Source organism: Homo sapiens, chromosome 5, assembly GCF_000001405.40.
Source record: "Homo sapiens chromosome 5, GRCh38.p14 Primary Assembly".
Lineage (NCBI taxonomy): Eukaryota > Metazoa > Chordata > Mammalia > Primates > Hominidae > Homo > Homo sapiens.
In genome coordinates this window covers 112,141,539-112,589,547 of record NC_000005.10, presented here as the reverse complement: position 1 = coordinate 112,589,547, position 448,009 = coordinate 112,141,539, and the positions used below count along the sequence as shown (strand labels likewise).

General features: G+C 40.1%; 1 protein-coding gene, 5 long non-coding RNA genes, 1 other non-coding gene and 2 pseudogenes across 23 annotated transcripts, besides 20 other annotated features; 2 read left to right on the top strand and 7 right to left on the bottom strand.

The window, feature by feature from the left end:
- Window positions 25,851–26,030: a silencer, noted in NCBI's record as "fragment chr5:111899215-111899394 (GRCh37/hg19 assembly coordinates)". NCBI's record gives its function as "represses an EF-1alpha promoter that drives an FKBP-Casp9 reporter gene in an ReSE screen in HepG2 liver carcinoma cells {active_cell/tissue: HepG2}" and the evidence as "EXISTENCE:reporter gene assay evidence [ECO:0000049][PMID:32094911]".
- TMEM183AP6 (TMEM183A pseudogene 6) lies at window positions 42,043–42,575 on the bottom strand (annotated as a pseudogene).
- LOC124901043 (uncharacterized) lies at window positions 59,136–68,037 on the bottom strand. The gene is made up of 2 exons (XR_007058901.1): window positions 68,000–68,037; window positions 59,136–62,182 (listed from the first exon to the last, which is right to left on the bottom strand). It is a non-coding gene; the product is annotated as an uncharacterized LOC124901043 (long non-coding RNA).
- Window positions 66,049–66,550: an enhancer, noted in NCBI's record as "H3K4me1 hESC enhancer chr5:111858695-111859196 (GRCh37/hg19 assembly coordinates)". NCBI's record gives its function as "activates a minimal SCP1, AML or CMV promoter by ChIP-STARR-seq in naive H9 embryonic stem cells {active_cell/tissue: H9 hESC(naive)}" and the evidence as "EXISTENCE:reporter gene assay evidence [ECO:0000049][PMID:30033119]".
- Window positions 66,364–66,483: an enhancer, noted in NCBI's record as "active region_22909". NCBI's record gives its function as "activates an Ori minimal core promoter by ATAC-STARR-seq in GM12878 lymphoblastoid cells {active_cell/tissue: GM12878}" and the evidence as "EXISTENCE:reporter gene assay evidence [ECO:0000049][PMID:35858748]".
- Window positions 85,429–85,928: an enhancer, noted in NCBI's record as "H3K4me1 hESC enhancer chr5:111839317-111839816 (GRCh37/hg19 assembly coordinates)". NCBI's record gives its function as "activates a minimal SCP1, AML or CMV promoter by ChIP-STARR-seq in naive H9 embryonic stem cells {active_cell/tissue: H9 hESC(naive)}" and the evidence as "EXISTENCE:reporter gene assay evidence [ECO:0000049][PMID:30033119]".
- HMGB3P16 (high mobility group box 3 pseudogene 16) lies at window positions 136,559–136,845 on the top strand (annotated as a pseudogene).
- Window positions 168,570–169,965, bottom strand: EPB41L4A-DT (EPB41L4A divergent transcript). Its single transcript, NR_027706.1, has one exon. It is a non-coding gene; the product is annotated as an EPB41L4A divergent transcript (long non-coding RNA).
- Window positions 169,517–169,606: a silencer, noted in NCBI's record as "silent region_16236". NCBI's record gives its function as "represses an Ori minimal core promoter by ATAC-STARR-seq in GM12878 lymphoblastoid cells {active_cell/tissue: GM12878}" and the evidence as "EXISTENCE:reporter gene assay evidence [ECO:0000049][PMID:35858748]".
- On the top strand, window positions 169,613–447,719 carry EPB41L4A (erythrocyte membrane protein band 4.1 like 4A). Of its 16 annotated transcripts, XM_011543531.4 has the most exons (26): window positions 169,613–169,789; window positions 170,186–170,607; window positions 282,058–282,162; window positions 309,225–309,276; window positions 314,144–314,222; window positions 323,218–323,315; window positions 324,532–324,652; window positions 326,967–327,054; window positions 329,569–329,657; window positions 330,256–330,319; window positions 348,738–348,829; window positions 349,811–349,888; window positions 354,793–354,914; window positions 379,566–379,656; window positions 384,044–384,127; window positions 385,060–385,173; window positions 393,840–393,887; window positions 394,903–394,980; window positions 405,413–405,532; window positions 418,556–418,603; window positions 419,179–419,247; window positions 420,443–420,553; window positions 420,728–420,809; window positions 443,550–443,667; window positions 445,699–445,761; window positions 447,207–447,719. In XM_011543531.4, the coding sequence occupies exons 2-26, from the start codon at window positions 170,509–170,511 to the stop codon at window positions 447,212–447,214; spliced, it is 2,121 nt and encodes a 706-aa protein (XP_011541833.1). In that variant the 5' UTR covers window positions 169,613–169,789; window positions 170,186–170,508; the 3' UTR covers window positions 447,215–447,719. The 16 variants fall into 16 exon arrangements, 14 of the variants coding, with proteins under 14 accessions (XP_011541833.1, XP_047273427.1, XP_011541834.1 ...); XM_047417471.1 differs by lacking the exon at window positions 447,207–447,719 and having other exon boundaries at window positions 445,699–447,108; XM_011543532.3 differs by lacking the exon at window positions 447,207–447,719 and having other exon boundaries at window positions 445,668–447,108.
- Window positions 201,725–202,224: an enhancer, noted in NCBI's record as "H3K4me1 hESC enhancer chr5:111723021-111723520 (GRCh37/hg19 assembly coordinates)". NCBI's record gives its function as "activates a minimal SCP1, AML or CMV promoter by ChIP-STARR-seq in naive H9 embryonic stem cells {active_cell/tissue: H9 hESC(naive)}" and the evidence as "EXISTENCE:reporter gene assay evidence [ECO:0000049][PMID:30033119]".
- Window positions 202,225–202,726: an enhancer, noted in NCBI's record as "H3K4me1 hESC enhancer chr5:111722519-111723020 (GRCh37/hg19 assembly coordinates)". NCBI's record gives its function as "activates a minimal SCP1, AML or CMV promoter by ChIP-STARR-seq in naive H9 embryonic stem cells {active_cell/tissue: H9 hESC(naive)}" and the evidence as "EXISTENCE:reporter gene assay evidence [ECO:0000049][PMID:30033119]".
- Window positions 250,290–250,490: a silencer, noted in NCBI's record as "peak5419 fragment used in MPRA reporter construct". NCBI's record gives its function as "represses an SCP1 promoter by STARR-seq MPRAs in K562 erythroleukemia cells {active_cell/tissue: K562}" and the evidence as "EXISTENCE:reporter gene assay evidence [ECO:0000049][PMID:32103011]".
- Window positions 257,282–257,576: a silencer, noted in NCBI's record as "tiled region #6283; HepG2 Repressive non-DNase unmatched - State 24:Quies". NCBI's record gives its function as "represses a minimal TATA promoter and a strong SV40 promoter by Sharpr-MPRA in HepG2 cells {active_cell/tissue: HepG2}" and the evidence as "EXISTENCE:reporter gene assay evidence [ECO:0000049][PMID:27701403]".
- Window positions 259,420–259,950: an enhancer, noted in NCBI's record as "NANOG hESC enhancer chr5:111665295-111665825 (GRCh37/hg19 assembly coordinates)". NCBI's record gives its function as "activates a minimal SCP1, AML or CMV promoter by ChIP-STARR-seq in primed H9 embryonic stem cells {active_cell/tissue: H9 hESC(primed)}" and the evidence as "EXISTENCE:reporter gene assay evidence [ECO:0000049][PMID:30033119]".
- LOC101927023 (uncharacterized) lies at window positions 332,239–361,265 on the bottom strand. The gene is made up of 4 exons (NR_110559.1): window positions 361,196–361,265; window positions 339,916–339,950; window positions 338,775–338,933; window positions 332,239–332,685 (listed from the first exon to the last, which is right to left on the bottom strand). It is a non-coding gene; the product is annotated as an uncharacterized LOC101927023 (long non-coding RNA).
- Window positions 351,625–352,136: an enhancer, noted in NCBI's record as "NANOG hESC enhancer chr5:111573109-111573620 (GRCh37/hg19 assembly coordinates)". NCBI's record gives its function as "activates a minimal SCP1, AML or CMV promoter by ChIP-STARR-seq in naive H9 embryonic stem cells {active_cell/tissue: H9 hESC(naive)}" and the evidence as "EXISTENCE:reporter gene assay evidence [ECO:0000049][PMID:30033119]".
- Window positions 371,451–371,952: an enhancer, noted in NCBI's record as "H3K4me1 hESC enhancer chr5:111553293-111553794 (GRCh37/hg19 assembly coordinates)". NCBI's record gives its function as "activates a minimal SCP1, AML or CMV promoter by ChIP-STARR-seq in naive H9 embryonic stem cells {active_cell/tissue: H9 hESC(naive)}" and the evidence as "EXISTENCE:reporter gene assay evidence [ECO:0000049][PMID:30033119]".
- On the bottom strand, window positions 388,005–394,951 carry LOC124901044 (uncharacterized). Of its 2 annotated transcripts, XR_007058902.1 has the most exons (3): window positions 394,889–394,951; window positions 390,424–390,535; window positions 388,005–388,176 (listed from the first exon to the last, which is right to left on the bottom strand). It is a non-coding gene; the product is annotated as an uncharacterized LOC124901044 (long non-coding RNA). The 2 variants fall into 2 exon arrangements; XR_007058903.1 differs by lacking the exon at window positions 390,424–390,535 and having other exon boundaries at window positions 394,889–394,943.
- Window positions 422,729–423,406: an enhancer, noted in NCBI's record as "OCT4-NANOG-H3K27ac hESC enhancer chr5:111501839-111502516 (GRCh37/hg19 assembly coordinates)". NCBI's record gives its function as "activates a minimal SCP1, AML or CMV promoter by ChIP-STARR-seq in naive and primed H9 embryonic stem cells {active_cell/tissue: H9 hESC(naive and primed)}" and the evidence as "EXISTENCE:reporter gene assay evidence [ECO:0000049][PMID:30033119]".
- Window positions 423,407–424,084: an enhancer, noted in NCBI's record as "H3K27ac hESC enhancer chr5:111501161-111501838 (GRCh37/hg19 assembly coordinates)". NCBI's record gives its function as "activates a minimal SCP1, AML or CMV promoter by ChIP-STARR-seq in naive H9 embryonic stem cells {active_cell/tissue: H9 hESC(naive)}" and the evidence as "EXISTENCE:reporter gene assay evidence [ECO:0000049][PMID:30033119]".
- On the bottom strand, window positions 427,047–429,022 carry EPB41L4A-AS1 (EPB41L4A antisense RNA 1). Its single transcript, NR_015370.2, has 3 exons — window positions 428,253–429,022; window positions 427,773–427,845; window positions 427,047–427,397 (listed from the first exon to the last, which is right to left on the bottom strand). It is a non-coding gene; the product is annotated as an EPB41L4A antisense RNA 1 (long non-coding RNA).
- Window positions 427,931–428,063, bottom strand: SNORA13 (small nucleolar RNA, H/ACA box 13). The gene has a single exon (NR_002922.1). It is a non-coding gene; the product is annotated as a small nucleolar RNA, H/ACA box 13 (small nucleolar RNA).
- Window positions 427,956–429,155: an enhancer, noted in NCBI's record as "BRD4-independent group 4 enhancer chr5:111496090-111497289 (GRCh37/hg19 assembly coordinates)". NCBI's record gives its function as "activates an origin of replication core promoter dependent on BRD2, P300/CBP, MED14 and CDK7 cofactors, and independent of BRD4, by STARR-seq in HCT116 cells {active_cell/tissue: HCT116}" and the evidence as "EXISTENCE:reporter gene assay evidence [ECO:0000049][PMID:35650434]".
- Window positions 428,218–428,267: an enhancer, noted in NCBI's record as "active region_22908". NCBI's record gives its function as "activates an Ori minimal core promoter by ATAC-STARR-seq in GM12878 lymphoblastoid cells {active_cell/tissue: GM12878}" and the evidence as "EXISTENCE:reporter gene assay evidence [ECO:0000049][PMID:35858748]".
- Window positions 428,323–429,055: an enhancer, noted in NCBI's record as "NANOG-H3K27ac-H3K4me1 hESC enhancer chr5:111496190-111496922 (GRCh37/hg19 assembly coordinates)". NCBI's record gives its function as "activates a minimal SCP1, AML or CMV promoter by ChIP-STARR-seq in naive and primed H9 embryonic stem cells {active_cell/tissue: H9 hESC(naive and primed)}" and the evidence as "EXISTENCE:reporter gene assay evidence [ECO:0000049][PMID:30033119]".
- Window positions 428,378–428,427: an enhancer, noted in NCBI's record as "active region_22907". NCBI's record gives its function as "activates an Ori minimal core promoter by ATAC-STARR-seq in GM12878 lymphoblastoid cells {active_cell/tissue: GM12878}" and the evidence as "EXISTENCE:reporter gene assay evidence [ECO:0000049][PMID:35858748]".
- Window positions 428,448–428,547: an enhancer, noted in NCBI's record as "active region_22906". NCBI's record gives its function as "activates an Ori minimal core promoter by ATAC-STARR-seq in GM12878 lymphoblastoid cells {active_cell/tissue: GM12878}" and the evidence as "EXISTENCE:reporter gene assay evidence [ECO:0000049][PMID:35858748]".
- Window positions 428,928–429,137: an enhancer, noted in NCBI's record as "active region_22905". NCBI's record gives its function as "activates an Ori minimal core promoter by ATAC-STARR-seq in GM12878 lymphoblastoid cells {active_cell/tissue: GM12878}" and the evidence as "EXISTENCE:reporter gene assay evidence [ECO:0000049][PMID:35858748]".

Sequence of the window (448,009 nt, the reverse complement as noted above, 5' to 3'; positions counted from 1 at the left end):
TGTTGATCTTTTCAAAAAAACAGGTCCTGGATTCATTGATTTTTTGAAGGATTTTTTGTGTCTCGTCCTCCTTCAGTTCTGCTCTGATCTTAGTTATTTCTTGACTTCTGCTAGCTTTTGAATGTGTTTGCTCTTGCTTCTCTAGTTCTTTTAATTGTGGTATTAGGGTGTCAACTTTAGATCTTTCCTGTTTTCTCTTGTGGGCATTTAGTGCTATAAATTTCCCCATACACACTGCTTTAAATGTGTCCCAGAGATTCTGGTACATTCTGTCTTTGTTCTCATTGGTTTCAAAGAATTTAATTATTTCTGCCTTCATTTCGTTATGTACCCAGTAGTCATTCAGGAGCAGGTTGTTCAGTTTCCATGTAGTTGTGTGGTTTTGAGTGAGTTTCTCAATCCTGGGTTCTAATTTGATTGCACTGTGGTCTGAGAGATTGTTATGATTTCCGTTCTTTTGCATTTGGTGAGGAGTGTTTTACTTTCAATTATGTGGTCCATTTCAGAATAAGCACAATGTAGTGCTGAGAAGAATGTATATTCTGTTGATTCGGGGTGGAGAGTTCTGTAGATGTCTATTAGGTCCACTTGGTCCAGAGCTGAGTTCAATTCCTGGATATCCTTGTTAATTTTCTGTCTCGTTGATCTAATATTGACAGTGGGGTGTTAACTCCCCACTACTAACACTATTATTGTGTTGGAATCTAAGTCTCTTTGTAGGTCTCTAAGAACTTGCTTTATGAATCAGGGTGCTCCTGCTTTGGGTGCATATATATTTAGGATAGTTAGCTCTTCTTGTTGCGTTGATCCCTTTACCATTATGTGATGGCCTTCTTTGTTTCTTTTGATCTTTGTTGGTTTAAAGTCTTTTTTGTCAGAGACTAGGATTGAAACCCTTGCTTTTTTTTTGCTGTCCATTTTCTTGGTAAATATTTTTTCATCCCTTTATTTTGAGCCTATGTGTGTCTTTGCACATGAGATGGGTCTCCTGAATACAGCACACCAATGGGTCTTGACTCTTTATCTAATTTGCCAGTCTGTGTCTTTTAATTGGGACATTTAGCCCGTTTACATTTAAGATTAATATTATTATGTGTGAATTTGATCTTGCCATTATGATGCTAGCTGGTTATGTTGCCCATTAGTTGATGCAGTTTCTTCATAGTGTCGATGGTCTTTACAATTTGGTATGTTTTTGCAGTAGCTGGTACCAGTTGTTCCTTTCCGTGTTTAGTGCTTCTTTCAGGAGGTCTTGTAAGGCAGGCCTGGTGGTGACAAAATCTATCAGCATTTGCTTGTCTGTAAAGGATTTTATTTCTCTTTCACTTATGAAGCTTAGTTTGGCTGGATATTAAATTCTGGGTTGAAAATTCTTTTCTTTAAGAATGTTGAATATTGGCCCCCACTCTCTTCTGTCTTGTAGGGTTTCTGCAGAGAGATCTGCTGTTAGTTTGATGGGCTTCTCTTTGTGGGTAACCTGACCTTTCTCTCTGGCTGCCCTTAATATTTTTTCCTTCATTTCAACCTTGGGGGATCTGATGATTATGTGTTTTGGGGTTCTCTTCTTAAGGAGTGTCTTTGTGGTGGTCTCTGTATTTCCTGAATTTGCATGTTGGACTGCCTCGCTAGGTTGGGGAAGTTCTCCTGGATAATATCCTGAAGAGTGTTTTCCAACTTGGTTCCATTCTCCCCGTCACTTTCAGGTACACCAATCATACGTAGATTTGGTCTTTTCACATAGTCCCATATTTCTTGGTGGCTTAGTTCATTTCTTTTCACTCTTTTTTCTCTAATCTTGTCTTCTCACTTTATTTCATTGAGTTGATCCTCAGTCTCTGATATCCTTTCTTCTGCTTAATCAATTTGGCTATTGATACTTGTGTGTGCTTCATGAAGTTCTTGTGCTGTGTTTTTCAGCTCCATCAGGTCATTTATGTTCTTCTTTAAACTGATTATTCTAGTTTGCAATTTTTCTAAATTTTTTCATGGTTCTTAGCTCCTTGCATTGGGTTAGAACATGCTCCTTTAGTTTGGAGGAGTTTGTTATTACCCACCTTCTGAAGCCTACTTCTGTCAATTTGTTGAACTCATGCTCCATCTAGTTTTGTTTCCCTGCTGGCTAGGAGTTGTGATCCTTTGGAGGAGAAGAGGTGTTCCGTTTTTTGGAATTTTCAGCCTTTTTGTGCTGGTTTCTTCCCATCTTCATGGATTTATCTACCTTTGGTCTTTGAAGTTGGAGACCTTCAGCTGGGTTCTTGGAGAGGACATTCTTTCTGCTGATGTTGATGGTATTCCTTTCTGTTTCCTAGTTTTCCTTCCACAAGTCAGGTCCCTCAGCTGCAGGTCTGCTGGAGTTTGCTGGAGGTCCACTCCAGATTCTGTTTGCTTGGGGATCACCTGTGGAGGCTACAGAACAGCAAAGGTTGCTGCCTGTTCCTTCCTCAAGAAGCTTCGTCTCAGAGGGGCAGCCACCTGATGCCAGCCAGAGCTCTCCTGTATGAGGTGTCTGTCGGCCCCTACTGAGAGGTGTCTCCCAGTGGTGATATATGCGGGTCAGGGACTCACTTGAGGAGGCAGTCTGTCCCTTATCAGAGCTCAAACACTGTGCTGGGAGGCCCGCTGTTCTCTTCAGAGCTGCCAGGCAGGGAAGTGTAAGTGTGCTGAAGCTGCGCCCACAACCTCCATTTCCCCAGGGTGCTCTGTCCCAGGGGATTGGGGGTTTTATCTATAAGTCCCTGACTGAGGCTGCTGTGTTTGAAAAAAAAAGAGGCAGTCTGGCCGCAGTGGTCTTGCTGAGCAGCAGTAGGCCCCGCCCAGTTCAAACTTCCCATAGGCTTTGTTTACACTGTGAGGGTAAAACCACCTACCCAAGCCTCAGCTATGGCGGACTCCCCTCCCCCCACCCTGCTCCAGTGTCCCAGGTCGAGCTCAGACTGCTGTGCTAGCAGGGAGAATTTCAAGCCAGTGGATCTGAGCTTGCTGGGCTCTGTGGGGGTGGGACCCGCCAAGCCAGACCACTTGGCTCCCTGGCTTCAGTCCCCTTTCCAGGGGGGTTAACCTTTCTGTGTTCCAGGTTCTCACTGGTGTTGCAGGCACCACTGGGGTATGAGAAAACAACTCCTGTGGCTATCTCTGTGTCTGCCCAAACGGCCGCCCAGTTTTGTGCTGGAAACCCAGGGCCCAGGTGGCATGGGCACCGGAGGGAATCTCCTGGTCTGTGGGTTGCAAAGACCGTGGGAAAAGCACAGTATTTCGGCTGGAGTGCACGGTACAGTCCCTAATGTGTTCTCTTGGCTAGGAGAGGGAGTTACCTGACCCCTTGCACTTCCCAGGTGAGGCATTGCTCTTCCCTGCTTCAACTTACCCTCCTTGGGCTGTAGCCACTGTCCAACCAGTCCCAGTGAGATGACCCAGGTACCTCATTTGGAAATGCAGAAATCACCCGCCTTCTGTGTCGATCTCACTGGGAGCTGCGACCAGAGCTGTTGCTATTCGACCATCTCGCCAGCAATCCCTCACTGTCTCTGTGGAATACCAATCCCCACTCACCTCCACTTTGACAAAGGGGGACTTGGGCGCTGTCTTTCCAGAACACTCCCTGTTAATTCTATCTTGGAAATTATTGTTAGGGTCCCTAAGTAGGGAAGATTTCTGCCTGACCAGTTCCCCAGTGGGTGGAAAATTATTGCACTATGTCACCAAGGGAGACCTGGCCCCAGTCTCCACCTGCGTTTTATAATCTTGCAGTAATCCTACCTTTCCTCCGTTAAATAAGGACTACTACACCTTTGGGGGCTTTTGCTATTCATGCCTATTCTGTCAGTATTCAATCTCTAATTGTAGTTCACACACTCACAGTTTATAGACCCATACTTGGGTGGCAGAGTTTCTTCTTTCTTAGCATTTGTTCTAAGCCCTTCATAACCCTACCTATTCTACCTTCAAAACTCCACTTCTAGCTGTCTTCTCTTGCACAGAATCCTCTCTTCAAGCTTGTTTATTCAACAATTTTTACTACAACTATCCTCCAAATTCATCAGCACCATCTATTCATTAAAGAAAACTGTTCAGATAATTTAGTTATGAGCTTGTGTTGTGCTGGACTCCTATTGACTTCAGTACAAATGGCACCATGTTTGAGAAGCTGAAAAAGAGACCCAGAGCCAGCTACCAAGACATGGGGTTTATGGAGGGGACTTACATACAGGGCAGTCCAGAGGCAGAGGGCTGGATGGAAGAACCACAACTGCTTATAAAAAGCATACAGTTTACATAGTGTTTTCACTTAGCACCCTCCCCCAGCAACCTCAACCTGGTAACCTTCATATAACCCAAAATAAAGGGTCTTGATCCCCTATAGGGCCTGCATTCTACAAGTTGGGTCAAGAGTTCAGATGTTCCTCATAGATAAGGAAAGAATCTCCTGGTTGGGTACTCCTAGATTCCTTAGCTTGGAACTCCAAACACACATTCTCCTTAGACCATAGGATCATTCTCAGGTTATTCTTAAGTTACTGTTGTCAGGTGCATCAGTTATACACTCCTCACCAGCACACCCTTGAGTGGCCCTCACATTCTTATCATGCCATTCTCCTGCATTTCCCTGGGGCCAGGCATGCGGAGGAGCACTGTGGCCAGACATCCACAGCAGCAATACAAACTACCACAACTCAAAAGAATAATTAATATAACAATCATACTGTATAGAAAGTTTTTCCAAGCACTTGGGAGTTGATTGAAGCACGCAATTATTGGATTGTAAGACAGAGATTCTAGAGTGGACATGCGAGTGTCTAGGAGCTGTGTGGCCTGGCTTACGTTGTGAGAGTAATCAAGGATGTATCCACAACATTCAGTTTTAATTAATGCATAGGTTCTGCCCTGGGCAGCAATTAAGGTGTCCATAGCCATGCGATTTTGCAAGGAAGGGTGCATACCCCACCACCTGTTTCTGCACTCCTGTCATCCACCCTAGACCATTGTGTACAATGTACTCCACAGTGAGGGTAACATTAACTTCCTTTCATAGTAAGTAGAAAATACGTCATCTCATCTTGTTGATGGTGGGAAACCTGCTGCAAGAGGTGCTGTTGTCACTAAAGGGAAATGGGTGAAGGTCATTATACCAAGTACAGAAGTGGCTCCAGGTATACTCAGATTAGCTGCTTGGATGCACCATGGCAGTTCCATTGTGGTGGAGAGTGGCAGCTCTCCACAGACCCAATGGTTTATTTTATTCTGGAGGGAGACTACTGTCTATGCCCAGTCAGTGAAGAGGTTTGCTGCAGACTATCTATAGGTGGAAGGTGAGATGTTTGGTGCGTATAAGAAAGGGCAAGCTGGCTGAGCGTGGTGGTGCATGCCTGTAATCTTTTTGGGAGGCTGCGGTGGGTGGGTTGCTAGAGGTCAGGAGTTTGAAACCAGCCTGGCCAACAAGTGAAATCCCATCTCTACTAAAAATACAAGAATTAGCCAGGCGTGGTGGTGGGTGCCTATAATCCCAGCTACTCCTCAGGAGGCTGGGGCAAGAGAATCACTTGAACCACAGAGCAAGAGGTTGCAGTAAGCCAAGGATGATGGTGCCGCTGCACTCCAGCCTGGACAATAGAGCAAGACTCTGTTAAAAAAAAAAAAAAAGGGCAAGTCATGGCCATTTAACAAGACACAAATGGACTGGCCCCGTGTGTAACTCATTGCAGGAGGCCAGAGTAAGACAATGGAGTATCATAATGTTCTGTAATGAGAGGATTATTGTCCCCTTGAACAAGGGAGCACTAGGATTCATTATTTTAGAAGTATGAAGAGTAGGGTGTAAAATAGGTGTTACCTGTTATATTCTGTTCTAGACCCTTACTCCATGGAGCAGAAAAACTGAACCAACCAAGGGCTGGTTTGACATTCCCAGGGCCATGTGTTTTCCGGTGCATAGGTCCTGTGGCCAGGGCAATATCAGGTTACTTTGAGTCCCAGGTTGGGGCAAAAGTGTGCCATCCTTTACATTGTCCACCTGGATCCTGATGGTGATATCAGTTCCTTGCATCAGAAGAGTGTATGTGCTGGGGCGATGGGAATGGGCATGTTTGTTCAGTGTGTGGACAGCTGCTGGTAAGCTGTGTGTCCACAGAGCCAGATAGCACCTGCCAGAGTTGTGGCTTCAACAGTCTATTCATCTGTTCAATCAGCCCTGCTGCTGTAGGGTTGTATGGCAGGTGAAAATGCCTGTGGATATACAGGGCCTCCACCCATTCCTGCACTTAACGTCTGGTAAAATGCAAGCCCTGGTCACCACCAATATCAGCGGGGATGCTGTAGGCTGCAAACAGCTGCTCTAGTGCTATTTTGGTGGTTTTCTTGGTGGCACGATTGCTAGGATTTACCTGCAGTAGCCCTGAGCAGGTGTTTGTACAAGTCAAGGCACAGTGGCAGCCATCAGATAGAGGCAAAGGTTTTATGTGGTCTACCTGCCACTATTGTGCTGGGCTCTGGCTTATAGAGAAGGACCATCCAGGCGGTTTGTGGCTCAGCCCCTTGACTACTGTGTCCTTTGCCTGTATCAAGCCAGGTACTATCAGTGGACAGCTTGGTGGCGACGGTTATCCCAGTGCAAGGACTGCCTCATGATGAGCTGTCTACATACCAGGCTTGGTCAGGAATTGTGCTCTGTTCCTCCTGTGGGAAGGAGAGACTATGGAGGTTTAGTGGCCTCTGTCAAAGACTGACTTTCAGTTGTCACACAGGGGACAGGGCCAAGCATCGAATGGAGCTCTGCTCAAGGGGCTATTAGTTAATGTGCTCGTCTGTTGCAGGTATGCAGGGCAATTGGCGATAGTCTGTATCTGAGCATTCTCAGACTTTGGTTTCTGGAAGATATCCTTTAGTCAGCCTGCTGTGGAGTACTGGGTGCATACTAGCACTGGGACCCCCTGTGTAATGTCCTCCATTTGTAAGGCCTAATGTGTGGTGCAGAATCGTTTCTCCATGACAGTAAACCTAACTTCAGCCCTTTCTGTAGCTGGGACCAGAATCCTAAAGGCACATGTTTACATCTTTGCCTTTGCCACAGGCTACACCCAAACCCCTCGGGGACCAGACCACATTCAATTCACAAGGCTGTCCCAGCACTAGAACTCTCAAGGCTTTTATTCGTCTCACTAGGACTTCAGCTTGTTCAAAGGCCTCATCCTCCTTTGTGGACCAGTCCCAGTGGGCCCCCTTCCTTCTTATGGGGGGCCTAAGGAGTTGGGTCTAATGGGGAGTCAAAGGACGCCAATACCCTAAGAGAATTAAGAATGTTTGCAGCTGCTTTGATGTGGTAGGACGTGGGTAGGCCTGCACCTTATCCATGACAGCAGACGGAAGCACTTTAGTCTCACCCAACCAGATGACATCCAAGAATGTGACTGGTAAGCCCGGACCTTGGAGTTTGTCTGCATTGACTGCCCGTCCTCTGTTCACCAAGTGAGACAACAAGCTGGAGGCTGCAGTTGGTGAGCTGGAAAAAGACTCAGAAGTTGGCATTTATGATCAATGTAATGGAAAACATGCACCCACTCCCGGGTGGTCCATCCGAGGTTTGCAGCCACCAGCACATGACAGACAGCGGAGCTATGTAAATATCCCTGGGGCAAGATGGTAAAGGTCCATTCTTCTCTTTCCCAGGTGAATGCAAATTATTCTTGACTCTGGGGCAGTGAAGATGCTGAAAAAGGCACTGGCTAAATCTACGACAAAGTGGTATGAGCCAAGCATGGATCCTATCCTCATCAGAAGGGAGGCAATATTGGGAACAGCTGCATATATTGGGGAGACCACCTTATTTAATTCCTGGTAATCTATGGTCATTCTCCATATCCCATCAGGCTTCCTCATGGACCATACAGTGCCATTGTATGGGCTGCACAATGGCCTTATAATGCCTACCTGGGCTAACTCCTTAGCAGTCCCATGATCTCATCATGCACCCCCAGCAGGCCATATTGCTTCAGTGCTACTGCCTGCTGCAGGGCTGGCAGCTGTATTGGGGTCCATTTTGCGATCCTGCTGATCATGTGCTTCACCACCCTCTCAGCTGGAATTCCCTGCCAGTTGTTTAGAGGGTAAAGCCTGATAAGATATCCATTCACAAGAGGTATTCTGAGATGAGAGCTGTGTTTACTGAGTAGGGTTTTGGTGGCAGGGCTTTGGCTGCTTGACTTTCACGGCCCCCTCTTCATAACCATCTATTGCTGTATAAGGCCTTGGAACCTACGAATGTTACCATGTAAGTGCATTTCGCTCCAGTATCCGCCAGGGCAGAAACAGTCTGTTTATTTTTAGGTGATGAATATATAGTTAGTTCTACATGTGGCCTCTGGTCCCCAGACACCCTGGCCACCATTGCTCTCATTGGGATTCTGGGACCTTGGCTTTTATTCTAGACTAAAGGGGTTGGTGCCTGCCAGCCCTCTGCAGGAGCGGTGGTGGGCTGAGTCAGAGGCTCCTTAGTGACACGCTGTTCTTGCTTGAACAGCACAGCAGTGCAGTCCTACATTGTGCTGTGCTGCCATCTTTCAAGTGAGGGCAGGTTTTGTGGGTCAACTCCCTGTGGGTGCAGCTGGTCTGTCTTTATCTTAGTAGTGGCTATGGGATGGGCAGAGAGGATGGGAACCTCTGTGAGCTTGTCCCAGTCCTCGTTCTCCTCCTCACTAGAGTTCTCCATTAGGTCCTAGGACTTAGGGTTCCAGGACAATTTAGTCCATGATAGCCCTACCATGGCAGCCAATAACCCTTCAAATGGGCTACGTGATACGCCAGGGTCTCCATTTTGTCATCCTGTGCCTGAAAGTGGGACAGTAAGGACTCCAGCATTTCAGTTTGAGCTAACCTTGCATTGGTTTCTAGTTGTAACTCATCCTGTACCTGAGGAACTCCTACTTGTGCTGTGAGCTCAGCCTCAGCGGCTGCTCAAAGTAGTGGGGAGCAGCCAGCCAATTGTGGCTGCCACAGGCAACTGATTTTTGCTTAGTTAGATCCAACCCCTGCAACAGCTCTTCCAGACCCTTCAGCATTCTCAGGGTGTCCCTGTACTCACGTGGTGGGCCCCATGCATCAATGATAGTGGCTATCAGGCTCTATATAGGCATGGATGGCCAGATTGGGATTTCCCCCATGGATTTCCCCTTTCCCAGTCCCATCCTCTTGGTGCTCATGGGGTTTTCTCTGACCTCCTGGCTGGATTGCTGATGGTCATGCTGGACCTCCATTGATTTCAGTAGGGATGGCACCGTGTTTGAGAGGCCAAAAAAGAGACGTGGAGTGTGCAAACGAGACACGGGGTTTATTGAGGGGACTTATGTACAGGGCAGTTCAGTGGCAGTAAGCTGGATGGGAGAACCACAACCACTTGTAGAAAGCATGCAGCTTACATAGCTTCTTCACTTAGTACCCTTCCCCTAGCAACCTCTACCTGGCAATCTTCATTTAACCCAAAACAAAGGGCCTCAATCCCCTGTATGGCCTGTGTTCCATAGGATGGACCAGGAATTCAGATGTTCCTTATACATAAGGAATATATCTCTGGATTGGCCACTCCCAGATTCCTTAGCTTGGAACTCTAAACATGCATTCTTCTTAGACCACAGGGTAATTCTCAGGGTACTTATTCTATTTTGTGATCTGCTTACTCTCCTACTCTCTGTAATGGTGATTTTGACCATCTCCATTCTTCCCCCAAACTCTTCCGCTCCTGTATGCAACTATGTTCCCTCATACTCTTCCTTTACAGAACAATTAGAAGCCATCAATCTTGTCTTCCTATATACCAGCCCCTGAACATTTTCTCAGCTTTTAAGGCTATATTTAGTAGCATGTTTAACAAAGTTCTATAAACTCTCTAGGGATTTGGATCTCTCCTAGGGATGAAAGGGAGCAGTCCTAAACCTTTCAATCCCTGCTAATAATAATAATAATAAACCTTTCAATCCCTGCTAAAAGAGTGACCAACTCTAGTAGACAATGTGCTAATGTGCCTTAATTGTCTTTTGCTGATCCCAGAGGTTTTTCAAATTATCCACTGATTTCAGTTGGAGGGCTTGAGGGTGGTGGTATATCCAGGGAACTCCAGAGAGAAGATTACTTTTATATTTGATAGTCAGTCAAAGGCTATTTGACAAAGAGCACCAATCCACTTTTTTTTTTTTTTTTTTTTTTTCTGAGATGGAGTCTCACTCTGTCACTCAGGCTGGAGTGCAGTGGCATGATCTTGGCTCATTGCAACCTCCACCTTTCAGGTTCAAGTGATTTGCCTGCCTCAGCCTCCTGAGTAGCTGGGATTACATGTGAGTGCCACCACGCCCAGCTAATTTTTATATTTTTAGTAGAGATGGGATTTTATCATGTTGCCCAGGCTGGTCTCGAACTCCTGACCTCAAGTGATCCCCCTGCCTCGGCCTCCCAAAGTGCTGGGATTACAGGTGTGAGCCACCATGCCCGGCCTCCAATCCACTTTTATAAATTAGAATTTCTAGCAGCAACTAACATATCACAGATACAGATAAGGAATATGTGTATGCAATACCATTTTAAGTGTGGGCTTTTAACAGATCCTTAATCTTTGTACTTGTCAGAGCTAAGTTGGATAGTTGTCAACTCTGGATGATTATAATTTCAGCATTCATGATTAGTCCAGCCCTAGCAAAAAGAATGCTTAGTTCATTCAGTCTGCTACAACAAAATACCATGAACTAGATAGCTTATGAATCAGAAATTTATTTTTCACAGTTCTGGAGGCTGGGAAGTCCAAGATCAAGGCACTGGAAGATTCATTGTCTGGTAAGACCTTTTCCTCATGGATGATGCCTTCTAGCTGTGTCCTCACAAGGTGGAAGAGGCAAATAAGCTCCCCTGGGCATCTTTTATAAGGGACTAATCCCCTTCATGAGAGTTCTGCCCTCACTACCTAAACACCTCCTAAAGGCCTCTTAATACTATTGCATTAGAGATTAGGTTCCAACATATTAATTTTGGGGGGACACAAACATTCAGACCATAGCATGCTGAACTGACGCCCTGCCACTGTGGTCCTGTGCCTAGACAACACCATTCCTTGAAGAGAATGTCTGGCTCTAACCTTAATCTAAATCATTTCCCTAGTCCATCCCGGCATTCCAGCTTGTTTTGGGTGCTAAGGGATGATTTGCTAGGAAGGTGCCACTCATCTTCAGATGTATTTTCTCTTCATATTGGTATCAAAGAGGCCATGTCCTCACCAAAGAGAACCGTTAGCTCCCTGGGATCTCTTGGTGGGGTTTAGGGATCCTCCAACCATGCTGTTCTCAGGGGGTGCTCATTCTTAAACCTATTTTTATTGGAGCCATCACACATCCTCAACTCTGTCATTTCTTTCTCTTGGAGACATTCTCTTCCATGTTCAATCTACATTGCAAACTCCCTCTAGCATCTGCTCTGTTGTTCCCACCCCAGCCCATGGCATCTGCAGGTAATTGGAGCTTTTGGTACTGGTAACATGCAAAGTGCATCACATCCCTCTCTATTTCCACCCCAGACCATCCACTTGAGGTGCCCAATAACCACTTCCTAAACTGGCTTATAATTGTGTCCTCTGAGCTGTGAAATATTTCCTATGGATCATTTTCCCCTCTGGTAGTCTGAAGTGTGAAAATCATTATGAGTAGGGGTCTGTGGATCTACCTAATCCCACTACTAGCAGAGTTGTCTTCTCCTGGCATCCCCCCAAGGAGGGCTCAGGGTACAACTAGAGAAACACATCATACCTAGCTTGGTGTTACTAGAGCAAGAAAGGCCGCATGAAATAGACTCTATTCAACAGAGAAAAATATCCACTCACCTTTATTCCTTAATTAATTTTGGCACCAATTTCTAACCTTCTCCAGGGAAAAGCTCTCTTCAGTAACGGAGCCTGTTTGAATGCTAGCAGGCAATTTGCCATCACTCCATACTCATGTAACTCCATTTTGTATCTAAAGCTTGCATAAGCTTTCAAATGAAGTACCTTTTTCTTAGAAGAGAAAACTGCCTTTGTTCTGTGAGCTGTTTTGTTTTATTGTTTTTATTACACATGTATTTGGGCCTGGGGGTTATAACTAATATTCTGGTCTAGATGAAAGGGGCAGAAAATAAAATAATCTTTATTAGTAAAGCCTCATGATGCCAGGAGCAAAATTGTTGTAGCTGTAAGTAGACTGAACAGTAATTAATTAGTGAAATGATTTTCTTCCCAAGGAGAGGGACAGAACACAATATTGAGTTGTAGGAGGGCAGAGAAGAAATTGTTTGCAGACCAAAAATATAAGGCCTGATTCCTGACTCAGGAATTCCTGGCAATTTTGAAGCATAGGTGGGCAAGAAAACTAGTTTGTAGAACAACAACAACATCAGCAACCACCACCACCACCATCAGCAATTTAGTGCTCCCCAAAGTGTGGGCCATGGCACACAAGCATTAGCATTACCTGAGGCCTTGTTGGAAATGCAAATTCTCAGGCTCCATCTTGGACCTGCTGAACCGAAACTGGGGGTGGAGTCCAGCCATCCGTAGTTTAGCAAACCCTACAGGTGATTCTGATGCGTACTAACATTTAAGAACCACTGGGTTAAAGCTGCCTCTTTTGTAGCAAGAATATCTGATTCAAGATACCTGGTGGAGGAGAATGCTGGGGTAAGGAAATCAAGGGTCAATTTGTATCTCATGTGGAGAAATGAGATGCAAATTCAACCCAGGTCTCCTGACCAAGGCTGAGAAGAAAGTTCTGGAACAGAGGGCCAGGTGCCCCTGCTGGTTCCTTTAGAATTCAAAGGAGGACTTCAGAGCTCAGCTGCCAAAGACTTTGCAGCCAGATTAATTAGTCTCTAGGAATTTCCTGTAAGAGTTGGAAGGGCTGCGTTGGAAACTAGCAACCAATTGCCCTGGTGAAGCAGGGGGAGAAGGACCAACAGGGCTGCTCAAGTCCCACAAAAGCCCTTCTTCTCCCAGAGGGACTGAAGGCTGGCTTGTCTCTGTGTATCAGGCTGTGAAAAGCTATTCCTTTACTGTGATGGGAACTAGGCTCAAGAGAGTTTCCCTTCCAGCAAGGAGCAGAGGAAAAAACAAAATGACTGCCAAATCTCTGTTAAAGTCCAGATGCATAGGCCAGCAGCCTCCTGGCTTGCCTTCCGGCTTGCCTGCTTTCCTTCCAAATAGGCCTGCCTTCTCGGTGGTCAGAGGCTTTGGCTGTGATGGGTCATTCAGCCATAACTGTGGGGTGACCACTGCTAGACACAAAATCTAGGGTCTTATGTAGACTTGAACCCTTCATTTTAATCTCTCAGGGCTGGGTTAGATGCCCTCTAATGTCCTTTCCAGATTCTGACGTTTTTCTGCTGAAAATTTTCTCATGGGTGAGAGCTTCATCCCAGTGAGAAATGCAATTGTAGTTCTAAGACTTATCATCTGCCTTTCCCAGTAGTCCAGCAACGGCCCTCTGTCAGATGTCATGCTTTTAGCTAGATCAGCTTCTCAGGATAGGCCCAATTTTGAGATCAGTGTTTTCCTGCCTGGACCCCTTCATTCATACATGCATGTATGCATTCAGCAAGTGCTCACTGTGTGTTGACTTCATACTGTGCTGGAATCCTCGGGCTCCAGGGTAGTGGGTGAGGGACAGAGGGAGAAGGGCAGTGACCTGCATCTTCTTACTTCTCCACCTTTGCTCTTGCCGTTTTTCTATTCTCGGCTTACAACTACCTACTCCTTGTCCACCTGGTGACTGCTGACTTCACCTTCATAGTTAAGTGAACGGCTGTCTCCTTTCTCTAGCTTTCTCTGACCACTCCATGATCCCAAACATATGAATTTTCCCCCTTTGTGTCTCCATATAGTATGTATATATCATAATACGTAATATAAAATACTGTGCACATCTCTTTCTTAAACAGTTTTATGCTTTATGCTGCACATAATTTTTTCCTTACCCAGACAGGCTGTGAAATCTTTCAAGGCGGGAGTCCCATTTTATTCACCATGGTATCTTTATGCCTAGCACATGTTTAGTGTGTAGCAGAACCTCACAGATGCTGAATTGAAGTGCACTGATTTAAATATTTGTTTTTAATGCAGTTTTTCAGCATAAAGCCAATTTGAAAGTCTATTTCTTCTAACTTGTCCACAGCATTCATATTTAATTAGAGCAATTTTCCTAGACGTGGACAGTAAGTGTTAGTGTACTTGTTCAACCCAGAGAAAGACCACAATAAATCATGAAAAATAATCCAAGAGAGTTGGAGCATCATCTTCAAAAGAAATATGTGCCTTGAGCCAATGAAAATGTACCATAAATCATTTATGGGATAGATTGCTTCCACATATTTGGATAGTAGTTTAGACTGCAAAGTCTGTGAGAAGAGGGCATAGCCGGAAGTGGTTTTTTGGCCCATGAAGTTTTTGTTAATATTGACAAACTTGGTCCATGTCCATTTACAAAATCTGATTAAAGACCCTGAGGCTTCATAAATGGAGTATGTTGAAAAGAAACACACACACATAGAAAAGTGAAAACCAGAAAGAGAATTTAATATTATTTATTCTCCATGACTGGAGGTTAGTGTCTCAAGCTAAAGACTGCTAACCTCTAGTTCCCTAATCAGTCCATAATTTGACTTCCTACATGGTCACAGCACCTTTAAAAACTGTCAGTTGAGGATAAAGAACAGTCTTGTGACTGCATTACGGTATACGTGTTGAAAAGAGTTATTTACAGTACATGCCTCTGAAGCACTGTTAGACCAAGAAAGCATGTGGAAAGCCTCACAATGAATTGCTGCGTGTCACAGCCTTTGAAAATGTGAAGTGCCATACAAGTGCCCAGCAGGGCTCCACTAACATTGTTTTATTGTTCTACTAAATAATGATGGCAATATCATGCCATTCTCCCACTGAGTTTAACACACCAATTGCATTTGCAGTGTAAAGTTGTTATTAAAGGCAGGATATTTTTGCAAGTGCAAATGTCTTCTGTCTTCCCTTCCCTGTAGCGGCACAGTATTTAAGAACCTGCTGCTCAACCACCTGTTCATATTTATTAGCATGAGAACCATTTTCCTGCCACCAGCAGATTTCTTTCTTCCATTGTAATCTTGCCCAAACCTCATTTAAGATAACTGGCTTCAGAAAGAGCATAGTGTTGGGCACCAAGACCTCAGGACATAAGCGTAGCACAGCTTTTCCTGACCTGGAAAGGATCAGCCCCCACGAGCCTGTATACTTTCTTCCTCTTGACAATAAGATCTCTAGGTAAAGCAACTATTGGTTCTCATCTTTGGGACATGGGATATTCAATTTGGTCACTGTAACATGCATGTGGACAACCCCTGGAACTTTCCTTCTCTGGACCATATCAACACAAGTGTCCATGGAGTGAACAAAATTCTCGGGCTTGCGAGTTTGTTTAAGAGCACTCTCATGAGGAAACTGGGTATTTGGAACAGAAGATCTCCTGTATCCAGCTTTAATAAATTCCAGTAGAGGTTTCATCTATGTGAAGGATGGTAAAAAAGGAAATTTTTTAGGTTTCATTGACAATATGATTTATTTGGGGCGACTAGGGGACACTGTGGAATGGTTTTGGTTGTATTATAATGAAAATAGTATAAAGCTAGAATCCAGGATATGAGCTAAACAAAGATAGACCAGCATGTCTCCTGCTATTGCAATCTAATTCATGCATTCCTCTGCGATTGTGTTTAGCAGGAGGAAGGGAATAGAAAAGAGATTGAACAAAGTAAAAGAGAAAAAAGAGACACTTGCAGGCTAGACTGGTAGAGCCACACTTAGGGCCACACAGAGGGCTCTAAATAATGTTGAAGAGGCTGGGTGTGGTGGCTCATGCCTGTAATTCCAACATTTTGTGAAGCTGAGGCAGGAGGATTGCTTGAGCCCAGGAATTTCAGACAGGCGTAGGCAACATAGCAAGACTCCATCTCGACAAAAAATTAAAAAATTGACAGGCATGGTGGTGTAGGCCTGTAGTCCTAGCTACTGGGAGGCTGAGGCAGGAGCATTGTTTGAGCCCAGGAGACTGAGGCTGCAGTGAGCCATGATCATGCCACTGCACTGTAGCCTGGGTAACAGAGCGAGACCCTGTCTAAAAAAAAAATGAAATGCTGAAGAACAGTGAGATTAAATGCAACAAGAACCTTGGATCTGGCACTTTTTCTAAGCAGAAAGAAAGAGGTAGGCTAAATGAATCTGATCTACATTTATAGGTCAGCCACCTTGAGCTTTTGCAGAAAGGTCCTAGTTTCTTCGAAGACTACTAGGCCACTTGGGAGACACCCTGAAGGGAACATGAGGTTTTTAGCAATCAGGATTAAGAAACTGGATTAAAGGAGGGAAGGTAAAAGCTGTTCCTGGAAAAGGAAGCAGGGAACATACTCTGGGGTAGAGGACATAAAAGACAGGGGCCCTTTTTCAGGAGAGAGAATTTGTCATTGGAGAAGAGTTGGGGCTGGACTTGTTCAGGGACATGGAGACTTAGCATAGCTTCTTTATAAGCAAACTTTAAATCTGAAAGCAACTGTTGAAAGTCCATTCTTGATCAGAGGGAAACATAGGTTCTATAGAAGGAAGGAAAATCACAAACCTAGTTAGTAGAAATAAAATGAGTTGAAAAAAATAAAGTTAGTAAATTAAGAGACAAAAATAAATAGATCACAAAGAAAAAGATTCTGGGTTAGAAACTTGTTTTTCCAATGGATTTTGTTCAATTTAGTAAGAAACAAATTGTAGAGTTGCATACTTACTTTGTCACTCCTTCTCTATCATCAGCATTGCCTGGAAGAAAGAAATAGAAGATGCTCCCTCTCCTGACATCCTGTGTAAGTTAACCTATAATTGGAGCAATCCAGGCTGCCTGCTGTTTAGACTGTACTCTCTCTGCTTGTAGTCAGCCAAAAGTTGGGTTTGTCCAAAGGCTGGTGCAGGAATAATATAGGAAATCCAGAGCAAGGCATTTTGTGGACCAAACAATATGTGTCACAAAGGCCAATGGCTAAGAGTTAGCCCTCCAGTGTGGAAGCCTAGGCCCTGCCCAACCGGGCTGCTGCTGAGACAAGATCGGAAAAATGGACTGAAATTCCTAGGCCAAGTGGAGGAGATTGGTTAGGAATTTAGCTAGAACTGAACACTGTTTGGGAGGAGGGGGCAGTGTGAAAAGTGGAAAAGGAATTGGAAATGTCATGTGATGAGTAGATATTATAAGCTGGAGAAACAGCAACTGTGAGGGTGGATGAGACTGAATCAAGCCACAAGAGACAGAATGAGGTGTTGGTAAGTCAAGAGTTGGTTTAGAAGGAAGAACCTCAGGGACACTGAGCTCTAGATGCAATATTTCTCTTCATCTAGTAGGCCATCAGTTTTGTGTTGAAAAAGCAAAATGTTATTATAGTGAAGATCTGGTTTTTGTAATGCCTGCCAATCCCCTTCATTTGTTCGAGAGCCTTTGTTTTCCTTGGGGAACTGCTTCTGAACTCAATGCTGGATATACCTGTATGGACTGTATCAGTGAGCCTCCTTGCTCGTTGGTTTCCAGTTGGATATGACTAGTGAACTGTGCTCTGAAGAGCCTTGGAGAAAAGTGAGATCAGAGAATTTACCCCCCTACATCTCCATCCCATCTTGGCTTTTTTCCTTCCATGGCATTTGAGATTGGCTCTGTGCGCCTATGCAAGACCATCACTCCTGTCAGATGGCTCGCACTCTACACTTAGCCTCTCTGGCTTCTATGACCACACCCTTCCCTTGTTCTTTTAGGCTTTGGGATGGTAACAGCTCCTGCACTGTTGCTAACCCTAGCATACTGCACTATTGCCATTGTTTTCTCTAACTATACCATGCCATTAAAAATAGTTTCTTTATTAAATTCTCCTCAAATTAGCCAGTTTGAAACCACTATCTATGTTCTGCTAGAACCTGACTGATGCACACTTTCTTATAGTTCAGTTGGAGCTGACTCTACTCCCAGCCACAGGGGCAAATAGGCAAATGGCTGAAACTGGACAGAGCATTGCATCTCCTGGCTCCAGTAACATGATCAAGTGACCCAATCATAGTCAATAGGTCTGAATTTGGAACACTTGTGGAAATTGTTAAGATAAGAGAGTCTTTATAACTATGTTTCCCAAGAAAATAGAATGTGAGGAGAAAGTATGCCTGAGAGAAGAGTCAACAAAGAGAAAAGCAGTGGTGGAAAAGGGAGACTGAGTACTCATGATTATGTTTGAGCCCATAGATAAGCTGGGTGTGAATCTGCACAGTTGTGCTATGAGCTGATAACTCTACCCCCTTCCTTTTAAAAATGCTTTATTCATTTTGAATTGGATTTTCTGTCATTTGTATCTGCAAGGGTCCTGACTGATAGACATGTGGGGGAAACTCCCTGTCCACTGGGGCAGGAGGGCTATTGCTAGGTAGCTCTGTGGAGATGAGAGTCTACAGTGGTGCTATGGTCTCATCATGAGGCAGAGAAGCAAGAATAGGTGCAGAAGAGTCAGAGTGGGCAATAGTGGGGCCAGGGAGTGGAGCAGCTTCTGTGATAGCAGCAGCAGAAACAGCCTGTGGTGACCACAGAGGAGCCATGCTACTGGTCAGTGCTTTTGGCTGCAAATAAAATAGAAATTGTACTAAAAATATCTTAACCAATAAGTGGCTATTTATACAACAAAAAGCCAAGAGGCAGGCAGTTCTAAAGTTAGTTAATTCAGACCGGGCGCGGTGGCTCATGTCTGTAATCTCAACACTTTGGGAGGCTGAGATGGGCAGATCACCTGAGGTCAGGAGCTCGAGACTAGCCTGGCCAACATGGTGAAACCCCATCTCTACTAAAAATACAAAAATTAGCCAGGCATGGTGGTGTGTGCCTGTAGTCCCAGCTACTCAGGAGGCTGAGGCAGTAGAATCACTTGAACTCGGGAGGCAGATGTTGCAGTGAGTCGAGATCATACCACTGCACTCTAGTCCAGGTGACAGAGTGAGACTTCATCTCAAAATAATAATAATAATAATAATAAAAGTTAGTTAATTCAGTTGCACGATGACATCGCGAAGGAAGTATGTGGCTTTCTTATTCCATAGAATGGGAATCTGCCATGCATAGAATGGGTCTTCATTCTCAGGCTTGTCTCCCATGGCTGAAAACGGCTAGCCCACCTCCAGGTATCACATCCTTATACAAGCCCTTTCAAGTCAGGAAAGGCAGGCTCTTCTTTTTATCAGAGAGAAGACTCCCAGCAGACTGTCTCCTGTGTCTCATTGGCCCCTATTGCGTGGTATTGCCCATTGTCTATAACAATCACTGGTAGGGGAGAGGACAATTCCATGATTGGCTTAGACCATGAGTAAACTAATTACAGCATCTGGGTCAAATCTATCCTGCTGCCTGTTTTTGTTTTGTTTTTTAGACAGAGTCTCACTCTGTTGCTCAGGCTGAATGGAGTGCAGTAGTGTGAACATGGCTCACTGTAGCCTCAACTTCCCAGGCTCACGTGATGCTCCCACCTCAGCCTCCTGAGTAGCTGGGACTTCAGGTACATGTGACCACACCTGGCAATTTTTTTTTTTTCTTTTCAGTAGAGATGAGGTCTCACTATGTTGCCCAGGCTGGCTTTCACTTCTGGGCTCAAGTGATCCTCCCACCTCTGCCTCCCAAAGCATTGAGATTACAGGCATGAGCCACTGTGCCTGCCCAGCTGCCTATGTTTGTAAATAAAGTTTTATTGGGACACAACCACACTCAATTGTCTACATATTGTCTACAGCTAATTTTATACTACAACAGCATAGAGTTGAATAATTGTGACAAAGACTATCTGGACCACAAAACTGGAAATATTTCCAGAATATTTTAATATTATAATAAAATTTATTTTTAAAAAAGTTTGCCAAACTTTGGCTTAGACTAATTAACAGCCACCCCAGAGTCACCTTGAACACATGGTAGAGTGAACCCTATCCAATAAAAGTGGAGTCCTGATAGCAAGAACAAAGGGACAGGAGATAGCAATTATTAGGTAGACAAGCCCACCGTGAGTGGGACTGACAGTGGTGGGGTATTGATCAGCTGTGGATATAGCTGCTGCCACACTGGAGAAGCCCATGTATGTTCTTGTTGGAGGAGGGTTAGCTGCTGGTTCAAGGCAGTGGTCATTGTTAATACCATTCTCTGTCTGCTTAGAGGGCTGCTAGGAAGACATCAAAGACTTATTTGGGGCTCAGAAATGCCCCTGGAGTATCACAGAAAGGAGAGGAAACTGGGTTTTATCCTCTAGATTTTGCACTAAGGGGAGGGCCATTCACCAGGAGGTTGATGGGGTTGGAGTTCAGGGTAAGACAAACTGAGAGAACCCTGAGGCAAATATCTCTTTGATTGTCATTGGTTTCTTTTTTCCCATTGGCTGGTAAATTTATATTTAATTTATTTTATTTTGTCAATGTCAAAAAACTCTCAATATGTAAAATTTCCTCCCACAGCATCATGTCATCTACAAAGTACTTTAACTTTTTCTCACTTGTTTCTTTTTACTTATTTTAATTTTAGATTTGGGTTACATATGCAGGTTTTTTACAAGGGCATATTGTGTGATGCTGAGGTTTGGGTTTCCGTTGATCCCATCACCCAGATAGTGAACATAGTACCCAATAGGAAGTTTATCAGCCTTTGCCCCCTTCCCTCTCTCCTAGCAAAATAGTTTACCTATAAAAGGATTTATTCATAAAATTGTTCTTAATTAATTTAAATAGAAGGAAAGTTTATGCCCTTTAGACATACACACACACAAAAATGAAATCTATGCCCTGAGCAACATAACCACATGGTGTACTAATTATTTCATTTAATTAAGCAGTCATTCAATATCTATGCATTAGACATCCACCTACTATGCATTAGACACTGTGGTGTTCACTGGGGAATCAAAGAACACAGTCCCTGCCTTCTGGATATTCACTGGCCTAGTTTGGGAAATAGAAACACTGACTCCAATCACTTGAGTCCCTTCCCTCTTCCTCTCTTACCTTTATCTGGAGTGTTCTGCACTCCTGACCTGCCCAATGGGTTTAGCTGATTCCAAAGAAAGACTACGAATGGTCCAGGCCAGGAGCAATCCCTGGTCAGTTGGGAGGAGTCTTAGGGGACCCGTTCTTGTCCAGCCTAGGTCTGTCTTCCTTCAGCCAGGTGAGGATATTATTCTCAGAGCAGCAAATCCACTAGGAGAGAGGCAATAAAACCTGCCTTGACATTCATTTCACCCTTTGATTTGATAGGAAAAGGAAAAGAAAAGAGCTGGTGGTTAAAAACAGCCCCAAAGAGCTAAGAAACCAAAGAGCAAAAAAGCCCAGTGCACTTCACAGTGAGTGTGAATGTGCAGACGTTCTCATGGAATCTCACATTTCATTTTTTTCAATCTCTTTACACTAGAAAGTCTTTATTCAAAAATAGTAATTTTCATTCAGCATTTTTCAAGTATCATAAAGGGATTTTAATAAGTCATATTCAATGGATTTTTCCAGTTAACAAAATGTATTCATTTGATTACTGTTTTATGTTTATTTAACTGATTCTGATATTTATTTCATGTTAAAGACTAAATCTTCTCAGTCTTGAGACATAGGAGAGAAATATAAAAGACACCATGGCCTTTGTAAAATGATTATTTCTGTATTTCATACCATGAAAATTACCAGCAGAAAGTATAAATATCTTTACAGATAAAAATCTCTTCCTATGTTTCTGATATTAGTCTATAGATTAGCAATATTTAGACTTCGCAGTGAGCTGATCCATGGATTGGATCCTAAAGGTGATGCCAGGCCTAGATCATGATTTATCCTCTCTGCCCTAGCACCATGATCTAATCATAGTAGGTGTTAAAGAAACATCTGCTGTGACGTAAAATGGAGGCAGCTTCTGCATACTGCCCCTTGCTGTCACTGAGACAGCACAAAAAAGAAAAACAAAGGACATTTACCTAGAACCTGGATGGACAGACTGCAGAATACTAGCAGGGATATATAGTAGCCACACAGAATCAGAGGATTTCTCCTGCAGCACCTACCTATGTGTGAGTGAGCCTGAAACAGAGCAGGATGATGTAAACAGGGCAAGTGTCTGAAGGCAGAATATACCCTGGGTAAGTTGGTTTCTAAACATGGCATGTCCTTGTGTTATGTTGTATTTCCTTTCACCTACCTTAGTGATACTGTTTTATCTCTAAATCTCTTCTTAAATCAAATTTCGCTCTTGTGTCCTTTATCCAGCCATATGTGTAAATGGCTGATATCAACTCTCAAGGTTTAAACAAAAGTCACAGTTTAGGCAAAAAAAAAAAAAAAAAAAAAAAAAAAAGGGAAGCTAATAGGTGGAATTTTAAGATGCGGGCTCGAACATCCATGCCTAGAATGGGGTTTGTGACTTCACAGTCACAAATGATATGGTTTGGCTCTGTGTCCCTGCTTGAATCTCACATAGAATTGTATCCCCAGTGTTGGAAGAGGGGTCTGGTGGGAAGTGATTGGATCATAAGGTGGTTTCTAATGGTTTAGCCATCCCCGTAGTGCTGTCCCATGATAGAGTTCTCACAAGACCTGGTTGTTTAAGAGTGTAGCACCTCCTCCTTTACTTTCTTCCTCCTGCTCCAGCCATGTAGGATTTGCCAGGTTCCCCTTCCCCTTCTACCATAATTGTAAGGTTTTTTCAAAACTTGGAAATTGTAAATATCTTGGAAGTAACTAACTGGTTTTGATTTTACAGGCTCCTAGACAGAAGGGACTTGCTTTGTTTCAGATGAGACTTTGGACTGTAGACTTTTGAGTTAATGTTGGAATGAGTTAAGATTTTAGGAGACTATTGGGAAGGCATGATTGTCTTTTGAAATGTGAGAAACACATGAGATTTAGGAGGGGCCAGGGGCAGAATGATATGGTTTTTTTCTGTGTCCCCACTCATATTTCATGTTGAATTGTAATCCCCAGTATTAGGGAAAGGACCTGGTGGAGGGTGATTGGATCATGGGGGTGGTTCCTATTGGTTTAGCACCATCCCCCTAGTGCTTTCTTGTGATAAGAGTTCTCACAAGATCTGGTTGTTTAAAAGTATGTAGCACCTCCCCCTTTGCTCTCTTCCTCCTGCTCTAGCCATGTAGGATGTGCCAGCTTCTTCTTCACCTTCTGCCGTGACTATAAGTTTCCTGGGGGATCATTAGCCATGCTTCCTCTACAACCTGCAGAACCATGAGCCAATTAAATCTCTTTCCTATATATAAACTACCTTCTTTCAGGTAGTTGTTTATAGCAATTTGAGAACAGACCAATACAGCCTGTTTGTACAGATTCTTTTTGATCTCTGGGTATAGAGCAGTATACCTCTGGAGTGAGGGTCTAACAAACTACGTTCAGGTGACATTAGTGAGAAAATTCTTTTATGGCCTTCTTCAGGGAAGAAATGCAGAAGAAGGTCAAAGAGTAACCTTCCTGCTTCTGTTGTTTTCTCAGCTTCCTTCAGCTTACAATGCTCAGTAGACCAAGGTGCCATATTTTGAAGTATCATGTTCTGAGCCCTGACACTGCATTTGCTTTATATGAATTACCTTATCTAGCCCTCACTCTAACCCCAGAGAGTAGAATATGACTTTTCCCACTTTACAGACTAGAATATTGAGGCAGTCTATAAACAGAGAGACTAAGTAATTTGCTTAAAGTCACGAAGCTGATAGCAGGGAGCTGAAGGTAAGCAGAGCCCATACTCTTAACCATTATTCCATTCTTCCAGACATCCTTGAGGGAAATATCTATATCTATTTATTACCTATTAAATTAAAAATTAACTATTTTCAGGAGGCAGCATGTCTGGCACATAGTTAATGCTCAACAAATACCTACTTTTCTGAGTTCCCTTTGTCTATTTTTCCATCATTCCAAACTTCTTTATGATCAGCCTTTAGAACACCATGTTTCTCATAGAATATTTTGCTTTAGAGCTGGAAGAAGCCTCTGGAGAGTGCACATCCAGCCACTTTCTTCGGTAAATCCAGTGAAGAGATTAGAGCCAGGCATGGTTGTGCACACCTATAGTCCAAGCTCTTTGGGAAACCAAGGTGAGAGGATTGCTGGAGCCCAGGAGTTTCAGGCTGCAATGAGCTATGATCACACCACTGCACTCCAACCTAGGTAACAGAGCAAGACCCCATCTTTTAGAGAAAGAGAGTGAGAGGGAGAGAATGAGAGAAGAGAGAAAGATGAAAGAACTTGTGGATTTTTTTTTTTTGGAAGCAGCCTCATTTCTACTGAAGAGGCACTAATCCCTATGGCAGCTCTATGATGTATGTATGTATGTATGTGTGTTTACATTATACCCTATGCCCTATGATGTATGCATGTATATGTGTTTACATCACACTCTATGATGTATGTATGTTGACATCACACCCTGTGATGTATGTGTGTTTACATCACATCAAATTCTGTGATGTAAACATCAGTGTCCTCTCCCAGCATCTGAAAATCTCATTCTGGTCTTTTGTTTCCTCCAAGATGTAGTCTCCATCCCAGGATAAAAAACTGTTATACTTTGCTTGTTTCTATTTCCATGGTGTCCCCTGGGAAGAGAATGAATTCACAATGTGTATTAGTCAGCAAGGGAAATATCCATCCTCCTGATCCAATTACCTCCTACCAGGTCTTCCTCCAACATTGGGGATTACAATGTGACATAATATTTGGGCAGGGACACAAATCCAAACCATATTATTCTGCCCCTGCCTCTCCCAAATCTCATGTCCTTCTGACACTTCAAAACACAATCATGTCTTCCTAACACTCCCCTGTATTAGTCCATTCTCGCACTGCTATAAATAACCAATTAAGACTGGGTAGTTTATAAAGAAAAGAGGTTTAATTGGCTCACAGTTCCACAGGCTGTGCAGGAGGCATAACTGTGGAGGACTCAGGAAACTTATAGTCGTGGTGGAAGGCAAAGGGGAAGCAAGCATGTCTTCACATGGCTGGCGGGAGAGAGAGAGAGAGAGAGAAGGGTGAAGTGCTATACATTTTCAAACAACCAAATCTCGTGAGAACTCACTCACTCTCACAAGAACAGCAAGGGGGAAATCCACCCCTGTGATCCAATCACCTTCTACCAGGTCCTTTCCCCAACATTGGGGATTACCATTCAACATGAAATATGAGTGGGGACACAGAACAAAACCATATCATTCTGCCCCCAGCCCCTCGCAAATCTCATGGCTTTCTCACATTTCAAAAGACAATCATGCCTTCCCAACAGTCTTCCAAAATCTTAACTCATTCCAGCATTAACTCAAAAGTCCACAGTCCAAAGTCTCATCTGAGATAAAGCAAGTCCCTTCTGCCTATGAGCCTGTAAAATCAAAACCAGTTAGTTATTTCCAAGAGACAATGGGGTACAGGCATTGGCTAAATGTTCCCATTCCAAAAGGGAGAAATCATCCAAAACAAAAGGGCTACAGGCCCCATGCAAGTCTGAAACCCAGCAGGGTAGTAATTAAATCTTAAAGCTCTAAAATAATCTTCTTTGACTCCATATCTCACTTCCAAGCAACACTGATGCAAGGGCTGGGCTCCCAAGGCCTTGGGCATCTCTGCTCCTGTGGCTCTGCAGGATACAGAGTCATCGGCTGCTTTCACAGGCTGCCATTGAGGGCCTGTGGCTTCTCCAGGCACACAGTGCAAGCTGTTGGTGGATCTACCATTCTGGGGTCTGGAGGGCTGTGGCCCTCTTCTCATAGCTCCACGAGGCAGTGCCCCAGTGTGGACTCTGTGTGGGGGCTCCAACCCCACATTTCCTGTCTGTACTGCCCTTGCCGAGGTTCTTCATGAGGGCTGCGCCCCTGCAGCAGACTTCTGCCTGGACATACAGGCATTTCCATACATCCTCTGAAATCTAGGCAGAGGCTCCCTGCCTCAACTCTTGCCCTCTGTGCACCAGCAGGCTTAACATCATGTGAAAGCTGCCAAGACTTATGGGTCATGCCCTCTGGAGCAGCGGCCTGACACATGTGGGGCCCTTTTAGCTGCAACTGGAGCTTATGTGGCTGGGACATACGGAGCAGTGTCCTGAGGTTGGGCAGAGCAGCAGGGCCCTGGGCCAAGCCCATGAAACCATTCTTCCCTCCTAGGCCTCTGGGCCTGTGATGGGAGGGGCTGCCACAAAGGTCTCTGAAATGCCTTGGAGGCATTTGCTCCATTGTCTTGGCTGCTAACATTCAGCTCCTCTTTACTTGTGTGAATTTCTGCAGCCAACTTGAATTCCTCCTCAGAAAATGGATTTTTCCTTTCTACCACATGGCCTGGCTGCAAATTTTCCAAACTTTTATGCTCTGCTTCCTTTTTAAATACAAGTTTCAGTTTCAGAATACCTCTTTCCTCACAAATATAAGCATATGCTGTTAGAAGTAGACAGGCCACCTCTTGAATGCTTTGCTGCTTAGAAATTTTTTCTGCCAGATACCCTAAATCATCTCTCTTAAGTTCAAAGTTTCACATATCCCTAGAGCAGGATATGCTGCCTGTCTCTTTGCTAAAGTATAGCAAGAGTGACCTTTGCTCCTGTTCCTGATAAGTTCCTCATCTCAATCTGAGACCTCCTCAGCTTGAACTTCATTGTCCATATCACTACCAGCATTTGGGTCACAACAATTTAACAAGTCTCTAGGAAGTTCCAAACTTTTGTCTTCTTTTGAGGCCTCCAAACTGTTCCAACCTCTGTCCATTACCCAGTTCCAAAGTCGTTTCCAAATTTTCAGGTATCTGCCAATTTTCTGTATTGCTATAAAGAACTACCTGAGACTGGGTAATTTATAAAGAAAATAGTTTTAATTGGCTCAAAGTTCCTCAGGCTGTACAGGAAGCATGGCTGGAGAGGCCTCTGGAAACTTACAATTATGGTAGAAGGGGAAGGGGAATCTGGGAAGTCCTATATGGCTGGAGCAGGAGGAAGAGAGTGAAGCGGGAGGTGCTACACACTTTTAAACAATCAGATCTTGTGAGAAGTCTATCATGGGACAGCACTAGGAGGATGGTCCTAAACCATTAGAAACCACCGTCATGATCCAATCACCTCCCTCCCATAAGGCCCCACCTCCAACACTCGGGATTACAATTCAACATTAGCCAGGGACACATATCCCTGGCTACCATATCCCTGGCCAAACCATATCACAGGCCTAGAGTTCCTCTCAGTTTGTTACCATTAGATCATACCTTTTTGTACTCCAATCATACTTCTGCACAACTGTCCATAAGGATACACAGTTTTTCCTGAGTCTCTGGGTTTTTATTTCTGAAGGCTCCTGTGGTACATAAAGCTTATATAAAATAAATTTGTTATGCTTTTATCTTGCTAATTTGTATTTTTTCCTAAGGATATATAAACCAAAAAGTATCTGAGACAGGTCTCAATTTAGAAGTTTATTTTGCCAAGGTTATAGATGATGATCCATGACACAGTCTCAGGAGAGCCTGAGAACATGTGCCCAAGGTGGTTGGGTTACAGCTTGGTTTTATATATTTTAGGGAGAGATAAGACATCAATCAGTACAGGTGAAGCATACATTGGTGTTGTCTGGAAAGGCAGGACAATTGGAAGGTAGGTAGGGCCTTACCGGTAATGGGTGGTTTCAAAGATTTTCTGATTGGCAATTGGTTGAAACAGTTAAGTTATTATCTAAAGACCTGGGATCAATAGAAAGAAGTGTCTGGGTTAGGGTCAGGGGTGTGGAGACCAAAGTTCTTATTATGCAGATGACCATCTTACAGGTGGCTCCCCCGAGAGGCAATAGATGGCAAATGTTTCCTATTCATACCCTTAAAAGGTGCTAGACTCTCAGCTCTTGATTGGCTGAAAAAGGATCAGAAAAAGATATGCAAAGAAAAGGGAATTCTCTATAGAATGGAAATTTCCCCCACAAGAGATGGCATTGTACAGCCTTTTCAAATGATATCAGATAAATATATTTTGGGGTAAAATACTTTGGTTTCTTTTATGGCACTGCTATCTGTCATGTGATGGTACACTAGAGTCAGGTTGGAATTTAATATCTTACTGCCACAAACAGCATGTTCTATCAGTCTTAGGATGTCTATTTTAATGTTAATGCTGGTCAGTTGTGTGCCTGCACTCCAAAGGAAAGAGAGTATGAGGCATGTCTGTCTCTCACTTTTCCGGCGTGGTCTGAACTAGTTTTTCAGGTTTAGTTGGGTCCTCTGGGCTGAGAGGGGGTCCAGTCAGTAAGTTGAGGGACTTCAAATTTTATTTTTGGTTTACAGGGTCTCAGCCACGAACCTAGCAATGGGGAAGAAGAAGATACTACTTTTTCTCCCTTACAGTGGGTTGACTAGGTACTTGGTGCATAACAAGTCCTTTGTAACAATGGGCTACTGTGATTACTAAGAGTTAGATGTCAAAAACTTCAGTGGAGAAGTGTCCAATAAAGAGGGCTAAGACAGGAGGAGAAGGTAACCTAAAAGATAGTCTAGAGCTGTGTTTTCAAACTGTTGGTCACGACCAGTTAGTGGTCAAGGAACCTGTGTAGTGGCTTGTGTCCAGATTATTATTATTATCTTTATTGGAATGAAATAGAGTAGAATTAAAAAACACCAGAATGCTTTATACAAAGTAAGGTCGATTTTCTCTTTAACTTTTGTTCCAGTTATAAATATAAATTTATTTGCATTTGAATGTACTGGGTCACATAAAAATATTTTTACTTGGGTCTTTGACAAAAAATCTTGAGCTACATGGGTTGGGGTGGAGGTGGGGTGGAATGGGGTGCACAGCACAGCAGGTGTGAGTTGAAGAAGGCAGAGCCAGCTCAGGTGTACCTACCAATAATGAAGCAGACGAAAGTAATTATCCTCACTCTTGGCTGAACACTGTAATCACCTGGGGAGCTATAAAAATAGACTGGTGTCTGGGTCCCACCACTAGAGATTCTGATTAATTGGATTGTGGTATAGCCTCAGAATCAGGATTTTTCTAAACTCCCCAGGTGATTCTAATGTGTAGCCAAAGTTGTGAGCACTGGATTAAAGTAAGGGGGCCCTTATACTCTAAAATCCTCCCTATGTCAAGGCTCTAAAGTCTCGTGAACAACCTCCTGCCTGACTCAGCAGTAGTACGAACATCATCCTGAACTTCTAGGTCTTATAGACTTCTTATAGGCCAATATTATCATATCCATCACTTAGTCCATTTAATTCACCGGCTAGGTGGGTTGATCTTAACCCCCAAGTGTTTTCAGGAGGCATATTTTTGCTAAAATATTCTTTACTATCCTAAGGCAGAGTTTGCAGGCAGTGGCTAATTTGTACTGTTAAAGTTGGTAGCTAGTTAGACATGAGCAGGACAGGAGAGGGCTCCACCCCCACCCCACCAGGAATGCCATCAGTGATGGTCAGGCGGTTGTTACACTGCTTCTCTAAAATAATAATTGGTTGCAGCCAGCACCAGGGAAAGGCAATCTACCAATAGATAGAAAAAACCTGAAACTGGTGATCAGTGGCTTTCTGATAAAATCTCAGGAGTTGGGCAAGTGGGCTTGAGTATGCACACTAGAGGCAAAATGGCGGAGTTTAACAGGTATATGACCTTCTTCTAGAAACACTTGACTGGTAAGGGAAGAAGGCCTCAAGTGAGCATGCATACAACTCCACTAAACACACAGTGAATGTGGCCCCTCTCAAGTGCTAGCAGGCCACTGCACATGTGGACAGCCCACCCCAAGGACAGAATCAGGGGAGAAGTAATGCAAGACCCGGGAATCATGCCAACATGTAAAACCTCAAGTGAAATGTCAGACCGCACACTTGAATCTCAAGTCACCCCCTTGGTCCTCTTCCAAGTGTACTTTACTTCCTTTCATTCCTGCTCTAAAGCTTTTTAATAAACTTTCACTCCTGCTCTAAAACTTGCCTCAGTTTCTCACTCTGCCTTATGCCCTTTTGGTTGAATTTGTTCTTCTGAGGAGGCAAAAATTGTTGCTGCAGACCTGTATGGATTTGCCACTGCTAACAATACTAATGAAATAAGAATCTGGACTAGATTGGGCCATGGGGATAAAATAGAGAATAGTCACTGCAGAGAAAGAATTGGCAAATTTGGTGGAGGCCTGCTTCTGCCATACCTAATCCAGTATTAACAAGAAAAATTTACTTTAAAAATAAAGTGAAATGAATACTTTGGAAAATAGAAAAGTGGTTGAGAAGTAATAAATTTTTGAGCTCATTTTAATTTTTTTTAAAAAAGATGACCCTCTAGCTATTCAAATAACTATGAGAACAAAACACAAATACACAAAATCAGAGTGTTGAGGAAATAGACAAATACCCAGAGGAAATTTATTATTTCTCTCTTCTCTGTGAAAAATGAATTGAAACCCTGTATGAAAGGGACAATTTCTGGGCAAATATGAATGACCAATAATGACCCTAAAAGAGATAGCAAAATTTCAACAGATCAACTACAGATACAAATTGAAAAAAATTATTAAATAATTCATTCTAAAAAAACCACCAGACCAGAAATTTTCAGTTTAAGTCAACAAAGTTTTCAAAATCTTCATTCTGTTTAAAGCATCCAGAAGTGTAGAGGAAAGAAGCAAAACCTCCAAATTATTTTGCACATACGGAATAGCATTGATGACAAAACCTGTCAGAAATATCACAAAAGGGAACTACAAACCATGTATCAATACAAGCTTTGTGATAAAATGTTTTTTATCTTATTCACTACCATGAGAACAGTATATGGGAAACGCCCCCATGATTCAGTTGTTTCCCACTGGGTCCCTCCCACAACATGTGGGAAGTATGGGAGCTACAATTCAAGACAAGATTTGGGTGGGGACACAGCCAAACCATACCACTGTCTCTACAAATAAAAGTAATAAAAAAATTAGCTGGATGTGGTGGGACATTCCTGCGGACCCAGCTACTCTGAAGCCTGAGGTAGGAGAATTGCTTGAGTCCAGGAGGTCAAGGCTGTGTTGAGCCACGATGGCACCACCGCACTCCAGCCTGGGTGATAGAGCAAGACCCCACTCAAAAAAAAAAAAAAAAAAAAAAAAGAATAATTTCACATATGATGAAGGAAGTGGAGAAAGCACTGGGATAATTGGTAAGCCAACTAGAAGAAAGGCTTTTGGATTCCTGTATCTCTTACCTTACACCAGAGTAAATTCTACGTGGGCCAAAAATTTGGATATAATAAATAGAACTATAAATTTAATTGAAGAAAACATAAGAGAAATACCTTAATGATTTCATTACAGGGAAAATGACTCTAAGCTTGGCTGTGAAAGCAAAAACCTAACAAAGCCCCCAAACATTAACGTGTTGCATACAAAATTTTTTTTCTGTATAGCAAAGATGTCATATACAAAAGTACCAACAACAGCCTTCTCCAAAGCATTTGCTACTGTAATTGCCACCGTTGCTTGAGCTGGCCTAGTCTCTTAGTGCTTTGGAGCTCTATGACTGCCTATTCATTAGTGTGGCCCAGATCCTGAGGAATCAGTCACAAGGGTCTTCTAATTACCTTAATACCTTAATTACTTACTTCCTTCACATGTAAAGGTGTGAGTCTTAATAAGTAGCATCATAACCTTAAAGGTCTTCAATGCAGAAAGCTGCGTATAGACTTTGAGGTGCATTAAAATAATAATTTATTATGTCCTCTTCCTGTATCTGGGAACCCCCAAGTGGCTATCAAGAAGTTAATTTTCCATTGGCCCTCTCCTATCTTCTCACAGGAAACCAGCAGGAGCTCAAAGAGAGTTACACACAGTCCACTCTAAGCCTTTATTCTAATGGCTAGCCTGGCCCTCAGGTTTGTTCTTTCCAACCCAAGGAAATGAAATGTTAAAAAAACAAAAAGCAAACAAACAAAAAAAACACTTGACAAAGAATATGTACAGAATTTCCCACGGTGGGAGGATTGGTTGAGGCCAGGAGTTCGAGACTAGCCTGGGCAACAAAGCAAGACCCCATCTCCTACATTTTTTTCTTAATTAGCTGGATGTCATAGCACATGCCTGTAGTCCTAACTATTTGGAAGGCTGAGTTAGGAAGATCACTTGAGCCCAGGAGTTCAAGGCTGCAGTAAGAACTATGATTGTGTCACTGCACTCCAGCATGGGTAACAGAGCAAGACTGTCTCTAAAAAAAAATTTTAAAAAGGAATTTCTAGGCTCCATGCAGTGGCTTATGCCAGCAATCCCAGCACTTTGGAAGGCTGAGGTGAGCAAATTACTTGAGCCCAGGAGCTTGAGACCAGCCTGAGCAACATGGCAAAACTCTGTCTCTACAAAAAAACCCAAAAAACAAAACAAAAAACAAACAAACAAACAAGAAATTAGCTGGGTGTAGTGGTACCTGCTTGTAGTTCCAGCTACCTGGGAGGCTGAAGTGGGAGTATCACCTGAGCCTGCAAGGTTGAGGGTACAGTAAGCCGTGATTGTGCCACCACACTCCAGCCTCAGCGACAGTGTGAGACCCTGTCTCAAAAAAAAAAAAAAAAATTCCTACAAACCCTATTAGAAAAATTGACAACAAAAAATATAAGCAGACAATGCACATAAAAGGAAATATAGAATAAATGACTTTTAAACATATGAAACTCAATTTTGTCATTGTAAGTGAAATGTAAAGTAAGAATATAAGCATCAGTTTTCACCTATCAGATTATCAAAGATCAAAGATTTTGAAATTATTTGGTGTTGGCAAAGTTGGAGAGAAATGAGTATTCATGTAGAGTTGATGGGACTATGAATTGGTATAATCTCAGTGGAGAGCATTTTGAGATTATTTTTCAAAATTAAAAATGCCCAAATCCTTTGATCTAGTAATCCTACTTTTAGAAACTTATCAGTAGATATATTTTACCTGCACATAGAATTTATTTCATTATCAAAATTGCAAGAGATTAGAAACATATTTGTCTATCAATATGGGACTGTTCATATAAATTACTATTATCCATACAATGGAATAACAGCATGTTTTATGTTTAAAAAAAAAGACAGAGCTGCATGTAATAATATGGCACTATCTTCAAGGTGTAGTAAGTGAAAAAGTAAGGTTTGGAACAGCATATAGCATATTGCAATTTGTGGTGAAAACAACAAAAGCAATGATATGAAAATATGTGTTGAATATCTCTAGAAGGACATAACAAGAAACTGATTGCTATGTATGTCTGGGAGGAAGGAAACGGGAGTGTGGGAGGTCAGGAGTAGAAGAGTAGAAGGGGAGTTGGCTTTTTTTATCTACCACATGCCCTTTAAAATTGTGTGGATTTTTTTTTCTGTGTTTTTCCCTATTAAAAGTAAAACCATTTAAATTAATTTGGTGATTTAAAAAAGAAAAATAAATGTTGACAGCGAACAAGGTAGCGTACTGTGCTTCTTGTTACCTTGCTCTGGTTCCTGTGAACCTGGGAGAACGTTGCAGGACTGCAGGAAAGAAAGGCCATTTCAGCAGAGGAGCATGCTGGATCCAGATGTGGCTTCACAAAAAAAGAGCAAGAATGGAAATATAGACTCTTCCAACCATTTGGAAGAGGCACTGATGCATCCGTTTGCATGGTCTAGCCCTTGAGTCATCTAATATGTGAATGAGGCACACTCAGGTTCCAGAGCTTTTGTGGTCTTGGGGTCATGGTAGGGCAGGGGACTTCAGGAGAAAACACTGGCAGCTGTTCATAGCATTATGGCCCACACCAACCCTCCTGATGGCTACTTGACTTCTGTGAGTATTTAGTTCTTTTCCATCTACAATGTTTAGAACCCCTTTCTCTGGCCCACAGAGGGCTGATGCCAGCCCACCATCCTGTCTTGCAAAATCAATGCCACTGGGCATAAGGGACTGGCAGTGGAAACCAGGTGAAGCTCTGCCAGCAGCCTCCTGCCATGATGGCCAGGTGGCACAGAGTGCCTGTCCTCATGCAGGGCAGTTACTGTTGTCTACAGAAGACAGCACAATGTACTACTCAGGTCTGCACGGGTACCACCCTCCTTCCTTTGCAGATGAGGAGAATGTGAAGCTGAGATCTCACCGAGAGACCAGGCTGAGTCCAGCCACAGTGCTGGCTCTGGCACTATTGAGCTCTTGGTGCTGACCCCACACAGCTCACTTCTTTGTATGATCTCTAATGAAATAAACACATCTCTTTCCTCTTTATGGTTTCTAAATTTTTAGCCCATAGGAAAGCCTAATTATCTAATGGAGTTTAGGTCCCAATTAAAGTGGAAATGAGGCCCTTGGAGCTAAGGTGGAGTGTCACCATCACATTCTAGGAGGGAAGGAGCACAGCACTGGGAGTCCAGAACCCAGAGGCCTGACTTGCTCATGAATTGACTGTGTGACACGCATCACAACTTTTCTGGACCTCAGTATCAAAGTTTAAAAAAAAAAGAATGGGCATGTGTATTTAATCAAATGTTGTAAATTGGGAGTTCACAGATGTGTTTTAGTTAACATGCTTTAAATTAGCTTTAATTAGTAGTCAAAATTGAGATACTTCCTATAAAAAATCTGCATTCTCAGCTCTCTTTGAGAAGGCACACGATCTGACATCAGAGGGCCAGCCTCTCCTGTGGCTCCAATCAGCTGCAGCTGCAGATGCTGCTGCCCTGTCTTTCAGAGCCCGGCCCCACTTCCACACCCACCCCTGCACCCATTCCCTCCACCACCACAGTGGTGTCTCTGGCCTGAATATTTACCCGATCTGCTGACCTTGCAGGCATTTAATTGCGGCCCTTAGTCATTCTGTAAGATTCCTTTCACTTTTAGGACGTAATGATTCTAAAATTTCGTCCAGCTGCCAGTCTAGAAAATATATTTCTTTTCCATATTACTTTAAATCGGGAGCATTTTGAGCTTATGTGGTTGTAGCAAGCCCTGACCCAATGCTTTTCTTTCTTTTTCCATTTGCTCATAGCAGATTATCCTTGGTTACCATGGTGATTACTATCCCTTAATGATACGCTGCTACCGCACGGGGAATATAATTTTCTTTGGTGCAGTGGAGGCAGTGGGGGAACAGTAGTAGGTATAAAAGCTTTCTCTCCTGCTCTATGCCTCAGGTGCTTCTCAGTCGCCACAAAGGACAAGTCAGGCTGCCGATCAGTCTCTCTAGACAAGCCAACATGAGAGCTGCTGCCAGGATTTAAATATCTTCCCTGGGTCTTGGTGCACATGTGGGAACCCAGATACAGGCTATTTTCAACCTCTGCAAAGCATTCTGCATCAAGTCTCATGGGACTTAATTAAAATAATCAGTTTGCACAGTCAAAGCTTTCGTCTCTAACTTTTCACACAAAATGAGCATCCCTTGTGCAAAGAGGCCTGCTCACACATACTCAGAGTGAGTGACACCTCTAAATGCATGCTTTTCCTCCTGGTCGAGATCCCACGGTTTGCATCTGGCCCTTTCTGACTAAACTGTGGTCAGTGGAAGGCAATCCATAACCCATAGCACTGCCCAGATCTTGTAGGCCTCACTTCTCTCACTTCTCTCACTTCATCTCCATGTCCAGGGAGATGGGAGAAGATGTGTTCTCCCTAATTCACAAAACCCTCCAGCATCAAGGGGCTTAGCCCTGGAATCTCACTTTGTGAGGCAGATTGGATCTGCTCAAGGCACCCAGCTGAAAAGGGCTTTGAAGTCCCTCATTTTGGGGGTCCAGTTTTACATCAAGGCCAAATAGAAAACCAGGTGAATGGATGCAATTGAACTTTCAGAGATGAGTTGATACGAGAGTCACCTCTACAGGACTTTCCCCTCTCCTTCCTTCTTTCCTGCCCCTTCAAATTCCCATACAGTTAAAATAAATAAATGAAAAGATAGGTGAGAAAGCAAGTGGAATCTAGGTGATAGGCATCTAGAGCTGTGCACTGTAGTTATTTCACCTTCTCTATACACTTGAAATTTTCATAAATGTTAGAAAATTGACTAAAGCAGAGTTCATACATGAGAGACCCACAGACCATGTCAAGCCCACAGACACAATTTACTTGGCAGCTCAGCGATATTTTTTATTAAATCATTTGCAAACATTTAAAGAGGAGATCGCACAAAAAAATCTGGATTTCCAGTTTCTGTAGACAAATCAGGAGATCTTACAGCATTGGCCCCACATTCCTGCATGGAAACAGTTGACTGGAGCTGGGTGGCAGCTGTTCCCTTTCGATGGGGCACATCCTCTCCTCTTGGATGCAGACCCTGCAACATATACATTCTTCACTTATGTTACTTGTATGGGCCAGTTTCTCAGGTAATGACATTCATCCAGAACAACCTCAAAAAGGGGAAAAAGTCATAGAAAAGCAGCTTATCGGTCTGTGAGCACTTGCGTGCCCACATGCAGTTATGTGGGAAAATGCAGTCCTACACCTTTGTTTTGTGTAGTCAGGTGGCAAGGCCTCCTCTTCCCTTCTACTCCAGCCTGCTGAGATGCCAGTCAGTGCCCCACCACAAAGCTAAGTAAGCAGAGCGGCTCATAAACAACTCTGGGTATGACTGCGTGGACAGGAAAGTCTTGCTTCAGGCTAACTGAGCCAGCCTTCATTTACTACAGAATGTTTGCCCTCTGACTAAAATGCCTTAGTTAGTGCAAGAGATAGACCAAGTCTCCTGTCAAATTGTCACCATCATTGTTTATCATAAAGCTTCATTGTTTGGTGCCAGGCAAAAAAGAGAGCCACACAGAACTCAGGTGTCCTAGAGCCTAAATTTGATCTGTGCATATCACAGTGGGAAATTCTACCTCTTTTGTTTTTCCTTTCTGGCCTAAAGGAGGTTTGTGGATTGAAATATTTTCTCAGAGGAAAATGGGTACTGGCCACAGGGTTCAGTGTTTCCAAAATGTTGCCTCTGCCTCTGCCTCTGCCTTTTCCTTGCACGGATCCACACTCTAAAGGATGCCTTCGTTGGGGTGTGCTGGGCTTCTGAGCTCTGTTCTGGGCTGAGAGGTCCTAGGTTGGAGCAATGTGAGTGTTGTCAGGAGCAGAATACATCCTCGGCGATAACAGCGAAGGTGAACTCGAGTCCCTTCGCCCTTTGGACTCTTCCTCCACTGCTTTCTATCGAACTTAGAATACAATTCATCTCCTTCCTTGGCCAACCAGTCCTTATGTGGTCTGAACCCGGATGGTCTTCCAGCCTCATTTTATCCCACCTTTCCCTCCCCTCTCCATGCTCTGGCTACACTGGCTTCTTTCTATTCTGAAACACCCAAAGCTTGTCCTTACCCAGGGCTGCTGCACTTGCTCTTCGCTCTGCCTGGACCACTCTTCCCCCAGCCCTTGGTCTGGCTGGCTCCTTCTCATCTGGGCTTCAGGTCACATGCCAGCTTCTCTAAGGCCTTTCCTGGCACTGTTCTCTTCCCCTCATGCCCTATTTCTATTCCATTACGGTGTTATTTTTCATTGAAATTATTACCTAAAATTATTTTCGTTTACTTGGTTAGTATCTGTCTCCTCTACTTCAGTGCAAGCTCCACAAAAGCAAGGACCTTGTCTCTTGTTCACCAGAGAATCCCCGCTGCCTGAAATAAACGTTTAATCAATGAATGTCCACACCCAGAGCGGGAGGGAATTCTAACAGTTGTGAGGCTGCTGATGTTCCTTCCAGTGAATGCTATGAAAAACTCAAGTCTATATACATTTAATCCTCCCCTAATTTGGATCTGCTTTTAAGAATGGCCTTTGGCCGTTTGTAACATCTGGATGCCAATATTAAAATAAAACTGGTGAAGAAGAAGGCTGAGATTTGATGGTTCCATGTATTTCCTTAAATATTATGGTTCTGTAAAATGGCTTTGATTGGTGACACAAAAGGCAAGGTTGCCCCCTAGTGTTTAGATGTGTAGATCTGTGTCACCAGCAATACCTTTTAAAAAACTGTGTGTATAGAAAGCCACACTTCCACAGCCTGCTGTAATATAGACCAGAATTTACCAAGGAAGCACAATTTCCCACAAAGTATCTCCTAAGAGACTCCAAATGGATACTTTCCATTCTCATGGGCTTCTGCCAAAAGTTGAGCTACTGTCTTTGTTAGCTACTAAAGAAATCTGAAACAACCAAGAGAGCTGTCTAGCTGAGTTTCACCAGATAGCACATTCTCCAGACTGTTTTCTTAAATGTCACCTTCCTTTCCCAGGCAAAGTAGGCTGATTATAAAGTAAGTAAAATCAATGTTAAAGAAAATAGCAACCCACCATCTCAACTGTTTTCCCCTTGGCCACAGAGGAATTTATCCTTAAAGTTCAGGAAGACATAAACCATTCAGAATCTTAAGTGGATGCAACCAAGCACAAGATTTCCCTGCACTGAAAAATCTTGGTAGTTTTAGGTGAGTATTTTTCATTCCTGAGCCATGCTGAAGACTGGTGAGACAAAGGAAAGCTGTAAAAAGTGGCTGGATGAGGGTGGCACCAGGGGAAACCATTTAATAAAGAGCCTGGGTTATTGGCTCCTACAGTATCACTCTGGGAAACTAGGTTATTAGAAATGATGGAAAATGGGTGGTGAGGTGAGCTGGTGGCTGGGAATAACCATGGCAACCAAACTATCCATTTTCTTATTTCGCTTTCCTTGAGACTAGAAATAGATCAAGTGTAGGTCACTGCAAACAAGTCCAGTGATGGTTTACATCTCCTGCAACAGCTTTTGCTGGCCTTTTTTGTGAGCATGTGAAGAAATGCTACCCTACTTTTGAAAAAATGTCATATATCTCTTGTCCCGACCACCTAGTTTGTGTTCTGTATATTGTGTGAATATGGTGTTCTATTTTTACTTTAAAATATGTTTTTTAAGAGTAAATAAGAAATAGTTGTGGAATTACAAAGCCAGAAGTAGAATGCTTTTTGGAGACCACCTACTCAATGCAGGAATTTTTTTTTGTCATGCTGAGAGATGGGCTCTATTTTAATCTCTTCAGTGACAAGGAACTCACTACTTCATGATATAACAATTGCATTGTTAAATTGTTGGAAATTCTTTATTATTTTTATTTATTCACACAGCTGATATTTATTTAGCACCTACTCTATGCCAGGTACTGTGCTGGGCACTTTGGATCTAGTGGTTAACAATATGAACTCTGAACATGAAGTCCCTGAACATAAAGAAGTTATAGTCTTCTCCTTGTAACTTTCAGGTGAATATGTGCAATTGAAACTAATGAACAGTATTTTCATGGTACTGCTACTGTTTCAGCAACAATAGTTTTAGTCTTTTGTTTCTCTGATCAAGAATCACATTTTAAGGAGAGAGTATCCGATTGGCTTGAGTCCCATGCCCAGCCCTTGGCTGGAGGTGGCAGCAGCACTTCTTGATGTCCCTCCAGAATGTATCCCATGTGTCCAACCAGAGAACAGGCAGTTTTTGTTAAAAGTACACACAGGGTCATCCTAGGTTTTTCCTGGGGTTTAATGTCAAGACTAAATATCTCTATATCTATTTTCTAAAGGCAAAAATATTTAACTATCTCAGTGTTCCAGAAGCTCCTCATGTTTTCTTGGAGATTACTACAGTATCTCCAATCATGTCTGCAGGCTACTTGAGTGTTTTGGAAGATAATTCACTTGGACCCTGTGTCATATATTCTCTTAAAGCTGCAGGTGCACTCGCTCTTGCATTTACATGACCTACCTTGTTTCCACCCAGTCTAATTTGAATACCAGTATCATTGCTAGAAGAGGTCAGAGAACAATGTAAAAGATCTGCCTTCATCTTGCAGAACTGTGCAGTGTTTAAAAGAACAAGGGCTTTGGAATGAGAAATACCCGGGTTTAAGTCCTATTCCTGTGTTGTACTGGTTGTGTGGCCTTGGTCCAGTTACTCATCTGTTCTATGTGTCTGTTTTCTCATCTGAAAAATGGATATAATCTCATAGGGTTTATGGAAGATCAACTGTACAGTCAAGAGACAGAAATCACACTGATTATTTGAACAGGGAGATTTCATGTAAAGATTTTTTAATCAAGTACTCAAGAAATGAAAAGGCAGAAAGGAAACACTGAGAAGGCAGAAATCGTAGAAGCAGTTACTGCTCTAGAACTGGGTGAATACATGAAAGAGTTTGGAGTTGTTAAAGTTTAGAAGCTTGAAGGAGGTGGTGCCCCGCAGAGCTGAAACTGAAACCTCTGAGACCGGGTTGAGGGTCATTGCATTGTACTATTGCCTCAGGATTTTGAAGGTGGCCCCTGGTAGGGAATAGGTAGGACCGTGACCTTCAAGGAGAGGTGCTAACTGGTTGGTGCTGGGGTCTCTAGGGGGTATGATGATGCTGGTTCTAAGGGGAGTGATGATGCTAGTTTATCATGCCCCAGTATTTAGGGGTAATGCAAATATCAATTCCTGAATAAATGTTGGAATGAATTCCTAAGTGTCTGAGACCTCAGTGGTTGTCTCTTGTTTTAATTGCTGGAATTTTCCATTAACTTTATTACTCATGGAAGTACTAAGATACATCCCAGAAAATCCCCAGCATCTGAGACATGGTCCTCCCTACTTTCATTTTGCAGTAGCAACTGTTAACTTAAAAATCACAAGATGTATAAATTTAGAACGGGAGAAGAGACTATTTCATCTAAAGTGTTACAGCCTATAAGATGGCCATCCTTCAGACTGGGAAGTACAGCCTCTGGCTGGAGCCCAGAAACAGGCACTTGGAAGGAGGAGGGGTTGGGGTATAAGTTTTATACTGAACAGGTTGACTAAACATACATATTCAACAGGTTACAGGAGGAGCTGTGAATATTCATGAAGGTGGCCCTGATGCATACGTCTTGAACAAACATGCAAGTAATATAAAACCCATGTTCACTTTGGGGTGGAGATGCAACATTTAAGTGTATTATAATGAGGCCCTGTACTTCAAAAGATCTTTTCAAGACATGAAGGGATGCAAGTGCATAATCTTTGTAAACTGGCCAGAACCAGTCCAGGGTTGGTGGTTTTCTTATCTGGGGAAAGTTATTGAAGTCAGTCTCTTGTCCAGTGAAAACTGTAGTTATGGCTGGTGGAACAGTCCAGTGAGTCAGCGTCTGTGAGCTGGATGAGTTGTGACTGTTTTAATCGTGCTTATCTTGAGGCCAGTGCTTGTTTAGTTGCTGGAGAAAAAGAAAAATTTTGTGGCAGTTAGAACATAGATTATTCTTCAAGTGTAGGGATGCGTGACTTAACTCTTGCCTGACATGGCCTTAGGTCCTTTTTATATGTTGGTATCTTATTGTCACCAAGAGTCTGTTGTGTTAAACTTATGATCTTTATTTTAACATTTAGGCTGGTCACTTGTTCTGTCTAAGCCATAAAAGGAGGTCTAATGAGGTAGTCTGACCTGCTGTCCCATGATGGTCAGGAACTCAGTTTTAAGCTTTTTCTGGGGTCCCCTCAGCTACAAGAGAGTCTGTTCTCAGTAGAGAGGCCAGGGTTGGCGGGGGCAGGGTAGGATTTTATTTTTAGTTTACACAACACAATTTGTTCTTGGTATTCAGGATCAATCATCCCAGCCAGGAGAGTAATCCTCCTCTTTGCCTGTGGGTTCAGGAGCATGAGTACCCCCAAATGACCACTTGACAGCCTACTTTTCCAATTCAATGGAATCATTGCTGTGTTCCTGAAAGGAAGCATTCTTTCCTTTAGAATAAGTGCTTCAAACCAGTGCAGATTGCCATTGCAGGAATGGGGTGCATAAATTCTGTAAGAAGCTTATCAAGTGTATTAGTGGGAGGAACCACTCTGCCATCCATCCTTGATTCCTGGACCCATGTATTCTGGCTGTGGATGAGACAGCACCAAATACTGGTCATTAATTCTAACATATACTGTGTCCTATAAGACAGAACACGGTCCTTTGAGGATATTGTCTTTTAACCGGCACTGTAACCTACTTTTCAATGAATCAGTCCACCATTCTTTCAGGCCAGCTGCTTCTGGGTGACGGAAACATGGTCAGACAGACAGGCATCTGGCATATAGTGCCTTCCATACAACCTGGTCCAAAGTGTATCAGTGCCAGTGACAGACCAGGCATTCCTCCAAATCAGGGGCATGCACTATCTCCTCAGGCAACTGAAGGAGACCAGCTCAGCCAGACATCCAGCAGGTACTCTCAATCTCCAGCCCCATCTGGGTGTTCTTTGTGCTTCTTGCTTTTTTTTTTTTTTTTCTGGAAATGGTCCTCTCATGGATACTCTCCTCCTGGGCATGTCATTGCTGGTGTCAAAGGCTTTTCAGCCCAGAAAGCTCCTCTGCTGGAACCTGGGAGACTTCCAAGCCACAGAGAGACTTCTTCCTGCTAAACAGCATGGGCAATGGCTTTCTAGACCCATCCAGACTTCATGACAGCTGCATCATAATTGGCATAATTCTCCATGGTCACTCAGCCACAGCAGGAATTGTGGGCCTGGAAAACGAGTCACTTCTTTCTCTTGGGCACAGCGACTATATCAGGGCAAGGCTAGTCTAGTATGCCTGGACCCCAGGCCATGTTTCAGGTCAGCTATGCCCAGCTCTACCACCATTGCCTACACCCTTCTTTAACACTTAATGCAATATCGTTGACATGAATTAAATCAAACCTTATTTTGGTTATTTCCACTAAGGCCATACTTGGTGAAAGTAATTCCAGTATATGATTATTACTGGAACACCAGTAAAAATTATGAACCCTGTAACACTAAGGTTTCATTGTCCTTGAACTGTCATTAAATGGGTTCTTGGAAGAAAATAAACAAGCAAGTTTCTGGATAAGCTCAAATTCTAGGGATTATTGACTTGTAAGTCTGTATGTGTGCAAGTACACAAATATTTTTAAATTTAATAAGAACAATAATGTTTGTATGTTGCAAATTTTGAATAAGTTTTCCCGATGCGTTTTAGGTCTTTGAATTATTATATAAAGGAGTTTTGAATCTGAAGCTAATTTATTTGGCATTTAATCAGAAAAAAACTTCACAAATACTAAGATAACATTTCTTTTCTTTGATTCTTTGTGCTGTAAAATTGGGGCAGGGCTGACAGGGAGCCAGAAGCCAGTTCCATCTGTGCTCCTAACACTACCTAATATGTGGTGTGTGACCCTGAGCTTTGCTCCTCTGGGTCTCAGTTTCCTCATCTGTAAAATGAAGTGAGTAAACGAGATGATTTCCAGGTTGTTTTTACTTTAAGAGAATGATATGAAATGATACCTATCTTATGATTTTGTATAATGTGACCAATAAAAGGATGAGGTAGGGACTGAATTAGCTGAAGATGACCATAACTTTCACATGTAAATTCAAACTCTTCTCAGCCTAAATTCTCAAGGTAAAGCAATTATCAATTCCTACAAAATAAATATGGAATATCTGATCTTAGTATATCTTGTTTTTATTTCTCTAGAGAATTGGCAAAAGATTTCTCCCATATTTATTGGTAGCAGAGAAATTCAAGCTAGGTGCTCGCAGCCAGAAGCTTGTGGCTGGTCACTATGAAATCCGCACAGCTTACTCAGATTACTTTGAAGGGTTTTACAATGGGTTTTATTTTATTCTCTACCTTGTCATGGCCAGATCAGAACGCCTCTTTGAATACTAAATGGTGACTTCCTGCTCTCAACACTGTCTAACTTAAAACACAAATAAGAAGATGCAGCTAGAGACAGGTGAAGAAGGAAAAGAAAAAAAAAGCTGTTGGATGAAGGGTATCCTTTTAGTTTTATGCGTGTGTTGGGATCTGGCCCAACACTAGTCTTAGGAGTTCAGACACTTGGAAATGCTTCCACATCGGGAAGCGGAGATGAGAATGAGAAAAGTAAAGCTCATCCATTTCATGTCTTGAGCTACTTGCTCATGTACAGTGCATGGTTCCAGGGAAAGCAGACACACAGGCACAAGAAGTAACCTGACTAAATTGTGCTTATGAGTTTACATTGGTAGTGAGGACAGTGTCTGAGAGACTGCTCTCTGGAGGACCAGAGGCTGGCCAAGAGGCTTGAGAGGGGAATGGATTTTGAGCCCCTGCGCATGAATGAAGAATTCAAAGGTGGTTGTCAAGCCAGTGCAAGAGGATCGCTTGAGACCAGGAGTTCAAGACCAGCCTGGGCAACATAGCAAGACCTTGTCTTTCCAAATAAAAAATAATTAGCTGTACATGGCAGCATGCACCCGTAGTCCCAGCCACTTGGGAGGCTGAGGACAGAGGAATGCTTGAGCCCAAGATGTTAAGCCTGTAGTGAGCTGTGATTGCATCACTGCACCAAGGAAAATGGTGCTAAACCATTCACACAAAGTCTATCCATATGATCCAGTCATCTCCCACTAGGCTCTACCTCCAACACTGGAGATTATATTTCTTTCTTTTTTGTTTGTGAGTTTGATTTTTTTTTATTATACTTTAAGTTCTGGGATACATGTGCAGAATGTGCAGGTTTGTTACATAGGTATACATGTGCCATGGTGGTTTGCTGCACCCCTCAACCTGTCATCTACATTAGGTATTTCTCCTAATGCTACTCCTCCCCTTACCCCCTACCCCCCAGCAGGCCCCGTTTTGTGATGTTCCCCTCCCTGTGTCCATGTGTTCTCATTGTTCAACTCCCACTTATGAGTGAGAACATGCAGTGTTTAGTTTTCTGTTCCTGTGTTAGTTTGCTGGGAAGGATGGTTTCTAGCTTCATCCATGTCCCTGCAAAGGGTATGAACTCATTCTTTTTTATGGCTGCATAGTATTCCATGGCGTATATGTGCCACATTTTCTTTATCCAGTCTATCATTGGTGGGCATTTGGGTAGATTCCAACTCTTCGCTATTGTAAATAATGCTACAATAAATATATGTGTGCATGTGTCTTTAGGGTAGAATGACTTAGAATCCTTTGGGTATATAACCAATAATGGGATTGCTGGCTCAAATAGTATTTCTGGTTCTAGATCCTTGAGGAATCACCACACTGTCTTCCACAATGGTTGAATTAATTTACACTCCAACAGCAATGTAAAAGCTGTTTCTCCACATCTTCTCTAGCATCTATTGTTTCCTGACTTTTTAATGATCACCATTCTAACTGGTGTGAGATGGTATCTCATTGTGGTTTTGATTTTCCAGTGTCATCCACCAGTAATGATGAGCTTTTTTTCATATGTCTGTGGCCGCATAAATGCCTTATTTTGAGAAGTGTCTGTTCATATCCTTTGCCCACTTTTTGATGGGGTTGTTTTCTTCTCAAAAATTTGTTTAAGTTCCTTGTAGATTCTGGATATTAGCCCTTTGTGAGATGGATAGATTGCCAAGATTTTATCCCATTTTGTAGGTTGCCTGTCCACCCTGATGATACTTTCTTTTGCTGTGCAGAAGCTCTTTACTTTAATTAAATCCCATTTGTCAATTTTGGCTTTTGCTGCCATTGCTTTTGATGTTTTATTCATGAAGTCTTTGCCCATGCCTATGTCCTGAATGGTATTGCCTAGGTTTTCTTCTAGGATTTTTATGGTTTTAGGTCTTATGTTTAAGTCTTTAATCTATCTTGAGTTAATTTTTATATATGGTTTAAGGAAGGGGTCCACATTCAGTTTTCTGCATATGGCTAGCCAGTTTTCCCAATACCGTTTATTAAATAGGGAATCCTTTCCCCATTGCTTGTTTGTGTCAGGTTTGTCAAAGATCAGATGGTTGTAGAGGTGCAATGTTATTTCTGAGGCCTCTGATCTGTTCCATTGGTCTATATATCTGTTTTGGTACCAGTATCATGTTGTTTTGGTTACTGTAGCCTTGTAGTATAGTTTGAAGTCTGGTACTGCGATGCCTTTAGCTTTGGTCTTTTTGCTTAGGATTGTCATGCTATACTGGCTTTTTTTTGGTTCCACATGAAATTTAAAGCAGTTTTTTCTAATTCTGTGAAGAAAGTCAATGGTAGCTTGATGGAAATAGCACTGAATCTATAAATTACTTTGGGCAGTATGGCCATTTACACGATATTGATTCTTCCTATCCATGACCATGGAATGTTTTTCCATTTGTTTGTGTCCTCTCTTATTTCCTTGAACAGGGGTTTGTAGTTTAAGAAGTCCTTTACATCCCTTGTAAGTTGTATTCCTAGGTGTTTTATTCTCTTTGTAGCAATTGTGAATGGGAGTTCACTCATGATTTGGCTTTCTGTTTGTCTGTTATTGGTGTATAAGAATGCTTGTGATTTTTGCACATTGATTGTATATCCTGAGACTTTGCTGAAGTTGCTTATCAGCTTAAGGAGATTTTGGGCTGAGACGATGGGGTTTTCTAAATATACAATCATGCCATCTGCAAACAGAGACAATTTGACTTCCTCTCTTCCTATTGAATACGCTTTATTTCTTTCTCTTGCCTGATTGCCCTGGCCAGAACTTCCAATACTATGTTGAACAGGAGTGGTGAGAGAGGGCATCCTTTTCTTATTCCAGTTTTCAAATGGAATGTTTCCAGCTTTTTCCCATTCAGTATGATATTGGCTATGGGTTTCTCATAAATAGCTCTTATTATTTGAGATATGTTCCATCAATACCTAGTTAATTGAGTGTTTTTAGCACGAAGAGGTATTGAATTTTGTTGAAGGACTTTTCTGCATCTATTGAGATAATCATGTGGTTTTTGTCATTGATTCCGTTTATGTAATGGATTACATTTATTGATTTGCATATGTTGAACCAGCCTTGCATCCCAGGGATGAAGCCAACTTGGTCACGGTGGATAAGCTTTTTGATGTGCTGCTGGATTTGGTTTGCCAGTATTTTATTGAGTTTTTTCACATCAGTGTTCATCAGGGATATTGGCCTGAAATTTTCTTTTTGTGTTGTGTCTCTGCCAGGTTTTGTTATCAGGATGAAGTGGGCCTTATAAAACGAGTTAGGGAGGAGTCCCTGTTTTTCTATTGTTTGGAATAGTTTCAGAAGGAATGGTACCAGTTCCTCTTTGTACCTCTGGTAGAATTTGGCTGTGAATCCATCTGGTCCTGGTCTTTTTCTGGTTGGTAGGTTATTAATTACTGCCTCAATTTCGTAACTTGTTATTGGTCTATGCAGGGATTTGACTTCTTCCTGCTTTAGTGTCAGGAGGGTGTATTTGTCCAGGAATTTATTCATTTCTTCTAGATTTTCTAGTTTATTTGCATAGAAGTGTTTATAGAATTCTCTGATGGTAGTTTTTATTTCTGTGGGATCAGTGGTGATATACCCTTTATCATTTTTTTGTTGTATCTATTTGACTCTTCTCTCTTTTCTTCTTTATTAGTCTGGCCAGTGGTCTAGCTATTTTGTTAATCTTTTCAAAAAACCAGCTCCTGGATTCATTGATTTTTTTTGAAGGGGTTTTTGTGTCTCTATCTCCTTGAGTTCTGCTCTGATCTTAGTTATTTCTTGTCTTCTGTTACCTTTTGAATTTGTTTGCTCTGCTTTCTAGTTCCTTTAATTGTGATGTTAGGGTGTCAATTTTAGACCTTTCCTGCTTTCTCTTGTGGGCATTTAGTTCTATAAATTTCCCTCTAAACACTGCTTTAGCTGTGTCCCAGAGATTCTGGTATGATGTGTCTTTGTTCTCATTGGTTTCAAAGAACTTAATTATTTCTGCCTTAATTTCGTTATTTACCCAGTAGTCATTCAGGAGCACGTTGTTGTTCAGGTTCCATGAGGTTGTGCAGTTTTGAGTGAGTTTCTTAATCGTGAGTTTTAATTTGATTCCACTGTGGTCTGAGAGACTGTTTCTTATGATTTCTGTTGTTTTGCATTTGCTGAGGAGTGTTTTACTTCCAATTATGTGGTCCATTTTAGAATAAGTGCTATGTGGTGGTGAGAAGAATGTATATTCTGTTGATTTGTGATGGAGAGTTCTGTAGATGTCTATTAAGCCCACTTCGTCCAGAGCTGAGTTCAAGTCCTGAATATCCTTGTTAATTTTCTGTCTCATTGATCTGTCTAATATTGACAGTGGGGTATTAAAGTCTTCCACTATTATTGTGTGGGAGTCTCTAAGTCTCTTTGTAGGTCTCTAAGGACTTGCTTTATGAATCTGGGTTCTTCTATATTGGGTGCATATATATTTAGAATATTTAGCTCTTCTCGTTGAATTGATCCCTTTACCATTATGTAATGGCCTTCTTTGTCTCTTTTGATCATTGTTGCTTTAAAGTTTGTTTTATCAGAGACTAGGATTGAAACCCCTGCTTATTTTTGCTTTCCATTTGCTTTGTAAATATTCCTCCATCCCTTTATGTTGAACCTATGTGTGTTTTTGCACATGAGATGGGTCTCCTGAATACAGCGCACCAATGGGTCTTGACTCTTTATCCAATTTGCCAGTCTGTGTTTTTTAATTAGGGCATTTGGACATTTACATTTAAAATTAATATTGTTATGTGTGAATTTGATCCTGTCATTATGATGCTAGCTGGTTATTTTGTACATTAGTTGATGCAGTTTCCTCATAGTGTCGATGGTCTTTACATTTTGCTATGTTTTTGCAGTGACTGGTACTGGTTTTTCCTTTCCATATTTAGTGCTTCCTTCAGGAGCTCTTATAAGGCAGGCCTGGTGATGACAAAATCCCTCAGCATTTGTTTGTCCCTAAAGGATTTTATTTCTCCTTCACTTTTGAAGCTTAGTTTGGCTGTATATGAAATTCTGGGTTGAAAATTCTTTTCCTTAAGAATGTTGAATATTGGCCCTCACTCTCTTCTGGCTTACAGGGTTTCTGCAGAGAGATCTGCTGTTTGTCTGATACACTTCCCTTTGTAGGTAACCTGACTTTTCTCTCTGGCAGCCCTTAACATTTTTTCCTTTATTTCAACCTTGGTGAATCTGACAATTATGTGTCTTGGGCTTGCTCTTCTCGAGGAGTATCTTAGTGATATTCTCTGTATTTCCTGAATTTGAATGTTGGCCTGTCTTGATAGGTTGGGGAAGTTCTCCTGGATAATATCCTGAAGTGTGTTTTCCAACTTGATTCCATTCTCCCCATCACTTTCAGGTACACCAATCAAACATAGATTTGGTCTTTTCACATCATCCCATATTTCTTGGAGGCTTTGTTCATTCATTTTCATTCTTTTTCTCTAATCTTGTCTTCACACTTTATTTCATTAAGTTGATCTTCAATCTCTGATACCCTTTCTTCGCCTTGATCAATTCGGCTATTGATACTTATGTATGCTTCATGAAGTTCTTTTGCTGTGTTTCTCAGCTCCATCAGGTTATTTATGTTCTTCTCATACCGGGTTACTGTGGTTAGCAGTTCCTGTGACATTTTATGAATGTTCTTAGCTTCCTTGCACTGGGTTAGAACGTGCTTCTTTAGCTCAGAGGAATTTGTTATCACCTACTTTCTGAAGGCTCCTTCTGTCAGTTCGTCAAACTCATTCTCCATCCATTTTGTTCCCTTGCTGGTGAGGGGTTGTGATCCTTTGTAGGAGAAGAGGCATTCTGGTTTTTGGAATTTTCAGCATTTTTGCACTTGTTTTTCCCCATCTTCATGGATTTATCTACCTTTGATCTTTGATGATGATGACCTTTGCGTAGGGTATTTATGTGGATGTCCTTTCTGTTGATGTTGATGTTATTTTTTTCTGTTTGTTAGGTTTCCTTCTAACAGTCAGGCCCCCTCTTCTGCAGGTCTGCTGGAGTTTGCTGGAGGTCTACTTCAGATTCTATGTCCCTGGGTATCACCAGTGAAGGCTGCAGAACAGCAAAGATTGCTGCCTTCTCCTTCCTCTGGAAGCTTTGTCCCAGAAGGGCACCTGCCAGATGCCAGCCAGAGCTCTCCTGTATGAGGTGTCTGTCGACCCCTGTAGAGAAATGTCTCAGTCAGGCGGCACGGGGAGTCAGGGAACCCCTTGAGGAGGAAGGCTGTCCCTTAGCAGAGCTTGAGCACTGTGCTGGGAGATCTGCTGCTCTCTTCAGAGCCAGCAGGCAAGAACGTTTAAGTCTGCCGAAGCTGCGCCCACAGCCCCCTTTCCCCCAGGTGCTCTGTCCCAGGGAGATGAGAGTTTTATCTGTAATCCCCTGACTGGGGTTGCTGCCTTTGTTTCAGAGATGTGCTGCCCAGAGAGAAGGAATCTAGAGAGGCAGTCTGGCTACAGCAGCTTTGCTGTGCTTCAGTGGGCTCTGCCCAGTTTGAACTTCCCAGTGGCTTTGTTTACACTGTGAGGGGAAAACTGCTACTCAAGCCTCAGTAATGGTGGATGCCCCTCCCCCCACCAAGCTTGAGCATCCCAGGTCGACTTCAGACTGCTATGCTGGCAGCGAGAATTTCAAGCCAGTGATGGTAGCCTGCTGGGCTTCATGGGGGTGGGATCCACTGAGCTAGACCACTTGGCTCCCTGGCTTCAGCCCCCTTTCCAGAGGAGTGAACAGTTTTGCCTTGCTGGCATTCCAGGCACCACTGGGGTATGAAAAAGAAAAAACTCCTGCTGATAGCACAGTGTCTGCCCAAACGGCCACCCAGTTTTGTACTTGAAACCCAGTGTCCTGGTGGTGTAGGCACCCGAGGGAATCTCCTGGCCTGCAGGTTGTGAAAACCATGGGAAAAGCCTAGTGTCTGGGCCAGACAGCGCTGTCCCTCATGGCACAGTCCCTCAAAGCTTCCCTTGGCTAGGGGAGGCAGTTCCCCAACCCCTTGCACTTTCTGGGTGAGGCAATGCCCCACCCTGCTTCTGTTCACCCTCTGTGGGCTGCACCCACTGTCTAACCAGTCCCAGTGAGATGAGCTTGGTACCTCAGTTGGAATTGCAGAAATCACTCACCTTCTATGTTGGTCTCACTGGGAGCTGCAGACCGGAGCTGCTCCTATTCAGCCATCTTTGAGATTACATTTCAACATCAGATTTTGGGGAGACAATCAAACCATATCACCAGCCTAGATTATATTTGTCTTTACAGCAGTTCAGTCAGTGGTACAAACAACTTTTAATATTATTTTAGGGAGGAAGCAACTCATAAAGGCAAATGTACCCAGGGCCCATGGAAGTCATAATATAGTTCTGATAACAACTTTTCTATGATCTTAATTTTATGGATGAGAAAACTGAAGCATGCTTAAGTGTCTTGCCCAGTGCTACACAGCTGGCAACTGGCAGAGCTGAAACTCGTGTCTAGGCACTCTAATTCCAGTGTTTCACAGAACACTGTCCTCAGCTCTGCAGATTTGCTTTTCAATGGAGTATTTCACATGAATTTTCCAGATAATTAAAAACAGCTCTCTACAAAACCAAAACATTTTGTTTTAATAATTTTGGATGAAGATCTTCCATACCTTTGTTATTTACTTTCCTGCCTTATTAATTAGATCATCCTGAACATAAGGTCGTCTTTTTCATGATGATGGTATTTTTGTCCATAGCTAGTCTTTATTGAATGTTTTTTATGTACCTGCACTATTCTATGATTTTTGCATGTATTAACTAATTGAATTCTCACAACCCTATGAGGCAGAGTTTACAGATGAGGAAACCAATGTTAAGTGAGATTAAGGTACTTAACCAAGTTCACCCAGCTGTAAGGTAGCAATTGGATCCTGGCTACAAAGCTGAGCCTCTTAACCAGGGTGTAAGAGGAGCTTTGTGTTGTGCAGTGCAGAGTGCTGCTCTCAGGAGCTTTATTTGTACCCCTAATAGCTTCAGAATAATAGATTACTTTAGGCCTGTGTCCACTTTTCAGGACATGTCCTCTCTCCCTGTCAGGTAGTTGGCTGATAATTCTAGCTGTTTTGTTTCTAATTTGTTTCTCAATAAATTTGTGGAGTGCCTACTATGTGCCAGGTATTGTCCTTACTTGCCGCTTCCAAATTACTTTAATGGAAGAACCAGAGAGCCCATTATTTTAGCTTTGTGTGTTAAGTATTGTTAATATGTGCTGTATGAAAAGGTGCCCCATTCATCAGCCTTGTGATCCTTATTGCCTGGCCTTGTGAGATTGGTTTTAGATGCCTTGAGGGCTTTTGTGTGTTAATGTTTATTTCTTGGCTTTCAGCTAAATTTTCAGTAGTGAGCACTGGTAAGTGGCATGGTAGATATTATTATATGTAAGGAGAAAGTACTTGGCATGATACTGTAATTCAGCAAGTGGCTTGACAGAATTCATTCACCTGCTTCTGTGCAGTGTCTTCATGGTCTTTACTGAATAGTGTTACAGATGATTTAAATGGAACATAAGACTCCATTGGGCTGTTCTGGATTATTCTTTCCTTAAGGCTCAATGTTCATTATGAAGCCTGAATTTGGGATGGACTTTATCTCCTTACATATATATCTGCCATCTCAATGTTTTTAATGTGAGAAGAAATGCTTTTTATTTGTCTTGACATCTGTTTCTACTGAAATGTCACATTACTGACCTTGTGGCCTTCATGGCTCCTTTAGAGTTTCATACTCCAATTGGCCATAGCTCTAGGATTTGAAGGCCACTCCCTGCCATTATTGTGATTATTTTCTATAAACCTAATTTCAGTTATTGGCCCTCGAAGCCCTCAGGAAGCATGCTACTACTCCCTACACCTTATTCTTTATGACCACCCCAGAATGCTGTGCCAACTGGGAATCAGTTTATAAACCTACAGAGGATTGATGGTTTCTGGGCCCTGCTGCTCAGTCATCATGGAAATCCCTGCAGCCCTTTGTAGACTCTGGAATATTAACTGACAATCTGCATAAGAGAAAAATAGCCAAAGGATGAGAAAATTTCATGAAACCTCTACATCTGTTTAAAAACAAACAAACGAACAATCTACCCTAGGCTATTACCTAAGTCAGAGTGTGCAAACAGGTTGAATTTAGGCCACAGACATTTTGTTTTGCCTGCATCTTAAACCTCAAACCTTTTCAATCAATTGCTTTCATTTAAAAATCAGGAAACTTCTCTAAAAATATTCTAGATTTTGAACTTCTTTTGAAAACTGGGTGATCTGACAACATTGGTCCCATGTTTCTGTGTAACAGTAATTGGCTGGACTTGGCAGCACCTGGCCACTGTGCACAGGGCTTGCCTTGCCCCCACTTGCTGCAGTCCATATTGCAGTCCACTTTGCTTATGTATTTTACTTGCCTGTTCCCTGGAGGCATTTGCTACCCCATGGGCATTGTATCCCGTAATACGAACCCATGAAGCTAAAAGCTCAAAAGTTCAGGTCCGCAATATCTCTGCTTAGTTTTCTGCTTAGTTAATACAATTTTAAGAAATTAATATTGAAAATACGTGCTCACAAAAATTAAAACACTGTATAAATATAGAAGTGTATACAGTAAAAACTACAAGACCAGTGACCTTGTTGATCCAACAATTCCCTTTCCTCTTTTCCCAGAAATAATACTGTTAACAGTATCTTTTCCATTCTATTTCTGCAAATATAATTCTTTATCCAACAACTGTTACCTATTTTTTGTCAGGCCATACGTGTATACAAATATTGGGTCCCACACATGTATAAAGAGTGATGTGGTATATTAAAGTAATTATCTGTGTAGTTAACAAAAAATCCTCTTGTTGAAATGTCTGAATAGTAGAGGAAAAATACTTTTTAATTATCTGGCTAATTGCCTCCATTAATCATCCTTTCATGTTCTTTCTTCATGGAATGAATTCATCCATTCAGTAGATATTTACTGAGTTCTGATTATGTTCAAAGCACTGTGCTAGACAAAGTGGGAATTACAGAGATAAACTAAAAACAAGATCAACAACATTACCGTAGGAAAGAGGTGATCAATTTTTGCCTCCCTCAAAAGAGATGAAGGTGTTGGATTTGGAATTAAACTTACTCTATTTTCAGTGGACCACGTCTAAAATGTGAGAGATTACAAAAGTCCCAGGAATGATCCAAACCTAATAGCTCAAAAGAAGTTTCAGCAGAGTGGAGGACCTGGGTGGTGCATAGATGGCAGGAGATAGACCCACCCAGCAGTGAGGCTGAGGTGAGTACAAGGGAGAGCTCAGTGATAAAGGAAGACCTCTGAGGATACTGGCCCCAAGATGTTTGGCTTGTGTTCAGGCAGATAAAAACCACCATGGGCACGGACTGTGAGTCTTCTTCTCTCCCAAGAAGATTTTGATGACAATTTTACTAAGATGAAGTTAAGATGAGACAGCAACAAAGGCAGAAATAAAATTAGAGATGTGCTTGCGAGAGATTTAAAGAGAAAGCAGAATTTTGCCCTTGAGGTCTTCTTAGTTATACCTCAGTTACCTAGAAATAATATATTTTTGTTGTTGGAACACTCTCCCTAATTACAGAATGATAAACAAAACAAAACAAAACAAAAAACAAAACAAACAAAACCCTGTCAATCTTTAAAGAAATGAACAACCAAAAAAGGGTTACCATAAGGACTTTTGTTTCCTCTGTAGATTTTCAGACAGTTGGGGCCTCTTGGAAATTATAGAAAACCCCTGTTTGTTCTAGATTGGCAGCCACTGCAAATGTATGTAATGAAGGCACGGAGCAAGCAGGCCTCATGGAGCGGAATGATAAGGTGGTATAATTTGTCCCTCACTTTCCTTTTATATTTATTCAATGGGGAAAGTTTTCCCTTGGCTCTTGGATAAAAAACATCAGCAGTCCTATGGCTTTCCTTAACACACTTAACTAATAAAACGATTGCCACTCTTAGTCACCAAGCACAGTCTCAATTCGGAAGTCAAAATTTCTCATCCCATATAAGGCAAAACTCTGAACCTGATTCAAATATAAATCTTCCCTCCCCTACCAGGAAGCCTTCAACTGGAGGAGGGGTGTAGTTGGTTCCTTTTCCCTTCCTATGCCCTTCCTCCCCCAGCCTGATAATTGTGCTTTCTTAACCTTCCAGATCTGAAAGCAAAGAAAGAGAAGAATTAAAATAACCATGAGAGGTTTTACTTGACTGCTGCTACTACAAGGTGGCTTTGCAGCTCTTTTCCCAAGTTCTTGTCTTTTCCCATTCTGAACAATTCGGTCCTGAGCTGATTAGCTGATGCCCACCCAGATTGAGGGTGGGTCTGCCTCTCCCAGTCCACTGACTCAAATGTTAATCTCCTTTGGCAGCACCCTCACAGACACACCCAGAAACAACACTTTGCCTCCTTCAGTCCATTCAATATTAACTATTACAGTTGGCTATGGTGCCCAGAATGGGGTGTCAGAGCCCAAGTTGGGTGAGGAGGGCCTTGCCTCAGAGGGGTGCATTGGTGTGGCATGTCAGACCCCAAGCAGGCTGAGGAGGGCATCTGCACCAAGAAGGCTGTCCAGGGCCAGACACTGGAGTCAAATGAGTTGAGGTGGGTATTTGCATGGGAGTATGGGCTGCCTAAGGAAGCCAGAGCCTGTGCAAGGTGAAGAAAGTTCATGCCTTGTCACACATGGGGTGGCAGCCTGGTGCAGAGTTGGAACCCAAGGAGGAGGGTGGTCTTGTGGAGGGTATCAGAGCATGGACAGGGTGAGGAAGATGTCACTCCACACAGTGAGGCATGATATTGGCAACTTGCTTTCAAATAATTCTGGAAAAAGTTTTTAGTATTGTACATGCATGCTTCTGTAAGTTTGAGATTGTTTTTTTTTTTTTTTTTTAAAAAAAACCCACAACAATTTTCAAATATTCTCTGGCACTGGCGTGAGTTTAAAGGTAATGATTTCATAGATGCCATCATGTATTCTTTGGAGATTTCACTCCTTGTCCTCTCTCCACTTCCACACCATCTTCAAGGATCTCTCTGCAACTCTGTTCATGTGAATGGTGCCCTCTCATTCGGTGTGTTGCTTATTCCCTCTCCAATCCCTATGAGTCAGACTATGCCATCAGCTTCTCTCTACTGAGGACTTTGCCCTCCTAGGTAGCCCTATTGGACAGGATATAAGATGACCTCATGCCAGCTTTCTTGTGTGTGGTTCACATTTCTGTTATGTAAAATCCATGCATCTCTTGCTCTGACAAATTCTGTGTATGCAGGCCTATGTCAACCCAGCCATCTTTCCCTTGGCTTACCAGTCAGCTGCTGTCCAGCCTGTCTCTCACCCTTGAGTGCTCAGAGGGGAGTCACACTCAAGTGCAGTGTGTCCCCACCCCCAGACTTCAGGAAATACACATTAAGCTCTCTGAGAATTCCCTTTGATGCTTCTTCTTCTAAGTTGAGATGAAAAAACAAGCAATTCACATCCTATTCTTTTGCGAATGAGGTGGTAGAGGAACCCACAGCACATGCAGAGCTTTCAGAAGACATATCACTCTTCAAAAATCCCTTATTTTCATTTCCAGTAGCCAGATGCTTTTATATGCTCAACGTGGATGACGGATTTAAGAGCTGTGCAACTCTGGTTTTGACATGCATCATGGTTATGCAAGATATTAATGTTGGGTGAATGTGGGTGAAGGGTGTGTGAAAACCTCTGTACTATTTTTGTCACTTCTTCTGAATCTTAAGCTATTTCAATATGTAAAGTTATTTTAAAAATGGTCATGCAACTAATTTTCATTTTTGGATAACATCTTGTTTTAGAATGTTGGATTTGGATTTAGAATTAAACTTACCCTGTTTTCAGTGGATCAAGTTTGAAATGTTGTCTCTTTTGTGTTTTGATGTCAGAAGTTCTAATTTAAAATCTTAAGTAGTGTGAGATCATGGCCGACAGGATGGGGGCAGGACTAGATTGCAGCTCTGGACAAAGCAGTGGAGGGCAGCTCACATTGTGAATTTTAGCTCCAGATAGACTGCAAGAACAAACCAGCAATCCCAAGAAGACCCACAGACCCTCCGAAGGAAGTGGACTGCTCCTAGAGGATCCAGGAGACCCTCCCAAAACTGTGAGTGCCCCAACTGTGGAAGTGAGAAAGGGAGACCTTCCTCTCCCAAACACACACCCACACTGTAGCAGGACAAGCTGCAGTCAAAACCCCTCAGACACTGAGTTAAAGAAGGAAGGGCTTTATTTAGGCAAGAGCTTTAGCAAGACTCACGTCTCCAACAACCGAGCTCCCCAAGTGAGCAATTCCTGTCCCTTTTAAGGGCTCACAACTCTAAGGGTGTCCGCTTGAGAGGGTCGTGATCAATTGAGCAAGCAGGGGTACATGACTGGGGGCTGCATACATCGGTAATTAGAAAGAAACTGAACAGGACACGGATCTTCACAGTGCCTTTTTTATGCAAATAACTGATTAGGTCAGGGGTCGATCTTTAACTACCAGGCCCAGGGTGTGGCACCGGGTTGTCTGTTTGTAGATTTCATTTCTGCCTTTTAGTTTTTACTTCTTCTTTCTTTGGAGGCAGAAATTGGGCATAAGACAATATAAGGGGTGGTCTCCTCCCTTATTCCCCCCATTTGAGAATCTCACTCAATAGTGGGAGTTCTCACTTTCATCCTCACTACCCATGTCTTCTTGCAAGACAGATCGATGGTGATTCATATAGTACACTTGTGCTGGAGTATTTTGGAGAGCTAAGGTAGCGATGAAGCTTTTTTATCATTTGAAGAAGTACAGGTAGCAAACAAGGGAGCAGTAAGCAGGTTTTTATTACTATTATAACTCCTATTATAAGAGTTTTAAATCCTCCTAGCACTGGGAGCCATTTTCCAAACATGGCTTCAGGATCAAATCCATGCCACACTTGCATGGACACGTGTGCCAGTTTTGTCATATCTCTAACTATGTCTTCAACCACTCGCCCTTGATCATCTATGTGTAGACAGCAATTAGTAAGGTTAAATTTCCCACAGACCCCTCCTTCAACTGCTAGCAAGTAGTCGAGAGCCAATCTACTTTGATAGATAGCATTTCTCATCTGAGTTTCTTGCCAGGCCAGAATAGTCAAGGCTCTGCTGGTTGTATCAGTGGTTATTTCTAAGACAGCTTGTAACCGTATGATTTGGTTCATCATGTAAATGGGGGTCCGGCGTCCCCATGAGCTGTCTTGTGCCCAAGTAGCAGGCCCATAATATTGTATGATTCCCTCAGGGGACCATTCATCATCTTTCCAATTTCCTATAGCTTTGCTTCTCTTTTCACTGGAAGCATAGACAGGGAAGCCCAGGAGTTCACCTGTCTTTATGGGCAGTAGAAAGAAAGATGGTTTAATAGTGACAATAACACAACTACCCGCCCACTGTTCGGATAATTTGGCATAAGCTCTATGCCCACATATCCAGTATAATCCAGTGGGGGCTGTCCAGTCCCGGTGGGACTCCGGGTGGGTCCACACGGTTTGCAACTTTGGGAATTTACTAAGTGGATTCCTCTCTGTGTGATTTGAACTCCACCAAGTGACTGTCTTTGTGGTGCCATTATACAGTTTCTGTTCCAGACAACTAAGTCATTCTACGGGGTAAGTGAATTCTTTTCCTTCTCTAGCTATGCAATATTGTCCAATAATTGAGGCTTTTAGGACTCAGAAATTATTAGAGTGATTCTTTTGAGCCAGGAATTCATCAGGAGCTGGGTCTGTATGTACTAATTTTCAGGCTTCCCATGGCCATTGATCTCCCACTGCAGTTCCTCCACAGACATAACATGAAGTGACATTGAGAGACTGGGCTACATGCTTGGCTAATTGCAAAAACAAATTTCTTGTTTTTCCTGGAATTTCTGGTACTGGCACATTTAGTTCATCATAGAAAGTTTGAAACACTGGCTCAGGAGAGTGTTTGTAAACTTCTCCTCAAACTAAGAAATTTACTCGAGGATCCAGTCTGGCCCCATTGATTCCTAAGGTCACATGCTCCCCTTTTCTCCAGCGTGGATCAAGGGGATTGGTTATTACTAGCTCTAAGGTGTTACCTTGTCCCTTAGTACAGGAAGGGCCATTTTTTCCTTTCTGAAGGTGGACTGGATCCTTTTCATTTTTTATCCAAGTGGCCCAAATGACACAAGACCAGTATCCACATTCATTTCCACACAGTCCTAATTCATGACAAATGTACTTATTTTTGGTCACATAGCCTTTTTCCCAACTAAAAGAGCTATATCCCCTTCCTAACTTATTGCTATTAATGACACCACAGGTATCAAATTTCAAGATTGTGCATCTGGGCACCCCTTTTTCTTCTGTTCTGGCTAATACTTTACTTGTATCATTTATGAGTCCCCACCAGTCTTCAGTCCTTAATTTTATTTCAAAAACTGTGGACATGGGAGGCTCAAAGGGGTCATAACACACATCTGGCCAGTCATTTCCTGGGCTACATACCTTATACTGAGTGTCGTTATATAAACATATTCCTTTTAAATTTCCTGGGCATTCATAGTAACTATAGAACAGAAAGATTGTTGTAACTTGTTGTGCTACCTCGGTAACCTGATGTATACACTGAGAGCAGTCCTACATGTGAGGAAAATCAGTGGAAGTTTTTACTATACAAGTCCAAATTATAAGGAAAGTGAGTCCCACAATGATCCTCCTCATGTTTTGGCTGTGCGTAGACCAGTCAGCTTCCAGGTGTGACTGGAGCAGGGCTTGTCATCCTCCTCAGAGTCACTTTGCAGGGGTTGTCCAGGCTCTGTTTTGCCTCCCAGGTTTCAGCGGCTGCAGGATTCACATGGCTGTGGTGGACCCAGGATGGGATTCCTTCTACCTTTACAGCCTTGGGGGTGGTCAGGATGATGGTCTGAGGTCCTTTCCACCATGGCCACAAAGGGGCTATGTTCCAGTCCTTGATCCACATGCGATCACCTGGAGAGAACGGGTGAACTGGGGAGAGTAAGCTGATGGGATACCTCTCATTTACCCAAGTTGAGATTGTTTGTGTAATTTTTCCTAAAGCCTGTAGCTGTCGCTGTAATTCAATTTCACCTGACACTTGGGGAGTGCCTGAAAGCCCCAGTAGTATGGGAGGAGGCCTATGATACGGTATTTCCTAAGGGGAGTGTCCTGTTTTCTTAGAAGGAGTGCATCTAATTTTAAACAATATCATAGGAAGAGACTGTATCTGCTTTAATCCTATTTCCTGACATACTTTCCCTAAACTATTTTTGATAGTCCGATTCATTCACTCCATCTTTTCCAGAACTCTGAGGTCAGTAGGTGGCACATAGCTTCCAAGTGATTCCTAATGCCTTTGCTGTCTTCTGTACCAAGTCAGCCACAAATGCCCGCCCATTATCTGAGCCAATTCATAAAGGCAGTCCAAACCTAGGAATAAAATCTCAGAGAAACACATGGGTTACCTCATAGGCCTTTTCAGTTTGTGTTGGATACGCCTCCACCCACTCAGAGTAAGTACACACAAGAACCAGCAAATACTTGTTACCTCCACATTTCGGCATTTCTGTGAAATCCACCTCAAAATCCTCAAAAGGAGCCGCTCCATAAGCTTGTATGCCGGGTGGAACAGTGGGGCCTTACCTCGCATTGTGCTGTTGGCAAATAATGCACTGCTGTGCTACAGCTTTGGCAAGGGCTGGCAAGTATGAGATGTAGAAGTAGCAGCTTAACAATTTTTCATGTGACTCTTGACCTAGATGAGTGGTTTCATGCATGGCCAATATGATTGTGGCTCCCAGCAATTGTGCCATAGCTACTCTCCCATCTGGCAGTCTGATCCATCCTCCTTTTATTACTTGCCCCCCTTCTGCATGGAAGAAGTCTTTTTCTTCCTTAGAATAGGTAGGTACCAGGTCAGGTGTTTGAGGGAGTAAGGGGGCTGCTACTGATGCCCAGTAAGGGGTAGATGCTGCATTTTGAGCTTCTGAATCAGCTCAAGAGTTTCCTAAGGCCACTGAGGTGGAGGCTTGCTGGTGTCCCCTGCAGTGCATGACTGCTGCCTTCTGAGGTTTCCACACTGCCTCTAGTAATTGTAGAATTACTTGTTGATATTTTATGTCCTTTCCCCCAGAGTTTAACAGGACCTTTTCCTTATATAATGCTCCATGCACTTGGAGGGTTAGAAAAGCATATCGAGAGTCAGTGTAGATGTTTAGTCTTACCTTCACTGAGTTCTAGAGCCCGAGTTAAAGCAATGAGCTCAGGCTTCTGGGCTGAAGTGCCCTGTGGCAACAGTTTGGCTTCAATGGCAGCATCCAAAGTTACCACTGCATATCCTGCACATCTTTCTCCTTATGGGTTGATGAAGCTACTCCCATCCACGTATAACTCCCAGTCTACTGATGCCCATGGCTGGTCCCAAAAGTCAGGTCTGCTAGAATAAACTGAGTCCAACACCTCTACACAGTTACGCTTGACCAGGCTCTCTGATACTGGGAGCAGGTGGCGGGATTTAGGGTGTTACAGACTTCAGTGGTTATGCGGGGATTTTCACATAGCAAGCTTTGGTACTTGATTAAACTAGCATTTGGTAGCCAATGATGTCCTTTGGTATTCATCAAAGTTACCACAGCATGGGGGGCCTTTATATTCAGGTTTTGCACAAGGGTTAGTTTATCTGCTTCTTGTGCTAACAGGGCTGTTGCTGCCAGGGCCCTTAGACATGGTGGCCAGCCTTTGGAAACCCCATCTAGTTGTTTTGAGAGATAGGCCACTGGTGTAGGCCAGGGCCCCACAGTCTGGATTAAAACTCCAACTGCCGTTTTTTCTCTTTCTGACACATAGAGTGTAAAGGGCTTTGTCAAATCTGGTAGTCCTAGGGCTGGGGCCGACATAAATTTTTCCTTTAACTTACAAAAGGCTTGCTGTTGTAGAGGTTCCCATTCAAAGCGCTCCCAATCGCCCCACTTTGTAACCCTGTACAAAGGTTTTGCTAGCATTGCAAAGTTTGAAATCCCTAATCTGCAAAACCCTACAGCTCCTAGGAATTCCCTTACTTGCCTCCTGGTTTTAGGTTCTGGTAGGCTGCAGGTGACCTGCTTTCTTTATGACCCCAGGCTGCACTCCCCTTTCTGAATAGTGAATCCCAGGTAGCGTACCTGCTGTCTGCAGATCTGAGCTTTCTTCTTGGACACCTTATACCCACAGTCCTCCAGGTGCTGAAGCAGGGCATCCATCCCTTTTGCGCACCTGACTGCCGTGGAGTGTCCCAGCAGAAGGTCATCCATGTACAGGAGCAAGATGCAGCCTAGGTCTTTAGCAGGAAACTTTTGCAGGTCTCGAGCCAGGGCCTCCCCAAAGATAGTAGGGGAGTTCTCAAACCCTTGGGTAAGCTGGGTCCAAGTGTACTGAGTAGTGACACCTGACTCCGGATCTTCCCACTGAAAGGCAAACAGCTTCTGGCTCTCAGGAGATATTCTGATGCTAAAGATGGCATCTTTTAAGTCTAGACAGGTAAAGCAGCTATCCTCAGCCAGCAGCAGCCCTAACAATGTGTAAGGGTTAGGAACTGTTGGGTGCAGAGTCACTGTAGCTTGGTTGACCAAATGCAAGTCTTGTACTGGTCAGTAGTCCTTGGTCCCTGGCTTAGGGACAGGCAGGAGGGGAGTGTTCCATGGAGACTGGCAAGGAACTATAATTCCATAGGCTTTCAAGTGCCTGAGTTGAGCCTGGATTCCTTCAAGAGCTTCCCTGGGAACTGGATACTGCTTTTGTCTAATTGGTTGGGCCCCAGGCTTAACTTCTATGAGTACAGGGGCTTGGTTGACCACCAGTCCTGGAGGATTATCCTCTGCCCATATTCAAGGCCATTGCTTAGCTAGAGCTGGTTTTATCCCTTGGCCTGGCTCGGTTAAAAAAAAGTCTCCATTCTTCTTCCTGGGGGACTGTAAGGGCCATGATAACTCCTGTTCTGGGTAACTTTTGCTGTAAAGAGCTCTGTTTTGTAAAGGAGATGGTGGCTGTCAGCTTGCTAAGCAAGTCTCTTCCCAGCAAGGGCAAGGGACAGTCAGGCATGTACAAGAACTGGTGAACTATTTCTTGTCCACCCACCGAGCAGGTCCATGGTAGATAGAAAGCCTGCTTAGTGGAAACTCCTGTTGCTCTGGTTATATCAATGGTTTTCTTGGATAAGGGGGCAAATGGGGTGGTCACTACTGAATGTTCAGCACCAGTATCGACCAAAAACTTAATGTCCTTGCCCCCAATTGTAATCCTGACCATGGGATCCTCGGGGGCACTTAAGCCTGGTCCCCTTCAGTCCAATAGCCCTTCAGCCAGATTGAACAGAGTTCCCTCATCTTTATCTGAGGTCTTTTGTTCCAAATTACCTTGCTTTTCCTTCAGTTGGGTACACTTATCTTTCCAATATCCTGTTTCCTTACAATAGGTGCATTGGTTACATTGCAAGCATGGGTGATTAGACTGGATATTCTTCCCAGAACCCCCCTTTCCCACTCCTTTCGAGGGAATTCCCCTAATGGCCACAGCCAGTAAGTTGGCATTTCACCTGGCCTGGCATTCGCCTTCCTTACGGCTTTCTCTGTGGCTTATTGCATCTCTATTTACAAACACTTGATTGGCTATTTCCAGTAACTGTGAGGTATTCATACCTGCAAACCCAACCTGTTTCTGCAATTTTCTCCTGATATCTTCTGCACTTTGACTAACTAAGGCCATGTAAATCGTGCACTGATTTTCAGGGCTATCTGGATCAAAGGGAGTGTACATACGGTAAGCCTCACACAGTCTTTCATAGAATTGTGCTGGACTCTCCTCTTTTCCTTGGATGACCTTAGAAACCTTATTTACATTTGTAGCCTTTTGAGCCCCTTTCTTTAGACCTTCTATTAATCCCTCACAGTACCGTCTTAGCCTCTCCATGTCTGGTCCCTCGTTCGGGTCCCAGTGGGGGTCTGCTCCTGGCAGCTGAATTCTTATATATTCTTGGAGGTTTTGGTAATCAGCTGGGACGCGCCTCTCTAGCCACTTAGTTGCCACCCAGAGCACCCTTTGCCTTTCATCTGTATTAAAGAGGTACATGAGCAGCTGGTGGCAATCAGCCAAAGTAGTATTATGAGTCTGTATAATAGTTTGGAGCAAGTCAATTAAAGCTTAAGGGTTTTCGGTATAAGATGGTGTATTATTTTTCCAATTGATGAGGTCAGCAGAGAAGAAAGGTTGATACACAAAGGCACGCTTTTCCACCATGTGTCCATCCTCATCTACCCCAGTATATCACTGCTCTCTCAGGGGCATTTGGATTCCAGTCTTGGGCCATAATGGAGCTGCCAATGGAGGATTTTCTCCTGTGGCTTCACTTCCTCTTTTGTCTACTCTGGGTGGTCTAGGAGTGTGGTTATCTGGTGGAGGTGTACATGCTATGGGCTCAGGAGTGGGGAGCCCCTCTCAATAAGGGAGGGCGGGTACTGCTGTTACCAATTCCTGCCACGATTCTTCTGGTGTTGGGTTGGACAGGACTTCTGGTACCGACTTACCTCAGCGGGTGGAGCGAGAACCTTCCTTAACTAACTGTCCCTTTGCTACTAGTACTGTTGCTGCCTGTCCTCTTAACCACTGTGGGGGGTTCAAATCTAGCTGTAACCAAGAATCTATATATGGCAACTGATCTGGGTGCCCTGGCTTACAGGTTACCCTGTGCCATACCTTCGAGACAAGGGACCTGTGCAGGCTTCCTTCTGATGGCCAACCCACCTCTAATGCTGGCCAGTCTATCTCACACAAAGTCCTAAGTTTTCCTGGTGTCATAGTAATTCCATAGTATCCCTTAAATCCCTTTTTGAAAATTTTCAACATAGTTCCTAGTGGGTTGGACTTACTTTGTGCCTGACCCATGTTTCCTCGAGACAAAACACCACGCTCACACCACACGCACACCACAAAACAAAGAATGGGTAAAAAGGGCACACATAGACTTTTTCAGTTTACACCAAACCAGAATCAGAACCAAAATCAGAGTATTGAGAAATCCAAGCCAGGTCAAGACCAAAACCAAAGGATCAAGCAATCCAAGTCAAGTCAAAAACAAAAAAACAAAATGCCGGTATGGGCATGCCATGGGTGATCAGGCCATGCTTCCACTCAAATGGAGTAGGCAAGTTCCAAAGACTAGTCTTACCAAGTTTCAGATGTCCGGACTCCAAGTGCCAGTTTCTTACCATTGTTAGTCACTGTGTTGATCCTCCATGGGGGCCTGCCACACACTGCTCTGGTGAGGTGTTCCACTGGGGGAATTGCCTACCTGGAAGCGCTCTCAGGATCTGCATCACTCAAGCTGGCTGGAGTCCCCTGCAGGGATGCTCCACAGGGCAGGCCTAAGCCGCCTAAGGGGCTGCCTCAACCATCCATTAATCACATTGCTTCCTGGTCAGGGAACCAAGAAATGTAGCAGGACAAGCTGCAGACATAGCCCCTCAGACACCGAGTTAAAGAAGGAAGGGCTTTATTTGGCCAGGAGCTTTGGCAAGACTCACATCTCCAACAACAGAGCTCCCCAAGTGAGCAATTCCTGTCCCTTTTAAGGGCTCAGAACTCTAAGGGGGTCCACGTGAGAGGGTCGTGATCAATTGAGTAAGCAGGGGGTATGTGACTGGGGGCTGCATACACCGGTAATTAGAAAGGAACTGAACAGGACACACATCTTCACAGTGCCTTTTTATGCAAATAACTGATTAGGTCAGGGGTTGATCTTTAACTACCAGGCCCAGGGTGTTGCACCGGGCTGTCTGCTTGTGGATTTCACTTCTGCCTTTTAGTTTTTACTTCTTCTTTCTTTGGAGGCAGTAATTGGGCATAAGACAATATGAGGGGTGGTCTCCTCCCTTATCACTAGAGAAGCTGAAGGTCTGTTTGTGGGAGAAGTTTCTGACTTTACCTGGAGCTAAGTCAATTTGGAGAGTAGAGAGAAATACAGGGGTAGAGAAAGCAGCAGAAAGGCCCTGGGAGCTTGCTGGGTCCCCTAGCAGGCCATTCCTGCATGACACCACAGGGATCCATTGGAAGGGTGGCCAGAGGAGCAGGGGGTAAAACTCCACAGAGAGAATGAAATCTCTGGTTGAACTCTGTAACAATTTGAACGGGGTGAGAAGCCTCCTGGCCAGAACTCAGGGGCGGGCGCAAATCCAGTGTGCGGACTCCACTGGCAGGGGAAGAACCAAGCCCCTATTTTCACAGCTGGGAGGTGGATAGCCCGGGGCTGGTTTTCAAGCCCCTATCACTCTCTGCCTGGAAACGGTCTGGGGGCTGTTATGGGGGGAACGATGGGAGTGAGATTGACCCTTCAGTTTGTGTGGGAGCTGGGTGAGGCCTGTGACTGCTGGCTTTCCTGCACTTCCCTGACAACCTGCATGGCTCAGCAGAGGCAGCCATAATCCTCCTAGGCACACAACTCCAGTGACCTGAGAATCTCACCCCCATCCCCCACAGCAGCTGTAGCAAGACCCGCCTGAGGAGAGTCTGAGCTCAGACACACCTAGCCCCACCCCACCTGATGATCCTTCCCTACCCACCCTGGTAGTGGAAGACAAAGGGCATATAATCTTGGGAGTTCTAAGGCCCCACCCACCACCAGTTCCTCCCCATAATACCACAGCTGATGCTCTCTGGAAAGCACCACCTCCTGGCAGGAGGTCAACCAGCACAAAAATAGAACATTAAACCACCAAGGCTAAGAACCCTCACAGAGTCCATTGCACCCCCCACCCCCAGCCACCTCCACCTGAACAGCCACTAGCATCGACAGCTGAGAGACTCATAGACAGTTCACATCACAGGACTCTGTGCAGACAATCCCCAGTATGAGCCCAGAGCCAGGTAGACTCAATGGGTGGCTAGACCCAGAAGAGAGACAGCAATCATTGTGGTTTGGCTCACAGGAAGCCACACCCATAGGAAAAGATGAAGAGTACTACATCAAGGGAATATCCTATGGGATAAAAGAATCTGAACAACAGCCTATAGCTCTAGACCTTCCCTCTGACAGAGTCTACTCAAATGAGAAGGAAGCAGAAAACCAACCCTGGTAATATGACAAAACAAGGCTCTTCAACAGCCCCCCAAAATCACACTAGTCCACCAGCAATGGATCCAAGCCAAGAAGAAATCCCTGATTTACCTGAAAAAGAATTCAGGAGGTTAGTTATTAAGCTAATTAGGGAGGGACCAGAGAAATGCAAAGCCCAGTACAAGGAAATCCAAAATGTGATACAAGAAGTGAAGGGAGAAATATTCAAGGAAACAGATAGCTTAAAGAAAAAGCAATAAAAAATTCAGGAAACTGTGGACACACTTTTAGAGATGTGAAATGCTCTGGAAAGTCTCAGCAATAGAATTGAACAAGTAGAAGTAAGAAGTTCAGAGCACGAAGACAAGGTCTTCAAATTAACCCAATACAATAATGACAAAGAAAAAAGAATAAGAAAATATGAACAAAGCCTCCAAGAAGTCTGGGATTATGTTAAATGACCAAACCTAAGAATAATTGGTGTTCCTGAGGAAGAAGAGAATTCTAAAAGCTTGGAAAACATATTTGGGGGAATAATTGAGGAAGACTTCCCTGGCTTTGCTAGAGACCTAGATATCCAAACGTGAGAAGCACAAAGAACACCCAGGAAATTCATTGCAAAAAGATCTTTGCCTAGACACAGTGTCCTCAGGTTATCCAATGTTAAGACAAAGGAAAGAATCCTAACAGCTGTGAGATGGAAGCACCTATCAGATTAACAGCAGATTTCTCAGCATAAACCCTACAGGCTAGAAGGGATTGGGGCCCTATCTTCAGCCTTCTCGAACAAAACAATTATCAGCCAAGAACTTTGTATCCAGTGAAACTAAGCATCATATATGAAAGAAAGATACAGTCTTTTTCAGACAAACAAATGCTGAGAGAATTTGCCATTACCAAGCCACCACTACAAGAACTGCTAAAAGGAGCTCTAAATCTTGAAACAAATCCTGGAAACACATCCAAACAGAACATCTTTAAAGCATAAATCTCACAGGACCTATAAAACAAAAATATGTTAAGAAGCAAAAGTAAAGAAAAAAAACCCCAAAGTACACAGGCAACAGAGGCCACGATGAATGCAATGGTACCTCACATTTCGATACAAACATTGAATGTAAATGGCCTAAATGCTCCACTTAAAAGATACAGAACTACAGAATGGATAAGAACTTACCAACCATCTGCTGCCTTCAGGAGACCTCTCTAGCACATAAGGTCTCACATAAACTTAAAGTAGTGGAAAAAGGCATTTCATGCAAATGGACACCAACAGCAAGCAGGGGTAGCTATTCTTATATCAGGCAAAACAAACCTTAAAGCAACAGCAGTTAAAGACAAAGAAGGACATTATATAGTGATAAAAGGGCTTGTCCAACAGAAAAATATCACAATTCTAAACGTAAATGCACCTAACACTGGAGCTCCAAAATTTATAAAACAATTACTAATAGACCTAGGAAATGATATAGACAGCAACACAATAATAGTGGGGCACTTCAATACTCCACTGACAGCACTAGACAGGTCATCGAGACAGAAAGTCAACAAAGAAAAAATGGTTTTAAACTATACCTTGGAATAAATGGACTTAACAAATATATACAGAACATTTCATCTAACAACTGCAGAATATACATTCTATTCAACAGCACATGGAACTTTCTCCAAGATAGATGATATGATAGGACATAAAAGGAGCCTCAAAAATTTTAAGAAAATTGAAAGTATATCAGGCACTCTCTCAGACCACAGTGGAATAAAACTGGAAATCAACCTCAAAAGGGACCTTCAAAACTGTGCAAATACATGGAAATTAAATGACTTGCTTCTGAATGAGCACTGAGTGAAAAACGAAATCAAGATGGAAATTAAAAAATTCTTCTAACTGAATGACAATAATGACACAACCTATCAAAACATCTGAAATACAGCAAAGGTGATGCTAAGAGGGAATTTCATAGCCCTAAATGCTTACAACAAAAGACTGAAAGAGCATAAAACTGACACTCTAAGGTCACACCTCAAGGAAGTAGAGAAACAAGAACAAACCAAACCCAAACCCAGCAGAAAAAGGGAAATAACAAAGATGAGAGCAACACTAAATGAAACTGAAACAAACAAACAAAAAATACAAAAGATAAATGAAACAAAAAGCTGGTTCTTCAAAAAGATAAATCAGATTGATAGACCACTGGCAAGATTAACCAAGAAAAGAAGAGAGAAAATCCAAATAACCTCACTAAGAAATGAAACAGGAGATATTACAACTGACACCACTGAAATACAGAAGATCATTCAAGGCTACCATGAACAACTTTACACACATAAACTTGAAAACCTAGAAGAGATGTATAAATTCCTGGAAAAATACAACCCTCCCAGGTTAAATCAGGAAGAATTAGATACCCTAAACAGACCAATGACAAGCAGTGGGATAGAAATGGTAATTTAAAAATTACCAACAGAAAAAAGTCCAGGACCAGACAGATTCACAGCAGAATTCTACCAGACATTCAAAGAATTAGTACTAATCCTTTTGACCCTATCTTACAAGATAGAGAAGAAAGAACCCTCCCTAATTCATTCTATGAAGCTATCATCACCATAATACCAAAACCAGGAAAGGACATAACCAAAACAGAAAACTATAACCAAAAAAGAAAACTACAGACCGATATCCTTGATGAACAAAGATGCTAAAATCCTTAACAAAATACTTGCTAACTGAATACAACAGCGTACCAAAAAGATAATTCACCATGATCAACTGGATTTCATAACAGAGATGCAGGGATGGTTTGACATACACAAGTCAATAAATGTGATACACCACATAAGCAGAATTAAAAACAAAAATCACATCATTTCAATAGATGCAGGAAAAGCACTTGACAAAATCCAGCATCCCTTTATCATTAAAACCCTCAGCAAAATTGGCATATAAGGGACATACTTTAATGTAATAAAAGCCATCTATGGCAAACCCACAACCAACATAACACTGAATGGGGAAAAGTTGAAAGTATTCCCTCTGAGAGCAAGACAAGGATGCCCACTGTAGCCACTCCTCTTCAACATAGTACTGGAAGTTCTAGCCAGAGCAATCAGACAAGAGAAAGAAATAAAGGACATCCAAATTGGTAAAGAGGAAGTCAAACTGTCACTGTTTGCTGACGATATAATTGTTTACCTTGAAAACTCTAAGGACTCCTCCTAGAACTGACAAAAGAATTCAGCAAAGTTTCCAGATACAAGATTAATGTACACGAATCAGTAGCTCTTCTATACACCAACAGTGACAGAATTCAACGCCTTTTACAATAGCGGCAAAAACAAAAAACAAAAAAAAACAACTTAGGAATATACCCAACCAAGGAGTTGAAAGACCTCTACAAGGAAACTAAAAAACACTGCTGAAAGAAATCATAGATAACACGAACAAATGGAAACACATCCCATGCTCATGCATGGGTAGAATCAATATTGTGAAAATGGCCATACTGCCAAAAGTAATCTACACATTTAATGTAATCCCCATCAAAATACCACCATCATTCTTCACAGAATTAGAAAAAACAATTCTAAAATTAATATGGAACCAAAAAAAGAGCCTGCATAGCCAAAGCAAGACTAAGCAAAAAGAACAAATCTGGAGACATTACACTACCTGATTTCAAACTATGCTATAAGGCCATAGTCACCAGAACAGCATGGAACTTGTACAGAAATAGGCACATAGACCAATGGAACAGAATAGAGAATCCAGAAATAAACCTAAATACTTATAGCCAACTGATCTTCGACAAAGCAAACAAAAACATTAAGTGGGGAAAGGACACCCTTTTCAACAAATGGTGCTGGGATAATTGGGTAGTCACATGTAGGAGAATGAAACTGGATCCTCATCTCTCACCTTATACAAAAATCAATTCAAGATGGATTAAGGACTTAAACCTAAGACCTGAAGCTATAAAAATTCTAGATGATAACATTGAAAAAATCCTTCTCGACATTGGCTTAGGCAAGGATTTCATGACCAAGAACCCAAGAGCAAATGCAATAAATACAAAGATAAATAGCTGGGGCCTAATTAAACTAAAGAGCTTTTGCATGGCAAAAAGAACAGTCAGCAGAGTAAACAGACAACCCACAGAGTGGGAGAAAATCTTCACAATCTATACATCTGACAAAGGACAAATATCCAGAATCTACAACTAACTCAAACAAATCAGTAAGAAAAACTCAGGCAGGAGAAAGAAATAAAGGGTATTCAATTAGGAAAAGAGGAAGTCAAATTGTCCCTGTTTGCAGATGACATGATTGTATACCTAGGAAACCCCATCATCTCAGCCCAAAATCTCCTTAAGCTGATAAGCAACTTCAACAAAGTCTCAGGATACAAAATCAATGTGCAAAAATCGCAAGCATTCTTATACACCAATAACAGACAAACAGAGAGCCAAATCATGAGTGAACTCCCATTCACAATTGCTTCAAAGAGAATAGAATACATAGGAATCCAATTTACAAGGGATGGGAAGGACCTTTTCAAGGAGAACTACAAACCACGGCTTAATGAAATGAAACAGGACACAAATGGAAGAACATTCCATGCTCATGGATAGGAAGAATCAATATCATGAAAATGGCCATACTGCCCAAGGTAATTTACAGATTAAATGCCATCTCCATCAAGCTACCAATGACTTTCTTCACAGAATTGGAAAAAACTACTTTAAAGTTCATACGGAACCAAAAAAGAGCCCACATTGCCAAGACAATCCTAAGCCAAAAGAACAAAGCTGGAGGCATCATGCTACCTGACTTCAAACTATACTACAAGGCTACAGTAACCAAAACAGCATGGTACTGCTACCAAAACAGAGATATAGATCAATAGAACAGAACAGAGCCCTCAAAAATAATACCACACATCTACAACCATCTGATCTTTGACAAACCTGACAAAAACAAGAAATGGGGAAAGGATTCCCTATTTAATAAATGGTGCTGGGAAAACTGGCTAGCCATATGTACAAAGCTGAAACTGATCCCTTTCTTATACCTTATATAAAAATTAATTCGAGATGGATTAAAGACTTAAATGTTAGACCTAAAACCATAAAAACTCTAGAAGAAAACCTAGGCAATACTATTCAGGACATAGGCATGGGCAAGAACTTCATGTCTAAAACACCAAAAGCAGTGGCAACAAAAGCCAAAATAGACAAATGGGATCTAATTAAACTAAAGAGCTTCTGCACAGCAAAAGAAACTACCATCAGAGTGAACAGGCAACCCACAGAATGGGAGAACATTTTTGCAATCTACTCATCTGACAAAGGGCTAATATCCAGAATCTACAAAGAACACAAACAAATTTACAAGAAAAAAACAAAAAACCCCATCACAAAGTGGGTGAAGGATATGAATAGACACTTCTCAAAAGAAGACATTTATGCAGCCAACAGACACATGAAAAAATGCTAATCATCACTGGCCATCAGACAAATGCAAATCAAAACCACAATGAGATACCATGTCACACCAGTTAGAATGGTGATCATTAAAAAGTCAGGAAACTACAGGTGCTGGAGAGGATGTGGAGAAATAGGAACACTTTTACACTGTTGGTGGGACTGTAAACTAGTTCAACCATTGTGGAAGTCAGTGTGGTGATTCCTCAGGGATCTAGAACTAGAAATACCATTTGACCCAGCCATCCCATTACTGGGTATATACCCAAAGGATTATAAATCATGCTGCTATAAAGACACACGCACACATATGTTTATTGCGGCACTATTCACAATAGCAAAGACTTGAAACCAACCCCAATGATAGACTGGATTAAGAAAATGTGGCACATATACACCATGGAATACTATGCAGCCATAAAAAATGATGAGTTCATGTCCTTTGTAGGGACATGGATGAAGCTGGAAACCATCATTCTCAGCAAACTATCACAAGGACAAAAAACCAAACACTGCATGTTCTCACTCACAGGTGGGAATTGAACAATGAGAACACTTGGACATAGGAAGGGTAACGTCACACAATGGGGCCTCTTGTGGGGTGGGGGGATGGGGGAGGGATAGCATTAGGTGATATACCTAATGTAAAAGATGAGTTAGTGGGTGCAGCACACCAACATGGCACATGTATACACATGTACCAAACCTGCACATTGTGCACATGTACCCTTGAACTTATAGTATAATAAATATATATACATATAAAAGAAAAAACAAACAATCCCATTAAAAAGTGGGTTAAGGACATGAATAGATAATTCTCAAAAGAAGATGTAGAAATGGCCAACAAACATATGAAGAAATGCTCAACATCACTAATGATCAGGGAAATGCAAATCAAAACCACAGTGTGATACCACTTCACTCCTGCAAGAAAGGCCATGATAAAAAAATTAAAAAACTGTAGATGCTGGCATGGATGTGGTAAACAGGGAACACTTCTACACTGCTGGTGGGAATGTAAGCTAGTACAGCTGCTAGGGAAAACATTATGGAGATTCCTTAAAGAGCTAAAAGTAGAACTACCATTTCATCCGGCAATCCCACTACTGGGTATCTACCCAGAGGAAAAGAAGTCATTATTTGAAAAGGATACTTGCACACACATATTTACAACTGCACCATATTTGTAGTCTTCTATCCCTCACCCCCCTCCCACTCTTCCTCACAAGTCCCCAAAGTCTACTTCATCATTCTTTTTTTTTTTTTTTTTTTTGAGACAGAGTCTCGCTCTGTCACCCAGGCTGGAGTGCAGTGGCGCGATCTTTGCTCACTGCAAGCTCTGCTGTAAATTGTGAATTTACAATTCACAATTGCAAAATCGTGGAACCAACCCAAATGCCCATCAAAGAATGAGTGGATAAAGAAACTGTGATTGACATGTGTGTGTGTGTATATATATATGTAATAAAATACTACACAGCCACAGAAAGGAATGAGTTAACAGCATTTACAGTGACCTGGATGAGATTGCAGACTGTTATTCTAGGTGAAGTAACTCAGGAACGGAAAACCAATCATCATATATTCTCACTGACATGTGGGAGCTAAGCTATGAGGATGCAAAGGCATAAGAATGATGCAATAGGCCAGGCGCGGTGGCTCACGCCTGTAATCCCAACACTTTGGGAGGCTGAGACGGGTGGATCACGAAGTCAGGAGATCGAGACCATGCTGGCTAACATGGTGAAACCCCGTCTCTACTAAAAATACAAAAAATTAGCCAGGCGTGGTGGCGGGTGCCTGTAGTCCCAGCTACTCAGGAGGCTGAGGCAGGAGAGTGTCATGAACCCAGGAGGCAGAGCTTGCAGTAAGCAGAGATCGCGCCACTGCACTCCAGACTGGGCGACAGAGTGAGACTCTGTCTCAAAAAAAAAAAAAAAAAAAAAGAAGAATGATGAAGTAGACTTTGGGGACTTGTGAGGAAGAGTGGGAGGGGGGCGAGGGATAGAAGACTACAAATATGGTGCAGTGTATACTGCTCAGGTGATAGGTGCACCAAAATCTCACCAATCACCACTAAAGAATTTACTCATGCAGCCAAATGCCACCTGCACCCCAATAACTTATGGGAAAAAAACTGGACAAAGGACTTAGAATTTTCACAAAAGGTAAACATATAGCCAATAAATGGGTGAAATGGCACTCAGTATCATTAGCCGTCTTATAAATGCAAATTAAAACTGAGTTAGCACCATCCATTAATATGGCTGAAACTTAACACCAAATATTGGTGATGATATGGATAAAATTAAACTTTCAAAAATTTCTTTAGTAATGAAAAAAATAAATCAAGTGATTCTATGGATAATGCTGATTGAAATATTGATGCAGTTGTCTGAGTTATTCAGACAAAAATATCTACTATTAGGAAGAAAGGATTTAATTATTTCTTGAGTTACCTAGGGTAGATTTCTTCAGTGATAAACTTCACAGGATAATTGGTCAACCTCAATTTTGCTTTGCTTTGCTTTAGACTCTAGGCATAAATGAATATCTTTTATATTAATCCCATAAGTCTACATTTTTTGTTCCTTTGAGCAGTGTATGAAAAAAATTGTTTGAAATAGTGATATTACCATAATCAACAATTACTTATTGGTACTACTTTGCTGATGATTTTTTTCTCTCCACAACATGTTATGCTAGTCTATAAATGTTATGTTATATATAATGATACAGGAAATACAAAGAAATTATTTAGGCAGATAGTGAGGGCAAAAGAGTCCTTGGGAGAACTCCTTCTAACAAAAAGCAGTTCTAGAAATCATTTCTTTTTTAACAAAGAGCAGCCTGAAAGATCAAGCTGCAAACATAGATAAGGAAGCTGGAAGCTTGCACAGAGGAATACTGGCAGCTGCACCAACAGAAAAGGGCTACCTGGGGCTAGGCATATCCACCATGGAAGCTCCATCTTCCCTTTTTTGTTAGCACGTGCTCAGAAAGAAATGGGAAACATGGAGAAGCTCAGGCAGAAAACCCACCTGCATAATAAAAGATTGTGGTGGAGGCTGCCAGAGATTTGCGCCCTATGCAGATGGCACAGCTGGTCCTAACCAGTTCTTCACACCCTATGTAGATCAGACACCACCTCCCCACTAGCTCATCTATGAAATTCCCTGCATTTCACCACAGATTGGCAACCCATTTTTCTGGGACCCCTCTCTGTGGCAGAGAGCTATTCTCTTTCTTTTGCCTATTAAATTTCCACTCTTAACCTCACTCTTTGTGTGTCTGGTGCCCTTGATCTCTGTGGCCATGAAACAACAAACCTCAGGTGTCACCCCAGACAATGAGGCCACTTCAATAAGTTATATAAAATCAATTAATGCCCGACTTTCTTAATTCTGGACATTGAAAATGCTATACATTCACCTAGAGTTAACATTGCAGACTACTTCTTTTAAAACAAATTTAATGTTGTGGTCTCCAAAGTAGGGTTCATATATCCCAGGGGATGTTCAGCTTGATTCTTTCAAATTATTTAAATTTGAAAAACCAAGATGTGATCCAAAACAGTAGTAGTATCAACATACCTGTGCCAATGGTCTTCAAAATTCCTTCAGGCAGTATTTCTCCACAATAATCTTCACAATCGATTAAGAAAAGTTGCTTGTATTTATGTTTCTAATATGAAGTGGCTACTTTTGGGGACGGGGGCTGTATTAATAATGTACGTATGTTCTATAATTTTCTAAAAAGCATTATGGCTTTGCTGGTAAATCATCAGAGTAATTCTCCTCTCTAGTCAGGAAAAGATATAATTTCTGGTTAGAATGGTTAGAATAAATGCTATCCAGCCCAACTGACTGCCTATTGCTTGAATATATTGCTTTTTAAAATTCTCACCAAGCATTCTCCTAGCTCAGAGTTTCTTGCTATAATCTGCAGAGCCTCAGGCGCTCAGAGGCCCTGCTTCAAGGGCTACTGTTGGGAGGAGATGGGGAAGAGTGGGAAAGGTTCATAACAATCTGGCATGGATCAAGTTCTCCGTATTCACTCATTGAACAAAAACAGCTGGAATAGCATTTGATTCATTTAATGAGCTTCTGCACTGAATTTAATTTGCAGAAAGTGTTTTATTGCTCAAGGAAGTGACCTTTTGGTTGAGCCTTAAGGATCAGTAGAAGTTAACTGTGCAAAAATATGATAAAGACACAACCATTTGAGTGGCAAAATATGTGGCCTTAAATAAGCTACAGAGGAGAAATGTCAGAGAGAATGGCAGAGTAATGATCTCCAAAAATTCTTCATAAAAACAGGAAAAAATTTTCAGTCAACTTTTTCAGAACTCTAGAAATTAATCAAAGGCTTTCAGTAATCTGGAATGTGTTTATTCAAGAAAGATGGCTGAATCTCAGTAAAAACAGTGAAATTTGTAGCATTTTAACTTTGCCCTGTTTATATCCTTCCTCTCTAGCTGGGTGGTAGGCTTGAAAACCAACAGCCTCAACCATGGCTGAAAAGCAGCAGCCCCCGCCTACTCCCGGTAACCACCAGAAGAAACTAAATAGGCTCAGATCTCTTTCAGAGACTCATTACCATAGAAATGACATTATTTAACCTGCCTAATTGCTCCCTGGAGGACCCCACCTGCAAGTTTTTCTTTATTTGATGTGATTCAACATGGAGCTCATCTAGTGGAAAAAGCCATTTTTCCAGATTTGTCAGAACAATTAGAGGCAATCATTTAATTTTGTGGCTGCCAGAGGTGGTGGATAACTATTGGGATAAACAATAGAAAAACTAAAAGCTTACAATGAAAAGATATGGAATAAGATGTCCATGGGGATTTTGAAAAGTTCTGTTATATGCCTAGGAATCTGGAAGGTAATGCACATGCTTAGCACTAAGTATACACAGGACTCTGCATACTCAGAAAATACCTTAGAGAGCCCTAAGCTGTCACCTTTAGATGATCTTGAAAATCTGTGCAAACAAGAAATGAAGGCTAAGACAGAGTTTTAAACTACCTGGCTGAGTGTTGAAGGCATGTGCCAACACACATGGGGCCCTTGGCAAAGACTGGGAGGCCTATTAATCCCAGGCATTAGGGAAATCTCTGTTAATCATTATCTGACCACTAACCCAACAGAGCAGAGACTTCAGTGGCCACACATGCCAAAGAATACAGACTTAACCAAAGGATTTGAGAAAAGTCACTAAACAAACAAATAGCAATAGCAGCAAGCCCTGGGAAGAGAGGAGAATCCAACTTCCAGAATTGCCACAATATTTTATTTAAATGTCCAGTTTTCTATAAAAAATTACAAGACATGCAAAGAAACAAGAAAGTAGGTCCATGAATGGGAGTTGAGGGTGGAGGATGCATTCCATAGGATCTGTCCCTAACCCTAACCCTAATCTGAGGGTGCTGTCAACCTGAAATAATTGGAAGAATTGGAATCCAACTTAAAAAGCTTTGCTCAAGTGAAAAGTTGAGAATGCCATCCAGGAAACAGACTTCAGAGAAATGGGGTCAGCATTCCAAAGTTATAAGTTAAGGTCTTGCTTATATATTACACAGAAAACAAAGACATTCAGTAGGATTATAACATTATTTAATACAGGGCTGGTTTATGAGTTATAACAATTTAGTTACAATTTTTCTTTTCTTTTCAGTTTGTTTTCTTTATAAATTATTTTCATTTCCTGTCTATTTTAAGACTATATTTAAAATTTTATCCCAGACAAGGTAATAGCCATGAAGTCATGTGAAAGAGGAAAGGAGAAAGTTAATCTATAATGAACATCAATGGTTAAGAGGGAAGGGGTCTTTCTTGGTACCCTTTAGCCATTTATAATATTTTACAACACAAAGAAGGCAAGGAAAGAGACTAGTTTATAATCAGAGAGACAGGTTACAGCTTTCTAGGTTACAGCTGCCTGTTTATGTGACTGAGGTCTCAAATATTTTAAAGTTCCAACAACTTGGACTTTGAATTCCTTAGTTTCACAAAGTCTAGATGTTGGAATTACTAGACAAAGACTTTATATCAGCTATTGGCCAATAAACCCGTGAAAAGATGCTCAACATCATTAGTGATTAGGGAAATGCAGACCAAAACCAAAATGAGATACACTTCATGCCTACTTGAGTGGCCACAAGAAGAAAGACAAATAATAACAAATGTTGATGAGAATGTGGAGAAATTTGAACCCTCATACATTGTTGGTGGGAAATCAAAATGATGCAGCTGCTTTGGAAAACAGTTGAAAATTCCTAAAAGCGTTTAACATAGTTACCATATAACCCAACAATTCCACTACTTGGTATATGCCCAAGAGGACTGAAAACATACGTAAATGCAAAAACTTTTATGTAAATGTTAATGGCAGCATTATTCGTAGTACCCAAAAAGTGGAAACAACCCCAATGTTCATCAATTGATGAATACATAAACAAAATGTGGTAAAGCCATGCACCACATAATGACATTCAGTCAATTACTGATCATACATAGAAGAGTAGTTCCATAAGATTATTATGAACCTGGAAAATTCCTATCACCTAGTGAATCCCCCCAAAAATTAACAGTGAAGTGTTTAGCAGTAGCTTTTGCAGACTGTAAAATGTTTGAGGGGCCAGGGGTGGTGGCTTACGCATGTAATCCCAGCACTTTGGGAGGTCACGGTGGATGGATTGCTTGAGCTCAGGAGGTCAAGAACAGCCTGGGTGATATAGTGAGACCTCATCTCTACAAAAAAATTAAAAAAATAGCTGGGCCCAAGGGTGCATGCCATAGTCCTACCTACTCAGGAGGCTGAAGCAGGAGGATCACTTCAGCATGGATGGTGGAGGTTGTAGTGAGCTGAGATCATGCCACATGGACTCCCACACTGAAAGGTTTGCATTAATACAGAGGAATGTTCATGGTACACTATCTGCTTACAAGCATATCTGTGATTGGAAAAAAAAAATCCACCATAAATATATTTCTGAAAAGAATGACACTTCCTCGAGAAGAGCTTCAGGCAGGTCCTTCAGGAGATGTTTCAGAAGACATTGTTATCATAAGAGATGGCAGTTCCATGCATGTCATTGTCCCTGAAGATCTTCTAGTGTGACAAGATGTGGAGGTGGAAGATGTAATATTGATTATCCTGACCCTGTGTAGGCCTAGGCTAATGTGTGTATTCATGTCTTACTTTTTAACAAAAATGTGTAAAAGGAAAAAAATAGTTTTAGTAGAAAAATACATATATTTAGCATAAGGACATAAAGAAAGAAAATATTTTTGTGCAGCTGTGAAATGCGTTTGTGTTTTAAGCTAAGTGTTTTCACAAAAAAAGCCATAAAATAGAAAAAACAAAATGTTTATAAGGTAAAAAATTACATTAAGCCAAGGTTAATTTATTATCAAAGTAAGAAAATTTTTAAAAATAAATTTAGTATAGCCCAGGTGTACAGTATTTATACAGACTACAATAGTGTAATATCCTAGGTCTTCACGTTCACTGATCACTCACTCACTGACTTACCCAGAGCAATTTCCAATTGAGTAAGCTGTATTGTACTATACAGGTATACCATTTTTATTTATTTATTTATTATTATACTTTAAGTTCTGGGGTACATGTGCAGAACGTGCAGGTGTGTTACATAGGTATACACGTGCCATGGTAGTTTGCTGCACCCATCAACCTGTCATCTACATTAGGTATTTCTCCTAATGCTATCCCTCCCCTAGTCCCCCACCCCATGACAGGCCCTGGTGTCTGATGTTCCCCTCCCTGTGTCTATGTGTTCTCATTGTTCAACTCCCACTTATGAGTGAGAACATGTGGTGTTTGGTTTTCTGTTCTTGTGTTAGTTTGCTGAGAATGATGGTTTCCTGCTTCATCCATGTCCTTGCAAAGAACATGAACTCATCCTTTTTTATGGCTGCATAGTGTTCCATGGTGTATATGTGCCATATTTTCTTTATCCAGCCTATCATTGATGGGCATTTCTGTTGGTTCCAAGTCTTTGCTATTGTGAACAATGCCACAAAAACATATGCATGCATGTGTCTTTATAGTAGACTGATTTATAATTCTTTGGATATATACTTAGTAATGGGATTGCTGGATTGCCACACTGTCTTCCACAATGATTGAACTAATATACACTCCCACCAACAATGTAAAAGCACTCCTATTTCTCCACATCCTCTCCAGCATCTGTTGTTTCCTGACTTTTTAATGATCGCCATTCTAACTGGTGTGAGATGATATCTCATTGTGGTTTGATTTGCATTTCTCTAATGACCAGTGATGATGAGGTTTTTTTCATATGCTTGTTGGCTGCATAAATGTCTTCTTTTAAGAAGTGTCTGTTCATATCCTTTGCCCACTTTTTGATGGGGTTTTTTTTTTTTTGTAAATTTGTTTAAGTTCTTTGTAGATTCTGGATATTAGCCCTTTGTGAGATGGATAGATTGCCAAAATTTTCTCCCATTCTGTATGTTGCCTGTTCACTCTGATGATAGTTTCTTTTGCTGTGCAGAAACTGCTTAGTTTAATTAGATCCCATTTGTCAATTTTGGCTTTAGTTGTCATTGCTTTTGGTATTTTCGTCATGAAGTCTTTGCCCATGCCTATGTCTTGAATGGTATTGCCTAGCTTTTCTTCTAGGGTTTTTATGGTTTTAGGTCTTATGTTTAAGTCTTTAATCCATCTTGAGTTAATTTTTGTATAAGGTGTAAAGAAGGGGTCCAGTTTCAGTTTTCTGCATATGGCTTGCCAGTTTTCCCAACACCATTAAATAGGGAATCCTTTCCCCATTGTTTGGGTCTGTCAGATTTGTCAAAGATCACTTGGTTGTAGATGTGTGCTGTTATTTCTGAGGCCTCTGTTCTGTTCCATTGATCTATATATCTGTTTTGGTACCAGTACCATATTGCTTTGATTGCTGTAGCCTTGTAGTATAGTTTGAAGCCAGGTAGCGGGAGGACTCTAGCTTTGTTCTTTTTGCTTAGCATTATCTTGGCTATGCAGGCTCTTTTTTGGTTCCATAAGAAATTCAAAGTAGTTTTTTCCAATTCTGTGAAGAAAGTCAATGGTAGCTTGATGGGAATAGTATGGAATCTATAAATTACTTTGGGGATTACGGCCATTTTCACGTATTGATTCTTCCTATCCATGAGCATGGAATGTTTTTCCATTTATTTGTGTCCTCTGTTATTTCCTTGAACAGGGGTTTGTAGTTCTCCTTGAAGAAGTCCTTCACATCCCTTGTAAGTTGTATTCCTAGGTGTTTTATTCTCTTTGTTGCAATTGTGAATGGGAGTTCACTCATGATTTGGCTTTCTGTTTGTCTATTATTGGTGTATAAGAATGCTTGCGATTTTTGCACATTGATTTTGTATCCTGAGACTTTGCTGAAGTTGCTTATCAGCTTAAGGAGATTTTGGGCTGAGACGATGGGGTTTTCTAAATATACAATCATGTCATCTGCAAACAGAGACAATTTGACTTCCTCTCTTCCTATTTGAATACGCTTTATTTCTTTCTCTTGCCTGATTGCCTGGGGCAGAACTTCCAATACTGTGTTGAATAGGAGTGGTGAGAAAGGGCATCGTTGTCTTGTGCCAGTTTTCAAAGGGAAGGCTTCCAGTTTTTGCCCATTCAGTATGATATTGGCTGTGGGTTTCTCATAAATAGCTGTTATTATTTGACATATGTTCCATCAACACCTAGCTTATTGAGAGTTTTTAGCATTAAGGTGTGTTGAATTTTGTGGAAAGCCTTTTATGTTGATATAATCATGTGGTTTTTGTCTTTGGTTCTGTTTATGTGATGGATTATGTTTATTGATTTATATATGTTGAACCAGCCTTGCATCTCAGAAATGAAGCCAAATTGATTGTGGTGGATAAGCTTTTTGATGTGCTGCTGAATTCATTTTGCCAGTATTTTACTGAGGATTTTTGCATCGATGTTAATCAGGGATATTGGCCTGTAAATGTCTTTTTTTGTTGTGCCTCTGCCAGGTTTTGGTATCAGGATGATCCTGGCCTCATAAAATGAATTAGGGAGGAGTTCCTCTTTTTTTATTGTTTGGAATAGTTTCAGAAGAAATGGTACCAGCTCCTCTTTGTACCTCTGGTAGAATTCAGCTGTGAATCCATCTGGTCCTGGGCTTTTTTTGTTGGTAAGCTATTATTTACTGCCTCAATTTCAGAACTTGTTATTGGTCTATTCAGGGATTCAACCTCTTCCTGGTTTAGACTTGGGAGGGCGTATGGATCCAGGAATTTATCCATTTCTTCTAGGTTTTCCAGCTTATTTGTGTAGAGCTGTTTACAGTATTCTCTGATGGTAGTTTGTATTTCTGTGGGATCAGTGGTGATATCCCCTTCATCATTTTTTATTGCATCGATTTGACTCCTCTCTCTTTTCTTCTTTATTAATCTGTCTAGCTGTCTATCTATTTTGTTGATCTTTAAAAAAATAGCTCCTGGATTTGTTGATTTTTTGAAGGGTTTTTCATGTCTCTATCTCCTTCAGTTCTGCTCTGATCTTTGTTATTTCTTATCTTCTGCTAGCTTTTGAATTTGTTTCCTCTTGCTTCTCTAGTTCTTTTAATTGTGATGTTAGGGTGTAAATTTTAGATCTTTTTGCTTTCTCTTGTGGGCATTTAGTGCTATAAATTTTCCTCTAAACACTGCTTTAGCTGTGTCCCAGAGATTCTGGTGTGTTGTGTCTTTGTTCTCATTGGTTTCAAAAAACTTATTTCTTTCTGCCTTAATTTTGTTATTTAGCCAGTAATCCTTCATGAGCAGGTTGTTCAGATTCCATGTAGTTGTGCAGTTTTGAGTGAGTTTCATAATCCTGAATTCTCATTTGATTGCACTGCGGTCTGAGAAACTGTTATGATTTCCGTTGTTTTGCATTTCCTGAGGAGTGTTTTACTTCCAATTATGTGGTCCATTTTAGAAGTGCTATGTGGTGCTGAGAAGAAGGTATATTCTGTTGATTTGGGGTGGAGAGTTCTGTAGACGTCTATTAGGTCTGCTTGGTCCAGAGCTGAGTTTAAGTCCTGAATATCCTTGTTAATTTTCTGTCCCGTTGATGTTTCTGATATTGACAGTGGGGTGTTAAAATCTCCCACTATTATTGTGTTGGAATCTAAGTCTCTTTGTAGGTCTCTAAGAACTTGCTTTATGAATCTGGGTGCTCTTCTTGTTGCATTGATCCCTTTACCATTATATAATGCCCTTCTTTGTCTCTTTGATCTTTGTTGGTTTAAAGTCTGTTTTATCAGAGACTAGGATTGCAACCCCTGCTTTTTTTTGCTTTCCATTTTCTTGGTACATATTCCTCCATCCCTTTATTTTGAGCCTATTTGTGTCTTTGCACATGAGATGGGTCTACTGAACATAGCACACCAATGGGTCTTGACTCTATCAAATTTGCCAGTCTGTGTTTTTTAATTGGGGTATTTAGCTTGTTTATATTTAAGGTTAATATTGTTATGTGTGAATTTGATCCTGTCATTATGATGCTAGCTGGTTATTTTGCCTGTTAGTTGACTCAGTCTCTTCATAGTATCAATGGTCTTTACATTTTGGTATGTTTTTGCAGTGGCTGGTACTGGTTGTTCCTTTTCATATTTAGTGCTTCCTTCAGGAGCTCTTATAAGGCAGGTTTGGTTGTGACAAAAATTCCTCAGCGTTTGTTTGTCTCTAAAGGATGTTATTTCTCCTTCACTTATGAAACTTATTTTGGCTGGACATGAAATTCTGGGTTGAAAATTCTTTTCCTTAAGAATGTTGAATATTGGCCCACTGTCTTCTGGCTTGTAGGGTTTCTGCAGAGAGATCTGCTGTTAGTCTGATCGGCTTCCCTTTGTGGGTAACCCAACCTTTCTCTCTTGCTACCCTTAACATTTTTTCCTTCATTTCAACCTCGGTGAATCTGATAATTATGTGTCTTGGGCTTGCTCTTCTCAAGGAGTATCTTAATGGTGTTCTCAGTATTTCCTGAATTTGAATGTTGGCCTGTCTTGCTAGGTTGGAGAAGTTCTCCTGGATAATATTCTGAAGCGTGTTTTCCAACTTGTTTCCATTCTCCCCGTCACTTTCAGGTACACCAGTCATAGGTGGATTTGGTCTTTTCACATAGTCCCATATTTGTTAGAGGCTTTGTTCATTCATTTTTACTCTTTTTTCTCTATTCTTGTCTTCATGCTTTATTTCATTAAGTTGTTATTCAATTTCTGATATTGTTTCTTCAGCATGATCGATTTGGCTATTTATACTCGTGTATGCTTCATGAAGTTCTCGTGTTGTATTTTTCAGTTCCATCAGGTCATTTATGTTCTTCTCTAAATTGGCTTTTCTAGTTAGCAATTCCTCTAACCTTTTCTTAAGGTTCTTATCTTCCTTGCATTGGGTTAGAACATGCTCCTTTAGCTCAGAAGAGTTTGTTATTACCCACCTTCTGAAGCCTACTCCTGTCAATTTGTCAAACTCATTCCCCTTCCAGTTTTGTTCCCTTGCTGGTATGGAATTGTGATCCTTTGGAAGAGAAGAGGCATTCTGGTTTTTGGAATTTCTGCCTTTTTGTGCTGGTTTCTCCCTGTCTTTGTGGATTTATCTACCTTTGGTCTTTGATGTTAGTGATGTTTGGATGGGGTCTCTGAGTGGACGTCCTTTTTTGTTGTTGTTGATGTTACTCCTTTCTGTTTGTTAGTTTTCCTTCTACCAGTCAGGGCCATCTGCTGCAGGTTTGCTGGAGGTCTACTCCAGACCCTGTTTGCCTGGGTATCACCAGCAGAGGCTGCAGAACAGCAAAGATTGCTGCCTGTTCCTTCCTCTGGAAGCTTCATCTCAGAGGTGCACCCCCCAGATGTCAGCTGGAGCTCTTCTATATGAGGTGTCTGTTGCCCCCTGCTGGGATGTGTCTTTCCGTCAGGAGACACGGGGGTCAGGGACCCACTTGAAGAGGCAGTCTGACCATTAGCAGAGCTGGAACTTTATGCTGAGAGATCTACTGCTCTCTTCAGAGCCATCAGGAAGGGACGTTAAGTCTGCTGAAGCTGCGCCCACAGCCACCCCTTCCCCCAGGTGCTCTGTTCCAGGGAGATGGGGGTATAAGTCCCTGACTGGAGCTGCTGCTCCTTTTTTTTCAGAGATGCCCTGCCCGGAGAGGAGGAATCTAGAGAGGCAGTCTAGCTACATCAGCTTTACTGAGTTGCAGTGGGCTCCGCCCAGTTTGAACTTCCTGGTGGCTTTGTTTACACTGTGATGGGAAAACTGGCTACTCAAGTCTCAGTAATGGTGGACACCCCTCCCCCAACTAAGCTCAAGCATCTCAGGTCAACTTCAGACTGCTGTGCTGGCAGCAAGAATTTCAAGTCAACAGATCTTAGCTTGCTGGGCTCTGTCGGGGTGGGATCCGCTGAGCTAGACCACTTGGCTCAATGGCTTCAGCCCCTTTCAGGGGAGTGAACGGTTCTGTCTTGCTGGTGTTCCAGGCGCCACTGTGGTGTGAAAAAAAAAACTCTTGCAGCTAGCTTCGTGTCTGCCCAAATGACCACCGAGTTTTGTGCTTGAAATCCAGGGCCCTGGTGATGTAGGCATCCAAGGGAATCTCCTGGTCTGCAGTTGAGAAGACTGTGGGAAAAGCGTAGTATCTGGGCTGGAGTCCACTGTTCCTCATGGCACAGTCCCTCATGGCTTCCCTTGGCTAGGGGAGGGAGCTCCCCGACCCCTTGTGCTTCCCGCGTGAGGTGATGCCCCTCCCTCCTTTGGCTTGCCCTCTGTGGGCTGCACCCGCTGTCTAACCAGTTCCAGTGAGATGAACCAGGTACCTCTGTTGGAAATGCAGAAATTACCTGCCTTCTTTATTGATCTCACTGGGAGTTGTAGACTGGAGCTGCTCGTATTTGGCCATCTTGCCAGCAATCTCCCAGGTGTACCCTTTTTAAATCTTTTATTCCAAATTTTAACTGCACCTTTTCTATATTTGAACATGTTTAGATATACTGATTATCATGCATGTCCGTGTGAAGAGACCACCAAACAGGCTTTGTGTGAGCAACAAGGCTTTTTATTTCACTGGAGTGCAGGTGGGCTGAGTGTGAAAAGAGAGTCAGCAAAGGGAGATGGGGTGGGGCCGTTTTATAGAATTTGGGTAAGTAGTGGAAAATTATAGTCAAAGGGGGTTGTTCTCTTGTAGGCAGGGGTGGGGGTCACAAGGTGCTCAGTGGGGGAGCTTCTGAGCCAGGAGAAGGAATTTCACAAGGTTAATTGCTCAGTTAAGGTGGAGCAGAAACAAATCACAATGGTGGAATGTCATCAGTTAAGGCAGGAACTGGCCATTTTCACTTCTTTTGTGATTCTTCAGTTACTTTGGGCCATCTGGATGTATAAGTGCAGGTCACAGGCAATATGATGGCTTAGCTTAGGCTCAGAACCCTGACATGGATATTTACCATTTTGTTACAATTGCCTACAGTATTCAGTAATGTAACATGCTATACAGTTTGTAGCCTAGGAACAATAGGCTATACCATGTAGCTTAGGTGTGTAGTAGACTGTCCCATCTAGGTTAGTATAAGTACACTCTGATGTTCCTATGGTGGTGAAATTGCCTAGCGATGCATTTCTCAGAATGTGTCCCCACTGTTAAGTGATGCATGACTGTATAACTATATAATAGAATATTACTTAGCTATAAAAAGGAATGAAATACTAATACATGATACAACATGAATGAACTTTGAAAATATTATTCTAAAAGAATTAAACCAGACACAAAAATGCCATATATTGTATAATTACATTCATATGAAATGTCCAAAATAGGCAAATCCATAAGAGACAGAAAACAAATTGGTGGGAGAGATGGGGGAGAAAAGAATGGGGCATGAATTCTAGGTATGGCATTTTTTGGGGGGATGATGAAATGTTCTGATAGTGGTGATGGCGGCACAACTTTATAAACATAGGAACGACCTCTACATTTTATACTTTAAAAGGGTAAATTTTGTCATTTGCGAATCATATCTCCATAAATGTAAAATAAAATAAGCTGCAGACTAGAGCACACTGAAATATCTTACTATTAATATAAAAAAAATTTGGTTTTTAAATATGACCCTATGAAAGGGAAGAGCAGTAAAGTGAGAAGAAAAAAATAGCATTCAGTGAGTATCTCCTATGTGTCAGGTATTATGCTGGGTGCTGAAGGTGTAGAGGAAATAATTTGTAGCCCATGCCCTTAAGGGGCTCAATCTAGAAAGTGTGAAAAGGATGAATGATGATACAAATCAAGAAATGCTGTCAAAGAAGGCACTGTTAAGTGAATGAAAAGACAAGACACAATCTAGAAGAAATATTACAAATGATGTACCTGATAAAGAACTTAAATGCAGGATAGATAAAGAACTCTCAAAATTCAAAAATAAGAAAACAAACAACCCAATTTAAAAATGGGCAAAAGATTTGAACACATACTTCAACAAAGAAGATATACAGATGGTAAATAAGCCCATAAAAAGAGGTTAACTTTGTTAGCTCACTGAGGAAATGCAAATTAAAAGCAATGTGATACCACTACAAACCTGTTAGAGTGGCTAAAATTAAAAAGACTGGCTATGGTAGACTGAAGAATGGCTCCTGCCCAAAGATAGCCAAGTCCTAATTCATAGATTCTGACTATTATCTTATATGCCCCCCTCTCCCCAAAAAAATAGGAGGGGAAGGTCTTTGGAGATGTGATTAAGTGTGAGATTACCTGGATGGACCTGAAATGCTACCATAATGTTGTAAGAAAAACTGGGTTCTTGTCACACAACCAGGAAAGAATAGGGACACAGACACTTTGAGGGGTGAGGTGTTATGTAATTTATTGGGCAAAAAGGAAAAAGACTCTCAACAAAGCGATAGGAGTTCCTATTAATAGGGCCCCATCTCATAGACTAAATTCCAGGTTACCACACAGGAACAGCAGGGGCCAGAGTCCTCCCCATTGCAAATGGCAGGAACTTCCCAAAGCCCCACTCTGTCCTCCCAGTGCACAGGTCAGTGGGAGATTCTCCAGGGTTAGCAGTCTGGTTTTTCAGCCTTCAGGCTGTTTTAGACTTGAAGGCAGGGTTTTGCCAGGGAATCCTTGGCTGCCTCCTGTCTATATCAACAAGTGTTTTCAAGAGAGAGGAAGAGGCAGATTTCACCTGCAGAAGAGGCAACGTGACTACAGAAGCCGAGATTGGAGTGATGCAGCCACAAACCAAGGAATATGGCAACCACCAGAAGTCAGAAGAGCCAAGGAACAGATTCTCCCTTAGAACTGCCAGAGGGAGTGTGGCCCCACTCATGCTTTGATTTCAGATACTGATTTTGGACCTCAGGTCTCTAGAACTGTGAGAGAATATATTTCTATTCTTTTAAGCCACCAAATTGATGGTAGTTTGTTACACCATCCATAGGAGCTAACACATGGATCACCCCAAATGTTAGCAAGAAGGTGAAGGAATTGGTACTCTCATATCCTGCTGACAGAAATACAAAATAAAGTGGTATGACCACTTGGGAAAATAAGGGTAGTTTCTTAAAAAGTTAAACATAATATCTATCAGATGATTCAGCCATCTCAATCCTACACATTTACCCAAGGAAAATGAAAGAATATGTTCATAAAAAGACTTGTACATGAATATTCACAGCATATAGTTAAACTGGAAATATTTTTCAAGGGGTGAATGCAAAACCAAATAGTCATATATCCATAAAATGGATTACTGCTAAAAAATATGAAGAAATGAACTATCAATATATAGTACAATGTGGATGAGTCTCAAAATAATTATGCTTAGTGAAATAAGCCAGGAAAAAAGAGTACATTACTGTATAATTCCATTTATCTAAAATCCTAGAAAATGCAAACTAATCTATAGTGACATAAAGAAGATCACTGGTGGCCTGTGCAGGAATGTGGGGCTAAGGAGCAGGAGGTGATGATGAATATGTTTGTGATCATGATTACCGTGATGGTTTCACAGGTCTATACATATGTCACACAAATTGAATATGTATACATATTGAATCCTGTAGTTTAAATATGTGTAATTTATTGGACATTGATTATGTATCAATACAACTATTAAAAAATAAGTGCTGTCTAAAAGCCATGCCAGGAAGCTATGGCAACATGGTAGTGTCCTCAGGAAACCTGATGGGACAGAGGTCTGGGACTTGATTCTTTAGCCCAGTTGTCTTGCCACTCTCATTCTAGAAAGGGAGACTGGCTTAAACCAGAGTGTGAGGAAACAGGATCATGCTCATAGCACTGGTCTGATAGTTTTAGTCATCCTGGGGTACTTTTATTCCACTTACTTACTGGCCTTTTAAAGTAAGTTCCAGGCATCCACCAGTATTTGCAGAGAAGTGATCTAGAGAGAAAAACAGCACAGGTAATTTGATGCCCAAGCTGGAGTGATATAAGCACAAAACTATAAGGTAGGGGCAGGTAGTTTGGAGGCCACAGGGTACAGCAGTAGAGAAGGTAGAGGAAGGTCTAAATGGCCCAGAAGCCATCTCCCTCTCCATGGGAGTTGGTCTGTCCTCTCCTTGATAGGATGGGACAGGGAATCAAAGTCCCAGGTGCCTTCCAGCAGTATTCAAGGAGAGCTGGGACTGGGAGTCTGCTGGCCATATGGAAATAAAACCAGTGGAGAGCCATGGTCTCCAAAGGTTGTTTGGCATATGCCAGAAATACACACAATGATTTCTCTCTTCTTGTTATTGTTGCTGCTCTTCTTCTTCCTTCTTCCTTCTTCCTTCTTTCTTCTTCTTTTTTTTTTTTTCTTGAGACAAGATCTCCCTCTGTCACCCATGCTGGGATGCAGTGGCACCAACATAGCTCACTGCAGCCTCAAACTCTTAGGCTCAAGCAATCCTTATGTCTCAGTCTGTTGAGTAGCTAGGCCTACAGCCATACGCCACTATGCCCAGCTAATTTTAAAAACTTTTTGTAGAGATGGAGATCTCACGATGTGGCCCAGGCTGGTCTCAAACTCCTGGCCTCAAATGATTCTCCCACCTCATCCTCCCAAAGTGTTGGTATTACAGTTCTAAGCCACCAAGCCCAGCCTTTCTTTTTTTCTTTGAATAGCAAGAAATAAATGCCAGTAATCTTATTTATATTTATTTACTGACAAATAAATTTAAATTTCTTTATAAATAAATAATTTGTATATTTATATATACTTATTTTAAAATAATTTACATATATGGGGATTCATATACAATTTTAAAATTAATAGAGTGTGCAGTCAAAAACATTTGAAAAAAAGCATTTGGAGATCACTATTGTATAAACAGTGGTAACTGCATGGCAAACTTCTATCTCCCTTTTCCTCACAGCAAAACTTCTGTTTCTTGTGCAGAACCTTATCCCCTACCCTTAATAGGAGTTAGTTCATGATCTAAGTTCTTGCCAAACAGAATCCTTGAATTAAAGGGAAAGGGTCTTTCTTTTTTCCTTGTGAACATGAGCTTAAGGATTATGTGACTCTATAACTTTCTGGGAGTATTTTTACCAGCAGACAAGCAAGCACTTGTCCAAGAATGAATAGAAGAAAGAAAGTAAAGGTAACAAAAAGAGAAGGACAGATCCTTGAATCCAAATGTATATGAAGCCAGTTTTGCCTTGCTGAAGCTCCCATACTAGACCATGAAATAAGTCCCAACAAGTAGAAAAAGGATTGAAACTATACAGAGTATGTTCTCTGACTACAAGATAATTAAGTTAGAAATCAACAAGGAAAAGATATCTGAAAAATCCCAAAACACTAGGAAAGGACATAGCACTGATGTTGAGGCAGGAGGCAAAAGACTTTTCCTCCCATGTCTCTTTTCTTCTGTGAGGGAGATTACACCCAGAAGCACCTCACATCTTTACACTCTTTCTCATGGACAAGAATGAGTTCCCATCCCATTCCTAAGATTAGTTGGCAAAGGACAATGAGATTATGGTGACTGGCTTAGAGCAATCATTGCTCATGTCTTGGTTTAAAAATAGACCCATCTTCTCTGAGTATATTAATCTTTCTTGGCAAAATAAAAGTAAGTATTATTAGCAAGAACAGAAGAAAGGGGAGAAGGAAGGAAGCAAGGAAAAGAGAGAGACGGAGGTAGGAAGGAAGGGAGGAGAAACTATTGAGTCAACTAAAACAGTGTCCTCTATAATATTCTAGTTTCTTTGAATAAATTTGCTGTATTTCTGTTTTTTTTTTTTTTTTTTATGGTAAACCAATCCTCCAGAATGCTGTTTGGATGGATGAAAAACATGACAAATCATGAACAAACAAACAAATATAAATTCATGTTTTATTATATTTATCTATATATAAAAGAAATAGGTGTCAGTTAATTGTTTAACCATTATACATTGATGTTTTAATGTATGAATCCTGAACTTGAAAGACAAGTCTAATACTAGCAATTTGATCTAAAATAAAAAATTCCTACTGTTTTCATTGTAAAGACAAGTATAGGGTGATTTTAAAATAACTATTCCAATTTCAAAGTACCTTATTTGCAGAAATAACAAAGATTTTAAAATAATACATGAAACCATCGAGCAAAGTTGTAATGAAGTTCTTGAAGATGACAAACTTGCTTTTGCTCAGTGGCAACACATTCTGAGTTTCATAGAAGTGATTTGTTGGGCAGCCACTGGGTTGTAATTGAAATCTCCATGTAATCAGGATTATAGGACATAATTTTGTCTCTTACAAAGTAAGAAATAAAATAATTGGCCTAGTTCTGGTCATGAACATGGGGACTCTATTCTGCAGTTGGGTGGAGTGTCCTACAAATGTCAATTAGGTCATTGACATGCTAATAATATCATTGAGATCTTCTAAGTCCTTACTGATTTTTCTGTCTGCTTATTCCATCAGTTACTAAAAGAGGAATGCCAAAATACTCTTCCTCTTCTTTTTTTTTTTTTTTTGAGATGGAGTTTTGCTCTTGTCGCCCAGGCTAGAGGGCAGTGGTGCTATCTTGGCTCACTGCAACCTCCGCCTCCTGGGCTCAAGCGATTTTCTTGCCTCAGCCTCTGGAGTAGCTGGGATTTCAGGCGCCTGCCACCGCACCCGGCTAATTTTTGTATTTTTAGTAGAGATGGGGGTTTCACCATGTTGGCCAGGCTGGTCTCGAACTCCTGACATCAGGTGATCTGGCCGCCTTGGCCTCCCAAAGTGCTGGGATTACAGGCATGAGCCACCATACCCGGCCCAAAATCTTCAATTATAATTTTGTATTCACTTATTTTCCCTTTCAGTGATACTAGTTTTTGTCCTATATATTTTGGATCTCTATTATTAGAGGCATAAACATTTAGGATTATTATATCTTCTTGCTGAATTAGCCCTTTTATCATTATGAAATTTCTCTCTTTGTTGCTTGTCTTGATGTCTATTTTGTTTGATACTAACAGTTAAGCCTTATTAGGGCAAGTCAAGAGTAGCCATTATTTTACCATTAGTAAGTAAATTGGATTGTCTCTCAGTTCTGTGTGAGCTCTGGAAGTTGTTAAGTAGCCTAAGACTTGTTCTTTGCACAGTCTTATGAAATTTCACCCCATAGATGCACAGCTCAGCACTTAGCCAAAGTTTCAAAGGGACCCCATGCAGATTTTGAGATCTCTTTTTGTGTAGTTCCTTCCTCTCTGGTATTCTTTCTTGCAAGTTCCACCTACCTTAATTTCCCCAAACTCCAATCACTGTCCCATTAACTTAGTGAGGTTGTGGTGCTTTGCTTGGGTTCCCCATCCCAGCACTATAGTCCAGAAGGTGGCTCCAGGCAGAAAGCTGGGATTTTCACAGGGCTTACCTTGTTTGTTACCCTGCTCTCAGGGATCACAGTACTGAGCCATGTATTGTCCAGCGTTTCACCTATTTTGTCTAGTTTTCTAGTTGTTTATGGAAGGTGGACAATTCTAGTAGAAGTTACTTTTATTATCAGAAGCCTGTCTTGGCTGTTGTAATATGAGGAATTTATAGTTGATATTGCAGCAGCCATTTTGTGACAATGAGGAGAAAGCCAAGAGGAGCTAGGAGAAACCAGTCCGGGCTATCTCTGTTAAGCTGTTGTATTAATCAACAGTAAACCTGCCTACTTCTGGACCTCTTGGTGTGTGAAATAAAAACTCCTATTTGGGTATTCTGTTATTTGCAGGCATATTTCCCAGCTGATTCATAAATTAAAAGCCCTGTTACTAGAAGACAGAAATAAATATATCCCCAAACCTAGGCTAGTTACTGCAAATGGCATTAAATTGAAGTTCAAGGTGAAAAGTTTTATGTTAGGGGCTACATAATTCTTATTAGCCAGTAAAGTGTCAACTATCCTTAAGAGACTCTTCTTTCTTGGAATAAAATTATAAAAAGCAATATTATCGTGCAAGCCTTTATTCAAGAGTCATAAGAATCATGGATGCTTAGATGCTTAGATATTGGGGAGCAGTCCTAGTAGAGGGGCAGTTTCCTACCACTCTCAACACATAATAAGTGCCATGACGATCACCTGTTGAATAAGGTGCCCATTTACTTCCTCAGTGGTTATGGTCCTGCAGAAAAATTTTGATTGTAGTGTAGCTGATAGGACAGACACACAAGGACAAAATGGATTTACCTCCTGCTACATTTGCTGAGCTGAGCAAGCCAAAATGGAATAAAGTCATTGTATGTTTTCATCTACTCCCTCTGATAATACCCATTATATGATACTTTAAGACTTAGCTAAAGGTCATAGTTTTCCTTAGAATGAAAGGACCCATACATTTCTTTTACCAAACAGCAAGTAGATCATCTTTTGTGTACTACGTATTAACAGCCACCTGGAAGAGTCTTTCTTCTTTGCTGGCAGCATGCTGAATGGTCCTCAGGTAGCAGGACAGGAGAAAAAATTTATCGTCTCATTAGATTGTTACAACATAATTTTTCTTCTCTCACTCTTACTTTTTCTTAGCTGCAAATAGGGAAAATTTATTGTCTCATTAGATTGTTACAACATAATTTTTCTTCTCTCACTCTTACTTTTTCTTAGCTGCAAATAGGGATGATAGTGTTTCCCTAAGGTTGTGAGGGTCAGATGATACTTTTCAAAATGGCTTTGAAAAGCTACTTTGCTGAAAGATGCCAGCATGAGGTTAGTGAAGTGTCTGGGGTATTCACACAACTAGGCTTCTCCACGCAGAGAGAGCCAAGGTAACTCCAACAGGGTATTTTAAAAAAATATAGATTCCCCAATACTGGAAAAGTTCTTAAAAACAATTGGTGGCAGTATGAATGGAGATCCAGGACAGAAATGAAGGATATAGGCTAGGCGTGGTGGCTCACACCTGTAATCTCAGCACTTTCGGAGTCCAAGGTGAGCGGATCACTTGAGGTTAGGAGTTCAAGACCAGCGTGGTCGACATGGAGAAACCCCATCTCTACTAAAAGTACAAAAATTAGCTGGGTGTGGTGGCTCACGCCTATAGTCCCAGCTACTCGGGAGGCTGAGTCAGGAGAATTGCTTGAATACACGAGGCGGAGGTTGCAGCGAGCCGAGATTGCACCACTGTACTCCAGTCTGAGTAACAGAATGAGACCCTGTCTCTTCCCCCCAGAAAACAATAAAATGAAGACATAAAATAAACAGTTGACTATCTTTGGCTTTGAAAATCTCAGATGTCCAAGTAGTGGGAATATCAGAGCAGGAGAAAGGGAAGGATCCTTCTAGAAGCTGTTTAGACAGATGACTTGGGACAGGGAAGGTCATGAACCCAGTTCTCTCATTATTTATTTAAATTTATCTGACAAATCTTATTTTGATGAGTATAAGCTCTTTCACTTCAGAAGCAAGTAAATTATCTATAGGTAATCAGGGCACTTTTTGTCATTTCCTGAATTGCTCCAAGTACCCACAAATCATATTGATGCATCCTAGAAGCATCTACTTAAAAGAGCAAAGAAAAACTATGGGATAATTTAATGGATTAAAGGCCAGAGGCATGTTCTTGAGACATGCATTCCTCTTTGTCTCAGCTTGATTTCTCTTTCTTATGAAGAACCATAGTGGAAGTGATTTGCCTAAAGCTCAAATGAAGTACCCAAGTAGCCCAGTAACATTCTGTCTCTTGTGCTGTAGAATCTGATACAATTCAACTATGGATGTACATGCTATTTAGCTTTACAAGGTATTCTTTTGATCTGTAAAACTGATTAGCCTCTTCAGCTCTAGGCTGTTGTACATTTACATCTTTTCTCAACAACAACAAAAAATGAATTAATACTTTCTGTAAAATACATGACAAATGCTGTGATTGTATGGGTTAAGGTAAATCAAGCAAGGTACTGGAAAATATACCACATTAAATATAATTTAGTTTCCCATTTAAATGACAAACATTAGTGGTCTCCTTATATGTATATATTAAAAGTTAAGCCTGGTAGCTATTGTAAATCTATCGGTCAATTTTAATTTCCTCTGAATAGCCTTACTATTCCATTATTTCATGCAATATTTCTAACTGGTAACCATAAATCACCTTCTATTATATTAAAGAATCAGGCTGTGATGAATGTGGCAGCTGCCTCTGGGTCAGTAAAATGTATTCAGTTTCTGTCAGGGGTCCGACTAAGTTGAATGTGTCTCATTCTGCTTTTTACTTTAGGTAGGAGAGAGCAAATTTTGTTAAATCAGTCAGATTTCTTGTTTCCATCTTTTCCATTGAATCATTAAGATAGTTATTCGTAACTTTCAGTAAAAATAACCATAGTTTTAATTTTTCCTCTCTAACATATCTCAGTAAGAAGTTACTTTTCAGTACATGAATGTTATTTTTGAGCACAAGTAGTAAATGGGATTTAAGCTGGTTATAATCTTGAGGAATCCACAAAAGCATAAAGCAAGAGCAATGATGTATTGGCACAGGATTGGTATTGTATAAGTGATCTTGATAATTGCCTGCATTTTCTTCTAATTTGCATGCTTCACACATCAAAAACAAAAAATTAAAAATTGGATAGGATGTGACCTTTGTTTTTGCAATGTGTGTCTGATGGAAATTTTGGTGCTTCCTGAGGCAATTCTTCACCTTGGATTTAGAGAATTTTCTGCTTCATCAGGTTGTCATTTAATCAGTTGTCTTAGCAACTTCCCCGCCTTCTTTTCCTTCCCAAGGCCTCAAAGTCTCACCTTGTTTGAGCTACCAGATGCAGAAACCTGGCATGCCTTCCACTTCCACAAGCCTATTACTTTTTATTCTTGTTCTTTTTTTCAAAAATTCCAATCAAAGGAAATTAAATTCAAAGCAAATCAGGACACCTTGACTGAAGTGACGTTGGGATAATAGCCTTCAATCTAGAGCTACTTTCTAAGCAGAATCTCTGCCAGATGTCTGATGTGTCAGATCCCTCAGGTTTGTATTGGGGCAGAATATCTTATCCTCTTGGATGTTAAAAAAGCAAAAAACCATAGTAGAGAGATCAGTCAGAGTCTTAGGAGATTAAAAAACATACCTTGAGGGATGACCAACATTTCAAAGGATCGCTTTTATTCTTTCTTAGCTGTGTAATAAACAGGCTCTGGTATTGGGCTCTGGAAGCTCCACCATGTTGGCAGGGTTTCCTCAGCCCGGAGCTCTCTCCTCTGGTAGACTTGGGGGTTTGCGCCCTCTCACTGCTGCTACAGATGCTGCTCTTTCATCGTCCACTTGGGGGCTCTGCCACAGTCGTTTGCTGCCAAACTCTCAGCAAGGATGTCAGATATGAGTCATGAAAATATCTAATTTGGAGTAAATCTAATGGTTATTAAATTGACGTACCGTTACAGTGATCATTTTCTGATTGGAAACTCAAGAGCAGTACCAGACCTGCTGTCCTTGTCCTCAAACTCTAAGTGTTACATTAAATTCTCTCTATGCAAACCTATCCGTCCTTCAAAGGGAGTTTGGGTTATAGATGGTGACCCCAAATTATTATGAAATGTATTCTTTATCACTTTTCTTCCTTTTTCTAATCAGAGCTTTCCTATTTTACCACTGTAGTCCAACAATTATTAGTTTTATTTTTAACAACTAAGCTTGAATGATACTGACCTTTAAGGCTTGAAAACAATTAATTAGAAACCTGATAATTCAAGGGGGATTGTTGTCAGCTGTAACACACAAAGTCACCTGTCTTAGTAATGTAAGATACCTTCAGTTCAAACAGCCCAGGTCACAAAAGCAGTATCTCTAGATCCCAGTTTCCTCGTATATAAAGTGGAGGTATACTACATACTTTTTTAGGTTTCTCTCACTTCTAATATGCTCTGAGTTCAAGAATCAGTCCATTATAGGAGTTTATTATTAGAATTTCAGGATCTCCTATTTGCTTAAGTCAGAGACCCCCTTTTCTATCTTCATTCTCACCAGTATCTCTTGTATTAGAAAATGGCTCTTTATTAATTTGAAAAACATTTATTAAGTATTTATTGTGGACCAAGCACTCTCATGGGCACTGAAAATATAAAGACCTTAAACTCAGGATGCTGTGGTCTAGTTAAGGGGAGCCCTCATCCTTCTTTCCTGTTGGTAATTATTACTATACGATTTACCCATCTCTCTCACCATTCTTTCTCTGTCTCCTTTGATGACTCCTCTTCCTTTTTGCATTTTAAATCAGTCCTAAGAATTGTCATCTTTCTGTCCTTACTTACATTTTTCCCGATTGCTCCCCTAGTGGCCACAAAACATAGGTCTTCAAAAACGCTTATGCCCGTGATGACTCCAGCCCTGTGGCCTTAAACCATTCTGTCACGCCACATGCCAGGCCAATAATACAAGGCACAGACACTGTCATTTTATTTCTCCACCAAGAATATTCCTCAATTCTACCTTAACCTGCTCTGGGCATTTCCACCTCATTCCCACTTCTTAGTTTTGTCTCCATTTTTGATCTTCTCCCATCTTTACAATGCTCACTGACTTGGTTTCTGTGTTAGTTTCCTAGGGCTGCTGTAACAAATTACCACCAACTGGGTAGCTTAAAACAATAGAAATTTATTATCTCACAGTTCTGGAGGCCAGAAGTCCAAAACCCGGGTGTCAGTAGGGCCACACTCCCTTTAAAGGCTCTTGGGAAGAATTCTTCCTTGCTACTTCTATCCTCATGTGGTTTCCAGCAGTCTTTGGCATTCATTGGCTGTTAAACGCATCCTTGGAATATCTGCTGTCTTCACATGGCCTTCCTCCCTCTGTGTCTCTATGTATGTGCAAATTTCCCTCTTCTTATAAGGATACTAATCATTAGATTTAGGGCCCAGTCTAATCCAGTATGACATTATCTTTATTACATCTGCAAAGACCTTATTTCCAACTAAAGATCACAATTAGAGGTTCTTGGTGGACATGAAGTTACAGGAGACACTATTCAACACAGGGCAGTTTCCCTCATGTGGTCCTTGACAAGGACCTGACCACAGCTTTGTCTTAGACTCACACTCTGGCCTTCTACTCATGATCTTCTTGGGAAGGCAAACCCCATCAAGCTCAGATACCCAGGAACCAAGATTCAATATCAACATGGCCAGTGGGTTGTATGTATGTATGTATACATATATATCCGACTGGTTCTGTTTCTCTAGTAGAACCCTGACTAACATAGCATGCAATAAACATTGGTTGAATGAATGAACTGAACATAAAAATGAACAATCAGCCTGGTGCAGGGGCTCACGCCTGTAATCCCAGCACTTTGTGGGGGCCGAGGGGGGTGGATCATCTGAGGTCAGGAGTTTGAGACCAGCCTGGCCAATGTGGTGAAACCCCATCTCTACTAAAAATATAAAAAATCAGCTGGATGTGGTGGCGGGTGCCTGTAGTCCCAGCTACTTGGGAGACTGAGGCAGGAGAATCACTTGAACCCAGGAGGCAGAGGTTGCAGTGAGCTGAGATCGCACCACTGCACTCCAGCCTAAGCAACAAGAGCAAAACTCCATCTTAAAAAAAAAAAAAGAACAGAACAATCAAGCCTACTGTAGCCAGGCACTGATTTTATTTTCCCATATTTAGTATATTCTTCCTTCCACTAACAGGTCAATCTTCCTTTAACATAAATTTTATCATTTTATTCATCTTCCAAGGCATTGATTAGTTGCTTAGATTTTAGTAGGTCATAATCTGAGCTCTCTCTCTTATCACATAGTAAGGTCTAGTGATTAAAAAAATGGTCTATGGCATCACAGAGACCTGAGTTTATTCCAGAATTCACTATTTACTATATATGTGACATTGGATACATTACATTATACTCTCACTAGACCTCCACACTTGTGAGGCTGTAATGAGGCACCCAACAGTCCAACTGTGGTGATGTTAGAGATGGCCAAGTAGAAAGCCTGTTTTCCAGCCCACTTCCTTTTCCCAGAGTGGTCTCAGAGGAGGCTTAGGAGAGAGTCAGGCCTTGCACCATTGTGCAACAATAATGAGGCCACTCTCGCTGCAGTGAATACTCGGAAATCAAAATTAAAAATAAACCACCATTTACAGTTGTCACTCCAAATGATATACATACTTAGGTGTAACTCTAACAAAATATGTGCAGACATACCATGTTCATGAATTTGAAGACTCAATATAATAAAATTGTCAGTTCTCCCCTATTGATATAGAGGTGTAACAATTCCTGTCAAAATCCCAGCAAGACTTTCTGTAGATATACACAAAATTATTCCAAAATTATTTAGACAGAAAAGTAACTACAGTAGCTAGAAATTGTTTTTGAAAAAGAATACAGTAAGAATAATAAATCTACTCAATAAAAAAACTTCTTATATATAACTACAGTAACCAAGACTGTGTGACAATGGAGAAGGGATAAACACATAGATCAACGAGGCAGAATAGAGAACTTAGAAACAAACCCACAAAAATATGCCCAACATTTGCATCTTTTACAAAAAAAAATTAAGCAAATATTGCCAAGAAATGGTGCTGGAGCAAGTTGATATCCATTTGCCAAAAAAAAAGAACCTCAACATAAATCTTACACCCTATACAAAAAGTAACTTGAAATGGATCATGGACTTAAGTGTGAAACTATAAAACTTTTAGAAAAAATATATAAACTTTTAGTCTTTTTATATTTTGGCAAAGAGTTCTTAGACTTGACACCAAAAGTATGATTGATTAAAAGTTGATAAATAGACATCATCAAAATTAAAATTTTTTTCTGTGAAAGATCTGGTAAAAAAATAAAGGACAAGATAGACACAGAGAGGAAATATTAATATTTTCAAGCCACATATCCAAACAAAGCACTAGTATTGAGAACATGGAAAGAACTCTCAAAACTCAGAAGTAAAAAAGTGAACAGTCCATTTAGAACATTGGCAAATACATGAAGAGGATTTTCACCAAAGATGTACAGATGGTAAATAAACAAAACGAGTATCAACATCATTAGCCATTAGAGAATCACATATTAAAACCACATTGAATGGTTGCAAGGAACTAGAGGGAAGGGGTGAATAGTTGGGACCTGGATGCTTTTTATTTTAAAGACTTTATTTTATTTTTCAGACAGAGTTTTGCTCTGTCATCCAGGATAGAGTGCAGTGGCTTGATCTTGGCTCACTGCAAACTCCACCTCCCAGGTTCAAGCGATTCTCATGCCTTAGCCACCAGAGTAGCTGGGATTACAGACGTGCACCACCATGCCCAGCTAATTTTTTGTATTTTTAGTAGAGACAAGGTTTCATCATGTTGGCCAGGCTGGTCTCGAACTCCTGAGCTCAAGTGATCCACCCACCTCGGCCTCCCAAAGAGCTGGAATTACAGGCTTGAGCCACCATGCCCGGCCAAGACTTTATTTTAGAGCAGTATTAGGTTCACAGCAAAGTTGAGGAAAAGCTAGAGAGATATCCCATATACTTCCTGCCTCCACACATGCATAGCTTCCCCATTATCGACATCCCCTACACAGAGGATTTTTAGGGCAGTGAAACTCCTCTGTATGATACTATAATGGTGAATGCATATCATATGAATTTGTCCAAACCCACAGATTGTACCACACCAAGAGTGAATCCTAATGTAAACTGTGTAATTTAAGTGACAATGACGTGTCAATGTAGGTTCAACTGCATGGGCTCAATGTAGTTAAGAGCCCAGGCTTTGGAGCCAGAGGGATGTTGGTAATGGGGGAGGCTGTGCATGTGTGGGAGTAGAGGATGTACGGGAAATCTCTGCACCTTTCACTCAATTTTGCTGTGAACCTAAAACTTATCTTAAAAAAGTCTATTAAAATCATGAGATATTACTATACACATATTAGAACGGCCAATGTTAAAAACAGTGACAAGACCAAATGCCGGATCACTCATATGTTGTTGGTGGGAATGTAAAATGGTACAGCTTCTCTGGAAAACAGTTTGGGAGTTTCTTAAGAAACTAAACCTACAGCTACTATATCACCAAGTAATTGAACTCCTGGGTCTTTATCACAGAAAAATGAAAAGTAAGTTCACAAAATACACATGTTTATGAACATTTATAACAACTTCATTTGTAATGTCCCAAACTGGAAACAACACAGAGATCCTTCAATAGGTGAATGGTTAAACAAACTGTGGTATATCCATACTATAGAATACTACTCAACAATGAAAAGAATGAACTACTGATACCAATAGTAACCTGAAGGAATCCCCAGATAATTGTGATGAGTGAAAAAAGCCAATCCCAAGATGTTAAATACTTACGATTCAACTAGAATAATATATTTATAGAAATGGAGGATAGATTAGTGTTTGCCAGGAGTTAAGGAGGGGGTGGTATCAAGAGGAAAATGGGTGCGTCTATAAAAGCACAACTTGAGGCATCCTCATACTCACAGAAACAATGGAAATATTCTGTATTTTGACTGTATTAATGTCAATATCCTGGCTGCAATATTGTGCTATAGTTTGGTAAGATGTTACCCTTGGGATGAAACTGGTTAAAAGGTACTTCTTACAACTCCACATGAATCTACAGTTACAGTCTTGTACCACATAATGATATTTCAGTCAACAACAGATTGTGTATACAACAGTGGTCCCATAAGATTATAATACCATATTTTTACTCTACCTTTTGTATGTTTAGATACACAAATACTTACCATTGCCTACAGTATTCAGTACAGTAACATGGTTTGTAACCTAGCAGCAATAGCCAATACCATACAGTCTAGGTGTATAGAAGACTGTACCATCTGGGTTTGTGTAAGTACAGTCTACGATGCTCACGCAATAACAAAATCACATAACGATGCATTTCTTGGAATGTAACCCCATCATTAAGCAACACATAACTATTTCAAAATAAAAAGGTTAATTTTTAAAAAAATTATTTGGAAGGCTAAGTTAGAAGGATTGCTTCAGGCCAGGAGTTTGAGACCAGCCTGAGCAACATGGTGAGACCTTGTCGCTAAAAAAAAATTTTAAAAATTAGCCAGGCATTGTGATGTGTTTCTGTAGTCTGAGAGGATAAGGTGGGAGGATTGCTTGAGCCTAGGAGTTCAGGGATGCAGTGAGCTAGGATTGTACCACTGCACTCTAGCCTGGGCAACAGAGTGACACCCTGTCTCAAACCCCCCTGCCCAAAACTTATGATAAGTTAGATAACTTATTATACCATGGCTTGTATTATATATCATATCATATATCATAATTATCTTCTATATTTTTCACAGTTTATTCCATGTGAGATCATCTTATCTCCTTAATAGGTTTTAAACTACTCCAGACTAGAAACTGTCTCTCTAGTCTTGTCCTTAGAATGGTGTTTGGCACAAAGTAAACATTCAGAAAGCATTTGCTGAGTGAATATTGTTGAATGAATTCTCTGTTCCTAGGAGAGATAGATGTAAATAAGCACATGGCTTGAGCTTATTTGTCAAACCAGGTAGAATCTGCCCAAAGTCCATGCTGTTTTTCCCAAGGATAAGATTCAGCAACACAGAGCAGTCACAATAGTCATGCTCAGACAAACCGCCTTCCAACACTCTCCCCACCCCGCTGGAATGTTGAAGGAAGAGGAAATGAGATAGGGTAAATATCTCAATAATATTTTTCTTGCTTGGAGAAGCAGAGAAGGAACTTGACACATAAAATAAAGCAGTAAGAAAGTTTATGTAAACTCAACTTTCTAACTTGAAGCAGAGAGCAACAGAGTAGGAAGCATGGTGTTATCTCTTACTGTACTGTCTGTGCAGCTTCCAAAGAAGGTGATCATGGACTCTGTGTGCTTCCCTGGTCTGGGAGCAGATCCTTAAAGGGGCTAACTGAGCTGGATATAAACCAGAACATTTTTAGGATATAATTAATAAAATCCCTTTTTTTGATTCATGTTTTTTAAGCCTAATTTAGGGAAACCAGGTTTTTGTTTATTCTTGTCGTTGTTTTATTTTTAATCTCTTGTTGCCTAGCTATTAGTATTTAATATATGTCTATATTAAATCTTAATATTTGTCTCAATACTGATAAGAATAAAAATACTAATTGCCTCCTAAAATATGTAGTGGCCAATGACAATAAACCCATAGAAGTTCACCTACATTGTAACTAGCTTTATGGATGCTAAATTAAGATACGATTAGATGAATATTTATAGACCAGATATTAATTGGCCCTTCATTAAATGACACATAATATAGAACATTAGTGAAGATGGATAAGACATATTTTTTTTCCTTGAAGAGCTCACAAACCAGAAGACAACAGATATATAAAACCAATTACAACACTGTAATACAAGCTAAAATAGGGTGTGTTCACAAAGTCATGGAAACATAGAGAAAGGGGAAACTAACTCAACCTGAACATGGTGGTTAGTTTCTAAAAGTCATAGAATCCCATGGTTTTCAAAAGATCTCCGTTTCTCAGGTCCCAAACTGTCTCTTTATTTAACTGTAAGAAATTACATGGCACCATGTTGGTTTTAAAATTTCAGATCTGAGGTTTCCAATATTTGTGCCATACCTGACCAACCTGCCTGAAGTCCAGCTATTTCCAGGTACTGCCCAGAGAAACAGTGGGTGGAGTTAAGAGCCCAGGCTTTGGAGCCAAACTCCTTGGGGTCAAATCCCAGCTTGGCTATTTATCATATGACCATGGCCAAGTTACTTCTCTGACTTCACTTATCGTAAAATGGAAGAAATAATAATATACCTATCTGTCACTAATTTTTAAAACCATCCATGAATTTGAATGGCATATTCATCTTATTGCATCATTAGTCTATTACTTTCAAACACTTATATGACTTTTGGCTATATAGCAACAATAATATATATTTGGCTGTATTATAATGCATGATCGGTTTGATTCCCCATCTGTTGAATAAGAATAAATTTCAAGTCTCTGAAATAGCTCATGCAACTTTTCATGACATCATGTAATTTTCCAGAATACATATACCTACATAAACAAATAAACTGGATGTTGTAGCATTAGAATCCTGGCAGGAAATAGGTAGCGCACTGAATTTGGGTGGTTTGAGGAGAGTTTTGAAAAGGAACACTTGACAAAGATGTGAAGAGGATGTAGGGGAACCACAGTGAGTGCAGCAACCCGGGGTGAGTACTAGCAGGGAGTCATTTCCATTCTTGGACCTGAAGGGCATGGGAGGGAGCAGTTATCAGAATTCAGAGAAGGGTGCTTGATAGGAGCTGCTGTCTTTGGTAGGACCATGGCAACCCAGCAGAAAGAAATCTGGTGAAAAACACACCCTGATCTCCCGCTCCTCTCTCCCTGGGATGACCTTCAGGTTCCCTTTATTGGCCAAACCCAACAGAAAGTCAGAGAGCAGTGGAAACATTGAGGCCAGGCATCCAGGTCAGCTTCCCAGAACACAGCAGGGTTGAGATTGGTAGAGAGTAGTTCTGAAGGGGCAAATGAAAGAAAACCAATAGAGAAACCTAGTTATTTTATAGGGAGATTGTACTGCAAAACAACCACAAAGCAACAACAACAAAAAAACACGATGAAACAAAAACAAACTCAAGACTGTTTGACACCTTGTCACTAACTGACTTCTAAGACTGAAAAAATGTCTGCAAAAGCTGAGAAGCATGCTGGAAGAAAATCCTTCCAAATTTTAATTTCAGACGTAGTTATGGCAGTTCACAGGGAATGTCTCCTTCAAAATGGATAACCAGGAGGCAAAGGAAAATAAATGACGAAGATTTCTCTGGAGGGCAGAGCCAGGGTCTTAGGCAAGAGCCTCATTCTTCCTGTCCAGCAGGATGTAATAAGGGATGTTTGTTTCCTAACCACACCTTTCCAAATGGGAGTTTTGACTGTAGTTATCTTGTTTCTTCCCCAACCATTGTATACTGGGTGTGTTTAGACTGGATATCTTTAGTTTTAAGCCTAAGTTTATAAGGTCCCATGGAACCATAATCAGAACTGTTGGAAAGAACTGGATACCACAGAGAGATTCTGGACTTGGATCTGGATGTAGTAACTAAATGAGAGTTGAGGGTTGTGTTTCTTAGGGGAAGGGATAAACATATTCCATATGAAATGAATATATGGAAATAAGGAAAGGCATGAATGTTGTGGAGCAAAGGGGCAGACTGAGGTGGACACTGGAGACAGCCTATCCAAGAGCCTCTCACAAACCCTTTCCCTTGCCTTTCTCTACTAGAGAGACTGAAAAGCTAAAAGACACACCTCCCCAGACTCCCTTGCAGCTAAAGAGAACACAGTTGTGGATGCTGAAATGTTGAAAGAAGTCTTCAAGGATGGGTTACTTTCCTTCTTTCTCCTTAGACTGTAAATGCAGTGCCTACATTGGAGCAGTCATCTTCTGAGCAGTCATCATGGCGATGAATTCTGTATACTAAAGATAGTAGAGCAAAAATAGATGAAACCTGGTTTCCAGAATCTTACTTAGCATGTTTTTCAGCCATGTAATCATAATTAATACAGACTTACCTCATATAATGACCATTTGGTTGACAACTCTCTGCTGTAGCAAATCTTTAAAAGTTATACCATTTCTTCAGCAATGTCTCCTTTTGTTGTCCTTATGACTTTTTCACCTCAAAACATACTAAGCAGAAATACCGTAAGAAGTGACATTTTGATATTACAGTTTCAGGCAAAGGCACACTCAGATAAATCCTGACCACACCGCTGTTAGTCAGAGAACATTATATAGTCCAAATATGAATTGTTCGCCGTATTGAAAGGATTAAATTCATGAAAATATAAAGCATTTAGAATAGTGCCTACTGCATAATGACACAGGCAAGTCCAGCTTCATGGGTATGCAGCCCGTGGAGTCACAGAGGGCCCAGTGCTTAGGAGGGTTCCATGCTTGGTTTAATGCTCTGCTGTTGCCATCTGGATTTCTTAAAAATTTTATCTTTAAATGTGTGTATGTAAACTCTGATGGAAAAATAGAGCATGCACACGAGCAGAGGAGACACATGCAATATGTGTGCCCTCTATTTCTTGCCGCCTTTTTTGCATATACTGTGTTGTCTGAGATGCGCATGAGCACAGAATTCTGGTGGACTTAACTGTACATGGGATTTCAGAAAGACAAAGTAAGAACAAAGCAAATATTTTATGTCTACAACTACAAATATGTTATGTCTACACTGCAATATGACGGTATTGACCTCCCCTGGAGGCCATGCTTTCTATTTGAACCAAAACTTGCTTTGCAGAAGCAATGCAGAAAGAAGGCAATGACATTCTGAGAAAGAAACTTGCAATGCAGAAAGAAGGCAATGACATTCTGAGAAATATTAACAACCAAGGAATCCCATGACATCTTTTTTTTTTTTTTTTTCTGAGACAGAGTCTCACTCTGTTGCCCAGGCTGGAGTGCAATGGCGTGACCTCGGCTCACTGGAACCTCCACTTCCCGGGTTCAAGCAATTCTCCTGCCTCAGCCTCCTGAGTAGCTGGGACTACACACGTGTGCTGCCATGCCTGGCTAATTTGTATATTTTCAGTAGAGATGGGGTTTCACCATATTAGCCAGGCTGGTCTCGAACTCCTGACTTCATGATCCACCCGCCTCAGCCTCCCAAAGTGCTGGGATTACATGCGTGAGCCACTGCGCTTGACCCACATCTTTAAAAATTCATGTTATTTTCCTATATTAGCCAACCATTTATGTTGAAAATTATAACATAGAAGGAAAGGCAAAGATATGGCAACCTATAGTTCATTTTTCTTTCAGTCATTCTTCCCTCAGCCATAAAGCACAGGTAGAGAGTGTTGGTAGAATACCCATGTATCAAGAAGCAAGATAAAAACAGTTGAATTAATTTTGCACAAGATTTCCACTGTTTGGTAAGAGCAAAATACATATTAATGTATAAGCTACAAAAGGCAAATTGTGTAATTTCAGTGAGTCCACATAGAAGTTAAATGCTTATTTATTTACATTTAAAACTGGCATTGTACAATATAAAAGCAAATGCTAAAATTCATAGTATTAATTTAAAATTTTACTTCTTTTTACTTAGAATGACATTAATTAGAAAATTATAAACACAGGACAAGTTGAGAGAGAGACTGGGAAAGAAAGGAGTTTTATATTTTAGTAAATATAACTAACAGCATTTTTTTTCTGAACAAGGAATCTTGCATTATTATTTTGTACTAAACTCTGCAAATTATTTAGGGGCCCTGAACATAATGTGCATTTACACATAGCATATAAGCAGTAACTATCAAAGAGCTATAATAAGTACTAATTAGACATTCAATTAATAATAATATCCCAATAAATGGCTCTTTGATAGAGAGAGAAGAAAACACCACTTTGCTAAAAGAGCCTCTTCTAGCTATAGTGTAAACTTAGCTGAAGATCCACATTTTGTAATATCTGGAAAAAAGAAAACAAAACAAATTATCTCCCTAACCTAATGTTGATGCAAGCAAGAGCCATAGTTGGAGACACTATGGCATCCAGGAGACACATGACCCCTTGAGCCCTCCCCAAGTACCTCTCGTCCTGTGCAACAGGGACAATGAGTCTCATTGTGAATGCCAGTTTGGATGTGGCTGCAGGGAAGGAGCAGATTAATGGTTGCTGCCCTACCTCAGTCTATTTTATTTTATTTTTTCTGAGACAGAGAGTCTTGCACTGCCGCCCAGGCTGGAGTGCAGTGGCACAATCTCAGCTCACCTGCAACCTCAGCCACCAGGCTCAAGCGATTCTCATTCTTGTACCTCAGCCTCCCGAGTAGCTGCGATTACAGGTGTGTGCCACTACGCCCAGCTAATTTTTGTATTTTTTGTAGAGACAGGGTTTCACCATGTTGGCCAGGCTGGTCTTGAATTCCTGACTTCAAGCAATCCTCCCACCTCAGCCTCCCAAAGCACAGGTGTGAGCCATTGTGCCCAGCTAAGTCTATTGTTTCAAATTGTCCTGAGGCAGAGACCAAGGGAGTGTCCAAAAACCAGCACAGGCACCCAGGCCTGTTGAGAGAATAAAGAATTTTGAAGGCCAGATTCCATGCTCAAGGTTGATGACTCAAATGGTTCTAAAGCATGAGTTAATAGCCTATGGAATTGAAGCCTACCAAGTTTGTTAAGGAGTTATATGGTCACAGAGCTTTTAAGCATATGTCCCAACAGTTTCAATTGCTCAACCTCCTTTAGCCCCCAGAATTCATACCAATTGAAAATAGTCTCAAAAGAGATACAGCCACTGGAAGACCAGTCCCAATCTCCACTGTGATTCTGGGAGGTCTTGAGGGAGAGCTTCAGAAAGCAGAATCAGTGATGAAGGAAATCCATGAGCAAAGGAGATTTTTCCCCTAAGAGCAGAAGCTGGTGCAGCTGACAGGTAGACCAAGGACTGCCAAGGCATGGAGTCCCTGCTGTTCCTGTCCAGGAGGAAAAAACATATGTCACAGTCCAGGAACTATTGTGTTCTCTCTTTTCTCAAATGGGAGTTGATACTGAAGCTATCCTGTTCTCTTGCCAGTATTTTATATGAAGTTGTATGACTTGGTTAAATGGGAAGAGCAACATTTGGAGGGGGACTGAATATTACCCAGACAACCTACACTTGGAGCTGGTTGAATACATAGAAGATACTTAGATTAACTGTCTTTGAGGAGTTTTCTAGGATCTAGCTAATTAATATCCACTGCCACTGTCATGGGAGACCACTGAGATTCGACTGATGTTCTGGCCACAGATGCTGACTCTTGACACCACCCCAAAGCTGCACACACTAGCGTGCTGCCCTCTTCTGAGTTCTTAGTGTTCTGAAGCTATGCTGTGCCCTATGCCTAACTGGACAGAAGACCCCTCCTCCTCACCCTGCCTGCATCCTCATGTCTCACAGTGTCTCAGAATCCCTTATGAAAACAGTTCCTTTCATGTGTGCCAGTAGCCACTTTCTCCATAGGACTCAAACCCAAATTTATGGGGCTGGCCAAGGGGAACATCACTGAGACTCTGCCATGTTCCCTCACAGCTTCTCCTGGCCTCTGCATCTTGGGCACCCTGCCTCTCTTCTTTTTCAGTCAGCAAAACAAAGCAAACCCTCCTGGCAGGCCTGCCTTACCAGTTCAGCAGACAAGCCTGGTCCTGTCTGAAGCCCAGTTATGAGTCATTGCAGAAAATAAACTGATGTAAGCATTCCTATATTCTATTTAAGAAAGCCTCAAGGGTCTTGGAGTGATTGAGCAGAAAAGCCAAAGTACTTGAAACTGACTTACCATTTAATTTTTAGAATAATCCGTTGGCTTTGAGCAGAGGTGGTAGAGAAAATTTATTTATTAATGAGTAAGAGGTATCATCCATAAAAGGAAAACATGATTTTTCTTTATTTCAATTGAGGCTGCAAAGTTGAGAGCAGTAGATGGCATGTACCCCCATATTCTGAAAAGAGGTGATAGATCATCTCTATAGTACTTGCTAAGAGGTGACTCCACACTGCCTCTGTTACTTCTTCTATGCTTAGCGAAGAATTGAGAATGAGGATTTCTTAAAAGTCTGGTAGATGCTGAGCTCTGTGGTGTGGCCCCTATCCTTCCAGTGGGAGAGAGAAGAATGCTGCCCTCTCCCACCTCAACCTGAGTGAGGGGGGTCCATAAACCCTTAGGAGGCATTGGCACGGGAGTGGAGTCTCTTGAGAGAGTTCACAGAAGAGTTTGACACATGACTTCCAGAGTTTGGAGGATCTGGGGCCTGACTTCTGCCTAGAAACTTCTAAGGTGTGAGGTCCTCTGGACTTGCTCCTGAAGCAGAGCGAAGTGAGGGATTGCAGTGGAGGTGATGGTGGCTGTACCTCCCTCGAGGTGAGGCCAGCGTGGCCACCTTTGCTCAAAGAGCCTGTGGAATATCCCACCAGAAACATGACTGGGGCAGTGGGAGTAAGCAGCTACTGGGGGAGCATATCAAGCACATAGAGTGATGCACGTGTCTGAGGGCAGAGTCCTCAAAGAACCCCCAAAAGAGAAAGCCAGCTTTGGCACATCTGCCATGCAGGGGTCAGTAACACCAGGTTACAACAGCACCCATTGAGTCAAACCTATTTACCCCCTTACCTGTCCTCTCCCTGCCAACCTCCTCTAACCCTGGAGGAGCCAAAAGGGTGCACAGTGAGTGAGAGAAGAAAAGTGGAGGAGCCACATGGAGGCGTTGTGAAGATACGGAGGAGACCACCCCCTTCCCCACTCCTGGTCTGTGGAGGGCGGGGGAGAGACTCCAGAGAGATCAAAGTTTTCATTGTTATCACACTGGACTTCTTAATACTTTGCCTGAAAAGAAAACCTTTTAACATCTGAAAGGGACTGGAAATCTAGGAGAGATGCCTAAGCTGTCAGCCAGAGGCAGAGCAGTGAGATCTGACAGAAGATACCTAATGATCAAAGTGAAGAAAAATGAAGGTGCTTCTCGTCTGCATCCCACAGAGTCCAGCTCATTACCAAACCTGTCATATCTAGGATCCTGGGGACCCACTGGGAGGAGAAGTTGTTAACGTGCATGGATTTCAAGTAAATGCCACCCGAGAAAATTTCAATCGAGGTTTACATTGCTACATTTCACTATTAAAATTACAGCACGGGGCCACGGGCATCAAATGTGGGTGTTTCGCAGTTTCTATCGATGACAATCAAAATTATTTTCCCAGATCAGTGATTTATTCCTTTGAGGGAAAAACACCTGATTACTTATTTTTTATAGTTAGAATTCTATTGTAATAATTTTCCATGTTATTAATATTTCATATTCTTTTGAGTGCAGCATTTAATGACATTTTAAGCATACCATATAAAAAGATATTTAGGTTACTGACAGTTTTTCTCACTTATAAATAATGAAGCAAGTAGATAGAACTTTTTCAAATGTTTTCAAGCTTTTTTTGTTATATTCTAAGAACCAATTGAACTTCTTAAAGCCTCATAATTATTTCCTTTTGAATTCACGATAATTCATTGTATAATTGGTTTTTATTAATTACAACTTAAAGTCATTTTTTTGCCCTGTGAATTTCAAGGTCATACTGGTTAGAAAAGACAGTTTTAGTCCAACGCTGATCACTTTTTAAAAAAATCATGAGCTCATAAATTAACAATTCATGGTTTTAGCAATAAATTATTTCACCTTGAATGACTCGTGTTTATGTTCAAACAATGCTAGTTCATTTTGCTCCTTAAATTTGTACTATATATGCTACATTAGGAGTAAATTGAACCAGGTGCTGTGACTTGCACCTGTAATTTCAGCTACTTAGGGGGTTGAGGCACAATGATTTCTTGAGGCCAGAAGTTTGAGACCAGCCTGGGCAACATAGTGTGATCCCTATCTCTAAAAAAACTTAAAATAAATTTTGAAAAATTAGCTGGGTGTGGTGGCAAGCACCTGTAGTCCCAGCTAGTTGGGAGGTTGAGGCAGGAGGATCTCTTGAGTCCAGGAGTTCAAGACTGCACTGAGCTATGAGCTCTGATGGTACCACTGCACTGCACAGCAGCCTGGACAACAGAGCAAGACCTTGTCTCTTAACAAAAAGTGTTAAAGGCAATTGGAGATAGGGTCTCACTCTGTCACCCAGGCTGGAGTGCAGTGGCACAATCATGGCTCACTGCAGCCTCAACCTCCTGGGCTCAAGTGATGCTCCCATCTCAGCCTCCTAAGTAGCTGGGACTACAGGCACACACCACCATGCCTAGCTAATTAAAATTTTTTTTTGTACAAATGGAGTCTTGCTATGTTGCCCAGGCTGGTCTTGAACTTCTGGCCTCAAGCAATCCTCCCATTTGGGCCTCCCAAAGTGCTAAAACTCTTTGTCGATTCCAAATTCTTGCTTGGTAGAAGAGCTATTTTGTTATTGTTTTTAGCTTGTGAAATTTTCTTATAACATGCTTATATTACCAGAGTCAGAGGTGTTTTAAGAATTCACAGTAATTTTAATTCATTGGTAAGACATTTTGGTGGAAATAAAGTAGTTTATACTAAATATCAGAAAGTATGAGTGGTGAAGTTATCATTTATTAAAATTCTCTAATATTTAATAATAATGTTAAGTACATTATATGAGCAGAATGAAACATGTTCCAAAATATTTTGCTTGTAAGTGTAGTTTTATAAAATAAATAGGTTTCCATTTTCAGAGAAGAGAAAGAGAACAGCAGAAATAATAAACAATGACTGGTTTAACCCAATGGTACTAACCCAACGTTTAGTATTTAACCCAATGTAAATACTAAACAATGTCCACGCATAAGGCTAACGTTTAAGGACCTGTGCTTGGCTTTGTTATTTTTAATATATATGGGATAACATGGAGAAAGGTAGTATAATTTTAAAGTTTAATTTGAATTTTGGCAATATGTCTTTCAGCAAAGAAAACTGGACTCTTTTTCCCCCAGTTGCCTTTGGCAATAAACCTCACAGTGACTGATCTTCATGACCTCATCCTGGAATTTGGCTTGAGTGACCAGTTTTAATCAACCTGAAAATAATGCCTCTTTGTCTATTGGAAAACAAATGGCGACAGATTGCCTCTTTCTGCTATAACCATAGCTCATCTGACTAGCTTTGCCCATGAAAGTCTTAGAAAAGTATGAGATACAATTTGAGGAGTTAGTTGTGTGTGAAAATCTTAATGAACTCAGTCACCTTGTAATTTAATGGCTAAGAAGCAGCTGTCTGAACAGATTAGCCATTAAATCTCAGATGTAGGGTTGTTTGACCTTAATTTGCATATTTTGAAAACCAGATTTTGCAGACTGTAGTTGGCTTCTGAGTCGAGCAAGGAGTGTGAGCACTGCCTCTGCTCTGTTCAGTTACAAGGCTATGAAGCCAAATTTGAGCCAGCCACTAGCAGACAAACAAAAGGTGGCACTGCTTTCCTTTGTTTTTTTTTTATAGTTTTAGTACATTAAAACTGCTGTATATGATTAGCATTAGTTAACTAGCCACTTTTGTTCCCGAGAAACTAAATCAACATTCACCTGGGGATACCTGTACTGGGTAGGCCTGTGATGGGCAATAAGAAAAGTCACTTATGTTGTTCTCTCAGGAAACTCTGAGCAGGTAAAAGGTTGGCAGAGGCTACCGGTGCACTTCCAATATTAGTGATGGAGTCCTGCTCAGAATACACACCATGCTTCTCAGGCTTTCCTGCAACCGGGCGAAGCACAGTTCTGGCCCATGAGATATTTGCAGAAATGATGTGTGTAACTTCTGGAATGTACCATGATGAGGAATGGACATACCCCACCACCACCACCACCCCACCCCACTTCCCCTTCCCTATTACTTAGCAGCTGCAATCTATACCTGGTGGTAAGTGGTAATGAGTGACCCTCAACCACTCCAATGAGCACAATGCCTTAGAGATAGGTGAGTAACAATATAGAAGGGTCCTGAGTCCCTCACACCACAGACCCATTATTCCAGTTCTGTAATGCTTATGCTTGGGCAGTCACATAACAGAAAAACAAACTCTTGTTTTATTGAAGTCACAGGTACTTTGGGTCTTGGTCTTAATAGCAGAATCTACTTCTTAATTAATTAATTGTGTATAATGACAACTGAGATGAGTGGTTAAAGTCCTAAAGCATTCAGATTCAAACTTCAGAAAATGATGTGCAGAAAAAAACAAAATCAAACCAACAATATATCTTAGGGTGGATTGAACTAATTTGCCATTGTGCCCCCCAACCCCAGCCCCCATTTTCAGCTTCTTTTCTTTTCTTTTTTTTTTCTTTTTTTTTTTTTTTAAGACAGAGTCTCCCTCTGATGCCCAGGCTGGAGTGCAGTGGCACAACCTCAGCTGACTGCAACCTCCACCTCCTGGGTTCAAGCGATTCTTCTGCCTCAGCCTCCCAAGTAGCTGGCACTATACGCGTCCGTCCGCCACCATGCCCGGCTAATTTTTGTATTTTTAGTAGAGACAGAGTTTCACCATATTGGCTGGGCTGGTCTCAAACTTCTGACCTTGTGATCCGCCTGCCTTGGCCTCCCAAAGTGCTGGGATTACAGGCGTGAGCCACCACACCCAGCCTTTCAGCCTCTTTTCTAAAGCTTGCACTCAAGAGTCACTGGAAAGCTGCCACATACCACATACGCAGTCCTCTCTGTTTCAGTTTGTTCGAAGCATCTGTGTCACACAGCTCAGTAAAGGTGACCTTGCCGGTCAGTCTTTTACAAGATCTAGACCTGGGGTTGGGGATGGGAGCACATAGTTCAGGTTCTTCTTTATGACTAGTTAATTAATTGTGAAAACGGTGAGTTGGAAACTCAGGTCCAAGATTTATGAGGTGCCAAAAAAAAAAAAAAAAAGTGGGCGGCGGGGGGATTTGAGGATGAATTGGAGAGAAAGTGCCCCTGGAGGAGATGGGCACAGGACCCATTCTTGACGAAGTGGGAGATTTGTGTATTCTGACATCTTTCTGGCAAGTATTAGTAAAGCCTTAAGGGTCCCTTCCGAATTTGCACACAGTTGCAGTCTAGGCTAGTGGTAGGTGGATGCAACACTCTGGCTGGGGCTGAGGATCAAGAGTGACAAGCTTCCCGCGGGTAGAGAGAGAGAATGTGGCAATCTCCAGAAAAAGGAAAAGCTTACTGTCCCCTTGATAAAAATTACTGCGGATTTACAGTGCCAAGAGTGCCTGGATTTCAGAATAAGCAAAGGGTTAGCATCTAGATCTTGAGACAGTCTTGTAAAACACACACACACACACACACACACACACACACACACACCGCAAGAGAATCCATGACATGTAGGTAGTAAGACATTTGATTAGAAAGTTTCCTATTAATATGTTTTAGTCATTGCGTAGGAAATCCCAGACACTCAAAATGGAGAGTTTTCCAGGACCTTATCTCAACCGTTAAAAAAAGGTTTTTTTGTGTGGGTCAAACATATTTTATGAGTAGCTGTTCTATACTTCAAATATCTTCAAAACTTGACGGGAGGAGGGGGGAGAAATGGCACCACTTTGTGAAATTCACTGCCTATGTTTGTAAACACTATGTAATGTTCTGTGCTGGAAGTTGTAAACAGGCTGCTCCAGTCAAATTTGGCTTTGCAGTCATGTTTTGCTTTGCTGACCTAGTATTTTAAAAAAATCATAATTAGTTACTAATGTTTCAAAAGAAGAAATTTCATAATAAAATTTGGATTTGAGGCTTCGGTTTTGAAAATGAGGCGATACCGAACTTGCGTTCCCTTATGGAAATAATCAGTGGATCTGAATAAGAGCAACCTCTTGTAGATGGAGTCTCTAGTCTTCCATCTACCACATTCCCAATTTCCACCTTGCCTGCCCCGTTTATGTTACCTGCCTGTCTTCCTTAGACACTTGACTTAGCTGCCCCTGCTAGATTTGGAATAGAGACTTGTGCCCTGCACAAGGACATAGCATATTACTAGAAATGTATGCACTCTATAATATTCATTGACTAATGAACGAATGAATGAATGAATGAATTGATCCTGCCTAAGACTCACTAAAGTCTGATGTCAATGATTATCCTCAGGCTAGAATAAGTTATGGACCAGTGTTTTGATCATCTTTCCTGGACCTCTGCTTCCAGCCAGAGGACAGGCCAGTCGTCTAAGCCAGATGTCATGAATCCGTCTTCAGGGAAATGGCTTTGTAGTCATTCCTGATGAGTTTGCTGAACCTGGTCATGCTCTTCATTCTTATTAAAATCTTGATTTTCTCATTGCCTATAGCCTGGTATTTAGGGCGCAACTAAAGCCATCTCCGGGCCTAGGTCTTCTGCATGTGTTTCTTTGTAAAGCTGCTTTAGATGCTTTGTTCAAAAAAAGATGACTTTTTTTCTGGCGACTCGATTTTGCTTATCGGCTTTTTCAACAACTGCATGATTTCAGTTATTTCCTCAGGAAGCTGTATTTGATTCCAAAAGAAACACTTAAGTGTTTTATCTGCAAGTAACACACAAAGTATCCCAAATGCACTTACTTTATTTAAGAGTCATATAAGAGAAGGGACTATTAAAAGTAAACTAGGGGGAAAAAGCAAGTAAGAAAAGAGCAGTTGAGGTTGTTTTGTAGCCTCAGTAGAACGATGGGGTGGGAATACTGACAGATAACTTACCCTTAAATCACACAGTCATGTAGTAGTATAAATTCAAATGTAAGACTCTTCTAAAATTAAAAGAAAGTCATCCAATCCATGCTTTTGCAGAGAAGTCTCTCTGATTCTGGTTTAATATTTTTCTGCCATTCTGCTTTGTTCAATTGTATATTCCACTCCTTTTTTTGTGGGAGTTGGAACAGACAGCGAATCTCCCTAGATTTCTGCAGACTGGTTGGTGCTTCATAAATAAGCCTGAAAGAATTTTAAAGTACTCCCAGCAGGATACAGTACATTAAAGAAATAATACTAAAATTTTAGTTGCCTCATTGCCAAGATCCTTTATGACCCTAAGTGCTGTACATGCCATTTTAAGGTAACTAATAACTGCTCCCCCAATACAATTCATAAAACAAGAAGCATTTCCTGCTGTTACTACAGGTGTGTGTTTTCTAAGCCCCTTTCCAAAGCTCAACACTTACAGGAGAGACAGGCATTCTTCCCATTCTGTAATCATTTATTAAGTGTGTCTGGTGTACCTCCTCCTGGTCAAACAAGAGGCATAGAATGACAGTTGGAAGGATCAGGAAGAAGAGATGGAGAGCTACAAAAGAATACAGAAAAATCATGTAACGACGTAGCCCTTGATCAAAAAGTCAGTCTTTCAAAGGAGATAAAACTTACATACTTCATTCATTCAATTAACTCATTCACTTATCCATTATTCATAAAGCGTTTATTAATTTATATTTAGAGAAATGTAACATGAATGAAATCAAAAGACCCACAGTTGACTGGGGAAAGCAGTGCCTGGCACATAAAGCACTCAATATTTGTTAACCATTGTTTACTAGAAAATTTAAAAGTTAATATCACAAAGAGCATCTACAAATGAATAAAAAGGAGAAAACGCTCTGGTAGAAAATTAAGCAGGGATTATGAACAGGCAATTTATAAAGGAGAAATCCTAATTTTCAATCAACAGGTAAAAATATGCTCAGCTTCACTAGAAGTCGGTGGAAAATGATCTTATTTAAGCAATAAGATCACACATCAGGTTAGCATAATTAAAAGCGTCAGTGAGGAAGGGGAGAAATAGTTGCCACAGCTTTGGGAAAAGAAATCTGGTGGTAATTATCAAAAATAAAAGTACACATATCCTCTTTGGGCTTGTGGTTCATTTTGGCTGGAACTCAAAGGTGTGTGTGTGAGTTTATTGGGAAAGGTATACAGAGTGAGAACTCTGTATGTGCTGGGGAACTAGAATATGCAGGTGTGTGGCAGGGTTTTACTTGGGGAGTGAGGTGATCAGAATTAGAGAAGGTGAGAAAGATCAGATTTAGTGTTTCAGAAGGACACGCTGGCTGCAGTATAGGGTGAGTGGTGGGTAGCCATGAGGCTGGAGGCAGGGAAATGGGGGCCCAACATTGGAGTGGTAGGCCTGAGAGGAGTGGATGATGTTAAGATACTCAGGAGGCGAAGTCAACAGGACGTCTAAATGAACACTCCAGATTGGGATAGTATAATGCTGATGTTTTAGGAGAACAAGGTGAGACAGGCCTTGAGAAGTCTAGGAAACAAGGCTACTCCAGATCAGATTGTAAAATAGCTAAAATTCAATTAAGCATTTTCTTATGTTTTTGGTCACTAAGTGCTGGGGCCCTCATGCTACCTTGGATCACCCAGGGCCCTACCACAGGGCCTTAGCAAACCTGCCTCCCTCCAGCAGTGATGTGGGTTTCAACAGTTTCCTACTTTCAGGCATTAAGCTGGGAACCACTGTAGGGCAGAGATTGTCCTATTCATTGTTGTGCCCTAGCCATTAGCCTTGCTTCTGCATATAATAGGTGCTCATTAAGTAGTTGCTTTTTCTGTACTTTCTCTAATTATTATGATGATAATTAACTAGATCACAACAAAATTCACACATGACAGTCAGCTTAACATGTGAAGTTCCTGGAGCCAGTTGTTAACCCAAAGGAATATATTAGTGACAGTGACATTTCTGGGAGATGGAGAGCTTTTGGAAGGCTGTCTTCAAAGCCTGTCAAATCATACAATACAGGCCAACATTTAGCTAAACTGTATCAACTTGGCTTGGCAGGAAAAAATCCCAAGCACCATGTTTGGTTATGAAAATCCAATGAAATAATCTACATATAAATGTTTAGGACTGGGTAAAGTAGAGCAGAAATTCAAGTTCTGTAACAATCCCATTCCTGCCCTATATAGAAGTCATCGTATGGAGTGGCAGAATCTAGCTGTATTTGATGGCTTTGATTTAGTTACATCAATCTGTGCTACCCAAACATGCAAATTTTACACATTAAGGGCCCTCTAGCTTAGTCCATGGTCTTAGTATTTCATACCTTAGCTGCTCTGGGTTTTCTACTACCCAAACTTGACCTAGGAAGATGAACTACCCATCTAATTTCACTGATTTTCTCTCTTCCTCACCCCTTTGTGTGTTCCGAGGTCCACTGGGGCCAGTGATGGCCCTCATCCGTGTCTGCACTGTGTGTATGTTGGTTATGAGGGGCTCTTCTCCCTGCCAGAACTGCAGCCAAGCTTCTGGAGGGCAGAGGCCTGTCTTCCTCCTTACCATGTCCTCTACAAACCTCTGTATTTGGCGCATAGTGGGAGCTCAGTAAATGTCTGTTGATTTCATTTAGAATGAACCATGGAAAGGGGGAAAGACTTTCTGGGTGCTCTCATTGGGTTGATGGGAAGCTGTGTCTACAGGCAGGAGCAGATTCTGAGCTCACAAGTTGATGATAGGTCCCAGAGAGACTAGGCTCTGACCTGCAAGGCACTCTACTTCTCTGTACCTCGTTTACATCACATGAAGAAACAAATTCATTGGTAGTCAATAACTGTAAGAATATTATAATGGCAGCAATTATTTATTGTTTAGTGTCAAGTAATGTTCCCACTGCTCTGTATATTTTTATTGTAATTCTCACAACAACCTAGCAAGAGGAATTAGTATTCCTGTTTAAAGATTAGAGATGTTAACTGACCTGGGTCTCAGGGCTAGTGGTATGATTTGGATATGGTTTGTTTGGCCCCATCAAGTCTCAAGTTAAAATTTGATCCCCAGTGCTGGAGGTGGGGCTTAATGGGAGGTGTTTGGATCACACAGGCAGATCCCTCATGAATGGCTTGGTGCAATCCTCACTGTAATCAGTGAGTTCTAGCTCTGTTAGTTCCAGCTTTATTAGTTCCCAGAAGAACTGGTTGTTAACAAGTATGTCACTTCCCTTCTCTTTCTTTCTTTTTTTTTTTTTCTCAGCAAACTATCGCAAGGACAAAAAACCAAACACCACATGTTCTTTTTCTTTCTTGCCATGTGACCTCTACAAGCTGGCTCCCCTTTACCATCTGCCATGAGTGGAAGCAGCCCTCACCAGAAGTAGAAATTGGTGCCATGCTTCTTGTACAGCCTGCAGAACTGTCACCCAAACAAATTTCTTTTCTTTATGAATTACCCAGTCTCAGGTATTCCTTTATGGCAACACAAACAGATCAAGACAGCTAGAAAGTGATAGAAGAAAAATGTATAAATGTTGTTTAAAATGTTTAAAGGTATTTTTATTAATTAAGTTTTGTATATAATTTAATACATTAATCAAAACTTCCTTAAAGGTTATTGTTGCACCCATGAACTCGTCATTTACATGTATACATATGTACCAAACCTGCACATTGTGCACATGTGCCCTAGAACTTAAAGTATAATTTAAAAAAAGTTATTGTTAAAATGTGTCAGTTTTGAGAACAGAATAATAAGATTTATAAGAGAACTAAAAGCTCAAGAAAGACCTGGAGTTTTCATTTTTAACAAAGCTCCTGAATAACCTTTCCTACTTATAAAAAAGCCACCCCAAAGGCATAAACAAATCACATTGATATGATGTATGCCCAAATTAAAAAGAATGCTATATGATGTTTTCTAAATAATATGTGTGATATATATTAATAATGTATTCTCAAATATAGTTGTCTCTTTCTATCTGTGGGTTCCACATCCATGGATTCAACAAACCTTAGTTCAAAAATATTTTTACAAAAACTTGCAGGCGGAGCGTGGTAGCCCTCGCCTGTAATCCCAGCACTTTGGGAGGCCAAGACGGGTGGATCACCTGAAGTCAGGAGTTCAAAATCAGCCTGGCCAACTTGGTGAAACTCCGTCTCTATAAAAATACAAAAATTAGCTGGCCATGATGGTGGGTGCCTGTAATCCTGGCTACTTGGGAGGCTGAGGTGAGAGAATCCCTTGAACCCAGGAGGTGAAGGTTGCAGTGAGCCGAGATAGTGCCACTGCACTCCAGCCTGAGTGACAGAGCGAGACTCCATCTCAAAAAAAAAAAAAAAAAAAGAGAAAGAAAACAACAACAGAAAAAAACTTGCATCTGCACTGAATGTGAAAATCTTTTTTTCTTCTCATTTCACTGAAACAATATAGTATAAAACTATTTACATAGCATTTACATTGTATTAGGTATTATAGGGAATCTAGAGGTGATTTAAAATGTATAGGAGGGTGTGTGTAGCTTACATGCAGACACTAAGCCATTTTATGTAAGGGGACTTGAGCATTGGCAGATTTTGGTATCCATGGGAGTCTTGAAACCCCCACAAATACCAATTGACAACTGTATACATATCATATATTACATATTACATACGATTATAATGATATATTCTCAATATTTATATGTGTGTTTATATATGTGCACTTCTTTTTCTTCACATAGGAGAAGCAACTGTAGGCAAACACTGGGTGATGAAGGTAGGATAGTCTTGTCTGAAAGCTGTTTTCCACAGCTCTGATATTCAGTAACCCATGTGGAGAACAAAAGGATTTTGCTCCATGAAGTCTAATTGCCTGCTGAATAAATAAATAAATAGATGAAGCACTGCATGCATTAAATGAAAGTAAATATTGACCCTGCCACCATATGTTTGCTGGGGTGCTGGCTGAAGTGTGCTGGCAGGTCCAATCAGTCAGAGTCTGCCAGCCCAGCAAGCAGGAGAGACAGGAATATCAAAAAGGCGCTCCTGCTTGTGCCTTAATCTTTGTCCAACCCCCAATTCCTCCACCACAGGCAGCTCACAAAATAAAATCCCAAAAAGGAAAAATAAAATGGGTATTGATTGTCTAGGCTCAGATGATCCCATAGGAATCTTTGTTAAGTCAGAAGAGGATAAGCATATCTTTTTTATTTTTACCTTTAACTAAGAAAGGAGAAATTACTCTATTGGGTCAGATCTATGAGTGTGTGGGCAACTCCAGCATGCCCTAGTGGAGGAACAGACCTCCACCTCCTCATCCCCAACTTATTACTTGCTGGGGAAGTCCTACCACCCCTCTCACCTTGTTTACTCAGCCTCAGAAAGAGTATAATAATACTGGTCCTGCCTTTGTCACCGACTGTAGAAGCTCAGGTGAGGTTAATTATATAATAAGTCCTGGAGTAAAGGGCTGTGGATATTTAAAAAGTTAATTACAATGACTTCTGAGTAACAAGAACTCGCTCTCAAGTATCCCCTTGTCCCATCTTTGCTTTCTGTTTCTGCTCTTGTTTCTCAAGCCCAGAGTAGCTAAGAGAGGGGCAAGGACAGGATAGTCAGCAGCAATGGTGACATCTGCAAGGAGAAATTCCTTCTCTCCTCCTAGGCCAAGTACCCACTGCAGTATCCAAAACACTTTCTAAATATCTTACCCTGGTTTCCTCTACTTTAAAAAATTTCTGGGGGTGGTTCCAAGATGGCCGAATAGGAACAGCTCCAGTCTACAGCTCCCAGCATGAGTGATGCTGAAGATGGGTGATTTCTGCATTTCCAGCTGAGGTACTGGGTTCATCTCACTGGAGATTGTCGGACAGTGGGTGCAGGACAGTGGGTGCAGCGCACCAAGCATGAGCCAAAGCAGGGCGAGGCATTGCCTCACCCGGGAAGTGCAAGGGGTCAGGGAATTCCCTTTCCTAGCCAAGGGAAGGGGGGACAAATGGCACCTGGAAAATCGGGTTGCTCCCATCCTAATACTGCACTTTTCCGATGGTCTTAGCAAACGGCACACCAGGAGATTCTATCCCGCACATGGCTCAGAGGATCCTACGCCCACAGAGCCTTGCAGATTACTAGCACAGCAGTCTGAGGTCGAACCGCAACGTGGCAGTGAGGCTGGGGGAGGGGTGCCCGCCATTGCTGAGGCTTGAGTAGGCAAACAAAGTGGCCAGGAAGATCGAACTGGGTGGAGCCCACCACAGCTCAAGGAGGCCTGCCTGCCTCTGTAGACTCCACCTCTGGGGGCAGGGCATAGCCAAACAAAAGGCAGCAGAAACCTCTGCAGACTTAAATGTCCCTGTCTGACAGCTTGGAAGAGAGTAGTGGTTCTCCCAGCCCGGAGCTTGAGATCTGAGAACGGACAGACTGCCTCCTCAAGTGTGTCCCTGACCCCCAAGTAGCCTAACTGGGAGGCACCCCCCAGTAGGGGCAGACTGACATCTCACACTGCTGGGTACCCCTCTGAGATAAAACTTCCAGAGGAACAATCAGGCAGCAACATTTGCTGTTCACCAATATCCACTGTTCTGCAGCCTCCGCTGCTGATACCCAGGCAAACAGGGTCTGGAGAGGACCTCCAGCAAACTCCAACATACCTGCAGCTGAGGGTCTGGACTGTTAGAAGGAAAACTAACAAAGAGAAAGGACATCCACACCAAAACCCCATCTGTATGTCACCATCATCAAAGACCAAAGGTAGATAAAACCACAAAGATGGGGAAAAAACAGAGCAGAAAAACTGAAAATTCTAAAAATCAGAGCGCTTCTCCTCCTCCAAAGGAATGCAGCTCCTCACCAGCAACAGAACAAAGCTGGATGGAGAATGACTTTGACAAGTTGAGAGAAGAAGGCTACGGACAATCAAACTTCTCTGAGCTAAAGGAGGAAGTTCAAACCCAATGCAAAGAAGTTAAAAACCTTGAAAAAGGATTAGACGAATGGCTAACTAGAATAACCAATGCAGAGAAGTCCTTAAAAGAACTGATGGAGCTGAAAACCACGGCATAAGAACTACGTGATGAATGCACAAGCTTCAGTGGCCTATTTGATAAACTGGAAGAAAGGGTATCAGTGATGGAAGATCGAATGAATGAAATGAAGTGAGAAGAGAAGTTTAGAGAAAAAAGAATAAAAAGAAATGAACAAAGCCTCCAAAAAATATGGGACTATGTGAAAAGACCAAACCTGCATCTGAATGGTGTACCTGAAAGTGGTGGGGAGCATGGAACCAAGTTGGAAAACACTCTGCAGGATATTATCCAGGAGAACTTCCCCAATCTAGCAAGGCAGGCCAACATTCAAATTCAGGAAATACAGAGAACGCCACAAAGCTATTCCTCAAGAAGAGCAACTCCAAGACACATAATTGTCAGATTCACCAACGTTGAAATGAAGGAAAAAATGTTAAGGGCAGCCAGAGAGAAAGGTCGGGTTACCCACAAAGGGAAGCCCATCAGACTAACAGCTGATCTCTCGGCAGAACCTCTACAAGCCAGAAGAGAGTGGGGCCAATATTCAACATTCTTAAAGAAAAGAATTTTCAACCCAGAATTTCATATCCAGCCAAACTAAGCTTCAAAAGTGAAGGAGAAATAAAATACTTTACAGAGAAGTAAATACTGAGAGATTTTGTCACCACCAGGCCTGCCCTAAAAGAGCTCCTGAAGGAAGCACTAAACATGGAAAGGAACAACCGGTACCAGCCACTGCAAAAACATGCCATACTGTAAAGACCACTGATGCTAGGAAGAAACTGCATCAACTAATGAGCAAAATAACCAGCTAACATCATAATGACAGGATCAAATTCACACATACCAATATTAACCTTAAATGTAAATGGACTAAATGCTCCAATTAAAAGACACAGATTGGCAAATTGGATAAAGAGCCAAGACCCATCAGTGTGCTGTATTCAGGAAACCCATCTCATGTGCAGAGACATACATAGGCTCAAAATAAAAGGATGGAGGAAGATCTACCAAGCAAATGGAAAACAAAAAAAGGCAGGGGTTGCAATCCTAGTCTCTGATAAAACAGAGTTTAAACAACAAAGATCAAAAGAGACAAAGAAGGCCATTACATAATGGTAAAGGGATCAATTCAACAAGAGCTAACTATCTTAAATATATATGCACCCAATACAGGAGCACCCAGATTGATAAAGCAAGTCCTTATAGACCTAGAAAGAGACTTAGACTCCCACACAATAATAATGGGAGACTTTAACACTCCACTGTCAACATTAGACAGATCAACGCGACAGAAAGTTAACAAGGATATCCAGGAACTGAACTCACCTCTGCACCAAGCAGACCTAATAGACATCTACAGAACTCTCCACCCCAAATCAGCAGAATATACATTCTTCTCAGTACTGCACTGGACTTACTCCAAAATTGACCACATAGTTGGAAGTAAAGCACTCCTCAGCAAATGTAAAAGGACAGAAGTTATAACAAACTGTCTCTCAGACCACAGTGCCATCAAACTAGAACTCAGGATTAAGAAACTCACTCAAAACCGCTCAACTACATGGAAACTGAACAACCTGCTCTTGAAAGACTACTGGGTACATAATGAAATGTAGGCAGAAATAAAGATGTTCTTTGAAACCAATGAGAACAAAGACACAACATACCAGAATATCTGGGACACATTTAAAGCAGTGTGTAGAGGGAAATTTATAGCACTAAATGTCCATAAGAGAAAGCAGGAAAGATCTAAAATTGACACCCTAACATAACAATTAAAAGAATTAGAGAAGCAAGAGCAAACACATTCAAAAGCTAGCAGAAGGCAAGAAATAACTAAGATCAGAGCAGAAATGAAGGAGATAGAAACACAAAAAAACCCTTCAAAAAATCAACAAATCCGGGAGCTGGTTTTTTGAAAAGATCAACAAAATTGATAGACCTCTAGCAAGACTAATAAGAAAAGAGAGAAGAATCAAATAGATGCAATAAAAAATGATAAAGGGGATATCACCACCAATCCCACAGAAATACAAACTACCATCAGAGAATACTATAAACACCTCTATGCAAATAAACCAGAAAATCTAGAAGAAATGGATAAATTCCTCAACACATACACTCTCCCAAGACTAAACCAGGAAGAAGTTGAATCTCTGAATAGACCAATAACAGGCTCTGAAATTGAGGCAATAATTAATAGCTTACCAACCAAAAAAAGTACAGGACCAGACGGATTCACAGCCAAATTCTACCAGAGGTAAAAGGAGGAGCTGGTACCGTTCCTTCTGAAACTATTCCAATCAATAGAAAAAGAGGGAATCCTCCCTAACTCATTTTATGAGGCCAGCATCGTCCTGATACCAAAGCTTGGCAGAGACACAACAAAAACAGAGAATTTTAGACCAATATTCCTGATGAACATTGATGCAAAAATCCTCAATAAAATACTGGCAAACCAAATCCAGCAGCACATCAAAAAGCTTATCCACCATGATCAAGTGGGCTTCATCCCTGGGATGCAAGGCTGTTTCAACATATGCAAATCAATAAATGTAATCCATCACATAAACAAAACCAAAGACAAAAACCACATGCTTATCACAACAGATGCAGAAAAGGCCTTTGACAATATTCAACAACCATTCATGCTAAAAACTCTCAGTAAATTAGGTATTCATGGTATCTCAAAATAATAAGAGCTATTTGTGACAAACCCACAGCCAATATCATACTGAATGAGCAAAAACTGGAAGCATTCCCTTCAAAAACTGGCACAAGACAGGGATGTCCTCCCTCACCACTCATTCAACATAGTGTTGGAAGTTCTGGCCAGGGCAATCAGGCAGGAGAAGGAAATAAAGGGTATTCAGTTAGGAAAAGAGGCAGTCAAATTGTCCCTGTTTGCAGATGACATGATTGTATATCTAGAAAACCCCATCATCTCAGCCCAAAATCTCCTCAAGCTGATAAGCAACTTCAGCAAAGTCTCAGGATACAAAGTCAATGTACAAAAATCACAAGCATTCTTATACACCAATAACAGACAAACAGAGAGCCAAATCATGAGTGAACTCCCATTCACAATTGCTTCAAAGAGAATAAAATACCTAGGAATCCAACTTACAAGGGATGTGAAGGACCTCTTCAAGGAGAACTACAAACTACTGCTCAATGAAATAAAAGAGGAGACAAACAAATGGAAGAACATTCCACGCTCATGGGTAGAAAGAATCAATGTCGTGAAAATGGCCATACTGCCCAAGGTAATTTATAGATTCAATGCCATCCCCATCAAGCTTCCAACGACTTTCTTCACAGAATTGGAAAAAACGACTCTAAAGTTCACATGGAACCAAAAAAGAGCCCACATTGCCAAGACAATCCTAAGCCAAAAGAACAAAGCTGGAGGCATCATGCTACCTGACTTCAAACTATACTACAAGGCTACAGTAACCAAAACAGCATGGTACTGGTACCAAAACAGAGATATAGACCAATGGAACAGAACAGAGCCCTCAGAAATAATACCACACATCTACAACTATCTGATCTTTGACAAACCTGAGAAAAACAAGCAATGGGGAAAGGATTCCCTATTTAATAAATGGTGCTGGGAAAACTGGCTAGCCATATGTAGAAAGCTGAAACTGGATCCCTTCCTTAGACGTTATGCAAAAATTTATTGAAGATGGATTAAAGGCTTAAATGTTAGACCTAAAACCATGAGAACCCTAGAAGAAAACCTGGGCAATACCATTCAGGACATAGGCATGGGCAAGGACTTCATGTCTAAAACACCAAAAGCAACGGTAACAAAAGCCAAAATTGAAAAGTGGAATCTAATTAAACTAAAGAGCTTCTGCACAGCAAAAGAAACTACCATCAGAGTGAACAGGCAACCTACAGAATGGGAGAAAATTTTTGCAATCTACTCATCTGACAAAGGGCTAATATCCAGAATCTACAAAGAACTCAAACAAATTTACAAGGAAAAAAACAAACAACCCCATCAACAAGTGGGCGAAGGACATGAACAAACACTTCTCAAAAGAAGACATTTATGCAGCCAACAGACACATGAAAAAATGCTCATCATCACTGGCCATCAGAGAAATGCAAATCAAGACAACAATGAGATACCATCTCACACCAGTTAGAATGGCAATCATTAAAAAGTCAGGAAACTACAGGTGCTGGAGAGGATGTGGAGAAATAGGAACACTTTCACACTGTTGGTGGGACTGTAAAGTAGTTCAACCATTGTGGAAGATGGTGTGGAGATTCCTCAGGGATCTAGAACTAGAAATACCATTTGACCCAGCCATCCCATTACTGGGTATATACCCAAAGGATTATAAATCATGCTGCTATAAAGACACATGCATACATATGTTTATTGTGGCACTATTCACAATAGCAAAGACCTGGAACCAACCCAAATGTCCAACAATGATAGACTTGATTAAGAAAATGTGGCACATATACACCATGGAATACTATGCAGCCATAAAAATGATGAGTTCATGTCCTTTGTAGGGACATGGATGAAGCTGGAAAACATCATTCTCAGCAACTATCACAAGGACAAAAAAACCAAACACCACATGTTCTCACTTATAGGTGGGAATTGAACAATGAGAACACTTGGACACAGGAAGGGGGACATCACACTATGGGGACTGTTGTGGGGTGGGGGGAGGGGGGAGGGATAGCATTAGGAGATATACCTAATGCTAAATGATGAGTTAATGGGTGCAGCACACCAACATGGCACATGTATACATATGTAACAAACCTGCACATTGTGCACATGTACCCTAGAACTTAAAGCATAAGAATAAAAATAATAAATAAATAAATTACATGAAAAAAATTTCTTTAAAAGATTTATATAAGAAGGATTGAGGAAGACCTGTATAATCATTATAGCACTTTGCAATGCTGGAGTTTTCACTTAGGTATTATTATTATGTTGTTACTATTATTTTTACCTATTATGTGATATTTGAAGTAGTCTCAGCTTTCTTCAGTAATTGTTCATTTCTGCGTTTGTTTTGGATATACAGTTTTAAAATATATCTTTAAAAAGTAATTTTTAGTTACTAATATTTATGGATGTAAAAGTAATATAGATCCATAAAGACTTACATGGGAAGCAAAGAAAGGCAGACACAAGATTTCAAAGGGATCACCTATGATACTACCATATGCATTACATTAAAAGATAATTTATTGAGATGAAATTAACATAATGTAAAATTAACCATTTTAAACTCACCAACAATTCTGTGGTATTTTGTATATTCACAATGTCTTGCAACCACCATCTCTATTTTGTTATAAAATATTTCCATTACTCCAAGGTATCTGTACCCATTCAACATTTTCTCTCCATCTCCTCTCCCCACAAATTTTGGAAATTACCAATATGTATTCAGTCTCTGTGGATTTACCTATTCTGGATATTTCACATAAATGGAATAATACAGTGTTTGATCTTTTGTGTTTGGCTTCTTTCACGTAGCATAATCTTTTGGGGGTTCATTCATGCTGTAGCATGTATCAGTGCTTCATTCTTTTTTTCTTTTTTGAGATGGAGTCTCACCCTGTCACCCAGGCTGGAGTGCGGTGGCACGATCTTGGTTCACTCCAACCTCCGCCTCCCAGGTTCAAGCAATCCTCTGGCTCAGCCTCCTGAGTAGCTGGGATTACAGGCACCTGCCACCATGCCTGGCTAATTTTTGTATTTTTAGTAGAGACGGGGTTTCACTATCTTGGCCAGGCTGGTCCTGAACTCCTGACCTCCTGATCCACCCACCTCAGCCTCCCAAAGTGCTGGAATTATAGGCATGAGCCACTGCGCCTGGCCCAATGCTTCATTCATTTTTATGGCTGAATAATATTCCTTTGTATGTACATTTACAAATTAAGGAATATTAAAATAAAGGAATATTCTTCAGTCATAAAAAAGAGTTAGTTTTATCCATTAGTTTATGCAATTAGCTTATCCATCCATTCATTAGTAGGTATCAGGGTATTTCTATCTTTTGGCTATTGGTGGTAAGTGTTGCTGGAAATATGAGTGTACATGTATTTGTTTGAGTTCCTGCTTTCGATTTTGGGAGGTATATACCTAGGAGTGAAATTTCAGGGTCATATGACAATTTTATGTTTAACTTTTTGAGGAAGTATCAACTATTTTCTACAGTAGCCGAAAAATTTTACATTTCCATGAGCATTGTAGGTGAGTTCCAAGTTAATTGACTCTTTTAATCAATATACAATGTCCTTCTTTGTCTCTTAGGCAGCTTTTGACTTGTAGTCTATTTTGTCTGATATTAGTATAGTTATCTTTGTTCTCTTTTGGTTACTATTTGCATGAAAAAATTGTCCCCATATCTTTAACTTATTTGTGTTTTTGAATCGGAAGTGAGTCTCTTCTATGCTGCATATAATTGGATCATGTTTTTAATCTATCAATCTCTACCTTTTGAGGGGAGAGTTTAATTCATTTACATTTAATTACTATAGTGAAGAGCTTAACTTCTGCAGTGTTGCTCTTTGTTTTCTGTGTGCCTTATACCAATTTTGTCCCTTACATCCTCCCATTACTGCCTGATTTTGTGTTTAGTGGATTTTCTATGATGTTCTATTTTGATTGCCTTCTCATTTCTGTTTGTATATATATTTCAGACATTTCTCAGTGGTTATCATAGGGATTACAGTTAACATCCTAAATGTATAATAATCTAGCTTGAACTCATAAAAACTTAGTAGCATACAGAAGCTTTGCTCCTATACAGCTCCTTTCCTTCATTTATGTTGTTGTCACAAATTATATCTTTATACAATGCATACTCAATAAGAGATTTGTAATTATTTTAAATGAATTTGTCTTTTAAATGATGTAGGAAATAAAAAAGTGGAGTTACAAAGCAAAAATATAATACTGGCTTTTGTATTTAACCATGTAGTCATCTTTACTGGAGATCTTTTGTTCTCCATTCAGCTTCAAGTTACTGTCTAGTGTCCTTTCACTTCAAACTCATGGACTCCCTTTAGCATTTCTTGTAGGGCAGGTCTACTAATAATAAACTTCGTCAGCTTTGGTTTATCTGGTAATGTCTTAAATTTTCCTTCATTTTTGGAAGATAGTTTTGCCAAATATAGAATTCTTGGTTGACCGTTTTTTCTTTTGGTACCTTAAATATGTCATTTCCCTGCCTTTTGGCCTCCATGGCTTTTGATGAGAAATCAACTGTTAATCTTATTTTCATTTGCATGATCACTTGCATGTGATGAGTCACTTCTTTCTTAATGCTTTCAAGATTCTCGTTTGTCTAAATTTATATTTTTTATTAAATTTGGGAAGTTTTTGGCCATTATTTTTCAAATATACTTTCTGCCCTGTCTCTTTCTTCTCTTTCTGAAACTTCTATACTGGTCCACTTGATGTGGACCATCAAGTGTATATTGGTCCACTTCATCGTGTCTCATGGGTTCCTTTGCCTCTGTTCACTTTCTTTATTTCTTTATCTTTATGCTCCCCAGACTATACTGTTTCAATTATCCTGTCTTCAAGTTTGCTGATTCTTCCTTCTGCCTGCTTAGATATACTATTGAACTCCTATACTAAATTCATCATTGAATTATATTTTTCAGCTCTGGAATTTTTATGTGGTTCTCTTCTAAAAATTCTATCCCTTTATCAATATCCTTATTTTGTTCATACATCATTTCTCTGGTTTCCTTTAGTTCTTCGTCTATGGTTTCTGTTAGCATTTTGAACACATTTAAGAGACTTGATTTAAAATTTTTGTCTAGTAAGCCCAATGTCTGGGCTTCCTCAGGGACAGTTTCTCTCAATTATTATTATTTTTCCTTTGGGCTACACTTTCCTGTTTGTTTGTACACCTTGTGACTTTTTACTAAAAACTTGACATTTTAATATTATAATGTGGTAACCCTAGATATTAGATTCTCCCTCTTCCCTAGGGCTTGCTGTTCTTTATTATGCAAGGCTGCAATCATCTGTTTGTTTAATAACTTTCCCTAACTTTTTTTTCTGCAAAGACTGTACTACTTGTCATGTGTTTCACTGAAATATTTGATCCTTTGCTTGTATTCAGCTGGCAGTTTGACAAAGGTTTCCTTGAATGCCAGGAGCTAAGAACAAAACAAACACACACAAAAAATCTTTGGATTGGCTCTATGCACATTTGCTCCCTCAATACTTTGCCAAACTGTTTACAACTCCGCCTTAGCCTTCACTTCCTGCTTACCTTGAGCCTAGAGATTAGCCAAAGTTGAAAGCTTAAGGTCTTCTCAGGTCTTTTCTAAGCACTTACCCTGTTTTTGCACACATGTGGCTTTCTAAATTTCCAGGTACCCGTGAGTGCGGATGAATGCTCACATTTCCCAAGGAAACTTTCCTCAGCCTTTTTTCCCCAAATTTTAGGCTGTCTATTGTATATCTCAACCATAACCTTTTGCCTTAGGTGGCTGTAGGTTTTTAATTTGCCTTAAAATATTTTCAAGCAATGCCTAATACCTTTCTGCCCTTAGTATATTCTGAGGTTGGCAAAATAGAGATGAGTGACTCACATCAGTCCTTCAGGTAGCCCAGATAAGTTAGAGCAGACAAAAATAATAATTTGTGAATGAAATCTCCTCTGTTTTCTCTGGATCCAGGATTGCACACTGGGAACATGGGCCACCATCTTTAAGATCACTGCCCAGCTTCCCTCCCTGTTTCCCTTCCTCCCTCTCACCCTTCCTCCATTCCTTCCCTTCCTTTGTCAAATATTTTCTGAGTACCTAGTATGTGTTAGGTCCTGTGCTCAGAAACAGGATGCTAAGGATAATTAGTAATGGTCCTAGACTTACTTGCCTACAGATAAGTAGGAAAGATAGATAATTAAGGCAAAAGTTTCAGCTGAGTGTATCAAGTGATGTGACGGTGATGGCAGCAGGGCACTAGGCCTTTTAAGGATAAGAACTGGGCATTAAATGAATGAGACCATTAGACAAAACCAGAGTTTTCTCTTTTTTTGAGACAGAGTCTCACTTTGTTGTCCGGGTGAGAGCAGTGGCACAATCAAGCTCACTGCAACTTCTGCCTCCTGGGTTCAAGCAGTTCTTGTGCCTCAGCCTCCCAAGTAGCTGGGATTACAGGGGTAAGCCACTGTGCCTGGCCAGAACTAGAGTTTTCTATTGAAGCCAAGTCAAGTGGTGTTTCTTCAAAATGTTTGAGGTTTTCCTACATTTGTTTACCATGAGAAACATAGATTTTTATAAAGTGATCCCTGAGATCACCCATTGTATGCAGAGCTCTAAGGGCCAGCTGAAATAATGCTCATGGAATGCAAATATGTTATTGGTCATGAAAAACTTAATTAAATATATATATTTTTGAGACAGAGTATCACTCTTTTGCCCAGGCTGGAGTACAGTGGTGCAATCTCAGCTTACTGCAACCTCTGCCTCCTGAGTTCAAGCAATTCTTGTGCCTCAGCCCCCGGAGCAGCAGGGATTACAGGTGTGCACCACCACGCCTGGCTAATTTTTGTATTTTTAGTAGAGACGGGGTATCACCATGTTGGCCAGGCACGTCTCAAACTCCTGACTTCAAGTGATCCGCCTGACTTGGCCTCCCAAAGTGCTAGGATTACAGACACGAGCCACCGTGCCTGGTCCATGACTAAATATTAAATAATAAGTATTTAATACAAAAATCAGATAATGTATTTCAAACTCAAAAACAAATTAATTTTGTAATTTTTTGCTATGTTGAATTAGCCATTAATTGTTACTACATATAATGGAGAATTGACTCCTTTTATAAGCAGTAAAACAAGTATCTTGTCACGCCTAAGATGTGTGAAGCAGTGTTCTGATTTAACTTATAATTAAGTTTCTTCCACTGGTCTTTCTTGCATAAAAAAGATGAAAAATGACTCTTTGCTTTCAAAGAATTAAATAAAAATATAGCAACAAATAAAATAGAAGTAAGCCAATAACAAGAAAAGATTAGTTGAAATGTTAAGCTGATTTGGTAGAATCTGTCTATTGGCCCATTAGGTTTTGGTCAAAGTCCATAGATTTTAAAATCCTTTAGTTTGAAAACTAATATAATCATTTCATTTCATTTTCGTTAAATGCAACAATGTGTGGTTTAAGAGGATAAATTTAAATGATTAGTTACTTGGAATACTGGATGGGAAAAACTCATCTAGAATTTAAATTTCTGATGCCCATTGCAAATTATCTCTGTAACTCTTTTTCTCTTCTATAGAAATAGAGATTTATATTTAAAAACTAAGAGAATAACAATCTTAATGAATTATAAATATCCTGAGATTATAAAATTGTTTCATAACCATAGTTATAACCTATACAACCTAAGGTCCAATCAAGAATTGACTCTAAAATAGGAGGAAAAAAATAGTAAGATAAAGCCATAAAAGGTAAATCTAAGATTTTTTTGAAATTAAATTTTATTTCAATATTTTTCAACATCTTTTAGAATCCAACATATAATCAAATTAAGTGGATATGAGTAGATGAAAACATAATTTGTAAAATAAAATATACAACAAGTACACTCAGATAAGGAAATATTCAGTGCTGAAAAGAAGTGAACTATCAAGCCATGAGAAAACACAGAGGAAACTTAAACACATATTATGTACTAAGTGAAAGCAGACAGTCTGAAAAGGCTGTATACTATATGATTCCAACTATATGATATTTAGAAAAGCCAGAACTATGGAGACAGTAAAAACATCACTGGTTACCAGGGGTTAAGGGGAAGAGAGAAATGAATAGATGGATTACAGAGGATTTTTAAGGTGGTGAAACTACATTGTGTGTTGTTATAATGATGAATTCATGTTCATTATATATTTGTCCATATCCATGAAATGTACACCCAAGAGTGAACCTTAATGTAAACTATGGACTTTGGTTGATAATGATGTGTCCATGTGGGTTTATCAATTGTAACAAATGTACCACTCTGGTGGGGGATATTGATGGGGAGGCTGTGTGTATGTAGGGCAGGGGCAGCATGGGAAATATCTGTACCTTCTATCCAATTTTGCTGTGAACCTAAAACTGCTCTAAAAAGTAAAGTCTGTTAAACATAATATATCTATAATAATCATATTAAATGTAATAATGCATTTATATTTATAAGTTAAAATAATTTTAAATACGTAAAAATAAATTTTAAGTTGGTTAAAATAAGGCCATTAAATTTTCTTAGAATTTGAAAAGCATAAAATTTTAGCATATTATATATAACAGTAAGTATTATTATACAACATTACATGAAATAGGAGACATTTCTTTAACTTAGTGTTTTTTGTTTTTTTTTTTTTAATGGCACTACGGAAATTTTGGATCTGTCTCCTGCATTGTAGTATGGTAAGCAGCATCCGTGTCTCTAGTCATTTGATATAAGTAGCAAATTCCTAGCTGTGACAAACCAAAATTTCTCTAGATATTTCCAAATGTACTATGCGGTGGAGGGAGGGACAAGGAACTGCTGCTTTAATTAAAGTAGCAGAAATATCAGGAAATATCAAGTGATAACACTGACAAAACTATTTTAACAATTTACTTCATTATCTCTTACCTACCTGAAAGGCCCCATTCAAGATAAAATGTGCCATGGGTGATTTTCAATGGTGCCTTAGGCTATGTGATGGCTGGAAAAATAGCCTGATCAAAATATAAATACACAGAACTAAAATCTACTGCAGGTGTGAAGAACAGTGTGTACCCTTCTTCATTCTACCTGCTCTTCTCTCTGCCTTTTGTCAGGGAACAGACCATCTTTTTGAATGCACTTAGTTTTCTTTTATTTATTTCTTTATTTTTCTTTTTTAGAGTGGGGCCTTGCTGTGTTACTCAGGCTTGTCTCAAATTCCCGGGCACACTTAGTTTTCTTAACCATAATCACTCCACTCCAAGTACTGCATAGCCATGCCAATAATACACTAATGAAAAAATGTGTTGGCCGGGCGCGGTGGCTCACGCCTGTAATCCCAGCACTTTGGGAGGCTGAGGCAGGTGGATCACGAGGTCAAGAGATCAAGACCATCCTGGCCAACATGGTGAAACCCCGTCTCCACTAAAAATACAAAAAAATAGTCGGGCGTGGTGGCGGGCGCCTGTAGTCCCAGCTACTCCAGAGGTTGAGGCAGGAGAATGGCATGAACCCAGGAGGCTGAGCTTGCAGTGAGCCGAGATTGCCTCACTGCACTCCAGCCTGGGTGACAGAGCGAGACTCCGTCTCAAAAAAAGAGGCAGTGGAGTGGCTTGTGACTATGAACTATTTCCACGTTGTTGCATAAGAGCAGATTACCTAGGAAGAGTCGGTGCTAGGGCCATACCACTTTTTGCCCATAAGCCTTACTCATCCTTGAAGACAGTCTATCTGTGATTATTTTTTAGGAGAACACAAAACGTCTTGGAAGAATAGTGTTCGCTTAGAACACTGGTCCCGCTAAAATTCATCAAGGCATAAAACCAAAAGGTCTTATGGCATAGAAAACAGAGAAGGCAGCTCTCGTGGAGGCAGCTAGCATGAGGCTGTTCTGTTCTGTTCAGAATTCTGCCCCAAGATGAAATCCACAAACCCTGGCATCTCTATTGGAGACATGGCAAAAATGCTGGGTGAGATGTGGAATAACAAGTGACAGTGAAGACCAACCTTACATCTCTAAGGTGGAAAAGCTGAAGGAGAAGTGGGAGAACGATGTTTCTGACTGCAGGTCTAAAGGAAAGTTTGATGGTGCAGAGGGTCCTGCTAAAGTTGCCCAGAAAGAGGTGGAAGAGGAAGGCAAAGACAATGAGGAGGAAGAAGAGAAGGAAGCTGAATAAAAAAAACCTGTTTATCTGTCTCCCTGTGAATACCTTAGAGTAGGCGCGTGTCATAATTGACACATCTCTTATTTCAGAAGTGTCTACTGCCCTCATTAAGTTTCATTCCAAAATTTGATTGCAACCATATTGTAGTCTCTCAAAGTGATCTAGAAATTGTCAGTGATTTATGTGAAGTGGCCATGGGTGTCTGGAGCACCCTGAAGCTGTATTAAACTTGTACATATGTCCAAACATTTTTAAAATGAAAAGACATTCTGATGTTCTGTGTGCACTTTGCTGTTGATGTGACAAGGCATTTAAAGATGTTTCTGGCATTTAAAAAAATTCATAAGGTGGTATTAACTATATGGTTATTGGCTGGAAATCCTGAGTTATCAACTGTATATGTCTATAGTTTGTAAACAGAGAAAAACAACCAAGACAAAGTCTTGATGCCCCTTGCTTGGCATTGAAGCTGTAGGAGGAAGATGGCTTTTGGAGGGGTGGTAGCTCAGGGCATGCACTGTGAGGCTGGACCTGTTGACTTTGCAGTGGGCATCCATTTAGCTTCAAGTTGTCTTGTTTCTGCATATAGTGACATGTACAGAATTCTGCTGCCATTCATAGCTGTGGGTAAAGTGGAGTCAACTGGCATGAGAAATTTTTTTTGTTGTTGTGTTTTTTTTTTTAGTTAAGTGCAATAGTTTTTAAACTTTGTTTTAAAACAAACTGTAGAACTCTTCACCGTCAGCAAAGTGAAGAGCCGCTGCATCAATGAAGGCTCAATAACTTTCTGTACTTAAACATGATTTGCAACTATCTGTTTTTTTTTGTATGTTTAAAATGCTGAAATGTTTTGAAGTTAAACAGTATTACATTTAACAAAGAAAAAGAAGACTGAGAGCAATGACCAATTTCTTGCCAAAATCTAGAGTGAGTGTCCACTAAGAATCAGGACAGTGGAGGTGGTTTGAGAAGACAATGAGGCTTCTATATGATACAATGGAGGCTAAGAGGAAGGTGCGGAAGTTTCCTTCCACAACTGACGTTCTGATTGCTTGTCCTTGTTTGTATCAATTTGCTAAATGCCAAATGTAAGTATGCAGTGGCGGAAAAACATATTCCCAAACTTGTAAAACAGATTACAAGGGTTGCTTCATATAATGCGAGAGATGCCTCAAAACCAGTGGTCTGCCATCACTACATGTTTATATCTGAATTATTGTTACTGGGGGTCCTTGCTCACAGAGCTCCCAAGATGGTGGTGGGCCAATTCCAAGATGGTAGTGGGCCACTTCCAAGATGGTGGCAAGCCTCGTGTTCTCTGACCTGGGGTTCTTGGCCTCATGGATTCCAAGGAATGGAATCTTGGGCCATGCGGTCAGTGTTATAGCTCTATTAGAAGCTGTGAGTCACTGAAGAGAACCATGGAACCCAGTGACTAATGTTCAGCTGGATTAGGATGAACCCAGGAATTTAGCCATGCAGGAACAATGGCAAGCCTTTAGCCCGATCTGAAGTGGCAATGGGTGCCTGGCTGGATTGGGAGCATAGCAGACACCCTGCCAGATCTGGAGGGATGGAAGTCAGCGGTGGGTCTGCGACAGTGGCAAATAGCAGTGGTGGACAGCTCAAGTCGTAACAAACACAGACTAGAAGAGTGCAGTTGCAAGATTTAACAGTGAAATAGAGTGAAAATAGAGCTCCCATACAAAGGGAACGGACCCAAAGAGGGTTGCCATTGCTGGCTCGAATGCCTGGGTTTATATCCCAATCATTGTCCCTCCCACCGTGCTCTCAGGCAACAGATGATTGGCTATTTCTTTACCTCCTGTTTTTGCCTAATTAGCATTTTAGTGAGTTCTTCTTACTATCTGATTGGTTGGGTGTGAGCTAAGTTGCAAGCCCCATGTTTAAAGGTGGAAGTGGTCACCTTCCCAGCTAGGCTTAGGGATTCTTAGTCAGCCTAGGAAATCCAGCTAGTCCTGTCTCTCAGTACCCCCTCTCAACAGGAAAACCCAAGTGCTGTTGAGGAGGTTGGCCAACAACTGCTCTAACTGCTTCCTGCTGAATTGGGGCGCAGCAGGGGTCGTGCAGTTGAGATTTCCTAGGGAGGGGTGCCTTCGATGTCATTAACATTGGAGCATGGGCTAGCAGGCCAGTCCAGGGATCCGCAGTAGATCTTAGTCATGGACTGCATCTGGGGCTCCATTTGAAGAACAATTTGTAGTTTTACAGCTTCGATTCTGGAAGAGACAAACTTAACAAGGAGGTTAAAGATGCAGGGATTGAAATGTATGGCCTGCAGTGAAGGGAATTATTTCTTTGGCACACTTTACAGGCCCCGACTATCTGCTTGATAGTTTTGAAAAGGCCTGGTCCAGTAAATAATAATTTAGCCATCTGATGGGTGCTATCAATGCCTAAGTGAAAGGTTTGGTGAAGGGTTTTAAGTAATTTCCATTGGTTAGCTGCAGGCAAAAGTATTTTTCCTTCTTCGGTGGCTTGCCATCCTGAGGGGAGGAAACTATGTCCTCGTGAGGTTCCCTGTTCTATTTCTTCTTCTGGGTACTGGGGCTTGGTTTCCTGGAGGGGATTACCCCATACTAGGAGTCCCCTTCTATAAGCATTTCTAATGGAGGGTCCTGCCTTGTGGCTATTTTGGCTTCAATATCCGCTTGGCAGTTCCTTTCTATTTCCCTTTCCTTTCCTTTCTGATGACCCTGGCAGTGTAAGACTGCCACCTCTTTAGGTTTCTGTACAGCCAATAATAATTCCCTAATGGCTTCCTGATGTTTGATAGGTGTTCCCTCAGAAGTTAGGAATTCCCTTTCTCTCCATATTGCTGCATGGGCATGGAGGACTAGGTAAGCATACTTAGATTCTGTATATATATTTACCCTTTTTCCTTCTCCTAATTCTAGGGCCCGAGTGAGTTTTGCCAGCTGAGCAGTAGTTCCTGGAGTGAGAGGAATACTTTCAAGTGTTCCATTATCACTGACTACTGCATACCCCGCTTTTCAAAGTCCTTTTTCTACAAAGGAACTGCCATCAGTGTACAAGTTGAAGTCGGAATCAGTCAAGGGAACCTCTAAAAGCTCCCCTCAAGCGGAATAGGTTTGAGCAATTACTTGTTGACATTTATGTTCTATCTTTTCTTCATTGTCTGAAAGAAATGTGCCTGGGTTAAGAGTTGCACAAGTGCGCAGTTGCAGCACTGGCCCTTCAAGTAATAGAGCCTGATATTTAAGTAAACTTTTGTCTGACGGCCACAAGTCTCCTTTAGCAGTGAGTATGCCATTCACATCATGAGATGTCCACACAGTAAAATCTCTTCCCTGTATTATTTTAACTGCTTCAGATACTAAGACTGTTACTGCCGTCACTACCTGTAAACAATGAGGCCAACCCTTTGCCACTGCATCAGTTTCCTTACTCAGGTATGCCACGGGTTGCAAACTCATCTCTTGGACCTGTGTAAGGACTCTTAGAGCTATTCCTGTTTTTTTGTGTGTGACATATAAAGAAAAGTCTTGCCCCATTGGCAAGCTTAACACTGGGGCTTGGTTAGGGCCTTCTTTAGGGCCTGGAAAGCTGCTTCTGTTTCAGGTATCCATCTTACTAAATGGATATTGGCTTTCTGAGTTTCCTTAATTAGTGTATATAATGGTCTGGCTATTTCACTGTACCTGGAAATCCATATTCGGCAGAAACCTGTTATGCCAAGGAACCGTCTTAGTTGCTTTAGGGTTTTGGGGTGAGGATAAGCCAGTATAGGCTGGATACATCTCACTGAGGGCTGTGGTGCCTTTGGATAATTTTAGCCCTAAGTATTTAACCTGCTGTGAGCAGAGCCGAGCCTTTGGTTTGGAAACCTTGTAGCCACAGGTAGTGAGGAAATTTAAGAGCGCTTGGGTGGCTTGATGGCACAAGGTTTCTGAACGGGCAGCTAAAAGTAAATCATCCACATACCGAAGGACAAGGGTGTCCAGGTATGAGAATGGGCTCAAGTCTTGGGCTAATGCCTGGCCAAATAGATGGGGACTATCCCTGAACCCTTGGGGTAACAGTCCAGGTGATTTGAGACGTTGGGTTTGAAGGATCTTCAAAGGCAAACAAGAATTGAGAGTCAGGATGTACAGGGATGCAGAAGAAGGCATCCTTAAGGTACAGGACTGTAAATCACTCTGCTTCCTCTGGTATTTGGGAAAGCAGAGTATAAGGACTAGGTACAGCTGGGTATAGAGGAACAACAGCCTCATTGATAATCCTGAGATCTTGCACTAACCTCCACTGTCCGTTGGGTTTCTGTACTTTTAAAATTGGAGTATTGCAGAGGCTATTGTGTGGTTTTACTAGGCCTTGGGCTTTTAGGTCCTTAACAATCTTTTGGAGTCCTTGTTGGGCCTCAGGTCTAAGGAGGTACTGCCTTTGGTAGGGAAAGGAGGCGGAATCCTTTAGTTTAACTTCGACAGGATGGGCATTCTTTGCTCATCCATATTGTCCTTCTGTTGCCCAGAATTCAGGATTAATTCCTTCCTCAAGCAGGGGACAGCAAAGTGGTGTTCCTTCTCCTATGTTCAGGTGTATAATGGCCCCTGCTTTTGCTAGAATTTCTCTCCCTAACAAGGGAGTGGGGCTTTCAGGCATAATTAGAAAAGCATGTGAAAAGAGTAAAGCTCCCCCATCACAACTTAGTGACTGGGAGAAGTATCTAGTGACTGACTGTCCTAGGACCCCTCAGACAGTGACAGATCTGGAAGACAGTTGTCCGGGACAGGAGAGTAAGACTGAGAAGGCCGCACCAGTGTCCAGGAGACAGTTAACCTCCTGGCCCTCAATGGTCAAGCATACCTGGGGCTCTGTGAGGGTGACGGCATGGGCTGGTGCTTGCCCTGGGCACCCTCAGTCCTGCTGCTGGATCATCTGGTTAGTGGCTTCTGACTCAGAGGACCTTTGTCCCCTGGGGCAGTGGGCCTTTCAGTGATTCCCTTGACATAAGGGGTATGGACAAGGGGGTACCTTACTTCTACTTGGACAATCTTTTTTAAAGTGTCCTTGCAGACCGCACTGGAAGCAAGCCCTATTAGGCATTTGATTTGCCCAGCATTTCCCTTTTCCAGAGCCTCCAAAGTCCGCTTGCCTGAGGGCCATGACTAAAGCGGTGGCCTTTTTTTTAGTCCCGTTTGTCCCGTTCCGCCTGCTCCTCTTGACCTCTATTATAAAAAACCGAGTTTGCCAAGTTCAGTAGGGTTTCTAAGTTTTGCTCTGGGCCTAAGGCAGACTATTGAAGTTTTTTCCTAATGTCTGCAGCTGACTGATAAACTTATCCTTTAAGATTAGTTGGCCTTCAATAGAGTCATGTGACAGGGAGGTATGCTTCCTCAGTGCCTCCCTTAGTCTCTCCAGAAAGGCAGTAGGATTTTCTTCCTTTCCCTGTGCTATAGTGGACATCGTTGAATAATTCACAGGCTTCTTCCTAGTTTTCCTTAGTCCTTCTAGCACGCAAGTTAGCAAATGTCTGCGGCACCAATCTCCATGTTCTGATTCTGTGTCCCAGTGAGAGTCTACACTGGGAACTGCCTGCTGGCCTGTGGGGAATCATTCTCTTTCTTCTGTTGTCATCCTCTCATTGACCTGACTGAGCTACCAGAAATCACCAAACTCTCAGGCTGCAGTTGTGGCAGTACTTTTTTCATTTGGGGTTAGTGTCTGATTTAGCAGTAGCATTATGACTCTCCATGTCAGATCAAAGGATTGTCCTAACCCTTGTAAAACATTAATATAGCCATCAGGGTTATCTGAGAATTTATCTAGGTCTATTTTAATTTGCTTTAAGTCTGAGAGAGAAAAAGGTACATGCACTCTGGCTGGGCCGAATTCTCCTCCTCCCACTGCTTGGAGGGGGCATAATTGGGGAATATTGGCACTCTTTGGTTCATTGTTTACCCCTTTGTCTACCTCCTTTTGGGCTGTTTGGGTTGAAGGGGGGGTTCTTATTAGTTGGGGAAGGAATCAGGGGGATGCTGGGGTAGGGAGGTAGACTCTGGGGGCTTCCTGTAGGGCATAAATCACACTTTTTACATAATTGCAAGTTGTCTCTTAATGAAAAGAAAGTTTGTACATATGGCACTTCACTCCACTTGCCTTCTTTTCTACAAAAGGGGTCTAGCTGTAAGATGGTGTTATAATTTATACCTCCCTCAGGAGGCCAGCTTTCTCCTCCTTGAAGAGGATATCATGGCCAGGCGGTATTGCAGAAGAATGTAAGTCATTACTTTCTTAGCGTCTAAGGGTCAAATTGGTCCTAATTCTCCAGAATACATCTTAGGGGTGTTTTTGCCTTGGGGGGAATGTTTTCTGTCTGAAAAAAGAACATAGGGATGCCAGTACCCCTAGTCATTTTCCAGTGAGCATTTTCTAGAGCATCCTGTATGGTCGTAATGCTTATTCCTTTCCAGGGTGCGTAACCACCCATGGACCTCTGCTTATCGGATTAGTTACACTCACCAATGTAGCAATCCTGCATCTGTTTTCCTGCCTTTCTTAACCACAAAGAAAGGGGTTTGGGCTGCTGGATTCCAGTGGTCCTTTACCAGCATGCCCAACATTGCCTTTGTGCTCAGGGGTAAGTCCTAGAGCTGGGATGGGTTCCTGAGTATTTCATAACAAGCCAGCTGCCCCTTCAAGAGGCATTCCCATAAACAACAGTTCTTATGCAAATTCATTTCAGAGAAGGTGTAGCAAATCTTTTGAGTCAGGATTGAGATAGTCTTTTGATTTTGTAAGTACTTTAAGACTTGGCTGAGTGCAAACAGCTCACACGTTTGAGGAGACCAATTATTAGGCAATTTTTGTAACTCTGCTTCCACAAGTCTCCGCATGAATTACTGAATACCAATTGTGGTTTTTTTCCTCAATCACCATCTATCGTCCTGTCCTGAAGGCAGTTCCTCCTAGGTCTGGTTGGACCTTTGTATGGTAATTAAGATTTAAATCACCTGTTAGGAAATCTGCTGGGTTAAGGGAATTATCAGTGGTTGGAGTTACATTGCCTTTTTCTAACATAGTAGCCCCATACTTTAAGATTTTTGAGTTAGTAAGCTACCTTTTTGCTTTTTTGACTTAGAATAATTCTGAACTCGTGAGGTGTACTCACAATGAGGTTTCCTCTAAAAGTACTTTTCCACTTTTAGCAAAGCAGTTGCTGCTACCGACTGAATGCATTTGGCCCATCCGCGGGTAACTGGTTAAGGATTTTTGATAGGAAGGCTATGGGTTGTCAGTGGCCTCAGTGCTTTTGGGCTACGCCCTGATTTACACTGACAACAAAGTGGCATTGGAGTGTTATAGGGTCATGGAGAAGACCTTCAATTATCAATTATAGGTTTTAAATTTACCCTGGCTTTTAAAGGAATAGGGCACACTGTTTTTTTTACTATTTTTATCTTTTACTCTTTCACTCCCTCTTTACCTCTCTGTCTGTCTCTCTCTCTGTCTCTCTCTCTCTCCATCTCTCTCTCTCTCTCTCTCTCTCTCTCCCTCTCCCTCCGCGTCTCTCTCTTAGCCATTACAAGCTTGGGGCCCTGGCAAGGGTGGTGGGGAACGGGTCCCCCATAACTGCCCATGTTGAGAGCTGTATACCTAAATCGGGAGGGACTCCAGGGATAAAACTCCCTGGGTTATAGCCTGGGTGCCTAAGGACACAGCGTAGCTTCCTTAGATCCCTTTGGAGATACAACTTGCTAGAGGAAATGAAAGTCTGAACCATTAGTACCTAGGAGGCAGGGATCAGAGGAAGTAGATTCAGAGGTAAGGATAATTTTGGGGCTACACTTTCAAGAAAGTCATGGTTGGGACCCAGGAGGTATGGGTCAGAAGGAAAGGTAGGGGCGCATGCATGGGCGACTGTTGAGTAGAGACTTCTGGCTGTACCATGATCTCATCCGGCTACTGCCAGGAGTTTGGGATGACAGCTTTCTGCCTGTAGTCAGCCCTTGGCTTCCCCAAGAAAATTGAAAGTGGCAGCTGGCTCCAGGCAGACCAATGTCCCCAACCCAGAAGGGTTGGGGGTTGTTAGAAAGCCCTTCCCCAGATAGGCTCACACCTGAGTCTTAAGTCTGGTGGCCACACTAATCATTTTTAACTGGCTGACAGGTGCCTGGTATTTTCCTCCAATTCTAAGGAAGGATAGGACAGAATAGCAAGCAAAAGTGGTCTAATATTTCTCACCACATTGGATGTCCCTTTGTGGTCGCCAAAATGTTACCTGGGGGTCCTTGCTCCCAGAGCTCCCAAGATGGTGGTGAGCCACTTCCAAAATGGTGGCAAGCCTTGTGTTTTCTGACCTGGGGTTCTTGGCCTCATGGATTCCAAGGAATGGAATCTTGGGCCATGCGGTGAGTGTTATAGCTCTATTAGAAGCTGTGGGTCATGGAAGAGAACCGTGGAACCCAGTGACTAGTGTTCAGCTCGATTAGGATGAACCCAGGCACTTAGCCATGCAGGAACAATGGCAAGCCTTTAGCCCAATTGGAAGTGGCAATGGGCGCCTCGCTGGATCAGGAGCACAGCAGACACCCTGCTGGATCCTCTGGATGGATGGAAGTCAGCGGCGGGTCTGCGACGGTGGCAAACAGCAGTGGTGGACGGCAAGCAAAAGCTCAGCTCGAGACGTAACAAACATGGACTAGAAGAGTGCAGTTGCAAGATTTAATAGAGTGAAATAGAGTGAAAACAGAGCTCCCATACAAAGGGAGGGGACCCAAAGGGGGTTGCCATTGCTGGCTCGAATGCTTGGGTTTATATCCCGATCATTGTCCCTCCCACCATGCTCTCAGGCAACAGATGATTGGCTATTTCTTTACCTCCTGTTTTTGCCTAATTAGAATTTTAGTGAGTTCTCCTTACTATCTGGTTGGGTGTGAGCTAAGTTGCAAGCCCCGTGTTTAAAGGTGGAAGTGGTCACCTTCCCAGCTAGGCTTAGGGATTCTTAGTCAGCCTAGGAAATCCAGCTAGTCCTGTCTCTCATTATTGAACTTGGTATTTAAATCTCAACACAACTGAGTTTCAACTTAGGCTATATTGAGTTTCAACTTAGGCTCAATAGACATTCTGAGGCTATAGACATTCTGAGGCTCACTGCTTGAGACAGCAGATGTGTGAAGTTTGACTAGTGAAGTATGTTGCTTATGTAGATCTAGTGGTCCAGAAGTGAGACAGTGGCTCTGGGGAGATGGGTGTGTGTGTGTTTCAGGTGGCATTCCTATACAGGAACCAAGAAAATCACATTTTTCATAGCGGTGAATCTCCAGAGGGAGAAAATAATGAGATTATGAAAAGCCTTCCTCGACAATGTCTTTCTAGTGTCTTGCCTCCTCAAATTTTTTCAGAGTCTGCCAAAGAGAGTGTGATTTTGAAATGGGTTTCCCAAGGCTGAAATTGAAAGTGGGTTAAGGATGGGTAGTTTGTGGTGTCTTTGGAAGGATTTATTTAGCAAAACTCTGAGACCTTATTCTTAGTGAATTAATTTAACATGTTTGAAGCCCTGGTGTCCAGACAAGGGAGATGAAGTTAAGTATTTTTATTCAATGGAGAAAATGTATTTCTAAGGAACAGCATATAATTCCACAGAACCAAGCGGTCCTTTAAAAAAAAGATATGTAGGTTGTCAATTTGGTTCCTTTCTATTTTACACTATTAATTAAATAATGTGGGTTTCAATGAGGATTATTTTTAGCAGTTTTTAACAACAACAACGACACAACCCCAAAGCCCAAAAAACAAACAACAGAGATTTAAACAAGGTGAAAGTTTCTTTCTTTTTTCCTCATGAATAAGCCCTGAGATAGGCTGCCCAAGGCTGGTGTAGGGCTTCCATGCTTGGGTGCAGGCTTCTTTCTTGTTCTGCCTTGTCTTGAAGAGGTTCTTTGCACTCCAGCCATCACATTCAAATTGCAGGACCAGGAAGGAGCACAGAGATGCATTTCTCCTTTTCTCTTGTTAAAGATGTTTAGGAAGACTTTTAAAGACTCAGAAAGTGCCATTTAATACTTCACATTTACATTTCATTGGCCACACCTGAGTCATATAGCCATCCTTACTTGCAAGGGAATCTGAGAAATATGTCCAGCTAAAAATTGGGGTTTAGTTTCAAAGTCAGAATATAGGCCAAATTTTGCTTTGAAACATAGATAATGAGGAGGTAAACTTAACCTCAAGTTATCATAAATGGCAAAACCAGGAGAATATTTTAGATAAGCAATCAGATATTGTCCTTCCTCACCTTTACACACTCAAGCCATGAATACTACATAATTTTGGCATTTGGTCTAAACTGTTAGTTTAATTAATTAATTAAAATCTGTGAGTATCTACCATGAGCCAGGCAGTATGTTAGGTGTTACAGACAGATAGCTGAATAGGGAGTAGCCTGTGCCCTCAAGCAGCTCACAGTCCAATAGGGGAGACAGACACACAAAATACATTTAGAAATTACAATACCATATAGTCACAAAACAATTTACTCAACAAGGAAAAATTTACATATTGACTTTCTAGGGTCCTATTTGCACTTTTATTTTATTATTTTTTAAAATACTTTAAGTTCTGGGATACATGTGCAGAACTTGCAGGTTTGTTACATAGGTATATATGTGCCATGGTGGTTTGCTGTACTCATCAACCCTTCATCTAGGTTTTAAGCCCCACATGCATTATGTAGTTCTCCTAATGCTATCCCTCCCCTTGCCTCCCAACCCCCAGCAGGCTGCAGTGTGTGATGTTCCCCTCCTTGTGTCCATGTCTTCTCATTGTTCAACTCCCACTGAGTGAGAACATGTGGTGTTTGGTTTTCTGTTCCTGTGTTAGTTTGCTGATAATGATGGTTTCCAGCTTCATCCATGTCCCCAAAAAGGACCTGAACTCATTATTTTTTATGGCTGCATAGTATTCCATGGTGTATGTATGCCACAGTTTCTTTGGTCTATCATTTATGGGCACTTGGGTTGGTTCCAAGTCTTTGTTATTATAAATAGTGCTGCAATAAACATACCTGTGCATGTCTCTTTATAGCAGAATGATTTATAATCCATTGGGTATATACCCAGTTATGGGATTGCTGGGTCAAATGGTATTTCTGGTTCTAGATCCTTGAGGAATTGCCACACCGTCTTCCACAATGGTTGAAATAATTTACACTCCCACCAACAGTGTAAAAACTTTCCTATTTCTCCACATCCTCTCCAGCATCTGTTGTTTCCTGACTTTTTAATGATCGCCATTCTAATTGGCATGAGATGGTATCTCATTGTGGTTTTGATTTGCATTTCTCTAATGACCAGTGATGATGATATTTTTTTCCTATGTCTGTTGGCCGCATAAATTTCTTCTTTTGAGGAGTGTCTGTTCATATCCTTTGCCCACTTTTTGAAGGGTTTTTTTTTTTTTCATAAATTTGTTTAAGTTTCTTGTAGATTCTGGATATTGGACCTTTGTCAGGTGGATAGATTGCAAAAATTTTCTCCCATTCTGTAGGTTGCCTGTTCATTCTGATGATAGTTTCTTTTGCTGTGCAGAAGCTGTGTTAGTTTAGTTAGATCCCATTTGTCAATTTTGGCTTTTGTTGCCATTGCTTTTGGTGTTTCAGCTATGAAGTGTTTGCCCCTGCCTATGTCCTGAATGGTATTGCCTAGGTTTTCTTCTAAGGCTTTTATGGTTTTAGGTCTTATGTTGAAATATTTAATCCATCTTGAGTTAATTTTTGTATAAGGTGTAAGGAAAGGGTCTAGTTTCAGTTTTCTGCATATGGCTAGCCAGTTTTCCCAACACTACTTATTAAATAGGGAATCCTTTGCCCATTGCTTGTTTTTGTCAGGTTTGTCAAAGATCAGATGGTTGTAGATGTGAGGTGTTATTTCTGAGGCCTCTGTTCTGTTCCATTGGTCTATATATCTGTTTTGGTACCAGCACCATGCTGTTTTGTTTACTGTAGCCTTGTAGTATAGTTTGAAGTCAGGTAGCATGATGCCTCCAGCTTTGTTCTTTATGCTTAGAATTGTCTTGGCTATATGGGCTCTTTTTTGGTTCTATAGGAAATTTAAAGTAGCTTTTTCTAATTCTGTGAAGAAAGTCTATGGTAGCTTGATGGGAATAGCATTGAATTTATCAATTACTTTGGGCAGTATGGACATTTTCACAATATTGATTCTTCCTATCCAGGAACATGGATTTTTTTTTTTCATTTGTTTATGTCCTCTCTTATTTCCTTGAGCAGTGGTTTGTAGTTCTTCTTGAAGAGGTCCTTCATGTCCCTTCTAAGTTGTATTCCTAGGTGTTTTATTCTCTTTGTAGCAATAGTGAATGGGAGTTAACTCATTCTTGGCTTTCTGTTTGCCTATTATTGGTGTATAGGAATGCTTGTGATTTTTGCCCATTCATTTTGTATACTGAGACTTTGCTGATTATGCTTATCGGCTTAAGGAGTTTTTGGGGTGAGACGATGTGGTTTTCTAAATGTACAATCATGTCATCTGCAAACACAGACAATTTGACTTCCTCTCTGCCTATTTGAATACCCTTTATTTCTTTCTCTTTCTCTGCCTGATTGTCCTGGCCAGAACTTCCAATACTATGTTGAATAGCAGTGGAGAGAGAGGGAATCCTTGTCTTGTGCCAGTTTTCAAAGAGAATGCTTCCAGCTTTTGCTCATTCAGTATGATATTGGCTATGGGTTTGTCATAAATAGCTCTTATTATTTTGAGATATGTTCCATCAATACGTAGCTTATTGAGTGTTTTTAGCATGAAGGGGTGTTGAATTTTATTGAAGGCCTTTTATACATCTATTGGGATAATCATGTGGTTTTTGTCATTGGTTCTGTTTATGTGATAGATTACATTTATTGATTTGTGTGTGTTGAACCAGCCTTGCATCCCAGGGATGAAGCCGACTTGATCGTGGTGGATAAGCTTTTTGATGTGCTGCTGGATTTGGTTTGCCAGTATTTTATTGAGGATTTTTGCATCAATGTTCATCAGGGATATTGGCCTGAAATTTTCTTTTTTTGTTGTGTCTGTGCCAGGCTTTGGTATCAGGATGATGCTGGCCTCATAAAATGAGTTAGGGAGGAGTCCCTCTTTTTCTATTGATTGGAATAGTTTCAGAAGGAATGGTACCAGCTCCTCTTTGTATCTCTGGCAGAATTCAGCTGTGAATCCATCTTGTCCTGAGGCTTTTTTGTTTGGTAGGCTATTACTTACTGCCTCAATTTCAGAACTTGTTATTGGTCTATTCAGGGATTCAACCTCTTCCTGGTTTAGACTTGGGAGGGTGTATGTATCCAGGAATTTATGAATTTCTTCTGGATTTTCTAGTTTGTGTAGAGTTGTTTACAGTATTCTCTGATGGTAATTTGTATTTCTGTGGGATCAATGGAGATATCCCCTTTACAATTTTTTATTGTGTCTGTTTGATTCTTCTTTCTTTTATTCTTTATTAGTCTGGCTACTGGTCTACCTATTTCGTTAATCTTTAAAAAAACCAGTTCCTGGATTTATTGATTTTTTGAAGGGTTGTTTTTTTTTGTCTCTATCTCCTTCAGTTCTGCTCTGATCTTTGTTATTCCTTGTCTTCTGCTAGCTTTTGAATTTGTTTGCTCTTGCCTCTCTAGTTCTTTTAATTGTGAATTTAGGGTATCGATTTTAAATCTTTCCCACTTTCTGATGTGGGCATTTAGTGCTACAAATTTCCCTCTAAACACTGCTTTAGCTGTGTCCTGAGATTGTGGTACATTGTGTCTTTGTTGTCATTGGTTTAAAGAACTTATTTATTTCTGCCTTAATTTCATTATTTACCCAGTAGTCATTCAGGAGCAGGCTGTTCAGTTTCCATATAGTTTTGCAGTTTTGAGTGAGTTTCTTAATTCTGAGTTCTAATTTGATTGCACTGTGGACTGAGAGACTGTTTGTTATGACTTCTGTTCTTTTGCATTTGCTGAGGAGTGTTTTACTTCCAATTATGTGGTCCATTTTAGAATAAGTGCCATGTGGTGCTGAGAAGAATGTATATTCTGTTGATTTGGGGTGTAGAGTTCTGTAGATGTCTGTTAGGTCTGCTTGGTCCAGAGCTGAGTTCATATCCTGAATATCCATGTTAATTTTCTGTCTTGTTGATCTGTCTAATATTGACAGTGGGGTGTTAAAATCTCTCACTATTCTTATGTAGGAGTCTCAGTCTCTTCGTAGGTCTCTAAGAACTTGTATTATGAATCTGGGTGTTCCTGTATTGGGTGCGTATATATTTAGGATAGTTAGCTCTTCTTGTTGAATTGATCCCTTTACCATTATGTAATGCCCTTCTGTGTCTTTTTTGATCTTTGTTGGTTTAAAGTCTGTTTTATCAGAGACTACCATTGCAACCCCTGCTTTTTTTTTTTTTTTTTTTTTGCTTTCCATTTGCTTTGTAAACATTTCTCCATCCCTTTATTTTGAGCCTATGTGTATCTTTGCATGTGAGATGGGTCTCCTGAATATAGCACATCAGTGGGTCTTGACTCTTTATTGAATTTGCCAGTCCGTGTCTTTTAATTGTGGCTTTTAGCCCATTTACATTTAAGGTTAATATTGTTATTTGTGAATTTGATCCTGTCATCATGATGCTAGCAGGCTATTTTGCTCATTAGTTGATACAGTTTCTTCATGTGTTGTTGATCTTTATATTTTGGTATGTTTTTACACTGGCTGGTACTGGTTTTACCTTTCCATATTTAGTGCTTCCTTCAAGAGCTCTTGTAAGTCATTCATGGCGGTGACAAAATCCCTCAGCATTTGCTTGTTTGTAAAGGATTTTATTTCTCCTTTGCTTATGAATTTCTCCTTTGCTTATGAAGCTTAGTTTGGCTATATATGAAATTCTGGGTTGAAAATTCTTTTCCTTAACAAAGTTGAATATTGGCCCCCACTCTCTTCTGGCTTGTAGGTTTTCTGCAGAGAGATCTGCTGTTAGTTTGATGGGCTTCCCTTTGTAGGTAACCTGACCTTTCTCTCTGGCTGCCCTTAACATTTTTTCCTTCATTTCAACCTTGGTGAATCTGGCGATTATGTGTCTTGGGGTTGCTTTTCTTCAGGAGTAACTAGTGGTGTTCCCTGTATTTCCTGAATTTGAATGTTGGCCTATCTTGCTAGGTTGGGGAAGCTCTCCTGGGTAATATCCCGAAGTGCGATTTCCAACTTGGTTCCATTCTCCCCATCACTTTCAGGTACACCAATCAAACATAGATTTGTTCTTTTCACATAATCCCATATTTCTTAGAGGATTTGTTCATTCCTTTTCATTCTTTTTTTCTCTAATATTGTCTTCACACTTTATTTCATTAAGTTGATCTTCAATCTCTGATATCCTTTCTTTTGCTTGATTGATTCAGCTATTGATATTTGTGTATGCTTTATGAAGTTCTTGTGCTGTGTTTTCAACTCTATCAGGTCATTTATGTTCTTCTCTAAACTGCTTATTCTTGTTAGCAGTTCCTGTAACCTTTGATGAAGGTTCTTAGCTTCCTTGCATTGGGTTAGAACATACTCCTTTAGCTCAGAGGAGTTTGTTATTACCCACCTTCTGAAGCCTACTTCTGTCAACTTGTCAAACTCATTCTCTGTCCAGTTTTGTACCCTTGCTGGCAAAGAGTTGTGATCCTTTGGAGGAGAAAAGGCAGTCTGGTTTTTGGAATTTTCAGCATTTTTGTGCTGGTTTTTCCTCATCTTTGTGGATATATCTACCTTTTGTTTTTGTTGCTGATGACCTTTGGATGGGGTTTTTGTATGGGCACCCTTTTTGTTGATGTTGATGTTATTGCTTTCTGTTAGTTTTCCTTCTAACAGGGCCCTCTGCTGCAGGTCTGCTGGAGCTTGCTGGAGGTCCACTTCAGACCCTGTTTGCATGGTTATCACCAACAGAGGCTGCAGAACAGCAGCAGTTTCTGCCTGTTCCTTCCTTTGGAAGCTTCGTCCCAGAGGGGCACCTGCCAGATGCCAGCTGGAGTTCTTCTGTATGAGGTGTCTGTCTAACCGTGCTGGGAAGTGTCTCCCAGTCAGGAGGCAAGGGGGTCAGGGACCCACTTGAGCAGGCAGCCTGTCCCTTAGTGGAGCTCGAGCACTGTGCCTGGAGATCCACTGCTCTCTTCAGAGCCCACAGGCAGGAATGTTTAAGCGTGCTGAAGCTCTGCCCACATCCACCGCTTCCCCCAGGTACTTTGTCTCAGGGAGAAGGGAGTTTTATCTATAAGCCCCTGACTGGGGTTGCTGCCTTTCTTTCAGAGATACCCTGCCCAGTAAGGAGGAATCTAGAGAGGAAGTCTGGCCACAGCTGCTGAACTTCCTGGCAGCTTTGTTTACACTGTGAGGGGAAAACAGCCTACACAAGCCTCAGTAATGGCAGACACCCCTCACCCAACCAAGCTTCAGACTGCTGTGCTAGCAGTGAGAATTTCAAGCCAGTGGATCTTAGCTTGCTGGGTTCCATGGGGGTGGTACCCACTGAGCAAGATCACTTGACTCCCTGGCTTTAGCCCCCTTTCCAGGGGAGTGAACGGTTCTGTCTTCCTGAGGTTCCAGGTGCCACTGGGGTGTGAAAGAAAAAACCTGCAGCTGGCTCAGTGTCTGCCCAAACAGCTGCTCAGTTTTGTTCTTGAAACACTCCAGGGCCCTGGTGGTGTATGCACACGAGGGAATCTCCTGGTCTTCGGGTTGCAAAAACCATGGGAAAAGCGTAGTATCTGGGCTAGATAACATAGTCCCTTATGGCTTCCCTGGCTAGGGGAGGGAGGTCCCCAGCCCCTTGAAGTTCCCGAGTGAGGTGACGCCCCAGCCTGCTTCTGCTCACCCTCTGTGGGCTTCACCCACTGTCTAACCAGTCCCAATGAGATGACCCAGGTACCTCAGTTGGAAATGCAGAAATCACCTGCCTTCTGCATTGGTCTCGCTGGGAGCTGCTACCAGAACTCTTTCTATTTGACCATCTATACTTTTATTTTATATAATAGTGATCTAGCTAAAGCAAGATCAATACTTGCCAAGAACTATCATTCTATAAGACTGTAAGCTCCTTGAAGGTAGAGACCAGTTTGCTAACTGCTATGCCTGGCACACAGCAACAGTCAATGAATACTGACTGAGGTGTAAAATGAAAGAAAGTATGTGAGCAAAAGGGGGAGCCTGGGTAGCATTTGTGAAATGCGTAATTGATAGAACATGGAAACTTGATATTTGAAAATAGGTATTTGTAAAAGATATAAAGCATAGAATGATTATTTACCTTGAACACATGGTCTTCATTTTAGACTATGATTTGTCAAACAACCTTGCATACTTTAACTGTGATTTGTGTAGTGAACATTTGCTGGTTGCCCCTGCCTGCTTTCTATGCCTCAGTTGCCAAGTTATTCTCAGTGGCTCCTATTTGGGGACCCATGTTGTTCCAGAGAAGCCAATTTTGCCTACTGCATTCGAAGAGTGTTTTGATCTAGGCTAAGCCATTCAGCATAGTTGCCCTCTAGCCATGGTGATTACTTTAGGAATGGGCATCATTATCATCATCATCATGATCACTTTCATAGCACTTTCTAATTAGTAAGTGCTAGGTGCTATTCTAAGCACTACATTAGCCCATTTGGTCCTCACAACAACCCTTCAGGGTAGGTGCTATTATAATCCCCTTTTTGCTGCTCTAAGGCATAGAGCTGGTAAATAGTGAGCTGGGATGGATCCTAACTCAGGCAGTCTGGCTCTGGAATCTGTGCTCCTAATGACTTCACCAAACTGCTTGTGACTGAAGCTGGTCTATCAGCATGAACTCTGGGCTTCAGACTAAGAAAGTTAGGATGGGTGGCTCCCTTAGTTCTGTGTGGTGTGGAGAGCAGATGTGAGCCCTGGAACTGCTCCAGCATCTGATTGCTTCAGGGGAAGCTAGGCTGAGTTCAAGGAGTTCGTGGAGGTGGCAGAGGTGAAAGGACACAGAAAATAGGAATCAGTACAGGGATGATACTGTGAATTTTGTAGTCAGTGAGGCAATAAACTCTCTTTATTTTAAATGTTGGCTTGAGCCTGGTTTCCAAAAGCATCCTGACATAATTTGATTCCAAAAAACTATAACTTTTTCCTGTATATATGAACTACATGAAAATATTTGTGCTTGTATACTTCACTTGCCTTTACCCATGATGAATGTGGTGTAAGTATGGAGACATTAGTAATATTAAACAAGTTATTTTAGCAAAAATGAGTAGTATAAACATATTACTTTACACTATACTTTAGTTCTCAAGATGACATTATTTTACATTTTAAAATTTCTAAAATTGGGGCACATCCTATAATTGGTATCCTCATTTAATTGGCAGTTGTTTTTTCTTTCTTAGTGTGGTAAATAAAGTAACAGTTACTAATGTAATTGATAGCATCTTAGAGCCAATGAACTATAGCAATTTAGTTATGATTGGATATATTTCCCCTCTTAAGTATTGCTTTATCCTATCTACAGCGTGGACTAAGCATATTCACATACACACTTCTATATGTATGATATATATATATACAACAAAGCTTCAGTTAATATCATACTTTCCTAGAGTTTTGGTGGGCTTATGTTATGAGTAGTCATGATTTACAAATGAGAAAATTTAATAAAGAAAGACTTAAGGACAGAAGTCCCACGTTCAAACCCAAATCTGCCAAGAACTAGAGGCTTTATTTTTTTGTATCTCAATAATTTCATTTGTAATATAATTAAAGGGTGAGATTAGGTGATCATTAAAGTTAACTCCAGATTTTACATGCTATGGGTCCTACGGAATTGTATTACCATGGTTTTATAATATCACCACCAACAACTGCAGTCATGATATCAATAAAGTATGCTCTAAAGTTAGATTTAATGAATGATTAGGGATCACTCTTTATTTTGGGCAACTCAACCAAGCCTTCTAAAACAGAGGTCCCCAACCCCTGTTAGGAACCAGGCCACACAGTAGGAGGTGAGTGGCGGTTGAGCAAGCAAAGCTGCATCTGTATTTATAGCCACTCCTCATTGCTCACATTACTGCCTGAGCTCTACCTCCTGTAAGATCAGCAGTGGCATTAGATTCTAATCCGAGTGCGAATTCTTTTGTGAACTGCACATTCAAGGGGTCGAGCTTGTGTGCTCCTTATGAGAATCTAATGCCTGATGATCTGAGGTGGAGCTGAGGTGGTGATGCTAGCATGGGGGAGCAATTGCAAATACAGATTAACATTAGCAGAGAGGTTTCACTGTGCAGAGACCATAATAAATCAATTGCTTGCAGACTCATATCAAAACCCTATCAGTGAGTGGCAAGGGACAATTAAGCTGCATCTGGTGGCAGGCTTTAAATCAGAATCCAACACTTATTTCAGTCTTTGCATGGTCCACTCATTATTTTATTTACCACTTCCACCCATGCCTTTTTCCTGTACTGTGCACTTGTCTCAGTCACAGTTTTGCTAAACCCACAAGCTAACCCTAGCCAAAATGAGTGAAAAACAGATGTCACTGGAGAGCTTCTTTGAAAAGGGGGAAAGATCCAATGATAAGACAGCAGAAGACTCTAAGACTGCAAACAAAAAGAAAGCTGCATTTAAAAGAAAATACCAAAAGTCCTACTTTTTACAGGTTGATTGCAACAGGTGATTTACATTCTGTAAGCCCGCTTTGTATATGTGGTGACCAGCTATTCAATGGAGCCATGAAATCTTCAAAACTGCTTCACCATGTGGAGACCAAACACCCTGCACTAAAAGACAAGCCTTTGGAGTTTTTCAAATTAAAAAAACATGAACAGGAAGAACAAAAGCAATTATTGATGGCCACCACTTCATCAAATGTGTCTGCACCGAGAGCATCATTCTTAGTGGCTAACCACATCACTAACACTAAGAGGCCCTTTACTATTGGTGAAGAGTTGATCCTGCCCACCATTAAGGATGTTAGTCATGAACTTTTAGGAGATGCTGCAGTTCAAAAGGTGGCATATGTTCCTCTTTTGGCTAGCCCCATAACTAGATGAATGAAATAGTTGAGGATATTGAGGCACAATTGTTAGAGAAGATTAATGAGTCACTGTGGCATGCAATCCAGGTTGACGAGTCTACGAATGTTGACAACAAGGCAACAATGCTTGTTTTTGTGCGATATATTTCTCGGGAGGACGTGCATGAGAATATGTTATGTGCACTTTTGTTGCCAACCAGCACCACAGGTACAGAACTATTCAAGCCTTTGAATGATTACTGTGTTAGTTCGTTTTCATGCTGCTGATAAAGACACACCCAAGACTGGGCAATTTACAAAAGAAAAGATTTAATGGGCTTACAGTTCCACATGGCTGGGGAGGCCTCACAATCATGGTGGAACGTGAAAGTCATGTCTTACATGGTGGCAGACAAGAGAAGAGCTTGTGCAGAGAAACTCCTGTTTTTAAAACCATCAGATCTTGTGAGACCCACTCACTATCACGAGAACAGCATGGGAAAGACCTGCCCCCATGATTCAGTCATCTCCCACTGGGTGCCTCCCACAATATGCAGGAATTATGGGGGCTACAAGATGAAATTTAGGTGGGGACACAGAGCCAAACCATATGAATTACATATCAGGAAAACAGAATTGGTCATTTTGTATTGGTATGTGCATGGACAGAGAGGCTGCCATGACTGGATGCCTTTCTGGTTTCACTACTTGGGTCAAAGAGGTTGCTTCTGAATGTGAATCTACACACTGTGTCATCCACAGAGAAATGCTGGCTAGCCAAAAAAAAATGTCACCTGAACTTAAGGTTTTGCAGGATGTGGTTAAAATTATCAACAACATTAAATTACATGCCCTTAATTCATGTCTTTTTGCATAGCTCTATGAGGAAATGGATACAGACCACACATGTCTTCTCTCATACACAGAAGTGAGATGGCTTTCTCAAGGTAGATCACTGGCCAGAGATTTTTGAGTTACAAAAACCACTCCAAAGATTTCTTTTAGAAAAGCACTTACCACTCCAGCACATTTCAGCAACACAGAATGGGTCACAAAACTTGCTCACTTGTGTGACATATTCAACCTGCTCAATGAACTCAGTCTGTCACTTCAGGGGAGAATGACAACTGTGTTCAAGTCGGCAGATAAAGTGGCTGCATTCAAAGCCAAACTGGAATTATGGGGGTGATGAATGAACACTGGGATTTCTGACATGCTTCAAACATTAGCAGACATTTTGAAAGAGACCAAGCCAGGGCCTTCTTTCTCCCAGCTGGTGCATGGTCACCTACCTCAGCTTTCAAAAGAGTTTGTGCATTACTTCCCAACCACAAAAGACCCCCAAACTGGGAAGGAATGGATCCATCACCCATTTGTGAATAAGCCAAGGGAATTGACTTTGTCCCTGCTTGAAGAGGATCAGCTGCTTGAGATTGCAAATGACGGTTGCCTTAAAAGTATGTTTGAGGCAACTTCACATCTCCATACATTCTGGATTAAAGTCAAGGCGGAATATCCTGAGATTACCACAGAAGCACTGAAAAGCTTCCTTCCATTTCCAACATCCTATCTTTGTGAAGCAGGGTTTTCTGCAGTGACAGCAACCAAAACGAGATTATGGGGTAGAGTGGACATAAGCAACACACTTCAGGTGTCACTGTCTTCCATCACCCCAGATGGGACCATCCAGCTGCAGGAAAACAAGCTCAGGGCTTCCACTGATTCTACATTATGATGAGCTATAACAATGTCATAATAGAAACGCAGTGCACAATAAATATAATGCACTTCAATCATCCCCAAACCACCTCCCACCCCCAAGTCTGTGGAAAAATTTTCTTCCATGAAACCCATCCCTGGTGCCAAAAAGCTCAGGGATCACTGTTCTAAAGGAATGGATTAGTACAACTCTTTTTATCAGTATCATCTTGGACATCAGCTCAAGCGCTGTCATCACATTCAGCAATTATTCAATATAATTTGAATGTGAACTCTGTAAGCTTGCAGAAGGAGGGTCTGAATGACTTCTATTGCCCCAATTGCTCAGCTGAGTTAATTTTTACAGAAAATAAGAGAATATCTCCCAAAACTTCTGAGATCCAAGAGCCATTCACAGAACCCACTAATACATAGGGCCATGAGAAGCTTCATGGGTAAAGTGCATATTTCAACCAACAACAATGCGTTGTATCCTTACTCCAACTCTTTATTATTCCATCAACAAAAGTTATTTTTGATTAAGAAGATGAATAGCTGGCAAAGTAAGGGTTTGATGGAAGGGAATTAAGCTAAAGACCAGGTGAGGGTGCTCAAAAGGAATCTGCACGTAGCATGCCAGAGGTGAAGTTTGTACAGGTAATCTCACTCATTCATTTAACACATACTTATCAAGAATCTACTCTCTGACAAGGACCGTGCTAAGTATTTGGGATGCAACAGTGAACAAGTCAGATATGGCCCTAATTTCATGGACCTACAGTTTAGTAAGGAGGCAGCAATTATGCAGATGATTATACATGGGACCCAGCCTAGACCTGTGATTTGGGAGAGCTTCTTGGAGGAGGGAGAGCAAAGTGGATACCTGAGCATCAAGTAGGACCTACCAAGATGAAAATGAGGCAGGAGGTGGAAGTTTTCAGAAGAGGAGAGTTTTAGGAAGAGGAGGCTCTTATGTTAGGAAAACAGCTCTCAATGAGAAAGGACATGAGGATTCAGGAGGTAAAAGTCAGTGACTCGCAGACCATATATTGAGCACCAGCTGTGTGTGTAGTGACATGGCTGCTAGTAGAGATTTTCCTGGCAACACTTTCCCTTCTAGTTTTGGTGTATTTGGTGTCATTAGGATCTTTATTTTACATATTTATTTTACAAGATTAATGCTTAAAATGTAAAAGGTTTGTCTGACCACAGGAGGGAATGTTCAGGGAAAAAACATATAAAAATAAATAAAATCATAGAAAAGAAAACAAAATTACTTACAGTTCTGCCATAAAGAGATAACCACTGTTGGTATTTTAACATATATAATTCCAGTCCTCAGCTTATGCACGTCTGCTATACTTTGAGTGTTTGATCCCACCAAACCTCATGGTGAAATTTGATCCCCAATATTGGATGTGAGGCCTAATGGGAGGTGTTTGGGTTATGGAGGCAGATTCCTCATGAATAGATTAATGCCCTTGGCTGGAGGTGTGTGAGTGAGTTCTTATTCTATTATTTCCCTGGAGAACTGGCATTAAATAGAGCCTGGCACCTCCCCCTTCTCTGTCTTGCTTCCTTTCTCTTCCTGTGATCTCTACACGCTGGCTCCCCTCTGCCTTCCACCATGAGTAGAAGGAGCCTGAGGCCCTCACCAGAAGCTCAGCAGATGCTAGTGCCATGCTTCTTGTACCATCTACAGAAAATGGACCAAACAAATCTTTCTTTATAAATTACCTATAAATTACCCAGACTCAGATATTCCTTTATAACAACACCAAGGGACTAAGACAGTGCCCTTAAAAAGATGAGATTATGAACTATACGTTGTCTTTTCAAAAATGATTTCCAAATATGTATTTACCTAATGACTAGGTAACACATGTACGGAATAATAGGATGCAGAATTCTAAAGAGAAATACAGGGAAATGTTAAGTCTCAATTCTAGCTTGTCCACAAACCACCCATGCCCCTTTCCCAGAGGAAATGACCATTTTAGTTTTTCTTGGCAACTTCTTAATCAGAAGGCTAGACATGAGTTCAGAGATCATCTCCAGATGTTCTTTGCCAGATGTTGTGCTGGGATGCTCCTTCCCTAGGTACCACATTTAAGGAACAGCAATGTGTCATTACCAGAAGAAACAGGCGGAAAATCAGCCTGCTGGGCATGACAATGTAGAGGTGCCACAACTTACTCCAGGTTTTTTATTTTATAGAGGAGCATGCTGAGGTACAGAGAGATGATGTAGCTTCTTTAAGGTCACACAGCTAGTTTGACTTAAAATAAAAATGATTACAAGATAATAAAAGCTAATTTCCCCATTATTTTCCTCAAATTTCTATAGGTAGATTAATACCCCTATTACTAAGCTGGTGTTAACCAAATAAAGTTTCTATGAGGGATCAAACCAGAGCACATTAACCAGGTAAAATAGTCAATACATTGGAACTTAGGTTAGAACTTAGAAAAGGAGTCCAATTTTATGATAAAGGGGATATCACCACTGATCCCACAGAAACACACACTACCATCAGAGAATACTATAAACACCTCTACACAAATAAACTAGAAAATCTAGAAGAAATGGATAAATTCCTCAACACATACACCTTCCCAAGACTAAACCAGGAAGAAGTTGAATCTCTGAATAGACCAATAACAGGCTCTGAAATTGAGGCAATAATTAATAGGTTACCAACCAAAAAAAGGCCAGGACCAGATGGATTCACAGCCGAATTCTACCAGAGGTAGAAGGAGGAGCTGGTACCATTCCTTCTGAAACTATTCCAATCAATAGAAAAAGAGGGAATCCTCCCTAACTCATTTTATGAGGCCAGCATCGTCCTGATACCAAAGCCTGGCAGAAACACAACAAAAAAGGAGAATTTTAGACTAATATCCCTGATGAACATCGATGCCAAAATCCTCAATGAAATACTGGCAAACCAAATCCAGCAGCACATCAAAAAGCTTATCCACCATGATCAAGTGGGCTTCATCCCTGGGATGCAAGGCTGGTTCAACATACGCAAATCAATAAACATAATCCAGCATATAAACAGAACCAACGACAAAAACCATATGATTATCTCAATAGATGCAGAAAAGGCCTTTGACAAAATTCAACAACCTTCATGCTAAAACGTCTCAATAAATTAGGTATTGATTGGAAGTATCTCAAAATAATAACAGCTATCTATGACAAACCCACAGCCAATATCATACCGAATGGGCAAAAACTGGAAGCATTCCCTTTGAAAACTGCCACAAGACAGGGATGCCCTCTCTCACCACTCCTATTCAACATAGTGTTGGAAGTTCTGGCCAGGGCAATCACGCAGGAGAAAGAAATAAAGGGTATTCAATTAGTAAAAGAGGAAGTCAAATTGTCCCTGTTTGCAGATGACATGATTGTATATCTAGAAAACTCCATCTTCTCAGCCCAAAATCTCCTTAAGTGGATAGGCAACTTCAGCAAAGTCTCAGGATACAAAATCAATGTGCAAAAATTACAACCATCCTTATACACCAATAACAGACAAACAGAGAGCCAAATCATGAGTGAACTCCCATTCACAATTGCTTCAAAGAGAATAAAATACCTAGGAATCCAACTTACAAGGGATGTGAAGGACCTCTTCAAGGAGAACTACAAACCACTGCTCAATGAAATAAAAGAGGATACAAACAAATGGAAGAACATTCCATGCTCATGGGAAGGAAGAATCAATATCGTGAAAATGGCCATACTGCCCAAGGTAATTTATAGATTCAGTGCCATCCCCATCAAGCTACCAATGCTTTCTTCACAGAATTGGAAAAAACTACTTTAAAGTTCATATGGAACCAAAAAAGAGCCCTCATTGCCAAGTCAATTCTGAGCCAAAAGAACAAAGCTGGGGGCATCATGCTACCTGACTTCAAACTATACTACAAGGCTACAGTAACCAAAACAGCATGGTACTGGTACCAAAACAGAGATATAGACCAATGGAACAGAACAGAGCCCTCAGAAATAATGCCCCGTGTCTACAACTATCTGATTTTTGACAAACCTGACAAAAACAAGAAATGGGGAAAGGATTCCCTATTTAATAAATGGTGCTGGGAAAACTGGCTAGCCACATGTAGAAAGCTGAAACTGGATCCCTTCCTTATACCTTATACAAAAATTAATTCAAGATGGATTAAAGACTTAAATGTTAGACCTAAAACCATGAAAACCCTAGAAGAAAACCTAGGCAATACCATTCAGGACATAGGCATGGGCAAAGACTTCATGTCTAAAACACCAAAAACAATGGCAACAAAAGCCAAAACTAACAAAGGGGATCTAATTAAACTTAAGAGCTTCTGCACAGCAAAAGAAACTACCATCAGAGTGAACAGGCAACCTACAGAATGGGAGAAAATTTTTGCAATCTACTCATCTGACAAAGGGCTAACATCCAGAATCTACAATGAACTCAAACAAATTTACAAGGAAAAAACAAACAACCCCATCAACAAGTGGGCGAGGATATGAACAGACACTTCTCAGAAGAAGACATTTATGCAGACAAAAAACACATAAAAAAATGCCCATCATCACTGGCCATCAGAGAAATGCAAATCAAAACCACAATGAGATACCATCTCACACCAGTTAGAATGGCAATCATTAAAAAGTCAGGAAACAACAGGTGCTGCAGAGGATGTGGAGAAACAGGAACACGTTTACACTGTTGGTGAGACTGTAAACTAGTTCAACCATTGTGGAAGTCAGTGTGGCGATTCCTCAGGGATCTAGAACTAGAAATATCATTTGACCCAGCCATCCCATTACTGGGTATATACCCAAAGGATCATAAATCACGCTACTATAAAGACACATGCATGTGTATGTTTATTGCGGCACTATTCACAATAGGAAGGACTTGGAACCAACCCACATGTCCAACAATGATAGACTGGATTAAGAAAATGTGGCACATATACACCATGGAATACTATGCAGCCATAAAAAATGATGAGTTCATGTCATTTGTAGGGACATGGATGAAGCTGGAAACCATCATTCTCAGCAAACGATCGCAAGGACAAAAAACCAAACACCGCATGTTCTCACTCATAGTTGGGAATTGAACAATGAGAACACATGGACACAGGAAGGGGAACATCACACACTGGGGCCTGTTGTGGGGTGGGGGGAGGGGGGAGGGATAGCATTAGGAGAGATACCTAATGCTAAATGACGAGTTACTGGGTGCAGCACACCAACATGGCACATGTATACATATGTAACTAACCTGCACGTCGTGCACATGTACCCTAAAACTTAAAGTATAATTAAAAAAAAAAGAATAAAAAAAAAAAGAAAAGGAGTCCAATTTTAAATGAAGGCCAATTTCATTAACCGGTAATTTGACAGATTCTTTGGTTTAATATGAGAATTTATTTTCATTTTAAATTATTCCATACTCATTGTAAAAAATCAATTTTTTTTGAGATAGGGTGTCATTCTTTTGCACAGGCTGGAGTGCAGTGGCACGATCTTGGCTCACTGCAACCTCTGCCTCCAAGGCTCAAGCAATCCTCTTGCCTCGGCCTCCCAAAGTGCTGGGATTACAGGCATGAGTCACTCAGCTTTGCTCCAAACTTTCTTTTAAAAACAAACAAAAATGGACTTTCCTCTTTGCATTATTATATAAGCTGTTCTTTTAGGAGACTTTGTCTAGTTTTTAAAATAACAAAATGACTTTTGCCAATTTGATTGAAAGAGATTCCAAAGATTGGCATGAGTAGAGTGAAGTGGGTATTTTGATACGTTGTTGGTGGAACTGTAAATTGATTCAGGCTTTCTGGATTGCAGTCTGTCATAATGACAATAAATAAATTAAATATGCATATAGTTTGATTCACAAGTTCCATATCTAGGAATTTATCTTTATCAAATAATAGACAAATACATGTAAAAATGTTTACTACAGCATGTTTATATTTTTATAACAATCTAAGTGCCAAATTTGAGCTGTTTAATTAATTATAGTGTATGCATATAACAGAACACCTAGGAAAGATGAAATGGAGATATATTCACTGGCATGGAAAGTTATTAAAGGTAAGCAATGAGGTTAAAAAAAACAGCAGCTTATATAATAGTGCAAGAGGAAAGTTCGTTTGTGTTTTTAAAAGAAAGGGGAGCTAGGGTGTTTCAAATTTCCAGACTATTTTTGCTAAATACAAACCACATTAATGCATTCACTACCAAGGATTAATACCTGTGCAAAATAAGAATTCTCAGTAAACCCCAAAGAACATTTATTTGAAGATCACAAGGATGAAGAACCAGCTTAGATTGCAGGGAATTCTTGGGAGATGGTTTCCCTTGAAACATAGGTAACAGCCTTGAGGTATTCTAATAAATGGGATCTAAGGCCTCAGTACTTAGAAAAGAAGACAGCTGGTTAATGACATACCTATATGTGAAGTGAGTCAGGAGGCAGAATGGTCTTAAAAACTGGATGTGCCTGGGCACATACTATATTAGAAATAAAAATAAGTAAGGTGTCCAAAGAAACTAAGCAGTAGTATGATGAGACCAAATTAGGGATATTTCCCTTAACAACTACTCCTTCTGATGTTATCTACTTGGCAGGATCTTCAATACTTTCTCTTTGACAGGCATTAATTTGATGAATGAGGCAAAATAACAGGGAGGCTACTAGTGAAGAATGACTTTCTTCCCAAATTATTCACAGGTAATGAGGAACAACTATTTTTTTTGAAAGACAATCTCCAGAGCAGTGATTCTCAAAGTCCGCTTGCCAATCTGCAGCATTAGCATCACCTGGGAACTTGTCAGAAATGCAAATTCTTAGGTCCCATTCCATGACTACTAAATCAGAAACCCTGGGGTTAGGGCCAGAAATCAGTGTTTTAACAAGCCCTGGTGATTCTGCTGCGTTGCTCTCAGGTATGTTAGTAATTAAATTATTTATGTATCTATTGTCAAGAAATTCAGGCTTCTTTCTTTTACGTATTACAGTTAACTTTCTTAAGTTTGAAAAATGTAAGATTATAAAAAGATCACAGAAGATTGTTTAAATACATCTTACTAAAAAGAATATGGTGCTTTAAAAAGAATTCTGAGTTTGCATTTTGAAATACATGTTTCAGCAAGGGGTGGGGGCCTGTTTTACGTAAAATGAAATTTCTTCTTCCAGATTGAGGATTCCTGCAGTCTTTCACAGATGGAAGCCCTGCATATTTCTGTAGAATTATGTTTATTCTGAATTTATTTGCCATTTGACTCGTCTACCTAGGCTTATCATGACAAAATGTTAATGTTTAACATTTAACAAAATGTTAAAACAAAAATCACTGAAAAGAGATCAAAGCCTTTGATGCAAAGCTTTAAATAGAGCATATTATGTTATGCACATGTTGAAAACTATATGATTTTCCTGGGAAAAAGTGTTTGAATAGCATCTTGTTAATTTGTTTCTCTGGATAGGCAGAGAAAGTCTTCCTCCAAAATCTTAAGGAAGGTCTATGTTCAGCTTTTTAAGAAACTACAAAACTTATCCAAAGTGGTTATACCATCTTGCATGCACTCCAGGATTATGAGAATTTAAATTGCTCCACATCCGGCCGGGTGCAGTGGCTCTCGTCCATAATCCCAGCACTTTGGGAGGCCGAGGCTGGCGGATCATGAGGTCAGGAGTTCGAGACCAGCCTGGCCGATATGGTGAAACCCCGTCTCTACTAAAAGCACAAAAATTAGCTGGGCGTGGTGGCACGCGCCTGTAGTCCCAGCTGCTCAGGAGGCTGAGGCAGAAGAATCGCTTGAACCCGGGAGGCAGAGGTTGCAGTGAGCTGAAATTGTGCCACTGCACTGCAGCCTGGGTGACAGAGCGAGACTCCATCTCAAAAAAAGAAAAAAAAAATTGCACCACATCCTCACCCACACTTAGTGATATGGTAGCTTGGTAGCCATTCTATTAGGTGTCTAGTGGTATCTTATGGTGATTTTAATTTGCATTTTCCTAGTGACTAATGATGTTGATCATCTTTCCATGTGTTTATTTGCCAGTTGTATATCTTCTGATCCAGTCATTCTACTCTGTATTACAAAAGAAACAAAAGCACATGTACATATAAAGACATGGATCCTTTCTATGGGCTGAATTGTGTTCCCTCAAAATTCATATGTTGAAGCCCTAACCCAATGTGACTGTTTAGAGATAGGGTCTATAAGGTGGCAATTAAAGTTAAATGAGATCCTAAGAGTAGAGCCCTGATACCATAGGATTAATGTTCTTGTAATAATCGACCCGAGGGTGCTATCTTGGTGTCTTTCTCTCCCCAACCCTCCTTAATATTTCTGTCTCACCCTCCTTTTCTCCCTCTCTTCTCCTTCTATTCCTCTTCCCTTTCCCCTTCTCTCTGAAAGCACACAAAGATGTCATGTGAGCACACAGTAACCTGGAGCCTTCCTTCAAGTCAGGAAGGTGCCTCACCAGAAACTGACCATGATGGCACAGTAGTCTTGAACTTCCAGGCTCCAGAACTGTGAGAAAATAAATGTCTGTTGTTTAAGCCATCCAGTCTGCTGTATTTTGTTATAGCAGCCTGAGCTGACTAATACAATCCCCATAGCAGCTTTATTTGTAATAGTCAAAAACTGGAAACCACCTAAATGAATGGAAAAACAAATTGTGGTATATACATACAATGGAATATTATTGAACAATAAAAATAAATGAACTATTTATATTCACAACAGCATGGTTAAATCTCAGTTGTGTCCAGTGAAACAAACCAGACAAAAAGGAGAGTTCACACTGTATGATTCAATTGGTATTAAACTCTAGAAAATGTAGCTAAATGATGGTGACAGAAAGCAGATCTATGGTTGCCTGGGAGGTGAGTCGTACTGAGGAATGGGAGTGTAAGATGACAAAGTGGCCAGGCGCGGTGGCTCACACCTGTAATCCTAGCACTTTGGGAGGCTGAGGCGGGCGGATCATGAGGTCAGGAGTTTGAGACCAGCCTCGCCAGCATGGTGGAACCTTGTCTCTACTAAAAATACAGGGCATGGTGGCGCACTCCTGTAGTCCCAGCTACTTGGGAGGCTGAGGCAGGAGAATTGCTCCAACCCGGCAGGTGGAGGTTGTAGTGAGCCGAGATCGCGCCACTGCACTCTGATAGAGCGCGACTCTGTCTCAAAAAAAAAAAAAAAAAAAAGAAAGATGACAAAGTGCAGGAGGAAACCTTAGGGAGGGATGAATATGTGTACTAGCTTGATTATGGTGGTGGGTTCATGGGTGCACACTTATGTCAAAACTTATCAAATTGTACACTTAAAAATTATGCAGTGAACTGTATGTAAATTATATGCAATAAAGCTATCCTTAGAAACTCTGTGGAATCCTCTTGTCACTAGTAATCTCTAATTTTGTGTTAAATAGATTTTAAATGTTCTTTTCTCCAGTCTCCGATAAAGAAATGGAAAAGAAAATGCTTCACTCAGGAAAGAGTGTCATATGTATGGGACCTTATGGCTTTGTAACTTACCTTATGAGGAGCTGGGAACAGAATCCCTGCCCATCCAAAACCCTCAGCCTTCTCACTGCCACTGGAGGTAAAAAAACAAAAACAAACAACAGCAAAACCAAAAATCAGAAAGCAAAAAAACCAAATCAAAGGGCCAAAAAACAGGTGAGAGCAAAACTCAAAAAAACTGGGAACAGATGATTGCTTGAACCTTTTGTTTTTGCAGCCTCAAGTGTCTCGGTTGGATATGGAGGTAAAGAATGAAAATGTTAAGCCATCTTTCAATCACATTTGGTAACTCCTGTCAGGAATACTGTATTACAGAAAAGAAAAGCCTCTACAAGCAGAAATGCTAAAATCTAGCATAATAAGGTGTCACCTCATAAGGCAGGCAAGACTTTGACAATAAAACAAAGCTGGACACGAAATTTGATCAGAAATTCAAAACCTGAGTCAATTTCACAGAAAATTCAGAAGATAAAATAGTTTTATTCATAGCCTAGGTAAAGTTCAGAAATTTATATTGCACTTTGGCGGTTATGCTGATCCTGTGTTTGGATGGGGTCACAATAGCAGGGAAGGCCGAGGCTTCCTACAGAAGGTCCTTTGTGGCAAATCACTATGAGAGGAAACTCCATCAAAAGTCGCCAATTGTTCATTTCATTTCTACTGTGCTACGGAAGCCTGGTTTTGTTTTAAGGGCTAACGTCCTAGGTTTTAAGCAATTTTTTTTGAGCTTTGGCTACCCAGCTAACAAGCAGTAGAATAGTCAACTCAAAACTACGTCTGATGCCAAAGCTCTAACTCTAAAACTCAATATAGAGTTTTTTTTCTGTGACACCTCCCCTCGTGTCTCCCCTAACTGCGACTCGCATTAACTCGCTGCTGGTTCCCAGCTGGAGAGCACAGATTGCACCTGCTCCGAAGCCCAGCGGGGCTCAGTGTCGTCCGCAGCTCAACCTCGGCTGCCTGTGCACGGACATCGGGACCCACCAGGGGTCACTGCAGCTTCAGAGCTATTGTGCCCCTCAGTCCTGGACGCGGCCGACCGCGCGGAGGGCGTGGGATTGGGACCGCCGAACCGTGGGGTCCGAGCAGCACCGCGTCCTCTTCTCCCCACCCAGCCTCCAGGTCTCTCGGGGGAAGGACGCAGCGAGCGCTGGACTGCCCCGCGGCTTGGGCGCAGTGTGCGGCTTGGCAGCGTGGACTCGCCGGCACCTCGCCGCTGGGACCACGGTCTCTGCCCCGCCCTCCGCCCCCAGCTGATACCCCGCCCAGAAGGGGCTCCCCTGCCGCGGCCAGCGCTGGACTGGGGGGTCCGCTTCGTTCCAGGGCTTTTTGCAGACGCCTGGACCGGGCCCACATGCACCTGGGCTGCTCCCGCCCGGGGCGCCACCACTCGCGCGGCCAAGAGAACTTTCCCCGGAGCCTCTGCGGCCTGGCGCGCCCAGGGCGCACCCCCCGCTCGCCCGTCCGCCGCGTTCCCAGCTGGGGCGTCGCTCCTCCGCCCGCAGGTCCCCGCCTCCCCGCTTTGCTGAATGTCCTGAAGAAGCCGTATTCCGCCGCCGCGGCAGGCATTCCCGGAGGGAGAGCTTGAACTTGGCTACACACGGCCACCCGTAATGAGCTCGGGAGTCCCCGGACGGGAGCCACACCCCGCGACGAGCTGACCTCCCCTCGCTGGTCTGGGTAAGGAGCCTGCTGCCCTTTCCGCCTCTCTTCCGGCTCCTCGGCGCTTGCGGCTGGGGGACGGGGTAGCGGACGGAGCGACGACCTTCGCCTCTGCCCCTGCGCCCATGGTCGGGGCGTCGTGGGTGCTCCTCACACAAAAGAAAAGCCGAGCGCTTCATACTCGGCGGATCTGACCCGGGGCTGCGGGGCGGGGTCGCGGCTGGAAGTGCGCGCCCGCGGGGGACTCCGCAGGCCGATCGGACGCCAGGACGTCGGGGCCGCGCTCAAATCCGTGCGGCAGGAGGGAGGTGCAGCGCTTCCAGGGTTTTCCAAGGCCGGGGAGAGCCTCGAATTCCCATCACTCCTTTTTCTGGTCTCTTGCCCCCAGTGCCAGGAGACTTTTGTCGTCCCCAGGACTGCGGGAGGGGCCCCGCGCCCCCGCCTTCGGAGGAGCTCGAGCCGCAGGATGCGCGGGGACGCGCCACCGCCCTCCGCGCCCAGTTCCGCCGGCGCTTCCCCGGCGGCTCCCGGGCGCTGACTCTCCCGGGCTTTTCCGCCTTTCTCGCTCCCGCCCCGCCGGGCGGTTCGGCGGCCGGTCCCCGGACCCCGCCGGGAGCTGCTCGTCTCACCCTCGCCACGGCGCGGACAATAAATTAATGCATCGCGCTTGAGTGGAGGGGGCGGCTGGGCGCCTCGGTGGTAGCTTTCTCTCCTGGCTGGAGACGACCACAACCGACATGGGCTGTTTCTGCGCTGTTCCGGAAGAATTTTACTGCGAAGTTTTGCTCCTGGATGAATCCAAGTTAACCCTTACCACCCAGCAGCAGGGCATCAAGGTGGGTGCGGCCCGGAGCGCGTTCCGGGGGTTGGCGGCAGGGCGGGTGCGGGGGTCCATCGCTTTGAGGGCTGTCACCGGTGGGTCGAGGGCGGCGGCCGCGACTCTGCGCGGTGGGGAGGAGAGGCCGCTGTCCCCTGCGCGCAGGGAGAGGGTGGACGTACCAGGGTGAGTTAACTTTGAGTTCCTTCATAAAGCAAAGTTGAGTTTGACGTTTCTAAGTTTACTCAGCACACCGGCTCCCAGCAGCACCCCAAAACTCTTCCCCAAACCGGTTTTCTCCAAAAGCCTCTGGGTGCCCCGCAGCTCTCAAAGAGGGGCAGAATGGGTTATACCAGCTGCGTCCCACCAGTGTGGAAGGCATGGTTTCCCTCGACTTTGTTGAAGGCGTTTTCCTTGACAGTGTTATTAGGGAAGTGAACTAGTTCACTCGTTGAAACGCATTAATGGGTCATTGTGATTGTTTTGCGTGGGTTCGTAGTTGGGTAATGCTACGTTTGGACGGAAAATATTTTCCCTTTCTACAGCGACCTGGGTTTATCCTCACATTTAAGTAAACATCTCTCAAAGCGACCCAGTAATAACTTTGCTCCTGTTTGTGGGTCATTAAAATGCAATCACTACATTAACCTAGAGAGCCCAAACAAAAAGGCAGCAGAGCTCGCAGAGATCCTCTTCCTTACATTGGATGAGAAGGTACGTATGTTTGTAGTGACAACCTGACCGACGCGCCTGCGTGCTTGTTTTGCTTTTGCAACAGTGTTAACTACCTAAAGGAGATCTAAATCCGGAGCGTTTTGTTGTTTTGTTTATCTTTCTCTTTCAGTTTTAGATCGCTAAGGCATTTTAGATAAGGCAACAGCTGAGTCTGGTGAAGGGAAACCGCCCCCCCGCCCCCGCTCTGATAGAGCTGGCTTTCTGAGAAATCGAGTTCAGGCTGCCAAGTATCCTCTCTTAGTCGCTTCATCTCAGAAGTTAATCATAATGGGGTAGGCCCTGGGCATTTCCTTTTGTGAATCAGTTTTTACATAGTTTTATGCACACTAGGATAACTATTCCTGGCTAAAAGTTTCAGCGTTAATGTTGCCATTCTTAGTGTACAGAATTCCAGTTTCATAGGTGTAATTCTTTTGCGGGAGAAAGGAGCAAAAATAATCAGTTAAAGCTACAAGATTGTTAACCCTTTCCTTTAGGAGGTTGTTTTGAATATTGTTTCCCCAGTAATTATACTGAGCAAAATTCAGTTCGATTCTCATTCGGTATTTCCTTTCAAGACCAATAAAATAGACTCTTTTCGGGGAGGGTGTACATTTTGTATTTTTAACTTTTCTTTATGTTCCAAAATATTTCTCCTCTCACCCGCCCAATGAAATCAGGAAAATATTGTAACTTACAAGATGATGTAACATTCTTTGGTGTACTGTATGAATAAAATAGGCAAAAATCACAAAAACATCCTAAATTGTAGATAATATATAGATTCTTGTGTCGAGATAGAAACAATTAGAAAAAGGTAACTGATGATCAGATACTAAGACAGTAAAGAAATCTTTTTGAAGTGCAAAGTCTAAATTATCTGGAGTCTAAAGTCATCTGGAATGTGAGCTTCCTATTTAATCATCAAAGTCATGCCTATCAGCTGTAGAGCGTGTACATTATTCTGTCAAGAGAGCAGCCAGGACTTGGGATCAAATGGAATAATTTTGTCAAAGAAACATGAATCAAAAATCCTGATCCATAATTATTTTTTATAATCCAGTGGTGCTTATCTTGTTTTACAAATGGGCTGAAAATTGGTGAGTGATTCAAAGGCAACAGCAACTATGTAATACTGTTACTTTGGATATGGGCCATATAACTAAACAATAATTTAAGCAGGCTGTTGTTGGAAATAATCATTTAACAACAGGCTTGGCCTCTGTCCTTGTCACAAAAGCATGCCACAATTATTTTGATGGCCATGTGTGTAACACAGATGTTGTCTGCTAAAGCTAATCACATTATCTTCTATGCTACCTTAAAAGTGTATGTGTTAAACACCTACCCACCCTTGGCGTGTACTAAATTAAATATATTTGCATATTTATAAATGGTGTGTATAAAAAAACTTGCATGTAGAGGTATTCAAACATTGGATGAACATGTTTATGTTCTGTACATACTTGACATTTTAAAAAACTTTTTCCTAACCTTCCTGTATTATGGTGCATAGGTACAATTGATGTGTGTTGCATTAATTACTTAAAATTAACTCCTACTTTAGTTTGTAAATGAAAAAGTAAACAGTTACTTCAAAGTTAATAGCCAGTAGCTACCATTATGGTGTTTTTCCTTGAGATAGTATACTTAGTAATTTTGATTACCACTAATTAAAGTCAAAATTAAGCAGGCAACATCAATTAGCCTACTGTTCTCTGAAATTAACTAGAAAAATCTCTATTTTTCAAAAGCATTTCCTAACATTTATTTTGTGATTATCCTTTTTCCTATTCTATCTTAGATGAAGATGGCTAATTTTACATTAAAATTATGCACACATTTCATCTCTTAGTAGAAATAATTTTACTGATTCCTAAATGGTTACTTGAGAATTTGCTTGTATTATTGTTACAGTAATGCACTGTGAATTAGAAAAGATTAATTATAGCAAGTTAAGGTGGAAGAAATATGAGAGAATCTTGGTAAACATTTTTTCTGTGTATCATTTTGAAAAACATTCTTTGGATTTATTTAAGCACCAAATTACAAATAGAAAAGTTAGTTTTGAAGTGATTTTTCTTCAACTTAGATAAAGTTTTTCATCGATGTTAGAAAAAAAATTAATGTGTCATCATGAAAAGTGTTTCAGCCTGAAGACAACAGTTACTCATCTTATATGGTAAGATGAATATCAGTTAAATGGAAAATAATTTTATTTCCATTTAATTTCCATTTAAATGGAAAATAATTTTCTGTTAAAAAAAAAATACCAGAAAAATAAAACACAGTATCTTTGCATCCCTGTTAATGTTACGGAGGTATTTGCCTTTTTTACTTGCTTTAGGGGCAACCTCACCTTGATAGCAGAAAGTCTTATTCATGCAGTTCACAGTTTGAACCTTATCCGAGATTTAAAAACTCAAGTTTACATAAGCTGAGAGCTATTGGTTGTGTGTTGAGCCCTACAATAGCTTTTAGCTGTTTGTCTTTTGCTGCTATCTGTTGTTTATTCAAGTAAGGATATTTGGTATGGTTGGTCTCAGTTGTTTGAGTAATGTTCTGGGAAACTTTTGTTGTATCCTTTCTAGTTCTCTGTGCTGAGGGAGGTAGATAACTTTCTTTTTGTTCTCTTAGCAAAACTTGAATGTGGCTCAGACTGCTTTTCTAGTTTTTCATTTGGTTAGCAAAACATTTTCAGGAAAACAAAAGTCACAAGATTTGATTATAAATTTAATTCTCAAAATTGCTGCTACAAATATGAAATAGATTAGTATTTTCATTTTGGCAAGATTTTAATCCTCTGAGTAGCATGATGAATGTTTAGGTGCTCATTTTTCCCTATGAGTATTGACTAAACTAATGAAACCAATATGGCAGTAAGATGAAAATTCCATTACCTTCTTTTAAATGGCTTTGTTAAGGTATACCATACATTTCGCCCAGTTAAAGTGTATAGTTCATCCATTAACTACTAAATAATGTTACTTCCCAATCATCCTGAGATTCCTGAGGGAATACTGTGAGTCAGTTTTGATGCTTTTGGTTAGAAATTTCCTAATAAGCTAGGAAAACAAGCATAAGGCGAGGGCTTAAATTTTATGCATCTCACTTACCAAAAATTACAATTTTCATTCAATTTGGACTAATAAATAAAATATCCCAGAAGATTGGGAAAAAATGAAAAGCAATAGTTTCACAAATTATATTAAGTTTATATGTGAATACTCATATCTTTTGGTATCAGCTACTTAAGGTACAGAGTCAGGAACCATATAAACGTAGGTAGAAGCAAGTAATCACACACAAACGTAAGATTCACTGTGGTCTTGATTGGGTATTAAATTAGATGTGACTGGGCTAGAAAGTGTCTCTCCTGCATAACTACATCCAGTTTTCTAAAATTCAAAAGTGATATCCAGGTTGTGGCCGCATAAGATGAACTGTGTATAAATAGCCCCTCAATTTTACAAGAAGTCTTTTTCTTGAAAAAAATTATTAAAAATACCTTTTATCATCCATGACTTGAATGTGATTTAATAACTGTTTAAGGGGGAAAGCATTGTTGGTTACCTCCAACAGCTTTTGGCTGTCCCTCCCTAGGTGCTTCTGGTATTCTTGGTTGATAGTGAACTACACTTTTTGCAGTCCAGTTACTGTGTGTGTTCTTGAATTCTGTATTGGTAAGCTTGAACTATCTTGAACTCCCTGTGGGAGTTTATCCTGTCCCTTGTAGGATACTTAGCAGCATTCCCTGCCTCCTCTCACCAGATGTGTGGCACCTCTTTTCCAATAATGACAACCAAAAATCTCCCCAGATGTTGCCAGATCTTCCCTGATGGGCATAATCACCCTCCGTTGAGAACCACTCTCATAGAGGATAGCAGCTTCCTTTGTTCTTATGTCTTTGTTGCACAGTTTCAATATTGAATGCGGGGTAACTTTTAGATGCCTTCTATTTTTTCTTTTTTCCCCCTCTTTTGGAATGGTGAGTTGTTTACCCTCATATTCAGTGAAAACAATATGTTATCTTTATCTTGCTTCATATTCAAGTATCTTTACACGTGCTTCATATCTTTATACACAAAACAATACCTGCAGTGATTAAAAGCATAGGCTCTAAAGTCAGATTACCTGGGTTTAAATTTTGGCACCGCTAATTACTTACTAGCCGAGTCGTTTCTGAGTTTCAGTTTCCCCATCTGTAAAATGAAGAGAAATGATGTACAGTATTCACCTTCTACATTCATGCTGTCTTGCACATGATAAGCACCCAGCAAATTTTAACTTTATTCCACCTTTCCTCCTCTTCTCCTTGTTGTAGTGGCTCATTCCTTCCTAGAGATAAAGTCCAAGCTTCATTGTTTGACTTAGCACCCTACCTGATCTAGCCCTGCCAGTCCAAGTGACTTGCCCTCTAGGTATGCAGAAACTGCTCACGGTTTCCCAAATATTCCAGATTGTTTTGAGACTTTATGCATGAGATTCCTGCTGATTGGTGTACCATTTTGTTTCTCCATAAACACATACTTATCGGAAGCATCCTTGAATCAAGTGTCCCATCTGCTAGGCAGCCTTCACTTCTGCCTGACCAAGCGGAGGTAGGTGCCTATTTGTGCCTCACACATCCCTGTTACAGCATCTGTCACACTGCATGCATTATTTCTGGACACATCTGTCTCCTCCAGCAGCCTGTGAGCTGCTACCTGTGATCCCCAGGAGTCAGAGCTGTATACTTCATGTGGTAGATGCTTATTAACTATAATTTGATAGAAGAATGAGTGGAGTGTTACAGCTGGAATAGGCTGTATTGAAAATCTTCTAGATAATGGAGTTCCTTTGCTATTTTATTTTTACTAGAAAAGACCCTAGAATAAAGTGAATCCCACTGTGAAAAATCTGTTGTCAAGATACTCTAATTTTTGTATTGATAATGGGTAGAAAATGAGACGGTGCAGTGGACTGAATGCATGCAGTACATTGAAAAGCTGACTAGCAGCTATTTCAGAAAACATGAATCACACCGTTTTTGTATTTTGTAAGTACCAAATCTTTCTCTTCTAAATTTAATGCTCCCCTTCCAACCTGAGTCTTTCCGAAGAAGAGCATATTTCCCAAATGGAAAATAGATCCTCATACTTTAGTGACTTTTCTTCCTTGTCTCCCATTCTTGAAACTGAGAACCATGTTGGTTGGTTTCACAGTGGGGGTTTATGCTATTGTGAACCAGCACTGTAATTTTTAATCTTGCTGAATCACCTGTGTGTTACTCTTGAAGCTGTTTAAACCTAATCTGACACTGCTCTAAGGCTTACTGGAAAAGATGGTGTAAATACATTAAATATTGGGTTTTTATGAAAAAATTATATTTTTCATTCTGATGCAAAGTGTGTTTGTCTGCAGGCCTGTTGTAAACATGACAAGTCAGAGATCAAACTGGCTGCATCTACGGCTCCTGCCTCTCTGAGATTGACTGCTTTGGTTCAGCTTTATCTCTGACAATTTTAATCACATCTGAAGCTCCTGCATATTGCTCCTGGTCATCCTGCTTTGGGTTGTGATGACTAACCACCGTTTGTTTCTGCACCATAAGTTTTGTTTCCACGTTTCATATGTTAAGATTAAACAGGCACCTGTTATCACATGTCCTGGGCATAGACTCAGTGTGCTAAATTCAGGAACCAGTCAGTTTACTTTGTGACTCAAAAACCTTGTAAGTACAATTTAGAGTGTCTATACCATTGTAAAAAATGTGATTGCATTCCTGTGTCCTCTGAGCCATGCATGTATTTCCTGTGTTCTTTTTTAAGTGAAATAGTCATTATGTCTTAATGCTGCGTATTGTGAATCCCTTTCTCTATAACTACACACTCTTGCAAAGAGATTCATCAAGGTCTGGAATAGTTCCTTCGGAGGCTGTCTTAATGATCGCTGAAGACATAAAGGGCCTGCAGCCCTTCCAAAATGTGTGAGAAGTTTGTTTTCCAGCACAGGATATTGACATGCCAAGAGGAAGTTAGAACAAGAGAGATGGGGACAGGCAGGGAAAACAGAGAAGTGCTGAGCGATAGCTCACACAGACAATAACCAAAAGGTCAGATGGCAAAGGAGGAATTGGTGGACCGAGACTGCAGAGGGAACCATGTGCTGCAGTGTATTGTTTAGGAACGACACCTTCTGAGCCCTCGGGAAAGCGCATTTAGTAATGTGGAGTCCTCATCTTGAGGGGGACTATGTTTCAGCGGTTGGTTAGAAAGTGCTTTGTTTAGAGAACAGTGGGGGCCGTGAGTGAGGGTCAGGTTGCTGAGCTAGCCCAGAGAGACTATTTGAGTTGTTAAATCACTCAGGTTCCACCTTGACCTTCATCAGACCTGTGTTTGAGAAGCAGGCTTGGAACCTCTGCTGCCTTAATTGCGACTTGTCGAAATTGGTTTTTCTCTGCCATCCTCGCTGCTCCTGACTTAGTTTGGCCCTTTCACCTGGGCCAGCCTCCTAATGGGAGTGCTGTATGGTCACCATCAGTCTTTCCCCTCCCTGCTCCCTGTCCTGTGTTCAATCAAATCCTTGTCTGCCTTGTAATTACTGGCTTTGTGATTGGACAAGTGATTTTTTTTTTTTTTGCCAGCCCCAGTTTCCTTATCTGTAAGCTGAGGGGCATGATATCTGCCTCATAGGATGACTGTGAGAATTTGAGGAAAGAATTTTAGGTACATAGGATAAAAGGTGCTCAATAAATGATAGCTATTAGTATGTATGATATATTATTTGCAAATACATTTATTTCTGAATTTCAGTTTGGGATATCGAATCTCTGCCACCCCTGCCTAAGGTTGCACAGGTTCTCCGAGGGGTATGAGTGGTTGTTAGAAGTGGGAGAGCAGTGGTGATTTGATATTCATATATATTTGTCAGATCTGTCTGTAGGAGAAATAGTATCATGTTCCATTTGTGCATCTACTCACATTGCCTCAACCACCACTAGAATGCTGAAACTCCACATCTGTACCTGTAGTCCCAACTTCCTTATTTTCTGGATTCTGATCACTTACTAGATTCTGCACTAGATGCCTAAGCCAGCCATCACTACCCTCCTCCAGACCTGCTTATCTTCCTGTGCTTCCAAGTTTGATGAATGATCTCACACTCTATCAGTAAAGATGCTTTGGTCACCAGTTATGGAGATACCATTGCAAACTACTTGAACATGAGGAAGTTTATTAGCTCACCTATCAGGGAATCCAGGGGCAAGGAAAGGAGGTTCAGGGCGGGTCAGTGACATCAAGGTCCCAGCTTCTCTCATTTCATCCTTGCTCTGCTATCTTGGAGCCAGTGCCATCCTCAGGTGGTAGCAATGGCCAAATTCTAGAGATGAAGAGGTGATATTTGTATATGGCAATATGTAGGATAGTAATAGAGACAGTCTTTTCTAGGAGAAAGGCTTTCTCCTGAAGTCCTCCAGCAGACTTCCCTTGAGTCTTTTAGCTAGAATGAGTCTCATGGCCATTCTTGGGCGATAAGGGCAATGGGATCACCTGTAGAAGAATAAAGGGTCTTTCCTGAAGCTGGGTGGGAGTGGGGTCAGTTTCCCTGAGGCCAGTGGCTACATGGGGGAGGGGCTCAGGAAGGAAGGAGGAGAGTTGTGGGTACTGTTGTCACCATCAGTGTCCAGTCTACCTCTTGGGTCAGGATCCTTAAGTTTCCACATCCTTCCAGGTCTTGGAATTCCCACCTCCTAAACATCTTCCAAATTGTTTCTTTTCCCCTGTTTTCATTGCTGCTGCACTTCAGGCCCTTCTCAGTTCTCAGCTGGACAATTTGCAGGGCCTCCTAATCCCTGCAAGGCCCCTGCTTCCAGCATTAACCACCTGCATCTAGAGTGCTCTTTCTTGCCTCCTGCCTAGAATACTTTAATGTCTAGTCAGCCTCTGTGCTTGGGTTAAATTCCTAGCTGCGAGTGGCAGTCATTTTCAAGTCCCAACCTCCTTTCTATTCTTTCTCCCACCATCTCCTCATACTTGTCTGATACTCTAGCCAGATGGAGCTGCTTCCTAGTCTCTGAATTTTCCACATTCCCTCTCACCTTTTTCTGTGTGTAGAAAGCCCCACCCACCTCCTTTTGTTTGAGTGATGTATCAGCTCTCATGAAGGAGAGTTCTGCCTAGGTTTCACTTTTTTGTGAAGACTTCTCCTTGATGCGGAGCTGGAGAGGCCCTCTTCTGACCCTAATCCAGACTGCATTTCATTGCAGTAGTTTTTGTACTTTCCTGCTCACCTTGACCTGGGAGGAATACAGTGAGGTGAAGAGGGCATAGGCTTTTGTCATAGACAAATCTGGCTTCGAGTCTCCCTCCTGTTGGTTAGTGCTGTGAACATGGCCAAATCACTTACCCTCTTTGAGTTGGCTTTCTCATCAGTAATAAGGGTAAGGCTGTCCACCTCATCATGGGATGCTATACATGAAACCCTTAGCTCCTTTCCCGGTGAGTGGTAGCAGCTGTTAGTAGGGATGGAAAGCCTTGAGGGAGAGAACTAGGTCTTTTTTATGGGATTCCCAGTCAAGCCTAGTTCCTAAAGAGTAGTAGGCATCAATGAATAAATGTTGAATTAATCTGAATAAGAAAAAGTATCTTTACGTTGACATAATCTGAGAAAGAGAAGGCATCTCTCTCCTTTCCGTTTTCTAGGTGTTCTTGGTATAACTGCTTGACTCCTCAATTTCTTATTTAATTTTTGAAAACTGCTTTATTGAGATATAAATTGTATACTGTACAACTTACCCATTTAAATTGTCCAATTCAGTGGTTGTTCATATATTTACGGAATTGTGCAGCCATCACCACAATCAATTTTATAAGATTTTCGTCCCTGCAGAAAGAAACTGAAAACCACTCTTCACTTCCTTCCAGCCTTCCATCCCCTGCCCCCACCACTGTGTAACCACTAATCTTTCTGTCTCTATAGTTTTGTGTATTCGGGACATTTCATATAAAAGGATTCATATGATATGTAATCTTTTGTGACTGTTTTCCTTCACTTGGAATAGTGTTTTCAAGATTCATTCACAATGTAGCACATATCAGTACTTTGTCATTTTATTGCTGAATAATATTCCATTGTATGGATGTACTATATTTTATTTATTCTTTCATCAGTCGATGGTCTTTTGGGTTCTTTACACTGTTTGGCTATTACAAATAGTATTGATATGAACAATCATGTACAAGTTTTTGTATAGATGTATGTTCTCATTTAATTTAATAATGCTTTAATTACTCTTGTGTATATACCTAAGAGTGGAATTGCTGGGTCATAAAGTTTAACAGTTTGAGGAGCTTCCAAACTGTTTTCCACCATGACTTCATCATTATGTATAAGGGTTCTAATTTCTCCACATTCTCACCAGCGCTTGTTATAAATCTTTTTTTATTATCATCCTATTGGGTGTGAAGTAGCATCTTATTGTGTTCATTTGCATTTTTCTCTGGTGACTAATGATGTTGAGCATCTTTTCTTGTGCTTACTGGCCCTTTTTTTTTTTTTTTTTTTTTTTTTTTTTTTTTTTTTTTTTTTGAGATGGAGTCTCACCATGTTGCCCAGGCTCGTTTGAAGTCCTGGCCTCAACTGATTCTCCCAAAGTGGGATTATGGGCATGAGCCACTGCACCTGGCCGTATTGGTCATTTGTATATCTTTTTTGGAGAAGTGTCTGTTTACATTGTTTGCCAGTTTTTAAAACTGATTTGTCTTTTTGAGTATAAGAATTTAAAAATTCTGAATGCAAGTTCCTTATCAGATGTTTAATTTGCAAATATTTTCTCCCATTTGGGTCATCTTTATACTTTCTGAAGGGTTCCTTATATACCCACAAATTTTTGATTTTGACGAAGTCCAGTTTATCTATATTTTTTCCTATGTTGCTTGTGCTTTTGGTGTCATATCTGAGAAACCATTGCCTAACCTAAGGCCTGAAGATTTACTCTTATGTTTGCTTTTAAGATTTTTAATAGCCTTAGGTCTTACATTTAGGTCTATGACCCATTCTTCATTTGCACATGTCGCAACACCATTTGTTAAAAAGACTGTTTTTTTCCATTGAATTGTCTTGGCACCCTTATAAAAAAAATCAATTAAAAATAAATGTGAGGAGTTAACTCTGGGCTCTGAATTCTATCCCATTGATCTACATGACTATCTTTATGCATCTTGTTTATTTTTACTAGTTCCTTGGTAAGGTAGATGTGGGTAATTCAACAGAGAAAACATTCCTAGTTAAAAACATTTAATATTTTGAGAAAAATTTCCTGTAAACTTCCTGGAGCAGCGACACTGTATATTTTGCTCACTGTTAAATCTTCAAGAACCTAAAAGAATGCCAGGCACGTGGTGGTGCTCAGTAAATATTTGTCAAAAGACTGATTGAAGGATTGTTTTAGTCCTGCTGCTGCTAATGCTTTTGTAACTTAAAACTGTGCTTGAATATTTAGACTTCCAAAACTTTTCTCTATAAGCTCTGAGTGTTGTTATTTATGTTCTGTTAAGGATTTGGCTTTGGTTCTTGTAGGATTTTTCTGTAAATCACTTGGTGGAAGACTGGAAAAAAGGGTATTTGCATAGGTTTTATGAATAATTTTTTGGTAGGTTTGACAGGTGAAGATGTTAATGTCATTTAAATATACATGGATTTTCATCTATTATCTTGAAACATATTTAGCAGGTTTTAGAGTGCAATGTGTGCTGCTTTCCTCACAGGAAATAATGTAGACAGCTGGAAGACTGCTTCTAAACACACACACCCTTCCCACCTCCATGACTTCCTTTCAACCTTGAACTTTGGGGATTTCTAGCAGGATTGTAGGTTAAGGCATTTGGAGCAGCTGTGGCTTTGTGGAATTGAACTACAATCCTCTATGACTGAGGGAAATTGTAGGAAATCTTAGTGGTATCAAAACTGGCATAATATAAGCTTTACAGTCTTTTCTGGATGGCACATTTTAAAAGTCAATAGTATTCAAACGCTTGAAAAATCCCAATAAATGTGTGGGCTACTGCTCCCTTTGTCAAGAGAATCTCAAGCATTCAGAATCTAGATAATGTGGTAGCTTCACAAAATCTTTCACACGAACTCGTTTCTGCTTGTCATTGCTTTTTCCTGTCAGCCACTCATGCTTTTGCCCAGTAGTTCTACTGTCTGATCCTCTGCACCAAAGCTGCATGCAGTCCCATATCCTCAGTTAATTCAGCCCCACGATGCTACCCAAAGTGCAGCAGACAGCCAGGGCAAGAGTGTGGAAGAGCTGACATAATTACAACAGAGTGGGTTTCAGTTATGATGGAAAGTTAGGCCTGACATGGACATTTGGAGTCATCTAATCCAGCCCACACTTTCTACAGGGGAGGGAACAGAGACTTAGCACATGGGCCTAGACTCTTCTCTCTGGTTTTTCTCTTGGTTCTTTTTTTGGTGCTCACTCACTGTGTCTTTGCAGCATGGGAGGGAAGAACTGAGAACTGGTTGTAGAGGCAGAAGTCAGAATTTGCCGAACATCATGTAGATTTCACTGCCAATCCCATCACCTCCCATACTCCTAACTGCGCCCTTCCCTTCTCCCCACCCCCAGCCCTTAAATTAAGCCATCTCAGGCCTCTGGTCTGTTCCTATGACCTTAGCATTTGGATTTGTAGAACTCTTCCTGGTTAGGTTCTGTGAGAGAGAGTGTCTTCTGCTCGAGGGAAGCTTTAAAAAAATTACATAAGAGATGGCTTGCGTGGAATTTCTTTTCAGAATGATACTTATTGCACTGCATTTTAATTTTTAGTATTAGAGCTTATGTCACTGAGTGTTTCCTTGGTCTTTATTTTGTAAAGCCTTTTCCCTGAGTTTTTAAAGCTCCATGCTGCATATCTCTCCAGGAAATAAAATTAAAAACTGATCAGTGACTCTTCTTATTGCCTGAAGAAGGATGCAGAGAAGAAAGCAGAAAGGTAAAATTGCTCTTTCGTTGAAAGGTTTCAGATGGACCAATCATTAGGAGGCTAATAGATCTTTTCCCTTGATAATGATTATTTTGTGCTTCTGCTGCTGTTTACAAGGGCGCTTGGAGGATGTGCAAATTTTCCAGAATTCCTTAGGGAGCCTGCTTCTTTTTCTTTCAGACACTGTTTTTACATCATGTTCTCCAGCAGTTATTTGAAGATAAATATGTTTTGAGTGTGAGGGTATATTGGGGTCTGGACCAATGCTATGTGACCATAATTGTAGGTTTGGATTTGTGAACTCAATTCTACAAGAATATATTCAGAGCTTATTGTGTACCTAGTAGCATCCAGGATTTCTGGTGGGATAGTGAAATAAAGGGAGGACTCTTGCCTGTAGAAGTTTAACTGTTAGGTGGGGAGACATTTATTTATAAAACAACAGAGTATGATATGAGACAATTTATAATCAAGTATTGAATCATGTGGTGGAGATTCTTAAGAGGTACAGAAATTCTTGTAAGAAATTGTTTCTTATGTGCCAAGGTGAAGTTAATCAGGAAAGGTATTTTAGAAAAAGTGAATACAGGTTGAACTGTGCCTTATCTGAAACCCTCGTGGCTGGCTCTGTTTCAAGATCTAAAATATTTCAGATTCTAGGGTGGTAATGTAATGTATGTATTATATAGCATCCCCAATCACCTCTGGGGAGGCACCTCATAAAACAAGCACATAAATTGGATATTCACAAAAGTAGAGACTCTAAGTAGCCTTATACTAGTTTATAACAAATTTTGCTCCTGCATTATCTATTGCTATGTGGCAAATTATGGACAAAACTTAGCAGCTTTAAAAGAACCAGTATTTATCATCAACAATTTCTGTGGATCTGGCATCCAGGAGCCATTTGTTGGAGGATTCTGGTTCCAGGTCTCGCATGAGGTTGCACTCAAGTTGTGGCTGAGGCGTCAGTCATCTGGAGATGGTGGATATGGGCAGCCCTCAGTTCCTCACTGGCCTTCAACAGAAAACCATAGGCCCTCACCATGTGGGCTGCTCCATAGACTCCTGAGTACTTTGCAATATGGCAGCTGACCTCCCTCCATGGAAAGTGACCCGAGAGAATATGAGAGAATGCGAGCTCAAGATGGAAGCCACAGTCTTTTATAACATCCTGTCATTTCTGCTGTAGTTTTTTGGTCACACCACTCGTGTGAGAGAGGACTAAACAAGGGTATGAAAACAAGGGCTCCCTTGAAGCCATCTGGAAGACAGACTGCATAGTCCTCAGATGAGTTTTTGGATTTTAGATTTGGAGAAGAGATTTGGCCTCCTGAAAGTTGAAAGTGAGGCCTTGTGAGGATGGACTGTGTCTCTGAAGGCCATGCAGCATGGAGAGGTAGCATGAACATAGAGAAGGGAGTTTTGTGGAGGAAGACGGGGGATCTGGGGAATGCTTGAACTAGCAGTCCCTCCTGTGCACCAGGCCCTGCACTTGATGCAGGGCGTGAAGAGGTGAATTAGATTGCTTCTAACCATCCGGAACTTAAATCTAGAGTTATGCTTTGAGAAATAATCAGCTTGATGAAAATACTTTTCATTGAGTGTCTACAATAAGAAAGAAAAAGTCTATGTAGTGGAAGAAGGAGAGAATATAGACTCCGAATATCTGGATTCTGCTTCCAGCTCCTTCATTTCCTAGCTTGGAGAAGTCACTTAATGTTTTGCAGTCATAGTTTATCCATTTATAAAATTAAACTGATGCTAATATTATCCCATTAATATGACAAGTATTGGGAGGCTTAAGGGAGATAATGGTTGAAAAAACTTACAAAATGTTAAGGTGCCATAGATTTTTAAAAATCATTATCTTGTGGCTCCATCATTTACTCACTGTTGGCAAGTTAACTCTGTGCCTGAGTTTTGTCATCAGTGAAATGAGAATAACACTATCTGCATCACAGATTGTTGGGAGAGTTGAATTAAATAGTACATGTAAGGGCTTAGAATAGTGCCTAGCACATGATAACATGGTAAATGCCAAATGTGTGTTAGCTGCCATTATTATATAGTCATATAATGCCATGCCTCATGAGAGATGATATAGTTAGATAGTGCTGTGCCTTATGGGAGGTGAAATCATGACAGAATGTCCTTAGACATAGGTTCTAAGCAATGAAGCAAGGGGCAGTTTTTCTTAGAAGGCTTCTTAATGTTTACATTTGCATTTGCCGATTAGAAAACTGATTTATTGCATGGAACAGAGCTTACTTTGAAAACAACAACCAGCTTTCTCTCTTTTTTTCTTCTTCCTCCTTTTTTGATGTCAACCTTCATGTACAGCTTTTCAAATTTTTGGAGGTCGTAGCTGAAAATAACTCCTTTGTATTTCCAGTAGAATAGTCAAAAATGAACTGGTCAGTTTGCCTGCCCAAGCATAAAGAGGTACATTTAATTTACTTAGCCTTGTTCACTTGATGGAGATGTGTTTCAAAAATGAAGCTTAGGCCTCGCGCAGTACCTTACTCCTGTGATCCCAGCACTTTGGGAGGCCGAGGTGGGAGGATCATTTAAGCCCAGGAGTTTGAGACCAGGTTGGACAACACGGTGAGACCCCCGTCTCTACAAAATAAAAGTAATTAGCCAGCATGGTGGTGTGAGCCTGTAGTCCTAGCTACTCTGTAGGCTGAGGTGGGAGCATCACTTGAATCCAGGAGTTAGAGGTTGCAGTAAGCTCCACTGCACTCCAGGCTGGGTGACAGAGTGAGACCCTGTCTCTAAAGAAAGAAAGGCAAGCTTAGATTTGACATGTGATTAGTAAATTATATGTCAAAAAGGAGACTTACAGTTCTTCTGTTAATTTCAGTGATGAAGACATTAAGTTAATTATGATTTAGCCTTTGTAAGACTCTGACTTGCCTTTTTTTTTTTTTTTTGCTGAGGATTATGAGGACCTTGATAAATCATTATTTCCTAAAAATCTTTGTTCAACGAACCAAGAAGAGCTTGATCCTAGACTGCCTTTCATCCATTACATGCATTGGGAAAGCAGGTTTTGACAGTGTCATAGAAACAGACACAGATTCCCAGAGAACAGCTATAAAGGAAACCAGCCTCCAGGTTGACAGTGGATCAATCCCCTTATGGCACAGATTTTCTTTGTGAATGGGGGTGAAAAAACTAGAGGCTCCTCATATGTTTTTGGGTTAAAAATCTTTGTTTTTTTTTTCCAACTTAAAAATGCTGAGGGTTTTGTGTGTGTGTGTGTGAGCTAGAGGGAGAAAAATAAGTGACATGACATTTAAATACCATATTAATATTTGGGTCAGTTGTGTTTAAGAGTAAACATACGACTAACCGCTTTCTAGGAAGGCTTAATCTTCCTTTTAAATATTGTTCTCAAAAGATGAGCAATATTTATGTATTGAAACAACATTTTCTTGAAGTATGAAAATTGAGGTACTGAAAACAGGTATGTATTCAAGAAGATGTGCCTTGCTTTACCAAAAAAATGTGCTTTTGAAAAGTTTTGCTGTGAACTGATTCATGTTTTGAAATGCTTCCCATCTGGTGTCATAGAAAAGTTGAAAAGGAGGCAAGGATTTTTTTTCTCCCCAGGGGAGGGGTGGTGATTTTATGTGATAAATGTCTGTAGTGCCGAGTCTTCCACGTACTTTTCCCCACGCTTTTTCTTTTTTTTGTTTTAAGGTCCATGCTAATCTCTGTATATTCCAATTTTAGTATATGTGCCGCTGAAGCAAGCACTCCCGTGCTTTTTTACTTGCTGCAGTAACTGGTGAGTTGACCAAAGTCATGTTGTTAGCAAAGGCTGCTGTGGTTTTCAGCACAAAGTGAAAGACAGGCATTCCTCTGTTTTGGTTTTACCAGTTGTATTAGTCTGTTCTTGCATTGCTGACTGGATTAAAAAAAAAAAAAGGTTTAATTGGCTCATAGTTCTGCAGGCTGTACAGGAAGCATGGCTAGGGGGCCTCAGGAAACTTACAATCGTGGTGGAAGGTGAGGGGGAAGCAGACACATTCTACATGGCTAGACCAGGAGGAAAAGGAGGAGGTGCTACACACTTTTAAACAACCAGTGAGAACTCACTCACTATCATGAGAACAGCAAGGGAGAAATTTGCCGCCAAGATCCAATTACCTCCCACCAGGCCCCTCCTCCAACACTGGGGATTACAGTTCAAGGTGAGATTTGGGCGGGGACGCAAATCCAAACCACATCACTGGTGTATGTTTTTACCTTCATCTGCAAGTGGCTAATTTATTGCTTTCCACCTAACGTGTTGGGGTTACAGAGTGACAACAAAATGCACCATTTCCCCCTGTGTTTAATACATTTTGCTGCTCTAAGTGGAATTCATGGCTTATTAGACATGCCAAGTTGCTAGTTTTCTAATCATACGCAACCAAAAATGATCAGTAAAAATTGCTTAGGCTGACTAGTGTATCTTGAGGTTTTACTGCATGCACCTGTCATTGGCTCTCTTTTTGTCTAATCTCGTCTCCATGGAAGAGTCATTGACACTAGTTGGGTCAATTCAGCTGCATTTCTTGGGTTACATTGTGTTCGATTTCTGTTGTAGGAGGAAAAAGGGTGAGAGTCAATAAAGATACAATTACTTGGAAATAGCTATAATTTTTTATAATACTTACCAGTAGATTTTATACTTCTTCTTAAATTAAGACATTTGGGTGGAGAATAAAGCATATGCAATCCATATACATATTTACATATTTGCTGTCACATGATTCTGGTATTTTTGGTGTATCAGTTCACATGGGTAACATTTTTAAAAATTCTTTAAAATTAATGAGAGAACATTGAGAATTAGTTTCCTCTTATGTAGGAACTTTTAGTTCTTCACTGAGTGAAGGATGAAGAAAGAATTCCTCAGATCCTGGGTAGTGAATACGTTAAATGCATGTTTGATGCAAGTGTTTGATGATTAGGATAAATGGCCAAGCTTTTTTCTAGCTCTGAAGGTCTGCTGGATGTGGCTAGTTTTCAAGCCTGGAGGTAGTGTCTGTGGCTTACCTAGTCTGGAGTCACAATCAACTTTTTATTACTCAGGTTCTGCAGGTTACTGTGACTTTTTCATTTCCTCTCATAGATAGGGGACAGATAGGGGCCAGGAAAATCAGTGAAATTTCCTATTTTCAACAATGTGGATGCTTGTTTGGTAGGGAAAGAAGAGTGAAGCTGTTTGTTCTTTCTTGGACTCATGAGTATTTTGATTTTTTAATGACTCATTTTTTGGAACTTCTTATTTTCATCATTAGGGCTACTTCATAGAGTAAGACCATATATAGTTAAAAGTTATCCAGAAGGAATAGGGAGCCAGTCAGTTCCATGGAAGTTTTAACAGTACTTGCACTCAAGATATTTTGTGTCTCCATGTGATGTCTAACACCCAGTGGTGTTCAGTAAATGTTAATACCTTTGCCTTCTTGACACTAGTCAGGCTGTTGTGGGGGATACAAAATGAACATACATTAAATTAGAACAACAAAATTGATAGAGTTTGGATGTTTGTCCTTACACAAATCTCATGTTGAATTGTACTCCCCAACACTGGAGGTGGGGTCTGGTGGGAGGTGTTTGGGTCATGGGGTTGGATCCCTCATGGCTTGGTCCTGTCTTTGCATTAGTGAATGAGTTCTTGCAAGACCTGGTCATTTAAAAGTGTGTGGCACCTCCCTCTGACACTTTCTTTCTTGCTCCTGTTCCCACTGTGTGACCTGCCTGCTCCCCCTTTGCCTTCCACCATCAGTAAAAGCTCTCTGAGGCCTCCCCAGAAGCCAAGCAGATGCTGTGCCGTGCTTGTACTGCCTGTAGAACTGTAAGCTAATGCAACCTCTTTTCTTTATAAATGACCCAGTGATATGGTTTGGCTCTGTGTCCCTACGCAAATCTCACCTCGAATTGTAATCCCCACGTGTTTTGGGAGGGACCTGGTAGGAGGTGATTGAATCATGGGGGCGGTTTTCCGCATGCTGTTCTCGTGATAGTGAGTGAGTTCTCATGAGATCTGATTATTTAAAAGTGTTTGGTAGTTCTCTTCACCCCCCTCTCTCTTTCCTACCACCTTGTATAGAAGGTGCCTGCTTCTCCTTCACCTTCGGCCATGATCATAAGTTTCCTGAGGTCTCCCCAGCCATGTGCAACTGTGAGTTAATTAAACCTCTTTCTTTCATAAGTTACCCAGTCTCAAGTGCTTCTTTATAGCAGTGCGAAAATGGACTAATACACCCAGTCTCAGGTATTTCTTTATAGCAATGCAAGAACGGCCTAACACATAAATGTAATCTAGGGCTGGTAGTGTGATATTGAACCAGTGGGAGACATGATGGGCCCATGGAGAAGTGTCTTGAATTTGACTTTGAAGGATTAGTCAAAGGGGGTGAAGGGATGCCCACTGGAGCTCCTAGGTCAGTGGGCTGCTGGCTGAGCCCAGAGGCAAAGAGGAGTATCAGCTTGCATACAGTTGGTGTTACTAGGTAGGTGAAGGGCCTGAAGCCATTAAGGGGATTTAAGACGTGATGTGTGATAGGTCAAAGCAGAGAAGAACCCTGGTGGTATTTAAGGAAATTAAGCTGGCAGTTACCACCTGCAGGCTGGATTAGAGCTTTAGGGAGGGAATCTGGAGTCTGAGAAAGTGTTATGTGTGGTGATGAGAGCTAGAATTCAGCATGGAAGTGGAGTAGAGAAAAAAAGATAGTGAGGATGTTTTGGATAGTCATTCTTTAAACAGATATATTTCGAGAACCTTCCAGGTGCCAGGCAGTGGGCTGGGCCCTGGATGCAGCCATGAAGCCGGCTGACACACTGCCTCCCAGTATGGAGCTTACAACTTAGTGGGGAACCTGGATGGTGATTACACAGGTCTGGGAGGATATGGTTGTGGTGACATGAGAGTATACAACAGGGGAATCTGATTGAATGGGAGGGGAGCCTTCCTGAGAATGGGATGTTTGGGCTGAATGGGGGTGACAGGAGGCAGAAGTTCAAGGCAGAGGGAGCAACCTGAGCAAAGGTCCTGAGGCAGAAACAGAAAGAACCCAGTGTGGCTGGGGTATAAGGAGGAGAAAGGAAAGAGCTGGTGATATGTGATGATCATAGCAGGGGAGGGTGTATTGAGAGGAATATTGGTGGAAAGTGGGTGGTTTAGATGGTTTGATTTTGGCGAGGGTGATGGATTCACCGCTCCGCACGTTGGTCTCACAGTGTACATTTACTGGATGAATACCTCTTTTTAACATGGGGCTAACTTCTCATTTCTCTGGCTCTAATTAAGATGTTAATGTCATACTTTTTTTTTTTTTTTTCTAGGATAGACTCCCCTTAGCTTCTTCCAGAAAACATCCTGGCAGTGAAAGAAAGGTCTTTAAGGCCCTGGACGTGTCACCTTGAAGCCCATATACATTTCACTCAGAGCCTATGAACTCGAATAAGATTGGCAGTCTTATTTTGTTAATACTCACAGGGGCTAGCTGATCTGATACCTGAGTCTATAGCAAAGACAGGCTGGGAGGACCTCAGGTGAAAGAAAGAAAACCCACCTTCTAGGCTGGGCATGGTGGTTCAGAAGCCTGTAATCCCAGCACTTTGGGAGGCCGAGGCAGGAGGATCACTTGAGCTCAGGAGTTTGAGACCAGCCTGGGCAACAAGACAAAACACCGTCTCTACTAAAAATACAAAAAATTAGCGGGTGTGGTGGTGCATGCCTGTAGTCCCAGCTACTCGGAAGGCTGAGGCATGAGAATCACTTGAACCCGGGAGGCAGAGGTTGCAGTGAGATGAGATGGTGCCACTGCACTCCAGCCTGGACGACAGAGTGAGACTGTCTCAAAGACAAAGAAACAAACAAAAAAAACCCCACATTCTAAAGAAGCATTTATTATGGGGCTGTTTATTATGGAGGCTGATAGCGCTTCACTCTTACTAACTGCCAGGATAGAGATTTGGTAGGCCTAGAGAAAAGAAAGGAAAATCCTAAAAAAGAAAAAATTTCCCTTGTGTTTTCTGACATTGGAAAAAGATTTTTTTTTAATATATTGAATGATTATTGTTACACATTGAATGGGTTGGACTAAGTAATTTCTAAGACTACCTTCCATCTCGAAAGCTGTGTGATCCTCTTCCTGTCTACATGCTGTGCTTTCGCCAGCTTGTTTTATGCATCATTGTATGAACATGCTGTGTGCATTTCTTAGCTTAGTGGCTTAGCTTACAATTGTCTCCAGCCTGAGTACCATAGAAGGGAGATTTCTGGATCTAAATGCATGGAGATTTTTAAAGCTTTTGATATGTGGGGCCACATGTTTTCTAGGCAGGCTGCACTACAGAATAATGGTTAATGGTTAGCTTTTTGAGCTAGGAAAACTGCGGTCAAATCCTTGACCTGCCACTTACTAGCCGTGTGATTGAGGATTTACTTAGTCCCTGACTCTCTTCATTTCTTCATATAAAAAATGGGGAATAATAATCATATAGGGCTTTTATGAAGATTAACTGAGAATGTACTCTAATTGCTATTTTATTTTATAATCCTAGATTTCCATGAGTGTAGAATATTAGCATATAAAATATCCTGGTCAAATTGACAAAGAAAATGTAAAGTTTTATTTATATTTTTTGATTACTGTTGAGGTTGAGTATTTTTTCATGTGTATGGGTTATGTTCATTTTTTGTAAATTTTTTTTCAGAATTACTACTTTATTATAGTAGTGGTCTCTTCTCTAAATTCATATTCATATTGCATCTGCCACTCACTTTACATGCACTTGATATTCTGCACAGCATCAAACACAGCACTAAGAATGCACAGTTTGGTGCTTAGTAGATACTGTGTACATTTTTAAGACGTAATACATGTATAATATGAAGGCTATTTTGCTATGGTAAAAATCATTGTTTCTGTTCTTAGATCAAGTCTATGAATTCTTTATAAAATTAGTATTTTTACTTTTCAGAGAAACTCTCAAAGTTATTTCCTTGGGAATTCTTATGAAAAATCAGCTGGAGGTCATTATCTTAAGTGAACTAACTCAGAAACAGAAAACCAAATACTTCATTTTCTCACTTATAAGTGGGAGCTAAACAATGGGTACATATAGTCATAAAGATGGAAATAACAGACACTGGGGACTCCAAAAGAGGGAAGCGTAGAAAGGGGGTGAGGCCTGATAAATTACCTATTGGGTATAATGTTCAGTATTTGGATAATGGGCAGACTAGAAGCCCAGTTCCCATGGGTATGCAATATACCCATGAATCAAACATGCACATGTACCTACTGAATTTAAAATAAAATAATATTTTACAAAGAAAAGAAAAATCATATTACTTGCACCATGTTGGTCATTGCAGCTTAAAAGTATACCCATACATTTCTTGATACTTCTCCTTTCAGAAGGTAAAAGCTAATTCACCTGCCCTTGAGTATAGGCTGGACTCATTGCTTTGGAGACTAGATTATACAAGGCACGGTGGTGTCTCTGTCTGTCTCTGTCTGTCTGTTTCTCTCTCTCTCTCATCACCTTGCTAAGTGGAAAGCCAGCTGACCTGTGGTGAGGCCTGTGTGGTGAGGAACTGAGAGTTCTTGCCAATAGCCAGGTACCTGGACTACTTTGGAATTTGACCCTTCAATGGACTGCAGCCCTGGCTGATACTCTGACCATAACGTCGCAAGAGACCATGGGCCAGAACCACTCAGCTTGATGTAGATACTCCTGGAGTTCTGACTCTTGGATGCTGTGTGAGATAGATGTTTGTTGTTTTAAACCATTACGTTTTGGGGTAATTTGTTATACAGCAGTAGTGCCATGTAGTTGTCCTCCAGTGTCTGATAGATGTGTGAATTCATTTAAAACTGAAGTAAAAACTCAATATGACATAGTCTAAAACTGAGTATGTATCTGGAAGAAACTGCATATTGAAGCAATATGGATAAAGCCTTTGTATAAAAGTGAAATGGTTTTCTTTTTCTTTTTTTTAATTTTTTTTAATTATACTTTAAGTTCTTGGGTACATGTGCACAACGTGCAGGTTTGTTACATATGTATACATGTGCCATGTTGGTTTGCCGCACCCATTAACTCGTCATTTACATTAGGTATCTCTCCTAATGCTATCCCTCCCCCTTCCCCCAACCCCACGACAGGCCCCAGTGGGTGATGTTCCCTGCCCTGTGTCCAAGTGTTCTCATTGTTCAGTTCCCACCTATGAGTGAGAACATGTGGTGTTTGGTTTTCTGTCCTTGTGACATTTTGCTCAGAATGATGGTTTCCAGCTTCATTTATGTCCCTACAAAGGACATGAACTCATCATCCTTTTTTATGGCTGCATAGTATTGCATGGTGTATAATGTGCCACATTTTCTTAATCCAGTCTATCATTGATGGACATTTGGGTTGGTTCCAAGTCTTTGCTATTGTGAATAGTGCCACAATAAACATAAGTGTGCATAAGTCTTCATAGTAGCATGATTTATAATCTTTGGGTATATACCCAGTAATGGGATCACTGGGTCAAATGGTATTTCTAGTTCTAGATTCCTTGAGGAATTGCCACAGTCTTCCACAATGGTTGAACTAGTTTACATTCCCCACCAACAGTGTAAAAGTGTTCCTATTTCTCCACATCCTCTCCAGCACCTGTTGTTTCCTGACTTTTTAATGATCGCCATTCTAACTGGCATGAGATGGTATCTCATTGTGGTTTTGATTTGCATTTCTCCGATGACCAGTGATGATGAGCATTTTTTCATGTGTCTGTTGGCTGCATAAATGTCTTCTTTTGAGAAGCGTCTGTTCATATCCTTCGCCCACTTGTTGATGGGGTTGTTTGTTTTTTCTTCTAAATTTGTTTTAAGTTCTTTGTAGATTCTGGATATTAGTCCTTTGTCAGATGAGTAGATTGCAAAAATTTTCTCCCATTCTGTAGGTTGCCTGTTCACTCTGATGGTAGTTTCTTTTGCTGTGCAGAAGCTCTTTAGTTTCATTAGATCCCATTTGTCAATTTTGGCTTTTGTTGCCATTGCTTTTGGTGTTTTAGACATGAAATCCTTGCCCATGCCTATGTCCTGAATGGTATTGCCTAGGTTTTCTTCTAGGGTTCGTATGGTTTTAGGGCTAACATTTAAGTCTTTAACCCATCTTGAATTAATTTTTGTATAAGGTGTAAGGAAGGGATCCAGTTTCAACTTTCTACATATGGCTAGCCAGTTTTCCCAGCACCATTTATTAAATAGGGAATCCTTTCCCCATTTCTTGTTTTTGTCAGGTTTGTCAAAGATCAGATGGTTGTCGATGTGTGGTGTTATTTCTGAGGGCTCTGTTCTGTTCCATTGGTCTATATCTCTGTTTTGGTACCAGCACCATGCTGTTTTGGTTACTGTAGCCTTGTAGTATAGTTTGAAGTCAGGTAGCTAGCATGATGCCTCCAGCTTTGTTCTTTTGGCTTAGGATTGTCTTGGCAATGTGGGCTCTTTTTTGGTTCCATATGAACTTTAAAGTAGTTTTTTCCAATTCTGTGAAGAAAGTCATTGGTAGCTTGATGGGGATGGCATTGAATCTACAAATTACCTTGGACAGTATGGCCATTTTCACAATATTGATTCTTCCTATCCATGAGCATGGAATGTTCTTCCATTTGTTTGTGTCCTCTTTTATTTCATTGAGCAGTGGTTTGTAGTTCTCCTTGAAGAGGTCCTTCACATCCCTTGCAAGTTGGATTCCTAGGTATTTTATTCTCTTTGAAGCAATTGTGAATGGGAGTGCACTCATGATTTGGCTCTCTGTTTGTTTGTTATTGGTGTATAGGAATGGTTTTGATTTTTGCACATTGATTTTGTATCCTGAGACTTTGCTGAAGTTGCTTGTCAGCTTGAGGAGATTTTGGGCCGAGATTATGGTGTTTTCTAAATATACAATCATGTCATCTGCAAACTGGCACAATTTGACTTCCTCTTTTCCTGATTGAATACCTTTTATTTCTCTCTCCTGCCTGATTGCACTGGCCAGAACTTTCAACACTATGTTGAATAGGAGTGGTGAGAGAGGGCATCCCTGTCTTGTGGCAGTTTTCAAAGGGAATGCTTCCAGTTTTTGCCCATTCAGTATGATATTGGCTGTGGGTTTGTCATAAATAGCTCTTATTATTTTGAGTTACATCCTATCAATACCTAGTTTATTGAGAGTTTTTGGCATGAAGGGCTGTTGAATTTTGTCAAAGGCCTTTTCTGCATCTGTTGAGATAATCATGTGATTTTTGTCTTTGGTTTTGTTTATGTGATGGATTACATTTATTGATTTGCGTATGTTGAACCAGCCTTGCATCCAGGAATGAAGCCAACTTGATCTTGGTGGATAAGCCTTTTGATGTGCTGCTGGATTCAGTTTGCCAGTATTTCATTGAGGATTTTTGCATCGATGTTCATCAGGGATATTGGTCTAAAATTCTCTTTTTTTGTTGTGTCTCTGCCAGGCTTTGGTATCAGGATGATGCTGGCCTCATAAAATGAGTTAGGGAGGAATCCCTCTTTTTCTATTGATTGGAATAGTTTCAGAAGGAATGGTACCAGCTCCTCCTTGTACCTCTGGTAAAATTCACCTGTGAATCCGTTTGGTTCTGGACTCTTTTGGTTGATAGGTTATTAATTATTGCTTCAATTTCAGAGCCTGTTATTGGTCTATTCAGGGATTCAACTTCTTCCTGGTTTCATCTTGGGAAGGTGTATGTGTCCAGGGATTTATTCATTTCTTCTAGATTTTCTAGTTTATTTGCGTAGAGGTGTCTATAGTATTCTTTGATGGTAGTTTGTATTTCTATGGGATCGGTGGTGGTATCCCCTTTATCATTTTTTATCGCGTCTGTTTGATTCTTCTCTCTTTTCTTCTTTATTAGTCTTGCTAGCGGTCTATCAATTTTGTTGATCTTTTCAAAAAACCAGCTCCTGGATTCATTAATTTTTTGATGGTTTTTTTGTGTCTCTATCTCCTTCAGTTCTGCTCTGATCTTAGTTATTTCTTGCTTTCTGCTAGCTTTTGAATGTGTTTGCTCTTGCTTCTCTAGTTCTTTTAATTGTGATGTTAGGGTGTCGATTTTAGATCTTTCCTGCTTTCTCTTGTGGGCATTTAGTGCTATAACATTGCCTCTACACACTGCTTTAAATGTGTCCCAGAGATTGTGGTACGTTGTGTCTTTGTTCTCATTGGTTTCAAGGAACATCTTTATTTCTGCCTTCATTTTGTTATTTACCCAGTAGTGATTCAGGAGCAGGTTGTTCAGTTTCCATGTAGTTGAGCAGTTTTGAGTGAGTTTCTTAGTCCTGAATACTAATTTGATTGCACTGCTGTCTGAGAGACAGTTTGTTGTGATTTCTGTACTTTTACATTTGCTGAGGAGTGCTTTACTTCCAATTATGTCGTCAATTTTGGAATAAGTGTGATGTGGTGCTGAGAAGAAACTATATTCTGTTGATTTGGGGTGGAGAGTTCTGTAGATGTCTATTAGGTCCACTTGGTGCAGAGGTGAGTTCAATTCTTGGATATCCTTTTTAACCTTCTGTCTCATTGATCTGTCTAATATTGACAGTGGGGTGTTAAAGTCTCCCATTATTATTGTGTGAGAGTCTAAGTCTCTTTATAGGTCTCTAAGGACTTGCTTTATGAATCTGGGTGCTCCTGTATTGAGTGCATATATATTTAGGATAGTTAGCTCTTCTTGTTGAATTGATCCCTTTACCATTATGTAATGGCCTTCTGTGTTTCTTTTGATCTTTGTTGGTTTAAAGTCTGTTTTATTAGAGACTAGGATTGCAACCCCTGCTTTTTTTTTTTTTTTTTTTTTTTGCTTTCCATTTGCTTGGTAGATCTTCCTCCATCCCTTTATTTTGAGCCTATGTGTGTCTCTGCATGTGAGATGTGTCTCCTGAATACAGCACACTGATGGGTCTTGACTCTTTATCCAATTTGCCTGTCTGTGTCTTTTAATTGGGGCATTTTGCTCATTTACATTTAAGGTTAATATTGTTATGTGTGAATTTGATTCTGTCATTATGATGTTAGCTGGTTAGTTTTCCCATTAGTCGATGCAGTTTCTTCCTAGCATCAGTGGTCTTTACAGTTTGGCATGTTTTTGCAGTGGCTGGTACCAGTTGTTCCTTTCCATGTTTAGTGCTTCCTTCAGGAGCTCTTGTAAGCCAGGACTGGTGCTGACAAAATCTCTCAGCATTTGCTTGTCTGTAAACGATTTATTTCTCTATCACTTATGAAGTTTAGTTTGGCTGTATATGAAATTCTGGGTTGAAAATTCTTTTCTTTAAGAATGTTGAATACTGGCCCCCACTCTCTTCTCGCTTGTGGAGTTTCTGCCGAGAGATCTGCTGTTAGTCTGATGGGCCTTTGTGGGTAACCCGACCTTTCTCTCTGACTGCCCTTAACATTTTTTCCTTCATTTCAACCTTGGTGAATCTGACAATTATGTGTCTTGGGGTTGCTCTTCTTGAGGAGTATCTATGGTGTTCTCTGTATTTCCTGAATTTGAATGTTGACCTGCCTTGCTAGGTTGGGAAAGTTCTCCTGGATAATATCCTGAAGAGTGTTTTCCCCCTTGGTTCCATTCTCCCCATCGCTTTCAGGTATACCAATCAGACGTAGATTTGGTCTTTTCACATAGTCCCATATTTCTTGGAGGCTTTGTTCGTTTCTTTTTACTCTTTTTTCTCTACACTTCTGTTCTTGTTTCATTTCATTAATTTGATCTTCCATCATTGATACCCTTTCTTCCACTTGATCGAATTGGCTACTGAAGCTTGTACATGCGTCATGTAGTTCTTGTGCCATGGCCTTTTCAGCTCCATCAGGTCATTTAAGGTCTTCTCTGCACTATTTATTCTTGTTAGCCATTCATCTCATCTTTTTTCAAAGTTTTTAGCTTCCTTGCGATGGGTTTGCAAGGAACTTCTCCTTTAGCTTGGAGAAGTTTGTTATTACCAGCCTTCTGAAGCCTACTTCTGTCAACTCATCAAAGTCATTCTCTGTCCAGCTTAGTTCTGTTGCTGGCGAGGAGCTGCAGTCCTTTGGAGGAGAAGAGGCGCTCTAGTTTTTAGAATTTTCAGCTTTTTTACTCTGGTTTCTCCCCATCTTTGTGGTTTTATCTACCTTTGGTCTTTGATGATGGTGACCTACAGCTGGGGCTTTGGTGTGGATGTCCTTTTTGTTGATGTTGATGCTATTCCTTTCTGTTTGTTACTTTTCCTTCTAACAGTCAGGTCCCTCAGCTGCAGGTCTGTTGGAGTTTGCTGGAGGTCCACTACAGACCCTGTTTGCCTGGGTATCACCAGCAGAGGCTGCAGAACAGCAAATATTGCAGAACAGCAAATATTGCTGCTTGATCTTTCCTCTGGAAGCTTTGTCTCAGAGGGGCACCCAGCTGTATGAGGTGTCAGTTGGCCCCTACTGGGAGGTGTCTCCCAGTTAGGCTACATGGGGGTCAGGGATCCACTTGAGGAGGCAGTCTGTCCGTTCTCAGAGCTCAAACACTGTGCTGGGAGAACCACTGCTCTCTTCAGAGCTGTCAGACAGGTATGTTTAAATCTGCAGAAGTTACTGCTGCCTTTTGTTCAGCTATGCCGTGCCCCCAGAGGTGGAGTCTACAGAGTCACGCTGGCCTCGTTGAGCTGCAGTGAGCTCCACCCAGTTTGAGTTTCTGGGCCGCTTTATTTACCTACTCAAGCTTTAGCAGTGGCAGATGCCACTCCCCCACCCAGGCTGTCAGCTCACAGCTCGATCTCGGACTGCTGTGCTGGCAGTGAGCAAGGCTCCGTGGGTGTGAGACCCACTGAGCCAGGTGCGGGATGTAATCTCCTGGTGTTCTGTTTGCTAAGACTGTTGGAAAAGCACAGTATTTGGGTGGCAGTGTCCTCATTTTCCAGGTACAGTCTGTCACGGCTTCCCTTGGCTAGGAAAGGGAAATCCCCTGACCCCTTGTGCTTCCCAGGTGAGGCGATGCCCCGCCCTGCTTTGGCTCACCCTCTGTGGGCTGCACCCACTGTCCAACCAGTCCCAAATAGATGAACCAGGTACCTCAGTTGGAAATGCAGAAGTCACCCGTCTTCTGTGTCGATCACGCTGGGAGCTGCAGACCAGAGCTCTTCCTATTCAGCCATCTTACTTCTTTTTCCTAAAGTGTGAAATGGTTTTCTAACATTTTTCATATTGTGTAGGCATTGAGACATGCAGAATTTATTTACTAGAGCTTAGTTTTTGGAAGTTTGGCATTGGTAGAACCGCCTTTATACCTTCATGCCATCCCTCCTTATTGTGTGAAACTGCCCTGGTTGTGTAGCCTCCGAGTTTCCTTCAGGCTCCTCTTTTGTAAAGAGGTGGTGGTAACATCTCCTAATTCTAGCATTGTTGTGAGGATCAAGTGAGATAACGTATATTACATTGTCAAAAGATGAAATTATAACAAATTTAGTTTAAAGGTCTCAATTAGCTTTATTTGCAATTCTGGAATTGGGCAACCCTTCCATAAGTAGAGTAAGTGTTCCAATGAGTGGGGCAGAGGAAGTTGCCTTTATAGACGGGAAAAAAAGCTAAAGAAGGCAGAAACAACAAAAATGTTGATCATTTCAAAGTTACTTTCCTTGTAAAGTGGGACAGAGAGATAGTATAATAGAAAAAATAACTGGTTAACATCAGGTTACTTTGGGTTAAGGATTAAAACAGAGGAACTTCGTTATTATGCCAGTGTAAGATTGAAACTGGCCTATTTGAGAAATTGGCCGTTTTCTGTCTCTCCTGATTTCTGAAAAGGTCAGATAACAACTCTGTTTTGTTTGGTGACCTGGAACTTTAGCATGGATGAGTCTGTTTTGATTTTTCAGTCTGGTCTGTTGGGGCCTAGTGTAGGAGCTTAGTCCAAAACAGTGGCCTCCTATGATTTTTATTTAACAATATTAAATGCTTATTAGTACAGTGTCAGGATTATAAAATCCTTAATACATTAAAAAATATTTAAAATGCCAATACAGATCTAATACAGGGGAGTAAAAATTTTGAATGAAATAATTTTCTTGTGTTTGAAAATATTAGAGATTTGCTTTTTAAATGATCATGTGTTTGTTTTTTCTCCTGTTGTTGTTCTCCGAATCTTCTGCTAAGCCATAGAATTTTTTTTTTCCACGTCCAACAATTCCTCTCCTGGGATCAGAAATTACTTTAGCATAAGTTCACAGCTCATTAAATTAATTTAAGAACCAACTGCTTTAGAGGCCTGTAAACCAATAATTTACTCTTAAGTGTGTATTTACCTCTGGGAGCTCATAGCAGGGGGCTAAAGGGGAGAGTTAATGGGCTTGGAAACTCCCTTGTTAGTGTGGAGGCTGTCTCCTGCCTGGCTGGCTCAGAGACCAGTTATCCAACCAAGTTTCCATTTTGAAAAGGAAAGACAGTTTGTTCTGCAAACCAAATAATGATAGAGGTAGAGTGCGGGGAGAAAAAAGAGCCCCTGAGCTATCCCTGCATGTAATAGTTGAGCAGGTGGATGGGAAGCCTGGACCAGATCTTTGAGATAGCTGTCCACTGCAAAGTTGGGGCACAGAGCAGTGTCTTGTGTCAAGGCAGCCTTCGCATTTGAGGTTTTTCATACACAGGCTGTCTATCCATAATCCTGACTCTCCCATTCTCTCTCGGTCTCTTCAATTCAGTGGTTCTGACCCCTGAATGCACATTACAGTCACCTGTGGGAGCTATGAAAGTGACCAACTATAAATTCTAATTGAAGGTGATCTGGGTGGGGTCTGAGTTTGGATAAAGTTAAAAACCTCCATTAGCTGAGTCAGATACATAGAGGAGCCTGAGAGCCAAGTGACCTGGGCCAGGTGGGTAGGTCTGCCGATCTGTTTCCAGATTCCTTCTCTCTTGCCTCACCGCACTTCCTTTAAAGCTCTGTATATTTAAGGCTGACTCTGGCTGGCATCAGCTTTGCATTGCACTTTTAAACTGTGACCTTAACTGCTTGCCCTTTTAAATGATGGGAAGGGAGGAGATAAGCGTATTTTTGTGAAAAATTGCTGGCTGTAACCAGATACTGTAAGGGTAAATTGTTAGTTTGCCGCCTTGTTGGGTTTTGAATTAATTTAATGATCTGTGAATTTCTGCTGAAACAACTTGAATTTCTAAGTCTTCTCTGTGCCATGGCCCCTAGAGAGGAACTTTTGGGGTTTGGTGCCTTAAAATTTCTGTCAGTCCTCCTACAGTGATAGAAAATTGAGATACTTTACTTCCTTTTTCTTTTATTGTTATTAAAAACTTGGTGGGTAACTTTTACATTTCTTTTTAAGTGAGGAAGATAGAAAGTGTATGTTATGACTTCTGCATAAATGTAAGGCTTTTTTCTCTTTAATATGATTGTATACTAGTGCCTTAGCATTTTAATAAAATGGACAATTAACAAACCTGTTTTATATACAATCTCTTTTACAGATAATGTATATTTGAAAATGTAGAAACTTCCCAACTCTGCACTTTGGAGGTCTTGTGATAGCTGTAAATATTACTTTGCAGCTCAAAGGAAAATTTGGAAATTATTTAATACAGTTACTTTAAATTATTGCTGCCTGATATGAAAATCTTTCTGTCTCCCAGGCTGGAGTGCAGTGGCATGATTTCGGCTCACTGCAAGCTCCGCCTCCCAGGTTGACGCCATTCTCCTGCCTCAGCCTCCCAAGTAGCTGGGACTACAGGCCCCTGCCACCATGCCTGGCTAATTTTTTTTTGTATTTTTAGTAGAGACAGGGTTTTACTGTGTTAGCCGGGATGGTGTCGATCTCCTGACCCTGTGATCTGCCCGCCTCGGCCTCCCAAAGTGCTGGGATTTCAGGCGTGAGCCACCGTGCCCAACCCATTCCATGCAGTTCTTCAGTGGCAGTTCTTTACCTTATAGATACTTAAATTGATGGGAAGCTGGAATGGTGGTTTGCACAGGGTCCGGGAGGGCAGCTCTATTGGACGTGGTCTCTCAGACATGAGGAGTTCGTGCATCTGCCTTACATCCTGGCTGAAGCTGGATCTGGCCACGATGGAACTGGCGCTGTCACCAGTAGCCCTCTGGGAATTGTTTTGAGCAGAATTCTTAGGCTCCATCTGACTGGAGAGGCCGGGGAGTGTGCAGGCCCCCAGATTCAGAGAGCTTCACTTTGAAGCAATAGAGGCCTTAAATCAGTATCCAAAGGTGGCAGCACTTGCTGACAAAGCTGAAGGCAGCAACTCAGCTAAAGCAGGGACCCACAGATAGGAACACTGTCAGTGGTGAGGTCGGTGGGAGTGGGGATGGATAGCAGAAGGGAAAGGATCGACCATCACCATCTGGTCTGTTTTCCTCTTCACTGGATAGCTTTTGCCTTTATTGCTGGAGAATCACTTTCTATTCCCGTTGTGCCTTTCCATCTATTCAGTCTTCCAGTGTCATGTATATAGTATCTTTCTTTACTCTAATATCCAGTCAAAATGACTGAATCTGTAACCTAAATTTTGAGCTGTGTCCTGTATTTATTATCCTAAATATGGGATTAAAAAGAAAGTTGATACAATCGATTCATTTAAAACTTTCTTCTATAGTCTGTCCTGAAGTTAGTGCTCATTCCAATATCTTACATCTTTTGCAGATCAGAGCCTGACGGTTACATCCAATAATATTTTGAATTAAAACAAACTGAAATATTCTGTTACCCAGAAAACCTCATTCCCCGAGCATCCTTTTTAATAAGTATTGGGCCATGTAGAGGAAATTAGAATTATTTTTTTCTTTCTTAAAATAATTACTATAAATATGAAACCTTTTAAAATATATGGAAATCAACATTATTAATTTTTAAGCCAATGAAAATTTATTAATGAAGGTTTGATGTCCCATTGGAAATGATTTAGCATTAGACAGGAGTAATTTGCTGTAAGGGTATTTTATGTAAGGTTTGAGCCATTTTGTAGGCTGGGTTTACAAGGTTAGCACTTCAGAGGCTGATTATTTCTTCACTGTACATTTCCAGGATTCAGCATATGATGCCCCTCAGTGGGTGATAATGCCTTCGTTATGTCTCAGTACAAACAGCTGTGCTTATTAAAGATGTGACTAACAGGCTGAAAGGATGCAGTGCATCACTTCATTCCATTATGCCTTTAAAAAGATAGAATGCTAGGGCTTAATTTTTAAAGTAGTTAGAAATAAGAGTAGTTGAATGGACTAATTAAACCATATTAAAAATTTAATTATTTGGCTAACAATGAGCTCACAACTATTTCTGAAACAGTAAACCTTAGAGGAAGAAAGGAGTAATGTCCTAGTTTCAAGTAATTCAGTGCATGTTGCCCACATTATTTCCAGAAACATCCTACCGATTTGAACACCCACTAGGAGCTTGTGAGACTGAAACCTTATTATCTCTAGTGCTATGTATTTGAATATTTGAGAGGTACAAATACGCATGTAAAAAAATATATTGGGGAGGTTGGATATGACCAATTTTCGGTTTCCATTTGAGTTTTGTGTCCTTTGGTCTATTGGAGTCTCTCTTAACATGTTCCAGATTTGAGGCTATCTCTTCTGACTTGAACTACAATTCTTCTAATTTCAATAAGGAGATAATTTTAGTGGATTACAAGACAGACTGGTTAAAGGATTTTTTAATTGATTGTGCTTTTGGCTTTAGGTAATGGGATTTACTTTTTTTTTTTTTTTTTTTTGAAAATAACCAGTATGAAGGCTGGCAGTTCAGAGGCTTAACAACGTAGGACTCTGGATTGGCTTTTCTGTGATTTTCTTGGCCTTTTTAAAAATGGTTGCCTAGTGTTGATTAAAAACTTGTTACCAGCTCTGGGATTCTGCCCTCTCTGTAATGGTTTTCCATACTATGCCCATACTTTTTTATGCCTTTTATTGGACTTTTTCCAAACTTCCCAAGTTGAATCTATGTGTTTCTTTCCGGGTCCCCAATTGATACAGCTATGCATCTTTTTATCAGAGGGGAGCATTTTTCCTGGAAGCACCACTTCCCCGTTGGACTTGCTTTCCCTCTGGTCCTTTTGGTCAGGATCGGGGTCACATTGTCAGGCTGTAGGCTGAGGAGGGAGTACTTAGCAGGCTCTGGTGGCAGGAGGCTTCTGCTGGCAAGGGCTTCGCCTGCTCCTTAAAAAAGATAAAGCTGAAACCATATCCAAGGGTCACCCGGGCTACTTCCAGTGTCTTCCTGAAGTGGGGCCATGGGCCTCTGAGCCTGAATTGCTTGTGCAGTGATCAGGACTGGCAACCCTAGCAAATGGATGGGGCTGCTCAGCTCTCTTTGCATTATCTTTCCCAGCAGATATTGAGGCCTAGGAAAAAAATTATGTCTCTAAAACAGAGGCAAAATTCCATTGTGATTCCATTATTTCTTTTCTTTTCTTTTAACTTCCTTCCTTTTTTTCTTCTCCTTCCTTCCTTCCTTCCGTTTCTCTTTCCTTGTTTCTCTTTCTCTTTTTGTTTCTCTTTCCCTCCCTCCCTCTCCCTTCCTTCCTTCCTTCCTTTCTTCCTCAAAAGAAGCTTCAAGCATGATTTTGACAGGTACTCATCTTCTTTAGTTTGAATATGCCCATGTCTAAACTATCTTCCCGGGTAGTACATACCTTCTGCTCCCATCTGTTTCCATGAGAAGGAAAAATATGTGTTTGGCTGCGGCAGAAAGTTCTCAGGCTCTGAGTGGAGATTTTACTGATGATTGGTTGCAACAGAGTCATCTTTGCATTAAAAAAAAAATAGTGAAGTTAGCCTTTGGTCTGCCTTGTTAATTGCGAATGTTATATACTTTTTGCCTTTGGACTCAGGTTAAAGTAGTTCTAATTTTAATGTAGTTAAATCTATGATTTTTAATGGATTCTTAATGTTTTTAAGTTAAAATCCCTTCCTTTTCAGAATAGTCATCTATATTATCATCTTTTGTTGACAGTTTTATCGAGATGGAGTTCACATATCAGTCTACCCACTGAAGGTGTACAGTTTAGTGTTTTTTGGTATATTCATGGAGTTGAGCAGCCATCACCACAGTCAATTTATAACTTGTTTTATCACCTTGAAAAGAAACCTTGTATCCTTTAGCTATCACCCCCATCCTCCCCACCAGCGACTCCTAACCTACTTCCTGTCTCTCTAGATTTGCATTTTCTGGGCACTTCATATAAATGGAATCATATAATATGTTGTCTTTTGTGATTGAGCTCTTTTACTTAGCGTAATATTTTCAGAGTTTTTAATATAATAGGTATCAGTACTTCATTTTTATGGCTAACTTTATTTTTTTACACTTAACTTTTAACCTATCTAGAATTTATCTTGAGATATACAAATGGAAATTGTTTATTTATTGACAGATAACTTTTTGTCCCAATATAGTTTGTTGACTGTTTTTTCATTTACCATTTGTTTGTTTAAATTTTAAGGTCTTATATATTGGATTTATTTCAGCTTTTCCCCCACCCCCATTTTATTGATTTGTCTGTTAGTGTACCAAAAGTTGTCTGAATACAATTAATTTATAAAAGCTTTTATTCTTTGATTTGGCCAGCACCCATCCTGATCACTTGTTTGTATTGCTCTTTAATTTATTAGTAGTTCCCTTGTGTCCTTTTTCTTTAAATTAAGACTTAATTTTTGCCATTATAAAAATTGCCAATGGGATTTCAATCTGATTGTGTTAAACCTGTCATTTCATTTTGAAAGAACTCCAGATTTAGCTTTTGCATCCAACAACATGCTCTGCCTCTCCATTTGTTCAAATTTTTCTTTCAGTACAGTTTTACGGTCTTTTGTCATTGAAATCTTATATCTTTTTAAGGTTATCCTGCAATGTCACATTTTTTGGTTACGTTTTAAATGCTATTTTTATTTCATTCTTTTAAAACAGTTTATTGCTAGTTTATAAGAAAGCTAAAGAAAACAGTTTATCTTGTATTTCTCTATTTTGCTAAACTTCATTATTGGCTCCACTTAATCTTTAGTTGACTCCTTTGAGATTTCTTGACTATTCCAAGTTCCCCAGCCTTTGGGAGCCATTGTTTCTTTAAATGCCTAAGTTACATTAAATGGAATACACGTCCTGTATGACTGGAGAGTATTCATCTAACCCTTCACATGCACTTCTGAGGATCCTCTGGGGAGAGCCTTGACTTGTCTTGATTGGCATTTATTACCTCTTGCCTTGGTCTTTCCTTTCTAGCTTCTCAAAGGGTCATTGCTGGCTTCTTACAACTTGTTTGCTCCGAAGCATTTTTCCTTTTCCACACAGTTCCAATTCAAGTCTGGGCTACATGTAACCAGATTTATTTCTCAGGTTTGAGGAAAACATAACAAATAATAGATGCAGTGATTGCCCAGTAAGAGGTTGGAGAGTAACTAGGAATGTGGAAAGAGTTAGAAGCCAGGAAGGAAAATTCCACAACTGGGTATCAGACACACCTGCTACCTATATACTGTATCTTTTAGCTGCTCCCTAATTCCCCTTCTGCAGTCCTGTTACTGGGACTGTTCCCCCAACCCTCCCACATCAAGTGACAGTGCTCTCTTCTGTCTCCTTGCTGAATCCTCCAAAGACCAAAACAATCAGAAGGTGTCATAATTATCCTGGAAGAGATATTCCTGCTATATTTTTACTGATGAAACAGTTAACACCACAGTTTGAATAGCTACGTTTGAATTTTTCTACTGGGTCAGAATTTCCCCAAGAGTAGCCAGGTGCTTGACTCACACATGCAGGATTTACCATTGGCCATTCCCAAGGATGGATGTGAGCCTCCACTCTGGGCTGCAGTCTTTGTCGTCATTGCAGGTATAGTCATATCATCTGTCAAATAACAGCAGGTTTGCTCCTAGTTTCTGACACTTGCTTCCTTTCTTTTCTAACCATTATTGGTTAGAACTTTTTTTTTTCTTGAGCCTGAACTTAGGTTAGAACTTTCGAATGATGTGAAGAAATGGTGGTGACTAATTGAAATATTGCTCTTTAAAATATGTTTAGATTGTGGTTAAAAAATAGATTAAAGGAAAGAGCTTTCTCTTCCTAATTTATCAAGAATTTTAAAAGCCAGAATGGATGTTAAGTTATATCACGTACCTTTTAAAAGTGCTAATTGAGTTTTTAAATAAAAATTTGACTAACTGATGTGCACTGCCGTATTATAAATTTCTTAAAATGAAAAAATACTTCCATTCCTGGAAGAAATCCTACTTTATTACATGCCATTGACTGTGATTTGCAGACATTTTTAGAATTAGAGTGGCTGCAGTAGATATTTGTCACCTGAAAGGGGGAGGTTACCCAGTCTTCTGATCCTCCTTCACTTTGGGAGGAGCCCCCTCCTCAGTGTGGAATTGGTGGGACATACTGTCATTTTCACATTATGGAAGGCTGTGGGACTTTGATTCTTACGAAGACAGGGGAGAGTTCAGAAAGTTTTCTCAACTGTGTCTGGTTGTGGGAGCCCAGTGGCCATGATGACGTGTGTCCTGCTGTTGGCAGTGTCAAGGCAGCATCCCAGCTTCAGGACTTGACCTTTGTCGTTGCTTCTGCAACTCAGCCTTGTTTGGATTTGGCTCACTTTGTGAGCTTGGTTTTCTAGATTTCCCATCCATTCTGTGAGATATTAATATGCTTCCAGAAAATTGTTTATTTGCTTATGTTTGCTAGACATGCTTTCTGTAGCTTGCAATCAAGAACCTGTTAGAATTGCACACTGGATGGAATATAAACAGATCTTGGTTCAAATCCTGCTGCTTTCAGTAACTGGCCTTGGGTGAGTCACTTAACCTTTCTAAGCCTCATTTATAAAACCTTAGAGAGTGGTAGAAAGGGTTAAAGATAACGTATGCCAAACATATAATCTCTCATACTAGGCAGTCAATGAATTATAAGCAATTATCATTATTATTTACAGAGTGATCTATCACAGGTTAATAATTCCTTACAATTCTGCAATCCAAAAGTTCTGATTTGAATTTTTTAATATCTCATTTGATTTAAAAACCTGACCAGACTTGAGTATATCTGAGGAAACTACCTGGCTCTGTTGTGAAGCAGTATTATAGTCTTGATCACATTTAGTGTAACTGTTCATGCATTTTTACGGCAGAATATCATAGCCGCCTCACGCTCTCTGATGGTATGTGAAATATATTGGATATCCCCAGAAGGTGCCTTTCTGAAATTAAAAATTTTTGAATTGGAACACATCTGGCCCCATGAGTTTTGGGTAAGGGATTTGTGAGGGATTGTTGACATATACTGGCCTGCAACCAGAAGGAATGTAAGAATGGTCTGGTGGGGGATGGTTTCTAAATATCAGTGGCTTCTGGGTGACTGAGATATGTGCTGCTCTCCTTTCCCCTTGGCTGAATTGTGTGTGTGTGTGTGTGTGTGTGTGTGTGTGTGTGTATGTGTGTGATGTGCAGAGGATGGGTTTCTCTTTTTGGTACTGAAGTTATAACAGCATCATATAATTGGGGACATTTCATTTTTTTCCCCTGTGCTTTGTAATATATAATCAGAGACTTAACTGTTCTTGAAAGCTTGGAAGAGTATACATTAAAAACTTAGTTTTTCTGTTTTTGAAGTTATTCTCTAGGGACTTGAAGAACTAAATCTTCCCCTGTAACTGGTAAATTCAAGTATTTTCCCACAAATTTATCTCTTGGTTAAAGGATTTTTAAGCAGTAGCATTATGGATGAGAAAAAGTAGCATCTATGGTCAATTCCTATCTATCTTTAGAGTTATTTTATCATTTTGTAGAATATATAACATATATTCTGTAGAATGTTAATTCTGTAGAATATTTAACAGAATAAAGTTACAACTAAGTACTATTTTGTTTTAATGAAAAACATTTTAATAAAATAGTTTTATTGAACAAGCAGGGGGAGAGGAAACGTTATTTATAAATAGGTTGATACCTTTGTATGCTTTTCTCTCTGATCCTTGTTTTCAGTTCCTTCTAAATCTGACTAGTTTTTCTCAGGATTTGGTAGCACGAGTTTCTTCATTTGGTGTCAGACCTTCTGACCCTCTGACTGCTCCTGTGTGGTCCCTCACTCCTGCAGCTGTTCTCTGGGAGTAGGGCTAAGCTCTCCAAGAGCAGGGAGACATCTGATGACCTAGCACTTCTCCTTTGGGTAACAATGATTAATCTGCTCAGAAAATTAGATTCCATTTTGACTCTTAAGTTTTGAGTTCCTACCTCAGATAATAAAATAGAGAAATTGTATGGCTTTTAATTTCCTTAAAATAGTCGTCTTAAATTTGAGTAGGTCAGTGCTTTGAGCAAAAGGTGGCTCATAGTGTCTTTCTTATGTCTTATAGGATTACATATAACTAATCATATTTTGGCAAAAAGTGCTTGATTCTAGATTTGGACATGTTCCATTAAGCAGTTGTCTTGACAACTCTCTGTTACTGCTAGGGAATGTATTGTGCCTTCGGGTAAGCCTTAGATCAAAGTCTGAGTTTGGTAAATGCTGGCCAGGACTTCTCAGAATGGCTGAGGTTTTATGTTAAGTGTTGGTCGTCTTCTTATGCAGTTTGCTGTTGGTGAGATCTCATCTTCCTTTTGCAGATGAGAAAGCAGGAGGGATTAGGCATGTAAGCATTTTAGTGTTTTCTCCCTTATGGCCAAACTCCAGGATGATCAGAGTGCTGTCACAGACTTGGTCTCCTGCTAATAACCTTTCTCCTCTTCCCTGTCATTTCTTCAATGTTCAGGCTGGCCTTTGTGTTCCTTACCTCTTGTTTCATCAAAATCTGCCCTTAGGAAGGATGATTTTAGACCTCTACTCTTATTTTCAAAAGTATTTTGATGTTATACTCAGGCTTTGTTGTGGGATACAAGACTTTATTTTGTAATGAAGGGATTTTAGATGTTCAGCCTATGTGGGGAAAATTTTGGGGACTTCTAATTGTTTTATAGGTTTAGTACATAAAAGGAAGCGTTTAAAAAACTTGCAGTTATTAATTTTAAGCAAAAATTCTAAATGGGGGGACATGTATATGCTTTTCTGCCTTCATTGATGCCCACTGAAAGCCAGTGGGCTAGCTTGACCCCCCCAGGGTGCTCGCCTCTTGGAATGAGTATCCACTGAGAGAATGCACTGATTTGATATTAGCTCAGTGTGTTCCACCACCTTTGTAAAGGTGTTTGTGTATGTGCACATCTGTACACCCCTGCACGCTCATAGACACCTGCATATAACTAATTCACAGGAGAGTGGACATGGACTGCTGGAGAACACATCACAGTGGAATGGCTTCCAAATTCAGCCCTTGATACAAAAATAGTGTGGGTTAGAACTAGACTTAAGCCATTTAGAAAGGTTCCACTATGGAGGCCACCCTACCAGCCATTCAAACAGCCCATGTTTCCTCCTTCCTGGAATAACGACTGTATGTTCAGTTGAGCATCCAGTGAAGAAGTTTGTTTTAGAGGACATGCACAAAAAATGTACTTGAACTAGAAGAAGACTCAGTGTTTCTAAGTGCATTTCAGGAAAGCATCAGGGAAACTGAGGGAATAAGGATGACTTCTGGAGTTTCCCTGTCTTCTCCACAGCCCTCCACCCCAGTGGATCTACCTTAATTTGCATGAGTTAAATGATTGTGTGATGTCTTCTCTGTGTTACAAATTTTGTTGTTAATTTATCGAGGAAACAATGTCTGGGAAACTTTCTCTATATTTCTTATGGCTGTTAATCTGTATTGTTAAGATATAATTTATATCCTGATCATCCTGAATTTTTTGCTTTTTAAGATTATATCAACTATGGAACTCCTGAATTCTGACGGATAGAAAAGATTTATAAATTAAAGGGTAGATTACAGGGCTAGAGAAACTACTCTCTGCTCTAGGTAACTTGCATTCTTAGGAGTGACTAAAATTTTGCAAGCTATATAGACCAATTCCTACAATCATGAGAGGAACAGACATAATTTTTACCAAGATAGGATGCAGATGGTAGTGTGGCCTGACAGAGGCTGGGAAATACCAGGAGTATCAGGATAGATTGTGAATTTTCCATCTCTGGAGAGCTTTCAATTTAGGATAGATTTTCATCTTTTTATGTTGAAATAAATTTCTCCGTGCAGATGGAAACATGAATCCTTATATCTGTTTTAAGGACTGTACTTTGTAGGTAGAAAACCAAGGTTGCATCTTATTTTGTTTTTGGACCTGGTGTTTATGCATTCAGAGTTGTCCAAATATGAATTAAGTCACAGGTGGATTCTTCTTGTCCTAGATATGCTGTAGAGTAGTATCCTTTTTTGTTCCCCCTGAGAACTGGGTTTGTTGTAATGTAAAAGATGGGGGGTTAGCAGTGTGATTTTTTTTTTCTCTTCCCAATTTGTGTGAAGATTAAGTTAGTTTCTGGAAGGCAGCTCTGGAAAGGTAATGGTACTGGGAAGAGAGGGGTTTGAGTTATTTTAGCACCTTTCTCTGAAGAGGTGCAAGAGAACAAAGAGAGTAGCAGCAGAGAAAGTGGTCCACTCCAGGCTGTGGTGTTTTCTAGGTTTGATAGTTAATATTATGTTGAGGGTCGCCATGGGAATAATTGGTCTTGGCAAAACTACAGGATGCCCCCTTTTTATTGAATAAAATTGGTTGAGTTGCTGGGCCTCATGAATCATGGATGAAATGGTAGAGCTGAAAATGGCCAGTAAATGAAAATCTGGAGCACACTTAAAGGTCACTTCCAAGTACTTGCTGTTTGCTGCAGTCAGGGTTCAGTGGGCCAGTAACCTTTCATTTCTTTTAAATTAAACTTTCTATTTTGAGATAATTCACATGCCATTTTAAGAAACCATACAGAGAGATCCTGTGTCCCTTTGCCCAGTTTCCCTCAATGGTAACTTCTTACAAAACTGTATTTACTATCACAAGTAGGATATTGATAATCGATATATTCAAGGTACAGAGCATTTCCATTATCTCAAAGATTCCACATATTGTCTTTTTTTTTTTTTTTTCAAACAAACAGACAACAGTATCTTGCTCTGTCACCCAGGCTGAAGTACAGTGGCATGATCATGATTCATTGCAGCCTTGACCCCCACGGCTTGAGTGATCTTCTCATCTCAGCCTCCTGAGGAGCTGGGACCACAGGTGTGTGACACAGTGCCTGGCTAATTTTTTTTATGTTTTATAGAGACGGGGTCTCCCTGTGTTGCCTAGGTTGGTCTTCAACTCCTGGGTTCAAGTGATCCTCCTGCTTCAGCCTCCCAAAGTGCTGGGATTAGAGGAATGAGCCACCGCACCCAGCCACGTGTTGCACTTTTATAGACGTACTCTCTTCCTTGCCTCTTTCACCTCTTAAACTCTGGCAACCAAGAATCTATTCTCTGTTTCTATAATTTTATTTCAAGAATGTCATATCAATGGAATCATACCTTTTGGGTTGCTTTTTAACTTATCATAGTTCCACGGTTGGTTCCATGTGTCAGCAGTTCCAGGGTTTGTAGCACGTGTCAACAGTTTGTTCCTTTTTTATTGATGAGTAATGTTCCATGGTATGGATGTACTAACACTTAACCATGCACCTGCTGAAGGATGTGTGGGTTGTTTATCATTTTGACTTTATGAATAAAGCTGCTGTGATCACTCATGTACAGGTTTTATGTTTAAAAATAAAATTTCATTTCTCTGAGCTAAATACCAAAGAGAGCAAAAGCTGGGTTATATGGCAGTTGTGTGTTTAATTTCTTAAGAAACCGCCAAACTGTTTTCCAAAGTGGCGATACCATTTTACGGTCCCACCAGCAATGTATGAGTTACCCAATTTCTTTGTGTCCTTGGCAGAATTTGGTGGCGTCACTATTTAAAAAAATTTTTAGCCATCCTGTTAGATATATAGTGATATTTCATTGTGGTTTTAATTTCATTTCCCTAATGGCTAATTATGTGGAACATCTTTTTATGTGCTTAATTGCCATCTGTATCCTCTTTGGTGAAGTGTCATATATCCTCTTATGTGTTTTGCTGATGTTCTAAATGTATTATTTTTCTGCTGTTGAGTTTTGCGAGTTCTTTACATATTCTAGATGTTAGTCCTCTCTTTGGATATGTAGTTTGAAAACTTTCTCTGAGTAGCTTGTCTTTTTAATCCTCTTCCTAGGGTTTTTGCTTAGCAGCAGTTATTAAGTTTTATGAAATCCAGTGTATTGGTTTTTGTTTTTATTTATGCTTTCGGTATTATTAAAGCCAACCCCTGGGGACAGTTATCTTGCCTCTTTTTCATACCCTAACCCCTTGGAGGCACAGACATTGTCAGTCATTCACTCCCCAGGGATGTTGCTCCTCTCTAAGGATTCTTGTCTTTGGCTCATGACCACTCTAATTCGTGAAGTCAGTTTAGATCCATCAATCCAAAGGCAAATTACAGTGAACATCTACCAGCAGATCATCGTCATTGCAATGTACAGTGTAATTAGGGTCCATGAGCTCCCACCACCAAAACAAACTTCCCAACCTTCACCAGCCCAGACCTACACAGTCCTGGCTGGGCCAGCAGTGCAACTACCTCAAGGGCCTGAGGAGCATAATGGCATTTCTCTTAGTTCATTTAGCATGTTTATGACTGATCATTGAAGAATTTTTGTTTTATGAATTTTTTATCATGGCTGCATTAAAAGCTTTATCAGATAATTCTAACATCTCTGCCATCTTGGTGTTGGAATCTGTTGCCTTTTCTCATTCAGTATGGATTTTCCTGGTTCTTGGTGTGATTTTTTTCATTGAAACCAGAACATTTTTTGCATTGTGTTTGAGACTCTGGATCTCATGTAAACTTTCTGTTTTAGGTAGCTTTTTTTTTTAAATAGAGGAAGGGGTGTGTGTGTGTGTGTGTGTATGTGTGTGTGTGCGAGAGAGAGAGAGACTGACCTTGTTATGGTCTGTGGGTCAGTGTCTTCAAGATAGTTAGGTTTAGGAAGGGACAACGTGATCATCCCCAGGGGTTGACTCTGGTGTTCCTGCACCACTCTGGGCTCACTCTGGGACCGTAGTGTTTCTTTTGGATCCTCTGAGCAAGTAAGTCTCAACTCTGTCCTTTAAAGTCACCCAGTGGAGCTAAAAGTAGCAACGACAAAACAGAATGGTTTCTTCCTGCACTAGGAGATTCTGATCCTGCTGATCTGGGGTGGAGATTAGGCACTGGTATTCATAAAAAGCCTTCCAGGTGATTGTTACGTGTAGCTGGAGTTCAGAGCTGCTGCTCTGCAGACAAAGAGAACCTGAATGTTGAACATCACCTTGTGGTTTTTAAAAAACGTAGAAGTTTGCTGTCAAACTCAGAGTTTTCTACATCCATTCTAGGTGATGGTGGGGAAATGTGAAAGGCCACAGGATAGACTTGGCCCCTCTTTTAGTAGTGACAGTCTTGCCTGAGAAAAATAATGTTTTAAATTACCTTCTGACCCCTTCCCCAGGCAAAAATCAAAACCGATCTTTTATAGAATAGAATGTAAAATTTGCATGCACTTTTAAAGAAGGAAAATAAAACCCAAACCAGGTATGATTCTTGAGAAAGCACACGTTTGTGGTGAGCTCCAGCACTAGGAGTGTGCGTTCACAGAGTTCTTTTGCTGGGGTAACTTTGGAACTGTATTAAGATGCACCATGAAGACCTGGAAGGCAAAATATTGCTGAGTAATATTTATAACTCTTATTGTTATGTAACCTAGGTGATTGGGCCAGAGTGTTTTATAGTGCGAATCATTTTTATTTAGAAGACTTTAACTTCTTTTCATCATCTTTAACTGTCAACGTATTTATTCCCCTGACTATAGATATTTCTTATAATGCTGCTTTTTGCTCTTCTTTTTGATCTACAGCTTTGGGTGATCCCATGGCTCTGAATTCTAAACTTCTGTTCATTCTTAGAAGATTAATCCAGGAAACTGTTGGGTAATGAGAACATTCTCAGCCTTTTTGTTTCCACTCCCAATCACTGTCAGCATAGATGAACTCCTTTCTTCATGGCTACGGTTTGTAATATCAGCTTAATAGTCTTGTTGGGGACCTGAGTTATTCCATGGGGATGCCTCTGACATTTGAAGAATGCTATTTATTTCTAAACTGAGCACTCATTCCACACTAATAATTCTCTTTGTGGGAAGTTCTCACAGAAGATGGGTGCTTCCTACCCTGCAGGGTTACATTCTGACAGAACTGACAAGTGTATACATGAGTTGCTCTCTTTTACCACGTATTCATGAAAAATGAATGTTTTCTCTTCTTCATATATTAATCTGATTTTCTGGAAGTATTCCAAAACTTGGTGAAAACAAACTTGTGTAATTTCAGCACTGTGGAAACCATAAAAATATATACTTGAACATTTCTCCATTAAAATATGTGTTAGATACTATCTTTAAATTGAGTCTTGGACCTTTCTGATGTTGACTGCAGTTGTTTCACTGTCTCCCTGAAGCACCTGACTTTGAAGCTGGACTCTAGTGGCAGTGTAGCTCAAAAGTGGGGACTGCAGCCAGACTTCCTGGGTTCTAACCCTGGCTCTGCCACTTGCTGGCTGGGCAAGTTTAGTAACTTCTTTGTATCTCAGTTTCCTCTTCGTAAAATGGGGATAGGATTTTTATGAGCATGAAATGAGTTAATACATTGAAAGCTCTAAAATAACACATGACACATAACAAGTGTTTGATAAATTAGCTATTTTTGCTTTAATGGAAATAAGATATAGGTGGTTGCTGGTTTCTGTACCTTTGTCATTTATGTGAAAATGAGTTGAATTTCAGGTTGGGCTATAGGGAGAGAGGAAACCATACCAGAGGAGCTAGTGCTGGCAGTGGGAAGGGAAGCAGATAGATTGGTTCATGGAGTCTGAGGAGAAAAGAAGAACCATGTTGACAGGGGACTGGCCTGAAGGGAACATTGTAGCAACTTCCGGTTCTGTCAGCTCTTAACCCTTCTGGGGTCTTGTCCCATCCCTCACTGTTGGTGACCTTCATAAGGCTTGCCCCAGGCCAGCAGAGCCACAGCCAGGAGATTAGAAATGGGAGCATCCTCACTTGCCTTCCTTTATTGAGCAGGTGGATAGAGCAGGAGTTCCTGCTCAGTCTGCAGTGTGGGGATCTGTATTCCTGGGCCCTGAGTTTATATCTGAATACATTTTTAAGAATAGACAGAGTTATTCCTGGTTGCTAAATAGCGATTGCTCTTAAAAAGAATATATGGAACTATTAGTGTCATATGTCACGTATTTTAAGGGTTAAGTAATTGAGAGCTGCTGAACCCTGTCACTTTTACTTTCAAAATATCTGTCTACCCCTCTCTATCTCTGCTTCCACCCTTTAGTCAGGCACCATCATCTCTTGCCTGAATTGCTGTAACAATCTCCTATCTGTTTCCTCTATTTCCTTGACCATTACAGTTCATTTCTCTGTATAGTAACCATAGTGAGTCAGGTTCTTAAAATTCTTCAGTGGCTTCCATTACACTGTGAATAAAATCTGAACTCCTTACTGCCACCTATCAAGACAGACCTGTAAGGTATTATCTGGTTCTTTCTCCTCTTTCCACTGTTACTTTGGACCACTTTCCCCTCCACCCACCATCCTCAGTCACTTAGGTCTTTCATTTCTGAAATGTATCCTATACTTTCCTGCCTTCAGGTCTTTGTACCTGTGTCTGGAAGATTCTCCTTCTCTTATGATTAGTGCTCTCAGTTCAGCTATCTTCTCAGACAGAGCCTTCCGTAACAGTTTGCTTATTTCCTTCCTGATTTGTTTTGGCTCTCTGTCCCCACCCAAATCTCACCTTGAATTGTAATAATCCCCATGTCAAGGGTGGGACCAGGTGGAGGTGATTGGATCATGGGGGCGGTTTTCCCTATGCTGTTCTCATGATAATGAGTGAGTTTTCATGAAATCTGATGGTTTTATAAGCATCTGGCATTTCCCCTGCTGGCTCTCATTCTCTATCCTTTCACCGTGTGAAAAGATGCCTTCTGCCATGATTGTAAGTTTCCTGAGGGCTTCCTAGCCATGCAGAATTGTGAGCAAATTAAATCTCTTTTCTTTGTAAATTACCCAGTCATGGGTATTTCTTCATAGCAGCATGAGAACAGACTAATACACTTCCTAATACTTATCACTGTTGATATGTGTTTACTTCTTTATTGTCTTTTTTAAAAAAACATTCAGAAGTAGGGTCTTGCTTTGTTGCCTAGGCTGGTCTTAAACTCCTGGGCTCAAGCCATCCTACTATTTTAGCCTGCTGAGTAGCTGGGACTACAGATGCATGCCACCACACCCTGTATTGTCCATCTCCTCTACTAGAATATAATGTTCATGAGGGCAGTGTTGCAGACTGACTTAACCCAATCTGGCCTTGTAGCATTGTTGAGTTCTTTTGTTCAATTTTGGTAGCTTCCAGAATTTAGAAAGAGGTGAGTGTTCTTCATCCTTTCCTTTATAGTCTTTTGCTCCCAGCTGGTAAATAAACAATGAGAGCAATTTCTAGTCTGAATTCTGCCACGTTTATAGTCATCTTTTAGCAAGCAGGAGCAGTAAAGAGCCACAGACAGTCTTGCCACTTTGGACAAGTCAAACTGTTTGTCCTTGGACATTCTGACTGGGAGTTGCATGAATGGGTTCCTCCAATGCAGTTACAATAATGATGTCCTGACAGCAAGACCAGCCAGATGTGGCTCAAGGCAGGCAACTGAGTCCTCTGAGGAACGGAGGGAAGTGGGGCCAAGGGATTCCATATCTTAAGTACTGCACTGCAGCTTTAGATTTTTGGTGCTACCAGATGTTTTGGTCTTGTTTTTGCAGAGATGGTGGGGCCTGTCCAGTATTTTAACCAACCAGATGTCTTGGAGAACACTCATTTCACAAATGAAAATTATTTCTAATAGCTCCTTTGCTAACTAACACATCTTTTGTATTTGTAAATAATGATATTTAAAACGCTAAGCAGGAATGTGGGCTCCTGATAACAGTAGTAGAAATGCTAGCTAACAGCTGCTAGGGCGTTGATAAGTTCTGAAATGTAAATACACACACAAGGGTATACACACATAATATGTATTGTTTATACCACAGTTTTCCTAAATTAAATTACAGAAATTATATAATATGGGAAGCTTGTCTTTTATTTCTACAGTCTCTCCACCACCTAAAATAGTGCTTAGTGCATAGAAGGTATTGCACGAATGAGTGAGGTTATTTCCATGTTCTAAACAACAGCTTACAAACTTTGGTAGCATGATTTACTTACTTTTTTGAGACAGAGTCTCATTCTGTCACCCAGGCTGGAGTGCAGTGGTGCAGTCTCAGCTTACTGCAACCTCCACCTCCTGGGTTCAAGTGATTATTGTGCCTCAGCCTCCTGAGTAGCTGGGACTACAGGCTCCTGAGTAGCTGGGACTACAGGCATGTGCCACCATGCCTGGCTAATTTTTGTATTTTTAGTAGAGACAGGGTTTTGCCGTGTTGGCCAGGTTGGCCTCGAACTCCTGACCTCAGGTGATCTGCCCGCCTCAGCCTCCCAAAGTGCTGGGAATACAGGCATGAGCCACCGTGTCCGGCCTCGTTACTTACTTTTAAGTTGAGGGTTTGTAACTGGAAAATCGAACTTTTCTAAAAATCCATGTATATTTTTATTTAATATAGATGAAGTTGATGACTGGATTGGTTATCATCAATCAAAATGTCTAATTTGATTAGGAGGGTGTTTTGTAAATATTGTAAACTGGACACATTACCATCATATGCTTAAAATGCTATCAAAAATCAAAATGACAGGAAAAATATTTTTAAAGAAAAATTTCTTTAAAATTCAAGAAAGATATAGAATACCATCGAGAGATTAAAAGTGAGTAATTTGGTCATATGTGGTGGCTCACACCTGTAATCCCAACACTTCGGGAGGCTAAGGTAGGAGGATTACTGGAGTCCAGGAGTTTGAGACCAGCCTGGGCAACATGGCAAGACCCTGTCTTTACAAAATGTAAAAAAAAAAAAAAAAAAATTAGACAGGCTTGGTGGTGTGTACCTGTTATCCCAGTTACTCAGGAGGCTGAGACAAGAAGATTGCTTGTGCCCGGGAGGCTGAGGCTGCAGTGAGCTGTGTTTGTGCCACTGCAGTTTAGCCCGGGTGACAAAGTAAGACCCTGTCTCAAACCAAAAACCAACTGAGTACTTTTTGGAAGACAGAAAAGTTGCCAGTTGTGTATAGAAACAAGTGGATAAAATCGGGAGCAGAGGATTTCCATAAAGGTGGAAACAGTTCTTCAGACCTACACCTCAGAGGTGGGAAGCACCAGAAGCAGGTTGGTGCCTTGGAGTGCTCATCTGAGTGAATGCAGAGTGTGGAGGCCAGTGAGCCTTCTCCATATGTCAGTGGCTTTTGTTCCAGTCTGAAGTAGTGCCAAGGGGACTGTGTTCAGCTGTCATCTTGTATCACCCAGGAAGGTAGGGGCTCCCAGGTGGTAAGCTACACCACCTCCCTCACCAAGTTCCTCCTGCTTCCTAGTGGCAACCTGGTAAATTCTCACCATTTCTGCAGTTATACAATGGAGATAAAACAACTATCTTAAGAGTTTTATAAATATTCAATAAGTCAATTAAAAAAATAACCAGCATAGTGCATGGTTTCCATTATTGTAAATAAGTGGTAATTGAGAGAGTGAAGACCAAGAATAGAATACATAGCATATAAGATAGGATAAGTAGATGGGACCTGGAAGGGAAGAATTTTTACATGCTGTATGCACAATTAATGAAAGATCTTTTTAAGGGTTTAACTAGGCTAGTGATAAAGACATTTGTATTTTCAATAGATCTTGCTGGATTGCGTCAGGGAAGTGAAATGAGTGGGCTTAAACTAGAGGCAGGAAGCTGTGTTAGGAGACTGCTGTGGTCCACACAAGAGATAATAAGAAATTGAACTGGTACAGGGGAAGTTGGTGTGGAAAGGAAGGGAATGATGTCAAAAGCATTTAGGAGGTAAAACTTGTAAGGTTTGGTAATGACTGGATGTTGGAAATGAGAAAGGGGGATGAGTTAAGGATGACTTCAGGTTGCTGGCTCAAGAGACTTGTGGTGGCTAAGGGACCTTTGTGTTGAGCCGATAATACTATGGAAACCAAACAGCCATCTAAATATAATATCTATAGCTGGAGAGAAGACTTTGGATCCCTTAGTGAAAGGTAAGAGTTAGAACCGTGGAAGGAGATACAACTTTCTGCTCCAAGGAGAGCATGGAGAGTATGAGAACGGGGGCTGGAGGGTTGTGGGAGTGGACGAGAATTGGAGACAGAGGAGTGAGAAGGCAGAGTGAAAGACAAAGACTGTAACAAAAGATAGAACCATTAGGGACAGCAGCATTGAAGGAGTGGGCAGAAAAAAATGAAGAAAGGAGAGTGAGCAGGAAAGGTGAGAGAGCTCCAGAAGAACCAGAAAAGCAAATAGCATCTAATAGTTGTGGGGAGGACAGGTCAATGATGCCAGATGCAGCAGAGGCATCCACTAAGACACAGGCTGAAATGTATCTAGTGGATGTGGCAGCTCCAAGAAAGTGGTGGGCTTTGGGAGAGCAGGTGCAGTAGAACAGTGGTTTTGGGCCTGGGCTCAAGGAAAGGAGGCGTCTGGAATTAGAGATGCAGAGAGGCTGGAACACCAAGAGTCTCAAATGAGGAGGGAAGCAGTGGGTGGTAGCTGGAAAGACTTATATAGGGACCTGGAGGCTTTTATTTTTAAAAGGATTTGAGTGACTAAGGTATATATTGTCTAGTATGAAAGGGCAAGCTAATGGGACCAAGGTGGCAATAGGGGAGAGGGGACAACAGATGGGGTAGGTATCAGAAGAGGTGGGAGGGAGTGGCGTCACACATACGGTGGAAAGAATGGCCTCAGACAAGATAATTCGTGCTCTCAAGTGCAAGGGGATGAGGGAATATTTTACAAGTAAGGGGCAAAGAGATGAGGTAAATATGAAGACTTTGCATTAGAAGGCAATCTGTTTTCAAGTGTTACTTCCCATATCTTTAAAGATAATAAGTTGAGTAATAATATAATAAAAGACTTAAAAGCTACGAGAAAATGTGTTTCCTTTGCTGCATTTCGATTATTTTGTATTGTAAGCTTTATAAGTTATTTTTCCCTCAAGTAGTCTCTGTACAAACCCATTTTGATAAGGTCAGTACAATTGTTGATCACCTTCTTTTTATAAAAATATTAAATCATTTGCTTCATCTTCCTGGTAAGGTAAACATAGTAGCTCGTTGCCACAGCACTGCAAAGATTCAATTTTGGGTTATAGTATTTGGTGGTCTTTATTTCGTGGAGCAGGCAATTCAGTTTGTTCAGCCGGGTACTGAGTTCAGTTTGTTCAGCCAGGTACTGAGGACTTTATTGACAGCACAATCATAATGAAATGCAAATGTCATTCCTGTGATTCTTCAACCTTTCATATTTTCATTGTCTTTCTGAGAAGAGGAAGGAATGGATGTTTTTATTAAATGCAGAGGCGTTTGCGCACAGCATGTTGGATTTGTGAATTTGTGACGCACTTGCTGTGTTGCCCAGGATGGTGTTGGTTTGGGAGGAAATCAAGGAAGGCACCTCCCTGTCCTGGAAGGAGCTGGTCATGGAGCCCTGCCAGATGGGGGATGCGGAGTGGGAAATTCCATAAAGATGGCAAGAGCATCAAGACCTGGAAGGAGAGGAGATGAGGCCTCCACAGGGATGATTTGAACATTTCCCAGGGAGGTTTGTGTAAGCAGTGAGTGATAAGGGAAGATAGGGCATTTGTATAAACAGAAGCACTAGTGCTTCATTAAAGGTCTTGGAGACAAGAGGTTGCATCGGCTCTTAAGATAACTTATTTGAAGAAATGGAGTGAAATGTCAGGTTTTATTTTATTCTCCATCTGTCAAGAGCAGATATGAGGTGCAGTACTGGAGCTTACAAAGTATTGGGCAAGATGATCCAGGAGTTAGGTTCTTGCCTGTGACTACAGGTGCAAACTCTTTCCTCTAGGGGCAGAGCTGAGAGATTGGTCCGGCTGTTGAAAGAGGAGCCTCTCTCTAGTTCTGGAGCAAGTATTGATTGTCCCTGTCTTTAATGTGGAAAGGGCTAGCCTCATCTGCCTGTTTCTGGTGCTCTGCCAGAGTCAGGCTCAAAGGTGTGTCCTCTGTGTGTTGTCCCTGCAGCAGAGCCACATTGTGAAGGACCCAAGTTCTGTTCTGACCAGTGGCGGAGATGGCTCTGTTCCATGTCTTCTTTCAGATATACTTTGAGGGCTTACTAGGAGTATGTGACCTCAGACTCTGTAAAGCACTGTTGCTGCCTTTGAGGAGTTCATAGTACAGTAGGATAAGACACACAAATATAAAAATGCAAATAGCTGAAGGTACAGGTTTGGCTTGCCCTTCCTCCTGCAGTGCACCTTTCATTTGTCCCCCTGGTTGTATTGTCCATCCTAACCCATGCTGCTCTGTGCCTTGAGATATTGACCTCTGTGGACAACATTAAGTCCTCTGGTTGTAGCCAATGGAAGACACAAGCAGGGTTGGAAGGCAAGAGGAAAAGTGAGGTTAGGGTGCTTATTTCTCGGTGTCCTCCCTGCAGGTGGGCTGTGTCTCAGCAGAGGCCACGGCTCCTATCACATGGCCCTTTCACAATCACTGGTCTCCCTGGATTCTGATGATACCTCCCACCCCTTGCTCTTCCAAGTGTGGTGTTGGGAGCAGCTCCCTGTTGTTGCCAGCCTCGGGGTACTCCACCATCTCTTGTTGGGCTGTCTGCCTTTGCCTTTGTAGATAGTTAACCTCATAGATTAACTCTCCTCAGTTGCTTTGCTGGTAATGCTGTTTCCTCCTGGGACCTGACTATATACTTTTCTTTCTTTCTTTTTTTTTTTCTAAAAATGATTAGAGACAATTTACAAACATGGGCAAGTATACCACAACAAATAAAACTGGGAATAAAAAAGGAGAGGAGAGTGGAGCTGTGGTTGCAGGTGGCAGGGGCAGTAGTCACTACAGTTTCTGTGTTGAACTGACTGCTGAGTGATGCCTGGGACAAGAATGCCTTGCTCCTTAGCTCCTTAGTCTGTCTCTGGGTCACTTTACCTGGGGTCCTTTTGAATTGTCCTTCTGCTAAGTTTAGTTTTCTATTGCGTAGAGTCTCTGTAGTACTGATATTAAACTTGTAGTTTACTCTCTTCCCAGCATAGGGCTTTTTTCGTTGTTGAATAAATGGGGAGATAAAGGCTAACATTCTTACCTTGTACTTTGTCTTATCAGAGATCCTTGCGCTGATCATTTTGAAATCCGATGTTTTCTAAATCAAGTTTTAGGAGAAAATCTTAAGACAAACTCAAATTGAGGGGCATCTCTCAATCCAGTACTTCTCAAAACCATCAAGGTCATCAAACTCAAGGGAAGTGTAAGAAAATGTCACAGATCTGAGGAGGTTAAGGAAATGTGATGATGAAATGTAATATGATACCCTAGCTAGGGTCTTGGACGTTAGGAGAAAACTAGTGAAATCTGAATAAAATGTGGAGCTCACTTCATCGTAATGTGCCAGTGTTGGTTCCTTAGTTGTAACAAACGTACCATGGTAATGTGAGACATTAATAGAGGAGGCTGGGTGCCAGGTATATAGGAACTCTATATTATCTCTGCAACTTTTCTCGAAGTCTAAAACTATTCTAAAACAAAGTTGATTTAAAAAAAATCAGTCTTTAGTGTCTAGGGGAGTTGATATTAAATCAGAAATATTTTATTAAAACCTTTACATACTTTTTCCCTATGCCCAGTATTTGAGGAAGAGATACAAAATGAAGTATAATATTCATGAAAGCTAGGTGTGCCTGGAGACTCAGCTACTCAAGAGGCTGAGGTGGGAGGATTACAGTCTAGGAGTTTGAGGCTGTAGTATGCTATGATCATGCCTGTGAATAGCCACTGCACTCCAGCCTGGGCCATGTAGCGAGACCCTCTCTGTAAAATGAAACACTTAAAATAATAAAAATTGATGCTATAATCTTTATAATTCAGGCCTATTAAGATCCCCAGTTTTTGTCTGGAATATTCATAATTCAACAAGCATTGATTTAGTATCTGCTTTATGCCAGAAGCTGAACTAAGCTTTGGAAACACAGCGGTCAAACAAGACAGGCAAGGTTCTTGGCAACTGAGAAATAGGTATCTTTTATTAATTTTCCAGGATATTTATCTTAATCTTAGATTTATTTTACCCCATCAAATAATACTGTATACTCACATATGGTTCTATGAATATAAGGGTATATGTAATAAATTACATTTAGACCTAATATTTATGCTGCATATTTATTTTGCAGTATTTGTTCAATTTAAGAAATGAGGTTGGATTTAGAGATTCTTCTTAGAGATTCAAATTATGAACTGGGAAATATTTGTGCTGTAAACTTATTTGCAGTACTTAGTACACAAAAGCACTTAAAGGCTGAAAAGAGTTTTTAGATGTTTTGTTAGGATTTAGAGAAAGCCTTTTAAAGAAATCAGATAAACTTTTTAGACATTAATTTGATAGGAGGGAAAAAATGCTTAACTATAGCATGATTTTCTTTTGAGTGAAACACTCATGAAATAAGAAAGCCCCCTTGCCCCACTGAGTTTCTCCATTAGAATACAAGTATTTATCTTACTTCCAGTGAAAATGTGCTCATGTCATGGTGTCTATCATGTAGGAATTTGGCAGTAATACCAGTATTACTGGCGAGAAATTAATACTCACAGCAATTCCAGATCAAGGCAATAAAACTGAAATTTAAATATTGTAACTCTAATGTGAATATCAATAAATGTTTTACACATAACAAATATTTGCATGAAAATATTGGCAGCTGGGTGTGGTGGTTCACGTCTATAATCCCAGCACTTAGGGAGGCCAAGGCAGATGGATCACCTGAGGTCAGGAGTTCGAGACCAGCCTGGCCAACATGGTGAAATCCCATCTCTACCAAAATACAAAAAATTGCCTGGCATGATGGCGGGTGCCTGTAATCCCAGCTACTCGGGAGGCTGAGGCTGAAGAATTGCTTAACCCAGGAGGCAGAGTTTGCAGTGAGCTGAGGTTGCGCCACTGCACTCCAGCCTGGGCAACAGAGCGAGACTCCGTCTAAAAATAAATGAATGAATGAATGAATAAATGAATGAAAGCAAATATTGGCACAGGATCATTATTACCTTTTCTAGAGTTGATACTGAATTTACTGCTTTTTGGAAAGTAAACTTCATTATTGACTATTTTTTGAATGCTACACTCTATAAACTTACATGAAAATATGGCATGAATGGTTTCAGTGTTTAAGTGAGTATTTGAAGTAGGGAAAACACTAACCTACAGTTTTAATAGAAACCGCTGAATGTGCATGCAGCTGTGTTATGTAACTGGTTAATAATCTTAAACTGTAAACTTAATATTTAAAAATTTAAGCTATCAGAATCATCAAATGGTAAGTGATGGTTTGAGACATCACTATGAAGCTGGAACTGGTGAGGTGGCTGAGACTGACCCCAAGATTGTGCAGGATCTCACATTGATGGTGGAGATGTTCCTGCAACATGTGTGAAATAAGTTTCAGAACATGTCTGACCAGATCATTGGAAAAATTGATGATATGAATACTCTCATTGATCTTGAGAAAAACGTCAAAGATCTCCCTTATAACACAGACTGAGGTGGAAGAACTGGAAGGTGAAAACAAGATACCTATCCTGCCTGGCTGATTTTTTTTTTTTTTTTTTTGTAGAGTCAAGGGTCTCACTATTTGCCTCAGGCTGGTCTTAGTGATCCTTCTACCTCAGCCTCTCAAAGTGTTGGGCATGATTTTTTTGTTTCTTACATCACCAGTCAGGATTGTTTGAATTGAAAATATATAATATGAAATAACTTGTCTTTTATAAGTTATATGGGGAACATAAAGGAATAAAATTCTTCTATAATAAAGTTACCACTCTTATTACCCAGCTGCAGAACCTCCTTTGATTAGGCCAGGAGGTGCTGCAGGGTTTAGCCCCTGAATGTCCCACTCACACTGGGCTCTGACTAGACCAGCTGAAACTTGTGTACAGGACATTTTCAAGCCTTGAAAGTGGCTAATGGAAATGATATGGCCAATTGCATTGTAAGAAGTCAGGACTCAGGTAGGAATTGGCTTCCTGAAGTAATAGATTTCAAGGGCAGGGTTTCTTGACCAAAAATATTTTCCAAAATAAAGGTTTCTGAAATCTTGCCTTTAAAAAAAAATAATAATAATCAAATAAAAATACATATAAAGCTACCTGCTACTTTTAGGAAACATCATAAGCCATCAGATCAGGTTTGAGATGAATCGTCAGACTTGATATTATTTATATTGCATTTATTTAAAAAATGATTTGTCTTTAGGATGTCAGTGTATTTAAGAGAACAGTAAAGTATTGTTAATGATTACTTTAGAGAACTTCAGTTTGGCACAGAAGACTTTTATCTGTTGTTCCTCAAGGTTTAATTTTGTGTGCTGTTGACATTAACTTTTATGGAATTGCTATTAATGATAAAGTGAGGCTAATGTTTTGGTTGACTTTTAAAATTAATGTTCTAAGTCTGGGTGCGGTGGCTCGTGCCTGTAATCCCAGCACTTTGGGAGGCTGAGGTGGGCGGATCACCTAAGGTCAGGAGTTTGAGACCAGCCTGGGCAACATGGTGAAATCCCGTGTCTACTAAAAATACAAAAATTATCTTGGCGCAGCAGCGCATACCTGTAATCCCAGCTACTCGGGAGGCTGAGGCAGGAGAATCGCTCGAATGTGGGAGTTGGAGGTTGCAGTGAGCCGAGATGGTGCCACTGCACTGCAGCCTGGGTGACAGGGTGAGACTCCATCTCAAAAAAAAAAAAAAAACATTAATGCTCTAAGCTGGGCATGGTGGCATGAGCCTGTAGTCCCAACCAGTTGCCAGGCTTAAGGTGGAAGGATTGCTTGAGGCCAGGAATTCAAGGCTGCTGTGAGCTATGGTTGTACTTGTACCACTGCACTCCAGCCTGGGTGACAGAATGAGATCCTGTCTCTGAAAACTAAATAAAATTAATGCTATGATTGTGTTACATACTTAAAATGGGATCCTTTGTCTAATGGTAGACTAGCCCTTTGGTTGGTATTGCCAACAAGACCAAGAATTTAAAATAGCTTATATCAATGGCTTGGTTTATCAAGAAGGAAGGAAAAAGGCTAACATAAGACTTTTTAGAATTAGATTCTCTTATTTTCTCTGATAATTACTTTTAATTTTTATTTATTTGAGACAGGGTCTTGCTCTGTTGACCAGGCTGAAGGCAGTGGCATGATCATGGCTCACTGCAACTGCTGCCTCCCAGGCTCAGTTGATCCTCCTGCCTCAGCCTCCCGAGTAAATGTGACCACAGGTGCACACCACCACACCCAGTCAGTTTATTATTATTATTATTATTATTATTTTTTTTTAGCATTTTTGGTGTTCTTTTTATTTTACTTCTACTATTTTTCTTTGGACTCAATCACAATAACAGAATTAAAGATCAAAGTGTAAAAGTTAAAGACCAGTACAGATTCAATAATTATTCTTTTCTACATACTGTGTTTAAATGATATCCCTTTTTCTTTTTATTCTTTTTTTTTTTTTTTAAGTATTTATTGATCATTCTTGGGTGTTTCTCGGAGAGGGGGATTTGGCAGGGTCATAGGACAATAGTGGAGGGAAGGTCAGCAGATAAACATGTGAACAAAGGTCTCTGGTTTTCCTAGGCAGAGGGCCCTGCCGCCTTCTGCAGTGTTTGTGTCCCTGGGTACTTGAGATTAGGGAGTGGTGATGACTCTTAACGAGCATGCTGCCTTCAAGCATCTGTTTAACAAAGCACATCTTGCACCGCCCTTAATCCATTTAACCCTTAGTGGACACAGCACATGTTTCAGAGAGCACGGGGTTGGGGGAAAGGTCATAGATTAACAGCATCCCAAGGCAGAAGAATTTTTCTTAGTACAGAACAAAATGGAGTCTCCTATGTCTACTTCTTTCCACACAGACACAGTAACAATCCGATCTCTCTTTCTTTTCCCCACACTTCCCCCCTTTCTATTTGACAAAACCGCCATCGTCATCATGGCCCGTTCTCAATGAGCTGTTGGGTACACCTCTCAGACAGGGCGGCTGCCGGGCGGAGGGGCTCCTCACTTCTCAGACGGGGCGGCCGGTCAGAGACGCTCCTCACCTCCCAGACGGAGTGGCGGCGGGGCAGAGACACTCCTCATTTCCCAGACTGGGTCGAGGCAGGGCAGAGGCGCTCCTCACATCCCAGACGGAGTGGCGGGGCAGAGGCGCTCCCCACATCCCAGAAGATGGGCGGCCGGGCAGAGACGCTCTTCACTTCCTAGACGGGATGACGACCGGGAAGAGGCGCTCCTCACTTCCCAGACTGGGCAGCCGGGCAGAGATGCTCCTCACTTCTTAGACGGGGTGGCAGCCGGGCAGAGGCTGCATTCTCGGCACTTTGGGAGGCCAAGGCAGGCGGCTGGGAGGTGGAGGTTGTAGCGAGCCGAGATCACGCCACTGCACTCCAGCCTGGGCAACATTGAGCACTGAGTGAGCGAGACTCCGTCTGCAATCCCGGCACCTCGGGAGGCCGAGGCTGGCAGATCACTCGCGGTCAGGAGCTGGAGACCAGCCCGGCCAACATGGCGAAACCCCGTCTCCACCAAAAAATACAAAAACCAGTCAGGCGTGGCGGTGCGCGCCTGCAATCCCAGGCACTGGGCAGGCTGAGGCAGGAGAATCAGGCAGGGAGGTTGCGGTGAGCCGAGATGGCGGCAGTACAGTCCAGCCTGGGCTCAGCATCAGAGGGAGACCGTGCAAAGGGGAGAGGGGAGAGGGTCGAGGGTCAGTTTATTATTTGTAGAGACAGGGTCTTGCTGTGTTGCCCAGGCTGGTCTCAAACTCCTGGACTCAAGTGATCCTCCTGCCTCGGCCTCCCAAAGTGCTGGGACAGGCGTGAGCTATGGTGCCTGGCCTGATAATTACTTTTACAAATTGTTGGATTCCTATTGAATCTGTAGCTGGGGTTACAGGCATGAGCCACCATGCTTGGCCTGATAGTTACTTTTACAAATTATTGGATTTCCGTTGAATCTGTTAGCCTGGATAAAATATTTTTTAAAATGAAAAAAGCACATACACGTCAGTAATTATAGAGTTCTGATGAAAATTTTGTTTTGCAACATGTATGTTGAGATGGAAAGTGAAAATGCTGTATCATAATTATTCAGAATAAAGTAATAGATAACTTACCTTTAAAATAAACTCATCAAGACTTTTGGCTGGGCACAGTGGCTCACGCCTGTAATCCCAGCACTTTGGGAGGCCAAGGCGGGTGGATCACGAGGTCAGGAGATGGAGACCATCCTGGCTAACACGGTGAAACCCCGTCTCTACTAAAAATACAAAAAATTAGCTGGGCGTGGTGGCAGGCGCCTGTAGTCCCAGCTACTCGGGAGGCTGAGGCAGGAGAATGGTGTGAACCCGGGAGGCGGAGCTGGCAGTGAGCTGAGATCGCGCCACTGCACTCTAGCCTGGGCGACAGAGCAAGACTCCGTCTCAAAAAAAAAAAAAAGAAGACTTTCAAGGATATTTCTTCTATGTATCCTTGAATCTGAAGCAGGAAGTGAGTTTTTTCATATTCTAAACTCAATCAACAGTTGTTATTCCAACCATATTAACCTTAGGGGGAGCATTAGGAAGAAAAAGCTTTTGAAATCAGCTATATATTGGATAATTGGGTGCCTCTGGCTAGGCAGTTTCTCTCAGTTGGAAAGCAAGCACTCAACTGAAAATTTAGTGAATTTCTTATTTGTGTTCTTTACCTTTGTTGGATCACAGACCTATTAGAGAAATTGGGAAAGAAAACACACCCCTGGATTCTCTTCTAAGACATGTGTACATATACATAATATCTTTCAGGAACAGTTTTATTGAAGTAGAATATAAAGTATACAAATCTTAAATACATAGCTGAATGAGTTTTTACATATAGATATAGTTGTGTAAACACCATCCAGATCAAGAGGTAGGATATTTTCAGTACTCCAGGAAGTTCCCTTGGGTCCCTTTTCAAACAGTACCTACCCAGAGGTAAATTACTCTTCTGAATTTTAGCCCTTTAGGCTAATTTTGCCTATTTTGACATTGTATAAAAGGAATAATACAATATATATATTTTTGTGTCTGTTTTCTTTCACCTAGCATTGAAGTTTGTGATTCTTTTATGTTATTGTCTGTGGCAGAAGTTCTTTTTTTCTTTAACTTTTGTTTGGTAATTCATTTTGTGAATATACTATAATTTATCCATTCTACTGTCAGTGGACAGTATTTAGCTATCACAAATAAAGCTGCCCTGAACATTCTTGTATATATCTTTTGCTGGATATATGCACTCATTTCTTTTGTGTGTATACCTAGAAGTGGAATTGCTATATCATAGGGTAGGTGTATGTTTAGCTTTAGAAGGTACTGACAGCTATTTTTTAAAGTGGATATACCAGTTTCTACTCCAGCTAACAATCTGTGAGAATTCTAGTTGCTCTGCATCCTTGCCATTACTCAGTATCATCCAGCTGTTAAACTTTTGCTGTCCTGATGGGTGATCCTTTTTCTGTGATTGCAAGGGGATTCTAGATTTCCTAATAATCAACCATGGGTACGTATCAGGATCTTAGATTAAGAAATTCTTTTCTGGTTGACAGTTACAGTCTTTGTGAAATTATCTTTTCCAGTTTATCCAGAGTTCTATAGGACTAATCTGTAACATAGAAACTAAATTATAAAGTTAACCACCATAACCAATCCCTGAAAAACATGGAGTAAGAGAGTAAAAAATAAATTCATGTGTGTATGTGTAATATATGTGTGTAAGTTCACAGCTGGACATATACAGTAAGGACAAATCATTACCTCTCCCTTGATGGAAAGGATCCAATATAATCAATCTGCTGCCAAGTGGCTGTCTGATCTTCCAGGGGAATGTTGCCATCTTGGACTGAGGATTGGCTTCTGCTGTTGGGAGATCAGGCACTCATTGTTGGCAAAGGCCAGGTCAGCGTTCATGAGAAGAAGTCCTTTGCTGAGTCCGTATGTAGCCTCCACTCTTTCCACCATGGTCACTTGTTCTTGGACTATTGAGGAAGACCGGTGTGACTGATGAAAAAGGATAACTTCTCCACAGCCTTGTAATTTTGTTCACCTGGTTATTGACAAGCCCATCTGTAGTGGATGCCTTTGGTGTACATTTACAAGGGACAAAAATAATTTTTACATACTGCTCATTCTCAGTGGTCCATCCACATAGCTCTTCCCTAGATGTTCTTGTATGCTCTGTTCCTATACTATTTTCTTCCAAGTCCTTAACCATCCATCCACATTGAGTGTTAACCTTTACCCCATGATTCAGTGTAAAGCCATAATTCTGGCCATTTCTCAGTGTAGGTAAAGAGGACAAGCAAATGTACTAGTTACAGTTCTGTTGGGATGATTTCACATTTGAGGGATGCTCATTATTGGAGATGTCATGCTGTAGAAGTCCACTTTTGCTTGGTACCAGACATTATACAAACCTTCTCTAAACCGGGCCCAAGTTTCCTTTCCAGGCACCTGGTCTTAAGGAAATCTTTGTGAAGCCACAGGTGTGGTTGTATGCTAGGAGTAGGTGTTAGAGATACCTGAGACATCTGCTCTTGCAATTTCTTGTGCCTTGTATATTGGCTTGAGCCCAATCTCTTTATACCATTGCCTTTTGATAGAACATTTCTGTAAAGGCCCAACCTTATAGCTTGGTGGGTCAGGCAACATTCAGATTATTATGGGCAGCTCAGGTCGCATGTTCATTTGAAATCGTTTAATCAGGCTTTGCCAGAGCCTGGTTGCAAGCTAGGAGCCATTTCTCAAAATGACAATTATTATTTCCAGAAAAGGGGTATGGCTTTTATTTCAGAACCTCAGAGGTTTGTGCTGTGATTCTCTGGATCTTGTTGGATTCAACTGATTGGATCTGCTGCATCACAAGACCGAGTGGGGTAGTAGTTTGTGCTGCAGTCTATCTTTGTTGCAGAACCATCTCTCGCTCTGGGCCCTACTCAGCACCGGCCATCTTATAGGTTACCTAGTCAAGGAGTCAGAGCAGGATATCTTAGACTGGTATATATTGTCTTTAAAATGTAAAGCAGCCTGTGAAATATTGTGTCTATTTTATTTTAGTAGTAAGCAGTTCAAGATGCAGCAACTTGTATGTCACTTTGGAGGTGATATTTCAACATGTTCCAGACCACTGCATCCCCAGAAATGCTGAGGTTGCAGCCTTTGATTTTTCTTTTTCACCATCAAGCTTGCATGTGTGTTACTGAGATCGCTGTCAGATTTGTTACTTCCATTTCATCAGTTGCAGTCAGCACAGTGTACTCAATGCAATAGACCCACATGAGAGTCTGTAGGATGTTAAGGTGATTAAGGTCTCTGGAGACTAGATTATGGCAGAGGGGAGAGTTGTTACAGCTCTGGGCAATAATGCAGAAGTGTATTTTTGATCTTTTGAAATAAAAGCAGATGTTTTCTTATGTTTCTTGCATATTATTAAAGCACTTTCTAGCATAGTATCTTCATATCAGGTGCTAGAGGCTAGATTCGCTCTAGAAAAGGTACTTCATTTGGTAAATCAGCCACATCAGAGTCACTGTCTGAATGGGTTTGTGTTAATCCAGTCACTTTCCAATCTGTCTGCTTTCTGCATAGACCAAAGTGGTAAGTTAGACAGTGATGTAATAGGAGTTACCACCCTTAAGTATCAAGTTTTTGATGATAGTATTAACCTCTACAGTTCTCCCATGGATGCAGTATTTATTTTGGTTTTCTGTTGTGGTAGGGAGGGGAAGTTCAGTCTTCCAGTTGGTCATTCCTATCTGTTGTAATAGCCCATATTCCATCGTCAGGGAGCCATTGTGGGACTTCTACCCACAATGTGGAGTACGTTTACTGTCAAGTGGAGTATTAAGTTTTATACAATCCCCACCTTACCCCCCTTCCAAAATTTAACATAAGTTATCTCTCAAGTAATCAGTCAAGTAACATAATCCAGCTACCCAAGTGGAGTGTATTTACTGCAATAATACATTCAAAAACTGCAAAATAACCATAAGAGGGGTTCGTGGACTTACTGGATCCATGAGATGCGAGAGGCCAAAGCTTCATGAATCACTTGAACACAGTAAACTTTACTTTGACTGATAGAGGCATTTTAGATCCCTAGGATCTAGTGAAACTCAACCTTTTTAAAAGTAGAAAAGTAAGGATTCTCTGAGGCAGTAAAAGCAAATAGAATGTGTATTTGTTATGGCTTTGTTTCCAGTTCTAAGATCTCTCAGTATATCTCTAAGAAGAGCATCCCTGGGGGATCACTGAGGGAGAAGAGGTGAAGGAGTGGAATTCTCCATGGGTGGTGTTCTTCGGCAAAACATAGTTCCTGCAGAGTTTGTGGTTGTATCGGGAGAGGGTTCGGAAGAGTATTGTTTTCCACATTCTTAGTGGTCTCAAACCTCACTTCTAATGAGGAACCAGAAATGAACTCATCATATTGGAAATTGTGTTCCAACTGTGAAACTCAACTTGTGCTGATAGATAAACACATTTAGCGCTCCAGAAGCCTGTGAAACCTCATTTTGAAGTGTGAAACATGTTTGTGGAAAGGAGGTTATAGGTGTTTCTTTTTCTCATGAGAAGGATCTTTAGTCTGTGAAGAAATTTCATACTTAATTTAAAAAATTATTTTGGTAAAAATCTGAAGATAGTGGATTCATCTGAAACCCTTGATCTGCATGCACTGCATTGCTTAATTTCAACCATTTTAGTTGCATAGAAACTATCTTTGAAATAGCTTTCGGTTTCTAGTGGTTTACAAGTTCCAAGTAAGTGAGAATACTTTATCATGTATTTTATTTTGCAAGTTAATGAAATAGATTATATTTGGTAGTGACAAATGAAATTTGAGTATAAATCTGTGTTCATGTCTTTATGTGAAATTTTAGAGAAACAACAAAACTGCAACCTAAGGCATTTGTTGGTCAGATTTTCATTCCTCCTGCCTTTTTCTGGTCCTATTTCAATTTTTTTCCCCCTTCCTCCTTTTGTTTATTTTGGCAACTTTAAAAAAAATCAGATAAAATACTTCTTTCCAGAGTTACACATAAATGTAGCATACTGTCATTATTAATGCTATTAATGCTCTCTGAGACTAATAAAAGATGTAGTTAAAATGCAAATTAAATAGGTTTTCTAGTAGAGTCTTGGCATATGGTTTGCAAAGACTACAACATCAATTAAGCCAGGTTTGAACTAGATCAATTGTGAATCATAAAGTATATACTGTTAATCTGTGGAGAAATGACTATTACTGTGGAATCCAGATTCAAAAATGCTATTTTCATTCATGAAAAATCTTTTCTGGATGGTGTTTGTAAATGGGGAGCTAGATGGCATGGGGAAACACAGAAAAACATTACTCGACTGATAACTTATGTTAAATTTTGGAAGCGAGGTAAGGTGGGGGTTGTATAAAACTGAAGTAATGATTCCTCCACACCCTTCCTTATCTAACTAAATTTTGACTTTCTCCTTACCACAGAGCTTCCCTCATTTTTCTATGCCTATCTGCAGTGTTGCCGGAGAGCTGAGTCTATATTTTCTTGTCTTATCACTATCTGTTCCAGGTTGTTTATTTTCCCTTTATTACTTATTGCATTATTTTACTTTGTCCATACACTCAACTTTGTTAATTTTTGACTTCTAGCTCCCACCTCAACATAGATTTAGGCCTTTGGCGAGTCATACCCATTGTTTTCCCCTGTAGCTGTCATAAGCCTTAGCAACTCTCCAACATCCATTTGGAATAATGATGAGGAACGTATAATGAGTTCTTATGTGCCAGGCACTATTATAAAGCACCTTTGTATACACATCAATGCTCAGAATAGCCCCTGTGGGGTTAGTACTCTTACTATCTTTGTTTTGCAGATGAGGTTATTTGCTCAAAGTCAGACAACTCAAAATCAAGTCTAGGTTTTGAACTCATCTGGTTTCAGAGTCCATGCTCTTTACTACATATATGGTTTTCAAAGTTGCCTGTGTCTGGAAACTTTAAAAAATGCTGATGCCCACAGCCTGCTGCCGTGTACATCACTGGGGGCTCCTGAGAACAGGCCTGCATTACCTGGTGCCACCTCTCCGAGTGCCCAAACACAACTATGCAGGGGCCTCGGGATTGCCTTGTCCCATCTGTTGTCCTAGGCATGTGTGTGCACCATCAGGATGCCTCACAAAAGATCCAGCCTGTCTGCTGCTAGCACCCAAGTGTGCTGTTTGGGGACCCAAGGATTCCCCACTCCACCCACCACAGCCTATACCCATGCAAACTATCAGGGCCTGAAGACAGGCCTGCCCCACCTGAAACAGACCTCTCTGTTGCCTAATTATACCTCTTGGAAACCTGGGGATAACCCTGCCATGTGTACCACTGCTGGGATTTGTACACACCTCCCACAGGTCTGAAAATGGGCCCACCGAGCCTACCATCCCCACCCCCACCAACGCTACCCACCTACCTGTGCTGCCTGGGGACTGGCCTGCTCAGCTCATCACCACCACCACTAACCTCAGCACATGCTGTCTGGAAGCCAAGTGTTGTTCTACCACCACTGCTTCCATTGTCCATGTCATGCACGCTGCCCAGTGCCCTGAGGGCCTGCTCAGCCCGCCACTGCCGGCACCCAAGCAAGTTGCCTGGAGGCCCAAGAATCAGCTTGCTTGGACCCACTAACACTAGTGCCTGCATATGCCACCCAGGTGTCCAAAGACATGCTTGGTTCACTGCTTGGTTCAAGCATGCCAACAGGCATGCTTGGTTCACTGCTGCCACTGCTGAGGCCTGAGGACTGGTCTAGCTGGTGTCCTTGTCCCCAGCAAGGCCTTACCATAGTCTTCACTAATAACAGCCTAAGCCACTGAGGAATCAGACATTACTGCTGCTGATTACTGCTGAAGTAAACATATGGGCACTACACTGCTGTATGTATCCAGAATCAAAGCCAAAGTATAATACCTTACCTAACCAACACTATAGATACATCTGTAGGAAAAAAGCCTTCCCTATGAAAGCCAATCCAAAGAATTGGAAGAAGAAGCTGTTACTGTAGGTGTGCAGATGTCAACATAAGAATACAATTAACATGGAAAAGCAAGGAAACAGGACCCCTCCAAAGGAACAGAAGAATTCTCCACAACAGATTCCTATGAAAATCTATGAAATGCTTTAAAGAGTATTCAATGTAGTGATATTGAAGAAGGTTGGTGAGATATAACACACATCAACAATACAAAGGATTTAACAACTACAACTACAGCTGCTACCACTACAGAAAACCACCAAACTGTGATAATAATAAGAAAGGAAGAAAGGAATGAAAGATAAACAAAACGGAAAACAACAAAACAACAGGAATAAATTCTCACACATTAATAATAACCTTGAATATAAACAGATTGAATATTCCACTTAAGATATAGACTGATTCTTTTGTGGCTTCACATATAGTCTATCCTGAACAAAAGAAGTCCCAACAAATTTTTTAAAAAATGCAATTATATCATATATCTTCTTAGACCACAATGGAATAAAGCCAGAAATCAATAACATGAGGAGCTTTGGAAATGCTACAAATACATGGAAATTGAAGAACATGCTCCTGAGTGACCATTGGGTCAGTGGGGAAATTAAGAAGGAAATTTAAAAAGTTCTTCAAACTTGACATACCAAAACCTATGGGTACAGCAAAAGCAGTGCTAAGAGGGAAGCTTATAGCAATAAACACCCGCATCAAAAAAGTAGAAATATTTCATATAACCTAATGATGTATTTCAAGGAACTAGAAAAGCAAGAACAAACCGAACCCAAAATGAGTCGAAGGAAAGAAAGATCAGAGCAGAAGTAAATGAAATTGAGACTAGAAAATACAAGGACCAATGAAATGAGAAAGTGTTTTTTTTAAAAAGATAGCTTTCAGCTTTTCCCCATTCAGTATGATGTTAGCTGTGGGTCTGTCATACATGGCCGTTATTATGTTGAGGTGTCTTTCTTCTATGCCTAGTTTGTTGAGAGTTTTTATCATAAAAGAATGTTACATTTTATCAAATGCTTTCTCTGCATCTACCAAGATGATCTTATGGTTCTTTTCTTTCATTCTGTTGATGGAACGTATCACATTTATTGATTTGCGTTTATTGACTCATCCTTGCATGCCTAGGAGAAATCCCCCCAGTTGATCATGACATGTTATTTTTTTGATATGTTGCTGGATTTGGATTTTTAGTCTTTTGTTCGGGATTTTCACACCTATGTTCATCAGGGATATAGGCCTACAGTTTTTCTCTCTCTCTGTCTCTCTCTGTCTCTCTCTTTTTGTTGCTGGGTCCTTGTCTGGTTTTGGCATCAGCGTAATGCTGGCTTCATAGACTGAGTTAGGAAGAATTCCCTCCTCTTCAGGTTTTTGAAATAGTTTTAGAATTGGTGTTAGTTGTTCTTCATAAGCTTATTAGAATTTGGCAGTAAAACCATCCAGGCCTGGGCTTTTCTTTGTTGGAAGATTTTTTATTTCTGATCTAATCTCATTACTTGTTATTAGTCTGTTCAAGTTCTTATTTCTTCGTACGTCAGTCTTGGGGGGTTGTACGTGTCCAGGAATTTATCCAGTTCCTCTAGGTTTTCCAGTTTGTTAGCTTATTATTGTTCATAATAGTCTCTGATGATCTTTGTATTTCTGTGCTATCAGTTGTAATGTCTCCTTTTCTGTTTCTGATTTTATTTGCATATTATTTCTTGGTTGGCTTAGCTAGCAGTTTATTGATTTTGTTTACCTTTTTAAAAAACCAACTTCTCATTTTATTGCTCCTTGTATTTTCTAGTCTCAATTTCATTTATTTCTGCTCTGATCTTTATTATATCTTTCCTTTGACTCATTTTGGGTTTCGTTTGTTCTTGTTTTTCTAGTTCCTTGGAGATTTTTCTCTTCCTTGGAGATTTCTCAAGTGACTAAAAATAGAACTACCATATGATCTAGCAGTCCCACTACTGGATATTTATCCAAAAGAAAGGCGATCAGTATACCAGAAGGATATGTGTATCTCTCTGTTTATTGCAGCGCTGAATTAGTCACAATAGCAAAGATAGAGAATCATCCTAAGTGTCCACTAATGGATGAATGGATAGAGAAAATGTGGTATGTATAAACAATAGAATACTATTCAGCTATAAAAAAGAATGAAATCCTGTCAATTGCAGCATCATGGATGGAGCTGGAGGTCACTGAGTGAAGTAAGTCAGGCACAGAAAGATACCACATGTTCTGACTCATGTGGGAGCTAAAAAAGTTGGTCTCATGAAAGTAGAGAGTAGAATGTTAGATACTGGAGGCCCAGTATGGTGTATTTGGAGCTTGCAGGGAATGAAGAGAGATAGGTTAATGGGTACAAACATGCAGTTGGATGGAAGGAGTAACTTCTAATGTTCAATAGCATAGTAGGGTGACTTTAGTTAACAATTGTGCTGTATATTTCAAAATAGCTAGAAGAGATGAGTTGTAATATTCAGAACAGAAATGATAAATCCTCGAGGTGATGAATATCCTAAATACCTTGACTTGATCATTACACATTTTATGCATGTTGCAAAATAGCACATGTCCCCCATACATGTGTACAGCTATTATGTATCAAAAAAAGATGCTTGTGCCTAGGACATGCCCAACTAATTAAAGTCAGGATTTCTGGGGAGTGAGACCTTAGCTGTATTTTTTAAGCCTTCTGAGGTAATTCCATTGTGCAGTTAAAGTTGAGAACCATTGTTCTACATCTGTACTATTTAGCATGGTAGCTTCTAGCCACATATGCGTATTTAAACAAATGAATTAAAATTAAACAAAATATATAAAGATTGAGTCCCTCAGTCATACCTGACACTTTTCAAGTACTCTGTAGACATGTGTGGCTAGCGGCTGCTCTATTGGACTGCATATTACAGAATATTTCTGTCATGGCAACAGTTCGGTTGGGCAATGCTGTTCTACACCATGCTGTCTCCCATCCTTCACACTGTCGTCGTCTTCGCCCCTATGATCTTTGCCACTACTTTTTATAGCAGTTTGTTCACATGGCCTAACTTTGGGCCATGTCATCACCTGGAACTTGTTTTGCTTTGCAAGATTTTTTAACTCATCATTCCTCTTTGACCAGAACTTTCTGTCCTGTCCGTAAATGTCACCCTCTCTGCCTGTTTTCCCACTATCAGCTTCCTCTAGGTTTCATTTATCTTTTCCATGCCATTTTGGACCCCATGTTGTTCTGGACATCTCCTTCAGTGTCTTTCTTTTTCTCACCACACCCATGGTGGGCGTCTCTTGTGCTGAATGTGAATCCATTTACATTCTCTGCTTCTTTGATCTCATTACTGCTAAAGAAAATCATCTAACAGTGTCAGCATAATTTTTCAGTCTCATTCCGAAACTCAAATCTGCATGGCAGTACTCTCACTCATTCTTAGGCAGCTCTCTGTTTGTCCCTATAGCAGCTGTTATAGGCTTTTAAGCTCCCTGGTATCCTGGTCTTCCCACTCCTCCTCGGTCTCAGCAAATGATCTACAGGCAATGCTGCACAAACTCTTTGCACCTCCTTCCCTTCACCTCTATTCTTGCCCTTGTCTCAGTGCAGAGGCCCTGCCTCTTTCCAAGGTTCACTTCTCCAGTTGGTTATCTGAGCCCTGTCTTCCTGTACCAGGGGACTTTGCTCAAGTCTCCTATCCTAAAAAAAAAAGTATACTTTCTTGACCTCTGCATACCTGTAAAATGATGTCCTTATTCCCCCTTTTCCCATTTTGACAGACTTCAACATTTTTAAACTGTTTTCTGTCTGGCACTCACACCTGCCAGTCTACTGAAACTGTCCCCTCTGTGTCATCACCAACCTTCCGATGCCAGATTTGTCCTCTGCGGTGTCATTTGAAGTTGTGGCTACTCCTACTTTCCTGGGAGTTTCCTCTCTGTTGGGTCCATGACAGTCTGTGCTCTGCATTCTCCTTTTTACTTCCAGTTATTTCCCAGAATTCTCTGTACATTGTCTCCCCAGAGCCCTTGATGATTTGAACCCTGTCTTAGTCATGTCTTCTTCATTTGAAACTCCTCAGCATCAAGCCTAGTATTTGGTGTCAACATTGTGCGTAGTAACAGTATTGAATGGGATGGGCTCTAGTGAGATTTTGTACAAGGAATAAATAAATAGCTTGTTTGGGAATTCCTTGAAACACAGTTTTGATTTGCACATATGTGGTTCTGAGTGGACATATGGAATCCCTAACAGATATTTGGGAGTTTACTGTTGAGGTTCGTTTTCTCTCTCCATAAAACACCTGAATACTTCATTAGTGTCTGATCACATTCCTCACCCTGAAGTGCCTTACTTTGCAGATTTGCCGTGAGCTCACCCCTCCCCCACCTGCTTCCCTATGTGAGTTTCCCCTTCCCCTGCAGTGTGATTCAGGGGACTTCCCAGATGCTTTAGGTTTTGTCTGCAACTAGAAACATTCAGAATTACTGTGTTTTAAAATCGAACTTTCTAACAAAATGGCTTCCCATAAAGTAGGTTTTGGCTACGTTATTATTTATCATATCTGAAAATGATTATTTAGAAATTTGAGGACTGTGTTCTTGGAGATACAAAGAAATAAAAAGCCATGGCTTTTGAGAGGTTTATAGGCTACTAGGAAAAATCATATATACTGCATAACTTTAATACAGGCATGATGTGGTAAATGGACAAAGGTGGAGGTGTCGCAGATGGTTTCATGAAGGAGAAGACTTGAGGAGGACTTTGAAAGCTGGGTACGGACTTCAACTGGCAGAGACTATAGAGTGAGGATAGGCAATTCAGGTGGAGGGAGTGACATAGAGAAAAGTGTAATAGGTAGGGCACATGTTGGCTTATCTTGAGCATTTGAGTTTGACTGGAGTGGAGGCAGGTTGGAGATAAACATAGACTGAGGAATTGAGCCACATAGTAGAGAAGCTCAAATGCTAACCTAAACAGTGCAGATATGGTAAGCAGTAGGGAGCCTTTGAAGGTTTCCCGTAGAGGAAGGATGTGAGGATTGGGTCCTGGGAGGATGGATCTGGCAGTGAGCAATAGGTTGGGTGTATTGGAGGGGTCGAGACAGGGCCCCTGTGGCTGGGTAGCTGGACCGGAGAGTGGTAATGCTGAAGCTTTGTCTTTAGAGTGCTGGAAGACACAGGGGATGCCCCTTTACTGTGGCTGCTCAGGTGCTTGACTTAAACTTTTCTCTAATTTTCCACTAGTTCACATTCTTTCTCACTGCTGTATTCCACAAATATTCAATTATGTTCTAAAGGGAAGCCCAAAGCTCAGACAGTGAAAGGGAGGAAGAAGAGAATTCTGTTACCGGGTGAATAATTAAAAGCTGCATGAACATCTAAAAGCAAGTTTTCATACAAACTCAGCAACCGTGTGTTCTTAGGTGAGTCCATGTTGTGGCTCTGAGATGCTTGGAAAGTCATGCCCATAGTATATGGAATTGTGGGGGAGTGAAAAAACCTGTAATTAAAATGTGAGCACTAGCCTAAGTTCTGCATTTTAGTGAGCAGATATGAATGATCAACACTGGGGAATTGCCAGCATGTTCCTCAGTTATTTAAAATTCAACCTAATTCTACTGCATTTTCCTTATCTTTTTAACTACCATTGCTTTCCACCATCAGTGCAAATGTCAACACAGTGAAACAGGCACATAACTTCTTGGTATTATTACAAGCATAGTTTTGACCTCATGGATCCCCTAATGGATCACATTCTGAAAATGCATGTGTGTGCATGTGTGTGTGCGTGCATCCATCCATTGGTTATTGTAGCCCACTTTTGTGGTTAGCTGATACTGCTTATAGCTTTCAGATGCTTTGACATTTGCTGTTTCCTCACAGAATTTTGTGTAGATCTTAGCACACTGAGCACTGTTGTGGTTCAGGACACAGTTGGTTTATTGGCTTTTAGGGTCAGATATACAGCTGGCTGTTTGGACTCTAACTGTCAAAATGCTAAATATTGGGCGCCTACTCCCAGATCCTTCTCCTGGGTGTTCAGAAAGCTGTAATGAGCACTGGGGACTTAAGAAACCATGTAGACATGCAGCACCTCTTTCAAAGCCATTGCCCAAAAAGCTTGAGGGGATTTCTGTGGCTAAAACTTGTATTGACTGCTGAAATAAGGAAATAATGAAATGCAAATTCTGTTTTACTGAAGCCTAGTTTTAGTTATTTTAGGTTATGACTATAAAACAACATTACAAAGGGTTGATAGTCTTGTACATTTCTGCAGTGTGGTCTATGGTTGCCATGTTTCTGTTTATGAACTACTGGGGCTAACGTTTTTGGTGAGAACCAGAATGATCTATACTCAAAGTTTGACTTCTGTCAGTTTTTTGTAACCTCTAGGCATTTTATTAGTTCTTTCACTTTTGGTTTCTTTTGTTAGGTAAGAGCATACAGGCTGGGCGCAGTGGCTCATGCCTGTAATCCCAGCACTTTGGAAGGCTAAGGTGGGTGGATCACAAAGTCAGGAGTTTGAGACCATCCTGACCAACATGGTGAAACCCCATCTCTACTAAAAATACAAAAATTAGCCAGGTGTGGTGGTGCATGCCTGTAATCGCAGCTACAGGAGGCTGAGGCAGGAGAATCGCTTGAACCCGGGAGGCGGAGGTTGCAGTGAGCCGAGATCACACCACTGCACTCCAGCCTAGACGACAGAGCGAGACTCCTTCTCAAAAAAAAAAAAAAAAAAAAAAAAAAATGCAATGTACCTAACTTTAAAGAATTTTTTTCTACCAGGTGTGTTTCATGGAATTACAACATATGGTTATATCTTTGTGAATAAATGATGTGGCATCCCAAAACGATGGCAGTCTTGGAAACAGCAAAAATAATTGTGGAGTGTGTGGCTAACAGTCTTGTTCTTAGTCTTTCTAGTAATCTAAGACTATTACATTAATGCATTGATCTGCCTTGTCCTTGTCAGTGAAATCAATTAACTATATCCCATTTCAACTCACTATTTTAAAAATTAAAAAATATCAAAACTACCTAAATTATAAAATACATAGGTGTTTATATTGGAAAATTTGGAAAATGTAGTAGTATAACAAGAAAATAAAAATCATCCCAGGTTGCTGGGGCTTTATGTGTGCGTGTGTGTGTGTGTGTGTGTGTGTGTGTGTGTGTGTGTGTGTATATATATATATGTATATATATATATGCATCCTGTAGCATTGTGCACATCCTACAACACTGCATGCGTGTGCACACATAAACACACACACGTACACACACATGCCCTCCCTGTAAAAGGGCATTAGGTAACATTCTGTGGTGATGGTGAATTGAAACTCACCAAACTGTATTCTTAAGATTTGTACATTTCATTGTATAAATAATATATTGCAATCCAGTAATAAAAAATTATTCTACAATCTCAGTACCCAGGGACAACCATGGTTAACATTTTTGTATATTTCCTTCTAGTCTAATGTATCTTTTTTTTTAAAGAGATCTTACAGAATACTGCAGCCTACTTTAAAAAATTAACATATCTTCAGCATATCTAAGTGTCATTAAATATGTGTTCAAACATGGTATGTAACAGCCACTGTATATCTATTATCCATATTTACTACAATTTTATATAGTCAGTTCCCTATTATTTCATATTTAGGTTGAAGACTTACAAATGTAATTGCATAAAACTTTTTTCTCAGTTGTGGATTTTTTGTGTATGTGTCAATTTAATTTGATTCAACTCAGTTTTAATTCGAGAATCTATGCTTGGGGGCCAACTCTGGACATGCTGTGGGCCATTTCAGCCATGCCCCAAAGGGAGCCTGTGGTCAGGCTGTGCCAGATAGGCAAGATTGAAATGAAAAGAGTAATACCAAGTCATTATAATATGTGAGTGCCTTGTGTCTCAGGAATTGTAAATTTTGGCAAAATAAGATTATATTGGTATAAATGAGGAAATAATATAGTTACCATTTATTGAGACTTCTTATGTGGCAGGCACTATGTTAAGATATTTATAGTTGTTTGTCACAGTGGCTTTGTAAAATAGACATTCTTAAATAAAAGTCAAGCACTCCAGTCTCTTTCTGTACTGTACAGTCTACTTCTACCAGAGAAAGAGAACCAGTAGGTGCTATATATTCAGTTTCATTGTAAGTCCTTGGCTTCTGTGATTGTGTGGGCTTGCCAGTGAGTCTGACTTCCATAGGGCAGCACCTCGGGAGGGCAGCCTGGGACTCCTGGACAGGAGTTGAGCTGCGGACACAGGCAGAATTTCTTCTCCCAGAAGCCTCAATTCTGCCCTTCAGGCCTTGTAATGGATTGAATCTGACCCACCCAAATTGTCTAGGATAATCTCGTAAACAGCTTATAGACTTCAATCACACCTACATAGTATCTTCACAGAAACACTTAGTGTTTGATTGAATAACTGAGGAGCATAGCCTAACCAAGTTCACTTAAAACTGTTATCAGAGTTGGTCAGTGAACCCCCATGTACAACAAACACTATAAACCAGTCTTGCCTCATCCACATCTCCATCTGCTTCTCTCATTCCTATTTTATTTTGAAGCAAATCCTGGTCATTGTAAATTAATGTTCTAGTAAGTGTGTATTTCTAGCCCAGGGATGTCCTACAGAATTTTCTGTAAGGACAGGACTTGAGCCACATGTAGATGTTGAGTACTTGAAATATGACTAGTGAGACTGTGGACCTAAATTTTTACTCTTGTTTAATTAAAGTTTAGATAGCCTCATGTGGGTAGTGATTATGATATTGAACTTAGATTAGCCTTTTTTTTATTTTTTAAAAAACCATAATCCTATTATCTAGTGGAACGTTTAATAATTCCTATAATATTATCAAATATCAAATCAATTTTTTAAAGGAGATTGGTTCTCACTATGTTGCTCAGGCTAGAGTACAGTGACTATTCACAGGCACAATCGTAGCATACTACAGACTTGAAATCCTGGGCTCAAGCAATCTTCTTGTTTTGGCCTCCCAAGTATATGAGACTTCAGGTGCATTCCGCCATACCTGGCTTATCCAGTCAATTTTAACATTCCATGTTGTTTCATAAGTGTGATAAATGGTTATGTATTTTTAATAGTTTGAATCAGAATATAAAAGAGGGCTGTGCATTGTAATTGGTTGAGTCTGTTTTCAGAAACAGTGGTTTTCTCTCTCTCTTGCTATTTATTTGTTGAAAAAAATTGGATTTTTATTCTTGCTAGATACTCCTACTCATTTGATAGATTATTTTGTGAAGGTTTGGTTTTGTAAACTGAGTTAAAAGCCAAGTCTGGCTTCAGAACCTAAGCTCTGTTCTGAAATGATGGTGGTCTTGGTGGTGGTGGTAATGATGATGGTGAAGACAGTGGTGGTGAACGTGGTCGTGGTGATGGCAACACCAACAACAGCATAGCTAAACTTGAGTACTTGCTGTGTGCTGGGAACTCGCTAAGTACTTTACATACATTATGTCAGTTCTCACAGTGGCCCTGTGATGTACATGCTGTTAATATTCCCGTCTTACAGATGGGACAAATGACTTCCCCAATATAACACAGCTGGTAAGTACCAAAGTTGAAATTCAAACCCAGGCAGTCTGGATCCAGAATCTGAATTCTTAATCACTGTAGTACCTTGTCTCCATACTATATATTTCTTCTTAAGCAGAAGGACTGAGAAACTCATTTTTAGCTGCCTCTTAGGATGTGTTTGAAATTATGAACCTAAATTTGACCAAGTGTTTTTCGGGGGCTGTTGGGAGAATGGAATCAATTAATGCTTCAAAGCACTTGAGAACCCTTAATGTAAAAAACTGTTATGGAAAGTGTATACCTCTCTGTAAAGCCAACTGTCTGTTATTCCCAAATTCTTATTTGTGCTTTGTATGCTAGTTGCTTCCAAATGGGATCTATTTCTATCGGCCACATTCTGAATATGACACTTTTCATTTAAAGTCAGTTGTACATTATAGAAATCCTCTAAGAAACCTGTTTAGAAACCGTTCTATCCAAAGTACTTTGCATAGTTTCTAGGTTATAAGGGATTTGTTTATGGTGACAAGATTGACTGCTGAAATGTGTGCTTGGGAGTGAATGCCTCAGAAGTGTAGCAATTTACTACAAAACGTGTGTATCTGTGCACGATGGAATTTTCTTACTTTGTATGCCAGTCTGCCAACTGGCAGCATAAAAGTGACCTACGAGAGTCTCAGTGGTGCTCTCTTATGAAGTCCACCCCTTTGGGTCTGATCTGCTTACTTCTTCAACCCAGGTGGCCATGGAGGCAGTTGCTCCTGCTGCTGGCTGCTGACTGCTGACTGCTCTTGCTCGACTAGGAACAATAGACCCTCAGCTCTAATGCATTTCACATGTATTGGATTAAACTGGTAACTAATGCATCACGTGGGGAAATTGGCCTGGCTGATAAAAGGGCCTTGAAAATGTGCCTGGTGCTTTTGCAACTCTGTAAAATCTGCCACCAGCACACCTACTTGTCAGGACTGCCTGTTACCTCCAGCCCACCACACTGGATTGTGCTGAGCACAATTTCTATGAATAAAGCATTCTGTGAATGCTTTAGAAAAGTTATCAGGAAAGACCAGTGATAAGATAAATTTCATGTTTCTGTAATTCAGTGGGAAAAGGAGCAAAGACAGGACAGGAATGGAAATTGGTGAGCCACTTGGGATAGCATGTTATCACGTCCAGTCATCATGGTTGTCTGATCATACATGTTGTGTATAGTATTTCTCTTCATTACCCAGTATCTTGTCTTTTATAAAAATGGTTATTTGTTAACTTCTTTTTTATAAAAGGGAAGATTTTAATATGTTTTAGTTTGTGTCTCCCAAGAATATATTTCTGTGACAGAGTTTTACAGTTTCTAGTTGCATAATGTTTCGTGAATTCTCTTGATCCATTCTATAGGAGGAAATGGTTTTATTTGACTTTAAATATAGTTATTTGAAGAAATTTCCCCACATTTAATTTGTACCTTTAATACTGTTATACTGTCTTCTCATAAGCTAAGATTATATATAGGATTTGGGATTACTGTCCAAAAATATTTTTTCCATTTTTCTTTTTGATACAGGGCTCTATGTTTAGAGTGTTATTCAAGACGTAGTTATGGATGAACAATACAACTTTTGGGGTGTGTGTGTATGTGTGTGTGTGTGTGTGTGTGTTTTAAATAGTGACAGGGTTTTGCCATGTTGCACAGGCTGGTCTTGAACTTCTAGACTCAAGTGATCCACCTGCCTCAGCCTCCCAAAGTGCCAGAATTATGGGCGTGAGCAACTGCACCTGGCCAAGCTTTTAATTTTTAAAATTACTTTCTTTTGGGATTGTTGGATGTGAACCATCAACAAAGATGTTTTTAATGGTTCATCTGCCTTGCTGATTTGTGAGGTTATGAAATTGGTTTCAGAGGATCCTATTGCTGTGATATTTCAGTTGACAGTTAAAGCATCAGATACTTTAAAGCTACATTTGATGATCCCTGCTATTAAAATAATTTTTGGACCAACGGTACCGAATACAATACATACACACACAGTATGTTTTTGGAAAATTATTCATTGAAGAACTGGTTATGAGAGGAGTAAGAAACATTTGTATCAGTTTTAGGAAGGTTAAGGCATTATAATCAAACACAGTTATATGTGGGATTTTTGGAAGTTGATAAGCATTCATTCAACAATTTAATTAAAATTTGAGTGTCCTGCATACCAGGCTCAGGGGACAGAGCAATGAACTGAAAAGTCCCTGTTCCCATGAAGCTTTCATTCTCATGGGAAGGAGACCAATTAAACAGTGAAAACATTAATATACAATAAACGTAAAGAAAAACAAAGTAGGTGATGGGGATAGGAGAGATGGCGTGTGGGGAGGATTGCTATTATGGAGTGGTGCTTGCAGAGGACCTTCCAGAGAAGGTAACATTTGAGCAGAAATCTGAATGAAGTAAGGGACTAAGCCATGTGGCTGTTTGATAGAGGGAAAGAAAAATCCCTGCATTGTGAACAGTAGGTGGAAAGGTCGAAGGGTATATGTAAATGGATACTTATGTATGAAATATATTTATGTTTACAATAGGGCTGAGTGAATGTTTTGGGCTTGCTGTCGAAATTGAATCTCTATCCAGGGAGTAGACATAGGAGCAACAATATACGTCCTTTTTAAATGGATCATTTATAAACAAAATTCATATCACCGAAAGAAAATTGGCAGAAACGTACATGTAGTTACATCAGAACTAGCGAATATAAAAGGTAAAAATAATACCTTAATATGCTATTATACATCCATTTAAAAATTGATGTTCTACAGAGCAGGGATCTGTTTTTATTGCTATTTAGTCTTTATATGAGAACTAGAAAATATTTCCTTATTGAAGGAAGTAATCTAAGTAAGACTTCCCACCCTTCTCAAACTGTTGGCCAGAGAGGCAGATAAGAAGTGTGATAAAAGCCAAAGCAGGGGTCATGGTTAAATGCTACAGCAGTGGTTCCCAAAATGTGTTCTCTGGACCTGCAGCATCAGCATCCTCTGGGATCTTGTTAAACGTGCATTTTGGGGCCCCACTCCAGATCAGCTGAATTAGGAGCTCCGGGGGTGGAGCCTAGCAGTCTGTTTCAACAAGGCCATCGGTTGACTCTGATGCATCCTAAAGTTTTAAGAACCACTGTGCTACAGAGAGGTCAAGTTGGATAAGAGCCAGAAATCTTCACTGGGGTTCCTAATTGGGTAGATCTTCCTTTCCTTCCGTCACTCCCTCAATCTTTTGCAGACTTGACTCTGACCTTAACACTTTGTTGAAAGGGCGGGGTCGATGGGCTCTCCTCCGTGACTTTTCTCATGCTGCTGTGAGCATTGGATATGAGGGAACCACATGGGGCCCTAATCGGGAGTTCTGGTTCTCTGTTCCAACTTTCTCTTATTAACCAACTGGGTGACATGACGTGAGTGATTAACTAGTCTAGGCCCTGGTTTTCTCATCTGTGAGCCCAGAGAGTGATATTTATTAATAATTAAAAGGTCTCTTCCATGAGGTCTGAAGTTATTATTTGCTTAAATATTTATGCATTTGAAATTTATAAGCTTGGCCAAGCGTGGTGGCTCACGCCTATAATCCTAGTACTTTGGGAGGCGAAGGCAGGTGGATTACTTGAGGTCAGGAGTTGGAGACCAGCCTGGCCAACATGGTGAAACCGCCTCTCTACTAAAAATACAAAAACATTAACTGGGCATGGTGACGTGTGCCTGTAATCCCAGGTACTCAGGAGGCTGAGGCGGGGGAATCGCTTGAACCCAGGAGGTAGAGGTTGCAGTGAGCCGATATCAGGCCACTGTACTCCAGCCTGGGCAACAGAATGAGACTCTGTCTAAAAAAAAAATATATATATATATAGATATATATCTATATATCTATATATATATATAGATATATATATATATATATATAGATATATATATATCTATAGCTATATATCTCCTTGTTTAAATATATTTATTTGTTACTGTATTGTTAGCTACTTAGATTTATGTGTGTTATTTGTGGTTACCAAAACTTTGACTCTCCACTGTATACTTCAGTCCTATAATAATGGAGCCAGTTTATTTATGGGGGCAGTGCTGTCAGGCCTTGACTGACCTTGTCAAGGAGCCTGACACTGTTATTTTAAACCCATCAGTGGTGTGATAGCCAGCCCTGATTCACAGCTTGTGTTTATGGTTTGATGATTAGAATCTCATCCTTTGGCCAAGGAACACAGCCACATTTGAAAAGCTCCTATTGTGCAATTCCTGCTCTCTTCGCTGGCACCTAAACCCAGTCGCCAGGCCTGTTGATTTTTCCCTCCAGTATCTCTTGCATTCATATGCTCTTCTCCCTTCATTCTCCCCCACCCTGTCACTTTCTTTTATTTACAAATGTTCTCTGAGTGCCTACTGCATGCTAGGTAAGGCGCCAAAATGGTCTGGAGATAAAGTGTGAGCACAGCAGGAGACAGAGGGAGATAGCCATTCTTGAGCAGTAGTTGGCAAACCTTTGCTGTAAATGATTAGGCAATAAATATTTTGAGCTTTGTGGGCCATTAGGTCTCTGTTGCACCTCTTGGACTCTGCCACAGACAATGTGTAAAACAATAGTGGACGTGTGTTCTAATAAATGCTTAGGCAGTGACTCAGATTTGGCCCATGTGTTGTAGTTTTCCAACCCTGTTCTAGAGGGTGAGGGAGGCCGTTAACAAATACACAATGTGTGTATGTGTTTGTCAAGTTATAACTGCTACGAAGAGAATGGAAAGCTAGGTATCTTTTTGTGTGTGGTGGCGGGGGGTGTTCTTTTTTATATACGCTGGTAGAGGAAGCCTCCCCCATCTCCAGACAGTGGGGGAAACAAATCATAGGATACCTGATGGTTTGAAGGGCCTTCCTGGTGAGGGAGCACAGGTGCAGCGACCTGGTATGACCATGTATTGGGCTTGTTCAGGTTAACAGCAGGGAGCCAGCCATGCTGGAGAGAGCCGGAGCAGGTGGGCAGGCAGTCTGAGACAGTGCCGAGAGAAGAGTTGGTAGGGGGGTCACCAGCAGACAGGGAGAAAGGGCTCCCCACAAAGAAAGTAGCTTCTTTGAAGGTTTGAAGGGGTCTGAGAAGCTGATCTGCTATGGGAAGGTAGCAGTTTAGTTTGGCTAGAGAGCAGATGAGATGGGATACTCAGGGGTGTGAGAAGACTGAGATTAGTAAAGTCAGCTTCAAATGTCATGCCAGAGGAATTTCACTGTATTCATGGGCATATTTTTTAAGGCAAGGAACACTGCTTGTGTTTTAGAAAAGGTGACACATGGCATTTTGGAGGGTAAGAGGCAGGGATGTGGATGGGAAGAAGGTTGAAGGCCTGACCTGAACCTAAGGGGATGGAGGCAAGGCGAGCGATTTAGGAGATATCTCACCCTCAGACAAATGGGGTCCTCTTTTGTCTTTCCATGTGCCCAGTGCCTTCTTGCAGTCATTGGTACCTTTGTTTCTGCTGTTCTGTCCTCCAGGGATGCCCGCTCCTGACTTTCACTTCCAAGGAATGGCCCAAAGGCTTCCATCTGTGAGAAGCCTGCCCTGACCACTCATATTAGAAGAGTTCACTTTCTCCTCTCAATTTTCCTAGCACCTTTTCCCCAGTACTTTTTTTACAATATGGGTCAGATAGGGCTTTTGTTTAGATGCCCTTATCACTTCTTATGTATTGTAACACTCTTGAGGGCAGGAGATGCTTTATTGAAATTAGGATCCTTGTATATGGTGTAGCAGGGAATATGAACTCGGGGGTTATGCTGTCCTCCCACTTACTGTGTGACCTTAGGTCAATCACTTTGCTTCTCTGAGCCTCCGTCCTTTTGTCTATGAAAGGAGACAGGAGTTTCACCAGTCTGTGGGGATCTTGTGATGACTGAGATACTGCATGGAAACAGTTCAAACAGAGCCTGAACATCTTAAGTGTTCAATAAATGTTAGCAATTATTAGTAGCATTACTGATAAAACAGTGCTTAACACGGTGGTTGATATATGGTAGATACCCAGCAAACGTTTGACATAGGGGATGTGGTACCGGATTTTATAGTAGATTGTGTTAGACCAGACTGAATTGTGGCAAAGCTGACTATAACAGATGGGTTTGGGCTTTGTAATGATCAAATTATGGAATTTCAGAGAAACTTATATGTAGCTAGATATCTCATTAATTACAGAGGAAAAGCTGATAAAATTTCATTTATATATGGTTGAAGAGCCCCAGTACACATGCATTATCAGTATTAATGATGAAATATTGCATCTTACAAAACCTTCACGTGACAGGCTCAAAAGGTAAACACTGAGGGGTAATGATTAATGTCCACAATGCATATTGTTTCTATACAGACAGGTAGCTGTTGTTGTTTGGGTTCTCAATGGCACTGTGAAATAACTACAGACAGGTTGTATTTGTTGTCTTATGAGCAAGGTATATGAACAGACTGTAAAAGGGAAGTCTCTAATGAAAAGATGCTTTTGCTCTTGAGAGATCAGAAATTGTTTTTAGACATGGCCTTGAGAAAGTTGAAAGACATGTAATTGACCCCAAATACCTCTAGGACATTTGTCAATTCTGAAAGCTATCACCTACTCATTATTTCTGCAGCTAAAAATCTTCTCTTTCTAGCTTTCTGACCTTGTATCTCAGTGGCACAGCCACCAAGCCTTTGGATGTTGTCATCATCTCCTTTCTGTACTTTTGCCTCTCACACCCTGACTAACTTTTTGGTTTTGCATTTTGGATCCACTCAGTGGTAAGCCCTAATTACAGGGCCCCACCCAATCACAAGGGGACCAGGAAAGTGCTCTTGTACCACTGGAAGTATTTGGCGAACAGCTCTAATGACCACCACAGTATAATGTGTACAGGGTAAAGAATCACCCCACTTTGAAGCCTTTTAAAGGGGTTGGCGGGATGAGGAAATCTGCCTTCTGGAACACAGGAAAGAATAATGCCACAGGCCTCCTATTTCATACTCTGGAATTGAACTCCCGCCCCCAACCAGTGACATGCAGAGGAAAGCGCCTTACTCCACCTAACTCTGAACAGCCCACTTTGAAGCTTTTTGACCTGCACTTTCTCAAACAAGTCGATGCAGGTTCAATTTCCACTGCCCCCTCCCCATCCATCTTTGGTCTTAAAATTAACTTAAAATGTGTTTGTTTCTGGATTTGCCACTGCTCCTTGAACTAGTAATGTGTGACTGCTTTCTCATACTCCTTTGTGCCTTCACTTGTGTTTCCCTCTTTCTTGGAAGACCCTTCCCATCCCACTTATCCAAACCCTCCTCATTTGTTAGTTCTCATTTCCTCCAGGAGGCCTTTCCTTGCCTGGTGTAGGGAATCATGAAACACAACTTTGAGGGCGTGTGAGGGTGGTGCCTGATGGATTAAAAAAGACTGGGGGACGGTACTGTTTCTAGACGAAGGAGATAGCAGGTGTGAAGCATCAGTGGAAAGAAGTCCAGAGTGGCTGGACCCTCAGAGTGAGGGGAGAGAAACACCAGCTGTGATGGGTCATGACTAGATCATGGAGAGAGGGCTTGGAGATCAAGGTGTAGATAATTTGGTTTTTGTTTTTATTATATTGGAATGCCATTGAAGAATTTTAAACCAGAAGATGTTAAGTTTGCATCTTAAAATTCTCTCTCTCTGGCTGCTCTGTGGAGACAGGAGCAGAAGTAGATATGGGGACACCAGTTAGGAGGCACTTGCAGTAGTGGAGATGCCTCCTATCAGGCAATGACTGTGGAGGTGGAGAGCCATGGTCAGGTTCATGCCCAGAAATCCTGTTCTAGTCGTAAAAATGTCTGACTGGCGTAATTTGGTAAAATGGCCATCTGGAAAATGCCAGTTTGAGGGCCTGATTTAATAGACATGAATGTCTAGAAGCATTCAACCTACTGGACTGCTTTTTCTCATATTCTGTATCTCTTAAACTATATAGATCTGGTAAGATTTCAAAGAAAGTGGTAAACATTTTCTGCTTATACATCTACATTAGGTTCACTTTTTTTCTGTTAAATCGATTAATCTTCCTCTTATAAGGCTTAAAAGGTGTCTGACTGTTCAAGAAGGAGGGTCCTTAACACTGATCCCCTCTGTGAGTTGGTGCTTGGGTGTTAATAGATACAGACTCTAGCACAGTTGCTTTTGTTTTTGTGCCTCTTGGCAATGGAAATCTCTCCCCTGCCCTCCTGTACTCTGTGCCAAGCCCTGGCCAGGACCTGACGAGACATCCTGTGTCCAGGGCTCCTTTGTGCCCAATCAGTGCAAAGCCAGGAGGCTTTGTTCCTCTACTTGACAGAGTGGTTATTCCTGGGCCATATTGACTTCACGAAAATGAACATGACTTTCGGGGTGAGGCTGTACCCTAGTATAGGCCAGTGTTTTGTGAAACATTTCCTAAAGTTGTGTTCTCTCCTAAAGTTTGATCTTTGCTTGGTAGGACATCTGTGAAATACCCAGACCCCTTATATCAGTTTTTATTTTCTTATACTCACTGTTGTAATCCAAAACATGTCTCAGATAGGTCTCAATCAGTTTAGGGGTTTATTTTGCAAAAATTAAGGATCATGACTCATGACACAGCCTCAGGAGGTCCTGAGAACATGCGCCCAAGGTGGTTGGGTTACAGCTTGGTTTTATACATTTTAGGGAGACAGAAGTCAGGCAAAGACATAAATTAATACATGTAAGGTATACATTGGTTTGGCCCAGAAAGGTGGGACAGCACAAAGGGAATGATGGGGTTACATGTCATAGGGGAATTTAAAGATTTTTCTGACTGGCAGTTGGTAGACAGAGATAAATTATTATATAAAGACCTGGAATCAATAGAAAGGAGTGTCTGGGTTAAGATAAGGGGTTGTGGAGACTAAGGTTTGTATTATGTAGATGAAGTCTCATATGTGGCCATCTTTAGAGGCAATAGATGGCAAATATTTCCTATTGAGATATATAAAAGGTGCTAGACTCTCAGCTAATCTCTTCAGGATCAGAAAAGCACTTGGGAAAGAGATTCTACACAGAATGTAAATTTCCCCCACAAGAGACAGCTTTGCAGGGCCATTTCAAAATATGTCAAAGAAATATATTTTGGGGTAAAATACTTTGATTTCCTTTTAGGGTCTGCTATTTGTTATGTGATGTATGTGATGTTATATACCAAAGTCAGGTTGGAATTGGTATCTTGTTGCTACAAAAAGGGTTTGTTTTGTCAGTTTTAGGATCTTTATTTTAATATTAATAATGGTTGGCTGTGTGCCTGAACTCCAAAGGGAGGAGCGTATAATAAGGCACATCTGACTGTCTGACTGCCCTCACCCCGCAACCCGTTCCCATCATGGCCTGAACTAGTTTTTCAGGTTTCACTGGGTCCCCTTGGATGAGAGGAGGGTCCATTCCATCAGTTTGGGAAACTTAGAATTTTATTTTTGGTTTACGCTGTTGATAGTATACTGCAGTCCTTTAGATGATCTAAGGTTGGTGCTGAGCTAGCTGCTTCTTTACATTTATGGGGGAAACTGATGGTAACAGTATCAAGTGTGAACATAGAATAATTCAATGTGATATCCCTCCTGGCTAATCAGAGGCCCTGGCAGACAGCCGGGTTGCCAGAAAAGCATTTATGCAAAAAGAGAACTGGTGACATGTGTCTTGGAAAAGTGGCATTAGATCTGCTGTCAGTATGTAACAGAGAGAGAGAGACTGCAACTCATACGGTGTGTGAGTGGAGGGGAGAGAGTGGGGGAGAAAACAGGACCAGAGAGTCAGGCAATTGAGAAGACAGCATTCTCTCCTCATGACCAACCTATCCATTTCTGAGAATAGGGGCTGCAAACACAGCATCCTGGATTGTCTCTGCTTTGTCTGTCAATATGTGTGTTTACTTAATATTCACACACACTCCTTCTCCTGGGGCTTGGTGTCACAGTCATTATCCTTCCATCGGAGACTGGCTGCAGCTTCCTGCGGAGACCAGCCGAGCATTTCCTTAATTGGCTGGTAAGGTCAGCATGCAGTTGACATGCACATTCCTGCCGTTTTCCCTTCCCCCCTTTTTGACATCTCCCTCTCCCACCCCCCAATATATTTCCTAGAGGGGAGGGCCAGCAGAAAGGAATTAGGAGCTTGCCCCAAGAAATGAAACCTGCTCAGGGTGCAGCTTCTCAGCCAGAGACTCAACTGTGATCTGCTCTAAGCCCTTTGGGTGCCTCCATTTTAAACCGATAGAGAAAGATAATAGTCCTGCAGTAAGGGAGCTATTGAGCAGCAGAGTAGCTACTAATGATTGCAGTATCTTCACATTTTTTAGAGGCATTGGGAACTCTATAATATCTTAAATGCAATTTATGCTTATAAATCAATACCCACCATTTCTCTCTTCTTTCCATACCACATGCTGTGTGTGATCTGAGTGTCTGAGAACCTTTCTGCAAACCTTGGGCACTAATGTCTTGATGGTATGTTGTGTTGCTTTCAAAACAGTAACGGAAGAAAGCCTTTTACTATTTATAAATAGCCACAAAAAGTATAAGCAATTCTACAAAAAGAATAATGTGCTTTTTAGAAGATATGGCAGAGTTTTTAAAAAGCCAAACTTCCACCATATCTGTGCATATTTTCAGTTGCTAATTGTAACTGTATTGTTGGTAACTTCTGTTATTCCGAGAATTAGCAGGGGGGACTAAAATATAACCTGGTGTCAGTCAAATATAAGGCTTAGGAAAAAAAGAATGCACAAAGGAAGAGGGAAAAGAAAGAAAATCAGGGATGAAAAATCATTGTCCAGGTTGGGGAGTAGAAGACTGACTCCAGAGAGAGTCTGGGGTGTCATTCAGGAGCATTGGTGCCATGCATCTCTCTTCAGCCAGAGTTTTATTATGGTCTTTAAAAAATAAAAATCAATACGCATGTATTTCATGGCAGACCCTTTCACACTCTGAAATACCACTAATGGTGACATGGGCAGTGACAAAGACAAAAGAGGAGTCAAGGTCCTGGGTGGTCCCCAAGCCAAATAATTACTTCAAATAATGCAAATAGTACTACCCACCTAAGGGTGTATGTTTCATCAAGAATAATTTAAACAGGAGAAAAAGTGGACAAAAGAAAGATGGGATGATAGTTAGGAATAGAGAACTAAAAACAAAAAGACTGTGTTTTATTCTTCTCACTATCCTTAAGATTCTGGAATTGGAACAATAGAGGCAGGACTCTGCAGCAGTGTTGGAACTCCCTCCTTGAGGATAGAGGAGGAAGTCCAGATAACCTTTGCTTTCCTTCTTGGTTCACACACCAGATCCCTTAGATTCCTTCGGTTTCTGTTCCTGTTCCCAGTTCATTTGGTCTGAGAGGGAGCTTTTTGGAGTAGTCTTGTTTCTTAACAAGAAATGCTCCTATGATTCTAACCCCTGGCTGTTCTTGGGAGTCACTTGGACAGCGCAGGGTGAAAGGTCAGGGATTAGCATTGAAAAAACCCAGGTAGTTCTAATACGCCCTCAGAAGCAGGCACCTTGTGGGGGCCATGGACAGCATATCCCTTATGGAGTTGGTAGCCTCCAGCTGCTGTCACTCATGTTGGTTAAGGGACTGGTGGCCACTTGCTTCTGGGGGCCGAGGGCCCTTGCCTCCCAACTCCATCAGCTGGACTTGCGAAGATCCTGCATCCTGCTTATACAGTGTCAGGGTGGGGACTGAGAACTTTGCTGACATTCATTGGGGTGCAGCAATAGTACCCAGAAGGCCCCGCTTGGGCAGCCTTCACCAGGTACCCTCAGCTGCTCTGGCCCCAGGCACCAAGTATTTCTGTGGTTCAGATGGCAGACAATGCTATATACAAAGTATCAGTGAGGAGCAGGGCATGCCAGCCCTCTGATACCCCAGGGAACACTCAGTTGGGGGATCCCTGAGGCTGTGTGCCCACTGTGTGTTATAAACAAGGAAAGCAGGAAGTGAATTTTGACCTCCAGTTTGGGGCCTTTTGTCTGGTATAGCATGGTCAACACTTCTCCACTGGTTTGTTTATATGTAAAACCAGCAGAACTGGGTAGTTGTAGGAGAGGACGGGTTGGAAGGTAATGTGTTGGAATGATAGCAGGGCACCAGTTCTGGACCGGGTTTTTGGCACAAATTGACCTTCACAACAAACCTGTGAGGAAGATGGAGTTGTCCCTCCATGCCCTCCATTAGAAGAGGAAGCTGGGCACAGAGAGTTAAGAAACTTTTCCAAATTTGTGTGAGTATTAAGAAGTGGGAACTGAGATTGGAACTCAGGCTTGCTTGACACAGAATCTGTGGCTTCCTTACCATTTTGGGTAAGGATTTTTAAGAAGAGAAAGGTAGCTCCTTCACATATTTAAAGATGACTTCTGTTACGGAAGATGGCCTGTTGACCTCAACAAGATACGTAAGGTCAGGAAATGGAAACAGTACTGAAGTTTACACAATGAAGAGTGCAGGCCCCTCCTCACCCTGTCCACACTCCATCCTCCTAACTGCTGTCTCCGAAGGTAATCACTCTTGATGATTTTTTTCTAAATCTATATGAAAATATGCATATTAACATATATTGATACACAGACCCAGAAGTATAATCCTTTTTTTTTTTTAAACCTATACCAAAGATAGAATAGAATACTCTGCACACTAGAGGCAGGATAGCACAGTTGCAAACATGGGTTCCACAGCCAGCTGGCCTGGGTTCAAATTCTGCGTCTTCTGCTTACCATGTTTAAGGCATTGGGCTAGTTACCCCCCATTCCTCAGTTTTCTCATCTGCAGTATGGATTCTTCTGATTGAATCTGATAATGTTAATAACTTGGAACAATGGCTGCTACTTAATAAATACAGGATGCATGCAAGCCACTGATACCCTGCATCCTGCTTTTTTAAAACTTAAGACAATGCGAGAGGTACATCAACCCTTATTTTTTCCCTTAAAAAAGAAATGAATTTAGCAAATTACCAAAATGTATCCTATTGTCATCTTTCAGTTCTGCAGAACCTGGTTAGTGCAAAACCGAGACACTGATTGTGTACAGGTTAGGCTAGCATTTTATGGTAAGAATGAGACCTTAACTATCCATATGGTGCTTTATACACAATACAACTCTAATCCCAGGGACTGCCCTGCAAATGAAATCCATGTCACTCTCTACAGGAAAAAGGGAGTGTGAATGGACCTGAGTACACCTAAGCCATTGTGGGGGAAATACTTTCAGCACCCCACCCCCTCTTCAGCTGAAGGTAGCAAGCCGTTCTTGCTACCATATACTTTAAAAGTATAAAGTATACTTTATACTTTTAAAGCCTCCAGATTCATTTTATTTGATCTTTCAAGCCAGTCTGTGGTGCAGTTGGGCAGATATTATTAATTTGTTTTGCAAATAAGGACATCCGGTTTGAAAGTGATTCAGCAGACTTGCCGACAGTCACATAGCCTTGTGGAGACCTGTAAGGATGCTTGGTAGAGTACCATAAAGCCTCTCTTTTTGATGTGGCAGATAACCCTGCGGGCCACCCACTGTGGGAATGGCTTGCTACCTTCAACTGAAGAGGGGGTGGGGTGCTGAAAGTATTTCCCCCACAATGGCTTAGGTGTACTCAGATCCATTCACACCCCCTTTTTCCTGTAGAGAGTGACATGGATTTCATTTGCAGGGCAGTCCCTGGGATTAGAGTTGTATTGTGGAGCCACTGAACAGATAAAATCAGAAAGGGTGTATGGTGCAGTAGTGCAGTGAAACGAGCCATGAACCGGAAGGCAGGAAATGTGGAGTCTCAGCATCTTCATTGTTTAAAATGATGACTTGGTATTAGATGTTGTCTAGGATTATAGATGAGGATTTAGGGCCAGAGAGATTAAGTGGCAGTTCCAGGTCACCCAGCTAGTTAATAGCAGAGCCAGGACTAAATAGGGAGGGTTTGTATTAAGAGAATTAGTAATGAGAGCTAGTAGTGTCCTTTCTCCAACTCAGGCAGCCAGCTATCAGCAGTTGTGTTCCTTTGGTAAGAAAAACTTCACTATGGTGCTCTTCAGTAAAATATGATAAGAACCAAATCTGTAATTTTAAAATTTTCAGCTAGTTGCATTTAAAAAGTAAAAAGGATGATTTTAATAACGTTTTATTTAATTCAATATATCTAAAATATTATTTCAACATGTAATCAATAAAAAATTAGCAATTTTGTTTTTATATGGTCTTCAAAATCCAGTGTGTATTTTATATTTATAGTACATCTCAATTTGGACCAGCTGCATTTCAAGGACTTAGCAGCCACACATGGCTAGTGGCTACCGTATCGGACTGCACAGCTCTCAGGTTAAGGGCTGGTTAAACACACACTGTTCAAGTTGCTTTGAAACATTTCACTGTGCATTTGCCACTATTTCACTGTACATTTTGGTTAAACCTTCTTAGAATGGAAAAACTATGAACTTTGGTTTAAGAATGATGCAAGAAAACCTGTTTTCAAAACTTGTGATTTAGGAGTTAGTGATTCACATAAGGTAATTCATTATGTAGACTTTAAATAATTCTTTTAGCACATTTGTGTTTCATTCTAATGTATCAACTAACCAAAAAATGCAAGGAATTGAGAAGTTTTACTAGAAGCTTTGTTATTTGAGTATTAAGTCCAGCCATTTCAGGAATAAAAGTGTCAACGTTAAAATCTGATTTGATTAAAACTTCTAGGTGCGTATTGATTACTTACAGAGGGTTAACCTGAATGGTGTTTTAAATCAGTGAGCTTGATGAAGAGTGAGCTGTCAGGAGAAATGGGTTCTAGCCTCCACTCTGGTTATTAATCAACTCTGGGGCAAGTTTCTTATGTTAGATCTATTTTATTATTTATATAGCAATATCCCAAATCACTTCATTTGTTAAAAATGAGTTTAGATATAACCATGGAAAAGTGGTTATCAGATATACATCCCTTCCTGTTCAAAAATACAGATCTTTATTTGTAATAATCTTTCTTTGGGAAAGCCAAGTGCAACTAGAATTATTTTAACTTCTCACATCTTTCTCCCCCAAGATTTTTTATTTTTTTTGTGTCGGAGTCTCGCCGTGTCACCAAGGCTGGAGTACAGTGGCACAATCTTGGCCTACTGTAACCTCTGCCCCCTGGGTTCAAGTGATTCTCCTGCTTCAGGTTCCAAAGTAGCTGGGACTACAGGTGTGTGCCACCACACTCGGCTAATTTTTTATATTTTTAGTAGAGATGGGGTTTCACTGTGTTAGCCAGGATGGTCTCGATCTCCTGACTTTGTGATCTGCCTGCCTTGGCCTCGCAAAGTGCTGGGATTACGAGCGTGAGCCACCGTGTCCGGCCTTCTCCCCCAATATTTTATAGCATCTTTTTAAAGGACTGTAATGCCCAAATATTAGAACAAAATGAAAAGGGATGAACAGAAACAAAATGAATTCATAGTGGAGGCAGCATGTAGTGAAAATGTATGGTAGAACTGCAGTGAACATGAAGAATGGTTTGACTGGACAACCAAACCCCATTGCTAATCCAGTTCTGCTTGCCCACTTCCCTCCCTCTCTCCCTTTCTGTTACTTGCGAGATGTTTACTGTAGGTGCAGTGCTTCTATTTGTAGCTAAAGTTTGTAGTTTATAATTCTTTTCTTTTTTTTTTGAGACAGGATCTCACTCTGTCACCCAAGCTGGAGTGCAATGGTGTGATCATAGCTCACTGCAGCCTCAAACTCTTGGGCTTTCAAATTATCTTCCCAACCCAGCCTCCAGAGTAGTTAGGGCTACAGTTGTATGTCACCATACCTGGCTAATTTTTAAATTTTTTGTAGAGATGGGATCTTGCAGTGTTGCCTAGGCTGGTCTTGAACTCCTTGCCTCAAGTGATTCTCCCACCTTTGTGTCCCAAAGTGCTGGGATTACAGGTGTGAGCCACTGCACCCAGTCTAAGTTGCAATTCTTACCACAAGAGAAACAGGTATGTCTTACTGAGTAGGTACAGGTAGTTTTGACATTGCTACATCCTTAAAGGTAGTTTTAGAGGATATTTATTTCTTAGAATCATTTAATTTAAACACGAGGAGCTTCTTCTTTATAGAAGTCTTGTTTGAGTATATAATGTCTTGAATTTTTTTTAACAAAGCCTTTTCTAATCATCCTAGTGAGAAATGTTGTTCATTATTTTGAGTCTTAATGTCTTGTCCAGGAAAGACCATGCACTTAGAAGGCCAGGGCTTATATCTGGGTTTTAGCTCTTGGCTTTTGCAACTCGCTCAGCTGAGTTTTCTCAGCCTTGTTTTCCCTATTTGTGAAATTGAGATTACTCTTGCCTTGTGGGGACACAATTGTAAGGTTTGTAAGATTTAGTACCTCAGTATTAAAGGTCTCTAGTATAGTCGTGAGGGTTAATTGAAGTGTTAAGTCTCTAGCACAGTGTGATTGGTAGGTGATCAGTGAATATTTTTTTAATGAATCCTGAGTTCAATTTGTTAAATGATTAAAGGATTCTGTGATGACTGTTATTGCTCTGCTGCCTATGAAGATTTGATTGAATGTAGAAGTTACATGGTGTAGATGTGTAAATGGCTATTAGTCATTTGATTGATTCTTAAAAGTAGAGACAAGCAGGGAAAGGAATAAAGGAAGTAGTAATGAAAACAGAAGACAGTGGGCGAGTTCAGGAGAGTACTGGCATTTTGCAGTGTGAACTGCCACACATAACATCCTTTTTAGGAGTGCCGAAGTAAGCAATGGTAAATGAAATAGCAGCGCACTGGAACAAGACACAGCAGAGGCATGATGAGTTGAGAGAGCTTACAAAGACAAAAGCCCATTGGTAGAACTTTTGTTCTAATAGCAATCTTTCCTTTTTATATTTTATAGAAATTTCAGATGGAAAAAAGTGTTTTTTACTAAAATTATTTTGAATTACTGCTTAGCCCATAATTCCTTAAGGGGGTTTGTTGCCTCTGCCATGAAACTGGGAGGGCCCAGTTTGACAAAAAGGCTCTGGTGAACTATTTGTGTGTTGTGGTTGTGTGTAGGTCTGGCAGTTATAACCCTGTGATGGAATTTCCTTCTGGATGCGGGGTTTGGCATGCCTTTGAGGTGGATTGGGGGCACCGACCCTCCACCTGATCCTGGGGATGTTAATGTTAGGAAAGAGAGGCAGTCAGTGGAAGATTTCGAATGGTTTGGTGTATAGTTTAATTTAAAAAAAATTTTTTTTAAGAGATGGAGTCTCACTGTGTCTCCCAGGCTGGAGTACAGTGGTATGATCATAGCTTACTCTAGCCTTGAACTCCTGGATTCAAGCAATCTTCCTGCCTCAGCCTCCCAAGTAGCTGGAAATACAGGTGTGTGCCACCCACTTGGCTAATTTTAAAAATTTATTTAGAGATGGGTCTTACAATGTTGCCCTAGCTGGTCTCAAACTCCTGGCCTCAAGCAATCCTCTCACCTTAGCCTCCTGAGTTGCTGTAGTTGGGATTGCAGGCATGAGCCACTGTGCCCGTCCTGTAGTTTTCTTAACATATTCATAGAATACCAGAGCTGGGGATGACCTTTACTGAGTTCAGTTATCCCATCTCACAAATGAAGAAACTGAGAAACTGAGTGGTTAAGCAGCCTGCCGAGGTTGCAAGTAGGGCTGGATGAAACCTACGTCCCCAACTCACCCTTCAGCTACCTCTGAACATTGGTCTGTGCTGTTCTTTGGCTTTGAAATGACCTCCTCATTACCTTTTCTTAAGACATTTTTGAAATTACTAAAGCATGATGTTAACAAGTTAAAAATAATACAGAGATGCATAAAGAAAAATAATAGCTTCTTACCACCCATTTAAAACTCTACTCTGCTTTTATAGCTAAAGTACTTTATGGGCATCACTTGAGTTCAACACACATTTATCTGACTCTCCCTTTTTTTTTTTTTTTTTATGAGACGGAGTCTCGCAGTGTCACCCAGGCTGGAGTGTAGTGGCGCTATCTCCGCTCACTGCAAGCTCCACCTCTTGGGTTCATGCCATTTTCCTGCCTCAGCCTCCCAAGTAGCTGGGACTACAGGCGTGTGCCACTACGCCCGGCTAATTTTTTGTATTTTTAGTAGAGACAGGGTTTCACCATGTTAGCCAGGATGGTCCTGATCTCCTGACCTCGTGATCTGCCCGCCTCAGCTTCCCAAAGTACTGGGATTACAGGCGTGAGCCACCGCGCCCGGCCCTGACTCTCTTTTTAATTGTGCGTAATTTCTCGCAGTTTGGATGACTACAGTTTATTCAACAATTCTTCTATTGATGGTCATCCAAATTAGGGGATTTTATTTTTACTACTAACAGCCATCCTTGTATGTATACCTGGCACTTTTATTTCCATAGAATAGATTCTTCCTAAGTGAGATAGCTAGTTACAAGTATGATGATAGCTACTGTTTCATTACTTTTCAAAAAGATTGTTGTAGCTCATCTACCACACATTTAGTATCATAAATACTTATTTATTTTATTCTTTTCATTTGTTTTTAATTTACTGTTTATTATACTTTATTATTATTTACTCTTTTGCTGCATGGTCAAATTTCTCTTCAATTCTCTGTCCCCTCCCCTTATTTTTTGTGACATCTTTGAGTCATACTGCTTTAATTTTTTTTTTTTTTTTTTTTAGACAGACTCTCACTCTGTCACCCAGGATGGAGTGCAGTGGTGTGATCTCGGCTCACTGCAACTTCCGCCCCTGGGTTCAAGTGATTCTCCTGCCTCAGCCTCCCGAGTCACTGGGACTACAGACGCGTTCCACCACGCCTGGCTAATTTTTGTATTTTTAGTAGAGATGGGGTTTCACCATGTTGGCCAGGCTAGTCTTGAACTCCTTACCTCGTGATCTGCCCGCCTCGGCCTCCAAAGTGTTAGGATTACAGGCACCATTTGTATTTTTAGTAGAGACAGGGTTTTACCATGTTGACCAGGCTGATCTCAAACTCCTGACCTCTGCTTTAGTTTTGTATCACTTCATCATTAACACAGAATTTCCTACCTTTTAAAAAATCCTACTGTGGTTACTTTCTCACTAGAAACTTTCAGAACAGCTGTAATTTAAAATTCTATATTGATTACAAAAATTAAAAATAAATATCCCCCCTTAGTTTTACTGAGATAGTTTAGAATTTTTCGTTCTCATCTGTTAAGTTTTCTCTTCCTGTATGTCTCTTCTCCTTAAAACAATAGTTAAATTGTAAATTCCTGCTTATGTTGGCCTCATTTAGATACACTGTGCCACTTTTCTCTCTCTTGATCTTTCATATCTTTAGAACTCTGTCTATTAGAGCATATCCTCAAAGATTTCTTTAGATTGGGTTCATTGGTTAAGTAGCTTCTAAGTTCTTGCATGTTGAAAAAAGGCCTTTTGCTTGCCCTGACAGGTGAACAACATCTTGGCTGGGAGTTTTCTCTCAGGAGTCAATGTTTAATTGTGCTCTAGTTTCCAGTGTTGCATTTGAGAAATCTAATGCTAATCTGGTTCTTTTTCCTCTATAAATCCACTGTTCAGTTTGTTTGACTATATAGTTTCCTTTTTATCTTTAGTCTGTGACTACTGATTCCCCAAAAAGGTTGCAGAATAACCTCTAAATAAAGCAAAACCCAGTTTATTGCTTACTGTGGTAAGGGAGACTGTTACACTGACCATTTCAGAGGAAGGAGGGCAAAGATGGGGAATTTATGAGACTTTTTAGGGTCTGGTTTAAGGTACGTTGTTCAACGCAGGGACATATAATTAGACAACGTTTTTGATAAAATAAGATTTGTGGGACTGAGTAGAGGGTATTTACTTAATAAGGAGTAGTTGAGTTGCCTGTTCACATAAATAAGTTTTTGGAAAGTTCTGTAAGAAACAGTAAAGTTATTTGTAACTTCATCTTCTTGGGTCAGAGTTCCCTTAAATAGTGAAGTCATGTTAATGTAGACAGTTGAGTAGTAAAGTCATGCTAGTATAGATAGTAAGATGTGTGGTTACAGATAATTTGGGTTCTCAGTTTAAATATTTTACCAAGCCTAGGCATGTGTCTTTTCTTATTGCTGCCTAAGCTTGCTGGGAGCCCTTTCAGTCTAGAGAATTATCCCTTCTTTCATCTCAGGGAGGTTTTCTTTTATTTTGTCCCTCCTTCCCTCTTCCCTCCTTTCCAGTTATGTCTTATTTGTTGTTGTCTGTCCTCCAGGAAAGCCTGTTATCTGCATGTTTTGTCTTCTGGTTACATCTTCCACATCTCTGATATTTTTACCTACAATGTTTGTTTGATCTTTCAGAACTCTGAATGGATTCTTGGCAACGACTATACTTTTTTCATCTTGTCTATTGAAACTTTAATTTCAGAAATCAAATAGCTTTAGAAAGCCTTTCTTGTCTTCTAATTGTATCTTCTTGAAAGTCCCCATTACCTTTCCCCCTTTACCTTCTTCTGTCTTTTTCATAGGCCCTATTTGTTCTGGTTATTCATCTTGGTCTCTCTCATTCAAGTTGCGGAGACCCCTTACATGGGTTGTTATTTTTCTTTGTCTTTGATGGGTTCCTATTTATCAGGCAGGCTAAGAGCACTCTGGAGCAGTGGCAAAACATCAAGTAGTGGAAGACAGGTGTGTGTGTGTGGGGTGTGTGTGTGAGTGTGTGTGTGTGTGTGTGTGTGTGTGTCTCATAGTGGATGGCTATAAGCCGTCAAACTGGGACCCATCAGCTGAGGTATGGGGAGGAGGCTTGGTTCTCAAGAGCAGTTTGGCTCACCGGCACAGTGACCTTTGAGGTCTGCTGGGGTCGGTAGGATTAGACAGTTCTTCCAAGCATCAACCCCAGTGCCTTCCTAAGTAGAACCGACTTAGATTTCTGGCTAGGGCACTTTAGGGAACTTTAAAATCTGTGGTTTACCCAGGTGGGTCCTTTAGCTCTGACACAGAGAATTTGAGAGTGCTCTCCTTAGTAGCAGTTTTGATAGAGCTTTGGCCTCATACTCAAACTTTAGTTCTCCCAGTAAAATATGAGTGCATGTTAGAGCACAGGTTCTAGAGCTAGTCTGGATTTTAATCCTGGCTCTGTATGCGTATTCTTGGCTAAGTTAGCCTATGGTTTCCAATGATCTTGTCTCTAAAATGAGGAAAATAATACCTTCTTCCTTGAATTGCTATCATGGTTAAATAAGTTTCACATTTATGAGAAGATGCAGTGCTATTATAACAGTGCCTGCCACACACAAATAGTATTTAGCTGTTATTCTTATCTCTAACTCAGGGGGCTGCTCTGAGAATTAAATGAGTTAGTACACGTAAAGTATAATATGTGCTGATAGATGTTATTGTTACTGGTTTTATTATTTTATCTGATTATGACTTATGTAATGTTGAACTATGACATAAAAATGTTAATGAAGCCTCCCTTTATCTTTTAAACTTAGAATTTCCCCCAGGTTAAAGAAATTTTTTCAAAAATTACACAGGTTTAAAGGTGGGAGGCTGAGTTATAAACAGTGTTTCTGCCACAGCCACATCATGGGGCTGCTTTGCCTGGCAAAAAGTAGTATGCACCATCTTCAGTTAGTATAGGTTAAATACACCTATGCATTGGAACTTTTGCAGCAAATTTTGGCATCTACTATGCTATTATTTGAACATTTACTATTATATTTTAAAAAGCCCTTTTTATTTGGGAAAAAAGTATTCTCTCAGTATTCTTTTGGTTGTGGTACATTAAGACCAGGGCAGAAATGCTCCCCAAATGAGTAACTTGAAGCAGAAGTTAGATGTCATAAACATTATTAAAATAGCTCAGCAACTGCCATGGTAATAAGCTATGCTGTTATTAATTTAGGAGAGAGCATTTTGCCAAATAATGTACATAATAATGCAGTATGTTTTTCCATCAAATAAAGCAGTATTAAGGCAGTTGCAGATTTGTGTGCCCTAAAAGAGCATCCCTCTGCTTTCCTGTGATTCCTGTGGGGAAATAAGTACCGGATTATGAAATGTCTTAAGGAATGCATCCTTTGCACAGAATGCTCACCTTGGTCATTGTGTTACTGCAGGAAAGGTGAGAAGAAAAGCAGGTCAGGAATATATCTTGCGAATGTCATTTTCTTGTGGCCTTTTCACTTCTACCCCAACCCCAATGCCCATTGGTCTTCCAGTCCTGATCTGGCAACATCTCTCCTCTTGTAGCTTCTCTGACTCTTGTCGTGTTCTCTCCTCTGTGATCCCAAGCTTTTAGAATTGCCTCTCCATCTAGCATCCTGATGTAAACCGGCTCATAATTATGAATTTCCTACATACTGTCATCTGACCAGGCAAGATATGAACACCCTGAAGTCTCGATGGCCTGTAATCTCACGACCCTTTCTTTCAACCTTTCAGGAAACTTGAAGTCATTTACTTTTGGCCCCTCACAGTGGGGGCGCCAACTCAGACACATTCATGGGTTGGGGAGTTCCCTTAAATGAATGAAGTAGCAGAGTTTTAGACCACAGGGAGTGGAAGACACCTGTAAGCTGGAGAGCCCATTTCCCACTTAGCAGGGAAGCTGCAGGGATGTTCCTGCTGATTTTTGCCATGTGCTTTGGGTTGCTGGAAGAGGCAGAATATAACATTTCCTGATCTTCCCATCACTACGTAGGCCACTGAATAAAAAGTGGGCTTCTGTTTGTGACCTCTGTCTTAAATACGTCAGTGGAAATAAATAATGAGAAAGTAGCTTGTTTTGTCCATACTCCCCTTCAACCTCTCTATCTCCAGAGCTTTTATCTCTCATGTGGGATAACTTAAGTTCCCAGGCTATTCTTGTAGAATCGGAAACAGGCTGTTAACAGGAGGACATAAGCCAATCCCCTGCCCCACTGTTACTGCAATTTTAAAGAATTACCCTTTTGTAGAACACTTTAGTGATAACAAAAGTAAGAATGGTTATAAATGTTAAAATGACTTCAGTGAAATGTTTCTTGGGTCACTTTAGAGGGCTTTTGTGTTAAGGGGGAAAGTTATAATGTATCATAAAACCCATACTTGCAGCAGAATCCTGGATTATGTTGTATGATGGAATGCAGATGACTGCTATAGAGTGGGTCACAGCCTTCTCCTTCCTCTTTTCTCACACAGCTTTCTTCCTTCACTGGTCTCTGAAAAAGGGATGAAAGGACTGAGAGAGTTGGGCAGGATGGAAAGAAGAGAGCAAGATGCAGGGTGACCAAGAGAGTTCTATTGGGTGGAAGAATGAGCAAGGCCCGGAACTTCTCAAGTGCCTTGAATAGGAGAGGATAAGTGATTTCATTTAACTTTTGAAATAATTTCAAGCTTAACAGAAGAGCTGTAATCATAATACAAACAACTCTTTAGATCCTTCACTCACAGATGCAGTTGCTTACGTTTTACCACATAGGCTTTATGATGATTTTTTTCTCTTATTGAACTACTTGTGAGTAAATTGAAAACACGAGACTGGTTACCCCTAAATGCTTTAATACATAATACCCCAAAAGGATCCTCTAGTACATCATCATGGCAGAACTATTCAACATCAGGGAAGGAGGCAAAGCACACTCATCTAATCCACGGACCCCAGGCAAATGTTGGTTGTCCTTTGAGCAAAATAATCCAATCTAGAATTATTTATTGCATTTTCTTATGTTTTAAAAGTCTCCTTCATTGTAGAACAGTTACTTGATACTTTGATAACCATACTATTTTTGAAGAGAATAGGCCAGGTATTTTGCACAATGTCCCTCAATTTCGGCTTGTCTGATGCTTCTTCATTATTAATTTCATCTTATCTATTTTTTAGCAGGAAAAACTTAGAAGTGATTCTGTATTTTTTGCTGTTGTTGGTTCATCCTTTCATGTGTAAATTCTATTCTGCCTTTGACCCTAATGTACTCATTTTAGCATCCACTGATGATTCTTGACCAAATCAGTTGTACTTAATGATGGTAGTTTTCTTATTCTGTCATTCCTTCTACATTTATTAGTTGGCATTTTATTGTAAGGACACATTTCTCTTCTTTTTATTTATTCACACATGTATTTATATTCACTTGGACTCATAGATTTTTCTCATAGGGGTTGTAATCTGACACTATCATTTTTTTTGTTGTTGTTCAGATTGTCCCAAATTTGATTAGCGAGAGTCCTGTCAAGCTGGCTCCTAGCTTTTGAAATGTTCTTTTGAAATGCCTCCATCATTATTTGAACACTGTTTCCATTTTTGGTGCAGTAAGTTATTTCAGGCCTTGTACTTTCCTGTCTCAGCCTTGGAATCAGTCTGTTTTCCAAGGAGTGGAGAATGATATTTAGAAACCAAAGATGTGGGTACCAGATGTGGTCATTGCTATTGAGGTGTTGTTGCTCTGTTTCCTATAACAAGCTAATGTGACAATACCTGGGGACGTGCTTCATGGTAACCCATAAACAAGGGTTGAAGGAAGGGTTACAGTATAGGGAGATTGAAGGGGAGTATGAAATAGCATTTAACTGGAAATTCTTGAGGTTTTTCTGTGTAACATACGTATGTTACCTATCTTGAAACAGGTAGGAAGACAGGAATTACTAATGTTTGGTATCTGCTTTAACTCTTCTTTGTGAGAGTCCATATTTCTGGGCTGAGAACATTTGAGTCTTAGTCTGGTTATCTGTGGTTGTGTAGCTCTGTAACAAACTACCCAACATTTAGTGGCTTGAAACAGCAGCTATTATATCTTATGACTTGTTGGTCAGGACAGTGAGCAAGGCTTGGCTGGGCAACTTCTCTCCATGTGATGTTGACTGTGAACACTCGTTGGTATTGATTAGGCAGTTGGAGTGATCTGGAGGGCCAAAAATGTGTTCATTCACAGGCCTGATGCCTTAGAAGGGCGTCTGAAAGGTTGGGCTTGAGTCCAACTTCTTATGTATTCTCAAGGTCTCTCCACATGGTTTCTCCAGCAGAGTAGTTAGACTTCTTTCATGGTGGCTCAGGGATCCTAGACAGTGATGAAACCAAAGAATATCCTTTAAATTAGTCTTGAAAATAGCTCTCTACTCTGGGAATTCTGATTTCTGTTGCCAAAGAATGCCATTACACATTATTTAATCTCTGACCTTCCTTGTGGACTGCTTTGTTTTTTTCTTTTGGTTTTATTTTGTTGCTGACAGGATTTTTGTGAACTCCTATCAAAATTGGTAGGAAAAAAAGAGAAGGCAAGTGCTTGGTTAGTGGCAATGATGCTGCATTGATTCTATTTCTAGATTTTTAGTTAGCCAGCCCTGTGACCTGTGGGCAAGTCACTCATCTCTCGGCTCTGAGTTTCCTCATCTATAAAATGAGGAAAGACTGGCTTTCCAGGTATCTAAGAATCAGAATTGCCTATTTTGCAATCTATGTCATCAAGGACATTCCTTTGTTTTTTAGTATAGTAGAGTAATTCTCAAGCTTTTCAGTCTTAGGAGCCCCTTACACTCTAAAATTATTGAGGACCTGGAAGAACTTTTGTTCATATGGGTTATCTCTGTATCTGTTTACCATTAAGTGGAGAGATTTTTGAAATCATCCAAAAAACCTATTTAAAAAATTACTTGTCAACAAAAATAGTTTTATATTTTTACAAAAAAGATGTATTGTCCAAAACATAACAATTTTAGAAGAATGACCTTGTTTTTACATTTTTGCAACTATGATATCTAGCTTAACAGAAAGTAGCTGGATTGTCATAGCTACTTTATGCATCATCTGTTGTGATATGCCCTGTGACCGCTAGAAAACTCTATGATTGTGAGAGAAGGGCAAATGAAAAATAACAAACTAATAACATTAGGAATATAGATCTGACTTCATGCACCATTGAAAGGGTCTCTAGGCCCTCCAGCCTTCAAGAATCACTGCTGTATTAGAAGGAGCTCAGGATTTTAAGTTAGATATTTCTGGGTTGGAGTCTCTGCCTTTTCCCTTTCTTTCTGTGTTACTCTAGCCAAACTGCTATTCTTTCCCAACCTTTTTGAGCTTATTTATAAAGCAGGAATAAAAAATGACAAGTTTGCATAGCTCTTGTAGAGATTAAATGAAACAAAGTACAAGAAATCATCTAGCATAGTTCTTTTTATATAGATGATCAAGATGATTTACTGTCATTCTTTCTTTTGCTCTAATTTGAAATATTACAGAGATGAGTGAAGAAAAACATAAAGCATATAACAAGTTTAGAGAGAAAAAAAAGATGTGGTAGGTTGTCAACAAAGATGGCCACCTGTGATTCTTCCAGTCGCTCACTATATGTTCATGTCATTCCTCCTATCAAGAGATGGGATCTGTTTTTGCTCCCTTTCCATGTGCACTGACTCAGTGACTTGCTTTGATCAATAGAGTGTAGCAAGACTGATGCTGTGCCAGATCTGGGCCTTCAGAAACTTGGCAGCTTCCCCTGTTTGTCTCTTGGAGCCCTAAGTCACCATGTCACGAAGTCAGATTACCTTGCTTAGAGGGTGAGTGGCCCAGCCAGCTTCCAGCCATTCCAGCCATCTCAGGTGAGGTGTCAATATGTGAATGAAGCCATCCTGGGTTCTTCAGCCCAGGTAGACCTCTCCAGCCAACACCAGATGGAGCTGATACCAGCTGTCTCTTCTGAGCCCTGGCTAAATTTTAGAATTATAGGCAACTTGTTGCTTTAAGCCACTGAGTTTTGAAGTTACTTGTTACAAAGCAATAGATAGCTGAGAAAAGCTTATCAGTGTGAAGAAACTTTTATATATGAAAAATATAAATATTAATTGCACCTAGAAAAATACATTTTACTCATTTTTTAATGATTAAATGAGGATTTTCCTCATCTGGAGGGTGAGGGTAACTCTTAGACATAAACAATGGGGGCCAGACAATGGGGGTGAACAGTGCCTCCCCTGGGAAGGAGTTACCTTTGGTACCTGAAGAATGTCTCCTCCGTGCGCCCACTTTGCCTTATCGTAATGGCCTAAGCTAAAAAAATTAATGTAATTTTAAGTTTTCCCAGAGAACTAGGAATGTATTGTGGTCAAAATACTAAATAAAGATAGAGTGAATTTTTAAAGGCATAACGTTATAAGAATTTTTTGCAGAGTTCATTTCCCCTTTGTGAAGGAGTAAGCTGTTTGTCTCAGATGTAATAGTTATCATTCTGTGAAGCTGGCAGGAACCTGCCTTTCTGGTTTGTAATGTCATGTTAATCTGCAAAGGTGTTATTACTCATTTGAAATATTCTTTGTTCTGGTTGAAAGCTCCATTGATGGTATTTTCAAATAAACTTGTCCTACTAGTGAGTCTTTCTCTACGATTATAAGCCTTTTGTAGCTCTATTCTTTCTGGAATGTTGCTAGTATGTCAGTAATGAAAGTAATCTATCTCATTTGCTAAGAGTTAAGTGGAATACAATTCACAATCCAGAAATATGTAATAGGCATTTACTCTCATTTTAAAAGTAAATTAATATATTGTTACATTGAGATGAAGTTTTGCTGATTAGTTATAAAAAATCAGGTGCTCCCTTTATTTTTATTTTCTTAACTGTCTCATATCAAGTCTTCTTTATTTTTTTGATGATGGAAAATCAAATTTCTGTCAGATTTTTTTTGCATAATCTTTATTTTTATTGCATAAAAATTTCTATGCAAGTTTTAGGTATAAAAATGTAATATATGGCTTCCTCAGTTTTTGGTGTTTTAGCCATTTTAAATATAAGATATTTATTCCTTATGCTACCTTTAGAATATATTGAGTCTATTGGAATTATATGTCACTGAAACAAATGTGTATTTTAAAGTTAAAAGTAAACTGAATCTCTGTGTATCAGGTGATATAACAAAATACATGGATCTGGTCAGCTTTTTCTTTAATTTCATAAGTCTGATTGGTCAAGAAAAATGGAAATCTTCATAAGAAACAGGAAGAAAGGTTCAATTTATAGACACCATGTTATTGGCCCTTGGTATTAATTCAGTGAACTTTTAGGCAGCTCTTACTGAGAATAAGTTATTGGACTGCATAGAAAGTAAGTGGTGTGTGATACTCAGCACATGCTTTCCAAATGTCTAAACATAAGTAGGAAAGTTAACAGAAGGAATAAATGGCCATCTTAAGAGTGCAAGAGTGTAAGTATCAGAGACAGGCAAAAATAAGAAACTTGGTAGGTTCAATGGAGGGAGAGGTCATAATGAGATTGAGAGGATTTGGACAGGCTTTATGAAGAAGGTGGCATTTTAACTGGATCTTGAAGGATAAGTAGGATTTTGACCATGACATAGAGCAGGAAAGATATCCCAGGGAGACCTCCTGAAACCTGAAATGGGAAGCATTTCTTTCAGGTTTCCAAATATCCCTCCCTGATATTTGGGGTGTTACCCAGTTCATTCTCTCAAATGTCTCATTAGTGGAGGTCCATTATTATCGAAGACAAAATTTTAATTTATTTATTGATTTCAGAAAGTCCTTGGGCATGTTATCATTGTACCTTATTTTGTGGCATCTTGTGAATTCCCCATTTTGGCAGAGGTTTCTTCTGGAAATGGTCAGAAGAAAACTGGAATGGCATTAATATCATTTGCATGTCTTTTTCTTTTTTTTTTGAGATGGAGTCTTGCTCCGTCACCCAGGCTGGAGTGCAGTATCGCAGTCTCGGCTCACTGCAACCTCCGCCTCCTGGCTTCAGGCAATTTTCCTGTCTCAGCCTCCCCAGGCGCGTGCCACTATGCCCAGCTAAGTTTTTGTATTTTTAATAGAGACAGGGTTTCACCATGTTAGCCAGGATGGTCTTAATCTCCTGACCTTGTAGTAGCTGGGACCACAGGCGCCTGCCATCATGCTTGGCTAATTTCTTTTCTTTTTTTTTTTTTTTTTTTTTTTTTTTTTTTTTAGTAGCGATGGGGTTTCACATTGTTGGTGAGGCAGGTGTCGAACTCCTGACCTCAGGTGATCCACCCGCCTCGACGTCCCAAATTGCTGGGATTACAGGCATGAGCCACCATGCCCGGCTGACTTCCATATCTTTTCTTTTGCAAAGTATTGAAAGAAGTAAGGTTAAGAATCAAGATTTCATTAAATTTCAAATGAAACTAGCCATCTGACTTAGAAATGAAGCCCCTTTTCAGCATGTTAAGGAATGGGGGTGCATAGCTTCCACATTGGTATATAATGGCCCGTAATAGTTTGGTCTACCTGTTCAAAAGGCTCAGGAATAATTCAGATTAGAAAGTTACACGGTGGCCAGGTGCGGTGGCTCATGCCTATAATCCCAGCACTTTGGGAGGCTGAGACGGGCAGATCACAAGGTCAGGAGATTGAGACCATCCTGGCTAACACGGTGAAACCCCGTCTACTAAAAATACAAATTAGCCGGGCATGGTGGTGGGCACCTGTAGTCCCAGCTACTTCGGAGGCTGAGGCAGGAGAATGGCGTGAACCCGGGAGGCGGAGCTTGCAGTGAGCGGAGATTGCGCCACTGCACTCCAGCCTAGGGGACACAGTGAGACTCCATCTCAAAAAAAAAAAAAAAAAAAAAAAGAAAGTTACCTTTTTTTGGAGCGGTTGGGGAGTATGAATTGTTTATATGTAAATATAGTATACAAATTAACAGCTCATCACTATATTCCTCTATGCATTCCTTACCTAACACTTCTCGGTGCATAAACCAAATTGACAAACAAACTGCCTCCACAGCAAAAAAAGGTAATGACTAATTTCTGCCTGGTTGCCTTTTCTTTTCAAGAATTGCAAGTTATATGTGTGCCTGGTTGCTAGTCCAAGGCACAAAAGGATTTTTTTGTTTTTTGAGATGGAATCTCGCTCTGTCGCCCAGGCTGCAGTGCAATGGCATGATCTCGGCTTACTGCAGCCTCCACCTCCCGGGTTCAAGCGATTCTTCTGCCTCAGCCTCCTGAGAAGCTGGGATTACAGGCGCGCGCCACTACGCCCAGCTAAGTTTTTGTATTTTTAGTAGAGACGGGGTTTCACCGTGTTAGCCAGGATGGTCTCAATCTCCTGACCTCATGATCCACCCGCCTCGGCCTCCCAAAGTGCTGGGATTACAGGCGTGAGCCACCGCGCCCACCCTACAAAAGGACTTTTGATGATAACCAAATCTCTCCCTGTCTCACTTTCTCAATAAAGTTTTTAGTCACTTTTTAGAAGTTTCTTAGTCGCTTCATAGCCCTAGGGCTTCTCAGGGATTCTAATAGGCTGGTCAAAGACTTCCCGCATCACATCACTTTGCATTATATTCTGGAATTCTGAAAGATAATCATCCTCCTTTCTTCTGGCATTTATTAGTGTACTTTTCCCATTTTCTAGAGAGTAAGCATTTGCTGGTATTAGGCAATAAATAAATAAATATTTCAATGAATGAAGTCATGTGTTTCATAATACCCTTTTTTCCTGTAATAAATCCTAGGACTGGCCCCTTCCTGGACAAATATACTTTAATTGCACTTTGGTTCTATGTCAGTTCTCTGTCAGTTCTTCATTTCTTTATTCAAAGATGATTTCTTCTGGACCTGAAGACTTTACACCTGAACTGCAAAATATTGGCCCATAGGTGGTCTCTACAAAGTACCCATAAGAAGAATGAAATTATCCATGTGTATAAGGGCAGGAGGCATAACAATGGAATACTGATTGGGCAAAGGGTTATTGGAAGAGGTCAGTTAGGGCAGAATGGACAGAAGTGTGAGCTGGTGATATGTACCTCCACCCCAATAGCTAATTTACCTCTGGCATCCATGCTCTCTAAGTCTTATCATATTACAGTATGACAGATGAAAAGTTAAGAGGTTTTCATGTGTGTATTTGCTTGAAGTAGTGACAGAAATACAGCATTTCTGAGACTCTCCTGGCCCTGCTCCAGGTGCCTGTGTAGACACACCTGCACTATACAGAAAGCTATAGAGGGAATCACGAGATGTCATATTTTTTTATGGTCAGCACTGGATTTGTTGCATAACACTGGATGCTTTCCTTGTGTCCTCTCGGTAGAGGGTAACAAAAGATGCTAAAGGATAATATTTGCAAAGCATTTGCAGCACCAGATTCTATATAAATGCAAAATTGTCACAAAAGATTGGCATGTTCTGGTAGTTTGGGAATGATCATTTTGGAAAATTTTCAAATTTGATGATTTCTTCCTCTGCATGAAAATTTTAGAGTTTCTGTATACTTTGTAAACTCCCGAGCTGGTTTTCTGAGCTTGCTTTTGTGTATAATCTTTGTGGGTAGAATATTAGATCCTTTTTATGCTTTATAAATCTATTATCTTTATTTGAAAACCCTAACATTTCTGCTGGACACAGAAGCACAAATATAGTTTGCATAAAGACAGATTTGATTTACATATTTTTAAAATCTGTACCTTCTCATTGTCATACGTAATTTCAGGCATAATTGTTTCCTCTTTGTTCACGAACCACTTCTTGTTTACCTGTTTGGGATAGAAGAATTAGGTAGAGTTGTGTGGCTCTACCTGCTCTAGTTATTCCATCTGTTTCTCTCTGTGCCTAGATGGGAGAAAGGACCCATAAGTGAGATTAGATCAAAATGGAAGACTATCTTCATATGCCAGCATTCCAGAAATATTTTGAAGTAAGAGGAAAGGTGTGTGTGCACTTTCTACAGTAACCTGGAAAGTAAGAAAGTTTGATCTAAAATTTTAGATCAAAGAGACAGAGTCTCACTCACTCTGTCGCCCAGGCTGGGGTGCAGCAGTGCGATCTGGTCTCAGTGGACCAGAAATGATAAGAAAAATTCCTGAAAGGCAAATGGGAAACAATTGGAGGTGTAAACCACAGCCCAAAACATGAGCAAAAGAACTACGAAAGGTTGTAGTGATGGACTGAGTATTCCAAGCTTAGTGGCTGTAGATAGATGGGAATCATAAAAAGCTCTGGGAAACCATTAGTGTGATATCTATAGAGCCTGTGAGATACTCAGTATCTTTTCAGTAAATTCTTTTCATAGTTACATTGGATAGAATTTATTTTAGGAATCCTTGCTTGATGTACTTACACCAAGGATGCACTTACAAAAAGGATAAGCTTTTTGTATTCATCATGATATTTTTAGTATACAGTTGGATCCAATTTTCTATACTGTTACTCAGGATTTTTACTTGGGATACTGGCCTGCCTCTTGAGCCAAACATACATATTCAGAAAATGAAGGTGGTAGATTGCCTGAATGTTCCTATTTTGTACCTCAAGAATGCTGTAGCCGGGTGTGGTGGTGCATGCCTGTAGTCCCAGCTACTCAGGAGGCTGAGGCGGGAGGATCACTTGGAGGTTGCAGTGAGCCAAGATCACACCACTGCATTCCAGCCTGGGTAACAGAGTGAGACCCTGTCTCAGGAAAAAGATAAGAATGCTGGAAAATCTGACTCAGGAATCAGTCATTTCTACTGCTTGTCACAGCTGATTCCATCTTTGGATGCCTTTGCTATTGGATACTCCCTTACTCTTGGGAGCTACTCTGTGAATTAATCCTAAACTCTTGCTGAGAAGTCAAAGTCCTTGCTGAAACCACAGATCATATGCCTGTGACCTGGCTGTCAGTTATTCTGGGAGCCTGATTCCTGCCTCCACCAAGACTCAAATAGGGGGATTGTTTGCACATTAGCAGAAGGTTTGATATGTACCCAGAACAAAAAGGACTAAAGCGGGAATTTCTCTAAGAAGATTTGGCATTAGAAACTCTTTTAATGTAACTCAAAGCTGAAAGGACAAACATCATATACTCATCTTTTATTCCCAAAAAGAACTTGATAAAACTGTTAGTCATTGATTAAAGGCCAAAACAGAATAAGACCAAAAAAAGCAGAATTGAAGGAACCATCTATTTGATTAAGGATATGCGTTCGGGCCATACACAAGCCATTATACTTAGTGGTGAAATTTTAGAAGCAATCCATTACAGTCAGGATGAAGACAGGGTGCATGTTCTCAAAACTACTAGTTATTCTTTTATTGAGGTCCCAGCCAATGCAGTAAGAAAAGAAGAAATAAATGTGGAGGAGCATTTTGAAAAAGCATTTTGAAAACTGATTATCTGAGAAGACTCCATAGACAAACTAAGAAGAATTTAGCAAGACGGCTGGGAATAAGACCGATAGGGAATATTAGTTGGCTTTCCAATGCATTAGCAATAGACAGTCAGAAAGTATAACAGCAATAAAACTAAAATAGCTAAGAACCAGCCTGTATTATTTTTTATTGTTGCATAACAAATTATCACTAGCACAGTGGTTTAAACATACAGTCATTTATTATTTCACAGTTCTGTAGGCCACAAGTCCAGGATGTCATGGCTGGCTTCCCTGCAGGGCCCCACAAGGATGAAATCAAGGTGTTAGTCAGCTGAGCACTTATCTGAGGATGATGGGGAAGAATCGACTTCCAAACCCTTGTTGGCTGTTGGCAGAATCCCGCTTTTGTGGTTGTAGGACTGAGGTTCCCATCTCTTTGCTGGCTGTTAGCTGGGGGCTCCCCTCAGGTCCTGAAGCTGTTCTCATTCTTCTCAGATAGCCCCCTTCATCTTTCAAGTGAGAGGGAAGGGTGGAACCCTTCTCATGGTTTGAATATAGTTGACTTTCCCCCTGCTTTTCCCTTCTGCTGGAGAAAGTGCTGTGCTTTTTAGAGCCCATTTGATTAGGCCCACTTCAGTGATCTCCCTATCTTAACGTCAACTGTGCCATATAGCATAACACAATTATAGGGGTGGTATTCTCATCATGCAGATTCCAGAGGTCAGGGCAGGACATCTTTGGGGGAGGGAGGGCATTTGGTAAATTTGCTTGCCACAAAGCCTAAATAGAATTTTGTAAGACCCACATCAAAAGTGTAAAATTTCCTCGAAGGATATAAAAGACAACCATATAGAGGTTTCACTTTGTAAATATCTTAGTATCTACACCTCCACCTACCACGTCATCTGGTCTGTCAATTAAATTTAATTCCAGTTAAATCCCCAGCAGAATTGTTTATTCAATTGGGTAGCTGGTTCTTAACGTCCCTGAGTAGAGAAAAATGTTTAAGAAGTAGCAAAGATAGTTTTGAAAAAGAAAGATGGATATCAAACAAATTAAACTACATACATCAAAATCTTGGGGGTATTGGTTCTGGAGTAACCCATGAGATAGAATACTGGGGATTCATTTAATAGATGATAAAGTTGTTTCAAATCAACAGGGAAATGATGGCTTTTTTTGGTAAATGGTGGTGCAGTTGTCTGTCCATTTGGAAGCAAAGTTGGGCCCTTATCCCAAGAACAAAAATAATTTCCAGATGGAATGAAGAGCTAAGTATAAGTAAAATTCTACAAGTATTTAGAAGTACTTAGGAGAATTTGCTCATAAACTTTGGGTTAGGGAATGCCTAACTCAAAGGCTAGGAAATGCAATTGACTAGTAAGCACATGAAAGAGTGCTTGCTTTTATTAATGTCAGGAAAATGTAAATTAAAACATTTCCTTTATTCCCCTCTTTTTTTGCTCAATCAGATTGGAAAAAAGTTTTGCAATCCAAATGTTGGCAAGGGTGCGGGGAAAACATATACTCTCATCAAATGAATTGTAATGGTCTTTTTGGCAGTGCCCACTGTAATTATGAGTATACATATCCTTCAGATGAGTAATTTCACTTCAAGATTTTTACCTCTGAGAAATACATGGGTACATGAGCACAGAGACATTTACAGGCCACTGTGGCATTGTGATTATTGCAGAAAATGTCCAGTAACCTAAAGATTCATCATGGAAGGGCTTTTTGTTTATAAATTATTTAATGGATTTTGAAAAAGGAACCAGTTAAAGTTAGTCAAAGTAATTTAGAGGAAAACAAAATACCTATGGAATTTGTAACAAGAACTTGAAGAAAGTTCTTGGTGTGTACACCCTGGTGTGTACTTTTATAACCTCATATTGCCCATTTTATAATACATTTAATAAAAACATTTCTCTCATGTTAACAATCCATTTTCTAAAAGCAGTGCAGTATTAAGTGCTCACCATATGTGGATAAACGCATCCTGGCAATTTTCTGAGGGAAGATGAAACTGAACAAAAGCCCTCCTTTATTACCATAATGTGAGACTTGTTGTGGGATTTCTTTTATTATCTTATTATACCAGCCAGAGATGGGGCGAGAGAAAGGAAGAGGCTGTATCTATACAAGTGTTTCTTACATGTGTGAATAATTGATTTTTAGTATGTCAGATGATAAGAATCTTAATTTAAAGAATCTGTATATGTAGTAGGTGGGGAGAGAAGAGATTAGCTTTTTAGGTAGTTATCAGTGTTTAAAAAGCAGCCAAAAGAAAAGTTTTGTGTCTGTGCTTATGTGAAAGAGATAAAGTGAAATATCTTCACAGGGGCTTTTCAGAACATTAGCTTTAGCAGCTTTAATCTATGGGTTTATTATTTGAGGATTGAAGATAAAAGCTTTGACTATTGTTAGTTTTATATATCTTCTGTATTCATTGTGAGAGTAATGCTATAGGTGAAAATTGCTTTTTAAAATGAGGGAATGGTGGGATTTTTAAACAAAGTGTTTTTTTGATGCATTTATTAGATGTTCTTCATATAAAAGATTATCTTTATTAAAAGAAGAATTTTGTCCTGAAGATAATTTATAATCCCAGAAGAAAGAAGCTTATATTAATTTAAAACCCACTGCGATTTAAAAAGTATTTTCCAAAGCAATTTCTATAATACATTTTGCTTTAAATCACGTTTTTTTCTTCATAATTGAGGCACAACTTACAGAGAAGAACCATGGTCTGATACAATTGCTGCTATTGTGAGTGAAACTAATAAAAGATGAGAACCATGACTGTGTACTACTTAGGAACAAAAGGGCAGTTAAAAAATATAAAACTGAATTATTTTTGCAGAAGTCAACGAAAGGTTCCGTTGTCCTTGACCACGTATTCCATCACGTAAACCTTGTGGAGATAGATTATTTTGGGCTACGTTACTGTGACAGAAGCCATCAGACGGTGAGTAAGGTGACTTTGTGTTAAATTTTTCTGGTTATAAATTTCACTCTATCTCTGGCTTTTCCTGATATGGTTTTAGGTGGTTAGGTTCTTTGTCACTGAAAAAGACTTTGAAAATCTCAAACATGTTTTCCCCTGATAATTTCTTTGCATTTTTTCCTCTTCTGCCAAAAGTCTGTAGAGTTGCTGGATTCACAGCTTCTGTACATGTGTAGTCGTCTTTGCAGATGGCATATGTGGTTTCCAGATTTGCAACCTTATCATAGTGAATGCAAAGCATGAGTGAACATGGAGGACTGAATATGTCGTTTAATATGTGTTAGAAGGCAAGTGGCTAGTCTCTTGAGGTGAGAGATATTAATTGCCTTTTAAGAAAGGGAATGGTTAGAGAAGAAATAACAGTGTAAAAAAAAAAGTGACTACCTAAGTTTTATAAGTGAGATGAGCTGTTACAAAATAAAATAAGTAGAGGTTTTTTTGTTCATGAACCTGATGAAATAAGAGTAATAAAGGCAACTTAGCTTTTAGTTCTTATGTCAGTTGTTCACAAAGGTTAATTCAGAGGGTCTTCCAGTCCGGAGTAGAGAGTTACTAAGAAATTCACCACAATGGAAAAACTTTGGAGATGAAGATTTTGAAGGACGAAAGGATATTTATTAATGTGACTTTTGGTTTAGTCTAAGAAAGTAAAGATCTTAGCTTCAGATAGGCACAGCCTCATTATGCAGAATGCTCACATGCTTATCTCAGAAATACCCTATTTGACTTGCCTTTTATTTTTCATCCTACTCAACTGCTGTTGAAATAGAGATGTCCTCCTCTTCCTTCATTTGTTCTCCCATCCTCCACTGGGTCATTTGTGGTACATTCAGTGAAGAACATGATTTTCTGAGTGGTGTTTCCACTATTGATGGTGATCACTTGTGACTTTTCTTGAGCTGGTTCCTTAATCTTTTCTGTTTCACAGGAGGATTTCATAAGGTTGGAATGAAAAATTGGGTATGTTGGATAGCTTTGCATAGAAAGGAATAACTTTCTAAAGGCTAGTGGTCATTATGGCATGTTGCAAAAAAGGGGAACAGACATGTTTAGAAGTCCACTGAATTCTATCTTGTACAGACCATGAATAAATATAGCAGTACTGTAAATCTATACAGAAAGATTAAATTGAAGGCTAAAGAAGGTGTCATGTGCTACATTCATATTTTTGAAATAACATTTTTTTCCTAGCAGAGAAAACTACAGTTTTCTGATCTTATCTACTATGTCAGACTTTGCCTGGAAAGATTGACTGTCTTGCTAAAGTTATATAGACCTTGTCGGTCTCTATCTTCCCCCTTACCTTTTTTAAACTTTGCAAAGGAAAAATGTGAAAAGCTAGAGAATTTCAAAACAATGGCCCCTACTGTAGCAGTTAGTGTTGCTAGTTTATTGAAAGTTTTGTAGGGTTTAAATTAAGAACATTTTTTTCCTCTTACTTTTACTCCTAAAGGTTTGGCATTTATCATAGTGTTTATAATACAGGTTTTAGGAGAAATGACACATTTAGGAGAAAGCTCTTAAGTCATATTGTTTTGATGTGATAAGAATATCAGGTGTGCAAATGACATGAAAAAAGTATTCTTTCCCTGTTTTTGTTATATTCTAATGGTAAACTCAGCTAAAATAGAGATGATTTGTAAACATTGCTTAGTCTTTGCATGTTCACATGTATTGTCTGATTATCTTTTAATTGTAGGAGGCTCTGAGAATAATGTAATGAAATTTTGTACTTCATCTTGGTAACAGTTTTATCAAAAGTATATTAGAAGCAATCCTGCATATCTGACAGTTACTTAAAACAAATAAGGATTTAAAAAAAACCCTGTGTGAAAATAGTACAGGGTATGGTTAAAAAATCATTGTCTTAAAAACCAAATATGGTTTCCCATTTAGAAGCATTTGTCTTAAAAACCAAATGGTTTTCATGAATGTTGATTGAATTACTGTACATTCGGGACCTCACATAGCAGAGAAGTTGTCTGCACTGGAGGACCAGGAGAACCTAGAACCCCGGAACTCATCATTCTCCATTATTACCACCATCATCATCAGTGCACCACCGACTGTAAATATTTTTGTTTGTTGAAATTGTATGCTCAGAAAAGTTCTCTAAAGTATTATTATCTTTCTGTTGGAGATGATGAAACGCAAACTAAGAAGGTTAAGCATCTTTCCCAAGTTCGCATAATCAGCACGTATTAGGACCAGAATTCCACCCCAAGTCTGAGTGTCTCCAAGACCTTTCAAACACTGTAATATCCTGACTTTCAAGATAATTGAAATTGCAGCAGCGCAGTCTTCCCTTTAAGGAACTGGTGTTTTTGAAATTAATTAGAGGCTGGAAGGAACTTGAGCCATCTTCTAGGCTTTCAGAAGTTACTATAAATGGATTGTGATCTGGTGGAATGGATAGCTGCCTTGGGAGTCACAAGATAGGTTTGAGTCCTGTGTCTGCTCCTAAAAAATGGTGAAATCACTTAATTTTTCTGAATCTTGATATGCTTATCGTAAATTGACAATAAAATGCTTTTTCTCCTCAACTGTCAGGATTGATATAGGACTAAATCAGAACACATGATAGCTCTTTGTAGATGATAAGGCATTGAACATGTAAAAGGCCTTTCCTGTTGAAACTAGGATGGGAGAAAATATTGCTGGTGATATCAGCGGAATGAAGGAAGAAGGAAAAAGTCTGGAAGAAAGAAAAGAAAAAATTAAATAAACTGTAGATTCTTAAATACCTTTGAGATTTTTGAAGATGAGTTTTGTTGATACTGAAAGCAGTAATAAATATAAATGTGATATCTCAATACTACTTCTGGTTTTAAGATTAGTTTTGAAAGGGAAAGCGCTTAGCCTGGGCTAGAGCCTATTTTCTGTTCCACTCTGGCTTGTGCCAGTCAGGTTCGTTCTTGATCCAGACTGGTGTGTTTGGGGATGTAGGTCTCTCATATTAGGGCCTTGGTTTGACTTACAGAAAATTCCCAGAAATTATAGTTATGTCTTACTTTAATGTTAGCACCTGAGGCTCCTTTACAGATTACTCCTTGAAAGGCAGAAGTTGTATATAATTAGGGCTTTTCTCAGAATATGGAAATCAACGTGGCATTGAGAATTAGGTCCTGGGTCTGCTGCCCTTTTACTTCAGAAGTCAAAGGAGGGGGAATGTGTGAAGCACACAGATGAAGACAGCATGCAAACACTGTCTTCTGCCAGTGAACTCTGTTTTTCCCTTGCTAAGACAATAAAAGCAATCAGAAACTTCCCACTTTCTTGACCACCCCACCCCCAAACACACTTAGTTGCTTCATACCCTTCCTTTCCTGTCACCAGTGTCTGTGAGCTGGATCTTACCACCTTGCTTTTTCTGTTTTGTGTCTCTGTACCCTACCTGCTCCCTCTTTCCAGTCAGTGTTTGGGTGTGTTCAAGTCTTTCCCATTTAGAACCTCCCGTTCCCCTCCTCCTTTGCCCTCCCTTATCTGCTGCTGTCTTTGGCTCCTTCTGCATCACGCGTAAACTTCAGAAAACCTTGTCTAAGTTTCTTACATTCACTTCTGAAATCCCATTGTTTCCTAAACATATCACCATGCAGCTTTTTTCCCGATCACATCACTGAAACTGGCCCTGCCTTGCCAGTTGCTAAATCCAAGAGACTCTGTCAGTCCTTGTCTTACTTGACCTTTCTTTTGCTTTGACACTAACAACTTGCCCATTCTTGAAATCTTCTCATTTTGTTCTTCTGGCACTATATTCTTTTTGTTTCTCTCTCTTCATGTTTTCTCTAGTTATTCCTGTTCAGTCTTCTCTACGATTGTGATTCCACTGCCTGTTCCATAAAATGTTGGTGTTCACCAGGATTTTGTCCTTAGTTCTCTTAGGCTCTAACTCTGTTCAGGCCCACACATTTAGTGCTACCTTTGCTAGTACTGTTTACCTCTGAGATAATTTCCTTAACCATCTAAACTAAGCTGTGTATGTGTTAATATTTGTATTCTCTTCCCTGCCCCCGAGTACTCTGAGTATTGAACAAAAATCCTCATCCATTGAGCTCTAGCAGGCATGCTTAAGTGTGTCCTCTCTGCCGTCAGTAGTGGCCCCTCTTCCTTTCATCCTGATGCTGTATTTTGTAACGTGTAAAGTTTCACATTCTGTGATTATATGTTCTGGAAAGTACCTATAATGACTGATAAAATATGTATAAGTGATAATGTGAGTCCTGTTGCAAAGAAAGGAAGATTGTCATGCTGGATTATTACAGAATGAAACTTACTATGTGAGATGTCTTCAAGCAACTGTTGGAGGAACAGAGGGGAAAGATCAAGAAGCAGAAAGTTCCTCTTAGGTAACCCTTTGACTTTATGAAGAGCATCATGAGAAGCACAGTATCCTGGGAGGGCTGACAACAACACATGAAGGGTATCTGGGAAACAATGATGGCAGGTGGCTTTTCAAGAGTCCACGGCCTGGAAGCCGGAAGCATCTATAGGGGGCCCCATAGCACCGAAGGTCTAAGTTTCCTGCTGACGAATGTGTGTTACTTTTCCTTGGTAACTGTTCCATGGTTTAAATTATATTGAAAGACTGAGCCTCAGATTCCTATCTTCAACCCAGATGTTTCAGGAGGGACTACACTGTGTTAAAATTCAAAATCTGGATTCAGACTGTATGGGTTCAAACCACAGTCTACCTGGAGAGCTGTGTGGCATTGAGTGAGTCTCCCTAACTTTTCTATACTTCAGTTCCTCTGTTTATAAAGTGAAGATAGTAATAGTACCAGCTTCATAGGGTGGTAGTGATGATTGAAGGAATCTATAAAAAATACACAGACTAGTGCTTTAACATGTGTGGTCCACATAATGTTTTAGCTGTTGTTCACTACTCGGATGCCTCTCATGTATCTCAAAGGTAACATATTCAAAACTGAAGCCATCTTCCCCTCCAAATCTGCTCTTTTTAAAAAATGTTTCTGAGATCAGTGATTTTCAAGATTTTTTTTTCTTTTAGAGATGAGGTCACACTATGTTGCTTAGGCTGGTTTCAAACTCCTGAGCTCTAGTGATCCTCCTGCCTCAGCCTCCCAAAGTGCTAGGATTATAGGTGTGAGCCACCATACCTGGTCTATGAATTTTTTTAAAAAACCATGTACTCGTGTGTAATTTTAGGTTGAGAATTGAAATTTTGTAAGTTTTAGTAGATCCAGATCTTTGGTTTATCATAAATACTGACATTGTAAAATCAAATTGTCATATTCCTTTTAAATGTATCCTATGAATTTATATTTCATAGCAATTTTGTACTCTTCATCTACCTTTATAAAAATTTATGAACAAGCTCTTTTTTAAAAATCAGAAACATTTATTTATTCCTTTTATGTCGTTAAACTTGTATTCCTATTCTACTTTCTCCCTAAAATGTTATTATATTTTTATTAATAAAAAACATATATCCATAATATACATATAAATTGGAATTTTAAAAGTTTATTTCCTAAGATGTTAAGGCTCTAATTGTTGTTGAGCCCTAAAAGTAGTTGTTATTACCATGGTTGTCACTATACAATTAATTAAAACAGCAAAATACTATGCATTTTAATAATTATTAAACATATTTTCTATGGAAATTGACAGACAGGGGGCAGGACTAGATTGCAGTTCCCACTCGGACGGATCGTGCAGTGTGTAGAGACTTGCATTGTGAAATTTTGCTCCAGAACTACTGCAGAAATATACCAAGAAAGCTGAGAGAATCCACAGACCCTTTGAAGGAAGCAGATTGCTCCTGCAGGAACCCAGAGACACTGCAAATACTGTGCTGGTATCCATGGCTGAGAGACATGAAGATGGTTCACATCACAGGACTCTGTGCAGACAACCCCTAGTACCAGCCTGGAGTCTGGTAGCCCTGCTGGGTGGCTAGATCCAGAAGGAAATAACAGTCACTGCATCTCAGCTCTCAGGAAGCCACATTCCTAGGAAAAGGGGGAGAGTGCTACATCACGGGAACACCCCATGGGACAAAAGAATCTGAACAGCAGCCTTAAGTTCCAGATCTTCCATCTAACATAGTTTACTCAAAGGAGAAGGAACCAGAAAAACAATTCTGGTAATATGATAAAAGAATGTTCTTCAACACCACCCAAAAAATCATACTCTCTCATCAGCAGTGGATCTAAACCGAGAAAAAGTCCCTGATTGACCTGAAAAAGCATTTAGAAGATTGATTATTAAACCAATTAAGGAGGCACCAGAGAAAGGTGAAGTCCAATTTAAGGAAATCAAAAAAAATGATACAAGGAACGAGGGGAGGAATCTTCAGTGAAATAGATAGCATAAATAAAAAACAATCACAACTTCAGAAAATAAAGGACACACTTAGAGAAATGCAAAATGTTCTTGAAATTCTCAGCAGTAAGACTCGAACAAGCAGAATAAAGAACTTCAGATCTCGAAGATAAGGTTATCAAATTAACCCAGTCCAACAAAGACTAAGAAAAAAGCATTAAAAAAATGAACAAAACCTCCAAGAAATGTGAGATTACATTAAGTGACCAAATCTAAGAATAATTGGCATTCCTGAGGAGGAAGAGGAATCTAAAAGTTTGGAAAACATATTTGGGGGAATAATCTAGTACAGCTTCCCCAGCCTTGCTAAAGACCTAAACATCCAAATAGAAGGAGCTCAAAGAACACCTGGCAAATTGCAAAAAGATCATTACCTAGGCACATTGTCATCAGGTTAGCTAAAGTTAAGATGAGGGAAAGAATCTTAGTAGCTGTGAGGCAAAAGCATTAGGTAATCTATAAAGGAAAACCTATCAGATTAACAGCAGATTTCTCAGCAGAAACCCTACAAGGTAGAAGGGATTGGGTCCCTATCTGCAGCCTCCTTAAACAAAACAATTATCAGCCAAGAATTTTGTCTCCAGCAAAACTAAGCTTCATAAATGAAGAAAAGATAGTCTTTTTCAGGTAAACAAATGCTGAGAGAATTTGCCAGTCCTAAGACAGCACTATAAGAACTGCTAAAAGGAGCTCCAAATCTTGAAACAAATCCTGAAAACACATCAGTAACAGAACTTCCTTAAAGCATAAGTCTCACAGGACCTATAAAACAAAAATATAATTAAGAAAAAACAAGGTATACAGGCAACAAATAGCACAATGAATGGAATAGTACCTCATATCTAAATACTAATGTTGAATGTAAATAGCCTAAATGCTCCACTTAAAAGATACAGAATTGCAGAATGGATAAGAATTCACCAACCAGGTATCTGCTGCCTTCAAGAGACTCACCTAACATATAAGGACTCACATAAACTTGAGATAAAGGGATGGAAAAAGATATTCCATGCAAATAGACACCAAAAACAAGCAGGCATATGTCAGTCAAAACAAACTTTAAGAGTAGTTAAAAAAGACAAAGTAGGACATTATATAATGATAAAAGCCCTTGTGCAACAGGAAAATATCACAGTCCCAAATATATATGCACTTAACACGGGAGTTCCCAAATTTGTAAAACAATTACTACTAGACTTAAGTAATGAGATAGAGAGCAACACAGTAATAGTGGGGGACTTCAATACTGCACTGACAGCACTAGACAGGTCATCAAGATAGGAAGTCAGCAAAGAAACAATGGATTTAAGCTATACTCCAGAACAAATGGACTTAACAGATATTTACATAATATTCCTTAATAGAGATGGGGTTTCACCATGTTGGCCAGGCTGGTCTCAAACTCCTGAACTCAGGTGATCTACCTGCCTTGGTGCTGGGATTACAGGCGGGAGCCACCACGCCTGGCCATTTACAGAACATTCTACCCAACAACTTCAGAATATACATTTTATTCATCAGTGCATGGAACTTTCTCCAAAATAGACCATATGATAGGCCACAAAACAAGTCTGAATAAATTTAAGAAAACTGAAATTATATCAAGTACTCTCTCAGACCATAGTGGAAAAAATTCTTCAAACTGAATGATAATAGTGACACAACTATCAAAACCTCTAGGATACAGCAAAGGCAGTGCTAAGAGGAAAGTTCATAGCCTTAAATGCCTGTATCAAAAAGTCTGAAAGAGCACAACTAGACAATCTATGGTCACACCTCAAGGTACTAGAGAAACAAGAACAAACCAAACCAAACCCAACAGAATGAAGGAAATAACCAAGGTCAGAGCAGAACTAAATGAAATTGAAACAAAAAGAAATGCAAAAGATAAATGAAACAAACAGCTGGTTCTTTGAAAAGATAAATAAAATTGATAGACCATTAGCAAGATTAACCAAGAAAAGAAGAGGGAAGATCCAAATAAGCTCAATTAGAAATGAAATGGGGGATATTACAACTGACACCACAGAAATACAAAAGATCATTCAAGGCTACTATGAACACATTTACGTGCATAAACTAGAAAACATGGAGGATATGGATAAATTCCTGGAAAGAGACAACCCTCCTAGCTTAAATCAGAAAGAATTAGAAACCCTGAACAGACCATTAACAAGCAGTGAGATTGAAATGGTAATAAAAAAATTACCAACAAGAAAAAGTCCAGGACCAGATGGATTCAAGTTGAATTCTGCCAGACATTCAAAGAAGAATTAATACCAATCATATTGACATTATTCTTCAAGATAAAGAGGAAATCCTCCCTAAATCATTCTGTGAAGTCAGTATAACAAAGAAAACTACAGACCAATACCCCTGATGAACATAGATGCAAAAATATTTAACAAAATACTCGCTAACCAAATCCAACAGCATATACAAAAGATAATCCGCCATAATCAAGTGTGTTTCATACCAGGAATGCAGGGATGGTTTAACATACACAAGTCAATACATGTGAAACATCACATAAACAGAATTAAAAACAAAAATCACATGATCATCTCAGTAGATGCAGAAAGAGCATTTGACAAAATTCTGCATCCCTTTATGATTAAAACCCTCAGCAAAATTGGCATACGAGGGACATACCTCAATGTAATAAAAGCCATCTATGACAAACCCACAGCCAACATAATATGAACGGGGAAAAGTTGAAAGCAAATGGAAACACATTTCATGTTCGTGGATGGGTAGAATCAATAATGTGAAAATGACCATACTGCCAGAAGCAATCTATAAATTCATTACAATTTCCATCAAAATACCACCATCATTCTTCACAGAACTAGAAAAAACAATCCTACAGTTCATATGGAACCAAAAAAGAGCCTGCGTAGCCAAAGTGAGACTAAGCAAAAAGAACATAGCTGGAGGCATCATATTACCTGATTTCAAACTATACTATAAGGCCATAGTCACCAAAACAGCATGGTATTGGTATAAAAATAGGGACATAGACCAATGGAATAGAATAGAGAGCCCAGAAATTAACCCAAATACTTATAGCCAACTGACCATCGACAAAGCAAACAAAAACAAAGTGGGGAAATGGTGCTGGGATAATTGGCAAGTCACATGATGGAAAATGAAACTGGATCCTTATCTCTTGCCTTATGCAAAAATCAACTCAAGATGGATCAAGGACTTAGATTTAAGTCCTAAATCATTAAGACTTAAAACTATAAAAATTCTAGAAGATAACATTGGAAAAACCCTTCTAGACATTGGCTTAGGCAAAGATTTCATGACCAAGAACCCAAAAGCAAATGCAACAAAAATGAAGATAAATAGGTGAGACTTAATTAAACTAAAGAGCTTTTGCATAGCAAAAGGAACAGTCAGCAGAGTAAACAGACAGCCCACAGAGTGGGAGAAGATCTTCACAATCTATATATCTGACAAGGGACTAATATCCAGAATCTACAAGGAACTCAAACAAATAAGAAAGAAGCAATCCCATCAAAAAGTAGACTAAGGACATGAGTGGACAATTCTCGAAAGAAGATATACAAATGGTAACAAATACATGAAAAAACTCTCAACATCACTAATGATCAGGGAAATGCACATCAAAACCACAATGCAATACCACCTTACCCCTGCAAGAATGGCCATTATCAAAAAAATAAAAAAATAATAGATTTTGGCATGGATATGATGAAAAGGGAACACTTCTGCACTGCTGGTGGGAATGTAAACTAGTACAGCCACTATGGAAAACAGTGTGGAGATTCCTTAAGGAACTCAAAGTATAACTCCCATTTGATCCAGCAATCCCACTACTGGGTATCCACCCAGAGGAAAAGAAGTCATACGAAAAAGATACTTGCACACCCATGTTTATAGCAGCACAGTTCACAATTGCAAAAATGTGGAACCAACCCAAATGCCCATCAGTCAACGAGTGGATAAACTGTGGTGTGTGTGTGTGTGTGTGTGTGTGTGTGTATGTATGTATATATGTATGTGATGGAATACTACTCAGCCATAAAATGGAATGAATTAATGGCATTCACAGCAACCTTGATGATATTGGAGACTATTATTCTAAGTGAAGTAACTCAGGAATGGAAAAACAAATATTGTATGTTCTCACTCGTAAGTGGGGGCTAAGCTATGAGGATGCAAAGGCATAAGAATGATACAATGGACTTTGGAGACTCGGGAGGGAAGGGGTAGGAAGGGGGTGAGGGATAAAAGACTACAAATTGGCTTCAGTGTATACTGCTTGGGTGATGGTTGCACCAAAATCTCACAAATCACCATTAAAGAACTTATTCATGTAACTCAATACCTAACCTGTTCCCTAAAAACCTATGGAAAAAAATTATTAAACATAAAATATAAGTATTTATTGGAAGCGCATCTTTTAATGAGGTGAGTGGGACTTTTTCTTTCCAATTAGTCCATTATAATATATTCCTGGAATGATTCCAACTCTACCTTTTTCTTATATATCTGAGAGCAGTGTTTTTTCAGACCATTCAGTTGGGTTTTTCTTTAGTTGAAAGCAATGAATTCAAGACCACCTGTCTTAAAATTTCTTAATTGATTATTATAGTAATTCAACTCCACAATTTCTAGGAAATGTATTAAAAATGCTTTGTCAACACTTACCAAAATGTTATTAATTATGCTTTTTTTTATTTAGAGGCACCTGATTTAATGCAATATTAAATAAAAAATAGAAGGGATTTAGAAAAATTTTAAAATCATTAATTTTAACATAAGTTTGCCAATGTAAGATTTTTAATAAAGTGCTTTTATCTAATTATATACTTTATATTTTCATCAGAATCTTAGAATTGCAGATTTAGTTCATTTGGCTTATGGAAAGTCTCCAACATAAAACTCTTGGACAAAGCCAGTCATTATTAAGCCACTTAGCCAAACCAACTTGCTTTCTGTCATTTTGTCAATTTAAATAAAAATGTTAACTTGAGTTCCATGAAAAGTATTTCATTTTGGAATTCTATTCCTAAGACAGATAAGGCAAAGCATTTTGTTGCCTAGATAAGATAGGTCTGCTTTCACTTACCAAGACTTTGATTTGTCTTATTCTTAAGGAACTGACAGTAGCTAGAGTATGGAAATTGCAAGATCATTAAACAAAAATCATCACTCCTGGTGCTGCCCTATGGTACAATGTATCTGATTTTAGAACCACCCAAGTATAGGCCAAAATATCATGCTTCTAACACTTTGCATAGTCCTTGCCAGAAATATGTATAAAATGGAAAAATACATAACACTATGTTTTTCTGATTTATAGTGTCTTTATTAAAGACAACTTTGTTAACATCAGTATTTTAAAGTCTTCCTATGCTTCTCCTGTGATTATTCGTGCCCTTGGGCAATGCACTATAGCAGCTTGACAGGGCTGAAAGGTGCCTTTCAGTAAATTGGGAATGGAGAATTTTGAAAGGAGAGTGCAGTAGGAAAGGAGAATTAGCATAATGTCCTAATCTTGGGCTTATTCTTTGGTAGATCAGTTTTGGAATAGAGTGTATATGGAAGGTGAGAATCTGGGAATTGAGTTCTTAAAACTATGTTTACCCATGTATCCTTTGGGAAGTCCTCACATAGCATCCCCGAGGTGCCTGCACCTTTGTTACAATAGCTTAGTGAATGGCAACACCATCTACCCAATTGCTCAAGCTAGAATCTTGGGTGTCATTCCCAACTACATCATCTCACCTCTCCTCATAGCCAGTCACCAAGTCCTGGCAGCTTTACTCCTTAATTCCTAGATTGACCATACAGTTCACTCACTAATCCAGGATACTTTTGAGAGTGAAAAGGGACACTGTTAATAACTAAGCTGGGACCACTGGTGTAAACAGGACTTGTGGTCATCTATTCACCTCTCTAGAATCAGTCTCCATCTCTGAATTTTAGTTTCAGTGCCAGATGAGCTTGGGTTTCTATAAAAGCTTTTTTGACTGGCTGTCCTGTCTTTGGTCTTACTCCCTCCAGTGTTTTCCCCACTGCAATTGCAGTTTTCTTTCAGAAAGGCGACTTTGATGGTGTCTCCTTCTGTGGCTTAAAATTATTTAATGGCTCCCTAAGGGAAAATCCAAACTCCTAAACATGGTTTACAAAGTCCTTTAAGATACGTGGCCCTTGGTTATCTTGAGCTCCTTTTCTTGCAACATGACTTTTCAGTTCCCCACCCAAATGCGTACTTCAGGTACGCCGTAGCTCCACTGAACTACCTGCAGCTCCTTAGCTGTACCATAGTGTCTCGGGGGGTTGTATGTGCTGCCTCCCCTGCCTGAACACCCTTCTTGTTCTCTTCCCTTCCATCATTTTTCCTTGTTTAAATCTTGTTTATCATTACCATCCACAGAGTGTGGTGTTTCTGATGTCTCCTGCTTCCTGAAGCTTTCCCCGACCCCCCAGAAATATTTTGGGCCTTCTTGTATCACATATTACAAATACAACATTGTTTGTGTCTATTGAATAATACCATTTGATCGGATACTTTTTGAAGGGAAGCATTGAATCCTATTCACCACTTTCTTACCACCTCTGTCACTGCAAAACAAGTGATCTGTAATGTTACTGAGTGAAAGAACTCTCGCCTGGACTGTGTGGGCCGCTCACTGGGAGGCGAGGGCCTTGACAAGAGCATTCCCACACCTCCCCTTCCCACGCCTGCATGCTCCCTCCTTCTCTTATGAAAGGCCTCTCCTGCTGTTCATTTTAACCAGATTTAACTTACATTTAAAAAAAAAGAAAAAGCTTTACTGAGATATTAGGAAGTTAGATTGAAAATTCTTATTGGGATTATAAGAAACAACAGGTACAGGATATTTTTAATGTGCTGGCAGCTACTAGGTGCTGTTTAGAATATTCTTGTCTGGTTAGAGGTATAGTGGTGTAGTATGTAATAAAAGGAGGCATATTATATGAGGATTTGAGTTCAAACAATGTCATGTGTAACTGTATGATGGTGGATCCCATGATTTTAAAAAATTGTTTATAATAAATAGCACTTCTAAAAGTAGATTTTTCTATTTCTTCTTGGTTAAACAGTGTTTAATAGGAAAGGAAGAGATGATGTTCTTCTGGAACATTTTCTGTTTAGAGTGGGTGTGCCCTCTTCTGAGCACAGTCATGTGAAACACCATGAGAATTCAGCAGCTGACATGCCTGAAATAACCCCGGGAAGTGCTGAGAGGGGAGCCTCCCAAACGGCTCCCCCAAAGTCGCTTCTTGCACTGCATGCTTTCCTCACTGCGGCATCGGGAAAAGCAGAGCATGCTTTGACTGATTGGTCTTCAGTTTGTTGATTTTGACACGGACTCAAAAACGGCTCTTGAAGGACCCAGGTTTGTGTAGGATCACCTCCATGGCACATTTTGAACTTTAGTTCTTTTTTCCTTCTTTCCCTCAAATGGTTGATTGCAGTAGGCATGAATGTTTCTTCCATGGGTCATGTATAATATTTTATCCTGCGGTTTCTAGGTTTAGGGAGGTGAAGGGCTGAATTCTATCTTGGAGAGAAAGTTTTCTTTGTTAATGGCACCCAATGCCTTCTTCACCAAAACTAAATTAAACTAAATTAAAAGGAGGGAGAGGATGAGGAAAAATAACTAATGGGTACCAGGCTTAATGCCTGGGTCACAAAATTAATCAGTGCAGCAGACCCTCATGACACGAGATTACCTGTATAACAAACCTGTACCTGTATCCCTGAATTTAAAAGTTAAAAAAAAAAATGCTTCCATCGAACAACAATTGAAAACAATAAAGGTACAAAGTACTTAATAACAAAACTATCAGGAATGGTAGAAATGTCAACATATACATACATGTATATATATATCCATATATCCATATACATTTATATTTTTGTATATACAACCAGGTACGTAGGTATGCTAGGTGTTCTTATCAATAAATGCAGTACCTGAGAAATTTCTGTGACCCATACCTTCTTAGTTATATACATAAGTGAAAGGAATATTGATTTCTTTACTATGAACATTTATTAAATTAGACTGTCCTTCTCCCCGGTTAAATCAGAATGAGCCATAAAGGAAGGAATTTCAGACAGTTGATTGATTGCCTAATGGGAAAACAGTGATTTTAGAGTTAATGATTTTAGACATTAGAAAACTAGTTTTTTTTTAAATTTAGGGTTTCGACACAAAGCTCTGATAAATTAACCTTGATTTAACCTTATTCTGAATCTTAAGAGAATTTTCTCCTTGAATATAATAAACAGTTTAATCGTGATGTGTCAGTAGCCTACTAATAAAATGTATTTTATGGAATATTTTCTATTCTACTTATATTTTATAAAATTGCAAATTTGCTGCATGTACTAAAAGCTAAGTGACTAGTTTGTCTATCATTTTAGGACCTGTTCCAATAAGAGAGATGTTCTTGGAATTGTTAAAAAGCTGTGCAGGTGCTTTTTTGTTTCATGGGAAAGTGGGAGTTACCTACTTTCCCTTCTGGACTATGAGTTTTGAGAGCTGCTTTATGAATTAACAGAAGTGGGCCTTTAAAAGCTGATGATCTGTAGGAGCTTAGTTTATTCTTTCATGATACCCATCAGTATTGGAGGCCGCAGGATATTTTATAGAGGATATTCAGGAAGTTTCTTGTTTAACATTTTTTAGAGTTATATCCTTACTCATATCAGCACAGCCTGAACTGGGACTGTGAGGAAAGATGAGCATTTGCTGTTGCTCATCTCCATTCAATCACATAGCAGATACTTACCAGGCAGCCACTGTGTCTCAGGAAGTATGGCACAATGGTGAGTAAGAGCCAAGGTCTCTGGTCTCAAGGAGTTTATTTCCAGGGGTGAGACAGACCATAAAAAGATACTCAAATATCAGGTACTGAATGCTTTGAAAATAAGATGATATGCTAGAGTTTTGTGAAGGCTTCTTCCATTGGGTGGTATGTAGAGAAAAAGTCTCTACCCATGTAATTACAGGTGTGAGCCACTGCTCCTGGCCGAGGCCTGTGGAACTTCTGACCAACTGGCTTCAAGTTGGAGTTCCCATGACCTTCTCTTTGGGTTTGATTAATTTGCTAGAGCAGCTTACAAAACTCAGAAACGCAGAATATATAGATGAAGAGATGTGTAAGGTGAGGTATGGGGGAACGGGGCATGGAACTTCTATGCCCTCCTGGGCACGCCACCCTCCAGGAACCTGCATGTGTTCGGCTACCTAGAAGCTCCCTGGACCAAGTCCTCTTGAGTCTTTGTGGAAGTGTCATGATGTCAGCATTCCTTTTCCAGGTGTATAGGGCTAGACTTTCTCTGGGGAGGGTTCCTCATTCCCCCATGATCTGTATGAACACAGGGAAAGGTCTTAAGACCCACAGTCAGAAAGGTGGGAGAAGATTAGAGTCCTGCTAGGGGCAGGTGAAAGGAGGGCAGGAGAGAGACTTTGTGTCCTGAGGCCTAACACTCCCAACATTTCAACAAAAGACTAACAAGGGCTATGGGAGTTATGAACCAGGAACCATGGATGAAAACCAATATATATCATAAACACCACAGGTGGTTAGAAGAGACCTCTTTGGTATTTACACCGAGGCTGGAGTGATAAGGGGAGGAGCATGGCAGGCAGGAGGAACAGCTGGCATGGGGGCCTTAAGGCAGAGACAGATGCGAGGTGTTCTGGAACTGAGAGGAGTCCAGTGATGCTAGAGTTGTAAGAAAGAGGGTGATGAAGTGGAAAGGTGGGCAGGGCCCCCATAACATAGGGCCCAGCAGGCTTTTGTAGGCTCTGTGTACATTTCTGTTGGAAATGTCAAGATGAGGAGTGATAGGGAGCTGGTTTTTCAGTTTGGGAAGTCAGTTCTGATTTGCATATGTTGGGTTTGAAACACCCATTTGACATCCCAGAGACATTAGGGGAGTAGGGGAGTAGGCTGGAGTCACATCTAGGAGTCTCTAGGTTTTTAAAGTCATGAGACCAAATAAGGTCATTTAGGGAGAAACAGACTGTAATTGCAGATGAGAAGGGGCAAGGCTGCAGTGTGCAGCTGTGCTAACCATGTGAATTGTACATGCTGGAGTAGGTGTAACTGTGTGGGTGGTGCTGAGCAGGGCACCTGGACCCTGCTTACTTTGCAGCTCCCTGGGCTGGCTTGCTCCTTTGTGCCAGATTACTTGGTTAGCTAAAACTACATTTATGTTCAGCTTCTAGGACAGAGTTTAAATGAACCCTAACTTAACCACCTGTATATTTTAAATTACTACAGTTTCAAGACATGGCAAATTTAGGATTTTATTTCAAGATGAAATGATCTCATAGTCTGTATACAGTGATGCCTCACTTATCCACATTTTAAAAATGTGTTGCAACTTCACTTACCCAAAATGTAGTCGAAACTTTCCAGAGATCTAAGGTTTCTTAAGCAGCACAGATTGATTATTTTAGAGTCCACTCACGGGATTCAGGACTTTCTCAAGGAATCTGTGATCCCTAAAACCATGTTTATTTTCATTTTAGGAAGAAATCTGAACACATTGGTTATTATGTGCCCTGGTCCTAAGAGATTTGAAACAGCCTATTAGATGCAACTGTAGGGCAGCTCCACTAGAGACAGGCATATGTTGGCAGGAAGGCATGTTTAAAAAATGATTGGTGGGCTCTGAAGACATATAATAGTAGGTCCCTAGAATCCAGTGTATTTTCAGTAACAAAAAAAGCAGCTTTCATCAGACCACTTTATTAATAATAAAACTAGTATGTTTGGAAGTCAAAGATACACAGAAAAGTTTGTATGATGTCTTTGTGGACTAAATGGAAAAATGATGCTAAATTGAAAGATAATTAGTTAGGATGGCTTTTCACAGTCATCTCTGGTTTCTTGAATGATGTGATGGAGGGAGGTTTCTAGGTATGTTCCAGGGCATAGAACATCTATGCCAGTACCTGGGATGAAGACATAAAGGGCATGCACATCACATTCACAGATGGCATAAACACAGGAGGAATAGCAAGTTTGTTGAATACAAGAATGAAGATAAAAGAGGTCTGGATAAATTGGGAAGTGCTCCAGTTACTCTTTGTTGTGTAACTAGCCCTCTCAAAATGTAGGGGCTTTAAATTACAGCCACACACATTTTGCTCGTGGATCTGCGACTTTGGCAGGGCTTGGGAGGGCCCGCTCATGTCTGTTCTACTTAGTGTCTGCTGGAGCAGCATGAAGGCTGGAGGCTGGAGTCATCTGAAGTCTCAGTCATGTGTGTGCTGGTTGATGTTGGCATTGGCTGGGGCTTCAACTGGGGATGGAGCACCTACTTGTGGACTCTCTGTGTTGTTGCTTGGCTTCCTCGCAAGGGAAAACATCCAGAGGGCAAAGGGAGGGAAGGATACCAGAAGGAGCATGGTCACTGTGCATGACCAAGTCTCAGAAGACAGGCAGTTACTTCTGCCACCACACAGTGTTACTTCTGTGGCATTCTATTGGTTCAAAGTAAAGTCCAGGCAATATTCCCCCCAAACCCCCTGCCACTCAAATTCCCTCAAGTTTGCACCTCTCAAAGTTTTTCCTGGATTACCTGAGTAGGCTACTTAGGCTCCTGGATTCCTGGTTTGCTTTACTTTAACCCACTCTCCTTTTACTTGCTGTCAAGGTGATCAGATTAAAATGCAAATATTATGAAGTTGCTCCCCTACTTATAAGATTTCAATGAGTATCCATAGTATTCTGCTTAAATTCAAATTCTATTATGCATACGAGACTCTTTATTATCTGGGCCCTATCTATAATCTGTAGATCCTTCTCTAGCCTTCTCTTCCATCACTACACCATATACTGTTTTTACTCTTGGTCAGGTAACATTTAAAGGGGAGGAATACTACATTATACCTTTTGATAGGAATAGTGTTGACTAATTTAAAGACATGTTTTAATACATGAGATTCCTCTGACCAAAAATTATTTATATTCTTTTTACATATAAAATGCACTTATCCCTCCCAAGGCCTCCCAATATTCTTATTTATTGTGACATGGGACTTGAGCTTAAGATATACCATCTCCAGCTTGCAGTGAGCCGAGATTGCGCCACTGCACTCCAGCCTGGGTGACAGAGCGAGACTCCATCATAAAAAAAAAAAAAAGATATATCATCTCCTCTAATCAGACTCTTCGAACATTTTCCCTGAAGTTTAACCCTTGAGTACAGTTCCTTTTGATCTGAAGATATGTGAATTAAGGTGATAAGATATGTTTCCTGCCTACCCGCCCCAAACATACAGTGGTGGAACATGCATAGGATAACCAGTATAAATGCTTCCAGTTAGAAAGGGGCAAAACAGGAGGCACACAACAATTACTAGTCCATAATACTAGTTTTGAAATCTAGCCAGACACATGTGGTGATTTCTCTGATTAGGACTTGGTCCTATTGCCTAGGAGTTGTTCACTATGACGATTGGCCCTGTCTTCTCGGCTCTTGGTTCTGTTGTCTGGGCTTGCTTGCTTTTTTAATAAAAAGTAGTGTGTATTTGCGGTGGAGTAGTGTTCTCGGCCTGGATTTTGCCTAAGGAAGATTGGGAGTTCAAAGGCCTCTTTTCAGTTTGTAGTATCTCTGTCCCTTTCAGCCCAAGCTGGTATAATTCTTCTAAAAGTTTTTGTGGATTTCTAATGAATCAACCTTTAATTAACTTTATTAGACAAAGGCAGCACCCACAGATTGCTCTGGAATAAGCTCTTCTGTACCTTAGATTCCCTGTAAGGCTGTTGGGACACGGTGCCGTTAAGATTATTAGAGGATCTTGTTTTGAAAGGGTCCATGAGGCATGGTGTTAAATCTTATAAATTGTATTACATCTAATAAAGGATTTTACAGTTATAGCATGTTTACCTGACAGCATGCTGGATTCATTCTTTGCCCAGAAGCCATTTCTTAATTGCAGCATTGTTTGCCTTCTGATAGGACTAGGAATGCGAAAGTTTTATTTTCAAACTCAGTAAAAAGTCCTGGCTCCTTTATATTTTAATAGTTCTTCTTTCTTTTTAGCTTATCTCTCTCTTCTTACATTTCATTTATAGCCAGCAAAATGAAGCCAATCAGCAATTTCAACAGTTTACCTGGAAACCTCCTTATCTGAATCATCCAGTTCGTTTGGTACATTTTTTATTCCACATTTTTTTCTGTTTCCAATAGCTTTCTCTGCTTTAATTGAGGCTCTTAGAGACAGCCTCCCTGCAAGCCCTCAGGCTTCTACCAATACTCTCCTTAAGGTCCTTCTTGCTACTTCATCCCAAAAACACACAGTGGAAAGTAGAGGGAGTGGGGCCAGATCATGGAAGGCCTTATAGGTTATTAGAAGGATTTTGTGTTTTACTTTGAGTGCGAAAGGAAACCACTGGAGGATATTGAAGAAAAGAGTTAACTGATTTGATCCGTGTTGAAATGATTTTCTCTAACTGCAAGGGCAGACTCAAGGATACTATTAAAAGAGTTGTTGAAGAAATCCAAGTAAAAGATAATGGCTGCTTGGACCTGAGAGTGGTGAGAATTTGACCTTTTATGTTTATATTTTGAACATAGAGCCAACAAGATTTGCAGATGGATAGAAGAGATAGAAGATAAAGAGGTTTTGACTGGAACCAATGGAAAAGTGCTGTACTATTTACTGAGATGGTGAAGACTGCAGGAGAACAATTTTTTTTGAGGGGGTAGAATCATCAGTTTTCTTTTGGACATCTAAAGTTTGAGATTCTAACAGGCATCTAAGTGGAGATGCCAAGTAGGCAGTTGGATTAACAGGGAATTCTGGTCTGGCTATAACTGTGGAAGTTGTCAGTGTATAGATGGCATTTAAGGCCATGAGCCTTGATGTGAGGTATGAGCTTAAGCAGTCCAGCCTTTCCTGGTCAGGGAAATATGAGCAACCAGCAACAGATTTTGAAGACGTGGCCAGTGAGACGGGAGGAGAAGCAAGATTGAGGAGTGTCCTAGAAGCGTGTGACGTATTTCAAGAACATGGATGATGGAACAACGTGGAGGTAATTGCAGTAAATACTAAAATGGGACCATGAGGAGATGAGAGAATGTAGAACAACTTTTTTTTTTTTTTCTCATCCAGAGATTTATTTCAAAGCACAGAAGTGAAATGGACAGGTATGGGAGTCAAAGTTTTTTGGTTTTGTTTTGAAGATGGGAGAAATAAAGCCACCATTCTTCCAACAATGATTCTGTCAAAAGGGAAACCTTCATGATGCAGGAAAGAGAACAGAAGGTTGCTGGAACCATGTTCCTGAATAGATGAGAAAGGGATGAGCCTAAGTGGAACATGGACAGTTCCTCCACAGCAACAGGAGAGAAGGCAGAACACAAGCTCAGATGCAAGCAGGTTGGTCGACGGGGCCAGGATGCATACGCATTTCTCTTATGATTGTTTCCATTTTCAGTGAAGTAATGAAGATCTTCAGCTGAGAGTGAGGAAGGGAAAGGAGTTGTTGGAAGTTTAAGGACAGAGGAGAAAGTGTCAAGAATTATTAAGGAGAATGACGGAATAAAATGTAGGATTCTGCGTGATACCAAGGGTTCCCTTGGGTTATTGCTAATGAATGTAAAGCAAGCCCACCTATGGTTGTGCAATGTGAGCCTCCAGTTATGTTCAGCTCCTTGGGTGCTAGCATGGAGAATGCGGGGAATTGGAGTTACCCATGGGTGTTTTTTTTTCCTGTAGATATTATGGAAGCAAGGATGTGCAAGGAAATTGAGGACACTTGCAAGTGAATGATTATAATGAATAGTGAGGGAAATGACATTGGTTGGGGGCATCAGCGAGGGACAATGAAAAGGTAGTAGGGTCAATGAATTGGGTGTCTTGGTGGAGTCAGAATATTAAAGTGAGTTGGGAGAAGAGTATTAGTTGAGAGTAAGAATCTTGAAATTTAAGTTGTGCATTACTTCTCAGACAATATTTTAGAAAGTAGCTTGGCCCGAGTGTAAGATGGAATGGCTTCAGTTCGTTGGAGCTGCTGTTCTGTACTTTTGGGCAAGTTGTTTACTCAGTGTTTCAGTTTCCTCATTTATAAAATGGTAATTATAATAGTTCTTCCTAGAGTTATTAAGAGGATTAAAAGAGTAAACACATGTAGAGTCCTCAACAGTGCCTGTCACATTGCAAACATTTAATAAATGCTAGCTGTTATTATTGCATTTCTGTAACCTTAGAGTGGTGTCAGGGTCCATGGATGAGAAATGAGGAATATTCCCAGGGCCAGTGACACTTTATGAGAAGCCACATGGTCCATCAGAGATTTCTTGAAATTCACTTTTGCTGAAAAACGGGGCCAGTTGTAATTATCTCTCCCTCCCTGTAGATCACTCCAGTGACAGGCCCTTGTTTTTGTCGCCACTGCAAGATAGCTCTATTATGGTGGTTTTACTTGAGGTCCTAAGGCTTCTGTGACTCATATGAAGGAGCAAATTAAAGCCATGTCCTCTTGATGTTGCTTAGAGGGCCATAGATCTGTTTACAGGGTCAGTGGGAAAAGCACAAATAGCCATAACCTAAGTCCTGGATTCCTTGAAACATATATGTGAATTATGTTGAGTCCTAGAACTCCCCAGGAGTGACCTGTTATATCACTTTTGAGATCTTTGTGGCTCTGTTGTCAATGGTACATGACCAACTCTGTTTTTACTCTCTTAGATCAAGAGGTTGTTTTGCTATATTAATGAAAACTGTGTGTGCTTTTAAGTCCTTTTATTTGGCCTACAGGAAACTTTATTAAATGTCAATGTAACATTCTTAAGTTCTCCAAAAGAGAGTCAGCATTGGACTCTGGGTGAAATAAGATGCAGCAAACTCTCATTATTTCATGGTGTCCTTTCTTTTTAAAAATTTTTTAGGGTTTATTCTACTATTAGAACTCTAGGAGACTCTGAAAGAACAGTTGACAAATGAAAGGTTGGACCCCGAATTTAATATATATCTTTTGAAGATTAGGATATTGATTGGCTGGGCACTATTAGAGTTTCAGAACCTAATTCTGAGACTGTTACCAAGGAAATTGATGAAATTGAGAAGTTATCAGCCAAGGTGGATGAAAGCAGCCAAGGGCATTTAGCCAGGACTGTCAGAGAGTAAGAAGGGTCTGTCATTGCTCTCCGGGTTACATCAGTGCTGTGATTAAGATTGACAGGCCTGAAGTGGTAAGGCTGTCTAACTGCTTTACCTCTTCTACTCTGGCAAAGGGGCAGAGTCCGAGAGGACTGTCACCCTGACTCCTCAGTGATGGAGTGTTTAGGATACAGTATGTTAGGAGTGGACTGTGCGACATCAGAGAGCAGGGTCTGTTTGGGTTCATTGTTACCTTCCTACAAAATGGGATCTCATCCAGCTTGTCAGCATATACAGACTGCATAGTATACATTTGAAATAGGAGAGAGAGGGGAGTGGGGAAGGGGAAAGTGTTTGAGTGATTATCCTAGAGAATGGACAGCTTGAATGTTGAGAGGGAATGAGAGATAGGGCTATTTCTCCTCGTGACCATCTGGCTATGCAAGAGGCAGCACACCAGGGTACAATTCAGAGAAACCATTCTCTGAATCAACATTGGACCCAGTGTGAAATAAGATGCAGCACAGCTCCAATTATTGCATGCTGTCCTTTATTTAAAAAAATTTAGGGTTTATTCTATTAGAACTCTAGGAGACTCCAAAAGAACAGTCTCTTAGGGCACCACACTGCATGATTCTCAGCTCTCTGCTCCTCTTTCCCCTCACGTGGGGCAGGTGGAAAGACTGAATGGACTACTTCCCTTTCTGGAAGTTCTCCATGAATATTGATTGCTTAGCTGAGTATTTGTTAGCTGTTAGGCAACACTGACTTCAATAGGGTGTTCAATTGTAAAGGACTTAGAGTATTACATTCTGTGTTATTACATGGAAATTTACTCACTTGCTTTAAGAGCAGTTGAGCTGATAGACATGTACTTTATACAGATTTAAGGCTCTGTTATCTCCCATTTATGTATTTTGAGAAAGTTTTTTTGAACATGCTATTTAACGATTTTTTTAGTAAAGCCATTGTATACTCACCCTGCAGTTAATTTTCCTTGTACATGATTTTATTATCTCATATGTATTCATCTTATATAAGTAATTATTGTCTCACCACATTGTATTGTAATTACATGGCTGTGTGTCTCCTGCTGGGCTGTGAGTGCGAGGTTAGTCACGGGTCTCATTCAACTTTGTGTTCCCATACTAAGGACAGTGTCTGACATGTCATGTAAAGAACATGTATAGTGGATATCCATAAGTGATGAATGAATGAATGATATCCCAGTTTTAGAGTCTACCTCTAGAATATTGGCACTCCATGACCAGTATTCTGGATGTATTCCTTAAAACAGGGATATTGTGTTCATTGGCAATTTTTTGTGCCCTTTTTTCTCTTAAACTATAGAGTAACAGGCTGCTGTGTTTCACTCTGATCTTCCATGTGCTCTGTTTGATTGCTTGTTGATAATGAATGGTGACAAGTGCCATCATAGCATGGCTGCTTTGGTTCCAAGGTCACATCTTTCCCTTGGTTGAACGTAAGTGGGTTTTACATTTCAAGATCTTGGCTTCTGAAACCTGGTGACTTGTGTTTATTATTTATGTTCTTGGGCATTTATCATTGTCTGACCTCTGTAACCCCTGGTTTCCATTTTGATCAAATGAGATTTGTGTGTGGCCGGCTCTAGGGTGATGCTTAGCATAGCAAATGTGCAGTGAGTTGATTGAATAGCCTTTGACTGAGTCTTGCTGCTGCTGCTTCGTGCTGCAGAATTGTAATTTCTAACTTTTCTTGAAACTGTTATTTTACTTTTTTCACCTCTCAAATTTAATCACTCTCAAGGAAAGAGATTTATTTTAAAATAGAACAGATTATCATTAATGTAAAATTTTTGATAGATTAACCAGTTTTTCCCATTATATGTAGTTAAAATTTTTTCTTCCTATTTTCTTTAGCTGGCTTTAGTGACTGAAAAGCATTCTGGAGACAAGGAAACAAAGACAAAACAAAACAAAATGAATCAAAAAATCTGAAAAAAAATTACAAAGGTTGTCTTTTGGGATGATGATGATGATAGGAGGAGAAATTTAAAACTCTGATTTCTGCCCCTTACTAGTTTCAGAACAAGATTAGACAGACAGTAATAAGACCAAAGCCTCCTTTTTTCCCTTCTTGCCACAAGCACATATTGACACTTCATGTGTAAGTGTAGCGTAGGGCGTGAAATTAAATCCCAATGTTACATGTGCCTTGACACCTGGAGAAACTGGGAGAGCCTCTAATAACGCATCCATAAGCCCTCTCCCTTACTGTGCTCTAGGGAATACGGTCCCCTAACCAACCAGCTCTCCAAGACCCCAGCAGGCTGACATCTTGATTTTAGCCTTGTGAAATTTGAAGCAAAGAAAGACACTAACTTTCAGCACTCTGAGATAATAAACAGGTGTTGTTTTAGCCTCTAAGCTTGTGGTAATTTGTTACGGCAGCAGTGGAAACCGAATGCAAGTGTTAATGAGTATTTGCGTTTGTTTTCCTTGGTTTTCTCTTCATTGGAAAATTCAGGGGATAGTAAAACCTTTTTGTTTAACATGAATGGCAAGAAACAGTCCCCTCACCTCATGTTTCCATTTCATGAAGAACCCACAGCTTTATATATGTAAAGGGATGGGTCTGCGTTGTGTCCAACACACAGCTTAACGTTTGGATTGATTTTACTCTACTTGAATGAGCTACACTTTCCCTGGGGATCATAATTTTAACACCAAAGCCTCATTTTTAGTCGCTGTGGGCTCCAAGAGCATTTCACTGACACATCCTCTGCCTCAAATACACTTTCTGTTTTAAAAGTGAGTGATTCTAGACCTTTGAAAAATAAGACATGATGAAAACCAGAATAATGAACATTTTAGTTTTTATTTTTAGTTTTTAGTTGCTACACTTAGATATGTTGGTTACTCTACTTTTTTTTAAAAAAAAGTCAAAAAATGGAAACTGCTGTGAGTGACAAATAATGAAGCTTATATATGCATGAATAGAGTTTAGTATAGTTATAAAATCTTACAGTAAAATGACTACAACAGTTGTATTCATAGTCATAGTATTCATAGTATGAATAATTGCATTCATAATTAGGAATAAAGGGTAAGGGGATTGCATAAAGCATTATAATTGCCATTTATAATTATTGCTACCGTTACATAGCAGAACAAGCATTCTGCCCTCAACTGAGGGGAAGGAAAGTGGGGAACTGCGCCAGCGCATGAGTGCTGGATGGAACGTGGCTCAAAGTGGGTCAGCTCCTACCTCGCTGTGGTGGGAATTGCCCCTTCTTCATTAAGGAGCACGAGGAAATGGAAACTGAGTGGCTTGGCCCTGGGGGTCCCCAGCATCTGGCTAGGAGAGTGTGGGAGCGATTCCATCTCTGCCCTCCCCTGACCCTCCAGGGCAGCCCTTATCCCTTTGACTCTGCTTTTGTGGGAACTCCAGTGCCCTCTGTGCTTCCTTGGCTTCTGCCCTGCTCTTCCCACAGATGGAGAGGCGAAGCTAGAGGCTTACCTCATCTCTTTCCTTCGATAATTCTACTTAATAATTGTGAGATTTAAAGGAAGGCCTCTCCCCAGGACCCCGAATTCTCCTGCCACCACTTGAAATTCTGTTCATTAACTGTTAATTTGAATTAATAAGTAGGTATCTTAGACTGGCCAAAGGCAGTTATTAGAGGTAACCTAATCATTCTTAGCATGTGTAGCCTGAGCTAGGGGCTATTCTAAAGACTTTACCTGGATTAACTTATTTAATCTGCACAGGAACCTTATGAGGAAGGTCCAGTGGTGTCCAGTTGCTTGTCCTAAGTTACATGGCAATGACATGGGGAGAGTCAGAACAGACTCTCTATGGGTCTGCCCTGGGATTCAGGCCCTCAGCCACTGTGCTGAACTGCTCTCCTGGATCCTTAATGACGATTTGATTGCTTTCTTCCTAACACCTAGCAGCAATACCTGTAGGGATGAGACTGGAAGCAAAGATGGTGAGGACGTATTAGGAAGAGACATGGCTCTAAGGGGAGCAGTGCTTGGGATGATGGAGACTTTGGAAAGAGACTTGGAGGACATTTTTTTTGAGGCCATTATTTTCCCACCAAAAATAGAAGTCACTTGTAAGCATTTGGATGTCACATTATAATCAGTATGATAATTCAACCAGGGACCCAGCAAGTACTGCTGCTCTTCTTTGCCTCTCTTCCAACGTCAGCATCATCTTTCTCTTTGTATTTTATTTTTAATTTAATGTTATTTTTAAAAGATGGGGTCATGCCATATTGGCCAGGGTGGTCTTAAACTTCTGGCCTCAAGCAGTCCTTCCTCCCCTGCCTCCCAAAGTGCTGGGATTTCAGGTGTGAGCCACCGTGCCTGGCCTATTTTTTCTTTTACTGTTCTTGCTGCAGAAAACTCTTATGTATGTTTGTGTGTGTATATGAGAGAAGTGTTTAACTGACCAAGTTTTAAAATGTTGTTTAAATAACATTTTGCAAATATTCTTGAAGTAAAAGCTAATGAAAAGCAACTAATTTCTTTAATTGTCCTTTTCTTCCTCACACAGTATTGGCTGGATCCTGCAAAAACCCTTGCTGAACACAAAGAACTGATCAACAGTAGGTATTTAGCTTTTACTTTGTTAAAGGGTGGCTTGAAAACGATGACAAAGTCCATGATTAGTTGGGTGCAGAAGTGGGCTTTAGTACTGGAGAAAGAAGTGAATACTAGTACTTGAGTACCAGAATATGGGAATGTGTGTATTGTGTGCATTGCTAGGCCCTCTCCAAAGTCAGATTAAATTTAATCAGTTTCTGAGTGGATCTTAGTATGGAATTTTTCCTAGAGGCAGGTCTTTCCTTGATTTTGTCTGTGGTTTTTCTGTATGCTTGTCTTTAAAATTTGACCTTAAAACAAAAAAGGCAAATAGACATTAACGGGGGTGGTAGGTGGGCTGCAGGGATGGGTCATAATGTCCAAGCTTTTAAAGAGCTTGAGTTTCTTGGGTTATGGCATGGTTTTGCCATTCAGACCACTCAGTTTCCTAAGCCAGTAAGTAAGAGGTGCCTTTGTGATCTGAAAAGTGGTCTTCAGAGAGAGACCATTTTTGGGAGCTAGCTTTTTGGTTTTATCAATACAAATATTATAAGGAGATGCAATATAATTAAGTATATATTCCTTAATCTTAATTTCCAGAACCCAAGTTTTTATTTATAAGCACAAACAGAGGCTCCTTAAGTGCGCAAAAAATACTCTTTTTAAAAAAATTGTCTGTTTCAATTGAAATAAAAGGTACATAACATATAAAATGGATCCTTTTAACCATTTTTGTGTGCAATTCAGTGGCATTAGGTACATTTACGTTGTTGTGCAACCATCATCACTGTCCATCTCCAAAACATTTTAATCTCCCTAAACTGAAACTCTGTTCCCCATTAAAGCATTTTGCTGAACTGTGTGAATTATTGCTAATCAAAACGGAGTGGATTCTTCTGGCATTCATTATCCCCATTCTGAGTCTGTATTTTCTGTGCATGTCAGCTTGTTTCCTGTGATAGTATTGGTTGTGCGATGCTCCATGGATCCAAGGGCAGGAATGTAGCTCTGCTTCCAAAAGGAACTGGAAACCTGGACTGCAAAGCCATCCGAAAGTCCTGTTTCTATGAATGTCAGCATCATTGTTGTTTCTCATCGCCTTTCCACCTCTGTAGTGGAAACCACTGGAGTTTACAAGTTACAGCTCTAGCATATTTGAACCGATTAAAAAAATACCAGTTGGAAAACCAGAAAAATTTCAGGAATGATTTTTTTTTTTTTTTTTTTTTTGAGACGGTATCTTGCTCTGGCACCCAGGCTGGAGTGCAGTGGCGAGCTCTTGGCTCACTGCAATCTCTGCCTCCTGCGTTCAAGCAATTCTTCTGCCTCAGCCTCACAAGTAGCTGGGATTACAAGCGCCCACCACCATGCCCAGCTGATTTTTTTTTTTTTTTGTATTTTTAGTAGAGATGGGGTTTCACCTTGTTGGCCAGGCTGGTCTCGAATTCCTGACCTCAGGTGATCCACCCACCTGAGCCTTCCAAAAGTGCTGGGATTACAGGTGTGAGCCATTGCACCCAGCCAATTATTTTAAAATAAACTCACAGGTTTCTTTTATAGGAAAAGTTGATATTTCTATCAAGGTGATGAAAAAATGTTAATTATTTTAAGGTGCATTATTAAAGTGTTCCTAAGCACATTTAAAGTGTCTACTTATTTACATGGTATGAAATATTTTATTTAAGTATCAGTCTATAATGCAGTCACTTTTTCATTCTAAAAATGCAATATTAAAAATTTGCATAAGACTCGTGGTGTCTTATGCCTGTAATCCCAGCAGTTTGGGTGGCTGAGGCAGGTGGATCACCTGAGGTCAGGAGTTGAAGACCAGCCTGGCCAACATGGTGAAGCCTCGTCTCTGCTAAAAATACAAAAATTAGCCAGATGTGGTGGCGAGTGCCTGTAATCCCAGCTATTCGGGAGGCTGAGGCAGAGAGGATGGCTTAAAACCCAGGAGGCGGAGGTTGCAGTGACCTGAGATCCCACCACTGCACTCCAGCCTGGATGACAGAGCGAGACTCCATCTCAAAAAAAAAAAAATTGATGTATAGTAAGAATAAAACAACTGGTATTATAATTGACGAAACGTTAGTGACTGAAGAATCCTTACATTTTATCTCATGAAATTATTTGATAGTGAAGGAAAATGGCTATCAAATCTCTAATAGATTAGTCAGAAAGAGAATCTATAAAAATGACAGAACATTTGCTAGTTACCAGAATGCTTATAGTTAATCTTGATTTATTTCTCCTTGAGTTAATGAGAAACTCCTTATCAAAGACCTCAAAATTAGTCTACACAAAATATAGAGGATTCCCAGTTTTTGGCTTCTGTATTTTTTGCTAAAGTGAAACAATATTAACTTCACTTTACATAAGAGTTTCTTAAACGTTTGAGTCCATGGAATGATGTGGATTCAAGACAATAATTTTGTAATTTGAATTATCAGCACCTTACTTTTTTGTAGTCAGTCTTAGAATAGGGAGCCAAAAAATATCTGGCTAGACATATCCTTGTCCAAAATGTTCATTTCTATAGCCTTTGATTGCTTTCTGAAACAGTGATGCATATGAGAGTATTATCTCACTCTAAAGGTATTATTATTTTGTATTTCCCTGAGAAGCTGTATAGAATGGTGCACCCCAAAGTGCTGAGCCCTAGATGATAGCAAACTTTTTTTTCTTCCCTGTGATTTTAGGCAAGTTGTTTAACTCCTTGGAGTTTAATGTGCCTTGCATATGTTCCCAAGTTTTTGTTGTTGAGAATCAAATGTTTATGAAACATTTTCGTACATTATGAAGTGTAACCAAATGGTAATAATGCCTTATATTTAGAACACAGCCATTTTATATGTGAATGGGAAATGAAGGTCTAGTTTGGGCCAGAAGACCTTAGAGAAAATTAGCCAAAACCTAATGTTTTTAACTGTGTACTTTTAACATTTTTGCTTAACTGTTCATACTGAACATTTGAAATGCGTGGGCTTGGTGAATAGGGTGTAATCTGTCATGTTCCAAAGAATAGAAGCAGCTCTGAGGCCTGGAGAAGGCCTCTTCCCTTTGTGCACCATCTCAGCAGCATCTGTGCTCCTCCCCGCCCCCTAGGTACCAACCCCAGCTGCCTGCGGGCACAGGCAGACCCATCTGCTCAGGAACATGGAGCTTGATTGACACAGACGGATAAGCTGAGGGTGGACTTCCTGGCTCTTCTAAATATTTAATAGTCTGTGCCTCCCTGACATCTATGTTCAGGGATAGAGGTGTATTTGTCAGAAATACAAACACAGTGGTTAAACAAACATAAAAGTTAAACATAAGGAATCAACTCCAATAATAAGAAATTCTAGCAGTTTCTTTTAAAGTTTAGTTTTTAAAAAAGCTGTAGCATAAGGAGTGTCTTTACACAGGAAGGCACAGATGAGGGGAGGGGCAGGATCCTCATCTTGATGGTCTCCCACATGCCAGGAACAGGGTTCCAGGGTGCTGCACACATAAGTATGTGTATGTAATATTAATAAATAGTAACATAGTTCATATGTTATAAATACATGATACCTTTATTCTTGTTCATTTTAATTTCTTTTCCCCAGTTTCTAAATTTGTGACTTTATTTATTCAGTTAAGAATAGCGAGACTGGGGTTACTTTATCAGTTTAGATAGTATCGAAGACTTTTACTGAGATGCATGCTTCACATCTTTTCTTTTTAATTTGTGGGAGAGCTTTTGTTGGAAAACAAAATTAACACCCGTAACCACTAATTGGTATACCAGGTAACAAAACAAATCCTTTTAAAAACAAAGTGTATTAGATCTAGTTACTGCACAGCTTGGAAATATGCACTTTTGGAAACAGTACAGATTAGATTGATACCCTCAGAAATAAAAATATTTCTAGTAAAAGCATAATATAATGTGTTCAGCACCCAAGGGGTTTGTGTCTTCTTGCACAATATGAGTGTTTATTTTTTATTTGCCCATGTACATACAATTCCAGGCTTTGTTTCTGATTTTAAAAAAAAGTTTGTAGGCATAGTTCTTCTTTGGTAAATTAATGAGATGAGAAAGGTTTTCTTAAATACGTGAGAACACATTTTTAGATTCAGAAATGTTTAAGAATGAAACAAATATTGTCCCTAATTTTATTATGTAGCCTCACTGATGACTTTTTTCCTGTAAAAAAAGGTAAGAGTTATCATAAGAAAATTCTAATGAATTAGTTTAAGGATAGAATGTTTCTAGCCCTTCTTCCCAGAGTTTGCCATTTAGTAATTTTTTTTGTACTCTTCCAGGAAAAAAAACTCAAATATATATTAACTGATACTTTTTCACAAAAGGTATGATATTTCTGTGCTCGGAAATTTAGATAGTTGGTCTTTTCCACATGAGCACATGCAGATGCCCTTCTGTCTGTTTAAACATTTGCATGGTATATGTCCTGTGGCTGGGGCTGACTTAAATAGTCCACATGCTGCTGAGCATTTAAGTTGTTTTCAGCTTTTTGCAGATAGGTTTAAAAACTATTTTTTTTTAATGAAATGATAGGTGGGTGGTTTTTTAAACCATTTATTTTTTTTCTTTCTTCACTATGAAAAATTACATATATACTATAGAAAATGGGAAAAACATATATAATAAAAATTGTCCATAACCTCACCAACCAGACATAAGAACCAGCAACATTCTGGTGTATTTGGCCCTGTCTTTTATCTGTGTGTGTGTATGTGTCGAGGTCCTATCGTCACAGTTCTGAACCTTGCTGTTTTTATCTTATGTTTTCTTGTTTCTTTAGACAATCTTGGAGTGTAATTGTAAATAGCTGTATAATATTATACTGTAACTTTGACTAATTTATGATTTTAGTGAAATTTAATTTCTATTTCTTATTTTAGCTGGACCTCCATATACTTTGTATTTTGGTATTAAATTCTATGCTGAAGATCCATGTAAACTTAAAGAAGAAATAACCAGGTATAGTATTGACTTTGTTTTTGAACAGATACATGCATTGCATATACAAAAAGCTTTATTTAAAACAAATTAAAATTGGGCTAAACGTTTGGATGTGTGTCTACCTGCATTTTGTAACGCATCTCCTTAGAGGGTAAAATTTAAACTAGCATTGCATGAAGTTGATCAGTGTCTGATGATAGATGTGTTTGAAAATGGCGTGAACCTGGGTGACATGATGATACATTTTGCATCTGCTGTGATGAAATATTTCTGTATCATTATTGTTAAGCATGCATTCAGCCTTTGTATTCATATCGAAGTTATTTGAACTGCCTAAAGGAAGGATATTTTGATGTTCAGTTTGTACTTCTAAATATACATTTGCCCAGCCAGGTATTTCTTTTTAATTGGTTGTAGCTTAAATATTAGCTCTCCAGGTGTTTCATTTATCTCTATAGGAAATGAGAAGATAATTTTGCTTTTAGTATTAAGGATGGAAACCAATGTTTTAATGCATTACTTCACCTTTGTCACCAAATATTTGATATTAGTAAGACAGAATTTCCTATTGGTATTAATTAGGTTGTCAAAATAGTACATGTCAACAACTGAAAGGGCTCATAAGGAACAGACCAGTTATATTTTAACTTATTCTGCTGGTGACCTAGCTGCATGTGGTAGGAAAAACAAAAGTATATTCCCTAACTTAACCGTAGGTGGTCAGTTTTCCCAGTGAACCCATATTAGGGGCTAAAATAAAGCCTAATACCTCCTTTAAAAAAGTTGAAAATCATGTCTTTGGTAGCCTGTGGTTTTGTTTCTATTCCATGCTTTCATCTGTCTCAGACTTTCTTTTTTCTTTATTCTGGACTGCACACAGAAGAATAAGAAGAGGGTAGGCTAATTGGACCTTTTTCATCCCACTTTGAAGTGCCATATTTAGGCCTCATTTTTACTTTGTTTTATTTTATCCCTCAACTTAAGATATAATCTTTTGAACTCTAATGATTGATTGATTGATGAAAAGATTATATTTCATAATCTGTATTTGTTTAATTTTTTAAGACACAGGGTCTCGCTCTGTCACACAGGCTAGAGTGTAGTGGTGTAATCATAGCTCACTGTGACCTCAAACTCCTGGGTTCACAGAATCCTCCCGCCTCAGCCTCAGGAGTAGCTGGGACTACAGGTGTGTGCCACTACACCTAGCTAATACTTTTTTTTTTTTTGTCTTGTTATGTTGGCCAGGCTGATCTTGAACTGCTGGCTTCTAGCAATCCTCCTGCCTTGGCCTCCCAGAGTGCTGGGATTACCAGCGTGAGTCACTGTGCCAGCGTAGACCTCATTTTTAGAACCAAGCAGATGTCTGCATTCACATTGTTCATTATCACATTGTTAATGAGCACTTTGAAAAGTAGACATGCCAGTTTAAGCTTTTGCAGAGCACATCTTTCTGGGTAAAGGGCCATTAGGATGGGGAGGATATGTTGAGGGGAGGGATGGTATTTTCATTAGAGTTTCAGAGGGAAACTGAATTCAAGTGGTATAAAAAAATACACTTATATCTGTAACTCGTTAGGGAATTGCAAGGGGACAGCATTTTTTAAAAAATAAAATGAAAGTCCTTCATATTCAGGTTGTGAGTAATCTCTGCCTGTGCCTAAGTGTCCTCAGTTGTAAAACTGGAGATGTACCTGTTTCAAGGTTTTTGTAAGCATTAAATGGAATAATATATATAAAGCTCTTATGATTGTCCGTGTCTCGTACTATGTTTGATGAATGCTAATACTTATTTCATTCTATCCTTTTTCTAGATGTATAGTGGAATTATATCTTCAATAGGGGTTAGGGTCCAAAAATACTTGAGTTAATTTTAAGAAGGGATAAAAAAGATCATTGTTTTATAATGCATTACTTCACCTCTGTTCACCACACACATGAACAGGAATTTCCCAACAGAATCTACTGATGGCTCATTAACGGAATACATGGATTTTTGTATAATTTACAACCCACAATATTTTCAGTACAACCAGTTGTATTGAAAGTTTTAGACCAGCTTGTGTAGTTAAGAACACAGTGACATAGATGGCTTGCAATTAGTGTCCATGATTTGTTGCCTAAAACATATGGTTGAATTTAGGTAAGTTAAATGTGCGTTTAATACATTGATATATGCACATTATTCATTTTATTATTGATTTGCATGAATATATTACCATTAATGTACCTGAAAAAGAGGAGTCACATGAGATAATTTTGGCAAAAGCAAGAACTGAAACCAACAAGCAAAATCTCCAGATATATGCTATTTAAGGAAGAGCATACTTCTGCCAGCATTTTCAAGTTGAGTGTTTATCTTAATTTAGTTCTTTGGAAAATTGTACCAGCCTACTCTGCGTTGGCTGTTAGGTTGTCTGTAATTTTTTGGTATGAATGATCATGCTATCATAAACGTGCTTATACATAATCTTTTATGTATTTTTTTTGACATGTTACTATTTCATACATATTGTATGGCCTCTTTCGCCATCTAACCCAGTCTTTTTTTTTTTTTTTTTTGAGACGGAGTTTTGCTCTTGTCACCCAGACTGGAGGGCAGTGGTGCAATCTCAGCTCACTGCAACCTTTGCCTCCTATGTTCAAGTGATTCTCCTGCCTTAGCCTCCCGAGTAGCTGGGATTACAGGCGCCCACCACCATGCCCAGCTAATATTTTGTATTTTTAGTAGATTCAGGGTTTCGCCATGTTGGGCAGGCTGGTCTTGAACTCCTGACCTCAGGTGATCCACCTGCCTTGGCCTCCCAAAGTGCTGTAACCCGGTCTTTTTACTCCTACATTGTATTCCATAATTAACTATATGCTTTGGCCATCCAGGTTGTTTCCTTTTTTAAAAAAATTAGGGCCAGGTGCAGTGGCTCACGCTTGTAATCCCAGCACTTTAGGAGGCCAAGGCGGGCAGATCACGAGGTCAGGAGTTCGAAACCAGCCTGACCAACACAGTGAAACCCCGTCTCTACTAAAAAAATACAAAAATCAGCTGCGCGTGGCGGCGGGCACCTGTACTCCCGGTTACTCCTGCTTGGGAGGCTGAGGCAGGAGAATCGCTTGAACCCGGGAGGCGGAGGTTGCAGTGAGCCAAGATTGCGGCACTGCACTCCAGCCTGGGCGACAGAGCTAGACTCCATCTCAAAAAAAAAAAAAATACAAATAATGCTACAGGGAACTTCTCGTGCATATATATGGTCATACTATTAATATATGCAGTATTTCAGAAGGACACTGATGTAGGAAAAAATACCTGGAATGAATGTGATAGGAAAATAAAGTTTCAGATTATGAAAAATGTACGTTAATAGAATCATCAACTTGGAGTCCCCGCTTGTGTTCTAAGATGTTTTCTGAAGTAAATGAAACTGGGGGGACTTTCAGGTCGTATATTCTGAACTCCACCCGTGTAGAACATTTCTGACACATCAGCCAGCTTCCTATTAAGCACTTTTAGGTAGGAAAGCTCCTTTGAAAAGCACTAAGAAATTCAATAAGAAATAATAATTCCCTGATGGTCTATGCAGAATAAATCTGATCTCTCTATTCTTTATTAGTACTGTAGATAATTCGTGTCCTCAGGAGAGCTGTTAAACTTATTTTCAGTTCTGATTCAAAACATGACATCCTTCCCTGTATTGTGTGTCCTTCATAGCTCTGTATCTTCCAGATTTGATAAGTATAATACATACATTTGTTTAAAAGACAGGCTTGGGAATCAGAAAGGCTGAGTGAGGTCTGCATCCTTGCTTTGTCATTCACTAGTTCTGTAATCCTGAGAAGATTGCATAGCCTTTTGTAAAGTCTCAGTTTTTTCATCCGTGCAATGGGATTACAGTATTTCTTCAAAAAGATGCTTGGAGGAATATGTAAGAGTGTACTTGCAAAGTACTTACCATAATGCAAAGATGTAAGTGTTCAATAATGATAAAGGTAGCTGACATGGAAATAATGGTTATTGTTTTATATTTTCAAATTATTGATTAAAACATTTGGAAAAGACCAGCTTGGAGCCCTGAGATAGGTCTTCTTGCATGTTTAAGTCAATCCAGTAATCATATCCTTCTTATTGTAGGTGCTGATTTAACTATGAATCATTTTACTATCCCCTCTAGCCTGCATTTCTTGAATTTGTATGTCAAGACAGAATGCCCTTACACTTCATTCAGTAACTATCTGGAGTACCATGTTACAGTGTGCTGAGTAAAAGGAGTTTCAGTGGTGACCAGGGCAAGATCTGGTTTCAGTCTGCCCGAAGAGAGAATCTGTCAGTTGTCTTGCTGACAGCCCTATCTGAAATGCCATTGGAATGTCCCTGAACTTTTAAGGATCTTAAAACTCTTTCTACAAGTAGAAAATAATGTTAGTTCCAGATGACTCATTCATAATATTTTTTAGAGTCTCAAAACAGGTGTTCGATTTTTTTCTTAGCTTTTAAAATAATATTTCACAGCATTTTGCTGAGGATTGATATTATGTTCATGTCTTCTTTTTGCAACCCAGAATCTTCCCTTGGTGAAGATGGGTTTGTTTTATTTGGCTTCCTCACTTCCTGTGTGACCTTCAGTCCTATGCTTACTTCCTGAGTCCCTGTCTCCTCCTTTCACTGAAGGTAATGGTCCTCATCTACCTCAGAGTTGAGGGTTACATGTCATTATGGAAGCGAAAGGACTTTGTGAACTTTAAAGAACTATATAAATGTAAGGTGATGTTACTGCTATTTGTTTCCATATTTTCATCATTGGTTTTAAACTTTAGAGGTTAAAGAGTTATGATTTTCTCTACTGTTTTTCTGCTGAGTCATATGTGCCATTTTTCTGCATTATTTAATATCATGTTATGATTTAAATGTTTCCCTTTGACTCTCATATTTAAGTTTTATCAAGACTGGTTAGATAAAATGCTGTGTTCCTGCTCTTTGTGGGATGAAGGTAACGATCACACTCCTTATTACCTCTGTGTAGGTTGGTACTCTCCTCTAGGTTCTCCTGTTTCACATTCAGCTAGCACCTAAAATCAAACTCCTCCCTGTCCCTACATCCTTCAGTTTTCTCAGCAGGGTCTTAAGTCATTAGAAGGTGCACTGCAGGATTCTTTGGTGTAAGCATTCATGACTGTTCTTGGCCAGGAATCTTACAGGAGCCTTCTGTTTTGAGCTTCTGTCTCTCTGCCCCTTCTTTAAGAAAGTCCTGGTCTGTTCTTCTTGCCTCTAATTGCTAAATTGTTAATGGTCCTCAACAACTTGTACATCCTTGGTGTCAATTTAGCTCGTTTCAACATACATTAGATAAATAGAAAACTGTGAGGCCAATATTTCAGGCCCGTCTCTCGTGTTGTGCTGGTGGTGGTGGCAGTGTGTTAAGTACAGATAGAGTGGAAGACAGAATGCTCCTCCCCACCTATAACTCAAAATCTCAGGGGCAGTGCATATACATCGGTTTGTTAGTTTACATAAGGAGGTAACCAGAAACTGCTTCATGAAGCCTCTGCTGTGTACCACAATGTATTCTGGAAACTTCCTTGTTAAGTAGATATTTTTAGTTAGCATTTTTCCCCAGTATGGTACAATGTAACTAGAGTCACAGTATAATTTATTGTCCAAACTCCTGACACTTTAGAGAATGATGAAGTGAGTTATTAATAATTATATATTCATAATAGGCATAAATTAGTACTCTCCTAGGCAGACTGGCACATAGGTTCATCCTAATTAAAACCAGAGATAAATGAGGACTCAAGCATTCCATCATAGCTTTAATCAGAGTGACACAGAAGGAAAGACTCAGCAACTCTAACTTGTTCTAATTTAAATAAAATACTAAATTTACTATAAACCCCATAAAATATACAAAATAAGCAATATATAGTTACTTTAAAATAGGCCCTGAGACGCTATAAAATGTTTAACATATGAAAATATGATTTTACTTTATCACAAATTTGCCTTATGACTCTACTAAGATGCTTGCTATAATAAAAATCAAGTTTTAAATTAAAAATTGTTTGCCTTCAGTTTTTGATTTTTTTTTTAATGCAGTGAGTTAAAGATCTGTGATATCTTTAAAAGGCAGGCTATCCAGGGAAGTTTGAGTAGATATTTTTTTTTCTTTATGAATTTCTCAGAGACAGCAAATGATGTTACCAGTTTTTAGAATTTTGTCTGTTTATCCATGTATCCAACTTGCAAATCAAGAAGTATTTATTAAGCAGCTACTATGTGCTGAGCCCTAGATACTGGGAATGCAGTTACTAATGTGATGTGGCTCCTGTTTCTTTGTATGTGTTTGTCTGTATTTCAGCTCTTTGTTTTCTAATACATATTTTTAATCTCTCTGTTCCTCTGTTCCTCTTTCCTTTTGTCTTTGAATCAGATGTCTGTCATTTCTGTATTTGGCAAAAGATTTGATTGTCTAGTCAGATGTTAAAGTCTTTTTTTTTTTTTTTTTTTTTTTTGAGAGAAGGTCTTATTCTGTTGCCCAGGCTGGAGTGCAGTGGTGCAGTTATGGTTCACTGCAACCTCAACCTTCTGGGCTCAGACGATCCTCCTGCCTCAGCCTCCCAAGTAGCGGTGACTACATGCATGTACCTGGCTGGCTAATTTGTTTTTTGTAGAGATGGGGTTATCACTATGTTGTCCATGCTTGTCTCAAACTCTTGGCCTCAAGCAATCCTCTTTCCACAGCCTCCCAAAATACTGGGGTTACAGGTGTGAACCACTGTGCACAAAGTCTTAATAGAGGAAGAGAAATTTGCATCTCTGACCCATTTCTTAAAAAAATACACTTCAGGAAAAGAAATTTGAAGATGCCAATAGAGAAGGAGGAGGGTGTAGTAAAATGCAAGTTTCCAGCAGCAAGCAGTGATAATTCTCACAGTTGTCTCTTTTGTTTATAAGGTTTTTTTTTTGTTTGTTTTTTTGAGACAGGGTCTTGCTCTGTCACCCAGGCTGGGGTGCAGTGGCGCAATCTCAGCTCATGGCAACCTCTGCCTCCTGGGTTCAAGTGATTCTGCTGCCTCACCTTCCCAAGTAGCTGGGACTACCGGCATGCGCCACCACTCCTAACTTTTGTATTTTTAATAGAGAAAGAGTTTCACTGTGTTGGCCTGGCTGGTGTTGAACTCCTGATCTCAGGTGATCCACCTGCCTCAGCCTCCCACAGTGCTGGGATTACAGGCATGAGCCACCATGCCCACTCTTGTTTATAAGGTTTTGTATTTTAAGTTCTCCTAATTTTACTTGACTCTGCTTTTCTCCTTTCCAAGAGGAGCACAGATGATCATTATCAAGTGGATTTAATGCTCAGGTGAACATTCAGGGAATTGAAAATAGTTAAATAGGGTTGGAAAAAGGTGTGTAAATTATGGAACAGGGTGGTCACTGATCAGCAGCAAGAAGTGACCCAAGAAGTAAGCAGAAGTAAGAAGAAGTCAGTTTTACAAGCTATCTTAAGGAGCTTGAACTTTATCCTAAAGGCAAAGGGAAGTCTTTTGAGGGTTGTTGTTGTTTTTTTTTTAACTGAAAGAGTGACATGATCCTGTTTACATCTTAAGAATCCTGCTTACCTCTTGGGAGGATTGGAAGGAAAGTAAGTATGAGTGATGGCAGAACAGTTAGGAGGAGGTTTTAGAAGTTTAGGAGAGAGTGACCTGGTGTAGGGGATGGAGAGAAGTATAGATTTCAGAAACAGCATATTTGGTGATTGAATGTGGGTGCCAGGGATGATTACACGTTGTTCCCAGGTTTATTTTACGTGGACATCTGAAGGCGGGGGTGCCATTTACTGAAATGGGCAGTGGGGAAACATGGGACATTGAGCAAATTTTCTCTGAAACATATGGTTGCAATAAAAGTTGATGCCAATCTTCCTGAAATAATCAATGTGGTGTCTGATATCTAACACATGTAACATTTCCTCACTAAGTGCTTTGGTTGTGTGCATTTGGAGAAGAGATATTTAATATAGCTGATTATTATAGTTCATTTCCTTTGTTTTTTTTCTTCCCTTCCCAGTGACATCGAGTCACCTTACAAAACAGAAGTCACAAAAGGACAGGCTGAAGTGTGTGAGAGTGTGTGTGCATATGTGTAAGTGCTAGCATCTGAGGATGATGTGGATGGTTAATTATGTTGGTTCATAAACCTCTGGCCCCTCTCAGTCCACTAGCAGAATAGCTGAATAAGAAAAAAAATAAAACTAATCAAAGTTACATGACATCCTGATTGATAGAGTTCCAGGGTCAGATTGCTTGGGTTCTAGCTCTAACTCTGCTGCTTAATTTGTTGTGAGGTCCTGGACAAGTTATTTCACCCCTGAGTCTATCAGTTTTCTCATCTGCACAATGGAGAATATAATATACTGTCTTCATTTTTAAAGTCTTAACCTAAGTTGTTATACATAAATTACTTAGAATGAGTTACCGTGTAGTGTTTAGAACAGTGCATGACATTACTATTATAACAGGTTTTCTTTTGGCAACATGGAATGAGCAGATAATAGGCAGAGTGTTATGTAATATAGGTTGGGTCTTTGTGATTTCTTCCTCCCAGTAAGAGCATGTTGTGGTGGCAGTGGCAGTAATGATAGCTTAAAAGAGCTTGGAGTTATCCTTTGCATTCACCCTGTGAGGTGGATGCTGTCAACTGTTCCAGTTTTGCAGGTGGGGAGGCTGGCTGTTGTAGAGGTTAAGCAGCAGCCTAAGGCTACAGAGGTACTGAATGCTGGGGCTGGGAAGTAAGCCAAGCAGTTGAACTTGAAAGCCGCACTTTTTAGCGACAACCGTGTATTGCCTCTGTAAGGTATGTTTAAGTAGTTCCTGTTCACTCAACAGCCCCCTCACACAAGAATGGGGGGTGACTTTATTTTAATTGAAGGTGATTGGTTGTTAACCTTGATTATCAGGGTCCGAAACCTCAGGTTTGAGTAGTGTAAGAGATCGTTAATCTCTCTTTTTGTTTCTCTTTTAGATATCAGTTTTTCTTGCAGGTGAAGCAAGATGTCCTTCAGGGCCGTCTGCCCTGTCCCGTCAACACTGCTGCTCAGCTGGGAGCGTATGCCATCCAGTGTAGGTGCCACTTAAGCATATTTGCCTCAGAAATGTCTGGAGAAAGTATTTGCATTTTTAAAAGGGAGTTTACATACTAAAACTCTTCTTATCCATGAGATTTTGCAAAAAAAAGAAATTGAATTTATTTGGAATTCAAGTTTTGTTCAGTGTTCCTTCGGAACAGGTAAAAGTGGAGCCTAGTACAAATCCCTTATGGTAGGTCGTATGGAGGTTTAGTCACTGGAATAGCATTGATTCTTGATTAAGTGGAGGGTCTAACAATCTGTTCTATCTACATCTCATCTGAGTTTATTGATTTTCCTCCCCACACCCTCTCCCAAGCTTCTATGTGTCAGAGATCCCATTGCTCCTGCATTGCTGTTGTGAAGAGTCTGCATGGCCAGGTGCTATTGCTAGGTTCCGCATGTGGCATGGGTGTTGAGCTCAGTGCTCTTCAGCTCTTCATGTTAATACGGTGGCTGTGTGGGGTGGCTCCAGGATGCATTGTCATTTTGGAGACTGAGGCTGAGACTACTTCCAGTGACGATTAGACACCTTCTAAGAATCAAGCTAGATGTGGGGAGAATAAGATAGCATGGTCCTTGCCCTTGTGGCACTTGCAGACTAAAAATAATCTAGAAGAAATATGCTAGGAAAAATGTCATAGATGAAGTGGGTTGGGGCTTGCAAGGTAGATTAACATAGGAAGAAGCATTTGTATAGGAGTAATATAGTGGGCTTTCTTGTATCATTTTGCTTCTTTGTGTAAATTGTAATGGGATATGTGCAGCATTGTATTGCATTTCCATGATCATTATTTCAGGCAAAGGTGTATTGAATCACATGCACTGTTTCTTGGTGTCATTATCTGAGAGGATATATTGAGGTCATGGTTGTTTTTCACTTCCAGCATTTCTAATGTTTGTACTTGAAATGCTGTTTACAACATTTTACTTCACATACGTTGTTAAGAGTAATTGAAGTAAAAACGATGATATAATTATAGTATTTGGGAATGCAAAAATAAAGAACTTCTGTTTTTAAGTCCAGAATTTGTTGCTACCATCCGTATATGCTCATCAGATTTGTTTTAGTAAAATTATTTAGTTGTCTTATATGTGAATTTTAGTAAGACATTTGAAAAAATGTTTAAGCATGTTAGGAATATTTTATTTCTATGTTTTAAGGACTATTTTCCTAAAATGGAAAAAACTATGTTATCTTTCTTTTTTAGCGGAGCTTGGAGATTATGACCCATATAAACATACTGCAGGATATGTATCTGAGTACCGGTTTGTTCCTGATCAGAAGGAAGAACTTGAAGAAGCCATAGAAAGGATTCATAAAACTCTAATGTAAGAATCATTACACCATGTCTTATTGCATCATCCATCAGTCATCATCTTCTGATATTCACAAGAAAAGTTTCTAGAATGATAAATTCTTCACCTGTGCATTTAATATTCTAATACTCCTCTTTGTATAGTTTAACTGATTTTAACTCTAAAATGCTCATCGAAAACTTCAGTAATTTAAAAAGTGTAAAGGAGAAAGTAATTTCAATATGTAAAGTTACCATTTTTTGGTCAATGGCCTTTCAGACATCTCTTTGTATGTACAATTTCCCAGAGAAAATTTGTCATACATAGGTTCATGTATTTATGATATTACATAGTGGAATCATTCTGTAAATACTAGATTTTGCAGTCTTTTTTTTTTTCAGTCACCAGTATCTTGTGAAATTAATCTTTCAGCTATAAATATGTTTAATCACAACAATTTTTAACCATAAATGCATTAATATATTCTTCAATGTTTCCTCTGTCTGAAGTATCCCAGTTCTTCACGGTTATAAGCCAAGTCCTATTCAGGCCATAGCAACGAGTCTGGAAATAGTGATGATGCCAGTGTGAAACCTTTGAGGGTATGGTGATAACACTGCATGCATTTCTGAGAGTAGACACGCTCCCCTAGTAGGATTTTCAATTCATGGCCTATAGCACTGAAGTTTTAATTTCATTATAGTTATTTTGGTTAAATTCTTTACACCGGTTAACATTGCTTTATTCCCTGTTATGTAACACTTCCTCTTGAATATACTTGGTTTCAGATCTATTATAGTTAAGGAAAAAAAACATGGCTGGGCGTGGTGGCTCACGCCTGCAATCCCAGCACTTTGGGAGGCCGAGGCAGGTAGATCACCTGAGGTCAGGAGTTTGAGAACAGCCTGGCCAAAATGGTGAAATCCCATCTCTACTAAAAATACAAAAATTAGCCGGGCGTGGTGGCATGTGCCTGTAATCTCAGTTACTTGGGAGGCTGAGGCAGGAGAATCGCTTGAACCCTGGAGGTGGAGGTTGCAGTGAGCCGAGATCACGCCGTTGCACTCCAGCCTGGGCAACAAGAGTGAAACTCCATCTCAAAAAAAAAAAAAGAAAAAAATGTAGAATTAATCTGGTCACAAAAAAATGTTTGCCTAAAGGATCCGTTTCAGTGAGTGTAGAAGCAGAAGTCAGCTGCTGAATTGCAGTCAGAGAAAGAGGCCCTCTATGTTGTATTAGCATGCACTAGAAGGCTCTCCAACCTGATTGTAGAGTCCTTCATTTTCAGATTCTGCTGAAGTAGATGGTCAGAGAGTGCTTGTTATAACATTAGGAAGGGCAATGTGTTTGGCACATTATGAGAGTACTGATTCTACTAGGGATTTCAAAGCACAATTATATATTGAAATTATCAAGGAGCTTTGGGTAAAGGCTCTCATGTGTTTTAGATGATAGTGTTGACATTGTGACTGTTATTTCTAAGAATAAAGCTTGATCAAAGTGTGGTGTGTCTAATTTGATGAACATTCTTCATGGATTTCAAAAGTATGGTACGTTGGTGGTTTTCCAGTGCATTGTGACTGAAATGAAATATGTCACTGCAGGATTTCTTAATTTTTGAGATTTGACCTCCTTTGGTTATCTATTAAAATCTCAATCCCTCTCTCTCTCTCACACACTCACACACACTCGCTTGCACATGCATATTTAACTCTTCTGTGCAGATTTCTGGCTGATGCTCACCCTCATCAGGAATGAATGCTGTTTTCTTTATATTACCACCAATGAAGATTTTGGGAAGAATTCTGTACTGTGTATTAAGAAAATGACAAGCATTTTTTACAATCTCTGTACGTTAATCAATGTATTTTCAAACTACACATGTGGTCAGGAGATCTCGATATGATCCCAGTTGGGTGGTGGCAGCCCCATTCTCTTCCTCCTGCTGACCATTGCTCTAGTTCCCTTTGCTTTGGATGGAGAGCTGCTGGTGCACAGAGACATTTTACTCTTTGTGAAGGGGATGGTGTTTAATTTGAGTGCTTATATTCTCAATAACCTCTTTAGGGGTTTCTGAAACTGAGAATTTTTAATATATGCTGGGACATTGGGGATAGGCTATAATGAGCCAGAATGGATTTGGTAAATGAAATTAATATAAGTATCACTTCAGAGTATAAAATTTTGTCACCAAGAAGCAAAGGCCTTCTTGAAATACAAGGACTTAAGTTTGCATTAGTAAAAAGTATTATTTGTTTTCCCATTGAATACAATGAAGATAGTTTGCATCCCTGTAAGTGCAGTAGCTGCTGTAAAATAAGGCTCTTTGTTTTTGTGCTGGGTGTAGGGGTCAGATTCCTTCTGAGGCTGAGCTGAATTACTTGAGGACTGCCAAATCCCTGGAGATGTATGGCGTTGACCTCCATCCCGTCTATGTGAGTAACATTTAATTAACACAAAATATTTTAAGCTGATGACATTTTTCTTAAAAAGTCACTGAGACTCCCAAAGGAAAGCTGCAGTCCTGTTGTTTAGCAAGCAGATGATACTTTTTTATCTGTTTTTCTAACACAAAGCAGCTCTCGTGTGGATTAAACCCTAATGAGTTTTGCATAAAAATCTGTGATTATATTTCCATGTGTAGAAAACAATTAAGTGGGCTTGAAAACACAATCTGGATAACAGATACAAAGGGCTTAGCTAAACATCAAAACAATATAAAATTGATGTATAGGCCAGGCGTGGTTGCTCATGCCTGTAAGTAATCCCAGCACTTGGGGAGGCAGAGGTGGGTGGATCATCTGAGGTCAGGAGTTTGAGACCAGCCTGGCCAACATGGCGAAACCCTGACTCTACTAAAAATACAAAAATTAGCTGGACGTGGTGGCGGGCGCCTGTAATCCCAGCCACTCGGGAGGCTGAGACAGGAGAATGGCTTGAACCACCTGGGAGGCAGAGGTTGCAGTGAGCCGAGATCGTGCCACTGCACTCCAGCCTGGCAACAGAGCAAGACCCCATCTCAAAAAAAAAAAAAAAAAAAAAATTGGTGTGTAATTGACTGTATTAGACAGAAAACAGGAGGATTTTTCAAAAAATAGATTTTATGGCAGCAAAACATAAATACAATCACTTGCCAGGTAAAGGATGCGTTAGGCAATAGGCCAGGTGCAACTACTGTTGATTCTGTCAATATGAAGGTTACCACCTACTGTAGGTATCACTGCATTAATAGAAATATTTTTGCAGATTTTTTTCAGTGGTTTATGAAAACTTGCTGAATAGTCATCAGTGAGCAATTACACTGAATCTGCACTGAGTGTTCTGGATCCGGGTTTTAACCTTTGAGCTACTTCTCTTAGGCTACCAATTGATTATTCTATGTCAATGAGATTAGAAAGCCTTTGCCTTTGAATTAAGAGGAATGTGGATAGCAATAGTTAAATTTTATTTGAGGAAATGAGCCAGGTACTTTATTCTTTATAGGAAATGAATTGCTGGAGAGTATTTATAGACTGATTTTTTTTAATCAATTGGATTATGGAACTCAGTTTTTAAAGAACCCTAATAAAACTTTATCTAGTGCAAATAACACTCATGCATTCATTTTGTATATGTCTTTTGCTCATTAGCATTTCCTCCAAGAAGAAACAATCTCATATTATTTTTACAGTTAGAAGCATTCCTGTTTAATGTGGCAATAAAAGCTATAGATTGTGGGGAAGAAGTAGTTCCCTGATATATTAGATTCCAATTTCATTAGGTCATTAATGCTTCATAGCACTGTCCTTTAAGAATACTGCTAAAACTGTAGAATCATTATCGTTTTACCTTCCCTCCCTTTAGCCACATTAATCTTGTTAGGTTTTCAGTTTTTAAAAGAAAACTTTCCATAGGAAATTTATAAAGAGAGTCTTCTGCAAAATGCTTCTACATTTGTATAATGTTTATCCTAATTAGAAATCACCTTCTGTTGATGGTAGAAATTTATGGCAAATGAGCTAGATTTATTAGACTCTTCAGTGCATTCCTTTAAGATTTGAATTTTAAGAACTGAAAGTGGGCATTGGCAGGTATTCCTCCAAATGTATTGCTTTATGTTCTTTGTGAATATAATTTTGCAGGTTACCATTTATCTTAGAGTAGAAATAACATTCTCACAAACAGTGCTGTGCATGTCCTTGGTATCTACTCTATGACTTTTTCATTTTAAGATCCTGTTTTTAAAATTTGGATTTATTATTGCCTTAAAATAAAGGTTCTCTAGTCTTTACCAGAAGAGATTATACTTTTACATTTTTGAGCACTCTTAAAGTTATAGGTGGAAGTAGGAAGAAACATGATAGAGACTTCAAAAAATTCAAGTGTGTGTCTGCTAGTGACTGCCTAAACTTTCTAGAGAGAGTTGGGGTGGGGATGCAGTGGGTTTCATGATTGTCCGCATCGGAGATAAATCAAGCCATTCAAAAGCACCCTTGATAGATGCCAGTGGTTCTCAGTCTTTAACTGTACAGAAGTATCACCTGGGAGTCCTGTGTTTTTTCTGCTACTTTGGCCTCTTCATTAGAGATTCTGATTTAACTGTTTCTGGTAGTGCCCAGGCATCAGCATTTTAAGCTGCACAGTGATTCCAGTTAATATGTTGCTAGGATTGAACACCACTGTGTAAGGAAAGTTGGGTAAGTCCCATTGGCCTGACTGGTAGCCCAGGCTCATTTTAATGAACTGAAGTAACAAGTATGAAGAACGCCAACAGAAAGTTTCTTTTAAAACTTTGAAAAAAATAAGCAACAAGTTAGCTACTATCATAGTGTATCTAGCTTTCTAGGCTGATGTCTTTCAAAAATTAAATCCAATATTAATGTAACAAATTATATTTGTATGGTCAATTATAGTTTGACAAAGAGATTTTATGTGAATATGTGGTTATAGGCATATGTTTGTTTTTGCAGGGAGAAAACAAGTCTGAGTATTTCTTAGGATTAACTCCGGTTGGTGTTGTTGTGTACAAGAATAAAAAGCAAGTGGGGAAGTATTTCTGGTAGGTATGGCTTGAGAACAGAGTTGGCATTCTATGTTTTGGGCTTATGGGACTCCTGTGTCAGTGAAAGAGTTGGGGAAAAGAAAACAGGTATATTTCCAGTGGGTGATAAATAAATGAGTGAAATTGGGTGTGAGTTTTCTCCTGTTGCACCTCAGCATATGTTTTCTCTGTAAATTTCAGACACTGTGATTCTAGACTCTCTTTTCCCTGGGAGCTGTGTGTAGTAGGATTTCTCACCCATTTCAGTATGTGCTGGTGGGCTGTGGATCCAGGACTATTCTGACTTTTAGCTCCAAATGGGGATGAGTTGGAGAGATTGGGAAGCCCATGGCTCTGCACTGTGTTTGGGAAGGCAGCACTGCCACAATCTAGGGATTCTAAGGTCATTGTGCATTTAGTGGAGAAGCATAGGACAATGAGAATGGAGTTTTCATTAGAGTGTATGGGGAAATCTCTCTGTCGCTGTATGTACTGGGTATGGAGCAGTATATAAAGGAGCCAGTATTCACCAGTCTTTTTCCACTGGATACTTCCCTGATTTTCTGAAAGGTTAATACTTAAAAACAGCAGCAACACCATCTGCTTTGTTTTTTAGGCCTCGGATTACAAAGGTTCACTTCAAGGAGACTCAATTTGAACTCAGAGTACTGGGAAAAGATGTAAGTTTCCAAGCCCTTAGCTTAAATTAGAAGAGGGGTGTCTTGTGTGTTCATTTGTAGCTTAAAAGACATTGTGAAGAAATGTTTTCTTCAGCTGCTTCCACATGGAACCAGGTTAATTAACTCACATGCACAACTTCTCAAGGAAGGAAAGGGAAGTGAATAGAAATGAGTGAGAGGGTAATGGAGAAATGGGCATTTTAGATTTAGCAAAGGAAAGCAAAACCTTTCTAAGGCAGAGGAGAGAATAGGAGGTGATCATTGTTGTTAGTGCAATTTGCTTTCCAGTACTCTCTGTGAGGGTAGAAGGTAGGAGTTATAATCAGAAGGGTATAGCCTGCATTCAGGACTGCCAAAATGCATTCTAATTTTGCTCTAATGTAAATTAAACAACCTTTTGGGAGTCTTACTTCTGCTCTTTTCCTCATTGAGTGTGATAGACAAACCAGATGGAAATTCTGGATGCTTTCAAGGGAGAATGTAAAAATGCCGGCCTTTGCTTTGCAACTTGGCAATGTCCTCTGGGAGTATTTGGGTAATGGGCACAGAACTTGTCAGTGCCTGGATGTGCTTTCATGCCTTGATGTGTGTCTTTGAGAAAAATGGTCGAAAGAAGGCAAGGATGTGAAAGCTTCCTTTTGATCTACCTGTGAAAATAATGCTTCATTGAAGTGCTACTAGTGTAAACCACATATTATGGGATACATGAGTGAAAATAAGATGTTTAATCCATATTTATGGGATACATGAGTGAAAACACGATATAGGAGAATCTACTCTTCTGTCTTTTTGATACTAACTTTGTGCAGAACAAAAACTAAGTGGAGTTGAATTGATTTTCTTGATTAAAGAAAAGTAAATTGGTGCTTATGCATGCACACACTGAGACACAGGAATAGGAGAGCTGCAGCTACATTTGGGGTATGGTATTTGGCAGAGTGCCTCACATGTAGTAGGTACTTCATAAGTATCTGTTGAATGATCAATGAGCTGATGCACTGAGACACTGTGTGCTGCCACATCAGAAAACCTGATGCTACTCTTTGTTCTCCTAATAGGAAAAAAACATTATCTCATCCTGAACTATATGGCATGCTGCCATTTACTGATACAATTAAAACTGGATTTTGAAATGAGTTTTAACAACTTGTAAGGAAGGGGAATTCCAGATTTTTAAAGAAATGATAGTACAGAAGCCATATAGTTGTTCTTATGGTTTAGTTTGGAGGAAATCCAATGTGTTCTTCAGCTCCTGATTAGACATCTCAATTTTAAAAGATGTGCATTATAATATAAGACTGAATTAAAATCATGCAAAAAGTAGAGTAGCTAATTAGGAGGGTTTTGTAGTTTCTCCCTATGTTGCCATTAGGTTCACATGAATAATAATTCATCTAAATAATAATAATGCAAGGAGTAAGATCTGTTAGATATATTTGAAAGTAATGTTTCAAGTTTTTTTAGCAGAATATGATAATCAAAAGACTTATGGAAGCATTACTATTATTCAGAGTATTCTTTCCTTATAAGTTATTTTTGTGAGTGAGGTCCTCTGGTGAATGACTTTCATGTTATTATTACAGTGCCTTAAAATATATGTCTACTACTGTCTCAGGATAAATATTTGGCAAAGTCCCAGCTAAGCTGAACTTTCATCTTCTTGGACTTCATGATTAGGCAAAAACAACAGCAACAAAATTGATATCATCATGTTATTTTTCAAATGACAGTCTCCATCGAATGACCCTGTTTCCTGTGTACTCGGCTTAGGTGTCTCCCACCCCCACCTCATTCCTTCCTCAGCTTTGAGATGAAATGGATGTCTGGGGAGGCCCAAGGCACTGCACACTTCTAGGTCATTAAGCTCAATGTCAGTGATCTTTAAGAAGGTGACAAAGCAGGTCATATAACTCAGAGGCTTGAATTAAAGGTTTTTTTTTATTGCTGTTAAGTATCACATTCATTTAGTCAAAGCATTCTGTTTCCTAAGTATTCTTGCTTGTGGTCTTTTCTCTTTCTCCACCAGGGTACCTCTCTGTGAGGCAGTGATTTACATAATGGTTGAATTAGGTTGATTATTATGGAGGCCTAACTGTACTCACAAATTGAATTTAAAAGCCCCTTAAAACCCATCACTTGGAACAGTAATCACATTCAGCATGAAGAATGGTTGAAATGCTTATTCTGCTGGTTTGCTGGTCTGGTCAGAAAGACTTAGTATGGTCATTGCATTTAGGCCAAATTCAGAGATGCTTTCATGCATTAAACTTCCAAATAAGTACTGTTGTTTACATAATTTTTTACAAAAAACTAAACTTTTAGTATAAAGATCGTACATGTTCACTGTAGAAAATCCAGAAAATACCCTGCAAAGAAGAAAATTAAAATTATTCATTATCCTAAAACTCAGAGGTCATGAATATTAATATTTTGATACAGTTGCTTCTAGATTTCACCCTATCAGTGTGAATGTATATATATTTATACATACATGTAGATTATCCCCTATGTGGTTTTGTACATGCTTTTGTATTTTATATTGTATCATAAGAATTTTCCCTTTTTTGCTAATTTTATTCATAGGTTCCTGCATGGTGTTTGATAAGTTTTCTTTTTATGTGTTTTACTTTTTTTCTTGCTATTGTGGATGCAATCTTTTCTTTCTATTATCTCTTCTAACTGGTTTTTGATAGGAGAATTGAAAGCTGTGGAATTTTATTTATCTCATATCTAGTCGTTTTGCCGAATTCTTGTATTCCAGCTGAGTTCTTAATTTGATTCTCATAAATTTTTATAGGTATATCACTTGCAAATGAAAATAATTTATTCCTTCAATCCTACTGTGTAAATTTCACATTTGTAGTATTAGTCCGAACTTCTAGAAGAGTACTAAGTGTTATAGCAGTATAAGGCATCCTTGATTGGCTTTCTGTTTTAATGAAAATATCACTACTGTTTTATCACTATGTGTTAGTTCTTGGTTTTAGGAATACGTGTTTTTTACTAGGTGCTGAAATTTTTTAAAGTTTATTATCAGATGGTTGATTTTCACTGAATACCTTGAGAACTAAGGCTGTTACTTGTTTACTCATTCAACAACTTAAGCTTATTTCAAAATCCAGGCAAGAGATGATAGTGTCTCTATCTCAGTGGATCAGGGTGACAACAAAGTGCGGAGAAGCTGTTGGATTATGGATTTTACCACCAGGGTTTCCTGAATGTGGGCAGATATGAGAGAGAGGAGTCCTGGTCACTTAAACGAGTTTGGCCTGAGAAGCAGGAGGTATAAGTATAGAGCTATCATCAGGTGAGGTGGGGAAGGCTATGGATAGAGCAGACTTGAGGAGGAAGATCAGGAGTCCCGTTTTGAACATGTTGAATTTGAGATGTCCTTTAGACATCTAAGGGGAGATATTAAATAAGAAGTGAGCTATGTGAGCCTGGAGTTTAGTACCAACGTCTGAGCAGAATATATAAATTTGAATATATAAAATTGGCATCTGCTACTTTTTGAAGCCACGAGACTACCTGAAATCACTAGGAGAATGAGTATAAATGAGAAAAGAAGAGAGAGAACCAGCAAAGGAGGCTGAAAAGAATCATCCAGTGAGATAGAAGGAACAGTAATTATGCTGAATGCCAAGTAAAAGTCATGTATTAAGCATGTGTCAGATGATGCTGATATGTCATACAGGGTAAAGGCTGAGAATGGGCCACTGAATTTAGGAATGTAGGAGATCATTGACAAGGTGAGTTTCAGTAGATTGGAAGAGTGAGCTTCAACCCAGCAGTTCCCCTGTTAAGTATGTGTACCCTAGAGAGGTGTTCTGTGCAGCACTTACGTAAAAGTCAGAAAAAGAAATTAACCCAGAATTCCATTAACGGGGGAATGAACAAATAAATTGATGCATATTCATTAAGAAAAACCCATAAGAGAGGTAACAGGAAGATAAGAATTGGAGATTTGGAGATGGTGAGTGTGGACAACTCTTTGGAGGAGTTTTGGCACAAGGGAAATAAACAGAAATATAGCTGGCAGGTACTGTGCCAGCATCAACATATGAGGAGGGTGACTTTCAGGATGACACCCACCGTGAAAGACTGCAGAATTTCATCAACTGATGAGATCCAAAGCTGGGAGTTTTAGGGGGAAGGAAAGAGAACGGTCTGAAAGCAGCAATGTGGAGCAGGAAGGATCCTTCCCACTTTTAGGTTCAGAGATGGAAGAACAGTGGAGACAGAAGACACAGCCATCCCTCGAGGGCTACAGTGGAAACAGGGTCTTCAGAGAGAGCCAGGGGTCTCCTAGTGCAGCAAGGTGAAGGACATATGAGAGAACAGACTGAGGAGTGAGGGGGTTTGCTGATGAGAGGTCATGAATTCCGGAGGGCACAAAGCAAGGGTTTCAGGAGTTGAGTAGTGATGAAGAAAGAGACAGGCGAGGGGGTATGCTGAGCATTACTGGGGGGTGACTGAGATATACAGAGATAAGGAGCATCATGAGAATTGGTCCAGTCGATTGGGAAGGGAGTGAGGATTGGGTTTCCATGTCTGCCTATTCCCTCTGGAGATGTGGGGTAGAAGACCTAAAGAAGGTGGGGTGGTTCCAGCACACTGCCTGGTTCAGCCTGACTCTTCTTAGGGGAGGGCCTCTCTTAACTGTGGGCATGAGCTCAGACTCAGCACTTGAGAATGGATTGAGGACTTGCGGGGAAATTGGGTGTTACATTAACTCTGGGCTTCACCCTCCATGATCGGATGTGCATTTAAGAAAGCACACTCTGGCTGCAGGGTGGAACATGCCACAGACGTGAGCACAGAGGCAGACAGAGTAGGAGATGTGATCAAGGGGAGACAAGAGGGGACTCACTGCAAAGACGGAAAGAAGTCGGCAGATTTGGGAAGCATTTAGGAGGTTAAATTGTTTCTGATTGGTAGCAGATTCAATGTTTTTGTGGAAAATAGGAATTTAGGATAATACTGGAATTTCTTGGTTTTGGCAACAAGAGGAGGATGTAATTCCTAACACAGGACTAAGCCCAGAAATTGGCATGTAGTAAGCACACTTGTGAAATAAATGAAAGAATGAATAAATGCTGCTGTGCTTACTTTTATGTATAATACCTCAGGAAACTAACCTCAGCTAAAGTTACCCCGTGTGACAGGATGTAGAACCAAAAGGTTCCTGGCAACTCTGGCTGTGAGTAATGAGATCCACTTGGCAGAACTCTCCGGCTTGCTTTAAGGAGAGTACACGGGAAGCGATGATGGCCAGGAGTCATCACTGTTTGTCAACAAGCGCAAGAGGTCTCACTTACGTTAAGCCAAGGGTTCCTTTCACATTTTACATGGTAATATAGATTTTTAAAAAGTATTTTTATTTGAAAACAACTCAAAATTTATTTAAAAAGTTGTAAAAATTAAAATATTACGAAGAACATATTCATTTACTGTTACCTAGAGTCACTTATGGTTAACATTTTACTTCACTTCCTTTGTTATTTGTGCCTTCTTTCTCTCCATACACACACAGGCCTTTCTCTTTAGAACAGCTTGAGAGTAAGTTACGTATGTCATAGACTATAAATATGTAAGTGTGTATTTCCTAAGAATAGGGATATTCCGATGTAACTGCAGTATGGTTAACAACTTAATACATTAATAATGATATAATACTTTTACCATCTAGCTTCCATATTCCAATTTTGTTGGTTAACCCAATAATGTCCTTTTTAGCATTTCTCCCCTATGGTATAGAATTCAGATAACCTCCTTTAATCTGGAACACTTTCATAGCATTTTTTTATCTTTTATAAAATTGACATTTTAAAAGAATACAGTTATACCCCACTGTTTTAAAACAGAGAGTTTCTTATTTCATGTTTTTCAGCTGTTTCCTCATGATTAGACTAAGGTTATGCATTCCTAGCTGTACAGCTGCATAGGTGAAATAGTGTCCCTCTCAGGTGTCTCATCTGGGGGCATATGGTGACCACCTGTCCCTCGTTGGCTGTCAAGTTTGATCACTCATTACAGTGTTGCCTGATTTCTCTGCTGTATAATTCCTGCTTCTCTCTTGCAACTAATAAGTAGTCTGTGGGGAGATACTTTAAATCAATGCAAATACCCAGTTCCTCTTTAAAATTCTCTGTAAATTTAGCATTCATTGAGGATTCTTGCCTGATCGTCTTCTACTAAGATGGTTGCAAAACGCTGATTTTTCTAGCTCTGTACTCCCTCCACATTTATGAGTCAGCCCTCAGCATTCCACTGAAACAAGAGCACTGCCTTCTCTCCCTTTTATTTATTGTCAGTATTTATTAACTTCTATTTTTTCAATGGTTTAAAATACATTACATACCTATTTTTTTTTTAATACTTTCAACTTTTATTATAGATTAAAGGGTACATGTGCAGGTTTGTTACATGGGTATATTGTGTGACGGTGAGGCTTGGGGTCCTAATGATCCCGTCACCCAGGCAGTGAGCTTAGTACCCAACAGGTGGTTCTTCAGCCCATGCCTCCCCCATCCAGTAGTCCCCAGTGTCTGTTGTTTCCATCTTCATGTTCATGTGTATTCAATGTTTAGTTCCCACTTATAAGTGAGAACACCTGGTATTTGGTTTTATGTTCTTGCATTAGTTCACACAGGTACCTAACTATTTTGCTGTTCACATTTGGTCATTGGGAACCCTTTCAATCTGACTCCTGCCTTTGGGATCTGCCCCCATCATTTTAGGGCTAATATCTTCCTTTTTTGGTATAATATATTTCAGGTGCATGTTGTATCAACCCTGTCCCTACCCTGAGTGTTAGCCATTCTTCCGAGGAGCTCTGGTTCCTTTGACTAGGAAATGATCTAGATCTGGGTGCTAGGTGTGGTCATTGCTACTAGGGCGACTTTGATTCTTGGCCTTTTCAGTTGACAGAGCTAGGGAATAATGCTTTCATATATACACACATAGACCCTAATACACATATATACAAATAGAAATATATGTGCACATGTGCATATAAGCATACACATATTGATACATAGCTTAGAAATCAGGAGTTCACAGCATACTTCCAGTTCTGTCCATAGCCACAGGGTTCTTCCTTACTCTCCCTCATTTTATATTTGTATGTCCTTTCTTTGGCCATGAGAACCTTGGCTTCCAAAAAAAAGCCACACATTTACTCATTTGCTCAATTCTGTAACACATATCACATAGTTTCAGAATTGCTTTGGTCAGACCACTAAAGTGGACAATTGTTTGCTGTCCTTTCATCCACATGCACCACTTTGCCAAGACAGAGGGCCTAAGAGTCAAATACTATGTTCAAAATTTACTTGGATTGGTCCTCCCTTCTCTCCTTCTTATCATTCATGTCTTCCTTCTTCATTCCTGTGCTCATGTATTCGTTTGAAATCTACTGAGGTTTATTGTTTCAGGTTGTTTTTGGTTATAGCTCCCTCTCCTTCACGTTCTTGTTTAATTTTATTTTTTAATATGTAGAAGGTTAACTTGCTTTCAAAAATCAAAATTACTCAAAAACTCAACTCCCATTTTCCTTCCACCCTGTTCCGCCATGCTTCCTTGTAGGTAACCAACTTCATTGTTTTCTGGTTAATCCTCCCTGTGTTTCTTTTTGTAAAGATAAGCATTTTTTTCTTCATTCTTTCTTTCCTAAAAGTAGCATACTGTATGGGTTTTTGTACTGTGTTGGGGTTTTTTCCCCACTTAGTAATATCTCCTAGAAATCATTCTGTATCAGTTTATTGAGAGCTTTCTCATTCTTTTGTACGTAGCACTGTATTGAATGTGTGTACCACAGTTTATTCAACCAATCTCTTATGCTTGAATATTTAGGAAAAGTTTTCAATATTTTACAGTCACACATTTTTCTTCATTCAGTAATTTTGTGTGTATGTGTTTTTGGAGGGATATCCATGGGTTAAATTCCCAGTAGTGGGATTGCTAGGTCATAGGGTAAGTACTTATGTAGTTTTGTTTGGTATTGCCTTATGCCCAGGCTTCATTCGTAGTTGTACCATTTTGTGTCTCCAACTACAATGTATAGAAGTCCTGGAACTATAGATTTAATATTTTCCCAACTATTCTTAAGTGTGGCTGTTAGTAATGATTGGGTCCTGATGCCACATGACATTTGGGTTTGGAGTCTTTCAGATTTCGTGATGGACTGTTAGACATGTGATCAAATAAATGTTTTAAGTCCAGGTCTCTTGCTCACTAACTGTGGGCAGTTCACTGAACAACACTTAACCTACATTTCGTAATCTGTAAAGTGAGGATGATAATATCCTTATGATGCTGCTGTGAGGTTACAAGCACCTAGTGCAAAGTTGGGCATGTAACGGGCACACAGTCTGTGTCTCTGAGTTGGAACTGCCTTTGTATTGGGCCACTTAGAGCTATTGCAGTCTTGCACAGGAAAGGACCATGGAATCACCTTGTTCTTGGCTGCTGAATAGCTTGTGTTATGGCAGGAAGAGAAGCCCAGGTTTTCAGGCCCATGGCTTTTCCTTTGCTTCACTTACTGGTGTGTTTTGTTGATTTTGTCCATAATTGAAACACATGGGCCACTTATTCAGAAGTGGTGAAAATTCTCCTGTAAAAAATTTGATTGTCAGTAGGTCTTACCACATAAGCCTTCGTTTTAACAGGATTGATAATGTTTATTAGACTTTTTAAAAACACTGTGAGATTGGGAATAAAAGTTAGTTATCATTAAAACAAAAATTAAATCAATCTGCAAGTATATGAGAGAAATACTGACTTTTTAGGAATACTACAAAACAGATGAGGAGAAGATAGAAAACTATCACAGAAAAATCCATTTGGACTTCTATGTTCATATCTGTGAATTCCTTCAAATAATAAGAATAAGCTCAACATGATAGTTTTCAAAGTTTACTGGAATACGATGTAAATATTTGTATGTAATTATTTATCAAGCAATCAACTTATTCATCCTTAAAATGGGTAAGATGGTTTTCACATTTAGCATGTTTTGAAATATAACCCACATAGCTGATAAGAGTACTAGAATATTTTGCTGTTTTTATTTTTACACTGTGAAGTATACATGCAGAAATGAAAATTAGTTTTATTCTTCAATTGCTGAGCTGAAATGCACAGTGATTTTTCAGTTAAAAAATACGTAACCATATTACATACGTTTCAAAATTTTTTAAAAAAATGTGTGTGTATCTATATGTAGAGGGTTGTTTATGTATAGTGCAATATTTTTTAAACTAGAGTATGTGCTTACCATACACTTCCCTGAAAGAAAGTTCTTTGATCAAATAAATTAGAACAACCCACAACCTTACTAGCTCTTGGAGATTCACAGTACATATTAGCGCATTAAAGGTCTGAGTGTTTAGCCCAGTGTTTCCCATACTTATCTGAGCAAAGAACCCTTCTATGCCAATATCGCAAGACCTTAGTGTTGTAAGAAATGCTCTTTGGGGAGCATTGTGTAAAGACTGGAAAGAATAAGATCATGTTTTATTCAGTGTCTTAACATTTCCTTCTGACTTCCTTTTCCAAGTAATGACAAAATTGGTGAATTTTGTTGCAGGACTCACCCTAAATTCATTAGCCAGGTGGAAACTCAGGATGCCTAGAAAAGAGAGCATGAAAAAATATGAGGAAAGCCATTAAAACAGATATTGTGCCCAGGATATCATGTGTACTAACATAGTTTAATTTTTAAAACTATAGTCAGTTTCACCATTTAGAAAGATAAAATTTTTCAAAAGACTTACAATTTTGTAAGCTTTCTTTGGTATCTATTTCCAGTTGGAGAATAAAGATTTCAGTTTGACTACTTGCCTTCCTTTGCATGATCAGTAATTAAGAAGAAAGTTATTTTAGTCATTTGCTACCAGCCGTCTGACTATTTTTGTTTCTCTCCCTGGAACCTAAACTGAGTTAATGATTGCGAGTTAATGTAAATCTTGTGTGGATTGGATAGAAAGAAAAAAGCAAAAATCTCACAGTACTTTAGACTTGTAATTGTCACACTTCTTTTTAGCCTCTTCCCCACCTCTATGGAGCATCAGTAGGAAACCTCTCTGCTGTAGACTTTCAGGTACTTATATAATGATTGCATTTTACTTTTCTTAGAAGTACTCATCTCTTTTGCTCTTCAGTGATGACCTACACTGTGTATCTTGGGTTACTTCTAATGTGACCTTGGATGTGAGCCAGGTATATAATGGGATTAAGAAAGGTATTCATACCCATAATTTTAGGGAGCCTGGGGAAGGTAGACTGTCCAGTTGTGGCTGTTTCCCAAAACAAAAACAGGGAGGAGCCTGTCAAGAGTACAGGATTGCATTCTTGTGTCAAGAATACAGGCTTGGGAGAGGCACTGAAATGGGACTAGGCCCAGGCAGAAAAAGTGGGTGTGCTGCTGGCAACGTGAGCCCTTCACTGATCCTGTCAGTAATCCCAGTACCCTTAGAAGAAGCTAGGCGAAAGTAGATTTCTTTCTTTAAGCTTGCCAAGAGAGACATAGCCAGCCAAAATGGGAAAAGAAACTGGGAAGACCAGAGGGAGTTAGGTTGGAAATTTGCTGATATAATACAGGTCCTGAATTCTTACAAATGATGGAATTGGGGGTTTGAGTCAGGTTTACTCTAGAGACCCATGGAGCAGTAATATCCACATGATATTGGACTTAGAAGTGACTCAATCTTGATTCGTTTATGAAGTAAAAAGAAATAGATTCAGAGAATAGCTTTGCTTCTGGTATGAAATGACCAAAGCTGTAAAGGTGTTTGAGTAATTTTACAAAAAGCAAGCATTGGATTCTTGGATAAAGTATTTTAGTAGGAGATTGGAATGAACTTCTTTAATTAAGCAGCTGTTCATCTGTGTGAATGAGTAGAAATGTGCTAATTGGCCATGTTTATCTGGAAGAGGTTTGGTAAGTGAGAGTGGTAGAAAGAGATATTTGAAATGCCATGGCAGTGGAATTCATGCCAGCAGTTACTCTACATGGCAAAAGTACACAGAATTTATTCAGAATACCTGGCTCCTGTTTCAATTATGTTAAGCCTCCTTTTAGTATTTGGATCACTCTGCCAGGAACAGGATAAAAAATAGGCAGCTTGTCCTAAAGCTCACTATAAGTGGAGAGTGAGTTCATACTTGTCATTTGTACTTGGCAGAAATAATTAGGAAGCCAGTGGGGAGGCACTTTTGATCCTTTAATATATTTGTACCCAAGGAAACTTGAGAAAAACTCAATTCTGGTTGGATTTGAAATATCTTTTATCCTTTCCTTAAGTGATGGTAGTTTTTTTAAAAAAGTATTAAAAGTTAGGTATCCTGTGATAAGGTCTGTACTTGAAAAGTAAAAGGATACAGTCACATACCTGAAGAAATAGTTCAAAACCAGACTAAGAAAAGTTTGAGATTTAGAGAAGACTATGTTTTATTTTAAGACGGAATACTTTGTTTCTCCTTCCAAGACTTTTGGAAGACTCATGGTAAACCTGACTCAAACCCCCAATTCCATCATTTGTAAGAATTCAGGACCTGTATTATATCAGCGAATTCCAAAAGTCTTGGAAGTCTTTGGAAGCATGTAATTAAATAAGTTTTGATATTTTTATTTAAGTACTTAAATTATACCTCATTTTGGATGATTTTGCTAAAAATGTAAAAATGTCTATGTCACAGAGAAGTCATTCTCAGCCATCATTTCTAGTAGGTGGTAATTCTCAGTATGTCCTGCCACACACAGTACTTCCATTGTTGAAAGGCACAGGGAAATGGCGGGTCCACGTAGTGAGGAAGGACATAGTGGTAGAGGGGCAGGGGTAGCCTGTCCTGGTCTGATCTTTACCTTAACAATTTATCTTGATAGAATGCAGTCACAAGCAGACTTATTTTAAATGAATAACTTGTACATTCTATTTTGGAATAATTCAGTGCCCTTAAAAACACCCACCCCTTAACAGTAGTGATTGCCTCTGGGGAAGGTAATTGGACAGTGGTGGGAGGGAGATTGAGTTGTCATTGTATACCCACTTTGAAAACTTGGGCATTTATACCATGTGCATGTTATACAATCATGTGTCAATGACAGGGATATGTTCTGAGAAACAAGTCGTTAGGCGATTTTGTCATTGTGTATACATCATAGAATATTTTTACACAAACCTGGCTGGTCTAGCCTACTACACATTGTCAGTCGAGGAAAATAACGAGACAAGTCTCAATCATTTTAGGAGATTTATTTGCTAAAGTTAAGGACATGCCAGGGAGACAGGTCTATGCCTTTCTCCAAAGATGATTTTGAGAGCTCTACATCTAAAGGGCAAAAGATGGGAGTTGAGAAGCACACTGTTTTCATGTAAGAGGGGGGTAGGGAAAAATAGTCATTCATGCCTTTGTCTGCCTCAGTGAATCTACATTTTTTTTACATAGGATGACACAAAGGGGCAGAGGAAAAATGTGGAGAATCTGTATTTTACATCAGATAACACAGACAAAATAGGGTAAGGGAAGAGTCAGATATGCGTTTGTGTCTGGGGTGACTGTACCTGTAAAGATAAAGCTATCAGTTTGCATTGCCATGGTAAAGTTTTAACAGCTCACTAGGAATTTCCTTATGAGAAAAATATGGGGGAGGCATGTAGCTTTTCATCTTGTAGCAATCTTATTTAGGAACCAAAAAGGAGAGGCAGGTTTGCGTGACCCAGTTCCCAGCTTGAATTTTCCCTTTAGCTAAATGAGTTTGGGGTCCCCAAATTTAATTTCCTTTCACAATACCTAGGCTATACAGTATAGCCTATTGCTCTCAGGCTGCCAACCTGTACAGCATGTTACTGTACTGAATACTGCAGGCAATTGGAACACTATGGTAAGTATTTATGTATCCAAACACATCTAAACACAGAAAAGGCACAGTTAAAATACGTTTTATAATCTTAAGGAACCGCTGTTGTATATGCGATCCATCATTGACCAAGACATCCTTATACAACGCATGACTGGATATTTAAAAAAAGAAAACTAAAAGAAAAAAAAATTTCTCCCTAAGGGCTCCTATCTTCTGACAAAAGCCTGGGCTTTCCCTCCCTGCCCGGAGGAGCTTCTGTGATTTTCTGTGTGTCCCCTTTCCCAGCTCTGCCACCAGTTTCTTTTGCTGCTAAGGAAAACACTTTCTGAATTCATTGACTTTTCTTCCTCACCTCTAATTGTATAATCCCTATCCCTTTCACAAAGGCCTCGGAAGATTTCTTACCGTGAAATGTGGTAACCTCCTTTCAAACTCGATTTGACTTTTCTGGGTCACTTGAGAGTTGCACTCTCTCTTCCCAGCCTCTCTGACACTCTTTTCTGGTATGTTTGGACCTCTCTCACTCCACCTTCAGGAGCGTCTTTGCAGTGATTCCACCTTCATCCATTCTGCGCACTCTCCCTGAGCAGTCTTGTTCACTTGGTGAGATCACCTGTGTGAGTAGATGTGCCCTCTCTCTGGCTCTCTGACCTGCATCCTTTGGCCCTCTAGGTGTCCCATGGGACCTCAAAATCAGAATATTTCAACCTGAACTTATTGTCTATTCCCTTGTCATCCAAATGCCCATTTTTTCCACTTGCTATATTTTAGTAGCACCCGAGCCAGAAACCTGAAAATGTTCCTTTCTTTTTTTACCAGACAAGGTTTTGGAATTACAGATAGCCTTGCTGTAATGTGTGCATGTTGGCTTTGTTTCCATCACATCTCTTCATCTTACAAATAAACTCCTAAGTTGGGCAGCATCATTCAAGTTGGACTTGGGAGAAATTTTATACATATAAATATTCTGTCCTTATTAAAAGTAGGAGACAAATCATTTCAATTATTCTTTTGCATTGATTGTTTTATGTTTATGAGTCCGTAGAAACCTCATTTCAGAGGCATTTGCTGCATTTGAGACTTGAGTTTGGTTTGTAGCTTTGAAATTAAATTAGCAAGTATATAACTTCACAGAGCTTGTGGTTTATTGTGTTAGCATTCATATTGTGTTTTGCTTAGTTTTCTGTTCAGTTACTTAAAATATAAATAGTATTTTCTGCAAAATTAGAATTACAGGCATATCTTTTTTTTTTTTTTGCACTTCACTTTATTGTGCTTTGCAGATACTGTGTTTTTTTTACAAATTGAAGATTTGTGGCAACCCTGTCAATCTGTTGGTAGCATTTTTCCAAAAGCACATGCTCACTTCGTGTCACTGTGTCACATTTTGGTAATTCTTGCAATAGTATTTCAAACTTTTTCATTATTATTACATACGTTATAATGATACAGGAGCTAAGAAGGAATTAGGTAGATAACAAGGGCACGGGCGCTTGATAAGGCTCTACTTTCTAATGAAAAGCAGTCCTGAATCATTTTCTAACAAAGAGCACCCTGCAAGCTAGGAGCTTGCACAGGTGGGTGCCAGCAGGAACTAAGGACTAGACATTTTCAAAATGGTGGGTCCATCTTCCCTTCTCTGCCAGCCACACATACTATAAAGGAGCAGACAAGATGGCGCAGATCAACTGGAAAGCCTATTTGCATAAGAAGATTACGGTAGGGTGACCAGCCTTCCCCGCACACTATGTAGACATCATATCTGATGAAACCAATCTGTGAGCCCTATATAAATCAGACACCGCCTTCTGCAGCCTGCCTATAAAATCTGCTGTGGTCCATGGCCTCCCAGCCTTTTTCAGACGTCTCTTTCTCTTTCTCAGGGAGCTGCCCTCCTCCCTCCTTTCTTCTCTCTATTAAACTTTCCACCCCTTAACCCACCTGAATTCTTTCTCAATGCGTGACAATGAACCCCAAGGTATATACCCCAGACAGTGTAGCCACTTCAATAGTGATCTGTGATCAGTGATCTTTGATGTTACTGTTGCAATTGATTTGGGGTGCCACAAACTGCATCTATGTAAGATAGCGATCTTAATTGATAAATGATGCATGTGTTCTGACTGCTCCACAGACTGGCCATTCCCTGTCTCTCTCCCTGTCCTTAGGCCTCCCTAGTTTCCAAGAAACAGTAATATTGAAACTAGGTCAGTTAATAACCCTACAATAACCTCTAAGGGTTCAACTGAAAGGAATAGTTGTGCATCTGTGATTTGAAATCAAATGCTAGAAATGATTAAGCTTAGTGAGGAAGTCATCTTAAAGGGTGAGATAGGCTGAAAGCTAGGCCTCTTGTGCCAGTTAGCCAAGTTGTGAATGCAAAGAAAAAATTCTTGAAGGAAATTTGGAGAGCTACTGTAGTGAACACAAAAATAATAAGAAACAAAACAGTCTTACTGCTAATTTGGAGAAAGTTCGAATGGTCTGGATAGAAGATCCAACAAGCTGCAGCATTTCCTTAAACCAAAGTCTGTAATCCAGAGAAAGGCTCTAACTCTCTTCAATTCTGTGAAGTCTAAGAGAGGTGAGGAAACTGCAGAATAAAAGTAGGAAGCTAGCAGAGGTTGGTTCATTAGGTTGAAGGACAGTAGCCATCTCGATAACATAAAAAGTACAAGGTGAAGCAGCAAGTACTGATTTAGAAGCTGCAGCAAGTAATCCAGAAGATCTAGCTAAGATTATTGATGAAAGTGGCTACACTAAACAACAGATTTTCAGTGGAGACAAAACAACCTTCTTCTGTTGGAAGAAGATGCCATCTAGGACTTTCATAGCTATAACGAGAAGTCAATGCCTGCATTAAAGCTTCCGAGGACAGGGTGACTGTCTCTTTAGGTGCTACTGCAGCTGGTGACTTTAAGTTGAAGCCAATATTCATTTACCATTCAGAAAATTCTGGGTTCTATACAAATGATGCTAACTGTACTCTGTGCTCTATAAATGGAAAAACAAAGCCTGGATGACAGCACACCTATTTACAGCATGGCTTAGGAAACAAACAAACAAACAAAATATATATATATATATACACACACATATATATATGTGTGTGTGTGTATATATACATAGATATATATATATATATTTTCGAGACAGAGTCTCATTCTTATCACCCAGGCTGGAATGCAGTGGCACGATCTCGGCTCACTGCAACCTCTGCCTCCCGGATTCAAGCCATTCTCCTGTCTCAGCCTCCGAAATAGCTGGGATTACAGGCGCCTGCCACCATGCCCAGCTAATTTCTGTATTTTTAGTAGAGATGTGGTTTCGCCATGTTGGCCAGGCTGGTCTTGAACTCCTGACCTCAGGTGATCCGCCTGCCTCAGCTCCCCAAAGTGCTGGGATTACAGGCATGAGCCACCACTCCTGGGCCGGCTTAGTGAATATATTAAGCCCAATGTTGATATCTACTGCTCAGAAAAAAAAGGATTCCTTTCAAAATATTACTATTCATTGACAGTGCACCTAGTTACTCTAGAGCTATCATGGAGATGTACAAGGAGATTAATGTTGCTTTCAAGCCTGCTATCACAGTATCTGTTCTGCAACCCATGGATCAAGAGGTAACTTCAACTTTCAAGTATTAAGAAATACTTTCTACAAACTATAGATGCGATAGATAATGATTTCTCTAATGGATCTGGACAAACAAAGTGAAAAACTTCTGGAAAATATTCACCATTCTGGATGCCCCTAAGATAATTTATGATTTATGGCAGGAGGTCAAATTATTCTGATTAGCAGGAGTTTGAAAGAAGATGATTTCTACCCCCACGATGACTTTGAGGGGTCCAAGACTTCAGTGAAGGAAGTAACTGCAGATGCGGTAGAAATAGCAAGAAAACTAGAATTAGAAGTGAAGCCTGATGGTATAACTTAATTGCTGCAATCCCATGATAAAACTTGAAGGAATAAGGAGTTGCTTCTTATGAATGAACAAAAGTGGTTCTTGAGTTGGAATCTACTCCTGGTGAAGATGCTGTGAACATTTTTAAAATGACAACAAAGGATTTAAAATATTACACAAACTTAATTGATAAAGTAGTGGTAGGGTTTGAGAAGATTAACTCCAAGTTTGAAAGAAGTTCTACTGTGGGTCAAATGCTATCAAACAATATCACGTGCTGCAGAGAAATCTTTCTTCAATGGAAGAGTCCATTAACACAGAAAGCTTCATTGTTGTCTCATTTTAAGAAATTGATATAGCCACTCTAACCTTCAGCAACTACCACCCTGGTCAGTCAGTAGCCATCAACATTGAGGCAGTACCTTCCACCAACCAAAAGATTATGACTTCCTGAAGGCTCAGATGACTTTTACCATTTTTCACCAATGAAGTATTTTTAAATTATAGTATATATGTTTTTTTAAGACCTAATGCTGTTATATACTTAATAGACTACAGTGTAATGTAAGCAACTTTTACCTGCTCTAGGAAGCCAAAAAATATGTGCAACTCACTTTATTGCAATATTCACTTTATTGCAGTAGTCTGCAGCTGAACCTATAGTATCTCCAAGGTATGCTTGTACAGTTGTTCCTCAGCATCCACAGGGTATTGGTTTCAGAAACCTTCCTCCCAAATCCGAGAATGCTCAAATTCCTTATATAAATGGCATGGTATTTGCATATAACCTACACACATTCTCCCATATACTTTAAGTCATTTTTAGATTACTTATGATTCCTAATCTAAGTGCTATGTAAATAGTTGTTATGCTCTATTGCTTTTTAAATTTGTATTATTTTTTCTGAATATTTTTGATTCAAGTTTGGCTAACTTGTGTATGTGGAACCTGTGGATATAGAGGGCTGATTTGTACCTTCAATGTTGTTTTATTTCTTACTTATTAAATATAGAGAATCAAATAACTACTGGATTAAAATAATTAGCATGTATTATACACCTATTATATGATATTTTATGTATGCATATTGTTGAATTTGATCCACTCAGTGACTTGATGCAGGATGGAGAGACATGGCATCAGAGGCATTATTTAATTTTCCCAGATTATGCTGCTGGGGTGGTCACTCCTGGTGGTTCTTGGCTTGAGATTCTTTACTCATTGCTTTATGTGTGACTTGTTCATCCCTGAAAGTAATACACTTAAGGACTGGATTTGTGGGCATCTTTTTTTTACTGGGAGTTGATTTTCACATGGTCCGTGCTTTTCCTGTATTAGTGGCCATTTATGAGGGAGATTTTGTAGTATTTCACTTCTACCGTCCAAACTATCTATTGTCATGGGGCAATGTAAAAGTAGGTAATAAAGGTGCTTTAAGATTTAAGTGTAATTTATAAAATTTTAATCGATGGAAGGTGATTTTAATGCACCTCTCCAAAAATAGTTACCAAGAGACAGTTATTATTTATATATTATCAATAATCTCTCTGCTTGAATTTTTGTTACTTAAAGGGGGCTGTTATTTGAAGAATGCTATCTTCCTTCCCTGGTCATTATTCATATTCTGTCTCTCTTTCTCTCTTAGTGTAACGAAACCTCATTCTTTTTTGAAGCTCGGAGTAAAACTGCTTGCAAGCACCTCTGGAAGTGCAGTGTGGAACATCATACATTTTTTAGGTAAATTGATGTAAAAATTTTGTTTGTTGTCTTAATAAATGAAAATGGCATTTATTTTTATAAAAAGAATTCTGTCTAAAACAGAAATTTGGAATTGTTTCCCTTTTATTAATTTTCTCAATTCCTAATTCTCTGGATTATATTAATACAAACATGCACACATTCATGTATGTGTAGATATATATACACATAGGCACTTATACACATAGATACAGTTATATCTTTGATACTGCAAGAAAGGATCGAGGTAATATTTTTTAGGTTTATGTAAAACATGCAGCCATTGCTAGCACCTATGTAGTATTGGTGGAAATGGAGTGTTCTGTGCATAATTAATTTGAAAAGCCTATCAGCCATCTAGGTAGAAATGTGGTAAGTCAGTTAGGTGTACAAGGCTCACTGGAAAGACCAAAGTTGATGAAGTCACTTAAGTAGTTATTTACAGAAGTGGCTGGATGAGGTCACCAGTGGAAACAGTGGAGAGAGAAGCAGAACTCCAAGGACTGAGCTTGGTGGCCCTCCCGACATTAGAGGGCAGGATGAGCCAGTCTAGAGTATGAGAAGGAGCAGTCAGAAGAGTGTGTTGTATCCTGGGAAACGAGGAAAGGGAATGTCTTGATGAATAAGGTGCTGGCAACTGCATGCAGTCCTCCTGGGAGGTCCGGTCAGATGAAACTAGAGAAATGACCTTTGGATTGTGGGGATACTTTTTTCTTTGTTTCACATCTTTATGTTGTAAAGATAAAACAAAAATTTAGCTGGTGATACATTAAGCTTTATTTTTTGGTTTTGTTTTTTAAATGGAAACAAAATTGAGTTCTTCCCTGTTTCATCCTCATGGAGTATGAATTGCATGATGTTGGAGAAGTATTCTTATAAAGTGGCTGGAGTCCTTTATAAAGTTTGTGTTAGGAGAAGGGGGTGGCCCAGAATGCCTATAACATTGAGTCTTTGTCTGATTTTCTTTTAAAAATTGATTAGAATGCCAGAAAATGAATCCAATTCACTGTCAAGAAAACTCAGCAAGTTTGGATCCATACGTTATAAGCACCGCTACAGGTAAATGACATTTTTTTCCTTGGGGGGATGTGTTTGTAAATAAATACTTAATTCAGCTGTCATACATGCTCAGTGAAGTTATTTATTTATTTTTTTCTTTTTTCTTGCATTGCCAATGTGTTTTGTAAGCATAACAGTTTATTAAAACTTTCTCAACAAACATGATTTTCCAGATTTAATTATATTTAGTGTCTGCATTAGCTATGTTGTGGGCTTTTAGATCATAGTAAAGTTTATTATCTTCAGAAATTCATTTTGACACAGTTATCACTTATTTTTAATTATGTGTGTTTTGTGATTATGAAACAATGTAGATTCTGAATAGTAACTAATTGTGTTTTTAAGACATTCAGTTGATCCCCTATTTTAATACAATCTATACTTTTTATATTGTGCATCAAACCTTGTTTTTTCTGCAACATGAAGCCTGCATGTAGTAATGCTAGCAATTATATCTCAACTTTATTGAGCAGTTACTAAGTGCTGTGTACTGTGATACATGTTTTCCATTCATTGCTTCATTTAGTTATCAATCTTCTGTAATATTAGCCCCATTAATGTATGAGGACCCTAAGGCTCAAAGAGGTCAAGTCCCTTCTCCAGGTAATCCAGCTAGGAAGCGGGGAAGTGGGATCCATCCCCTGGCGCTCTAGCTGCAGAGCTCATGTTTATAACCATTAGGCAAACTGTTAGCCTGTTGTGGAAAAAGCCTGATTGTCATGCAGCTAGGCAGGCGCTTATGTCTTTTTCTGATACCAGCATTAAAAATGAGAGTGGGTTCTATATTTTGAAAAAGAATTTGTCTTGTTTCAATTCATTCTGTTCAATGGAGAGAGCCTGTGATGTGCAAGGCATAGTATTAGGTACCTAGAGATACAAAGAATCAGATCTACCCACTTCTGCCTTCAAAGAGCTATAGTATTATTCAAACAGTGAGGGAGGTCCCCAGGCCTTGTAAAACCCAAGCAGGGTGGGGAGATGCCACCTAGTGTCACAGAGATGGGACACTTTTGTCAGTTCCATTGGAGACATCACTGAATGAAATGCTTCCTTAAGAGGTACAAAAAAAGCCAAGGCAAGCATTTTCAGGACAATAGTCCTCTATGCTAGATTTTAATTCTTCTCTTTTATAATGCACTTTTTGGGTCTTGAATTTGAGATTAAAGATTATCAGTAAAAGAGTAATGAATATTAAACGTTCAGTGCATTCATCTTTATATATTATTTAGTTGAAAATTTGCTCATTGCATGAATAAAAATACTTAAGTGTCATTGTATTATAGATATTCTTGGAATTTACATGAAGGTATTCATTGATATGTTAATGTTTAACCTTTAGGTTTTCACTGTTCTTCTGTAGACAGTGATACAATTATGAAGAATTTAAGGAAGTATTGTTTACATTTATATTGAGAAGAGCAGGTAATAGTCAGTACTTGGACTGTTCTTCCAGTTGTGGCATAAAACATCACCAGGATTATAGAGAGAATGTCTCCTTGTCCCTGAAAAGGAGCTGGTAGAAAGACATCTGTCTTAATGTTCATACTATTAAAATTGTAATTATCCTCTTTAACATACGCTGTTGTTGGCTTCCACAAATTTAGCCATACTTTATTTCTCAAATTTATTGAAATGCAAATGTTGTGGCTACTGGGAATTATTATTAGGAAGTTATTGGATTTTGCATATTAAGTATCATTTCTTCCAAGGAAGTGATTAAAAGTAACCTTTGCAAAATTGGAGGCCATGCTAAATCTGTTCCAATTTTGTGGCTGATGTTAACTGCCTAGTAAGTCTTAATGAATCTTAAATCTACATGTCTATATGTAGGAGACACTAACATTACACCATCCTTGGAAGAAAGACGATGCCCAGAGGTTAGGCAGGGATGGGTCTCTGATTGCTGGGGGTTCATTAGCACACAGACTGTTTATTGTCAAAAGAGGGCAAGCAACCAGACTTTAACCAGCACAATATGCCTGCCCCTTTCTTGAGACATTCCGGAGACATCCTGGAATGAAAGCAGAGCTCTGGAAACACATTCTCTTCCTTTCACCCTGCAGGCTTTTAAAGAATAGGGTATAAAGAACAGCTTAACAGGTGGCTGCAGTGTATGAATGCAGGTATCTGGGTGTGTTTGTGTGTGTAATTGTGTATGTGTTTATAGTGATGTGTTAGTGTCTTTGTGGTTGTGCACCATACATATATGTGATGGAGGAAGACAAGAGTTCTAGTCTTTACTCTGTCTTGCATTTTAAGGCTTGCAAAATGCCAAGGACGGTAGCACTTTTTGGGAAAACTAGTGCTTACTTAAGGGAAAAATCGGACTTTTTTTAGTGATATGGGAAAATGAAGATTAAAAATTAAATTTGTGAGGAAAGGCTGAGCTGAAATCTGATGTTCCAGTACTTTTTGTTGTTGTTGTTACTGTTGTTTTATTACCAGGGACCAATAATCTGAAATAGAAATCTTTGATTAAACATTTTGTTATACATTGCTATCTTCTCTGAGCCCCTTACAAATTAACCTTGCCTTTACCTGTCATTAAGTTGTGGGGTGCTCCTAGTTTTGATTAATGAGTTGTGTAGAATTTACACTTGAGAATTGAGAAAGAAGGCTTAGAAACTCCCCTGGGAACCCAGATCCTCACTGTAGGACTCAACTCACAGGAGCTGTCATGAGATTTCACATTCTATGAAGCATGGAAGAGAGACCAAGTTCTCCTAAGAACCTCCTTTGTGTCAGTTGCTTTCACATGTGCAGCTTTATTTAATCCACACAATGACCTGCCAAAGAGGTTTCATATCCCCCTTTATATAGATGAGAAATTGGAGCCTCCAAAAGTAAAGTAAGCGTCCCTAATCAGTAAGTGGCAAAGCTGGGGTTTTGAACCTGAGTATTTCTACTCTCGTTCTTTTCTTTCTGTCTCACTTAGAGGCTGAAGGGGCTGCTGGCAGTGCCACTCAGCATGCAAAGGGCTGTATTTATGCCAGAGGCAGCAGGGAAGTGGGTGATCACAGAAATAAAACTGTGTCCTGTCGTAACAGAGAGCCACCAAACATGTGCAGGGACTTTCATCACCTTACACTGTAAATCTCCATACTTGTCAATTACTTTCTGCTACAAGGAAATAGGATGCTATATAAGAATACTTCTGCCAGGAAATTGTAAGAACAAGTAGAAATATAAATGAGGAAAATGAGGCTGCAAGGATTTTTACAAATAACTTTCTGAAGACCACTTAGCTGGGGAAAGGCAGAGCTTTGCTTTAAACAGGGCTTGCAACTTCAAACCCAACAGCTACATGTGCTGTTCCTTCTCCCATGCCATCAGCCTATGCCATACTGACCAGCAGGAGGTCAGAAAGCTTGTTCTAGTGCTGGGTCCTGTATAGCCTATGGCAGATCACTTTACGCTTCTGGTCCTTGGTCTTATTAATCTTAGGATATGATTTTCTCATTTCTCTTTTGTTCCTAGAGAGAAACCATGAGAAAAATTTGAATAATAAAAAAAATCTGACTGTGAAATGCCTCAGTGGTTCACATATTGGGTTATATTTTTAGGGGGAACATTTTTTCCTCTGTGAGTGAAGTGTACAGTGCCCAGGTCTTTCTGTTAATAGTCTGTTGAAAGTAGGCCTTATCTTCATACTCCAGACCATTTATAATAATGAAACTTTTCACTTTATGGGGATTTTTAGCTTTTTGGAAATCTATGTTATCCTGTGTACCTTTTTAGAAGAAGTTACATTTCAAGCAAAAGAAAATCTGTCAGTTTGCTCCTCTCCCCTCCCGAATTTCCATGAACTGTTACTGAACATGAAGAACAATCATGGATGCGCCCTGGCATCTTTATTCCCCTGGTAGCTGATACCACACGTCCCAACTTAGCCTGATGCAGAGTCATTTTTATAAGTTTTGTAGGCATCTTCATTTTTAATAAAGGTAGAGGAAGTAGTAAGGAGGAGAAACTTCCACAGAAGCATGTGAAAGATGAATTTTAAGTCTGTTAAATCTGTTTTTTGGGGAAACACTCACCTGTGTTTATCCTGTAAATGTAAGATGAATAGGATTTGGGGCCATTAAAAGACTTTTTTCCTCCCATAGATGGCTGTACTTGTGGTGAATCAAACTAGACTTGTAGAAATGCGTTTTTCCTGTACCTAAATGATATTTACCTGCATGAAAGCCAGGGTCATTCAGTTGCTCAAATTCAGCAGTTGTGGAATAAATTGTTAGTAAGGTGAATGTTCACTGAAATCCAGCAAACTAAATCACATGATTCCTTGGGAAAATTACTTGAGAAGTTTGGCCCAGCCCCAGGGAAACCTGCCCTGGAATCTGCATGGAATGTATAGAGCAGCAGTGCTTTGCATGGGGTTCTAGGCCTGCCTTCAGTCTTCCTGGACACTTGATCTGGCCCAGGCAGGGTGGGCATAGTAAATGGCTAATTGTGCCATGACAGAGTCCAGAATAAAATCATACCGAGTGGTCTTGTGGGGGATGGTTTACAACCTGCTGTGTGAGTACAACATGGAGCTCATGTGGAATCATTGCCTTCCCACAGTTTAGCCCAACTTAATTTCTTTATTATTTAGTGACCTTAAAGACTGTCAGCAACCTTTATTTCTAGCCCATCATTCTACTGAAATCTAATTCCTCCTTTAATAAATTCTTTCTTCCTGTTTCCTCCTCTGAAAGATTTTCCTTCTATCTAATGTAAATCTCCTCCTAGAATTTAATAACCACTCCCTTGATCAATATTGCAATGAGAATCAATTAAAAACCAGGGAGTCTGTGTGTTTTTTCTTCTCTCCATATTTGGCAGATGTTCTGAATGACCTGTTGTTTAATTTTGTGGCTGTGTGGTTTTACCTTTGCTAATCAAAATGTTGCACTCTCAAGTGGCAGGACAGCTTTGCAAATGAGCCGAGATCTTTCTATTCAGCTTCCCCGGCCTGATCAGAATGTGACAAGAAGTCGAAGCAAGACTTACCCTAAGCGAATAGCACAAACACAGCCAGCTGGTAAGTCATGGTTCCCCTGAGTTATCTATGTAACCTTGTTTTCCTTTAGGCTGGTAGTGTAAGATATACTCAGGTGATGTCTATAACTCTACAGTCTTTCTATTGAAATTTCCAATATTAAAATTTTCTAATATTAGAAATTTTAATTTGATCTTGGAAATGTTCAAGCAGACAGTAATTTTAAGAAGACATATAGTCATCTTGAATCACCATGGCCTGCTTAATGACTGTACTTTCTTTTTTTTTCTTTTTTGAGTTAGGATCTTGCTGTGTCACCAGGCTGGATTGCAGTGGCATGATTATAGCTCACTGCTGCCTTGACCTCCTGGGCCCAAGTGATGTTCTGACCTCAGGTAGCTGAGACTATAGGCACATACTACCATGCCTGGTTATTTTATTTTTATTTTATTTTATTTTATTTATATTTTATTTTATTTTATTTTATTTTAATTTTATTTATTTTATATTATTTTATTTTATTGAGATAGGGTCTCACTATGTTGCCCAGGCTGGTCTCAAACTCTTGGGCTCAAGTGATCATCTCTCTTCAGCCTCCCAAAGTGCTAGGATTACAGGCATGAACCACCATGCCTGGCCCCATACGTTCTTTTTGAAGGGGTTTTATTTTACATAAAATCTTGGCTGGGCACAATGGCTCATACCTGTAATGTCAGTGCTTTGGGAGGCTGAAGCAGGAGGATGGCTGGAGCCCAGGAATTCAGGGTTACAGTGAGCTATGATCATGCCACTACACTCCAGCCTGGGTGATAGACTGAGACCCTGTTTCTTAAAACAAACAACAAAAACCACACAAGACAAAATGCTAAACTGAGTAATTTCTTAATTTGATGTATTTGAGTTGAAATTGAAAAAACTCTTAGCAAGAGTCTTGAAAAAAACAAACAAACAACAAAAAACAGCACTTCTGGGCATGATGGTAAGGCTGTCGTCCTAGCTACTCAAGAGGCTAGGGCAGAAGTATCGCTTGAGCCTGGGAGTTTGAGTATAGCCTGAGCAACAAAGTGAGGCCCCTATCTATTAAAAATACAAATTAAAAAAAAGGAGCACTATTGAGGTAACTTAATTTGAGCTTCATTTGTACAGAATCCAGTTGGTTCTTTGTTATTATTGGTCTTTTATTGTGTAACATAATACACATATAGAAAGTATATAAATAAAATATCCATACTTATGGACATATACATACATGTATACATATGTGTGTAGACACATACAAAGTTTAATCTAGCCTGCATCCCAAAAGTGCCACATGGGCATTTCTCTGATAAGTGTTCTCACCATTTCCTCCCCTCAGTTAGAGGAAACTTCTGTTTGACTTTGTGGTAATTTCATTCCTTTCTTTTCATTATAATTTGTCAGTTTCCTGAACAAATTAGTTTATTTTGCCTGTTTTTAACATTAGATGAATGGATCATAGTATGTCTTTTTTTGTGTCTTGATTCTTCCTGCCAACATTATATACAGTGTGTACTAAAGCACATTCCTTTTTCTTGCTGTGAGTATTCTTGTGTTTGACAATTTATTCATTCTACTGTTGATGGATATTTGGGTTATTCAGATTTTTTTTTAATGAAGACACTGTGTCTTTAATAAAACCACCTAATCAAGCAGCTTTAATCCATGTTCAGTGCTCATTGCTCACAGAATTTTACTGTGAAGTAATATTGCTGACGTTAGTTTGTGGCTTGCTTATAGATCACCCTTGTCTAACACTCTCCAGTGTCCTTTCACAGATATTATCTTGTTTGAGCCTCACCCTGTGAGGTGGGGCAAGGGAAAGAGTACATACCATTTTACAGATGAGGAAGATGTGCTTCTAGCAGTTATTCAGAGGTGTGGCTGGGACAGGAGCCCAGGTCTCCTGGGTCTAGCACATTATAGGAAGTAAATGAAATTTTTAGTAACAATATTAACATTGGAACATTGTGTGAAAATTGACCTAGCATTATGACATCTATCATTTCATTTAATCCTTTTGTCAAGCCTGTGAAGAAAAGTGTATGAGTTTATTTTACCATTCCTGTGTGTGAGAATGTCACCTGACTTACTGCTTCTAAAGTCAAATTAAGTCTCACTCTAGTTCCCCTCCTCTTGTTGGGCTGGAAGGAAATAAAGTTCTTTCTGGTGGTTCTACACTGACAAGAATAAAACATGACTAAATTTGCAATAGATTACCTTGCCACATCACTATTATTTTGCCTCCCTTCAGGTAATGAGGAAACTAAGACGTGAAAGGCAGTTTGGCTAAAACTACTGTGGAGTAGGTTTACTGGGCATTGGTTACTGACTTGTTTGAGTCCATTGAGAGAGAACACGCTCATATGCAACAAGTTACATGAAGCTTATGTATTACTTACACATGGGCATCAGAGGACAAAGGATGTCTAGGATTTGTTGTAAGCTGGTCCCCCTAATGCACAGCCCAGCCTTTTTGGAGGACAGCCTCCCAGCATCAGGTGGATCTCTCTCTCTCTCTCTCTCTCTTTTTTTTTTTTTTTTGAGACAAGGTTTCACCTTGTCACCCAGTCTGGAATGCAGTGTTGTGGCCATAGCTCACAGTAGCTTTGAACTTATGGCTCAAGCAATCCTCCCACCTCAGCCTTCTGTGTAGCTGGGATTACAGGCATACGCCACCACGCCCGGCTAATGTTTTTTTAATCTTTTATTTTTTGTAGAGATGGGGTCTTGCTGTGTTTAGGCTGGTCTCAGACTCCCAGCCTCAAGCAATCCTTACATCTTGACCTCCAGAAGTGTTAGGATTACAGGTGTGAGCCACTGTGCCTGGCAGGTGGATCCTTTTTTTTTTTTTTTTTTTTTTTTTGAGACGGAGTCTAGCTCTGTCGCCCAGGCCGGACTGCGGACTGCAGTGGCGCAATCTCGGCTCACTGCAAGCTCCGCCTCCCGGGTTCACGCCATTCTCCTGCCTCAGCCTCCCGAGTAGCTGGGACTACAGGCGCCCGCCACCGCGCCCGGCTACTTTTTTGTATTTTTAGTAGAGACGGGGTTTCACCTTGTTAGCCAGGATGGTCTCGATCTCCTGACCTCATGATCCACCCGCCTCGGCCTCCCAAAGTGCTGGGATTACAGGCGTGAGCCACCGCGCCCGGCCAGGTGGATCTTTTTAAAATGTGGAATGTATTATGCTTTTATTATTACAAAAACACATGCTTATTTTATAAAATTTAGAAAACTTAGAATCTTCTCTCCCAAAAAGAAAGAAAAAAACTTTTATATTCAACTCCATTCTACTTGTAGTAGCACTGTATTATACAGCCTTTTGGTCAATTGTATATCTTTTTCACACAAGTGGTACAATCATGGGTTTTCAACTTGCTTTTCTTACTTAATAATACCTCATGGATATGTTTAAATGTTCCTAAACAATGCCATTTTAATATCTGTATGATTTTCTGCTGTATAGATATAGAGATGTGACAATTCAACCAATCTTTAATTCTTGGATATTTAAGCTGTTTCAAAATTTGAAAACCATAAATAGCTCTAAAGTGAATATTCTTGTAGTGATATCTTTAAGCATTCATGACTATTTATATATTTTAAACAGTGGTGTGTATTCATCATTTTTATTCTAAAAAGAGGATTAAATAGTGCTGTGTTAAAATTTAAGACTTTGCTGAGACCACCTTTCAGTCTGATTTTTGAATTGCTTTTATCCTGACTTTTTTTCTTGAGACAGAGTCTCACTGTGCCACCCAGGCCGGAGTGCAGTGGTCCAATCTTGGTTCACTGCAACCTGAAACCATAAAAACTCTAGAAGATAACATCGGTAAAACTCTTCTAGACATTGGCTTAGGCAAAGCTGTTCATAGCCAAGAACCCAAAAACAAATGCAACAAAAACAAAAATAAATAGATAAGACCTAATTAAACTGAAAAGCTTCTGCACAGCAAAGGAAATGATCAGAGTAAACAGTCAACCCACAGACTGGGAGAAAATATTCGCAAACTATGCATCCAGCAAAGGACTAATATCCAGAATCTACGAGGAACTGAAATCAGCAGGAAAAAAAATGAATAACCCATCAAAAAGTGGGCAAAGGACACGAATAGACAGTTCTCAAAAGGAGATGTACAAATGGCCAACAAACATGTGAAAACATGCTCAACATCACTAATGATCAGGGAATTGCAAATCAAAACCACAATGAGATACCGCTTTACTCCTGCAAGAATGACCATAATTAAAAAATAAAAAAAATAATAGATGTTGGTGTGGATATGGTGAAAAGTAACACTTTTACACTGCTGGTTGGAATGTAAACTAGAATAACCACTGTGGAAAATAGTATGGAGATTCCTTAAAGAACTAAAAGTAGAGCTACCATTTGATCCAGCAATCCCATTATTGGGTATCTGCCCAGAGGAAAAGAAGTCATTATATAAGAAAGACACTTGCACACGATATTTATAACAGCACAATTTGTATTTGCAAAACTATGGAACCAGCCTAAATGCCCATCAGCCAACAAGTGGATAAAGAAAAGTGGTGTTTATATTACTATGTACACTATAGAATACTACTCAGCCATAAAAAGGAACAAAATAATGGCATTCGTGGCAACCTGGATCAGGTTGGAGACCATTATTCTTTTTTTTTTTTTTTTTGAGACAGAGTCTAGCTCTGCCTCCCAGGCTGGAGTGCACTGGCGTGATCTCGGCTCACTGCAAACTCTGCCTCCTGGGTTCACACCATTCTCCTGCCTCAGCCTCCCAAGTAGCTGGGACTACAGGCGACCACCACCATGCCTGGCTAACTTTTTGTATTTTCAGTAGAGACAGCGTTTCACCATGTTAGCCAGGATGGTCTTGATCTCCTGGCCTCGTGATCCATCTGCCTTGGCCTCCGAAAGTGCTGGGATTACAGGTGTGAGCCACCGTGCCTGGCCTGGAGACCGTTACTCTAAGTGAAGTAACTCAGGAATGGAAAACCAAATATTATATGATCTCATTTTTAAGTGGGAGCTAAGCTATGAGGACACAAAGGCATAAGAATGATATAATGGACTTTGGGGATTTGGGGGAAGGGTAGGAGGGGGTGAGGGATAAAAGACTACACATTGGGTACAGTGTACACTGCTTGGGTGATGAGGGCACCAAAATCTCAGAAGTCACCACTAAAGAACTTACTCATGTAACCAAGAACCACCTGTTCCCCTAAAACTATTGAAATAAAAATAATAAATAAATAAATAAAAATACCCCACAAGAGTTATTTAGTGGAGTAGGAATAGGCAAACGTTTTTCACGAAGGGCCAGATAATGAATATTTTAGACTTTGCAGGCCATGTGGTTTCTGATGTAACTATTCACCTCTGCCATTTGTAGCACAATAGTGTCACTGAAAATATGCAAATGAATAAATGTGATGTGTTTCAAAAAAAACACAAAACATTTGTATATAATTTTTTAAAAAGTCGTGATGGGGGTTATTACTTTTTGTTAGTTTGTATCATTAATTTATACTAAATGAGTTTTTACTTTAGAAGACCTTTCTTTTTAATTCCGAAGTTAAAGTAATTCAATCAAACTAGATGACTAGTCCCCTTAACTTGCATCCCAGTTGTCTGTAAGTTTAAAAAGCATGTTTATTCACCTCTCAATCAGGAGTAATAAATGCCCTGGCAGCTAAAAAGCCATTGTGTTTAGAATTTGCCAAGTGCAGGCCCTGGCACCTTTATGAGGAAGTACATTCCAGAATCAAGTGCCCTGCACCCAGCTGCCTGCTTCCCCACCCAGAGGAGGTCAGCATCAGGGCAGGCAGCCAGAGCATTCCTGCAAGTCTAAACTGCCTCAGAGGAGCTTGGGTAAAGCCAGAAAAGGGACGGCAGGAGGAAAAAGTGCCCTCCTGTTACAACCCTCTCTCTGACAAGTTCTTGGCAACTCACACAGTTGGATTCCTGTCAAAGGAGATCGTCTCTGCTGTAAGTAGGCAATGAAGACAGAATATTTGGATATAATTCATAATTAGCTATAAGAAAAGTAATGGGTGAAGCCATTTGGGATGGATACACAAGGCTTTGATTATCTGATGCAGCATTTTAAGTTCTTAAAAATATCTCACTGAACACACAAATACTTGCAGCATAATCTTTGAACTATTGCAAAGCAAGATAAGATGACATTTTTGGCATTCCCATTCTGCCTCTGTGGAAGGGGCTGCAAACAGAGTGCATAAGGGGTTGTGAAAATGATTTCTGAGAGGATGGTTTGTGCACAGTGTGCAAGAGGACAGCTACTTACCGCTTGGACCAAGCCAGTTGTTTCTGTGCAGCGGAGTGGACCTAGTGTTGATGTATCTTCCAGTGTTTCAAGAGAAGTACAAAATCTGGATGTTCATGTGAACTTCCTAGAATTTGAAATACTAGCAATTAATTTTATTATAAGAAGACTTTGTGTGCTAAGTTAAACATTTCTGATCAACAGATTTGGCTTGAGGGCTGCTTCCCTGGAAACTCTGTCCCTTGACAGAGCTGGTGTGAGTGGTTGATCTACCATGTGACAGGTGACTCCATCTGCCCTGGGGCTCACACTATGTTTCTGCAGCATCCTCAGCAATCACGACTATGTTTGATTCAAACACTCCATTACTCCAGACGTGAGCACTTTGTAGTTAGTAGGTCAGTGGGCCAACTCCAGGGGATGATGGTGCCACACAGCTCTGGACCCCCCATAGTGAATGATTCCCCTGAGGGTAGCTAACCAGCATCTATTGTTGACCCAAGGTAGGTGCAGTCAAAGCAGGGAAGACAGAGAAATTATTCGATATAATGAAGTACAGTTTCATTTGATGAAGTATAGCTCTGGGCTGCTAAGAAATAGCAATGTCAAAACAATAGTTATTTATTGAACACTTCCTCTGATTGGCACATTGTGTCAGATGCAAGTCAGCAGAACCTCAGTGTGGCTTGTGGCAGTCAAATCTGTGTTTTGAAGGCAGAGGAAAGGTGAGTTATCTGAATAGAGACGGATGTATCAGTGCGATCCAGTAAGCTGGATCCTGGTACTTTGCTGGTTCAGCTTCAGTAATCCATGTACTAGACATGTAATATTATAAAGTCACTTAGCCAGCTTGAGCCTTGATTTCTTCATCTGTCAGATGAGTTGCTGTCATGGGGATGTGTCTGAAATGGGCTGAGTATCTTGTCAGAACTTGTAGAGGCTTGGTACACTTTAGTTTCCTTCTCCTAAACCAAAAGGATGTCTTTCTATTCACAGTGTGGACCACTGTGAATCCATCTGTCAATGTCTGAGGTATATTCGCTGTAATGGCATGAACTTCATATACAAAGGATGATGTTATTATGTTGAGGTGCTGTGGGCTTTTGAGAGTGAGGGGTAAGGAGAGGCCATTCAAGTACAGTGAGAGGGGCTTGGAAAGGAAATTGGACACTCTCACTTAAATCTAGAACATTCAGTATAAATCGAGTGTGAAGAACTGGGCCAGTCAGAGCATACTATGTGAAGGTTTCTTCTGTCCTGCCTGCCTACAGATTTTAGCACCCCAGGGCAGCTGTTGGGAGCAGTATCAGGATCACAGAGTTAGGAAGTGTCTTTCTTACTATGTTTCTACTCTTCAGAGTAGCATTTAGTCCAAGCCTTTTTTTTTTTTTTCATTGTGGTAAAACCATAACATTAAATTTACCATCTTAAGCATTTTAAGAGTAAGTTCAATAGTATTAAATATATTCACATTGTTGTACAACCAATCTCTAGAGTGTTTTCATCTTATGACTCTGAAACTATACCCCGTAAACACCAATTACCCCTTCCTGCTCTCCCCAGCTCTTGGTGATCGTCTTTCTACTTTGTTTCTATGATTTTGACTACTTTAGTACTTCATATAAATGGAATCATCTAGTATTTGTTCAAGCCATTTTTCTTCTCTGATTTTTTTTTTTACACCAACATCTCTACCCTCCTCTCCTCCCCACCTCAGATCTTCACTGCTCTCCAGCCCTCTTGGGATTTTCTATGACTATGAATTGGAAAGAACAAACTTCTTACAGTGTGTTCATTAACAGTGATGACATTGTGTGATAATTTTAAAGTTCACACAGTTAATCATTCCATCTTCTATGTAAGGTGGTTTCCCCTATTTGAAGTAATTAGCTGCCAGGCCTACCTGAGTGCATTTTTCATGTTAAGCAGACAATAGGAACAGAGAAGACAAAGAAAAGGCAAAGCTGAAAGGGCTCCCAGAGGGGAAGCAAAATTGTTGAATGAGGAGCGCACAGAAGCTGTGGCTCTGGATCAGGGAATTCAAAAGCAAGTCCCCAATCTCTGAGTTTGTCCAGGAAGATATTAGATCAAATACGTCACTTCTATAATATCAGCGGAACTACTCCTGTGTTGTTTGTCATCACAGAGACTGGAAACTACCTAAATATCCATTAGAAAGAAACTGGCCTAATAAAGTAATATATGTTCCCCAGCCTCTGCCCCACATGAAATACCATGTCTCTGTTACAAGAAATCTGAGAGCAGGATTGGAGCTTGTGTCAATCTGATTCCATAGTCCCACAGTATCTGCTATGAAAGGCCAGGCCCCATGAGGAGCCCACCAAAGGAGAGGAATGTCAGGACTAATGATCGCTGAGCATTACCATGTGCTTGGCACTGTGCTAGACACTCTGCAGATAGTAGCTTACTCTTTTAGAAGATGCTGTAATTCTCAATGTTTAGGTGAGAAAGCAGAGGCTGAGACTTGTACAGAGTCACAAAGCTGAGATATGAACACAGGTCAGTTACAGTCTACAATATAGAGACGAAAGACTAAGAAAGAATGTGTTACATTTGTATGTACAGATACGAAATGATCTCCAGGATATGGTATATAAATGGTGGGGGCAGAGAAGCAGAGGGGCCCGGTAGTATTTAATGTGTTACCATTATATACAAAGACAAATTGGGTGGGAAAGTATGCATGCAGATAATACTTGCAGGCAGGATACATTAGAAACTAGTAACAGTAGTGGCCTTTGGGAAGCGTTTCTGAGAGAATGGGGATTGGCAGTGGGAGAGAGATTTATTTTCATTTGAATTTTTACCAAGCACTTTTCAAAAGCCCTACAGATTACTGTCATGAATGCATGAAGTTCACAAATGCTCATCCACATTTCCAATAGAGACATTCTCAATAAGCTCAGAGCTGAGACATTGTTCTTACCCTAGATCATTGTGATTTACAGAGAAAGAGCAATATAAGATCAATTGTACAAAACTCAAATGTTAGGAATTTCTCCTGTGTTATAGCAGACACAACCAGAGTCTTCAAGGAGAGGGGCATAAGTCCAGGATTAAAGTACATAAGATGGCATATAAGTCCTCAAGCCAGAGGGTGCTCCATTTCATGAGGAAGACTCATGGTATAGAGTCTTTGGATTAAATGAAGTAGAGGACGCTTTGTGTTTTTCACCCAAAGAAGTGATGATTTGCAGGTGTAGCAAGTTCTAGAATGTGGAGGATGTCTGGATGAGAATCACTTAGCAAGGAGGAATGTTTGGGAAAAGAGAGGGTAAAGAAACTGGGAAAAGACAGTAACATAATAATAGCTCTCACATCTATCCGGCCTTTGACGGGTATTGTGAAGTTTTTGTTTATTTCTTCTGGGTCAGAAAAAGGAAGAAGTTAGTATAAATTTTCATACAAAAGGGTTAGAACAAGACATTCTGACCTAGAATTGTTATATGGGTGGCTATGGAGATGATTTCTGAAAATATGGTGGAGGAGCTTTGTTTTGGCAAAAGTGTGATTGTGGCTCTTCTTTTCCAAGTGCACAGATCAGAATTAGACCATTGACTGAGTTATGGTCCAAGTCTGTGGTCCCTCCCTCTCTCCTTTGTAAGAACCTCTGCTCTGAGGGATGTTTAAATTACCTCTTGACTGATTATTTAAGCCATTTAATTGAGAAGCGACTTAGTGGGGTGGTAGGGGAGCTTAAAAAAAAGAGTGTGAAAGTTGTACCTGATTTGAGTAGCCCTGAATTCCTGGTCTGCCTTGGTTGTGACCTGTAACTTGTCATTCAGCATTCTCAGCTTTCATCCCTTTATCCATAAAATACAATAATTGGGTATGTAAGCTTTAAAGATTCCTCTTCTTTCTAAAATTCCTTTATTCTGTCTGACTTACCTGCCCACAGAGTTGGAAGGACCAAATATGAAAAATAGATACAGTGGAATTTTAGAAAGTTTTTTTTTTAAGTATATGGGTTTTTACCATTTCAAAAGTCTTGCAAAGTTGTGAAAAAGATCTTCCCAGATTATAAAATGTAGTTTTGCCATTGGAAATACACAGTACTTTTTGTGTTTGGAAAAACCTTCTAGCCAATTCTTTAAAACATCTCAGGCTGGATGCGGTGGCTTACACCTGTAATCCCAGCACTTTGGGAGGCTGAGGTGGGTGGATCACAAGGTCAGGAGTGTAAGACCAGCCTGGCCAACGTGGTGAAACCCTGTCTCTACTAAAAATACAAAAATTAGCCGGACGCAGTGGCAGGCGCCTGTAATCCCAGCTACTCAGGAGGCTGAGGCAGAAGAATCGCTTGAACCTGCGGGGCGGAGGCTGCAATGAGCCGAGATCGCGCCACTGCACTCCAGTATGGGTGACAGAGTAAGACTCCGTCTCAAAAGAAAAAAGCCTAAAGTTCAAATGAAACTCTTATTGACAAATTGAATAAAGTTAACTTTAACCATGGCTCTATTACAGTTTAAAAATTATTCTTTTAGTCCAAACTGACGAGATGAATATGAGATTTTGCCTGTTTGGTTAACTCATAGTTAAAAAGTGCTGTCTTTCTGGGTAAAAATAAAAAGAAGACATTCCTTCTTAGAAAGTTTTTGCATAGCTTTGTCTCTGCCTTTGAGTTGTGTGTGAACACAACCTTAGACTAGTCGTTTCTTGAACCTGCTCCTTCTTTTGGAAGTCAGCAGTGGGAATTGGCTCTACCTCGGCAGTTGTTTGTTGTTGCAATTCTTGATTTTACTAATGCATTGGGCAAATTTACCTGTTTTTTTACCCCTCCTGTTCTTGACAGGTGGGGGCTGGAGGGTGTGTCTGTCAGCGGTTTGGGATTCTGTTTTGGGGATAGATATTCCTGAGTAGATGGCATCTGAGGATTCCACACCTTTGCTTTACTATCAGAATTCATTGTTCTGAGGTGATGGTTTCTATGCCAGTATTTTCTTCAGACTTTGAAAACTCTGGGATTGATTTTTTTATTGGCTCTGTTTGGCCATAAGTTACTCATTACTTATTAATATCAATGTTAAAGATTTTGGGGGTTCTCAGAGTTCAGGGTTATTTTGGTAGGTTATAGGGAGAGATAGGTGAGGTAAAGAAGAAAGAAACTACTTTCGGTCGGGCACGGTGGCTCAATCCTGTAATTCCAGCACTTTGGGAGGCCAAGGCGGGCAGATCACCAGAGGTCAGGAGTTCAAGACCAGCCTGGCCAACATGACGAAACCCTGTCTCTACTAAAAATACAAAAGCTAGCTGGACATGGTTGGTGTGTACCTGTAGTCCTAGCTACTTGGAAGGCTGAGGCACAAGAATCGCTTGAACCCGGGAGGCAGAGGTTGCAAGCAGGGATTGTGCCACTGCACTCCAGCCTGGGCGACAGAGCCAGACTCCATCTTAAAAAAAAAAAAAAAAACTAGTTTCACTTGTGGAGCAGGTGCCCTGCTTGGCCCTTGGGTCACTGGCACTGTGCTGGTCTTTGGAGCAGGAGTCCAGAAGGGGTGGAGGAAGAGCCCTCTGTAACAGTGGACTTGCTCCTCTCTTCTCTCCTGGGGTAAGAATGGGGCCTCTGAGGAAACCGCCCAGATTCCTTCTCCAGAAAAGATGATGTGCAGTCCAGCAGATGAGTCAGTTATCTGGGGACAACCAAGCCTTTTGGGGCTGCTTTACGGTCCAGGTACCAGGTACAGCTTTGAACAGAGAAGCTGGTTTGCAGAGAAAGAAGAATGGAGTTGGCTCACTGTGAGAATCACACAGCTTTGAGAAGAGAGGGGAAGGGAGGCTTAGTAGCTATGAACTGAAGTCTGTGAGATCCTGTTGTGCATTCACCATGAATTCCTTTCTAATTTGAGCTGATTTCCTTGCATGAAAACAGTGGATAACATTACTGGGTATAACCCTTTCAGTATCCCCATGAGAAAGATGGGTGGTAGTCTCATCTTACTGATGAGGAAACTGAGGCATGGAAACATTAAGTACTTGTTTGAGATTACACAGGCAGTAAGCGCAAAGCCAGGATCCTAACCCAGGTCTTTGGGATACTATGGTACATGCTTGGAAAGTAAATGGAAGTTAAGAAAGGTGAAAGGTCTAGAATGATTTGAAAATATACAACTTCTGTTTTTTCCCCATGTGTGATTTCTTCAGTAGCTCTAACTTGTTTTCAACAAATACTCTTGAGAAGACCATACATTCTGCTCATTTATAGTCAGAGTCAGCCTACTTTTACTTTAAGCCATTTTTAGAAGAAAATGTGTAAGTTCTTTGGGGCATCTTACCTAGCCAAGAGAGAGGGGGAAAGGCAGTAACTGTTAATTGCAAGGAGCATTAGGTAGACCATATAGTCAGGTGTATGTTTGTTGCAGGCTGTTAGCCTTTGTTGGCATCCTTTTCTATTCTGCCTTGAAACTTAGGCTTATTTTCCATCTGTAAAAGATTTATTAATGTATGGCGAGTCTGGTTAGATTTTCTCTAAAAAGTTAATGTTTTCAGTCTTCTTGGGAGTGTTTAGCATTCCAAACATAGCTACGAAAATTAGAAAAGCAAGCAAAATGAAAGGGCTATTATATATTCAAGTTAAAATCACAGCTTTAGTGAGTTACCATAAATGACACCTTTTTTCTTTTTCTTCTTATTCAACAAGAATTTATTGGGCACCTCTTTGGCATAAGACCCTATTTTATAGAGCACAGAAAATGGAATAAAGCTTGGCCCCTAATCTGTAGGAACTAAGTCATATACAAATAACACAGCCGTCAGTTATTTAGCACTTACTAAATTCCAAACACAGTGCTAAAGGCTTTATATAAATTGTCTAATTTAATCCAGCTGTGCACTATATAAGTAGTTAGTGGTGTTCCCATTTTACACAGGAGAAAACTGTGGCCCAAAGTAGTTTAATAACTTGTCCAAGATCACAGGATCAATTTACAATGGGTAAACTGGCAGAGCTGAGAAATAAATCTAAGTTTGTTGGACTTTCAACCTTGTACACTTAACCAGCTGCTTTGCAAGACTAGAGAAGCAATGCTGGAATGCAGGCAGGACATATCAAGTGGCATAGAGTGGAGCACTGACAGAGTTCTAAGTGTCCGGAAGGATAATTTGCTTATGGCTAGAGGCAGTCCATGATGCTATTGCAAAAGAAGGGGGTTTTAATGGACAGGTGAATTAAGGCAGTAGATTTCAGGCTCGTGTATGCAACTGCTAGGGTGGATTGTATAGGGGAGAAAAAGTAGTAGCTTCCTCACTTATCACTAGGTTCATGGCTGAGGTCCCCATAACAAAAGATTAACAAGAGAAAAGTGTACAACTTTGTTTAATATAAGTTTTATATACATGAGAGCCTTTAGAAATGAAGACCCAAAGAAATGAGATATGTGTATATTCATGGACAGTCATGCAGAAGTATGACTAGAGGACAAAAGGGTATATTCTAATGGTAATAACCTGGAGGGGGGCTTAGCAAAGGTTGGTTGTTTGGATTCTTCTTGGTTTCCCTGTATGATATCCCCTCCCTCTGGGTAAAGCAGGATATCTATCACATGAGGGATTCCAGGGGAAAAAGGAGGAAGAAGGTCAGAGAGTTACCTTCTAGGTTTTAGACCTGTTTCAGGAGAAAATGACAGAGGGTTGGGAGATGAGAGGGGCTTTCTTGCTTCTGCTGTTTTCTCAAATGCCAAGGTGTTATAGTTTGGGGTAGCGTGTCCTGATCTGAGTCAGGTGGGGAGGGCAACACACAGAGGCTTTCTAAGATGTACTTGGGCACAGGTAGTTTTCATTGAATCAATTTCTAGATTCTCTTTTCTAAAAGGCATATTCCTGTGGTAGTATACATACTGGTTCTTCTGTCCAGCCTGCCCTTTTGCAATGGACCTTCTTCCATTTTGCAAAAGAAAAGAGCCCTTTCCTACATCTGGAATCTGTTAGACTGCTTTGTCCATAAGCTTTGAACCTCTTGGGGTTGGTATTGGGAAGGTAAATGACTCTAATTATCAAGTGACATATCCTTTTCTAAGTCATTTTCTCATTTTTACTTGCAACAAAATTGAAGGAGGACCCAGCGGATTTGTCACTTGATAGAACATTCAGAATAATTTTGGATAATATATCACTGTTAGATATCTAACTCCTTAGAAGTTCTTTGACTCAGTGGTGATGTCTTTATAACAGAATACATTACATATACCTCTACTTATTTTGAACATGGGTTCACAGCATCGAAAATCAAAATAAAAGTAGGAATAGACTTGTTGCTAAACTGTTTCATTCTAGCAAAAAATAACATTTGTAAATAGATTTGATACATGTAATCATTAGGGAAATAAAACCACCTCTGTTTACCTCATTAAAAATTGCTTTCTGGCAGGGCACAGTGGCTGATGCCTGTAATCCCAGCACTTTGGGAGGCCAAGGTGGGTGGATCACTTGAGGTCAGGAGTTCAAGACCAGCCTGGCCAACATGGTGAAACCCTATCTCTACTAAAAATACAAAAATTAGCTGGGTGTGGTGGTGGGCATCTGTAGTCCCAGCTTCTTGGGAGGCTGAGATGGGAGAATCACTTGAACTCAGAAGATGGAAGTTGCAGTGAGCCAAGATTGCTCTATTGCACTCCAGCGTAGGCAACAGAATGAGACTCTGTCTCAAAAAAAATTGCTTTCCAATAAAAAATTTACTTTTTATATTTAATAATTTATCAGCATTAGTATGGTGTACTAATATACTGCTACTAATTATAATAACTTAGTTCAGAAGAAATTTTTTACATTTAGAGCTTTATGGTCATGGGAAGTAAACACTTTATTTTTATATTTTGTCATAGAGAAGTATGATAAGGTGATAATAAAAACTTTTTTATTAGTTTGTTCTCACATTGCTATGAAGAAATACCTGAGACTGGGAAATTTATAAAGAAAAGAGGTTTAAAAGACTCACAGTTCCACTTGGCTGGGGAGGCCTCAGGAAACTTGGAATCATGGCAGAAGGCATGTCTTCACAGGGCGGCAGGAGAGAGAATGAGTGCCAGCAGGGGAAATGCCAGACGCTTATAAAACCATCAGCTCTTGTGAGAGTTCACTCACTATCACGAGAATAGCATGGGGGAACCACCCCCATGATTAAGTTACCTCCCACTGGCTCCCTCCCACGACGACGTGGGGATTATGGGGATTACAATTCAAGATGAGATTTGAGTTGGGGACACAGCCAAACCATATCAACTTTCAAATTCAAAACATATTAGGGATAAATTTTGTAGGTGAAGTAGAATTGAAATGCAAACACAAAGAGAAAAAAGAATGTGATGAAATTTATTAACTGCTAAACAACTCATTTCATATGTTTTTAAAATGGATGACACAACGAATCGGTATGGTATTTTATTACATTGGATATGTTTAAGGGAGTCATGAAACAGTTCTAGTTTTTAATGTCATATTTATACTTCAAATTATATCCTTTGGTACTATTTAAACTTTTCATGAAAAATTTTAGGTATCATTTTGAAACAAGCACAAGGTACATTGTTTTTCAAAATTCTTTTAGTGAGTGCTTGCGTAAAATAAAACACTACAGAGTCCTTGAGATGAGCTCAAACGTGGAAGCAGACAAAAAACTTCCCAATTTTGCCTTAGCTAAATAAGCATTTTAAAAACAATCTTGATATACAGGTATGCTTAGTTTATATTTGCATTTACTTTATTTACTATTAAAATTGCATCAAATAAAAACCTCAAAAGTAGTGTTCTAGCACTCTCCTCTGAGACAGAACCAGCTTTAGGTTAGGTATGGAACTATCCACCTGCCCTAGACCAAGCAAGCATAAATTGTGGGGCTTGAGAGATGGCTGGAGAATGTTTGGTGTGTGTCAGTCGGCTGTGTAGCCCTGATAGAGGATTGGAGGAGAGGGCACCAGGAGTACCACTGGGAAGGATGTGAGTGATCACTCAACTCTCTTCCCTCAAACTCGTATCACAGGAAGAAAAACTTGATATCCAAGTGACTCGTGACACCTCTTGATTCCAGCTGACCATTCATAGATAGGTGTTATCTTTGGGTCCAAGAGGGCTTGAAGGAACAATGTGCACCCTCTCCTGTTACCACATCTGGCAGTCTTTCCACGCTGGTGTAGATTACAAATCTTCAGATAGAAGTCTCTCATCCTACTCCTTTGAAGTTCTAAGGGAATGAGCAGATGCCTTCCTAGCCTCACAAATCCCTTTCTTGTTTTTGAACCTGGCATTCTGACCCACAAGGAGGACTGTCTGTGAGTACCTCCACACCCTGTAGCTCCTCCACACACTCTGTAGCACTGGGGGAAGGGCAGAGGAGGAAGTGCCTTTATGTGCACTCACAGTCCCAAATTATCATTTTGGTAATGACGAAAGCAGAGGGATCCAGGAGAGTACTGGGTCTGGGAAGAGGAAATTGGAAGCAGAACAACTCAGGAGGGGGCCTTTCATGCATAGACATGTTTTCCTAGCATCTTTCTCCTCCACACCCATTCCTTATAATCTACCCTCCAGCTTTTCAGTAGAATGCCTTCTTTGATCTTGCAGTAGCAAAATTGGTGTCTAAAAAGTCTATGTATATCTAGTAAAAAGGCAACTGCTTAAATATCACTCTTGGAACTTTAGAAGGCAGAAACATTTTTTGTGTTTTAAGAAATGGAGTCTCACTCTGTCACCAGGCTGGAGTGCAGTGGTGTGATCATGGCTTATTGTAACCTCAAACTCTCAAGTTCAAACAATCCTCCTGCCTCAGTCTCAATAACTGGGATGACAAGCATGGGCCACCATGCCTGGCTAATTAAAAAAACTTTTTTTGTAGAGATAGGTCTCACTATGTTGCCCAGGCTGATCTCAAACTCCTAGCCTCAAGCGACCCTCCTGCATTGTCTTCCCAAAGTGCTGGGATTACAGGAGTGAGCTACTGTATTCAGCCCAGGAATTCTTAAGCAGGAATCTGGCTGCCTTTTGGGGATGAGCCAGGTGTTTGAACTTAAACAATTAGCCATTGGATGCAGAAACATCTTTATTTTCCAAATTATGTTTTAATATTTATTTTTGCTTTATAGAATTTAATGAGCATCTGTTTTGCCAAATATAAAATTTTCCAGCTGGATGCGGTGGCTCACGCCTGTAATTCTAGCATTTTGGGAGGCTGAGGCAGGTGGATCACCTGAGGTCAGGAGTTCAAGACCAGCCTGGGCAACATGGTGAAACCCCATCTCTACTAAAATACAAAAATTAGCTGGGCATGATGGTGGGTGCCTGTAATCCCAGCTACTCGGGAGGCTGAGATGGTAGAATCGCTTGAACCTGGGAGACTGTGGTTGCAGTGAGTGGGTGGCTGAGCGAGACTCTGTCTCAAAAAAAAAAAAATTCCATGATGATAGGAAAATTATATAAGGTTTTCTTGAATATTTAGCTATTTGGCCGTAATTTGTGGTATAGAAAAAGAATGTTTTATTTTGCTAATTTGCTATACTGCCATTTTTTCCATAGTACCTAGTCTAAAGTTGGTGAAATTAAGGCAAAGTCACTTTGAGCTGTCAATGTGAGAAATAGAGCTAAAATATATTTTCAATTATTGGTCAGTTCTTAATTCACAAATATCATGTCTTTTGATAAGTTGAACTGGGTTAGGTCATGCAAATCAGATTGTGTTAACTGAAACCTAATAACTTACTGTGTTGAGAATAGCTATAATCTTATTATTTGTCTTAAGCATTTTATACAGTTTTTTTTTATGTTAAGGGAAGAAAATGTGATTGTTAAGTAGGACAAGATTTAACCTGAAGGTTTATAAATTTATATTTGAGAATTTTTAAAAGAAAGTGTATGTCACAACCTTGTTTTACTTGTTTAGCTGTATGTTATTTTCCCCACATATCAGAATAAGGTATTCTCGCTTTCCAAATACATTTTTTTCATTTTAATTTCACACATTCAGCCTTCACCCTCACTCTAAAAATTAAAAGGAATGGCAACATTTAAGTAACATCAAAGATTTGATTTATGTTGACAGGTGTCAAATTGACTTATGAATTTTGTGAGACTCGTAATCCTATTTAATTGCAAAGTATTTTTGTAATTGAAAATACGTGTATATTCATCACCAAATCTTGACATCACAGGGATGACTTTTAAGAATTGCCCCCAGATAAAGTAGCTAAATAGATCCTGGGAAAGTTCATTCTGTTTCTGACAGTCACACTTCCTGAACTGAAGGCAAGGATCACTTAAGATGGAGGTACTCAAATGTGAACAGAATCTAACCACTCAAAGGACTGGTAGTGGTCTGATGCACCAGGATGGAAGTATTTGGATATAGTGTATTAAAAACGAACAAATGAAACCCTGGAGCTTTGCACACTGGCATTTCAGTACTGTATAAACCACAGGGAATTGTGTGTGCACATATTAAGCTGTGGTGTCTAACAGCCCAGAAACAAATATCACAGGCCATGAGCTAGATTTGGCTCATTAATAAATGATAGCACTCCCCGACTGACATACTCTTCAAAATACGAGCAGCCTTTTGGAATTAAGCTTTGTCTGTTTTTTTTTTGTTTTTTTTGTTTTTTTTTTTTTTTGAGATGGAGTCTCACTCTGTCGCCCAGGCTGGAATGCAGTGGCGCGATCTCTGCTCACTGCAAGCTCCACCTTCCGGGATCACGCCATTCTCCTGCCTCACCCTCCCGAGTAGCTGGGACCACAGGCACCTGCCAGCACGCCTGGCTAATTTTTTGTATTTTTAGTAGAGACGGGGTTTCACCATTGTTAACCAGAATGGTCTCGATCTCCTGACCTCATGATCCGCCCGCCTTGGCCTCCCAAAGTGCTGGGATTACAGGCGTGAGCCACCGCGCCCGAGCAAGCTTTGTCTTTTTAATGTGAACAATATGTAAAATGAATTGGACACTCTTGATTAATTCTAAGTGGCCTCACTAGAGTTATTATTATTTTTACTTGAAGTAAAATACAGATTTACTTCAAAGCCTTAATAGCCATATGTCAATAACTGATCTTGATTGCAGATCACCTGTGGCTGTGAATTGAAACAGCAGTGTGCTACTGCAGAAGACTGCCTTTTAAAATTCTAAGAAGCAGCCCAGTCCTGCAAGGTATATTGCCGCATGTCCTTTTGACATGCGTCTCAGGTACCACCACATCTATTAATAGTTTTTGTTTTACTTTTGACACTTATTAAATAAAGATCATTATCCTGAATTTTCCTCTCTAGTGGCAAAAATGGTAGAAACAGAAATACATCCTTTCTAATAATAGACATTCATTGAGTACCTACCATGGGTGGTGCACTGTTCTGGCAGCCATGTGGGTGCACAATGATGTGTCCTTCATTTTATTAAGATTTTGAGGCCTTATGAAGTTTTTAATTTAAAAATAATTTTGTTTTATATGTCAAATATTTTATGAAATGAAACACAGAATAATCTGTGTTTCCAGATATTTTAGGCAGAAAGCAACTGTTTAACTTTATCTAGAAAGTAAAGAATTGCCCCAAATGAGATGATTGTGAAGTGCAGGAAAATTGCCCTCTGTGTTTTTTTTCTTTTGTTTTTGCCTTTTGAGATGGAGTCTTGCTCTGTCGCCTGGGCTGGAGTGCAGTGGCGCGATCTCCACTCACTGCAAGCTCCGCCTCCTGAGTTCACGTCATTCTTCTGCCTCAGCCTCCCGAGTAGCTGGGACTACAGGTGCCCACCACCACACCTGGCTAAATTTTTTTTGTATTTTTAGTAGAGATGGGGTTTCACTGCTTTAGCCAGGATGGTCTCGATCTCCTGACCTCATGATCCGCCCGCCTCGGCCTCCCAAAGTGCTGGGATTACAGGCGTGAGCCGCCGCGCCCGGCTGCCCTCTGTGTTTTAATTCTTGAAGTGGGTGGTGGTTTACTGTATGATTATTTGTTAAGCTGTTTATATATGTATGTTATACCCTTTTCTTATGTCTGATATTTAAATGAAAAAGCAGTGGTGGTGGGGAAAGATTTATCTAACCTCCAAATATTTTCTGGAACAGTGCCTGAAATTCCCTTGTTATTGGTTAATTATTTTAGTTAATATTTGGTCTTTCCTTTTACTCATCTTCAAAATGGAACTGTTCTGTGGTACATAATACATGAAGACATAAGCCCATTAGTGGGATGGATTTGTCAGGTCACTTTTCTCTGTAGCCCGAGTCTGAGCTGATGTAGGAGGGATTCTGGAAGGTGGTATGATGAGGGGAGGAAAAGGAAAATTTAGTGGTCCATGTTAACAAAATGGAAAGTCAGTAAACCTAAATAATGCATAACCTAAATTTCTCACCTCTGCAGATTTCAATCACCAACATATAACCTAGCTTTACTGAATTGATTAGCTATCTCAAATGGTGGTATGGTAAAATCTTACTAATTTGGACAGTGGTTAAAATATATTATTCTGAAAGTATATTTACTGCTTTTAGATTACATATTTAGTGACATAAAACTAAAACATATTGCCTAATGAAGGCATGTGACTATTATATGAATGGATACTTCAGAAGTGCTCCCAGTAAGTTAATGCTTCTAAGTGGTTTTTCCCCATGTAGTCTTCCTAATAAGGCTTTTAAAACCCAGGCTTGTCTAGTTCACATTTGTTATAGAGTAGGGGAGTACAGATGAAGAGATATTTAGTTCATATAAAAAGACTGTACATGTTGGCTGGGTTTGGTGGCTCATGCCTGTTATCCCAGCACCTTGGGAGGCTGAGGTGATGCGGGCAGATAACCTGAGGCCAGGAGTTTGAGACCAGCCTGTCCAACATGGTGAAACCCCATCTCTACTAAAAATACAAAAATTAGCCGGGCGTGGTGGTGCATGCCTGTAATCCCAGCTACTCATGAGGCTGAGGTAAGGGAATCACTTGAACCCAGGAGGCAGAGGTTGCAGTGAGCTGAGATCGTGCCACTGCACTCCAGCCTGGGTGACAGAGCAAGAGTCTATCTTAAAAAAAAAAAAACAAAAAAAAAAACTGTACATGTTAACAGTGAACAGTAGATTACCATTTTGAATATAAAGGAACCATGAATTAAGTCATATTACTGATTATACCTTATCTCGTCTACAGTGGGTATATGAGAGTTATAGCACTGTCACATTAGTAAATTAGTCCTGACAGTAGAACAATTTATTTTGAAAAAGTTTGGCTATGCTGGTTGTGAGTGTTTGTGACAAAGAGCACTCACATGATTTTTTTTTCCTGAAATTCTTTTGGAAAACCATCCAAATAATGCTTCATCTTAAAAATTATGATTCAGACATTGTGAAAAACCAAATATTGCTTTCTTTAAGCAAATATATAAACATAGTTTGCAATTTTTCTTTTTAAAAATATTCTGTTTTTCTCTGTTAATTTTTGGATGGAAGGGAAACAGGTGAAGGTGATTAGGCACTTTTCCTAAAGTAATTGATTGTTAGACTAAGAAAAAAGTAGTCAGTCTAAAGAGAATGAGGGTGGGAGCAAACCTAGGTCTTTTCTTAAGCTAGTTACTCAGGGCCTTGGTTAACAGGATGTTCACCTTTACTCAGCTTTTTTCAGTTGGTGTTATTGACACTGGGTATTGGTCTCTCTGCTGTGGCCCCCTCTCCCAGCCTAGGAAAACAGCCCTAGGACATGAAGCTCCTTTTCATTTATATTAAATATTAGTAATATCTGCTAAGAATACCACCACATTTAAATAAAGGTTATTAAGAACAATTAAAAATACTAATGTTAGGGGGCTGGGCACAGTGGCTCACACCTGTAATCCCAGCACTTTGGGAGGCCAAGGTGGGTGGATCACTTGAGGTCAGGAGTTCCAGACCAGCCTGGCCAAGATGGTGAAACCCTGTCTCTACTAAAATTATAAAAAAATTAGCTGGACTCAGTGTCATGCGCCTGTAATCCCAGCTACTTGGGAGTCTGAGGCAGGAGAATTGCTTGAACCGAGGAGGCAGAGGTTGCAGTGAGCTGAGATCATGTCACTGCACTCCAGCATGGGCGACAAAGCAAGACTCTGTCTCAGGAGAAAAAAAAAAACAAAAACAACTAATGGTAGGGCACACCTACTGTCTAGGACCTAAATGAATTAGTCCCTTCTGCCACTGCCCCAGACGTGTACCACATGGAGTTCTACCTGTGAGAAGCAGCTTCATCCCAAATCTTTGCCTGCAATTTTGAGAATCTGCCCTTGTGATTTTGTTAATGGTCACATGGTTATGGCAAAATTGACTAAGATGGTGACTGGCCACTGCTGACGTTTGATGGCACGTGGAGTAGTTCCAGGGAATTAATTGGTTGTGTTCCATTTATCACACCAGGCAGAATTTACCCTAACATTAGTCTTTTCTTATTCCTGGCTTCTGGATGTTGCTCAGTTATTGGTAGTGGCTCCAGCATGAGCTTACCTTTTGTGCCACAGGTGTCTTCAGGCTCACCTTTTCATTTCAAGATTCCAAAATAGGAACACAATTCAGATATGGAATCCCATGTCAAATGCCTTAGAGTAACAGTTTTTGGAACTCTTATCTGAAACCACCCTTTGTTTTCTCTGTCTAAAGTGTATTTATTAATGTTTATCTTTCCTGATGGGTAAGCCAGACATACTTCCCAACTGCTCTGGAGGAAACTTGCCAACTTTGAGGGTGCTCAGGTGTTTCTCTTGTCTTGTCCTCTTGCCTTGCTCTGAAGTGTTCTTCTCATTGAACATCACTTTCACTTGCTGTGTGGGTTTTTTTTTTTTTTTTGAGACGGAGTCTCGCTCTGTAGCCAGGGCTGGAGTGTAGTGGCGCAATCTCAGCTCACTACAACCTCCACCTCCCGGGTCCCAGTTCAAGCAATTCTCCTGCCTCAGCCTCCTGAGTATCTGGGATTACAGGCATGCGCCACCATGCCCAGCTAATTTTTATATTTTTAGTAGAGATGGGGTTTTGCCTTGTTGGCCAGAGTGGTCTTGAACTCCTGACCTCGTGATCCGCCCGCCTCGGCTTCCCAAAGTGCTGGGATGACAGGCGTGAGCCACTGCGCCTGGCCCACTTGCCCTTTTAAGAGTCTGTCTCTCCCAGTTGACTCCTAATCTAGACTGACTCTTGAGCTGCTTGTGGGGCCACAGGTGGAAGTAGTGTGTGGTTCAGAGCTAAGTCTGTGGAGCCAGACTGCCCATCTTCAAAGCTTGCCCCACCACTCAGGAGCTGTGGGACCTTGAGAAAGGCCCATTTTTTTTAAATCTTTTAAAATGAGATAACATTGATATCTACTTCATAGGATTATTTTGAGGATACATGAGTAAATAGATGTGAAGCGCTTGTAATAGTACCTGACACATAGTAAGTACTCAATAAATATTAGTGCTTATTAATGTTACAAACTCATCTTCATGACATTCTCGGTGGTTAGTGACCGTTATGCATTGGATTGAAGGACCGTAACTATTACCCCTGCAGGAGTAGCTCCGAGGAAGACACACCTGTATGGCACATAGACCTAATTGAACAGGGCCTGTGGGCATCTGTGCATGCTGATTTCCCCTGATCATCTAAACTGCCTCCTCCTTGAGTGAGGTACATGCACACTGGAGAAGAGTTGTTCCCAGAGCCCACACACCTCACTTCTGCAGGCTTATCTACCTCTGCCCTGAGAGTGGAAGCCTGACCTCCTACATGGGCCCAGACCCTTCAGTTATCTTTATTTCGATCATGACTTCCAACATTGTGTCTGCCATGGGCTCCCTCTGCTGGTTCCTCTAGCGTGTATGCAAATCTATGGAATAACAACTTTTAAAAATTCAGTTTCAGATTTTTAGGAATGTTTGCATGAAGAACACATTTGAAAATGTCTTTTTTTTATATGTGAGTGATACAGATCACATGTATATTACTCTTTTTTTGACAGCTGCATTATGAGTTGGGATATTTTCAGGTTTGAAGTTTTTTGTTTGGTTTGATTTCAAATGGGGACTGTCATGATATGCTGAGAAACTTCTTCACAAGTAGTCATCAAAACCTGATCATTATGTTTTATATTCTAATATATGGTACTAAATATCTCAGAATATCATTTTAATAGTCTAAAGTGAATGTTATTTTAACATCTAAAGATGTGGAGACTTAGTTTTAAAGTCTGAAAAAAATAGCCTAGACTCCCAGGACATTGTTATGTTGAGGGTTTAGTACACGTTAGAAAATAGTACCTCCAATTTATTGGGTGATTCATTATTTATTTGGGGTTATAATTTATCAATAAAATGTGCCACAGTGTCCCTAAAATTGCATTTTAAAATAAGTCTTCTGTTTCTTTCATTTCCTTATCACTGTTTCCTCTCTCTTCCATCTTTCCTTCTCCTCCTCTGCTAGAATCAAACAGCATCAGTAGGATAACTGCAAACATGGAAAATGGAGAAAATGAAGGAACAATTAAAATTATTGCACCTTCACCAGTAAAAAGGTCAGTGAAGTTAACTGAAGAAACGTACAATTATATGCTGTTGTAAAAATGCTTTTTTTCTGTAGACAAGGTTAAAAATCTTTTAACTTTGATGATTAATGAATACTTTTGATCCATGGGATCCAATAAATCTCTGGGCCAAATAATACATTAAAACACCAATGAAATATAAAACATCAGGACCTGACTCTCTTATTTGAAGAAAGTGCTCTTTTTGTCACAAGGTGAACTCACAGATTGTCTGTGGTCTGCATTCTCCGCAGAAAATTAAAAATTTCTTGTGATTTTGAAAATGGCATGATATAATGGACTAACTCAGAGGGACTTGTAAAATAAAGTAGATGATATTCATGTTTAATGTACTGTGTTCATTATAGTGGTGCACTGAACTGTAGCCCTGGAAAGAGGGTTTATGGCATTTAGAGGCATCAGATCCTCAGAAGTCAGTGATTGCATATGTATGAAGACTTGTCATGGTCCTCTGCATCTGCTTTCCCAGGGGGCATTCCCCAGTGGAAAAGCCTTCTCTTAATATATTACATGGATTGTTTCCCTGAGAGCTAAGCCTTGTTTTCTGTTAAGACACTGTTGCAGAGTCATTTTTTCTTCTCTCCAATTATGTTCACGGAACAGCATTATAAACAACAATGAGCAGCTTTCATGAGCTCACTTTCTCTATAGGGGTTGCCCCCCATACATCATGGGGAAATCCCAGCAATCAGAGATATGTGACCTGCAAAGACTTCTTAGATCATCTACTTGATATTTTTTTGGTAAATAATAGTGGCTTCATTCAGCTGTATTGTGGCTACTTTGAGGAGTATAGTTCATAATTTCTCAGCAAGATAACTTTAAGATCTGAAGATTCTCAGAGTTTTAATATTTTACGCAGGGATTTGCCTATGTTTTGTTTGGTTCTAAGACATTTACTGGTTCTCCTTTTAGGATGACAAGTTCTTTATCATTGCATAACTTTAGTTTACTGTATTTCCCTTAGTCACCCTCAAGCTGTGGATAGAGATTCAGCTTCATCTGTATGTACAGGGTATGCTTGTGGTATGTTCAGCATAAGAACAGGAATCTTCCATGAGATTCAGATCCCACGCTTTTTTAGAATGTGCAGAAGGAGTACAATCCTCCTTTTAAAAATTTATTTTTTCAACTTTTATTTTAGGTCCAGGGGTACGTGTGCCAGTAGGTTTGTCACATGGGTAAATTGTTTATCACTGAGGTTTGGTGTATGCATGATCCCATCACTCAGGTAGTGAGCACAGTACGTGATAGGTAGTTTTCAACCCTTGCCCCCTCTCCTCCTCTAGTGGTCCCCAGTGTCTATTGTTCCCATCTTTATGTCCATGTGTACTCAATGTTTAGTTCCCACTTATAAGTGAGAACATGCAGTATCTAGTTTTCTGTTTCTGTGTTAATTAACTTAGGATAATAGCCTCCAGTTGCGTCCGTGTTGCCGCAAAGGACATGGTTTCATTCTTTTTTATGGCTGTGTAGTATTCCATGGTGTATATGTTCCATATTTGCTTTATCCAGTCCACTGTTCATGGTCATCTAGGCTGATTCTATGTCCTTGCTATTGTGAATAGTGCTGCAATGAGCATGTAAGTGTATGTGTCTTTTTTTTTTTTTTTTTTTGAGATGGAGTCTCCCTCTGTTGCCAGGATGGAGTGGAGTGGCACCATCTTGACTCACTGCAACCTCCGCATCCTGGGTTCAAGCGATTCTCCTGCCTCAGCCTCCCAAGTAGCTGGGACTACAGGCGTGTGCCACCACTCCCAGCTAATTTTTGTAGGTTTGGTAGAGATGGGGTTTTACCAGGTTGGCCAGGATGGTCTGCATCTCTTGACCTCGGGATCCGCCTGCCTTGGCATCCCAAAGTGCTGGGATTACAGGTGTGAGCCATTGCGCCCAGCCATATGTCTTTTTTTGTAGAATGATTTGTTTCCCTTTGAGTATATATCCAGTAGTGGAATTGTTGGATCAAATGGTGGTTCTGTTTTAAGTTCTTTGAGAAATCTCCAAACTGCTTTCCACAATGGCTGAGCTAATTTATATTTCCCCCAACAGTGTAAAAGTGTTCCCTTTTTTCCACAATCTTGCCAACATCTTTATTTTTTGTCTTTTTAATAATAGGTATTCTGACTGGGGAGATGGTGTCTTATTGTGATTTTAATTTGCTTTTTTCGAATGATTAATGATGTTGAGCATTTTTTCATGTATTTGTTGGTTGCATGTATGTCTTCTTTGGAAAAGTGCCTGTTGATGTCCTTTGCCCATTTTTTAATGGCATTGTTTGTTTCATCTTGTTGAATTGTTGAAGTTCCTTATAGATTCTGGATATTAGACCTTTGTCAGATACATAGTTTGTGAATATTTTCTCCTTTTCTGTAGATTGTCTGTTTACTCTGTTGATAGTTTCTTTTGTTGTGCAGAAGCTCTTTAAAGTCTCACTTGTCAATTTTTGGTTTTGTTGCAATTGCTTTTGGGGACTTAGTTATAAATTCTTCACCAAGGCTGATGTCCAGAATGATATTTCCTAGGTTTTCTTCTAAGATGTATTTTCATAGTTTGAGGTCTTACATTTAAGTTCTTAATCTATCTTGAGTGGATTTTTGAATATAGTAAAAGGAAGAGGTCCAGTTTCACTCTTCTGCATATGACTGGCCATCCCAGCACCATTTAGGGAGTCCTTTCCCCATTGCTTGTTCTAGTTGCTTTTGTTGAAGATCAGATGGTTGTAGGTGTATGACTTTGTTTCTGGGTTCTCTATCCTATTGCATTGGTCTTTTTGTCAGTTTTTGTACCATACCATGCTGTTTTTGTTACTGTAGCCTTGTAGTACAGTTTGAAGTCAGGTAGTGTGATGCCTCCAGCTTTGTTCTTTCTGCTTAGAATTGCTTTGGCTGTTTGGGCTTTTTTGGAGGGAGGGTCCATTTTAGAATAGTTCTTTCCTGTGAAAAAATGATGTTGGTAGTTTGATAGGAATAGCATTGCATCTGTATATTGCTTTGGGCTGTATGGCCATTTTAACAATATTTTTCAATCCCCTTTGCAACCACATTCCTGTGATGATACTGGTACTTGAAGCACCACCAAAGTTTTCCTCTCAAGCTTCAGATGAGAAATACCTTAGGGTGTGAATGCAATTAACTTGTCACCCAGGATTTTATTATTCTTTAACTTTTGTATACTCTCTCAGTTCCTCTTTTATCTCCCTATTTCTTTTCCAGTCTCCCTTCTCCCTTCTCTTTGCTTTTTCTGATTTATTGATCCCATACACTTTCTACTATCGTATTAAATATCTGCCATATTTGTTAATTTTCATCATTTCAAAAGGTAAGCTTTTACTTTGGGAATTGAATCTGTAGAGGTTTTTAGCCTTTATAAAAATAATAAACTAAGCTGCCATCTACTAATACTATGGGTTATATGCCTCTGTCAGATACAAAATTTTATAGGCTTACTTTAATTCCATCATGGATAGTATACTAGGGTGCAAGTCTTTTTTTTTTTTTAATACCTCGTCATCTTTCCTCTCTCCTCTTTGTTGGCTGTTACAAAGTACTCCTCTATGACCCTATCCTAGGACAGTTATACAGAGGATTCCTCAAAAAGCCAGGGTTAAAAGTGGATTTGGAGTTAAATAGCTCTATCTTTATCTTAAGCTAAGACTCCTGAGGATGTGAGAGGTGACACACCCCTCCCCACTGGTGCCTGGAGGCTTCTGATTAGTCCCTTCCTCCATGTCTCCCCAGGGGTTTCTAAAACAATTTGTTGAGGGTAGAACAACTCAGTTACATTTACATTCTTAGGACTGAAAGATGATACTAGGTCAGGAAATAGCATTTGAAAGTCATTCTCATCTGGAGGGATGAAGCCAAGATAAGGCGGAAGCCAGGAAAAGGTCAGTTTGAATAGCCTGAACCTGCCCGGGGCTGACCGACCTGTGTGGATTCAGACCCGTGCCTGGAGTAAGGGCTTCTCTGATCACTGTTGTAAAAAGGGAGCCAGGCTGAAGATCCTGGGTAGCCCAGGTCCTTCCTCCTTGGCTTTCTTATTTTCTTGGCTCTGTGGTTCCCCTTGCTGCCTCTCCTGCAGGTGGACTCTAGAGTTTCTTAACAATTGATGGACCTGGCATCTGTTGACTAAAGCAGTAAAACTAGAAAGAAAGAGGGGGGAAAGACCCAAAGGTACTTGCTGGAGACAGATTTTATGGGCAGCGACTTCATGTTCTTTTTAGAGTCACAGGTATAAACAAGCAAATAAGTGTGCACATCTTAACATTTGTTAAAAAGTTTTACTTAACAAATAAGTATGTGAGTTTACTTTTATTTTCTACTTAATTTATTTCTCATACTTTTTTTTAAAATTAAAGCTTTAAGAAAGCAAAGAATGAAAATAGCCCTGATACCCAAAGAAGCAAATCTCATGCACCGTGGGAAGAAAATGGCCCCCAGAGGTAAAGGGAATCATTGTTTTTATAAAGGAGACAGTAGAAAAGGGGTTAGTACATGCAGCTCATTGAATAAAGGAATCCAGCTGCTGGGTGGCTGATCACAGCTAGCTGTGGATAAAGTGGGCAGACTCTAAATCAATGTGACCCAGGGGAGAGGGGCTGGGATTTCTGAAGTGGAAATCAACAGTATGTTTTATAACATGAAACTTTTTCCTGGAAAGGCAAAAGGGAAACCTAGGAAATATTATGAAATTGCCTGTAAGGTAATATATTTCTGAAAACTCTAAATGGCATATTAATAATTTTCCCCATTTCATAGTTTTGGTTAAAAACTTAAGTCAAAAACTATAGCTGATGAATAGTTATGCTGGAAGACCTTTATTCCTAAAAATATGGATATGTCTAGTGTATCTCTGGTCACAACTACCAAACCAGTGACAGACCTGTGTTGTAACTTATAGTTCAAATTCTAGCCCTGCCACTTCCTAGCTACTTTATTTGGGCCACTTAATTAAGTAGTCTATATTTCAATTTTTTTTCTGTTTAATAGGTTTAATAGTTGTATCTCAGTGCTGAAGGCTGATATGAAGATTAGCTGAGATAATGAATGTAAAGTCTTTAGCTGAGTCAGTGTTTAGAAAGGGCTAAATTCATCATATGTATGAATTGTTATTGTTATTTGTGTGTGTTCATTTTTTACTACTGAAGGCTAGTGAGACAAATGGCATTCCTGCAAAATAATGACCTTTATGATTTGATTTGCCAGATCTTACCTCTTTTCTTTTAATAAATCTTGTCAGCAAAGAGAACCACGTGCCCCTGGTGCATGTGCCTCTGGAAGTACCAGCTGTGCAGTTATGAATAGGTCTGGGCTGCGGTGTGTTTTCCCCCAGGAACTCTCTGGGCTCTTTTTGACCATTTTTCTTTCTCTCCAGTGGACTCTACAATTCTCCCAGTGATCGCACTAAGTCGCCAAAGTTCCCTTACACGCGTCGCCGAAACCCCTCCTGTGGAAGTGACAATGATTCTGTACAGCCTGTGAGGAGGAGGTAAGCGGAACACAATCTCTCTGTTAGCAGCTTTCAACAGAAGCATTTTGTCCCAGGCCTGACTTTATAATAGGTGATTCTTATACCGACATTACTGTTTCTCTCCAAGATAACAAGCAGCTTACTCTTTTTGACATAAAATAAGTTAGGAATCCTGAAGTATTTATCGTAAACAGCCAGAGTTTTAGAGAATAATTTCATAAAATATTGGCAGGAACTTGCTTTCTGTATTCTATTTATGAATAATGTGTCTAAAAATAGTATATAATATATAATAAAAATATGTATTATATATAGTATATTACAAAGTAGAGACAGTATATCTTTTTTTTTTTGAGACGGAGTTTCACTCTTGTTGCCTAGGCTGGAGTGCAGTGGCACGATCTCAGCTCACTGCAACCTCCGCCTCCTGGGTTCAGGCGATTCTCCTGCCTCAGCCTCCCCAGTAGCTGAGATTACAGGCATGTGCTGCCACGCCCGGCTGATTTTTTTGTATTTTTAGTAGGGGTTTTTCCATGTTGGTCAGGCTGGTCTCGAACTCCCAACCTCAGGTGATCCACCCGCCTCGGCCTCCCAAAGTGCTGGGATTACAGGTGTAAGCCACTGCGCCCAGACGAGATAGTATATGTTAATATATAAAACATATTAAGTGTTTCTACCTGAGAAGACAAAACTACACTTAAAGATAAGCCTTTTTAGCTGAAAAACGCCTTTTAAAGCACAGAAAAAAATGAATCCTGTTACATTTTACCTATACGGGTAGAGTGTTTGAAGGGATAATATTTGTGTGTGTATGCTTAATTTAAAAAGTTCTTAGCTGGAAGTTTTGGACCTCTCTGCAAAGCAGGCTGGGCAGTGTGACAGGTACAAGAGAGGAAGATGTAGAAATGACTCATCAGTGAAATTCTTTTCACTCCTACATGGCAGGGACTGTGTTTTATTTTGAGTACCTACATAATTGGCATTGTATAAATGACTTTTTCCTTTTTTTGGTTTTTGTGGTTTTTGTTTTTGTTTTTGAGATGGAGTCTCGCTCTGATGCCCAGGCTGGAGTGTAGTGGCATGATCTTGGCTCACTGCAAACTCTGCCCCCTGGGTTCGAGCGATTCTCCTGCCTCAGCCCCCTGAGTAGCTGGGATTACAGGCATGCGCCATCAGGCCCGGCTAATTTTTTTATTTTTAGTAGGGATAGGGTTTCTCCACGTTGGTCTCGAACTCCTGACCTCGTGATCCCTCTGCCTCAGCCTCCCAAAATGCTGGGATTACAGGCATGAGTCACCGCGCCCGGCCTCTTTTTCCTTTTTTAAAAAAATAAAAATGTATAAATTAAAGTAGAGATGGGGTCTCACTTGTTATGTTGCCCAGGCTGGTCTTGAATTCCTAGCCTCAAGCAGTCCTCCCACCTCAGTCTCCCAAATTGCTGGGATTACAGGCATGAGTCACTGCACCCAGCCTAAATGACTTTTATACTTACAAGAAGTTTCAGTTCATGATGTCAGGTAACCATCAAGACTCTTTTTGTGCACACTGCAGGTTTGGAAGCCAAGCCCTTCTTTCACCTATGCCCTAGTTAATACACACTTGCTGGCCTTTTCCTGCTTGATCCCTTTTGCTTCTGCTAGTTTCCCAGAGCTTTGCCCCCAGCTTTCTGAAACCAAGTTCAACTTCACTGAAATCCTTTGATGGTTAAGAAGAGAAGGGTCTATATTACCTTCATGTAGTAGGACTGACATGAGGGTGCTAGATCAGGTCCAACAATGATTAGACAGAATAATAGGGTAATAGTAGGCATTTGTTTGGTATTGCCATATTCCAAGTACTGAGCAAAGTGCTTGCTCTATATTATCTCATGTAATCCCAATAATAACCCTTTGGGAAATGGCATTTGTATTCAGGCATGATGTGATTCTAGCAGAGGGGGATTAAGTAGGGAATTGGTGCAAAGGTATAAGTAGGATTGAAGGTGCAAAAAGCAGAGAGTGGTGTAACTCAAGAGATCTAGCTGCTTTTACTGCCTCTGGACTGAAGGAATGCAAAGAGAGAAGTGGGTGTTACCTGGAGACCAGAAGCCGCTTCCACCTTTGAGCAGGCAATCCTGAGCCTGTGCTTGCTGCTGACAATGCTGCAGGCACCGTGATGGATGCTAGACAGGGACCACTCTTGCTGACACTGCTGGAGATACCACCACTGTAGCCGAACAAAGAACCCCCACTTCTCAGGAGTGCAAGAGTTGATGCCACAGGTACAACTAGAAGGAAAATAACTTTTCCTGTTCTCTGCCTTCAGATCTAACTGGAGTCTCTCTTAACTAGAACCCAGCTGGCAAAGTGTCCAGGAATATAAAATTTCCAGGCTTTCTATCTCTGCAGTAGAGAGTAGATTATAGATGAGTCAGTAGAGGCTGAGTACCAATGAAAAATATTCAGCCCACCATCACCATCTCAGTTTTACAGATGAGAAAACTGAGGCTCAGGGAGATGATGGTAGCTTGTCCTCTGTGGCACACATGGGATTGGAATCCCAGCCTGTACATCTGAAAAAGGTGGAGATAGTGATAGCCCTCATTTAAATAAACTGTACTTCAGCCCTTACTCAGCATTCTCCTTGGGAACACCAAGAGTTGGTTCAATTTGGACAATACTTAAAACCAAAGCAACACCACTGGGAAATACTTTAAAGTGCATTTGTGTGTATTGTGTGTTGAGGCGACATAGGTGGCAGGGATGATTAGAATTTAGCATATATTATTCGTAGATAGAGTTTTATAGTTTTCTACCCTTAATTAATTAGTGCAATTTGTCAGCACTCCCTATATAAAATAATTACACATGTTGAGCAGATAGTCATTTTAATACATTTGAAAATGAGCTTAATTACATTTTGCTAAAATATGGCTAAATTTGCATATTTTCATACAAAATAATTGCTTGAAATAGTTTGCAGCATATACACTCCCAAATCCAGACTTGACTTCTACACTGAGGTTCATTTTCCGCTGGCTTCCTGTGAAACACAGAGAAGTAATTGTGGAGAGTGGATACAGGATCCTTTCATTGGCGTATTCCAGGGGAAGGCTATTTAAATTTGCTGGGAAGAGGATCTTTTTGCCTGAGCATCCATAGAGCCTTTTGCCTGATGCACTTACAGGTCTCTTTTGGGGACGTGTGTTTTGAGGCAATGAGCCATTGCTGCATGTTGACATAAAAAGGACTAAAGCACATTCTTCTCTGTTTCTTCCCAGTATGAATGCCCTATAAGTGTCGTTGTCCTTGTCAGTCTTTTTTATCTTCACACATATTTACCTTGCACTCAGCACAAACCTCTACATTGCTGGATTAACACTGGCATTTAAAATCAAGACATGTCATCAGCATGGAAGAATCTCAAGGACTTAAATTTAATAATAGGAAATTATATTTTGCTTTGGATACCAGGATAATACACTTTGCAATAGATGTCAAAATTTCCTATTTTGTTTATCATGAGGTGGATACAAGCTATCAAATTCTGGCCGAGTCCAGAATAGTGGTCCTTAACCTTTTTGGGTGGTACTACCCTCTGAGATCTGGTGAAATGTTGGATTCATTCCTTAGGGAAAGGTAGGTTCATATTTAAATACATATAAACATCTGCATATAATTTTCAAAATTTATGGAGACCCTGAAGCCTGCTTGTTTAAACGTTCCTATTCTAGAAAAAGAAAGTCAGCATATTTCCTGGTAGTACAATATATTTTCACTCCTCAGCTTTCAATTTTACATTAAAAAATGTTTGGGTGCCTGTTGTATGCCATGCAGTGTGCTGCTGCCATTAGACAAAGTTGTTGTCCTTTGGGAGCTTAGATGCTGTTAAGGGATAAATACATGAGTCATAGGAATATATGTGCCATTGTGACTTTAATACATAATATGAAGGTAAGCTATGTGGTACTTAAGGGAATTTTAAAAACTTTTTATTGAAACCTAGCATGCATACAGAAAAGTACACGTGTCATAAGTGTAATGCATGATAAATTTTTATAAATAGATGCCTGTGTAATGAGCACTGTTAGGGGAAGTTTGCTGAATCACTGAGCCAAAGAGGTTGGGGTTAGTTTCCTGAGGTTGGATGCTTGCGCCAGGATCTGAGATACAAACAGGCTAAAAGAAAGGAGCAATCATACCAGATAGAGGGGCTAGCATGTGCAAAAGCATTGGGAATGGAAAGAAGCAGGAAACCTTCATGAAAACGAAAAAGGCCAGTGTTTATCAGACTCTGAGAGTGAATAAAAATGTGTTAGAAATGAGCATAGAGAGAAAGATGGGATCTGATCTTACAGCCCACCTGGACTTTGTTCAGGATTTTGGTCCTTAGACCAGTGGTTTTTTACAGGAAGTACAATAACATCACATTTGTGTTTGTACAGATGACCCTCACTGTCCTGTGGAGAAATGGTGAAAGTGGGTAGTAGCAGAAGACCAGGCAGCAGGCTATTGTCCGAGTCCTAGCAATAGAGAATGGGAGCATGGACCAAGGTGGTGATGTGGAAATATAAAGAAGTAGATGGTTTCAGTAGCCAGTGAGAGGTAAAATTGGTAGGAGAATCAGTATGAGGGGTAGAGGAGAGGGAGCTGTCCAGAATGAAACCCAGGCTTGTTCAGTTTTTTGAATTCGATGTGTTGCGTAGAAGTAGAATCATCAGGACTTCACAGGCTTGAAAGGGACAATTGCCAGTTTAGATTCTGATATCCTGAATTTATGGTACTTCTGAGAAGTCCAAGTGTGGGATTCACATGGGTTGTGAATGGAAGTCAGGGGCTTGATTTGCTTTATGGACCGAAATATAATCTTAAGTATGTTACTTGAAATATAGAGATTAGGTTGTTTAGGTGGATAGTATAGATAGAATGCAAAAAGACAAAGCCAATGACAGAGTTGTAAGAAGCTCCAGCATTTGGCTTAATTGAAGATTAACTGGTAAAGGAGAAAGAGAGATTGTGGCCATGGAAAAATCAAGAGAGTGAAAATTTGCATACCAAATGTCTCCCTTCTCTCTTCATTCCCAGAATACTAGAATCCAGGCTTATATTACCTAGGCAGAAAATTAGAGAATCCCTTTGTAAGAGATGGACAGGGACAAGAGAAAAGACTATGGATACTAGCTTTCAAAGCATCTTCCATTGAAACGGTTATATCTCCCAGGCATGAGACTAGAGAATCTCACTGCAGGAAATGGACTAGGTACAAGAGAAAAGACTTACATATACTTACTTTCAAAGGATCATCCAGTGAAATGATTGAGGCTGCCCTCATATTACTGTGAGGCCATTAATTAACGTGCACTGCACCATCCAAAGGGCTCCAGTCATTTTAACACTTACTGCTTGAATAGGAAGAGAGAGCCATGAACGCCTGCATTTGAGCATTGCTTCTGTCTAGAAAGGCAGAGACTAAAACAAACAAATGGGGTGTAGGGTGGGGTTGGGGGCATTCTCACAGGAAACAGACAATATAAGAAATAAAAATTTCTAAAAAACTAATTATTTAGAAAGATGAAAAAATATAACCATGAATTTCTATCAATACAAAGGTAAGAACTAATAAATAAGAGTTATTAGGCTTAAAATTAGTGTGGCAGAATTTAAAATGAGTAAAATATTTGGAAGGTAACATTAAGAAAATCTTCTCCAAAACGGAACCAAAAAACCCACAATAAAACAAATGTATGGAAATAAGAATAATAAAATTATCAAACCTAGATATCAAACATTCAACTAATACAATTTCTAAGAAAAAAGAACAGAGAAAACATAGGAGAGGAAACTATTAAAGAAACAGCAAAGCGAATATTCCGGAACTGAAGGATGTGACATTATAGAGAAGAACCCACTAAGCATTTGACATAATCGGTTGAAAAGTTAGATTCATTCGAAGGTTCATTATAACTAAATTTCAAAACATTATAGATTAACAAAGAATTCTAAAGATTTGGAGGGGGCATGGGAATATGGGAGAGAAAAAAATATCCATGTACAAATAGTGACAAATCAAAATGACATTGGGAGCCATGTACGGTGGCTCATGCCTGTAATCCCAGCACTTTGAGAGGCCGAGGTGGGCCGATCACCTGAGGTCAGAAGTTCAAGACTAGCCTACCCAACATGGTGAAACCCTGTCTCTACTAAAAATACAAACTAGCCAGGCGTGGTGGTGCATGCCTGTAATCCCAGCTACTGGTGGAGGCTGAGGCAGGAAAATCACTTGAACCCGGAAGGCGGAGGTTGCAGTGAGCTGAGATCGCACCACTGTACTCCAGGTTGGGCCACAAGAGTGAAACTCCGTCTCAAAAAAAAAGAAAAAAAAATTGGGCTGCTTAACAGTAATATCAGAGGAAGAAGGCAAAGAAGTATTGCCTTCAGAAGTCTGAAAGATTATTTTCAGTTTAGGAGTCTATGCCCAGATAACCATAATTGTTTGTATAGAATAAAGACATTTTCAGAAATTTTGGGTTCCAAAAAAGTGTATCTGTCATGCAAATTTTTCTGTTAGCAACTAAAAGATACACTTTACCAAAACCCAGACAAGTAGCCAAAAGACCTGGAGATGTAGGGTCCATCATATCAAGAAGCAAAAGGAGTTCCTTGGATCATGGTAAAGGGGAGTTAGTCAAAGGTCCAGGTATGAGCAGGAGGGCAGAGGGCTCCAGGAGGGATAAATGGAACTTGCAGATTACCTGAGTATCCATCCATAGCAGGAGTTTTGCTGTTCTCTCAGAGTTTGAAGAATTAGTGATAAGCAAAAGAACCCTAAGCAAGTGATATGTACATGGAAAACTTAGGCAAGTATCTTCTCTTAGAAAATTTAAAACCTACAAAAGAATGGAATCATATTCCTGGAACACTATTTAGATCGTCTGTGACCAATTTCGGTATAATTGTGTTTATGCTAAATAGTGACCCCAAAATTTGATGTAAGAACAGAGACCACATATTGCTGTTCATGTTATTTGATATAAGTGTGTTGGAGGAAATGGAGTAACGTAAGCCATACGTTAAAGAGATCAGAATGGGAAGGTGCTAGATTACAGATTGTAAGGAAATGGAGCATGGGGCATAGACACCACTCTCCAAAAGTTTGGCTTTGAAGGAGAGAGGAGAGACTGGGCAGATGAGGGGGGATGTGGACTCAAAGTAGGTCTATGTTTGTTTAAACAGTAGAGTCTTGAAAAAGTTAATAGCTTGTAAAAAGAGTCTGCTAGACGGGCAAGGTGACTGTGTGAGAGGTGGGAGGGTAGTTAATGAAAGTCATTGAAAAGACACAGGGTGATGGGACCACAAAGCACTGGTGGAGGGACTAACCTTGGTAGTAAGGATAAATCCATAAATAACAGAGAGGAAGATGTTGGTAAGTTTTTATTTTTGGTAGCAGGAAGATGAAAGAGTTACATCTGGAGGCTGCTTTTTCCTTCGGAAGGAGAAAACAAAATCATTTGCTGAAACAGGAGTACTGTGGGTCAGAGGGTTGCAGGGTGGAGAGTTTGAAACCACTTTGTACTTAGATCTGTGAAAAGTGGCAGGATTGCTGAACCGTGGTGTGGCCCCACTTGAAGTTAATGAACATGGATTTGTAGTGTAATACACCGCTTTTGTGTGACTCCTTCCAGCACTGCTCAGCCAGCTGTTTAGGACTGATCCAGAAAACTTGCATAGTTGGATTCACCCATGCCTGGGATTTTGCCAAAAAGATGGAATGAAAAACAGAGTTGAGGAACATGTTGAGTATCAGCATGCATGTTATTGAAATGATGGATTAGGAAATCTAAGCTGAGTACAGAAGACAGTGAAGAGAAGTGAAGAGCTGGTGGAGAGTAGCCAGGTCAATAGATAGTCTTATTGGGGTCAAAGAAAAGGAAGAATGGAAATAGTTGAATAAGCAATAACAGCTTATCTTGGTTGAGTGCTAACAATGGCCCAGGTCCTAGTGTATGCATTTTAAATGTATTAATTCGTTTTATCCTTTAGAGGAGACTTTAAAGGAGATTCTATTAAAAATGAGTCACTGAGTAGAAAAGTAACTTATTTAAATCACATAACTCATCAGTGGAGAAGATGGGATTCACATTCATGTTGTCTGGCTCTAGAGCCAGCACCTTTAACCAGGATGCCCCATTGAAGCTGTTTGAAAGTAAATGGCGAGTGGTAAACAGGAGGAAGAGGAGATTGTGGTAAGAGAGCAAAGTGTTTGGAGGTGGTTACAGATGATAAAGTCGTAAGTATGAGGTAGGTTGCTGAGTTGAAGTGGAGGAGATTATGAGAGAAGAGATAAAGAGAATTTGGAGCCTCAGGGTATGGGAAAGGGCATCCAAGTGAGATGATGTCAGTTCCACTATGGCAGAAATCAGCTTGGAGGATTGCAGTTCTGAAACTGCAGACTAACCTCATCATTGGATTAATGGAATTCGGACGGTTTGCAGGTTCCACTAGAGTGAGGCCAGGTGATGTTATTAACATTATATTTCTGGGACGTGTTGTATGTAGGGTTAGGCATATACATATGACGTAAATGTTTGGCAAATGAATGAATGTATGACAAATATGTGTTAACTGAAGTGAAACTCATTTTGGTGTGCTTTCCTTAGCCAATTGATAATCTCCTGTTTTCTTAAATGTCTTCATTTGTTTTCACAGGAAAGCCCATAACAGTGGTGAAGATTCAGATCTTAAGCAAAGGAGGAGGTAAAAAAACAAAAATGGAAGGACAGTCAGAGGGAAGAAGGGTTAGCAGATTTAGAAATGCTCAGAGTTAAGGAAAGAGCGGGGGCATTATTTTTTTTTATTTTTTTTACTTTCAAAAGCCAGTTTGTCTTCAGCTGATTCCCAGTCTTCCATTCTGTTGCATCCTAAGACTGTGCTGTTTCCTGCTCCTTTGTGTCTCAGAGGAGCTGTCTTATTTATCTGTTGCCATATTATAAACCACTGCAGAACTCAGTGGCTTAAAGCAGCAACAACTCTATTTATCTAGTATAATTCTGTCCATTGAACAGGCAGCTTTTTAGCTCGTCTTGTTCACGATTTCATGAGGCTGTGGTCAGATGACAGCTGAGGTTGTGTTATCCAGGGGGCCTTTCTCTTTCGTGTTGGCATCTTGGCAGAAAGGCTGGAGGCCTGGGACCTCTCTGCATAGTTTCTCCACCTGGCTAGCTTACACTTCTGTAGACACTTCTTTTACACTTCTTTAGGCTGGGAGGAAGCAGAAGCTACCAGTCGGTTAAGGGGCTAGTCCTGGAACTGACATAGTATCCCTTCCACCTCATTCTATTGGTAAAATCAGTCACAAGACCAGTGTAAATTCAGAGGATAGGGAAATAAACTCTACGTCTCTCAGTGGGGCGGATGGGAGGGTTACAAGATTTTGTGTCCATATTTAGTCCACCACCGACTTACGGCTTTGCCATGTCAGAGTTCTGTTGGAAGTGATTGATTTTGCGGTCCGTTCTGGGAACATACTGACATTCACCTTAATCGGTTTTTATATTTCCCCTGCATTGCCATTTCCCTGAGCTATAGACTCAGTCAGATGTCTTACTGAGTTCAGAAACACTGACTTGGAGAGGGATAATACAGCTCTTGATGTTTGGATTGATAATTTTACTGCAAAATGAATTCCAGAGGACCCATATAAACCTTTCTGAAATTGTTCGTGAGTTATAAATGTGTGTTTTTTCTTTTGTTCTTACCTTTTTGTCTTCAGGTCACGTTCACGCTGTAACACCAGCAGTGGTAGTGAATCAGAAAATTCTAATAGAGAATACCGGAAAAAGAGAAACAGGTAATATCTCAATATTATAATTAACTGGCACTCTGAAATCAGAGGCTGCCCTTGGTGGTAGAAACTGAGTGTCCTTTGTAAGTCTGTTTTTTCCATCTGAGTCTGAGAAGCAATCTGGCACTATTTTGAAGCACTTAGTTTAGGAAACTTTAGCTCTTTGAGTGGAGTTTTCTTATCTTCACAATAAGATGATTAAACAACTTGACAATGAGGTCCCTTCTTGTGTGTGTGTGTGTGTGTTTTAAAAGATGATTCTGTATATAGCTACAATGTGTAGTGAATTTCTCTAAGGCTGGTAAGAAAGTTTACCATTCGTAGATAGATTTCTCCCTGAACTATCTTTTCAATGGCATTACTATATTTTACCCAACCAAAAATAACTCATTGTTTCTTAGATTCTGCGGTTTCAGGCTTATGTATATATATATATGCTAATAATATGTGCATTTACTCATCTGTGTGTGCCTGACATTCCATATATGTAAGATAGATTTTTAAGATATTTTTAATCACATCATTTGACATGTAGTCAGTATTAGTGGTGGCTTAATGCATTAATCAGTTATCCCTAGTTCCAAAATATGCACTCGAAAACAAGAAGTATTTGTGTCATTAATGAAAAGAGCACCTTGGGAGTCAGAGGGATTTGGTTGCCAGTCATGCCAGTTGTTAACCCAGTGGTTCTCAACTGGGGGAGTTTTGTCCTCCCTGCCTTCTCCCCAAGGACATTTGGCAATGTCCAGAGTCATTTTTTATCGTGACAATTGGATAGGGGGATTGCAACTGTCCAAGGATGCTGCTAAACATCGTGCGATGCACAGGACAGGACCTGGCAACAAATAAGTACCTAGTACAAAAACATATCAGTAGTGCCACTGTTGAGAAACCTGTTTTCACCTAATGTGGACCTCTGGCTTGGTTGCTTTACTTTTCTGGGTAATTTTTTTCTCTTCTGAAAAATGAGGAAGGCCAGGTGCGGTGGCTCACGCCTGTAATCCCAGCACTTTGGGAGGCCAAGGCAGGCAGATCACCTGAGGTTGGGAGTTCGAGACCAGCCTGACCAACATGGAGAAACCCTGTCTCTACTAAAAATACAAAATTAGCTGGGCGTGGTGGCACATGCCTGTAATCCCAGCTACTCAGGAGGCAGAGGCAGGAGAATCGCTTGAACCCGGGAGGTGAAGGTTGCAGTGAGCCGAGACTGTGCCATTGCACTCCAGCCTGGCAGCAAGAGAGAAACTTCATCTCATATAGAAAAAAAAAGAAAGAAAGAAAGAAAGAAAAGTGAGGAAGTTGGATTGGATAATCTCCAAGGTCTTTCTTTAATGCTTAGAACCCTTGCGCTTGGCACAAATTGAATCAGTGATCCTCTAACTACAAAGCCTGTGTAATAATAGCCCAGACAGCATTGTAAGAGTGGACATTTTTTTAGGAAAGCATTCTATGTGGAGCCTTCTGAGGCTGGAATTACACTAGACAGATGGGAGATCTCAATGTGTTACGACACCTTTCTCAAAGAAATGATTTCAGTTTCTTCTTTGAAAACCCATATGTGGGAGGTAGCTCCTTCTTAAGTATCCTCTTTCTGATAAAAAATTCAGTATTTCTGCGCAAACAACACAAAACAAAGCAAAAATACCCACTTATTTTCTTATTTAACACTTTTTATTGATCAAGCCAGTATTTTAAGTCTGTTTCTGTTTTACCTAATATATTCTAAATTGTGCCCATAAGTGTTCTGTTCTCAACTGTTCAGAAGGTGGCCCTGAAAATAAATAAAATAAAACATTTTTGGGGGAGCCAAAATTGCTCACAGTACCATTCGCTACTGAAAATGAAACACTAGTGAAAGGTTGCCATCAAATAATTAAATTGCTCATACTGATCTGGTTGCACTGGCTTTAATATTTCTTGTAGGTATTTTCTCCCTTAAGAGTTTCTTCCCCCTTTTTCCTGGACAGATTAGATTGGCTTTCTTTGTACTGTGTAAAAAGTATATTTTAGAATAACGGTGATTCTGAATGTTTAATGCACTTTGTAAGGCTAGTAATGAGAAATAGCTTTCAAAACACATTCCGACACGTTTCATGCAAAAAATCCAACAGGCCTTCACAATCATTTATGCTACGTATAGAAATATTGCTCTAGGAATACCTAAGTTGCCTATGGCTGTAGAAGATGTGGTATAAAGTCTGCCTGTCAGTAGCATAGCAAAAAGTGGGCAGAGGAAGAAGAAATATAGCTTTCAGTTCTGATCCCCACCACTGCAAATTCTGGCGCAACAGGTAACTGTACAGAGAAAGAGGGTGGAAACTCATTGTGCTGTCTGTCTCTTGGTGCCACTTACCTGCTATGCTGTGCTGCTGCCAACCCCTCCATCCCATCATTAGCCTCTTAAATTTTGCCGGAACCCACTCATCCCACATGAGGATGCATAGGTCTGGATATTTCATCTGCAGCCCTGCAGTCTCTTCAGCCTCATTCGTCCTTCCTTTTCTTGGCTGACAGTGTGATCCAGCCAGTTCTCAGCAGTGTCCTTTGTGCTTTTACTACAGCACTCCGGTAACCCAATAATGGGGCAAACAGAATCTTGTACATGCTGATGTTCTACCTCTTGCCCATAAGGTCTCTAAACTCAGCCCCAGGTTGCTTCGTTACTTTCCAAGAAAAGCCTGCACGCCGATGCACCCTGCTTTCCTGTCTCTAGGAAACTGTAGCCTATGGAGAGGGACAACTACCGGGCAAATTTGCTTTTTAGAACCTCTTTTGGAGCCCGTGATGTATCCATTGGAACTCCGGACAGAGTCACTTTTACTTTCTGGAAGTTGCATGTGGTCTTTGGGATGTTGCTCCCTCTGCTACTCCTTCTTGCAGGATTTTTTTTTTTTTTTTAAACATAAATGAGGTCTTTTCTGTTAGGCATGAGGCCACTCCATGGAAATATTGTTTTCTTTTTTCCACGAAGTCAACCCATTGGAGCATAAGCTGCTTTACTGTTTCCATGGATAACCATTTAAACATTTCTCATTTTGTGTGAAGAGAAAGAAAAGTTAATAAAACAACATTTATGAATCAACTTTACCCAAAACAGGCTTTTGACAACCATTAAATTTTAAAAAATAATAATCCACACCAGCTCTGGAAGGCTAATGTTAGAAGCAAAGATTGTTGTTTAGTTTCAATTTTAGGAAAATATAACTGTAAATAACCACCCCATCTGTCTGTCCCCTTTGGGTCCAGAGCTAACAAGGCTCTGTGTGTAAGGGCCCTTGTGTTAATTGTGCCCTAACTGTAGGGCTTCATCCTACCGTGTTTCCTAGAACACCAGAGTAATTCACCCTGCTTCTTTATTTGGGACATCGTTTATGTTTTCCCTTACCCCTTTCCACTTTATTCTTTCTTTACTGTTCTCATAATCCGGTTGGGTATCCTACAGCTTTCTAGGTTTTGAGATTTGAGATGATAATTTTTCACTCTCTTTTTATAACCAGATAGAAGTTGGAGGCACAGTTTTTTTTAATAATATTTAAGATGACAGAAAGTTCTTATTTCTCCTTTTAGTTTCTCTACTACATCCTCATCTCCCTCTCCATTCTCTTGCTTCACTTTTCACTTTTTATATCATATTATTCTCACCCAGTTCCTTTCTGTTTCCTGGGCTTCCTTTCCAGTCTTTTTTCTTTCTTCTGTTTCCTTTGAATTCCCTCTCTCCCTAGGAGCCAATGGTATGACACAGAATAACCTGAGGACTTGGGACTGGGTCTTGGTTTTGCTGTGTGCTGATACTTGACCTTGGGCAACTTGTATAACCAATTCAAGTATTAGTTTTTTTCTCTTTAAAGTTGGCAGGGAGTGGGGGGAGGTATGCTATAACAACTGATCCATTTTGTTGAATGAGTTACTGTAAAGATCAAATGAAATGTAAGAAGTGAGAGCACTTTGAAGTACAGAGCCACGTAGTCCTATACCCACTTCCAGAGTTACTCACTGCTACGGCATCTCCTGTCCTCTCCTCCATCCTCTTCCAACTTTTCTTTTGGTCCTATGTTTCATTTTCCCACCTTTCCTAACTTTATACCTTTGGTTATTTTTACACCAGGATTCTTAACTTGTGATTCATGGGTAGGTGCTGGGGGTTTCATAACCCCATGAAATTGTATGTAAAATTGTATGTGGGCGTCAAGTGCGTAGTTTTCTAAAGATAGGGTCTGTAGTTTTTATCAGATTCATAAGGGGGTGTTTATGTAACACCCCCCCCTTAAAACTTACAAAGTTTTATCATCTAAATAGTGAAGGATTACATTGTTACTGGGAAATGAAATTGGTGTTTCAATTCACTGGTAGGATTAAAAACTAAAATGCCTAAACTTTCTTTAGAGATTACTTTGCTATACTAATTTGTGAAACAGTTGATTCTATTGAATTCTTGAAGTTGGGAACCTACCTAGTACAAGGCACTATAAAGTTAATCTACATGAATATTAGATTCTATTAGTTAGAATTTTGAATCTCGTCCCTGAGATCAGAAGGGCCAGCAGCTCGCTTATTGCTGTAGGTTTGAGACCATGGGCCATGTGCTGGACTTGCCCAGGGTGTAGGATGAAGGAGGACCTCGCAAGTAGACTTAGGAGAGTGAAACCTTTGATGAACTAGCTTTACCTGGATATGTCTTAAGCTTAATAAAATATCCTTGACATTCAAGGAAAAGGTTCTACAAAATATCCTTTGTGCTATTGATGAAAATCAGCAGTCCTTTGAGCATTCACTGAGGAGAATCTTTGAATTACTCATTCATTCATTACCTTTGATGTGTTTCTAGGCTCTTAGAAGTTTGGAAGTGGGAGATGTGGAGGAGTGGGTGACATGAGATAGTCTGGTGCGTTTTTTTCCATCAGCATAAAAGTAGAAATAACTTGGGAGCCTACCAAGTATTAAAACAGAGAAACGAGAGCAGCTTAGGGTAATAGTAGAACTAGAGGAAATTGACAACAGGGGACTATTTGAACGTTTCCCTAATTTTATTCTAGGATGTTTGCATCATAAACATGAGTCATGTACGTCAGTGTCAGGCTGCATGTTTGTGTACATATATATGTACATGCAAATCTGGGAGCCTGTACTATGAAATTGAACCCACTTTGAAGAATTCTGTGGCTTTGAGCTGGTTACTTTATCCTGTGAATCTTCATTTCTCACATGCAAAGTGGAATAATACCTGACCTGCCTACCTCACTAGAGGTTTGTGAAGTTCCCGAGATAATAGATGTGCTTTGAAAAGTAGAAAGTGCCCTGCACAGGCAAGTTCTGTTAAATTGATAACATCCAGCACTGCTCAGTATTTTCTGAAGTTCCTGCAGGATCTGTAAAATGGGGACCAGCTCCCTTGAACAAGAAATAAGTCAGTGTTTTCTAACATGAGTTTGTTCTGGCATGAATGTTGCTAGTTTCTCCCTAACAACATTGGGGTCTTTTAGATGTCTTTTAGGGTCTACCAGATGTCTACAGTATCTAAATAGTAGATTAAGACAGATTTAAATATTTTAATTATGTTCCATAAGGTCTTTTATATTGTTTTTCTAAAATGAGGAAGCACATTTCTGTGTGAGAAATTTGGCACTGTAAGAGGGACAATATATCTGACTAGGGCAAATCTAGAAGATCACAATTTTGGTAGGATTTTGTTTTGGGAGTGGTAAAGAAGAACTTTATTGTCCCTGTACCCTAGGGAAAAAATATATTTGGGATGTTAGCAAACTTAAACTGATGGGCATTTCTTCCGTCTTGCTTGAAAATAGGTAACCGCTTCCTTGCCAGGAACTGCCTACTGTCCTGCCCCTGATTTAGGGGCTGCAAACGAGGTAAAAATTTTGGGTACGGAGAGAAGAGTTCGTACAAAGCTAGTGGAAACAGTGTTCACCGTACTGCAGATGCAAGGGTTTCTGATTTCTACTTTAATAGGATATATCAAGATTTAGACATTTGATATGGTTGATTTAGGGCTTCCAGAGTATAATCAAGGTTGGCAGAGATGACTGTGGAAGGACAAAGCCGCAGCAACTGAGGAATGCTGTTACATTACTGAGTGAGGGCAAAATAGGTTAAAAATTCATGAAAACAGGAGAGTTTGAAAGGGAAATTGCGCCAGAGGTAGCCCATTGTAGTAGTGGGCACGTAAGGAATAAGTGGAAGAGACAGAAGTACCTTTAAGAGCAAATAAGAATAATTTATTGATGGTAGAGACAATGGGAAAAGCAAATGAACTTTTTGCTTGCTGGTCTTAAGGGAGTATGTCGACACATGCCTGGAACCAACATACATTTCCCTAGGGAAGAAAAACTAGAAAAAAAAAAGATTGCTTTATAGCAGGTGATCCAAAAAAAATGAGTACAGTTGATGAGAAACACAAGTTCACAATCAGTTGGGGCCTGCAGATTTAATTTTGGCAATGGAGGGGCCATGTGAAGCAATTGTCTGGAATGTTATGCTATAGTTGAAGAGTGTAAGTTTCTTTCAGTGTGTCTGTCTGGTTTGGAAATAAAATACAAATAGAGAAACATCAAGTTTTAAAGCTAGAAAGGATCTTTGCCATAATTTTATATATGAACAACCTGAGACTTGACCAAAAAAGATAAGCAGTTTGTCCAAGGTCTCTGAGTCAGATAATGGCAGAGCTGGGAATGGAGAAAACTCAGGAGCAATGTTTATGGCTTGTATCATCTTGAAGCTTCATTTTACATTCTCTCTGAAAGACTTCTTAGATTCAGCATTAAGCATGGTGTTTATCTCAGTGAATTAGAAGTGAATTAAGAACTTATGTAAAGAAAGGTTCTGTTAGGAGCAAAACTGCTAAAGGGAGAGGACACAATAAAACTCGGGGATTTGTGTAAGAATTCATTGGTAATGTGAAGAATTTTGCAAAAGAGGAAGGACTGTAATTGGTAAGACAGGAAAGAAGAGGCTAGGAATAGTCATTTTCTTCATTGTTATCAAATGATTATATGGCATTTCATCTTCAAAACCTTTGCAGACCTTAATTAAATGTCAAATGCAGTTAAAATCTAAATTGTATGGATAGTCTGGAAAAGTAGAGTGTTGAAGTTTGGTAAGAGATGGAAGAAATACATTAGAATTCTGTTCTGAAACATGGTTAGAATTTGCTGTATTCTAAAGCAACCCTCTCCCTTATACATTAACTGAAAAACAAAAACCTTGTTATGATATACTTCCTACCACAGTTGTTGACCCTCCATAGTTACAGATGGAGAAATTGACAAAATAGGATAAATGTAGACTTATTGGATCAATTAGTACTGGAAATAAATGTTTGTTAGTTTATTGAGGTTCACCTTTAGATGCAACATTTGAAAATTAATAGATCCACAACATAAATGACAACGGACTCTTTTTCCTTTTTGAGACTTTGATGACTATGATGTAAGAGCACATTTTGACTTTTTAAAAGGTACTATGTCAAAACAATGTTTGTGGTATTTTATTCTTCATGATGTAAATCTATACATCGAGATTAAAATAGAGCAGGAAAGGAGCAAAAAACTATTTGGATCCCCCATACCTGAGAATAAATGAGACTTAAAAAGTCAGAATTATCACAGTAAACATATCTTTTTCATTTAAAGATTTCTTTATTCACTCATGCATAAACAAAATAGTTACTCCTGCCTCTTAAGGACAAAGTGCTACAATATTCTTGCTTCTAGGGCTAGGATTTTTTTCTTTCCAAGTAGCACCTGTGTTTTTTGGAGCGGTTCAGCAGTGGAAGAAATGACACTTTCATTCTTGTAATGAGGCACCATTAACTAGAGGTCTTTTGTAAGGATGTAATTTCAAACTTCATTACAGGCCAAGGCCGCCACACTACCCATTACTCAGGAAAATGTGCTTCTGTTGTGACTCTCCAAAGGCTCTTACATTTTTAATGCATCTTGTTAGAATATTTATGAAACAGCATCGCCAGTAGAGGGCATCTGTCTTTGAAACATGTGGATCACAAGGATATTAACTGACAGGGTTTCACTGCCCTCACTTTAGACTTTTCAGTTAGAAAAAAAGGTAAAGGTACATGTATAATCTTGAATTCTTTCTGATTTGGTCCTTATTACTATTATAGCAGGATACAGGAAATACGCATGCTTATGTCTCAGGAGTTTTAATTTTTTATCATCAGAGTGAAGTCTGAGTATGAGGGTAGCCAGCTGAATTCCACAATAGATGAGAATGAACATACAGTAACTGTGCTTCCTTTTCAGTGTCTGTTACTCTAGGAAAAGTATGTGTTTGCCCAAGTTAGGCCTCAGCTTTGTTAGCAGGTTTGACCTCTCAAAAATATTTAGACGCCCCGACTTCCTGACACAAACATTTCACATTGTAAAATTTCGTTCTGCCCATCAACTGGACAGTGATTTTGTTCAGAATGAAAGCTGCATCCTAAAAGACTCCAGGGTTAGGAGTTAGGAGACCTGAGTTTTGTGTCCAATCCTGGGCCCAGCAATCCAGGTGTGGGTTCCTGTAGGAAGGGAGATGCCACCTTGCCAGCGCAGCACCTTCCCCGTGATTGTCTCTTCCTAACCCTGACCCCTCAGTCCTGGGGGTGTCCAGGACTGCTCCCCTACCAGCAAGCCTTGTGGGTTTCTGACTGTCACATGAACACAGAATGGCTTTTAGGTGTAGGTTCTGGCTACAAAAATGTGTGTGTGTTTACAGCACACACGGGTACCAACATGCCATTTTCAAATGGGAGTGTTTGTTTCAAAGAATGATTAATAATTATGACCTCAAGTAGTATACCTTCTCATAGTTTTCTTCAGATATTTCTAATATTAAGGTCCATAGCAGTATATGTTCAATTTAAATTTACTCTGTACATGCAATGAGAGAAAGAATTATGCTCTTAAATCTGTGAAAAATACCTTGACAGTATCCTGTTAATCTTCAAATAATAGCCTATTAAAAATGAAAACTTTAGTGAGGAAATACATACACTTCAAAGGCTTGGAGTATGTTACAGATAGTTTTTTACTTAGCACAATTCTTCTTTAATCTAGAGAGATTTAAACAGTTTCTTCCTCACAAAGTGCTGTTCTTTTCAACTTGAATTTGCTTTACATTATGTCTAAGTTATATGTGAAATGAATATTTGTCACCCATCCACTGATTTGCACCTGTAAGCAAATCCAGATATCCAGCCCACAGTCTATACTAAGTGCAATAACAGAGGAACCAAAAGACATCTGTTCAGAGAAGGAAATGCCTCCAAGCCTGCCTGTTCTTTTTACTTTTGTCTCGAAGCAGTTATGCTCATGCAGTTGCAGTACTGGGGTGAGTGCCTGGCAATTCCATGCCGCTCTGTATACCCTGGGAGATGAACACTCTGGAGCAGTTTTCTGAAGAGCTTACATAAATTAGAAGTTAAATATTCAAATAACAGGGGTTCCGTTTTGCCAAAAAAAAAAAAAAAGGCTTCACAGCATCATTGTGGTGCATTCAAGACAGTATTTCACATAAATTAAGTACTTCTTCTCTCCTGCCAATAGTGCACCTCATTATTTGAAAGACTTGATACCTCGGAAGTCCAAAATTTCTGCAGGTTGAGTGTGGTCCATGGGTTTTGTTAAGTCTATATCATGCTTTAGAATTGGTTGCAAGACTTAAAAATTAGAAGAGTTCACTTTAAGAATCCAGATTTGGGGATTATCTTTTTTTAAAAAAATGAGAGGATTTGGTAACACTGTCTTGTGATCTTACATGTCAAGTGCCTGTGCTTCCAAGTCTTTCCCACCTTTCTCTTTTCCTCATTTTCATTCCTTCCCTGCCCACATCCAGCATCCAACTGTCATTCCGTCTTAAACATGTGAGCAGCCATGATGGGAATGGTGTGTCTTATTCAGCTAATGCATTATGCCACCATATTTAACTTTTTGTACTTCTAGATTTCTCTCTCAAAAAATGGGAATTATATTTGGCACCTATTTTTAATGAAAACTTTGACAATTAGCTTGACTTTTTAAGAGTATTTCAAAGTAAAACTATTTATTACTATTTTGACTAGCACATTTAAAATAATGATTTTGTAGCATTGGTTAAGATTGGCTCTATAGCAGACACCAGAGTTTCTTTAGTCGAAACTTAGAAATGTTTAAAATAAGTTTTTGATACATGTCTTTTTCCTAGAAAATTAAAATCAGAAGTCTGCAAATAATGTGTTTACATATATCATGAGTATTATTTACTTCTGAGGGTTTATATATGCTTACCTACATATGGATATATTAATTCAGTTAATATGCATCTTTAGCTATAAATGATCATAATAAAATTTCTGCTGCTTAAATAACATTTAAAAGCAAGTTTAGGATGAACCTAAAACGCGCCATCCATGTAGATGTTAACTTCAGATGCATGGCTTTCCTTTCAGAATACGGCAGGAGAATGATATGGTTGATTCAGCGCCTCAGTGGGAAGCTGTATTAAGGAGACAAAAGGAAAAAAACCAAGCCGACCCCAACAACAGGCGATCCAGACACAGATCTCGTTCGTATGTGGACTCTTTTTATACCTTGATTCAAAAACACTGAATTTGAAGTAGCATGTGGATATTCAGGTCTTCTAAAGTGTTTTAGTTCAACTAGGATTATTTCATTGTTTATTTGTCATATTTACCTTCTAATATTTGTGACATTTATTAACCATGTTTGAAGCCATAGAAGTTGAAGCACAGTCAAAACAAAATGTCATGAAAACAAGGCCCTCAAAGCCATATTTTTGTTTTGTGTTGTTTTTAACCAAAGTATACATTCACCTGAATAAATAGGAATAGTCTTCTTTGTTGTAGAGCCAGGCTGTTGGTGAAATACCTGCTGCTTCTCAGTTTGAGTCTGCACAATTCTCTGAAGTCTTGTTCCAGACTGAACCAGATGTGAATATCTTCCCATCAAAATACAATTTGTGAACAGTAGTCAGTGAGTGATTCATTACACCTCAGTGTTGGAATTTGCGTGCTCCTCCTGTTGCTAGGCAACGCCATGTGTGAGCACAATTACACCGTAATGGTGTGATTGCCAGTCCCCCAAATTAATTGTCTTTGAGCTGGTAAAGTTTCTGTGCGTGTGTGTTTTAAATCTGTGCATTATCAAGATTTAGACGCCTCACTCCCACTCCACTTGCCAAACCATGGCTCACCTTTTTAAAGTGAGCCAAGACTAAGTACAGATCCTTTTGTGATCGTGGGTAGTTAGATGTCTGATGTTGATTACTCACAGGAGGAGGGATTAAGTCCAGTCGTGTATGATAAGGAAATGAAAGGATGTTGGGTAGTGGAGGTAGAGACTGGGTAGGTAGGTAGGGAGCTCTGAGGGAGCCAGGCAGGAGGGTGACAAGAGGACAGCTGTGAGTGCCACATCAGGTTAAAAGAGATTAGGAAAGAACTCTGGAGTGTACCGGGGGGTTCACACCAGGACTCTTTTTACTGTGGGACACTAAGGGACACTTCTCAGTCTTAGATGTTTACCTTTCAATTAGAAATTAACCCCGTGTATATGTGTGTATTTTATCAGTAATGCATCATTATGAGTGATGACTTTCTTTTGTAATAGAAAACCTGCAAATAGTCACTACACCATGTACACCCTTACAGATGTATTAATTACTCTGTAATTTTTTTTTAGCAACCTAATTAAACTGGTAGTCAATTTAAAGCTGAAGTTAATGAAGATTTCCTTTGTTGTGAGATAGCACCTTCCCCCAACTCCATTAAAAAAAAAAGGAAGTTTAGATAAGAAAGAATCAGACCTCACTGAAGGACTTTACCCAAAAGGTGCAGAACCCAAGATTAGATACAGCGTAGTCACGGGTAAATCTTTTGCCACCATATTTTTACCTTTCCATGTGGAATAGTTTTCTATGAAGGACTTGTTATACACAAGGTTTGGCAACTTGATATTAAATCTTAAAACAGCATTCAGTTTTTCTAACTATTTCTAAAGCATTCTGAGTTCAATTAAATGCCAGTAGTACATTTAATTTATTTAAAAAGGGGAAAGTAAAATAAAATTAGAAAAAGTCCTATATATAAGTTTTGAAGAAGTCAAAAAACATTCCTGGAGGCAATAGTAAATAAATGGAACCATTCATTTGTAAATAAAAATTGGGAAATAGAATAATTTAAAATTGTTATTACTATAATTCAGTTATATTATGGAGTAATTATTTGTAGTGGGCCTGGGAATTTAATAATTTTTTAGTCAAGTGGTCGGAGGTTCATTTAACAGCCTTTAAAATTGAGGCAATTTGAGGTGAAATTTACATACAGCCAGATCCTCTCATCTTATATGTACAGTTTAATGAATTTTGACAAATGTATCCATAACCTATCCATCCTGCCAGTCAGGATATAGAATATTTCCATTAACCGGAAAGTTCCTTCATGCTCCTTCTAGTCAGTGCCCACCCCCACAACCAACCACTGTTCTGATTTCTTTTTCTTTTTTTTTTTTCTCTGTCACCCAGGCTGGAGTACAGTGGCCCAATCCTGGCTCACTGCAACCTCTGCCTCCCGGGTTCAAGCCATTCTCCTGCCTCAGCCTCCTGAGTAGCTGGGATTACAGGCACCTGCCATAACACCCAACTAATTTTTCTATTTTCAGTAGAGATGGGGTTTCACCATGTTGGCCAGGCTGGTCTCAAACTCCTGACCTCCAGTGATCCACCGGGCTCAGCCTCCCAAAGTGCTGAGATTACAGGTGTGCACCACTGCGCCTGGTCCACTGTTCTGATATCTATGATGAGTTTTTCTCTCTTGTCGAACTTCATATAAATGTAATAACACAATATATACTCCTTTAAAATACTACTACTTTCACTCAACATGTTTTTGAGCTTCATCCATGGTATCAGTGGTCATTTAAATTTTTGTATATACTGCAATATTTTTATTCATTCTCTTCTTGATGGACAGCTGAATTGTTTCCAGTTTTTGCCATTGCGTTATAGACATTCTCTACAAGTATGTGTGTGGAATTTGTTTTCTTTCGCTTGGGCAAATACCTAGGAGTAGAATTGCTGGATTAGAGGGAATTTGTGTGTTTATTTATTTTTTTTTTTTGAGACAGAGTCTCGCTCTGTCGCCCAGGCTGGAGTGCAGTGGCCAGTCTCGGCTCACTGCAAGCTCCGCCTCCCGGGTTCCACGCCATTCTCCTGTCTCAGCCTCCCGAGTAGCTGGGACAAGAGGCGCCCGCCACCACGCCCGGCTAATTTTTTATATATTTAGTAGAGACGGGGTTTCACCGTGTTAGCCAGGATGGTCTCGATCTCCTGACCTCGTGATCCGCCCGCCTCGGCCTCCCAAAGTGCTGGGGTTACAGGCATGAGCCACCACGCCCGGCCACATGTTTAATTTTATAAGGAATTACCAAAATGATTTCCAGAAAGGTTGGGTCATTTTATACTCCACTAACAAGATACGAGAGGGTCTTGTTCTGCCCCAGTTCTTGTTAGTATTTGAGTTTGTTGCTGCGTTAATTTTCGCCATTCTACTAGGCATGAAGTAGAGATTCCATTGTAGTTTTAGTGAGCATTTCTTTCATGGCTAATGATGATAACCACATTTTTGTGTGCTTACTGGTTATTCATATATCTTCATTTTTAAAGTGTTCAAATTTTTTGTCCAGTTTAATTGGATTGTTTGTCCTTTTTCTTATTCATTTGTAGGTTATTTATGTATTCTGGATAAAAGTTCAATTTCAGATATGCACGTTATGAATGAATACTTTCTCCCAGGCTGTGGTTTGCATTTTCATGTTCTTAACATTGCTTTTTGATGAGCAGACTTTTTAATTTTGATGAAGACCAGTGTATCAGTTTTTTTCATTTCTAGTTAAGGCTTTTTTTTTTTTTTTAATCTTAAGGGGTATTTGCTTACCTCATGGTCACAAAGATAGTCTTATATCTTTTTCTAGCAGCTTTATCGATTTTGCTTTTATACTTAGGTTTGTGTTCCATTTAGAATTAGTTGTTGTATATGGATGAGTAGAGATTGAGAGGTGTTTTTCCTGTAGTCTATCCAGTTCCACCACCATTTTTGAAAAGACTTTTCATTGAAATGCCTTGTGGCCTTTGTTGAAAGTGAATTGACTGCTCACATGTGGGCCAATTTTGTTTCATTGATCTATTTGTCTATCCCTAAGCCATCATGTTGTCTCGGTTACTGTAGCTTTATAGTAAGACTTGAATAAAGCAGTGTAAATTCTCCAACTTTGGCTTTCCCTCTCCCCCTTTATGCAAGATTGTTTTAGCTATTTTATTAGGACCTTTGCATTTCTGTGTAAATTTTTGAATCAACTTGTCAGTTTTTACTGCCTTCCCCCAAAGACTTTTGACTAGGAATATGTTGAATGTATAGATCAATTTTGAGAAAATAAATATCTTATTCATCCATTTGTTTTTATCTTCTTGCAGCAATGTTTTATAGTTCTCAGTACGGAGTAATTTATTTTGTTATATTTCAGAAAATTTATTTTTCAGTTGTTTTTTAGTATATAGAAGAACAAAGGATTTTTAAAAATACTGATGCTACATCCTGCCACCCCATAAGCCTTGTTAAATTCACTTACTAGCTCTAGAAGCTTTTGGTTGGGGGCAGTTTCTTACGATTTTCTGCGGTTACAATCATATTTGTGAACAGTTTTCCTTGATTTCTAGTCTTTCTGTCTTTTATTTCTGTTCCTTCCCTTACACTGGCTAGATCATGTAGTACAGTGTTGAGTTACAATGTTGAATACAAGTGGTAAGAAAGCAGACATCCTTGGCTGCTCTTTTTCATAAAGGGAGAGCATTCAATATGTCACATTATATATGATGCTAGCTGCACAATTTAGGAAGATCCCTTCTATTTCCAGTTTGCTAAGAGTTAGTGAAGAGTTTTGATCATGAATGGGTCTTGAGTTTTGTTATAAACTTTTTCTGCATCTGTTGAGATAGTTGTTATATGGGTTTATTGTGTTCGTGGAGGAATTAAATGGATTCAATTTTGAATGACACATCCTTGCATTCCTAGCATAAGCCCCTTGTGGTCATGATGTATTTTCCTTTTTGTATGTAGCTGGATTCTATTTGGCATTACCTTGTTAAGATTTTTTTCTTTGTTTTTGTGAAAAATTGATCTGTAATTTTCCTGTAATGTCAGGTTTTTGGTAAAAATATTATATTGGTCATTTAAAATAATTTGAGAAATATTCCTTCTTCCTCTGTTTTCTGAATGAGTTAATATAAAAGCATTTTTTTCTTCCTTAAATATAGAATTCACCAGTGAAACAATCTCTGCCTGGAATGTTCTTTGTGGAAGGTTTTAAATTACAAATTCAGTTTCTTTGACAGATATTGAGATATTCATATTTTATACTTATGTGTAAGTTTTGATAATTTATACTTTTAAAATAATTTCATTTTTATCTAAGTTGTCAAATCTTTCAGCAAAAATTTGCTTATAATTCTCCCTGTGCTTTTAACATCTGTGAAATCTGTTGTGATATCACCACTTTAATTCCTGATGTTGGTGATTTGTGTTTTCTCTTCATTTTTTTTTAATTTATTTTTTTCAGAGAACCAATTTTAGATTTTGTTGCTTTTTCTTTGCTATCTGTTGTCTGTTTCATTGACTGTACTTTTTATTCTTTTTATTTTGTCTTTTACCTGCTCTTCTTTTTTCATCTTCTTAGGATAACATTTATTTTAAACCTTTCTACTTTTCCAATATAAGCATAAATTTATAAATTTCCCTTTCAGCCATGCTTTAACTATATCTCACATGTTTTTGACATTGTTTTTGTTATCATACAGTTCAAAATAATTTTTAATGTATCTTGTCTTTTTTTGATGCTGGCATTTTTAGTTGTGTGTTTAATTTCCAAATATTTCAGGATTTTCTACAAATATTATTATTATTCTAATTTAATTCCATTGTGGTTAAAAAAAAAAGTCTGAACAGTTTTAATCCCTTGAAATTTATTGAGACTTGTTTTAAGGCCTAGCATATGGTTTTTAATGATGAATAATCTGTAGACTCAAGAAGAATGAGGAGTCTCAGTTACTGGTTGTCGAATAGATGCAGTTAGCTGATAGTGTTCAGATTGTGTCTTTTTTTTTATTTCTTCATCTACTTTTCAAGTAGTCATTGAGAGAGGGATGTTAAAATCTACAACAGTGATTGTCAATTTGTCTGTTTTTTCCTTTAATTCTGTCAGTTTTTACTTCAAGTTATTTTGAAGCTCTGGTGTTAGGTGTATGCATATGTATGGTTTTTTCCTTCCTGATGAACTGATGACCCTTTATTCTGGCAATACTTTCTCTGTGTCCACTACACATGCACACGCATAAATTCTACCATACCTTCTTCATGTTTACTGTTTGCATGGTATATCCTTTTAATCTGTTACTTTAAGCCTAGTTATGTCTTTATATTTAAAGTCCACCTCTTGTAAACAGTGTACAGTTGGTCTTTTTGTTTTTTTTTTTTAATTCTAGCCTGACAATCCCTGTCTTTTAAGTTCAGTGTTTAGCCTGCTAGCAGTTAACATAATTATTTGTATTTTGCGATATAAATCTACCATCTTGTTCTTTTTTCTGGTTTATTACGCCTGTTTTTTGTTGGTTTGTTGCTCCCTTCCTACTTTATTTTGTGTGAACTGAATATTTTTTGATACTCCATTTTATTTTCTCTACTGATATCTTACCTATACTTTTATTATTTTTTTATTTATTGCTTTCTCTCTGTAAGTATGATTCTTATCAGTATGGTTCCTTATCACACCCTAAGATGAATATTGTAACATTTAAAATTTAGAAACATTGGAAAAATATAGCTCCACTTGTGCTTTGTGCTATTGTCATATATTTTATTTTTGCCTGTTAGAAGCCTCGTATTAAAATGTTAATGTATCTTTGCTTAAACAGTGAGTTTTTATATAAAGAAATTAAGAGGAGGAAAAACCTTAGTTACTGTGGTGGGAAGAATAATGACCCCTGATATATGTCCATGGCTTAATCTCCATAATGTGTGAATATATGACCCTAGATGGCAGAGAGGAGTTAAGATTGCAGGTGGAATTAAGGCTGTTGTTAATCAGTTGACCCTCACCCAGAGATATTATCCTGGATTATCCAAGTAGGCCCAAAGTAATCATAAGTTTCTTAAAAGTGGAAGAGGTGACAGAAGAGGAAGAGTGTTTCAGTTTGAAACGGACTCAACCTGCTGTTGCTGGCTTTGAAAATAGAGGAAAAGGCCTTGAACGAATAAATGTGGGCAGCTCCAGAAGATGGAAAACACAAGAAAATGAATTTTCCCTTGAGTCTGCAGAAAGGAATGCAGCCATGCCAACACCTTGATTTTAGTCCAGTAGGACCTGTGTCAGATTTCTCAGCTGATACGGCCAAAGTGCAGTTAAAGTAGAAAAAAAAATTATATATATATATTTGTGTGGATAGTAGTTCATTTAGAAGTTGCTGGCCGGGGACGGTGGCTCATGCCTGTAATCCCAGCACTTTGGGAGGCCAAGGCAGGCCGATCACCTGAGTTCAGGAGTTCAAGACAAGCCTGGCCAACGTGGTGAAACCTCGTCTCTACTAAAAATACAAAAATTAGCTGGGTGTGGTGGTGGGTGCCTGTAATCCCAGCTACTTGGGAGGCTGGGTCAGGAGAATTGCTTGAAGCTGGGAGGCGGAGGTTGCAGTAAGCCGAGATGGCGCCATTGCACTTCAGCCTGGGCAACAGGAGTGAAACTCCATCTCAAAAAAAAAAAAAAAAAAAAAAAAAAAAGTTGCTCTGGTGGGTAAAAAGCAGATTGAGAAAGAGGAAGAAAGGAAGCAGGAAAGCAATTAGAAAACTTTGCAGTGGTCCACGTGAGACGCTTTTAGCTCAGAAAAGATGGTGGTGGTGAAATGAAGAGAGTAGATGAATATACATTTTGGAAGTACAGCTGACAGATTTGTAGTGTGAGCGGTATTATGGATGACATTGAGTTTCTGAGCAGATGCACTGAGTGGGTAGCATCGTGTTTTACTGAGATGGGAAGGGATGGGCCAGGAATGTTTTGGGGGGGAGAGAATCAAGATTTCTCTTTGTTAGGTTTGAGATGCCAAGTAGGCAGTTAATGGAAATGTCAGGTGGACAACTGAATACAAATGTTGTAACTCTTAAGGATGATGGATTACTTCATATAGCACAAACTGAGCTCTGTCCTTTATTTGAGTTATGACTGTTAAAAGCCTGAGATTGATTGACAATTAATAAAATACCTGCTGGGTGCTGTTGTTTGCATTCTGGATCTTCAGCTTATTACCTGATCCCCATGAGCTTCCATCTCTACAACACTGATGGTACCACGCTCTTAGGATTTTGCTGAGCATTAAGTGAGGTTGTGCCTGTGTCACAGCCTTTATTAGTAAGTTCCCCCAGGTCTTAGTTATTCTCTAGAAACACTGCAAGGTATTTGTGTTTTTCCTTGAGATGAGGAGGTGGTGAGAAATGAAGAGAGTAGATAAGGCAACTCACAAAAAGTCCTTAGAGACTTGAATTTGGTTGTGTGAGGATTTAGGAACCACTACAGCTTTCTTTAAAAGTGGAAATATAAGCTGGGTATGGTGGCTTGTATGTGTAGTCCCAGCTACTTGGGAGGCTGAGGAGGGATGATTGCTTGAGGCCAGGAGTTCAAGACCAGCCTGGGCAACATAGTGAGACCGCATCCCTTAGAAAAAGTGGAAACATGGCTAGGGCAGTATTCAAGGAAAGCAATCAAAATTATCCTTCATATATATATACATATACACACACACACACATATCTTCAGATATAATATATACATAATATAGAAAATATTTTAAAATATATGTACTATATAAAAATATTTATGTATATTTGGCATTTCAGATGTACAGTAAACCACTGATCTCTCCATTACTCCCATATTCTTAAATTCCTACTGCAGTATATGTAAATTAGGTATCCATTAAGGGTCAGAAGGTTATGATACACCATTATTCATTTTTGTATTTTATCCGCAACAAATAGCTAGAAAATCAATTCATTATTAAATACCAGAGACATAAGAGTAGAGTAGTATAAAATACAAAACTGTTTTCTACTAAAAAGCGTTAAGCTGAAATATGATTAGATCTCTGTTAAAACATTGGGAAGTACAGTTCTATTTAGTACATTTTTCAGCTACAGTTGATGTTTATCACTAGGAAAAAAGCTTTGTTGAACCTGCTTTTCTACATGGGTGAACCTTTACTCAGTGGGATATTTGGAAGAGGTATTAAAGCGTAAACAATGGTTTTGGTAGGGTCAAACCTGGGTGCAAGAGAAGGTTCGGGCTCCCTCTGGTGGTGATAATATCTTACTATTTTTATTGAAAAGTACTGATACTGTGGAAGATGAGGCCGTCAGGGCGATGTTCTCAGTTACACACAAAACATATAAGTCTGGTGTGTTAGGTGAAGATATAACATGAACCCCCACCCCCAACCCGGAAGTGCCTCCTGAGCGATCTTCAGCAGCTAGGTTGTTCATCTCAGTGGCTTCCTAAGGCTTCTTTGATTTGGAGGGGGAGGGAGAAGAGTAAGACATCTCCTAATTAGATTTATTTTGACCCGTCAGGAATGTGACAAAGAATGACTGGGATATTTGTTAGGTGCTTTGAATTCCTTAAATAAAGATGTTTTATAAATGTACATATTTTCCACTCTAAATTTCCTTTCAGAGGAGTGATCAGTATAAAGATGGACAAAAAAAGAGTAAAATACTGCCATATTTTTTAGTATAATATACAAAATATAGTAAATATATTACTGGATAATGTATTGCCCATATTATGTTTTTAGATAATATAGTTGAATAGTTTGGGGGATATTTAAAATGATTATATGCAGTGATGGAGTTTAAATCCTTTGTAGATTTATGATATGTTTGTTTCAGGGTTTTGGAATAAGGGAAAGTGATTTGTGAATGATGTGTCATCAAACTAATTTCTCTGATTAATTTAAAGTGGAATATTTGTATGTGGAGGAGGGATGCTTTTGAAAAATACTGGACTAATACTGGGCTGCATGTTTATTTTCTATATATGTCGTACCTATGGACAACTCAGGGTTCTATTTCCTTTCCTTAGGAATTTATTTGGAGAGTTTAAGTAAAACATCTGCATAATTAAGTGCCTCAAATTAAGAAAAATGACTGCTGGAATTCCACAGCTTTCTAAATCCACAAGATAACACTGAGCTGCAGATCATGAATTCATCCTAAATTATTGATTAAATGTGTGTGCAGATGTAAGCATAAAAATAATACATTCCTCATTAACATGCAGCTTGTGTTGACATTTGTGAAATCACAGGTGGTCTAGCAATCAGAGGAAATTAGCATTTTTTAAGCTTTGGAACTTTTCCTCGCCTTAAAACTGTTTGAAACTATTGGCCACGTCAGAACTTAGTTTAGTTAAAAATAGGACTTTTATGGTGCTATAGAATGTAAAAATAAAGACTAAACTCTTCAATCTTTTAGGACCAATGTTAATGGCTAGAAGGTCTGATGATCTCGTTCAGATTAAGATAACATTTCTCAGGCTAGGCACAGTGGCTCACGCCTGCAATCCCAGCATTTTGGGAGGCTGAGGTGGGCAGATTATGAGGTCAAGAGATGGAGACCATCCTGGCCAACATGGTGAAACCCCGTCTCTACTAAAAATACAAAAATTAGCTGGGCAGGGTGGCACATGCCTGCAATCCCAGCTACTCGGGAGGCTGAGGCAGGAGAATCGCTTGAATCCAGGAGGCGGAGCTTGCAGTGAGCCGAGATGGGGCCACTGCACTCCAGCCTGGGTGACAGAGCGAGACTCTCTCTCAAAAAAAAAAAAAAACAAAGATAACATTTCTCTAATTCTTCTGAGATGGGAATGAAAAGCATTTCCTTTGGAATTACAATAATAGTATATTTAAAAAAAAAAACATGAAAACACTCTTATTTTTTTTCCTGATAACTAAGGTAAGAAATTCTCCTGGCTTAAAAAGATCAGAAAATATAGAAAAGCATAAACAAGAAAATAAAATTACCTGCAATACCAGCACTCAGACATATCCACTGTTATCATGTTATCATTTTTTTAATGTATTGTTCATAGTCACTATCTCTCACCACTAGGCCTGATATCATGGGGTGTATGTCCTCCTGGCCACTCATAACTTTCCTCATTCTCCCCGTGTCCACCCTGAAAGCATTCAGCTTTGAATTGCATGCCCTCACATGATACCACTCACCACTTCCGGTAGTTGTCATCAACTGCACCCTCGGTCATTTTCCCATTCTTTTAAGATTTAGGTTCTGCTGTACTGTCACTCTCTCCAGCACTATTCTAGTACTCACATAATGGATCTTTACAAAAACTTGGCTTCCACCACCCAACCATAGCCACTTAATTCCTAGGTCATACCCTTAATCAGTGGTTTTCCAACTGGGGGCAGTTTTGCTTCCAAGGGGACATTGTCTACAGACATTTTTGGCTGTCACACTGGGGAGGTGCTACTGGCGTCTAGTTGGGTAGAGGCCACAGGTGCTACTGATCATGCTACAATGCACAGGACAGCCTCCTGCAGCACAGAATTAGTATAGAAAATGTCAGTAGGGCCAAGGGTGGGAAACCCTGCTGTAACTAGAAGAAGCTGATATGCCCACTATCATACCTTCCTGAAATAAGAATAATGATCAGTAGAATAGCTTCCTAACCTGGATATTATGTAATACTTCAGACTCTTGGTTGACTGTAAGAAATAGATCCTGGGGTATAGTCACAGCTGAACCATCATTCTGTCAGAATGGAATAACACCTTAGTGCTTTTTAATATTAGCACTTTCTCTGACAGTATCATTTAATGGGGTTAACATATTATCTAGCAAATCAGACCAACCAAATGTAGGAAAGGCAGAATACATACAGGACACCAAGGAAGCAGTTTCTATGATTTGTAAGAAACATACAATTTTTTTTTTTTTTTTTTGGCACAGGGTCTCATTCTGTTGCCCAGACTGGAGTGCAGTGGTGTGATCTCGGCTTACTGCAACCTCCACCTCCCAGGTTCAAGTGATTCTCATGCCTCAACCTCCTAAGCAGTTGGAATTACAGGCACATGCCACCATGCCCAGCTAATTTTTTGTATTTTTAGTAGAGATGGGGTTTTGCCATGTTGGCCAGGCTGGTTTTGAACTCCTGACCTCAAGTGATCCACCCACCTTGGCCTCCCAAAGTGCTGGGATTACAGGCTTGAGCCACTATGCCCAGCCTAATCTTATTCTTAAAACAAAGAACATCTACATTTAACAGTACCATATTTGGTCTGAGACCAAGATTTCATCCCTTTTTCCTTTTCATGTTTTGTCTCATCCTGAGTTGATTAAAAGGTCTTTATAGACAGATCACTTTTTTCCCCCTGCACAAAGGAAAAACCATTTGGTCAACTCAGTGGCTGGAAAGTAGCTTAGTGTATTCTGTAGGTTCAGGAAGCCCTACCAGAATACCGTAGTGGTGCCCTTATGAATCGAGAAGAATGAAAGCATTAATGATATCATACACTAAAAGCATTATTGAGCCCCCCAAATGCTAATACAGATTAATCACATACAATTCCATAGGATCAGTGGCTTTTAATTATTTGTTCTTTCTTTTGGCCTATTACTAGATCTCTGTTCTCTTAAAGGGACTGATGAAAGCTTATTTTCTCACTATGAAGAAAAATCATTCTGTGTCAACAATTGCAGTGATAATAGATTTCACTGCATTCATTGCTACAATGGGAGAAATAGTTGATACTACAGAGAGTACAAACACTTGAATGCTGACTGAATTTTTCATTCTAGGAAGTTAAAGATAGTGGTATAATATCTGCTCACATACTTCTTGGAGAAAAGATTTGCAGAGTCAATAGTTAGGAATGGAGAAGGGCGTAAAGAGGGTGGCAGCATGAGCCAAGGCCACTGATAGTCCTAGCATTTGCTGGCCCAAGTTTTGTTGCAGAAATGCAACACCAGATGTAACATGAAAGATGGGTCATTGGTACAGTCTGCCATCAGGGCCATCCCACCAGTTGCTTTTTCCTTTTGGTGGTTGCTTCTCCTAGGTAATCACAGATCATGTTGGAACTTTTTAGAATCAGGATGAGTTCTTCTTTTACCATTACTTACAAATATCTGGAAAGATCAGAAACAGACGCCCTGAATCATTCTTCGTTGTACAGTTACCACTGGATGGGGAGGCATATGACCCTGCAGTTCTGAGGTCTTTCATTAAATGAAGCTCTGGTTATGACTGGGTTTTATGATTTTCCTTCAGCGGCAGTAGCAGCAATTTAGCTGCTGGTGTCTTTATACTAACCATCACAATGGCTCTCCCTGTCCAGTCTTTCCTTGTCTGTTCTCAGCTGGCAAATAAGAACTTCACAGTCTGAAAACTATTAAAGTTAGTTATTAGGTTGTGAGATGAAGCATGTTTGCAGAGATGAATGTTGTTTTCTCTATTTATAGGAGAAGCCCCGATATCCAAGCAAAAGAAGAGTTATGGAAGCACATTCAGTGAGTAATAGTTTTCTTTCTTATTGTTTTAAAACCCATGTAGTTTTAATGCAATTGCAAGGAAGACTCCTGATACTGAGAGGCAACTTCAGCGTGATGCCTGCCAAAGCCATTGCCACTGTGTGTGGCAGGCACATGGAGCACATGGTGGTGGTGCCTTAACCATATCAACACCTATCTACAGGCAACCCTGACACCTCCTCACCTTGGGTCATTTAGTCTCGCCTCTAAATGGACCTCAGACAGGCCAATAGTTTACAAATAAATACCAAGGAAAACAAATCCAGAAGAAAAAAGACACCTACCACAGGGGAGAGAAGCAGATCTTTTATAGGGAAATGGGGAATGACTGGAGTCTGAATGTAGAAGAATTGAAAGAAGGCAAAAGAGCTACAGAAAAGGTTTTACCCCTCCTATTTTTCCTTGAACACGTTTAGTTTTTATAAATTTTCATTAGTTTTACTAACACTGTTTTGGGACAAGATTAGAAAGGGAAAACTCACCTGCCGATTGTGAAAGATACTAGCATTTATACCAGCACCACAACTATCATTTTCTTGCATATTCCTTTACAGAAAAGAACTTGTGGATCCATCCGGATTGTCCGAAGAACAATTAAAAGAGATTCCATACACTAAAATAGAGTGAGTGCCTTTCAGAATCTTCTCACCAAAGCTTTATTAGTGCTTGTGAGTAATCCATTCTAATTCTTCAATTGTGTTCCAGACAGTGCTTTAATTTGTCTTTACATTTTAAACAAAACTAGGTGACAGTAGCGAAAGAGGAAGAAAAGTGTGCATTAAAGCTACTTATTCTACACTATAATCACTATCATCTCTTATTAGCCACCTCTTTGTACTTGGTAGGTACAAGGGGGCTTTTCCTGATTAATGTCAGTTTTAAAATAAATTCTTTTCTGAGATTCTCACTGATAAAGTTTTTTATCCATTATTTTACACCAAGAGAATTATGTTGACCATAAAACTCTCATATGAGCCCAGTCCCATCCCTGGCATAGAAGCAGCACATTGAGCAGGCTTCGTGAAAGCACAGCAGGAGTCCTTAGTCACCAGTGTAAGAGGAACCGTACCTGTTGACTGTGTTTTCTGCCTTACCAGTACTTGGTTAAGAGAAAGTGAGTGCCTGCTTTGTTTCCCTTCTGTAGCTATGCTGCTTTCCCACCACAGTTAAATAGCAGGTTGGTACACCCCAGCCACCCTCCGTCCCCATCTTTAGGTCAAAGATTTGAATTATTTATTTGTTTTTAATTATTAAGGTATAATTGACAAATAAAAATTGTGTATGTTTATACAATCTGATGTTTTGATATATGTATACATTGTGAAATGCTGAAGTCAAGCTAATGTATCTATCACCTCACATACTTTTTTTTTATGGAGAGAACACTTAAGATCTACTTTCTTAGCAATTTTCAAGTAAAGACTGAATTCTTAATGTTGGTAGCTAGGACAGCGGACCAACTTTTTCCATTAGGAATGCCATTTTGTCTGCATTATAGATTTTGTTTACTTCCACGCTACTAAGAAGAATTCCACGGTAAGGAATAATTTCATTTAAAATTTGGTTGTTAAAAAATATACATACATACATATATATATGTATACACACAAATACTTTAAAGAGCTTCATTTTCACATATTGTCAAGGGAGCATTTTTCTTGTGAAATTTAAGTCACTCAGGCTTTCAAACCCTAGGAGTCAAGTTCTTTTTAAAACTCTGAAAGTTGTTATTCTTTTGCGGTTTCAATATTAAGAACTCCTACTTTTCCTTTTCTGACTTTGGGTGTTTGTTTTCATGTTTCTTGGTTGCTTGTTCAGGACACAAGGTGACCCAATCCGCATCAGGCATTCTCATTCGCCACGAAGTTACCGCCAGTATCGCAGGTCCCAGTGTTCAGATGGGGAGCGATCAGTTCTCTCGGAAGTGAAGTAAGTGGGCAGGCCAGAGTACACCATCACCATCATGGCTCCAAAACAGTGCAGTCTAAAAGAACTTTACTTGCTGATGGAAATGTTTTATATCTACACTGTAGTTCTCTTCCAACTTAATTTATGATTCTAGATACTGTTCCAGTCACTAATTCTAAAACTCATTCTCTGCAGTTCAAAAACAGATCTTGTACCACCACTTCCGGTGACCCGTTCTTCGGATGCTCAGGGTTCTGGGGATGCTACAGTTCATCAGGTTAGTAATAGTAAGGTTTGAAGAAGGTGTTGTATTGATGACAATTTTGAGAAGCATTTTGTGCTTTGGAAAGTTCCTTTAGGGAGGTAGGGCAGGCAATGAAACCTTAATGTCATTCTGAGATTCTGTATTTTAAAAGAACGTGGAGAAATCATGGAAGGAAAAGTGCATGATCAAGAACCCTGGCACAATCTGGGAAGAGTTAGGAATAACAGGTAGAGGTAGTGGGGCACAGCTGAGGATAACAAAGATTGTAAGACCATTTGGAGCCAGAATAAAGAAACAATTGTTTCACTAATTAAAAAGCGATAGTAACAACAGGTATTTTGAGCCAGAGAAACAAAGAGAAAGTGATAGACTCACTTTGTTAACTGATAGCAGACAGAAGAATTACTTAAGTCCTGTTTTATTTCTGTCTTCTCCATCACAATTACCTTAATTCTGGAAATGTTTTTAAAATGTAGTTAAAAAGGAATTCAGACAGAACACCTAGCTGCCTTAACAAAATCACTTTAACACTTAGCTGAATTTGATAATCAGGGGAACACTGTAGCAAACATAGTTCAGGAAGAGTTTCATACCGCCTCTCATGATGTATTTTTTAATAAGATGGGAAAAAATGTGGGCTGAATAAGACAGTTAGATGGATTTATATCTGGTTAAACAACCACTGTAAAACTCTAAAAACAAAGTTGATGTGTCTGATGGATCAGGGTCAGCCCGTTGTTCGTCGTGTTGTGGTTTTCAGTGTCATTTGATCATGGATCCTTTAGAAAAGCCAGTTGTATCTACTGACTCTCATCCCATAAAAATGCATCTAAGCACATGTACAGTTTTTGGACCACGTAAGAAGCCTGACACCAGCAGTATCTATCATGTATGGCCCTTTTTGTTTTTATCAATGACTGGAGCAAGGCCTGTGCTAATTTAGGTTAGGTTCCCTAGATAGATTCTGAAATGGAGATCTGCATGCAGGAAGCTTGTTGGAAAGTGCCCACGGGATCCATAGTTGTTGGGGAGAAAGTCAAAGACGGGTTTGGGCAGAGGCAAGAGCTGATCCGCACAGGGAGCTCTAGAGCTGAGATGGCTCTTCAAATTCATTCTACTTTGGGACAAGGGGGTTGAACTTTTACACATTCACACTCACCCCATAGAAGTCACTGGGTAAGGGATGTTCTGGGAAGGGGGATTTCTCTTCAACTGAGGGCAGTTCCTGGGGAGGGGCTCAGTTTTGAGCTACACGGCAGGCAACACTCCCAGCAGCTAGAGAATGAATGCCTCAGTCTAGAATGGCGATCTGCATGGTAAACGCAGCTTCTACTATAATCTGCATAATATTTGATGAGATCAGCCTGGGAGAGCTAATAGGTTGTCCAAATAGACGATTGGTTTAAAGTTGACAGTACTTTTTCAAAATTATATTCATGATTAAGTTTAGGCTTTGCATTCTGACTGACCTGAATCATTTGTGTTTCATCTCTGTGTACTACTTGTGTAACTTTAATACTGCTAAACTTCTAAGCCTCAATTTTTATACAGTGTAGATAACCTACCTCCTAGGGTTATTGTGATGATTAATAAGCAGTTATCTTTCGGTGTTTTTTTTTTTTTTTTTGTCTTAAATTTTAGTTGGTTTCAATACAAGTAGTAATTTTTATTTCCACTCAGGAATTAAAAAAACTTACACATATTCTAAGTTGGAAGAATAGCTTTCACTTTGCGGGATACAAGAACTCACATGCATCTTCTGATCAGTGGCACTGATTCTAAGCCTGTCTCCAGGACACTCTTGATTTTGAATTCAGTAAATATCCAGTGAGCCCATCTAAGGAGTGTTGAGCACTGGTCTGAGCAATCAGCAAACCATGGCCTAAGGGCCAAATCTAGTCTGCTGCCTTTGTACAGCCCAGAAGCCAGTAATGGTTTTTACACCTTTAAAGGGTTGTTTAAAAGCAAAACAAAATAACAGTAACACGTGACACAAACAGGATGTAGTTTACAGTCTGGCTCTTTATAAAAAAGTTTGATGACCCTAGCCTAGACCTGGAGGCATAAAAGTAAACAGTTAAAACAAATAGGAGTATGCATTACAAAGAAATGCCTGAGCTAGAGAAGCAACAAAGTGACCTCACTTTACATGTTTAGGGTGGTCAGAGGCCATCTCAGAGAGTGGCATTTAAAGCTGAGACCTGGCAGGTGAGGAGCTAGCCATGTGAGTGGCTGCAAGGCTGATGTAATCAGAGTGAGGAATGTAGGGAAAATGCTGACTCTGGAGAGGGCCTGGGTATTTGAGGAGCTGAAAGACCAACATGCAGTGAGCTTGAGGGGAAAGGCAGATAACACAGGGACTTAAAGGCTGTGGGAAGCGTTTGGATCTTACTGTTTTATTCCAAGTGCTAAAAGGAAGCCACTCATCTGGCTGCCAAGCGGAGAAGGGGCTGGAGTGACCAGTGGAAGCTGGAAAGGTACATTTTTAAGGTACAACTTTAAGTTCTAATTTCCACCACAATGCCACCAGAGTTCTGGCAGTGACCTGCCTTACACCTCACCTTGCCTTTTCACGCAAAGGCTGCTAAGAATGGGGAAGAATAGCAACTTAATTTCTTAAGGTCTGCAGAGTGGACAGATTCAATCCTAGACAAACTTACAACATAGTACTTATTTCAGGTCCTCTCCTAGCACTTTTTTTCTGGTAATTCTTCTGCTGTATTCTCCTCTCACATTCACTGGTGTTCTCTTCCCACCTCTGGCTATCTAGAAATCTTCCATCCCAAATAGATGGGTTCATGCTTCCCATGATAGGCAGAATAATTATTCCATCAGTGCTTTTTGAATGTCAGTAAAACAAATTAAGCCAGTCATAGGAACAGATTAAAGGTAGCTGCATTTTAAGAGGGATTTATTTATTTTTAGCTCAAACAAATCTCAAAATAGATTGGGACGGTATAGCCCATTATTTATGGGAATATACATTTGGGGAAGGAAATATGCTTGCCAGCCTGATACACTGACAATGTTAGACCATCCTTGGAAGTAAGAGGAGGAGGGGTTCGCATAAGAAGTAGTAGTTGTGAGTTAGTGTCATTCTCAGAGCCTCCACCAGTGATGATGGGAGATGTGTAAAACCTAAGTTTTACAAACTAGTGGATGTGGTGCCCAGGCTCTGGTAATGAGCTGCCCTGTTTCTCCGTATGAGACAAGTGATAGGGGCTCACAAGACATTGTTCCATTCATTGACTACTGAAAATATAATCAGGGGATTATAAATTGCCTCCAAGTCTCCATCACTATCCTGTTTGGAAGAGTGAGGTTGAGAGCCTGGTTTGGGAATTGTTAACAAAAGTAATGACACTGATTTGGGTGAATTATGCCTAATATTCATGAATAAAATCGTTATGCATGTAAATGTCAGACTAACTTTGTATATTAAAGTTTAAATACAAACTTTATTTTGCACAGCTATTTAGAGGGAACATTTATTGAATAGCTTTTGGTATTATGAAACTTTTGAATTAACTCAGTATCTTAAATTTAAGAGCAGCTTGGTTTCTGATGTAATTAAAATACTTCATTTGGCTGTTTTCTTCTGAATCTTTCTACATTTTTCAAATATATTTTAGAGAAGAAATGGGTCTAAAGATAGCCTGATGGAAGAAAAACCTCAGACATCTACAAACAACCTGGCTGGAAAACACACAGCAAAAACAATAAAAACTATACAAGCTTCCCGCCTCAAGACAGAGACTTGATCCTGATGAAGGGTCAAGGGTAGGGGTGGGAAGGTTGTGTGCGCCACTGGTACTTTTGAAACTGTGAAATAGGTATCTTAATTCAAATCTCAGACCTGCAAGTATTTCTTCAGCATGAGAAAATACATTATCTTTTGCTTCTTTTTTTTTTTTTTTTTGAGATGTTATCACTCTGTCGCCCAGGCTGGAGTGCAGCGGCACCGTGTCAGCTCACCGCAGCCTCCACTTACTGGGTTAAGCGATTCTCCTGTCTCAGGCTCCCGAGCAGCTGGGATTACAGGCGTGCACCACAACACCCGGCTAATTCTTTTTGTATTTTTAGTAGAGACAGGGCTTTGCCATGTTGGAGGCTGGTCTCGAACTCCTGACCTCAAGTGATCCGCCTGCCTCAGCCTCCCAAAGTGCTGGGATTATAGGCCATGGTTTAACTACAGCACAGTTGTGCTGAAGGACCTTTTTGTTTTAACTGGAAGAATAAGTATTTTGTAAAAATTCACTTGATACCACATTTTCATTTCTGGAACAGGATAGCAATCATTCATTTCTATCTTGTGTCTGTGTCCACCACAACCAAGACCAGATGCATCTGATGAACATTCTGGAATTCTGAACTGCAGCTAGCCTGCTGTGCAATAGTACAAGTGGGAGGACGTCTTCCCAGGGCTGGGCTGGTTCTCAACTAGTGCCCAGATGCAAAAGGACTGAGGCATCACTTTCAGACTGCATATATTTTTATTCATATAAAGTTCTTTATAATACTTTATTTTGTGGTGTTAAGTTCCACCAGTTATTTACAAATGATGTAAAAAGCTTTAAGTGTTGTTAATTTCTAAAGTGTTCTTGCGTTTTCAGAAGTGTAAGTGGATCTCAGTTGATCTGTCACCCCAAACCTCAAATGATCCATCCACCCTGCTTGGCCATCTAATTCACCTGCTCTCCCCAGTGACTATTTTGTACCTTTCCTCTCCATAGATGACTTTGCAATCTACAGGGAAAATACTTATGCAGGACATCTTATATCTCCCCCTTACCACGTACAGTTCTCTCCACAGCTGCCAGCAGCCCTAACCTTTTTGTCTCTCCACCTGTGCTTTGGATGCTCTTCTCCCAGCCTTTTCAGGATCTTTGTCTGTCCTCCTATATTAATGTATTCAATTATTCTCTCAGCTAGATCCTTGCTACTTGGTTTTAAATTTAAGACTAAGATTAAACAAAACTATCTTTCACAACCACAAACCCCCTCCCGCCAAGCAACTAAGATTTTCCTCTCATTCTCAGCCAGTTTTCTTGCAAGCAGTATCTTTAGTCATTGCCCTCAATTCATCTAATCCCTATCTTAAGCTATCTCTAACATGGATCTTTCCCTCTACTCCACTAATATCAATCACTGTGTTACTTAATCCCAGGGAGAATTTTTAGGACATTCTTTTGCTTCTTTAATATAATCCTATTTTGCTCCTACCACTGACCATCCTTTCTGGCTTATCATGCTTTACCTTGCCATTAATTAGTGGAGTTTCTCAAACTTCAGACCCTAGGCCCTCTTCCTCTACCACCAGCAGATCTCATTTATACCCATGGCCTTAAGGTTTATTTCTGTAGTTTAGACTACTGAGTAATGTGCTACTGCAAAAAGACCATTTGGGTTTCTCAAAGGTAATTTAAAAATTCAGCTGTTTAAATGCTGCTCCCCAGCTGAATCTAGGGTCATTATGCTCATCAGTGTGCAAGCTGGACACCTAGCAGTTATGGACACCTCCACTATTACCACGTCTAGTTGGCTCTGTCATCCAACTATAAACGATCTTATTTCACTAATTTTACTAGTCCAAGCTGGTCTCTTGTCTAGACAACAATAAGCAACCTAGTTCAACTACCTTTTCTTGCAAATCTGATTTTCCACCATGGATTTATCTTGCTTTAATAAAGCCAGAGGGAGCCTGAAGTGGTCTGGCTTCTTTACCTACCTCTTCAGCCTCATTTTGTAACACTCTCACCTCCCATAATAGCCATCTTACAAGCCTCAGTAAGGACTCAGTTCTAAAACAGGGCACTGAAGAGGGAAAGCAGCCAAAACTGTCTCAAAAGTAAGTGGACTAACGGTATCTTTTTTCTAGCCCAAGCCTCTGTATATGTCATTCCCCCAGTTTTGCCTTGTGAAAAATATGACACATACCTTTAGTCTCAACTCTTTCTCAGGTTTCCCTAAGAAAATCCTATCACGGAACTCATCTCATAGTGAAGTTTTACATTTGTGATGACATTCCCTCCACTTATCTATGTTTCCAAAGGGAAGAACTGTGTTGTGCTCATCATCGTGTTCTCAGCTCCTAGTACAGTGCTTTCAATAAATTTTTTGAATACCTCTATACATTATTTGTCGTTTCCTGCAAAGCAAAGGCAGAAGATATGGCAACATTAAATGTACAATTTAGTTGGAGGAAAAATACGCATTGAGTGCAGTAAAGCACACCTGTCACTAGAAATCAGTCTAGTTCTAGCCACGATTTTTGAGTCACTGGAAGAAAGTACATTTCTCTTTGGGCCAAACACAAGCTATTTTAAGGCTATTAATTATGGTGACAGCAGTGAATACTGATCAAAAAAGAACCCCTCCTCCCTTATAACTTTTTAGAAATAGCTGTTTCTGGCAGTTAATCACTTAAAACACAAATGCCAAAGTGCATTAATATATTTATTCACATCCTCACTGTCTTAAATGTGTATTTACAGACTCCAGCAGGTAATTATGTCAGTACTCCTCAGACTCCCAGAAATTTCAAATGATCCAGGCAACTCTTGTGAAGATCAAATTTTCAAAATCCTCACCAAGGACATCCTAAGAGAAAAAATAAAGTACTCAATTCGACAGCAAATATTTTTGTATTACATTTTAATCAAGAACTTGGTAATATGCCTGCGATTTCACAAGCTTTTAAAAAACTCAATTACTACACATAAAAACAAATCTTAAAGAGATGCAGAATGCCAGTACTATGCGTATTTATTTCCCTGGGCTTCTCAGGAAGTATCAGCAAAACCTTCCCAAAAATAAGCTGTGGAGGCTATCCCATTTATTAACTCACCTTAATAGCTACAGACAGAGCAACACTACGAATGTACCACTGACATTAAAACTCACTAGAGAAGGAACCCCAATTTAAAAGGTGATAAAAATTCCCATTACAAAGTGCTTTAAGACATATCACCCTACCTTCAGGTCACCTTTATGCTCCCAGATGGTATTCAGCTAGCAGCAGTCTACACTTCAGGCATCCATCTTCCACCTGAACAAAAATTAGAACTGGCTAAGAGAAACCATACACTTAAGGCTAGCAGGGTCAAGATCACGCGTGGAAACGTAAAAGCAGCAACTGTTACTTATGCAGCTCCTACACCAAAGGTATCAAATTTAAGGGCAGGAAAAGGCTGCAAAGCGTTTAATTTACGCCTTTTTTGACACCACATTCACTAGTTTCCAAAGTGAATGGGCAACACAAAGGCTGACACTGCGTGAGGTAGGCTTTATGGCATAAGGTTGCTGACTGGCTGACAGTAATGCCGATTACAGCCTAAAAACGGACAATACATTTCAGAGAAATTTTCTCACGATTTAAAATCCGACTTAATAATGAAAAGTGAAATGCGATGCGTTTTAAATGGCGACTGGTCTTGCACGAACGTGAAAACTCACCTGTAGGGTAGGTGATCACTCCCGACGAGCACCGCACGTGGAAACAGCTGTAACCAGGCACGCTGCTTTTAAGTTATTTTATACGGGGGCAGGGCAAGCATAAAGTCAGTTATACGGTAAGGCCTTTTCACTGACGAAAATAAAACCAGGCTTATCTGGAGAACTCCCTGGCATAGTCGATGATGTAAACACAAATCGACGAAGCTCCCCGTTTCCAAACGTGGGAACGCAGGCCTGAGGCCAGGCCGCTGCCCTTGTTCACGGCCCCGGACACTTCGGACACAGGCCGCCGCAGTCGACTCACCAGACTCAGGGTGGCCGCGTTCCCCCGCCCGGCGCCCCTGCGTGAGAGACCACGCGGCCACAGCCAGGCGCCATCCCAGAGGACCCAGAGCAAAAACCACAGCAAGCTCGCACCAAAAGGAAGAAAGGACAGGCTTCCGTCCCACAATGCTTTTCTACAAGTGGAAGGACCCACTGTCCGAGAGCGCGAGGGGGGAGCGGGCTGTACCATCGGCCGCTGCGCTATGGCGAGACGCCGCCGTGTGGCCGGAGGGAGAAGTGCCAGTGAGGGACCGAGGGGCGTGTCACCAAAGGGAGGAGGAGCCTGGGTTCTCAGCCCGAGTCACCTCTGCGGATGTGTGGCCAGTTCTTTCCACAGAGGAGGTATCCAGACATCCCCCCACCCGACCAGGGTCAAGAGCATATGATCAGTGCTGGCAGCGGCAGGAGCCCAAAGGACTTTAGACCACGTATTTTGGGACCCGACAGAATTCATGAGTCCAGCTGAGGAAGAGTAGAGTCATTCATTCGAAAGATATTTAGTCAGCACTTACTATGCTCCAGGCCCTGGCCTGAGTGCCTGGGAATCAGGTGTGGGTGAGCCAGGCAAGGTTTCTGTGGTACATTCTGCTTGGGTGAGTAGGCCACTGACCAAGTGAGCCCGGATGCTGAAATTCTACAATGTAAGTGCCAGGAGGGCAGCAAAAGAGGGTCATGCCATAGGGTAGCGCTGTCCGATGGAAACAGTGTGAGCCATGAGTGTAATTTTAAATTTTCCAATTGCCACATAAAATGTGAAAAGAACGCCGGGCGCGGTGGCTCATGCCTGTAATCCCAGCACTTTGGCAGGCTGAGGCAGGTGATCACCTGAAGTCAGGAGTTCAAGACCAGCCTGGCCAACATGGCAAAACCCCGTCTCTACTAAAAATACAAAAATTACTTGGGCTTGGTGGCGGGCGTCTATAATCCCAGCTACTTGGGAGGCTGAGGCAGGAGAAATGGCTTGAACCCGGGCGGGGTGGGGGTGGAGGTTGCGGTGAGCCGAGATCATGCCACTTGACTCCAGCCTGGACAAAAGGGCGAAACTCCGTCTCAAAAAAAAAAAAAAAAAAGTAAAAAGAAACAGATCAAATTAATTTTAATAATAACCCAACATATTTTAAATATTTCAACAGGCAATCAATATGAGATTATTAATAAGATATTTCTTTTATATCTACTAAGTCATAAAAATCCGGTGTATATTTTATACTTCCAGCACATTTCCGTTCAGACTAGACACATTTCAAGTGTTCAGTAGCTCATGGGGCTAGGAATAGGAAGACTGGAAGTGAACTCCGAGCAGATGTGTGAAGGCGGTTATGCAAGATCTGGAGACAGCAGGCCTTGGCCAGTGTGGCTGGAGTCGAGTAAGGAGTGTAGAGTGACAAGATGCAGCTGGAGAGCCAGGCAGGAGCAAGGCACTTAGGGTCTTGTCACACAGGGCAAGGTGTTGGGATTTTATGCTGAAATCTTAGAGTTGATTAATTATCACCACAAAAATTAAGCAGAGTTTGTTAATTGGCTTTTTTCCTGATAACCATAACTCCTTGAAGGGACAGGACAAGTGGCAGCAAGACAAGTTGTATGATAACAACTAGGTCTCCATGTTTCTCTAAGTCCTAGCAGAGATTCATCCAGAGACCAGTTTTAGCACCTTTCGTTGTTTCTTTGAAGCCTACTTCTATAAAAGAAAGAAGGAAAGAGAAGAAAAGGAGCTTATCTCCGAACACATCAAGTTATATACATTAAATACAGCTTTTTGTATCTCAATCATACCTCAATAAAGTGGTTTAAAAAAAAAAGAAAATTCAGGCTCACAGCCCAGTGGTCATCACACAAGGACTAGCATGAATAATAACCAAATCAATCTGGAGAAAATGACTGTACAGAATTAGTAAATGTATAATTATTACAAGAAGGTAAGTAACTCCAGACTTCATTAGGAAGTCACTGTAACATCTGGGGCAAAAGGAAGTTTGCAGAAGGAAGGCAGTAACACGAAGATTGTCCTTTAAAGACAGCGAAAGGCACAGTGTGGGGATTATAACATGCCTTAGTCTTGCCTTCTTGCTAGGGAAAGTCAGTGACATGTTTTGGCTGTGTCCTCACCCAAATCTCATTTTGAATTGTAGTTCCCATACTCCCCAGGTGTTGTGGGAGGGAGCTGGTGGGAGGTAATTGAATCATAGGGTTGGTTACCTTCATGCTATTTTCGTGATGGTGAGTGAGTTCTCAGGAGATCTCACCAGATCTTTGCTTGGCACTTCACCTTCCTGCTGCCATGTGCAAAAGGATGTGTTTGCTTCCCCTTCCGCTATGATTGTAAGTTTCCTGAGGCCTCCCCAGCCATGCTAAACTGTAAGTTAATTAAACCTTTTTATTTTATAAATTATCCAGTCTCGGGTATGTCTTGATTGGCAGCAGCATGAGAATGGACTAATGCAGTGAGAGAGAGGAAATTTTCTTGGACTGGGGCAGCCAGCATATATAGGTTTAGTTTATATCTACCTCTGATATTTGTTCCCTTAGGTATGTGACCACCATTGTGAGCCTGAGTTTCCTCATTTAAAGGTAATAACTACACACATGTACTATATGGGTTAGTTTAAAGAATTATGAAAGGTTTGTGGAATCACGTAGCATTGTGTGTGGTACATAATGACATCTAATAAATGACTCAAATGAGCTAGACATTTCCTCTCTTTTACCCCTACCCCAAATATGGAACCTTCTTGTATTGAGTTCTTATGAAAGGGGGAAACATGCTGTTTTTCTTCTAATGGCTTTACATTATTGCTCCCACTTTCCTCTTTTCTCTTCTTCCCTTTGTATCTCTTCCCTAAACTTTCCAAAATTAGGCAGAGGAAGGCATTTGTTCCAATTACTGGATCAGTGTTAGGTTTTAGGAAATCAATTCAAAATCCTTCCTCTCCCCTGTCTGCTTCAGCCTCCTGAATCCTGGTACAGAAAACCCAATTACTAAGTACAGGTAAGCAGAAAGGACATGAGAAGAAGATAGTGGATATTTTCTACCTAGTCTCTGCTTCCTCCTTGCCTGCTGGGCTGAGGCACTGTGTAAGGATGTTCAAGCCACACAGTGGTAGTGCAAATGTGAAGCAACCTGGGTTTCCCTGTGTGGAAGGCAGAATAATAATCTCTCCCCAAAAGATATTCATGTCCTAATTCTCAGAACCTGTGAATATGGTGCATTACATAGCAGAAGGGGCTTTGCATATGTGATTAATATTAGGAACCTTGAGATAGGGGGATAAAAATGGAAGAAGGTAGCAGAAGAGTTAGAGATTTGGCAGAAGGGAAGGCAGGAGAAATAGACATGAGAGGGGCTCAACCCTCCATTGCTGGCTTTGAAGATGTAGGAAGGGGCCACAAGCCAAAGAATATGGGCAGCCTCTAGTACCTGGGAATAACCCTCAGCTGACAGCAAAGGAGCAGGGATTTCTGTCCTACAGAGCTGTGAGATAATGAATGTATGTTGTTTTAAGCCACTAAATTTGTGTTAATTTGTTATGGTAGCAAGAGAAACCTAATATAACCTATAAGGGGTAGAGAGTAAGTGAGCTTTATTTGTTACTCCACCATTTCTTGTCCCATCTCGATTTTCTCATTAGGAGTGGAAACGAGATTTTGCAGACAAACTTGTGCACATTTCATTTTAAAATAATTAATCCATATAAAGCTGACTTTTGCTTATAGTGAGTTCTAGGGATAACCAGTTGCTCTAAGGTGGTTTATCAATAGCCCATCCTTTCTACACAGATCTACCATGCCACCATCATCATAGATCAGGTTGTTTTTTTTTTTTCTTTTTGCATGGATGTACCTTTGCACTCTCTATTCTGTCCTACTGGTCTATTTGTCTCTCCTGTGTCAATATTACGCTGTCTCAATTACTATATTTTTTATAATGTCTTTATATTTTCGGGGCAAATACCCTGCCCTCCCACATCCATATCACCACGCAGACACCATGATCTTTTTCAGGGAAGTCTTGGCTATTACTGTCCCTTTTCTCTTGCACATAGTTTTTAGAATTAGATTGTAAAGTTCAATGAATTGAACTGGTTCACTTGGACTCCTTCTCCTTTTTGGTAGTCATTGTTTGATTACGCTTGTCTTCAGGATTGTACTGCTAAAGCCATATTTCATCATCTTTTCACTGAACTTCACAATCTAAAGATTGTTGGGATTTTTATTGGAATTGCATTGGATCTGTGATCAACTGAAGGAGAGTTGACATCTATATGAAAATGGTATGTGTGATAGTCGATTTTATGTATCAACTCTGGATCACAGGATCTTCAGCCATCTAGCTAAACATTATTTCTGGGTGTGTCTTTGAGGATGTTTCCAGAGGAGATTAGCATTTGAATCAATAAACTGAGTAAAGGAGATGTACTTCCTCAATGTGGGTGGCATCACTTAATCCTTTGAGGGCCTCAATAGAACAAAAAACGGGATAAAGAAAGGATTCGCTTGCTGTCTGCCTGACTCTATCAGCTGGAACGTTAATCTTCTGCCCTCAGTTCTCCTGGTTCTCAGGCCTTTGGAATCTACACCACCTGCTCTCTGGCTATACCACTGGCCTTCTTGGGCCCCTAGCTTAGAGACAGCATCTTAGCACTTCTGAGCTACCATAATTGCATGAGCCAATACTCCTAATGTTTCAGCATGTGTGTATGGTGTGTGTGTCATTTTTATGCCTTTCTTATTGTTTGTTGGGTTAGGGAAGTTTCCTTCTATTTCTACATTGCTAATAGTTTTTTTTAAATTAAGAATGAATGTTGAATTTTATTATTTTTTCTGCTTCTATTGAGATGAACATATGGGTTCTTTTTTTGTTATTATGGTGAATTGCATTAATACATTTTCTGATATTAAACCAATTTTGCATTTCTGGAAGAAACAAAACTTGTCATTTCAAAAAGTATTCTGTTTAGAGTTACTGCAGTTCTGTTTATGGATGAGACTATAGTTATTTTTTTCATACTGTTTTAAAAATTTGATATTAAAATTATATACATATCTACTTAACATTAATAATTTGTTTCTGAAAATCAGACGTTCTGATCAAAAACAGAGCCCATTTCTCTTTATTTTAAATGGCAAAATTATAATGGATTACTTGTGAACCCAAACTAATTTCCTAAAATGTAAGTAAAATATGGTAAACCTATATTAAATTTGCTTCCTGGCCCCCAAATAATATAGTTGTTGACAAATAATTGCTTTGTTAGCTGTAATATAGTTTCTTTCATTGTAATTGCTTTTCTGCTTGTTTTGCTTCCTTTTCTATAAAGTTCTTTAACACTTTCTTGACTTTTATTCAGTCTCATTGTTATAATTAGGGAGGAAGATGTGGTGGTGGGGAAGAAATATGAAAGTCACTCTAGAAATGTGTCAGAGAATGATTCACACTGAGGATGATACAGTAATGCCTCTTGTATCATCAGTGGCATTTGTGTGGAACATCCCTGTCACTGATATTCAGGATGCTTTTGGATATGCTGACACATGATGCTGTCATATTACTAATTGTGTTTGTGATGTATCTCAAAGCATTTGATACACTTTTTTTTTTTTGGTTGTTGCTAAAAATGTTGCATTGAGTTTTGGGAGCTAAAATATAATTTTTTTCTATGTAAATATCATCTGAAATGTTGTTTGAGAGATACATATGTTTTGTGATGTTGTGGTCCTAAATACAAGAGGTAACTTCTGGGAAAATATAAATCTGTGGAATATGCCTGTACTAGCTTTATAAAGTAATCTGAAGAACTATTCCTCTTTTTCTCTTACCTGAAAGTTTTTGTGTAATGTCAGCATTCTTTTTCTTAATTAAAAAATTCCACTTTTAAGATTAAGTCTAGTATTTTCTTTGTGGGACAATTTTAAACTACTGATTTCAGTTTCCTTAATGGACATAGGACCATTCAGGTGTTCTAGTTCTTTGGTCAGTTTTGTTAAGTTAAAGTTCCTAGAAAAGTATACATTTCCTGCACATTTTTAAATTTGTTGTTAGGAAGTTGTTCCTTACAGTATCTGATTATCTTTTGAAATCTCTGCTTTTCTTTCAGGTATGTTTATTTTTCATTCTTAATGTGTGCCAGAGGATTGTGAATTTTATTAGTAATTATTTAGTATTTTAAACTGTATTGATGTTACTTTTTCTGTTAGCACAATTTATGTCCAGCATTTATGTCACTTTAGCAATGATGAATCACTCCACATTTGTTAATTAAGTTATATTTTATTTCAGATTTAAAAAAATTTTGTGGGGGCTATTTATGCTTGCACAGTGTAAAATGGACATTCCATGTTGTTCCAATTTTTGCACAATATAATTTTTTCATGCTGTGCCTCATTATTAATATCATGTCTTTTAAAATTTCCCTGGAGATTTAGAAGAGTCATGTAAATTATATGTAAAAAGAGTATTGAAGAAAAAACTATCTCTTTATTGTGGGCATTTGATTTTAAGATAATGTTTAAAATCATTGCGTAAATTATTGAATGTTAAATATCAAAATGCTGAACAATTACTGCTTACACAAGAATTACAGTGCACATGCATATGTCCAAAGTACAAAAAATACATTTATAAGTAGTGGGAACTATATAATTTTAGCAAAATGAAAACCTAATGATCATCGTAAAGCCCTGAGTGCGTTGTACAGAGTGTATTCACTGGTGCTAGAAAGCTTACTATGAGTCAGGTGAACTGGAGGATAGTGTTGTGAATGCTCTCTAATGCCGCAGTAGTGGAAGATCCACTTGTCTCTGGGGATTGCAATATTGTATATGTAGTTTAAATTAGCCAGTTTATATCCACACTTACATTATTAATTAATTTTACCTCTTCTAATACTTATTATTACAGTACTTCCCAATATATTTAAATGTTTTTCAATGTTTTACCAATTAACTTGGCCATATTGGTGTGTGCCAGCTACATATCTGTTTCTAAGTATTTTTGCATTTTCTTCTTTGACTTTTGAGTTATTTAGAGATACATTTTTAATTTTCACTGTATGGAGTCTTTTTGAATGTAAGTTATATTTTTGTTATTTATTTTTAATAATAAATAATAAGTAATAAAACTATAAGATTTTGATTTTTTGAAATTTGTTTTGGGTCATAATAGGTGGTTACTTTTTATAAATATTCTGTGGTCTCTACTTGTATGCTGTGTTCCATAATATGTCCTTTGGATCTAGCTTATTAACCATATTATTCCAATCTTCTATATCCTTACTGATTTGTAATCTGCTTGATCTATCAGCTATTGTGTGTTTTAAGGTTTCCCATTATGATATGGATTTGTTAATGTCTCCTTGTATTTCTGTCATTTTTTGCTCTCTCTCTCTCTCTCTCTCTATATATATATGTATATTTTTTCTTTTTCTTTTCTTTTGTTTTTTTTTTGAGACAGAGTCTTGCTCTGTTGCCCTGGCTGGAGTGCAGTGGCGCTATCTTGGCTCACTGCAACCTCCGCCTCCCAGGTTCAAGCAATTCTCCTGCCTCAGCCTCCCGAGTAGCTGGAATTATAGGCGCATGCCACCATGCCAGGCTAATTTTTTGTATTTTTAGTAGAGATGGGGTTTTGCCATGTTGGTTGGCCAGGATGGTCTCCATCTCTTGACCTCGTGATCCGCCCGCCTTGGCCTCCCAAAGTGCTGGGATTACAGGCGTGAGACACCATGCCCGGCCTCTTTTTCTTTTTTTTTAAATTTTTGAGACAGGATCTTATTCTTTCACTCAGGCTGGAGTGCAATGGTTTGATCTCGGCTCACTGCAACCTCCACCTTCCAGGATCAAGCAGTCCTCCCATCTCAGCCTCCTCAGTAGCTGGGACCACAGGCCCACAACACCATGCCAGGCTAATGTTTGTGTATTTATTAGAGACATGGTTTCACCATGTTGCCCAGGCTAGTCTCGAACTCCTGAACTGAAGCTATCCACCCGCCTTAGCCTCCCAAAGTGCTGGGATTACAGGCATGAGCCACTGCACCTGGCCCTGTATATATTTGAAATTATGTTATTATATTGCATCCATATTCATACAATTGATATATCTTCCTAGATAATTAAATTTCCATTAATATGTAATCTTTGAATCTGGTAATTTTTTTTGCTTCGAGAATTTTTTTCTTCATGATTTCACATGAACTTTTATTGGTGTGTATTAGTGTGCTTTATCTTTTTTCCTCCTATTACTTTCCATTTTTGTGTCCTTATAGTATAGCTATGTCATTGTCATCTTAGTCCATTCCTGCTATAACAAAGTAACTTAGACTGGGTAATTTATCACAACACAAATTTATTTTTTACAGTTTTGGAGGCTGGAAAATCTGAGATTAAGGTGCCACAGTGTTTGGTGAGGGCCCATTCCTCACAGATGGCACCTTCTTGCTGCATCCCTACAATGTGAAAGGGGCTAACAGGCTCCCTCAAGCCTTTTTATAAGGGCACTAATCCCATTCATGACATAATCACCACCCAAAGGCTCCACTTCTTGATACCATCACCTTGGAGGTTAGATTTCAACATACGAATTTTGGAGGGACATAAACATTCAGACCATAGCAGTAATGTAAATATCATAAGATTGGATTTTTAAAAGATTCTGTTTTATAATCTTTTACTTAGAATATTTGGTTCACTTTTATTTAATGTAAATATTATACCTTTGTTTTAATTTCTACCATTTTATTTTGTTCTTCCATTTCATCTCTCTTTCTTCTATGTTTTTTTTTCTCTTTTCTTTTTTTATATTTTGGTCTTGTATTGGATTTGTTAAAAATTGTTTTTATTTAATATTTTTCTCCTGTCATAGTATGGAAGTTATATGTAGCCAAATTATAGTTTTTCAGGAATTCTCAAATTTTAACTTGCATATCTAACTCAAGAAAGACTAAATATGGCTGGGAATGGTGGCTCACGCCTGTAATCCCAGCACTTTGGAAGGCTGAGGTGGGCGGATCACTTGAGGTCAGGAATTCAAGACCAGCCTGGCCAACATGGTGAAACCCTGTCTCTACTAAAAATACAATAAATTAGCCAGGCGTGGTGGCATGTGCCTGTAATCCCAGCTACTAGGGAGGCTGAGGCGGGAGAATAGCTTGAATCCGGGAGGCGGAGGTTGCAGTGAGCTGAGATCGTGCCATTGCACTCCAGTTTGAGCAACAATAGAGAAACTCTGTCTCAAAAGAAAAAAAAAAAGACTAAATATATAAAATAATATGGGACTGGGTGCAGTGGCTCATGCCTGTAATCACAGCATTTCAGGAGGCCAAGGCAGGTGGATCGCCTGAGCTCAAGATTTTGAGACCAGCCTTGGCAACATGGTGAAACCCCATCTCTACAAGAAATACAAAAATTATCTGGGTGTGATGGCACACACCTGTGGTCCCAGCTACTTTGGAGACTGAGGCAGGAGGATCACTTGAACCCTGGAGGTTGAGGCTGCAGTGAACTAAGATTGCACCACTGCACTCCAGTCGGGGCGACAGAACAGGACTCTGTCTCAAAAATAAATAAAAATAAAATAATATACAAATATATATAAATATATATTTATCCTCTTCTTGAATAAAAAAAAAAACAAGGACCTTAGAAATGTCTGATGCTAGCTACCCTTTACCCCACTTAGGGGCTATTGTTCAGTATTTTAATTCTATTATTGTATATTTTTAAACTCACAAATTTGACATTCTTATCGATTTATAGTCATTAAATACTTTTTTTACGGGTTACCACTTCTTTGATCATCATTCTCTCCTGCATCTCAGACCATCTATTCAAGATAATTTTTTTCTTAATGAAGTATATACTTTAGAAAATATTTCTACTCTAATTGCAATCTTTCGACCATCAGCATCAACATCACTTAGAGAGCTTATTAGAAATGCAGAATCTCAGATCCCTCCCCAGACATAATGAATAGCAATTTATATTTTAACAAACCCCCCAGGTGATTCATATGCAAATTAATGTTTGAGAAACACTGCTTATAGGCTCATTTAGTGAGGGTCTACTCATGCTAAACTCTCATAGCCTTTATTTGTCTGAAAATGTCTTTGTTTCACTCTCATTTTTGAAAGGGATTTTGCTGGGTACATGATTTTAAATTAATGGTTGTATTCTCTCAGCACTTTGAAACTATTACTTCCTATAATAAGAGTGAATATATAAAATGAATATGCCTTACATTTTATGGAAAAAGTCACAGGTCAGTCTAATGGTTGTTCCTTGCCAAATAATCTGTCTTTTCTTCTCTTTTTCTTGGATGATCTGAATTTTATTACAATATGAGTAGATGTGAGTTTCTTTTTATTTAACCTAGCTATGATTAACTGGGATTCCTGAATCAGAGACTTGGTGTTTGTCTTCTTCAGCTTTATCTTCCAACTCACTAATTCTCTTTTCAGCTGTTAATACTGAGTTTTTAATGTCAGTTATTATACATTATTTTTCTAGGAGTTCCCTTTGTTTTTTTTCAAAGATGTAGGTAATTTAGGATATCTTTTGCTTTTTTGTTATGCACCCTCTTTTATGTCTTGAAATAGATGAAACACACTATTCAATACTCTGATACTCTGATTGACAGGGTCTAACTCTGTTTTAGCTGACTGTCACTTGTTGCCCATTTTCTCGTGGGTTTGTCATTTTCTTTTTCAATGTGAACTGATGTTGTTTGGAAATTAATTTGTGATAACCATTTGAGTCTGTTCCTCTAGAAAGCCTTTATGTTTGTTTTTGCTGAGTACTTGGAGTATCACTGACTTGGGAGCACTCAGACTACACATAAGTGTAAATTCTTACCCCATCCTACATGAGGGAGGGCTGGTGTTAGTCATTTTCAAGGAAAACTTTCCTCCCTGTTTTATCATTTTTCATACTACATAGGCTAATCATCCCTACTGTTTCTCTTCTGTAGGGTGATCTCCCTCCTTTCCATTCACTTACTGAGGATGTTACCTTTCAGGGAACAGACGTTATGCGTGGGTCATAATCCTATCACATTTTGCACAGGCCTCATGTCTTATCTCCTAACTCCCAAGTGGCCCTATGAAGCCTAAGCAATAAGCCACTGGGGTGAGCAAATGTCCCAGGCAAATCCCAGCTCCAGAACTTGCTTTGGATTCCTGTTATTTTTTATTTGTGGCCTCTCAGGACGTCCCATATTTTTCAGCCAACTCAGACACGCATTTAGAACAATATTTTAAAATATTTTATCCAGTATTTTTATTTGTTCTGAATTATAGGATTTCTCTGCGTAGCTCTACTGCCATATTGCAGGCACAAAGCACCTTTTGAGGTTTTTTCAATTTGTTCCTTGAAAAACTATCCAGTTTAAGAACATTAGAAGGGCTTATCACTAATCCTGCTTTTTCAACTAACAAGCTATGTATAAACGTAACAATTCTTTCCAAAATAATTCATAATTTAGAGTGCTCACAAAGTCTCTCTTTTTCTTTTTGAAATGGAGTCTCGGTCTGTTGCCCAGGCTGGAGTGCAGTGGCGCGATCTCAGCTCACTGTAACCTCTGCCTCCCAGGTTCACGCGATTCTCCTGCCTCAGCCTCCCAAGTAGCTGGGAATACAGGCACGTGCCACCACGCCTGGCTAATATTTTTGTATTTTTAGTAGAGACAGTGTTTCATCATGTGGTCAGGCTCAAGTCCTGACCTCAAATGATCCTCCTGTCTCAGCATCCCAAAGTGCTGGGATTACAGGCATAAGCCACTGTGCCTGGCCAGAGTCTCTTTCTTAAAGTAACTTGATCTAATTCTTTGGGAACCTGACAAAATTATATTCAGTAGTTCGTTTAAAATAATAAGATGATGAGAATAGCCAGAACAATTCTTTTTCTATTGCTGCTGCACAAATTCACCCAGAACAATTTAGAAAAATAGTAGTGAAGGAGTATTAACTCCTTTTAAAATACTAGATATGAAATATTCTGAATTTTACAAGATAATTAAATTAGCATGGTAATTGCACAGGCATTCCCTGTCAATGAAATGGAAGATATAACTCAGAAACAGTTCTTAGTGTATGCTGGACCTTAGTCTTAAAGTAAATATCCCAAATCAGCAGAGGAGGGAGGACTTATCCAACACACATTGCTGGCAACAGTGATTTGCCATTTGGAAAAAACAAAAAAGAGATTTACTTGATATTAAAAAGCAAAATAATGTCTATGTAGTTTAAAAATTAAATGGAAAAAATCACGATAGAAAGGCTAAGTGAAAATATTTTATTGTAAAAAAAACTTACTAAACATAAAAATCAATGGCTGTTTCTCAGAGGTGGCAAGAAACTGGTTACAATGAATGATGAAGTAACAGAGACTTTTCTTCCCTTTTGAACCATGAGAAAGTGTTACCTTTCAAAACAAATATTACCTTTCAGAATAAAATGTATTTAAAAAATAAATAAAAAAATGGAATAAGAAAATAATTGGTAGTCTTGATTTGGGAAAATCTAAAACTGTTCTGTCACTAAAGTAATAATTAAAGAAAATTCCATGTATCAATTGGTAAAATTCTTATAATAAATGTAATTAAAAGAAATATAACCCTAATTTTAAAATATTCACATTTATCCATATGAACACTGGGAAATCATCAGAGCCAAAGTCAAAAAGAGACATTTCACAAAAGAGAAACATGAATTCTAAAACATATCAAAGAAACCTATGGAAACTACTTTTGTATAGTAATACTACTAAACTATATTATTATATTATATAGTAATACTATTATATTATTATATTATATAGTAATACTATTATATTATTATATTATATAGTAATACTATTATATTATTATATTATATAGTAATACTATTATATTATAGTAATACTATTTAACTCCCAATTTTCTGGTGTTTGCGTTTATTTTTTAATTTATTTTTGTTTTTTCACTCTGTCACCCAGGCTGGAGTGCAGTGGCACCATCTCAGCTCACTGCAGCCTCCACCTCCTGGGTTCATGCAATTCTCCTGCCTCAGCTTCCCAAGTAGCTGGGACTAAAGTCATGTGCCATTTTGCCCAGCTAATTTTTGTATTTTTAGTAGAGACAAGGTTTCACCACGTTGGCCAGGCTGGTCTCAAATGCTGTAATGCTGGCATTACAGGCGTGAGCCACCGCGCTAGGCCTGTTTTTATCAAAAGCCAGGTAGGCCTATATTTGGAAAGGCCTTGTCTTTTTCATTCATTTTTTTCTTATTTTGGGGGTGTAATTACCCTTAAATTTTTTTCTCTTATGGAATTTTCATTATGGATTTGCTAATCTTTTTTTTTTTTTTCTTGAGACAGAGTCTCGTTCTGTTGCCCAGGCTGGAGTGCAGTGGTGCAGTCTTGGCTTACTGCAGCCTTTGCCTCCCGGGTTCGTGATTCTACTGCCTCAGCCTCCCAAGTAGCTGAGACCACAGGCACATGCCACCACACCCGGCTAATTTTTGTACTTTTAGTAGAGAAGGGGTTTCACTATGTTGGCCAGGCTGGTCTCGAACTCCTGACCTCAGGTGATCCGCCTGCCTCGGCCTCCCAAAGTGCTGGGATTACAGGCGTGAGTCACCGCACCCGGCTCAGATTTGCTAATCTTTATGCTAAATGTGTTCACATAAAAATGATGTGATTAAATAAGGTGTGGTTTGTCTTAATTTGATAACACAGATTTTATGTAAAATCTCTTCTCCACCACCATTTTATAGATCGTACTTGAAGTGCTGACTTGTCAATGACAGAGATACTGAATAGACTGCTAAATGAATACTAATTCAAGACATTCCTGGGTCTGATGTTACTACATGTAGAAAACCACCAGGTGGCAGTACAAGCCAAGCACAAAACCCACACTAATTTAGAGCAGCACATTACACTTTACACATTACAGGATTACACTTTAATTGGAATAAATGAACAACTGAATAGTCATATTGGAGTAGAATCACCACATTTTCCAGGTGTTTTAAACCTGGTTTTTATATTTTTCATACTTGTTTTTCCAAGGTGAGGCTTTTCTTTAAATAAAAGTCTCGTCTAATTAATAGAAAAGACCTGTTAAGGTTACATCTTATGCATTCCAATTCAGACAAGTATGAAACATCTTTGAGTGGTAAGATTCCTGTACTGCAGACTCTATGTTCTAAGCTAACCAGGAGGATAAAGCTGGTGCTTCAGTCTGCAGCCAGCTTGCCAGTAGCAACGAGGGTTAAATTATTAATAGACCTTTCTTCTGTGGTTAGGCAGCTCGACTGGTCTTAATTTTTTTTTAAGTCAGGTATGATTTGGTTGCTGTGCTTAGTCACACATCTGGAAATAAATAGTTGCTAGACAAAAATAAATTTTTTATATTTTTATGACTAAATATATGTGGCATGTGTTTCATGTCCACACATTGCCAAGGATATTTTTAGAAAAATCTGTTTCCGTCAGTAACCTTGCTGTTAGCTTGATGGTGCAAGAGTCTTTGGGGAGCGCAAACAGCGTTGGAAGATCCTCTGCTCCTGTGGGACACAGAATTACTCAAACAGCACTAAACACAAAACCTGGGTTTCTAATGAGTGGGCTGTTCATGTATTAATGTTAGTATTTGGTTTTAGCCACTGAAAGAGAATTGCAGCTGTTCCATTAGAGATCTGAAGTCTGTCAAATGGGTGAGTTATATTTCTGAACTTGAAATTGAGAATATGAAACCTTCCCAGAAATCATGGTGAGCCCAAGAATGGCTGAAAGGCAGAAGTTTGAGGATCGCGATGCTTGACATTTCTAAAAAGGGGGAGTAGTAATTTCAATAAACTTTGGTCTACAATAGTGAATGTGGTCTCGATTCTGTAAGACCCTATCAGATGAATGGGTGAGTAGTCCCTAGAGGCAGTAGCACCTACTTCATGAGAAGCCAGATTGGGTTTGACACTTGTCACAGCAAACTTTTTTCTTTAACAGGGTGTCCAGACCTCCAGACCTAGAAAGGGCAGAGAACTTGGAAATCTGAGTTTGAACAAGGCACTTCAGAAGGTCTCTCATAATACACTTCTGGATGAAGTGATATTGGGGCTGGGATGTAAGTGTAATTATGTATATTGATAATTGTCTCAATAGCTATTTAATAGATTGATATCAAATGGAGGAATGTGTCTAGGGTTGTTCTTGGCCTTTTTCTTTAATTCTTTTTACAGTGATTTGGTTGAGGATGTTGTATGCACGTTTATCAAATTTGGGATGATGTGAAATTAAATAGAATAAATTAAATGGTCAAATCAAGATCCTAAGTCTTAGGCTGGTTAAACTTGGTAGTATAGCAAGAATTGTTTTAAAGAGACTACATGTAAAGGCCACTACATGTGTCCTAAAGTCAATAGCATGTATACAGGATAAGTAGCTGTGACAAATCTGAAGAAGACAGGAAATGTAGTTGGCAGTGAAGATAGTATAAATCAGTTGTGTACAATGGCTGTCAGCAGAGTTAACTTATTTTTATTTATTTATTTTGATTCATAAAAATACAAAATCTCCATCTCAAATAGCATTCATTTAGCAGTTTCTTCAGTATCTCTGTCATTGACAAGTCAGCACTTCAAGTAAGATCTCTAAAATGGTGGTGCAGAAGAGATTTTACATAAAATCTCCGTTATCAAATTAAGATGAACCACACTTTATATAACCTCACTCTGTTGCCCAGGCTGGAGTGCAGCAATGTGATCTTGGCTCACTGCAACCTCCACCTCCCAGGTTCAAGTGATTCTCCCACCTCAGCCTCCCAAGTAGCTGGGATTACAGGTTTGTGCCACCACGCCTGGCTAATTTTTGTATTTTTAGTAGGGACAGGGTTTCGCCATGTTGGCCAGGCTGGTCTCAAACTCCTGACCTCAAGTGATACGCCCACCTCGGCCTCCCAAAGTGCCGGGATTACAAGCATGAGTCACCACCACGCACAGCCAGAATTAACTTACTTTTTTTAAACAAAGTTAATGTTAACTTAGGTTTCATTGATTAAAAAGTGTGGCATGGCAAAGGAGTGAGGGGATCCCCTCCCTCTTCTCCTGCAGGCTGGACTACCCTCTTTTCAATTCTAGGTGCTATAACCTCAAGTGGGGCATGGGCACAAGATTACATATTCATACATGTGACATTTATGTCACACATTCAACTATAACAGCAGTAGCAACAATTGCAACACCCATGGCCCCAATGTCTATCACCTGGGATGTCATTGCTACTTTCACCCAATTTAGATATAAATGACCTCTAGGTTTTCTTCTATCTCTACAATCCTACGATCCAGCTCACAAAAGATATCATCTTTGAGGATTAGGTGTAAATTCAGCCATGGCCAGTAAAGCCTCTAAAATCTCTGTATCCAACCAAGACCAGGCGCGGTGGCTCATACTTGTAATCCCATCAGTTTAAGAAGTTGAGGCTGGCAGATTGCTTGGGCCCAGGAGTTCAAGACCAGCCTGGGCAACTTGGCAAAACTCATCTCTACAAAAAATTAGCTGAGTGTGGTGGCACACACCTGTAGTCCCAGCTACTTGGGAAACTGAGGTGGGAGGATCATCTAAGCCCTGGGAGGTCAAGGTTGCAGTGAGCCGTGATTGCACCACTGTACTCCAGTCTGGACAACAGGGTGAGACACTGTCTCAAAATAAATAAAATAAAATCTCAGTGTCTAGAACACCAAAAGCTCTATGAGAGTGCAATAAGAATATTTGTATGTTGGTAAAAGAATGGGAAGTTAAGTATAATAAAATGCTTTTCCTTAAAAGTACATATCTATTGGGTTGATTTCCCTCATATTCCCAGGGCTGCTCCATATCAGGGTGGTTAAAATAATTTTAAGGAATGATTATAGGGAGAAAAGTAGGCACAGAGCCCTGAATTCTGTTTCTGAAGGCAGTTTATTTTCTGCCTTAGTGGACTATAGGCTTCAAGTCCAAAGATCCAGTCCAGTGATAATAAGGGGTGAATTGGAGGGTGGCCATAGCATAATTTATTATTCCAGGCTTCTGGTAGTATTGTCTTTGGCAACTGAGCACATTTCCCCCTTCTTTTCTATGTCTTCAGTGCAGACTCTGCTTTCTCCCTGTTTATACAGGGTCAGCACATGAAGTGATGTGGACAGAGAGCCCCACCTCCTTGGCTGCTGTGGTTGGTTCAGGTATTAACACGTGACTCAAGCTGGGCCAATTGGAGCCCTTGTCTGGGACTTTTCTATATTGGAGTCAATAGGGAAAATTGCTGTTGCTTCTATGTTCCTGGCACTAGAAGAATAGCTGAGGATGGCTGACTTTATCTCTTGTAGAGAAAGCCTGTCTGCAATAGTAAGAATGAGGCCAACACAAAGAGAGACAGGGAAGATAGGGGAGAAATGGTGATATTGAGGTCTGGATCTCAGTCTGTCTGACATCAGTGCTAATGAACCACTCCTTTTAAAATTTAAGTTGATTTGTATTTGTCATTTATATCCTGACTAATACAGCCTTCAGAAAGAAATATTAGAAAAAGCACTGTCATGAACTATTACTTCATTAACATAAAAACAGATCATTTTGGTATGATGATAATAAAAGTAGCAACAATCCATTAAGAATCTACTATATGTTAGGCACTGCAGTAAGTGCATTACATATTTTTTTCATTTAATCTTCACAACAACCTATGTAGTACCTGTATCAGTTTGCTATAACTGTATGACTAACTGCCCTGAAACTGAGTGGCTTGAAACAATAATTTGTTTAACTCACAAGTCTTTGTCTTGGTTGGGTAACTGTGGTCTGGACCAGGCTCAGGTGATCATAAATGGGCTTGCTAACGAGTCTGCGGTAAGTTGGCAGATTTCTAGGACTTACTAGTCTAGGGTGGCCTCATTCATAGGTGTAGAGTTTGGTCACCTGGGCACACAAGAGTGGATATTGCCTCTCCAGCAGGCTAACCCTAGCTAGTTTCAAGCAGGTGCCAAATGAGTGAGTGGAGGCATGTGAATCCTCTCATGGCTCACTCTTGGCACTGGCACGCAACTACTTCTGAAGCATTTTCTTGGCCCAGTTTCAAGGAATGAGGAAATAGTCTCTATTCTTAATGAGAGGAACTGAAAAGTCAAGGAGAGTGGATATAGAAAGGCATGGAAACAATGGGAACACAACTATTCTATTATGAAAGGTATTATGTGCATACACTTCAAAAGTTAAGAAACTTACTCAAGGTCATAAAGCTAGAAAGCAGCAGAGACAGGATTTGGGCCTTAATCTTCTGACCGAAAATCTCATTCTCTTTCAACACTTCTTTCTAATATTGCTGATTGATCTGTGCAGTCCAGATGTCACAGTGTAATTAGTTTCTAAAATAAATCTGTTCTTAGATTACTTTTGAATGACTTCTAAGTTATTATAAAAAAGTTCTTTGTTGTAATAAAGGTATTAACTTTCCATGAGTATATTCTTGACCCACACCCATAAGCATTTTTGCTCATATTTGTATCCACAATAAAATGAAGTTCATATTTTCATCTTGTAGCACAGTATCATTTGAATTACCAGATGCTATTTTAGAAGACTAGCTAAAATAACTTGCAGTACCTAGGAAGTTCTTAAATGGTGCTTACAGGAACTTGACTTCAGACAAATGGGAAGCCAGAAGATGGTGAATGAAAGGATCTATACACTAAAAAGAAAGCTGTCGACAGACAGAAGAAAGAGAGCTGCAGGACAGTGGAACTCCATCCCGTGGGATTCGAAGGAGAGGAGTAGTGGTAAGTGGCTATTATTTAAGTTGAGGAGTCTTAGAACCTAGTGTATAAGGCTCTGTGCATATCCCAGAGCCAGCCTTCTCCAAAGAAACTCAAAAGGGTAAAATATGGGGAAGAGAGACAAGGCACAGAGAGTCTGGTATTGCTCCTTAAGCAAATGCCCCACATTGTGCTTCTACAAAAATAATTCGGCTCAAATCCTCCTTTCATGTCTCACTTGGAAGTCTGAGTGTTACATTTATTCTTCTAGAATAGTTCTCACGGTGTTGTTGGGGGAGGAGGGTGGTCACCTAGGCAGCTTTATCTCATGAAATTCAGTGACTGAAATGCACAAATTGCTGGGAAGAAAGCAAGATCAGGAGGGTACAGAATAAAACAGATGGTGGAAAACAAAAGGAGGCAACTGCCAGGAACTTTCTTCCTGCAACTGACTAGGGACTTCTTTCAGAAAGTAACACAAGGCAAGCTGAACTGAACATTTTGGAACATCTCAGAGATCGTTTGGCTTGAGGCGAGATGACTGGGACCTCACCTTTGGGAGACAGACATGAGAAAAGGGAGTGTTCAAATGGTTTGAGGGAAACAGTGACAGGGAATTAAAGGAGGAAAAGCAGAGGGATATCTATGGGTTGGTAAGGAAAGCAGATTGTTTTATGAGTTA

Excerpts from the sequence above, each read along its gene's own strand:
- EPB41L4A (XM_047417471.1), top strand. The coding sequence starts at position 170,509 with ATGGGCTGTTTCTGCGCTGTTCCGGAAGAATTTTACTGCGAAGTTTTG. Across the intron at positions 309,277-314,143 it reads ACACAAAGAACTGATCAACA|CTGGACCTCCATATACTTTG; the intron begins GTAGGTATTTAG and ends TTCTTATTTTAG. Across the intron at positions 379,657-384,043 it reads GCACCTTCACCAGTAAAAAG|CTTTAAGAAAGCAAAGAATG; the intron begins GTCAGTGAAGTT and ends TTAAAATTAAAG.